Below are 576,716 nucleotides of genomic sequence, written 5' to 3'. Positions count from 1 at the left end.
TTATTGTAACTTATCGTTTAAGGGAAATTTGTTTACTGATAATAACAGAAAATAATCTAGGCACATTACACAAAATTATTCCACATTCCTCCCCACTTTCTACTAGCTTCTTTGGTTAATTTTAAGTATTTGGAGATGCAACAGCTGCTTGGATCTTTCGTCAGTGACGGGAAAGTCCAGAAGAGCAAGAGGAGGAAATGTTCCAACTTGTAACTAGAAAGGGAGATATACCTTACAAGTATCTGGATATTACAGCAAACCTTGACGGAACAAGACTACCTGTCGTTACAGTATGCTCCAGTAATCTCACAGGTGATGCTATAAGATGCAGAGTATGGGCAAGCTCTGAACGTATTGCAGAAATTTAATATACTAACTTTGGGACAATTCACAAAACTGTACGTGGACACGGACGTATGTTTGCTTGTGGATGTTTTCGAGAAATTCAGGACTGTACGTGTGACCACATACAAGCTCGACCCTGTCTTTTATTACACATCACTGGATTGCCTTCTGATACAGTGCTCAAGGAAAGGAAAATCATCGAGCTATTGACTGATGTGGACATGCTTCTTTTCTTTGAGCGAGGGATCTGTGGAGGACTTTGCCAGTGTGTCCGTAGACATCTGAAGGCAAATAACCCACAGATGAGTGCATCTGGTGAGTCTAGTGATATCATGTATTTGGATGTGAATGACTTATATGGCACGCCATGCAGCAAGCGCTGCTGATTGGTGGATTTCAATGGGTGCCCGAAAAAAGATCGCAAAGGATTAGATGAGGTAGTTAAAAGAAACTTTGTGTGGCAGATGTTTTTGACATAGGGTATGTTGTGGAGGCAGACATCGCATACCCTGTTAGTCTGCATGATTTACATGCCGATTTGCTGCTACGTCCAGAGCGACTAGTTCTGGGAGTCACAGGTTCCATCCTGAAGCTGATGATAACACTGGGGAACAAGTAGCCGCACGTTATTTATTACCGCAACCTTCAGAAGTGTCTTCGGTTAGGGACGGTTCTGGTTGGAATTAGGCTTCTTCAACCAGGAACCCTGGCTGATGGAGTATGTTGATTTGAACACGAGAGAGAGAAAGTGCTTTCGGGACGTGTGACTTCTAAAAACATTTTTTAATTAATGAATAATGCAATTTTCGTTATAACTACAGGGAATTTAAAAAACCGTAGCAATATTCTCGTTAAAACTGAACTGGATGGGCGTTATGGCGTAGCCAGACCAAATTTCAAAACGGTCATTACATTCAATACGAATTTTGTCGCTGTGGAGACGGCGAAGGTTGCAGAAGAGTCCACGAAACCTCCCTATGTGGTAATGTGCGGAGTAGATCTTTCCAAACTCCACACATACCATTCTCTTTACGAATTCGCAAAAAACTCATTTCGCTATTCCAAATTTACTTCATATGGATACAGATAATATCATTTACCGGGTAAGGTACTGCAATCCGTCGTATCATCATACATGGCCAATAATCTGCGAATGGATTGCCAATTGTGGAACTTGTATGATTAAGACCCAAGACGTGGTATGCATATCGTGCGCTGGAAGATGCACCTCAGAAGTTGGCTACAGGTGTGTGTCGTGTTGCGTCAAGGGCCCTCATGATTGAAGATTACATGTGGTTCCTGTACAGTGGTGCTCATTGTGCTTCGCCACAGCTGGGGCATGTGGTGCAGTAAACTAGTATTCAATCACGAGGGCAAAACGTGCTGTCGAAAATAGGCCTGTCGCTTCATGATAACAACTGAGTAATTTGAGAGGATGGGGCTGAAACCTGCCTGTACTGACACTGTTCACTTTATGAAATGGGTGGAGGGAATGATAGGGACTGAATCAGGATGTAAGATGAATGAATGTGTATGGAATAGTATGATCCATACATATTAGTTTGCAAATAGTAGTAGACTGAACACCATGTGTGCTATAGTGTAAATAGTTTCTTTCTTATGCACACTGCAACATGAAAATATTTCTTTTTTCATGCACACTATGTGTGTCACAGTTGCCTGCACACCACGTGTGCTTTTTGTAGAGTTCTGGTGTATCTATGTAGAAAAAAAGGTGACAAAACTATTTAAAAAGTTTAAAAAATTATAAAGAAATCTGTATGAAACAAGTGAACTGCAACGTATTTGATTTTCGTAAATTATCTGACAGCATGTCATATAAAAATGTGTATCAGCTACACGTGTAAATGTTGTAGTTTTTAAGTTTCAGCTGCTAGACATCCCAGTCCGATAAATTGTAACTGTTTCACAAAGTACCAAAAATGTATATATATATATATATATATATATATATATATATATATATATATATATATACATTCTATCTGTGAATAGTGTCTCAGATACCAACCTGTAGAAAGAACCACTCTTTATAATTGAACATTGACATTTATCTGTGTCTGTGTATAAAAGAACGAAATTGTATCAAATTCTGTTTCGAAAATTATCAACTAAAGTACTTGCTTTAAAAGAACCAAACTGAAGCGCATGAGACAAATTCCATGTATGAATTGTATGTCAGGAGCCAGTGTGTAGAAAGAACCAATTGTATCACTCAACATTGACATCTGTGTCTGTATCTAAAAGAACCAAATTATATCTCAAAAATTAAATTTTATCTCAATAATCAAACGGTATATATAAGAACTGAATAAACGAAAAGATTAGTTCCCATACGTCTTTGTGTTGTTGTTTACAGAAAACCTATCCCAGCTGTATATTACAGGGTGTGTAACAGACACCTGACATTATTTTTGAACATGGTCCTATTAAGGAAGTGAAGTTTAAGATGGAGGACAACGACATGTATATAACAGTTGCAATGGACTATGCCTATTATGCTGCATGTGTTTCGTTGTGGTAGTAGGTTGCATGTGACAATGTGCACTACCAAAAACGTACAGTAAACATGTCTAAAATTATATACCCTGTGCTTCAGCAGAACCATAGACCTGGTATCTGGCTAACGGTACATACTGACAAAGTGCGAAAGAAGATTACGAGATAAAAATTCATTTATTTCTCATCCAACATAAAAGTAATTTTGCATTTTCGTAAGTAGACACAGCAACATATTTTCACACATTTTCTTCTTCTTCTTCTTCTTCCTCTTCTTCTTGAGTCGATGAAGAGCGTGACACCCATGAAGTTCCAGGTCTTGAATATCAGGAAACTTGAAGATTCGACGCATCCATGTGACATTCTCCTCGCCTTTGCCGTAGGTGGTGGTGCCTTTGAGGTCAAATAATCGAAGCAGTGTCACCACATCTTTAAAGGTATACCAGGATCATCACAGTGAACTCCATGGTAGAAATGTGCTAGCCGCTCTGCATCCCTTCGTGTTTTAAAACGCTTCACATCCTTGAAAGACCTCAGTGATGTAATGCATGCTGAGAATGTGTCTATTATACCAGCGTCTTTAGAAACGAACTATTTATCATGGAAACCCCGAACGTCCACAGTTACTTGCACACCATGAGGTGCCATTGTGCAGTGCTTCATACATGGCACCGAATTTACTCATTTATACAACTCATTGCACAACACCAATGAGGGGGCAATACTTAATCACAGGGTCATGTAGAACTAGAGCATACGCTGCAGTGTGTAGAGGGAAATCAGATTAAATTCACTGATCTATAGACCCTGATTTAACTACCTCGTTGTATTTTGAGCAGTTTGATACGATGACTGGTGCCAGCTCCTTGAATTTCCATGGGCTGAGTAGACATACTTCCTCTTCATAGCAAGAAGCATGGAATTGTACGGAATGTCGAATGCTAGGCTGTATACATTTTCTTTTCACTGCAAGTGTCAGCTATCATACAGGTAAAATTCAGAGTTCAGGTAGACTCTGGCGTGCGTTAACCTTCAGTTATCAAGTTAGGTGGAATCGCTATATTCCCTCTTCTGTTGGTCGGGAATCCAAGTATGATGAATCTAGAAATCTCCAATGGAGCAGAGGTTTCAATAGCCTATGTATGTCTGCTTGCAGTTGGTATAACTCGGTATTCAAAAGCTCCCATGAACGTAAAGATAACAGTAGAAATACACCTGCATTCAAAACGTTTAAAAGCTTCAAATGCTGCTCATGCAATACAATGATGTGTGGCATTTTCCATATTATCTTACCGATGGAGATCTCGTTCTCCTACAGGACTCCCAATCAAGCAAAAAGTTTCACTTGTCGCCATTCGAATGCCCGATTGTGGCCAATGTCAGAATTACTATTTCATCAAATATTAGTTAGTTTTTATAGCAACAGCAATGAATGGGCTCAAGCTATGGTACAGAAGACGTACTATCCACAATTGTGGGTTAAACAGCTAAAAAAATGAAATGATCGTATGGTATTGTGGGCCTCCTGGCCATTCGGGGAAGTTCGGCCGCCAAGTGCAAGTCTTATTTCAGTCGACGCCACATTGGGCGACTTGCGCGCCGGTGATGAGGATGAAATGTTGATAAGGACAAAACAACACCCAGTGCACGAGCGGAATAAATTTCCAACCAGGCAGAGGAGGCAAGCACGTTACCACTCAGCTAAACAAGCGGACTGTTAAACAGGTTATTGGTTGTCAGTGCACACGACACCTTGCATCATCTCAAAAGAGTCCGCCCCCGGTAGCTGAGTGGTCAGCGCGACAGAATGTCAATCCTAAGGGCCCGGGTTCGATTCCCGGCTGGGTCGGAGATTTCCTCCGCTCAGGGACTGGGTGTTGTGTTGTCCTAATCATCATCATTTCATCCCCATCGACGCGCAAGTCGCCGAAGTGGCGTCAAATCGAAAGACTTGCACCCGGCGAGCGGTCTACCCGACGGGAGGCCCTAGTCACACGACATTATTATTTATCTCAAAAGAGGCAAAATCATACCACATTGCACAGTGCCAGTCAGCTTTTAGTTTCTGTTGTTTAACACATTCAGGACGTGGAGCTTCACATGCCACTGTGGGTGATGACCTTTCACATAGTGCGCTACTCTAGCTATCCACTCCATGCAGTTCACTTAAACATACAGAGCGTTTCAAAAATGACCGGTATATTTGAAACGGCAATAAAAACTAAACGAGCAGCGATAGAAATACACCGTTTGTTGCAATATGCTTGGGACAACAGTACATTTTCAGGCGGACAAACTTTCGAAATTACAGTAGTTACAATTTTCAACAACAGATGGCACTGCAAGTGATGTGAAAGATATAGAAGACAACGCAGTCTGTGGGTGCGCCATTCTGTACGTCGTCTTTCTGCTGTAAGCGTGTGCTGTTCACAACGTGCAAGTGTGCTGTAGACAACATGGTTTATTCCTTAGAACAGAGGATTTTTCTGGTGTTGGAATTCCACCGCCTAGAACACAGTGTTGTTGCAACAAGACGAAGTTTTAAACGGAGGTTTAATGTAACCAAAGGACCGAAAAGCGATACAATAAAGGATCTGTTTGAAAAATTTCAACGGACTGGGAACGTGACAGATGAACGTGCTGGAAAGGTAGGGCGACCGCGTACGGCAACCACAGAGGGCAACGCGCAGCTAGTGCAGCAGGTGATCCAACAGCGGCCTCGGGTTTCCGTTCGCCGTGTTGCAGCTGCGGTCCAAATGACGCCAACGTCCACGTATCGTCTCATGCGCCAGAGTTTACACCTCTATCCATACAAAATTCAAACGCGGCAACCCCTCAGCGCCGCTACCATTGCTGCACGAGAGACATTCGCTAACGATATAGTGCACAGGATTGATGACGGCGATATGCATGTGGGCAGCATTTGGTTTACTGACGAAGCTTATTTTTACCTGGACGGCTTCGTCAATAAACAGAACTGGCGCATATGGGGAACCGAGGAGCCCCATGTTGCAGTCCCATCGTCCCTGCATCCCCAAGAAATACTGGTCTGGGCCGCCATTTCTTCCAAAGGAATCATTGGCCCATTTTTCAGATCCGAAACGATTACTGCATCACGCTATCTGGACATTCTTCGTGAATTTGTGGCGGTACAAACTGCCTTAGACGACACTGCGAACACCTCATGGTTTATGCAAGATGGTGCCCGGCCACATCGCACGGCCGACGTCTTTAATTTCCTGAATGAATATTTCGATGATCGTGTGATTGCTTTGGGCTATCCGAAACATACAGGAGGCGGCGTGGATTGGCCTCCCTATTCGCCAGACATGAACCCCTGTGACTTCTTTCTGTGGGGACACTTGAAAGACCAGGTGTACCGCCAGAATCCAGAAACAATTGAACAGCTGAAGCAGTACATCTCATCTGCATGTGAAGCCATTCCGCCAGACACGTTGTCAAACGTTTCGGGTAATTTCATTCAGAGACTACGCCATATTATTGCTACGCATGGTGGATATGTGGAAAATATTGTACTATAGAGTTTCCCAGACCGCAGCGCCATCTGTTGTTGAAAAGTGTAACTACTGTAATTTCGAAAGTTTGTCTGCCTGAAAATGTACTGTTGTCCCAAGCATATTGCAACAAACGGTGTATTTCTATCGCTGCTCGTTTAGCTTTTATTGCCGTTTCAAACATACCGGCCATTTTTGAAACACCCTGTACGATAACCGTCGAGTTTTAAACCAACTGTTTGAGAATCCCCGTTAGTTAAGATTTTCTAATAACCGTAGTTCTATGTTTTAGGGCTGCGAGTTCTACACCATTTCATGCAGACATGTTGGATAGCCTGCATTGCTACACCAACAAATCGGGCAACTTCATTCACGGCTTTGTCATGGGCACGTACAAACACTACAGCTTTCTCTTCCATTCTGTCGCGGCTCCACATCGCCTACCTACGGGTGTGTCTATGCTGCCACCTTGCTGCTCGCTGCCCACTACTTGCTGGGATGGCACAACGCGACGGTGAATATAACCCACTGCATCCTGCTGGTCTATTTAACCTGCTGTATCGCTGGTCACTACTCTGCTCACTGCCATCCTCGCCAGGCGATGATATAGAGCTGGCTTGTCTTTCGTGCTGCCGTCATTGTCGCCTGAAACTTGAGCCGTGATTGGCTGCTTCAAGGCAAATCCAGCAGTACTGCGTTTGATTGTGAACAGTTGCAGATTAATTTCCCGAGAGGCAGCAAGCAGCGTGGCTAAAGCGAAAATGCAACAAGAATACCGGCGAGCAGCGAGATGCGATGAGGCAACATCAAGCTGCGAGCTGCTGGCAGCGGTGGTACAGCATAAATGTACGCTTGCTATGTCGTTCCTATCAACTCATGGGAGCGTGTACACACCGCTTCGCTGTCATGACCTACATCAGCAGTGGAGTGTCACATGACGACCTAGCACATGTTCTACAAGAACTCTGGTGTTCCTAAAGAATCAGTGTGCTTTGTGTTTTTCGGGGGTTGTCTTACGCTTTGTTCTGTGATTTATCGTAACAGCATGAGAGTGCATTACAGTATGCGTTAACAGCCAGTATGTGATCTGTGTTACAAGATTTCAGCAAGTATGATCGTGGATGTATGATGTGACGTTGAATTTGATGCACGATCTGCGAGAGAAAGTGCTCGATTTCTGCAGTGTGGTAAGAAAATGCCTTTACGCTTGAACTAAACGCATGTAACATTGTAAGATGGTAAGATAATTAAGATTTCAATTCTCCATTCTGATCACTGTTATGGCAGCGTTGACTGATGCGTAACTTCCAGTTTAAAATGGTCATAACTACCTTCCACTATCTTTTGCTAGGTAAGAATGGCTCTAACAAATTTTTGATAAGCTGGAATACATTTGTCACATGGCAGAATGCAGCTTGTAGAAGGTGATAATGTCAGCTAATCACAGACCTATAACCTTACTGTCTGTGTTAAGCAGATGGTTAAAATTTAGTGTCCTGTTATAAATTGTTTACATGCTGGTACGTTGCAAAATTACAACTGAACATTCTAAGTGGAACGTATCTCAAACCGCCCCTTTAGCCAGATTCAGTCTAATGAAAACGTTTAAGTGGGAAATGGTTGTCTCTAGTCTCTACAGAATCTGCCTGTTGCTAGGCTTCCCGCTACTTCGATCTAGATGGTGCAGTCCACTGAGACTGTTTAGAGAGCCTGTATAGGGAGAGAGTGACCAACCGGACGATACGGCGGCCATTTTTCTGCCAAACTGCGGGCGGGGCTTTTGAATGGCCAGTAGTGTAGTGGAGTACACACTCACCGAATCAAAAGCACAAGACAATATGGCGAAATCATTCGTTAAATGCCTTTGTTTATGAGAATAATGTGTTATAATAATTTTCACACAGCCAATTTACAAGTCTGTTTTCAAATTTAACTATGTATATTGCAAGTTGTTTTACACGTAGTAAAAAGCAAAAACGACTTACTTCGCATAGATAAGAGTACTTGGTTGGTTTCCACAAGGCTTCTGTTTGATTTATGTCAGCCCTGTTGACTGTGACTGCCCACTGCTTTCGTCTTTCTTCACTGCGTGGAAATGCTAACATGCGAAATCCACCTTCGCCTCTATTGTAACAACCAAATGCAGCACAGCCTGGTATCGTTTACGAACGCCTGCAGAACGAATTACAGATGTCAAAAACAATACTGCACGATTACTAATGTGTTTACTTCAAACAAGTAGGCTAATCGACTTCATCACAAAATGCTTCATTATTTCAACTCGTATTTAAGATCGTAAACGCTAATTACGTACTAAAACGATATACAACTAAATCGAACATACATACAGAACGGATAACAAGTCTTTCAATAATTCAAATACCTTTTAATCGTTTCCAAAAGTCCTCTGAACTTCAATTCAACTCAAAAGCACGGCGAACATAGGAAGCGCGAGAGACGTTTGGCGCCATTTTCCTGCCAAAGCTAATCAACCAATCACGGTAAACTTCACCTATGGCCACTCTCTCTGTATACAGGCTCTCTAAGACTGTGGTACTGCGCACGCAAGGTATAAAAGTGCAGTGGATTCGCGGAGCTGACTGAAGTGCGGCGGGCTGTGCGTCTGCCAGTCCCCCAACCCCGCTGCCCATATGGGGCAGGGGCATGAAATTGCAATAAAGGAAAAAAAGAAGCGGATCTGTCATTTGTACTCAGGTGATTTATATGAAATGGTGACCGACATCATTATGGCAGTAAACGGAAAGTAACAGACTTTTAACTTGGAGCTAGATGTGTGGAAGATTCTATTTCGGAAATCTTTAGGGAATTAAATATTCCAGACCTCTCAATGTCATGAGTGCGCCCGAGAATACCAAACTACCGGCATTACTTCTCACCAAATACGACACAGTGGCCGACGGCCTTCACATAACGATCGAGCGCAGAGGCGTTTGCATGGAGTTGTCAGTGCTAACAGACAAGCAACACCGCGTGAAATAACAGCAGAATTCAATGTGGAACATACGACGAAAGTGTCCTTTAGGGCAGAGTGGCGGAATTTGAAGTTAATGGGCTATGGCAGAGGACGATCAATGCGAGTGCCTTTGCTAATAGCGCGACATAGCCTGCAGCGCCTGTTCTGAGATCGTGGCCATATCGGTTGGACTCTAGACTACTGGAAAGTCGTGGTCTCGTCTGATGAGTCCTGATTTCAGTTGGTAAGAACTGATACTAGGGTTCGAGTGTAGTGAAGACCCCACGAAGCCATGGAGCCAAGTTGTCAACAAGGCATTGTGGAAGCTGGTGGTGGCTCCATAGTGGTGTGGGCTGTGTGTAAATGGGATGGACTGTGTCCTCTTGTCCAGCTGAACCTACTATCGGCTGGAAATCATTATGTTCGGCTACTTGGAGACTATCTGAATTGATCGATTTAGAAGCAATGTAACTTCGTATTTCATGGAAAATGAATTACACTCCTGGAAATGGAAAAAAGAACACATTGACACCGGTGTGTCAGACCCACCATACTTGCTCCGGACACTGCGAGAGGGCTGTACAAGCAATGATCACACGCACGGCACAGCGGACACACCAGGAACCGCGGTGTTGGCCGTCGAATGGCGCTAGCTGCGCAGCATCTATGCACCGCCGCCGTCAGTGTCAGCCAGTTTGCCGTGGCATACGGAGCTCCATCGCAGTCTTTAACACTGGTAGCATGCCGCGACAGCGTGGACGTGAACCGTATGTGCAGTTGACGGACTTTGAGCGAGGGCGTATAGTGGGCATGCGGGAGGCCGGGTGGACGTACCGCCGAATTGCTCAACACGTGGGGCGTGAGGTCTCCACAGTACATCGATGTTGTCGCCAGTGGTCGGCGGAAGGTGCACGTGCCCGTCGACCTGGGACCGGACCGCAGCGACGCACGGATGCACGCCAAGACCGTAGGATCCTACGCAATGCCGTAGGGGACCGCACCGCCACTTCCCAGCAAATTAGGGACACTGTTGCTCCTGGGGTATCGGCGAGGAGCATTCGCAACCGTCTCCATGAAGCTGGGCTACGGTCCCGCACACCGTTAGGCCGTCTTCCGCTCACGCCCCAACATCGTGCAGCCCGCCTCCAGTGGTGTCGCGGCAGGCGTGAATGGAGGGACGAATGGAGACGTGTCGTCTTCAGCGATGAGAGTCGCTTCTGCCTTGGTGCCAATGATGGTCGTATGCGTGTTTGGCGCCGTGCAGGTGAGCGCCACAATCAGGACTGCGTACGACCGAGGCACACAGGGCCAACACCCGGCATCATGGTGTGGGGAGCGATCTCCTACACTGGCCGTACACCACTGGTGATCGTCGAGGGAACACTGAATAGTGCACGGTACATCCAAACCGTCATCGAACCCATCGTTCTACCATTCCTAGACCGGAAAGTTAACTTGCTGTTCCAACAGGACAATGCACGTCCGCATGTATCCCGTGCCACCCAACGTGCTCTAGAAGGTGTAAGTCAACTACCCTGGCCAGCAAGATCTCCGGATCTGTCCCCCATTGAGCATGTTTGGGACTGGATGAAGCGTCGTCTCACGCGGTCTGCACGTCCAGCACGAACGCTGGTCCAACTGAGGCGCCAGGTGGAAATGGCATGGCAAGCCGTTCCACAGGACTACATCCAGCATCTCTACGATCGTCTCCATGGGAGAATAGCAGCCTGCATTGCTGCGAAAGGTGGATATACACTGTACTAGTGCCGACATTGTGCATGCTCTGTTGCCTGTGTCTATGTGCCTGTGGTTCTGTCAGTGTGATTATGTGATGTATCTGACCCCAGGAATGTGTCAATAAAGTTTCCCCTTCCTGGGACAATGAATTCACGGTGTTCTTATTTCATTTTCCAGGAGTGTATACACGGTATGTCAAAGCCTTAAGCGTAGCCGCAGCGTCCTGTATAGAAACGACGTAATTTCCATCTGCCTGTGTATGGTTTTTGTGTCTGGTAAATTTGTGTTAGTTTTAGAAACAATATGACTCCTGGAGCTCTAGTATTTCTAATCTTAAGTGGCAGCACTGTGGATGCTGTTGGCAGTTGTGTGTGATCTGTTTATTCCAGCAATAAGACTTGTCATTGTTGAAAAGTTGGTTGCCTCTCAGACAGAACAGAACATTCTTGGTCTTGGTTATCTTATGTGAGTATAAGGTGCAGGTTGATATCAGTTTATTTTAAATTTGTGTGATAGTGGAAAACTCCACAAAATGAAAGAGGGGTGTGAGAAATGCAGCTGAATACAAGAATGATGTAATTAAACGAGCACATGTTCGAGGAAGTGAATACATAAACTATGCAAGAAAAACAGGTGAGAAATGTAAGTGTAAGGCATTATGTTTTGATAATGTTGATATAATTCATCAGCCATCTTGTTAGACAGAATTAATAATTTAAAGACCAAAGACGAACAGATCATATACTTACAAGGTCTCATCACCTGTATAAGTGTACAAAGACTTTGTGTGGTTAAAAACATGTTATCCATTAAACATAGTCACAGTTTTAAGTACGTCATCATACTCAGTGATGGAAGGAAGGAGATCTTCCAGAAGACATTAACAGCTTTCCATGGTGTTGAGGGTGACGCTAGACCCCGTCGTCTAAGAGAACTGTTGATAGCCAGTAAGTTTCCAGTTGATTTAAGAGAAAAAACTCCACAGCAAATTCAAAGCCTGCCGGAATTAAGGTACTCATTCATCAAAATATTGAATTTTTTCCAAGAGAACAAACTAACTCTTCCTCCAAGGTGAAAAATTAACTTGCTGGAAAGTTAAATGTGAAAATCAAGTTTCCGATATTTAAGGAAAAACATCGTGACGTAGACATTACATAGTAATACCACGTCTCTGTTTAGGGAGACGTCAGGCAGATACCTGCTGTACATGCGGAGCTGTGGAACAGAAACTGAAGACCCAGTTCCTTAAAGAGAAAGCAAGGAAGGCTGCTGAAGCAGAATTAACGATCCAAAAAAGAAGTGCTAAAAATTTTACAATATTCTTCATGATTCAACAATCTGTCCAAAGAAAGGGAGGATCTGGCTGATATTACATTTGACTATGAGCAGAATATTTCACTGGCTAATATTTCGGTGCAGGAGTCACTTTATCTTCTACAATTAACCCTCAACTTTTTTTTAGTCATAATGCAAAATCATTAGAAGGTCATTTTTACTTCTATGATGGAACCAACGGTAACAAAGGACCAAATGAAGTAGCTTAGTTACTTCTTAATTACATAGATAATTGCATTCCGAAGGATGTGACGGAACTGCACCTCTTTAGTGATAACAGTGGTGGTCAAAACAAAAATCACACCACAGTAAGTTTTTTAATGGGTCTTGTAGAAACATAGTGTTTTGATGAAATCCGGCACTTTATTCTCCTGAGAGGACATTCTTTTTTCCCCAGTGACCGTGATTTTGATGTCGTGAATAGGCTTTTATCGAAGCACGATTGAATTTATTTTCCAGATGGTTCAAATGGCTCTGAGCACTATGGGACTTAACATCTGAGGTTATTAGTCCCCTAGAACTTAGAACTGCTTGAACCTAACTAACCTAAGGACATCACACACATCCATGCCCGAGGCAGGATTCGAACCTGCGACCGCAGCGGTCGTGCGGTTCCAGACCGTAGCGCCTAGAACCGCTCGGCTACCCCGGCAGGCTAAGTAAGAATGGATGAAGCTTCACAAGAATTAAGTTACACATGACACATTTGACAGAAACGCGTAAGATCACTTCCAATAAAACCTGAGACTCAAAAGTAGCTGTAAACTAAAATGTCTATTTAATTACTTTTGATGTATGTTATGTTATTTTATAGCTTTAGTCCTGTTCTTACTAATCAAACGTGAATCTATTGTTTCTTTTATTACTCTTGAACTTATTTAGAAAAAAAAACCAGTAATATAAGGTTACTTGCTGCAGAAAGTGGTCGTAAAATACGATATTTTGTACACAGTCAATAACGTTTCCATAGCCCCTTTTATGCGGTATGATTACAGACCCCAGCTGTGAGGAGTTTTGAGCTGATAATAGAATAAAATGAAATAAAACTCTTATCATTTATTTAATCAATGAATTCTGTGTTACAGTTCTTAGTATTTTATAATAATGTGCAATAAAACTCTAATCATTTCATTAGATAATGAATTCGATGTTACCGTTTTTAGGGTTTTATAAGTATCTATGCTATAATTTGTTACAATGATGCAAAAAAAAAGAATGGTTCTGTGTATAAATCGCTGGAAAATTCACTTGTGTCATCTGTCGTCATCGTTGCAAGATTGCAAGACTGGATGGCCTAAGGTAGCGGCAAGTCACAAATGTTTGACGACTGCTTTGCCAAGGGAAGATGGCTTGGTCAACTTGTTGAGGCAAAATTAATTTTACAGATTTATCAAAATAAAATTTTTATCGCTTCACCGACACGTCGGCTCGTCGTAGAACGAACACTACAATATTTTAAACTGTATAAGAACAGGATGCAAGATTGGAGTGTAACGGGTGAAATGTATACACTCTTCTTGTATACAACAACGGCTGACGGAACAAAGATATACCTGATGTGCTGTTTAAGAATTTCCCGACGTAGTAACTGCGTCATTGGTTCACGGGCGTCCGTCGGATAATGTTGTGGAAGCTGCACAATATTTCGACGGGACAACTGATCGTAATCCTAAGGTGCTTACTGATGTGTTGCTGCAATAGCTTGCCAATATGTACGCTGACTCGCAAGGTATACTGAACGGGTATATATCACATTTTGAAATTGTGCAATTTGGTCCTCAGACTGATTAAGTCAACTTGGTAAAATTTATTCTGAGTTCGGTATAGAAAATTTATTCCTAGGAGTCATTTCTCATTACGTAGTCTTTCAAATGGACGAGATTCACAGTGTCTTTCAGTGAAAAATGTTCGGTATACTGCCAGGATTATACTTGCTTCCTTTTCATGAAACTTTTTCTGGTACCATGAATGGCAATGTATTGTTAGCTACGGCCTCCCATTGTCTTCTACACTGAATCTTGAAAAAAGCTCAGGCTAATAAATCTTGGTTCTGCATTTCTACTCTTTATTAAATCTTCACCTTTTGTGATTCCTCTTCTGCGTCAAATTTCAGAATCAGATTTCTTCTCGAAAATTGTGGTTGTGGTGAGTTATTGCAGCAAAGCCAAAGGAATCGTTTTCTAGAAAGTCCTTTGTTCCACTCATCTTCACATGGTACTACTGCTTCCGCTGTCTCAGTACAGTACAGTACTTTACTGACCTTCTTCCTTTTCTCCAGTTTCTATCACAACGACGACTGCTTAATCTTTCCCAGAATGATTAATTTTTCACAAATTAATTTCACCCACGAGTCCTTCCGTCCATGCGCTGCTAAGTCCTTACCTAGACTCACTATACTTCAAAAGTTTGTGATCTCTTCTTCACATTGCCTCATCAGATCATTACTGCAAGAGAAACACTATCCTCTTACAAAGTATAATAGATTATTCTACTAATAATCAAACATACCATCTCGTACAACTGAACACGCCAGTCCCACCTTAGACTGATTTCTTTCATTGTTACCTAGCATTAACAAATTTATCACAGATTAAACATTATTTCCTGGCTAAAATCGTCAGAATAACAAAAGATGCATAGAAAATATTCATAGAACTTAACAAACGAAACAAAGTTGTACACAAAATTACAATTTTTTGTTAGACGCACATCAAAAAAAGTTTTGCGTCACCTCGGTTCCGAGAGTTCTGGAACCTGTACAGAAAATTGGAATAGAGATCGACATAAATATCATTTCCGGGCATTATATTGCCCATCAGAACCACATATTTCATGATGTACTAGCATACAGCGAGACCTTCAGAGGTGGTGATCCAGATTTCTGTACACATCAGTAACTCTAATACCCAGTAGCATATCATCTTGCATTGATGCATGTCTCTATGCGTCGTGGCATAGTATACAGAAGTTCATTAAGGCACTGTTGGTCCAGATTGTCCCACTCCTCAACGGCGATTCGGCGTGGATACCTCAGAATGGTTGATGGGTCACGTCGTCCATAAACAGCCCTTTTCAATCTATCCCAGGCATGTGCGATAGGGTTCATGTCTGGAGAACATGCTGGCCACTCTAGTCCAGCCATGTCGTTTTCCTGAAGTAAGTCATTCACAAGATGTACACGATGGGGATGCAAATTGTTGTCCATGAAGACGAGTGCCTCGCCAATATGCTGCCGATGTGGTTGCACTATTGGTCGGAGGAGGGCATTCACGTATCGTACAGCCGTTATAGCGCCTTCCATGACCACCAGCAGCATACGTCGACCCCACATAATGCCACCCCAAATCATTAGGGAACCTTCAACTTGCTGCACTCGCTGGACAGTGTGCCTAAGGCATTCAGCCTGACTGGGTTACCTCCAAACACGTCTCCGACAATTGTCTATTATAAGGCATATGCGACACTCATCGGTGGAGATAACATGATGCCAATCCTGAGCAGTCAATTTGGTATGTTGTTGGGCCCATCTGTAACACGCTGCAGGGTGTCGTGGTTGCAAAGATGGACCTCGCCATGGACGTCGAGAGTGAAGTTGCGCATCATGCAGCCTATTGTGCACAGTATGAGTCGTACCACGACATCCTGTGGCTGCACGAAAAGCATTATTCATGCTGGCGTTGCTGGTAGGGGTCCTCCCAGTTGTAATCCGTAGTTAGCGGTCATCCCCTGCAGTAGTAGCCCTTGGGCGGCCTGAGTGAGGCATGTCAACGACAGTTCCTGTCTCTCTGTATCTCCTCCGTGTCCGAACAACATCGCTTTGGTTCACTCGAAGACTCCTGGGCACTTCTCTTGTTGAGAGCCCTTCCTCGCACAAAGTAACAATGCGAAAGCGATCGAACAGCGGGATCGGTCGTCTAGGCATGACCGAACTGCAGACAATACGAGCCAAGTACCTCTTTCCTGGTCGAATGACTGGAACTGATCAGGTGTCGGACCCCGTCCGTATAATAGGCGCTGCTCATGCCTGGTTATTTACATCTTTGCGCGGGTTTAGTGACATTTCCGAACAGTTAGAGGGACTGTGTCTGTGATACAATATCCACAGTCAACATCTATCTTCAGAAGTTCTGGAAACTGAGGTGATGCAAAACTTTTTTTGATGTGTGTATATAGGGGAAAGCATCACAGGAATTGCTCTGAGCCGTCAGTTTGCCACAGATTCCTGAATCTCGCTCTTTGTAGACCTGAAGCACTTTCAGGATTATGTTTCTTGCATGAGGAAAGTATGTATAATGACTTATCCACTCGTAAGTAGTTTCACCACCATCTGCATTCTTTCGAATGATTAAGAGTGGCGACAGTAAGTACAATATGTAGCTAAGAAGAATGCTTACCTGGTGGGGGGGGGGGGGGGGGAGGTGAGAGGGTGAGGAAACTTTCCTTTTTCTCGCTTCCTTCAACACTGCTGCCGCCCACAGTGACTTTTTGTCGATCTAAAAACGTTGCCTTACCGTACGACTCCAGGATGTTTCATTTCTTGCCTTTCAGGATGCTTATTTTATACTTTATATATAAATTACAGCATCTGTACAAAATGGGAAAGTTGTAGTGAAACATAAACTTCGAAGCAAGAAACTTAACTGAAAATCCTGCCGTTTGGGATTTTTTAATCGTTAAAACGAAAAGGTCCTTGCGACCAAAACACACTTCAACACTTACGACTTATTGATACAAATACAGCAGCTACAAGCACCGTGTACACACAAATGGAAAGTTTGACTGACATAATTTCGGTAGTATCAGCACACAGAAGAGGTGAGGAAATTTATCATATTCGCGTGACTTGTATATCCACACGTCAGTCGCAGTTACAATGTTGATATAATTGCATTGATCAAATGTTTTCAGAATGACACTTGCTAGTCTGTCTAGAGCACAACACTTACCTCACAGCCGCGTCCCTGCTGCGCATATGCTTCTCAGAGGCGGACTGTAGACACACGACGATCATCGCCATTTCCATTACTAACAGCTCTTTTTCAGAGTTGCTTAACTCAGCTGCGTTCCCATTTTTGTTTACCGAATAATTCCTTACTCTTCAACTTACTCTGACACATGTTTTTTTGTATCACTGTTAGATGTGCCAACTACGACACTAGCAAGTCGTCATTCTAATTGGAGAGACTGGATGTTATGTTCAGTCTTGTCATTGTTAACGTGTTACCGAAATGTGGAGTTAAATCACTCTACCATGTCGAAGGCGTATTGCTAGTTATGTGCTGCATTAAATTTGTGAGGAGACGTTTTCTCCATTTCATGGTTTATACTGCTTTATAGCAATCGATGTTAGTAAACAAACTGCCTGTCTGTGGAGTCTTTTTATCTCACCATGGCCTTAGAACATTACTGCCAATCAAAACTGTGCTGCATGATATTGCAGGTCCTTTGTACACCTATGGTGTGTATATCTAGGTTAGACAGAAGCTGTTTTGTACATTGTGTCTCCTTTACATCTCTCCTTCCCTCATTCTGTGTACGTGTGCACGTGTGTGTGTGTGTGTGTGTGTGTGTGTGTGTGTGTGTGTGTGTGTGTGTGGACCTTTGACCTATTTGTCTTCATGAGTCTTAGAGATAAAATTACTGAGTTTACAGAAATGAATAATTTATTTTTGTGGCCTTATTTTTTCTTAATTTTACTCACAATAAAGAAAATTATCCAGTCACTTCACTGTAACAGGAATAAACTCGTTTCATAATATTTTTACACTGTCAAGCGTGTACAACTGAGTCTGCAGTATAACCAATTGATAAGAAATTTATGTCCATTACTGGGCGATCTTTTTTGGTGTGTTGCATGCAATGCCTTAAAATGTACATTGTAAGTAAAGCATCGGCTATGCAAAGAATCTTCATAGTTAACTATTCAAGTACTAATATGGAGATGGGTAGAATATATATTCTAACACTATACAGTTATCTAACTAATGCTTCCACAGTGTCCTTTGATAAATGGTGTGGCAAGGGCAATTGAAGCACAGATAAAAGAATGTGACATGACTTATGATTGCCTTGTCATCCTGACAAAAGTACTATATATTACTCCCTCCCCATTCGGTTACCCCGTCCTTCAAGGTCATTCCAATCCAATAAGGCGGATCTAAGATGGTAGGCAATACAAGATGGTAGATCAAATATGGTGGATACAGCCTAGCAAGTATTGAACTGTAATAAAAAACACCTAGCTATACTACCCAGCAGACCACAAACAAATACCAATCTGCTTAATTTCGTACAAAATTCTGCACTCCCAGATTTCATCGAGTGTTTACTGCATGGGCATTTAAAGAATGTGATATAGTAAATTGAGATGATGTGGGAGGATCTGGGCACATTGGGTGGCATACATAAAAAACAAAAAAAGCATAAATGGAGTATCCTACTTTGATTCATTTTCCATTCTAGACCAACATGAAGAATTATGCTATTACTTTACCAAGATCCATGTGCCCTACAATTTTCAACACCATCAAAACTTAGATATGTATCTGTGCAGACATTTACACCACTGGCCATTAAAATTGCAACACCAAGAAGAAATGCAGATGATAAACGGGTATTCATTGGACAAATATATTATACTAGAACTGACATGTGATTACATTTTCACGCAACTTGGGTGCATAGATCCTGAGAAATCAGTACCCAGAACAACCACCTCTGGCCGTAATAACGGCCTTGATACGCCTGGGCATTGAGTCAAACAGGGCTGGGATGCCGTGTACAGGTACAGCTGCCCATGCAGCTTCAACACGATACCACAGTTCATCAAGAGTAGTGACTGGCGTATTGTGACGAGCCAGTTGCTCGGCCACCACTGACCAGACGTTTTCAGGTGGTGAGAGATCTGGAGAATGTGCTGGCCAGGACAGCACTTGAACATTTTCTGTATCCAGAAAGGCCCGTACAGGACCTGCAACATGCGGTCGTTCATTATTCTGCTGAAATGTAGGGTTTCGCAGGAATCGAATGAAAGGTAGAGCCACGGGGCGTAACACATCTGAAATGTAACGTCCACTATTCAAAGTGCCGTCAATGCGACCAAGAGGTGACCGAGATGTGTGACCAATGGCACCCCATACCATCACGCCAGGTGATACGCCAGTATGGCGATGACGAATACACGCTTCCAAAGTGCGTTCACCGCGATGTCGCCAAACACGGATGCGTCCATCATGATGCTGTAAACAGAACCTGGATTCATCCGAAAAAATGACGTTTTGCCATTCGTGCACCCAGGTTCGTCGTTGAGTACACCATCGTAGGCGCTCCTGTCTGTGATGCAGCGTCAAGGGGAACCGCTACCATGGTCTCCGAGCTGATAGTCCATGCTGCTGCAAACGTCGTCGAACTGTTCGTGCAGATGGTTGTTGTCTTGCAAACGTCCCCATCTGTTGACTCAGGGATCGAGACGTGGCTGCACGATCCGTTACAGCCATGCGGATAAGATGCCTGTCATCTCGACTGCTAGTGATACGAGGCCGTTGGGATCCAGCACGGCGTTCCGTATTACCCTCCTGAACCCACCGATTCCATATTCTGCCAACAGTCATTGGATCTCGGCCAACGTGAGCAGCAATGTGCGCTACGATAAACCGCAATCGCGATAGGCTACAATCCGATCTTTATCAAAGTCGGAAACGTGATGGTACGCATTTCTCCTCCTTACACGAGGCATCACAACAACGTTTCACCAGGCAACGCCGGTCAACTGCTGTTTGTGTATGAGAAATCGGTTGGAAACTTTCCTCATGCCAGCACATTGTAGGTGTCGCCTCCGGTGCCAACCTTGTGTGAATGCTCTGAAAAGCTAATCATTTGCATATCACAGCATCTTCTTCCTGTCGGTTAAATTTCACGTCTGTAGTACGTCATCTTTGTGGTGTAGCAATTTTAATGGCCAGGAGTGTATTTTCATGTCCCTCCTGAGGACTGCAAAGAAAAATGATATATGAAGACAATCATCAGACGTCACAGTGTCAGTTGAGATTTACATGCGATGTCACACTATAAAAGAACAATTGTCTGTTCTACAGATGAATTACTTTTCATGAAGATTTAAGCAAAGGGGCCTGGAATATCACATTTGACCGAAAGCACACAACAGCATACCTAATATCACAGCACAGAACTGTAAATACAGCTAGGAAGTGTCGACATTATGGAAACACCCCTGGCTGTTAGTGTGTTGATGATTTAAATTGGTGCGTGTACCTAGATTCAAGAGAAATGCAAATTCTAACATGTCCAAAATTGAAACAAAAACCACAAAAGTCTAGTAAGTTCTACAGAAGTACTATTAGGTCTTTCAGAGGAACAAATTTCGCAGAAGGGTCGTAATAAATTTTATGAGATCGGCTCAAACAGTAGAAATACTATTTGTTAGTACATTTTGTATCGAATGTACAACGAATGCATATGTCAATATGACAAACTCATTCACACAATCAATGGATTTTCAGTATAGCTGGTCTTGGATATGAAATCACTGAATTGCCCACCAGTGCCATATAACTTTTAGTGAGTGTACAGACATTACACACTCTTGAGTTCAGTACTGCAGACCAAGATATATTCCTCATTGACTTCTGTGGTGAAGAAATAATGAATTTACTCTTGAAGCAGGAGCAACGTGGGCGTAAAGTATAAAACTGACACACACTCTGTCATCAGTGTGTCATTTTGCAGCACAAGCACAATGCATTAGTATGGATGAATGCACAGTTCTTCAAACACTAGGCTTAAACTGCACATTGGTGTCGCTCTGTACAGCTGCCCCAGTCGAATTTAAGAAATGAATTATACATTGGAATATTTATTGCGTAAGCCTCTTGCTTCAACAACATTTAACAAAAATATTAAGATCAGGCTTGCAATTCATCACCATAAACGATCACCAGCTACAGCTTTCCATACTTTGAAGGAAAATTTGTTAAAACAGATGGAATCCCTACAGAACCATCTCATTTCACTAGTAACTATAGGGATCACATAAACCTTAAAAAACGCATGTTTTCTTTTAGAAATCAGACTTGAATGTGTTAGTACAGTCAGGATGGAATGTGCATGAAACAGGGTCACAATCAATGTTTGAATACAAATGCACCAGTTTGTGTATGCCTCTCAAGATGCTAGTGAGATATTTCGAGGATGTGAGATGTGTTCTTGTGGATGTGAAACAGGAACCTGTTGTGGTAATAAATGCTACAGACAGCCATGCCTACAAACCAGAAGTTGCAACTGTCTCAGGCCCTGAGTCCAGCAGACCAACTACACTGCTAGCTATGTGAACAAGTCACTTTCTCTTGTTCAGCTACCAGCTGCCTCTGTAGCTCCTTTGGTACTGTGCTTCCTCGCTGGGAAATAATGGGACAAGGAAAGGTGAAGCAAAGACAAATGAATTTGACATAAGACCTCATATCGTCATGAATGGGTTCTAGGCGCTACAGTCTGGAACCGCGCGACCACTACGGTCGCAGGTTCGAATCCTGGCTCGGGCTTGGATGTGTGTGATGTCCTTAGGTTAGTTAGGGTTAAGTAGTTCTAAGTTCTAGGGGACTGATGACCTCAGAAGTTAAGTTCCATAGTGCTCAGCGCCATTTGAACCGTTTTTTTCGTCATGAAGAAAAGAATGACTTATTACTTCCCTTCCCTTCTTTGCCCATTCCTCCAAGGTTTCCCCAATCCAAAATGGTGAATCCAAGATATTGGTCAATTCGAGATGGCAGATCAAAGATGTAGACCTAACCTCATCATCCTAAGTATAAAATCCATGATGGTGGCTTGTATGATGTGACAGTCCAGATAGCTAATCAAGATGGTGGACTTAGACCAATTGTGCTAAGTATAAAATCGAAGAATGTGGCCTCTGTGACGTCACAGTCCAAGACGAGGGAACATATAGTGGAAATAACCCTCCAGTTCATTTCAAGGCCACCTCAAGACTGGTTATACCACAAACAACGGATTTCTCCTATGGATAAGGTGTCAGGGTCAAAGATGGTGAATGTGCGCTACGTTTAAAATCTTATAGAACATTTATCCTAGGTAAAATATGGCGGAAAATCTGCGATGATGAACTTATGGTTTGTACAAAATGCTGAGAAAAATAAAAAAACAGAAATGTAGCACTTCAGGTAAAAAATAAAAAGACTCCAAGATTACCCACTTATGCTACGTTCAAAAACGTAAGATGGCTTGCTCTACTGAATGTTCCACAATTAATGCCAACTTAAAAAACAGTTGGGGTCCCACGTGCCATTGGATATTCATGGGCCGTCGAGCAGCATGTGGTAAATTACGATTGTGTACTCATATCTATTCCTCCAATTACAGCGCTATCTGCGGCGAAATGCTTCAGACAAAACGTATGTAAATTTTGCCTATAATAGTAATCTGTAATAAAAAACTGGCTTCCCATTGAAGATTTAAAAGTTGCCTCCTCCACACAAGCACAAGGTGGGGTGGAGCCTCGAGTGTGGTATCAGTGGATGTCCCCCTCCAAGATACACAAATTGGAATTATAACATTTTTGATCCAATATGTAGTTTTCAAGATATTTAAGTGTCTTCAGTTAATATGAACAGTTAGGGATGCAGAGCCGATGAAGCGTTTAGCACCAAAGTACGAAAGTAGCAGGGAAAACGACAATCTACAACATATAAGTGGTGTGACCTTAATGAATGTGTATATCTGTGTATTTCAGTATGTGTTGAACTGATTATTATGATTTTTATTGTTGGCGGTAATGTAATCGAGTATCAGTTGACAGAACTGCTGCAATAACTCTGTTTAATAGAGACACAAGTATCAATTTGCAATACGTCATGCAGCATCTGGCACAAGGTGTATTACATATGGTGAAAGCATTTTCTCTGACAACGAGTAGAAATATATACTGTGGGGGGCAGTTTGGGGGGGGGGAGGATGGGGGATGGGTGGCACAGGCTCCAGAATCTGCTTTTACTCCAGCTCATAACTCGGAATTTGGCCAGTGCTCCAGTGGTGTATGGGCTGTGGCTGAACTAGACGAGTTAGGCCTGGCATTGGAAGGTTGATCGACTGAATCTTTGCACCATGTTTCACTTCATACCAGGTTGAATTACTGGCGTCTGCTCACAGAGTCTCTGGTAACATCACGAGGAAAGTTCTCATAAGGGTGAGTTCCTATAATCGAAAACACTTCGCAGTGTCGTAAAAGCACTGGCGTAATGTATTTCTGCATTGCCTAGCACGACATAAACATACGTCATTTCGTTATTCTACTGCTTATTTCCGTAATGGACATCTCCGGATCACACTATTTCAACAAAAGTTTTCCATTTACTTATCTTAACTGTCGGTACTGTTCCTTCCATGCTTCAGTACATGTTGCGCAAGTTTTTGGTTAAGTCTTTTCTTTTAATTTAGGTGCTCTCGGAGATTATTCGAGCGGAATACCTATATGGATATCATAGAGTGTTGCATCAACCTTTTTACAGATATTTCCCTATCTCGTTGTACCATCCCTTCTTAGTTTTCTTGTTGGGAAAGTAACGAAAGATTCAGGTGCTCGACCCGGTATGACACATACTGTCAATGTGGCCATAGAAAACTGAGCCGTAACTCCTGCTGATATCCTTTATTCGCTCTCGTTTATCTGCGACAGTGTAAAAGTTTGCCAACAACCGCTTAGGTTGGTTGGGAGCTGCTTAAAGAGAGGATGCGGTGGCTCGCAGAGGAGGCAGTCGGTTCCGAGCATTGAGCAATAAGTGGCACGACGGTTAATTTGACAGCACGGCTCTGCGGGACAACGTGGCGCAGCGTCGTCACGACAGCGGAACTGGTGTCTGGATGGAGGCGCCAACCAGACGTGGTTGCTGCCGAGGGCTGTCGTTTGTTTGCGCCCGTGGTAGCCAGTCCGAGGAAGAAGCGGAGGAGCGCAGCTCGAATTGATATTAAGCGGTGATCCACCTTCACTGCTCCACATCTGACTATCTAGTGGGCTCGTGCTCTAAGCTGTTAGGGCGTTAACGCCGTTGTGTTCAGCATTAATAGTTGTGTCAGTTTGGTGATTCGTCCCACCTCGTCTGGTTCTGACTGTGCCCTGGATGATCTGAACGAAACGTTAAGACTATAGAAAGGAAATTGGCTGTGCTTTTTTGTTATGCTAAAGGCACGTATTTCTTTCTGTGAGATCGCTGTTGAGAGCCTTAATTTTTTTCAAGTGGTTGCTATGGTATTCTCCCAGTTAACATTGTTAAACAGAAGCTGCTGAAACTGTTTAATCCAAATATAAAAAACGCTGTTATGAGAATACCATGCTTGAATGTTACAAGGCAATACTTGTATTCGGCGGCAAGTTTAAGGTTCGTGTTCCTCTGTTCCTTTTCAAAAATAATTTGGAATACGGGCAGTAGCTATAATTGTGCAGGTAATTTAACCACTAGTGATCTTCTTCACGACGTGCCCAGGCTTTTAAATTGCGTACGGCTGATGTAGAATGGTTTAGTTGCCGAAGCACCTTCTCTGAGTTCATAGTGTTTTCTTACGTTTTATACCTAGCTGTCCGTAGTCTAAGTGTCCTGTCTAGGGATAAGTATCTCACTGGGTGACAAGGTTGGGTAAGTAGCTTGTGCTGTCGTAATTGGCTATTCATAATGAATGTGTGATCTCTTACTGCTTTTTTTTTTTTTAAAAAAAGGGAGGTTTTTTGCTGTTGCTGGTAGTACTAATAATTATAATTTGTCCATAAAAATAAAATTTGTGAAAGACGAAAGGGGTTGATTGTTTGTAATTAACACTAAGTGGTGGGAGCCACAATTGACTATCCTGCTTGAACTTTGTTTATGTCAGTTTGTTTAATGTATTGTAACCAGAGAGCTTTTTTGAAGTAAGTTTGTACCTGGTTGTAAGACGATTGCTTCCCCTCTTCTTAATCAGAGCTTATTAAGACTGTGATCAGAGCAAGGCAATGTTTGCGTGAGGATTTTCTTATATTAATAGTTGTCATGCACGAATCTTTCGGAATAAATGGCTCGCTAAACTGAATGATCAATAGTAATCTTCGTTACTGTTACCTGATAATTAGGTGCTAATAGTTGTCTGCAATTATTTTTTTGAAATTAGACAATTGTATCTAGCTAAAGGCCAGTGGAGGAAAGAAAGGGGAGAAACAGTAATATTGTTTAACTGCTGTTAAAGTGTTTTCTTTTCTTTTAAAAAAGGAGAAGAAGAAGTTTTTAAGAGTGCAGTCTTTTGTAAGATTGTTGGCTTGGCACTTTATTTAATGCTGATTTAACTGTAATAAGTTCATCATGTTGGATGTTAGTTAGTGAATGTTTATATTAACGCCAGTGAAGCTTGTTTCATGTCGTTTGGAATAAAATAAAAACTAAAACTTGTACACTCTATAGGACTCAGTGTTTCTACCCTAGCACCAGCAGCGCCTTTGTCCTACTTCCCTACCTACCAGTCGTAGCAGAGAGTGTTTGTGTTTCATGCGGGTGAGAACACAAAATTTTACTCTGGTACTAAGAGGCAGCACGCCACTCTCTCATTTTAACAACACTATCAGTCAGATTAATACTCATATTACAGGTCATGATCTCGATGTTCCCCAAGTACTATGTTTGGTGTGTGTAGTTTATGACTTTTTTGCATGAGGAAATTGTGGGCAAAATGTTCATGTAACTGCATGTGTAGTCTGTAGAGAACTTGTACACGAGGGGCCATAGTGGAGACAACGGAGAATAGAGAGAGATGCTGAGTGCAGCGACCTGGTTGTGCTAGATATTCTGGGAAACGGCACTCGGTAAACTGTACCTGCAGAGGGACTTCGGACTACGGCACTCTAGTCTATCCACTTAGGATCGGAGCAGGAGGGCACCAGTTCGCAAAACATTTTACCTTGGCCAGCTAACAGTTCGTCGCGAAGGCGGCCAGTTACCGGAAAGTGGGTGGAGGAAGCCATTTAAGGGGCTCCGGAAAGGCTCAAAATCATGAAAAGTTCAATTTTTACTTTTTTGCGTTTTCTGAATCTGCAGGCTATTACCTTTTAATAGATATATAATTTATTCAATTCCGAAGACTACAACTATTTTTAAATTTTTTTTGAAATGTGTTCTACATGGGCGTGACCCACTGTGGCGCTGTTAAACTGCTGTCAAATGGTGTTATTATTAACGTCCGTGTTCATCAGGTACATTTTAGTGATGTGAGATAAAGTATGCGTTGTGGCTAACCTGTGATGGTTCAATATATATCGCTGGTGTGATTGTCGATTGTTTCATGTTTATTTACTCTGTCGTTATCTCGAAAATATTCGTAATTAATTCTGTTTCTTGAGTCTCTGTTTTGTTGAAGTATAATAATGAGTAAAAGTAAAGTTATTATAAATCCTCTGAAGGCTTTTAAGAAAAGGAGAAATGTTGGAAAGCCAAAGGTATGTGTTATTACTGTAAACAATAAAGACGATAACCAAGTGAGTGAACCTAACCTCTCAAGTACACCTGCCCATAGCAGTCAAAGTGGGAAAGAAAATACTTCACAGAAGAAGCTTGGTTCAATGAGTGAAAACTATGAATGTTTTATGGGCGAATCGGATGTGAATGAAATATTTGATATGTCGGTTCTCAAAGGAATTTTTTCAAACTGTGTAAGATGTATTCATTGTAGTGAAGTTGGTCTGGAACTCTCCATAATAAAGCACGTAGGACTTGCTAGTGAAATATAACTGAAATGTGATAAGTGTTCATACATGACCACCTTTTGGAACAGTGTTGCAGTAACTGCAATTGAAGAAAATGATAGCAAAATCTACGAACACAACAACGAGCGATGCTTGCTTTAGACAAGGAACGCCTTCGGGCTGCAGACAGGGCTGTAAAGAGTCTAGAAATACAAGCAAGAGTAAACAGGAGGAGGAACAAGAGGAAGCTGGAGGAGAAGTTTGCAGAGGATGAAGATAATCCATCCTATGCACCTGGAATGCACTAAAAAGTTAATCCAATCTTTGTCGCTCGATTCCCAAAACTTTTATTTTCTCATACTAATTACATGTTTTCTAAGGATCTTCCAAACATATTTGTTTCAAACTTTCAGTAAATGTTACACAGTACCTTCTGCATAATTTAACACAGCTTTTTTCCAAAAAACTGTATATTTTTGAATATATAAATAAAAAATTGCAAAAAAATGTTGTGAATTTTCATTACAATTGAAAAAAAAATCATCTTTAATAACTGAACTAAAATTTTGTAAAATCCCTGTGTTAAGTTGTAGCCCATATTCCAATAAATAATCGGTAAAAAGTTCAACTTCCTACATCAAATACTTTGTGAGGAAAGATGTAATTTATAAGCGTTATTTTAACATTGCAAGTATAGGGCGTTCCGGAGCCCCTTAAGAGAGACTACTGTAATCATAGGTTTTGTGCAAATGGTGGGCAGGTCATAAAAGTCTGAGTATTGTCATGTTAGAAGCTGGGACAATATGGAGAGATCGGTTGGTGCACACTTTTATTGGAGACAGGATTGTAACTTCCCAGGAAGTCGCCAGTTTCCTTTAGCGTGCGGTAAAATATATATTTCACGGGCACGACTGTCTGGAGAGCTTAACAGCTTTTTTTCAGTAACTGGAAACGGTCAGCCTGGAAAGATTAGATCTCTCCGTAGATGAGGGACTCTGGTCCCGTCTAGGTAGACATTTTTTATCGAAACATGGCCGTGATTACTGTGAGAACGACGCCTCCCAGTCTCAAAACTTCTTTTCTCGGACAAGAGAAGTTTTGAATCTCTGTTGGTCCATGATGGCCTGGCGACATCGGCTGGTAAGTAATTGTCAGTGTCAATAAAATTCACCATTGTACTTGAAGATATTATTTTAGTTTATTGTGAAAGGAACCAGTTTCGGTATTTTATTATGCCATCTTCAGGCTCCATACGCTTCTATCCAAATAAAAGAACTTGTTGTATAGCGCCATAAATCACTGGATATCGTGAATTCCAATCGTTATACAATTGCATCATACGAAGGTGTGAGAGATACGAGGACCACATAGCAACTGTCACGATTCGCTGATTGGTTCCTCTCAGGACATGTAAAGCAGAGGCTTGCTCCCCCAGCGTGGAAACCATCGTGTTGTGTCTGGACTGGCTGCCACGCCAACAGAAAAGTCAAGAGGGGAGACTCAATGAGTAGAGGATAGCTCGATTGGCTTATACGATGTGGAACCGGTTTCGTTCTTTCTAATTCGGCTCTAATACGAAGGTTTATAGGAAAATGGTTGAGATTCTTTGCCTTGTTCATCTTCTAGTGCTCCCCTGGCGGAGAACTGCAGTCTTTCCCTAGTGGGTGAGACTTGTCGTATGTAACTTGTGGTAGACTAAGAGTCAGTGGAACAGCATATCATCCTGGATAAGTGCATACTGGGTAACGGACCAATGCCTTAGAGTACTCCTAGTAAACAAAATCGGACTGTGATGCCAGGCTTCGGTTTTGCTATCTTCAACTTCTGCACTGGACTGGTCAACAAAGAGCCCGATGGAATCCTTAGACTCGCTCACAGGTTTCACATACGGCCTGAATTGCTAGTCGTCTAATGTAAGTCAAATCATAAATCATTCTCGTTTTTTCCATTTATGTCGACGGTACTTGATTCCTAAATATACTGCATACATGTGGTATTATTTAGTGATCCTTGCAGTGAAGTTATTCGTCCTCTGTTGGTCGTTGAGGTTTAAAAATTCAAGCACGCACCGGCGTGCCTGTGAGTCAAATTGGTTTGGCCAGATCAGCGATAGGGTGCACCTCACACTGAAATCTACTGGGAATTCACGGCTCTGATAGGGAAGTTTCCCGCGTCGTAATAACAAGGACGCCAGACCGCTTAGTTCTCAAATTTTCGTGGACGCGTCAGAACTTTACAGCTGCCGCAGCGCGCTGCCATTTTCTGCTGAAGCCTGAATCAAGATGAGAGGGTAAAGTATTGCTGCATCGGCGTAGGGTTGTTAAATGACATTCATAGGTCCCTGTTATCCGTGAACCATCGTCTGTGGTGTATCTGGTTGTAGTTGATTCCATTCGAATAGAATCGGGCCTCATGGTGGATTCATGGAAACAAAGTCTGATTGTAGATTGTAGAAGGGATTAATTCATGGGAGAATTTGTGTAGCTTCCATCCCAATGAATGCTTTGTCACTTTTTGTAAGATTTATCAGCTCGTTGCAGATAGAAAAGGATTAATAAAAACTTGTCATTATTATTCTAAAGTTAAATATTATGCACTGTTTTTATTTCGTTGTGGAGATACACGAGTCCACAGCAATTCAAGGTTCAATTTTAACAAATTAGTTCATTTGATTTTTTATTTGAGTTCTGGAAGTGTGTGCAGACCTAGGCAATGAAAGTGCCATGAGTAAATTCGCTGATTTCATATAGGAAAGGTAAGGGTGTATCTCACAATTTGAACGTTATTCAGAAGATAAGACGTTTCTTTATGCAATTATTATAACATTTAGCATCACTCGGACATATATTTATCGTTAAAGCAAGTGACGACTAGCAGTATCAGCATAACATTGGTGTAGTTATTGTATATTATACACTTCTGGAAATGGAAAAAAGAACACATTGACACCGGTGTGTCAGACCCACCATACTTGCTCCGGACACAGCGAGAGAGCTGTACAAGCAATGATCACACGCACGGCACAGCGGACACACCAGGAACCGCGGTGTTGGCCGTCGAATGGCGCTAGCTGCGCAGCATTTGTGCACCGCCGCCGTCAGTGTCAGCCAGTTTGCCGTGGCATACGGAGCTCCATCGCAGTCTTTAACACTGGTAGCATGCCGCGACAGCGTGGACGTGAACCGTATGTGCAGTTGACGGACTTTGAGCCAGGGCGTATAGTGGGCATGCGGGAGGCCGGGTGGACGTACCGCCGAATTGCTCAACACGTGGGGCGTGAGGTCTCCACAGTACATCGATGTTGTCGCCAGTGGTCGGCGGAAGGTGCGCGTGCCCGTCGACCTGGGACCGGACCGCAGCGACGCACGGATGCACGCCAAGACCGTAGGATCCTACACAGTGCCGTAGGGGACCGCACCGCCACTTCCCAGCAAATTAGGGACACTGTTGCTCCTGGGGTATCGGCGAGGACCATTCGCAACCGTCTCCATGAAGCTGGGCTACGGTCCTGCACACCGTTAGGCCGTCTTCCGCTCACGCCCCAACATCGTGCAGCCCGCCTCCAGTGGTGTCGCGACAGGCGTGAATGGAGGGACGAATGGAGACGTGTCGTCTTCAGCGATGAGAGTCGCTTCTGCCTTGGTGCCAGTGATGGTCGTATGCGTGTTTGGCGCCGTGCAGGTGAGCGCCACAATCAGGACTGCATACGACCAAGGCACACAGGGCCAACACCCGGCATCATGGTGTGGGGAGCGATCTCCTAGACTGGCCGTACACCACTGGTGATCGTCGAGGGGACACTGAATAGTGCACGGTACATCCAAACTGTCATCGAACCCATCGTTCTACCATTCCTAGACCGGCAAGGGAACTTGCTGTTCCAACAGGACAATGCACGTCCGCATGTATCCCGTGCCACCCAACGTGCTCTAGAAGGTGTAAGTCAACTACCCTGGCCAGCAAGATCTCCGGATCTGTCCCCCATTGAGCATGTTTGGGACTGGATGAAGCGTCGTCTCACGCGGTCTGCACATCCAGCACGAACGCTGGTCCAACTGAGGCGCCAGGTGGAAATGGCATGGCAAGCCGTTCCACAGGACTACATCCAGCATCTCTACGATCGTCTCCATTGGAGAATAGCAGCCTGCATTGCTGTGAAAGGTGAATATGCACTGTACTAGTGCCGACATTGTGCATGCTCTGTTGCCTGTGTCTATGTGCCTGTGGTTCTGTCAGTGTGATCATGTGATGTATCTGACCCCAGGAATGTGTCAATAAAGTTTCCCCTTCCTGGGACAAGGAATTCACGGTGTTCTTATTTCAATTTCCAGGAGTGTATTTGCTCTTCTCCTGCCGAGCTGTCGTTCTGTTGTACTGTTTTATGTTTCAGTATGTAGAATGACCAAGTAGACTCGCCAGGTTACCAGAGAGCGCTAGTGCACTGCTTCCTGCATCGGGTAGGCGCGCCGGCTCCGGGACGAATCCGCCCAGCGGATTAGCGACGAGGGCCGGTGTGCCAGCCAGCCTGGATGTGGTTTTTAGGCGGTTTTCCACATCCTACTAGATGAATACCGGGCTCGTCCCAGGTCCCGCCTCAGGTACTTGACTCGTAGACATCTGAAACACATTCGCTCTATTTTATGATTTATATTAGATGTAGACAGCTGGGGTACACTGATTCTGCCCAGGGGGTATGAGGTGGTGACAGGAAGGGCATCCAGCCACCCTTTCAAATTAACCTCGCCAAATCCGATTATAACCACGCCGACCCTGCGAAAACTGCAGGACAAAGGCGTACAGCGAAAGAAGAAGAAGATGTATACTGTGGAAGTAAGGAAAGTCATTAATGTGGCCAGCCTCCAAAAGCCATATCTCCAGTATGAACTGTGTGTACGTAAACAGGATGAGGAAGGCAGCGTTGGTGAACTCTGTCAATGCCCACTTGCTGACTTGACTTTGTCAATAAACATTTCGGCGAAATTAGTGGCAGAAGTGAGTGAGGCGATCCAATTTTGTAAAAATTTGTTAGGGGAACTACAGGATGATGTGTCAGCATTCGAAGTTGTCTCCCTGTCTCGTAAGCAAATTTACTGAGTACAAGACCTCCTTGGCCATTGAGCTAACAGAGTCCATGATGTTCGTACAACCAGTAAAGACCCCTCGGCTTTAACTGAAACTCAAAAATTGCAGTGTGTAGTTTTCTCCCTGGAACGTCAGATATCTTAAGTTCGTATGATGAGAAACTGAATGGTGATACTAATTTCATTGAGGGTAAACGTGAACTGTAACTTGAAAGTCCGTTTGGAAGGTTACCTAATCAACTAACAGCTACTCTCAAACGAGTGATGAATTTATCTGTTGATAAGACTGACCAATTAATGGTTAAGTTATTGGTTAAGTTACATGAAGATGCGAAAGTGTTACAGGTAGACCGTAGTGTGGTGCTGCAACTCTTTTATCTATTAGCCATAGATCGTTTGGCCAGGATTACTGCAGAGGCGTTAGAGAATGAGGAAACATTGTGGGATTTCTGGAAGTCGTTTCTGAATAAAAGTCTTGAGAGTCGCAAGGAGAAAGAATTAATAAGTAAACATGTGCATCGAGTGTAAGGCAAAAATGAATCTTTAGCGCTTTACATCAGTGAAGTACATCGTACGATTTTTGCCTTGTGTGTAGAAATTTCTGAAGCTTAGGCAGTGATGGCTGATTCTAGAAGAGATGAGGCCAGAAGACAGGTTCTGGGTTCTCGTTTGTGACAAGCCATTGTGTTTCGCTGACTTACACAAATTTCTGGTCAGCATTGAAAATATTCGTCATGGTGATAGTAAGAAGGAAGAATTAGACGAAGGTTGTCAGGGATGAACAATATTAATGTTCTACCTGGTCGGTCCTCTGCAACTGCTAAAGAGGTGTGTTATCGTTGTGGCAAACTGGGGCACTGTGTTAGGGAGAGCCCGATCCCTAAGAATAGGTGTGGAAACAGCTGACGCCAAAAAAGAGGTGTCTTCGGAACTGAATCGTAGGCTCCTGGTGGGTTGTCGTAGGGTATGCATGATGAAGTGTGGGAGGCTACCATACGGGTGTACGTTATTGGGTGTGGAAGCTGTCTGCGCCCTGCTGGCTATCGACAACAGTGTATCTCTTCTTAATGATGCCTGATGTGCAAGGTATAGGTGAAACGCCAGGTTGCTGGGACTACAGTTAGACAATAAGTTGTGTATTGCTGCTGATGGGCATCCCCTCGAGGTAGTAGGTCAGGCTCACTTTAAGTTAAGATTTCAGGTTTTTATATGGCCTCTCACGTGCTGCGTTGTCACGAGCTTGTCAATTATACTTATTCTAGGTTGTGATTTTTTTGCAGTTGACTAAGTGTTTGATGGCCTGTGCTGGTGGTCAGTTTTCCTTTAAGTTCAGGTCTGGGGAAAGTTTTAAAATGGGTTCCCATGGGGGCAGGAATCAAGGTGTGTAAAGTGGGTATTCAGGCTGCTAAGGTCGAGGTTTGTCATTTACCAGAAGTCCAAGCCTGCCAGCTGAGTGATTCGTTGGGAGAGTTTCAGAAATCATTTACTGATCATTTAGGGTCTGCCAGCTAAATTAAGACTTACTGATCGAACCCTGTGCCTCAGATCCCGTATGGATTGTCTCCAGCTAAGATGGAGAAATTGAGCGATATTATTAATCAATTGCTCACAGACGATATGATTCGACCTTCAGTTTCACCATAAGCCACCCCAATATTTTTTGTCCCTAAATCTCATGGTGAAGGAGTTAGGCCTGTGATTGATTACTGATTACCAGAAGACTGTTTTGGAGTCGGTTCCGCTACTGGTGTTGCATAATTATTTTACCTCTTTTGCAGGAGCCAAAGTTTTTTCGATCCTGGATTTAAACCAGACTTACTACCAGCTGCCCATCGTGGAAGAGTCTAAACCGATTACAGCACTTTTTACAGATTATAATCTTTTTGAATTTAACAGAATTCCGTTTGGGCTGGCCACCGGTGAATCCGTTTTGTTGCCTCTATTAGATCCTTTTCTAGATGATTTTAAGTTCATGTTCCTGTATAACTGTTTTGACGTTGTAGTTGTGTACATCGCCAGTTTTGAGGTGCATCTTGGTCAAGTATGCCAAGTTTTTGAACGGCTTAGAGAAACTGGTTTGATGGTAGAACCTAATCTTCATTCAGAGCAAGATTTCCTTCTTATGACACTTTGTCTCGCAAAAGAGAGTAGCCGTTGATCAAAGCCGGACTAAGGCTGTCCACCAGTTTCCGGCGCTGTGGGATTCAAAAGCCATTGAACGTTTCATTCTCATGGCACATTTTCTCGAAACTTTATACCCAACTTCGCCTAGTTGTGGGCACCGGTTAACGAGACGTGTAGGAAACGCGTCACGTTTGTCTGGGGGAAGTCCCAAAAGACAGTGTTTGAAGGATTGAGACAGACCTTCAGCACAGCTCCGGTGTTAGGGATTCCCGATTTCAACTTTCCGTTTATTGTTCAGAGTGTTACGTCCAGTGTTACAAAAGACGGCCTCTTGCGTATGTATCGAGGGCGTTATTAGGTGCTGAGTCTTCTCTGCATATGAACGTTCTTTTTGCCCTGGGAAGATACAAATTCTACTTGGAACATTGCAGGTTTCGCCCCGAAACGGGGAACCAGGCTCTGAGTTGGATGATGGCCCGCCCTCGTAAGACTGGAGGGACAGCGCGGTGAGTGATGAGGATTTCCGTCTTTCTACTCGATGTCTTCCATATTAGAAGTGCGCAAAACCAAGTTGCAATCCCTTACGCCACGTGTTCCAATAGGTTCAGGCTGAGCAAGAGTCGGAGTCTGCACAGAAATGCCACCCATGTTTTCCAATCTTAAGTGGGAGCAGTGACGTCATCAAGTATTACAATCCATTTGCAGTAAGTTAGATGAGGATAAAACCGTGGGAGGCTACTCCGTTCATAATGGCTTGGTGTGTTTTCAGCCCTGTGGTAGCAAGAGACCTAAATTGTGTGTACCCAGTAGATTAATCGATGGCGTATTCAAGTACTTCGATCAGTCTGAGTGCGGGGGCCATTTGGTTTATCACAAAACACGGCTCAAAGTGAGAGAACAATTGACTTGGAAGGGTATGGACGAGACATTCCCAGATCGGTAGCAGAATGTGAGCCATGTAAGGTGGCGAAACCTCGTATCGGCCCTAAACGAGGTTTACTGCAGTTCACCCATAAATACCAAGCTATGGACAAATTGTTTATCGATGATGTAGGTCATTTGCCCCAAACACAGAGAGTTAATGGTTAAATTTTGGTTGTGGTTGACATGTTAGATTCTTATGATAAATTCTTAGCAGTAGTACCACTGCCAGTGTTAGTGTAGAGCACCTTGAGCTGGTCTTCAGTAGCTTCGGTCCCGGCATTTACATCAAAGGAGTGTAGAAAGTTTTGTTTTGATCAGGCAGTAACAAGTATCACCACTACGCCTTACTAGTCCCAGTCCTCGTTTGCTGAAAGGATTAACCGAAATCTTAAGTCTGCTCTCATTGCATGCCATGTGGGGTCACAGAGGCGACGGTATGCATCGTTGAATTGCTTGTCATTTGTCTTCAATACAGTGATCCATGGAGTGCATAAGACCAAGTTGATGTTCACGTTTCCCTTGAATTCACCATTAGCCTTCCTTTAGTCACGTAATGATGTGCCTTAACAGCTGGATCCGGAAGACATCAAGCAAAAATGGGAGGCAGGAGAGAATGATATCAACCTGGCCTCTTGAGGGGGTGAGGGTCAGAAAAAAATGGGCAGGCAGGTCGCCTCTTTCTTGGTCAGAGACTGTTTTCCTGAAAAACTATTGGAGGCAGAATCAGGGCAACCAGAGAATTACTGAGCAGTTGTTGTCCAGATTCATGGGACCTTACATAGTCGTTAAGAGGCTCTTACGGGTAAGCTCACTGTTCCGTGACCCAATCTGGGAGGGTTTCTGGGGCGCCCCTGAGCCACATCAGGGGGTCTATATGGGCGATGCAGCCAAGCCCTCGAGAGATTGACGCCAGGACAAAGGATCTGGCTTCTCCCTCCTTCAGTTCTGCTTTAAGCTGGGGAGAGAGGATGAGCCGTGCGACTCGCGAAGGAGCCACTCGGTACGGTGCATTGGCCAGTGAGTGGCACGGCGATTAGTTTGGCAGCACTGCTCTGTTGGACAACGTGGCGTGGCGTCTTCCTGCTAGCGGAAATGGTTTTTGGCTGGGGGCGTGAAGCAGACGTGGTTGCTGCCTAGGGCAGTCAGTGTTTTTCGGCGGGAAAGAGGCAGCACATAGTTTTAATCTGGCCGAAAGTTTCATTTGGTAACAGCAACAGCGCACTTGTCTGCTGTGGTTGGTAGTATGGTAAAAGCTGTCGCTGGAGCCAGACCTCTATGGTATCTTACGTAACCGCTGTTCAAAACATGTCGCCCCTCTCCCACTTAAAACTGTCACATTAGTGTCCATAAATACGAGGCGTGTTTTTTTTTAAATAAGTACCATTTTGACATTAAAAAAAGACGTGCTAAGGTATCTCAATAATTTTATTTTTACATGAAAGCCTGTACCTTAATCTACTTTTCTACATAATTTCCGTTAATATTGAGGCACTTGTCATAACGTTGTACCAGTTTTCGAATACCCTCCTCATAGAAGGCTGTCGCCTGACTTGTTAAAAAAAATGGTTCAAATGGCTCTGAGCACTATGGGACTTAACATCCATGGTCATCAGTCCCCTAGAACTTAGAACTACTTAAACCTAACTAACCTAAGGACAGCACAGAACACCCAGTCATTACGAGGCGGAGAAAATCCCTGACCCCGCCGGGAATGGAACCCGGGAACCCGGGCGTGGGCAGCGAGAACGCTACCGCACGACCACGAGCTGCGGACCCTGACTTGTTAACCACTGTATCACCATTGTTTTGACTTCGTCATCGTCTTGAAGACGCTGACCGCCCGGGCGGGTGTTTCTTCAAGTGCAGGAACGGATAGTAGTCACTGGGCGCAAGATCGGGGCTGTGCGGAGGATGATCTAGAGTTTCCCATCGAAAAGATGTGATGAGATCTTTGGTCTGATTCGCCACATGCGGAAGGGCATTGTCTTGCAGCAAAACGATGCCCTTGCTCAACTTCCATGGACTGTTGCTTTGATTCTGGTGTGACGTAGGTCACCCATGAATCATCACGCGTAACAGTTTAGCTTAAGAAATCATCACCGTCGTTGTGGTACCGCTCAAGGAAAGTCAATGCACTGTCTAAACGTTTGGTTTTGTGCACATCCGTCAACATTTTCGGTACCCAACGTGCGCACAGTTTTCGGTATTTCTAGTGCTCGGTCACAATGCTATACAAAGCACTACGAGAAACATTAGGAAAGTCATCCCGCAAGGAGGAAATCGTAAAGCGTCTGTTTTCTCTCCCCTTATTGTCCACTTCCTGCACCAACCTTTAATTAACGACCGAAGGACGCCCACTCGGTTGTTCATCATGCACATTTGTGCGGCCATCTTTAAATGCTCTCACCCACTTTCTCGCCATTCCATCACTCATAATGTTTTCTCCGTAAACTGCACAGATCTCACGATGAATATCGATCACTTTTAGGTCTTCAGCACTAAGAAATGTTGTAACAGCCCGTATTTCACAGTCGACGGGACTCACGATTATCGGAGGCATCTTAAACACTCAGTACACAACGTAAACATGGAAGAATCAGACTGTAATGGTGTCAGTGCGTAGATTAAGGTACAGGCTTTCATGTAAAAATAAAATTATTGAGATATCTTAGCACGTCTATTTTTAATTTCAAAACGGTACTTACTTAAAAAACACGCCTCGTATTAGATAACGCAACCAGATCTTACTTCATTCGTGGAGCACCTTGTGTCTTAATTAAATAATATAATGATTGGAGCAAGACGCGGTATTTTCTTTTCACTTTTCCTGCAAACGACAAGCCGCTTTCTTCTCCTAGGCTACTTACATATGCTACTTGTAAAAACGGAACGTAATAGCGTAGCTCTCGTCAAATTAAGCGTTAAAGCAGTCTGGGTTTAATACTCGAGCAGACGTTACTGGCACAAGAGATCCGTAAACGTGTGCGGGGATGTGCCTGCGTTTTATAACTCCGTTTACTGTATCCTCCCGGACTGGGGCTGCCGGTAACGTTCCTAGCGGTGAGGGGCGCAGACGGCCATTAAAAAAAGAACGGGGGATTGCGAAATACAATAGTGTCTATAAAACTTGCGACGCGCGTGATTCACGCGTCGATTTACTGCTCCGGCGCGGGTGTTGAAGACAACTGAATGTGCAGGGTGACATTTTCCTAACAGGTATAAAACGTTACGGCGCTCTGCTTTATGGATTCGCCGCTTTCGGAGAAGACAAGGCCTTTAATGTAGCTCTGGGTCACCGACCTCTGTGTCGGAGTAGCAAACGAGATTAGCGACACGCGAAGTTTGTGCTAACGACGGCTAATTCTGCGAACTGCATCTCTCCTTTTACGGTGTTTCTGTTCAGTAGGTAGCTGCCGAACAGATGCTACAGCACTGCGAATATTGCCGCGCGGTCTCGGGAGTCCTGTCACGGTTGGCGCGGCCCCCCTGTCGGAAGTTCGAGTCCTCCCTCGGGCATGGGTGCGCGTGTTGTCCTTAGCATAAGATAGTTTAAGTTAGATTAAGTAGTGTGTAACCTTAGGGACTGATGACCTCAGCAGTTTGGTCCCATAAGATCTCACCACAAATTTCCCAATTTTACTGCGAATATTTGCATGAGTAAGACTGAAGTGAACTGAAGGCATCGGATGAACGTTCTTTGAGAAAACACATCGCCTGACAATATCAAAGCAAATACTACCTGTACTTAGCATAGCTTTGTAGCAGATGGGCGGTTGCAATGAGTAATCATGTACAAGAGCATTCTGAAAAGTAATGCTTCCGAATTTTTTATGTGAAAATTCTTAAAGCTTAGAACAAAAGTTATTAACATGCTGCACCTTTATCCTTCATGTCTACGTGTGTTCTCAACGTAGTCGTCCCGACGACGAACACATTTCTCCCCGAGAGAGACCAGTTTGTTAATACCACCACTGTAGAACGTCTGATTTTCTTCACGGAGCCACATCACATCTGCCATAGGTTCACTGTCATCGGTAATCCTCCGAACAGTTCCAACTTGGCTCCATCCGATTTTCAACTGTTTCTAAAACTTCATCCACGACTTCACTTTTATAGAGGGCAGATATAATAATTTTCTGGCACCGAAACAAGGTTTTCATGGTACAGACACAAAGAACTAGTTCCTGTATTCTCACATAAAAATTCTTTAGTGTACTACAATAATGTTAACAGTTCTATGAAACTGAATTTGATTCTAATCAGTGGAGACTCTTTATAGACTCATCAAAGAGGAGCCTCAAGGGTGTGTTACTTCATAATGGGTATATTTATGGAATCCTTTCTGTGGCTGATTCAGTTCTAATGAAAGAGACATTTGAGAACCTTAAGGTACTATTAAGAAGTATTAAATATGAGGAACAAGAGTGGTTTATCTGCGGTGACTTCAAAGTTGTAGGACTTCTATTAGGACAACAGGCGGGATGTACGAAAACGCCTTGCTTTTTATGAGTGGGACTGCCGATCATTGGAGTATGAGGGATTGGTCAGAGCGGAGGCAATCCACTCTTGGAACTAAAAATATCCTGCACAGACCGCTTGTGGAGCCCAAGAAAATTTTGCTTCCACCACTGTACATCAAATTAGGCTTGAAGAAACAGTTTGTAAAGGCTCTACCACAAAATAAGCCCTGCTTCAACTATCTTTTAATGAAATTCCCCTTCATCACACGAGGAAGGGTAACCGCTGGAACTTTTGTTGGCCCTCAACTGAAGAGGGATGAAGAATGTGAGAAGACAATGAATGAGAGAGAAATGAATGCATGGACATCCTTCAGATCTATCACAGAAAATTTTTAAGGAAACAAGAAAGATCCATATTACAAGAATATTGTTGAAACCATGTTAGAAAACGTCCAGAAGTTGGGTTGCAATATGAGTGTTAAGCTTCACTTTCTTACTCCCATATCGACTTTTTTCCGAAAAATCTGGGACATTACAGTGAAGAGTAAGGTGAACGCTTCCACCAGGACTTTAAGGAGATGGAGGAAAGATACCAGGGAATATGGAGTGAAAATATGATGGCTGACTTCTGCTGGATGTTAAAGAGGGACGGTAAAGGCCGAAAAGACAGCGGGTATGCTGGGAAGACAAATAAGAGACAATCTGAAAACTAATTAACATCTTCTCTTTGCACTTTGTTATACCAAATACAAATTTATAGGTCCTGTGCTTTTTGGGAGAAACATGCCATTATGTAACATGCTGGTTTGAATAAATTACTTCAATTCTTTGAAATGTAATTTCTTATTTTGTGTAAAAAACTGACGTGATGGATCAAATAGAAAGTCATTTCTGCGATCATCTTTAACAAATGTTTCAAAAACAGGTAACAGCGACAAATTTTCTGAGAAAAATTCACAAAGTGCACTCTAGTGCTATTTGATGTTTCGTTAAATGCTAAGTCAAATGATACGACATTGTTATTGAGTCATTGTTCACATCCCAAGAGTCAACTAATTTTCAATTTGATTCTTCAACTTCTCCATGCGTATTTCTTGTTCGAACAGTCCGTGGTGTCCAACGGGCACAATATTTCGACGATCAGACATGTCGCCATCGTCAGGTGCGCTGACGAACTGAGCTCCTGAGGGCGGGCGGTCGTCCTAAATCCCCTTCCCCCGCGAGGCGTTCTCTCCGCGGTCCGCGCCCCCGGCCGTGCGTCGGCGGTTGTTGAGAGGCTGGCGTCGGCGTCTGTCGTGGCGTCGGTGTAACTGCCTCGTCCGTCGTGGTCGCTAGTTCGTTTTCTTTGCTGAGCCTCGCGGGAAAAGGGGATTTAGGACGGCCGCCCGCCCTCAGGAGCTCAGTTAGTCAGCGCACTTGACGATGGGGACATGTCTGATCGCCGAAATATTGTGCCCGTTGGACTATGGACCGGCAGTACACCCGTGGACTGTTCGAATAATTTTCAATTTATTTAGAACCGTTACCAAAACTTATGAACCAAGAGTGGCAGCAATATTTTTAGAGAACGCATTACATTTTGCAGCTTTGTTATCGAGACGCGCTGTAGCTACGAGAGCCGTTTGCACGGCGTTATCTATTGCGACTCAGGCAAGCCAAATATGGTAGAAAAATGGTTATTTTTTAATTAATTTCTCAGAGACCACCTTTAGTTTCATAGTAATCAATTTTTCATCAAAGTTCATAGTCCGATTTTGTGATAACAATAAGTTTCAGATAGGAGATGATTCTCTTATGCTTCTCACAGATTTCTCACTGCATTCTTATAGTTGAATTTTGTCACCACTAACTGCGTTACGCAAACTGTCAGCCTTAACATCTGGTATGCGCTCCATTCGAAACAGCATGCCCAAAGTTTAGCCTAACAGACAATTCAACGTTAAAAAACACAGTCAACATTACAGATCCAGTTCCTCTGAAGAACATTACACAGATAACTTTCACGCATAATGTGGAACCTCAACAACTAGCTGTGATATGTAGGACGGCATACTGTACTATCATATTTTTCATCCATCTATCGCTGCAACACCTACTGATTTGTTCCCCTTAAAAACACATGTGGCCTGATACACAGCAGAATGCCACTTCCTTCCTCAGTCTTTGTAGATGGGAGAGGAACAGGGTTCTGTGTATTTGTACTGTATTATGTCGGTGCTAAGTCAATTGGAACACGGGCAAATTGTTGCTGCTCGAAAGATGGGTGATTTCGTAACCAAGGGAGTTGACGTGTTTGGTATTTCAAGAGACACCGTATCGAAGATGCATACCACGTGCAGACAGTGCAGAAAAACGCCATCAGCTAAGTCACAACTCGCACTATAGTGTGTGATGCGTAATTGTGACAGATGGCATTGAAGAGGAATGTGACGAAAAATTGCTGCAAAACTGAATCGTGGTTTCCTTATGGCCCATAGTTACTCTGCGAGGTCACATTACTTTTATTGAGTATGTGCACCCCATGATACATTCTTTGTTTCCCCATGGTAACTGTGTGTTACAACGACAGAGCCCCCGTTCACGCAACTCGCGTCCTCAGCGAATGGATTTGTGTCACGGGAATGAATTATCACACTTCCCCTGGCTACTGCAATCACAATAATTCAATACCATTGAACCTTTGTAGTCTTGTTTGAAGAAAGTGGTGCGTGATCGCAATATATGTCTGTTATCGTTACCTGACATGCAACTGTTTTTCAGGAAAAATTGTGTATGATTCCGTCGAAAACCACATGTATTTATACGAGACGATTGGCAGTTGAGTACCAACAGGTTTCCTGCACCATATTAGGCATGCTAATGAGCTGTATTTTTCATGTTTCCCAATTTTTGTGCAACCTCTGTATCTAGGTTCGTGACATGCCATATAGCTGTAACGAAATCAGCTATGAGATGGAACTGCGAGACAGAACACCGAAACAGATAAACCAAAATGTGTGTTGGGTGGCGAGTCTATGAGTGCTGTGAACAAATACGACACGCTTATCAGCACAACAGAACGTGTTCGGACAATACTGAAATTGTACATGAAACTCTTCTTCCAGTCTTTAGATATGTGCGTTGTTTGAAGTTTGATATCGCAAAGAATACCTTAGTCGCCGAATTTCATCTCAGCCTCATTCGTGAGACGTCAGACATATCGTCATGAAAGGAAAGCATCAGGCGATCGTCAATCAATTGAGGAAAATCCGTCGCAGCTTCGAGAAAGTCACTTTCCAAGCACCGTTGAATCGTCAGTACAACAACACAGAGCTGTAAGGCGAAACACCGTCTCCAGTAAGAACGAAAGGAATCGCGTTGCCGCTGTGAAGAATGTGGGTCAGGCGTTGTCTCGTTTCGAAATATGCGACACAAAAAATCTTTCTTGAATGTCGTTATTTTTAATGTTATCTGCTTTTAGGAATTTCAGTAATGTAGAAATTCAATGTAGAATTTAAGAACTTATTGGTGAGAATAAATACAGAAGCGATTGTGCTGGTCCCGGCGATTGTGATGATGACGAGGCTAAACACAGCAAGCGCTGCAATTCTCACACTGGGACCATACGGACCCCCCTTCCCAATTTCATTCTTACTGACAGAGTGTGTAAGGCACGAATAGGAGGATTTCAACATACGTAAACAGGAAGAACTAGCAATCAACCGTTTCCCAGGAAACAGAGTTTCAAAATTTTAGTCTTACTTACATAGGAAGATGCTCAAAGTCATGTAATATCTCCTAACATCGTCTTGGACATGCTTTCGCCTGGCGTGGTGCACTCACTCGACGTGGCGTGGACTCAAAATGTCGTTAGAAGACCCCTTCAGAAATACCGAGCCATGCTGTCTCTATAGCCGTCAATAATTGCGATAGTGTTTCCGGTGCAGGAATTTCACCACGAACTGACCTCTCAATCATGTCCCACAAACATTCGTTGGGATTCGTGACGGGCGATCAAGGGTGGCCAAACAATTCATACTATTCAAGATGTTCTTCAAAACAAACGCGAACAATTGTCGCCTCGTCATATGGCGTATTGTCATCCGTAAGAATCCCGTCTTTCTTTCGGAAGTCTCCAAGTAGTCGTACTTTGCCATTTCCAGTCAATTACTGGTTCAGTTAGGCAAGAGGACCCAGTCCATTTTCGTGGTCGTGCGGTAGCGTTCTCGCTTCCCACGCCCGGGTTCCCGGGTTCGATTCCCGGCGGGGTCAGGGATTTTCTCTGCCTCGTGATGGCTGGGTGTTGTGTGATGTCCTTAGGTTAGTTAGGTTTAAGTAGTTCTAAGTTCTAGGGGACTGATGACCATAGATGTTAAGTCCCACAGTGCTCAGAGCCATTTTTGAACCCAGTCCATTTTAAGTAAACATAACCCACACCAGCCACCACCAGCTTACACAGGGCCTTGTTGACGACTTGGGTCCATAGCTTCACGGGGCCTGCGCTACATTCGAGCCCTACCATCAGCTCTTACCAACTGAAATCGGGACTCATCTGACCAGGCCAGTTTTCCAGTAGTTTAGGATCCAACCGATATGGTCACAAACCCAAGAGAGGCGCTGCAGATGACGTCGTCCTGTTAGCAAAGGCATTCGCGTCGATCTTCTGCTGCCATAGCTCCTTAAGGCCAAATTTCGCCGCACTGTCCTAACGGATTGGCTCATCATAAACTCCACATTGATATATGTGATTATTTCACTCAGCGTTGCTTGTCTGTTAGCAATCACAACTCTAAGCAAACGCCACTGCTCTCAGTCGTTTAAGTGAATGTGTCGGCTACATCTTGTCCGTGGCGACAGGTAATGCCTAGCATTCTCGGAACACTCTTGGCACATGCGTACGGCCATAATCAAGTCGTAAACATTTCCAGGTGAGTAGCGTGAGTAAATTTTCCAGCTTCGCCAGTGCACTGCCCTTTTATACCTTGCGTACGCAGTATTACCGCTATCTGTATATCTGTATGTCGTTGCCCCATGTCTTTTGTCACACCAGCGTATATTTAGAAAGATCGATCGTTTCCATGGAGTCGGCAGCCGAGCGAGTAAGCACTTACTTTCATAATCTGTGGATCGAATCTCGCTCCTGATGCAGCTCTGATTGTGAGCTATTTGCGCCCAAATTCGGTGATAAGGTTCGATGTGCGTGATATGCCGTAAAATTGTTATACGACAGAGAACCGTTAATGAAACTAAACCAAATTTGTTTTGCAGCAGGAGAAACAAAAAAATGTGCACATAGAAATTGTCAGTGTTCATTACATGTGCTGTATACCAGAATTATTTTTGTTTTCCATGTTTCTACGATCAGTATCATGATGATTCGTACAGTGCTTTATATGTTACGTATTACACTTGTCACAAATGTATTTTTTTGTTTTTGTTATGAGTCTTATGGCTGGTTTCATACGGACCGCCACGATTTCCTCTCTTGCGCTAAACTTTTCATCTCACAGTAGCACTTGCAACCTATATCCTCAATTATTTGCTGGATGTATTCCAGTCTGTCTCTTCCTCTACAGTTTTTATACTCTACAGCTCCCTCTAGTACCATGGAAGTCACCCCTGATATCGTGACAGGTGTCCTATCATCATGTCCCTTCTCCTTGTCAGCGTTGTCCACACATTACTTTCCTTTACGATTCTGCGTAGAACCACCTTATCAGACCACTTAAATTTCAAGATTCGTCGGTAGCATCCAAATGCTTCGATTCTCTTCTGTTCTGGTTTTCCCTTACTCAATGTTTCACTGCCATACAATGCTGTGCTCCAAAAGTGCATTCTCAGAAATTTCTTCCTCAAATTAACATCTAGGTTTGATACTAGCACACTTCTCTTGGTCAGGAATGCCCTTTTTACCCATACTAGGCTGCTTTTGATGTCTTCCTTGCTCCGTCCGTCACTGGTTAGTTTGCTGTCTAATTGGTGGAATTCCTTAACTTCATCTACTTCGTGACCTTCAATCCAGATTTTAAGTTTCTTGCTGTTCTCTTTTCTGTCTCTTCTCATTACTTTCGCCTTTCTTCGATTTATCCTCAATCCATATTCTGTAGTCATTAGACTCTTCATTCTATTCAGCAGATCATGTAATTCTTCTTCACTTTCACTCACGATAGCAATGTCATCAGAGAATCGTATCATTCATATCCTGTCACCTGGAATTTTAATTTTTTAATTCCATTCCTGAACCTTTCTTTTATTTCCATTATTGCCTCCTCGATGTACAGTTTGAACGGTAGGGGCCAAAGACTGCACCCCTGTCTTATATCATTTTTAATTCGAGCACTTCGTTCTTGGTTGTCCAATCTTATTATTCCCTCTTGGCTCCTACATATTGTATATTAACCGTCTCTCTCTAAAGCTTACCCCTATTTTTCTCAGAAGTTCGGCGAATCCTATGAACATGTCTTGCTTTTTCTTTAGTCTTGTTTCCATTATCAACCGCAACGTCAGAATTGCTTCTCTAGTGCGTTTACCTTTCCTAAAGCCAAATTGATCGGCATTTAACACATGCTCAGTTTTCTTCTCCATTCTTCTGTATATTATTCTTGTCAGCAATTTGGATGCCTGAGCTGTTAATCTGACTGGGCGATAACTTTCGAATTTGTCAGTTTTTGCAGTCTTCGGAATTGTGTGGATGATACCTTTCCGGAAGTCAGATGATATGTCGCCAGACTCATACATTCTACACCCGAACGTGAATAGCCATTTAGTTGCCACTTCCCCCAATGATTTTAGAAAATCTGATGGAATGTTATCTGTCCCTTGTACCTTATTTGATCTTTAGTCCTCCAAAGCTCTCTTAAATTCTGATTCCTATAATGGATCCCCTTGTTATTGTTGTTGTGGTCTTCAGTTCAGAGACTGGTTTAATGCAGCTCTCCATGCTGCTCTATCCTTTGCAAGTTTCTTCATTTCCAAGTAACCACTGCCCCCTACATCCTTATGAATCTGTTTCGTGTTTTCATCTCTTGGTCTCCCTTCACGATTTTTACCCTCCACCCTGCCTCCAATAATATATTGGTAATCCCTTGATGCCTCAGAACATGTCCACCCAACCGATCCCTTCTTCTAGACATGTTGTGCCCCAACTTCCTCTTCTCCCCAATTCTTTTCAGTCCTTCCTCATTAGTTACGTGATCTACCCATCTATTTCTCAGCATTCTTTTGCAGCACCACATTTCGAAAGCTTATATTCTCCTCTTGTCTAAACTATTCATCGTCCACGTTTCACATCCATACATGGCTACACTCCATACAAATACTTTGAGAAAAGACTTCCTGACACTTAAATCTATACTCGATGTTAACAAATTTCGCTTCTTCAGAAACGCTTTTCTTGTCATTGCCAGTCTACATTTTATATCCTCCCTACTTCGACCATCATCAGTTATTATGCTCCCCAAATAGCAAAACTCATCTACTACTTTTAGTGTCTCATTTCCTAATCTAATTCCCTCAGCATCACCTGATTTAATTCGGCTACATTCCATTATCCTCGTTTTGCTTTTGTTGATGTTCACCTCATAGCCTCCTTTCAAGACACTGTCCATACCGTTCAACTGCTCTTCCAGGTCCTTTGCTGTCTGACAGAATTACAATTCATCGGAAAATCTCACAGTTTTTATTTCTTCTCCATGAATTGTAATTCCTACGCCAAATTTTTCTTTTGTTTCCTTTGCTGCTTGCGTAATGTGTAGATTCAATAACATCGAGGATAGGCTATAACCCTGTCTCACTTCCTTCCCAACCACTGCTTCCTTTTCATGTCTCTCAATTCTTATAACAGCCATCTGGTTTCTGTGCAAATTGTAAATAGCCTTTCGCTCCCTGTATTTTACCCCTGCCAAGAGATTATTCCAGTCAGCATTGTCAAAAACTTTCTCTTAGTCTACAAATGCTAGAAACGTAGGTTTCCCTTTCCTTAACCTATCTTCTAAGATAAGTCTAGGGTCTGTATTGCCTCAGGTGTTCCAACATCTCTAAGGAATCCAAACTGATCATTCCCGAGGTCGCCTTCTACCAGTTTTTCCATTCCTCTGTAATGAATTCTTGCTAGTATTTTGCAACCATGACTTATTAAACCGATAGTTCGCTAATTTTCACACCTGTCAACACCTGCTTTCTTTGGGATTGGAATTGTTGGGTTCAAATGGCTCTGAGGACTATTGGACTTAACATCTAAGGTCATCAGTCCCCTAGAACTTAGAACTACTTAATCTTATCTAACCTAAGGACATCACACACATCCATGCCGGAGGCAGGATTCGAACCTGCGACCATAGCGGTGGCGCGGCTCCGGACTGAAGCGCCTAGAACCGCTTGGCCACCACGGCCGCCTTGGAATTATTATATTCTTCTTGAAGTCTGAGGGCATTTCGCCTGTCTAATACATCTTTCTCACCAGGTGGTAGAGTTTTGTCGGGGCTGGCTCTCCCAATGCAGCCAGTAGTTCTAATGGAATGTTGTCTACTCCCGGGCCTTGTTTCGACTTAGGTTTCAGTGCTCTGTCAAATTCTTCATGCAGTGTCGTATCTCCCACTTCAGCTTCACCTAAGTCATCTTTCATTTCCATAATATTGCCCTTTTATAGACTCTTTATATACTCCTTCAACCTTTCTGCTTTCCCGTCTGTGCACTTTCCACCTGTGCACTTGATATTCGTATTAAGTGGTTCTCTTCAGCAGAGGTTTCTTTAATTTTCCTGTAGGCAGTATCTATCTTACCCCTAGTGATATATGCCTCTGCATCCTTACATTTGTCTTCTAGCCATCCCTGCTTAGTCATTAAGCACTTCCAGTCGATTTCATTTTTGAAACGTTGGTATTCCTTTTTGTCTGCTTCATTTACTGCATCTTTATATTTTCTCCTTTCATCAATTAAATTCAATATCTCTCCTCTTACCCAAAGATTTCTACTAGCTCTCGTCCTTTTGTCTACTTGATCCTCTGCTGCCTTCACTATTTCATCTCTCAAAGCTACCCATTCTTCTTCTACTGTATTTCCTTCCCCTCTTCTTGTCAGTCGTCCCCCAATGTTCTCTCTGAAACTCTCTACAACCTCTGGTTCTTTCAGTTTATCCAGGTCCCATCTACTTAAATTGCCGGTACCACCTTTTTGCACTTCCTTCATTTTTAATCCTCTAACTCTTCTAAACTGACTCCACTTTCTTCTTCAGACAAATCTTCCGTCTCACAGAAGCCTTCAATGTACTTTTTCCACCTATCCACTCTCTCCTCTGCATTTAACGGTTGGATTCTCGTTGCACTCTTAATGTTACCACACTTGCTTTTAATTTCACTGAAAGTTGTTTTGTCTTTGCTATATGTTCAATCAGTGCTTCCGACAATCTTTTTTTCGATATCTTCACACTTGTCATGCAGCCATTTCGTCTTCGATTACCTGCACTTTCTGTTTATTTCATTCCTCAGTGACTTGTATTTCTCTATTCCTGAATTTCCCTAAATATTTTTGTACTTCCATTTTTGATTAATCATCTGAAATATTTCTTCTCTTACCCATGGTTTTCCTCGCAGTTACCTTCTTTGTATCTATGTTTTTCTTTTCATTCTCTGTGATTGCCGTTTTTAGATATGTCCATTCCTCTTCAACTGTACTGCCTACTGAGCTATTCCTTGTTGCTGTATCTATAGCCTTTGAGAACTTCAAGCGTATCTCGTCATTTCTTAGTACTTCCATATCCCCCTATTTTTTTTATTGATTCTTCCTGCCTAATCTCTTGAACTTCAGCCTACTCTTCATCACTACTACATTTATGATCTGAGTCTATATCTGCTCCTGAGTACGCCTTATAATCTGGTATCTGAGTTCGGAATCTCTGTCTGACCATGATGTAATCTAATTGAAATCTCCCCGTATCACCCAGCCATTTCCACGCATACCTCTTCCTCTTGTGAATCTTGAACAGTGTATTCGCTCTTTCTAACTGAAATTTATTACGGCGCTCGATTAGTCTTTCTTCTTTCTTACTCCTTGTCCGATGCCCATACTCTCCTGTAACCTTTTCTTCTACTCCCTCCCCTACAACCATCTTCCTTGACAATTTGATTTTCATCTTCCTTACGTGACATATTGCTCTTTCAGGATCCTCATCTACTTTCTCTATCTCTTCGTTGGTTGGTGGGTTGGTTTGGGGAAGGAGACCAGACAGCGTGGTCATCGGTCTCATCGGATTAGGGAAGGATGGGGAAGGAAGTCGGCCGTGCCCTTTCAGAGGAACCATCCCGGCATTTGCCTGGAGTGATTTAGGGAAATCACGGAAAACCTAAATCAGGATGGCCGGACGCGGGATTGAACCGTCGTCCTTCCGAATGCGAGTCCAGTGTCTAACCACTGCGCCACCTCGCTCGGTTATCTCTTCGTCTTCAGCTTGCGACGTCGGGATTTATACTGAAGTATCGATGTCGGTGCTGGTTTGCTGTAGATTCTTGTGATAACAACCCTTTCACCGAACTTTTCACAGTAACACAATATCTGCCCTACCTTCTGTTCAGAGCGAATCCTACTCTCGTTGAACCATTTTCTGCTGCTTTTGGCATTACCCTATACTTATCTGACTAGAAATCTCTGTCTTCTTCCCATTTCATTTCACTAACCCCTACTATATGTAGCTCGAGCCTCTGAATTTCCCTTTTCAGATTTTCCAGCTTCCCTATCACGTTCATGCTTCTGACATTCCTCACCCCGACTCGTAGAACGTTTCCTTTCCTTGGTTATTCAATCTTTTCCTCATGGTCATCTCCTCCTTGGCAGTCCCCTCCCGGAGATCCGAATGGGGGACTGTTCCGGAATCTTTTCTCAATGGAGAGGTCCTCGTGACTCTTTTTTAGTTGCAGGCCACATTTCCTGTGGATGCACATTATGTGTCTTTAATGCAGTGGTTTCCATTGCGTTCTGCATCCTCTGGCCGTTGATCATTGCTGATTCTTACACCTTTGGGGGCAGTTTCCCACCCCAAGGACAAGACACTGCAGTGACCCTCTGTCGGCTTCTCCGCCCTCTTTTGAGAAGGATGTTGGCAGAATGAGGGTGAATTCTTACGGCGGAAGTCTTCTGCCGCCAATGGTGGTTATAAATCGAAATTTAAGCGGTGGCGGGTTTCGAACTCGGGACTGAGAACGTTTCGACTACTAATCAAAGGCGCTACCCCTAGACCACGCATGTCGGAATGTAAATGCAATAATATAAATAAAATTACTGGCTCGATTTGGTTGATAGTTCTCCTGTATCCTTTTGTTGTTTTCAGGCTCCATAAGAAAAATTTTCTCCTTTGTCAGGATAAATATTAGTGAAATAATAAATAAATAATTAACTATTGGTAATTTGCACAGTCATGATAAATCTTTTAGAATTACGTGGAAGTAGAAATAAATCGGCCATCCAGAGATCTCGTCCTTTAGAAAATCCACGTTTACTTCCTCGGCTGCGGACTCCTTGAATAGTAGTATACAAAAGACATAACATTTTCACGCTCTGTTTTGTGGAAGATAGTTGAGAGTTTTGCCATTTTGTGTACATATTTTGAAGTCCTGGTCGGGCTCTACACACCCCCTCAATATGAATTAAATCGGCGAGGGAATCTCGTATGGTCCGCTGTGTGGAGCGTCCCGACCACACACGGATGTGCGTCGTGTTATGGAGCACTCAGCAGTGAAAGGGCTGAAGTTCACTCAGCAGGTGGCACCAAGGATGGAGGCGTCCGTTTGCCACTGTAGAGGGCGTGTGGAGCCACTGACAACGCCACCGGTGACGACTAGCGCGCTACCTTAGTAAGAATCAGGGAGTCCTGTGTGTGGCTGCGAGTCAGCTGGACCTTTGAGCCAGTGCCAGGGAAGGCGATGGGCAGCTACTGGTCTGGAGCGTGCAGTGAGCGGCGTCTGGTGTTGACCTAGTTCCAGAGTGGTTGTTTCCTGGTTTTATGGAAAAGCGTTTTTATCTGCCATCATCTGTGTATATTATACTAAATCACGTTATTTCAAACATCATCAGCTGGAATATTGTATAAACAGATAAAACCGCATGTACGCCTAATAATCAAATGGTTCAAATGGCTCTGAGCACTATGAGACTTAACAGCTGAGGCCATCAGTCCCCTAGAACTTAGAACTACTTAAACCTAACTAACCTAAGGACATCACACACATCCGTGCCCGAGGCAGGATTCTAACCTGCGATCGTAGCGGTCTCGCGGTTCCAGACTGAAGCGCCTAGAACCGCACGGCCACACCGGTCGGCGCCTAATAATCAGACCGAAAAACCGATATATAAGAGCTGTTCTGAACATCAACATGATATACAGTACTTACAAAATTATAACCTATGTCGGTTTAAACAAGCATATTTCTCAAAGAAGACACTTTCGTACAGCAAATTTAACAATGACAAAACGTGCAATGCAATATAACCAGATTTTGACAAAATCTTGAAAAACTTAGATAAGTTGCACATACGCTCCTGATAGTTCAGAGGCGACTGCCATGTCTGAAGCTCCAGATGACCAGGGAGTCTGATATCCCAGAGAAAAAACATAAGATGATCTGTAATAAATCGTTGGTGAAGTCAGAGGGAATAGTAGTTAACAAGAATAATGTCAATGCTGGTACCATGTTGTTACTATCAAGAAACATCATTCTGTGAGTTCAGCACAAGTGAACATGTGTAGAATATGTCAATCAAGTAAAATATATGTATGACAATAATATCTTGTAAGAGCCATTTAATGGAATAACAATAGTGTTGTATGTTGTTGTTGTTGTTGTCCTCAGTCCTGAGACTGGTTTGATGCAGCTCTCCATGCTATCTATCCTGTGCAAGCTGCTTCATCTCCCAGTACGTACTGCAGCCTACATCCTTCTGAATCTGCTTAGTGTATTCATCTCTTGGTCTCCCTCAACGATTTTTACCCTCCACGCTGCCCTCCAATACTAAATTGGTGATCTCTTGATGCCTCAGAACATGTCCTACCAACCGATCCCTTCTTCTAGTCAAGTTGTGCCACAAACTCCTCTTCTCCTCAATTCTATTCAATACTTCCTAATTAGTTACGTGATCTACCCATGTAATCCTCAGCATTCTTCTGTAGCACCACACTTCGAAAGCTTCTATTCTCTTCTTGTCCTAACTATTTATCGTCCATGTTTCATTTCCATACATGGCTTCATTCCATACAGATACTTTCAGAAACCACTTCCTAACACTTAAATCCATACTCGATGTTAACAAATTTCTCTTCTTCCGAAATGCTTTCCTTGCCATTGCCAGTCTACATTTTATATCCTTTCTACTTCGACCATCATCAGTTATTTTTCTCCCCAAGTAACAAAACTCATTTACTACTTTAAGTGTCTCATTTCCTAATCTAATTCCCTCACCATCACCCGAGTTAACTCGACTACATTCCATTATCCTCGTTTTGCTTTTGTTGATGTTCATCTTACATCCTCCTTTCAAGACACTGTCCATTGTGTTCAACTGCTCTTCCAAGTCCCTTGCTGTCTCTGACAGAATTACAATGCCATCGGCGAACCTTAAAGGTTTTATTTCTTCTCCATGGATTTTGATACCTAATCCGAATTCTTCTTTTGTTTCCTTTAATGCTTGCTCAATATACAGATTGAATAACATCGTGGATAGGCTACAAAGTGTTGTATAAATATATGTAAATAGTAATTATGATAAATGAGCGTATCATTCAGTGAAGATATGGTATCACAGATCCATAACACCCCATGGGCGTCAATATTGGCACTGGAGTTTCCGTCAGACGCCAATACCGGTCGTGCGGAATCCGATGGATCCAATGGAGCGCGCCAGCTGAGCCACACCTCCAGGCACCTGTACCACGAGCGCCCTCGGTAGGCACGATGCAGGACGGCCGGCGGCAGCCAGGTGGCCCACTCACACCTGGAGCCTCTTCACTAGATGATGCTAGGCAGATGCCGCCTAGTCCCGGCTCTGACACCATCGTTCTTGCTTAGTTGAGAGAGCCTCATTCATGTTGACCCTGTGACAGCTGGACTCGATTTTCTGCAGCACTGTTTTTAATGAGTCTTCGTATTCTTGGAGAAATACAAGTTAAGTAAATCTTCTGTTTACTTATTCACTAATCTTTTCTGCTCCTGTCCATCTTCCGTATGGCGACAATTGCCATACCACACTGTAACCGACGTATCCTTACTGTTGTGTACAAAGTCGTACACTCATTTCAGGCCACGAGTGGCCTACCGGGACCATCCGACCGCCGTGTCATCCTCAGTGGAGGATGCGGATAGGAGGGGCGTGGGGTCAGCACACCGCTCTCCTGGTCGTTATGATGGTAACCTTGACCGAAGCCGCTACTTTTCGGTCGGGTAGCTCCTCAATTGGCATCACGAGGGTGAGTGCACCCCGAAAAATGGCAACAGTGCATGACGGCCCGAATGGTCACCATCCAAGTGCCGACCACGTCCGACAGCGCTTAACTTCGGTGATCTCAAGGGAACCGGTGTATCCACTGCGGCAAGGCCGTTGCCCGCAAAGTCGTACACAGTTGAAGAAATGTCAGGGTAACAAATTTTAATTACAGTCTCAAGTGTCATATTTATCATAAATAATACGGGAGGTCAGCAACTATAATAGATAATGAGAGTGAATTTTTTGGCAGCTCACATATTACATGGAAAAACGAGCTTTTTGTAAAATCGTGGAAGTAAAACGTATTTGTTGCGCCTTAGATATAGAGTACTCAGAAATATTGAGGTCAAAGTATTGCATATATTGTTCTGAATCTTGCGTCGAGCAGCGGACTAGTTGGAGCTTGAAGCCAGCGCCTACGAAGACGATGGAGGGCTGCTGACTGCCAACATTCCGGTAGCGGCGTGGAAGGCACGTGGCCGTGCGGTCCGGTGTGCTGCCTTGGTTCCAGGAAGGTGTGTTCCTGGAGTGCAGCCGAAGCTTGGAGCCCCGACCGTGGGCAGCTGCTCGCTGATAAGACCCTCTAAACTGCTTGGTGAAAGAGCCGTTTACTGTTGTCGTGGTTCCAGGAAGTGTGCCAGCAGTGTTAGGGAGCAGTGGAACAAGTTAGACCTGAAGTGCGTGCCAGCGGAGCCGAATTGTGGTTGGCGGCCAAGTCGTGACTGAGCACTCCTGCAGTCAAGAACGGGCTGGACGCTGTTGCCTTGATTTCCGAGAAGTAATCGTATGTTGTTAGCTGTTCCTAGATACATGGACAGGGATGGCTTCCGCCGCGCGGAATTAGCCGAGCGGTCCAGGGCGCTGCAATCCTGGACCGAGCGGCTGGTCCCAGCTGAGGTTCGAGTCCTCCCTCGGGCATGGGTGTGTGTGTTGTCCTTAGGATAATTTAGGTTAAGCAGTGTGTAAGCTTAGGGACTGATGACCTTAGCAGTTAAGTCCCATAAGATTTCACACACATTTGCACATTTGAACAGGGATGGCTTCTCCTGTTGTATGTGTTCTGCTTAAGGGCTTCCAAAAGCCAATGTGAAGGATTTGCTATATCTATTGTTTATTATTTACTAACTGTCTGTTAAGGTTCTATGATTAGTGCGAACATTTTCAGAGAAGATTATATCGCTTTTTTAGAATTGTTTTGTTGATTCTATTGTTACTGAATTGTGTTCTAATGGCTCTAAGGACTATGGGACTTAACATCTGCGATCATCAGTCCCTTAGACTTAGAACTACTTAAACCTAACTAACCTAAGGACATGTAGAAAGTGTAGGCCACTGAAAGAGTCAGAGCAGATGAGGAATTTAGCCGTCTCAACACATCTCGTCTCTTCCAGTGGCCTTAAGATTGCATGTACTTCTGCGTCATATGAAGTTAATTTCTCAGGTAACTGGATCTTGGGGACACCTTTAGGGAACACCTCAGAGCAAACAAGGGCGCCTGCTTGCTTTGTTTCGTCTGTGAAACAACTGTATGATTCTGGCGCTTATTTAAAATATTACACTACTGGCCATTAAAATTGCTACACCAAGAAGAAATGCAGATAATAAACGGGTATTCATTGGACAAATATACTAGAACTGACATGTTATTACATTTTCACGCAATTCGGGTGCATAGATCCTGAGAAATCAGTACCCAGAACAACCACCTCTGGCCGTAATAACGGCCTTGATACGCCTGGGCATTAACAGAGCTTGGATGGCGTGTACAGGTACATCTGCCCATACAGTTTCAACACGATACCACAGTTCATCAAGAGTAGTGACTGGCGTATTGTGACGAGCCAGTTGCTCGCCCACCATTGACCACACATTTTCAATTGGTGAGAGATCTGGAAACTGTGCTGGCCACGGCAACACTCGAACATTTTCTGTATCCAGAAAGGCCCGTACAGGACCTGCAACATGCGGTCGTGCATTATCCTGCTGAAATGTAGGGTTTCGCAGGGATCGAATGAAGGGTAGAGCCACGGGTCGTAACATATCTGAAATGTAACCTCCACTGTTCAAAGTGCCGTCAATGCGAACAAGAAGTGACCGAGACGTATAACCAATGGCACCCCATACCATCGCGCCGGGTGATACGCGAGTATGGCGATGACGAATACACGCTTCCAATGTGCGTTCACCGCGATGTCGCCAAACACGGATGCGACCATCATGATGCTGTAAAAAGAACCTGGATTCATCCGAAAAAATGAAGTTTTGCCATTCGTGCACCCAGGCTCGTTGTTGAGTACACCATCGTAGGCGCTCCTGACTGTGATGCAGCGTCAAGGGTAACCGCAGCCATGGTCTCCGAGCTGATAGTCCATGCTGCTGCAAACGTCGTCGAACTGTTCGTGCAGATGGTTGTTGTCTTGCAAACGTCCCCATCTGTTGACTCAGGGATTGAGATGTGGCTGCACGATCCGTTACAGCCAAGCGGATAAGATGCCTGTCATCTCGACTGCTAGTGATACGAGGCTGTTGGGATCCAGCACGGCGTTCCGTATTACCCTCCTGAATCCACTGATTCCATATTCTGCCAACAGTCATTGGATCTCGGACAACGCGATACCATAAACCGCAATTACGATAGGCTACAATCCGACCTTTATCAAAGTCGGAAACGTGATGGTACGCATTTCTCCTCCTTACACGAGGCATCACAACAACGTTTCACCAGGCAACGCCGGTCAACTGCTGTTTGTCTATGATAAATCGGTTGGACTCTTTCCTCATGTCAGCACGTTGTAGGTGTTGCCACCGGCGCCAACCTTGTGTGAATGCTCTGAAAAGCTAATCGTTTGCATATCGCAGCGTCTTCTTCCTGTCGGTTAAATTTCGCGTCTGTAGCGCGTCATCTTCGTGGTGTAGCAATTTTAATGGCCAATAGTGTAGAATAATTTTATTAAAACATATGTAGCAGTTAGTCTCTCCTGTCTCACACTAAATCCAACATTACTCTAGATATCTTCAGTAGCCAGACTGGCAGTTCGTTCCAACCATGTGTTCGTCGTTGTATTTGCCCTTCAACAAGCTACTCTCGCTCGTGTTCACATCATAAGTGACCTCGCTGCTACAAGAATATTAGATATAATTTGTTCCATAGCCAGGGAAGCAATGGTATTGAATGATGATGAAGTATGAACAGCGAGAAATTGATATGCCTGAAGAATTGCGAGGAGATGCAGACGAATGGTAACTGGCGCTGCCGCAGCCACGACTTAGAGACTCGATAGGGGACTGGTCCCGCGAACGCCAGTTGCCAGATTGTGCAACTCAGGTTGGAGAGTGTGAATTACGTTTTGAATAAAAATTTCTCGGTGATCCGTACACTGTACAACCATAGGCTAGTCGGGATTTGACGAAAACCGTACAAAGCTTGAAAGGTGGACATATATAGGCGGACAGGACATTTATTTGCGGATGGTTTCAGGATGAGAGAAAGTTTCGTCTTACGAGAGCGAAACAGTCACGTGTGGTTACTATGGAACAGTCGTGTTACGGCATGACAGCAGTATCACAGTGCATCTTTATCTCAGTTGTAGAGACGCAGCACTTACGGAACAGAGAGAATGGATTTGCATTATGGACATGATTTCAAGGTAATAACTTTTTTTGCTGGCGCGTGCCGATAATGCTAGCGATACTTGCAACAGAATAGTCTACCTCCCCATGTCAGTTTAGGTGATTCCAGTTTCATTCATTTCAGTTTCCGCAATCGTAAAAGCATTGTTTTGTAAGATTTTTGTGAACATAGTCAAGTTTTTTGTTCTCTGTGAGTTTTATGTTCTTGTGAAATAAGAATTTAAAATAGAGCATTTCATTATAACGAACGGATTAGTATTTTCGTTTCAAGTAAGAAGCTTTTTCTAATGTGAGGAAATCATCCCAGTCTTTCTCCCAGTATTTTAAATTTAGCATATTGAAGCTGGCGCGATGTCTGCATACTGTGCTGTTGCCGCTGACTGCGCTGTAATTTTTCAGATGAGATTCTTTTCATACTTTGTTGGTCCTTTCGTTTATCATCTCACGTTTTCATTGCGCAAATTTTAAGCATTTTCTCGTAATTTAGCTTTTTAATGGGATAATGAATAGTGTGTGTTTCATGGGGTAGCTCCGTAATTTCAGTTTTTCAATTTTTTGGGCAGTGCACAGTCTGATTTTGGTAGCTGTTTTTGAGTAACAGTTTTGATTGAATTTCCTGCTCTGTGAACGCCAGTTAGTCTTGTCTTTACGTAAATGTGTGCACTGAAACACGCTGTTCGCAATAGAAATTTCAGTTCAACCTTTTAAAACAGAAGACAGTACATTCGGTTTAGAGTAAACAGGCAGGCAAACATTTTAATGCTCATGAACGAACGAACGACCGAGTCATACCAAATAACTTTCAAGCTAGATCATACCCGTTGATCATACGTATTCTGTGACCACCCCGAAGCACTTTGCCTAAGGAACTACAACACGTTAGTGCATTTAGGGTCTTCAGGTCTTTTTAGGTGTGCTAAGCACGACATCTTCGCAGCTAATACGAGGCCCCAGAAACATCATCGATGCTTTGAAATGTAGAATGGTCTCCCTCAATTTTAAATCAAGTACGTCGAAAATACGTCGAGGACGATTAATTTCGGCACACATTCACTCACTCCATAATATAATTTTATTGAACTCGTCACAAATCTGACATCGATTGCGCCCAGTCGTTTGCTTCAGATGATAATTATTTCTTTATGTGTAACACAAAATTTTCCGTTGTAAAAATTTTGTCCACTACATTAAGTTACTTGAAATTTTCCGTTCCTCTTCATATCTATGTTTTTTACTGTTAATCACTTTATTAACTTTTCGTGAGTTGTTAAAGTTATCGTTTTTGATACATTGTTTGGAATTTATGCCTAACACCGTAAATATGTATTGGAAGTCAGAATCATCTCTTATTCAAAGTGACGTAACTGGATTTTTTGGAGGATATCATCCATGAGGTAATTCTCCAGTGCCTAATATGAGAGCACTGATACCTTAATTTTGATGTTATTTGTAGAAAAGCCTTTTGAAGCAAAAGTATTTCAACCAAAGTACGATGTCAAAATATCTCGACAGTGAGAATTAGTATGATTTAAAAGTTGTTATTTGAAGTACAATCAGTTAATAATAAAGTCGACAAATTTACATTTATAAGCGTCGTAATAGTTTACAGAAACAAGAATCTGATTTGTGTTTCTTATTGCTCTGATCAGAAGGAATTGTCTGATATATGTTGTAATAACATTCCGTCTGACTTTTATTTTGAAATTTATTTAACGGTTTTCATTTTCCTACGTTTTTAGCCCTTCCACCCACTTGCAAACCGGTTCCTAGATAGTTCATCCACAGAATATTATACTGAAGTTTGAAAGTTAGCACGGTCTTCAGTTTGAGATACTTTTAATAGTTTCCAAAAAACAGCGAAACTCTGTCTCGAAATCTAACAGAAACTCCAAAGGGATCCTGGGCATATACGAAACAGCGAGATGCCAACGCAGTTACTAAACGTAGTTCTCCGACGTTCCTCCACCAAATAAGAAGAATTCGAATTAAGAGCAACTACCAACATATATATCTTAGAAGTAGTTGGCCTCGGCGTAGAGAAGCAGCTTAAATCACATACTAAAGGCAAGTCTTTCGTTGCAGATAGTGTACCAATTAGGTTCCTTTCAAAGTATGCTGATAAAATTATCCCTTACTTGCTAATCATATAAAATTACTCGCCCGACGGAAAAACCGTTCTTAAAGACTGGAAAAATGCACAGATCATACTGATACTCAAGATAGCGAATAGTGGTAATCTGCTGAAATACATGCATATATCTACACCACTTATACGACTGGCAGAGGGTTCATCGAACCACTTTCAGAATATTTTTCTACCGTTCCACTCTCCTACCGAGCGAGGTGGCGCAGTGGTTAGCACACTGGACTCGCATTAGGAAGGATGACGGTTCAATCCCGCGTCCGGCCATCCTGATTAAGGTTTTCCGTGATTTCCCTAAATCGCTCCAGGCAAATGCCGGTATGGTTCCTTTGAAAGGGCACGGCCGATTTCCTTCCCCACCCTTCCCTAATCCTATGAGACCGATAACCTCGCTGTTTGGTCTCCACCAACCAACCAACCAACCAACCGTTCCACTCTATAATAGCACGCGGAAGAAACGAACACTTGAATCTTTCTGTGCGAGACCTGTATCACTGACGTTGATTTGCAGTGTGATTTAGGAAAATATACTATGTCTGAACATTATGAATTACCTCTAAGGTAACGGTACATTGACACATATTCAGCATGAATTCAGAAAGTATCGTCTTTGTGAAGCACAACTTGCCCTTTATTCGCATGCGCTGAGTACTGTCATCAGGGTATCTCATATTGATTCCATACTTCTATTTCAGTTGTGCGACACGCTACGACGTAATCAACGGAAAGTCATCGAGTAATAAAGAAATATCTAGCGTTCTCCAAGAAAGTGTTTCCAATCTATATAAACGATTTAGGAGACAATCTGAACATCCATCTTAGATTGTTTGCAGAAGACGCTGCCATTTGCCGTCTAATAAAGACATCCAAAGACCGAAACCAATTGCAAAATGTCGCAGACAAGATATGTGCATGGTGCGAAAGGTGGCAATTGACTACCGCATGAGTACTAAATCATTTAAATTGGTACTCTACGGATGAAATAAAATTAAGCACTGTCAGTTCAGATAAAAACCTAGGAATAACAACTTAAATTAGAATGATCACACAGATAATGTTGTGTGGAGGGCAAACTAAAGATAGTGATCCACTGCAAAAAACTTCGAAAGAAGATGCAACAGGTCTACTAAAGAGACTGCTTATCGGCTCTCTGCTAGAGCATTGCTATCCTCTTTTCTTTTCCTTTTCTTTTCTTTTTTTTTTTTTTTTTTTTTTTTTTTTTTTTTTTTTTTTGCCCCTTGTGTCAGTGTAATAGCACTTGCAACCTACGTTCTCAATTATTTGCTGGGTATTTTCCAATCTCTGTTTTCATCTACAGTTCTTACCGTCTACAGTTCTCTCTAGTACCATGGAAGCTGCGGCCTGATGTCTTAACAGATGTCCTATCAACCTGTCCCTTCTTCTTGTCGGTATTTTCCATATCTTCCTTCTTCTCGTCGATTCTACGGAGAAACTCGTCATTCCATTAGACCCCCTAATTTTCAACGTTCTTCTGTAGCACCGCATCTCAAACCCTTCTATTCCCTTCTGTTCCGATTTTCCCACAGTCCATTAGTCACTACTATAAATTTTGTGTTCCAAACGTACATTCTCAAAAATTTCTTCCGCAAATTAAGACTTATGTTTGATCTAGCAGTCTTTTCTCGGCCCGGAACGCCCTTTTCGCCAGTGGTAGTCTACTTTTTATGTGCTCCTTGCTCCGTCCGTCATAGCTGCCTAGATATCTAATTTCGTTACCTTGGTCTGTTTGTGATCACCAATTTTAATGTTAACTTTCTCGCTGTTCTCATTTCTGCTACTTCTCATTACTTTCGTCTTTCTTCGACATACTCTCAATCGCTATTTTTTACTTATTAGACTCCATTCAACACATCCTGTGGTTCTTTCTCATTTGCCCTGAGGACAGCAGTGTCATGTTCGAATCTTGTAATTCATATCTTTTCACACTGAATTTTAATCTCAATCTTGATCCTTTCTTTTATTTCTGTCGTTGCTTCTTCAACGTACAGACTGAACAGTGGGCGAAAGACTATATGTTTGCCTTGCACTTACACCGCTTTCAATCCGAACATTTAGTTATCGGTCTTCCTGGTCTTTGCCTTACAGTTTTATTGTTTCTTCTTAGTTCTTGTACATATTTTATATTACCTAATTTTCCTTAAAGCTTACCCCCGACTTTCTCAGAGTTTCGAGCATTCTGCAGCATTTTACATACCGAATGCTTTGATTAGGTCGATAAATCCAATGAACGTGCTTCGACATTTCTTCAGTCTGGCTTTTATTATCAACCACAACGTCATAACTGCCTCTCTGGTGCCTTTACTTTTCCTAAGGCCGAACTGATCGTCATCCAACAGATCCTCAGTTTTCTTTCTGTGTATCATTCTTGTCAGCAACATGGATGCAAGAGGTATTAGCTCACGGTGCGATAATCTCATAGTTGTCGGCCCTTGCTCTATTCGGATCCATGTGGATGGTGTTTCTCGGAAGGCCTCATTGTATACCGCCAGTCTCATGCTCGTTCATTCTACACACAAAAGTGAACAGTCGTTTTATTGTCACTTCCCCGAACGAAGTACAAAGGTGTGTTATCCATCCCTTCATCCTTATTTGATTGTAATTCGTCCACAGCTCTTCAAAATTCTGTTTCTAAAACTGGATCCCATATCTCTTCCCTGTCGATTCCTATTTCTTCTTCTATCACATCATCAGACAAGTCCTCACCCTCAACTAGGCCTCCAGTGTACTCTGTCCTCTCCTGTGCATTTAAGAACGGAATTGCTATTGTACACCCTTACTTTTAATTTGACCGCAGGTTGTTTTGACTTTTCTATTTGCTGAGTCCATCCCTCCGACTAGAATTTCTTTTTGATTTCTTCACATTTTCCATGCAGCCATTTTGAATTATATTTCCTGCACGTCCTGTTTATTTCGTTCGTAAGTGGCTTCAATTTTTCTATTCATGAATTTCTTCGTACCTACTGTTTTCTCTCCAACTCCTGTGATAGTCCTTTTTAAATATTTCCATTCATCTTCAATTGAACTGACTGCTGAATTATTCGCTATCGCAGTATCTATAGACTTAGAGAACTTCAAGCGTGTCTCTTTATTCCTCAGTTCTTTCGCGTCCCCCTTGTCCTCACATTCAGTGTTCCTGCCTAGTCTGTTATAGTTCAGTCTGTTCTTCATGATTACTAAGTTCTGATCTGATTCTATATCTACTCCTGTATACGCTTTACAATCCAATATCTGGTTTCGGTTTCTCTGCCTGACTACGATGTAATCTAACATATCTTCCCGTATCTCCCAGTATTTTTCAACTGCGTCTCCTCCTCTTGTCATTTTTTTAACAGAGTATTCGCTATTAGTAACCCATAATTATTGCAAAACCTAATTATCTTTCTCCTTCCTAATTCTTCTTCTTCTGTGGCGCTACAGTCCAGGATGAACCTTGGCTTTTCCAATAAGCTTCCGCCTTGTTACCCTCCTCCAGTTTCTGCATCTGAGCTTCCGTAGGTCTTCATCCAATCCAGCCAGCCATCTTGCACGAGGTCGACCTCGCCCTCTTTCTCCTCCTGGATTACCAAAAAGAATCTTCTGTATCACCTGAGACTCCTCCATTATTGCCACATAACCAGCCCGTCTTATCCTTCCTGGTGGTATGAAATTTTTTATAGGAGCGTCGGCATATATAGTATACAATTCTGCATTGTACCTTTTCCTCCATTGTTCTCTGTCACACAAAGCGCCAATTACTCTCCTCAAAACTTTCCTCTCAAATCCGTTGAGCAGCCTTGCATCGGTTTCCGTCAAGGGCCATGTTTCCGAAGCATCAGTGAGAATTGGTCTAACAAGGGATTTATAAATAGTGAATTTTGTTGGGCGGCTGAGGATTCTTGATCGGAATGAATTACTCAAGGCGAAATATGCCTTCTTTACTAATCTTAATTTCAGATGAGATACTAAAGCAAGAAACTTTGGAACCCGCTGTGGCCAAGCGGTTCTAGGTTCTTCAGTCTGGAATCGCGCTGCTGCTACGGTCGCAGGTTCGAATCCTGCCTCGGGCATGGATGTATGTTATGTCCTTAGATTAGTTAGTTTTAAGTAGTTCTACGTCTAGGGGACTGAAGGACCTCAGATGTGAAGTCCCATAGTGCTTAGAGCCATTTGAACCATTTGACTGTTGAACGAAGATTCCTGGAGCTACATACTCTTCGAAATGTGTATCCATTCACACTGAAAGTTGACGGCATATTGGATTGATGTGCTTTCCCACAGGCCATGTATTTAGTTTTATCTTCATTTATCATAAGACCTATCTTCTTACTTTCTTGAATTAAGGCTGTAAAAGCTTCTTTCAGTGCTGATACGGTCCGTGCTATGATATCTACGTCATCTGCATATGCTAAAATCTGCACTAACTTCTAGAAGATGATGCCCCTGGTGTGTAGGCCTCCTTTCCTAGTCATCTTCTCTAGTTGTACGTTAAACAGTAAGCATGCTAGTGCATCTCGTTGGCGTAGCCCATTTTTTATTTCCAGGGACTCGGAGTAATTTCCTCGAACTCGAATTCAGGTTCTTACGTCAGACATTACCATTTTATCCATTCTCAGGAGCTTTCCGTGTATCTCCATCTCCTGTAAGGCATGAAACAACTGGTTTCTATTGATGCTGTCAATAAAGAGGTGATGTGTTCCAATTCTGTATTCAACATTTTTCTCCAAAATTTGGCGCAGGTTGAAAATCTGGTCCATTGTTGACCTTCCTCGTCAAAATCTGCTTTGGTATATTCCAATTTCTTTATCCACCTGTGGGAGTAGCCGATCAAAAATAATATTAGATAACACCTTGCACCCCAGGTTCAGGAGGGCGATACCACGGTGGTTTCTACACTCCATTCGGTCGCCCTTTCATTCCATTCATCTGGTATCCTTTCCTGTTCCCATACGAGAGTGATCAGTTCAAACAGTTCCCATACGAGAGTGATAAGTTCAAACAGAGGAGCAACATTAGAGCAGTCTCTGTTTGAACTCTCAATCCTAATACCAAGCCTATATTCTTCTCCCTTCACTACACTCGCATTCCTATCCCCAATAACTATTAGATTTTCATTTTGCTTTACGCGCTATGTTACCTGTTCAATATCCTCATATACTTCCACTATTTCTTCATCCCCTGCTTGCTACGTCGGCATGTATACCCTATCCTACCTTCCCATTCATAACGAATCCCGCTCCCGTTATACCATTTTCTGCTGTTACTCATGTTATCCTATACTCGTCTGCCCAAAAACCCTTTTCTCCTTCCCATTTCACTTCAATCATCCCAACTATATTTAGATTGAGCATGTGAATTCCCATTTTCAGATTTTCTATCTTCTCTAATACGTTCAAATTTCTGATATTCCAGGCCACAACTCGTAGAACATTACCCTTTCGTTGGTTATTCAATCGTTTTCTCATGGCCACCTGTGTGACATGGGATCCTTATTGGACATGATTAACGGAGGACATGGTGAAAGTACAAAGAAGGCCAAATCGTTCTGTACTATCGCGAAATAGCGGAGAGACATTCTTGGATATGAGAAACGAGTTGGGGTGACAATCATTAAGAGAAGGACGTTGCGGTGATATCTTTTCACTAAATTTCGATCACCAGCTTTAACCTTTGAGTGCGAAAATATTTTACTGTCGGAAACCTACACAAGGAAAATGATCATTATAATAAAAACAGAATTCAAAATTCCTTCGTTTTTCTCAAGCGCTTTTAGAAAATTATTCTAACGGTGATTCGAAGAATTCTCTGTCAGAAATATGTCTGAACTTCACAGTTGTAGATGTAGAAATTGCGTGCAAAACACACGTTCGACGGCTTCACTCTAGGACCCCTGTCAGGTTGGAATAAGAAAAAGGAAATGGAGTTGGTCCCATGAACGGTCATGCGTTTTGTCATGGGTTCGTTTAGTAAGCGTGATAGCGTTACGGAAATACATAACCACAACATCGGCAAACGCAAGAGAGTCTACATCTACATCTACATCCATACTCCGCAAGCCACCTGACGGTGTGTGGCGGAGGGTACCTTGAGTACTTCTATCGGTTCTCCCTTCTATTCCCGTCTCGTATTGTTCGTGGAAAGAAGGATTGTCGGTATGCCTCTGTGTGGGCTCTAATCTCTCTGATTTTATCCTCATGGCCTCTTCGCGAGATGTACGTAGGAGGGAGCAATATACTGCTTGACTCTTCGGTGAAGGTATGTTCTCGAAACTTTGACAAAAGCCCGTACAGAGCTACTGAGTGTCTCTCCTGCAGAGTCTTCCACTGGAGTTTATCTATCATCTCCGTAACGCTTTCGCGATTACTAAATGATCCTGTAACGAAGCGCGCTGCTCTCCGTTGGATCTTCTCTATATCTTCTATCAACCCTATCTGGTACGGATCCCACACTGCTGAGCAGCATTCAAGCAGTGGGCGAACAAGCGTACTGTAACCTACTTCCTTTGTTTTCGGATTGCATTTCCTTAGGATTCTTCCAATGAATCTCAGTCTGGCATCTGCTATACCAACGATCAACACTATATGATCATTCCATTTTAAATCACTCCTAATGCGTACTCCCAGGTAATTTATGGTATTAACTGCTTCCAGTTGCTGACCTGCTATTTTGTAGCTAAATGATAAAGGACCTATCTTTCTGTGTATTCGCAGCACATTACACTTGTCTACATTGAGATTCAATTGCCATTCCCTGCACCATGCGTCAATTCGCTGCAGATCCTTCTGCATTTCAGTACAATTTTCCATTGTTACAACCTCTCGATACACCACAGCATCATCTGCAAAAAGCCTCAGTGAACTTCCGATGTCATCCACCAGGTCATTTATGTATATTGTGAATAGCAACGGTCCTATGACACTCCCCTGTGTTGTGCATCACAGAAAGATTCCAAGAGCGTACGTCCCAGATCAGATGGACTACGTGTTATTTCCTCCCACATACGTTTAGCCGTTTTACGAAAAGGTAACGACGAGAAATCAAGGAAATTGGAACTGATAAGGATATTTCCAGACAATCTTTCTTTCCAAGCACCTTTCGCAAACAGAGAAAAGGGGGAAATGATAGTCCTATCAGAAGTACCCACAGAGTGGCTTGCACGACATGGACTTACGTGTACAATAGACAGACATTGCTACTTAGGTAACATTATGTACAGATGATGAGGCATTGCGAACAATGGAATGTTTAAGGTCGCTCGAAAGCAGCCCATTCTATTTCTGCCACCATCACAGAGCTCGCTGCTTCTTGTTGATTGTTCCTCTAGGAGTTGACTGGCTGGTTATGGTTCTTATAAGTCTGGAACGTGTTTGAACTAGGTTCGGTTTCGGATAGAAAAATATTGCAGTTAAGAGGAAATATCAGAAAAAGGTTGCCCAGCCCCTGTTCCCTCTTTGTAAGTGCTAAGGCGTGCTGAATAGTAATGTCTCCGAATTTTTCATTCTGTTCTCATTATTGGTTGTGGTATTACGTATTGTATATTACTAGGTCGGCCTTGGCTGGTGCAATTCGTAACAGGGATACACTTACCCGCCACCGGCAATTACAACGACACATCCGCAACCTGCTTACTGCGAAGAAACGCCGTGCCTGGCGCCAGACATGTACACAACTCAACACCACGCTCCCCATAAACTCTTCCAAGTATTGGTCTACTTTCCACCGCCTTACTGGGTACCTCCCCCCCCCCCCCCCCCCCAGTACCCTCTCCATCTTGATGACCGTCCCTTTCCTGACAACCTCAGTGAGGCCACCTCTCAGATGTTTTTTCCATTCCAGATGATCCACACTTTGATTATTCCCTCTTCCCTGCCGTCATGGACCGTACGAATACCTCTGTTCCTTGCTCCTAGCTTTCAGTACTTGGGCCACACCCCACCATCTGAACTTAACACTCCTATCACTACACAGGACATCAGCCTCACACTCCACACTAAACTTAACACTGCTCCCAGCCACGACTGCATTACCTACTGCCACCTCAAACACTGCCCTCCCTCCTTCCTTTCAGTCCTTGCCACCCTCTACAATGTCATCCTTGCCACTGGCTTCTATCCTGACCTGTGGAAAACCTCCCATATCCTGATGTTCTCCAAACCCAACAAGCCTCCATCTGATGCCTCTACCTATCGTCCTATCTGTCTCACATCAGTGTTCAGCAAGCTCTTGGAATCCATCCTTTCCCAGCGCATCCATCACCACCTCCACCAAAACCACCTCCTCCCCGACACCCAATGTGGCTTTCGACCTTCCTTCTCTGCTGATGACCAACTTCTCCAACTCACTCATCTCCTCTCCCTCCAGCTTAACTCCCGGCGCTCCGCCATTTTTGTCTCCCTCGACCTCGAAAACGCCTACGACCGTGTCTGGCATCCCAGTCTCCTGTTTAAACTCCAAACCTACGCCCTTCCCGTCAACTACATCCGTCTGATGGCCTCCTTCCTCTCCCACCAGCTCTCCTATGTTACCATCCAAAAGCCAATTCCCACACCTTCTACCCCTCTGCAGGTGTGCCCCAGGGCTCTGTACTCGCCCCTCTCCTCTACCTCCTGTACACGGCAGATATGCCCCAACCCCCCTCCAGTACACCTCTTGCAATATGCCGATGACACCGCATTCCTCGCCCTCACTCCTACCCTCCAACGGTCCCAACGACTTCTTCAGAATCACCTTGACCTTTCTGCCGCATGGTGTAACCAGTGGCTCCTGAAAATCAATCCTTCCAAGACCCAGGCAATCATTGTAGGTCGTACCACTCGCTCCTTCCGGCTCCTGGATTTCTCCCTTACCATCTGCACCTGTCCTGTCCGCCTCACCCCCACCATCACCTACCTTGGCCTCAACATTGACCGTCACTTCACCTGGATCCCTCATCTCCGCTCCATCCAATCCAAAGTCCACAACCGCCTCAGACTCCTCAAACTCCTCTCTGGCCAGACATGGGGGTTGCACCACTCTTCCATCCTCCACACCTACCAATCCTTAACCTGTCCCATCTTCTGTTATGCCAGTCCCGCATGGATATCTGCTCCCTCCCCCCAAATTCTATAAGTCCCCCCAGATCCTTGAACGTCATGCACTCTGCCTCGCCTTCAGTATATGCCTCCCGTCCCCTACGCAGATCCTCTATGACCTCATTCCTTTCCTCCATCTGCTCCTATCCCTCGAACATATCCGCATACTCTACACCTCCCGCCGCCTTGATCCACCGCACCCCCTGGTAGCTCCTCTCCCATCCCCGCCCCCTGCTACATCTTCACTGTTGTGTCCCCCCTCCATCTCTACACCCTTCATCTCCTTTCCCAAGGTGGCTTCCATCAACTCCCCCTCCCGGATGATGCCCTCTCTCCCTCCATTTATCCCTCCTATCAACTCTGATCCTCACCCCCCCTCCTCTCCTCCTTCCTTTTCTTGGGCTCCCTCTCCCCCCTCCCCTTCCATCAACTTTTTTCCCCACCTACTCTCTCTCTGCCCATCTTCTCTCCCCCAAGTCCTTTTGCATTTCCCTCCTCTGCCTTTTCCCATTCCCTGTCGCATCTGCCCTGCCCCTCCCCCCTTATGAGTATTCTCCCTCATTTGTTTCAACCCCCTTTCGTTTTTCCTCTCCTCTCTCGTTGTTTTCCCCCTCATCTGTCCAGGTCCACCCCCCCCCCCCTCCCCATGTCTTTTTCGAAGTGTTGCGAACGGCCATCATACTGTCGCTGGGTGTGACTTTATATCTCTTGCGAACAGAAACCAGACTGTCGCCACGTTTTTTAATTGTCTGTCTCCTATGTTACTTGTCTGCATCCTGTGTATTTTATTCCCTTTGCTAACCTTTTGCTTTATGTTTTAACTTGCCACAATTTTCCGCCGTTTTACAATTTAAGTCCCCATTTTATCGCCTGCTTTTATTGTTCCTTAACTTCTCCTTACGTTTTAAAAAGTCTGTAGGCTGCAGAGCAGCGCAATAAGCTGCTGCCAGCCCGTCCCCTTCGGGGGGAATCGAAATACAATAAAGGAAGAAAAAAAAATGGCTGGTGCAAGTTGCAACCGGCTGCCGCTAGAGGGCTCGGAACTGCAAAGTGTTACAAGCCGGTGTGTATCGTAACTACACTGAAGCGCCTAAGAAACTGGTTTAGGCATGTGTATTCAAATATAGAGGTATATAAACAGGCAGAGTAAGGCGCTGCTGTCGGCAACGCGTTATAGGACAACAAGTGTCTGGCGCAGTTGTTAGATCGGTTACTGCTGCTGCAATGGCAGGTTATCAAGATTTAAGTGAGTTTGAACGTGGTGTTATAGTCGGTGCACGAGCGATAGGACACAGCATCTTCGAGGTAGCGATGAAGTGGGGATATTCCCGTACGAACATTTCACGAGTGTACAGTGAATATGAGGAATCCAGTAAAGCATCAAATCTCTGATATCGCTGCGGCCGAAAAAAAGATTGTGCGAGAACGGGTCCAACGACGACTGAAGAGAATCGTTCACGTGACAGAAGTGCAACCTTTCCGCAAATTGCTGCAGATTTCAATGCTGGGCCCTCAATAAGTTGCAGCGAGCGAACCATTCAATGAAACGTCATCGATATTGGCTTTCGGAGCCGAAGGCCCACTCTTCTACCCTTGATGACTGCAGTGGCGGTAAGTGTCTACTTACCCGCCAGCGCGGGTGGCGCATTTGCGAAGAGAGAGATGGAGAGAGAGAGAGAGAGAGAGAGAGAGAGAGAGAGAGAGAGGCGGCCGCTTCCCCTTTATGACACCAAGGCGGCAGCTGGTGGATGGAAACGCGGCTGGACAGCAACGTGGGGTTACCTACGCCATTTCTTTCGTGTAGGACGAACTATTGCTTGGAATATGAAATCAAAGTTCTCTGCCCAAACTGATCCTGAGTAATGTGATATTCCTACATCCTTATTTAAATTGTATGATGTTGGTACATCACCTGGTGTAATTTTTTAATATAACTGAAACCCCAGCTGTGAAATCTTAAGTACAGCTCGAGGAGATTTATTTTTAGTAAAAGATGAGTTAATTTTAAGTTGCGTGACTGCTCATCCTTGGTCGCTGGCAAAGGGCTGCTTTGGACTATTAGATGTTGGATCTGTGCCGCCGTAATTAAAACTGGTAAGCATCTGTCTCTGAGAAAATCTTGTGACCGTATTCAGAGCCGCGTGGTCCTGTAGTTTCCTTGTCAGTGCTCTAAAACTTTAATTCCTCCAAGCTAGTCTGCTTACTCAGTGAAATACACTACTGGCCATTAAAATTGCTACACCACGAAGATGACGTGCTACAGACGCGAAATTTAACCGGCAGGAAGAAGATGCTGTGATACGCAAATGATTAGCTTTTCAGAGCATTCACACAAGGTTGGCGCTGGTGGTGACACCTACAACGTGCTGACATGGGGAAAGTTTCCAACCGATTTCTCATACACAAACAGCAGTTGACCGGCGTTGCCTGGTGAAACGTTGCTGTGATGCCTCGAGTAAGGAGGAGAAATGCGAACCAACACGTTTCCGACTTTGATAAAGGTCGGATTGTAGCCTATCGTAATTGCGGTTTATGGTATCGCGTTGGCCGAGATCCAATGACTGTTGGCAGAATATGGAATCAGTGGATTCAGGAGGGTAATACGGAACGCGGTGCTGGATCCCAACGGCCTCGTATCACTAGCAGTCGAGATGACAGGCATCTTATCCGCATGGCTGTAACGGATCGTGCAGCCACGTCTCGATCCCTGAGTCAACAGATGGGGACGTTTGCAAGACAACAACCATCTGCACGAACAGTTCGACGACGTTTGCAGCAGCATGGACTATCAGCTCGGAGACCATGGTAGCGGTTCCCCTTGACGCTGCATCACAGACAGGAGCGCCTGCGATGATGTACTCAACGACGAACCTGGGTGCACGAATGGCAAAACGTCATTTTTTCGGATGAATCCAGGTTCTGTTTACAGCATCATGATGGACGCGTCCGTGTTTGGCGACATCGCGGTGAACGCACATTGGAAGCGTGTATTCGTCATCGCCATACTGGCGTAACACCCGGTGTGATGGAATGGGGTGCCATTGGTTACACGTCTCAGTCACCTCTTGTTCGCATTGACGGCACTTTGAACAGTGGACGTTACTTGTCAGATGTGTTACGACCCTTGGCTTTACCCTTCATTCGATCCCTGCGAAACCCTACAATTTAGCAGGATAATGCACGACCACATGTTGCAGGTCCTGTACGGGCCTTTCTGGATACAGTAAATGTTTGACTGCTGCCCTGGCCAGCACGTTCTCCAGATTTCTCACCAATTGAAAACGTCTGGTCAATGGTGGGCGAGCAACTGGCTCGTCATAATCCGCCAGTCACTACTCTTGATGAACTGTGGTATCGTGTTGAAGCTGCATGGGCAGCTGTACCTGTACACACCATCCAAGCTCTGTTTTTCTCAATGTCCAGGCATATCAACGCCTTTATTACGGCCAGAGGTGGTTGTTCTGGGTACTGATTTCTCAGGATCTATGCACTCAAATTGCGTGAAAATGTAATTACATGTCAGTTCTATTATGATATATTTGTCCAATGAATACCCACGTATCATCTGCATTTCTTCTTGGTGTAGCAGTTTTAATGGCCAGTAGTGTAGTATGTACATCTGAAGCCTGGCAAGCAATTGTTGTTATCCTGTTGCCTTGTTTTGCGGCCATTTTAGCAAGAGTAGTTTTCTTAATTTATGTTCTGCTTTAGCTACACTTAAATGACAATTCTACAGCGTACTGGTAAAAGTTTTGTCGTCTGTTTTGCTTCCGCTTTCCCGCTGTATCTATTGTGAGCTGTGATAGCCGTTCTGGCAATCTTGCATTTTTCTATGTGCATGATTCTTTATGTATTAATCTAGGTCCTGTTACTAGTTGGACGAGCGTGTAGGCTGGAGGCAAATCGGCGCAAGTGTGTGCAAGTAAATCTACAAGCAAAACACCAGAAAAACATAACAGAATCACCTGCGGCATGAACTACACCCTTCTGCTTACTGCGGATTAAATACGTCTTTGAGTGGTTCATTTCAAAAGAGGCAAAATACCGACTCGTGTGACCAAGCCACACATCTCCAGCTTGTGCTCAGTTTCTGTGTCATGTTGACAACTGAAGATAGGCGCATTTCCAAGCAGCAGTCACTTAAATGAGACCACCGCCTATGCTAGGCGTCAAGATGCGATAACCTCTCACAGAGACAAGTGGCACCACTGGCAGTTAAGGGGGTATCATTGGTTTTCTCGTCAAGGGTGGAAGCATTTCCGGAACGGATAAGTTTGTAAACTCTTCGAAACAACATATAATTCCACCTTTTACGCAACGACACAAACTCAGCACAATGGGCTGTAGGGTGGTAGGACTGGACCAAAGTAACACATCAGGCAATCACCACCATTCATTGCACCGAACATTTTATTTGGTACCTTTAAACAAGAGATTTTTAAAACTACTACACATCTTGAAAAATCACCGTTCAGGTGAAAATAAATTACATCAGTTTTAAACATTAATAAAAACGCGGCACTTATGACCTATTACACATTTACTGAAATGAGTTAAATTTTATATACTGTTGATTTTATTTTTCGACTTGTTTATAGGTAATGCCGTTCCTCGTTTCTGAACCTTCATAGTTCTGCTCAATTCCCGGCATTGGGGTTCCTCTTCTCCGCTTTCTACCTCGTTTCTTTTTTCCCCACTGGGATCCGTCTTCATAACCTGTCATAAGCTGAAGCAGAATTTACTAAAATTTAACTAATGTACTCTTTCATTACGACAGTGATTGTTATTACCAAAATAATGCAGAGTCCACGCATCTTTATATACATAAGTATATATATATATAGCCACTGGCCATCTTGTCGCTGTGGTGTGATATAAGTATAATAACCAGGCGGTACTTAAACAAGGGCCAGAAAATTGCTTTCAATGGCGGTTAAACCTTGACAGTAGGGATGTCTCAGCACTCCAGGCCCTCGTAGGTGTTAATGATCACACCACGTACACCTTAAAACAATACATATTAAACCAATTAAACTCAACACATTGAAGGCCAGACTCAGTAGGAGTAGTGACGGCCACCCAAGAAAATACAGTCAACCGCACAGAACCCAGTAAAGGATACCGACCACAATTTACAGAACAAGCAATGCCCTTACTCTCTTGCTTGTTCGACGAAGCCAGCCGCCGCAGTTCCCGATTCCAGGAGAGATTAAGCAAGCGGAAAAAACACCAACGGCTTCCCAGTAACGTCTATATCCACTCCGGCGATATTTGCCACGGCGCCGTCACCCGGGTAACAGCCCGTTTTAGACGTGCCCTGCTTGCTGGCTGACGCCGGAGCTTAGCTGTCCGCCATAGTTCCCAAAACTACGTTACTGCTCGGCGTCCAAAAGCAAAATCACGCTGTCTTCCTCAGTTTTCGTCTCGATCCCGATCGGCTCGGTAGGTGGCGCCAGCGTGCGCTCTACGCACACCGCCGGAAAGATGACCCATATCGGCGGCGGGAATATCGCTGATCGAGCCACACGGCTCATCCTCCCCCTCTGAAAATGGAAACCATTCCTCACCCATCCTCTCATTCGTGCAAGACAAGATACAAGAGCTACCTCCCTCCCTTCATCTGAGAGATGTGGACCCGTGAGGTTTTTCCCCGTCCGACTATTCCCAGCAAACTAACTGGGTTCAAGACAAGAACACCTGGCAGGGTCCCACGAACCGTGGTGATAACTTGCTCGAGATGTTGTTTTTGCCTTGCCCCCCTGATGGAAAATTACAAATAAAAACTGTCGCCCCTGTATGGACCTTAAATGGGCGGCGCCCGTCGTTGTAGCGCTGCGCTAATTTCCGGTGTGCAGGGTCGATGTTTTTCCTGGCATGTTTCCAATTCTGCTGAATGAGCTCGCTGGTTACCTCCTCGGGCAGTAAATCATTGATGGACCACAAATTGGCGAGTAGGGAGTTCAAAAGATAACTAAACATCAGAGAGAGAGAGAGGGGCAGCCTTACTCGCTTCGTGGCGGGCGGAGTTGAAGGCTATGTTCAACCAAGGGATCGTCTCGTCCCATCTTCGCTGCGACTTCTGGTGGAAAGCTATGAGGGAAGCCTTAAGATTGCGATTTTATCTCTCCGCAAATGAGGATTGCGGATAGTAGGGAACCGTAGTGACATGATATATCTCTTAAACTGGCGCGACACGAAAGCTGGGGCGTTATCACTAACAAGAGACCAGTTTTTACTCCGTGGCTGCGAGTTTTACACCTTTTCTTGTTGACATGTTGGACAGTTCACCTGATAAAAGTTCTACACTAACAGAGCTCTAGAGCGACCAGACTCCTATTTTAAGGGAGCGACTAATATTTTTTTCTCTGGCGAGGTTAAGACTGTAACAGGAACAGAATGTATTGCAGGTAGTTTAGTAGAGGGGGATAATGCTCGACGCGTCAGAGGCCTTCGAAAACACAGACATGTCCACTCTGAACGTTCTTCAGTGAACACCGTGTGGAGCGGCTGTCAAACGAACTTTGTGTGTTACAGTGAGTAGGAGTCTTGGCAGTACGATTGTATCTACAGTGAATTTTTGGACAAATTTATTCATGTATTGATAGAATGAAGGCTTTCACGACTGGATGGTATAGCCGATGGTAAACCTTTCACGCAATAAGGTCGTCGTTTGGGAAACTGTTCTGTTCCTAACGTTCAGGTCAGTCAGCAAGACTCAACACAGGAGCAATGCCTCTGAAGATATCCACCGCAGTTCTGGAAGAAACGTTACGAACACAAGAGTTTTCTGGACCACGACCTTATACCCCGAAAGGTTTACCAGCATTCATGTATTTATTTATGGATTTTTTTTATTTTTCGACGTGTTTATAGGTAATGCCGTTTCTCGCTTCTCAACCTTCATAGTTCTGCTCAATTCCCGGCATTGGGGTTCCTCTTCTCCGCTTTCTATCTCGTTTCTTTTTTCCCTCTGGGATCCGTCTTCATAACCTGTTCGGCCGTTTATAATCATCCATCTATTCTAAATGGCCATACCACAGCAATCCATTCCTCTCAATTCGTTCCATTATCGTCCCTTCTACTTTAGACATTTGTTCTAATTTCTTGATGTCTGATATCCAGTAATGCATTTCCTTCTCTAGTAGTTGACGCTATTCTCGGTTTTTTAGTTTCCCAAAAATTCTGACTCATACATAAAAGTGATGAGCAGAAATATGAAACAAAGTTTCAGGTTTTACAAAACGCTGTTTTAGCGAGATTGTACTCTCAGTATTCTGTTCTATATCTCTAGAGTTTTACCATGTGGCAAATGATGTACTTGTGTTATCAAAACAAAATGTGCGTCCTCGTCATTAATGGTACTTCCTTACTGATAGAATTTAGTTCCCCTGTAAGGCTCCTGGAACGTTCTTAATAAATTATTAGTTTTCTAATTCCTCTCGTTATTATCTTATGCAGTGACGAAGTGAGCAGTATAAGTCTGTGGTATTTTCGGATACAAATAAGAAAGAGGTGCATTGTCGTTTTATTCTCCTGACGAATGTGAGATTTGGCACTTAGAAGGTTTGACATTACCCCACTCACGAGATGCTTTATACAATTTTTGTTTTTCTTTTTGTTTTATTATTGGATTGAGTTTGACTATAGTATTACGCGTTCCCGATGTACATTAATTTATTATAATATCTTTCGATGTTTAATGGGATCCCGCTGGACAGTGGTTTTAAATTCCGCAGCACAAGATGAATGCTTGGTGTAGTGGGTTTCAGTTCTCTTCAGCTAAAACTTCCTATGGCCGATATCTAAAACTATGCCCAGACGTTTTACCTTCGAAGCTGTCCCCGGCAGTCGGAGACGAAACATCTAGAAATAGTTTTGTACAGGCTGTCTCTCCTAAGTGACATCAGGCGCTTATTCTCCAATGCGCAGCTGGAGTCAGTCCAAATAAATACTACTCATAACGTCTTTCATGCGACGCTCATTTTCGACGGAAATCGCCTGTTTGTTTCACATTACAAACAAAGCTATTTTCAATGCGAAATTTTACGTACGCATTTAATAGAGCAGTCCAAAAATAGTTCAGTGCGATATCTGTGTTATCGATATGTATTAACAGCGACAGTAAAAAAACAGCATGAATTACCTCTGCTCCAGGCGGTCAGAAGCGCCCTGGTCCTGCGCTGACTGCTTTCGCCATGCAGAAATGCTGCTCAGTCGCTGCTGGAGTTCTTTTTTCTTCTTTTTTTTCCGTTTTTTGCCGTCCATGTTGATGCATATCGACAACATGAATATGGTACTAAACTACACTGCTGACCATTAAAATTGCTACACCACGAATATGATGTGCTACAGGCGCAAAATTTAACCCACAGAAAGAAGATGCTGGGATATGCAAATGATTAGCTTTTCAGAGCATTCACACAAGGTTGGCGACGGTGGCGACACCTAAAACGTGCTGACACGAGGAAAGTTTCCAACCGATATCTCATACACAAACAGCAGTTGGCCGGTGTTGCCTGGCGAAACGTTGTTGTGATGCCTCGTGTAAGGACAAGAAATGCGTACCATCACGTTTCCGACTTTGATAAAGGTCGGATTGTAGCCTATCGCGATTGCAGTTTATCGTATCGCGACATTGCTGCTCGCATTGGTCGAGATCCAATGACTGTTAGCAGAATATGGAATCGGTGGGTTCAAGAGGGTAATAGGAACACCGTGCTGGATCCCAACGGCCTCGTATCACTAGCAGTCGAGATGACAGGTATCTTATCCGCATGGCTGTAACGGATCGTGCAGCCACGTCTCGATCCCTGAGTCAACAAATGGGGACGTTTGCAAGACAACAACCATCTGCACGAACAGTTCGACGACGTTTGCACCAGCATGGACTATCAGCTCGGAGACCATGGCTGCGGTTACCCTTGACGCTGCATCACAGACATGAGCGCCTGGTGCACGAATGGCAAAACGTCATTTTTCGGATAAATCCTGGTTCTGTTTACAGCATCATGATGGTCACATACGTGTTTGGTGACATCGCAGTGAACGCTCATTGGAAGCGTGCATTCGTCATCGCCATACTGACGTATCATCCGGTGTGATGGTATGGCGTGCCATTGTTTACACGTCTCGGTCAACTCTTGTTCGCATTGACGGCACTTTGAACAGTGGACGCTAAATTTCAGGTGTGTTACGACCCGTAGTTCTACCCTTCATTCGATCCCTGCGAAACCCTACATTTCAGCAGGATAATGCACGACCGCATGTTGCAGGTCCTGTACGGGCCTTTCTGGATACAGAAAATGTTCGAGGGGTGCCGTGGCCAGCACAATTTCCCGATCTCTCACCAACTGAAAATGTGTGGTCAATGGTGGGCGAGCAACTGGCTCGTCACAATACGCCAGTCACTACTCTTGATGAACTGTGGTATCGTGCTGAAACTGTATGGGCAGATGTACCTGTACACGCCATCGAAGCTTTGTCTGATTCAATGCCCAGGCGTATCAAGGCTGTTATTACGGCCAGAGGTGGTTGTTCTGGGTACTGATTTCTCAGGATCTATGCACCCAAATTGCCTGAAAATGTAATCACATGTCAGTTCTAGTATAATATATTTGTCCAATGAATACCCGTTTATCATCTGCATTTCTTCTTGGTGTAGCAATTTTAATGGCCAGTAGTGTAATTTTGCTTTGCTCTATTGAATGGGAACGAAAAATTCCGCTTTAAAGATAATTTTGTTTGGAATGGGAAACAAATCGAAGTTCTCCGTCATATGATACACGTGATAATACTACAGAATGAGGCAGAAAGACGGACGCTTTTAGAACAGATAGTATTCTGGCCCTGTAAGTAGGAGTGGGGCGACTGATGTGGTCGCACGTTTGGTAGCTCCTCCTATTTTGTTTAGTCGAGGTCATGGAGCCGTGGACTGTGCCACATCCTGTGTTTGCTTACTATAGTTTTGTGCGTAATAATGAGTCTATCGTTGCAGTTCAGCGTAAATTTCGTCGCTATTTCAATTTTGTGAGACCTGATAGTGTTCCTGCTCGTAACACCATTTTACGCTGGGCTGAATCATTTCGTGTACGAGGAACAGTGATGAGTAGAAAACGTCCAGGGGCTCCTCGCCCAGTATGCACTGCAGAAAAGGTGAAAGGTTTCCGCAAGCTATACTCCACACTCCTGGTCCATCTGTTAGGAGATGTTCTGCTGAACTGGGCCTCAGTAATCATTCAGTAAAGCGTATTTTGCATATTGAACTAGGATTTCAATCCTAAAAAACGGCCATGGTCCAACAATTGAACCCGGAAGCTATGTACAGCTGCTAAATTTTACTAGAGAAGTGGAGGCCCTACTTGAGCAGAATTAAATCGGTAGAGGTGCCGTTATTGAACTAGTCAAATGAGTGACTATTACATAGTCTCAAGATGACATTTTGGTGTACCGACGTTATTGGTCCATACTTTTTCGAAGAGGATGACGGGGACGCTGTAACTGTAACCTCAGAACTTTACAGACAGGTGACCACTTCATTCTTTCTACCTGAACTGAGAAGAAAACGTATTTCTGTCCGGTGAGTTTGGTTTTAGCACACATTGCAAGGATGTCAGTGGAAGCTTTTCGGACTGTTTTTCGTGGTCACGTTATTTTCCAGTTCGGTGACATTGGTTGGGCTCCTCGTTCCCACTGTGAGCGTGTGGGTGCTATTCTGTCATTCTGTGCAACGGATTAATCTGAGATGTACCCTATACCCTGTGGATCCTGCAAGATGCAATTTCCACCCCTACACTACTACAGAAGTCAGACAGACGCTCCTAACGTTCTAAAGAGAAATGCCTGAAAACCTTTCAGCAATAAATATCTTCTGGAGTCATCCTCTGGAAGGAAATGGCACAAAAATTCACAACATTTCTTACGTAACTTGTGGGATACTTGGGTACTGGAGTACTGTTAGTGTAAGAAAAACATGAAACTAACGAAAATTATTATTTATTTTGCAAAAATTCTGAGAAATCACAATGGCACTTTTAGTTACGAACTGAACAAGTTATTTCCACGTTCTTTCCGGAATGTGAAGTTACCTCTTAAGGATAGAATTTGCTAATGAAATTTCTATACAAAGTTTAAGATTGTTATTGACTTGGCAGAATGGCTGAGAACCACACCTACTCAACTTGAATAACTATCCGTTAGACTGTTGCTAGGTACGGTCGAGGCTGTCGCTTGTGAAATGCAGTGAAGTGTACCGTTGTGGAGGAAATATGGGGCTCGCAAGAGCTGTAGTGCACAATGCCGTAAGCTGTGATAACTGCTGTCTGCGCCGTTCGCTGCTGACAAATAAGATAACTCTCGTTCTATCTGGATTGACCTTTGCCAATCAAGCTCTCCCTACACCTTGATGAAGTCAAGGACTCCTATTCATCCCTAGTCTATTGGCGTGGTACACCAGTCAGGTAACCAGTCCACCATGATGCCACTCAAAAATTCGCTCGCAGGCGTTTAACTGTAACTCTGTCCGTTCACACCGCACAATAAGTGTGGCGGCCAACACAGTGAACAACACTTAATCTCAAGGACTCAATATAGAGTCGCACTCCGATTCGCTCTCAACAGAGGTGCTCTCCCAGTGAAGTACTGAGGAGAGACTTGTTCCTCGCTCTTTGAGTACACGTACGAGCGCACACGCTCTCGTTACATGTTATCGCTCCAAGAACGACAACGGAACGGCCCCTCTCCACACCATACGTGAAGGGGTATATCTTTTGGTCTCTTCCACTACTCCTGCAGCTCAAGGCGTCAGGAATATCGTCTGCCAATCAGCATTGTTCTTCTAAAACGGGAGAATGACGTTTCGTTTAAGGCGACCAATCCCGAAATCTGTAGCATCGGCGTTTGGCGTTTGCTGTTTCCCTGTGAAAAGCTCTGAAACTGCGTGCTATGTTTGTAAAGAATGCATAGGCTGGGCGCTCCCACACAGTGTATTGCTTTTAAGCCGAACACGGGGTCATTCTCCCCTTTCACTCGGGCAAACGCTGTCCGCTCCATGGGTGGTCGCCATCCAAGGTAGATAGGCTGAATCGTCCTCTGAAGGGACCGGGCTCTCGGCGTGTGGTCTGCCTCTCCTGAACTAAAAGCTCTTGTGACCGTTGTGTCTTGAATGTGTGTGTGTACGCCAGCCTCAAGTATCTCAACCCCGGTGTGCACTTGTTATTTGCGTATCGTTTGCATGAATTCATACAACATTGACTTTATCTTATCGAGTTTGGGTTCGAATGAAGCGTCTTGATATGCGGAATATGACTGTGAGGGCGGAATATGTAAGCAATGAAGGTCAGGAGACCACGACATCTTACACCAAGACCTGTCCATTGTAATATTATTGGATTTCACATACTATGCATATGAGATACTTGTTATAAAAGAAACGGACAGCCAACGAGCCGTAGTTCATAAAGATGCTAAGCATCACAGCGCGAGAGTAAAGAGTCGAAATATCTTTTTTAATATAAGCCTATACCATGACGCACGTCCAGCGTTTAAATACTCTAAATAAACACTATGATCCGCTGGGCGCAGATATTTAAAATCATTGCAAGAAGCTGCGAAACAGAAGAAAGAACAATCTATCTTTTGTTAAGAAATATTCTAGACAATTCATTATCCCATGTACTTTTGGTCGCCGAAATGTTAAGATGTACTACGTAGCATTGCTGCAAGTTATATTTTTATTTTGTGTAAAAAATTGTGTGAAACGACGAACATACGTTTCGGTAACTCTGGTGAAAATATAATGTACTTACGCGCACTCAAGGACATTTAATTTTTAAGAAGGAATGGACTGACAAAGCCGCGATTATTGGACTGTGTCATGTAGAAAAGAAATATCAGATGTAAGTCATGCATTTATTGTGTGTTTGTCAATGTATAGAAGTTTAAATCCAATTTGTTCAAAATATATTAATTTTTTACGATGCAGTAATTTTCTTCTTGTTCTTTTCTTTCACTAATCAAAAATGATGTTCAAATTGTATATGAGCTTTATTACAGGTTCGTTCTTTATCGCGGTGTCTCGATTGTATTTGGGAGACCACTAATATGTTCAACTTCCGTTCTGTTAATCTTTCTCTTACGAAATTCCACAAATTTGCTTTCATTTCCATTTTTATATTCAAATAGGTCCCTTAGGTATTTTCATCGAAGATTCTGATTGCGTGAAGGCAATTCGGCTCAAAAGGTCAATTAAGAAAACCCCATCGCGTAATCAATCCGTACGTCTCCTGAACACAATCGAGAACCGACGCATCAGTGATCAATTAATTATCTCTCTCTCTTTACAAGTCGTACTGAAAAATGGCTACACACCATAGTGTCACTATTATTATTTACTATTATTTCTTATCCAGAATAAGCAAGTTCCTAACGCCAGACCATGTTCTACTACTTTTTGTGGGGTTACCTCAAGTCACGTATATACGAGCTGTAATGGTACTTGAATTACGCAACCATTACGGCACCTCACCTGAACCTCTCGATACCAGCTATATTCTACTGTGTTTCTGTAAAGTAGTTGACGTATTTCTGAGAGAACATTCAGATTTGATTTCATTAATGTAGAAGTACTTTGATTCATCGATATGTTTATATTGCAATGATATTATTCTTGTGTGTATTCTTTCTTTTGTCACTATGGTCTTTGACGTACTTGTAACTGTGATTTTTGGGCGCGTAAGCGATTATTAGTTGTTAGAGAGTCGGACCTTGAGAAAGTCAAGTCTTGGTCGTCATGTTGGAAAGACGCATATTGTAGTCAGCTTATAAAATGTGAACGTTAACAGTGAGGAATTTGTTTCCAAGTATGTTTTCTATTGTGAAGTGATGTTTTGTGTTACGTGATACTGCAACATAAGCAATAAAAAGGAAGAGTTACTTAAATTCGGAGTGCTGATTATTTTTTTACATCACCATTGTGCTAACTTTCAAAGGTTTAATCTTCAAGAATGGTTTGTGAAATACATCTATAAAACTTTTGAATATCGCGTAATAAAACCTAGGCCTCTTTGCATCCGAGCTTGGAATCATCACCACCTAGATTTTCGACGATTGAGCCATGATTTTACAACGAGACCAGCGTGGGAAATACGAAAAGATGAGTGCCTAGTTTATTTATTATTACATGAAATGACTTTATTAACTGTGCTCTAATGACACCTGCCACATACTAACTTTGTTGTTGCCCGAAAATGCAGTATTTAGCAGTGTGAGCAACACCACAATCATTATTAAATGTTGACCTTTGTTGTGGTAGGGTTGTTAGAGAGCATAAACAACGTACACCTGAAGAACTGAAGGAAGCAATTCGTGTGGAAATATTTCAAATTGACAGGGAAATATTGGAGAGAGTAGAAGCCAAATTCCGAGAGCGGCCTCAGAACTGCATCGCTGAAAACGACCGTCACTTGGGAGATGTTGTTTTCAAGCATTAATTTTGTAAAGTGGCAAGCTCGTTTGAATACTATTCTCTAAATAAAAAAAAATTTAAAGCACAACTAACGATGTATTAGTACTTTTTTAACGCCCGCCTCACCTAGTATTTGTCTGGGCTGACTAGAGCTGCACACCGCAAAAACGAAATTGCGTACTATGATTCGGTTTGTTTCGCGTTCTTGAGTGGGGCCCAGGACAGACGGGTGTGGGCGTCCAGGCCTGCCTGGGATGATCCGCGTGCCTGCGAACACATCCCGCCCGCATAGCAGCCCCATCGACCCGCAGTCCGCCACGCCACACCACGCCGCAAATCCGCCGCCGCAGAGGCTCGGCAATCCACAGAGCAGCCCGGCGCGGCGGGCGGCCTAAGTGCGCCCTGGCCGGCAGCGGGCGCGCCGACCAATCCCCCTCCGCTACCCGCAAGCCAGACTCCGCGTGTGCGTGCGGGCGGATCCCGCGTCTTACCTCCGTGGCTGATGGCGAGCACCCGACTCCTGCAGCTCGCTAAGTTGCCTAAGGCATCACACTCTTCTCCTGCTGCAGGGGCAATTCGCCTTGTCGTTTTGACTGACCACAATGATGGTCGCCAAGCACTATTAAAATTAAGGAACAGGAAGCGGGACCACACCTTAAATAACAGTCTGCTGCAGAATCAGTTAAACTGATATAATGAATACTTTTCCGAACCGGATCACACATTTAATAAATTGCTAAATATTCATGGTCAAACCTTATAACATCCACGATATATATATTTTTTTATTACGAGTGGAATATGAACTTGTGGATAATATTCATTGAATTATGTAATTATTTCTTAAAAAGATGATAGTTATGTAAAACAGAGACAATATTTATTTCACATTCTCTGTTAATCTATGTCATTCTTTTCTTTTGTTTTGTACCCTTTTGTCGTCTTCTCATGATGTACATCGCGGACGCAAGACGCGAATCAATTTGACGTCTGTTAAATGAAAAACATTTAATGTAAAATTATTGTACTTTTATGTTCATTTGCTGGTAAAACAAATAGAGCCAAATGCGTTAAAACTATTTATGATTAATTATTGCAAATTTACTTCCTTTTTTAATTACAATTTTGTATTAATTGTTTTATCATAGCTGCAAGAAGCGCAGCCATTGTTAGTTGTGATTATATAGCAACTTCGTCTGTACTTCTAGTTGAAAATAGCATGGATTTGTGTTAAACTAATTTGCAAAAAATTTAATATTTTTTATTGGTGGCATCAATTTAAATGATTTAAATGATTTATTGGGAAAAGGAAAATCTTAATTTAAAAAGAAATCCTGTATCTTTTGTTGGCCGCTATCTTAACTTTCATTACAGCGGCAAATTTAAATTAGTTGAAACTGCAAACTTTCAATATTCAGATGTGTAAGAAATAAGTGTGCACCGGTGGTACTGAACTCTATTTATAGAAGAAAAAATTAATCGAATCAGACTGCATTTTCTAAGATCAGTGCAGATGGTATTTATTGTTGAACAAGATTTCATTGCTGATGTATGTGGCCAAAGTTAAACTACGCACGAATGACGGAGAAAAATATTTCTCGTAGCATACGTCAGTGTTGTGTGTGGGTGGTATTCTGTGATTCCTTTTCATGATCAATTTGCTAAGAATAATTGCATCCATCGAAGACAAATTATAAAAGCTCTGATGTACGATCTGTAATTTTAGTGATATAAACACAGCTTACAGTTAACATTATTACACTACGTCAGGTGGAATTCTTGTGCAATTTGAACAAAATAATTATCCGGGAGAAGTTGTAGCTTGAATAATGCATTATATATGTGTATAATATTGTCAGTATCATTTACAAAATCAAATCAATGCAATTACAAATATAAAAAAAACAGAGTGAATTCAAACCGTAGAATACCATAGAGTATCGTATCATCCATATTCATTGCACTTGTCGATGTTGATGATACACAAAAACCGCCACAACCTTCAGTTGTCATTTATTTTGCACAGTTCTCTACTAGTTTCGGTCAATGGCCATTATCAAGCTTAGCCTGAAACGAATGAATCAAATCATTAGAGATTACACAGTTTACAGGGAAATATGATGTTAAATAGTACTTCACTTACTGACATAAACGGCAGAAAAGTTATACCATAATTTGAAAAAAGTAATTTCTTCTTTTAAGCCCATAATAATACGTAAAAAGTTTCTTACAATAATAACTGTGTACGATAATTTTCGTCAAGAAGCAAGTCCACATCGACAGCCGGTAACACACTGACAGACGTAGCTAGGCCAGACAGTCAAGGATACAGTCAAAGTCAATGCCATGTCAGAGATATAAAGTACATGCTAACAATTGCAGCGTCAGTTTACTAAGAGGTACATTATAATCTTTGTTTTCAAGTAAACACAGTACATTAGTGAGCTAGAACGTAATAAACGGTTCAAATGGCTCTAAGCACTATGGGACTTAACATCTGAGGCCATCAGTCAACCTAGACTTAGAACTCATCATCATCATCAGTTATCTGCTATATTAGCAGGTCCTTTGCCTCTCCATTTTCTGCGATCCATTGCTTCCTTTTTAAGGCTGCGGTATCTTGTACCGTCAATCATGTCATCCAGTATCTGGAATCTCTTCCTTCCTCGCTTCCTTTTCCCTTCTACATAACCTTCTAAAACAGTTTTTATCAGTCCGTCATTATTTCTTAATATATGCCCAATCCAATATCTATTTCTTCTCTTTATTACATCTAGTAACTGTCTTTTCTCTCCCACCCTTCTCAGTACCTCTTCATTTTTTACTCTGTCCATCCAACTTATTCTTTCCATCCTCCGCCATGTCCAAATCTCAGAAGCCTCCAGCCTTTCTCTGTCTTTCTTCCTCAAAGTCCATGTTTCAGCGCCATATAGCAGAACATTCCATACAAGACATTTTATGAGTGTCTTCCTGAGTTCTCTGTCCAGACCACTGCAGAAAATTCTCCTTTTCTTATAAAACGACTCTTTTGCCATTGCTATCCTTGTTTTAATTTCTGTAGTGCACTTCCAGTCGGTGTCTATCCTGCTTCCAAGATACTTAAAATTTTGCACCTGTTCTAGTATTTCTCCATTCAGCATAATTTTTATTTTCTTATTTCCTCCTACTGCCAATACTTTTGTTTTCTTTTTGTGTTTATTTTCATTCCACATTTCTTTCCGTTAGTTTCAATGGTGTCCAAGACTTAGAACTACTTAACCCTAACCAACCTAAGGACATCCATGCCCGAGGCAGGATTCGCACCTGCGAGCGTAGCAGTAGCTCGGTTCCGGACGGAAGCGCCTAGAACCGCTCGGCCACAGCGGCCGGCAATTAACGTAATACATAAACAAAGGCCGCAATACATCCTAAGCGCCTAAAGTAAATCAGCTTAAAGCATAGAAAACCATTTAATGATATCAATACACCGGGTAAAGCCACACTGGTGAAATTTTGTACATTAAAAAACATCGTAACTGCCGAAAAATGAGTCAGCTAGAACATATTACTGGGTAGGATATTGCTGTGCTAACAGATAAAAACCAAAATGGAATATACTAGCAAGTAAAAAAAGCTCACAAATTTACGATGCATTATTTTGTGAGCTGATGTGTACTTCCTAGTTTATGTTATTATGTTTTTTATCTGTCTGCGTAACAACATCCTACCCTAGTAATATGTCCTATCTGACTCATTTTTCGGTAATTACGGTGTTCTGCAATATAGAAAATTTCGCCAGTGTTGTTTCAGCTCGTAACGGATGTCATTAAAAGGTTGTCTATTGTTTAAGCTGATTTATTTTCGGAAGTTAGATGTATTTTTAGATCATAAAGGTTGCCAACGTGGCATTTCTTGACGAATTACGTTTGTATATACGTAATTTTATCGTCTGCATCACTACTGTACAGCCTTTGCTTGGAACCATAAATTGTAAGGTACCTCGTAGTAAACTGACACTGCAATTGCTAGCATGTACTATAGTTTTATCTCGGACATGGCATTGTCTTTGATAGCATCCTTTACTGTTTGGCCTAGTTACATGTCATTGTGTTACTAGCTCTCGATGTGGACTTGCTTCTTCACGAAAATTATCATACACAATTATAACTGTAAGAAATTTTGTTCGTAATATGGTCGGATTAAAACACCAAATTACTTTTGTTCAAATCATGTTATAGCTCTCCTGGCGAGTGTGCCAGTGAGTGATACTATTTAACCTCATAGTTCCCTGTAAACTGAATGATCACTAATTGTTTGATGTATTCGTTTTAGGCTAAGCTTGATAAGGTTATTGACCGAAACTAGCAGCGAATTGTGCAAAATAAATGACAGTTAAAGGTTTCGGCACGAATATTAACAATTATTTGGCGGCTGGATATTCCCACCAGCAAACATATATACATTTAATAAGTTAGTGACAAATGTTCACTTTTCGAAATACAGTAACTATAGGTCTCAGGCAAAGCGATGATTTCCTCGAATTACTTTCAACTACGACATGGAGACAATTGTAAGAATTTGGAATGAAAAGCTGAAAGAATCCAAAATACCGCCACTTGGGCTAGCGAGAAAGAACAAAGCTGTTGCAATATATTCCTTGGCATTTGCGGATGCTTTTACCTGACAGACGCAGAGTGAAAGTGAATCTTCGGGAAGAGCCAGCCAACATACCAGGCAGAAGAATCTGTGCAGAGAAAATAAAATTCGCCACAAATACAAAAAAGTGTTCAAAAACATATAATTACAGATAATGGGCAAATAGAAATACTGAAAAAGTACAAATATTTGAGGGAGACTATTTAAGAAAACGGTCTAGAAAGCCGCCCTCAGAGGAAAGGATCACAAGATGGAAAAGTGCATAGTTTAAGAACAAAAAAGTGCGTATCTAAATGAGGGTAGACTGAAGTTTAAGATAACCTTCCGGAAGAATCAATGTGGAAGGAACTGGAATAGTGAAGCTCTGAGGAATGATGAAACAAATTTTAAGTTCCCTAGGGATGTGGCTTCTGCCATGAGGAATACCACAGGAGGCAATTCAGTCAAAGAGAAGCGGACTTTCTAAACAGGGCGATCAAAGGTGTTGGACAGACAAACGTAGGGACAAGGAAGATAACTCAGAAGAAACTTTGGGTAACAGAAGAATTAATTCAATTAATCGACCAAATAATGAAGAACATACAGGAAAAAAGGAACGAAATAAATAGGAGGTGCAGCGTAGATAATGCAAAATGGCTGCTAGAAAAACGCGTAGAAAGAAAAATGCGAAGAAATCGAAAAAGAAATGGCGGTCAGAAGGACTGACTCCGCATGAAGAAAAGTCAAAATATCTACGGGTGAAATGAAAGGCAACGGTTGAAACACTAAGAGTGCAATGGGAATTCCACTGTTCAACGCAGAGGAGAGAGCTGAAATGGGGAAGGAGTACATCGAAGATCTGTATGAGGGGGGTGACTTGTCTAGTGTGATGGAAGAAGGAAATGGTGTCGGTAAGGAAGACACAGGGGAGCTAGTATTAGTAGAATTTTAAAAGAGCTGTTGAAGGCTTGAGATAAAGAGACAGATAACATTCCAATGGAGTTCTAAATAAAATCATTGGACCAAGCTGCAACCAAACCACTGGAAAAATATTATCCACGCAATTCCGAAGATAGAATTGACGGTTAAATGCGAGAATTATCGCAGTCAGCTTAACCGCTCATGCCTGGTACCAGCTGACAAGAATAACATACAAGAGAAAGGAAAAGCAAATTGAGGATCTGTTACATGACAATTAGTTTGGCTTTAGCAAACGTAAAGGCATGACAAAGGCAGTCCTGGCGTTGCTCTTGATAATGGCAGCAAGACTGAAGAAAAATTAAGACACATTCTTAGGATTTCTCTACCTGGAGAAAGCGTTCGACAGTGTAATATGAGTAAGCTACAGGGAAAAGAGGGTAATACGCAATATACACCAGAGACAAGAAGGATCAATAAGATTCCTCAGTCTATACATCGAATAAGGAATAATGGAAATAAAACTGAGGTTCAAGCGTGGGATTAAAATTCAGCATGAAAGGATATCAGTGATGAAATGCCTATCCTCAGCGAAAGTAAAAAAGAATCAGCCGGTTGCTGTGGTCGAGCGGTTCTAGGCGCTTCAGTTCGGAACCACGTGGATGCTACGGTCGCACGATCGAATCCTGCCTCAGGCATGGATGTGTGTGATGTAGTCCGATTAGTTAGATTTAAGTGTTCTAAGTCTAGGGGTCTGATGACCCCAGATGTTAAGTCCCATAGTGCTTAGAGACATTTGAACCATTTTAAAAAAGAATCAATGGGTCTGTTGACTGGAGCGAACAGTCCAATGAATACAGAATATAGATTGAGAGTAAACCGGGAAAAGAAAGAAGTAATGTGATGTAGCAGAAATAAGAATGGCGAGAAATACAGGGTGATTCAAAAAGAATACCACAACTTTAAAAATGTGTATTTAATGAAAAAAACATAATATAACCTTCTGTTATACATCATTACAAAGAGTATTTAAAAAGGTTTTTTTTCACTCAAAAACAAGTTCAGAGATGTTCAATATGGCCCCGTCCAGACACTCGAGCAATATCAACCCGTTACTCCAACTCGTTCCACACTCTCCGTAGCATATCAGGCGTAACAGTTTGGATAGCTGCTGTTATTTCTCGTTTCAAATCATCAATGGTGGCTGGGAGAGGTGGCCGAAACACCATTTCCTTAACATACCCCCATAAGAAAAAATCGCAGGGGGTAAGATCAGGGCTTCTTGGAGGCCAGTGATGAAGTGCTCTGTCACGGGCTGCCTGGCGGCCGATCCATCGCCTCGGGTAGTTGACGTTCAGGTAGTTACGGACAGATAAGTGCCAATGTGGTGGCGCTCCATCCTGCTGAAATATGAATTGTTGTGCTTCTTGTTCGAGCTGAGGGAACAGCCAATTCTCTAACATCTCCAGATACTGTAGTCCAGTTACAGTAGCACCTTCGATGAAAGGTGACGCTGACGCCTAGTCAACAGCGCCTCAAGCGAACAAATGTACAACTAAATGAAACTTTATAGCTCCCTTAATTCGCCGACAGATAGTGCTTAGCTCTGCCTTTTGTCGTTGCAGAGTTTTAAATTCCTAAAGTTGTGGTATTCTTTTTGAATCACCCTGTATAATATCAAAATTGATCACAAAGAATACAAAGTTAAGAAATTGTACTCCTTGGATGAAAAATAACAAGTAATGTACGAACCAAGGAGGGCACATAAAGCAGACTTCCGCAGGTGAAGAGGGTATTCCTGCCCAAAAGAAGTCTACTGGTATCAAACATAACCCTTAAATTGAGCAAGGTAATGAATCATCGAGTATAGGCAAACCGGAACAGAAGAGATTAGAGGCATTTGAGTCGTGATGCTGCAGCACAATGCCTAGAAATTAGGTGGACTCATAAAGTAAGGAATGAGAAGGGATTCCGCGGAATCGGTGAACATACGCGAGAAAATGAAAGGAAAAAGGATCGGAATGATAGGACATGTGATAGGACTCCAGGGAATAACTTCATTGGTGCCAGACCTCCAGGGTAAAGTCTGCAGGGAAGACAGAGACTACAGTGTATCCAACCAAAAATTTAGGACGTAGGGTGCAGGTGCTACTCTGAGATGAAGAAGTTAGCACAGGAGAGGTATTCGTGGAGGGCCGCATCAAATCATACAGAAAAAAATGATAACTCATAAACAGTGTTAAAATTTAAACCATTATAGCATGGTAGTGGGACCGGAATGCCTATATAGTAACGAGTGACTAATATTGCATTACAAACCTGAACATAAGGAAAATTAGAAAGGAGAATTTAAGGAAAATGTGATGTCCTCAGGAAAATGCAGCATTTGTCAGTGCCGCAGGCTGTGCTCCATGCCATATGCACGAAACACAAATGTTCTGCTAACAAGAGACTCTCAACAACTCTATCCATGCGCATTGTGGTGGAACGACCTAACAGCAAATTTTATATATTGTTTATTTATTTATCTAACATGACCTGATTAGGGTCATCAGGTCCTCTCTTACATCGGACCAGAGTTTCGCACATACAGCAACTTTTTGTATTATAGGTACGTAAAAATAAGTAATTTAATACAAGCAGTATTAAAACGATTTCAGTGTCTATAGATACAATGTGAGTAAATAATGCTATCAACAAATAAAGTTAATACTGGCAATACTTCTGCATCCTATACAGCTGTTGCTGCTGCTGCTACTGCTAATTAAAATAACAATAATAATAGCAGATATAAAAAGAATTTATATATGTAAAAAATAGGTGTTTTCTTATACATCGGGTTCTTAGAAAATGAAATTTAAGGAGACAGGACCAGCTAAGAATACTGGGAAATGAGGAAGTTCTAATTGGGAAGATGAATGTTCAGGATAATGAGTGTGTACGGAGACAATATTGTCATTATTGTTGCTTCAGTAGACTCGTCATTAGCTGTTTCTGAAGCTGTAAATGTTATTCACATAATACAATACGGGAGATTATTCCAGGATCGGATTCCTGCTACTTAGAAAAGCTTCAAGAAAGTGGCTGAACGATAGAGTGGGACAGAAAGGACCATGTCGGATGGGAACGGACGTTTCTGCCATGTTGTTCACGTGAGAGCGTTAAGATCGAGGAGAACTGTGAGGGAAAGTGCACGTTGACAAAACAGCAGAGAAGAGAGAGTGTATGGAAATTTGCGCACTACCAACATAGCAAAGTCACTGTGGCTGATGTTACAAGACGAGATTACCCACTCAGGCGCTACTGAAACGCCTCGGCTTCCCCTTTGCAGGAACCATACGTATGTCTGGCCTCTCCAAAGGTACCCCTTGAATGTGGCTATCTGTAACAGAGAGGCACAAAAATAATCTTACTTCGGCAATGTCCATAGTTCGAAGGGGTTCACTTCATCTGCAGCAATCTAAAGCGACCAGAGTAATCTTACATGCAAATGAGTAATATTTTTCTGGTGAGCTGCATTAGATTGTTCTTGATTAAATTGAATATTATTAATGTATAATAGAATATTACAAGCGAAAGACAGACAGGCGTTTCCTTTTATAATAACTAAAGGTCAAAAATGATTTATTTAACTGAGAAAGGTATTTATGTTTCCAATCAATGTTTGTATGCTATTGTTGCAATGGAATAGGCATTCTGCCGAAGGGGAACACATTGACCGTACTACAATTTAGTCATTAAGTTAAAAAAAATGTGTTTGAGAAAGTGACGCCAAGTGAAGAAGAGTGAAAGCGGGTAACGCTTCTTACCATAAATAAATATCCCATAATGCCAGAATACGGCGTTAGTAATGTGTTACTCAACACAGTCAAGTCGATTAAATATTTAGTCGTAACATTACAAAGATACATCATGTGATCAAAAGTATCCGGACACCTGGCTGAAAATGACTTACACGCTCGTGGCGTCCTCCTTCGGTAAAGCTGAAATTCAATATGGTGTTGGCCCACCTTTAGGCTTTATGACAGCTTCCACTCCCGCACGCATGAGTTCAATCAGGTACTGGAAGGTTTCTTGGGGAATGGCAGCCCATGCTTCACTGAGTGCTGCACTGAGGAGAGGTATCGATGTCTGTCGGTGAGACCTGGCAAGAAATAGGCGGTCCAAAAGCTCCGAAAGGTGTTCTATAGGATTCAGGTCAGGACTCTGTGCAGGACAATCCATTACAGGGATGTTACTGTAGTGTAACCACTCCTCCACAGGCCGTGCATTATGAACAGGTGCTCGATCGTGTCGAAAGATGCAACCGCCATCCCCGAATTGCTCTTCGGCAGTGGGAAGTGCTTAAAACATCAATGCAGTGTGATAGTACCACGCAAAACAACAAGGGGTGCAAGCCCCCTCCATGAAAAACATGACCATACCATAACACCACCACCACCGCACTACACACCCTGGCAGATGACGTTCACTGGGCATTTGCCATACCCACACCCTGCCATCGGATTGCCACATTGTGTACCGTGATTCGTCACTCCACATAACGTTTTTCCACTGTTAGGTCGTCCAATGTATGCGCTCCTTACACCAATTGAGGCGTCGTTTGGCACTTAACGGCGTGATGTGTGGCTTATGAGCAGCCGCTCGACCATAAAATCCAAGTTGTCTCACTTCACGCCTAACTGCCATAGCAATTGCAGAGGATCCTGATGCAGTTTGGAATTCCTGTGTGATGGCCTGGATAGATGTCTGCCTATTACACATTGTGACCCTCTTCAACTGTCGACGACCTCTGTCAGTCAACAGACAATGTCAACCAGTACGCTTTTGTGCTGTATGTGTCCCTTCATGTTTTCACTTCACTACCACATCGGAAACAGTGACCTAGAGATGTTTAGGAGTATGGAAATCTATCGTATAGACGTACGACACAAGTGACACCCAATCACCTGACCGCGTTCGAAGTCCGTGAGTTTCGCGGAGCGCCCCATTCTGCTCTCTCACGATGTCTAATGACTACTGAGGCAACTGATACGTAGTACCAGGCAGTAGGTGGCAACACAATGCACCTAATATGAAAAACGCATGTTTTTGGGGGTGTCCAGATACTTTTGATCACATGGTGTATATGAAATGGAACGAATGTATAAGAATAGTATTGGAGAAGGCGACTTCTCGGTTTCGGTTATTATGAGAATGTACGTTTATTAAATGTGGACTGACAATAACTGTCTCAGACTAATGCAGTATCAAAGAAAACTTGTGTATGAGGGCACAGAGTTCAGGGAACCACTTTGTGTGTTAGCTCCACAAGGAGCACCGCCACGTGGTAAGGAAGTGAAGAAAAGGGCGAAGTCGCAGGCAGCTCTGAAAAGGGTGCCGATATAGGCATCTGTCCATCCGCACCGCACTCTCTGAGGTGAAATTTTCTATGAGCTGAAGCATTACATTTTTAAATACTGTCTGAACCACTCTATGTGAGAAAATTATAAAGAAAACCAAAGAGTTAATACTTTCTCATCATTAGCGCAGTAAAGCTTCTGGAACTCTGTAAAACTACTACTCCATAATGTTTCTAACAATCTAGTGTGCAAGTTCATCTGTCTTGTAAATGATTCTGTATCTTTTCCTGTGTCAGCTCGGAGAGATCATTTGTAAGTGTAATGTATTCATGTTGCCTGCGAATAATTGACCTACTTTTTATACTTAGTAGCGTGCAATTATTTCAGAATCATTTACAGCGGTCGATGGCGTGAAGTTGGAATCGAATTCTTCATTGATGAAACGAACACTATTCGTGTTCTACAGTTAACTCTTCGTTAATTGAATCAGAAATCCCCTGAGATTAATTTGTTGATCGTTTTCTTCATATTACGCCATTTTCTGTGCAAGATTTGATCTCAACTGATCGGTCACGCATCATTGAACAATGATGTTATCCAACATAATCACTGCCCTAATGCGCTTCCATACTTTTCAGAATTATCAATTTACCTGCACTTTACGATGCTTCCATGGAAACGGAATTTTCCCTTCGTCATTGGAACGTACTGTCTTCTCGCGATAATTAACTTACGTGAGGTATAATTGGCTATAATTAAAGTGCGGCTATTCGCGGAAGTTCAGCGTGGGCTATAATTATCGTACGGCAGCGAAACATGGTAGACAGGCTTATGCCTCAGTGGGAAATAGATTTACGCTGGAAAAACAAAAAGTTTCAATTTTCACAACCACGTGTATCTAGTCGATGTCTCCGGTGCTCACACTGAACAAACTCTGTAAGCGGCGGTTGTTAATAAAATCAACATTATGTCTTTCTAGTTTGTTTTACCTTTTTCGCTCTTGTCCCGTTCCTCATTCATTACGTATGGAAATGTTTCTATACGTCTTTATTCCATTCACAACGCCAGATTTGCACCTGGTGGCCAAAATACGAACTAACTCTTTTCCAGCGTAAATCGATTCCACATCTACCATCTTTCGCTGCCATACGATAATTACAGCACACACTGGACCTCTGTAAATAGCTACTCTTTAATTGTAGCCACCCGGTATCATTCGAAATATTTTGGATCGTCGCTTACGGAGAAACGTTTCATTGAAATTTCTCGGTATCGAAGAAAGGCACGATTCAGTGCTTACTAAGTATCTTCGACGACAGTATCTGGTGTGGCTACATGATTTGTGTAGAAAAATCTTCTGTCTGAAGTACAAATCGCGGTTTAGCGGAACTAGGATATGTTGTGTTGGTGTTGGGTTGAGTGACGTGTACAAATTCCAGTATACATTTAATTACACTTAAAAATCCAGTTGACAGTACCATCCCGAAAGGCAGTGCTCCTAGTTCCCATTCACAATCAAGTCAGTCATATAGAGAAATACAATTAAAACACGAGCACAATTTTACAAAGTAAAAGCTCCACTGATTCTCGCTGTGCAACCTTCAGATTGGACAGATATCTCAAGAATAGCAGATTTACATCTTCAATGACTTAACAGTCATTGAAATACCTTAAAAACTAACTCTAGTCATTCATTTAAGACAATCATATATCAGTCTCTTATGCAAGCCCACTAGTATCTCCAGCACCAGATACTAGAAACCATTAAATAGGTTTCACACCGTAATAATTATAAAAAACGAAGAGAAGTGCACCAAAATATACAGCAACCAAAATTAATGTTATCCCCGCTGTCCAGCAGCGTAATGAACAACTTACAGAAATCTTCTACCTGCCGAACCATAGCCAATAACACACATTTGAATAAAGCCGCGAGAAGTCGCCGCGTGGTTAGAGGCACTATGTCACGAATTGCACGGCCCCCCTCCCGTCGGAGGTTCGAGTCCTCCCTCGGGCATGGGTGTGTGTGTGTTGTCTTTAGCGTAAGTTAGTTTAAGCAGTGTGTAAGTCTAGAGACAGATGACCTCAGCAGTTTGGTCCCTTAGGAATTCACACACATCTGAACATTTTTTTTTTTTTTTTTTTTGTTGAATGAATCTTATTCCAATTGGCAAGCTGCAGATTAAACGCAGTTATATAAATTGTATGAGCGCTAGCTCAAGGCGAATTAAGCTAATTTGTACAGATTTCAAGTCACTGACTGACTTCGAAATTAACAAAAAATGGTTCAAATGGCTCTGAGCACTATGGGATTTAACATCTTAGGTCATCAGTCCCCTAGAACTTAGAACTACTTAAACCTAAGTAACCTAAGCACATCACACACATCCATGCCCGAGGCAGGATTCGAACCTGCGACCGTAGCAGCCACGCGGTTCCGGACTGAAGCTCCTAGAACCGCACGGCCACCGCGGCCAGCTCGAAATTAACATCTCCACCACAAATCAACAATCGAATAAGAACATGCGGCCTCAAGGCACGCAAGTCCTCCTTTGCACAGGACTTAACCCAGTCGGTAGCGATCCAGAACAGTCTGTTGCTGAATAGTCCAGCCGTTGGATCGAACTGGGCGGCGGCTCGGCACGTCACCGACTTCTCACGTAGCACCGCTTTCACTCCAGACTATGTGTGCTGGTCACCTGCTGATCCAAGACGTAACTCCCGCCTGCCGCATCTGCGGCCTCCAGCCGGGCCCGAAACGCCCCAAGTCTTTGCGGCCCACGAAGACACGATGAAAATATTTATTAGCCGTCAGAATTTAGCTTCATAGCTGTTTCACTCCATCTCTTCCTTTCAATCAACTTATTCTTTTACTGGGAATAAAACTCGCAAATTTTTGGCTTTTCGTATATGACAGTGAAAATTTCAAGCTCCATGGTTTTCCGCTCGCTGCACGCTGGGAAACACTGGTTTTTGTTGCGCGCGCACGCTCCGCTGGATGCAGTTACTGCGACTGTACGTGCCTCCGCAAACGCTCTACGCGACGACAGTTCCGTGTCGCAAAACAGCTTTGTCTTGCATGATGCGTGGGAAATAGCGTACAACGATGCACGTCCCGAACGACTCAACCACGGCCTTAGTACACTGAAGCCCCAAAGAAGCGTGTAGGCATGCGTATTCTAACACAGTGATATGTACCGTAAACAGGCACTATACGGCGCTGCGGTCGGCAATGCCTGTATAAAACAACAAAAGTGTGGCGCAGTTGTCACATCGGTTACTGCTGCTACAATTGCTGGTCATCAAGATTTAGGTGAGTTTGAACGTGATGTTATAATCGGCGCTCGTGCGACGGGACACAGCATCTCGGAAGTGGCGATCAAGTGGGGATTTTCCCGTACGACCATTTCACGAGTGTTCGAGTGAATATCAGAAATCCAGTAAAACACCAATCTCCGACATCGCTGCGGCCGGAAAAAGATCCTGCAAGAAAGGGAGTAACGACGACTGAAGAGAATCGTTCAACGTGACAGAAGTGCAACCCTTCCGCAAATTGCTGTAGATGTCAATAGTGGGCGATCAACAAGTATCTGCGTGCGGACTATTCAACGAAATATCATCAATATTGGCTTTCAGAGCCGACGACCCACTCGTGTGTCCTAGATGATTGCACGACACAAGGCCTTAGGCCTCGCCTGGGCCCGTCAACAGCGACATTGGGCTGTTGATGACTGGAAACATGTTGCCTGGATATGTACGGGTATGGAGACAACCTCATGAATCCATGAACCCTGCATGTCAGCAGGGGACTGTTCAAGCTGGTCGAGGCTCTGTAGTGGAGTGGGGTGCGTGCACTTGGAGTGAATGGGATCCCTTATACGTCTGGATACTACACTTACGTAAGCATCGAGTCTGATCACCTGCATCCATTCATGTCCATTGTGCATTTGACAGACTTGGGCAATTCCAGCAGGACAATACTACACCCCATACGTCCAGAATTGACACACAGTGGCTCCAGGAACACTCTTCTTAGTTTAAACACTTCCGCTGGTAACCTAACTCCTCAGACATGAACGTTATTGATCATACCTGGGATACCTTGCAACGTGCTGTTCGGAAGAGATCTCCACCCCCTCGTACTGCTACGGATTTATAGACAGCCCTGCAGGATTCTAGGTGTCAACTTGTAACAACACCAACGCTATACTATTGTACATATAATAATTTTTTCTTCTGATTTTCGATAAATTAGTGTAATCGATGTTGTGATTTCATTTCTTTTTGTTTTCTTGCCATTGTGTTAAAGAAACTATAAACAACTTTCGATGTGAATATTAATGTTTATGTCAAATTTCAAGCAATATTGTAATAGAATTGAAGTGTAACAAACGTTGAATCTGTTGTAACATGTTTAAAATTGTAATTGTGCGCCTGGTCCATACGTAGGTAATGTATTAGGATATGTAGAATGTAAAACCTCGGGTGAATACCCTGTCTGTAGGGGAGCGGTAAAAGGTGGATGGCAGGCGAGCGCGGGAAAATGCACACGGGCGCTGCACGGCATAACGGGCTCAGCAGGAGTAGTCGTCGGAGTTGGGCATCGGTCTGAGAAACACGTTCTGGATCGAGGAGGCTCTCCTGGAAAACGTGATTTCGTTGAGCCTCGGATGTGCCGTTTCCGACGCCTATACAGCATGGCAATATTCCATAGGCACTAAACGGAAAAGTATTGCGACGCTAAGAAGAAGCAAAGTGCTGATACATCAAGAGCCATTGCTGTGATTGTTATGTGTGCTCTGTGCCTCGGCATCTCGCCGCCTGCCGACCGCCGCATCGATACGAACAGGTTGAACCTTTTAGTACTGTATTCGTGTGGACCAGTGTTACTTTTGTTCCATGCTGTTCAATAACAACTTAAATTTTACCAGAACTGTCCTATCATTTAATTATCCCCACAACTAACCTAGACAGGGTCCTTTCCACAAGTGCAATCCGAGTGTCCCGAGATGAAGAATTAAAATTTATGTTAATAACAATTACCTGCAGACCTAGATATGTTAGAATGATGTTTAAAGAACTTTGTTGTTAATGAAATAATAGACGCATAATATAGATCTGACAAAGTTGGAAGATAGTGTTGAAGTTGGTTTAGTAATGAAGTTTAATTAATTTGAGACAAAAATAATGGTAGTTAAATGAGCAGGATATAAGCTAAAAAGAGTAGTAACTCATATATTGGAAATCTTGAGTGCTTAATGATTTCAACAATCAAAATTTTCAATACAGTGATCATAACAGTTTCAGGGTCCCGCCCCCCCCTTTTCTTTTCTATTCATTTGAATTCTGAAGTGTACTGAACTGATTTGACCAGCAAAGTTAAAGTCAATATAAAACCAAAATTAATCAGTGTTTTACCTTTCTCAAAATTGACATTGTATGTGTGTTTCGAAACTGCTATTTCTAGGGTAACCTATGCCCGATTTTAATCAGATCAATAGACAGTACGAAGTTTGTAGTAAACATTATAGTGTAATGTTGTGTATTTATGGCTTGTCCATATTAGTACAGAAAGTGAAATTATTAGTTCAGTAGATTTTCTGGTTCTAAAATTTACCATATTATGCAGTATTATTACGTGTTGTTTTGTATGAACGTACATCAACTTGTACAGGGAAGAAACTCAGTTAATGCCTAATTAGGCTGGCGACCGTATTATTAACAATTTGGTAGCATCTGCTGTGTTGTTTCTAGTCCGTCCTAACGTGTGGTTGCACGCCGGAATTGCTTGACGTATTATTGTTATTACTGAGTGAGTGTAAGTCTGATTTGCCTCCATTCAGGTACACGCGGTGAAAATCTATACAAAAATCCTTTCTCTTAAGGTGAAGCCCGTCAACTTACCATAGTACAGGCTTTAAAGAGTAACGTGCGCCCGAGCGTAGTGTTACAAACTCCCTCCAGACATTAGTCGAGTCCATGCCACGTCTTGTTGCGGAACTTCTGCTTACTCGCGGGGGCCGTACACAGTATTAAGCAGGTGTACCAGTTTCTTTGTCTCTTCACTGTAGCGTAGCGCACAAAGCCCTTGTTGAGACCGGCGGTGGGAATTTGGAATCCAGCACGCATCGTGATGAGACGTTACCGTCACTTACGGGATGCAAGATCCTCCGGAATTTTGGATGGAAATGTTCGACGCAGTAACGTCAAGCATGCCGGATCGATCGATACGTGAAGAACCAACCATCAGCCACCAAGTACATTGACATTACTACGGTACCACTACCTCATAAGGCAAGGACTTTTGCGTAATTGTAGGAAACTTATAACTGTTCAGGAGTATTGTAAGTCCGATTCATGTGACGCTGCCTTCTTACCAAATAGACGCATATTACTCAAGTTGTTCCTTATTTACCTGAAGTCAATACATAGCATGTGTCCTAACCATAACACACTGCCGAAAAAAATTTAATACACCTGGAACGACGACCTCGATTTTGATTCATGGACGACGTAGGCCACCTGTGGGATAGTGGATGCACTAATAATGGTTTGAACGTCGTCCGCCTACAGATAGTGCTGTGTATAGCTACCAGAAAGCCGTCTATGTCCATCCTTTAATAGGGAATGCTCTCAGCCAGAACGCTCAATGTGGTGGAAACGTGTGAAGCAAGCAGGCAACGATACCACAGAATGCCACCTCTCCATTCTGGTAACCCATGCAACCCTTTATAACATCCTCTACAGGCTAATATCTCAAACAGTGGAAATCCTATAAAATCCTACTTTTTCTCAAGTCGCACAAACTCCCTACCGACATCTCCTATTACCGCCCCACCAGCGTCACCTCAGTGTTTAGCAAGACCTTCGAATCTGTCCTTGAACCAGCACCACCTCTTTCCCGTCAGTCAAGGCGACTTCCGTCCGAGCTTCCCCTCTGATGACAAGCTCATTTCTTATCCCATAAGCTAAACATCTATATACTATTTTTGTCTCCCTCGATATAAAGAAAGCGTATGACAGTGTATGACATTTCGCTCTCCCATTCAAACTTCAGACGCACTATCTAATCCTCCCGTCCTTTCTGACTATGTCGCTTCCTTTTTAAATACGAAAATAAAATGCTGGCGCAGGGAGGACATGTCCCGTTTCTAGAACAAGAAGAAATGCATATTGTTACATAATTGAGAAATGATGTACTGAACTTTAAACAATTACAGCACACGATCGTTGCATCATCAAACCGACAACTTCTAACCGATTTAAAATTATGAAAAATACTTACGAAAGATATTTGTAACTGTTACCAAATAAAGGTGTAAATGAGTTAAAAACGGTTATTATTTTTCAACATAATTTATATAACGAAATGGTACAACCTTCTTGCAGCGAGGCTCGAAGAAGAAGAAAAAAGACTACTACAGAAAACCAGATATCTCATTTTGTAACAGAAGAGCAGTGAAAATTACATAGATAATTAAGACACTAATAGGAAGTTAATATTATGTGACGTAATTGTGTTTCTAATATCTTTGATATGCAATGTTCTGCTTCAAGTTCCAGCCTTATTGCATCCTTCCCATCTTTTCGTCCATCCTTTCTCACTGTTAACTATACCAATCCCCGTACCTTCCACCCCCCTGCAGGTATGCTCCAACCTCTCTCTTCTCCTTCTCCTACCCTGCACTGCCGACATGGCCAAATCATCTCCGCCTGTCCACCCCACCTGTCCACCTCCTTCAATATGGCGATGTCACCGCTTTCCTTGCCCTATAGCCTACACTCCAGGCATACCAAATATCCATCAAATACCTCTCAATCAACAATAATGATGGGAAGCTGAAGAAATAAAATTTGTGCCACAGCCAGAACTTAAACCTAGGTCTCCTTGTTTACCAGGCAGGAAGACTGACCATTACACCACCACAGACAGCACTGTGGTTCACATTCCTGCACGGACTACTCAAGTGTAGTGCCCTTCCCAACACAAACTTCAGTTCATATCTTCAGCTTATTTTCCCCCTAAATCGTCACTAGCATTCCTGCCTAGGAAGCAAGGAGACCTGGGTTCACGTCCTAGCTGTGACATAGATTTTAATTCATTTCTTCACTTCCATCATTATCATAGATAAAAAGCAAAGCACTCCGTCGTCAGGTCACAAGTGGCCCATCGGGACCATCCGACCGCAGTGTCCTCCTCAGCTAAGGATGCGGATAGGAGGGGCGTGTGGTCAGCACGCCGCTCTCCAAGTCGGTATGATGGTTTTCTTTGACCGGAGCTGCTACTGTTCGGACGAGTAGCTCCTCAATTGGCATCACGAGGCTGAGTGCACCTCGAAAAATGGCAACAGCGCATAGCGGCCCGGATGGTCACCCAACCAAGTGCCGACCACGCCGGACAGCGCTTAACTTCGGTGACCTGATGGGAACCGGTGTATCCACTGCGGCTAGGCCGTTGCCCATCGTAGATAAAGATGAGACTTAAATATCTCCGGGAAAATTTAATTATAAAATCTATAAGATCACCTCTCAATCAGTTTACCTCCTGCTGCAACCAATGGCTCCTTAATGCAATAATTATAGAGCGAACCATCGACACCCTCCGCCTTCATAACTTTAACCTTTCCATTTATTACCGTTCTATACAGTTTACGAATACCGTAATATACCTCGTACTAACCCCTGACTGACAACTAAAACGGGAACCTCACTCACTAACCACGAAACAGAAAGTCCACAATATACAACAACTAATAACTGCACAAACGTAGGGATTACACTCTTCCACCATCATCCACACATACAAAATCTTGATCTTATCTCTCCTATCATATCTTTGTCCCACCAAAGTTCTGTAAGCCCCTCCGAAACCTTGAATGTCATGTGCTCCATATTGCTTTCCACATCCATTTTCCTTTCCCCAAATTCCCTTCACTTCTCGCCCACATTAAAACCCCCGCTTATCTACTCTATCCTAAAACTACGTTTACTCTCTGATCATCAATCCTGGTACGCTGCTGCACCTCTACAAACACGTCCTACCATTCTTACACCTTTGCGCACTCCACTTCCTATCCAAATGCAACTTTAATTCTCTCACAGATAGTGAGATCCATCTCGATAATTATCCATCTTACGAAATGTAACTCTGCTGCACTGATCCCACTCAACTTAAGGACTTCCCCCTCCTTTTCCTTCTCCATCGCTCTCATCCCTTTCCTCTTGATAACATTGCCCTATCTGCGCACCAAACTTCTCCTTCTTCCTTCCCATATTTCTCCCCAACACCTACCTTCAATCGTAGTTTCTTACCTAGCGGTACAAATATTTTTTCTATCTACATCTCTCTACCCTGTAAAACATAATCTCTCTTCACAAAATTCTTTTATTCCCAGTGCAGGGCCTTGAGATTTTGAGCGAAAGCGCAGTTCTTTTTCTTAGAAGAATTTCTCATTTCTGCGTTGTGAAACCTTTTTTTAAAGCTGAAAACGAAGAGAACAGTCTTAATAGTTTTATGTACACGTCAACAAAATTCACTACCGCTTTTAAAACAATCTGTCAGAACCCCCCCCCCCCTCCCATGCCCCCTCGCTACGCCCATATGGGGCGTAATGACATGAAATAACAAGAAAGAAAAACAATCCAAAATAAAATAAGGAATAGTGAAACCTACCAGACTGACTGACTCCACAGAAAACGGAAAATAGGCTGTATCTATAACAACATTTACATGCACACGGAATCTGTTATGAATTATAAATCAACATATTTGAGCAAGAGATGTATCCCATAAGAGTGAGCTATTACTAAATCCTTTAAGCAATGAATCTGAACTAATTTGAGCAAGACTGATCATTTTCCTTTGTTGTCAAAATAGTACTGTCGGTAATATAAAAAAGAAGAAAATAGGTTTGCTGCTAATTACAAGTTACGAACACATTATCCTGTGAATAATTTGAAAAGGTTCAAACAGATTATAGAAACGTAATATGAAGACTGTAATATTAATAAATTAATGCATTACACCATCAACCTTCACAATGGAAAAAAGATCCCGACTGGTAAATTTGTGAGTGGTGTGTCGGTAATTTCAAAGGTATCTATCTTTTTAAGACACGAGCAGCATACTAATATATAAAAAGGATCAATGCTTTATCTTCGTCGGAAATCAACCTGTTTTAATAGTTTAAGAAACAAGTACATATTATATATTTTAACTTCTGGAAACTACTTTTGTATATTTCATGGAAGGTCTCACCTGAAGAGCAGCAATGTGCAACTGATAGCCTACCCTTGCCCTGCTGGATGAGGCGATGGAAGTAAAACAATGAAAAAAAGATATTTCAGCACATTAATGCAATCAAACTATATGGGAAATGATAACCCGGTTCTTTTTGCTGTTTTATTTGTCTGCGTCAGATGGAGTTTTGTCCCTTTTGCCTCCCCCACTTTCGCGAGAGGTGTTACTTATCATAGGGGAAAACTTGAAGGGAGAAAAATTTGCTTATGGATTCTCTTGATTTTACAGTGTGTTCCTCTTCTCAGTGTTTGATTCCAAAATGAATATTTCATGAGCGAAATATTGAATCAGGGTTGCCAGAACGTCTCTGCAGAAGTTATTGGGAAAATACTTTATGCGTTCGCTGTTCCTGACGCATCGTGTCATTAAGGTGCTGGGAACCAAAACGCAGTGAACATCCCCCATTTACATGCAAATGAGTCAATTTAATTAAGGAGGTTTAACCCTCTTTATTAGGGGCCGTTGGAAAATTACTTTCATAATCACATTATAAACTCGTGCAATAATTTCTTACTTATTAACCTGAGAACAATTTATTACAAAGAAGTTGGCTGCTGGATGTTGAATGTCTTTTCAGGGCGACGTATAGCAAACTCTGCGGCACGATTTCGGAGAGGAGAGGGCTTTAATTTCAAGAGTTACGGTGAAATATTAGTTTCACAACTTTCACAATACCTCAGCGGAACGTGACTGCAGCCGGGAAGAAACAACCGCTGAGGTACAAAGTAATAAACAATAATAGCGCGTAAAACTCGAGATGGCCCACCGCGACTCGGAGAGTATTTCGAACAATTAACACCGATGCGTTGTTTAATTTCTCCCTTTAAAATTTGCACCATCTGAATACGGACTTCTGGTACTACTAACTCAAAGTTCTGAACTTTGTAGTTATTTCATGGAAGCACCGCCTTAAACACTTGAAAAGTTTTCCTGATTTCCAGAAAGTTCTAAAACAAGTAACCGGTATCTTTTTCTTCAAATTTCCGGCATTTATATATGTTGCGCATTCTATTTTAGTTGGTAATAATCTAAGAGACAACACATTTTCTGAAAATAATGGCTTTATTAAGTAAATGTGTGGTACTATTGTGACCTATATCTTTTTAAATTACTGCTGGGACGTTAGCCTTCCTTTAAGATCACTGTTTTTCATCACAGCGTTTTAGCAAATCTATACTTAAACAGCGAAGATTGTCTTTCAATTTTTTTTGATAGATACTATAAGTTAAGAGATGCGATCATAATTCGAAAGTAGCCTCTTTCTCAGATTTCCTTCTTACTTTCATTTTAGGTCATTGTCAGGTAGACTCACACACCTAAGAGTACATGTATATCTGTTGAAAATTTATAGATGGATGTACAGATATATACAGGGTGGTCAGTCTGAAAAGCTCGTCAAGCTGATGCTGGGGAAATTGTGCTGAGAACTAAATATCACAAAAAAAACTCTATTCGTTGCGCCGTTTCCGAGTTATTTATCATTGAAATTAACCAATCAGGAAGATGCATGACCAGATTCGTTCAGTTGCACGCACAATGCAATAATGCACATACGTCTGTGGGTTACCACTTGTTGAAATGCTCATTACCGGTTAAAACATGTCTTTTTCGGAAGTGATAAATTTAAGACAGGTGAGCAAATGAAGATTAGGTTTGGTGACGTTGTCCCGGGAAGAGGGCTTGAATTTGCGCGCACGACGGCCTAACTAGCTAACTTCAATTCTAAGTAATTCGGAAACGGCCTAACGTATCGATTTTTTTGTCTTAACAATTATCTAACAACACACCCTCCCTTGGGACACCCTTACAAGCATTACATACCGTTTCTGACCACCCTGTACGCATATATCCTACAATAGAGGAAAAGTTCTTTGATTTCCAAGTTGTAACACTTTATTACATATTAACCTGCTAAGCTACGTGTGATTGAAGACGCTAAATAGAATTTCATTTCTATACCATATGAATTTCTCCATGGAGTTGTTCTTTTGAGAGCTTGATTTGCCTTGTAGGACTTTCTAGATTATTTCGGCAAATGACAGGTTATCATTCCCTCTATAAGCTCCCCACTGTATGTTTCGGTACGAAATTTATCTCGAATTTACCCCCCACTCTATAAAAAAATTACGTATTACTAAAACTATGTACTCAGAAACTGTTATCCAATTTAAACTCCCTTAACGAAGCAGAATCTAATTTGAACTGAACTGTAACTGGTTTGAATGCAATTATAAAACTGAAGTAAAATAATTACTGGGCCCTAATCAAAATTTACACTTATCTTGCCCCTTGACAACATTGTTGCAGATTTTTCGAAAGCACAATGCGCCCACTTAACACATCTTTTGAGTCACGTACCCGCGTAAAGAATTAAGAGGTCATTGTTTCGTCACGTGTAATAATGAGAACGGGATACTTACAACAATTTTCGTTAGAGTACATGCACTGAATAGCCAAAACATATTGAACATTTGATTGCGTGTCCATCAACCTTTTGAACGCAGTTCAGCTGTGATTGTGTGTCGCATGGATTCAACAAGTCCTTGGTAGTTTTCCGGAGGCTGTGGGGCCAGATTCTACGCACAGGTCACGCAATTCCCGTAAATTAGTGGCGGGTTGGTTTTTGGCGTCGAATTGGCACTGGATAGCGATCCAGATGTTTTCCATCGGCTTCAGAATATGCAGATTTTCTGGCCAAGACATCAACGTGTGTTTGCTATCATACTGTTCAAACTACTGTAACATTGTTCAGGCATTGTGACAGTTATCCTGCCTTGCATAACCGTCTGGGAAATCATCAATCTAGAAGGGGTTGTTCACTTAGTCTGTAGCTGTGCCTTCGATTGCTATCACAAGCCCCGTGGAGGCCCAGCTGAATGTATTGTAAAGCAAGTCTAGTCAAGAGGCTGCTAGGTGTGCGCGAGCCCTCACACTTGCTCGCCGCTTGGGTAGTGAGCTCTCCTGGTGAAATGGAATGGTTAGACCTCATTATGAAACGCACAAGAGATGCAATCTGTGCGTTGTCTACAGATGAATAACCATTTACCTATACGTAATGGCATATACAGTGACGGAAAAAACTGCAACCCCAAAAAATAATGTAGAGCAACGAAATTTTGGGAATACATTCGTGTAGGTAACACATGTAAGTGATTAACACTGAAAGACCCCAGATTTATGTAAAGCGAGAAAATTCAGTCCAAATGTTAAATGCTGGTACATTAATAACCTGTGTAACCACCACAATGTGGAGTGCAAGTATGCAGACGTGCATGTATTGTGTTATACAGATGCCGGATGTGAATTTGTGGGCTAGAGTTCCATGCCCGTTGCACTTGGCCGGTCAATGCAGAAACGATTAATGCTATCTGTGGATGACGGTGGAATTATCGTCCAATGATGTCCTGATTGTAGACACGTCTGGTGTTCGAGCCGGCCAAGGTAACTCTGTAGAGTACGTTGGGTGACAAGAGCGGTTAATGGGAAAGCGTTATCCTGTCCGAAAACACTCCCTGGAATGCTATTCGTGAATGGAAACACAACAGGTCGAATCACCTGACTGACGTACAAGCATGCAGCCAGAGAGCATAGTATAACCATGAGAGCCCTCCTGCTGTCGTACGAAATCACACCACAGAGCATAGCTTCAGATGTAGGTTCAATGCGTGTAGGCCGCAGAGAGGTAGGCTACAGGCCCCCAACTGGCCTCTTAACGAAAACACTGTCATCACTGGCGCCGAGGCAGAAGAAGCTTTCGACAGAAAACACTAGAGGTCTCCAACCGGCCCTCGAACGAGCTTTTACTTGACAGCACTCAAGTCACAAATGGTGGTTGTTTGGGATCAGTGAAATGTACGCTACAGGTCGTCTGGCTCGAAGCTGTCCTTGAAGTAACCAATTTGTAACTGTTCGTTATATCATTGTGCTGCCAACGGCTGCACAAATTCCTGCTGCAGATGCAGTGCAGTGCGACAGAGTTTTACACCAAACGCGATGATCTTCCGTCTCGTCAGTGACACATGGCCTTCAGGAGCCCGGTAGAGAGGCGTTCTCACATCGGACGATAGCGAGAGTAAACCATCCACTTCCATTGCTCCCTGTGGCAACGTCAAGACTGAAATTAACTCGACATCCACGGAAAAAAATCGGTCCGTTCAATATGACACTTTGTGCAGTTCCATTTGTGCGAAGTTTATTCTCGAGGCTTAGTATGTGTTTGTAGACTCGTCAACGTGTATATCGTCAACGTCGCCATCGCATGCCAGTCTACAAACACACACTAAGCCTCGAGAATAAACTTGGCACAAATCGAGTTGCACGAAGTGTCATATTGAAGGGACCGATTTTTTCCCGTGGATGTCGAGTTAATTTCAGTCTTGACGTTGCCACAGGGAATAACGGAAGTGGATGGTTTATTCTCGCTATCGTCCGATGAGAGAATGCCTCTCTACCTGGACTCGAATCATTGGCCGACCGAGATGTCATCGCTTACAAGACCTGGCATTGTGGAATATATGCTAAGACACAAACTAGACCTAGTTATGTATATAGTAATATGCCTTTTACATTGTATACCAGCTCCTGTCCTAAAGTTAGTAATGATGAAAAAATACATGTATGGATTAAAGGACTTGGTGTACTAGCTGAGAATGTAACTCTGGTGATGTAACCCTGTACTATAATTATTAATAAAGTCTGGTCTGTAGCGTCAGCCGCCAATCGCTAGACGTACATCTGGTGAACGGGGGCCCAAGGATGCAACAATTTAAAAAAAAATCGAAAACATAGTGCCGCGTTGGCTGCTGAGCGCCTGCGAGGCTGCATGATGCAACCCGGTTGGGCCGGCTTGCCAGCGAGTAAATTCTCGTGACCACCGATGCCAGCAGTCACGTACAGTGACTACATTCCTGCCAAGTCTTTCTGCAGTGTCGCAGAAGGAACATCCAGATTCTCGTAGCTCTATTACACGACCTTGTTCAAACTCGCCTTAAAGGAATTCTTGGCTAACATCAACTAACTATGTCTATTCTCAAAGGTAACTAACGCTCACGTCCATTACAGAGTCTATTTAAAGCAAACCACATTTGCAAAGTCATAGTGGGGCTACTAGTGACATTCTTACGCGACTAGCGCGAATTTTGAACAGACATCATCTCCCATTTATAGAAAGACGCCTACCAACTTTCGTTCTGTCACACAACTGCTTCTCGGTGTGGCCATTGTGGCCGCATTATGAACTTGAAACAGAAGGTCAGGCACACCAACATAAATTAACAAGACGTCAGAGCAGGGTGCCTAGATACATCGGGACCTTATAGACCTACAGTGTCACAGCTAGTTGCGTGATAAATTTCGTAATAAAATACGTCTTGTAGAGACGTAAAAATATTTTCAACATGGGTTTCTTTTGTGTTAGGAGAAAAGCCAACCCCGTGTTACGAGTGGAGGCCGAAATGCACGCGTTTTAGCTCACGCAGGCTGGTGTGAGGAGGGAAGAACTATACTGACGTGAGGTCTGGAACATAAGGAATGAGAATTCAGAAAGCGGACGTAATTAGTTTGATACTTTAATCCATTAATGGTGAATGTCGCTCTTGACGGTACATGATTCACAATATTATCTGTTCAGAATACATTCTTGAAGATAGTAATTATAGTAAGTGAATATGGCGCCTTGCTAGGTCGTAGCAAGGTATGTAGACAGTGAACCTTCGCTAACAAGGTCGGCTGTACAACTGGGGCGAGTGCTATGGAGTCTCTCTCTAGACCTGCTGTGTAGCGGCGCTCGGTCTGCAATCACTGATCGTGGCGACACGCGGGTCCGACGCATACAAACGGACAGCGGCCGATTTAAAGGTTACCACCAAGCAAGTGTGGTGTCTAGCGGTAACACCACAGTTTCCACGACTTCACAAGTTTGCAACGACGACTATGTCAATGTTTGCAACTACACACATGTGTGTGTGCACTTTTTTTGTGCAATGAAGAGAACAAAGCCTACCCATAGTGGGTCACTCACAGACTAAGACTGTAAAACTCATCTTCGAATTAGCAGTCCACAGGACGTGGTAGCACACATTGATGCTTAGTGAAAAGAAAAATTAATAGAGTTCTTTGACATCAAGAGTTTTTACGTTTAACGTGTGAATAAAATAGTCACGAACTGCTGTTTGCAGTAAATTTATACTTCGTCCGAAAACAACACTTGTCGTAAGGCTGCAACATTCTTAAGAATTATCAGGTTTTTTACTTCAATGCCTCGTGGTCTTCGCCTCTTCAATAAAAATAAATGTTTCATTTCATTGTCATATCTCATCAGTGCAACACCTTTAGGAAGCAAATGTTGGTGTTGGGACAGCAACCAGCCACAAATTTGCTTTCAGTTCCTTTATTCAAAGGGTACCGTTACCTGTTTCGAATCGTTATGATTCATCTTCAGACGGTTTACACGCTTTCCCTATAAGATGTTATGATATAACTGAAAGTAAATTTGTGGGTGGTTGCTGTCCCAACACCAACATTTGTCTTCAAATAACAGCCACGGTCTCCAAACATGTCATCATATGACAAAATTACCTCTAGGAAATTTGCGACGAACGCCTCGGCGAAGCGATACATTTCCGTAGAAGTAATATTAGCGGCCGTAGAACAGACTCGTTGGCAATAGTTTGACGTGGCGAACTGCCATGTCCCAGTTCCCCCTACCCTCGCCTTCCCGTCCCTTCCCACGTCATTACTCGCCGTCAGCCGGCCGGTTGCTCACTGCTGAGGCGTGAAAACGACCAGACCGGGGAACAGGCTCGCTCTGCTCTAGCATAATACTACTCCGAATGGTTTGCATCCGCGTCGCGCTGCACGTTTCGGCCAGTTGTGCGCCTGGATGACGGCGTATCCGTTCACAACCGTCGACCTGGTGTAACAAGAAACGCGATTCATCCGGCAAGGCGACACATTCCCATTGATCTAACGTGCAATTTCGATGACGTGCCCACGCAACAGTAATTTACGATGTCATACAGTCAACATGTGAAGTCGTAGCGGTCGGGAAATACACTCCTGCAAATGGAAAAAAGAACACATGGACACCGGTGTGTCAGACCCACCATACTTGCTCCGGACACTGCGAGAGGGCTGTACAAGCAATGATCACACGCACGGCACAGCGGACACACCAGGAACCGCGGTGTTGGCCGTCGAATGGCGCTAGCTGCGCAGCATTTGTGCACCGCCGCCGTCAGTGTCAGCCAGTTTGCCGTGGCATACGGAGCTCCATCGCAGTCTTTAACACTGGTAGCATGCCGCGACAGCGTGGACGTGAACCGTATGTGCAGTTGACGGACTTCGAGCGAGGGCGTATAGTGGGCATGCGGGAGGCCGGGTGGACGTACCGCCGAATTGCTCAACACGTGGGGCGTGAGGTCTCCGCAGTACATCGATGTTGTCGCCAGTGGTCGGCGGAAGGTGCACGTGCCCGTCGACCTGGGACCGGACCGCAGCGACGCACGGATGCACGCCAAGACCGTAGGATCCTACGCAGTGCCGTAGGGGACAGCACCGCCACTTCCCAGCAAGTTCGGGACACTGTTGCTCCTGGGGTATCGGCGAGGACCATTCGCAACCGTCTCCATGAAGCTGGGCTACGGTCCCGCACACCGTTAGGCCGTCTTCCGCTCACGCCCCAACATCGTGCAGCCCGCCTCCAGTGGTGTCGCGACAGGCGTGAATGGAGGGACGAATGGAGACGTGTCGTCTTCAGCGATGAGAGTCGCTTCTGCCTTGGTGCCAATGATGGTCGTATGCGTGTTTGGCGCCGTGCAGGTGAGCGCCACAATCAGGACTGCATACGACCGAGGCACACAGGGCCAACACCCGGCATCATGGCGTGGGGAGCGATCTCCTACACTGGCCGTACACCACTGGTGATCGTCGAGGGGACACTGAATAGTGCACGGTACATCCAAACCGTCATCGAACCCATCGTTCTACCATTCCTAGACCGGCAAGGGAACGTGCTGTTCCAACAGGACAATGCACGTCCGCATGTATCCCGTGCCACCCAACGTGCTCTAGAAGGTGTAAGTCAACTACCCTGGCCAGCAAGATCTCCGGATCTGTCCCCCATTGAGCATGTTTGGGACTGGATGAAGCGTCGTCTCACGCGGTCTGCACGTCCAGCACGAACGCTGGTCCAACTGAGGCGCCAGGTGGAAATGGCATGGCAAGCCGTTCCACAGGACTACATCCAGCATCTCTACGATCGTCTCCATGGGAGAATAGCAGCCTGCATTGCTGCGAAAGGTGGATATACGCTGTACTAGTGCCGACATTGTGCATGCTCTGTTGCCTGTGTCTATGTGCCTGTGGTTCTGTCAGTGTGATCATGTGATGTATCTGACCCCAGGAATCTGTCAATAAAGTTTCCCCTTCCTGGGACAATGAATTCACGTTCTTATTTCAATTTCCAGGAGTGTACTTGTGCCTGCACTGGAAATGTACTTTGTCGTCAGATCTGCCACAGATCGTCGCCAGTCCGACTTTATAGAGGTTGCAATTCTACAACGTCTACGTTCTGTGATTAAGCGTGGTGTGCTCCCTCTCACCTGTTGTGGTTTCTTCGGCGTTCAAGCGCTTTTCAGATATGTTCACGATAGACAAACGGACAGCCGACCAGCTTTACCGATACCGAGATGCTAGCACCAGGTGCCTGATCATAGCATACTAACCTTAGTCAAACTCGTCTCCCTTTGTTAGTCCAATCGTCAACGCAACGCCTTCCTTTTCCTCTCTGCTTCGCTTATATTCTGCGATACCGCGTCGCCTGCCTGCAGCGCCGCCACCGGGCGTCATCAGCTCTCCCGGTCCGTCGTGGTCATAATGTTTCCGCTCCTTACTGTACGTGCTCTGCAGCTGCGGCTAAATCGCCGAAAGTACGAGAAAACCTTGAATAATGGACCGGTATTATTCTTGTGACAGATCTAAGTATTTTTACAGATAAAAGCAATTTAGAACAATCTACTTAACACAGTATGTGCGTATGTAATGTAATAAATGTGCCAGACGTCAACTGTCGGTAAGAGTTTTATAATTAATATAAATGACGAGCATTCTTCCAAAAATGTAATGTGACGCAGTATTTTAAGGTTGGTGAGTGTGGACGGGTTACTCCTGTAATCGAAATTGCAGGTACGTTCTGGTACATTTGATGTTGATCAGATAGGACGAAATAGGCTTGCATTTTTGAAATAGTAAATTAGTATCATTGTCATTTCAGGTCTGAAGATGGTTCTAGAGGAACCGAAAACGGTCATGTGAATAAACATTTTGCAATCAAGACGGATTATAAGTAACATTGGGACAGGAAAAGGTTGCAGCCAGACTCCAGTAGGGCAAGGCAGACGCCTCGTCACAGTTTGCTAAATTAGATTTACGTACTGCATTACGAATTGCATCTACGTACTTGGAAATAAAACAAAAAAGGTGAAGAAGCAACATAATCCTACGTTGAATGGAAAATAGTTTACATTCTGAGTAGTTTGAAGACCATGCAACATGCTTAATATGCTGTCTGACTATCATGAGCTAGAAAAACATTCAGAGTAATATCATTGCGACACCAGCCACAAAGACCATGTAATTACTTGTCTTCTGATGAACGACAGTGAATGCTAACTGAAATAAGGTAGCCATTAGGGAGGAAACTGACTTGAGGGTAAACAGATCTGTGACAAACTGTTTATGGTCAACATCACTAATTATTTGAATGTATTAAGATATTTTAGGTCAAGGCACAAGACACGTCTTTCACTGGCCAGAGGGCTTCTACTCCAGCGAATGATATTTCAGCTGAAGACCTGTCTGGAGACGTCGTGGATAGCTGTGGGATAGCAACCTGACTGTTGGGCACCATATGACACGACAGCCAGGAGGGATGGTTCGGGGTGCCATTTCATTTCATAGGAGGACCCCTTTGGTTATCAGCACAGTAATACGTCGACGATGTCCTATGCCCCATTTTGTATCCCTTTACGACAAGCCATCCTGGCTTACATTTCAACAGATAAGTTCTACCCCCACACGTCGAGAATCGCTACTGTTTGTCTTCGTGTTCGCCAAACCCTACCTTGAGCAGCAAGGTCAGTGGATCTCTACCACGTTGAGAACATTTGGAGCGTTGTGCGTACGAGCCTCAAACCGTCTCGGGATTTTGACGATATAACGCACCAGTTGGAGAGAATTTGGCACTATATGCCTCAGAAGACCATCCTACAACTGTGTGAATAAATGCCAGGACGAATAACAGCTTGCATAAGGGACAGAGGCGGGCCAACGCGTTATTGACTTTCCCAATTTCTTGAATAGGTCATCCAATTTTTATGATACTGTGTTCATTTGTTTGTCTGTACATGTACATCAGATCTACTGATTTCCGTCTCGTTAAGATAATTTCCTCATGGTGCATTTTTATTGTCTAACAATGTATTTTGGAAACGAAAGCTCAGAGGGGGCTGGCAGTATGCAGGACCTTCCACGAAGTATTACGAGCACTAGCAGAAATTGTTCAATTGAAGGGCCACGTTCTACCCCCCCCCCCCCCCTCCCCCCCCCCACAGGTACATTATTGTCTCAGCAATGCTCCACCAATTCTTATGCCATGTATTAACTGGTCGTTTCTGTTGGCGTTGTTATAAAAATATCACTGATCGCTTTTCCCATTTTCTATAACAGTGCAATATTTCGGAGTAATGCAAATTTCAGAATAAAAATTACTCATTCTTTACAAAAGGTTTATCTAAAAACGAAAAATTTTAGCACTGCTGACATCGCTAAGTGATATTTCCGTCCAGTTACTAGCAAAAAATAAAAACACCTGTTATAACCGAGATCAGACAGATACCGAAAAATACCGGTTCTCCACGTCTAAAACACCTGTAGCGGTATTAATCGATCGGTTCTTCCCATCCCTACCTCCCACTCCCTTAACCCCTAAGGATAACGAGGGAACAATGGGCCCTCTGTGGATGACAGGTGGCTTTAAAAATGTTGCGTGTATGATGTTGCGACTGAGTAACCCATAGACAACAATGCAGCTGTTTACCGTTTTTATAAGAAAGGGAGGATTTAGTATGTGAGCATTTGCTGCTGGTGATTAATGCTTTGGTACGATAAATCGTAAGCTTCTCCGCCTGCTCTGTCACGAAAATAGTTACATCTAGGAAGTACTGACTCTACAATTCCTTTGTAGTGCCATTACGTCCCAAAAAATAGTTACTGTATACACTGACAGCAATCAAAACTTGTAATACTGTTTTACAGGAATTATAATCTGGTAGCGAACAGTGCCTCGCATCCGCTGAATAAATAAACAATACTTAAGACATACATATTGTGGCGTTCGCTGTGTTATTCAGTGGTTTGGTATTTAACTAATTTGTAAATGGAAATGGTAATCTTATTTTATTACACTGAGTAATTACTAAATATTTTTTCTCCCGGCTAAAGATTTGATCAAGTTCCTAAAGAAATCCAAGTTATCGTCGTGTTAAAGTGTTGTCTGTAAGTTGTGTAAGTGTCACTAAATCACAGTTCATACAACAGATTCAATACAACTATTGATTAAGATGAAAGCAGTTATCTTCAGCAAAATGATCATTAAAACCACCGAATATCAGCCGCGCGCAACACTGACGTATGTTACCTGAAACAATATTCTTCGCAACTCGTGCGTAATTAATTTCGGCTCCATACATCAGCTAGAAAAGTTTCTTATAAGGATCGTGCTATGAGCACTGTTTTTAAAGAACCAATCTGATTCGAATCATTTTCGTTAAAATGAGTTCGGGAGCACCGGTGCACATTTATTTTTACACATTTGTATTACCTTCGGCATTTATTCTGCAGAGTTGCGTAATTTAAATTTGAATTTGCCGCTGAGATAATTGTTAAAATGGCGCAGACAATTGATAGAGACTTTCTATTGTTAGAGCAAATAAGTAAATATTTAACATGCTTATTAAACGCTATAAAATCTACTTTCGTATTGTGCACTATTTAGACTTCATCAAGCAAACATTTGATTTGTTTCTAAGGAAAACACAGACAAAAACGCGATACAAATCGCTATCATCAATGGCTGCGCTCCTTGCAGCGGAAAGAAATAATTAACACAGATAATGCTTACTGAGAGAGGAATTAAAGTTACAAATAATTATTCACTCATATTTCTAATAATAATGAACTCTATTTTCAAGTAATAATTAACAAATAATTGCAATTTCTTAACAGACCTCAGTTCGATATGCGTCCTCAACCTACAAAAGCCAACCAACAAGAGTGATAGGGCACAAATCGCAGAATATCTGAGTGACCACCATCAAACGTTCATTTCTGAGGAAGAGGATGTGGAACATAAATGGAAAAAATTCAGAAACATCGTCCAGTACGCCTTAGATAAGTTCGTACCGACTAAGGTCCAAAGCGAGGGGAAAGATCCACCGTGGTATAACAATCATGTACGAAAGGTACTACGGAAACAAAGAAAGCTTCATCATAGGTTTAAGAGTAGTCGAATCATAGCTGATAAGGAAAAGCTGAACGAAGCGAAAAAGAGCGTAAAGAGAGCAATGAGAGAAGCATTCAACGAATTCGAACAGAAAACATTGGCAAACAATCTAAACAAGAACCCTAAAAAGTTTTGGTCATATGTAAAATCGGTAAGCGGATCTAAATCCCCTATTCAGTCACTCGTTGACCACGATGGCACCGAAACAGAGGACGACCGAAGAAAGGCAGAAATACTGAATTCAGTGTTCCGAAACTGTTTCACTGCGGAAAATCGTAACACGGTCCCTGACTTCAGCCGTCGCACGGACGCCAAAATGGAAAATATTGAAATAAACGATATCGGAATTGAAAAACAACTGCTATCACTTAGTAGCGGAAAAGCATCCGGACCAGACGAGATACCCTTAAGATTCTACAGTGATTATGCTAAAGAACTTGCCCCCTTTCTGTCAGCAATTTATCGTAGATCGCTGGAAGAACGTAAAGTACCTAGCGACTGGAAGAAAGCGCAGGTCGTTCCCATTTTCAAGAAAGGTCATAAATCAGATGCGAATAATTATAGGCCTATTTCGCTTACGTCAATCTGTTGTAGAATAATGGAACATGTTTTGTGTTCTCGTATTATGACGTTCTTAGATAATACAAATCTCCTTCATCATAACCAACATGTATTCCGCAAACAGAGATCATGTGAAACTCAGCTCGCCCTATTTGCCCAAGAAATTCACAGTGCCGTAGACACTGGCGAGCAGATTGATGCCGTATTCCTGGACTTCAGGAAGGCATTTGATACGGTTCCGCACTTACGTTTAGTGAAAAAAATACGAGCCTACGGAATATCGGACCAGGTTTGTGACTGGATTCAGGATTTCCTAGAAGAAAGAACACAACATGTCATTCTTAACGGTTCAAAATCTGCAGATGTAGAGGTAATTTCGGGAGTACCGCAGGGAAGCGTGATAGGACCTTTATTGTTTACAATATACATAAATGACTTAGTTGACAACATCGGTAGCTCCGTGAGGCTATTTGCAGATGACACGGTTGTCTACAAGAAAGTAGCAACATCAGAAGACTCGTACGTACTCCAGGAGGACCTGCAGAGGATTAATGCATGGTGCGACAGCTGGCAGCTTTCCCTAAACGTAGATAAATGTAAGATAATGCGCATACATAGGGGCAGAAATCCATTCCAGTACGATTATGCCATAGGTGGTAAATCATTGGAAGCGGTAACGACCGTAAAATACTTAGGAGTTACTATCCGGAGCGATCTGAAGTGGAATGATCACATAAAACAAATAGTGGGAAAAGCAGGCGCCAGGTTGAGATTCATAGGAAGAATTCTAAGAAAATGTGACTCATCGACGAAAGAAGTAGCTTACAAAACGCTTGTTCGTCCGATTCTTGAGTATTGCTCATCAGTATGGGACCCTTACCAGGTTGGATTAATAGAAGAGATAGACATGATCCAGCGAAAAGCAGCGCGATTCGTCATAGGGACATTTAGTCAGCGCGAGAGCGTTACGGAGATGCTGAACAAGCTCCAGTGGCGGACACTTCAAGAAAGGCGTTACGCAATACGGAGAGGTTTATTATCGAAATTACGAGAGAGCACATTCCGGGAAGAGATGGGCAACATATTACTACCGCCCACATATATCTCGCGTAATGATCACAACGAAAAGATCCGAGAAATTAGAGCAAATACGGAGACTTACAAGCAGTCGTTCTTTCCACGCACAATTCGTGAATGGAACAGGGAAGGGGGGATCAGATAGTGGTACAATAAGTACCCTCCGCCACACACCGTAAGGTGGCTCGCGGAGTATAGATGTAGATGTAAAAAAAAAGAAGACAAACGCAGATCATAGAAGGAATTTACAATTATTATTGTCGTTGTCTGATACACATCGATACGTCCAATTACATCATAGAATATTATATAAATGATTAATATTTATCATCGTTTTCATTCGTTTTCACTGTTTTTTCATACGTCGAATAGATAATGTTTATAACTGTTAGAGGCACAATTTTCTCTCGTCGCACTGTAGCTAAAATTTATCTCGTGGGTGTTACAATGCCCATTGGGCTGAGAAAAAAAAATCAGTTTATCTATTGTAAATTTTTTTATCAGTCCACGTAATCCACGTAGATTTGCTACTCTCAAGATGCAAATGTTTAGTTTCAATGTTGTTTTAGACATGATAAAATTATAGTTGAATCGAGTTCTTTAAATGATTTCAGTGACTGTATTATCTCGGAAATTGCTGCGGCTACTTCCCGGATTAACTTATCCCACCCCCCCATTTCGGTTCACTGTACTCGGAAAACCGGGATTAAAACCGTCCAAGGGGCTTCAAGATGATACAGACACCTACTTTTAACAGTCAGGCTTGACATGATTGTAATAAAATATGCTGGAAAACGCAAATTTTTGACTCTGTTGTAAGCATCTGAGATAATGAATGTTTTTTCATGGTGGTATATCATAACAATTTCCGAAGTCACTCATTTATCGAATGTCATAAGAATTTGCTGCTGACGTCGTAAGACCGCCCTCGTGTCGAGCCGTTGGACCGCAGACAGGTAGTGGCTGCTGCTGGACCGCCCCTGGCCGAGTCGGTGGGGCGTCGGCTGCCGTCGGCTGCATCGTGGTTTGGATCTGCTGCTGGCTAGAAGTCGCGCTGCACCAGGTCTTGCTTCTCCTTTCCCACGTCCCTCAGTTTAAGACGGGTACATGAAATGTCAAAATATAAGCATTAGTGACAAGATAATTACTATTCTCATCCTGTGGAAAAGTCTATTAGTGTCCATTTCACTTGCATTCACACGGAGGGAATTAGACTGTTTTTGGAGTACGTTCTGTATTTTGACACTGTTCAACACAATGTAGTGATTCACATGTAAGTTTATCACAATATGCACATTTTGAACACTGCACCGTTAATCATACAAGTGTCCGTAGTGTGCTTCGTTTACTTAAGCGGAATGTAAATATTTTCGCGACGCGCTGCGTAGCCAACGTTGCATTATTGTTTTGCCCCGCGGCTGGCTGTACAGTCTGTCACATTAAATTTGGCACGCGGAGGCGCTTCATATCAAACTACTAAAGGTCATCAGTTCAAATTAATTATTAATACAGTCAACAGTACTCAACGTTCATAGCTTTGCTGCCAACTTTGACACTCCAAGAGCGTTCATAAGGTTGCGTGATCACAGTTTTTATCACTGTTCATCATTATTCACAATGTTAATCACAGTTCTTCACGCGTCCACTAGTTCCTGCGAAACACGTTTCACGTTCACATTACCATGACTGAATAACAAAATTTAAAATTTTACACTTTCACATGAAGATGAGACAATATAAAACTTTCAGAATCTGCTATATTAGCTTGACCATGAGATCATTACTGAACTGTCCAGATAACAGTACATTTCTATTTTTATTACAGATACATATATTTATATATTTCAATTTTAATATTTTTTATTGTTATTTACCATGCTTGTGGGACAGTTGTCCATGTTCGCTTTATCTAACCGGAATGTTGCTCATAAGAGCATTTTAAATGACTTTGTAATGAAACCATGTACGTAAATCAGTACACATTCAGATTTCGCTTCACTAGTGATGAAAGCAGTTTATTTTATTTTTTATTTATTTTTTCTTTTTCTCAGTCACACAGCTCACACACTACCAACACTCACTACGTGTGTGGGACCACATGACTCGATTTTATGAAAATATTTTTGTTATATCCGTTCTTACACACGAACAAATTTATTACTTAAGCATTTTAATCTTTTCTATCCTACGTATAGGAAGGTAAAATTCCTCACATTTAATGCGACAACACTCAAGTGTTTATCAAGTTATTTATCCCTTTTAGAGTAAAAATACATTTATTGTGGGGATTCTCTACTCCTTGTTCAAATAATTCAACAACATTACAGTGTAATACTTGACATAAAAGCTTATAAACTAATACATACATAATATTATCAAATTATTACTGCTAATTATTTTACCATAAACATTATATATACAGTTATGGAGTAGTGCACTTGCACTTCTGATTGGTCCTTTGTATATTCCAACATTAAATTGGTTTTCCTATTGCAAATACTTTTTTAAGTCTTTATGACAATGCAGTCCTTTCCTCTTTCCTGTATTGACATCCTCTAGTATATAGCAACCCTCATGTGGGATATTAGCTATTTTATATGGTCCTTCATACAGTAATTGCCATTTTTTATTTTTTTCTTGATTATCGATGCCTTGTGATGCGTCCTCAACAATACTAACTCATCGATACAATATTGTTGTGTCTCAGTAAGTTTTTTGTCAGACTTCGCCTTGCGAAGCTCTGCTTGGCGATTTGTATTCTGTAGAGCTGTATTTAGTTTCTTCTGATAAGTTAATTGTTCCTCTTCGATCTTCGGTATTGGATTAACCCATTCGTCCACTTCGTTTTTCTGTTCATTCATTAGTTCACTGGGCGTGAAACCAGTTGTCATATGAGGTAAATTATACGTTTCCATGAAACTATTTAGGTATTCCACCCACTTAGTGTGCCTGTTGTGGGCGAACGTTCGGATGAACCGGTTGAGTTCCCTGAAAGTTCATTCAACCGGGTTACTGCTCGGTGAAAACCTTGAAATTAGAACATGTTTGATGTTATATTCATTCATAAGGTTCTTCCACCTCTCTCCAGGAAAATACGTGGCATTATCTGTTATGACAATCGATGGGCACCCGACAGATGTGAGGTAATCGTTTGTCCATCTTTTTGCAATACTACTGGCAGTCGGTGCCCTAAGTGGGCACATTTTCACGTATTTTGAAAATAAATCATACACAGCAAGCACGTATTTCACTCCTCCTCTGGCAGTTGGTAGGGGTCCTGCAATGTCGATGGCTGCAATCTGCCGCGGACATTTTGCAATAATAGGGGGTAGTTCAATATCTCTGCAAATATTGCTCGGTTTGACCTTTTGGCATATTTTACAGGTTCTGATAAGTTCTTGAACTCTTCTTTTTAATTTGGGTAATAACAATACTGACTTATTTTCATAGTACACTTAATAATGCCGAAGTGCCCCCTTGCCCGATTCGTTAACCAAATTAAATCATCCAGCAGGTCTGATGGAATGCACACTCGCCATCTACTATTAGGATTGTCAGATTTGTAAAATAAAATGTCACTGAACTGGTAATATTGGTGGACAGCACTATCATCTTGCTGACACAATGCGTCCCTGATGTTCTTCCATATCGGATCCTTTTCTTGACATTGTTTTACCCTTTTCCACAACGCTAAATATTTTTGTCTATTAGCTTTGACCTTTATAAGAGGAATTTTATATTCTGTAGAACTTTCTACTAGAGCTGCAAACGCTGGTAATCCTCGTGGTAGCCTAGATATGGCGTCGGCAATTACATTATCTGGTCCATGGATATGTCTAATTTCAAAGTCATACTCTTGCAAGGCGAAAGTCCATCGAGCTAAGCGCCCGTGCAGTAATTTGCATGTTAACATGAAACTCAGAGCTTGGTGGTCACATAAAACATTGACAAGTTTCCCGTAAACATAGTATCTAAATTTTTTAAAGGCAAATACTACGGCAAGTGCCTCAAGTTCGGTCACAGTGTAGGATCGTTCACATTTGGTTAGGATCCTACTTGCAAATCCAATCATCTTGACTTCTAGCTTGTTATTGATGTTTTCTATTTGAAACAGGCATGCTCCGAGCCCATAATTTGATGCATCTGTTGCAATAAAGAAATCCTGTGACATATCCGGCTGATGTAAAATTGGTGCATTGATAAGTGCCTCTTTGATACTGTCAGAGTCTTCCTTGCATTTCGATGTCCAGCACCATTGTGCGTTTTTCTTTAGCAAACTCAATAACGCTTCACTGTTAAGCTGTTGAGCTGTTAAAAATCTTCTGAAGAAATACGCTAAGCCAATGAAACTTTCAAGTTGTTTATTCGTGCGCGGGTGCGGAAAATTTGCAATTTCCTCCATTTTGCTAGGGTCTGGTTTTATGCCCTGTGGCGATATTACATGACCAAGGAATTTTATTTCCTCCCTAGAAAACTTGGATTTTTTCAAATTTACTGTTACTCCTCTTGCTAGAAACTTGTCTAGCACATTTTGTATTAAATCAAGGTGTTCTTCCCAGGTACCTGTTGCTAGGAACAGGTCATCAACATATGCTGTGACTCGATCTAACAACTGGGAACCTAGTACGCGATCCAACGTTGCTATGAACACTCCGGCACTAATATTTAATCCAAAGGGAAGAACACGAAATTGCTAGCTTCGGCCTCCAAACACAAAGGCGGTATATTGCCTGGATTCTTCTGATAAGAGGATTTGCCAAAATGAAGAATGCAAATCGAGTGAGGTTAGATATTGCTTGCCAAAAAACTTCTGGATTTGTTCGTCTAAATTTTCAGGTCTCTTAGCACTGGCACTATGATCTTATTGAGGTCTCGTGCGTCGAGAGCTAAGCGTATTCTTTTATCTGCTTTGGTTACTGCTAATAGGGGACTGCTATATGGCGAATTAGATGTTTCAATAATGCCCCAATCCACCATTTTTCGGATTTCTTTCATCACTTCGTTTTTCTTAGTCCAGGGTACCGAGTAAGATGCTCTGCAATAGGTCTTGTGCGGATATACTTTCATTTTATACTGGTAATCTTTTATGATTCCAGGGCGTTCAGTGAACACTTCGAGGTATCCGGATAATAATTCTGTTAATTGTCTAGCCTCTGAAGCATTAATGCAAGTTGCCTCCTGTACTTTCTCTTGTATTGTTGTGGCGATGTCACTGACGTTGTTGGGTGCACCGTTATTTCGATTTTCGTGACACATCTGTGGGTGCTTATGACCCAACACTAACAACTTCTGTTTGCTGACAGAAAGATTCATTTTTCTCATCAGCGGAAGGTTCGCACCGAACTACCGATTCAGCATTAATGTTATGGGTCGCTGTTGGTACTTAAGTGCACATGTCCCACGGGCGAGATCAATTACAGCTTCCCTTTCCCGAAGGAACTCAAGACCCAGAAGCACCGGTACTGACAAGTTATCCATTAGTAGGAACGTGCGTAATAAGCAATCATTACCCAAGGAAACTTCCACCTGTGCCTGGTATTTTATACTCTGTGCCTTTTTTCCCAATGCCCCTATAACCTTACAATTTGCAACCGGCAAAATCGGCAATCTCCTTATCTCCGATACCTTCTTGAAAAACTGCGTGTTGATAACTGATACATTCGCACCTGTGTCAAGCAGAATAATAGTTGTTACACGATTTACAGCTCCGGTGACACTTGCTTGGATATTTTCCCTTTGTGGCTTATCAGAGACAGCAGGTTCCTGATATAGCTCATCTTCGATCCTGTTGCCATCCTGATACCGTATCATGTTTATTTTTTGTTCTGTCGACCTATTGCCTTCATTGTTGGCCTCGGTCACCTGGCGAAGGCCTACAGGGACCGAAATTAGTTTGTTGGCTTCTGAGTGTTTTGTTTTGTTTCCGAAGGTACCTCCACTATTCTAACATTTTGTGAGTTTTCAGTCGGAGGAGGCCTGCTTGGATTCCACCACGGTGGATATTGATTGCTTGGTGTAGGTATAGTCTGTACATAATATATTGGCTGACCTGAATTGATAGAATTTTGTTGCGGCTGCCAATGACTTGGCCCTGGCTGTCGCCAATATTCACTGTCACCCCACATATTTTTAGGCTTGCTTTACATGGACTGTCTGACCTGTTGTCATTTCGTCTCTTTCGGTTGCTATTGTTATTGTTTGGGTTTTCATTGTGGTACGGCCTCTGATTACCACTCGGTTGTTGGTGTTCTTCGGCTTTTTGATAATTACTGTTATTATTATTAAGATAACCAAAATTTTGGTTGTAAGGATTCCTACTACTATTATTATTATTGTATTTTCCGTTACTATAAGCTTTACTTTCATTTTTCTTTGGACTACCTTCGCCCCTATTTCCATTATTTCCATTCCATGAATTTTTTCTATTAGGACTATTATTATTGCTGATCACGTCAGAATTTTTTCTGGCGTCTTCTTGCACTAGATCCAGAGAATCAATGACAGACAGAAATTCTTTCAGATCGGTGTCTGTAACATTAAATATTTTTTCTCTAATATGCATGGGTAATCTAGCTTATAACATTCGCAATAAGTCTCTGGTGGTTACTGGCTCATCCCAGTACCGGGTCATGTTAATATATTTTTCAAAGTACTTTCTTAAGGAACCTGACTTCTGATTGTACATTTCTGCATTGTAAACAATTTTACGGAGTCGTTCTTGAGTAGACGCTGACCAGAATTGATCAAGGAACGCCTTCTCAGAGTCGTGGAAAGTCTTGCAAGTTTCTGCTGCATTTAATGCCCAGAGCGACGCATCACCAGAAATATGTGAAACCACAAAGTGTATTTTCTGTTCTTCTTACCATGATTTTGGAAGAACACTTTTGAAGTTTCGAATGAAAACTACTGGGTGTGTGTTTTTCTTGCTTTCTGCGTTAAATATTTGAAACTGTCTATGCTTAATTAGGCTTTCTTCATGCATCAAAGTAGTTAAGTGCATGGAATTGCTATCATTCGCAGGTGGTGTGGTTACTTTATTACAAGTACACTCTATTCCACTATTATTGTTCCTTGGTGTCACATATTGCCCTGGTAATATCGGTTGATTACCAAAATTTGGTCTTCCTTCTGGTGCATTAAAATTCGCCGTTAGATTATCTGCGATCTTTTCCCTGTCAGTACCAGTGTTGTCATTACTGCATACTGTCAGATTTTCAAAATTTTGATTTTCAGAGCTCAGCACCCTGGCTACTTCTGTTCGGACTTGCTTTCGGATTTCCGAGGGAATGTCCTCCTGCATTGTTTCCACAGCGGTAGCCAAGGCTTTGAATTGGTTCTCTAGTCTATCTACTTCAGTTTGAAGACTATTGACCTGAACTGGAATGTTTGTTAACGGTTCAATAGTGGTTTTTACTGCATCGATATCCTACTTAAAATGGGTAGTAATAGCATTATTTAGATCGACCAACGCTTGATTTATCCTACGGACAATTTCTTTATCTCTTTCCAGAAAAAAATTGTTTATGTTTTCCATAAATTTCTTTTCCTTTTCTTGGTCCCTGAACTCCTGTTTCTGTTTTTCTATAAGCTTTTCCTGTCTACGTTTTTCCTTTTCCTGCTGACGTTGTCTTTCACGCTCCTGCTCTTTAAGCTGGCGTTGTTTTTCACGCTCCTGCTCTTTAATAGTAAACTTTTCAAATAATGCTGTTAGCATATCCTGTATGGACATAGCTTGAGCATTGCTAACTTCTGACCCTTGCCCAGAAGAAATATTGTCATTAATTCCTAACTGGTTGAATGCAGGAGTGTCAGTTTGTTTTGGCAACTCCTCGGATTTACTATCACTCGGGACATCAGTTTCTAAATTATCATTCATAATTAAATTTTCTAATAATTCGACAGAAATATGGGTACATTGTTCTACCTGAGACTCTGATGTCATCTCTGCATCAGTATGCTCATTCGGATTATTTTTTTTTGTTTAACCATTCTATCACCAATATAGCACAACAAATATATAAATCACTGACAAGCACGAATTGACACAAAATGATCTTATAACCAACACATATACACAAATAACACTTAAAAATATTATTCTCGCTGCCAGAATTTTTAATTATTACTACTTATGGCTGCAGGCACTGATTGCTGCTGTATAATTACTGAACGTGAACATCTGTTCCTACCTGAGCTGATTGAGAGTTGTGGACTGCACTGCCTATATGAAGCATCTCGTGTTCTCGCACCAGCTCAGACACAGACTCGCACAGCAGTTCGGTAGGAAGATGTCAACGCTCATGAAACAAGCAAATAAACAATGATTAATAGTTTGTTTTGGTACCCCGTACCTGTAATACATCACAATTTCAATTATTAAAATGAATAAATGTGCATTGGTGGCTCCACGTTGGGCGCCAGTGTGGCGTTCGCTGTGTTATTCAGTGGTTGGGCATTTAACTAATTTGTAAATGGAAATGGTAATCTTATTTTATTACATTGAGTAATTACTAAATAATTTTTCTCTCGGCTAAAGATTTGATCAAGTTGCTGAAGAAATCCAAGTTAACGTCGTGTTAAATTGTTGTCTGTAAGTTGTGTAAGTGTCACTAAATCACAGTTCATACAACAGATTCAATACAACTATTGATTAAGATGGAAGCAGTTATTTTCAGCAAAATGATCATTAAAACCACCGAATATCAGCCGCGCACAACACTGACGTCTGTTACCTGAAACAATATTCTTCGCAACTCGTGCGTAATTAATTTCGGCTCCATACATCAGCTAGAAAAGTTTCTTATAAGGATCATGCTATGAGCACTGTTTTTAAAGAACCAATCTGATTCGAATCATTTTCGTTAAAATGAGTTCGGGACCACCGGTGCACATTTATTTTTACACATTTGTATTACCTTCGGCATTTATTCTGCAGAGTTGCATAATTTAAATTTGAATTTGCCGCTGAGATAAATGTTAAGATGGCGGCAGACAATTGATAGAGACTTTCTATTGTTAGACCAAATAAGTAAATATTTAACATGCTTATTAAACGCTATAAAATCTACTTTCGTATTGTGCACTATTTAGACTTCATCAAGCAAACATTTGATTTGTTTCTAAGGAAAACACAGACAAAAACGCGATACAAATCGCTATCATCAATGGCTGCGCTCCTTGGAGCGGAAAGAAATAATTAACACAGATAATGCTTACTGAGAGAGGAATTAAAGTTACAAATAATTATTCACTCATATTTCTAATAATAATGAACTCTATTTTCAAGTAATAATTATCAAATAATTGCAATTTCTCAACAGACTTCAGTTCGATATGCGTCCGCACCCTACAAAAGCCAACCAACAAAAGGTAAAAAAAAGAACACAAACGCAGATCATAAAAGGAATTTAAAATTATCATTGTCGTTGTCTGATACACATCGATACTCCCAATTACATCATAGAATATTATATAAATAATTAATATTTATCATCGTTTCATTGTTTTTTCGTATGTTGAGTAGATAATGTTTATAACTGTTAGAGGCATAATTTTCTCTCGTCGCACTGTAGCTAAAATTTATCTCGTGGATGTTACAACATGTATGTGAAGAAATATGGCTAGGTATATGTGCTCTGTGCTTAAATTTAATGTTACTCCGTCCCAGGAAAAAGCTGTTCTATTTAACTTAAATTTCTTACTGGCAACTGCGCATCTGAACTGCCCAATAATTAATAGCGCCTTGTGTGTTTAATAAGTTCCATTAACGTAGCTTGGCTTGTGAATAAAGAGAAGACAACATTTGTTAATGTCAGATTCTTAATAAATGATGTAATATTTATCGAATCATTGCTTTCTTGTTCTGCAAAGTAACACCCAGTGATAACCAACTCGTTGAAATGGAAAAAGATACAGTGCAAAATATTTTCTATGTGTTATCAAAATGGTTCAAATGGCTCTGAGCACTATGCGACTTAACATCTGAGGTCATCAGTCCCCTAGAACTTAGAACTACTTAAACCTAACTGACCTAAGGACATCACAAACATCCATGCCCGAGGCAGGATTCGAACCTGCGACCGTAGCAGTCGCGCGGTTTCTGACTGAAGCGCCTAGAACTGCTCGTCCACAGCGGACGGCTTATGTATTATCTTCCAGTTGTGATCGGACAAACTACACTGACAGAAAAAAATCACAACAGCAAAAAATAATCAATGTAGAGCAATGAAATTTCTGGAATACATTTGTCTAGGTAATATATACAAGTGATTAATACTCAAGATCAGAGGTTAATGTAAGTGCGAGATAGGTAATTACAAATATGAATTGCTGGTACATTAATAATGAGTGTTACCGCCAGAATATTAAATGCAAACACGCAAATGTGCATGCATTGTGTTGTATAGGTGCCTGATGTCACTTTGTGGGTTGGAGTTCCGTTCCTGTTGCAGAAGGTCTGTCGGTACAGGTACGAGTATTAATGCTGTCTGTAGATGACGCTAGAGTTGTCGTCCAATAATGCCTTTCACTTACTCAATTGGAGACAGATTTGGTGATCGAGCAGACCAAGGCAGCATGACGACACTCTGTAGAGCATGTTGGGCTACGACAGCGATATTTGGGCCAGAGTTATTCTGTTGGAAAACGCTCTCTGGAATGCTGTTAATGAATTGCAGCACAACAAGTCGAATTATCAGATGGAATTAAAATCTTGCAGCCAGGGTGCTTGGGACAACCACGAGAGTGCTTTTGCTCTCATACAAAATCACACTGCGGGCCATAACTGCAGGTATAGATACATTGTCTATAGCACGCAGACAGATAGGTATCAGGCCCTCAGCTGGCCTCCTTCTAACCAACACACCGTAATCACTGGCACCGGGCAGAACCAACTTTCATCAGAAAACCCAGCAGACCTCCATCATGTCCTACTATGAGCTCTCGTTTGACATCAATGAAGTCGCAAAAGGCGTTGGTTTGGGGTCAGGGCATGCTACAGGACATCTGGCTTGGAGCCGTCTTTGAAGTAACCGATTTGTACCAATTCGTTGTGCTACTGTGGTGCCAACATCTGCTACAGATGCAGTACAATGCGTCAGAGCTGTACGCTGAAGATGGTGGTCTTCCTTCTCGGTAGTGTCACGTCGCCGTTCGGTGCGCCTGTCTCCTTGCCACCGTACATCTCTTGTGACCACCGCTGCCAGCATTTGTGCAAAGTGGCTGCGTTCCTGCCAGGTGTTTCTGCAGTATCGCAGAAGGAACATCCAGCTTCTCGTACCCTATTCCACGACCTCGTACAAAATCAGTGAAGGTTGATGGTGTCGTCTTTGTTGCCTTAAAGGAATTCTTGACTAACATTTGCTCATCACCTTTCATCTCAAAGGTAGCTAATGCTCACGACCGTTATAGCGTGTATTTAAAGCGAACCTGAATTGCATCCTCATAGTGACACTACAAGCTGCACTGGTGCGAATCTTGAGTAGACATCGCCTTTTAGATGTAGAAACACACCCACCAATTTTCGTTTATGACGCGCGGCTCCTTCTTGGTGTTAAGATTTCTTTTTGTCGTCGGTGTATTTATGAATGAGATGTATGAGGCATTATCACGATTTCATCTATCACTCAAAATAATTGATTCAAAATAGATATACCGCTGAATCAGTGTCCTTTTATTTTAATATCGGATAATGCATAATGGTACAACTTTTCCTGAGATTGTGAATAAATGTCGACTATTGAATGCCATAGAAAAAAGTTGGCCTTCGGTCAACGATGCTATTTTTTTGGACAACGTTTTTGCTTTGTTTTGTTTGGTTGCTAAATGAATATTTTGTTTATTTCCTATCTAATATCTGTTTCTTCAAGATTTACTGTAAAGTATTTCATTAAATATCAGTCAGCAGGGCTGTTAGGGTTTCGTTCTCTAGCTGTTTTCGTTCAAGTGTAAAATGCTATCATCAAGTCATCTTATTGCTGAATTAGTGTGCTTCTGGCCTGATTTCTTTTTTCCTAGCAGCCAACAGACCAGTAATATGTCTGCATTGCAGCCGCATTTTTCTACAGACTTCCAAAATTTTTCCTCTCTTTAAATTAATTTCATAACTTTTTCTTTCAAAACCATAATTGTTATGAGGATAACTTTGATTTTATGTTAGTAAGAGTCGAAAAAACAGTTTTCATTTTCACCTTCAACGACTTTGTTTAAATTTTTCCAGCATATCAGAAGTGGACGTTAGTGAAGACAGAGTACAAATGGAGGGCCTATGCCACATACTTTAGCGCTCCCTGCTGTGACACACTGTACTACTGTCCGCCATATTTTCGGAAGTCATTATGCACGCGTGACTAAAATGACTAAGTAAGGCATGCAGGTGGCTTTCGGATGAAATCTTAAATCGATCACGCGTTGTCCATCGTTTTCTGGTGCGATTCTTGTCTTGATCGCCAAATTTACAAAATCGTTGTTGATTCGATCGCAGCTAAATATCTGGGACAGTTAAAACTATCAAAATGATTGCTGCTCGTTTCATTCATTGCTTTTAGGTTGCTTCCTTACTACACCCTCGGAAGTCACGACATAGTCCGAAAAAAAGATCAAATACCTGGACAAGAAAGAATATAAGAGTGAATGCCAGTGCTTTTTGTTTGCTTGCAGCACTCTCATCTTTCGGTTTTGAAGCAGACTGAAATCATGAAATCTAAGAAACTGAATTCTCATAGAGCACGCTCTTAGACGTAAAGAACATCGAATATAGCAGAATGTGCATGTGTTACCTGAATAAGAAATTCACGAAGATGAAAAAAAAGGGATGTATCAGCACCCGAACGTACCTCCTTTGACTCCTTGATTGTACGTTTATAACCACATGACCCCAGGAGTCGCATTAAATTTCGAAGCTTGTTATCACTCATCTTACAAACTCATAAGGACTTTCGCTTCTATTGTGCGTTTCAGTGAAATTTAATTATAACAAATCGTACCTAGAGTGCACGATTGACTTGATGCGGCATACTGCGATAACGCGCAAATTGTGATACGGAAACACAAAATACGATTAATCCACTTAAATGGAGGATCTCACGTGATCGATTTCCGATATCAAGGGAACGCCAGTCGAAAGCGATTGTTGCTTCGATCTTAGTTACGCGTCATTCTGCGGTTGTTTTGAAAGCGAGATACTATGTGTTGTAAGCATGTATCGAGTAGCACTGATATCGATTATGATAACATCGCTTGGTCGCTTCTTTGTTTTTTTCGCGCCAGAATGAGGAAGGAGTCGCTTGGTGGTGTTTAACCGTGTGCGTGGTGTAAAGATGTTAAAGAATCAGGCTAAGAGATCAAGTAAATTCTGTGGCTATAAAGGTGTTTGATGCTGTGTAATCATTCGTGTACCTCACGAAACGTAATCCGCGGTTCGCGAAGTCATAAACCACGAGAACAATCGCGAAAACATGATTAGATGCCCGCGAGCATCTCATCCGCGCCGGTAAATGAAACTTGGATTACATATATTGCCACGAACGCCGCATCTAGATTGCAGTGTTGGATGATGTATTGTGTTGTAGTGACTGTGTGTATCAGTGAATCATCATATTTGTTATTTTGTGAAGAGTGTAACAGTGCAGCCCTATGTAGCGCAATAATCGATGGATTATACTAGGCTAAAACTTGAATTTTGGTAATTGGCACTCCTTTGTTCCCATTGTTAGTTATCGTTTATTACAGCAATACTCAAGCTGCTGTTTCTAGACTGGAAGGGAAGAAGCGAATGACGATTGGATTTACGAGGTAAGTGTGTACAATTAGCAAACTCAGACGGAACTATAACCCCACCCTCCCCCATTCGCTTACAGTGTGTGAAATTGAAGGATACGGAATTGCCGAATTTCTTTTAGAAATCATGGTTAATATCTGCGCAGTGTGTAACCTGGTTGGTAGGTACTCAGAGAGCGCACAGGATAAGGTTATGATTGTGGATGGGGCCGTAAACAGTTATTGTGAGTTGCACAAGCAAATACACAACTTTATTTTTCTAAGAACCACGTATTTACACATTGCTTTAAAAGATCGCAATTAATCAATACGGCTGAAGGCCTAGTTAAAGAAAACATGAGACGCTTTCTGGGCTGAAGGCCCAAAACCACATCAAAACAAGAACGGCTGAAGGCCTGACTTAGAAATCAAAGGCAATAAAAAATAGAAGGTAAAAATATTTTAAAAAAAACATGCAATTTAAAATAACTACCTGCTGAAAACCTACACAACACGTCTGAAGGACAACTATAACTAAAACACATTAATAAACAATTTTTTCTAACCAAGAAATTTATTTTTAATCTTATAATAGAATGGTCGAAAGCCTAATTAACGAAATATTAACTTATTGCACGGCTGAAGGCCACAAACAAATTTGAAACAATGGCTGAAGGCCTGAACACCAAGTCAGACAAACAATTCAAAATAAACCCCAAATTCTTCTTGAAACAATACACAGGGCTGCAGGCCTTATTAAAAGGGGTTGACGTAAATCTTCGGCTGAAGGCCACACACAGCAACTAACGCAACTAATGGCTTAGGGCCTGGATTATAAACAGTTTCAGAGAGATCAAATGTTAAGGAAAAAAATTTTTTTAAATAAAATCAATCTTCAAAATTTTAATTTAACACGGCTGAAGGCCTTTATGTAAAATTTAAAAAGAACTGTATTAACACACGGCCGAAGGCCTCACACAATACTTCAAACTGAAATGAAAATCACAGTCTAAATCCTACAGAACAAGTGGTGCTCAGAAGTGTTCCAAGGGTCGGCCTGAGAACGTAGCTCAAACGTGAGGTGAGGTGTGACAGGCAGCCAAGAACTGAACTTAAGTAATAGGATGGCAACCCAAACTAGGTATGGCCCAAGGACTGACCAACAATTTAACCAATTCCCTTCCGCCCGACCAACGGCACAACGATGGAAAATATCGGCCGAAGACGAGGATAGGAACAGCACTACGTCTTCAGAAATTAGCGTCTAAAAAAGGCCAAGGGAACAATAACCACCCTAATCAAAATATGAACCAAACTACTTAAAAGGCTGTCGAACTACACGCCGTGCCAGACAGCATCAACACGATGAGGAAAGGGACACTGCCGGAAAACTATGCTAACGACGAGGGCAGGGAACTGGGGCGTTAACGGCCACAGGGCAGAAAATACCGCTGGTGCACTTCACTGGCAAGTAACAGTCAATTTAATAATTAATCACAATACGGGAAGACGGCTGCAAGATTTCGCCCACTGCAACTCATCTTACATTGCTGCTAGCCCGAACAGCCCAGGGAGCAACAGCCCACCAATGAACGAAAAGATGTCACAGTAGTTGAGGTTTCGTACCAGGTTAACTGATCACTCAACTTCAGTCTCCAGGTTCGGTGGGCAACGAACTTTGTCGCTCTCGCACGATCTGACAGCACGTGCACCCCGCCAGCGGTCCCAGCCCGACACCACGACAGGGAGACATCCTAGCTGCCCCATCCCAACCGACTGACCACTATAAACACTACCACCACCCGGAAATACTAGCGGTCACACCAAAGATAGTACGAGAGTACTAGTATCGATAAGCGCTGCTGCTGCCACTCAAGGAGGCAAGCCAGCTATTTCGTTACGCAAGGAAGTAAGGGAGAAACAATACGCCACTCGATGTGACAAAATACCAAAGAACAAACGGCATGAACTAGAGCCGCACATGGCCCACAATGTACACTCCTGGAAATTGAAATAAGAATACCGTGAATTCATAGTCCCAGGAAGGGGAAACTTTATTGACACATTCCTGGGGTCAGATACATCACATGATCACACTGACAGAACCACAGGCACATAGACACAGGCAACAGAGCATGCACAATGTCGGCACTATTACAGTGTATATCCACCTTTCGCAGCAATGCAGGCTGCTATTCTCCCATGGAGACGATCGTAGAGATGCTGGATGTAGTCCTGTGGAACGGCTTGCCATGCCATTTCCACCTGGCGCCTCAGTTGGACCAGCGTTCGTGCTGGACGTGCAGACCGCGTGAGACGACGCTTCATCCAGTCCCAAACATGCTCAATGGGGGACAGATCCGGAGATCTTGCTGGCCAGGGTAGTTGACTTACACCTTCTAGAGCACGTTGGGTGGCACGGGATACATGCGGACGTGCATTGCCCTGTTGGAACAGCAAGTTCCCTTGCCGGTCTAGGAATGGTAGAACGATGGGTTCGATGACGGTTTGGATGTACCGTGCACTATTCAGTGTCCCCTCGACGATCACCAGTGGTGTACGGCCAGTGTAGGAGATCGCTCCCCACACCATGATGCCGGGTGTTGGCCCTGTGTGCCTCGGTCGTATGCAGTCCTGATTGTGGCGCTAACCTGCACGGCGCCAAACACGCATACGACCATCATTGGCACCAAGGCAGAAGCGACTCTCATCGCTGAAGACGACACGTCTCCATTCGTCCCTCCATTCACGCCTGTCGCGACACCACTGGAGGCGGGCTGCACGATGTTGGGGCGTGAGCGGAAGACGGCCTAACGGTGTGCGGGACCGTAGCCCAGCTTCATGGAGACGGTTGCGAATGGTCCTCGCCGATACCCCAGGAGCAACAGTGTCCCGAACTTGCTGGGAAGTGGCGGTGCTGTCCCCTACGGCACTGCGTAGGATCCTACGGTCTTGGCGTGCATCCGTGCGTCGCTGCGGTCCGGTCCCAGGTCGACGGGCACGTGCACCTTCCGCCGACCACTGGCGACAACATCGATGTACTGCGGAGACCTCACGCCCCACGTGTTGAGCAATTCGGCGGTACGTCCACCCGGCCTCCCGCATGCCCACTATACGCCCTCGCTCAAAGTCCGTCAAGTGCACATACGGTTCACATCCACGCTGTCGCGGCATGCTACCAGTGTTAAAGACTGCGATGGAGCTCCGTATGCCACGGCAAACTGGCTGACACTGACGGCGGCGGTGCACAAATGCTGCGCAGCTAGCGCCATTCGACGGCCAACACCGTGGTTCCTGGTGTGTCCGCTGTGCCGTGCGTGTGATCATTGCTTGTACAGCCCTCTCGCAGTGTCCGTAGCAAGTATGGTGGGTCTGACACACCGGTGTCAATGTGTTCTTTTTTCCATTTCCAGGAGTGTATAACACACAGAAGCAATAAAAGTGTGGACAAATCATATTTCAAGTACTTATTGTCGAAAAGTATTACCTGTTAGTTGCACTGTACATTGTTGCTATGGACTGATGTGACAGAAGTCATGAGACAACTCCTAATATCGTGTCGGACCTCCTTTTTCCCGACATAGTGCAACAGCTCGACATGGCATGCACTCAACAAGTCTTTGGGAGTCCGTTGCAGAAATTTTAAGCCATGCAGCCTCCACAGCCTTCCAAACTTGTGAACCTGTTGCCAGTGCAGGATTTTGTACACGAAATGACCTCTCGCTTATGTCCCTTACATATTCGATGGGATTCATGCCGGGCGATCTGGGTGGCCAAATCATTCGCTCGAATTGTCCAGAACGTTCTTCAGATCAATTGTGAACAAGTGTGGCCTCGTGACATGGGGAAATGACGTCCATGAACAGCTGCAGCTCGTTTCTCAATACTGAACATAACCATTTCGTCAATGATCGGTGGAGTTGGATCAGAAGACCCAGTCCATTCCACGTAAACACAGTCCACACCGCTATGGACAAACCACCAGCTTGCAAAGTGCCTCGTTGACAACTTGGAGCCATGGCTTAGAGGAGTCTGTGCCACTCTTGAACCCTAACATCCTCTCTAGTAAAGTGAAATCGGGATTCATCTGAGCGGACCATGTTTGTCCAGTGGTCTAGGTTCCAATGGATATGGTTAAGAGCGGAGGAGAGGAGCTGCAGGCGATGTGCCGTTGACAAAGTCAGTTGCGTCGGTCGTCTGCTGCCATAACCCACTAATGCCAAATTTCGTCGCTCTGTCCTAATAGTATGTACCACATTGAATTTTGCGTTTATTTCTTGCAGAACTGCTTGTCTGTTAGCACTGACAACTCCACTTAAACTCCACTGCTCGCGGTCGTTAATTGAAGTCCGTCGGCTACTGCGTTGTTCGTGATGTAAGGCAATTCCTGAATTTTGGTATTCTCGACACACTCTTGACACTGTGGATCTCGGAATACGGACATCGCTAACGATTTCCGAAATGGAATGTCCCAGGCGCCTAGCTCCAACTACCATTCCGCGTTCAAAATCCGTTAATTTCTGTCGTGCGGTCGTAATGACGTCGAAAACCCTTTCACATAAATCACCTGAGTACAAGTGACATTTCCACCAATGCGCTGCCCTTTCACATCTTGTGTACGCCATACGACTGCCTCTGCATGCGTGCATATCGCTGTCTAGTGGTTTTGTCACTTTAGTGTACACCAGCCAAGAAAGAATTTTCACGCGCTTAACTGTACGTAAATACGTGAATTTATTGTTTTGCCCTAAGTTTCGTAATTTCCTTATCCTCCACTATCATGTACAATATACCGTTGTTTTGACTTCGGAAAACATGCGGAGAGTTGTTCAATTTGCTTCACAATGGTCATTTCGATGACTGCTCATGCTACTTCATCTCTTTCCTACAGAACGAGTGTCAGGAACTCTCTGTTCCCCAATATAGCGTTTTAAGATTTATAAAAACTAAATAGATACAAACAAAAGTCCTACGTGCCACCATCACTTTGGGCCCTGAAATTATACATTTCAGAGAAAAGTTATGCATCGTCAGCTGTTGTCAAATCGAGACCCAGTATTTTTTCCCCGGCTGAAAGGTCACTCGCCACTTCAAATATTTATGTAATGATGTTACTGGTACGTACTTGCATAAATGGTTCCAATATTTCTCTAGTTACAAAATGGTTCAAATGTCTCTGAGCACTATGCGACTTAACATCTGAGGTCATCAGTCGCCTCTAACTTAGAACTACATAAACCTAACTAACCTAAGGACATCACACACATCCATGCCCGAGGCAGGAGTCGAAACTGCGACCGTAGCGGTCGCTCGGCTCCAGACTGTAGCGCCTAGAACCGCACGGCCACTCCGGCCGGCCTCTAGTTACAATTAAGAGGAAGATCTTCTCAAGTTACGGGCGACTAACATTTTACGACCAATATATACTGTAGCTATGTTTAGAAATTCCCTAGTGTCTGTTTAAAAAGAACGTCGACTATTGAGTCATTTTCGGCCAGTGCCACAACAAATTATTCACCACATCAGTGGCGCAACAGACTGTCCCTCAGTATGCACAAATATCCAGATGACATCGCTAATATTCGATTCCGACAGAGTGCACTTATCATACCTATGAAATTAAAGCTATATTTAATCATCTCTGAATTACTGCACGGGAACACTAGCTAAAAAATACTCAACACTTCATATCAGCATCTAGTCATAAATGCAATGGCATATAAAACTTACTATTTTATCTCAGTACAGTTATCACCAGAAAATATTTCAGTCATCCAACATATTAATAAAGTCACTCTTTACCACATGCCGCGAGGCATGTGTAAGTTAGTTTAAGTTAGATTAAGCAATGTGTAAGCCTAGCATTTTGGCCTCATAGGAACTTAACACAAATTTCCAAATTTCCTTTGCCGTTACATAGCCTCATCTCGCTAACTAGTCATTTAACGATTCATAATGGGAGCCACTAAACAGAATTTCGCCGATACAAACTTGCGGAGTTACAGCAGTCAATTTCTCGAGACTCGTACACTTAATTATTCAGACTCCCATACCACTACAAGTTAAACTACCTCGCGGAGACTATCCATACTGCAGCTTATTGCGACTGTCAGCACATCACGTACACTGACAGTGCCCTACTGTGAACTGTTCCTCCAGACTTCTCCCGATAACTTCCCCCCACAACTATGTCTAAAACGCTCCTCAGGGCAAGTGCCTCTGGACAACTGCTCCTCTTGATTGCCCGTAAGGTGCATGTTAAATCTCGCTGGCAAGAGGGGAGAGGCACCAAGTTTAGGGAATGGCAGTAGCTTCGCGACAAAAGGCGGTCACGATGTCCGAGAGGCCGAAGTCAAGAGCTATGTAAGGAGGTCCTGCGCAGAGGAAGGATACTGGAGTACTTCAACAGGGTCAGCGTCAAGCAGCAGGCCGACATTCCGTCGGCTGGTTGGCAACATTTATGTCGGACGACCGCTCGTGGCCTGGCTGCCTCCTTCTACCTGGCTGTCATCGGCACCACTCAGCAACCGCCACCAGGCACCGTGGATGCATGGAGTTGCTTGCTGATAAAGGGAGTAAAACTCTTTAATCATCGTGGTGATTGGTGTTATTGTCTACCCAACCACCTAATTATTTTCTGGTTTGTACCCGACCCTCAGAGTTTTACTCGGTCGGCTCCTTGGTCGTAAATATAGGGCGTAGTATTGTACTAAGACACTGGCGGTCGTTTAAAAATTTTACCCGTTACTATATTGCCATCTTTATTATTTTTTGGACTGTAGTCGACCCTCTGAGTTTTACTCTGTCAGCTCTTTGGTCGTAAATATAGACCGTAGTATTGTACTAGAAACTAGTTGTCGTTTGAAAAATTTGTTCTGATATTATATTGCCTTCCTTTCTAGTTCATACCCGGTCATTAACGTTTTAATGGATCAGGTCCTGGACGGAAATTCAATCGGAACAGTTCTATCAAGGCACAGGTTTCCGTTAAGCAAATAGGGATCTTGTGCTTAGACTTAGATGTTAACCGGTTCAATTCCTTGGTTGTAATTGTATTTAACATAATCTGAACTACCTGTTGGTCGTAAATATAGACCGTAGTATTGTACTAGAAACTAGTTGTCGTTTGAAAATTTGTTCTGATACTATATTGCCTTCCTTTCTAGTTCATACCCGGTCATTAACGTTTTAATGGATCAGGTCCTGGACGGAAATTCAATCGGAACAATTCTACCAAGGCACAGGTTTCCGTTAAGCAAATAGGGATCTTGTGCTTAGACTTAGATGTTAACCGGTTCAATTCCTTGGTTGTAATTGTATTTTACATAATCTGAACTACCTATTGTACTAAGCTGTGCAGTCCTGTCTTTGAAAGACCAGGTCATTATTGGTGTATTTTTAGCTGGATCTTGTGGTTCCGCCGAGTGAGTTCTCTTGTAATAAGTACTCATACACAATGTTTTAAAACGTTCCTTCAGAGCGGCCTTCATAACTGAGAAGTAGTTTAACTTTTGACATATTAACAGGGCTTTAGTCAGATAAGATTGTCAGAAGGGACGGGCTGGGATCCATTCGCACCTTACTGCTGATAGAAATGAGAAGGTTGCTCGCTTTGAAACAAGCCTTATCATTGTCATAGTTGTTTCCTAATTTGTTTAATCTTTAAGCCTAGTCCGCTTATTAAACCTCTCGACATACAGCTTTCAAATTAAAAGTTACATCATCTGTTCTGAATAACTGAATCCCTCTTGTCATCAGTGGTGCTTATATAGTTTCCATGTGTTGCAGAGGCGCATTTAATAAGAGAAACTGTGTCCATCGCGGTAGTAAACACCGATATTTCACCCGATAACGGGCGGGCTGCAGGTACGGTCGTCTTGTAAATATTTTCGTGTTATTCTTCTTTCGAATTCTCTTGTAAAAGCTTATTCATTTCACAAATCTGTTAATTTGAAATGAAAACAAATTTATGATTATGTATTCTTAAATAAACAGGTTGTGTGAAAAGGAAGTTACATTGGTGGGACCACCCTTCCACGTTTTCCTTAATACTAGTAAATACCACGTCTCAAAACGTACATCGGTACAATTACTTTTAACACTTAAGTTATTCCAGAATGAGATTTTCCCTCTGCGGCGGAGTGTGCGCTGATATGAAACTTCCTGGCAGATTAAAACTGTGTGCCCGACCGAGACTCGAACTCGGGACCTTTGCCTTTCGCGGGCAAGTGCTCTACCATCTGAGCTACCGAAGCACGACTCACGGCTGTTTCCCACAGCTTTACTTCTGGCAGTATCTCGTCTCCTACCTGACAAGCCGGCACGGTAACTCAGCGAGTCCGGTCAGCGGGGTTAGCTGCCCTATGTAATAAAAAAACCTGAGTTAATGGATCAACGACGAACAGAAACGGGTGTCCTGCAACGTCCGCCCCGAGCAGATACAACGAACTAAGACGAACAAAATGAGACAAAAAAAAAAAAAAAAAAAAAGCGAGAGTGGAAGCAGTCATCAAGGCTAAGGGTGAATTCCAGCATTACCGATGGAGGGTGCCGCGAACTTCTAAATCGTTTACAACCAGGTGGCTTGATACTTTTGATCACATAGTGTACCTGACTTTAATGAGTGACCACATTTACAAATCAGTTAGACTCTGGCTGCAGCAGCAATACACCGCTGACGTGTTACCGTTATCAAACGGGATTCAGTTCTCCATCCGTCATCCAAATTTCGGTTTCTTTGTAATATAATTTCACCGATTACAGGAAGTTCCGAGACTGTTCATTTTGAGAAGGACACGTCAGTTTCCTTTCCCAATCCGAGTTTTTTCCCGTTTCTGATGCATTCGACTTGATATTAAGCCCTTATCCGTCATAATTTCCTCTGACGCAAACATATCCGCATTCTCTGCCGGACTGTTATAACAAGTGTGCAATGAACTGCGTGTCTACTATTACTGAACTAGATGACTTTATAGCTGATTACAGTAACAGCTGAGTTGCTATGTTGGCGATTACAGGTTCGGCTGTTATCAGCAATCTTCAGAACATTTAGGCTTTGTTAGATGTAATGTCTGTACTTTCTCGTCAAGTTTAGCTACCTCAACTTCAAAATACATATTTTAATCTTGTGACAGTTATACCACACGCCAAAGTTGACACGTCACACTGTAAAATTATTTGAAATTATCTGAAAGCAACCGAAACTTGTATCTGTCTGCACTGACAGATAAATGATCTTGATTAAATTTAGCGGGTATGTAAAGGGGTCAAAATAAAGAAGTACATGTTTTTCCGTTTTTCTCCGATTTCACTTTTAAGGGGTAAGGCACACCCAGAAAGCTAATTTGGAGTATTAGGTTTAGAGGGAATATGTTTGAAAACATGAAATATGAAAAACATGTTTCACATAAAAGTTGAAACGTTATTAACAAGCTATCTGGTCAAGGTTTAGTAGTAATTTCAAATGTTGCAAAATACCCCACCACGATTAATTATTTTTGAAAAATGAAGACTATTGTAATAACATAAATTTAAGAGTCTTTCATTCCAGATATCAAAATTTTAATTTTTTTTTCTATCTAGTGAAAGTATGTAAACGTTCAATGTTTACTATTTTTACTTATTTTTCTTTTGAGTTTTAAATGATTTTGTGTTAGAGTAAATGTACCAAAGATCACGCACTCCCAAAGAGAGCACGGCTCGTGTTTCTGACAGTTGGTTAAACTGGTCATCTTGCCACTGACGTAGTTCGGAATGGTATCAGAAACACCTTGCAGAAGTTGTGTGAGGAAATCACATATTTCCGAAGTGAAACAGTTAAAAATCACTTTTCAGATTTCTTGATATAATTCTGGTACTCTGTTGCATAAGTTATGCACAGAATAGACGAGCAATAGCCTGGACTTCAGTCTACCATACTGCATCCACAAGTTTTGCAAATATGATGTATGCTGCCGGGTGTTGACTTTGCTTGGAATCCTTGTTCCTGTGCGAAAGACCGCGTATGTAACATCCCGACAGAGTGCTTGCTTACTCTTTTCGGGGACAAATGCAAATATGCACCATCTTGCTCGTGTTGTGGAACCTGAAGTACAGATTTTGTTTCAGACTAATTTCAAATTATATACGAAAATACGACAGGAGACTCAGCTTTACTGAAGAGCTGCTCAATGAGTTCAGACGACGAGTCGAAAATGGAGAAAGAAAACGAAAGTTTGGCGCCGATCTTGGTAGAAAAGGGTCTACAAGAAAAAGGAAAAGACAGAAAGCTGTGAGTTTTGGCGTTTACTTGTTAGACGTCCAATACACAAATACATATGCCGTGTTCAAAATATTTCTGTCATACAGGGTGTAACAAAGGGGCACAATGTTAACAGAATCTTCCATCAGTTCTTGGTAGAACAACATTATAGTAAATGAAAAGCACCAGTTTGCTTTTGTTCTGCCAAATTGTAGAACAAAAGCAAACTGGTGCTTTTCATGTACTGAAACGGCAAAAACTGCAGGACAAATTCCTCACACGTAGACGAAGAAATTATGTTACATGAAGATGGGTCTGGAGACGCTCTATTTCTAAGTTAAAACTCGCTTTCTTCAACTCATTGATCATGGGAAACACACACAAACAGAACACTCCAATATACCAAATGCAACTCTTTCTCATAGGAGATGTTTAATATGCCCTCTGTGGGCACTGATATATACATCCACCCTCTGTCGCAGTGAATCTCTAATGTCCTGATGTATCCTTGCAGTATCGCATATGGTTTCTCAGCGTTCCATAACACGATCCTGGAGACTGTTGAACATCATGTACTGGGCTTCCATACACAAGAACTTTGAAACGACCCCTCAAATAAAGTTCCTGTGGGTTTAGATCCGGAGGGCGACGAGCAGGCAATTGGACCATCTCTGCCTATCCATCCATCACCATATCTGTTATTTAGAAGTCGTCAGACATTAACACTAAAATGAGGAGGTGCTCCATCGTGCATGAAGTACATGTTTTGTCGCACAGCTAACAGCTCAGGTAGAACTTTGTCTATGAAATTGTGATAACTTCGTCCGTTGAGACTGGGTGGAAGAAAATGAGGCCCTGCCAAACAGTCACCAACAATGCCAGCCCAGACATTGACAGTAAATCTTTGTTGATGACTTGCTTCCAGAGTTACATGAGCATTGACGTCTGCCCACACACGCCGCTTATGAAAATTTACAATCTGTTCTCGTTGACACTCGTTGGAGAGAAAGCTTTGCCAGACCCATGTTCATATAATATAATTTCTTCGTTACGTCTGAGGAACGTGTTCTGCATTTTGTTTGTATATTTTTGTTACACCCTGTAGGTCACGTTTTCCTTTAGGGTACTGTACCAAAGTCAGTGGAATTTTCTCAGATGAGCTGCAACAGAACATTAGCAAACTACATCAGAAATCCTAATGCCGAACTTCCACCTTATCCGATCCCTGTCTTTGAGGAGACTCAGTGTGAAGCTTGGCTTAACGAATTCTTAAATTTGAAAACAATATGTTTCTTCGAACATGATTTTGAGCACGAACTCTAGTTTCTTTATGAATTATAGCTAATTATGAATATATTTCTAACCCACTTAAGAAGATTGCACACTGCTATTTCATACGCAGTATAAATAACGCCAACAGCTCTGCTGTGTTCTTGTTGTCTCCAGTCTATATCAGTACCGTTGACAGTGCATGCTTCACCTCAGGAGTCGTCTGTTGTAAACGAAGTCATCGCCGAATATCCTGGAAGAGGAGTTGGTTAACTTCTTTTTAGGGAATCAGCAGCGTTAATACAAGCAAATTGTTTCAAAACATGGGTGAAATACAAAACAGAACATGTAATTAATACCTTTTAGTTACCCACAAAGATTCCCATTACAGTATGCATCAGACTACATTCATTCCAGTGTTTGTAATCTGTTGTTGAGAAGCGTACGAACACTTCGACTGAAATGTGCAGGAGCTCCATCGTGCATGAACCACATGTTGTGTCGTACTTGTAAAGGCACATGTTCTAGCAGCACAGGTAGAGTATCCCGTATGAAATCATGATAACGTGCTCCATTGAGAATAGGTGGAAGAACATGGGGCCCAATCAAGACATCACCAACAATGCCTGCCCAAACGGTCACAGACAATCTGTGTTGATGACGTGATTGCACAATTGCGTGCGGATTCTCGTCAATTGGGCCAACTGGCGGTGAATCGAGGAAGTACAGTACATACTAACGAAACTAAAATGAGCTCTGACATGGAAATTAAGCGTTTCCGGACACATGTCCACATAACATCTTTTCTTTATTTGTGGGTGAGGAATGTTTCCTGAAAGTTTGTCCGTACCTTTTTGTAACACCCCGTATAGTTACAGGAAACAACTGTTAATAAGGATAGATTATGTTTAATGTACTGACTCATAATTGTCATACAGTCGAAGATATAACAGTCAGACTATCTAAAAAAAAAACGAAAACAGAATGGAACTATTGAGGGTAACAATCCTGGTGAAAGATCAGTTTGGGTTCTTGAGAAATATAGGAATACGCAAGGCAATACTAACTATACAAAGTACCTTAGAAGCTCTATTGAAGAAAGACAAACCTTCACATACACCATTATTAGATTAAGAAAAAAAAGGTTTTGATAATTTTTACTGGAATACCCTCAATGAAATTGTACACAATGCAGGGAACGAAAGATGATGACCGAAAAATTATTTCATCTAGTACAGAAACCAGAAAGGATTTTTCGGTTCCTGAAAGTCAGGCAGCGGTCAAGAAGTTGCTGAAACCGGCTGCAGCCTATCTCCCATGACATTCAATCTCTAAATAGCACAATTCGAAAAGGAAACCAAGCACAAATTTCGAAAACAAATTAAAGTTCAAGGGAAAGAAATAAAATCAATGAGGTTTGGGATGACACTATAAATCTGTGAGTAAAGGCAAATGACTTGGCACATCAGATGAACGGAGAGGATAGTGTTTTGAAAAGAATTTATGAGATGAACATCAACACACACACACAAAAAAAAAAAAAAAACAAAAAAAAAAAAACAAAAAAAAACAGGGATACAGGTATGAAGTCGAATTAAATTAGATGATGTTGAGAGGATTAGGTTGGGCAATGAGACGCTGAAAGGAGTATATAAGTTATGCTACTGGGCAGCAAAATAAATGACACTATCCAAAGTAAAGAGAACATAAAATACAGGTTAGTAAAAGCAAGAAAAGAGCTTCTGTGTAAAAATTTTTTGATATAGAATGAAAAAGTATGTGTTAGAAAGTCTTTCCTGTAAGTATTTGCCTTCTATATACGGTCCAGTCACACTAACCTGACCACCTGTCAAAATCCCGACCAATCACATTCTGCAGCGCGTACCGCTGCGAGACGAGCACGAAGGGTCACTGAGGTTCTGAAAGGTCCCATCAGGGTGTGGAGCCATGTCGACTCCAGCGCCGTGGCCAGCTGCCTCAGGTTTCTCGGTTGAAGATCCATGGCGCAAATAGCCCGATCGAGATGGTCCCACAGGTTTTAGATTAGGTCTAAGTCCAGGGAGGTTGATGGCCAGGGCAGTACGGTAAACTCATGCCGGTGTCCTTCGAAACCTGCACGTACACTGCAAACTGTGTGACACGTTGCATTGTCCTGCTGGTAGAGGCAGTCGAGCCGAGGAAAACATAAATTCTATGTATGAGTAGACATGGTTCCCAGGGATAGATGCATACTTGTGTTGATACACTATGCTTTCCAGAATGACGAGACCACCCTGGGAATGCCAAGAAAACATTCCCCACACCTTAACACTCCCTCACTCGGCCTGGACCCTTACGACCAATGTTCCAGGGACGTAAGCGCCAACGGTTATCTGTCGAATGAAGCATAAAACATGATTCATCTGAAAAGGCCACTTGTCGGCCTCAAAGGAGGTCCAATTGCGGTACTAGCGTACAAATTCCAGTCTTAGTCGCCGACGAACAGCAGTGTGTGTGAATTCCTAAGGGAGCAAACTGCTGAGGTCATGGGTCCCTAGACTTACACACTACTTAAACTAACTTATGCTGAGAACAACACACACACCCATGCCCGAGGGAGGACTCGAACCTCCGGCGGGAGGGGCCGCGCAATTCGTAACATGGCGTCTGAGACCGCGCGGCCACTCCACGCGGCACGAACAGCAGCAAGCAATGTGTGTATGAACCAAGCGCCTACTGGGGAGGTCCATGCACAGCAGTGTTCTCTGAAAGGTCATTGAAGAGACACTTTTGGTAGCCCCTTGGTTCATCTGGGTGGTCAGTTGTTCAACACTTGCACGCCTGTTCGCCTATGGACATCTCCGCAGTGCTTGTTCACCCCTGTCATCTATGGCCTGTGGTGCAAGACACTTGGCTTGGCGCCAATATTGGATCGTATCATTTTGACATACACGGCATACTTCAACCACGGCGGCACGCGAAAAGTTTACAAACTTAGCTCGAAAGCCAATGAACATGCTCTTGTGGACGTCAGATAAATCGCTTCTTTTCCGCCTTACAACGACTGCACTGTTTTTCATATCCCCCGATATATCGTCCCTGATGCTGCCGTCTGCCGTCTTTGAGTGGGTACTGCTCGTTGATACCGAACATACGCGGTGGTCACGTTAATGTGGCTGCACCGCGTAGAAACGCAACGTTGAAGACAAGCAGTTCGTACAAGAAGAGAATAGAAAGTAAATAAGTTACATAAAACTGCAACCACTCAATTAGAATAGAAGCTTTTGAAATGAGGTACCACAGAAGAATGCTGAACATTAAGTTGGTAGATCGCGTATCTAATGGAGATGTAGTGAATCTAATAAAGGGAAATGAGTTTTTTTTGCACAACATGGATCTGTTGACAGGATATGTCGAGGAACGTTAACAAATGGTTTATTTGTTAATGAAAGGAACTGTGGGGAGAAACATTATAGAGAGAGACCAATGTTTGTTAGGGATGGCAAGTTCAAGTGGATGTGGACTGGAGGAGTTACGCAGAGAACAAGAAACACGTTCAGTCTGCACTAGCGTGGAGCTGCAATAGTCTTACAACTGAAGGCTACATACCCACAACACTGCTAGAGTGGCTGAAGGCTGTTGAAGTTAGAGACTACTTTTGCTGTAAGTCTAGTGAGTGAAGATTTTAGTTACCATACAAAGTTCCATATCTTCCACTAGGCAAACGAGGGGCAAAACCTTTCTCTTTTAGAAGCTTTTGAGATCAACAAACACCTGAGCCCATCTGCCACTTAATCTTTAACTGTCAGACTTGACCTGAACCTCCCAACTATTTTCTCGCATTCCGCAGGGTATCCTATTCTACTCACCCATCTTTAATTTTTTTGTAGACGTATAATCATTATTGAATATCTGAGTAGTCGTCTCTTTTGTGTGTATATTCTATTCAGCCGATGTTCATATTTGTTTTTACAAACCCAAAACATTATTTGAAGTTCTGTTAATTTGATGCATCAATATTTTAAAGTAATCTGGTTTTATGCTTCCTCACTTTCTCTTGAAATTTATTCATTGTTTAGTTCATCATTTATTTTGTATTTCTATTGTAGCGTGAAAAATTACCTTTGTCTTTGAGCATTTGCAGCACGATAAACCAGTCAAATCTAAAGGCCGTAAATACAACTAAATATCTAGGAAGTACTATTACAAACAACTTAAACTGGAAGGGAAACATAGAAAATGTTGTGGGGAAGGCAAACCAAAGACTGTGTTTTATTGGCAGCACACTTAGAAAATATAATAGATCTACTTAAGAGACTAGCTACACTACGCTTGTCCGTCCTCTTTTAGAATACTGCTGCGTGGAGTGGGATCCTTACCAGATACAGTAGGTCTGACGGAGTACATCGAAAACGTTCAAAGAAGGGCAGCACGTTTTGTATTATCTCACTGAAATGATACAGGATTTGAGATGGACATCATTAAAACAACAAAGGCGTTTTTCGTTGCGGAGGAATCTTCTCACGAAATTCCAATCATGAACTTTCTCCTCCGAATGCGAAAATATTCTGTTGAGGCCGACTTACATAGGGAGAAACGATCACCATGATAAAATAAGGGAAATCAGAGCTCTCAAGGAAAGATATAGATGTTCGTTCTCTGCGCGCACTATACGAGATTGGAATCCTAGGGAATTGTGAAGGTGGTTCGATGAACTCTTTGCCAGACACTTAAATGTGATTTGCAGAGTATCCATGTAGATTTAGTTGTAGGGCTTTTGCCAGTAAGAACTTTTCTAAAGTTGTTAACTAGCACTCTCCTCTCTTGGTGATGACGGTTAGTAAATGTGTAGCTATCGTATAACATGGGCAGTTTGTTATTATTAATAATGCCTGACGAATGGTAATTTTTGTATTTGAATACTGAAGTGCAGAAGTGTAGCATACTGGAAGGTTCGAAGTTGGAACGACACGTTCTATCAAACATGTAGGCTTATTCTCTGTTTACCTTGTTTCCTTGGGAACTGTTTCTTTTCTTCTTTGTTCGCATTTCTTTTTTATGTATATTGCAGATTTATTCTTTTATTTTATAGAATAAAGTGGGACTAAATTTATAACTTCGGATGACAATCAGTATATACGATACTGGTTAGAACTCTATTACAGCAGAAAGGCAACGGCACGAAACAGTATGTACTGTTGCTCATTCAGACGTAAATAGCAAACTGTGATTTACCTGTAACAGCATGCTGGAATTCCAACCAATCTGCAGTTCCTAGAATTTAACCGAACATCTCTTCCTTTCAACTCAGCAACTCTGTAATACGTCCATCCGTTGCTTCGAGCATCGCCTGGATGGAATTCAGATTTTAAATTAATTTCCTGCCTGTCTGTGAGACAAAGTGGTATGCAACTCGTTGAAGTTTGCGTGGCAAATTGAAATTTCAAAGGACTCCTCCGATTGACGTGGTAGTCAATAAAAAACAACTGCAATATAAAGAACGACCCGAAAAGTAATAAATATTTGGCGAAAGGAAGAGTACTACAAGACACTAAAGTAGAAGTAAACTTGTGTAAAATGAATAAATAAATTGATATTCCGAAAACACAGTGTATTCTTAGTATCTGCTTCAAAACTTTCCTACAGTCTAGCGCTCTATTTTATCACTGATATCTTTCTTCAGATGATTTCAGAGGCCAAGCTGCCGTTTTTTGACTTTACTTTCGGTTCAGATCTAACATGGATGCTCTTGTCGTTGACGCATCAACTTTAAGAAATGAATTTTTACTCCAAAATGGTGTCATTCCCGTCTTCGGTTAAGTCTTAAATTGGGCTAAATTCATTTCGTATAGTATTAAAATATTAGCAGCGTAATTGAAATCATTGTTGGTGTTACAGTCCCACGTCAAAGTGCCATTATTGAGCGCTTAATCCGGTTCGACTGCTGGTATTCTATTATCGTGAGTAACCTGACGCTAGTCAGTGTTTTTTTTTCCACAAGATATAGCTTACAGCTTTCTGAAGACCTAATTATTCATTTGTACGTACGCAAATAGAAATATTTACGAACTTTTTTTTGTGTACCATTTTTTTCTTCTCTTAGTCGTAAGGAAGGTGACAAGAGTTTTTGTTTTATTGTTTCAAAACGACTGAAAATCCTCGCGGAAATACCATGGAATGATGTCGTTATTGATGACGAATCTGTGCGATGTTTCTCTGAGCTAAAGCAGGGTAAGATTTTAAAAAAGTGAATAAGATACTTACTCAGATGTTACTACCGTTACTAGTGTTGACATGGTCACTATTAATGATAGTTCCTTTTTTTTCTCATCTGAAAGGGAAAACTAAATCAGACTAGCAGACATTTAGCGAAATAAGTCTCGCTAAATAACACAATATTATTATCACACATTTCCCAGGTGCTTAGATGTGTAAAAGCTGGGCACAACCGTCAAACCAGTCCAGGAAAAAACTAGAGCTATTTTCCGCTTTAGATATCACTATTGTATGATGTATTGTATAATATAGTACAGCAATACGACGATGAAAATTTCAAGGAAGTACAATACGGACTGATTATTTAATGCAACTATGACGTCAAAATATTGTTGCCACTTGGTATTAACTACGTGACTATGAGAAGATGAAATTTGCCTCTTGTTTGGTGTTCGTGACTTTCTGACATTGATGCCAAAAAGTACGTGAATTGATATTCTCCTACAGAATATCTCACGATTGACGAGTTACTCATCCTATTTCCCGAGTGTTGCTCTTTAAGCGGTATGTAAGCAAAGGTCCAAAGCAGTTTGGAGTAAAAGATGGTTGCTATAGTAGAACACAGAAATTTCTGTTTTCACACATTTACGCGTATGCAGGAATGGAGTCTGATGGCTCATTCAGGCAACCAAATCATCTTTCAGGTGTTCTTAAACATGTTACTTCTCACATAAAAGCTTCCGGGAGAAATATAACCGCCGGCCGCGGTGGCCGAGCGGTTCTAGGCGCTCAGTCCGGAACCGCGCGACTGCTACGGTCGCAGCTTCGAACCCTCCCTCGGGCATGGATGTGTGTGATGTCCTTAGGTTAGTTAGGTTTAAGTAGTTATAAGTTCTAGGGGACTGATGACCTCAGATGTTAAGTCCCATTGTGCTCAGAGCCATTTGAACCATTTGAGAAATATAACCATTGATAAGAGGAGTATCAGAGTTCCAGTTGCCAGGACTTTGATAGTTTTGAAATTGGCTTCAGTGGGAATATTACCCAGATATAAGAATAAAATTTCTGCTGAGCTCCAGCTCAATAAACACAGAGATGTTGAGTTCGGCTTTTCTTGGTGTCACGAGACAAATGTGTGTGTGTAGTGTTTTACCTTCAGAGAAAGCCTCACTGTTTAGTTCTAATATAAGTAATACAAAGTCATGGTTGGTTCGTTGATTTGGGGATGGAAAGTAAATAGCGAGATGATTGGTCCCACTGGTATAGCGAAGGATGGGTAGGAAGTCAGCCGTGCCCTTTCAAAGGAACCATCCCGCCATTTTCCTGAAGCGTTTTAGGGAAATCAGGGAAAACCTAAATGAGGATGGCCGGACGCGGTTTTCAACCGTCGTCCTCCAGAATGCGAGATCAGTGTGCTAACCACTGCGCCACCTCGCTCTGTCCAAAGTTATGACAATATACATGAAGATATAGGTACATATAAAAGAAGGTGACTTTCTGCAGATGCACTAAGGGAGCACTGAACACGTGCGAACATCTGTGCAAGAAATGTAGTGTTGGGCGCAAAACAATCACAGGGCCCCTCGTTTTGTTCAAACTCGTAATCGTCTGCGCAAACAACTCCTGTGTCATTTACGAAATGAAAACCATTAAAAACACACAAAGAAGAATATTTCTCAAGAGCCTTAAAATTAACGTACCATGGAAAATGTTGTCAATGAGACGTGCTTCTGTCCGTCTCGTTTAAACCCGCACCCTAGTTACGCCTTGGCTTCCCGCCGGCGCTTTTCCGCGTGGCGGCGCCGTCTATTCTCCTCGTCTCATGCCCCGCCCCCTAGGTCGGTGGAGTGGAGTGACTGAGTCGTGAAACGGGGCAGTACACCATCGAATTCTGAAGTGCTTGTTTGTCTTACTTGCGGTGGTTTGTGTGGTGTCGGCCGGCTCATTCCACTGTGAGGTTCTACGGCATAGCGTGCCTGACTTGGAGAAGCCGTTAGCTCCGATTATGCTTGTTCTTGTCGGAAGAGAATTGAAATAAGGAGCTGTGATGTTGCTGTTCCGGAGAATAGTGGGAGTCGCCGAGGACGGTTGCTCCGGAAATGTTTTGAGCACGAGGGCGGCAGGTTTTCCTCCGGGACTGAAGTTGAGTATATTTCGCTATTGCCGTTGTGCTTTTGACTTGCTATTGCCTTGTATTAGGGTGGTGTTTGCGACTTTCTTTATGTTGCTGCCGCCGACATCGTGTGTTTTCTGTCCACCGGTTTAGCTCGCCGGTTCTGAACCTATGAAGGAAAAGGTTGATTGTTAGTTCTGCACTGCATTTGCGGAGTTTGACTTCGAGTGTGTAGGTTGTTCTTGTACTACTGGGCTGGTTCCTCGGTTACGCGTCGACGTGAGCGTGAATTGCTTGGTTAAAATTTGCAGTAGGCACTCCGGGCATGGTCGATGCTGTACAACGAGGACAGTAGAACATGTTGAATCAAAGGCTATGAATGTGAACTGTTCCTCTGTTATGCCACACTAGGAGACTGTCTAGTTAGGTACCGATGTATTGGTGGCTATCTATTGATTCTTGCGACCAATTTGGTAGTCAGTTCCAAGCCTACGTGTTCTATGTATGTGAGAGAAAGAAAATAAATTTGTGAAGTACGTGGCTGTGCACACCTTAAAAGTTGTTGGCGCATGTGTTTATCTTAAAGATTGTTTTAATACCGTATGTTATTATCAGCCCCCTTTTAGACTGAAAATTTTACAGGGTTAGACAATTTTATTAGTATGTTTGCCTATATGAACAGTGTCGATTGAGCTGGTGGCTTTTACGCCAGTTTGTGAAATGTGGCAGCTTTACACTGTGGTTTAATGATTTGTAATTGAAGGGCATCATTTAATTCCTTCTTGGCGCTCGGCTTGTATTTTTCCTTTTTTGTACTACCTGAAGATTGTAAATCATGATATTGGGGCACGATGACTGATTGGTAGCCTTGCAGCTGCTTGTATTTCATACTCAGCAACTGTGGTTAAACTTTTGTAAATTTGCTGGCCATGTTGGAGTGCGATTGTTTGCATTTTAAATTTAGATTTTATTCCAGTTTACCTTTTAGAAGTATTTGCATGTATTGTTGTCCCTAGGTTTTAAGCTGGGTAGTATCAATTGATTTATTTAAGGTTGCTAAGTTTTAGGGAATTGCTTCGCTATCTGATAGTTCTTAATGCTTCATGTGGATTCTAAATGTACTGTGGCCCTTAAGGCTCGATTACTGATAAATTTGTTGATTTGCCTTCTATTTTTGAGAACTTGCCTAACCTTAACCATCGGCCAGCCCTTCAGGCTGAGCTGTTTGTCAAGTACCTTGATGAATGGGCCCTTCAGGGCCCCCTTTTGGAAGCTCTACAGCCCTTAAGGCTTTTAAATCCAGTTTTAATACTTAACCTCCCTTGTTAGTGTACTGGGGCCCTTAAGGCCGGCTTACTGATAAATTCCTGGCCATTACTTACATATCGCAGAATTTGTTTCACTATTATCATTTATTACCTGGCCCTTAAGGTCGATTTGTTAATAAGTACTTGTTATTTTCCAGTTGATATTTTTAAGATTTTCTTATCTTGTTAATTTGGCGCCTTCAGACTTTCTTTGCGATTGCAGCCCTTAAGGCATACGGAGTACTATGTTGCATGATACAATGTTAAATTGTTGATGAACTAGTTTATTAAGGTTTGATTCTCCCTATGTTCATTATCTTGGCAGATTGTATATTGTATTTTAGCTAGTTTTAATGAATGCATTAGAAGTAAGGTGTTGTGTTACTTCCACCAGCACTTAGCCCTGCTTCCTCGGCCGATCCTAGTGGCTCCTTGTTTCCTTGATTGTTAGAATTTTTGCCCGTTAGCCACCATTATCGGTCCCAGTCAAGAAACTGGGAATATTCCGTATTATTAGAGAGAATTAAGTTGTTTGCGAAAAATAGAAAGATGTTCATCGAACTGAATTATTTTAATGCAACAAAACGTTTTGTACCCTAATTCTGAGACACTGTTTTCATACTAAGTTAGATTTCCTTTGTTGTGCACGTATTAATTTCATTGTCGTTAAGACACCTGTTGTAATTGTCTCATTTTGAGCAATGAGCTGCTGTCCTTATTGACTAAAATGAAAAAATTTTTAGACAAATGTTTGGATGAAAATATTGTAAGTAATTCTAATGTAAATGAAGACTGATTGGAGGATAGTGCACCAGATGAAGAGGGAGTGAATAAAGATAGAACTACTGAAAGTAATAGAAATATTTTGTTTCATGACTTGTCTCTGTTCTTCCCTGTCGCAGTGCATCTAAGGGCTGACTTCATTAAAAAAGGATGTGAAATGTTTCAAAACAAAGATGGGCCATTTGTTTCCGTTAATACACAAGGCACTAAGGATAAGACGTAAGGTGCTAGCCGACCGTTGATGTGCAACGTTCTGCATCAATCCAACACATGACATACAATTCTGAGAACCTAGATGGCATACACAAATAAAAACAGAAGTTTATGCTATGTTTGCAGTAGGTTCTCTGGCACAAATGCTAGTTTGAATAATACATGTTAATTTGTTAATGATTTTCAAGCTCGGCGGAAACTTCAAAATATGGTTCAAATGGCCCTGAGCACTATGGGACTTAACATCTGAGGTCATCAGTCCCATAGAACTTAGAACTACTTAAACCTAACTAACCTAAGGACTTCACACACAGCCATGCCCGAGGCAAGATTCAAACCTGCGACCGAAGCGGTCGCGCGGTTCCACACTGAAGCGCCTAGAACCGTTCGGCCACTCCGGCCGGCGGTGGAAACTTAGTCTGAAAATCTGCTATCATGAAACGTAAGAGAAACATCAAGCTGAATCTTAGTAACGAAAAACCTTAAGAATAGCTCTAATTACCAATAGAACAACTGACCATGTTACGCAGGTTGTTTTTAAACCAGAAGCAAGGAAATGGATTTTCTTAAGAATCTTTATAGACGTCACTATTTTCAATTTTAACAAAATCTTCCATTCCGTGCCCACAAAGAGCATAATTATGCAAATATGCTATCAGAAAATAAAGGAAATTTTACCCAGTTGATTAAACTTTATCTAAATCTGAGCCAATACTAAGGGAACACGTGACCAAACGAGAAAAGTCCACTCAGTCGCAGTAGGGCCAAATACTAGGGCTATTCGGAAAGTAAGCTCCGATTGATCGCGGATTGGAAACCACTGTGATAATCAGAAACATTTTGTCTGCAACAGTTAGCTACAGCTTCCAGCTCCGACTTAGACATTTGTCGTAGCGTTGTGCCAATTCTCCAATACCCTCGTTTTCCCGCCAATTCTCTACGCTTATATATAGCTCGTTGTCTGTGCGAGAATGTTGTCTTCATAGCCAGTAGTTAATGTGTGCAGAGATGCAACACAGAGGGAGCCAATTACCGGCTGTAGTGCGGGTGATCAAACACTTCCCATCGAAAACGCTGCATGAGCATTTTCATTGCCCCTGCAGATTGCGACCGAGAATTGTCACGAAGTAGGAACCGTATGACAGTTCTGTAATGTGGGCTGCATAACATCAGGCTAAATCTCGTGACTGACTCCATTGACGTTGACAGCAGGGCGGCGGTTGGGGCCGGCAGAGTAGAGGCCTGGTCAGTAGGGGTAGGTCTAGAAGCAGGAGTCTGCCGACAGAGAGGCTGCCGTTGTGCAGTGACGAGAGCACGTATCCTGTTTTCACCTGTTCAGTGGAAAACCTGTTTGGTTTGACGTTGATCAAGAAAGTGAAGAAGAATTATACACTACTGGCCACTAAAAAATTTTCCCAATGAAGATGACGTGTACAAACGCGAAATTTAAGCAACAGGAAGAAGATGCTGTGATATGCAAATGATTAGCATTTCAGAGCTTTCACACAAGGTTGGCGGCGGGGCGACACCTACAACGTGCTGACATGAGGGAAGCTTCCAACCGATTTCTCATACCTAAACAGCAGTTGATCGGCGTTGCCTGGTGAAACGTTGTTGTGATGCCTCGTGTAAGGAGGAGAAATGCGTACCATCACGTTTACGACTTTGATAACGGTCGTATTGTAGCCTATCGCGATTGCGGTTTATCGTATCGCGACATTGCTGCTCGCGTTGGTCGAGATCCAATGACTGTTAGCAGAATATGGAATCGGTGGGTCCAGGAGGGTAACACGGAACGCCAAGCTGGATTCCATCGGCCTCGTATCACTAGCAGTCGAGATGACAGGCATCTTATCCCCATGGCTGTAACGGATCGTCCAGCCACGTCTCGATCCCTGAGTCAACAGATGGGGACGTTTGCAAGACAACAACCATCTGCACGAATAGTTCGACGACGTTGGCAACAGCATGGAATATCAGCTCGGAAACCATGGCTGCGGTTACCCTTGACGCTGCATCAAGCCAGGAGCGCCTGCGATGGTGTACTCAACGACGAACCTGGAAGCACGAATGGCAAAATGTCATTTTTTCGGATGAATCCAGGTTCTGTTTACAGCATCATTATGGTCGCATCCGTGTTTGGCGACTTCGCGGTGAACGCACATTGGAAGCATGTATTCGTCATCGCCATACTGGCGTATCAGCCGGCGTGGTGGTGTGGGGTGCCTTTGGTTACACGTCTCGGTCACCTATTTTCGCATTGATGTCACTTTGAACAGTGGACGTTACATTTCAGATGTGTTACGACCCGTGGCTCTACCCTTCATTCGATCCTCTGCGAAACCCTACATTTCAGCAGAATCAGGCACGATCGCATGTTTCAGGTCCTGTACGGGCCTTTCTGGCCATAGAAGATCTTCGACTGCTGCCCTGGGCAGCACATTCTCCAGATCTCGCACCAATTGAAAACGTCTGGTCAATGGTGGCCGAGCGACTGGCTCGTCACAATACGCCAGTCTTGATGAACTGTGGTATCGTGTTGAAGCAGCATGGGCAGCTGTACCTGTACACGACATCCAAGTTCTGCTTGACTCAATGCCGAGACGTATCAAGGTCGTTATTACGTCCAGAGGTTGTTGTTCGGGGCACTGATTTCTCAGGATCTATGCACCCAAATTGCTTGAAAATGTAATCACATGTCAGTTCAAGAATAATATATTTGTCCAATGAATACCCGTTTATTATCTGCATTTCTTCTTGGTGTAGCAATTTTAGTGGCCAGTAGTCTATGATATGCTGAATGGAATGAACAGTCTAATCAGTACTGAATATGGATGGGGAGTAAATCGAAGAAAGACGATAGTAATGAGAAGTAGGAGAACGGCGAGAAACTCAACATCAGGGTTGATGGTCACGAAATAGGTGAGGTTAAGGAACTCTGCTACCCAGACAGCAAAATTACTAATTAAGGACGGGACAAGGAGGACATCAAAAGCAGACTAGCAATGGCAATAAGGGCATTCCTGGCAAAGAGAATTTTACTGGTATCAAACATAGTCCTTAGTATATGGAAGAAATTTTTGAGAACATACGTTTGGAGCACAGCATTGTATGGTAGTGAAAGATAAACTATAGGAAAGCAGGAAAAGAACAGAATCGATGCTTTTGAGATTGTGTGCTACAGACGGATGTTGAAAATTAGGTGGTCTGATAAAGTAAAGAATGAGGAGGCTCTGCGCAGAATAAGAGAGGAATGGAATATATGGCAAACACTGACAAGAAGAAGGGACAATATGATAGGATATTTGTTAAGGTGGTGGTTAGTGTTTAACGTCCCGTCGACAGCGAGGTCATTAGAGACGGAGCGCAAGCTCGGATTAGGGAAGGATTGGGAAGGAAATCGGCCGTGCCCTTTCAAAGGAACCATCCCGGCATTTGCCTGAAACGATTTAGGGAAATCACGGAAAACCTAAATCAGGATGGCCGGAGACGGGATTGAACCGTCGGCCTCCCGAATGCGAGTCCAGTGTGCTAACCACTGCGCCACCTCGCTCGGTATATTTGCTAAGGCATAAGGAAATATTTTCTGTGATACTAGATGGAGCTGTAAAGGTTAAAAGCTGTAGAGGAAGAGAGAGATTACAATACGTCCAGCAGATAATTTAGGACACAGGTTGCAAATAAGATGAAGAGGTTTGCACAGAAGAGGAATTAAAAGAGAGAGAGAGAGAGTCGTTGTGTAAGCTTCTCTTTCTAGGACTGAAAAGGACCAGTGTAAGACGGCTACAGGACAGCTTTAATGACATCCGATCGGAGCGTGACATGGGTACATTGAGCGAGGTATTTATGAATGAAAATGAGGGAGCGCGGGGTTCCCCATGGAGAGATGCTCTTGAAGGTCGGAATATTGAAATGAAATTCCTCTATTGTAGCAACAGTGAGCAATGGCCTATAGGGTGACCTTGTTGTATGGGCAAAAAGCCCGATGGAAGTCGCAGGCCTTCGACGTACGGCATTTCTGCTGCTGGAGCGCCGACCTCTGTTTTGGACGCTGTCTGGAGCCTCAGTAACAGCAATGGCACATTAACCCTGACTTGGCTATCGCGTGCCAGCATTCCACGATGTCATTGCTTGCTGAGTAGCACCTAGTGGGACGATGATTATTGAACCCACATAAAGTAGCTAGTTCGTTGAACATAGAAGACTCATATTGTCGAACATAGTCTGTCGTCACACCTGTCAGGTACACAAACCATGAAATCCATGTAAAAAAGGCTCGTGCAACTGTCTCCGCATGAATGTACATTATAGTTGTGGCTTCGACGCAACGGTTAGGTCTTTCAGTTGCCATGAGAATACACCTGAATCGCAGCACAAGAGAGTAGAGACCCTATGAGATCATTGTGAACATGAGAAAAACAGCATGTCGGTTTTCGACAGAAAGTCTGTTGCTATACAAATAGCTGCACTGACTGCAAAATGTGCGTAAAAACTTGTTTCCTGCTACGGAGAGATGCGAAAGGTCAGCGTCGGTCCCCAGAAATTTCACACTAAATGAAGAAGTTGCCCACAGGTAATTGTTTCAGCTACAATTCCATTGTTTTTTTTTCATAAGAAACTAATGTAGGTCATCGTCTTTTTCCTGTGCCACAGCTAGTTGGGTTCGATACACTCTAGAAGAGAGCGCTTTGATTCCTGTGATGTAGTCGGCAACCACGTTGTCAGCTGCTTGTAGCCGACGGAAAACGGTAATGAACTGCGCGATGAATTCCGAATCGTTGAAGTGCCGAAGGGAGACGGAATTGTGAAGGTTTGGTAACGCGAAAGACACAGATTTTTGGTCCTTAAAGACAGTGAGGTGGCGTACCTCAAGTTGTGGTCTGAAATGTCATATTGGCATGTAGATCACTAGTAGTTCTCAGTCTTAGGCACTTGGGTAGTCTCTGTGTCAGACAACTTACGGAAAAAAATGGAGGGTCTGCCAGGACCCTTTCACCTATGCAGCACCACTCCCTCTAGACGTCTGGCTGGCGTCGACCGCCACAGCCAGTTGCGCCTAAGGTAGAGGGTCAGCAAGGAGTACTGTGTCTTTTGAAGGAGGATCTGGCTTTATGAAAAGCAGACATTATTGTGTCCAGGCAACAGACCCCATGAAGTGATCCGGAAATCGTAGCTGTGAGCGATGCCTAGATGGCTGCTGCATGCGGCAGGTGGTACTAGTAGAAGTTAGTGATGCCTAAGATTCGGCGGCACTGATAATATGTTTGTAAAAGAGGGATTGATTGAAGCAGGTAAACAGATTATAAGGGCTTAATGTCTTCGGAGACACCTGATGTCCCGGTCGTTTGTATTTCCTCAGGTGCTTCTGGAATTTTGTAATGGACCTTTTGAAATTCAATAACACTAAATATTTGGGGGCTTGCCAGAGTGACTGTAAAATCACGTAAGTGGGGGACAGGCCATCAGTTCTGCGAGGTGTGAACATTTAGTGCAGCCCGCATCTCGTGGTCGTGCGGTAGCGTTCTCGCTTCCCACGCCCGGGTTCCCGGGTTCGATTCCCGGCGAGGTCAGGGATTTTCTCTGCCTCGTGATGGCTGGATGTTGTGTGCTGTCCTTAGGTTAGTTAGGTTTAAGTAGTTCTAAGTTCTAGGGGACTGATGACCACAGATGTTAAGTCCCATAGTGCTCAGAGCCATTTGAACCATTTGAACATTTAGTGCGTTAGGGAATGACGGTCCTCGACACAGAAGACATGAAACTTCTTTCTTTCTGGCATAGGGGAGACGCCCACTGGCTATCAGAGCGCCTGATAACCCCCATAGTTAGCAGTACTTCAGACTCTTACTTTGTATTGCATACTTATCAGGAGTCAACCGATAGATAGGTGTTGTAAGCAATCGGGAGTCCTGCCCTAGTATGAATACTGTGTGTAATGCTGTGTTGAAACTGTGGTGTGGACTGGCATCTGCTGCATCCACAGTCATACCAGGAGTGACGTCATCCCTGACATGATGAAGTGCAGCTCAGCCATATCAAGTGCGGTAGTATATTCTGAAATGTGGGTGCGTAAGGCCTCATTGTATGTGAGGAAGTGCATCTTATGTTTTTCCACTACCATAACTCTTGATATTACACCACCAGACTGGACAGTAAGGTAAGGAGTTCTTTCAACAGCCGGCCGGAGTGGCCGAGCGTTTCTAGGCGCTACAGTCTGGAACCGCGCGACCGCTAGGGTCGCAGGTTCGAATCCTGCCTCGGGCATGGATGTGTGTGATGTCCTTAGGTTAGTTAGGTTTAAGTAGTTCCAAGTTCTAGGGGACTGATGACCTTAGAAGTTAAGTCCCATAGTGCTCAGAGCCATTTGAACCATTTGCCAAGTTCTTTCAACAGTGATGTTTTTGCTGCTACTGCTGAAGTTCCCTTACTTGGTAGTGCAGCTGTTGCCGATATGGAAACGTCTCGTAGAGTCATCACATGACCATGTATAGTTACATGGCTCACGTGAAATATTACCTCCTGCATGAACACTTTTATGTTTTAACACTGGTAAAAATTCAGTGATGTCAGATATCAGAAATCCCATCGAAAATTCTGTGAGAATACTAAATCGAAAACTGTGCCTTGATGACCGAATGTAGGTATTCTAGAATTTTTCGCTGCTATGAGCCGTAATTTTATGGATGAAAATTTTTTCGATGTTGCAGGGAGGAAAATGTTAAATAAGCCCATGTGACGAAGGAACGCTGTGAATAACAAAGTGCTTGTGAGGTGTGTTTGAGACACATATATTGCCAATACGAGGGAGTATGTTGTAATCACGCAGCAGAGTATGAGTGGTACATAGGCAGAGCCGTCTGTGGTAGTGGGCAGGGACTACAGTCAGGCGATCGGTCGCGCCAAATTTCTAACGCCATCCCCATTGGGGTAATAGCATGCCAGCGTGGATTTGCGTGTCAGTTGTCCGAAGCATGAAAGGTACCAAAGCAGTTTGGCATGCTAGTTGGCGTTACCTCATGCGCTGCACCGTCTGGTTGGTTGTGTGCTGCTGGAAGTGGTTGCATCTCCTCGGAGTTGCCGCTGGAGAGCGTCTAAGCTGTGTCGTAGTAGAATCACTTGTTCGGCAAGCGGAAACTGCTGCTCCTTATCGGCGGCGTCCGCAACCATACTCGATTATGGGGCCCTGCTTGGCGTCATTGAGTGACAGAACACGATAAAGTTGATCTGCGATCAGTTATTTCGAGTGAAAAGATGAGCAAGTACTGGAAATCACTGCGCTTTTCACCTCTGGCTCACCCTAATCTGTATAAGAGTGGTGTTGGAAACTTCAGTAGCCTAAACCAGCGATCGCAGGAGTCGCCGGAAACGGAAGGGACCTGTTCACCAATAACTTCGTCGTACTGCACTTGTTGAATTCCGATGTCCATAGGTTTCCGCATTTGACGAAGCACACTGTTCTTGACGTGTGTGTGTATTTACCCCCAGGAGCGTGTTGTGCACTTCATTATGTCAACAAAATTTGCGAGTCGGATGCTCCAATAGCTCAAAAAATGGCTCTAAGCACTATGGGACTTAACATCTGTGGTCATCAGTCCCCTAGACTGAGAACTATTTAAACCTAACTAACCTAAGGACATCACACACATCCACGCCGAACCTGCGACCGTAGCAGCCGCGTGGTTCCGGACTGAAGCGACTAGAACCGCTCGGCCACCGCCGCCGGCGCTCCAATAGCGAGGACGAATTGAAACTTAGCATTTGAGAGTCCATAGGCTCCTAAAGAAAGTTCGAGAATCTGGAAGCAAAGACTGGGCTATTGCTGCCTGTACGACGGCGCGACGAATTTATTACTCAGAATGGAAGGCTCGATGCAGCTCGGCAGTTGTGGAGTAGTCTGAAGATCTTCTTAATGTCTTGGAGGTGTTGCGTCCACGTTCGTAGGCGATCTCGCTACTGATTTACTTATCATCTGCCATGGTCGCAGTCACCACTTGTGGGTACTATGATCCACAATTGAATAAAAGTGGTGCAAGTACTATTCATTTTATAACTCAATAGACGTAATAATAAAACAACAAAAAGCTCAGAAGAAAACAAGAGAGATAATTCAGAAAAGTTGCTGCGAGACCGATCGTCACATAGACACAAAGACAGGCCACACTTTAGAATTTGTGTTCGACTGCTTGCGTCCCCACACAGTGATTTCTAGGTAGTTTTCTGCCAATTGTGAATAACACCATTAACAAAACGTAGGATATTTTACAAGTCAATAAACAGAATGGTCTGGATAAAACGATCTGCTGAGGAGAAGGATTCGACAACATCTCTATAACGTCTAAAGTACATACAGGCGTTCAAAAACGAAATTGTGAACCTAATCCTAAGACACTGTTTATACATTGGGAAAACCACTCTCTCAATCTGGGGGATTACACGCTTCTGCAGCAGTTCCATTATGTGTGGCTTTTTTACAACTATAGAAAGTTTGTACGTGTAATACCCACAGAGTGACTATCCTTCCGAAAGACGTCTGAGTAACAGTTAACAGACTTTCATATACGCGATATAGTGCTCCCTACGACGGTATTAAACCTGTCAGTCAGTGGTCAAAAAGATTATCGATGCCTGAGAAACTGCCTTTTTTTAAGCAGGAGGAACTATCTCTTTGACGAAGGGGGCTTAGATTTTTTTCGAAGAATACTTGTGACGAGACGGACATTCCTGAGGAAAAAAGTAAAAATATCCTCAAGAAGGAAATGTCGTCAGGAAATACCCTGTTTTTGCAACAGAAACTGAGGTCAGTGTTAGAACTCATCGACAGATTTCTACAATAGATCTCGCAAAACTTTGTAACGTATATCAGATCGTTTTGCTCCGCACACACGTTTCCACGCAGGAGACTATCTCTTGCTGGGATGTTTGTTTGTTGCATCCTCAGGATGACCAATGCAAAACGGCGGGAACCGCCCCCAGAAATCCGTCTGAATCGCCGCTGGAGGGACACAGCTGTCTCCGTAGTCATGTTGGTGGTACAGAACACCTATTTCCCGGAGTAGCCACCTAACCGTGCTGTTACCGCGGTAGTAAGAGAGACACACGTTACGGAGCCCCCCTCCGAAACAGCATCAAGATACGGCAGGTTGCATTTCAGTACACTGGTATGATAGGTGCGCAACTCAGTCGCCATATTAGTTACAGCTAGTTGTGGATTTCATTACTTTGAAGCATGGCTTGTACTATAAATACGATACTAGAATATATAGTTGCATTTTAAGAATACGTACATGCCAGAACTGGGATGATGGCGGTTGCAAGAACTCGTTCCCTATTTGCAAGCAGTTCAATGTGTGTTCTTCAGTTTCCAGTGCATTTGTGTTAAGCAACACACTAATGCACTGTCGCACTCTTACTCGTCTCCCTCTCACTCATGGCTCATTACTTGCGTGTGTGTGTCTGTGTCCGTCTTCCATTGACTGGTTCTCTATCAATTTTCCGTAATTTATGGACGAGCTCTCACTGTTTTCCATGTGTAGCATGCGCTGATCAGTCAGAACATTATGACCAGCGGCCTATTATCGATATAAACCTGCCCGTGTCTCCTGGCGAAGGATGGCTGCTAGTCAGACACATGCACAGTGCATCTGGTTTGATCGAGGGCAGATTGTGATAGCCCTCAGGCTAGGCACGAGGATTTCGGAAACTGCACTACTCGTCCTGTGTTTGGTGAGTGCTGCGATGGGAATCTTCCACACGCGACGAAACCAAGGTGAAACTACGTCCAGAAGACTTGGGGTTGAGCAGTCAGCACTCATCGCAGGTTTCGGATGTTGTAGGTTGAGTAGACTGGCAAAACAGGACAGGCAGCAAATTGTGGTGAAACTAACGTCAGACTTTAATACTGGGCAGAGTAAAAGCATGTCTGAAAGTGCTGTGGAAAGATAACTCCTACCGATGGGCCTCTGCAATCGACAACCTATGCTTGTGCCAATGTTAAACCATGACATCGACAGCTACTATTGAAATCGGCACTCAGTGGCATATCTTCGCATGGTCTAACGAATCTCGATACCTTCGTCATGCCAATGGAATGGCGCGAATCCGTCGTCTTCCAGGGAACAACTCCTTGACACCTATAATGCGGGACAGAGACAAGCTGACGGAGGCTCTATTTGCTCTGCGCATCCATGGGACCAGTACAGCTCGTACAAGGCACCATGACGGCCAAGGAGTGTCGTACACTGGTTGCAGAGCACGTACAACCCTTCATGACGATCATGTTTCCCTGCCGCAGTGGCATTTTTCAACAAGATTCTACGCCGTGTCACAAGGCCAGGAATGTGATGGAGTGGTTCGAGGAACACAGTGACCAGTTACAGTTGATGTGGTGGTCCCCACCTCACCAGAACCCGAACCCGATCGAACACACTTGGGATGTGATTGAACATGGCGTCAGAGCTCATAGGGAATTAGGTGACTTGTGTGTGCAGATTTGGTGCCAACTCCCTCCAACGACCTACCAAGGCCTCATTGCTTCCATGCAGTAACGAGTCGCCCCATGTTATCCGTTCCAAAGATGGACATGCCGGCTATTAGGTACGTGGTGATTGTGTTCGGGCTGGTCAATATATGTATTCATTTTGCATGGATATATTGCTTGTGCCAATAGTATTCCAGGATTCTGGTTTCATGGCTGTTCCCATATTGTGAAGGCTGTTTCTCATTCTCTCTTGTTCTTAAGGCATCCGAGTGCCTTATGTGGCCTTTCCGCTGTCCCGAAGTTGTTAAATCACGCAATAAACGAACCTCTGTTTTGTTCGTGAGATCTGATGCTGTCGTTCAAGAGCCAGGCAGTTTTTCGATTAAGTCCTAATGTAAGTATAAAATAGCAGAAAAGAGTGACTGGGCTGCTGTTCCGTTTTTGATCCGTCCTGCCCCACCTTCTCATTTAATTAATCTCTTTACGAAGAATGATGAGTCGGGAGTATTACTGCATCAGAGGCTTCACAGGCCTGAACTTCTTAATCACTTTTTCCTTCTGACGCTACAAGGCGGCGAGTCGCTATATTGAGCATCTGTGTCGATTTGAATTTATTTGTGGTATTGAAGTGATTGAAATTGGATGACAAATAACGGCTCGATACTTTTATGGAAACAGTAAAAATTACTACCTGTATGAGAATTTGGCAGCCAGCTGGAATTTCTGCTGGATAGAATGCAAGCACCACGGGCCCAGACCGATTACCTCTGCTTTTCATAACTGTTACTGGTTTTCCTGAAAGACTTTAAGGAAATTAATAATCTTTTTATCGTAGTGTTGAACCTTAATTGTATTGGTTAGTTGTTGGTTTGTGAATAGTTAATGCATTATGAAACTTTATATTTGTGCATTTGCAATAAATAGATGAGAGATGAAATCTGTCTGCATTTCAGTCACACCTAAACGAACTTTACTTTTATCGTAGTTTATTTGCTGCTCAACGTGCGTAATTTCTGTAGGGACACCGTTCTACTCATTTTATTTTTAATGAACGAATAAATAATCAGTTCACCTAAACTTAAATCATGGGCGTAGCCTACTAAGGAATTTGTCACGGCTATTTATGCTTAATCATTTCAGGCACTGCAAACCATAAGGGTCCAAAGCACAGGCACAATGTTCTGAGAAAAATAGATGTTTGCGAAAATAAAGTTTGTAAACAAATTACCAGTCACGTAAGTCTGACTTTTTCTTAACCATAACTCAGTATCCTATATTTCCTATCAAAAAAGAAATGAAACCGCTTTGTGTTGTGAAATATTAATTAATTAATATCTTATTCATTGTATTCTACATAATTTCCATGAATGGGCTGGTGACGAGAGTGTATGTTGAAATTTGTGAAGTTTGCAATTGATGTGAAACTAGAGAGAGAACGCACGCAGTTATGACCTACATCAAAACTTAGTGATCCTGATTGGCATCATTTTCATTACACACAGACTATGGTTTGAGGTTCAGACACCTCCGATTACGATGTACTACTACGGCTACTACTACTACTATGTACGTGATGTAGACACTACATTACGTTGCCAACCTTACACAACAACAGAGCAGCGCAATAAAATTATGCTTTGTGCTGTGGGCCCATGTGGAAATGAAAATCCGAGAAATTGGTGAGACAGCTTTTCATTAATGTTCATACGGTCCGTGTGGGCCTACAGATATAGAAAAAAGCCTGGTTCACCACAAAATCAACAGATATTAGAACGTGTGTATATGGTACAATTTCAAAATTTAAGATGGTTTGGTTTACGTTACTTTTAATTCGGAAACTTGCCACTCTTTGAATTCTGACTCCAGGATCACTTGCGAAACCTATTTACATTTAGCTAGCTTAGCTGCAGGGCAGAAGATTGATGGCATTCGACTCATCTCTACATCAGATAACGATTAAGTACTTTTCACGTTCTTGCCTTTTCCTGTTCCCTTACCCAGGGCAAGGGGGGGGGGGGCGTGGCGTGTTCCCCACATCGCACCCTTTAGCTCTAAGGGAAAAGAAAAAAACGTAGTGCAGTCAAGTGTTTTTCATTCCAGTAAATGATTTCAAAGTTGGTATTACGCAGATTTTTAACAGGGTAGGAATTGGAACTTTTTTATGTCTACTTATATGTCGACATTCGTCTTCCAAAATATTAAAAATACTCCATATACCGAGGTCTGCCACTCCCTCCCCCCCCCCTCCCCAACCCATCTACAGACTATAGTATGGACACTGTTGACTCTATCTTCCTTTGTATGTTCAACGAATGAAATCTCTATTAATATAGAATGTTCATGCTTAGGGATTTAGAATTGTAAATGATAGGAAAAAAACGAGGTGTGTCCGTCTGTGCTGTCTGCACCAACTGTAAATGTGGGAGGGTGCACAGTCAGCGCGCCGATACTGGAGCAAAGACCAGTTTATGGCCAGCCATTGACGAGGAAGCAACTGGATGGAAGAGCGAGGCCAAATTGTGTTAAATGAGCCTCGGCTGGAATTGGCATTTGTTCACTGTAACCTGGCGAACAGTGATATCCTATGAATTTTAATTCCGTCGACAAGAAGTTTTGCAGAGCTGATTATTAATCAGTGAAATTTCACTAAAGAGTATCTCGCTGAAGCCTAACGCGCTTCTGCCTACTGAAGGTTTGACTAGAGGTCCATTTGTGTGTCATAAGAGATTCAGGGCCTCAAAGTGCTGGATACTGTGTGGTTAAAGCTGATTTTTATACCCGAAAAGCCATGGTTGCGTAATTCTGAACAGCACCGCCGTCACAGCAGCTCAATTCTTGGACCACCTCCAGGCAACGCAATGAATTACAATTGTAATACCACGCTTGTACCAGCGATTTGTGACATTGTTATTGAAATTATTTGTATCAGACCATCATTTCGCGTTAGGATGCTATTCATAACCCATAAACATTTGTGAATGATTGTAAAAGTGGAAGTTGTTATTCAGACAGTTCATGAGTTTATTTTCTATAGTTTGTTGGATATTAAGTGGAGCTAGTTTTCACTATGAACATTAACGATATTTCAAGTGCTCCAAGTGGTCAACAGAGTGAATAACTAGATTTAATACCAAATTGTGTTTATGTATGTTTCCTTAAATAAGTGATATGAAGTATGTTTTATTTCCTATGCAATTTTGGTCCTGAAAAGTGTTTTGCACTGTATATGTATGCCATACTAGTTTAAGGGCCTCCTTCATGTTCTAGGCACTATGGAGATTTGTAGCCAGTGATCTTTTATTACAGGCAAAATAGTGCTCTTGTTGTGGTCTTCGGTCCAGAGACTGGTTTGATGCAGCTCTCCATGCTACTCTATCCTGTGCAAGCTTTTTCAAGTACCTACTGCAACCTACATCCTTCTGAATCTTCTTAGTGTACTCATCTCTTGGTCTCCTCCTACGATTTTTACTCTCCACGCTGCCCTCCAGAACTAAATTGTTGATCCCTTGATGCCTCAAAACATGTCCCTTCTTCTAGTCAAGTTGTGCCAAAAATTCCTCTTCTCCCCAATTCTATTCAGTACCTCCTCATTAGTTACGTGATCTACCCAACTAATCTTCAGCATTCTTCTGTAGCACCACATTTCGAAAGCTTCTATTCTCTACTTGTCTAAACTATTTATCATCCATGTTTCACTTCCATTCATGGCTATACTCCATACAAATACTTTTAGAAGAGACTTCCTGACACTTAAATCTATATTCGATGTTAACAAATTTCTCTTCTTCAGCAACGCTTTCCTTGTCATTGCCAGTCAACATTTTAGATCCTCCCTACTTCGACCATCATCAGTTATTTTGCTCCCAAAATAGCAAAACTCATTTACTACTTTAAGTGTCTCATTTCCTAATCTAATTCCCTCAGCATCACCTGATTTAATTCGACTACATTCCATTATCCTCATTTTGCTTTTGTTGGTGTACATCTTATACCCTTCTCTCAAGACACTGTCCATTCCGTTCAGCTGCTCTTCCAGGTCCTTTGCTGTCTCTGACAGAAATACAATCTCATCGGCAAACCTCAAAGTTTTTATTTCTTCTCCACGAATTTTAATTCCTACTACAATTTTTTCTTTTGTTACCTTTACTGCTTGGTCAATATACAGATTGACTAACATCGGGGATAGGCTACAACCCTGCCTCACTCCCTTCCGAACCACTGTTTCCCTTTCATGTCCCTACTCCTATAACTGCCATCTGGTTTCTGTACAAATTGTAAATAGCCATTCGCTCCCTGTATTTGACCCCTGCCACCTTAAGAATTTGAAACAGAGTATTCCATTCAACATTGTCAAAAGCTTTCTCTAAGTCTACAAATGCTAGAGACGTAGGTTTGCCCTTCCGTAACCTATGTTCTACGATAAGTCGTAGGGTCAGTATTGCCTCACGTGCTCCAACATTTTTACGGAATCCGAACTCATCTTCCCCAAGGTTGATTTCTATCAGTTTTTCCATTCGTCTGTAAAGAATTCGTCTCAGTATTTTGTAGCCGTGACTTTTAAGCGTGTAAGTGCGTATATATGTTACTACTTTTGCTAGTAAAATGTTTGTTGAAGAATTTGTATTGAGCATAACAGTTTTGGGGGCCCCCATACTTCAGGTAGTGTCCACATTGTTAATCAGTCAAATATAGTTAAGGTACATCTTGAGTAAGCATTATGCTCTTGTACATAGTGAAGATTTGACTAGAAGTCCATCTGTATATCAGAACAGATTCAGCACTCCCTGTGTGTTACGTACTGTGTGGTTCAGTAATCAGTTATCTTTCATATAATACTAAGTTGCTTAACTCTGTATGTTTATCTGCAATGAAAGTTTGGTCAAAAGTTGAGTGGTGCACCATAACAGGATTTGTGGTCCTCTACGATACCAACTGTGCTGTAATCAGCTGATGTTCATTAAAGAGAAAAAGGTTTTCTAATTTGTTGGCTAGTACTCTTCAGTGTGAAAAAGTTCAATGCTTTACTCATGCTCCTCAATAGACAAATGCAAGATGATAGCAAGTGATTGATGCTGCTAGTGTGTTCTTTTTCTATTCCAGTTATGTTTTGCATTCTGGGAGTAAACACAATTACGAGCTTAAATTCCATTTTTGAAGCTTCTTCTTCTTCTTCTTCAGTAGCTCTACAGCCCTTGGTGAGCCTTGGCTTCTTCAACAATCTTCCTCCACACTTCTCGGTTATTTGCTGCTCTTTTCCACCCCCGGACTCCCATACTGGTGATAAACATTATTACCTCGTCGATCCATCTTTTTCTAGGTCTCCCTTTTCGCGTAACTGAATGGATCATACCTTTCATCATTTTCTTTGGAATTCTATCCTCTGCCATTCTCTCCAAGTGTCCTAGCCATCGTATTCACTGTGATTTCACAAATTTTACTATGTGTCTGCCTTGTATTAACTCTTGTAATTCGGCATTGTAGCGTATTCTCCAGCCTTCTTCCTCCCTTATTGGCCCATAGATTTTGCGTAGTATTTTCCGCTCAATGCTTCTTAGAGTATTTTTATCGTGTTCTGTCAACGTCCATACCTCTGAGCAGTATGTGATAACTGGGCGGACTAGGGAATTATATATTAGCAGTTTAGTTTTTCTTGTAACAAGGCTATTTTTGGAAAGCTGCATATTTGCAAAGTAAGCTCTGTTTCCTGCTTGTATTCTTTCCCTTATAGCCTTTCCAATACTGTTATCATTTGTTATTAGGGCTCCCAAGTAGTTAAAAGAGGACAGTCCATTGAAGCATTTCCCATTGATGTTTAGGTTTTTAGGGGTTCTTCTGGTCTCAGATTGTGACATTACCATACATTTTGTTTTGTTTTCATTTACTATGAGGCCAATTTTTAAGGCTTCTGTTTCCATTGCCCGGTATGTTTCTAGGAGTGTATTGGTATTTCTTCCTACTATATCAATGACATCAGCGTATGCACATATCTGGCTAGTTTTCATAAATATGGTGCCTCTTTTGTTGATTTTATTTACTGCACTATGCAGGGCTATGTTGAATAGGACAGTGGAGAGACTATCCCCTTGCTTCACACCTTTATTAAAGTCAAAGCTATCACTTGTTCTGCTAAGGACCTTTACTTTTGCTGTTGTCTCTGTCATTGTCATTCTGATTAGTCTTATTAATTTAGCACATATACCAACTTCTTTCAGTGTGTAGTTCTTGCCGATTTACACTGTCAAAGGCTTGTTTGAAATCGATGAATAGGAAATGCAGATCTATATCATATTCATAGAACTTTTCCATCATTTGCCTTATCTTTTTCGATTCCAGTTATGTTTTGCATTCTGGGAGTAAACACAATTACGAGCTTAAATTCCATTTTTGAAGTTTGAACGTCTTTAATTATTGTTCTGAAATTAATTTCTCCGTTTAGACTGGCCTATGTTTGCTGTACCTTGCCACATGCAGCCACTATCACCTGAGGAACTTTGGTTCGAGTTCCGGTATTGGTGTAGCATTTCTTATGGTTGGAACGATATCAACAGTCCGATGCTTTTAGTATATTAGACGCATGATCATACTCAATTAATTGTGTAAAATGGTAACATTACATGGGTTGCAATATATTTGAGTGTTACGTATCACTGCTCAGAGGTAAGTCACAGCACTGTAATTACATTTATACCAGATTACTGTCATTTCCTGCAACCAAGTGGTAAAGATGGCGAGGAGGAGAGAAGAATAGCAGATTCAACAACGCATTGCATTTAGTGTATCATCATGAAAAGTAGGCTGAAGTGATACAAAAATTTTGTTTTCTCACCCTGCCTGGGACGTCTTTCACCTATAATAATTCTATCTGTTGTAATACACTGACGGAAAAAAATTGCAACATCACAAAATAATTAATTTAGAGTAATGAAATTTCGTAGCTAAATTTGTTTGGGTAACATGTTTAAATGATTAACACTGAAAGATGTCAGGTTAGTGTAAGATGGAGATAAGCCATTGCAAATGTGAAATGGAGATACATTAATAACCGGTGTAACCGCGAGATTGTTGAACGAAAGCATGGAAACGTGCAATCTTTGTGATACATAGGTGCTGGACGTCACTTTGTGGGATGCAGCATCATGCCTGTTGCCCTTGGTCGGTCAGTTAAAGGATGGTTAATGCTGGTTCTGCAGGACGCAAGGGTCGTCGTCTAATGATGTCCCACACGCGATCGATCAGAGACAGATCTGGTGATCGAGCAGGCCACGAGGACACGTCGATATTCTGTTAAGAACGTTGGGTTACAACAGCGATGTGTGGGGGAGCGTTATTTCGTTGGGAAAGCACCCCGCAGGAATGCTGAGTGGTAGCACAATGGGTCCAATCACCAGATTGACGTACAAATTTGTAGTCAGGGTGCTTGGGATACTCACGATATTACTCCTGCTGCTTTACGAAATCGCACCCCAGACATTAACTCCAGGTGTAGGTCCAGTTTGTACAGCACGCAGACAGGTTGGTTGCAGACCCTGAGGTGGCTTCGTTCTGACCAAAAGACGGTCAACAACTGCATTGAGGCACAACCAGCTTTCATCCGAAAACACAAGAGGTCTTCACCCTGTCCTCCAATGAGCTCTCTCATGATACCACTGACGTAGCAATTGGCAGTGGTTTGGGATCAGAGGATTGCACACCACAGGGCGTCAGTCTCAAAACTCTCCTTCAAGTAACCGATTTGTAACTGTTCGTTGCGTCACCGTGGGCCAACTGCTGCTCAAATTGCTGCTGCAGATGCAGTACGATGCGACAGAGCCGCAGGCCGAACATGATAGTCTTCTCTCTCCGTAATGCCACGTGGCCGTCTGAAGTCCGGTCTTCTTGTGACCATACATTCTCGTGACTAACGCTGCCAGAAATCATGTACAGTGGCTGCATTCATGCCAAGTCTTTCTGCAAATCCACTTCCTAGTAGTCCCATTACACGACCTAGTTTGACATGAGTGAGGTGTTGATAATGGCGTCTTTGTAGTCTTACACGCATTCTAGACTAACATCAACTCACCACGTCCAATCTCAAAGGTAACTGGCTCTCACGACCGTTGAAGCGCGTATTTAAAGCAAACCTGATGTGGGTCCTCGTAGTGACGCTACTAGAGCCATTATTGTGAGACTGACGTGAAATTTGAGTGGACATCAACTTCCAGATGTAGAAACACATCCATCAAATTTCGTTTATATCGCACGAACTCATTTTGGTGTTGTGAATTTCTTTCCATCAGTGTATTATTTCAACGAAATCAAGCAGCGTCTCATCTCATACTACACTCATGCTCATAAATTAAGGGTAATTGCAGAATGTGGTGCCACACAACGTGGCCCTAAACAAAACTGACGCTAATAGCATAGGTACATAGGGAACACACACGACGCAGATCTGTAAGTCCAAGATATTGGTGATAGTTGAGAATACCGTTCCGAAACACATGTGATACAAAACGCCACTGTTTCCTGAACATGTACCCCGTCATCAATATGGGATATGATCACCATGCACAGGCACACAGGTCTCTTAACGGGTTGGCATACTCTGGATCAGGTGGTCGAGCAGCTGCTGGGGTATAGCCTCCCATTCTTGCACCAGTGCCTGTGGGAGTTCCTGAAGTGTCGTAGGGGATTGAAAACATGCAGCGATACGTCGACCGAGAGCATCCCAGACGTGCTCGGTGGGGTTTAGGTCTGGAGAACAGGCAGGCCACTCCATTCGCCTTATTACCTTCTGTTTCAAGGTACTCCTCCACGATGGCAGTTCGGTGGGGTCGTGTGTTATCATCCATCAGGAGCAAGATGGGACTCACTGCACCCCTGTAAAGGCGGACATACTGGTGCAAAATGACGTCCCGATACACCTGACCTGTTACAGTTCGTCTGTCAAAGACATTCAGGGGTGTACGTGCACCAATCATAATCCCACCCCACACCATCAAACCACGACCTCCATTCAAGTCCGTTTCAAGGACATTAAGGGGTTGGTATCTGGTTCCTGGTTCACGCCAGATGAAAAAACGGCGAGAATCACTGTTCAGACCATACCTGGAATCATCCGTGAACATAACCTAGGACCATTGTACAAATGACCATGTACTGTGTTCTTGAAACCATGCTTTACGGGCTCTCCTGTGACCAGGGGTCAGTGGAATGCTTCTCGCAGGTCTCTGGCGAATAAACCATGTCTGTTCAGTCGTCTGTAGACTGCGTGTGTGGAGACAACTGTTCCAGTGGCTACGGTAAGATCCCGAACAAGACTACCTACAGTACTTCGTGGCCGTGTGCGGGCAATGATGGTGAAATATCGGTCTTCTTGTGGTGTTTTGCACTGTGGGCGTCTCGTACTGTAACGCCTAGACACGTTTTCTGTCTTCTGGAATCGTTGCCATAATCTTGAGATCACACTTTGTAGCACACGGTGGGTCAGTGCTACGACCTGTTCTGTTTGACCAGCCTCCGGTTACCCTAGTATTCTACCCCTCATAACGTCATCAGTATGTGTTCTTTGAGCCATTTTCAACACAGAGTCACCATTAGCACGTTTGAAAACGTCTGCACACTTACTCGCTGCACCGTACTGTGACATGCACCAACACAACTCTGCGTATGTGGACCGCTGCCAGCGCCACCGTGTGACGACCGCAGGTCAAATGCACCGCGTGGCCATACCCGGAGGTGATTTAAACCCGCAAACGGCACACCAGAGCGTTATTTCACTATGTATCAGCATTATCCTGACTTGATGAGCATAATTGTACTTACGCAATTTCTACCCAGTTATAGGCACTCTGGAGACACCTACAGTACTTGAAGCGATAGGTCTTGTTGGACACTTAATGGGTGAAGCGCGAGGGAGGCTGCTTGCAGGTGTAAGAAAACACGTTCTGTGGGGCAGCAGTGTGGGGCCTCCTTTGTGAGAGACTGCCTCAGAGGTGAGCACAATAATTAACGTCGCAGCCTACTGACTCCAAATATGAAGACGAAGACAAAGGGCGAGGAGCGCCGGCCGCTCGGAATTTAATCTTCTGTGTTCTTCGGAATGTGGACCCCTCGCCGCGCCGCTCCTGTTCCACCGAGATGAAGCGATTGCCCACCCTCTCGTGGCACAGTTCGAGTCCGCCTATTGTGCGTCACCTTGGGGAATGCTGAATTTGTCACCAGGTTTGCTGTCACTTGATGCAGGCATAAACTCACCGGCCAAAAAGTTAGTCACGGCAGAAGACATCCGTTAATGCAAATTAATCACAGCGAATTTAGCCAAGATAACTGCCTCGGGTAATTATTATGTGTCAGATAGTCTTCTCTGTTCTCTTAATTATCTTTGGACCTAATGTAAAAATTTTTCATACATGCCACAAAAATATAGTACATCCTTTCAGAGGTTTCCATTTCACCCAAGATTTGTTGTTACAAAAATGCATATGAAGTACATGAAATGAATACATTGAAATTTCAATAGTACAAGCGGTTCTGTGTTACCAGGTATCGACTCATGCTGAAACACCTATGTTGATATGTATTGTATTCTCCACGGATGGCAACGTATGCGCTGACTCTAGCATCCAGTCGATATTACAGGTGTCTGATACTCTCATGGGATACGTCATTCCACGCCAGATTGATCTGTCCGCATACTTCTGTAAGAGTACTTGGTTGACCATTCCCACGAGTCACTTGCAGTCCTATCATATCCCTCACGTATTCGATTGGAACAAGTCCTGAGGTAGTGCTGGTCAGAGAAGTGGCTGAACGCCTTGCAAAGCGCTTTGAGTTTCACGGGCAGTGTTTGGGGAGCATTATCTTGTTGAAACAATATATCACCTTCCTGTTGCAAGAACGGTAAAAGAACAAATCTAATAAGTTTCTCCTCATAACAGTCGCTGGGTAGAATCTCCTCCAGAAACACCAAAGGTGAACGAGAGTTGTAGCTTATCGCACCCGAGGCCATAAGGCCGGTGGTGGGGACAGTGTGTCTTGGAAGAATGCACACTACGAGACTGAGCTTACCAGGCCTGCGTCCTATGCGCAAAAGAGGGGCTCGAGGTATTTGTGATTCTACACTGTCCCAGTAAATGAGGTACGAACATGGTGTCATTTGTGCGGTGAAATCAACGATAGATACTTTAACTATTAAAGTGTCCATGGATCGCAAATATTAAGTGGGATATATGATTCTCAAAAGCTTATTCATTGTAAATATAAAATGCTTCTACTTAAAGGTCTGGCTCAATATACTCGTATTACTGTCAGGGGCTTAGTGGATTATTGGCCAATAGAAAAACTCCGAAAATAAAAGTTGCAATAGGACCTTCAGACCTTAGTTCATACAAATATTCAATTTTGGACTATATCAGTTCATGCAAATGTTCAGTTGTAGGCTAAACCAGATCATACAGATGTTCAACTGTGAGCTAAAGACATGTCTTGTACAGTTGTACAGTGTCCATCATTAACTGATACACTGTACACACACACGCACGCACACACACACACATACACACACACACACACACACACACACACACACACACGCCAATAAACTTTCAACCACATCTAATTTTTCACTTTCCACCACATCTAGTTTTTCAACTTTGCCAAAAGATTTTATATTTTCAAAACTGATGTCAATCACATATTCATCACTAGAAAAAAATGTTATCAAACATTACACGGCACAAGGACACAAATTGCATGTGCTTACTGTAGTTTCTTTCTTTAGTAGAGTTTGGATAAAAGGTAAATTCTCGTATTTACGTCAGTTTTTAATGGAAGTTTCAGCTGGACGGAAATAGGGATGATTGCGTTGCCGACAACGGATAGAACACGGACAACTGCAGACTCGGTTACGTGACAACCCAGAACCTATCGTAAGAAACGAGTAGCCACGAGGAAAGGTTTTCGTAGTCAGTAGACAAGACATTTCAAGGCCGCTCGGGATAATGTTCCCGTAGGTTGTTGATGATGTTCACGTTTGGCGTATTACACGATAGGATACATAGACAGGAATTAGAATAGTTGTACACGCGAGATACATGTGTCTGCAGAAAGAAACGTTGATTTTAGGGTACAATTAATCTTGTTTTCTTTAATTCACAAAAGTCAAAATTATTTTACGTCAGTGATTGAGTGGTACTGCCTTGCTGTATGTATGTGACGAGGACACACACAAACACAAACACACATACACACACACACACACACACACACACACACACACACACACATTATATATATGTTCCTGTCTGAATGATAATAAAAACACGAAACATTACCATTTAGTTGAGCGTATGTTTTCGCCACAGAAGAAGAGAAATTTATAAATGTATAAATCATTGTAAATAGATGTAAAGGCAGAATATAGATTTCTAGTTGATGATCAACTAGATTACACATGAATGAGCCCTGACCATATGTAAAGGACATTATTAATAAGGCGAGGAGGAGAACAAATTTAACTATCCCAGTCGAAATAATTAACACTGCTGTTTACATCCAGAACATCTAGCGAAAGTGAGCAAGAGGTGAAACAGTGATAGGTAGTGATGCGAATTAACTGTACCACCTACTGGAAAGGCTAATTGGCAGTGAAATTATGATTTACTTTCCGGTGCTTGAATGTTGCAAGGGTGAACAGGGATTGAATTCGCAAACAGTCTTCACTTATTCCTGCGAGTAACAGCAAATGTTGCGAAGCGGCTTATGGCACACACACATGTCCAGAATGTTATGCAGCTCAACACTGAATACGTACACGCTGGTCTGCGTGGCAATATGGTGCAACATGGACTGAGAACTGCAACGTACCGAAGTTTAAATTTGATTGTTGTTGGCGTTCTCGTGCAAATGCCTGAATTGATAAAGTTCAACGAACAAATTAAATAAGTTTAAAAACTGACAACATCACATTCAGAAACACTGTATATTGTGCCCGTGACTAATTATCTCTACATAAATCGTTAACTAATACAGTCGATTTGAAAAATATGTATATACGGGGTGGTCCATTGATCGTGACTGGGCCAAATATCTCACGAAATAAGTGTCAGACGAAAAAACTAAAAAGAAAGAAACTTGTCTAGCTTGAACGGGGAAACCAGATGGCGCTATGGTTGGCCCGCTGGATGGCGCTGCCATGGATCAAACGAATATCAACCGCGTTTTTTTAAATAGGTTCAAATGGCTCTGAGCACTATGCGACTTAACTTCTGATGTCATCAGTCGCCTAGAACTTAGAACTAATTAAACCTAACTAACCTAAGGACATCACACACATCCATGCCCGAGGCAGGATTCAAACCTGCGACCGTAGCGGTCGCTCGGCTCCAGACTGTAGCGCCTAGTACCGCACGGCCACTACGGCCGGCTTTTAAATAGGAACCCCCATTTTTATTACATATTCGTGTAGTACGTAAAGAAATATGAATGTTTTAGTTGGGCCACTTTTTTCGCTGTGTGACAGTTGGCGCTGTAATAGTCGCAAACATATGGATCACAATTTTGGACGAACACTTGGTAACAGGTAGGTTTTTTAAATTAAAATACAGAACGTTGGTACGTTTGAACATTTAATTTCGGTTGTTCCAATGTGATACATGTACCTTTGTGAACTTATAATTTCTGAGAACGCATGCTGTTACAACGTGATTACCTGTAAATACCACATTAATGCAATAAATGCTCAAAATGATGTCCGTCAACATCATTGCATTTGGCAATATGTGTAACGACATTCCTCTCAAAAGCGAGTAGTTCACCTTCCGTAAATGTTCGCACTTTCATTGACAATGCGTTAACGCATGTCGTCAGGCGTTGTCGGTGGATCACGATAGCAAATATCCTTCAACTTTCCCCACAGAAAGAAATCCGGGGACGTCAGATCCGGTGAACGTGCGGGCCATGGTATGGTACTTCGACAACCAATCCACCTGTCATGAAATATGCTATTGAATACCGCTTCAACCACACGCGAGCTAAGCGCCGGACATCCATCATGTTGGAAGTACATCGCCACTCTGTCATGCAGTGAAACATCTTGTAGTAACATCGGTAGAACATTACGTAGGAAATCAGCATACATTGCATCATTTAGATTGCCATCGATAAAGTGGGGGGCAGTTATCATTAACCCGCCAAGGCCGCTGATGTTCCACTTGTCGCAGCCATCGTGGATTTTCCGTTGCCCAATAGTGCATATTATGCTGGTTTACGTTACCGCTGTTGGTGAATGACGCTTCGTCGCTAAATAGAACGCGTGCAAAAAATCTGTCATCGTCCCGTAATTTCTATTGTGCTCAATGATAGAAATGTACGCGACGTTCAAAATCGTCGCCATGCAATTCCTGGTGCATAGAAATATGGTACGGGTGCAATCGATGTTGATGTAGCATTCTCAACACCGACGTTTTTCAGATTCCCGATTCTCGCGCAGTTTGTCTGCTACTGAAGTGCGGATTAGCCGCGACAGCAGCTAAAACACCTACTTGGGCATCATCATTTGTTGCAGGTCGTGGCTGACGTTTCACATGTGGCTGAACACTTGCTGTTTCCTTAAATAACGTAACTTCCCGGCGAACGGTCTGGACACTTGGATGTTGTCGTCCAGAATACCGAGCAGCATATATAACACACGCCCGTTGGGCATTTTGATCACAATAGCCATACATCAACACGATATCGACCATTTCCGCAAATGGTAAACGGTCCATTTTAACACGGGTAATGAATCACGAAGAAAATACCGTCCGCACTGGCGGCATGTTACGTGATACCACGTACTTATACGTTTGTGACTATTACAGCGCCATCTATCACAAAGCGAAAAAATGGGTCCAACTAAAAAATTCATATATATATATATATATATATATATATATATATATATATATATATATATATATGTGTGTGTGTGTGTGTGTGTGTGTGTGTGTGTCCTCGGCACATATATACAGCAAGGCAGTACCACTCATTCATTTAAAAAAAATAAAAAAGGAAGTTTTGTGTTCTGCCTCACGGTAGGTCTTGTCAAGGGGGAAGCCCCGCCACCGCATGAGCGTGTACAGAAGTGATGCCAGTGGTAGTTTCCCATTAGAGTCCACTGATGACGATGAAATGAAAATGAGGATAACACAAAACCCAGTCCCCGAGCGGAGAAATTTTTCCTCCCTGCCGGGAATCGAACCAGAGCCTCTTGACGTGACATTCCGGCGCGCTGACAACTTTTTTTTTCTCACTTTGTTGGTTGTATATGTTCACGGCGGACGTCTCATAATACCCGTTCAGGTTGTTCGTTGATCCGTTCACCTAGTGGATTTTTTTTTTTTTTTTTTTTTTTTTTTTTTTTACGGTGGATAGCTAACCCTTTGTCCGAACACGCTGAGCTACCGTATCGGCTGTCGAAATTCACTGAATAAAATCCATTTATTTGAGAGCCTTAGATTAAAGTATATAGTATCCCTTATTTGGTAAGTAAAAATCCTAAAATTAGTGTAACCGGCAATTACCATCGGTTGTTTCAATGGCATAACTCTTTTCCTTTACTCACCAAGATGGAAAATCGTATATGTTTAATTCTCTTTGCGGTTTTGAGTACTATTTTTTGGTCGTTGTGAGAGATTGCCTCGCACGGTTCGCTTTCCTGATCTGAAAGTATATGTCATTCGCAGGTTATAAATGTTCACGTTTTGTAATGGGAGTTATGCAGTCCTTTATTTGTGTTATTACTTGTTAGCGGTGTTGCCAATGAAAGAAATCCTAAAAGAAAACTACTTTCAAATATGTAACATTAAAATGAATTTTATTTAGTGATAAAGTTAATAGCGTCTGTTGACGCTACAAAAGCGAATTGCTTCCTGTGAATGAGTTTTTTAGTTTGCAGTTCGCTTAAGACAGAAAAACACCAACAGTTGCGACAGCTGCTGGAGAGAAGAACAACCCATTTCATTTTCGCTGCACTTTATTTATGATGTTTGAGATGCAGTCGGTGTATCTGGATATTATTCGTAACTATGTTTTAGACCCAAATCATAGTTTCAGACTGCGAGCAAAACTCATTGGCCCAACTAGGTACTTCTTCACCCAGTCAATGCGGTAGCAGCTTAGGGTGCTGTCTCTTTGAAGCGTGAGCTTCCACAATGCTAGCCAGCTCAAGAAACACACCGCCTAAGCAAATGAATTTTGCCTGTCGCTAGTTTAGAGGAGAACTGGCAACATTGTAGAGTTCAGTTGGCAACTATACGACCGTCCATTTCCTTCCTGGCATGGTTCAGGATTATCCTGGAAAAATCCCTTCGATATTTTCTTGTCGTTCACATTAAAAATTCTGAATGATTCTTACTTAAGGCATGACATTAAGGTAGCTAATATATGTTTTTGAGTTCAGGATGCTCTTCCAACAGAAACAGCAGCTTACTTTGCCTTATACATTTCAAATTCTACGCCTTAGTCATAACTGTGACAAAAAATTTTTTTTCGTAATATTATGGTACGTCTAAATTTATTTGTATTGGCGCAGTGTACACTACGTATCTTTTTTTCGTTAGTTTATGAACAAGACATATAAAAATAAGAGGTAATGTAATCAGTAACAATATAGTCTCCCAAATTATCTAAAGCAGTCTGGCACTGCTCGAATAGTATTTCGGCTTTACATCTGTAGACAATATGTTGGTAGCACTTCCTCTCCTCTCCTTGCACGTTATGTTGCATCAAAGACAGTAGACCTGTCCAGTTGAGCATACCGATAAGACGAGAGGTCTCGCGAATTATGTTACAAACAGTACAAATGGCTCTCTGAGGATAATTTTCATCTACGTTGGTGGCAACGTTATTCCTCGTTATTTTGCCGCTTCCAGCGTAGGAAAATTCGAGACCTATATAATTATAAAGGTATTTACTGCTGCCTGGACAATAATATGTCTTCTTCTTTGCGTAGACGAAGACGACGGCACAGAGATGCGTTTCATTGTAGTTTGACGATCTGTTTGGGCGTCCATCATTTTAAAATATTTAACCATTAATAACACGAATACTTAGCGTCGCGCTAAAGAAAGAAGTAAATAAAAAGACGTAAGAGAACATTCTAATTTTGTAGTGTCTTGTGTGTCATTAAACCCAAGGTCATTTTATTCTCCAGTACAGAAATCTACTACACCATCAGTACTGGTGTACGAGATTAATACAAAAAATTAGTTAAACTCTTTATGGATAGTACAGTCTGAGAATACTATGTGTAATGTTCATATGAGTACAATAATAATAACAATGATAATAATAATAATAATAATAATAATAATAATAATAAACCCCGTGGAGGCCTGGGAAAAGAATAGGCCTCCGGTATGTTCTGCCAGTCGTAAAAGGCGACGAAAAGAACAAACCACTAATAGGGCTAACCCCCCTTTTAGTGTGATTAGTTGGTTCAGGACAGAACTAAAGAAGCCTCGGTCAAGCGCCGTCATGGTCGGGGACGACGCTTGAACCCTATGCCCGCCCACAATGGTAACGACACTGCTAGCCAACTGGAAAATGATTTAAATCCAAATAGAGGTGTTTTGCAGGATATGCTTCCTGCAACCACCCTAGAAGGAAAACAAAGACAGAGGATGAGATGGTCAGATGAAGTTAATCGACACCTCACGTTCTATTATTACCAAGCAACAAACCTAGGAACCAACACAACTGGATACAGATCACAAGTATACACAACTTTTATTACCAGATACCCAGAATTAAAATTTTTGACAGAACAACGACTAGCTGATCAGATCCGTGTAATAATCAAAAATAACAGGATACCCCAGTCAGAATTAGAAAACATCAAACAACAAGTACAACCAATACTGGAACAAAATAATGTACAATCAGAAGAACAAGAAAATACAGTAATGGACTCAAACATCCCAGAGCAAACAAACAAAGAACAACACGCATCAATTAAACAATCAGAGGAAAACGAAATCTTAAGACAGCCACCAGAACAAGCACAAATAGAACACGAAGTGACACACATGTTAGATATAGAAGAAAAATTTCAGCTGACATATATAGAATACAAAGACACAAATACAGACATTAGACCATTCTTGCAAAGACCGCCAAATAACCCACAAGTCAAAACAACAATAAAAACTATCAACACAATCATACACAACAAAATAAATGAAAACACAACTATGGAAGAGTTACAACTACTGGTTTATATAGGAGCACTCACTACACTAAATATACACACTAGGCAGAGATCAGAACCAACCAACACACAGAAGAAACCCACGAAATCAGCATGGCAACACTGGCTACAGATCAGAATAGAAAAACTGAGAAAGGACATCGGACAACTAACACAATTTATAAGAAATGAAATGTCAGAAAAAAAACGAAAAAGGTTAGGTAAAATCTCACAACAAGAAGCGATAGAGCAATTAGATGAAAAGAAACAGAAATTACAAGCATTGGCCAAACGACTTAGAAGATACAAAAAAAGTGAAAATAGAAGGATACAAAACCAAACATTCAACACAAACCAAAAGAAATTTTACCAGACAATAGATAACACACACATTAAAATAGACAATCCACCAAACATAACAGACATGGAACATTTCTGCAGCAACATATGGTCAAACCCGGTACAACATAACAGGCATGCACAGTGGATACATGCAGAAACAGACACATACAAGATGATGCCACAAATGCCTGAAGTGATAATTTTGCAACATGAAGTCACCCAAGCAATTAATTCTACTCACAATTGGAAAGCCCCTGGAAAAGATAAAATAGCAAATTTCTGGCTAAAGAAGTTCACCTCAACACATTCACATCTAACTAAATTATTTAACAGTTACATTGCAGACCCATACACATTCCCTGAAACACTTACACATGGAATAACTTATCTGAAACCTAAAGATCAAGCAGACACAGCAAACCCAGCAAAATATCACCCCATAACATGCCTACCAACAATATACAAAATATTAACTTCAATCATTACACAGAAATTAATGACACATACAACACAGAACAAAATTATAAATGAAGAACAAAAAGGCTGCTGCAAAGGAGCACGAGGATGTAAAGAGCAACTGATAATAGATGCAGAGGTGACATATCAGGCTAAAACTAAACAAAGGTCACTACACTACGCATACATTGATTACCAAAAAGTTTTTGATAGTGTACCCCACTCATAGTTACAACAAATATTGGAAATACACAAAGTGGATCCTAAATTGATACAGTTCCTAAACATAGTAATGAAAAATTGGAAAATCACACTTAATATCCAAACAAATTCAAATAATATCACATCACAACTAATACAGATTAAGCGTGGAATATACCAAGGAGACCCATTAAGTCCTTTCTGGTTCTGCCTTGCTCTAAACCCACTATCCAACATGCTAAATAATACAAATTATGGATACAATATTACTGGAACATACCCACACAAAATCACACATTTGCTATACATGGATGATCTAAAACTACTGGCAGCAACAAATCAACAACTCAACCAATTACTAAAGATAACACAAATACATAATACCCCAGAAGACATGACAATGTAGCAAAAATAATACATCAACAGCTTGCCTTACAACATAAACTTATAAAACAACACGTTCCCACATACAAGTATGCACCACAAAGTGTACTGGAGAATGATGAATTCAAATTATACTGGAATAGAACCATTATAACAGATAAAACAACACCACGTAACAAACCTGACATCATACTCACCAATAAAAAGAAGAAATTAACACAACTAATCGAAATATCCATACCCAATACAACAAATATACAAAAGAAAACAGGAGAAAAAATTGAAAAATACATCCAACTGGCTGAGGAAGTCAAGGACATGTGGCATCAGGATAAAGTTGACATTATACCAATTATACACTCCTGGAAATGGAAAAAAGAACACATTGACAACGGTGTGTCAGACCCACCATACTTGCTCCGGACACTGCGAGAGGGCTGTACAAGCAATGATCACACGCACGGCACAGCGGACACACCAGAAACCGCGGTGTTGGTCGTCGAATGGCGCTAGCTGCGCAGCATTTGTGCACCGCCGCCGTCAGTGTCAGCCAGTTTGCCGTGGCATACGGAGCTCCATCGCAGTCTTTAACACTGGTAGCATGCCGCGACAGCGTGGACGTGAACCGTATGTGCAGTTGACGGACTTTGAGCGAGGGCGTATAGTGGGCATGCGGGAGGCCGGGTGGACGTACCGCCGAATTGCTCAACACGTGGGGCGTGAGGTCTCCACAGTACATCGATGTTGTCGCCAGTCGTCGGCGGAAGGTGCACGTGCCCGTCGACCTGGGACCGGACCGCTGCGACGCACGGATGCACGCCAAGACCGTAGGATCCTACGCGGTGCCGTAGGGGACTCCACCGCCACTTCCCAGCAAATTAGGGACACTGTTGCTCCTGGGGTATCGGCGAGGACCATTCGCAACCGTCTCCATGAAGCTGGGCTACGGTCCCGCACACCGTTAGGCCGTCTTCCGCTCACGCCCCAACATCGTGCAGCCCGCCTCCAGTGGTGTCGCGACAGGCGTGAATGGAGGGACGAATGGAGACGTGTCGTCTTCAGCGATGAGAGTCGCTTCTGCCTTGGTGCCAATGATGGTCGTATGCGTGTTTGGCGCCGTGCAGGTGAGCGCCACAATCAGGACTCCATACGACCGAGGCACACAGGGCCAACACCCGCCATCATGGTGTGGGGAGCGATCTCCTACACTGGCCGTACACCACTGGTGATCGTCGAGGGGACACTGAATAGTGCACGGTACATCCAAACCGTCATCGAACCCATCGTTCTACCATTCCTAGACCGGCAAGGGAACTTGCTGTTCCAACAGGACAATGCACGTCCGCATGTATCCCGTGCCACCCAACGTGCTCTAGAAGGTGTAAGTCAACTACCCTGGCCAGCAAGATCTCCGGATCTGTCCCCCATTGAGCATGTTTGGGACTGGATGAAGCGTCGTCTCACGCGGTCTGCACGTCCAGCACGAACGCTGGTCCAACTGAGGCGCCAGGTGGAAATGGCATGGCAAGCCGTTCCACAGGACTACATCCAGCATCTCTACGATCGTCTCCATGGGAGAATAGCAGCCTGCATTGCTGCGAAAGGTGGATATACACTGTACTAGTGCCGACATTGTGCATGCTCTGTTGCCTGTGTCTATGTGCCTGTGGTTCTGTCAGTGTGATCATGTGATGTATCTGACCCCAGGAATGTGTCAATAAAGTTTCCCCTTCCTGGGACAATGAATTCACGGTGTTCTTATTTTAATTTCCAGGAGTGTACTATCAACTACAGGAGTCATACCACACAATATCCACCAGTACATCAATGCAATACAGCTACATCCAAACTTATAAATACAACTACAGAAATCTGTAATTATTGATACATGTTCAATTACCCGAAAGTTCCTAAATGCAATATAACACATACCATACAGTTAAAAGGAAGTGACGCTTGATGAAGGTCCGCGTCACTTTCCATTTTTAACCAGACTTAACGTCTGAGAAAGTAAAGAAATAATAATAATAATAATAAGCATAAAAGTTTTCATGTATTCATACTTGTATGAAATTATTTTCACTGCCACCTGATTTGCTCGATTAATTTAGGGCAGTACTAACTGCAGTGTATCTGCTTCATTTACTACCTTTTGGTACCCAATTTGGAACGACCTGATACGTAAGTTATCAACTTGCTTGAATTGCAACTGGGTAACGATTCTTCCTCATAAAGATACGTTAGGAATCGAAATACTGAGTAGTTTGAATTATGTGTACTTGTTCATCAGCCTTGGCACTCTCTGACTGCCTTTCCCACGTTTAAAGAAATTCTCTTTTGAAGACATTTTAAGTGCAATAAAGAAGTTTTGAAAAAATAAATACATAAATTTAAAAAAAAGAAAGGAAAGAAAAACAAAACTTTGGATGACGTGAAGTTGTTTAAATGGGACTTCGTCGAGAAAGAAGTATATATTTTAACAACTTTGAACATGGCTGACGTTTGCAGCAACCGTATACACAAATTTGAAAAATATGTAAAAATCTCCCCCCGGTTGCATAGGTTTTCTATTAGAAAACCTGTGCAACCGGTTGGCAGATTTTTACATATTTTTCAAATATATTTTAACCTAATAAATCTGTAGCCCCAAACTAATGATAGGTTTTGGAACAGCATTAGCATAAGTATTCCTGTATTTATTTTCTTGCGGTCACATTAAACAGGATCTACTGACACACCAGTGACATTAAATAAATTAAATACTAGTCTTTTGGAATTCAGTGTCAGATGCGCGGATCTGAATTGCCGTCCTCCCGAATGCGAGTCCAGTGTCCTAACCATTACGCCACCTCATTCGGTATGGACATCACAGGCAGATGGTAGTTGGGAAGGTAGAGGTAACGGTGGAACCTTTCCCACTGCAGTTCAATTTTAGCTTAGGGGAAACAGGAAAAGAAGTAATGATAAATGTAGAAAAGGAACTATGGTTCAGGCAGAAGAAATGAAGACATTAAGGTTTGCCGATTGCTTAGTAAATGTTTTAGAGTCAGCATAGGACTTGGAAGGGTGGCTGAATGGAATGAATCGTGCCTTCAAAATACAACAGGAGGAAAACAAGAGTAATGGATATTGCAAAACAGAGTTGAACGCCAACAAGGAAATTAGGTCAGAAATACGACACTAAAAGCGTAATTCTTTATGGAGATCAAAGTAACTAACGATGGCAGAAGTAATGCAAAAATAAAATGCTTACTGGGAATGTTTACAAAAAAGAGATATTTGTTAATATCGAATATAAATGTAATGTTAAAATATCGTTTCTGAAAGTAGTTTGAGTGTAGCCTTTTGAAGAGCCAAAGAAATAAGTGCACATGCCTAATACGTATAGAGCACCCGCGAACTCACGGAAGTGCCGTAACACGACATGGCATGGTCTCGACTGTCAGAAGTAGTGCTGGAGGTAATTGACACCTTTAATCCTGCAGGGCTATGCATTAGAGTACGACGGGGTGGAGAACTCTTCTGAACAGCACATTGCAAGGCATCCCAGAATGCTTAATAATGTTCACGTCTGGGAAGTTTGGTGGCCAGCGGAAGTGTTTAAACTCAGAAGAGTGTTCCTGGAGCCACTCTGTAGCAATTCTGGACATATGGGGTGTCGCACGGTCCTGCTGGAATCGCCCAAGTCTGTCGGATTATACAATGGACATGAATGGATGCAGGTGATCAAACAGGATGCTTACGTATGTGTCACCCGACAGAGTCGTATCTAGACGTATCAGGGGTACCATATCACCAACTGCACATGCCTCACACAATTACAGAGCCTCCACCAGCTTAAACAGTCCCCTGCTGACCTGCAGGGTTCATGGATTCATGAAGTTGTCTCCATACCCGTACACGTCCATCCGACCAGGCAACATGTTTCCGGTCCTCAACATTCCATTTCGGTGATGACGGGTCCAGGCGAGGCGTAAAGCTTTGTGTCGTGCAGTCATCAAGGGTAGATAGGTGGGCTTTCGGCTCCGAAAGCCCATATCGATGATGTTTCGTTGAATGGTTCGCACGCTGACACTTGTTGATAGCCCAGCATTGAAATCTGCAACAGTTTGTGGAACGGTTGCACTTCTGTCGCAATGAACCGTTCTCTTCAGTCGTCGTTGGCTCCGTTCTTGTATGATCATTTTCCGGCCGCAGCGAAGTCGGAGATTTCATGTTTTACCGTATTCCTGATATTCATAACACACTCGTGAAATGGTCGTAGTTGGAAACCCCCACTTCATGGTTACCTCGGAGATGCTGTGTCCCATTGCTCATGTGCCGACTACAACACTACGTTGAAACTCACTTGAATATTGATAACCTGCCATTGTAGCAGCACTAACCGATCTAACAACTGCGCCAGACACTAGCTGTTTCATATAGGCGTTGCCGAACGCAGCGTCGTATTCTGCCTGCTTATATATCTCTCTGTTTGAATATGGTTGCCAATAGCAGTTTCTTTGGCGCTTCAGTATATACGATTGCACAAGCACTGTATAAATCAGTCTTCGGTCCCATTCTACAACAAAAACAAATAAACAATAGTATACGTATGTTTTTGGATAGGGTCCGTCAATATTGTTAAAGCAAACACGGATGAAAAGTGCTTCAACCCCAAGATGAAACAATAGTATTGTCAAAAACACGGTCTGGGTTGTAGTCACTAATCTTTCAAAAGCATATTTAAGAATTAATTTCAACAAAATTGGTAAATTCTTTAATCTGCTTGCGCCCACATTTCGCAGAAATCAATTTGTAAGACATTCAATGACGACCCAAACACTGCGACCACCTGCTTAAGAGCGTGTTGATGAACGTTTGGAACGCATTACAACATCCATTCTGCATCGGATGGGTTCGTAAGTGCTTGGTATGTTTCTGGAAGCATGTATCACCAGACGTCTACGTACAGGTTACACAATTCGCGTAAATCACTGGCCGATATGCAAACTATTCGGATACAGAATCATGAATAATAAATTTTTAGACACGCTGCAACTGAATATATGAAGCCTGTTGAAGCAGTAAATTAATTTTTCTTTGAGTGCTTCGTCTTTTCATTTGAATTACGAGATCCTTTATAACATTAGACTTATTTTTTGCCATGAGAACTTGTTTGAAAAATTCATGTAATTGATTCAATCAGGAATTATTTTGATGGGTGCACATGTTGAAAACTCAATATTTCAGGGATGTTGAATTTATGTAGCATAATAATAGTATACGACGTGTCACAAGGCTACGTGTGACGATGTCACATGTCTCAACTAGCGACCTCTACGGAGGTGACGAGGTGACTCGGTTAGCATTTCATTTGCTGCATTACATTGGAAGAAAACCAAATTATACACATATATCAAGTTTAACATTTTCTGTTCATGTAATGATCTCTAACGACGAAAATGAACATTTGTTACTTATCTGTACATTAGTGGCATGTATGATTACACTTACGTTTAAGGTATGTAAAAACAGGTATTGCACGAGTGAAAAGTTTTATGACGTTGTACGTAACATTCAACTCGCATGTACAAATGCGAAAGTACGTTGTAATTTTATCTTAGTTAACATCATAAAATCTTTTATAGGATATGGTTTGAAAATGGACGTGATGGTCCAAAATTAGTCGCCCCAACGAAATGACTATTATCGTAACTGTGACGTATAGTGAAAAAAATAAAAAAGTCGAACAAAGATTAAAAAACAAATGAAGAAACTACTCGTTTCACTAATGTCATTGATAAAAACTCGGTTGGACGTGATGGTCCGAAATTAGTAGCCACAAAGAAATCAGTTATCACAACTGTGACACTCACTGGAAAAAAATATAAATATGTTGAGCATAGTTTAAAAGAAACCTTTCGTTTTACTATTATTATTGATAGTACTGCTGGAAATAAATTTAAGCTTTTAATGCATAATTTTAATCGAGAAGAACAAAACTACGCAAAATACCATGGCCTTTATTGTAAAGCATTAGATATAATTTAAAAAAAAGTAATTTATGAAAAAATAATCCCAACAAGAAGACTGTAGAAAATGTTCGTTGATATCTGGAATAGATGACTTTTCGAGTGTATAATTCTGGAAACATTAATCCTAATTGCCATTAATCAAGCAAAACGTATACAATAACGGTTTATGTTTATTGAAAGTGAGTGAAAACGCATAAGAAGTCTGTTTGCATAATGGAATATACGCCATTCGCGCATCCAAAAACTATTTCTTAAGAGTTGTGAATATGAACTCAATTAAAGAATTTTTGACCTGGAAATATTGATATCGATGATGCGCCTTCACAGCCGATACAAAAGTGTGGAAAGTCGACGAAATCGTAAGAAATGTTGAACAACTCAGGGACTTTAGCAGCCACTATATTTGTAAGGAATTGAACATCTATGACGAATCCATTTAGAAAACTCTGTGTAGTAATAGCTCGACTCCACACGATCTGGCGGTAGATTGAAATTCCATTTGCGAAAAAACACACTAAACAGAAAGAACTTCCACAGATTACGGAACTGCTGCTGGTGCTGTCCGAGTGTGGAAGTGGGTACGAGCTGGGGGTTTGTTTCGAAAAGTATTATTTTGTACGAAACACACGTAAAATTTCTGGTACTTTTTGATTCTTGTATCTTGTTGACCACTGGTATGAAATGTATCCAAGTGCCAAATTTTAGAGTAATTCCTTTCGCTGTAGAGAAGAAGCGGGCAAAAAAATGGTTCAAATGGCTCTGAGCACTATGGGACTTAACATCTGTGGTCATCAGTCCCCTAGAACTTAGAACTACTTAAACCTAACTAACCTAAGGACATCACACACACCCATGCCCGAGGCAGGATTCGAACCTGCGAGCGTAGCAGTCGCGCGGTTCCGGACTGAGCACCTAGGACCGCTAGACCACCGCAGCCGGCAAGCAGGCAACAATTCAGGTCGCAAGCTGTGCCCTGGCACGAAAGCCATAGCGCTGAACCTTGTAGCCGGCACCGTAGTTCAGTATGTTCGGTCAGAAGGTTACCTGCCTTCTATAATAATAATAATAATAATAATAAAAACTGAGTGAATGGATCAACCACGAACTTGAGTGCATTCATGGCACGTCCACCCAGAAAAAATACAGCGAGCAATAACGAACAAAGGAGATTTAAAAAAAAAAAAACTCTCTGCATATTTCCCCCACCACCAACGCACGCTGTCTGAGTGTCTGCAGAGGGAAAATGGGGAGTGTGAATGCGCTACATTTAAAATTTAAATGGTAATGCCGCCGCACTACACAGGGCTTGGTTTTATATTTAACATTTCGTAATAATATAACTCACAAACATACCAAGTTTTCAATGTTATTTAATCGTTTTTGGTGAGCGGAAGACATAATACAATTTTTATCTGGTACAAACTCTCGGCATACCGACGGATGCAGTTTCGCACTCAGGTTGCCACGTAATCGTAACTTATTTCGTTTCACAATCGAAAAAAGGTCTCTCACACAAATATGTCGATCGAAATGTTGCAGCACTTAAGCAACCTCATTATGAAGACATGAAAACTCTACTGGAGAAAAACAAAGTGAACGTCCTGGACAGATGTGAAGTAAAAGTATTTGTCATTAAAAAGGAAATTACACTGCGCGTCAGTCAGTTACATCTGTACACTGAAACGGGAAACCCTTTCGAAAACAGCCCGAAAACAGATGTAAGATTGGCAATTGTGACGTCCCTTCCCACCTTCTCCAATCACCGGGAAGAGACGCGACTCGTAACGATGTTCGTCCCCGTCGGTGTGACGTGGAACAGCACCTGTAACTCTCCTAAGAACACAACTCCTCGCGTGGTTTAGAGATATTCTCTTATCTGTCCGCAACAGTCTTCTCAGCTTGTGCGTACTGGTAAACTGCAATCGTTTATGTTTATGCCCTGTTATTTCCGAGATGAAATAAAATCTTGATTCTTGATTTCATCATTACGGTCGTTTTTCACATCATACATAGCGAGGATGAAATTTTGATGTCTGCTATTCCGTTGCTATGCCGTTGCTACGTCAAGTTATTAACAACGGTCCGAAGTAACTCCAGAGATAACTTATGTTAGAATAAATGTTTTTTTAATACGCCATAATACCGGTTTAAACCAATCACTTTTCACTGTCCATTATTCATGTTCTCACTTAGCCACTTAAAATGTTTAAAGAGTCAATGAACTTGCATTAATACACATTATATTGTCCATTTAATGAGTTAGGCGACACGTAAGATTTATCTTTTGACTTAGATTTTATTGTTCTTTCTGTAATTAATTGTTTGTCCCTACAACACACGCACATCGATATATCACTCAAGGTTAACTTCTGTTCGGTTCAGTAATCGTGACGCTGACGACAACTTTTGAGTAATCGGCGGACTTGTCTTTCTTCGTGTCTTCGTTTTATTGTGTTCTACTCAAGACTACGAATAGTTTTTCTGTAGCTGATCCATTGCTCTCAAGGTTTGTAGCTGTTCATCAGTACGAAGGCTAAGTCCAATAAACCAGAATCACTCAGTTGAAGTCTAACACTCGTCTTACTATACCGTCGCGTTGAAAACGGTAAAGTCGAATGACTGAGCAATACTTCAGTCTCTACCTCATGAATTATCAAACTTCCAAAACCGATTCAATGTAATAGCGTTTGCGTCCAGACAACTATCGCAAAAGTACTCTAGAGCGACTCAAGAGCAACTAGCTAACTGAACATTGCCATATTCGAGTTGCATTGTAGTCGCATTGAATTTCCTATTCGATGCGGCTACAACTCTCTTCCATATTAAAAGTTATCTTTAACTGAATTACTTTCTTGGATTTAAGCTTCGTTCATATGATTTTGAATTTATTCTATATATGTTGGATAAAGAATCTGTGATAATCCTTTCCTTTTATCTCCTCTTTTTGTATGATATTCTCTGTATTTGAATGATATAAGTGTTAATCAAAATATCACCAGTGTAGATTTTATCGTCAGTAGTTGCCGTCACTGTCAAGGTGACTCACTTACCTACTTCAAGTTTCCCCAAAATTTGTTAATTGGGGTTTTCTGTCCATGGGGCGTTACACAATGTAAGTACAACGTTTAGGAAACTATCCTTGTATTTCCTTTAAGGCCACAATGAATTCTTCAATCCTCGCGTTTTCTTCAATGGTAGGGAACTTTGATGCGATTGTGGCAACTGTTCTCTTCTATAACGCTGTTTCCCTTTCGAATTCATCCCCATCAAACCACAAATAATTTGTTTCTCACCGTGCAGTGTCTTACTGTGGACAGTGTGCAATCAAGTCCACTTAAAATACGAGACTGCAATCCATTCGCCGGCCGCGGTGGTCTAGCGGTTCTAGGCGCTCAGTCCGGAGCCGCGCGACTGCTACGGTCGCAGGTTCGAATCCTGCCTCGGGCATGGATGTGTGTGATGTCCCTAGGTTAGTTAAGTTTAAGTAGTTCTGAGTTCTAGGGGACTGATGACCATAGATGTTAAGTCCCATAGTGCTCAGAGCTAATTTTTTTTTTTTTTTTTTTTGGCAATCCATTCCGGATTTTCTATTTTCGTTACAGTAATCTTCTCTCCACTATACGTTTAACAATAGCGAGTTTTAATTCGAAAAATCGTTCCAGGCATGACAATTGACTCGAGCAACGTACTTTACAGTAATAAATAAAGTCTCCACACTCTTGGTTCATTTCCATCGAAAACTATTGTAACTGACAGTGGAATAACGCGTGCGGATTCAAACATTTTACTATTCACGCCATCAATTTCTTCACGTTATGCCTGCATGTAAATTTAGTAGAGTATACTTCTTGATTTACAGCAATGAAGCCCGTCTGTCGATGGTTGTAATTCTTTGCTCTTTGTCTGTCGACAAAATCTTTAAATTATTTCTGCATGGTGCTGTAATATTGTTTTATAGGAAAATTGCAGTACTCATCGCATGTGCGTCTGCATGATTTATATAGACAACTATCACCCGTCTCATCTGTAATGGGCTACTTTCCTACATTAAAAATATGGTTCTGGTTGTTGTTATTCTGATTGATTATAACATTTAAATAGCATTTACAGTCAATATTCACATAAAATACCTGTTACTTTTATGTAATTAAAGCCTAAAAATCATTAAATATCAGGATATGCTCGCGTACTCTAAATCGCTCTGTTGTTGGCTGATGTTCCGGTGACGTCACAGACTAGGAGTAAAGATAATCTATACGTGTGTTATCGTTAGCCGAAGTAAAGAGGTTTTTACACAATTATTCTGCAAACAGTTTAGCTGTTTACTGATAGAAAACGCAATTACAACTTTTAAGTAACCGTAGAAAGAAATTTTGTGAACGCCGATAGTGGAAGCCTTGCGAAAGTTGATGCGTTTATGCTGCACCCATGCACCGATTTAGAGTGGCGGTATGTGCAACGACGGACATCCTTTCCCCGCTCCCTGCTACATCATTAAACTTGCTCAAAACTAAGGAATAATAGAACTTTTTGCAAATCATCCCGTATGTTATAACTAGAGTTTCAACCATCGGTCATGAGCTAAGACCCAAACTACAATAAAATAATTATTTTCAAAACTTGGTTCTGATTTCCTCTCTAGAAGGAAGCAGCAAAGATGCATTTCACAGGCGTTCTGTAGCGCAAAGGCTAACGCGTCCGACTGTACTTAGATATGGCACATGTTCGAATCCCGTAAGGGTCACATATTTTTGAAAGTTTTACACGAAATACGAAAGTAGCGTTAGCAAGAAGTGATTATATCACTCGCGATTGTGCAATGTATTACATACAGGGTGATTCATGAAGATATGCAAATACTTTAATATGTTATTCTACAAGTAAAACTAAAGAAAAGAGTTCATATAAACATAGGCCCGCAAATGTTTAGTTTCGGCTAATAAAAGAAGTAATCGCAAAACTGTACGAGGATACAATAAAACGTGATTTCTATTTATTTTGTGTCTGGTGAATCTAATAAAACACGTCCCAGGCGTATATCTGCAGTAGTTTTCCAGAACATCCAGAGATGCAACGATTATTATAGTAGTAAATGTGTTTTCTTTCCATTAGGAATGTAGAAACGTTTATGTCAGTGTTGGCTACCGTTAGTGAGTTGTTTCAGTCGTTTCCTAACCTTGAAACGAGTTAGTTTTCTGTATTGTTCAGTGAAAGAACATAATAAAAACAGTGTATTTAAGTGAAATCGCATTGTAACTGTTGTAGTTTGTAGATTATTTATGAAATAGGGTTGCCTTTCAAATTTACGACAAATGAATGGTGTTTATTTATGGCAAATGTAATGGTATGGCTACGGCTGCAGTTAACGAATATCGCGTACGTTATCCAGCTCGGAGGATTCCGAATGCACTCACCGTTAGCGAAGTATTTCGAATGTTAAGAGAGACAGGTTCTCTACTTAGCGTTCATGATCATGATGATATTGTGGATGCTGTCCAGCGTAGCCCGGGTACCAGTACACGACGTATCTCTCAACGATTAGGCATTTCACAATCTAAGGTATGGCGTACATTGAAGTATAATAATCTGTATCCTTATCATAAACAAAATGTGCATCATTTACATCCGAGAGATCCTGCCCTCCGCTTGGAGTTGTGCAACTGATTAAATACCAATCGGCAGTTACACAAATACATATTATTTACTGAAGAGGTACAGTTTACTCGAGATGGTATAAACAATTTACATAAGGCGCGTATGGTCTGAAAGAAGCCCACATGCAACAGTGCAACGCAATTTCCAGCAGCGATTTAGCTGCTGTAGTGTGGTATAATCAACACACTCTATTGGACCATTCATTTTCCCAGGTCGTCGAACTGGCGAGACATACTTTCAGTTCCTTCGAGAAGTGCCCCCCCCCCCTCCCCTGCTCCAAGATGTTCCACTTGCTACGCGATTGCAGATGTATTTTCAACATGACGGTGCGCCTCCACATTCCACCAACGCCGTTATTGCACATTTAAATGAACATTTTCCCCATAAATGGATTGGTTGTGGTGCTACACGTCTATGGTCATCCAGATCACCCGATTTAGCACCAACGGACTGTTGTGTATGGGGTTGGATGAAAGACATAGTTTATGAGGACAAAGTCAATGCATGTGAGGCATTACTTGCTCGCACTATGAATGAATGCAACAGACAAAATTAAGAATAACCCTGTGAAACTGAATTGAGCAACAAAATCTGTTGATGCACGTGCAGCTAAATAAATTAAAGTCGGTGGAGACATTTTTGAACATTTATTGTGAATGTATTGTGAAATTGTTTGTACACTGTACAACTTCCTTAACACTGAGCTTTTTTTTCGGTTTAACATGAATTCACGTGTGGTATGGTATTAATAAAAGCAGTTTATCTGACACATTCATGCAGTTTCAGTTAACGTTATTATCATCATTTTTCGAAAATTAAATTCTCTGCGACTTCTGTTGAAAACTTTGTGCAATGGTCTGGAATTACAAAAAAATAGTTTGGGTCAAGTAGTTAATAAATTAAAAATTTTGGCAAATTACTTCTTTGCTACTCTGAATATTCCGGAAACTGCTGCAGACACACACGTGGGACATATTTTATTAGATTCACCAGGTCAATAACAACAAAATAAATGGAAATCGTGCGTTACTTTAACCTCGTACAGTTCTGCGATAACTTCATTTTAGCGAAGTTGCTAAATTTCAGGCAAAATCTTTTACTAGCCGTAACTCTGTAACTAAAAATTTGCGGAACTATGTTTATATGAACATTTTTCTTTAGTTTTACTTGTAGAATAACATATTAAAATATTTGCATATCTTCGTGAATCACCCTGTATAGCTTCATATTAGTCTAAGAAATGGACAACACATGATAAACGCACTTACTTTGCGAACAAACTATTCAGTTTTTGGAAAGCTTTGTTAGTAGTGAAGATATCAACATACGCCCACAGGACAACGAGGTGTATGACAGCGGGGTTACACGAAGAGATATGTGTAAAGCGTATACAACGTACAGGTGACACGAAGGTAAGGGCTGTGATGTTTGTCAGTGTAAACTAACGTTAACGTCTGGAGCAGACTTACGATGATGAAACTGCAAAAGTTTAAAATACAAGGATTCTAGCCGGGCAGTACGAAGATAAAAACATTGTTTCTAATAAAGTAAAAATCACGTGATCACGGTAATTAGAAAAAATCTTTTTGAACTTAACGTGTGAACATCAGTTGCAAATGTAAGTGCGTGTAAGCAGAAAGGAAAACACAATAATATTCTGTTTCTGATCAGTATGATGAAGATTTCTAATTGTGATTTTTTTGTGTGGGAGGATTGCGCTTCATATGATGCAAAAGCAATAATTAGCATAACAACTTATTTTTAGCAAATGCGATGTTACATATGTAGTCTGCAGAAAGAGGAGCAAGTCGCATGGTAGTAAGTCATTGAATTAATGCTAAATGACTTTCTTGATCCAAAATGTGTTTCGGCGTATGCCATCATCAGATAATGCTGGTATTGAAGGTAAGCAATGAACCTAATCATTACATGATATCTAATGAACATGAACAGACTGTTCAATTCCGTCAAATTTTCCGCAGTAATTGCGGAACAGTTGTCAAGCAAATTTCTTTGAGTTCCCACATAGTCCATTCCTTGAATTTGATCGGTTACAATAAGAGCTCTACCCATGACATAAAAGTCTCTTCCCCCTTCCTAATGCCTTAAAACAGCACGTAGTCGGAATCATGCGCTTGCACCCTGTAAGGACGTCTCTGTCCCTCTGATGCATCACAGGAAGCTCTTCGGATGAGATAGTGCAATATCGCTGCACAGAGATGGGAGTAAGAGAAACCCCTGTGTTGTTCATTTCGTCATAAGAGTTTGCGAGCCTTACTGACGTGAAAGGTTTACTACGACAGTTTTTTTATGTTTATAATCTGTTTTTGTGTTGTTTTGCTTAACGTATACTGATACTGTTAACCGGCGGCCGGAGTGGCCGTGCGGTTCTAGGCCCTACAGTCTGGAGCCGAGCGACCGCTACGGTCGCAGGTTCGAATCCTGCCTCGGGCATGGATGTGTGTGATGTCCTTAGGTTAGTTAGGTTTAAGTAGTCCTAAGTTCTAGGCGACTGATGTCTTCAGAAGTTAAGTCGCATAGTGCTCAGAGCCATTTGATACTGTTAACCCCATACTGCTTAAATTTTGATTAATAATCAGCATTGGCGGCCGAAGACTTCCGGCATAAGAAGTCAAAGAGGGCGGAGGAGCGGACATAGGTTCAGGGCACTCTCTTGTCTTGGGGTTTGTAAACTGCCACTAAAGGCGGAAGAATCAGCAATGATCGACGGCATGCATAAAAGGCGCGTAACGTGTATCAACAGGACATGTGACCTGTAATTGAAGAACTGTCATGATGATCACTCCATTGGCAAAAGATTCCGGAATTGTCCCCCATTCAGATCTCTGGAAAGGGACTGCCAAGGGGGAGGTTGCCATGAGAAAAAGATTGAATAATCAAAGGAAGGATAACGTTCTACGATTCGGAGCGTGGAATGTCGGAAGATTGAAGATGTACGGAAACTAGAAAATCTGAAAAGGGAAATGCAAAGGTTAAATCTAGACATGGTAGGGGTCAGTGAAGTGAAGTGGAAAGCAGACAAGGATTTCCGGTTGGATGAGTACAGGGTAATATCAACAGCAGGAGAAAATGGTATAACGGGAGTAGGATTCGTTATGAATAGGAAGTTAGGGCAGAGAGTGTGTTACTGTGAACAGTTCAGTAATATGGTTGTTCTTATCAGAATAGAGAGCAAACCAACACCGACAACGTAGTTCAGGTATACATGCCGACGTCGCAAGCTGAAGATGAAGAGATGGAGGAAGTGTATGAGTATATTGAAAGGGTAATACAGTATGTAAAGGGATATGTAAATCTTCTAGTTTTTGGAGACTGGAATGCAGTTGTAGGGGAAGAAGTCGAAGGAATGGTTACAGCAGAATATGGGCTTGGGGTAAGGAATGAAAGAGGAGAAAGACTAATTGAACAGTTCCGTAATACGGTTGTTCTTATCAGAATAGAGAGCAAACCAACACCGACAACGTAGTTCAGGTGTACATAGCGACGTCGCAAGCTGAAGATGAAGAGATAGAGGAAGTGTATGAGGATATTGGAAGGGTAATATAGTATGTAAAGGGGTGTGAAACTCTAATAGTTACTGGAGACTGGAATGCAGTTGTAGCGGATGGAGTAGAAGGAAAGGTTACAAGAGAATTTGGGCTTGGGACAAGGAATGAAAGAGGAGAAAGACTAATTGAGTTCTGTAACAAGTTTCAGCTAGTAATAGCGAATACTCTGTTGAAGAATCACATGAGGTGGTGGTATACTTGGAAAAGGCCGGGTAATACGGGAAGTTTTCAGTTACATTACATCATGGTCAGACAGAGATTCCGAAATCAGATACTGGATTGTAAGGCGTACCCAGGAGCAGATACAGACTCAGATAATAGCACACTAGTGATGAATAGTAGGCTGAAATTGTAGACATGAATCAGGAGGATCAATACGCAAAAAAGTGGCATAAGGAAGTATTAAGGAATGACGAGATACGCTTGAAGTTCTCTAAGGCTATAGATACAGCAATAAGGAATAGCTCAGTAGGCAGTACGGGTTAAGAGGAATGGTCATCTCTAAAAACGGTCATCACAGAAGTTAGGAAGGAAAACATAGGTACAAAGAAGGTAACTGCAAAGAAGCCATGGGTAACAGAAGAAATACTCAATTGAAAGGAGGAGGTACAAAAATGATCCGGGAAACTCAGGAATAGAGAAATACAAGTCGCTGAGTAATGAAAGAAACAGGAAGTGCTGGGAAGCTAAGACGAAATGGCTGTAGGAAAACAGTGAAGACATAGAAAAAGAAATGATTGTCGGAAGGACAGACTCAGAATACAGGAAAGTCAAAACAACCTTCGGCGACATTAAAAGCAAGGATGATTACATTAAGAATGCAACGGGAATTCCACTGTTAAATGCAAAGGAGAGAGCGGATAGGTGAAAGGAATACATTGAAAGCCGCTATGAGGGGGAAGATTTGTCTGATGTGATAGAAGAAGAAACAGCAGTCGATTTAGAAGAAGTAGGGGATCCAGTATTAGAATCAGAATTTAACAGAGCTTTGGAGGACTTAAGACCAAATGAGGCAGAAGGGATAGATAACATTCCAACAGAATTTCTAAAATGATTGGGGGAAGTGGCAACAAAACAACTATTCACGTTGGTGTGTAGAATTAATGTGTTTTGCGACAAACCATCTGACTTTCGGAAAAGTGTCATCCACACAATTCCGAAGACGGCAAGAGCTGACAAGTGCGATAATTACCGCACAGTCGTCTTAACAGTTCATGCATCCGAGTTGCTTACGAAAATAATATACAGAAGAATGGTAAAGAAAATTGAGGATGCGCTAGATGACGATCAGTTTGGCTTTAGGAAAGGTAAAGGTACGACACAGGCAATTCTGACGTTGCTACTAATAATGGAAGCAAGACTAAAGAAAAATCAAGATACCCTCTGCCAGGCACTTAAATATGATTTGCAGTGTATCCATGTAGATGCAGAAGACACGTTCATAGGATTCGTCTACCTGGAGAAAACGTTCGACAAAGTAAAATGGTGCAAGATGTTCGAAATTCTGAAAAAAGTAGGGGTAAGTTATAGGGACAGACGGGTCATATACAGAATGTACAACAGCCAGGAGTGGGCAACCAAGAACGAAGTGCTCGTACTAAAAAGGGTGTAATACAAGGATGCAGCCTTTCGTCCCTACTGTTCAATCTGTAAAACGAGGAAGCAACGATGGAAATAAAGGAAGGTTCAGGAATGGAATTAAAATTCAAGGTGAAAGGATATCAATGATACGATTCGCTGATGAGATTTCTATCTTGAGTGAAATTGAAGAAGAATTACATGATCGGCTGAAGGGAATGAACGGTCTAATGAGTTCAGAGTATGGACTGAGAGTAACTCGAAGAAAGACGAAGGTAATGAGAAGTAGTAGAAATGAGGTCCGTGGGAAAACCAGAACAGAAGAAAATCGAAGCATTTGAGATGTGGTGCTACAGACGAATGTTGAAAATTAGTGAGACTGATAAGGTAAAGAATGAGGACGTTCTGCGCAGAATTGGAGAAGAAAGGAGTATGTGGAAAACACTGATAAGGAGAAGAGACAGGATGATAGAACATCTCTCAAGACATGAGGGAATGACTTCCAGGGTACTAGATGGAGCGGTAGAGGGCAAAATCTATAGAGGAAGACAGAGATCGGAGCACATCCAGCAAATAATTGAGGACATAGGTTGCAAGTGCTACTCTGAGATCAAGAGGGATCAAGAGGTTAGCACAGGAGAGAAATTCGTGGCGGGCCGCATCAAATCGGTCATAAGACGAAAAAAAAAAATACTGATGTACCTAAAACCAGCAGTACCAACACATAAAAGACAAATTTCATTAATTGTTGTTAACTTTTATTGACAGCGTCTTTTTTTAAAGTAGGAATCAGAACCAGCAAATATCTTCTAGCACAGTCTCAGGAATACCAACGCATTTTCAATAATGCGTACACCATTGTGTGCATAATGTGTTACCTCTATATGACCACCACTAAAATTTTTTTAAGCTAGAGATTTCGTTAACTATCTTTGAGTTTTATTCACAACATACTTTTTATAGAGTTAGAGATGTGTTAGAAGGATCGGCCCTGAAAATATGAATATGAAATTTGTTTCAGAAAGTCACATTCACTGCCAAGACTTAAATTTTTGGGTTACGTTTTCTGAAAAATTCAAAACAATTACGGAATACGTTACAAGAAATCATTAAAAATAACAAATATTTTTTCTAAAATTTTAAAATGTGAAATAAGATAAGCTCCACAAATTTCGTCCTTTTATTGATAACTCGAATACTAATTTCTAAAATGTTTATAATCCCACAAGACCTGTGACCCTGTTCCAACAAACAACAGACGTACTTGCTCGACAGTTAGGAGAGAAAGAAGGGGGATGATTCAAATTGTAGACGACAAACAATTAAAAAGAGTTTACTTCAAGCGCATGGACAGTAGATTAGTGAAGTTTGCCTCCAGTTACGGTGGGAATGAAACAACTAATGCCTATAGAAAGCAAAACGATGGTACAAATTTAAAAATTTCTTTTCCCGCCTTACAGATATTATAGTAAATGGGAGGCATAGTTTATGGGAATAACACAGTTACTTGTACAGTATTAATCCCAAGTTACCAAAATGGTTTCACAGAGTAGTCTTGGCAAAAACCGACACAGTATTTACCAATGCAAATATCATTTATTATAACTTGTACAAAAAATACCTAGGGATTGGTGGCCATGGACGATACTGGAAGTGGGAGAAGAAAAGGTAAAAAAAAGCTGACACACGTTACCAAGAGGCAGCCCTAGCATTATGACCAAAACAAAGAGGGGAAAAGCATACTGTTTGCCTAAGATTTTTCGGCTAAACAACTGTTTGAGGAAAACAGATAACGTTGTGAAGTGTGTGCAAACAACAATCTTGAATCACGGTCTCACATGAAGTGTACAGCGGATATAGTTTACCTGTACCTCAATGAGAAATAATCGTGTTTCTATACTTACCATGATAATTTATCATAACAACCATGCTATCCATAAGTTTTTAATAAGTTTCCATAGACGCTGCTATGTATTTCACTCAGTCTGATACGATGATTATATTCTGACCTGATTCAGGAGTCCCATTTACTTCTTTTCCATAATATACACAATATATGTATATGACAGTGCACTGTTCTGTTTTAATCTACTTTGGTAACATTCTCTCCATACATATTAAATCCTCTCGGCAGTATTTCATAGTTTGGATCAGAAAGGGTTATACAGTGACGGGAGGCCCTAGTCACACGACATTTAAATTTTTTTAGTGGGTCCATAAAGTTAGATCTCGGATGGACCGCTCTGCACGTAAACCTTTTCCTAGGTTTCATTGCAGCTTTTATAAGTGACTGGTCTTTTGCAAAAATATTTTACTGTCAATTAGCAAGTGTCTCTTCGCCTGCTGAAATCACAGTATAAATGTTACGTTCCTCCGACAAACCGGTATTTTCTGCTTGTGCTCGGGGATGTAGAATCATTCATAGGCCTTAGTAACTGCAGAGTCTCTTCCAGTTTCTGCCACGTCTCATCCTTTAGCACGGCGGTCTTCAAGGCACTGTCTAACTGCACACTGAGACAAACCATAACCTTCTCTAGAGCTTCCCTGTTCTTCAAAAAGCTATCGAAACTTTGCTACAATCTTAGTGTAACAGGTAGTGAACGGTATTTCTCTTCCCTCATAGCCCCCAGTACGGCAATGGGAACATGGCTGTACTTCAAAGATTTATTATTTGTTTGGCTGCACGGTTAAGTTAATGAAGAACGTCCTATATCAGTAGGTCGACGATGTACATTGGACAGCTTATGCTGGTGATATCGTTGCCTGCAGCCAGCACATTTTGACCATAGTTCAGTTGTAATAGAAGCGAAATTTTCATTGCCTATTCCATCGATAATGTCGGAGACAGCATCCACTAGTTATTGGGCAGGTTCTCATTTCTTTTCAGCACTAATGCTCGTGAAAAATATTGGGCACGGAGCGGCTATTATAAAATAGCCACAAGGTGGCCTGCAGCATCCGTCTAGCCTTCCACATTTAATACGAGTGATTGTGGTACCTGGATTTTTCGTGTCTGTGAGACCGCATCCTACTGCATCGCGCATAGGTGGCTCATAATTAGTTAGTATCTTCTGGAAGGCATCCTTACAGTATATCGATTCTAACAGTGAATGCGGTATGCCTGTTGCTTATACTGCGCTAGGAATATTTTCAACTTTTTCGTGTTTGACAATTACCAAAGGGTGATACGGGCAGCGGTACGTCAATATTCTTCGAAGCGTCCGCAGGCCAGGTCGTCCTCACAGGCACAACCCTACTCCCTCTATTTCCTTTTTCTCATAGGTTGGACGACACCGTGCATGTAATAGATTGTGAGAATAGCTTATATAGAGGTCCTGAAACAATCGTGGCACTAGTGCATTGTGGTAGAGTTCGTCGCAATACTTAGATCTCGCTTCAGTTATTCCACGCACAATTTGTGTTTCATACTCTACCACGAAGCCACTTGGCTACAGAAGGCTTGATAATTACGACGCTCACAGACGCTTCTGTGGATCTATATTCTTTCTTTTAAGCGAGTAAACAAGGCTGTCATAGATTAAATGTTCTGCTTCCAGCACATTCTAGGCCTTGCCATTCTTCTGATCAGGGTTTCTCTGTCTAGGGGTATTTCGTTATCCCCAGGAAACATCAGTCTTGAGGGCTGCACCAATTTAAGCAACTAAATAAGCGTGCTACAGAAATCATTCCTCTCCTGTAATAAACTTTTTAATCTCAGAGTTGCAAACAGACAGCCCGTTGCCCCGCCAACCTGCACTGTCCATGCCGCTTCACTGAGTGTCTCACTGATAGCATTCACGGTAAACGTGTTACTCTTCCTTTACGCCAATGAAATTCTGTTCCAGGAGATGTGGTGCGAGCTGTCGATAGTGCAATGGTTGAACCCCTCCCCCCCCCCCCCCCACACACAAAAAAAAGAATCGCAGGATGAGGATATCAGGGCTCACAAGAGAAACTTAATTAATGCTACCTCTCCTAACTTGGCTTAAGTGCACCCGGGACTCATTTCCAGTCTCTTCGTTGCGGAGCCTAAGTGTGATCGAATCGGTACCTCCAACATCTTATACGGACCTACAAAGTGGGGTGACGTTTTTCTGGACATCATATTATCATAATCTCTACCTGTAAAATTTTCAACGTGGAGTAATTCTCCGACCAGAATTGTCCCCAGCTCTATACCAATTATCCTTGACTAAAGAACTAACGTCATTTGGCAAACAAGTTGCATGTGGGCAAGAGGATAGGCAAATATGAGAGAAGCAGGAGTACCTCTGTGTGTCTCATGTGTGGCAATATTACAGTCTAGGTTCAGTTGTGGTAAAGAAATATACCACTTAGTTTGAACCTCAGAGTGGAAAGCAGTAAGAGAGGACTTTAAGATACGTTTTATCCACTCCACGAACGAAAGTTAGGGGTTATAAGATAATCTGGTGACGTGTTTAACCCACTGATCGAAAACAGAAGTTCAAAACCTCCCTCGAGGAGAAACAAGGCCCATTATCGCTGACAATAACCTTCGGAGGACCTAACCAAGAGAAAATCTTACTCTGATGCTTAATACTTTGTCTTTTAGTAATACCACTACTGCGAAGCAGTCATCTGAACCTAGTAAAATCACCAACCACCACAAATACATAGTGCTGCTCACCTTGGGTCCGCGGAAGAGGACTGACATAATCATAAAATGACGCCTCGTGGACCTCTGCCTGAAGCAATCCCCGGCTCCCGTGGGAATTCGGCTCAGCCATCTCGCATTCCTGACAATGAATAACCATTTTCCTAACATCACGATACAGGTTGGGCCACGTTAGGGACTCACAGATCTTGTGAATGGTTTTATATACACCCAAATGACCCTCTGCAACAAAAGTATGATAATATTTGAAAACAGCCAGAACAAGCGCGTTAGTCACACAGATTCTAAGCTCTTTATTGTGGCGCCCGCAGCGGATGTGAATGTCCTTCCGCAATTCATACCCAAAAACTCCCTGACCGGCTCTCAACTGCTCCCTAATGCAGCCCAAACTGGGGTCCTCATCTCGTTGTTGCGCAAGGTCAGAAAATAATACCGGAACCTTGGCAAGCACAGAATTAACAAGATCTTTTACTACCTCAGCATCGTGGGAAGAAGAACCCTCCACCTCTTTGAACATACTGCTCAAGGTATCCACTACAACATTATCGCACCCCCTAATGTGACGCACGTTGAAGCGGAATGCAGGAAATTCAGACAGCCCACTTCACAAAATGCACGGTCTTACGCGGGCGATCGAGAGCTCAACTAAGCACCTGGTTGTTCCGTCTCCAGTGTGAATTCCCGGCGTTTGAGGTAGTATTTAATTTCTCCAGTGCGAAGAGGACAGCCAGCACTTCCCCAATTCATAAGCAGAGTATTTCTACTCAGCTAAAGACCGGCACCTATACGCGCAGGCTAAGGGCCTCTGCTCGCCACGTTGCTCCTGAAGCAACACGTGGCAACCCCTGAGTTAGAGTCATCGGTCTGGAACGTTAAGGGTTGATTGAAGTTAAGAAATGCCGGAACAGGGGCATTATTCAAATCGATCGTTAGTGTATCAAACACAGCCTGCTGACTGTCAGTCCAGAAAATGGTTCACCCTTCTTCTGCAGCAGGTTTATCGTAGCGGCTAGCTTAGAAAACTTCAGAAACTGGTTACCCTTTTCTTAGTCTTTGAGGGCGGAATCTGTACATAGACAGGACCGTAGACTGATCAATCCTGACTGCCTCGGAGGAGACTTGATCCCCAAGGAAAGATATGTAACTACGAGCTAAGGTAACTATCGATATTTTGACAGCCTTGCTTGCCTCAGACGCTCCAAAATCAGTCGCAAGTGCTCCAAATGCTGTAAATGAAAACGTCGTCCAAGTAGTTGAACACGCACTTGAACTTCGGATCTTTGAGCATGGAATCAAGTAACCTGTAAGGAACTGCCCTCGCTGTAGAAAGGCTGAACGGCACCTGGTTGAATTTCTACAACTTTCAGTCAGTGCAAAAAGCAGTGGCCCCCTTGGATTCTTCAGCAAAGGTAATCTGGTAATAAGTTTGGTTAAGACAGAAAACGGAAAAGTAGTGGGCGCCGGAAAACCATGAAAAACCCCAGATCAGCAAGAGAGAGACAGACTTCAACATTACTTTCTGTTTATGGACAAAACAGTTCACAATGGGTTTGAAACTGCGCACCTGTTATTCTTGGACATCAAAAATATGGGCGATGCATACAGTGAGGTGGACGGCCTTTTAACCCCCTCAGTGACCATTTTATGTAACAGCTCACAGAATACCTTCATTCTAGGTGGGCAGTAGGATGACTGCCTGACTAGAAGATGGTCGAAAAGGAAAATCTGATAATCAGTATGACGTGTCACAACTATTCTATCTGCCAACAATTCCGGGAAACCGCACAATATCTGGAGAAGAGCGTCAGCTTGATCAGGAGATAAGTGCGCAACGTCGAACTCTACCACACTAACGTTAACATTACGGAGACCTACCCTCCTAGATTGGCGACCCAAGCCAAAGTTTACCTCAGGCCGAAACCCAAAATAGAATTTCCCAATGGTATAGCCCGAAACTAATCATGTTTTACTTGCAAAATCACACCCAAAGAGGAGATGGTCCTGAAACCCTCCGCCACCAACACCTCCTTGTATCAACAAAATTCACCGATATAACAAGAAATGAGCATTGATCCTATCGAAGAAAGAGCTTCACCAGTAGCATTTCTACAAGTTCTGCCCATGGGATTGAAATTAAGAGACTTACAAATGATCCAGTAACAGGAATGCCACCTACAACGTATTAAGGAAAGACTGGTGCCAGAATATAACAGCGCACAGAGCGGCTCATGATTGACGTATGCGCACACAAACGGAAGATGGTTATGGATCACCCCTTTATTTCATGCACTCAGCAACGTCTAAAAGACGTCGCTCCATCTCTCCCTTTGGCTTCAGCTGTCGAAACGGCTTTTCCTGTTGACCTTGCACTAGTCAGCAAAATTCCCCTGCCGATCGCAACCATAACACCTACGATGGGAGAACCTCAACTTGCTGGCGGAAACGGCAATCTAGATGGGTTTGGCATAACTTGGAGATAACGCCTTCTCACAGCCTCTCCTTTGATCGAGATGTTTAACCCCCTTCACAAGTGGAACGATCTTCCGGTTTAATCCCTTACAAAATGCTGACAATAATCTTGTGCTCAGCCAACTCTAGGTCATAGGCCACGACTGCCGTATATACTTCACAAATATACAGTACTAAACTAGGTTCTCTTAATCAAGTTCCACACTAACAAAACATTGATTAACGAGATCGCTCTTAACCATGACAGACAGGCGCTCCAGTAGCACGCGAGAGCGTAGTTCGCTTAAACAGCCTTTCCTCGCAAAAGTCTCCCTGAGCGTTTCAGTAAAGGACCCTTGACACAAAGAATACATCAACTGGATAACGGTTTCCCACGAAATTTTAAAAACGTTAACTTGTTCTTTTAAGGTAACAGTATATCACAAAAATTTTAACAACTCCTTTTGACTATCGATGGCACTGCGTTCTGTCCCACGCAACACATTCAAGAAGAGATTAGATAATTTAGCATTGGGCCCCAAACAAACTGTTTCATTTTCGGAAACCACCGGATTTTGGAATTCACTACGCCCCTGCCCACTCTCCCACTCTAAGGCACTCAAACTAGTTGTTAGATTTATCATTCAATTATATAGTTGATCCACCTCAGGTTTGAGCTGGGAATGCGTGACTACCGAAGCCTGGTCTTCAAGTCTACACAAGCAGCGAGTTATTTGCGGCTGGATGCGGTACAGCTCAGCGCGTTGGTGCACTAAACCGAAGAAAGTTCAAGGTCTGCTCTACCTTGCGAATGCAGCCTCTCCGACATGACTCGAGGCTCCATAACGGACAAATACACCTGACACCCAAAGCAAAAGAACAGCAGATTGTGCCTAGCTATACACAATACAAGTATGAGGGTGAAATTATATATACGCACTACTGGCGTAAGGTTGCCTGGAGGTGGAAGGACTGGGCCAAAGAAGGATTCAACATCATTCGTATCAAAATATATATTAATACTTCCAAGCACAAAAAAATCTTTAACAACTGGACCTTACATATGAAGACAAAACTGTTCAGTTAGATAAATTTTTTGCATCATTTAAGAACATGTTATTATATTATTTAAGAACAATCGATCAATAACGTTATGAAATATTTCAGTAGGATCAACTAATAAAAGATTATAGTGTTAATTTATATACTTACTTCCATCTCTCCGAAAGTTATTCATGGGAACATGAAGTATGAAAATTTTAATTTACAACAAATGTTATTCTTTTTCCAGAAGTACAACGAATATACAAATCTTGTATACAAATCTTGAGTGCCACTGGTTACTACTGCTAAAATATTTACAGAAAATTTCAATAGGAGAAGGAAGATAATATTTCACCAATTGAAGGGACACAACAATCTCTTCAAAGGTTATAATACAACAGTCTTCAAATAGGTAGGCCACAAACATATTTAGAATGTATTTAACTCAAATACATCAATCAATTCAGGTGGGTTTACCCAATAAGGAGCTCATTAAATGCAACAAAAACAGTTAAACCTACTTCATATGAAACCACCACACGTCGGATACTGTGGTCCAGACGAACGGATCCGAAATTACTTAGGGCAGGCTTGAAACGCTGCCTACCACACTCCTTGTGAGTAAAACTTAACTCATTAGATTACAAGCTGGCAGCGTAGACAAAATCTTTGTGTAAAGTCGCTTAACGATAATAATGTAACTTGCCAGTACATCTGATGGTAAAGTTAAGCGGTCAACGGAGGGTGAGCTTCAACTCATGCCACGAGGCGAAAATGGTAAATACCTAACCGTAGCATGGGAAAGAAAACATACTTGGAAGGAAGACGCAAACGGTTGGCTGATGAACCTCACCTATGTAAGCTTGGAAGTATAGCCCTGCAAAATACAAGCAAGAAGATTTGACCCGCTGAGGCGCGTAAGCTTGCGGGCTTCAAATAACTAAAGTAAGCGGCTTGGCGATGTAGTACACAAGGTAGTACGCAGTCAAAACATTTTAGACTTCTAGATTAATGATACTGAACATCAAAGAAATTTACTAACCCTAATTTAAAACACAGATCAAATCATAACTCTATGGCAGTTATCAAATGGAAGTTCTTATATTTTGATACGGGCGAGACGCTCCTCAAATCGCCTGGCCAGACACAGGAACAGGGAACAATAACAACAGGAAACTGAACTAAATCCAATAAAAAGCAGCAGGGTCTCGGAACTGAAGCAACGAACTTAAGGGCTCACGGAGCATACAGAGCCACTCTGGGATGACAAACAGTGAGAAAGCTTGGATTCGCCACGAGGTGTGTGGATGCCGATGAACCACTCCTCTCCTCCAGACTTTGTCGTCCGAAGAAGTAATGTGTCCGCTCCTGTTTCCTCTGCACGCCGTCCGGAAGATGCTCATGTCCAGAAGATGCTCAGCTGGACCAACTTGGAAGTCACCCGGGTCGTAGAACAAACAGTCAGCACGCTGTAGAATTGCGCTGTCCATGTTGCTTTACTGACTGCTTTCCCCGCAAAACGGACTCGACGACACACGCAGCAACGATATTGCCTTCAAGAAGATGTGGTGCTATCGATCGCACAACGGTTCAGCCGGCTCTTGCTGTTTTCAGAATTGTGTGGTTGATGTTTTCCGTAAGCCTAATGCTACATCGCCAGTTTTATATATTCCACAACAAATGTGAACAACACTTTGTTGCCACTTCCGCAAAAAATGTTTCAAATGGCTCTGAGCACTATGGGACTTAACTTATGAGGTCATCAGTCCCCTAGAACTTAGAACTACTTAAACCTAACTAACCTATGGACATCACACACACACACACATGCCCGAGGCAGGATCCGAACCTGCGACCGTAGCGGTCGCGCGGTTCTAGACCATAGCGCCTAGAACCGATTGACCTACTCGGCCGGCCTTCCGCAAAAGATTTCAGAAATTCCGCAGGTATGTTATCTATGCCGTCTGCCTTATTTGACCTTAAGTCATCCAAAGCTCTAATAAATTCTGGTTCTAATAGTGGATTTCTATTTCCTCCATGTCTACACGGATTTTTTCTTCTATCAGTTCTGCTGAGGACTCACAACTGCGATCCCATCAGCACCATCCGGTGAAAGACCTCAAGCAGACGGTGGCAGCTGTTGTCACAACGCGGTGCCATATAGGATTTGGCCGGAGCGCTGTAGTGCCGCGGGCTGCCATGGACAGACAGGATACAGCGGGACAAAGTGGACAGTGGCGGCGGAAACAGCGGGTAAACACGCCATTGTTTACCTGACGCAGCGGGCGGGGCTTCGCGGAGCGCTACAGCCAGGGTTCAGGTGGCGCTGTTGCGACTCTGCTGCATCACGGCGACACATGTGTGTGTGTGTGTGTGTGTGTGTGTGTGTGTGCACGGGAGATCTAGAAGCAGCGTCGCACAGATGGATCTGCGCCATTCACGTCTGGAGCAAGCACAGAATACAGGGGGTTCTGTCGAATAGATCCACCGTTTCGTATCAACAATGAGACTCTGCAGGGTGGTGTGATCCGTGAGTTTACAGAACTGGCCTTTATTAACGAGCCACGCTATTATTTTACGGTTTCATAATCACACACGGCCAATTTGGTTTTAGGAATGGTAAAGGTACCAGGGAAAGAATTCTGATGCTTCCCTTGGTAATGGTGCGGGCAAGTGGGATGCTGTCAGCATTAGTGAGACCAGTTGAGGAGCTACTTGATTAAGAAGTAACGGCTTCGGTCACGAAAACTGACAACGACTGGGAGAGGGGTGTGCTAACCACATGCCCCTCTATATCTGCCTCTTGTGACGTCTATCGATTGAAAATGACACGGCGGTCGGTCGGTACCGCTAAGCCCTCCGATGCCTGTCGGGTCGAAGTTAAGTTTTTAAATTTGGGGTCCTTCATGCAGGCATCGCCTGCTGAAACATATTTTAAAACTTAATTGCATAAACTCCTCTAAAAATCTTGAATTCTCCCAAAACCTGACTCGTTAAAGCAATCATAATTTCAGGTGAATGGCTGGAGATAAGACAGTGACCTAATGAATTAACACTTAATGACATGTGACCGTAGGCTTCCGCGGCCGTTGTCACCGTCACCAAAATTCTTCTTTGCTGTTGATACGAAGTTGTTATACGAAGTTGTCCGACGTTTCGGCCGCTATTGCTAACGGTCCCCCCTTGGGCTTTGTGCTGAGGTGGACTCTAAGAGCCCAGCTCAGCACAAAGCTCTGAGGGAGGCCGTTTGCGATAGTGGCCGAAACGTCGGAAAATTTCATATATTGAAAATGCGGTCAACAGCCCAGAACAGTCAAAATATCAAATAATTGTTTATTTAGTAATGAGAACTGGTTTCGCCCTTTATGCTAGCCAATCTTAAGATCCAAAGCACTATAGAGAAAAAATAGTTCCAAAATCGGGAAGTCAGATGATGACGATGTTTGGTTTGTGAAGCGCTCAACTGCGCGGTCATCAGCGCCCGTGCAAAGTCCCAATTTTTACATAGTCCAATTTTCACGCAGTCCAATCTTGCCACTGTCACGAATGATGACGATGATGATGATGAAATAATGAGGACAGCACAATGACCCAGTCCCCGGGCAGAGAAAAGGGAAATCAGAAGATAATATAGAGTGCAGAGCAGTAGTACTAACTAAAGTTAAAACAACGTAGCATTTGCTCATATGGCTGAAGTCGGTGCACACAACAGTTGCGTGGTACCTCGGTCTTTTACTGCTGCTGGTGGCTAACCTGCCACCAGTTAAACAGAGTGACTTCATCCTCAGCCTATGGACAATAACTCACACAAATATACTCAAAGGAACGAATAAAATATAAAAGTAGACGTCAAGGTATTTATATAACACATTTTGGTAATGATAATAACGTAAGCTAAAAAATGATTTTAAATGCAAATGGTAATGGGACAGGATATACGGTAATCGACCGCCGCCTCGTGGTACTGGCTGATACCCTCAGGGACGTTGTTTCCACAGAGATGGCGCCGTCAAAATGGCTCCTGGTGGTCAAAGATGTACCGAAAACGCCGTTGCTACGACAGTGGGTTGTGATTGTCGATATGCGCCAGCAAAGATGAAGCAGTAAGTTACCATCGGCTGTAAAGGCGCCGATATGTTGATAGGCTGACGCCAGCACGGATACGTTTGTTGGTTGTTAATTGCAGTGCGAAAATACTACTAGCAGCAATGCCTAAAACTATAATACCGTAATACATGAATGTCAACGTAACCACTGATGGAATGTGGATGCGTGAAGCATGAGAGGGTCTATTCTAAAACTTTTACTTTAGATATAAGGTTATATTCGTTTATAGAACGACAAGGATAATTAAAGGACGGTAACGACAGCTATAAAACATTTAAAACACTTAAAATGGAATAAATATTAACAGTTGAAGTTTTCATAACGGTTAGTGAGAATTAGCAGTTATGATCTTCTGGCTTGGTGAAAAACCCAGCTTCTTACCAACTTATAAAAAATAAGTAAATAAAAATAGGAAAATAAAAATGTAGATTAAATAAAAACACTGCTTGACAGCAGTTATGATCTTCAGGCTTGGTGAAAAACCCAGCTTCTTACCAACTTAAAAAAAAAAGTAATTAAAAATAAGAAAATAAAAATGTAGATTAAATAAAAACACTGCTTGACAATAACGAGAAAATCAAAATTAGTGGCTTCAGCAAAGTTGGTTATCGCCTGATATTCATCAGTAAAAGCTGAGAAATGTTCATGTGACGTAATAAAGCACAAAGTGACGAGAAAAATCAATGATACGAAAAAGCAGCTATCCTTTTTATTAAACAGGACCTGGAAAAAGATCGAAAAACGTGTTTTCAAACGAACGTCTAACTTTTCCTTTAGAAGGGTTAAAAGATTATTCTTACAGTAAGCAAATATTTGCAACTCTTCCAAAGTGTTCAGCAACAGTCCCTTGGAAGCAGTGTGCAAGGCTATGGGTAATATCACCTTCTGAATGATTATTATTTACGAGGTATTACCCAAAGCTGACCTGTTACATGAAATGCTTGAAACGTGTTATAAAGGTGCGCTCCGTCTGTCCAGTATACACCTTCTCACAATCATTACAAGCCAATTCATAAACACCTGAGCCAAAGTGTCGATGCTTAGCATTCCCAATAGCATGATTCACTTTGTTGCAAAGCATACTTATCGTCGAAAAAGCAATAGATGTATCTATGTTTCTAAATAATCTATTAATTCAGTTAAATATTGTACCATATAAATCACTTTAGAGAAGAAGCAGTTTAAAGAGAAACGAGGTTTTTCGGATTGTATTTTTTGGAAAAGGTCATCAACAATTCTCATTTCATAATCATTTGCAGCTGCAGTCTATTTTAAAATCTCGAATTCCGTTTGCTTTTGGTCCGATGTTAGGGGTTATCTGATCACTCTAGCAAGCATTATAAGGAAAAAGCTTTCGCGTATTCGTTCGGGTTACAAGACGTAGCTTTTGTGATGACTTCTGTCACTGTCGGTTTCCTAAAAACAGCAAAAAAAATGTTTTCCATTATGATCAGAAACGGTTAGATCTAGAAAATTAATAGTCCCTTGATTTTTGTGCTCCATTGTGAAAGCAAAGTTTGGACATATGTTACTCAAGGCAGCAGTCACAGTGTTTAGTTCATCTTCTGAACCTTCATATAATAACAATGTAACAATTACATAAAATTTGTAGTAGACCACTTTGTTGAATACTTGCGGATTGTCTCTCAGACATAAAGATTCCAAGTGAGTGGCGAAAACATCAGCAATAGTGCGAAAAAGGAAGTTGCCCTGGCTAGGCCAGTATGTAAGACTTGTCAGCAAATGAAAAACTATTGAAATTTAAAGTCGCGTCTAGGGGTCAAATAAGTTCATCAATTTTCTCCTCCAAATTCATAACTTCATGCTTCAAAAGGTTATTTTTAATAATACTAATAGTTTCTACTACTGGGATATTTGTGTGTAGGTTTTTGATATCTAGTGAGGCAAATCTAGCACCTGGTGGAATGGTTATGTTGTAAATATTTGTTGCCAGTTCATAACTGTTCTTTAAGCAATAATTACCCTAAAAATATTAAAGTCTTTCAATGTGTCATTAATTGTCTTTATTTTTTGAGATACTGCGAAGGGCAATTGGTATTTTTCATTATAGGCTGTATTGGCAATCTAGGTTTATGCAGTTTAATTTGAGACCTAAATCTAGGCAGCTGCGGGTTCATTGTTTTCTGCTGTACCTTAGCCTCAGGTGAAAATAAAAGCCTGATTTTTATCAAACAGTTTTTTTGATCACAGATTGAAATTTTATAATTGGATCTTTAACCAACTAAATTACGTTGTTGTTAGTGAAAAACTCCATTGTTTTTAAAGTATAATCTTCTTCTTTAATTGCAACGGAAGAATTACCGATGTCTGTTTTTACAGCAGTAGACTGATGTAATGGAAGTTTGTTACTGATGTCTTTAATTAATTTTGTCTCCTGATTATTATTGTTTTTCTTTCATTTCCATTTACCTTCGCTATTATTTCTTTGGATCTAATGGTGGTCATTTATGTGTCATGTTTATTTAGGTTTGCTCGTTTAGTAGCATTAGCAATGATGCAATTTATATTGGAATCAATTAATGTGGAAGTTAAATTATAATTTAGTCCCTTGTTAAGCAAAGTTATTTCGGAGTAAGAGAACTGTATGCCAGCTAAGTTTGCAACTCGTGAATGAAATTGGTGTATTTGCGGATGTGGGTCGAGAGGGGATGGAGGCTCAAGTTGTTGACTAATGAAGACATCAAGTTTTTTACTACGCGTCTCTTCAATACAATCCCACATGTAATTAATTTTTTCATGTATTGCGTTAAGCAAAACAGAAGAAAATAGGAAAGATGCAGTTTGCACAAGCTGGAGTTGAAAGTATCTTTCATATGAGTAAATGCTCTACGTTACTTTAACTTTTGTTAGTTCTACAGTTTTCCAGTCTATGTTATTTTATGACTTCCCTTCTTTGGGAATATTTAATATCTTAGCAGTGACATGGTCGCCAGCATAAAGTTATTATTTGTAAATAAATGATAATTTGTCATCTTCACAGTTTCATTAAGTGATAATTTGCAATTGATAGCCGTTTTGTCTCGACCCATGTTATCTAAGAATATATAGTGCTTCTCGGTGGGACACAGAAAACAGTGCAGTTGTTACCATAATGCAGAAACGGAGCGATTTAAAATATATCATGCGCGGTAAGATGGCACTATCCAGAACCGCCGCCAAGGGAACTGTGTTGCACCATGGGTGATAAGGGCACGACGGCTGCAAACATGTGTACAGGCGAATGCAAGTGTTGAACAAGTGACCACCCAGACGATCCAAGGGGCTACCGACGGTGTTCCCTCAGCGACCGTTCAACGAACATCGCTACATTTGTGTCTCCGAAGGAGGTGCCTGGCTCATGCACCCGTGATGAATGGCGTTCTATGGCGATGAAGGCTGGAATTTAAACACCACTGCCCCAACTGGACATCCGCTGGGTGGAGACAAATGGCCCGTTCAGACGAATTACGGTTTTGCTCCAAGGGAGGGATGGCTGTTGGCGTGCACGGCGTCAACGTCTGAAAGCAGACACCCAGGGTGTGTTATGATATGGGAAATCTTTCCGTGGAATTCTCTGGGTGAATTCGTCATCCTGGAAGACACAGTGGATTAACACAAGTACGCCTCCATTCTGGGGGACCACGTCCAGCGCTATATTCACCATGTTTTTCCTCGACACGAAGTTATCTATCAGCACGCAGAACAACATGTTACACAGCTCACAGTGTGAGTATACCGTATTGCCCTCTCCACCAAACTTCCCGGATATAAAATCAATCGAAAATCTGTGTGACCAGACAATGAACAAAAAGCATGACAATGTAAAATTGACCAAGAAAGTCTCAGTAAAATTTATAAGCTATAGAGAAAAACGGATAATATACAATTCATGTAAGAATTAAGATGCAACACGAAGAATGAAAACCAAGAAAGAAGTGCTCGTATTAAAAGAAGTTTAAGACAAAGACGAAGTCTTTCCCCCAAAATCTTCACTCATCTAAATCTAAATAAATATATTCTTAATGGCTTCGTGTGCGACATGACAGCATGCCCACAAACTGTACGGGATGTCCACTGACTATTTCCATCGAATAAATTAAGAGGAGTATACTAATTCAAGATTACGATTACTTCGAGCAAAAACTCAAATTATCGTCCCTCTGATCGATGAAACCCATCGTTTTGAAACTGACATATTGATGTTGACGACATACATTGCGCAAACAGAGGCAGAATAGAACAATGAGAACAGTTTTTTTTATTCTATATTTTGAAATGTCGGTTTGTGATACAAGACTAGGAGCGCAGAGATACATTTCTGGGAGTTTCCCTTTGTGAGCAGCCAGTTAATGGCAGCCCGACAGATCTGAAAAATTCCCTCAGAATTCGCTGGTTTGTGTAGGAATAGCTGTTTGGGATGGTAATACAAAATAATGCCTGTTCCGATAATACATTGTTTTCTTTCTGTCTTAAATAGGTTCATTAGGCACTCTGCATCGCTGTGTAGCTTGCTGTCGAGGTTTAGAGAGGGTGCGTTTCTGGATGAGGTATCTAATATATTGCTTCCCCTTCTTATACCTTCCGAGGAGATCACGAATGTAAAATTAGAGAGATTCGAGTGCGCACGGAGGCTTTCCGGCAGTCATTCTTCCCGCGAACCATACGCGACTGGAACAGGAAAGGGAGGTAATGACAGTGGCACGTAAAGTGCCCTCCCCCACACACCGTTGGGTGGCTTGCGGAGTATAAATGTAGATGTAGATTCGACCTAACGTACTCGGTGTCTTGGAGCAGTCAACACGCAGCGTCCATGTCCATGAGAACCGCCAAACATCAACGGCATTACAAGCAAGGTAACGCAGCATCACTCCTCTTTGTGGCTCATCTAACCCTTTATTGATCACATTCTTGTAACTTTTTTTAAACTAATGTTTGATAATATCATTTTGAACACTAGTGCACTCTTTCCTCCTGATTTCAGTGCTTTATATTCGTTTACTGTTGCTTGTCAATCTTGAATGTAGGATATGTCGCAGTTAAGTAGTCGAATTTGGGCTCTTCTGGTTGTTATAATTATCATGCTGCTATTTCTACAACCTCGTGATTGGCTTGCCTTTGTCAGTATTCAAAGGAACTGATTCATTCACACCTACTGGTCAGATACTTCCAAGGAGACTTGGTAAGGCATCACCTTCACTGAGCTCCATTTTTTAGTAAAAGGTATGGGCAGGAGGGGAGTGACATCAATAACAGTGGTGACAGACTGATCTGTAGCGTAGCCCGAGGTCTAGATCAGGGTGGAAAGCACCAATTTCATATTGGAGGCAAAATCTTCTACGTTATTAGGTCGCGACTCCTTTGTTCTACACTATCGACGTTTCGATCCCTATGCATGAATTATTGTCGTCAAAGACCAGTGTCATGTTCTCTAATAAAAGAGAATTTTACCGCTCTTGTACTGAAGAGTTAGAGTTGTTGGGTAGAATTTCTGTGGCTACCATTGTTGGGCCATCCTCACTGGATAGAATAATGTGAAAGCCTATGAAATGACGTGTGGCTGTGGCAGAGTGTATTTAGGCAAAACCGAAAGGACTGTGATATAAAGTTTTACGGAACGCCACACGCAGTTAAAACAAAGTGTGAAATCTGTAGTTGTGGAATATCAGGAAAACGCCGGACGTGACACTAATTTCAAAAATGTACGTGTGCTGGTCAAGAAAAGTTCGAGAAGCGACTGAGACTCCCTTGAACGAATGTAACGTAAACGGAATGTACGGTTATGGACTTTCGGGTTTGTAGTTTTGTCATAGAGGAACTGAATACGCATCTGCAGTGCACAATGAATACAAACAACAACTAAAAAGCCTTCTCTGCGGACAACAAGATCTATATATACATGCTGTCAATTTTAAGTTGAGAAACGAGAATAACACGAAAAATAAACTTCACTCGAAAAAAACGTGTAGAATCCAAAGTTGATTATTTTCGAGGGGGAAATCTGCTGGTGCTAAAATTAGGCTGCACCCCAGCCCCCTGGGTGTGGGGTGGGAGGCAACTTTAAAATCTCAAATGGGAACCACCATTTTTTATTGCAGAATCATAAAAAACCACGTTGTTGTTGTCGTGGTCTTCAGTCCTGAGACTTGTTTGATGCAGCTCTCCACGCTACTCTATCCCATGCAAGTTTCTTTATCTCCCAGTACCTACTGCAGTCAATATCCTTCTGAATTTGCTTAGTGTATTCATCTCTTGGTCTCCCTCTTCGATTTTTACCCTCCACGCTGCCCTCCAATACTAAATTGGTGATCCCTCGATGTCTCATAACACGTCCTACCCACCGATCCCTTCTTCTAGTCAAGTTGTGCCAAAAGCTCTTCTTCTCCCCAAATCTATTCAATACCCCCTCATTAGTTATGTGATCTACCCATCTAATCTTCAGCATTCTTCTGTAGCACCACATTTCGATAGCTCCTATTCTCTTCCTGTCTAAACTATTTATCGTCCATATTTCACTTCCATACATGGGTACACTCCATACAAATACTTTAAGAAACGACTTCCTGACATTTAAATCTATACTCGATGTTAACAAATTTCTCTTCTTCAGAAATGCTTTGCTTGCCATTGCCAGTCCACATTTTATATCCTCTCTACTTCGACCATCATTGGTTATTTTGCTCCCCAAATAGCAAAACTACTTTACTACTCTAAGTGTCTCATTTCCTAACCTAATTCCGGCAGCATCACCCGACTTAATTCGACTACATTCCATTATCCTCGTTTTGCTTTTGTTGATGTTCATCTTATACCCTCCTTTCAAGACGCTGTCCATTCCGTTCAACTGCTCTTCCAAGTCCTTTGCTGTCTCTGACAGAATTACAATGTCATCGGCGAACCTCAAAGTTTTTATTTCTTCTCCATGGATTTTAATACCTACTCCGAACTTTTCTGTTGTTTCCTTTACTGCTTGCTCAATATACAGATTGAATAACATCAGGGAGAGGCTACAACCCTGTCTTACTTCCTTCCCAACCACTGCTTATAACTGCCATCTGGTTTCTGTACAAATTGCAAATAGCCTTTCGCTCCCTATATTTTACCCCTACCACCTTCAGAATTTGAAAGAGAGTATTCCAATCAACATTGTCAAAAGCTTTCTCTAAGTATACAAATGCTAGAAACGTAGGTTTGCCTTTCCTTAATCTTTCTTCTAATATAAGTCGAAGGGTCAGTATTGCCTCACGTGTTCCAACATTTCTACGCAATCCAAACTGATCTTCCCCAAGGTCGGCTTCTATCAGTTTTTCCATTCGTATTTTGCGGCTATGACTTATTAAACTGATAGTTCGGTAATTTTCACATCTTTCAGCACCTGTTTTCTTTGGGATTGGAATTATTATATTTTTCTTGAAGTCTGAGGGTATTTCGCCTGTCTCATACATCCTTTCTCTTGATAACGACATCCTCTTGAGATGTCCCCGCCCGGAGATCATTTAACCATACAGTAAAGCTGCATGCCCTCGGGAAAAATTACGGCCGTAGTTTGCCCTTGCTTTCAGCCGTTCGCAGTACCACCACAGCAACGCCGTTTTGGTTAGTGTTACAAGACCAGATCAGTCAATCATCCAGACTGTTGCCCCTGCAACTACTGAAAAGGCTGCTGCCCCTCTTCAGGAACCACATATTTGTCTGGCCTCTCAACAGATACCCCTCCGTTGTGGTTGCACCTACGGTACGGCTATCTGTATCGCTGAGGCACGCAAGCCTCCCAACCAACGGCAAGGTCCATGGTTCGTGGGGGGGGGGAACCACGTATATTTTGTCATAAACATTAAACTAATATTTGGGTCAACATTTGTAAAACTAATTCCTCTCTCTCAAACCCCACCCTGTGGGGAGAGAGGGAGAGTTTTAGTATAAGGGAATCAAAATTTACGAATTAAATAAGTATTTTTTATTTATCCTTGACCATTTTCCACGCAAAAACGAGGACATGGATTTTCTTGAACTACAGCGCCAACTACCAAGAACCAAAAGAAATGTTTAAGACAAAATTTACGTAGTTTTTTATGTAGAATTTGATTCTGCAATAAAAAATGGTTGTTCCCATTTGAAATTTTAGAGTTGCCACCCGCCCGAACCATGGGGGGTGCGGTGCGCCCAATTTTAGCAGCAGCAGATGTCCCTCTCGAAAATAATCAACTTTGGATCCTACATCTTTTTTCGTGTGAAGTTTATTTTTAGAGTTATTCTGGTTTGTCACCTTAAAATTTACTCCCTGTATATTAAAGGCAATGTCCTGACTGACACTCAAAGCCCAACCCAAACTGCTGAGGAAGGAAACATGAAATTTAGAGAGGGTGTCGATCTTTTACCGTAGACGTTGTTTAAGAAGAAATTTACCTAAGGGGGTAAAACAGAGGATGAAAAGTTTGTTGAAAATGCGTTACGATTAAGCCAAATTTGAAGCTGGAACTACAAAAATTGGTATTTAATTTCTCAGTCAAAGAAGTAAAGAACTACGTGTTTCAGCATATTTGGAAACTTAACCCTATGAGGGCGGTAGAGCTAGAGAAAGCTTTTTTCAAAACAAATCATTATTAAAGAACGACTAAAGCTTTCTTAAAGCTACATCTATGAAAATTGTTATTTGACATGTCAGAAAATAAATAAAAAAATAGGTATTTCAGTGTTCTTGAAAATTCAACCACAAATGGGGTGAAATAGGGGATGAAAGTTTTTATGGAAATATTTCCATATTTCATTAGGAACGCGATTTAGAAGCTATATTTAAGGAAATTTGTATTTGTTTCCATCACCTGAAAAGTTAGAGTATGTTGCAACTACATAAAAATGTGATAAAAGGAAAACAAAAAAAAAAGCCTGTGCAAACCACACAGCGCGAGCGAAGCAGTGAGGACTTAATTTTTGGTAAACGTTCCCTCTCTCTTGCTCTGCCCGTTTTGCATCTGTGTGGCTGAACACACTATTTGCCACCATCTTGGATAACAGTACTTGCATCATCAGGTGACATCATGGCAGCCATCTTGGGTTATGCATGGAACTGATGACTGTGCCATCTGGTGGTAGTGCTGTGTACTCGGTCAGTTGGAGTGCAGATCTCATGGTGAACACACTGGATGGTGGTGCTGCCTCTAATTGTTTAAATAAAGACTGGTGCATGATTTCAACGGTTGACAATTAGCAAGCATGTTTGCAGAGTCTTTTATATGGATTATGATTTTGACAATTTACGAGTTGTTTGGCTCTCTGGACATAAATGTATTGCATTATTTATGAGTGGTTTGCATGTCTGTAGGCTGTGCAATGCGTTTTTTGACAGTTTACAATTAGCAAGCATGTGTGTAGAGCATTACACATGAGTTATTTAGGAGTAGTTTGCAGGTATGTATGCTGTGTGACATGTCAGAGACTGTGTTCTGTATCACTGTGATAAATATACTCCATCCCTAAATAAATTGTTTCAAAATAAATGAATAAAGTACAATCCTTCCTCTCTCCAGCAGCCCAGGACAGGCTGAGTCCTTTTCCTGGCAGTTCCTAAGAAGAGGTGGCGGTCAGATGACTTAGGGTAAGGGAGGTACCTCAAGTAACCTCTTTTCCCTCGATTTACTTAGGTTAGTAGAGGAGTGGTACTTTATGCTGTTGGAATTTGAACTTCCTGCCATTTTTCTGGGGGAAGCGAAGAGGGGGGGCTTAGGCTAGTGGAGGTAGCCCACGCTATCTTCCCGCCAAAATCCGCCATATTGGATGACATCACTGCCATCTTGGATGATGTCATGTGCTGTTCGCAAGTCTTCATACCGCCATCTTGGATGACGTCATCGCCACAATCTTGGTGCATCTGGCAACAATGAAGAGTCGGGTGACGACCACTTTGTTCTACTACTTTCATCGCCAGACTGACTATCCTAAGAAATAATAATGTTGACATGAAGAATAAATATGTTCATTTATTTTTATTTATTTATTTATGTATTTATTGTTCTGTGGGACCAAATTAAGGAGAAGTCTCCATGGTCATGGAAACAGTCAATACATGAAATTATAACATGATAGTAGAAACAGATAAAATGAAATATAAAACACATATTCAGGCGTCAAGTTGTAAGTTTAAATAAAGAAAATCAACAATGTAACACTGGAATTTGCTTAATTTTTTAGCTCTTCCAGGAGCTCCTCGACAGAATAGAAGGAGTGAGCCATGAGGAAACCCTGCAGTTTAGACTTAAAAGAGTTTGGGCTACTGCTAAGATTTTTGAGTTCTTGTGGTAGCTTATTGAAAATGGATGCAGCAGAATACTGCACTCCTTTCTGCACAAGAGTCAAGGAAGTGCATTCCACATACAGATTTGATTTCTGCCTAGTATTAACTAAGTGAAAGCTGCTAACTCTTGGGAATAGGCTAATATTGCTAACAACAAACGACATTAAAGAAAATATATACTGTGAGGGTGAATGTCAGAATTCCCAGACTATTGAATTGGGGTCGACAAGAGGTTCTCGAACTTACACCACATATAGCTCGAACAGCCCGTTTTTGAGCCAAAAATACCCTGTTTGAATCAGAAGAATTACCCCAAAAAATACCATACGACATAAGCATATGAAAATATGCAAAGTAGACTACTTTTCGTGTTGAAGTGTCGCTTATTTCAGATACTGTTCTAATGGTAAATAAAGCAGCATTTAGTTTCTGAACAAGATCCTGGACATGGGCTTTCCACAACAGCTTACTATCTATCCGAACGCCTAGGAACTTGAACTGTTCCGTCTCGCTTATAATATGCCCATTCTGTCTGATCAAAATATCGATTCGTGCTGAATTGTGAGTTAGAAACTGTAAAAACTGAGTCTTACTGTGATTTAGCATCAAATTATTTTCCACAAGCCACAAACTTATTTCATGGACTACATTATTTGACACTGTTTCAATATTACACACAATATCCTTCACTACCAAGCTGGTGTCATCAGCAGACAGAAATATTTTTGAATCACCTGTAATACTAGAAGGCATATCATTTATATAAATAAGAAACAGCAGTGGCCCCAGCACTGACCCTTGGGGAACGCCCCACTTAACAGTGCCCCATTGGGACTGAACATCACTACCACTCTCAATATTGCGGAGAATTACCTTCTGCTTTTTGTTCTTAAAGTAAGAGGCGAACCAATTGTAAGCTACTCCCCTTACTCCATAATGGTCCAACTTCTGCAGCAATATTTTGTGGTCAACACAGTCAAAAGCCTTAGTTAAATCAAAGAAAACACCTAGCGTTCGCAACCTTTTATTAAATCCGTCCAAAACCTCACAGAGAAAAGAGAATATAGCATTTTCAGTTGTTAAACCATTTCTAAAACCAAACTGAACATTTGGCAGCAAATTATGTGAATTTAAATGCTCCAGTAACCTTGTATATACAATCTTCTCGATAACTTTAGCAAACACCGATGGCATAGAAATAGGTCTAAAATTGTCAACATCATCCCTGTCTCCCTTTTTATAAAGTGGCTTCACTACCGAGTACTTTAATCGGTCAGGAAACCGACCGCTCCTAAAGCAAAAGTTACAGATATGGCTAAGTACTGGGCTAACATACATAGAACAATACTTCAGTATTCTGCTAGATACCCCGTCATATCCATGAGAGTTCTTGGTCTTTAGTGATCTAATTATTAACTCAATCTCCCTCTTGTCAGTATCATGGAGGAGCATTTCAGTCAACAGTCTCGGAACTCTTTTTTCTAAGAGCGCTATATGATTCCCTGTTGGGACTAGGTTTCTATTTAGTTCACCTGCTATATTCAGAAAGTGATTATTAAATACTATACATATATTCGACTTCTCAGTAACACGGACATTCCCACTACGCACTGATTCTATATCCTTGACCTTTCTCTGCAGACCAGCCACTTCCTTTACGACTGACCATATCGTTTTAATTTTATCGTGAGACTTGGCTATTCTATCTGCATACCACATACTCTTTGCCTTCCTAATAACATTTTTAAGCACCTTACAATACTGTTTGTAATGGGCTGCTGCATTTAGATTTTGACTGTTTCTAACGTTGTGATATAATTGCCAATTTGTTCTACAAGATATTCTTATCCCTCTAGTCAACCACCCAGGCTGCCTGTTTGTGCTAGTACCCTGTTTTGAACGTTCGAACGGAAAGCAACTTTCAAAGAGCACAAGAAAAGTCTTGAGAAAAGCATTATATTTATCGTCTACTGTATCAGCGCTATAAACATCTTGCCACTCTTGTTCCTTGAAAAGGTTTACAAAGGTCTCTACAGCAACTGGATCAGCTTTCCTAAACAGTTGATGACTATGTTTAACACGTGTTCAAGCACAAAAATCTTTTACAGTTAAAATTTGTGCATCATGATCTGAAAGGCCATTCACCTTTCTGCTAACAGAATGCCCTTCTAGTAATGAGGAATGAACAAAAATGTTGTCTATGGTTGTTCTAGTTCCCTTGCACTCTCGTTGGAAAGAATACGGTTTGCATAAGATTATATGAATTAAGGAGGTCTACCAGCATCCTTTTCCTTGCACAATCACTTATACAATTAATATTGAAGTCACCACCTATAACTAACTTTTTGTATTTCCTATAAAGTGAACCAAGTACCTCCTCTAGCTTTAGCAAGAATGTTGTGAAATCGGAGTCTGGGGATCTATAAATAACAAAAGTTAGAAGTTTAGCTCCATTAAATTTAACCACACCTGCACAACATTCAAACACCTTTTCAGTGCAGTACTTTGAAACATCAATTGACTCTAATGGGATGCCGCTTTTCACATACATGGCTACTTCCCCACATCGCAAAGAGCTCCTAGAAAAGCTGCCAGCTGTATCCTGGTAAAGGAAGCCTCTGAATTATCTCCTTATTTAAGAAGTGTTCAGATATACCAATAATTTCAGAGTCAACATCTATAAGCAGTTCACTAACTTTATCTCTAATACCTTGTATATTTTGATGAAATATACTAATTCCCTCATTACTCGGATACGTAAGCTTTGTCAAAAGTGGTTCCTTTCTTAGAGAGACTTCCCTTAAGCAGGAATACCTATCAGCTAACTTCAGTCTAAAAAAGGTGCAGCTCTAACACCCACTACTGCGGGAATTTTCCCATGAGTGATCCCACCACCCCCACCTATGCTGTCACCTATAAGCTTTGCCAACCTCCCCTTCCCATTCCTGTTGAGGTGCAGGCCATGTCTAGTGAAACCCGTCCTGCTGATAGACTCCACCAACACCACTGAAATGTGACCCATGCTTTCTGTCAGCAGCGCACCCCCAAGTCTCATGTTATTAAGGCTGACGGCTGTATTAAGGTGAGGCCGATCGTGACGCTGAAGCAGTTCCACGAAATGCACATTCGTGTTGCCAGTATGAGTGGCTATCTTTTCCAGGTCACTATCTATGTCATACTCCCCATCCCTATCAATACTATTACCAGCCCCACCCACAATCACTACCTGATCCTCTTTAGTAAAATCCCTAAATAACTCCCCTATGTTAACAGTCACCCGAGCCAATGCTGCATTAGGCTTCACAATGCTGGTGACCTGGTACTCACTCCCCAACACTTCCTGCAACTGCTGGCCTACACCTCTGCCTTGAGAACTACCTAACAGCAGAACCTTCTTCTTCTTCTTCGACTTTGCAACTGTCCTAGCCACCGTAACTACTGAGGTCTGCTGCATACTTCCTACATCTACAGCTACTAGAGATTCCTTTCCACTAGACTCTGACAGTTGGTCATATCTACTGCAAACACCAATAGTAAAACTATCTGAAAATCTTCTTCTCCTAGCAGATCTCTTGCCAACAGCCAGCTCCCATTCCCCAACCACCTTCTCCCTTTTCATCCTATCTAGCTCCTCCTGTGCGTTTTTCAACTGCACCTGAAGGGCACAGATCTTACGCTCCTGCTCCTCTATCAACTTACTCTTGCTATATAACCTGCAGTTCCAGTAAAGGATCTCACCAGAATGCCCACTGGCTTCCTCACTGCATTCCCCCCAGTGAAAATACTTCGAACAAGTCTCACACCGCAATCCACTACTCACGAACCTACGGCAAAGCCCACACTTCTCACTCATGGTAAAATGTTACAGTTGTTGAAACAAGAAAACTACTTTATCTACGTTCCGCTACTACAGTAAGAAGATGTTAAAACCCTAACTACAATAATCACAAACTTACTCTACAAGGGAAGTAACTACTATTATTAACAGTATTAATCAACAACAAATGAGAATATAACAAAAGACTAATACAGAAAGAGAATCAAACGTCTAATGACACAGTAACGAAACTGAAAACAGTTCCTAAAAGGTTCTTCTGAAATTATTTCAGCAGAAAACACCAAAAACACCGATTGAAGACTAGTAAAGTTCCTAAATAAACCACTATACACAAACAATTAATTAGTACTTAGCTTCCGATGCGCCGCAACAGCTGCAACTGGTCAGCGCGGAATGTAAACACAGGCAAGAGGTTAAGTTGCTCGATACGAAACACTCACAAAAATCAGGTCACAACACAAGAAAGGCAGAGGTGAATGAAGAAACCACTAATAAGTCACTTATATAGTAAATATTATCACAAAAACCGTTAAAATATGTATCTGAAACTTAAAAATATATAAAAACTTCTCTCACACGCAGTCACTCGCTTATGACGTCACACAAAGACCAGAATATTAATAACGTGGAGTATTACGTAATTATAATTAATAACGTAGAATATTAATAACGTTTGTTTTTGGTTAAAAGGTCTTAAGAGATTTCATATAAGAAATTCGGAGGCATTACTCTTCAGCATGCCCTCACACATAAAAGTTGAGACTGCACAGTGTGAATCACATAAAACTTCCTCCGAAAATATTGCGGAAATGGAAACTGCTGTTGACGTGTGGGTTTCGCAGAATGGTTTGGTAGGGAGGGGCTCGTATTGTTGACCAAGAAATGCTTTGTAATAATACATAGAAAGTGTATTTTTCGTGCAAACTTATACTTTTCGAAATGGAACAATGCCTGTTGACATTAACAAACTGAGAGTAAGGTAAATTAGAATGTCAGTAGTGCTTGTTGCAGGATTCTAGTGCGAGTCGTATATCGAATTTTGAAAGTTCCTGCGCTGACACTTGTACCATGCTGTGGCAACACACACTAAAGAGCAACCAGAGGGCATACACTAGTTACGTGGATTCTGACCAGTAACAGGGCAACTGACTATCACAGGTTGTGTTCAGAATGGCCACTGGCAGCAGCGACACACGCTTCCAGTCTGGTATGGAATGACTGTTGCGCACGTGCTAGCATTTCAGCGGAGATGACCGAGCAGGCTGCAGTAATACTCGTTCCATATCATCGGCTGTGGTTGATATCTCCTCGTAGCCAGCGTCATTTAGCTTTCCCCACAGAAAAAAGTCTACTGGCTTCAAATCCGGGGAACGGGCCGGCTGAGATACAGGTCCTCTGCGCTCAGACCAACGATCTGGAAACAATTTGTAGAAACAGGCTGCAGTACTTCGTGCAGTATGGGATGGTCAGTCATCACGTCGGTACCATAAGTTCCTTCTAGTCTGCAGAGGAACGTCTTCTAGCACCCGTGGAAGGTGGTCTGTTAGGAGGCTGCGAAATCTGCGCGATTCCAGTCTACCATATATGACAAAACGGGCAATGAGCAGATGTTAGCGATCCCATACCACAGGATGACACTCCACGAACGGTGACGTTCCACCTGACGAAGCTAACAGGGATTGTCAACAGAGCAGTTGTGCGTGCTTCGGCGGTTTACCTGGCCATGATTGGTAAATGTGACTTCATCACTAAACAAGATACATGAAACATTTGTAGTATCCTGTCTTAATGTCAATGTAAAAAAATTTACACGATTCTTGTAATCGTTTCCATGCAGCTCTTGATGGAGATAGATGTAATAGGGATGGATGCTATGCCGATGGAGAATGCGTAACACACTTACATGGCTAGTGCCACATCCTCGCACGACTGCGTTAGGGGATAATGTGCTGATCTACTGCAACACCACAAAGAACGTAGCTTTCCCCCTCATCTACCATCACTATTTTCCTTCCGTTACGTTGTACAGGTGTTACACTACCATTTTTACGTGTCTGGTTGAAGAGGCTGATAAATAATTGCCAAGGTGATTGACGCTATTGAGATATCTTTCCAAACACACCGTAGAAAAGCGAACTAAGTTCTTCCTACACTCTCCAATACCATGAGCATGTCAACTTTTTCTGCATTGGTAAATCCCATCGTCCACTCACGACCTACTGCTTGGACTGTCACACACTAACTGACTAAGCAAGTCGTAGTGCGCTCAAGGAACGCAAGGAAACACTGTAAGTAAATATAACAGCATCGTACCTGGGAACTACGCAGGTTAGACGTCACATACAAGCATCAGTCCAGAAACTTTCCAAAATACAACATCTCGCAACCGACCCAAAATAGAATCCTGCAGCAGAAACCACTGACATTCCAGTTCACTCTACTTTTAGTTTGTTAATGTCAATAGGCCTTGTTCCATTTAAATGAGTATGTCTGCAAAAAATACACTTTCTTATTTTTACTACAACCTGTTTATTAGCTAACACTACGAGCCCATGTCTACAAGTCCATTCTGAGAAAACTGCACATTAATAGCAATTTCCATTTCCGCAATATTTGCGGTGCAATTTTTAGGTGATTTACACCGTAAATGAATCCAGGTCTCAGCAATGCCTTTTGTATTACTTAATATAAATATGTACACTGTCATTTTTAATTTTATAATATATTTCACCGAACATCTCGATAATAAGACCTGCAGAAGACACTGGATGCGACTGAAAACACCGGAATAAACATGTGGATAGTTAACTGGAAACGAACATTGTTCTGCCTTTCATTTTATTTTCACACTATTGAGCTATAAGTGATATCATGTTTAATGTTACCCTTAGGAACTTATAACTTCAAAAGAGACATAGAAATAGGGGTACAGAACAAACTATAAGAAGAAAGCCATCTCAGAAGAACAGAGTGAGAAATTATTTAAAAATTTTCATGTGAATAGCAGACCAACATACGAAGAGACATCGTCTTTTGTTAGGTTGTCCTTTTCTTTATACATAGGGTAAATACTGCACATTCCAAGACTGTTTGTGTGTGTGCGTGCGTGTGTGTGTGTGTGTGTGTGTGTGTGTGTGTGTGTGTGTGTGTATCTGGCTGTCTTAAACAAGCATCACTTAAATGCTTTCAAATTCTCATACTCGTTAAAAAAAAAAAAAAAAGAAAAGAAATTTCATAGGGTCGTTGGTGTAGGACTGTTCTTGGAAAGTTAACAGTGAAATTACACTTGCAATGTGGAAGTAAGACATCCTTCAAACGAAAGGTCACAATAGACGGTACTCGCTATGCTGTTTCATTATGTAGACTTCGTTAACCCAAAACAACTGATAAGAAAGATGAAGTCATATTTTGGTTATTCGGCCAATTATTAGAGCAATGCATGTCAAAGATTAAGATTTAAAAAAATTACATTGTGGCATTAAAAGTACATTGACCTTCTTTTTACTGTATAAAGTTTTGCCTTTGCAAATAACACCTACGCATCATACACCAGACGACATAAGAAGATGAATTCCTTCCATCCCAGTTTCAGATTTAGTTCTTTGTTTGTTATTATTAGATGTACCCTCTTGTATATTCTATTTCTATCAGTGTATATTCTATAACTTCCTTCTTATTCCATTGACAATTAATTTACGTAATGGTTGTAGTCAAAATTGTGCATTGTTTATTATAAATGGAGCATTGTCCCCACTTCCGCATCTTCATAATTTTTTGCTTAAAAACTAATTTGCACTCCCGGATTAATGCTTCAGTTAAGATTTTACCCTTCTTCTTTGCACACAAAATGTTTTCACTAAATTCTCAGACGATACGATCTATTTCATTTTAATTTCAATAAAGTCACGTCATTTTTCATTTGAAACTCTACCATTTGAGTCAATGATATGCACTGTATGCACTGAAGGGTTCAGCTTCAGCCATTTGGAAGTTCATTCATTTTTCATTAATGTCATTACTTTGTGAGAGGGATTAGACAAGTATTTCTATATAAGGGTTATCTTCACTGTATAATTAATAGTTACGTTCTGCTCGTAATTAACTATCTATTCATTTTACGGAAGCATTAATCGGTTCTTTAGTCTTTTCAATGTAAAAAGAAAGGAATTCATCGTTTAATTTTTCAATATTGTAAACCTGTGGGTTCAAGCCTGATGATAAAATTGCTCCGTTTAATCTCAGTACCATCAATTTAAATTGAAAGTTCAATTTGATAAATGGTATTGACTGTGTAGGGTGTTTTCTAATCAGTCTGCAGTGTCTCCTGCTCGTTTCCTGCACATTACAATTCTTCTTCATGAACTTGTTTATTTAACAACACTTCCAATTTTTCAATATTTTTACTTTCAGTAACTCGCGGATTTCTCATTTCTGATTACTTGTCGAGATGTTTTGTCATCAGCATTGATAATGACAGTGTAGTTTCTTCCAGTTGTTTCTCCAAGATTTCTTGACAGAAATATGGTCACCTTTGACCACTTCCGGATGCTTTTAGTCAATTAGCAATGTGGCGGTTAGGCGTGGCTTGTCGTCGGCAGCTTTCATTCGTCCTAGTAGGCATGTTACTTTTGGAAGCAACTCCGTTTGCAGCGTCAGTAAGTCAGCAATTTGGTGACAACGTTTCAGTCATTCGAAAAGGTTCCTGATTGGGACGACTTTGGTATTAAATCATACATGTGGTGCTTGTATTCGGCAACTTACACTGAGGTGACAAAAGTCATGTGATGCGATGTGGATATACACAGATGGCGCGGTATCGCGTACACAAGGTATGAAATGGCGGTTCATTGGCGGAGTCGTCATTTGTGTTCAGGTGATTCATGATTATATCGCCACACGCTGGGAATTAACAGAGTTTGAACGCCGGAAAGGTAGCCGAAGCTAGACGCAAGGAACTTTCCATTTCGGAAATCGTTAGGGAATTCAGTACTCCGAGATATAAACTGTCAAGAGCTTGCCGAGAATATTAAATTTCAGACATTATTCTTTACCGTGGACAACGCAGTGGCCGACAGCCTTCGCTTAACGACCGAGAGCAACGGAGTTTGCGTAGAGTTGTCAGTGCTACCAAACAAGCAACACAGCGTGATATTAATTGGTTATGGAAGTAGACAGCTGACGCGAGTGCCTTTGCTAACAGCACGACGTCGCCTGCAACGCTTCTCCTAGGCTCGTGACCGGATTGGTTGGACCCTACACGACTGTAAAAACATGGCGCTGATCAGATGAGTCCCGATTTAACTTGATGAGAGTTGCTGGTAGGCGCAGCTCCACGAAGCCATGGACCCAAGTTGTCAACAAGGCACTGCCATAGCTTCTGGTGGCTCCATAACGGTGTGGGCTGTGTTTCCATGCAATGGAATGGGTCCACTGATCCATCTGAACCGGTCATTGATTGTAAATGGTTATGTTCTGTTACCAGGAGACCATCTGCAATCATTTATGATCTTCATGTTCCCAAATAACGATGGAACCTTTTTATGGATGACAGTGTTCCAAGTCGCCGGGCCACAACTGTCGCGATTTGTACGAAGAACATTCTGGACAGTTCGAACGAAATATCTGGCCACACAGATCGCCCGACACGATTCGCATTGCACATTTATGAGACATAATCTAGAGGTCAGTTTCTGCACAAAATACTGCACCGGCAACACTTTTGCAATAATGGACGGCTATCGAGGCAGCATGGGGGTTGGGTTGTTTTGGGGGAGGAGACCAGACAGCGAGGTCATCGGTCTCATCGGATTAGGGAAGGACGGGGATGGAAGTCGGCCGTGCCCTTTCAAAGGAACCATCCCGGCATTTGCCTGTAGCGATTTTAGGGAAATCACGGAAAACCTAAATCAGGATGGCCGGACGCGGGATTGAACTGTCGCCCTCCCGAGTGCGAGTCCAGTGTGCTAGCCACTGCGCCACCTCGCTCGGTAGGCAGCACGTCTCAATATTTCTGCAGGGGACTTCTAACCACTTGTGGAGCCCGTACAACGTCGAGTGCTAAACTACGCCGGCCAAAATGAGGTCCGATACGATATTAGGAGGTATGCCATTACTTTTGCTCCCTCAGTGTAGTTTTCATTAATATCTCGTGCTAAATTTGCTTATATTGTGCTCGTGAACTGATATTCAGGCACGTGTTGTTACAAAAGTTTCGAGTCTTTGCGCTTTCATCAGGCTTGAAGAGAGTTGCAAGAATATCATGTTCTGTTCATTCAATCCCAATCAATGTGTAATCAATTTCGTGACTATCCCTTTCAATTTTATTACAACAGTGCATGCGTATTGGAACCTTTGTGACTGCAGGCACGTTCGACTTCTGTTGTCCATGTATCTTGAACGCCACGTGGCTTGTCTCCTTTGTTTGCTTTAGCGTCACCGTACAATTTCATTACATTTACTACTTCTCATTTCGACATTCCTAAATCATTTTTTGAACATTTATGTATATTTTGGTGCATGGCTGGTCCGCCACTATTTCGTGGTCATGTATTACATGTTACCAGTGTTGTCTATATAGCTGTTGCGCATGACAAAGGTAACTAAACCACTAAATTTACTGATAGTTTTATATAGAAAAATAAATAATCCATTCTCTCTATCCAAATTAAAGGTAAATCTCAACGTCGTTTGTGAGTGAAGAATTGCTTTGACAGATGCTGTAACGTGTACTTGTTCACGTTTCAGAAGCTATCTTATGGATAGTATGGTATTGCAATGTTCATTATTACCTTAATAGGTCATATATTTCCAAATATTTCTAACTACGTCATTACTAAAAAAATATTGAAATGCGTTACATTAATGTTTATTTCTCATATTTGACTGTTGCAATTACAGAAAATAAACTCGATGCCCATTGATCGACTATAAGTAGGTCGCCGTTACACTATAATAATTCTGATAGGCTCTAACGAAAAGTTATCACATCCACTTTCCCCTGTTACACATGCTACGAATATCATTCATTAGTTGTGTGATTTAATGTCTGAGATACTCACTTGGTTTCCTTTTTGTTGTTGAAGTCGGAGTTACAGAATTGTTTATTGAGTCATGTATTTATTTGTGATAGGGCATAGTTTCACTTAATCAGATGCTTGATGATTCTACTTGTATTTGCAGTTTCAGTTTCGAAAAGGATACCCACTTTGCACACTGACAATCAAGGATGAAGGCGTAAAACTGGGTTTCGCGTCCGGTGTATTCTGAGTCTCACAGAGAAACAGCCAGTTCCGATCGCAAGATAGCAGTTCGTGGTGTCCTTGTTGGTTCCTAGAGAGGAGATTTTTCTAGCTCTTTCGAGATGAGGAAGCACAGAGAAGTAATCGCGACATGATCTGGGAATCGTTAGTTTCACAAAAAGATTTGGAAGAGGTATTTAATTTTCTTTGGAACACGGGAGGAGTGATAAATGCATATAAATTTAAGGAAAGTCGGAGAAGAATAGGTCGTAGAGGTTTCAGAGGAAGCCATTCAGAGGGATTAATAGCAGGGAACGAAGAAATGAAGTAAGTTAAAAGAACTAAAATGGCAACGTAGAAGATTATTATCGTCTAAGTGGGGCAAAAAAAGCTGGAGTGGCACACCATTTAACAGTCATGCAAGAAAAACCTTTAGTCACTTGCACATACTATGTTACGCCAGAGTACCGTAAAGCAGTGTGGCAAGTCATTTGGGCGAGAGAAGTAATCGACATCATATCAACAGTTTCATCAGAAATGCGCAAAAATGCTTTTGACAATTCGATTCTGTTCGCGGGATTTCTCCAAACATTTCGAAGCATGCTGGTATTTCTCCGAAACCACTGAAAGATGTGCGTTCTTTCTCATTCACTAGCACCCATTTCATATTTAATTCTTTTAATGACGAAATCATATTATTTTTATGCTATTATAATTGTATTCGGATGCCTCAGTCGCATCGATAATTTTTCACTTTAAGATCACGCTGATTAATGAGAGGATATGGGAGCAGGAGATATATTTATTTGATACTCTGCTCAGCAGTCTCCGCTGCATAGCCATTTTGGTTTCCATTTCCCGCCAATATCGTTGCTTTCGTTCGGCGTGGGCTACCATTTTGAACAGTTTGTAGAGGCGAAAGGTAGTACTACCAACTGTGAAACTTAACTTTTCTCTCTCTTTCAACTGCGCGAAGTAGCCTCCCTGTCAGTTTCGCGGCAGGCCCTCTGATTGGCTAATTTAAGAGCGCGCCTGTTTCGCTGCCCAACGTTCCCGGCTCCCCTTGGGAGGCGAGGGATCTTGGCCGTGTCTAGTCTGCTTTTGTCCGTGGCTGGCAGCGTGCTGCAGAGTTCTTGTTGTAGGTAAGTATGTGTGTTCTCTGTGAGCACCAAGTTCGGTGCCTGCAAGGTAGCAAGAAAGTCAGGAACTCCGCCATTTAGAGCGCATTAATCGTTTTGTTTTTGTGCAATATTTTTATCCTGCAAATGTCAAAATTTCTTTACTCTGCTGGACCTGTGGTCTGTCTCTTGTCCGTTAGGATCGCGAAGTCGGTCATAGCTCATTTTAGGATAAGGACTACCACTTGTAGAGTCATATTTTCGGTTTCTGGGCCCTTGCTCTTGTTTTATCGTAATACGCGTGCGGAGTTAAAAATTATGAAATTGTCACTTAAGTGGACTTAGATCCGTTGTGCTGGGCCACGCGGCAATGTGACGAGCGGTTGGCCTCACAGTATGATGATTTCATAGCCATAGTTTCGCAATAAATCGATCGCGTTGATTTTGACGGAAATAATAATCACGGGAATTAATGATAGTTATTTGATTTTCAGACGAAAAGCCACTTCGGCTTTTTCTTTTCAAGCATTCAAAACTTGTTCCCTCTGTTTTACAGTAATAGCTCTTGCATGTTTGCCGGCCGAAGTGGCCGTGCGGTTCTAGGCGCTGCAGTCTGGAACCGCGAGACCGCTACGGTCGCAGGTTCGAATCCTGCCTCCGGCATGTATGTGTGTGATGTCCTTAGGTTAATTAGGTTTAACTAGTTCTAAGTTCTAGGGGACTAATGACTTCAGAAGTAGAGTCCCATAGTGCTCAAAGACATTTTTTTATTGCATGTTGCTTTTCCAACCATCCCTTATTCCTCGTCATTGTGGAGAGGGTATATGCCCCCAGAAGAAAAATGTTTTTGTTGGCAAATTTAGTAGACAATCAAAGAAATTACGTAGGCAGTTTCCTGTAAGGTCGTGCGGATCTCTTGCTTCTCTTAGTTAAGGTTGAGTTTGTTCCGTGGGACCCGCTCGGCCATTGCACCTGCGGAACCGCCAATAGAAACTCATATTCTTCTCTTACCGAAGTAGGGGAAAGGTCATGGCTCACTCCGAGTAGTGAGTGAAATCCATTCGATGTGGTGAAAGCGGATGTCTTGCTCCGAATAGGAGATAATAACTGTTAAGGTTTTGGAGAAGACACAGCGTTAGAGCTAATCTTTCTTAGCCGGACGTATATTATCAGTAATTATGCAATAGCAATATCTACCGTCTATTTATTCAGCCACCTTGTTAATCTATCCATTTAAATTTCTGCACCAATGAGACTAAATAAAAACGAGACAACGCTTTTACCACTTAAGACATTTTTGAATCCATTTCCAAATGTACAGTGCACACAATGAGTTTTGCGTTAAGTATACTACTTTCCTCTTCTCTTCGTTAAGTGGTAAAGATGGTGCCGTATGCACTGAGTTACGTGGGGCGTTACCTCAGAGCGATAGGGAGACAATAGCAGGTTTGTGTATGTGTCTGACTTATGTCACCATTCTCCAAGAGACATTTGATAAATATCTGAGTCATCCAGAGGATATTTTAGAAATACTGGGAAGGTATGGAGCAACACGTCGTCTTAGTTTGTATCAAGTCCACATCCTAGGTTCTTAAAGGTTACCACAGCGAATTCATGATGTGACAGAAAAAATTACGTGATCTATGTAAATGGAGCATATATACACAGAGGCCATCCAGGGGGTTAAACAAAAATATCTCACAGTCCTACAGAAGTAGTATAGGTCAAAACTGGAAGAAAAGTTCCTACAATGACACGTCCGGAAATCAGTACCTGTTGACATATGACCAGTCTACCCTCTCATTTTAATCTACCTATCAGTAGAAGTAGACGTTACAGACAGTCCTGCGTGTTGTTGCCACGCATCCTAACGGAGCCTTCAGCCCATATTCGTTGTGAATCACACAAGCTTTCATATCCACCTGGCTCCAATGGAACTGCGTTACATGCATTGGACATACGCTCCTGTAACATCTCTATGTTGCCGATGGGTTGGCCGTACAGCAACGCATATCTTAGCTCCATAGCGAGAAATCCAACGGATTCGGGTCTAGTGAACGGGGACGCTATGCTACCACTACCTCCCGGTCCAATATAGAGCCCATCGAACGTTGCGGTAAGGTACTGTCCCACAATCTGTAGAGGTTCGCCGGCGGGCATAAGCCACAGTCGTTATCTTTCTACATGGGTAAATTCCTCCCGTTGCTAATTCACCGTTCAGAAACCGGTGTTACACGGCATCTGATAATGAATGGTAGAGTGAATGACTGTATGAGTCTGTCAGCGACACTCCCTGCCCATACATCGACACTGAAGCTGTCCTGGTGCTTTATCTGCGTGACAGCTTCAGGATTTGCATCTGTCCACACATGTGTATTGTGGTAATTTACTATACCATCTCTTGACAGTCCTGGCTTGACTTACTTGACTTAATTCTTTTGACCCATATGGGAGCATAGGACATCCAGGAGAACTCACCATTTATCTTTGTCTTTGGTCACTTCCCTCAATTCCTCCCAGATCTTGCCAACTCTCCTTGCTCCTTCTCCACCGTCCTCTTGCATGTACCTATATGCTTGCCTCTCTTCTAGGCACTTCAGTCTGGAACCGCGCGACTGCTACGGTCGCAGGTTCGAATCCTGCCTCGGGCATGGATGTGTGTGATGTACTTAGGTTAGTTAGGTTTAAGTAGTTCTAAGTTCTAGGGGACTGATGACCTCAGCTGTTAAGTCCCATCGTGCTCAGAGCCATTTTTGAACCTTGCCTCTCTTCCTTGTTTCTTGGGGATTCCATTCCAGTGACTCCTTTTTGATGGCTCACGTGGCTTTCTCAGTGTGTACTCTAGCCATCTCCACTTTCTCTCACGTGTCTGTTCATCTATAGGTGTCTGGTTTGTTTTTCACCAGATATCCTCGTTACTTATTTTTTCTGGCCATCAAATACTCATCACGCGCCGAAGATACCTATTTATGAAGCTCTGTAACTGCGATGTTATCTTTTCATCTACTTTCCAACTTTCACGGCCATACAGAAGGACTGATTTCAACTTTGGATTAAAAATACTAATTTTAGATTATATTTATTTATTTGTTTATTTACACAAGTTCCGTAGGACCAAATTGAGAAGCAAATCTCCAAGGTCATGGAACGTGTCAGTACATGAAATTACAACATAAAAGTAATAACAGATAAAAATAAATGTTTATGAACCCGAAACAAACAATCAGTTCATAAGTTACCTCATCAACAATACAACAATAATCAGCTTAATTTTTCAAGGAACTCATCGACAGAATAGAAGGAGTAACCTATGAGGAAACTCCTCAGTTTGGATTCGAAAGCGAATGGATTACTGCTAAGATTTTGAAATTCGAGTGGTAACTTATTGAAAACTGATGCGGCAGTATACTGCACACCTTTCTGCACAAGAATTAAGGAAGTTCGATCCAAATGCAGGTTTGATTTCTGCTGAGTATTAACTGAGTGAAAAGTCCTTATTCTTGGGAATAAGCTAATACTGTAAACGAAAAATGACAGTAATGAGTATATATATATATATATATATATATATATATATATATAGAGAGAGAGAGAGAGAGAGAGAGAGAGAGAGAGAGAGAGGCCAATTTCAAAATACAAAGACTCGTGAACGGGGGTCGAGAAGAGGTACGTGAACTTAGAGCACTTATTGCCCGAAACGCCCGTTTCTGAGCCAAAAATATCCTTTTAGAATGGGAAGTGTTACACCCCAAAAGAAATCATATGACATAAAGAATAAAAAAAAAAAAGCAAAGTAAACATATTTTCGTGTCGAACGATCACTCGCTTCAGATACCGTTCGAACAGTAAAAACGGCAGCATTAACTTTTTGAACAAGATCCTGAACGTGGACTTTCCGCAACAGCTTACTACCTTTCTGAACACCTAGAAGTTTGAACTGTTCAGATTCACTAATCATATGACCATTCTGTGAAATTAAAACGTCAGTTTTTGATGAATTGCGTGTTAGAAACTGTAAAAACTAAGTCTTACTGTGATTTAGCGTTCGTTTATATTCTACTAATTAGGTCATGAACTGCACTATTTGAAACCGAACCAATGCACACAACATCCTTTACTAACATGCTAGTGACATCAGCAAACAGAAATATTTTAGAGTTACCCTTAGTACTAGAGGGCATATCATTTATATAAATAAGGAACAGGAGTGGTCCCAACACTGATCCCTGGGGCACCGTCCCCCCTCCCCCCCCACCACCACCACCACTTGACTGACCTGTACCTCACTCAGAATACACATCACAGCTATTCTCAACGTTGTGAATAATGACCTTCTGCTGCCTGCTGCTAAGGTAAGAGGTGAGCTGCAGTTGTTGAACGACTTCTAAAGCCGAACTGTACATTTGATAGCAAATTGTGTGATATAATATTATGATTAATTATCCTTACATACATAGCCTTTTCAATAACTTTACCAAACACTGATGACAAAGAAATAGGTGTAAAATTATATACATTACCCCTTCTCTCTTTTTATAAAGCGGCTTTACTACTGAGTACTTTAATCGCTCAGGAAACTTACCATTCCTAAAGGAAAAATTACAAATATGGCTAAATACCGGGCTAACAACATGTGCAGCACAGTACCTTAATATTATGCTAGAAACTCCATCATAACCATGAGAGGCCTTAGTCTTCAGTGATTTAATCATTGACTCAATCTCCCTCTTGTCTGTATCACAGAGGAGTATTTCAGACATCAAGTTCGGAAAGGCATTTGCCAAGAAAGTTATATGATTCCCGGTAGAAACTAAATTTTTATTTAATTCACCAGCAATGCTCAGAAAATGACTGCTAAATACTGTACATATATGTGATTTATCAGTAACAGAAATATTTTTACTGCGAAATGACTTGATATCGTCGACCTCGTGCTGCTAACCAGACACTTCCTTCGCAACTGACCATACGGTTTTAATTTTAAATTTTATCCTGTGAATTAGTTATTCTATTTGCATACCACATACTCTTTGCCTTCCTAATAACATCTTTAAGCACCTTACAGTACTGTTTGTAATGGGCTACTGTAGCTTGATTGTGACTACTTCTAACATTTTCATATAATTCCCGCTTTGTTCTACATGATATTCTTATCCCACTAGTCAGCCACCTGGTCTGCCTGTTACTGCAAGTATCCTGTTTAGAACGTTCTAATGGAAAGAAACTCTCAAAGGGTGATGCTTTTCTGTTTCTCCATATTGGATACAGATGTTCTAAGGCAGCATCTGCCTTCTCAGTGCGGTGCTTCACATCTTCTCCGGTTCCACCATCTTCTGTTACCACACTATCCAGGTAACGGAGTGAATTGACGATCTCCACTTTCTGGTTCCATACAAGCAGCGGCACTTCCATTTTCTAGAATTTTTTCTCATTTCCTTTGTTTTAGTTATGTTTATCTAGATCCCAGAAATCTCTGTTTCTTTTTTTTCAGTGAATTTAACTTATGTTTCATACCTGTGAGCCTTTGAGCTAGTAAAATCATGTCGGCTGCGAAATCCAAATATCCCACACTTTCATGAAGCATGCTTTAGATTCCACGTCTCCTGCCCGCTGTGACTCTTCTCATAACTGAGTCGAGGACAGGTAGAAAGAGCGTTGATGACAAAGTAGAACACTACTGGAATCCGGTTGATACCACTTTTAGATCCGTAAGGGTTCCTTTTTGCAGTACACGGCATTTGCAGCCATCAAACAGATCTCTGATGATGTTTTGAATCTTTTGTGATATACTTCTGTAACACCTACCACAAACCTTGACGTTACACGTGAAAGGTCTCTGTTGGATTCCTTTCATGTTAATTTCTTAAATCTGTTGTCATTTACGGTGTAAATTCCTGTCCTAAATTTACTGTGGCATTTGTGACTATCTGGGAGGAGACTGAGTAGTGGAACGTGTTACTTTTACACATAAATAAGAACGATCTGTCACACTACTACACTTTAAAACACAGTTTATATGTAATTCATGTCACACAGTCTCATACGGAACCTACATCCGCTTTCTTTTATATACTGTATATGATAAGATACTGTCATCCCCCTTCCCTTCTGTGTGAGAGGATGAATGAGCAAATGTATTTCTAGTTGCATGCTTGAGGGTAGCAGACAAGCCTGTCTGCTAGAAAACAGTAGGACCAACGTCGGAACAGGTAGCTACGCTTTCTAAAAGCAGAGAGGTTTCTATACTTAGTATGGTCCTGTCCGTCCCATGTCATGTTGGTATAGGAAGCTGCCCCTCTGGCCACTTCCGTTTGTATTTGTAAGCCACCCTCAGGAAGGGACCACGGCAGTCTGTCCGCGGCGAGCGTCTGAAGTGGTAAGATCTCCGGCTAAGCGCGTGTCTGCTAAGTCCGTAGGACAATGGATTTCTTAAGTTCAGCCTAACTGAAAATTTAATCACCTTTACTTCAGGTTTAGCTCTAAAAATCTAATGTTATCTTAAATTGCAACGCAGTGTAATTCGCGTGTGAAGTTCAGAATATCTTCCGGCAGTTGCTTTGTCACTACTTTGTGAGTAAAGTGGAACCACGTGTTGATCAGTAACTCTAACTAAGATCATCAATCTTAAATGCGAATGCTCGTGTGATTATAACGTCTCGTCTTGACAATATTTTTCAATATAGCAACCTTTTTTTATGTTCAACCCATGTGGGGTGTACTTTGTGAGACCAGTACCAAATGCTTATACAACTGTTTGACCTATCAGGTTAATAGTAAGACGATAGTAACCAGTTCGAGGTTTTTCTTTAGTAAATTGCGTTTCGATGTAATTTATTTTAATTATCAAAATTATTGTGGAGTTACATTCTTTGTGTAAACCAAGTTGACCACGTGAAGCATGTGGTGAAAGCATCAAAGTAGCACTCAGCTATTCTTTTCGGGAAGACTTCACAGAGAGTTAGTATGAATTTAGTATACCAGTGTGTGGTAATTACATGACGGACAGGATTGTGCTACGAACGTAACTTCTTTGGGTGAAAATTGAATCGGTTGGTTGTGGTTAATCCTCTTGCGTATGTTTCAACGTTCTTCGTGTGTTATTTTATGAATGCAGTGTTGTATGCAGTCTCCCAATCTTGGCTCCATATTTGATGTGTTCCGTAAGATTACAATCTCACATTTTCACAATCCTAAATAAGGCACCAGTTTAGTTATGAATCAAGTTTAAGATTCTGAAATTTCAATGATCAATATTAAAATAAATTTCCAAATATAAACTGATTTATTTCTTTTTATTTAAATTTTGTTATATACATATACATACATATATATATATATATATATATATATATATATATATATATATCACCGGTTGTCGTATGACTATTAAAAGATTATAATTAATGTTAGTCTGGTTGGGAATTTGGTAAGCTAGACTGGATACCTGGTGAAACAGTTGCGCAGTAATGCAAGGTTAACTTCCCCAGACAGCTCACAGCTTTTAACCCGCTTTCATTGTCTATCAGGACCGCTTTCATAGCAAATTAAAGCACCAACATTACACACAGAGTCTAAGGCCTTTTCAAAATCAATGGATGCCAGGCACATGGTTGCTTTGAATTATTTGATTTACTCTAATGTGATATTAAGAGTATCGATAAGATCAACGTAACTGTGTTGTGCCATAAAACCGGCCTTTTGCTTTATTTTCAACTGAGTCTTTAATCCTATTTGAAATGACTCTGATGAGGAAGTTTTTGGGCACTGACAGCAACATAATAGTACGCCATTTATTACAGCCTGACAGATTGCCTTTTTTGGGAGTTTTACAACCAGTCCACTATTGCACTCCTTTGGGGATTTCTCTTCGAGCCACATACGCTTCATCAAGGGGTGGAGCATTTTAATGATACTTTAGATATTGGCTTTTAACAGCTCCGGTGCTGCGTTGTCTAGGCCTGGAGCCTTTACATTTTTTAGACTTCTCAAAGCACTCCTAATTTCACCCATACCCGTAAGCTACAGATTTATATCTTGGTCTACTTCGACTTCCTCTGGAACATCTCCCACCTCTTCTTCTTGGATTTAATAACTCCTTGAAATGCTCCTGCCGTCTCTGTAGTTGTGCCTGTTGGTTTGTAATCCCCCCCCCCCCCCCCATCCTTGCTCCTAACTGGTCCTTCACGTCTGAAGTTCTTCATTGACAATGATTTGGTGATATTGCACAGATCTCTTATATTTCCTTCTCTAACTGTCTTTTCTGCTAACTGTCCATGGTCATCTGTCCATTTCCTTTTATCTCGCCATTTTCACTCTTTCGTTTGCCTCCGTGTCTTCTTTATGTCCTTCAATTTGTCTGCGCTTTTGTCTCACAAAGATTTAAGTTTTATTTTATTCTTTCCTGCAGCTAATTTCATTCCGTGTCAACAGAGATACATTCTTTCCTTCGATGTGTCTTAAACACTGATTTGTTCCCTCCAACATCTGGATAACTATCTTTAACTTTTTGCCAACCTGTTTCAGTTCCCTGCTGCATCAAGGTTTCGTCTGACAGGATCTGGAACCTGTTTCGTTTCCAAGGGCGAATCTTTCTTTCATATTTTGGTCTTTTAACCTTGGTACTTCTATTTCTGTGATTAAGATTGGCTCTATTTGCCAATGTATTTAATCTGAACTCATAAAAACTACGTGGCGGTCGCTTCCAACGTCTGACATTTGGAAGAGAGTGTCAAAACTTACGGCTTACGACTTTGTGATCAATCCGATTTTCAGTCATATGATGTGGCGTAGCATGATCTAGCGAGACTCACGTTATCTTATGGCAGCTGCGATTTGGAAACAGTTTGCCTCCAATGACTAGGTCATGCTCTGTGCACACTTCTGTCAGAAGTTCACCATTTGCATTTATATTCCCTATGCCAAGTACACCCATAATGTGTTCAAGCCCTTCGTTTTTCTGAACCAACTTTTGCATTCAAGCTTCCCATTAAAATTTTTCTGTCTTTACAATTAGTTGGTCTAATAACTCCATTTACCTCTGTCAATCCTGCCTCACGATTACATATAGAGTAGATTGTGTGAACGATTCAGATCTCGAAAATTATTAGGTTTCAGATGTATAATCATAGAATTTTTCCTCCAAGTTTTGGTGACTACTACTTCCTATAGGTACACTCCTGGAAATGGAAAAAAGAACACATTGACACCGGTGTGTCAGACCCACCATACTTGCTCCGGACACTGCGAGAGGGCTGTACAAGCAATGATCACACGCACGGCACAGCGGACACACCAGGAACCGCGGTGTTGGCCGTCGAATGGCGCTAGCTGCGCAGCATTTGTGCACCGCCGCCGTCAGTGTCAGCCAGTTTGCCGTGGCATACGGAGCTCCATCGCAGTCTTTAACACTGGTAGCATGCCGCGACAGCGTGGACGTGAACCGTATGTGCAGTTGACGGACTTTGAGCGAGGGCGTATAGTGGGCATGCGGGAGGCCGGGTGGACGTACCGCCGAATTGCTGAACACGTGGGGCGTGAGGTCTCCACAGTACATCGATGTTGTCGCCAGTGGTCGGCGGAAGGTGCACGTGCCCGTCGACCTGGGACCGGACCGCAGCGACGCACGGCTGCACGCCAAGACCGTAGGATCCTACGCAGTGCCGTAGGGGACCGCACCACCACTTCCCGGCAAATTAGGGACACTGTTGCTCCTGGGGTATCGGCAAGGACCATTCGCAACCGTCTCCATGAAGCTGGGCTACGGTCCCGCACACCGTTAGGCCGTCTTCCGCTCACCCCCCAACATCGTGCAGCCCGCCTCCAGTGGTGTCGCGACAGGCGTGAATGGAGGGACGAATGGAGACGTGTCGTCTTCAGCGATGAGAGTCGCTTCTGCCTTGGTGCCAATGATGGTCGTATGCGTGTTTGACGCCGAGCAGGTGAGCGCCACAATCAGGACTGCATACGACCGAGGCACACAGGGCCAACACCCGGCATCATGGTGTGGGGAGCGATCTCCTACACTGGCCGTAAACCACTGGTGATCGTCGAGGGGACACTGAATAGTGCACGGTACATCCAAACCGTCATCGAACCCATCGTTCTACCATTCCTAGACCGGCAAGGGAACTTGCTTTCCCAACAGGACAATGCACGTCCGCATGTATCCCGTGCCACCCAATGTGCTCTAGAAGGTGTAAGTCAACTACCCTGGCCAGCAAGATCTCCGGATCTGTCCCCCATTGAGCATGTTTGGGACTGGATGAAGCGTCGTCTCACGCGGTCTGCACGTCCAGCACGAACGCTGGTCCAACTGAGGCGCCAGGTGGAAATGGCATGGCAAGCCGTTCCACAGGACTACATCCAGCATCTCTACGATCATCTCCATGGGAGAATAGCAGCCTGCATTGCTGCGAAAGGTGGATATACACTGTACTAGTGCCGACATTGTGCATGGTCTGTTGCCTGTGTCTATGTGCCTGTGGTTCTGTCAGTGTGATCATGTGATGTATCTGACCCCAGGAATGTGTCAATAAAGTTTCCCCTTCCTGGGACAATGAATTCACGGTGTTCTTATTTCAATTTCCAGGAGTGTATATGTGACACTTTCTAAATACAATATACAATCCAATTTAATCAAATTCAGTAAGTACAATGTGGGATTTCTGGATCAGTTTCCAAGAAAATAAAAAAAATCTCAAAATTTCAAGCAAGTAACTCCGAAAATCAAAATTATGACAAAAAGCTTTTCCATGTATTTATCAAAATATTAAAAAAAACCGCAAAGAAATGGTTGTCCCAGGAATAAAATTACCTGTTTTGTCACCCATTTTCATCACTTTTAGCTCATTTCCGTCGAAAATTTTCATCTTTTCTTGGAATATTTTCATTATTTTTTCAAGTTTTTCCGCTACTTTTATCAAAGTCGGTCTTCATGGCGAATCGTTCTCCTACATTTCGCCGCATTTTCTATCACATTCTGAAACGCTTACTTGCAGTTTCGCGATTGTTTTCATTTACTTGGAAACTAGACCAGAAAACCTAAACTACAGCTACTCAAAATGGATTCTTTAAACCAAAACCAGTGAAAATGTTTCTTGCATGAAATCTGGATGTATAATTTTCAGATCATGTCCTCATCTTCACCTCTATTTACCTTGAAGACGTGGATAAGAAAATGGAAAATCCACGTCTCATGCCACATAATAGAAAGGGAGGGGATGAAGCGGTCACTCAGAGAGAAATTCAGTTTTCACTGCTTGAAGCTTATCACTTGTATATTTTGAATTTGTATGTTATACGGTATCAGCCCAAATATATTCAAGTGCAAAGGGAAACAATATATTGGAACTATATGCATTTTTCCGAAGACTTGTATTGTGATCAATTTTCCGTACTTCAGCGAGGGCTGTGGTCAATGCCATCACTGCAGCGTCCCATGTTCGTTTTTCTGATGTCCGGATTCATTTTCTGCTCATCTTCACGCCCCCAATATCTGAATGGGTACCGAGTAGCCGCAACACACCATTGTCAATGGGACTTTTGTACTAGACAAAACATAACATTGCAGGGACGGTTTTAATTAATGTCAATTAATTAGTTTAAAGCTGTCACAAAGGGATATACCTGCGGATGATAAATTTTTGTATAAAGGGTTATAGAAGCCATTTTCATCTATTGTTTTTTTGGTGTTTTTTGGAAGTATTACTGGAGTGAAGGCCTCGGCCACTTTTCCCGGCGAATAGTGCCGTCAAATTTCCCAAAAGGACGCCACATCGACATTAGTGACCCTCATAAGAGACTATCAGATATAATAAAAAATAACAAAAGACTACATTTGCAGGCTGCAAGGCGTTGTTTAAACTTTGATATTGTAAACAATTACTACTGTCCATACAAGTGAGGTAACAAGAATAACCAATCACATTAATAGGACCACCTCCTTTGTCCGACGTCAACGTGCAATAACTACTCACAGGCGGCTGGTGGCACCACTACCAGAGGACGGTATATAAAGAGTATCCGGGAGACGTGGAAAACAACATAGTCGTCGTAATACGGTAACAGAGAAATTTACCTGACGTCGGAAAGAGCATGACAGTTTTCGAGCCAAGGGTGGAAGCACTTCCAAAACGTCCAACTTGTATACTGTTCGTGCCTTGGTTACAGTATACCGTGCATGTCAAAGTTTTAATATCTAATATACAAAGTCGGCGCCGAAGCAACTATGATGCACCACCAGCCATAGACAGCTGCAGTAACGATGGCTGTGGAGAATGTGTTCTTGCGAATAGACATGCAGCTGTTGAGCAACTGACTGGTCAGATGGACCAAGGGGGTACCAGTGGTGTCTGCTCAACGACTGTCCAGCTCACATTGCTGCGTATGGGCTTCCACAGCAGGCTCCTGTTTCTGGCACCCATGCTGACTACCGTTCATTGGCGATGAAGGCTGGAATTTGCATGTCAATACGGAAACTGAACGTGCTCTGAGTGGCGAAAGACGGCCTCTTCAGATAAGTCACGCTTTATGATCCATTGGACAGATAGCTGCTGGCGTGTACAGTCCTGATACAATCGTCGGAGTGGTCCAGGCCAAAAGAGAGAGCTTTATGGTCTGAGTGATCTCGTCCTTCTGGAGGGCATAAAGAATGTGCACAAATATGCACCTACCCCTGGGGACCGAGTCCACCACTACATGCAGCTTGTTTTTCCTCCGCACAACGGTATCTGCCAGCAGGACAACGCAATTTGTTACACAGCTCACGGAGGAGCAGGTAGTAAGGTACAAGGTTATTAAGAGTGTGTCGATAGAATGCTTTGCAGTGCTTGGAAGAGTTAATATGGAGTGTAACATTGAGGCTGTTTCATGTCTGGCGCCATTCCCGGCGTTTTTTAGCATCTAGTAAGTTCCTGAAGTGTCTCTGTATTCGATGGTGACAAATGAGTGTATCCCTCTCGCAAGTCCTGTACAGGCGATGGGATTTTCAGAGAAGGAGTAGGACTTCTGGGGGAGAGTAGGGCAGTCATGCTAAACGGCCTTCATAGGGACATGGGCAGATATTGCATCTGACAAGGCCTGCTACATAAAGGTCATGGCATGGGATATATCATAGAGTTGTTGGATGGGTAGGGGATGCCTTCCAATCTGGTCATCTATGGATGCCCAGTAGACATTCCATTTGGCACAGGAGTAGTTATGGATAACTTCTGGATGGAGATTTGGATGGGGTACATAGGGATGAGGTTATGTGTAGGAAATGCTGAGGGGAACAGGTAGGTGGCCACTTCCAATTGGATCGAGGGCTTCTGCAGTGAGGCGTCCAAGGAGTCTGGGAGGTGCTAGGATGGCATCTGGGATGGCATTGCTCTCAGGACGGGTTTGCTGTGGGCAGAGGACAATATCACCTCAGAGGGAGTCTGTAAACTGACGCCACCACCAGAGTTCTGCAGTGGATTTACTAAGGACTGCAGTGTCTACATTACAATTGGATGATGTTCGTTACTTGTATTCGACCGCTTTTTCCGTAGAAGCAGCAAAAGAAATTATGTATTATGCTGTATTAAACCTTAGAATTTGGTTGAAAGAGAATGGCCTGAAGATAACACCGGAAAAATCGTCGACAGTTGTTTTTATGCGGAGAAGAGTTGCTTATTGTCCAAATTATAAGGGCTGGTAGAATACATAAGCCATTCAGGAGTCGAGCTAAGTTTCTAAGCATGACAACTGACTAGAGATTAACGTGGAGACCTCACATAAACGATATTTCTTCTGAGGCAGAAACAAGGATGGACGCACTAAAACACGTGGCCGGCACATGGTGGGAATAGTACCCGAAAATTGTATAGGACTGTAGTGAGATCAGTCTTGAATTATGGATGCATATATTATCATGATGGGGCAGGAAATTCGACATCGAAGCTAGACGAACTTCAGTATCGCTGTATTCGAACATGCACTGCAGGCGCACTATCCATACTTACCAATGGTCTCATTTTCTCAGGGGAACCACCCCTGAACATTAGAGGCAAGACTCTCTCTGCTCAATGGCATAATGAAATATTTACCGTACACAGAAAAACTGAAGTATTTCTCTAGTGATAGAAGAAAGTCACTGACGGTGAAATCTCTTGAATGGTGGACCTTGAATAAAAATAAAATACAGATATACGATGTCTTACCAGAATTCCTAGGCCAATTTAGTTACCGAACAGAAAATATAATAATCTTTGATAACATCGTACAACATAAAGATTCTCCAAATTTGAAGACAGAAATCAACATTTAGCTCAATACTGTTTTTCTGAATTTGGGAAGATTTATGTGGATGGAGCCAAGACCACTGATAGCGATGAAGTAGGGATGATCAGACAGTATGCTTACATACGTGTCACCTGCAGAGTCGTATCTAGACATGTCAGGGGTCCCATATCACACCAACTGCACACGTCCCACACCTTTACATACCCGTACACATCCATCCGATCGATACAATTTGAAACGAGACTCGTCCGACCACGCAACATGTTTTTAATCGTAAACAGTCCAATGTCGGTGTTGACGGGCCCAGGAGAGGCGCAAAGCTTTGTATCGTGCAGTCATGAAGGGTACACGACGGGAACTTCGGCTCGAAAGCCCATATTGATCATGTTTCGTTGAATGGTTCGCACGCTGACGCTTGTTTCTGGCCCAGCATTGAACTTTGTAGCAATTTGTGGAAGGGTTGCAATTCTGTCACGCCGAACGATTCTCTTCAGTCGTCATTTTCCCCGTTTTCGCAGCATCTTCTTCCGGCCCAGCGACGTCGGAGATTTGTTGTTTTACCGGTCACGGTACACTCGTGAAATGGTCGTATCGGAAAATTTCCACTTTATTGCTACGTAGGAGATGCTGTGTCCCATCGCTCGTGCACCGACTACAACGCCACTTCCAAACTCACTTAAATCTTGATAACCTGCCATTGTAGCAGCAGTAACAGATCTAACAACTGCGTTAGACACTTGGTGTCTCATATAGGCGTTGCCGACTGCAGCGCCGCATTGTGCCTGTTTATATATTTATTTCAATACGCATGCCTATACCAGCTTCTTCGTCGCTTCAGTGTATATAAGACCTGGGGGGAATAATGATGAACGCCCATTTTTCGTGATTTTGGTATTATGGTGCCATGTTGCAAAGGTTCGTCTTTAGTTCCTGTTGAGGTATTTGTTGGCGCTAAAATTTCGAAGGGTCTTGTGCTAATCGCAAATAAAAATACTTGGGAAAATCGGAAACCGATGAGAGTCCTTGGGTTTGATGCAAAACTTATGATGGTCCATTCTGCTTTCTTTCCTCAGAATACAATGTTTTAGCCGATGGTTTGGTGTGACTGGTTGCTGATTTTCCCTCGTTTCATTTAGAGTTCAACGAAATGTGTTGGTTAGATCATTGCTAGTGAAGCTGTGTTACTGTTGTTTGTATTCACAAAGTGTGAAGAGTGCTGTAAAAGTCGAAGAAGATACAAGTCCACAACCAACCCAGAATGCTAAGAACACGCAAAAGCACAGTTGATTGTCCCACGTAAGGAAACAATTATGGTACAAACGCATGAAACAGGCGAGCCCTGTATGTTTGCCAGATTAAAATATTTTGAAAGTATGAATGAAATTGATAGATGTGTTATCATAAAAAAAAGTTCAATGCCTTGCCTTATCGCGATGCAGAGACGATATATTTCAGTGGTTTATTTGACGTGAAACTTGTGCAGAAAAGGCGTCCTCGAAAATGTCCTAGCGAAGCTCTTCTTCACGATCATACAAACATATACAAAATAAGAGTGAAGAAAGATAATGCTATGAGAGAGATTCCTGTTTATTATAAAGCTTTCCTGGCACTTCATGGGGTATCTCGCAGAACTTCGCAGATTATCCAAGAACAGTTAAAAGAACGTGGCACACCTGTATCAGACGAAAGAGGCAAGCACAAAAATCTGCCTCTTGCTTTCAGCGATGACACTAGGAATACATTTCATGAGAATATTCAGTCACTCCAAGGCCGCCGGTCGCACATTCTGTGAATAAGACATCTGAAACTTACCTTCCAGGAGATCTCAATGGAAAGATGCGCCATCAGATGTGCGTGGATAAATGCTCCAACAATCAGGTGTCATGTAACACGTATTTGCGAATTTTTAAAGCGGAATACAGTATTTCAATTGGAGTATCCTCGACCAGGTACATGTACTCAATGAAGTACCATGAATACACGAGAGGACCAAATACAAGAATAACTGTCCCGTTTGTAAGAAAAAAAAATGGATGATCCTGTCCTTAAACAACAACTAAGAAACTACAATGTTTGAAAGCAGACAAGGAACTTCATTTAAAGAGAGCGCAAACGTTTTATGATAATAAACATCTCTGCAGGCAACATTACGCTAAAAGAAAAGAAGGAGAAGCTATTGACATGGATTTTCAAAGGAATGTGACAGTCCCAAAATAGCAAAGTAACATGGTGTACTACAAGCGTCAGCTGACGGTGCATGTGTTTAACACCCATGTTTAAACATCGGGAGGTCAATATTTTATTGTGATGAAGAGACTACAAAGAAAGGTGCGTATGAAGTTGTATCAATGATTCACAATTTTATATTTCACGTTCTTACTCCTGACGTAAAACAACTTTATATATTGTGCTATTACGAGCTGGACAAAATAAGAACTCTATTGTTTTTAGGTACATTTATCACAGTGTGGCGGATCGTCAACGCCTTTAAAGATACTGAGAGTTATTCTCAGGCTGTGTCTGCAAATATTAATGTACCTCATACTCAGCCATACGGACTTACATAAATCATGTAGTAAATAGACTCCATTCCCCCGCCCTATTCCACCTTCTACCAGCAAGTGCAGCACCGGAAACAAAAACAACTGTCGACGCTTCCAGAGTCATAGAATATAATACGTATTTTTGTATCCCGCCTGGAAAGGCGGCGCGTAGGTCTGCTCTTGTGAACTGCTTCTGTAATATAAGCCGAGAGTGAAGGAAGCGAACAGGAGCAGGAGAGGTGGAAGCACTTCGTACTGCAGGTAACTTTAACACTTTTAATAGAGTCAGAAACACAAGTAAATATCAAATGCATACATAACTTTGACTAGGATGAGCACGTAGGTGTGAAGCCGCAGTCCATGTCAAATCCTGTGAAGTTAGGATGACTGTTCGGTATAATCTCAAAGCTAACAAATACTCCTTGCTGTCCAAACTTTAATTGAACGTAACTAATACAAAGTCTCAATAGCAAGCTAGCCCACTCGGTAGTAAAAGCGATATTTCCAGGCCGTCTGCTCTTGATGAAATGGGCGCAGAAATCAAGACGGCACTCGTTGAGCTCCACAGCGTCGGCCAGAGGGCGCTGTAGTCGGTGTAGTTTGTCTTCTCTCGTAGTGCCAACTTACGAGAGCGTGCACTTACGTTGTGGCATCGTAACTATCGACGCCACACGTGTGATTTGTGTCAACAATATGCTAATCCACCCACTCACAGAGCAGAATTGCAGACAGAAAACACGCGTATGCCCAGCAAACAAATCGTGGAGGCTAATATTATTCACATCACTTGTAAACAGAATGATGAGGAAGTTGTAGAAATACGATCCAATGTAACACATACTTTCCGGGAAAAGAACCAAAGACTGACCCCTCTCGGGTTTCACTGATGTTCTGGATGAAAAACTCTGCAACTTAAGGCTTAATTGGATAGAACAAATACGAAGTGAAGGTAACACACAGTCGTCGTTAGTAAAAACGTCGTTTGATACGCTGCTAACGTCAAGTTAGGGGATTTAACATTTTAGAGTGGAACAGTCGCTCGGTTATTTCAAATAAAGAAAGTTTAGTCATGTAGGTACAGCAGCGCTGGGTAGAGGCTGCAGCAATATCGGAAACATGGCTCCAGTCGGAAAAACGATTTTTAGGCAAAGGCTGTACTTCATATACAGCGGATAATAAACATCTCTGCAGGCAACATTACGCTACAAGAAAAGAAGAAGCTATTGACATGGATTTTCAAAGGAATGTGACAGTCCCAAAATAGCAAGTAACATGGTGTACTACAAGCGTCAGCTGACGGTGCATTTGTTTAACACCCATGTTTTAACGTCGGGGGAGTCAATATTTTATTGTGATGAAGAGACTGTACAAAGAAAGGTGCATATGAAGTTGTGTCAATGAGTCACAATTTTATATTTCACGTTCTTTCTGCTGACGTAAAACAACTTTATATGTTGTACTATTACGAGCTGGACAAAATAAGAACTCTATTGTTTTTAGATACATTTATCACAGTATGGCGTATCGTCAAGGCCTTGAAAGGGTTACGATGACATTTCCAGAAAGAGAGATCTCATACTTCCAGTGTGACAAGAAATGGGGTTAACATCACGAAATGCTCACACGAAGGTACCGAAAGACTGGTATAACGTCATACGTCACAGTCGCCTGACACCATTTCAGATTGTGGAGTGCGATCATTCAATGTTTCTACAGTGGACATCATTCTTTTTATCTAACGGATTCTATAAAAGGAGATTACCTGTACCTTCGAGATCGCTCAAGGAAGTAAAGGTAGATAATAATTAGCTATGGATCATGTCACTGAGATGTGGAAGCTACAACAGTTTTTTGGTTGCAGTGGTAATGACAAAAGTGCATAATAAGAGTTCATAAAGTTTCCCAGAACAAGAATTTTTGCTACCGGTTTCAGCCTCCTGGGTGGACTTTTCCATTCTGCTCCTAAAATGGGAAGATTTGCAGGAATGTTTGCTGAATATTTTATAGACTTCTTATTACTACCGCTACTACTGCTAATGCAACAGTAAACTCTACAAACTTTCTTGGTACCTGTTTTCAGGAACGGTCTGCGCCTCTAACAGCAGAGGAATCAAAAGCCTTTTATAAGAAGATGCGGCACTATGGGTGAACGCAAAACAAACTGTGGTATTATGAGTCGTTGATAAATTACGGAACTTGTGTTTTAAAGACATACGTGTTCAATGGTGTTAATTAAAGTAAAATGATAATTACACATAAACGATTAGGAGTACATTCATCATTCTTCCCTCTTTTGTTTGGTCATCGACGTCTCATTGTTGCTTTTTCTCTATTGTTATGGGTCTTGAAACTTTGTCCCTACACTGTTAGCATCCTGAGGTTTGCTTACTGCTAATATTATCTTCCTATTATGTCAGTCATAGGTAATAAAGCGTTTCAGACTTCAAAATTCAAATATCTTACTAATATAAAAAAAGTGTCGTTCGTTGTTATTTGAAATTTTGATGCGATATTGAGCGCCATACATACATAATTAATATCTGCATAAAAAATATTGTACATAAATTTTTTGTGTTCAGAATGCAGAAAATAGGTAACATACATTCACGAAGGACCGTTGAGTGTCAGTTGTCAAAATCCCTTCGTTCTCAAGGCCAATCTTTCGCTTACGAAATCCAAATTGGATGTTGGGAAGAACATTATTCCTTTCTATCTACCTTTCTAATCTGTTTCTAGGCATTATTTAAAGCGTATTTGACAAACGTGAAGATAATGCTGTCGGTCTGTAACACTATGAATTTAGAGTGTGGTGTAAGAATAGGAATTAAAATTTGCGTCGTCCATTCCTGAGTTACTATGCATGAAGTTCGTGGTATAGAAGGACCCCAGATGACAAGTTTCGGATCATGCTATAACGTATTCCGTCGATACCTGGTGCCGCACTGGTGAATTTTGTAAAGCATGGATCAGCTCATGTTCTGGAAAGGGGTACACAATTCGTGCTTTGTTTCACTGTCGTGAAAGAAAACATCTACGTTGCGGGTTGAAGCTGGTGCAATTCTGTCCAAGAACGGCTCTGACTAAAGTATTTCTTGCAGGATGAATTTTGCATTTGTTTTCACCCTTCTAAAACATCTGATCTTTTGCCAGACTTTTGTGCTGTTGGTATCATGTCGTATCGACTCACAGTATTGGATCCAACTCCCCCTCTTGCGTACTTTCGATTTTTTTTCTTGTCTCTTCCGTTCGTTTGTAATGTAAGAATTTTTCTAATGTTGATGTCTTCCTGTCGGTCTTTTGTTTTTGTTGTTGCTGCAAAAGGGGAGGGATACTTCTATTAGTTGCTAGTTCCATTACTGAGACGAGCTTGCTATACACATCAGCTCCCTTGGGAATATTGAAACTGTCTTTTATTTCTTGCATTATCATTTCTTCATAACGTTTCCAGTTTGCTTTTCCAGCATTCTCTATAGCAGTGCTGTTTGTATCCTGTTAGTGTTCATACTCAGCCCGGGTGTTCATAAGATAATGATCCGATCCTAGAGAGTCCTGGGGTACTTGCCACGTAGACATTACAGCAAGACAAGGGGAGCATAGTGTTAGTCTAAGGCAGATTTTCCCCTCTCAGGGACATGCCACTGATGGAGAGCCGTAATTCATAACAGTCAGCGATTTATTATCCAACAAACCCAGGATCTATTCAACCAATCTGTCATAAACGCGTATCTCGACTGCCTTTGTGAGCGTTATAGTCTCCGCACAGTACGTCCAATGGTTCTGTTTCTTGAAACAAAGCCTCCCACTCATCTTGGTTAACCAGAGTACATACAGTGGTCCTGTTTGTTGAAACAAAGCCTACCACTCATCTTGGTTAACCAGAGCTTTTGGTGGAATGTACAACGATACAAAAGAATTACCATATTGCCCAATTCAGTCTTAGGAGCCACACAGCTCGGAATGGCTAATTATGCAGATTTAAGAATTATACTGTCTCTGTTCAGACCTACTACTCCTCTTCCATACCCTCGGTCCGCTGTATATGAAGTACAGCCTTTGCCTAAAAATCGTTTTTCCGGTTGGAGCCATGTTTCCGATATTGCTGCAGCCTCTACCCAGCGCTGCTGTACCTACATGACTAAACTTTCTTTATTTGAAATAACCGAGCGACTGTTCCACTCTAAAATGTTAAATCCCCTAACTTGACGTTAGCAGCGTATCAAACGACGTTTTTACTAACGACGACTGTGTGTTACCTTCACTTCGTATTTGTTCTATCCAATTAAGCCTTAAGTTGCAGAGTTTTTCATCCAGAACATCAGTGAAACCCGAGAGGGGTCAGTCTTTGGTTCTTTTCCCGGAAAGTATGTGTTACATTGGATCGTATTTCTACAACTTCCTCATCATTCTGTTTACAAGTGATGTGAATAATATTAGCCTCCACGATTTGTTTGCTGGGCATACGCGTGTTTTCTGTCTGCAATTCTGCTCTGTGAGTGGGTGGATTAGCATATTGTTGACACAAATCACACGTGTGGCGTCGATAGTTACGATGCCACAACGTAAGTGCACGCTCTCGTAAGTTGGCACTACGAGAGAAGACAAACTACACCGACTACAGCGCCCTCTGGCCGACGCTGTGGAGCTCAACGAGTGCCGTCTTGATTTCTGCGCCCATTTCATCAAGAGCAGACGGCCTGGAAATATCGCTTTTACTACCGAGTGGGCTAGCTTGCTATTGAGACTTTGTATTAGTTACGTTCAATTAAAGTTTGGACAGCAAGGAGTATTTGTTAGCTTTGAGATTATACCGAACAGTCATCCTAACTTCACAGGATTTGACATGGACTGCGGCTTCACACCTACGTGCTCATCCTAGTCAAAGTTATGTATGCATTTGATATTTACTTGTGTTTCTGACTATTAAAAGTGTTAAAGTTACCTGCAGTACGAAGTGCTTCCACCTCTCCTGCTCCTGTTCGCTTCCTTCACTCTCGGCTTATATTACAGAAGCAGTTCACAAGAGCAGACCTACGCGCCGCCTTTCCAGGCGGGATACAAAAATACGTATTATATTCTATGACTCTGGAAGCGTCGACAGTTATTTTTGTTTCCGGTGCTGCACTTGCTGGTAGAAGGTGGAATAGGGCGGGGGGAATGGAGTCTATTTACTACATGATTTATGTAAGTCCGTATGGCTGAGTATGAGGTACATTAATATTTGCAGACACAGCCTGAGAATAACTCTCAGTATCTTTAAAGGCGTTGACGATCCGCCACACTGTGATAAATGTACCTAAAAACAATAGAGTTCTTATTTTGTCCAGCTCGTAATAGCACAATATATAAAGTTGTTTTACGTCAGGAGTAAGAACGTGAAATATAAAATTGTGAATCATTGATACAACTTCATACGCACCTTTCTTTGTAGTCTCTTCATCACAATAAAATATTGACCTCCCGATGTTTAAACATGGGTGTTAAACACATGCACCGTCAGCTGACGCTTGTAGTACACCATGTTACTTTGCTATTTTGGGACTGTCACATTCCTTTGAAAATCCATGTCAATAGCTTCTCCTTCTTTTCTTTTAGCGTAATGTTGCCTGCAGAGATGTTTATTATCATAAAACGTTTGCGCTCTCTTTAAATGAAGTTCCTTGTCTGCTTTCAAACATTGTAGTTTCTTAGTTGTTGTTTAAGGACAGGATCATCCATATTTTTTTTCCTAAACGGGACAGTTATTCTTGTATTTGGTCCTCTCGTATATTTGTGGTATTTCATTGATTACATGTACCTGATCGAGGATACTCCAATTGAAATACTGTATTTCGCATTAAAAATTCGCAAATCCGTGTTACATGACACCTGATCCAATGGAGTATCATATTACACCGTATAAAACAGATATCAGCGAATATGTTTCTTCAACAGATTCAATTATTTTTTATAATTATGTAGCAATATAGGATGGAATGTATTTCAAACACATTTTAACAAAATAATAAGAGCGGCAAATAGCTTACTATCTAAACCAATAAATATAATTTAACTGAAAACGGGGGTCTTATTTTTTATTAATATACAGGAGAGCTGAATCTATGGAAGAAGAAGTTGGTTGATGAAAGTAAAAGACCTGAAACAGCGACTGAGGTTTTAAGGAACTGTGACAAGCAGTTTTTTCCAAATGTATATGTTTTACTTCAAATATTTGGGACTATGTCACCACAAGCACTCCTGAACGAAACTTCTCTACTTTGAGACGAATAAAGACTTATTTGCGTAACACATTGGGGAAGGTGAGACTAAATGGATTGGCTCTTGCAGATATCCATAAAGAAAGAGATATGAACATTGAAAACATCTTTGACATATTCAGTATTAAGAAACAGAGACGAATGAGCATGACAAATTAGGCAGAAGACGGAAATAGCCAGTGAATTTTGTTACAGAATTTCTCTTATATTCATGTCAAGTTCAAGTTTTTACGTTCATGCCATCTTCTGTATCCAGAAAATTAATTAAAACTTATGGTTTAAGTAATTTACAAAATCTTCCATGTTAAAACAAGTCTCTTTTTTTTTACCCTGAACTCCAAAACAGTTAACAAAAACTACTTTGAGCAACACCCAACTTTACCAATTTGTCGGTGGAGGACCCCAACTTTCCTTTTGTTAAGCGATATTCCATTCCCCCCCGCCCCCTTGCCCATTACCCCTCCCTTTACCGATTTCTAGAATCGCCCCTGCGTTGTGGCAGTGTTCTTTAGTTTGTTGACGGCTACACCGGAGCAACGATATTCACTGCCACATTGTCTGTCTACACGGCCATAACGTAAACACTGGAAACACTGTTTCACTGCTGGTAGGTGTGGAGTAACTTCACAGTGCGTGCTATCGATATACATATACTGCGGAAGGATTTGAGTCTGCAAATTTATAACACGACGTACGTCATCTGAGTGACACATTTCGTCTTTCGTGTTACTTTGATGTTATTGTTTCCATAATTTCAGGTTCAGAAAGTTCTGCTTGTATCACCACCATGTGGGTAGAAATGTATATGACACAGATCTCAGCTCAGACGTTGTTTCAGACTGTATCAAGTAAATTTTAATCTATTTCTACCTACGTGGGAGATGGTGACAATGTGGCCACAGATCCTCGGCATGCGAACATAAATTTTTCCTAATGCCATAGGATGATCACTCTCGCATCATCTATTTGACTTTCTAAATACAATATGTATAGACCGTTATCTGTGGGGTTGTGTAGGTTTCGTGGAAGTTTTCTGACGGTGGTACTGCTACATTTGAATCTGTTGGCAGTGGCTCCTGATGTACGTGCATCTCTGCTTCTGTCACATGTTCACAGACGCCATCATTGTTACTGATACTTGGAGTCGCCCGTGTAGCCAATTGCTGTGTCAGATACAAAGCTTCTCCTTTGTCATTACCTTGAGTGTCCTTGTTACTGCCAGGCGCTATCTTTCGACTGAGTCATTCTCAACTATAGGATTACTTGTTTTACATTTCGAACAATGTATAGCAGTTATCACAGGGTCACTGCCACTTCGCCCTGTTCGTATCAGTGGAAATAATAGTCCCTCCTTCGCCATTCGTCCCGCCGTTTATGTCAGCACTGCGATGTGTGAAGTCGGATTAAACCGAGGTGAGAAAAGTCATGGGATACCTCCTAATACCGTGTCGGACTTCCTTCTGTCCGGCGTACTGCAGCAACATGCCATGCACTCTGTAAGACTTTTGAAGTCTTCTGCAGAAATACTGAGCCGTTTTGCCTCTAAAGCCGTCCATAACGGCGAAAGTGTTGCCAGTGCAAGAGCTGACCTCTAGATTGCGTCCCATAAATGTTCGATGGTGAGCCGTGGTAAAAATTCCTGTTTTGAAGAACGCACCGCAGCGCGTAGTGTGAAGCAGTCACCCTCCGTTTCTGGCGGTGGCGCCGATGGGGCAATCACAACTTTGTTGTCTCCCTCTGGTGGGAAAGGGGGAAGGTTGCCTGTTCACGTGCACTTAAGGGGCGCTATGGGGTCGCCAGTCGGACAGTCTAGGTCTGTCTCCCGTCCGCATTTGTTAGCCAGTTAGTGTCTGTTTGTCGTTCGGAGTGCTAGTATGTCTGTCGTTCGGATCAATCCTTAAAGGCGGCAAAATGAGAGGCTTTCTACTCCGCCAGTAAAAGAACTCAGCGAGTGCTCGCCCGGTGCTTAGTTCCTGCATCTGAGTCTGCGCGTTGGGCCGCCAGTCTGCTCGAGTTTGCTCAGGCAATGGTTTTTTATTTATTCGTTCGGCATATACAAGGCAAATATTACAGTGTCATTACAATCCACCAGGAAATTACAACACTACACAATGCTACTTATAGTTTTGAGCCAATCTATGGCTAGGTCAGGCAGGTAATGTATGTCCTTCAGTTCACCACTATATCCTACCACTTCACACACCAGTAGGTTGTCCATTGTCTGGATTTCACCACATTCACACACAGGACTCTCCGCAAGTCCCCACTTATTCATTAGATGTTTGCATCTTCCCACTCTTGTTCTAAGGCGATTTAAGGCAACCCAGAGCTTCCGAGGGAGATCAAAACCATTTATCTTCTTGCTGGGGTCAACGATAAGCTCTTGGTTCTTGTGTGTCCCTTTGCGCCATGATTCCCCCCAGGCTAGCTTTGGGTCGAAGTCCTGTAATTCCCTGCCAATCTTCCAAAAGGGGGACCTAGATTTTAGCTTGTTGATGGGTGATAAGTCTTGGTGTATAGGGAGTTCTGGATTGTGTACGATCTTCCTATATATTCTTGAGGTCGCCATGGAGCGCCTTATATCAGGGGGTTCTATGTTGGCCAGGACTGGGAGCCAGTCACATGGGGTAGCCCCAAGTGTGCCTGAGATAATTCTCATCGTCTTTCAATTGGGTGTCTACTTTATTTACATGCGCACTTTTCACCCAGATTGGTGAACAATATTCAGCCACGCTGTACACGAGGGATAATGCTGACGTCCTTAGTGTATTAGCTCCGCACCCCCATGATGTTCCGGCCACTTTAGACATAATGGCATTTCGAGATTTTAATTTCTGTTTGGTGTCTTCCAGGTGGGAGCTAAACGTTAGTGTGCGGTCTAATTTTACTCCCAGATATTTGGGCTTATCTTCATGTCTGATATTATGGTACTGGTCGTTTTATTGGGGTTTGGATGCAAATGCCACTTAAGGTAGTAGGTGTTCAGCGCTTCAAGGTCTGCATTCAATGTTTTTTCAAGATCTTCGAAATTTTTGCTTTGGTATGCGATGGCCAGATCATCCGCATACGAAATTTACACACCTGCGGCAGGCAATTGTTTATGACCATGCTTTTGCTGCTCTTTCCATGGAGATAGACCTTGATCTTCCTGCCTGTCAGCATATTTTTTAGTAATGTGTACGTCTGATTGCATCTGATAATTCGAGTAAGCTTGAGCAGTAGTCCTTCGGTCTAGACAGTGTCATAGGCTGATGTAGGATCTATTAATACCAGGCCCGTTTTCAGCTTGTTCTGATAGCCTCTCTCTATATATGTTGTAAGGGACAGAACTTATTCACAGCAGTTCCTTCCCACACAGAACCCTGCTTGATAGTCCGGGAGGTTCTCCTCAATGTATGGTGCTAGTCTGGCCTGTAATATTCTCGCAAATAGTTTGTAAGAGGTACAAAGCAGTGAGATCGGTCTATAGTTCTTTGGATTATCTCCATCCTTCCCTGGTTTCAGTACCGCTATTACCTTAGCTTCTTTCCATAACTTCGGGAGTCCACCTGATTTAATGCATTCCGTGAAGAGCTTGGCCATCCATTTCCTCCCAATGGGTCCCAGCTCCCTCAGAAATTCTGGGAGGATTTCGTCGGGTCCGGCTGCTTTCCCTGTTTTCATTAGTGTTAGGGCCTGGGTAATCTCCTCGACGTCTACTGCTTTGACAATATCTAGATTAGTTGGATTATTGGCTAATTCCTTGCTTAGGTTCCTGGAGATGCTTTTCTTCTCCTCAGTCTTCAGGCGTATTTTGGAGGTCTGTTTCATGGCAGTCGCTATTTCGGATGGGCCCACACCCGCGGCCGATCTTCGTGGTGTTGTGGCACCACCCAGTTTCCGTAGTTGACCCCAGCTCTTCCTGCTAGAATGGGTAAAGTCCAGATTCTCCATTGCCATCTTTCACCTGTTCCTACGTTCCTCGTTCATAGTGTTGATCAGTCTCATACTCCTCTCATACTGCTCTAACAATGACTCGCACTCCTCTGACCAGCAAGGAATGTATTCCCTCCGGGCCCCTCGGAGGATAGCCTTTAGGGCCCCTTTATATATCAAGTTTACAAACCTTTGGTAGTTCTCTGGACTTGGTGGTATTCGATTTATTGTCTTGTCAATAAAAGATTTATATTTCCCCCAGTCTGCTTTTCTCAGATTCCACCGTGGAATCGGGGGGCTCTTTATGATCGGGATGGAAAGGCCGATCTCCACAATAATCGGGAGGTGTTGGCTCTGTGGGAAAGCTTCGAGGACTCTTCTTCTAGCTTGCATTGGTACGCCCGTTGCACCGCGTGTGACAAAGGTCAGGTCAGGTGTCGTCTTTGTGCCCCATACTTTTGAATTGAAGGACGCTCTGTCCTTGAGATCAAACAGGAGGTTTAGGTCCCGGTTGTCAGCCCAGTCACTTAGTCCAACGCCTTCCGGAGTGGATGTCTGATATCACCATCTGGTGTGCTGGGAATTAAAGTCGCCGGCAATGGTCATTGGCGGTTGGATCGATCGGATGGTCGGTCGCGCTCTGAGACACAAGATGACTTGTCCGTCTTGAGCGTCGGGGCATATGAGGTCGCCTCGTGAGTAGTGACTTGGGTCGACACGAGAGCAACAGAGTCAACCCACGCCATCAGTCTGGCCGGTGCCAGCTGCGACGCCGTGAGACTGGAGAACGGCGCGTCTTCCTGCGTCCGTTGAAGCGGCTGGCAGCGGACGGTTCGGGAGAGCGATTTCGCGGTGCTGCTCCTGGTCTTCTCGAGAAATCGCAGTGTATTAGAAGTTAAGTGGTTGGTGATGTGTTGTTTGATTCACTCTTGTTAAAATCTACTTGTTTTCTTGATGAGGTCACCAGCCGTTTTGCTTTCGGTTCGTCTCACCATTCTTCTCCGTTTGCCCACCAGCGGGAAGGTGATTGTTTATAAATTGGGTGGTCCGTTTTTCCCTTGTGGAGGAGGGGAGGGTTAGAGCAACCTGCGGACCGGGTTGTTCGGTAATCTCCCTATCAATCTACTATATGTTAGTAGCTGCCTCTGTCACGTTTGTCGGATTTGGTGTGTTAACGAATTTATTGCGTGGAGTGTAACGGCCTAATACCTGAAATATATTTTGATCTTTGGAAACTTTGATATTATTGCCTATGATCTTGAGAGGCGGTATCTGTCTACTGTAGAGAATCTTAACTATTGTTTGGCCAACCTTGTAGAATTTTGTACAATATTGCATTTCATGAGCTTTTATTTAAAAGATCATTTTAGTATATAAAGTTGCCACCCTTTCACCGTAAGACTTTTCTTAGAAGTTAAAATCAAGTTGCACCTTCAGTGGCAAGGTTAATGTTTTAATTGTTAGTGTTTTGTACCATATCCATCCTCCTACGGGGGTGCATAGTTTTGTGTGCTTGTGTAACTTGTAAAAACTTTTAGTTTAAAGTAATCTGGTGTGTTGCAGATTTGCACCAGTGTAGTCTTTCAGAGGCTGTTGTGAGCGGTCGTAACTACGGCCGTGTCAAAAGGGAGCAGCAAGGTTCTCTGCCCGAAAGCTCATACAGTCAAAACTTGTTTCTTTCTGCCTCTGAATAAATTGTAAGTTTGATATTTCGAGGGTGCTTTCTGATCATAAATCTGTTTCTTTTAAAAAATTCTTTTAGGCACTATTAAAGTGAATAAAATTCCTATTTGTTAAAAGGAATTTGGTTATGATTTCATCAGAAGGCAACTACTTCCATGCTTACACAGTGTGATGAAATGTGTTAATGTTCTTGATGAATCGCTAGTAAATAAAATAAATTCTTAACAATATTCTTTGAAAATAAATCACGGTTCAGATGGGATTCACTTCGGGAGACCTGGGTGACCAGACCATTCGCTCGAACTGTCCAGAATGCTCTTCAAACGAAACGTGAACAATTGTGGCCCAGGAACGTGGCGCATTGTCGTCAGTAAAACTTCCGTGGCTGCAAATGGTCTACAGGTAGTCGATCATAACCATTTCCAGTCAATTATCAGTTCATCTGAACAAGGTAACCCAGTTCATTCTACGTAAACACAAATCTTAACAACGGAAATCGGGACTAATCTGACAAGGCCACGGTTTTCCAGTCTTCTAGGATGCAGTCTGTGATTGAAGAAGTGATTGCCAAAGGATTCCGGGATAGTCCCCCATTCGGATCTCCGGGAGGGGGCGGTTACCATGAGAAAAAGATTGAATAATCAGCGAAAGGATGATGTTCTACGAGTCGGGGGTGGAATTTCAGAAGCTTGAACGTGGTAGTGACGCTAGAAAATTTGAAAAGGGAAATGCAAAGGTTCAATCTAGATACAGTAGGGGTCAGTGAAGTGAAGTGTAAAGAAGACAAGGATTTCTGGTCAGGTAAGCATAGGGTAATATCAACAGCAGCAGAAAATGGTGTAACGGGCGTAGGATTCGTTATGAATAGGAAGGTAGGGCAGAGGATGTGTTACTGTGAACAGTTCAACGACAGGGTTGTTCTTATCAGAATCGACAGCAAACTAACACCGACAACGATAGCTTAGGTATACATGCCGACGTCGCAAGCTGAAGAAGAAGAGACAGAGAAAGTGTATGAGGATATTGAAAGGGTGATACGCTATGTAAAGGGGGATGAAAATCTAATAGTCATGGGGGACTGGAACGCAGTTGTAGGGGAAGGAGTAGAAGAAAAGGTTACAGGAGAATATGGTCTTGGGACAAGGAATGACAGAGGAGAAAAGCTAATTGAGTTCTGTAACAAGTAATAAAGAATACACTGTTCAAGAATCGCATGAGCGGGACGTATACTTGGAAAACGCCGGGTGGTATGGGAAGATTTCAGTTAGATTACATCATGGTTAGACAGAGATTCCGAAATCAGATATGTATTGTAAGATATGCTCAGGAGCAGATGTACACTCAGATCAGAATATCGCGGTGGTGAAGAGTAGGTTGAAGTTAAAGACATTAGTCAGGAAGAATCAATACGCAAAGAAGTGGGATATGGAAGTACTAAGGAATGGCGAGATATAGTTGAAGTTCTCTAAGGCTTTAGATACAGCAGAGAGGAATAGCTCAGTAGGCAGTACAGTTAAAGATGAATGGACATCTATAAAAAGGGCCAACACAGAAGATGGGAAGGAAAACATAGGTACAAAGAAGGTAACTGCGAAGGAACCATGGGTAACAGAAGAAATACTTCAATTGATTGATGAAAGAAGGAAGTACAAAAATGTTCCGGGAAACTCAGAAGTACAAGTCGCCGAGGACTGAAATAAATAGGAAGTGTAGGGAAGCTAAGACGAAATGGCTGCAGGAAAAATGTGATGATATCGAAAAAGATATGATTGTAGGGAGGACAGACTCAGCATACAGGAAAGTCAAAACAACCTTCGGTGACATTAAAAGCAAGGGTGATAACATTAAGAGTGCAACGGGAATTCCACTGTTAAATGCAGAGGAGAGAGCGGATAGGTGGAAAGAATACACTGAAAGCCTCTATGAGGTGGAATATTTGTCTGATGTGATAGAAGAAGAAACAGGAGTCGATTTAGAAGAGATAAGGGATCCAGTATTAGAATCAGAATTTAAAAGAGCTTCGTGGGACTTAAGATGAAATAAGGCAGAAGAGATAGATATTCCTTCAGAGTTCTAATACCACTGGGGGAAGTGGTAACAAAACGACTATTCACATTGGTGTGTAGAATGTATGAGTATCGCGACATACCATCTGACTTTCGGAAAGCATCACCCACACAATTCCGAAGACGGCGAGAGCTCACAAGTATGAGAATATCGCACAATCAGCTTAACAGCTCATGTATTCAAGTTGCTCACAAGAATAATATACCGCAGAATGGAAAAGGAAATTGAGGATGCTCTAGGTGACGTTCAGTTTGGTCTTAGGAAAGGTAAAGACACGAGAGAGGCAATTCTAACGTTGCGGTTAATAATGGAAGCATGACTAAAGAGTAATCAAGACCCGTTAGTAGGATCTGTCGACCTGGAAAAAGCGTCCGACAATGTAAAATGGTGCAAGATGTTCGAAAATCTGAGTAGGGGTAAGTCATATACAATACGTACAATAGCCAAGAGGGAATAATAAGAGTGGACGACCAAGAACAACGTGCTCGTATTAAAAATGGTGGAATACGAGAATGTGGCCTTTTGCCCCTATTGTTCAATCTGTACACCGAGGAAGCAGTGATGTAAATAAAAGAAAAGTTCAGGAGTCGAATTAATATTCAAGGTGAAAGGATATCAATGATAAGATTCGCTGATGACATTGCTATCTTGAGTGAAAGTGAAGAAGAATTACATGATCTGCTGAACAGAATGGACAGTCTAATGAGTACAGAGTACGGATTGAGAGTAAATCGACGAAAGACGAAGGTAATGAGAAGTAGTAGAAATGAGAAGGGCGAGAAACTTAACATCAGGATTGATGGTCACAAAGTATATGAAGTTGGGGAATTCTGCTACCTAGGCAGCAAAATAACCCATAACGGACGGAGCAAGGAGGACATCAAAAGCAGACTAGCAATGGCATTATGGTAGTGAAACATGGACTTTGGGAAAACCAGAACAGAACAGAATCGAAGTAATTGAGATGTGATGCTACACACGGGTGTTGAAAATTAGGTGGACTGATAAGATAAGGAATGAAGAGGTTCTGCGCAGAATCGGAGAGGAAAGGAACATTTGGAAAACACTGATAAGAAGAAGGGACAGGTCGTAGGACATCTGTTAAAACATGAGGGAATGACTTCCATGGTACTAGAAGGAGCTGTAGAAGGCAAAAACTGTAGAAGAAGACAGAGATTGGAATACATCCAGCAAATAATTGAGGACGTAGGTTGCAAGAGCTAGTCTGAGATGAAGGGGTTAGCACATCGGAGGAATTCGTGGCGGCAGCATCAAACCAGTGACAAGACCGATGTAAAAAAAAAAATAGTAATAATAATAAAAGAAGGATCCAGCCGCTATGGTTGCGAACCCAGGAGTGGCCTTGCAGACGATGTCTCGCTGTTAAGCAAAGGCATTCGTGTCGATCGTCTGCTGCCATAAATCGTACAGTTGCTCAGTCCTAACGGATACGTTGTTCGTATGCCCCACATTGATTTTTGCGGTTATTTCACGCAGAGTTGATTGTCTTTTAGCAGACGCCGCTGCCCTCGGTCCTTAAGTGAAGTCCGTCGGTCACTGCGTTGTCCGTGGTGAGTGGTAATGCATGATGTTTGGTACTTTCGGCACACTTTTGACGCTGTGGATCTCGCAATACTGCATTTCCGAAATGGAGTGTCCCACACGTCTAACTTCAGCTACCATTCAGCGTTCAAAGTCTGCTAAAACCCGTTCTGCGACTATAATAACTTCGGAAAACTCTTCACATGCGTCAGCTGAGTACAAATAACAGCTCCGACAATGCATCGACCTTTTATACCTTGTGCACCCTATACTATCGCCATCTGTATATGGGCATATCGCTGTACTAATATATATATATATATATATATATATATATATATATATATATATATATATATATATGTTGTGGCGTAACAAGACAGCTACGCCACACTGAAGTAGCCGAAAGGCACGCGTAATCTTAAGTAGGCTTGATAGAGGTCTGAAACAGGATACTTATTAATGTTATAACGAAAAGTATGTAGCTACTAGAACACTTAACTTTTATATCTTCATTGGTTTACAACATGCAATGTTACAAATGGCGCCTTGCTAGGTCGTAGCCATGGACTTAGCTGAAGGCTATTCTAACTGTCTGCTCGGCTAATGAGCAATGCATGCTAACTATCTGCTCGGCTAATGAGCGATGCTTCGTCCGTGTAGTCGCTAGCAATGTCGTCCGTACAACTGGGGCGAGTGCTCGTCCGTATCTCGAGACCTGCCTTGTGGTGGCGCTCGGTCTGCAATCACACAGTGGCGACACGCGGATCCGACATGTACTAAATGGACCGCGGCCGATTTAAGCTACCACCTAGCAAGTGTGGTGTCTGGCGGTGACACCACAATATATATATATATATATATATATATATATATATATATGGGGGGGGTAGAGGGGGGTAGGGGGGGGGGGTCTCTACTTGCCCTGCAGCCGCTGATAGTAATGCAGAGGTATCTACTGGTCAAAGACAGTTTCTGTCCTCCAGCAACATTAATCAGTAATGACGCTTCCGCGATTTGCAGCGAATTGTTTTGCGAGAATTAATTCGCAATTAGCACTTGACAGCGATCTTCGAATAAGAAGATGGACAAAGCCACGAGACGCCAACTGCCACTGAGAAGAGTCGTCGATTTCGCATGCGGCAGGCGCCCGTTCGTTATTCCTAAGCAATCACGCCGAAATAGCGTCCTGGGTTTTGATCTCAGGCCGTGTGTCGATGCTACTCACCACAGATTTAATTATGCCTATCTGTCCATCACGAAGAGATAGATACCATCTTCAATGAATAAATCATAACAAATTTGCGTAATGAAAGCGGCCGCTGGATGGGAATTTGGCCAGCCTCCGATAAGACCGCCGAGCGCTTTCCTCACGTGAATACATACGGCCCGCAGCGGTTTTATTCGTGCCGATCGGCCAGAATTTCTTTTCATTTTGATTGAAACCGTCTGACAACGATCAGGGCAAGATACTAAGCATACATAGCGCTGCAAAATACAAACCTTTGCTCAGGTTTTCCAGGAGGTTTCTCTGTTTTAGTGTCGCAGTGGCGACGTTGAGTAACAACACTGGATCGCGATGATAATAACCACTTCTAAAATTACTGTAAAGTGCATGGCCGAAGGCACGTTTTATTGTATCTTATATCAAAGTATTATGCTGAAGTGTGCTATAATAACTGCTTATGTTCTAATGTTAGAGACGGGAATAACCAACCGGTTAAAACCGATACCGATATTTTAATTCGGAATAACCGACGTTTTACGGTATTTGTTTCGTCTCGCTTATAGCTTGTATTTTTATTTTTGCTGATAACCGGGTAAAAAACGGGTAAATCAATAATTAATAATCAATCAAAAATTATTTTTGATTGCAGCCGTGCGAAGGTTCTTGGTTCTTAAATAAATTCGTAAAATTTCCATTGGTTTGGAATACTGGGTTACTATACAAAACGCAAGAAGCGGTCAGTGCAGTTTTAATATCGACGCTCACACTTAAAAACGAGCATAACACATATAAGAATCGGTAAAGAATACCTAAGACAATACTGTATATGTTATCCTTTGCTACGCAGAAGCAGTGAGCAATTCGTTTTGTGGGAGCAGAGTAAAAGGTGTATGCCAGGCTTATCATTTGTAGCTTAGCAATATTTATCTTTGTTAGAAAGTTCTGTGGCTTCTGGAAGATTGATACTGTCTTTGTATTATATTGTTTCTGATGGAAGGAGTCGATTCACAGATCAGTTCGTTGCACGATGAGTATTTATGAATGGATAGGATAATGAATATTTACCATTGCATTAATTTATTGGTGAAATCTTAAGTAGTCACGTTATTGTTCTTGGTAAATGTTCTATTTCACTTGCTATCTCAATTGTTAATCTAGATTTTTGAATGAGCGTATTTAGTTTTGTCAACAAATGATTCATCGTAGTAAAATTCCAGTTAAAAAGTAAAAATAAATTTGACTACAAAATCGATTTTTCATTCGTAAGCGTTGTTTCTGTCTGCCGTTTCTATGAAGTAATAAAAGAGAAACGGATTAAGGCATCAGAAGTAAATTAAAGGATTCATTCACAGCTTACAACGGAAATAGAAAGTAGCGGATCTGCTGCCTATGTCTACATAATACGCCTTTATCAGCTTCCAGCACTTAGAATCAGGACAACTTAACACGAAAAACATAACTCTCCAACTTCAGTTTTCACTCTTCAGCAATGACTATTCAAACAGCAGTATGATTCTTGATTACAAAATGATTTTGTTTGAGGTTCAAATAACTGGAATCAGTAGACGATTACTGGTGTTTATTCGTAATAATCAACCCATCATTACTTTCCGAGAATGCAGCGAACTGTAGACAGAAGAAGTTGCTTTTATCAACCTTTTATATTTGATATTTTGATTCTACATATTCTCTTGAAATGCGTAATACAAAAGTCTAAGGAAGTCTTAGGATTTTTTCAACCTTTCTTCTGTGACTATTTATTCCTGGCAATAAACGCAAGAAAAACAGACAATCGGTGATTTAAAAAAAAAAACTATTTTCCAGGAAGTTTGTAAGGTAGGAGACGAGGTACTGGTAGAATTAAAGCTGTGAGGAAGGGGTGTGAGTCGTACTTGGGTAGCTCAGATGGTGGAGCACTTGCCCGCGAAAGCCATAGGTCCTTAGTTCGAGTCTCAGTCCGGCAGACAGTTTTAATCTGCCAGGAAGTTTCAAACTATTACTTTGATCGGTTTTAACAGTCAGATTAAAAACTGAAGATGAGGAAAATCGGTATAACCGAAAACTTGTTGTTTCAGCGATAACCGCTATACTTGACCCATGTGAGAATTGTTTTCCTTTTCTTTAGCCCTGTCCTCCATCGTTATAACAGATTTACACAGGGCTCAATAATATTCGTAAATATGCAACTGATAACCGATTTCATGAATTTTGTGGGTAGGTTTACTAGAGTTATTAAGGGTTGTATAAACAGCAGCAAATTATAATTTTTGCAGTATCCCTGTTACATCTCTCTCGCTGTTCACCTTTTTATACTCTCCCTTTTACTGCTAGCCCAAATTTTTATGAATTACTCGCAGTATTCCATTATTGGCCGTAAAGTGTTTAGTAAACTAAATAGGTGACCGCAGCAATTTATTCATAAGGGGGCAAGATTGCAAAAATGTTGTTTTGATATAACTGTAATCCGCGAGAGCGTTTATGACCTCTGCGCTGGGGGTGCATGGTACACACCTGCGCAGCTGAACAGTCAGTTATTAGTTTGCTTCCGCGTTCCACACTGTGTAAACTTCCATCATATTTGAGTGGTCCATCATGTTTCACGTGGGTGAAACTTCTACTGCCCCATTTCTGTGGTATTTTGTGTGTTCTGTGACTTTTCTCGTAATGGCAGAAACACCAAGAAGGCGCCAAGGGTTTCACAATCAGCAATCGATATTATTTTTAAAGTTTACTCAATCTTGAAATTTGTGGCAGATTCGGGTAAGCCTGTCTGCGACTTTAACAAGGTGCAGAAATGTAACTTAGTTGCTGTGTATGCACTTTCAGCCGAGCGGACAACGCAGTATTCCTTGTGAGCTGCGTGGCCAGAGGCCATTGACACTGTCGCACACTGTAATTTCGTGAACCTGAGAATGTGTTTACCACAGAACGAAAGTGAACACTGAGCACGAAAAAGTATTGTATGTCAAATACCTGATTTCAAAATAATATATTTGGAAAATACATTATTATCATACCTAAAATGTGACCATAGGTACTAGCATATATAAAGAACATCGTTTTGTATTACCAGTATAAAATGGATTCCACCTCTTTGAATTAACAATTTGACATTATATCTCAATATGATTATATTATAAATAAAAGTAGAACATGTTCACAACAAATACTTTCGATCATATACCAAGGATGGTAGGATAAGTATGGAAGAATTGAAACACTTTTTTTCTTCTGCATAAAATTTATGTGGTTTTAGACTTTTTAGACTCCTGGCAACGTGTTCATATAGAGCATTATGCAAACATAAGCACAGTTTGTTACTGAGTCACTGCCACTTAACATAGACGAGAAATGATAAAATGAAAAACACCCATAGGTGTACAAGTGAGATGGATGTATTGGTAGATAGGACAGCTTGGCTGTGGAAGTGGAAGGGTAGCCCACAACATAGACAGACAACAGTATTCACAATTACAAGCACCCAAGCTTTAATGATCTTCCAGTAATAAAGGCTCTTAACAAATCTCAATTAAGCAAGGACATAAACTTGGCTACAAACATATGTTAACCTTCAACCAGTGAACAACGCCAATAAAGAATTACCAATCAATAAAACGTAGATAAAGGACTGCTTTACAAGAATGCTTCAATTAAGTAAAATCATGAAAGGTAAGATACAAATTTTATGTTAAGCTTCAACAGGTGAGTAACCCCAATAAATAATTCTCATTTAAATAAAACATAGATAGTAAATTGCCTTACCAAAATGCTTGAATTGTGTAAAATCATGAAAAGCTGAGTTACAACTTTTCTCACAAACTACTTAGGAATTTACAGCAAATAAACAAGTTTGATCTGTTTAACCGGAAGGTAACTGCCAAGTCCAAGCGACCGAAGCCACTCAGAGCGGACGACCGCCCCAACGCTGGTCATCAATCGACATCGTCACGGCCCAGTGGCCACCGTGCTAAAACAGACTAACGTTTCGGTAAGCGACCGACAGCAACACAGGAGTAACAGTGACTGGAAGTCGGCGTACGCCTTACGAAACACGGCACACCCTGAAGCGGGAGCAGGCACAGCTGACTAGCGGCCATACAACCGCGAGCAAACAAATCTCACGCCGCCCGTACTAACGCGGGAAATGATAGCGAGCAACAAGACGCCACGCGCGAAGCAGCAACCGCGCCTACCCCTCCACCACAGAATGTGCCCTGTCTCCTTGTCTATGGTAATACAATTTATAGCTCACAAGAAACGATTTAATAATGGCATTAGTTCAACGCAAGATCAGTTAATAGTTAGGTCCAGTAAAGATTTACCAACGGATTTACCTTCGAGCCAACTTCCGGACCGCAGGCGGAAATTAGTAAACTTGGCATAAGTTTTCACCAGACCGATAAACAATAAATCAAATTAAACAGTTGCCAAAAATACAGTCACGATACGCAAGCCCTTCAAGACCTTGTTATCTTACTCACAGTTATCATTAACGGTGAAACATACACAAAGGAATGACAAGAAATTTACCATTGAAAGCAAAAAAAACAACACACCACAAGGGTTAAATTAATTAATTTGCAGACGAGCCAGTCACTGAAAGCTCAGTTCCACAAGATTAGGACTAACCTCACTCGGCAGCAATACATTTGTGTGCGTGACAACTAGGTTGCCCAAACAGGACTCCAAAACCCAAAACAACAGGTCACACGTTAGCTGTCTTGTTCTCGGATACTAGGCACCACTGGGCTAAGACAATCGCGACGAAAAAAGAAAATCTCTGAAACTACAGCTGCCTGCAGCAAAACAAATGAGTCAGGGTGCATGAACGTAAAGCACAAGCCACTGTTCCAGCCGGAGCGTAACCTTTTCAATGCACATACTGATAGAACAACACACGTGGGCATAAAGGGAGCAGCAGATGCGTACCAAGCAAACTATACTGCGCCAAAATACGACCCACGTCACGTCTACAAACAGGAGCACTGCTCCCTGAGCTGGTGTCTGCTTGCTGGACTGCCACAACTCTCTGTCCCCCGGAAAGCGATGCTGACTGCCGCCTTGCTCAACGCTCCCTTCTCGGCCGTGCAAAACAACTCTTCTCTTGTCGCCTCAGAATACGTCCACGATGTCCATTCTCCCCTGCTGTCCGCCCCAGACTCCCGTATCGCACTCACACCCGCTCCGAGAGGCGCTCGCGATCGCACATAGTGCCAACCTCAACCAGAGGAGTGATCGATAGCGTCTTGCGCCCGAGAGCCGCGCCGCGGCTCAATGGACTAATGTACTAGCAGGGATGGACCATAAAATGAAGAGTCAATGTTTTATTTGAAATATGTAGTTGCAAATACTGAATTATACCGATAAATATTTCAGTCCGAATTAATTTTATCAGTGTATTACAAATCTTGAGTGAACATTGGCTTTTCCAATGAGTTGCTCGTTTTGTTCAAGCTTTAACCAGTATTTCTCTTAGTACGGCAGTTACACTTATTACCAGTGGTAGAACTACATTCTTGTGACCATCGTGAATAGGAAACACACTGAATCCAATCGTCATTTTTATTCATCTTCATTCCATTCATCAAAGTTGTTTTTGTAGTCTTCTACAGTTTCTGCATCCTATATTTAGCTTCTTCAGTGTGGTTTTCTTTTACTAGTATTCCCCTTTGGTGATCTTTTTGTGCCTTTTTGTGTTTCCTTTCGTTTCTTATCCCTCCTTTTATTTACAGTTTCAATATTTCCACCATCGTTTTGGCCTCTGGATACAGTTTCTGCCTACCTCTTAAAAACCATGATTTTATCAATAGAAGGAACAGTTGGTATTCCTTCCAAAAGCTTTGTCTGTGCTGGATTAAGAGTAGTTAGTTTTGAGTTGGTAATCTTGAAACTTTTAAGTTTACGAGGAGTGGAATTTGACTCGTGCAGATAACGCTGCTCTTCTGATATGCTTGGGCTCATTAGGTCTTTTTATGAGCTTTGAAGTGGTTGGTTGGCCTATGTGTAAGATTCTGCTCTTCCATTCGTGGGCTGAGACGTTTCCTCTGACAAATAAGCATGGTCTGAGACTGCGGCAATCTTCAGTGGGATTATTGTACCTACCTAATTGTGCTCAATCGCTGTCACATTACAGCACGTGGTCCATCTCTCCCGAAGAACACCGGTTCGTCTCTTCCGATTGTCTGGGGGATATGTAGCACTCCAACGTCTACCCATAGGTAGCAAACTCGGTGGCCATTTTATGTTAGTTTCATGCCTACGTATTTGTCAAGCTCGCTATAAATAAAGAATTAAAAAAGAACCTTTCCTGGACCTAGTCTAAGTTGACCCTGCAAGTTACTAATCCGAAATAGAAAAAAAATCGGAGCACTTGAGAAAATATTGTTGGTTACTAACAAAAAAGTGTTCGAATTCTGATGATTAATGCTTCTTGAAATGGACAACGAACAAGTTATTTTTGGGAAGGTCTAATCACCTTTCATGTCGTCTGTAACACTCTGTTTCGTTACCAGATTTCTCTCAAGATCATGATAATATTATTTTTACATTATTTTCATGTCTTCTATTTTTTTAATGTTCACTGCCATACTAGTTAAAACTATTTATACTTTAGAGAAATGTATTTCGAAGTCTACACTTCATTAGGTTCTGTGGATGAGGTATAGCCGGAGTCAACATTCCACAAAACGACTTCAAATTGTTGGGTAGAGTCCACTGTTCACTGACTGAGAGTGAGCGAAGACGGTCTGTGTCCCCATTCCTGCCTACCCCTCACCCCCTCCCCCAAATCCCACCACTTGGTCACGTTACTGTGCAGCTATGCCAAATTGACTGCTGAATTCCAAATTTTATTACACATTGTTACACCCCTTGGAGTTTCTGAGGGGTCAGGTTCGTGGAGTGGGGATCTTTCTGATATTGAAATTTGACACTTTTTCCTCTCCGCGGACCACCGTTTTTGGAATATCCCCTGTCTCCAGCTTGATAAATATTGAACGAAGAAGTGACAGAGAATAGGTTACGCTTTGTATAACTGCACATCCGTCTTGATCGAAGGACAACGCCAAAGACACTGCCGCGCAAAAGAATATAAAACAAGTAACAGAAAAACACAATACTTTCAATAACACTCAGTAAGTCGAGATATACGGTTTAATAAAATATCAGTCATTCAGTATGCGATCGAAATTATCCGGATACCTGGCTGAAAATAACTTACAAGTACGTGGCACCCTCCGTCGGTAATGCTGGAATCCTGTGTGGTGTTGGTTCACCCTTAGCCTTGATGACAGCTTCCACTCTCGCCGGCATACGTTCAACCAGGTGCTGGATGGTTTCTCGGGGAATGGTAGCCCATACTTGACGGAGTGCTGCACTGAGGAAAGGTATCGACGACGGTCGGTGATGCTTGGCACGAAGTCGGCGTTCCAAAACATCCCGAAGGTGTTCTATAGCATTCAGGCAGGACTCCGTGCAGGCCAGTCCATTACAGGGACGTTGGTGTCGTGTAACCACTCCGCTACAGGCCGTGCATTACGAAACAAGTGCTCGATCGCCATCCCCGAATTGCTCTTCAACAGTGGGAAGCAAGAAGGTGCTTAAAACATCAATGTAGGCCTGTGCTGTATAGTGCCACGTAAAACAACACGGGGTGCAAGCCCCCTCCATGGAAAACACGACCACATCATAACACCACCGTCTCCGAATTTTACTGTTGGCACTACACTCGCTGACAAATGACGTTCACCGGGCATTCGGGAGGACGACGGTTCAATCCCGCGTCCGGCCATCCTGATTTGGGTTTTCCGTGATTTCCCTAAATCGATCCAGGCAAATGCCGGGATGGTTCCTCTGAAAGGGCACGGCCGACGTCCTTCCCTAATCCGATGAGACCGATGACCACGCTGTCTGGTCTCCTTCCCCAAACAACCAACCAACCAACCGGGCATTCGCAAAATCCACCCCCTGCCATCGGATCGCCACATTGTCTACTGTGGTTCGTCACTCCACACAACGTTTTTACACCTTTCAATCGTCCAATGTTTACGCTCCTTACACCAAGCGAGGCGTCGTGCGGCATATACTGGCGTCATTTGTGGCTTATGAGCAGCCGCTCGACGATGAAATGCAAGTTTTCTCACCTCCCGCCTGTCACAGTACTTGCAATGGATCCTAATGCTGTTTGGAATACCCTTGTGATAGTCTGGATAGATGTCTGCCTATTACACCTTACGACCCTCTTCAACTGTCGGCGGTGGCTGTCAGTCAACAGACGAGATCAGCCTGTACGCCTTTGTGCTTAAGTGTCCCTTCACGTTTTCACTTCACTATCACATCGGAAATAGTGGACCTAGGGATGTTAGGAGTGTGGAAATCTCGCTTACAGACGTATGACACAGTTGACACCCAATCACCTGACCTGGTTCAAAGTCCATGAGTTCTGTGGAGTGCCCCATTCTGCTCTCTCACGATGTCTAATGACTACTGCGGTCGCGGATATGGAGTACCTGGCAGTAGGTGGCAGCACAATGCATCTAATATGAAAAACGTATGTTTTTTGGGGTGTCAGGATACATTTGATCACATAATGTATCAAAAAATCTGTTCCCCTTGTCACCCCCCCCCCCCCCCCCTACACACACACCACTCCTTTTCACCAGTGGTAAACTGAAACACTATAGTTTTGGTATGTCATTATGAGCTCATAATTTGCGTTTCCTGCAGCTGAAACTTTGTAGTTGTTCCATGGCACGTATCTATGTATTGTTACTCCCAGGTACATTTACCACATAGCTGATCAAGTTCTCATAAATTAATCATGAAATCAACTCCCTTACACACCCGGTGTCACTAACATTAACCCACAGTATAGGCCAGCCTATTGTCTCTGAGGAACCGGGTCAGTTCCTGGTCATACGATTACTGTATGGCTACAGACCAGAAGTGTCAGCATAACGTCTTTGATTACCACCTCCTTCAACAATATTCAGGCTTAAATTCCAATAGTGTGAAAGTGTGTGACAGTCCTAATGGTGATATACATTGTCAGATAAGTTATCTGGACACAAATTGGTGAACATTAATTGGTTATGTGTTCACTCTCCGCCTGTATGAGAGCTTGAACTCTGCTCGTATTCTTTCAGTGAGGTATCTGAATGTGTGTGTGTGCGTGTGTGTGTGTGTGTGTGTGTGTGTGTGTGTGTGTGTGTGTGTGTGTGTGTGGACTTTCACAGTCCAAAGGTGTTTTATTGGTTTCAGGTCGGAACTATGGACAGACAAGTCCATTTCAGGAATTTTGTTGTCCACAAGCCATTGCCTCACAGATTCTGGTTTACGACATTGGCTTTGTCACATGGTGTAGAGTCATTCATCACTGGAATTACTCATTTCCATTTATCCTTTACCCAGCGTCGTTGCTGTTTGTAGCGTCTCAAGTATCACTTGCAAATCACTGCAAAAATGTGTGGTTTATATGAAGCTTGCATAATTACACATTCATTGTGCTGGCTAAACTGCTGGAAGCACTTTGCTTTGGAACTCATGAGTGATTCCTTCTGCTGATTCCATGCCATTTATTACAACCATCCTCCACAATGTTCGACTGTCTCTGTTCTTCAGTACATGAGGCCTACCTGGTCTATGTTTCACTGTGGTTGTTCGTTGGTGTTTTCACTTCAACAGTCACATCAGCTGTCCACGTGGGTAGCTTCAGAACGGTTGAAATTCATGTGTAGGACTTCATACACAACAGTAAGGAGAGATGGGCTACAGAGTGGTGTTCCAACCGTCAGTATACAAAAACTGGACAGGAGCAGAAATGATTAACGAACAAGTTAGCAAAACAAACGGAGGATTTATTTAACTTGTGTTCATTACAAATAATGTAGCAAGCATTAGAGTCCAGCTCATACGATAGCAACTAGGATGAGGCTCACTGTACTAAGTACAAACGATGATGTAGCAATGAGGCTTCAGGTGCAAGTGGGTTGCATGATGGTCGCCGGCCGTCGCATATTGCAGTGGTAGAGGGTACTAATGCTACATAGCTGCTGGGGGTGTGGCTCAGTGGGCATGCAGCATTGGTTCCGCCAAATCCTGTGCAGCTGCCATTGTCAAATGGAAATTTGCAAGTCTGTTGCCAACTTGAATATCTCCAAAGGGTGGTGTCGATATATGATACCACAGAAACATCCCACATGGATTTGTCACTCAGGTGGCATCCAATGGCTAGTTCTTGTTCGAAGTCACCGAGCTCTGCTCCCAGACTCATTCTGTTGTTACTGTTTCTCTGCTGGCAGCACAGTACTCCCCGTCTCCTTCCATACTGGCGGGTCCCACTCCTATGCAGCTAGTAGTCAATTCCGCATTTCAAAGGGGTGTCAGGATACATTTGATCAGACAGTGTATGTGTTTGACAGCTATGCATATCTACTGCTGATCGAGTGGAACACGCTCTATGACAACACTGGGTTTTGTCCCGCCTGTCTCTCATTCCACAATCATTCAAAAGTTAGACGCTACATTGTAAGCCATTTGTCAAAGATACGGACGAAACATGTACTGATTTTGCGCTGAAAACTCATTAAATACCAACAAACTGCTTTGACTTGGACTTGGTCCCGTAGTTCAGTGTGGAATCCGCATTTTGTCATAATGTTCATATCCTAAGTTAGTAGCTGAGTTTTACTAATGTCTTTGACACAACTAATGAAAGGCTACTACAGTTTTACATTCCATGAAAACACAGCTATACTTTTTCCTTCATCAAAAGGTTGTTGACAACATTTGGGCTAGTTTGATACTGGGAATAAAAACACCTACAGATACTCGCTGCAGGCTGCTTTATTATTTGTAATTTCGAACATGCCTCTTTTGATCCTCTTGTTCTTTACTTAGAGCAGTAGTAAATTTGTTGACCATAAGTAATGTGGACTACATCTTCAAATTACATGTGACATAGCTGTTCAAATTTTTTTATGTCAAAAAAACGTGCAAGGATTATGGCTTTTACTTCTAGAAAATAATAATACTAACAGTGCAAACGACTACACATTTAAATTGTGCTACAAACAAATTTATTTACGAATTGATTAGGCATACTTAAGACAACAAACACAGTGGGTGACGTTGTTATGCATGTTTAACTGCTTTATTTGACTCTCCACACCATAGTGTTCTTAAGTCCGGAGACAGAATATTCACCACTTTTAATTTTTACCTTACTTTCATCCATCCCATTGTATGTTTTCTCTGTGTCATTCTTACTCATAGAGCGCTGATGTTGTTCTTTGTAAAATTCTATGGTTTGCGGGTAGAGATCTTCGGAAGTAGCTTTGGAAATACGTTTCACTGCACTTCGAAACTCTTGTAGATACATTTCTGTGATTTCTTTTCTTTTTTCTTGTATTTGTAAGATACTGTTTTTGTAAGAGGGCTTCAGAAAAACACAATTATGTTTCACACATATTTGCAGTTTCAATAGGTCCTGCTTCATTTATTAAACTGTTTGCTCCCTTTGTGTTATTTCATTTTTACACGCAGCTGTCACAGCACCTATCATCACTACATTATTATCGCATTCGTAATTTTGCAACAATAATATGAATGGACTAAGATTCAACAAGGAACTGCCAGCTCAGCTAAAATTAGATTTTAGTATACTCTTTCGGATTCCACCAAATTTTTTCTGGAATTCAGATGCCTTAATTGTGTTTTCTCTTTAGTTTTAACCAAACTGTTTTCCCCATTTGTGTCGTCTCTTTTTTACTCCTAGTCTTTGACACTCTCAACATCAAGCTCAGTACGGAACTGTTCTTGGGCGTCATTTCGTTTGCCCAATCAGTCCATAATGTATTGTAACTATCAAGGTCTTCCTAAGACACCCTTTTAACAGTCATTATTTCAAGATTTGTGCGATGTTGTTTGGTAAAAGAGCATATCACCCTCGTCAGAATGGCCAGATGTGGCAATCCATATCCCTCACAAAAGCAATCCGATTTCTTAGGATACATTGTCAGTTAGCCAGGTCGAGGGGACAAAATCTTTTCCATCAGTTCGTCTTTGTTACCACAGATGAAGACACCTTCTGACAGTGCTCGAGCCCTACACACTCCGATGGAACCGCTGAATTCTTATGTTAGACAGAACTCCGATTGCTCGTTCTTTTATTTGGATGCTTAGTGGTTCCATTTTTACATACGAGTTGTTCAAATATTAACACCTCCTAGTTATTTACTCGTGTATTCCATATGTCTTGTTCAGAGTACATTTCTATGAAGTGCGATCTGACAACTGACAACAACCTGCCGCTCTGAGTTTCGACAGCTGGATAAAAATATTCTTCTGTATTTGGTTCTCCACTAACGCTCAGTTTCGACTGTGTAGCCGTTTCCAAGTGAATCTGAAATTCATACCAAATGTGGATAGCTGAGGCCCGAAATACACTCCTGGAAATGGAAAAAAGAACACATTGACACCGGTGTGTCAGACCCACCATGCTTGCTACGGACACTACGAGAGGGCTGTACAAGCAATGATCACACGCACGGCACAGCGGACACACCAGGAACCGCGGTGATGGCCGTCGAATGGCGCTAACTGCGCAGCATTTGTGCACCGCCGCCGTCAGTGTCAGCCAGTTTGCCGTGGCATACGGAGCTCCATCGTAGTCTTTAACACTGGTAGCATGCCGCGACAGCGTGCACGTGAACCGTATGTGCAGTTGACGGACTTTGAGCGAGGGCGTATAGTGGGCATGCGGGAGGCCGGGTGGACGTACCGCCGAATTGCTCAGCACGTGGGGCGTGAGGTCTCCACAGTACATCGATGTTGTCGCCAGTGGTCGGCGGAAGGTGCACGTGCCCGTCGACCTGGGACCGGACCGCAGCGACGCCAAGACCGTAGGATCCTACGCAGTGCCGTAGGGGACCGCACCGCCACTTTCCAGCAAATTAGGGACACTGTTGCTCCTGGGGTATCGGCGAGGACCATTCGCAACCGTCTCCATGAAGCTGGGCTACGGTCCCGCACACCGTTAGGCCGTCTTCCGCTCACGCCCCAACATCGTGCAGCCCGCCTCCAGTGGTGTAGCGACAGGCGTGAATAGAGGGACGAATGGAGACGCGTCGTCTTCAGCGATGAGAGTCGCTTCTGCCTTGGTGCCAATGATGGTCGTGTGCGTGTTTGGCGCCGTGCAGGTGAGCGCCACAATCAGGACTGCATACGACCGAGGCACACAGGGCCAACACCCGGCATCATGGTGTGGGGAGCGATCTCCTACACTGGCCGTACACCACTGGTGATCGTCGAGGGGACACTGAATAGTGCACGGTACATCCAAAGCGTCATCGAACCCATCGTTCTACCATTCCTAGACCGGCAAGGGAACTTGCTGTTCCAACAGGACAATGCACGTCCGCATGTATCCAGTGCCACCCAACGTGCTCTAGAAGGTGTAAGTCAACTACCCTGGCCAGCAAGATCTCCGGATCTGTCCCCCATTGAGCATGTTTGGGACTGGATGAAGCGTCGTCTCACGCGGTCTGCACGTCCAGCACGAACGCTGGTCCAACTGAGGCGCCAGGTGGAAATGGCATGGCAAGCCGTTCCACAGGACTACATCCAGCATCTCTACGATCGTCTCCATGGGAGAATAGCAGCCTGCATTGCTGCGAAAGGTGGATATACACTGTACTAGTGCCGACATTGTGCATGCTCTGTTGCCTGTGTCTATGTGCCTGTGGTTCTGTCAGTGTGATCATGTGATGTATCTGACCCCAGGAATGTGTCAATAAAGTTTCCCCTTCCTGGGACAATGAATTCACGGTGTTCTTATTTCAATTTCCAGGAGTGTATATTATAGCTCTTGGGTGTTCAGTGGAAAGCATAAAAAAATGTGTACTTACACTGCATTTTTGGGATGAAATCCGATTTAGCCAGTTTTAGCAGGTGGACTCACAATCACAGAAAAAGCATCATTATGCATCAAAAGAACTTCATCGGCAGTTGCAACAGCCGTTGCATAACGTTTGGTTTGGTGTCTAATGAACAGTATGCATCAGCTTCTTTGTGCTGGCAACCTTGTATTAACCCGTTTTATATGTACTTAATGTACATTCAAACATATGAGAAACCCCCCCCCCCCCCCCACACACACACACACAATTACTTACACATAGATGGGCTTAACAGTTAACTACCGACGCCCTGCAGTCCAGCTGGCTCTTCACCTGCCAGTACTTCGCTCTCTCCCCCTGATAACACGTGCCAGTACTCCACGTCAGCAGGAAAAGATGAGAATGCAGCCGAAAAACACTAGCACTCTGCAAAATCTTCCTTATCGAACATAGGTAACTCCATGATATAATTACGCAATTCGTTCGTGTTTGCAGAGCAAGAAAATGAGTGAAAGAAGCACAAACACAGTGGTTGTTAACATCAACAAACCTTTGATATAAATTCTTAAAAAAACGTTTAAGGAATTCTGCTGGACGTTCTGAGACTTTCGAAAATGTTTTAAGATTAACTCTCAGTAAATTTTCCGTTAGTTAGTGGAACAATTTTTCAACGAGAAATACGTCTATGCAATTACATACAGCTTTTAGATTTAAAAAAATCCAGAAGAGACACTGGATTTGGGTGGATGAAAGAGTTCATAACACTGCTGCACGTCGAAACTTTTTTATCGAGAAATATCAAGTGACGATCGGAAGACTTTTTTTCGCCTTTCTATACCAACCGAAATTATTGCAGCGATATCTTGTTCAAAACAAGTAATCCAACAGCATGTGTTGGGATTAACGCTGATTAGCTTTTCCGTTAGTCAATGGAATAGTTTTTCGATGCGAAATGCCTCTACGCAGTTACATACAGCTATTAGATTGAAAAATTGAGAAGAGGCACTGGGATTGGGTACATAAAAGAGGCATAATATGGCAGCACACTGAAAGTTGTTTTATCAAGATTTTATCAAGTGACGATTGGAAGAGTTTTTCGCCTTTCTTCATCAACTGAAATTACTGCAGCAATGCCTCGTTCAAACCAAATAATTCACCTGCATCGCTGTCCATTACCATAAGAGGCTCGAAACAAACGACAGACACATAAAAGCCAAAAAAAAGATAAACAAAAAAAGGCAACGAAATTGGGTCAAGAGTTTCAAACGATGCTACACTGTAAAAACGAAATTTTATTTCGCAGGTGAAGCTAACGCAGTTACAATGAATTATTTACAAACACCTTAAGAGAAATTGATGATTTCTCAATTTTGATTTGGAAGTCTTATATTCTTATCCTGCAATAAAGGCGATTACAGGAAATAAAATGAACTGATATCCTGTTTACATGTATGGAATATATGTTCTTTGGAGTGTCACATAGGCAAACCCTCACAAATGAAATTAACTTTCGGATGACTTGTCTGGAAAAAAGAGTTATCTTAAAAATTGTTTTAAAGGCAGTAAAATTTACATTCGTTTAATAAATAACAAAGAATTGGAGCAATATATGTCATTGGATTTCAAATTTATCTATTATACGCAGCGTTCTTTATTCATACATGATGAATCAGAGTTTTTATGTGTGTGAGTGATTAATATTTAGAATGTATATTTTATTTGTTATCCTCGAATGACAAATAATGATTTTTGATCTGTTTTCGTCATTCGTCATTTGAAATAAATGTGGCCCCAATTAGGTGGCAAGAGAAATGCATCGCAGATACATGCTTTGCTAACTCGTAACTATGTGAAAATCAGTGCTTGACATCCGCGTGGCTGGAGCTAAGCACTCACTAGTTAGTTTTATGGGGCGGGGAAGCATTGGTGTTACCCGGCAACTTCCGCCAACGTTCTCGTAATGTATTTGCGCCGTCTGTAGCACAACGCAGACGTGCGCACACTAAGCGGACGAACCACTCACTTGCAGTGTTCTACTGTGTCCCTGTGACTACCTCCTCATAATTGGGCAACCCTTGTGAGCCTCACATTTACATAAAAACACTAAACGACGAACACCAGACAGTCAGCAGTCGATACAATAGTGGCATGTTAGCAGTAGTGCAAGTTTCACATTAGAACAATAATAAGAGTACAAAGTACAAAGATAATTTCGTTATATAAACTAAAAAAACCACAAAATTACAACCCAGATTTCGAACGGGGCCGGTTCCAGCGGAAAATGATATCCACAGTAACTTACAATTGAACTGTCGACAACGGCGTCGTTCACAAAGGTAAGTTCTTAGCGTAAAGTAAAAACACAAACATAAGTTCCAGCTTTCTAATTAGGCTAGTTACATGGGAGGGCAAGATCCACACAACTTATAGGTCAAGGCTGAATACCAGCGTCTTTTATATAGTTCGCGAGGATATAATACTACATATATCGGACTGGTGAAGTAAAGCAGTTACAATTGTAGGAAGGGGATAGCCTCTCGCAACAAATTTTTTGTACAGGACTCCTGTGTGGCCGAATACTTAGTATACGCTAATATGCCGTGGTTCAGATCCGCCATTGCCATTATATTCTGATCACAGTGCCCAGAAGCAACGTTCTTCAGCCGGTATAGGTGGGCGGGGTAACACCCATGTCCCGGGGTCATGTGGATAACAGAGGTCACATGACTTCTAGTAAGCTTCACCGAAGTGAACCATGGCCGAGAAAATACGTTCACCATGCGGTTGCTCTTGTAGTTCAGGCTTACGTGCTGTCCACAATTCCAGTCTCGATAAGCAGCTTTCTTGACCCTCGATTTGAAATACATATAAGGGTTTGGGGTTGAGTAAAGCAACGTCAGCGCCGTCCGAAGTGACCGAGCGGTTCTAGGCGCTTCACTCTGGAACTGCGCGACCGCTACGGTCACAGGTTCGAATCCTGTCTCTGGCATGGATGTGTGTGATGTCCATAGGTTAGTGAGGTTTAAGTAGTTCTAAGTTCTAGAGGACTAATGACCTCAGAGGTTAAGTCCCATAGTGCTCAGATCCATTTGAACCAAAACAACGTCAATGCCCAACGTCAGCCTGTCTGTTATTGCATCCAAGTCATATCTTAGACTCCTTATCAAACGCCGGGTGCTGTAGTTTAACACTTTGGAAGTCCGTAAGGATCAATATGTGCCGTGAGCTCTATGTGCCTTAGTAAATAGCTTCCCTAATAGCCACTAACTCCACTGTGTGTCAGACGATTCAGGTGGTAGGGCAAGCATTTGGCATGCGTCGCTACAGGGGCTGCAGTAGGCGTATCCCTCGCTCGTCTCACTTTTAGAGCCATTTCTATAGATGCAAGCGTAATGTGGCCAATGGTGGATCGTGATTAATGTTCGTTCCCCTTCTGAAATCGGATGGCAAATACGGCGCAGGGGCTTGGATGGAGAAAGTTACAAATGGAGAGCGAAAGCAAGGGGTTTGAGTCTTATAGGACTAGCGGTAAAAGATCGCGCCGTTTCTCAATGTGTCTCGGTAACATTTGATGTGTAAGAATATAAATGTCCATAATTGCATATCGTATCATAGCAATGAACGGAAGTATGCAATGTAAACTAACAATTTAACACTTTAGTGGATAAATTCAACAGTGGCACTTACATCAAATTCACTAGACTAAAGTGTGTAATAAGGTGAACAATATGTTATTTGTAATTGAAGAGCCTATTAATACATATGTCGTTTATAATTATATTTCTTTTCCATTATATTTTACTACTTTTAATGAAGTTATCCACTGACTTACCAATAACTGCAAACTACCACCAGCACACAGAGAGGTATTTAAGCTGTCACTGTTCGCACATTCCAGCTCAAATAAGGGGTTCCATGGTAGCTATCTTCTTCCATACACTTTACAATGGCTTCCGGTTTGCTGTTGATGAAAGTGTAGAAGATTAACAGCGAGACCAGAGTCGAACCTCATGGCGCACTTATTCATGACAATTGTTCACAGTGGCACCATTAGTCCACAAACGGTACATGTACATCATGAAGTTCAGAGAGAGAAACTCGTAATGTTTTCGTTGTGGATATGTTTCTTCTCTTGGGTTGGAAGTGAGTGTCCATAACATTTTACTACTCGGAAAATACCTTTTTCAACGAGCGCACCAAGCATAATACATACCAAGGACCAGTTCAACTGATATGAAGAAAAATTTAATTCCCATCTAGTTCCTCATGGCCCTCTTCTATACTCCCTAAACGGTACATATTGTTTGTGACATTCAGTTCCGTTCCACGCAAGACAACGTCGTCTCCATGACTTACTTTAAAGACTTACATCCCAGACTCCCTACCATGCGATAGACTCTCAGTACTACTATCATTACTGCTATCTCTTTCATTATGTTCCTCACGGCTCATTTCACTTCTCTTTCCTTGCCTTTCATTATGCTAAATTACGTGAAGACCTCCATCAAAGTTATTTATCGGTATTTAATAATTTTTCAGGAAGAAAAAACGTTATTTTCCTTTGGTACTATTTATTTATGTGCTTTATTAATTATGATCAGATGATACAGTATATACAATAGGAAAGCAACATGTATTTATCATACTTTACTATATTTAGAAAGTTATACTACATTCTATGCAGCTTTCCATGTAAGAAAGTTGAATAGCCTTAAACAATAAACTGTAATATAATACTAAACACCTTTTTCCAAAGCTGTTTCACAGAGGAAAACCGCACTGCAGTTCCTTCTCTAAATCCTCGCACAAACGAAAAAATGGCTGACATCGAAATAAGTGTCCAAGGAATAGAAAAGCAACTGGAATCACTCAATAGAGGAAAGTCCACTGGACCTGACGGGATACCAATTCGATTCTACACAGAGTACGCGAAAGAACTTGCCCCCCTTCTAACAGCAGTGTACCGCAAGTCTCTAGAGGAACGAAGGGTTCCAAATGATTGGAAAAGAGCACAGATAGTCCCAGTCTTCAAGAAGGGTCGTCGAGCAGATGCGCAAAACTATAGACCTATATCTCTTACGTCGATCTCTTGTAGAATTTTAGAACATGTTTTTTGCTCGCGTATCATGTCATTTCTGGAAACCCAGAATCTGCTATGTAGGAATCAACATGGATTCCGGAAACAGCGATCGTGTGAGACCCAACTCGCCTTATTTGTTCATGAGACCCAGAAAATATTAGATACAGGCTCCCAGGTAGATGCTATTTTTCTTGACTTCCGGAAGGCGTTCGATACAGTTCCGCACTGTCGCCTGATAAACAAAGTAAGAGCCTACGGAATATCAGACCAGCTGTGTGGCTGGATTGAAGAGTTTTTAGCAAACAGAACACAGCATGTTGTTATCAATGGAGAGACGTCTACAGACGTTAAAGTAACCTCTGGCGTGCCACAGGGGAGTGTTATGGGACCATTGCTTTTCACAATATATGTAAATGACTTAGTAGATAGTGTCGGAAGTTCCATGCGGCTTTTCGCGGATGATGCTGTAGTATACAGAGAAGTTGCAGCATTAGAAAATTGTAGCGAAATGCAGGAAGATCTGCAGCGGATAGGCACTTGGTGCAGGGAGTGGCAACTGACCCTTAACATAGACAAATGTAATGTATTGTGAATACATAGAAAGAAGGATCCTTTATTGTATGATTATATGATAGTGGAACAAACACTGGTGGCAGCTACTTCTGTAAAATATCTGGGAGTATGCGTGCTGAATGATTTGAAGTGGAATGATCATATAAAATTAATTGTTGGTAAGGCGGGTACCAGGTTGAGATTCATTGTGAGAGTCCTTAGAAAATGTAGTCTCTCAACAAGGGAGGTGGCTTACAAAACACTTGTTTGACCTATACTTGGGTATTGCTCATCAGTGTGGGATGCGTACCAGATCGGTCTGACGGAGGAGATAGAGAAGATCCAAAGAAGAGCGGCGCGTTTCGTCACAGGGTTATTTGGTAACCGTGATAGCGTTACGGAGATGTTTAATAAACTCAAGTGGCAGACTATGCAAGAGAGGCGCTCTGCATCGCGGTGTAGCTTGCTCGCCAGGTTTCGAGAGGGTGCGTTTCTGGATGAGGTATCGAATATATTGCTTCCCCCTACTTATACCTCGCGAGGAGATCACGAATGTAAAATTAGAGAGATTAGAGCGCGCACGGAGGCTTTCAGACAGTCGTTCTTCCCGCGAACCATACGCGACTGGAACAGGAAAGGGAGGTAATGACAGTGGCACGTAAAGTGCCCTCCGCCACACACCGTTGGGTGGCTTGCGGAGTATCAATGTAGATGTAGATGTAGATTGTATATCAAAACAACATTAATGTTCTTTTATAGTGACAAAAATAATGGAAAGTATTAACAGAGTATATTATCTGACATACAGCAATAACACATATTTACATAATTTATCTCCAAATTCAAAGAAAAAAACTAAGACGAAAGAATTGCAGAGGAAAAAATAGAAATTGGAAAAACTAATTGAACTGTTCCATCAGAAGGCAAGTTCACATGAAATTCCTGTATTGTACATAATAGCATTTACATGTATCCAACAATTCCTTCTTGTTCTCTGCCGAAAGAAGTAGAATCTCTCTATAAATGTCTTACTTTAGTGCGTTCGCTGCTTCAGGCTTTCAGTGTCTGCTCTAATTTCAGCCTTCAATACATTAGTTACTGGACGACGGCGATTTGAATGTTTACCACAGTTATCGCATATATTGTCCGCCCCGATAGCTCACCGGGTGCTGTTGGCTCCCCTTCATTCTGCCGGCACGGCAGCTCAGCATGTTCGGCCAGAGAGCTGGTTGACCTCCGTAATAAAAAAGTAAGTGGAAGGATCCACACACGAACTTTAACGGATGTCATGTGACGTCCGCAACGACCAAACCCAACGATCAACAACGAACAAAAATGAAAAAATGCCGGCACGGTAGCTCAGCGTGTTTGGCCAGAGAGCTGCTTGGCCTCTGTAATAAAAAAAAAAAAAAAAAAAAAAAAAAAAAAAAAAAAAAAAACCTGAGTGGTAAGATCAGTAAACGAACTTGCACGGATGTCATGTGGCGTCCGCAACGACCAAACACAACGACGAGCAACGAAAAAATAAATAAATAAATAGCTGAATGGTCAGGGTGACAGACTGCCGGCCTAAGCGGCCCGGATTCGATTTCCGGCAGCGTCGAGGATTTTCTGCACTCAGGGACTGGGTGTTGTGTTGTCTTCAGCATAATTTCATCCCCATCCGGCGCGCAGGTCGCCCAATGTGGCGTCGAATGTAACAAGATCTGCACCAAGGCGGCCGGACCTGCTCCGCAAGGGCCCTCACGGCCAATGACGCCAAACGCTCATTTCATTTCCATTATGTTGCAAATTCCTAATTTCATTTTATTCCGAAGAATCTGAAAGCACTGAGGTGTTACAGTAAATGTATCACAGTACGTTTTTAGACAAACATCAACTTTCTTATCTTCACTGGATAATTAATAACGAAATACACACTTTCTCTGTGAAGTGACATCAGTATGATGTTTCCAACAATACAGCTAAGTTACTTAGTTGCTGATATTGAGCCATTATAGTTTAGTTTGTAGATATTCTTAAATACTCTTTTCTAGATTTATTTAGTAAAGAACAACCTATTTTAAAGCAGCCATAGGGATTACATATTCTGCCCTGAAATAAAAATACTATAAAACTGCAGATATGATGATTCACTATACTACTTTATTCTAGTGTACAATTTTTGGGTCGTAACTATACACAATGTTCTTGTATATACCAGTTTCGAAGCAGTTTTGCAGGTATGTCTGAACGAGCAGCAGAAATATAAGATTATCCATTGTTCCTCCTGCATTTCTTAACATTCTATTTCCAATTTGACGGAGTATTTTCCTCTTTCCGTTTTTATTTAAAGTTACAATAGCCTTTAGAGTGGAGCTTACATCAGCCACAAGCTCCATTTCGTTGATTTACAACGGCCTTTCAGAATGGCCAGCTTTAAAACTATAAATAGCTCTACTTGTAACAGGAAAAAGCACCATACGTTGCTGTGGAATCATGTCTCATGTGGTGAACAACTGTATTCCAGTCAACATTGGCAAGAATGTGATGTACAGTCTCATTTGAGGGAGGTCTTCATATGCTGCTTATTTTCATACGCTTCCAGGCCATCTGACACAATTCACCAGCATTTTTCTCCCTCGTCTCTTTCCCATCTTGGACATTATCCCTAAGTGGCAAATTCCATTTGGTTCTTGAATATCACAAACACCCTTTATTCTAAGGCGGATCCTTTTTCGTGATTCTGATTAGGATTTTGAGTTGTATAATCCACCCTATTGTTCCTAATCTATTCACGTGTATTAAAATTCAATCCTTTGTTATTACACTGAAGAGCTAGAGAAACACCTGCCTAATGTCGCGTAGGGACCTCGCGAGCACGCAGAAGTGCCGCAACACGACGTGGCATGGACTCGACTAATGTCTGAAGTAGTGCTGGAGGGAACTGACACCATGAATCCTACAGGGCTGTCCACAAATCCTTAAGAGTCCGAGGCGGCGGCAGGGGATGGAGATCTCTTATGGACAGCACGTTTCAAGGCATATGCTCAATAACGTTCATGTCTGGGGGGTTTCGTGGCCAGTGGAAGTGTTGAAACTCAGAACAGTGTTCCTAGAGCCACTCTGTACCAATTCAGGACGTGTGGAGTGTCTCATTGTCTTGCTGGAATTGCTCGTGTCCGTCTGAATGCACAGTAGATGTGAATGGATGCTGGTGATCAGACAGCCGTGTCAACTGTCAGAGTCGTATCTAGACGTATCAGACGTCCCATATCTCTCCGACTGCACACGCCTCGCGCCATTACAGAGCCTCCACCAGCTTGACTAGTTCCCTGCTGACATGCAGAGTCCTTGGATTCATGAGGTTGCCTCCATACCTGTACAAATCCATCCGCTCGATACAATTTGAAACGAGACTTGTCCGACGAGGCAGCATGTTTCCAGGTCATCAACAGTTCATTGTCGGTGTTGACGGACCCAGGCGAGGTGTAAAGCTTTGTGTCGTGCGCTCATCAAGGGTACACGTGTCGTTGAATGGTTCGCACGCTGACACTTGTTGACGGTCCAGAACTGAAATCCGCAGCAGTTTGCGGAAGGGTTGCGCTTCTATCATGTTGAACGATTCTCTTCAGTCGTCGTTGGTCCCGTTCTTGCAGGATCTTTTTCTGGCCGCAGCGATGTCGGAGATATGATGTTTTGCAGAATTCCTAACATTCACGGTACACTCGTCCTGATATTCACGGTACACTCGTGGAAAGGTCGTACGGGAATAACCGCACTTCATCGCTACCTTGGAGATGCTATGTCCCATCGCTCGTGCGCCGACTGTAACACCACATTCAAACTCACTTAAATGTTGATACTCAGCCATTTTAGCAACACTGCCATATTTAACAACTGCGCCAGACGCCTTTTGTCTTATATAGGCGTTGCCTACCGCAGCGCCGTATTCAGTGCACATAGCTTACCATTACCAGATAGAAATATTAGGCTGGTGGATAAGTTCGTACTTTTTTCCATAAGTTTAATAAACACAGCACATATGACAGAGACTTTAGTCAACAATAATATATTCTTCTCCGCTATTTACAAGAGTCTTCCAACGTTGGAATAACTTTTCGATTCAGCGACAGTAGAAATCACGTGATTTTGAGGCGAAGAACTCGCCGAACTATGTTCGTAGCGCATCAGCATCCGGAAGGGAAGTTTCTTGAAGGTTGCTAGATAAAGAGCGGAAAAAGTGAAAATCTGAGGGTGTAATATCAGGTGATGAAGTGGGTGTGGAATGACTTCCCAACACAGTCAACCTAGTAGAATGTTAGCGGACGTTGTCGTACAGTGGCATCACTTCACAAGGTCCTCCTGGTCGTTGTTCTTGCATTGCGTCTGCAAGATGTCTCAGTGATTGACAATAAACGTCAACAGCGATGGTCACACCGCGGGGAACCAATTCGTAGTACACCACACCGTCGCCATTCCACAAAAAGCATAACATTATCTTTTGTGACTACATGCAGGTCTATCTACGGGGGTTGCTGGTATATTGGGGCTCAATCATTTCTTTGTTTACCTTATGTTAGCATAAAGACACCAGTAATGATACGAGATAGGAATGATAGATGTTGTTCACGAACCAATTGAGGACTAACAGGCAGAAATGCACATACGGCAGCCAGCTGATTTTTTTGATGGTGGCTTATCATGCGGTAGCTACATACCAGAGTTTTGAACCTTCCTCATTGAATGCAAATGTCACACGATGGTGGAGAGATCACAGAGAGATCACAGTTCATCACATTTGCCGGTTCTCGAGTAAACGTATGTGGATCATTGTGGATTAATGCGTTTAAATGATCGTCATCAAATCTGGGAGGTCTTCCTGAACGTGGAGAGCCACTAATGACAATAAGGTCCACCTTAAAACCAGAAAACCATTTTCTTCCCGTACTCGGTCCAATGGCTTCATCCTCATACACGGCGCAAATGTTTCTGATTGCCTCCGCTGCTGTCGTCCCTCTACTGAACTCAGACAGAAGAATATGTCGTAAATGTTCCGATTTCTCCACTTGATATTACATTTAATAGTCTCCACAACGCTACTCACTAAATGGCAAAATGACAATATGTGACCTCAAATAGCAACAGCTAACTAGAAATAAAAAAAAATCAATAAATAAACTCATAGCAATCGTAACACCAGCATGTGAAACATAAACGCTATGGATTTATGCACCAACCTAATATGTATGGACTCACTGTGACGTTTCTGTCACTAAGATAGTTATTTCTGCTCATCCGTCACTAGCTGGGCACTCAATGTTGTGGTACGTTGTTTCCCATCCTCCAACGGTTTAAAAGACTCCACATCCACTATGATTACAATTCTTCGTCCTCTCTTATCTCTCGAACTCATATAGAACACAAATTTTCTTTCCTCCAACCACCCAGCACTATATTTGGAATTATAGTTCCCTTATTGCTTATTAATTTCTTCTACTCTTTCCAAAAATTCTCATAGACTCTGTATACTACCTATCAGACTTGCTCTCTTATTGTAGAGTGCTTTTGGAATTAATAAATTTATGGTATTAGTTTTTTCGACAGTTCCTCACAATATACCATTAATGGTTTCCCTGACTGATTATGATACCTGGATTTCCATCTTACACACTCTGTTACTTCTTCCTGCTTGTCTCTGGCCCTATCAAGAAAACATCTTGCAAAAGCATCAAAAATTTAAAACCTTTCTGGAACATTTGTACCTCATTCTACACTTTCTACTTTCAGTGAAGTACTGGCTCGTTTTAAATTATCTTTCCCTCTCCAGTGCTCATTGAATTGGTTTTTTAAAGTTATTACTGAAGAAAACTGGATGCCCCAAACTGTTTGCATCAAAACTGATATTATTGAATTTGTTCACAATATTTATGAGTATTATGATCTATTGAACTGAAATTTTTCCTTCCTGAATAGCATTCTAATAAAATTACAGACATTTTCTCTATTATGTATCTTGGCTTCTTTCCTAGCCTGTTTCTTGTGCTCCTGGAAAAACTGACAACAATAAATTTTAAATTCATGTTTACCTTGCTTACATTCTTTCACTTTGTATTCAAAAACTTTATCAAAATATCGCTTCTATGTATCTAGTCTCAGTTCTAATTTTGTCTGTTTGCTCTAGATATCCTCTGCAGTTTTCGAAATTTTTCCCATCATTTCATTTTTAAATTCTACTATCTTCTCTTTAAATTCCAGATTCTTGCTTGCACCTCATCTTCAGGCCTTTTCTTTATCTCTAATTTAAACATTCGCAATTTGCTTTTTGATCCCTGTCAATGGCTCAACTCTATCATGAATTGTTCTTGGGCCTCCATTCCAGAGGTCACTTCACTCATGAATTTTAGATCCATCAGCATTGATGTTAGATTCAATATCAATGAGCTTAGATTTAACACCGTTGCTTTTATATTCAGTGCTATAGATTTCAGATTTCTTACTTTTCAATTCAATTCAGATGTTAAACCAGGAAGTAGTTGTAATACTGTTTGTAACATATTATCGACTCTCTTTCTCTCATAATAATATGTATTACTATCTTATCCCATTTCTGTTTGTACACTAATAATTTCCTTGTCATTGCCTGCTGCTTTATCCCCTACCAGCTGAAAACTTGATCTGGTTTCTTCTTCATTTTGACTACCAATGTGAAATCTAACAAACGTTTCTCTGTAGTCCATTAAACCGTACTTGACTTCCACCCTCAATCTACAAGTTCTCAACTCTTGAACACAAAATTCTCAAGCCGTGTCACTTGTGGCACCACAAATAACACAACAGGAATGGTCGACGTAAATTTATATTTTATACATGACATTGTAATCACGTGATGACTTAGTCTCGTTGTGTTATACTGAATGAACTTAAGTGTGTTAGCTAACAGTGATCATTTCCAAGAATTAGTTCTGAGCCAAAGCAATGAAATTAAATTTACATTTCAGCCCTGTACCTTTGCTAGGATGCAAAGAGCAAAATCAAGATAATTTAATAAACATCATTGTTTGGCATTAAGTAAAATTGTAGTGTTAGTTCTATTGAAGTATAGGTATACACAGACATAGAAATACACACAATAATTGGGCATACACTGACACACGCAACCCATTCGACTTTCATAATATTGTAAAGAAACCAGTCCTAACACATGTGCACCAGCTGTCAAATTCTAATAGCACAAGGACTGCGGTTCTCAACCAGTCCAAACAAAGGACATTTATGATAGGTTTGTGCAAATCTCATATAATGCCGGTTCTCAAATTTGTTCACTTCGGAAAATTGTGTATTTACTGTGTGAAGAATTACAATCAGCCAAACATGTACAGAATGAATGGGAGAGTATGTGAGTACCCTTCACAAATAATTAGAAAAAGTGTAGAGAGGAATGTGGAGACTACGTTTATATGTTGCTACTGTTGCAGCATTATCGTGGATCAACCTGTTACATGGAAGAAAATTTTATTTTAAAAGAAAATATTACCTTACATTGATAGTGAGAGCCTTTCTTTTAAAAAATCTGCTCTTTTGCTGCTCCTCTCCTTGTTGCAGGACTCCAAAACAGTGTGGTGGCGACGGTGACTGGTATCTACCTATTATTCATGGAAAATATTGTCTCCAGGCACGTTATACATCTGTTGCAACTGTCGTTGAGAGCGTCACTTTGTGGGAGTATCTACGGAGTATATTAGTCTGTAGAACGTCTCACCCTGTGGCACTCAGAGATCAGCGTCAGTTCTGTGATACATACGACACATTGTGGCCGAGCGGTTCTAGGCGCTTCAGCCCGAACCGCGCGACCGTTTCGGTCGCAGGTTCGAATCCTGCCTCGGGAATGGATGTGTGTGATGTCCTTAGGTTAGTTAGGTTTAAGTAGTTTTAAGTTCTAGGGGACTGATGACCTCAGATGTTAAGTCCCATAGTGCTCAGAACCATTTGAACCATACATACGATACAGTTCACAGCTTATCCACATCAAAGCACAGTCCTCAAAATCTTCCAACTTGACGTTGTACACGCGCGTTGTTTCATCAATGACACACCTATCTGCATCTATTGAACACGCAAAAACTATCCTAGTTCGTCCACACATAAAAGTAGAGTGCACAGTTCACTGTATGCACAATATTAATCACTTCCCGCAGTTCGCATATTTGTTTGGATGATTTATCCGCGTTCTCACAAAGGAAAGCGTATACACCAGCCTCTCCACCATATTATGAGTCAGCATCTAGTCGTTACCACCCCTACCACTCTTTTGTTCAGGTTCGATAGCCAAAAGTATGCTCATTTACAGGAAATATATACACAACAGGTTACATTGAAACGTATACGTTCAGACAGATGGATTATTCAATGTACTGAAACTGAAAAGTCCCCTTTGAACAATTATACATGACTGTGCTTAAACTGACACACAATATTTTTAGCGCAACGCAATCTGACTTTTAAAAATCCCTACAAAAGAATTGCCCTGACTAACATTAACCTATACGTTTCACAAATCACTTACCTCACAAAAATCTTCGTTACTCGAACTACTGCAATACAGCGAGCGCCACTACTGCCAGTTAAATAAAAGATTCAAACTACTGAAGGCACGAACTACTGATAGGCACAGTTAGCAAAAGAAAGATTTTGATAGAGAACAAACAATGTATTTACCTTAATATTGTTGAAAAGTCATATTATATATAGCAGTTCATGACATCCATTCTTACAAATGTACTGTTTCTGATGGACACACCTCCAGATTATCCATTCTCAAAAATCCGCCATCTCACTTCCTCACATCCACCACTGCTGGCGGCTCACCTCCAACTGCGCAATGCTACGCGCTGTTCACATCCAGCTGCCCAACACTACAATAGTAGACAACAATGTAAACTAGCCACAGACTGCACACAGCACAGCCAGTGATTTTCATACAGAGCGCTACGTGGCATTACCAATAAGAAAACCCAAACAGCCTACTTACAAAACTTACTACTAAATTAATGAATGGTACAAGTAGCTCTAAGCACTATGGGACTTAACATCTGAGGTCATCAGTCCCCTAGACTTAGAACTAGTTAAACCTAACTAATCTAAGGATATCACACACAGCCACGCCCAAGGCAGCATTCGAACCTGCGGCCGGAGCAGCAGCGCGATTCCGGACGGAAGCGCCTAGAACCGCTCGGCCACAGCGGCCGGCCAAAATAATGAATGTAAAAGTACTAATATAGACTAAGATTTTAGCTTTTTTTACAGACAGTATTCGCATTTAGTATTCTAAAAATTAGGAGAAAAAGGATTTTACCCCGCTAGCGTGCAACGCGGTTGTGAAAGGGAATGCGCGTAGCCTACTGAAAATTAGTTGACTTTAGGGTGTGTAGAGATCTCAGCTACATCAGTGAAGGTGGTTAAGAACTAATTAGTGATTCACAGAAGTGTAGGTTGGTGAAACAGCGATATTTCCGTATTTCGGTTATTTTGTTACCTTGTTATGCCCTATTAACTGATTTAGATGAAGCCATCGCACTAAATTAGATGATTTTGCCGTGTTTAAGCAATAAATGTAGTTTACATGACTGTGTTTTTTCTACAGTGATAATTTTCTCCTTTCCATATTGTAACAGACAAACATAAAAGGAAGCTCACAGATGGTAGTACAGATCCAAATGTATGGCTGAACAACAAAAACAGATACGCATAATATTTGTGGCAGCTGGGGATATAAAGCAATGGTGATATCATCACTGTACTCCAAGACACTTTAGAGTAGTATTAGTAAGGTGACTGGATTGCTTATACAGGACGACGTCGTGTTCAGACAGCTCATCACTCATAACGTCTTGGCAGATGAAAACTGTGTGCTGGACAGGGACTCGAACCTAGACATTTGCCTTTCACCGGAATGTTCTCTGGCGACTGTGTTATCCAAGGCATGCACGAGAACGTCTGTACAGCTTCGAGGGCAAGAGAGTGGCAGTAGTGCAAGTAAAGCTGTGAGGACGGATTCTGAGATATGTTTGCATAACTCAGTGATTGAAGTACTTCTCTGTGAAAGACAACATTCTCTCATTCGAATCCTCGTCGAGCACATAGTTCAAACCAACCAGACAGTTTCAAATCAGTGCTCACGTCGCTTCAGGGTGAAAATTTGTTCTGGAAGCTTGTGATTGCTTTCCGGCATCTCCTTTACCGGAGGGAATTATATGGCACCTGCTGTAGATTTCATACTGAAAAGATAGAGATAATGAGGTCCTACTGTGTCACTTCACGAATGACACCGCACCGCCGTAGTTCCATCCGGCAGGATGACTTTGTGGCCATTTTACATGCAGCTGCTGGGTGGTGGGACTGTGCCTCCCTATAATATCCACGCGGCACCGCACAGCGGCGAGAGAGCCTGCCAGATGTGAGTGACGTGTGAAACTCCTCTGTTGATATGAGTAATGCCCGACTGCCCTCTGACTCTGCGGCCCGCAGTGGCTGCTAATCCCGTCTGCTTCCAGCGCGGTCTGTCTGCTGCGTTCCCCACACTGGCCCCATCACTCCAGACGTAATTCCACACCAAACTGGAGTCCGGCGTGGTGATGGCAGACGAATACGGGCGCCGCTGCTTGCACTAGCGCGTCGGCAGAGCGGCAGAAACCCACTTGGCGGATGGCGGCTCATTACGGCTGTCAGCCAGAGTGGAGTGGCGGAGGCACAGTTGTTGGACCTCTGCTGTCCGTCTCTTTGTACCAGCCTCTCAGAGTGCGCTGACGATGTGTGCCTGGCGGGATGGTTGATGCGTGGAGAAAACTGATTCTAATACTGACTTCCTTCCTAATTATACTTTCAATGCATTCGGTAAAGTGCACATGAAACCATTCGCCTAGGTCATTTCTTGGTGACCTCAGCCCAAGTAACATGACTCCGACAGTCTTAAAAGTAAGTAAACTGATGTACAAGGGGAAGTCAAAAATTAAAGGGACTTCTGAGAAAAGGAATATTTATTCTAATGATAGAAGACTGACATACATTATTTTTCTACACAACCTCCGTGGGCTTCAACGCACTTTGTCCAACCTTTCAAAAGTTTCTTATTCCGTCGGAATGATTTCTGCACCTGTTGAAAATGTTCTTCCGCTGTGCGCTTCCTTCCATGGTCCAGTAGCTTGGAGTCAGGTCTGGTCTATATGGCGGGTGTTCCAGAAATTTGACTCTCAACTCCTTTCTTGTTTCGGCCGTCCGTTTCGCAGAATTTGGGCGAGCGTTATCTTGCTGCACGACGACACCTTTTCGCAGTTTTCGCCAAACTTGGATCTGATTGGTCGTTTCAGTTTGGATCGCAACATATCACAATAGTTCTCACTGTTCATATTTTCGCCTTTTGGGGTGAAATGAATGGCTACCACACTTCCATGTCCCAGAGTAGTGTTAGTATGATCTTACCAGCTGATGGTTGGCGTTTAAATTTCTTAACTTTCGGTGATGATAGGTGTATCCAAACCATTTCGCAGCCTTAGCTTCCGGTTCCTGATTATACGCCAACGTTTCTTCCTCCTTGGCGCAGATCGAGAATAGAGCTGCCGCGTTTCTCGGTCTGTTCCAATACAATGACTAAAGCGAGAACAAAAGTGACACGTTGTATAGAATTTTTGCAGACGTCAATACTTCAGTTCAAAAAATGGTTCAAATGGCTCTGAGCACTATGGGACTTAACTACTGTGGTCATCAGTCCCCTAGAACTTAGAACTACTTAAACCTAACTAACCTAAGAACGTCACACACATCCATGCCCGAGGCAGGATTCGAACCTGCGACCGTAGCAGTCGCGCGGTTCCGGACTGCGCGCCTAGAACCGCTAGACCACCGCGGCCGGCCAATACTTCAGTCTTGGATACTAGCAATGTTACTAAGCCCTACGGCGAGAAATACCCATAGGGCTTGGTAGCACTGTCAAGTGTCAACACTGTCAACGGGGAAGTCAAAAAGAGAGTCCCTTTAGTTTTTGACTTCCCCTCGTGTATAGAGTTTTCAGGAGGAATGGCTTATGTTTTAGGAGATGGCAGAACTCACCAAATGGAATAAAAGATTCCATATAACGTGTCTGCAGTTATTGTTGGCTACAGGCGTAACCCAAACATGTATCCACAAAGAGGACACGTGAAGGCAAATGAAATTTAAACTTTATGGCAATAAATTCCACCTTCAACTTGAATGTGCTTTCGAATTCCCTTCACTACACCACGCGTAGCTCAGGTTCGGCTTGTCATTACTTCATGTGGATAGCTCTGTTCGTAATCCGAACGATTAGTTCGTAATTTGTGTTTAGCTTCTCTTTCTGCACTTTGCCTGCCTCGTCTTCACTGCCATCACTGTTTTATCTCATCGGCCTCTATCGTATTTCTTACCATTGTTTCAGTCAATCGTTGCCTAATGCGGAATTTGAAACTCTCAATAACCATTCATTATTCCAACTTAACCCTGTTTCGATCTCCTTAATGCTCTACTTTCCAGCAGTTTCTTCAGTTTTAATCTGCAAACATAGACAATAAATTTGTGGTCAAAATCTATAGCTTCTCGTGTCCTGCCAAAAGTCCACGCTACCCATATAAAGTTGGTGCAGTCTGCATTCGCCGTTCTTTCGCGGGTTATCACAGTGTCTGGATACAAGCCAAAGTTTCATTGATTTTTCTCCTTCGTTGAGATTGTCGCACTTTCCTCTTTTTCCACCGTTAGCTGCGTCACTTTGACTAATGTTCATACCTCTGCTACTCACAATGGTCTGTATTCTGTTACGTGTCAGTCGCTGAATGAAACGTCTGCATTCTAGCGCATAAACAAATTCTGTTTGGATGGCTCATACATCCTGTTTCCACATGAGAGTACTGACTTCCCGTATGTTGCTGGGCTTGAAACATTCTATTTGCTTAAAAATAAGTCGTTCACTTATCTGAATAGTTTTCTTCTTAAATATCTCATATATAACTCATGTTATCTCTGGCTGTTTGGTTTGCCTTTGCGTCTCCCGTAATTTTTGACTTCACATACTGAAATAATAATTATTTGTCTTTACTTTTAACTATCTCAAATGCAGCACTCATATTCTCAATGAGCTCCTGCAGTTCCCTTCTCATACCCACACATGTTTTTGAAACTTTTGCCTCCTTAGCAATAGTGCCACCCATATCACTACTGGTGGGCATCATTTTGCACACTCACGGGGGATCTTATACCCAATTCGACGAGCAGCCTTGCTTGTTCTGATGGTGCAGCTGGTCCAGTGTGCTGAGCTTCTTCAGTTTTCCGTTTCTTGAGTGCTGCTACTCGTATGGGCTTCCTGTTCTTGCAGCAGTACCCAGCGACACAACCAACAGATTGTCTCTTCGCTCCCCCACCTGTTTCAGCAAACACCCCACATCTGACACCAAATTCTTACGCCGCGTTCTGGCACAGGTTCAAGCTCCAGAAATTGAATCAGTATGGCTCGCGTGCCAATCAGGATGTTGATAATACTGTTCTGTTCTGGTAGCGGGTAAATTAAGCTTTCGCCGCTGTGGTCGTGTATACGCATCCTGCTACACTGTGCACCAGATGTTGTGGACATGTAGACTAGTGCCGCTTGGCTTTCCCTACAGTCCAATGGATGTCTGAATGTGTCCTGAGCCGCCGACTAATAGAAGACATAATAAAGAAGATCCAATGAAGAGCGGTGCGTGTCGTCATGGTGCGAGAGCGTTACCGAGATGGTCAAAAACCTGCATTGGCAAACCTTTTCAAGGGAAGCGTTGTGCATCACGGAAAGGTTTACTACTGCAAGTCTGACAGAGTACTTTTCGGGAAGAGCTGGACAACATTTCGCTTAATGACCACTACGAGAAAATTCGAGAAATCAGAGCCAATCCATAGGCTTAACGACAATCATTCTTCCCACGCGCCATTCGGGAGGGGAACAGGTAGGGGTATCATTTAGTGGTACCATAAACACCCGCCGCCGGACACCATTGGGGTACTAGAGGCGTATGATGGAGACGTAGACGTAATGTAAATCAGTGTATGGGGAATTAACACCCACCTCAGATATAGCACGACTCTTTACAGTTTACGTGGGTCACATTTACCCTATGAATTATTCTGACGACTTCTGAACAATATCTAATAATTTTCCAATCATACTAAAGGGTAAAGAACTTTGGTCGTTTATAAAATTCTGCTTGTGTGTCACGAAAATCTGCAGTTTAAGTGTTACATCGCAATAATGATCTCATCGAAACAACTTCTTCCTTCCTGCCTAAAATGGCGATTAATCGATTCGTTTGTATGTTGCTACGTTGCGCGTTTTTCGCGTGTCGTATTTTCGAGAATTATGAGTGGCTTCTTGGCACTGTTTAGTAGTTGATTATGGGAAATACAGTCTTTAAACACTGTAGAGAGCCTTGGCATCATAGGTGCGATTGGTAAATGTTGCATCCTACCCAGGAAGTTGTTTTTATATTGAACATCGAGAAGGTGTGAATCACTTGTACTAAAAAGAAATGATTGTCAGTCAGTATCATGTATTACATTTTTCTGTTGTGGAATATAACGTATTATCTCCTTCCCTCCCCCCCTCCCCCCCAAAGTGGTGCTTGGTAAGGTTAATGATGACAGTTCGCTGTATGAACCACAAACAACATAGTCTCAGACTGAAATTCCATCCTGTACGTATTTTAGACGTGGCGACACTATTGCAGCATTTGCAAAGCTTCATAGAACAATTCTGATGAGAAATACTCAATTTGAGGGTCTGTTGTGAGCTATACTAAGTGTAGGCCTAAAAGTGGAATTAATCACATTCCTCCAGTGACTGGCAGTGAATCGGATTGCCTGTTTCTTTGTGAGCTTTCCTAGTTAGCATGGTATTTTAGTCAACATGTGTCTTTTGCAGCTATAAGTTTGGTCAGGCTAGTTTTGCTACATCGCCTGATTTAGATCTAACACTGAATGTCAACTGTCTGTTAGCACATTATTTTTTATCCCCCCACGTACTTTGTAACTATCTGGGAATGAAAATTAAATTTGGACACTTAACATGAGAGTTCGTAGTTTGTTTTAAGCAGCAAGTTTGATGGATAAGATGTGTGTGCATGTGTGAAAATAACATTGTACACTTAATGTGAGTCACAGAACAATTTAAATGTGGAAAATATTTACTTTGATAGTCCTTTGTGTCGTCAATCATAGTATGACACTCGAACTTTGGACTTTCCAAATATTGCTTTATATATGTGTGTGTGTGCGTGTGTGTGTGTGTGAGAGAGAGAGAGAGAGAGAGAGAGAGGAAGAGAGAGAGAGAGGTTAAAATTAAATTTTCACTACGGGAGCCAGTTTAGAGGGGGTACCGTATGGGTACCAAACTTTATAGGAGGACGTTCAGACTGTGTATTGCAGGATTTGCGTTGTTAATGGTTTCAGTGTCATGAGTGTGCGTTACAGTTCCAGACAGTCGACGTGAGCCTGGAAAATGTGAACAGGGCTTTACCCGTAAAGCAGTTTTATCAAATCAACAGCAGTAGTACTGCTGATCTTCGATAGTATCGACGAAGAGGTCCTTTTCCGCACCAGAGTTGAAGTACATGATTCGGAAGTTCGAACTAACTGGTGATTTTGGGAATTGCTCCTGGGAGATGCCGATGGAATTACCGATCTTCAAGCAGTGCACGAGTTCTGTCACGACAGCAAAACATCCTGTGGTCCACAGTACTAAAATTGTTGCAAACATTTGTGATGTGGTAACCATACAAACCTCACATTTCTCAACAACTTATGCCACCAGACTCAGACATTCGATAGACTTTGCTCTTTCGTTTATTTTAAGAGTTGAAGTTGACATGTGGTCTTGGGACATTTTGTGGAGCGGTGAAGAACAATTTATTTCTTTTTCCTCTTCACCATGTTCTTAGAAATGTTTCCAAAAAGTTTCGCTGTCGTACGATCGCTAGTTTTCATTTCAAGTAGCGAAAGTTTAATTGTAACCAACCTGTATTTCATACATGAAAATACAGCGAGATACGTAATTTTCTGGATAAATATTTTTGAAAATGACGCAAAAAATTCAGATCATTCAGATTCTTTTGAGCACGGCCAAAATTGGTGCTATGACGCTAAATTATGATCGGCTGTTTCATCGTTATGACCGTGATTGGTTGCTTCGTTTTAATGGCCGCTTCCAGGGTAAGAAATGAAGTGTGGCTTCTTGGAATGTGAATGGCGTCAGAGATAAATGAGGCATGTTTTTTCACATGATTGTGACGATGATGATGATGGTGATGACGCAGTAGATAGGGGAGCGTGTCACTTGTTAGGTGATAGATGAAGGGTTGGCTGGCCGCCATATTAGATTGCGATTTGAGAAGTTCATGGCCTCCACTCACTACAGTCTGAACTTCCACCTGGCACAGTCCAAGGAAAGGCCATTGTCCACATTAGTTATCGAAACTCAGTTCGATTCTTACTGTCATGGAAGGCTTCCGAAGGTTTGTCACCTTACATTCAGACTTTACAAACTCCCACTACATCTAACTTCTACTTATCCATTTTCCTTTAGATGTTCTGTAGCACATGTAACGGATTACAGAATGTAACATTTCCACACACTGACTGGTAGAAGAGCAATTATGTTTCTCCTGATGACGTCATCATATTGATTTGTCCCTATCTGGAGGTCCGAATGGGTGATTATTTATTTCCGTAGTATTTTATCCAGGAGGCTATTTGTGTCGTAGAGGAGTCCCACGTTTATGGTTCGTGGGAAGAATGTAAAGTGAAACAGACAAACATGCATTCTTAATGCGGATACAAACAGCCAGCCTACTGCATAAATTTTATTGCGTTCAGCTGGTTGTCTACCGACTAAGGGTAATTCATCAGAATAAGCTATAGTTACATAGGTTCACATTGCATGGAGAGATAAGAAAACCAATGAACTGAAGTGCTGTTGGTAATTTTACTTATAATTCAGTCGTTTATCTCCCTGTAGGAAAGATGACTGGTCGGAAATCATAATTCCACTCGTTCTGAGTGGTATCACACGGCACTGACCATTACGCCACGTCCGGTTCACGTGAACTGCACAACTTTTACCTGCTCAACACTCGAGCTCGCCAACACACAACAGACCTATCCCCTTATAGGTAAGTAAGTCATTAAGTCACTAAGCCATATTGAAAAATTGAAACACTGTTAAGCTAAAGAATACTATCACATTCATATCACAAAATTAAATGAAAAGAAAGTTAATCTTTTTCTTAAATATCCAAACTGACGGAATGACGAAGAACAAGCTTTTAAAGAAACGAAAGTGTGTAACAACAAACTTCAACTGCAAGTATTTTTATTCAGATGATGTTTTTAAGCTAACGATTTTACTCAAGCTTTGTACAAATACACACTAGTACTTGCAATATTTCCACCGTATGCCACTGAGAAATTCGTACTGTGTGAATACTTGTCTTTCTTTGCTTTTCTTCGTGACACTGTTTAGCTGAAAGTAGGAGTTAAAACTGCAATAAAAACGGTCACACTCATTTTTCGTTCTCTACACGGCAAAATCATAATCCCGAATATATATATATATATATATATATATATATATATATATATATATATATATATATATATATATATTCGTTTTTCTAGTTGAAGAATCGGCTCGGAATTTATGTAGTGGGATTAGAGGATCCTTCCTCGAGTTTACCTTCATCGCAATGTTCGTGATAGCCCGCTAGCAGTTCCGTAGTTAACAATTGCGTTCATTTACAGTCGTAATGATCTAATGATCCGCTCTAGATTCACACATGTACTATCTGGCGGAGCAGTGATGAACTACATACACAAACCTTCGAGGTGAAAAGACTACGATGGTCATAGCAACATATAAACCAGAACGCGCAACAATAGTCGAAGATGTTATCCACGGGCGACCCTAAATCTGATGTATTTGGATGCCATTATCGAATGTCTGTTCGTCGACGTCGCACAGAACGTATGAAGTGTCAGTCTGTGACGCTGTGAAGAATGTTGGAAGGTCAGTGTGGGAATATTTTGCGGATGATAAATTCGGTGATCTCTTGAAAACTGATGCAACGCCAATGAAGGGAGGTTATTACACCTTACTGATCAACAATGCAGTTCTACCTCGCAAGAAACTTATTAGCTCTCGGTTTGTCCTGCTGCAGGACAATGATCCCAAACATGCTTCTAAATTGCGCCGGGGGTGTTTCAGTAGAAAACAGAAATGTGAGGAACTGAAGAATATGATTTCGCCCAGTCAGTCAGCTGTCTTTGCATTGAAATCTCTTTGGCTGAGCTTGACAGGGTGGTCAGAAAACTAAGGTTATCCAGTGTTGAGGATGTATGGAATAATTAGCCCCGGCATGCTTACAGCACAGCGGTATGTCGACGGTACTCTACGCTCCGTTTTGTTGCCTTCTATGGCAAGTCAACCTGGGCTCGCATTTCAGCAAGATAATGCCCGCGCACACAGGGTAAGAGTTTATAGTGCTTGTCTTCGTGCTTCCAAATCCTACCTTGGCCAGCACGGTCACCCGATCTCCCTCCAATTGAGAAAGTTTGGAGCATTATGGGCAGAGCCCTTCAACCATCTTAGGATTTTGACGATCTAAAGCGCTAGTTGGACAGAATTTGGCACGATATCAGTCAGGCGGATATGTAACAAACATATTAATCAAGGCCAAACCGAATAGCTGCTTGCATAAAGGCCATAGGTGGACCAACGCGTTATTGACTTCCTAAATTTGTGAAGCTCTTTCTCTTGATTAAATCATACACTTTTTCTGAAATTATAACCAATTTTTGCCTGTACATGTAGGCTGATTTCTGCCATATTCGGCGTGTGTGTGTGTGTGTGTGTGTGTGTGTTTGAGCTCGTACTCAGTGTTACGACCCGTAACTGTTCAGCACATAATCCAATATATAATTGCAAAGATGTTCTTAATTGTGCCCCAATGTATATCTGAGAAAGTCGTAACACTCATAGAGCACAACTCTTCCTCTCCGACCAAGAAGAAGAATTACATTGGCAAACAAAATTATGTGCCTATGTGACATATGAGAGTGTGTAGACCGGTATTCCATATGTATAATAGTATTCCGTTGTCAGTCTAACAGGATTGAAATTCCTAATTCACGACGTGTGAATATTAATTATTACAGGTGGGACAATTGGCAGTTGTTATGATCTAGTAATCCCTAAAACGTCTTTGGTCCCGGGTTCGATCCCCGTCACTGCCTAAATTTTGATAAATAATCAGCATTGGCGGCCGAAGACTTCCGGCATAAGAAGTCAGCCTCATTCTGCCAACGGCCTTGTCAGAGAGGGCGGAAGAGCGGATAGAGGTTCAGGGCACTCTCTTGTCCTAGGGGTGGGAAATTGCCCCTAAAGGCGGAAGAATCAGCAATGATCAACGGCATGAGGATGTTGAAAGCAATGGAAACCACTGAATTAAACACACGTAACGTGTATCCACAGGAAATGTGGCCTGTAATTGAAGAAGTGTCATGATGATCTCTCCATTGGCAAAAGATTCCGGAATAGTACCCCATCCGGATCTCCGGGAGGGGACTGCCAAGGGGGAGGTTACCATGAGAAAAAGATTGAATAATCAACGAAAGGATAACGCTCTACGAGTCGGGGCGTGGAATGTCAGAAGCTTGAACGTGGTAGGGAAACTAGAAAATCTGAAAAGGGAAATGCAAAGGCTCAATCTAGCTATAGTAGGGGTCAGTGAAGTGAAGTGGAAGGAAGACAAGGATTTCTGGTCAGATGAGTATCGGGTAATATCAACAGCAGAAGAAAATGGTATAACAGGTGTAGGATTCGTTATGAATAGGTAGGTAGGGCAGAGGGTGTGTTACTGTGAACAGTTCAGTGACCGTGTTGTTCTAATCAGAATCGACAGCAGACCAACACCGACAACGATAGTTCAGGTATACATGCCGACGTCGCAAGCTGAAGATGAACAGATGAGAAGGTATATGAGCATATTGAAAGGGTAATGCAGTATGTAAAGGGGGACGAAAATCTAATAGTCATGGGCGACTGGAATGCAGTTGTAGGGGAAGGAGTAGAAGAAAAGGCTACAGGAGGATATGGGCTTGGGACATGGAATGAAAGAGGAGAAAGACTAATTGAGTTCTGTAACAAGTTTCAGCTAGTAATACCGAATACCCTGTTCAAGAATCACAAGAGAAGGAGGTATACTTGGAAAAGGCCGCGAGATACGGGAAGATTTCAATTAGATTACATCATGGTCAGACAGAGATTCCGAAATAAGATACTGGATTGTAAGGCGTACCCAGGAGGAGATATAGACTCAGATCACAATATAGTAGTGATGAAGAGTAGGCTGAAGTTCAAGACATTAGTCAGGAAGAATCAATACACAAAGAAGTGAGATACGGAAGTACTAAGGAATGACGAGATACGTTTGAAGTTCTCAAACGCTATAGATACAGCAATACGGAATAGCGCAGTAGGCAGTACAGTTAAACAGGAATGGACATCTCTAAAAAGGGCCATCACAGAAGTTGGGAAGGAAAATATAGGTACAAAGAAGGTAGCTGCGAAGAAACCTTGGGTAACAGAAGAAATACTTCAGATGATTGATGAAAGGAGGAAGTACAAACATGTTCCGGGAAAATCAGGAATACAGAAATACAAGTCGCTGAGGAATGAAATAAATAGGAAGTGCAGGGAAGCTAAGACGAAATGGCTGCAGGAAAAATGTGAAGACATTGAAAAAGATATGATTGTCGGAAGAACAGACTCAGCATACAGGAAAGTCAAAACAACCTTTGGTGACATGAAAAGCAACGGTGGTAAAATTAAGAGTGCAACGGAAATTCCACTGTTAAATGCAGATGAGAGAGCAGATAGGTGGAAAGAATACATTGAAAGCCTCTATGAGGGTGAAGATTTGTCTAATGTGATAGAAGAAGAAACAGGAGTCGATTTAGAAGAGATAGGGGATCCAGTATTAGAATCGGAACTTAAATGAGCTTTGGAGGACTTACGGTCAAATAAGGCAGAAGGGATAGATAACATTCCATCAGAATTTCTAAAATCATTGGAGAAAGTGGCAACAAAACGACTATTCACGTTGGTGTGTTGAATATATGAGTCTGGCGATATACCATCTGACTTTCGGAAAAGCATCATCCACACAATTCCGAAGACGGCAAGAGCTGACAAGTGCGAGAATTATCGCACAATCACCTTAACAGCTCATGCATCGAAGCTGCTTACAAGAATAATATACAGAAGATTGGAAAAGAAAATTGAGAATGCGCTAGGTGACGATCAGTTTGGCTTTAGGAAAAGTAAAGGGATGAGAGAGGCAATTCTGACGTTACGGCTAATAATGGAAGCAAGGCTAAAGAAAAATCAAGACACTTTCATAGGATTTGTCGACCTGGAAAAAGCGTTCGACAATATAAAATGGTGCAAGCTGTTCGAGATTCTGAAAAAAGTAGGGGTAAGCTATAGGGAGAGACGGGTCATATACAATATGTAAAACAACCAAGAGGGAATAATAAGAGTGGACGATCAAGAACGAAGTGCTCGTATTAAGAAGGGTGTAAGACAAGGCTGTAGCCTTTCGCCTCTACTCTTCAATCTGTACATCGAGGAAGCAATGATGGAAATAAAAGAAAGGTTCAGGAGTGGAATTAAAATACAAGGTGAAAGGATATCAATGATACGATTCGCTGATGACATTGCTATCCCGAGTGAAAGTGAAGAAGAATTAAATGATCTGCTGAAGAGAATGAACAGTCTAATGAGTACACAGTATGGTTTGAGAGTAAATCGGAGAAAGACGAAGGTAATGAGAAGTAGTAGAAATGCGAACAGAGAGAAACTTAACATCAGGATTGATGGTCACGAAGTCAATGAAGTTAAGGAATTCTGCTACCTAGGCAGTAAAATAACCAATGACGGACGGAGCAAGGAGGACATCAAAAGCAGACTCGCTATGGCAAAAAAGGTATTTCTGGCCAAGAGAAGTCTACTAATATCAAAAAGCGGCCTTAATTGGAGGACGAAATTTCTGAGGATGTACGTGTGGAGTACAGCATTGTATGGTAGTGAAACATGGAGTGTGGGAAAACCGGAACAGAAGAGAATCGAAGCATTTGAGATGTGGTGAAAATTAGGTGGACTGATAAGGTAAGGAATGGGGAGGTTCTACGCAGAATCGGAAAGGAATATATGGAAAACACTGATAAGGAGAAGGGACAGGGTGATAGGACATCTGCTAAGACATGAGGGAATGACTTCCATGGTACTAGAGGGAGCTGTAGATGGCAAAAACTGTAGAGAAAGACAGAGATTGGAATACGTCAAGCAAATAATTGAGGACGTAGGTTGCAAGTGCTACTGTGAGATGAAGAGGTTAGCACAGGAAAGGCATTCGTGGCGGGCCGCATCAAACCAGTCAGTACATGATGACCAAAAAAAAATCGCAAATGCTCACAGAAGCAATGGCCAAGTCAGGAGGGAGTGGGCTATAAGAAGGAGAAGGCGGATTTATTAAAGACACACGATGAACAACTTACAAAACTTCAGAGATACTATTTTCTTCATTTTTATAGCAATTACTGACAGATTAAGTGTGCCTTCTCTGGCTTTACGCATAAGAGGTATTTCAATTACAGATCTCATTTGACGTACGTAGGGGAAGAAATCAATGTATCATTACAAGTGTCATCTAACGATCTTGGTTAGCATACATTTTTTCTCCGGACTCTCCAAAAAGCCTCATATTGAGAGAACAAATTTTATTTTGTTGGCATGTATTTTGATTCTCTTGGTCATAGGCTTCAATCTTTCGAAATAGTACCGAACTAATATTGATTTATTGCGAATAAAGATTCAGAATGGCGGACCTCATTTTTATCAAAAACTAGAAGTGCGACAAAGGAGAAAAGAATGCCACGATCGTAAAAGCAACACAAAATTTAATCTTCTTCCATTGAGCCAGAAAATAAAATGTCACTGGATTGCAATATAAATCCTATTCGGTCGAAACTCATCCACGGCACTGGACAGTAGGGAGTTTCGAAAGCGATTAAGTATTCTGCTCTCTCTCCTCATATTTAAACTTCGGAAGCGGAGGGAAAAGAAAATCCTCTCCGCGGCTAACCGGTTGCCCGGGAGGGCGGCCTTTAATGTAAACTTGAACGTTTAAATTTGTTTCCAATAAATCCGGGGCAGCCTCGGGCGGCGCGCCGAGCGCAGACCAGATAAGGCGACGGCAGCGCTCTCGGCGGACGTCGAGAGATTTAGTGGCAGGCGCATCGCGAACCTTTGCAGTTCGCCGGCTGTGCGTTCGAGAGGGTCCGTCGCGTCGGACGCTTTTGTTCCGTCGGCCTGTCTTACGTAATTCCTGTCCAGATCTTGCTTACCGTATCACGATGTATTGTCACAAGGGACATAGAATAAAAGTTGATAAGTACCGTGAACTGGTTGACCAGATGTGTGGAGTCAATCCCTCTGAAAATTCGATACTCAACTGCACAAAGGCGCTCTGTGACAATATTTACGAAAAACGAAATATACACAAAAAAGAGTCTGTCTGATAAGAGCATTATATACTGAAAGTCCAGTGATGTCACCATAGTTTGTCGTGATGACAAGCACAGAAAGTCCGGCAAGGACGATGGCTCCCACATGATACGATGAATGTGCCTACACCTATGCGTGTTCACTCTGTTGCTGCAAGCCTGTAACGTGTCGCTGAAAAACCGTAAGGTTTGCAAATAGTACAGCGTGTAGTGATACAATGCCTTAATATTCACATAGGGTGTAGCGTGCATCAGGAGAAGAAGTTTCCTTTAAATAATGGCCTCAAACCTTCGGAATAATGGTCTGCGTCGTAACGAGGAACTTAATTACATATCGAACACTTTGGGGGTAGAGAAATGAGGAAACAGCGGACGGACTCTTAGAGAATGTATGTATGTGGAGAGAGGCTAGCCTACTGCGTGTGTTCTCAATATCAAACAGGGCTAGTCACATCATTTAGGAACGACGCTGATTGTCGACAATTTGCGGCAATTGCGCAATTAGAATATTACACCGGCTCGCCTTGTTTTGTATACATTTCTGCACATTTGATTTTTAGTAACAGATATGTTGCAGTATTGTCGTTGCTAGGGATGTAAGGAGAAATAAGTGAAAGGGGGACCACATTCTTTCCATACGTGTGTACAAGAAATGTATAATTATAAATGACACACCGATGTGAGCACTTTGTACTCGTATGCTGAAAAATATCGAGACACGATATTGGCTCTGAGCACTATGGGACTTAACATCTATGGTCATCAGTCCCCTAGAACTTAGAACTACTTAAACCTAACTAACCTAAGGACAGCACACAACACCCAGTCATCACGAGGGACACGGTATTATAAAATCTTATATTGTAGAGATTATTTCTACGATTTTATGGCATGTGTTTATGAGACTAATGTTAGGTAAATTTGCAAGTGTGTCTCAGTAAACTGCCTCATTGCATAGATATTGGTGCAGTGTTCGTATGCAGATAAAATTTATGCATGATGGGCTTATTCTTTTCCACAGATTTTGCAGGTTCTCTAACCCTCGTGTGTCCGCAGCTTGTGGTCTCGTGGTAGCGTTCTCGCTTCCCGAGCATGGGGTCCCGGATTCGATTCCCGGCGGGGTCAGGGATTTTCACATGTCGCTAGATGACTGGGTGTTGTAGTGTCGTCTTCATCATCATCATCCATCCCCATTATGGTTGGAGGAAGGCAATGGCAAACCACCTCCGCTAGGACCTTGCCTAGTGAGGCGGTGCGGGTCTCCCGCATCGTCCCTTACGCTCTGTCAAGAAGTATGGGACCTCATCATCATCATAACCCTCGTGTTTATGTAAGTATCTGCTTGAGTCAGATCCTGTACAGTGTCATTGTATCGTAGTTAAACAGAACAGAATGTACAGCATAATCAGTGCAACAGAATACATAAAGCCGACCGGAGTGGCCGAGCGGTTCTAGGCGCTTCAGTCTGGAACCGCATGCCAGCTACGGTCGCAGATTCGAATCCTGCCTCGGGCAGGGATGTGTGTGTCGTCCTTAGATTAGTTAGGTTTAAGTAGTTCTAGGGGACTGATGACTTCAGATGTTAAGTCCCATAGTGCTCAAAGCCATTTGAATATGTAAAAACTATAGTTGGCTGTCATTTCCTTTTTAACCCCAAAAAAACGAGAATTTCTTTATTTTTTGTGCGTATGCATGGTTTTACTTTTCTGACGAGATGGTGAAAAGATATTACAATTGTTTTATTTGTCTACAAAAGAGGTATAATTAATGAAGAAACACGGAAAATGATAATGGACAAGCAAATGATGCATATCGCTTACATATTTACTGTAACAGTTTCATAGTTCCAAATGCGTTTCTTTTTTCTTCCGTAACACTTCGTCGTCGTGCACAGTATCATTGTAACGTTATTAATTAGAACAGAGATTCGACAATATGAATAAGGCAGTAGAAAGCGTAAAAAAATGGTTATCTATTCTTACGTAAACAGAGTGGAATTGAGCTATGCTAACGTGACTGAAATTTGGTTTCGCAGGAGAGAGCGAATCAGGTTGTGGAAAGAAGCCAAGGTCAATTACTAAAGTAAAATTACAATATCTTTTCGGCTAAAGGCCGAAATAATATTTCAGATCAGCTAAGGAAATTCCTCAAAAGCCAAGCATTTACAAATTCTGCCTAAAAACCATATAAATGAAAATTCACGCTAATTCTTCGGCTGAAAGCCCAATTAAAAATATTTTCTTTACATAATAAAAGAGAGACTTGCAAGATATGCCTTTACAAAGTACAACAGAAAAACATTTTAAGAAAACTTGAAGTATCTTGTCGGCTGAAGGCCCAAACAAGTACTCAAGAATAATTAAAGACAATCTTAAGATAAACATTTACAGAACACGGCTGAAGGCCATTTCAAGAATTCAAGATAATTAAAGAGAAACCTTACAGAGAAGGATTTACATAGTAAATCCACAGATTCTGAAACAAACACAGCTGAAGGCCTAAATTCAGAATACAAGAATTTGAAATGATACCTGGCTGAAGGCCTAATCTTATAAATGTTATGAAGTTCGGCTGAAGGTCATATACTAAACATAAAACAGGCAATATTAACATACGGCTGAAGGCCTGGCACAGTACCTGCGACCAAATAAAATAACAATCACATGCAACATATAGTGGTGCTCAGAAGTGTTCCAAGGGTCGGCCTGGGGAGGAAACTCTAACCACAGTTTAGGTGAGATAAACAGCCAAGCGTAACACTAAACAATCGGGTTGCAGCACGACCTACGGACGGCTGACGGGCCGGAGCGGCCGTGCGGTTCTAGGCGCTACAGTCTGGAGCCGAGCGGCCGCTACGGTCGCAGGTTCGAATCCTGCCTCGGGCATGGATGTGTGTGATGTCCTTAAGTTCGTTAGGTTTAATTAGTTCTAGGCGACTGATGACCTCAGAAGTTAATTCGCATAGTGCTCAGAGCCATTTGAACCATTTGACGGCTGGCGAACCAACCAACCACCTAATCAATTCCATTCCACCTGACCAACAGCACGACAACCAATGTACCAGCGAAGACGAGGGTCGCAGCAGGATTATGCCTTAATAATTGTCAGATAAACGCAGTCAAGGCACAATAAACACTCCAAGAGAAAAAGAGAACGACACCAAGGTGTGAACTACACACCATGCCAGACATCATCAACATGGCGAGGAAAACACACTCCCACAAAACTACGCTAATGACCAGGGCAGGTAACAGGAACCAGCCACAAGGCGGAAGATACCGCTGGTGCACTTCACTATAATCATTTCAAAGGTTAAACACCATAGAGGGAGACGGCTGCAAAATCTTGCCGACTCCAACACACCATCATGTTGCTGCTTGCTGGGCAGCCCAGGATGCAACAACCAGCAATCAACGAAGAGATGTCACAACGGTTGACCTTTCACGACAGGTTCACTGATTACTCAACTCCAGTACGCAGGTGCGGTGGACGACGAACTTATCAGTTCTCGCAGCTAGTGCCACACAACTGCGACTGAGCGCGCACGCCTCCAGTGGCCCCGGCCTGATCACATGCCATAGAGACTTCCTCAGTGCTCCGCTGCAACCGACCAACGGCCACACGCACCATGACACGGAAATATAACTGCCACACCATTGAAGTTACAGCAGTACTAGTATCGATAAACGTTGCTGCTGCCACTGATGGAGGCAAGTGTGGAACTCATTCAGATAGTAACTGAGGGAGGAATAAGACGCCACCCGATGGTGACAAAATGTCCAAAAGGAAAAACGGCGTTAACGCGAGCCGACCACGGCTCAGTGAAAAAGAAGAAGTACTGCTCTTCATATCTTTAAGTCAAGTTCAGTTCCTGGTATAAAATTGTTAAGATTTCTATAAAATACACTCCTGGAAATGGAAAAAAGAACACATTGACACCGGTGTGTCAGACCCACCATACTTGCTCCGGACACTGCGAGAGGGCTGTACAAGCAATGATCACACGCACGGCACAGCGGACACAACAGGGAACCGCGGTGTTGGTCGTCGAATGGCGCTAGCTGCGCAGCATTTGTGTACCGCCGCCGTCAGTGTCAGCCAGTTTGCCGTGGCATACGGAGCTCCATCGCAGTCTTTAACACTGGTAGCACACCGCGACAGCGTGGACGTGAACCGTATGTGCAGTTGACGGACTTTGAGCGAGGGCGTATAGTGGGCATGCGGGAGGCCGGGTGGACGTACCGCCGAATTGCTCAACACGTGGGGCGTGAGGTCTCCACTGTACATCGATGTTGTCGCCAGTGGTCGGCGGAAGGTGCACGTGCCCGTCGACCTGGGACCGGACCGCAGCGACGCACGGATGCACGCCAAGACCGTAGGATCCTACGCAGTGCCGTAGGGGACCGCACCGCCACTTCCCAGCAAATTAGGGACACTGTTGCTCCTGGGGTATCGGCGAGGACCATTCGCAACCGTCTCCATGAAGCTGGGCTGCGGTCCCGCACACCGTTAGGCCTTCTTCCGCTCACGCCCCAACATCGTGCAGCCCGCCTCCAGTGGTGTCGCGACAGGCGTGAATGGAGGGACGAATGGAGACGTGTCGTCTTAAGCGATGAGAGTCGCTTCTGCCTTGGTGCCAATGATGGTCGTATGCGTGTTTGGCGCCGTGCAGGTGAGCGCCACAATCAGGACTGCATACGACCGAGGCACACAGGGCCTACACCCGGCATCATGGTGTGGGGAGCGATCTCCTACACTGGCCGTACACCACTGGTGATCGTCGAGGGGACACTGAATAGTGCACGGTACATCCAAACCGTCATCGAACCCATCGTTCTACCATTCCTAGACCGGCAAGGGAACTTGCTGTTCGAACAGGACGATGCACGTCCGCATGTATCCCGTGCCACCCAACGTGCTCTAGAAGGTGTAAGTCAACTACCCTGGCCAGCAAGATCTCCGGATCTGTCCCCCATTGAGCATGTTTGGGACTGGATGAAGCGTCGTCTCACGCGGTCTGCACGTCCAGCACGAACGCTGGTCCAACTGAGGCGCCAGGTGGAAATGGCATGGCAAGCAGTTCCAAAAGACTACATCCAGCATCTCTACGATCGTCTCCATGGAAGAATAGCAGCCTGCATTGCTGCGAAAGGTGGATATACACTGTACTAGTGCCGACATTGTGCATGCTCTGTTGCCTGTGTCTATGTGCCTGTGGTTCTGTCAGTGTGATCATGTGATGTATCTGACCCCAGGAATGTGTCAATAAAGTTTCCCCTTCCTGGGACAATGAATTCACGGTGTTCTTATTTCAATTTCCAGGAGTGTACATATACAATGTTTCACGATACTCCTGAAGGGCATTGGAAGACACCACTACTGTCCTGGCCGTCAAAAGCCTGCCACTGCGGACATCAATAGCTGCGGACCCCGAGGGATGGCTCCATTGTGGCAGTATATGCATATCAGGCGCCGCTCCTTCCCTCTCCGGGAAGACGACACGACCGCCCTTTCGGGCGCTGTCATGAAGGACGCCGACGACAGCGCTCGGGTGGCAGTTCGTCAGCGCAGATCGTCTCCTCAGGTCGACAGCTCAGCTCCACGGAACAGCGGCTGCCGACGTCATAGCTATTTAGGTCTGCGAGAACAAGCGCAGCTAGAAAGATAAATTGCTGATGAGCTGACAAAAGATTCTGTTCAGAGATTTGAAATCTGAAATCTTTGTTGTGTTCTACATGGCTGCTTCTCAAAAGATAAGTAAATATATTTGATTATTCCATTACAGTACTGTCTACTGACACTCTGTAACTTACCCAGCTACCCTAGTCCATCTCCTGATTCCTAGTTCACGAATTTCTGTTGTGATTATCCGAGATACAACAGATCTATCTGTAGCAGCGATGTAATAACACTCACAGTAGCCCTAGCACTATGCGGCCTAAAATGCGCCAGTCCAAAATCACGTGACTTAAGCTGCAGCAGTTGTTGCTGGTAGAATTCTCGTTCTGCGCATCCAAATGCTCACTCCATACATTTTATACTCTATGTACGTACTAGACGGTTAAGCAGGGCAAGGTGATTCCACTGGTATCATACACCCAACACAGAAACACATACAGTATTCCACAGCGTACTACAGTACATAGTGTGTTGGTCAGGTATGTTATTTGCATGTGATGTAGCCATAATGTTCTTACGGCGCATTGTGTGTTGCGACACTCAGTGCATCACTGTAATTTGCTTACGTGTCCGTCACTGGACGTACAGCTCCCAATGGAGGCCTAATATTCAACATGTGAGATGGCAGATGTGGTCTTTTGCCACGTACAAGCAGATTGGAGCGATCTATGGTCATGTAACCTGTATGTTGCGAAATAGCCACCACGCCATACACCATCTTTAAAGAAGATTAGTGCCCTGTTCCAGCGACTTTCAGAAACAGGATCTATTGCACCACTAACATGGTATCGTGGCAGACCGCGACGAACTGGCTTACCTGATACGGAGCAACGGTTATTAGAATATGTGGAGGACAACCCTGGAACGACTGTCTGACGAGTGGCTGCAGCGGAGGCTGTTGCTGTTGTATGGAAAGTCCTCCATGAACAATTTCTCTAACCCTCCGTGTGCAACGTGTCCAAGCTCTGCTGCCACACCATGTGCCCGCCAAATTGCAGTTCTACCAGTGCTTCCTCAAAAGGTACGCTCATGAACCGAGACCACGGCGAGAGTGTTGTTTATTGATGAGGCGGACGCCATGAGAGACTGTATGGTAAATTACCATAATACGTATGGATGGGCCGATGCCAACCCCCATGCACTCGAAGAGAGACGACAACAGTATCAACGTTTGGGTATGCGTCCACAGTGACAGACTGCTAGGCCGCTACGTTTTACATAACACATTGAGTGGTGCTAGGTATCGTCACTTTCCTCGAACCAATTGCCTGAGTTGCTGGAGAGCGTTCCGTTACTTGAACGGCTTCAAGTGTGATACATACACCATGTGGCACCAGCCGATTTTCAACTTCGGGTTAGGCGACACCTAGCACGAGTCTCTCAGGAGCGCTGGATTATTCAGGGAGGGCCAATACTTTGGCCTGCTCGTTCTCCTGATCTTAAGACAGTGGATTTTTGGCTTTGAAAACATCTAAAGACCTTGGTGTATGCAGTCCTCGTAAATGATGTGGATACACTAGGAGAACGCTCGTACAATGCCTGCGACGAATTCGGCAAAAACCACGGGTGTTCCAATAAATGTGTGATTCCATGAGACGTAGAAAGGAATGCTGCATTGCAATGGATGGCGGTCACATCGAGCGTATGTTGTGAAGTGTACCGCAGAGACAAGGTGATAACTGATAGTAGTGGTAGACACCGCAACTCTGAAATAAAACGTTTACGACCAATGTTTATAGGAACTTCCTTCTCTTGTTAAATACTACATCCTCTGTAAATACTGGCACTCTTTTCCGGACGTTCAGTAGACATAACTATGAAATACTGCATAACACAGCAGTAGTTAACAGGCGACTGCATTCTGTGTAAGTGTAAATATTTTGGGATATGGGTAACAAAAAGAATGAGATGCAGCCACGAAGGCAGTTTTGATCGAGCGACTATGAGAAATAGAGGAAGAAGCTAGGGTTCCAGAATGAATCTTTCATTCTGTAGCAAAGTAAAACTTCCTGGCAGGTAAAAATTGTGTTAAAGGTTGGGACGTAAACCCGGGACATAGCCTTTCGCGGATAATGCTGTTATGGAAAAAAAATGGTTCAAATGGCTCTGAGCACTATGGTACTTAACTTCTAAGGTCATCAGTCCCCTAGAACTTAGAACTACTTAAACCTAACTAACCTAAGGACATCACACACACCCATGCCCGAGGCAGGATTCGAACCTGCGGCCGTAGCGGTCTCGCGGTTCCAGACTGTAGCGTCTAGAACAGCTCGGCCATCCCGGCCAGCGCTGTTATGGACTCAGCTATCCAGGCATCATTCACGCGCTTTATTCCACTAGTCCACCAAGGTATGCTGGAGATTCTATTTGAATTAACTGAAAGAAGTAAAGCTGTAACGTTGAGTCTTGAGTAGCTCCTGAATACTTGGAGGCAAGGCAAGAGTAATACTCGCCAAAAGGTAGGGTAGGGTTCTAAGTCGAAATTAGAATCCAGCACATGGTTCTAGTCGGGAGGAAGTTTTGGAGCTAAGATTTGCACAATTTATACGGCATGTAACAGAATGACGCTTTAAACATTTGAGAGACTGTAGAGGATGAAGTTTTGAACGTTTTGTTTTGAGGAACCTACGGTCGGAAATAAGAAATAAAGCTTTTACAAAACTATGCATTTTCTACGCGTTCGGTAGAATACTGCAGTATGGAAAACGCTTATTGATAGTAGAATAAAATCAAATACTGTAAACGGAATATATGGCTTAATTACTGTAGAATATTTGTTCATTACGACGACCGTCAACTTCGTTACAAAAGTATGCGATGATAAACCATGTTTTGTCTGATTTGCTGTAAGATTATTTCTCCCTTCTGATGGTATCATGTGCTGTAGAGATGCGTTCAATAAGGTCAGTTACTGTTTCTAACGGCGCTGAGTACACAAAGGACTTACGTAACCCCACAGGAAAAATTCAAGAGGGATGAGGTCAGGGGAACGCACAGTCCAAGGATCTGGGGATTCCCTACCAATACTCTGCTTGAAGTTCTCTGTGAGATATGTCCTGGGCCGTAGGACAATGTGCAATGGCAAGTCATTGCACATAAAGTTCAAATACTGTGCACTATTCAAATGAACTAGCAAGATGTGTGGTCTAACAAGATGATCTTCCTGAATCTCAGAAGCTCACCAGGCAACATCTCATACAGATAGTATGTGGATTTTCAACAGCCCACTGGTGGCTGTAGAAACCTTATTTCTCATTTTCCACTGTAGGTTTCTGACATTAAAACACTCATCATTTCAACTTCTACAGTCTCCAAGTTTTGAAAACGTCATTCTGTCACACCTTGTAAAGGGGCAGTCAAATGAAAACAAGACGGATAGGAAAAATTAAGTAAATTATTTATTATTTCCGAAGTAATATCCATAACTGTTAATACACTTACCCCACTGTGAGACAAACATTTGCGGTTACAGAACCATGTTTGTACCCAGGTGCCCACCTCTTCATCCGAAGCAAACCGATGATAAGCTGCCGGCCGGAGCGGTTTTAGGCGCTACAGTCTGGAACCGCGCGACCTCTACGGTCGCAGGTTCGAATCCTGCCTCGGGCATGGATGTGTGTGAAGTCTTTAGGTTAGTTAGGTTTAAGTAGTTCTAAGTTCTAGGGGACTGATGACCTCAGATGTTAAGTCCCACAGTGCGATTTGAACCACTTTTTGATGGTAACCTGTTTCTCTGACTGTAAGAGACCGCTGCTCGCAGACTTCCTGGAGCACCGCGCCATAATTAGCTTACAGAGACACGCGGACACTTCGCAAAAACTGCAGTCCGCCATCAAGTACGCACGCCAATGAATGTTGACGGGCGACATCATCCTGCAGCACGACAGTGCCCACCCAAATACTGCCAAAAGTGTTTCGACTACTCTGCGGAGGTTTTACTGGGAAATCCCATAGGGCGCAGACTTGTCCGTCAGTCAGCAGCCAGATAGAATAAATATTTCCTGTACAGAGGAGCATAGTAGCAACAAGATATCCAATCAAAATATGTCACAGCAGAATAACAAACTAATACAATAAGGTTCTTGTGGATGTATTTAAAGATGTATGAAGAGGAGCTAGACACTATCGGACGAACTGAACTGACGAACTGAATACCACATGGCTGTCATTGTCCGTAAGACATATTTCAGTACCTCATACTGGGCAGACGACCAGGTGTAACCAAGGAGATATCTAAGATGATGCCACGGAAAATTTGTGAATCTTCGTTGTCGCCATACTGTAGCACACTTCCGGCTGTAGCTAAGCCAGATGGCAATGTTAGACCTAATAGAACTAGAGGGTAATATCCTCATCAGCATTGAGCGGTTGGAGATTTCTTCTGAACAGCACGTTGCGAGACATCCCAGATATGCTCAACATTATTCTTGTCTGGAGTGTATGTGCGTTGTCGCACTGTGCTACTGGAAGAGTGCTGAAGTCCGTTGGAATGCAAAATGGACATCAATGGTTGCAGGTGATCAGACAGGATACTTGCGTAAATGTCACCTGTCAGAATCGTACCTAGACGTATCAGGGGCCAATATCGCTCCAACTGCACATGCCCCGTACAGTTACAGAGCCTTCACCAGCTTGAACAGTCCCCTGCTGACATGCAGGGTCGATAGATTCATGAGGTTGTCTCAATACCGTACACGTCCATCCGCTCGATACAATTTGAAACGAATCTCGTCCGAATAGGCAACATGTTTCCTGTAGTGACTTGGCAAGACAGCCAAGCCACTCGGAATTAGCCGAAAGGCACGCGTTTAAGCTCACGCAGACTGGCGTGAGGTCTGGAACATGACAATGTCTTGAGAGTTGCAAATAAAGTACGAAGATCTTGGAATACTTAACATTAATCCATAATTGGAGAACATCGCTCTTGTTGATACATCAATAATAATCTCAATATAAACTGGTAATGGCGCCTTGCTAGGTCGTAGCAAATGACGTAGCTGAAGGCTATGCTAACTATCGTCTCGGCAAATGAGAGCGTATTTGTCAGTGTAGCATCGCTAGCAAAGTCGGCTGTACAACTGGGGCGAATGCTAGTAAGTCTCTTTAGACCTGCCATGTGGCGGCGCTCGGTCTGCAATCACTGACAGTGGCGACACGCGGGTCCGACTTATACTAACGGACCGCGGCCGATTTAAAGGGTACCACCTAGCAAGTGTAGTGTCTGGCGGTGACACCACATTTCCAGTCATCTACAGTCCACTGTCGGTGTTGACGGGCCCAGGCGTAAAGCTTTGGTCGTGCAGTCATCAAGGATACACGAGTGGACCTTCGGCTCCGAAAGCCCTTAACAATGATGTTTCTTGAATGGTTCTCACGTTGATACTGGTGAAGGCCCAGCATTGAAATCTGCAGCAATTTGTGTAAGGGCTGCACTTCTGTGACGTCGAACGATTCTCTTCAGTCGTCGTTGGTCCCGTTCTTGGAGAATATTTTTCCGGCCGCAGCGACGTGGGAGACTTGATGTTTTACCGGATTCCTGATATTCACGGCGAAATGGTCGCACGAGAATATCCCCACTTCATCTCTTCCTCGGCGATGCTGTGGCGGTTCTACGCGCTTTAGTCCGGAACCATGCTGCTGCTACGTTCACAGGTTCGAATCCTGCCTCGGGCACGGATGTGTGTGACGTCCTTGGGTTAGTTAGGTTTCAGTAGTTCTAAGTCTAGGGGACTGATGACCTCAGATGTTAAGTCCCATAGTGCTTGGAGATGCTGTGTCCCATCGCTCATGTGCCGACTGTAAAACCACGTTCAACTCACTTGCATCTTGATAACCTGCCATTGCAGCATTAGTAACCGATCTAACAACTGCGACAGACACTTGTTGCCTTATATAGGCGTTGCCGAAAGCAGCGCCGTATTCTGCCTGTATATATATCTTAGTATTTGAATACGCATGCGTATACCAGTTTCTTTGGCACTTTAATGTAATACATAAATAACATATGCAAAAACTGTATTCACTGTGTATACACGAGGATTTATTAACAATAAACTTCCCTTACTTTTATGGAGACAGACCTTGCACAAAATATATACAGGGAATAACGTAGATTAATTCTTTCATATATTTTTAAAACATTTTCTAAACTTATGCATATACAGACAAATGAAAACTTTGGAAACATTTTCCCGTTTGTCTAAAAGTGATTGAGATAGAAAGCTTATTCTGTAAATATGTGTGACGAACAGTTTAATTTTTGATAAGATCTATAGTAACAAAAAGTTATTCACGTATAAAAGAAACAAGGAAGAAATTTAAAAAAAGTAACGAGAGATCGTAACACTTTTCTTCGAATAAAGTTAAACTTCTGTGTACGTAATAATTTTTGTGCTACAGAGAATCAAATATTATTAACGCTTTTTTGAAACATAAACTCTACATTCTTTTTAAGCTGAAACTTATATTGTATTTTCTCTTTGCACTAACTGCACGATAGACTATTTTGTTATAACTAGTGGTACTACAGGCTGGATGCCCGGTTCGTGATTTTTCTTGGTTTCCCGCGGAAATTTTCCAAATTGGGGTAAACGTAATAAAACAATCCACGATATCGTAAAGTGAATCCAACCTCTAGCATCAGGTTGTAAATAACGATTTGCTTGTGTTGATTAGACGTATTGTGTAAAGGTTGAGTGTGTTCAGTGACGAATCTTTTGAACAACAGTACATCATTGACACAAAGTACCAAATGAGCTCGTTAAAAAAAAAAAGAATTCTGATGTATCCCTTGCAATTCACAAAGACACAATCAGTCTGCATTATTGTGTCATCTTAATTATGCCGGTTGATGTTTTAGTGAAGACATTTTCATATCACGTATGCTGCATACAAGTGAAAAAAGAATTTTTGAACTGCAAGAGCTACTATTATTACGTAATCACTGTCTTCCCCCTTTCTGGGATGATTCTTGCATAAATATAATATTCATATACCCGTAAATACATGTGTTTATGTCAACATACATAGAAACTCAATGTCATGCGAAAAAAAATCTAAAGACTTTAATGATTTTTAAGAGCATTCCAGTGAATCAACGATCATCACAAGAGTATCTATGTAAAACTATTGTGACCCTGTCTCTGTAATTAGATTATTACAAATGCAATGTCACCATCGACTTTGTTCCGTCTCCTCCTACAACTCGTCGATGAAAGATGTAAGTTATCAGTGCGTACGCCAGTGTTATTGTATTATTCATTGTACGATTAATTACGTGTTGAATAATAGTAATTCGATTGTTTTGTATTTTTACCATTTGTCGCTCGTAATAATGAATTCCGTTTTTGCTATCAGCGGTAATTCAAAGGACCTTAAATTCTACGAGCCGCTATTAACGAATGGCTCAGTGATTTATGTGATGAAACGACCGAGCTCTAGCCGCTCTATCGTTTATCATCTTGTTATGGAAGTTGAACGTGCGTAATTTGGCAATAGCGTCTGCATTGCAGTTACCAGCCGTTCGTGTAGTCGCTTGCACTTTGAACTTTGAAATTATTAGCGGCATTGTCTTATCGGCAACATCAAAAAAGGCGAATAATTGGAAGGGGACACATTTAACATTAACAATAAGAAAATTACTGTAATTCACGTAAGCAAAGATTTTCAGAAGACAGTGCCAGGATGTAATGAATTTAAAGTATCCAAATGGCTATCTTTCCGTTTCATTTGATAAAGTACGTGTTAAAATTAAATGAAAGTTAGTTCGATTTTGCATACAGAGAGATAGTTCACCTTGCTTTACAGAGGCATTCGATAATTTCTTTGGATCTAAGAGCGCCATACTGACAAGACGACTGAGTTTTTTTAAGAAATCCGGAAATTAAAAAAGGACATAAAAATTTTCACTCCTTTAAAGGACCATGCCGGATAACTCTTCTGACGCTACCTGAGAATGCTGTTATCAGTCTTGTGACTGGTTTGATGCAACCCGCCACGAATTCCTTGTTGAATCCTGCCTAATTGTCAAAGATGTGATGTCCAGTATACCTGCTTCTCGGATATCTGGACAACAATTCATGCAAATCGTATTAAAGAGTGTTATTACGAAATGAAACAATGACAATACTTAACTTTGAGAAATACATAGATGTGTCGCAAACAAAGGGCAACATGCAATATAACCAATGACCTTCAGCATAACGATTCCAGTATAGTGGATACCAGCCGGGAGCGGCGCTTAAGCCGTCGGCACACGGACCGTGCATCCGAACGTTGAGCGTTGAGCGTGCCCAGTTTCTGACGTCATAGCGTGGAATAGCACGTATCTGGCATGTCAGATATTCTGAGCGTGCGCATGAGCGTTGACCAATGAGATGGCACAACGCCACTTACGTCACACGCACGCCATCTAACTTCAATACAGAGTTGTGAGGCGCCATATTGGCATACATTTCAAGCCTATACGTATATATGCCGTTTCTGGCCACCAACAAATTGAGAATCACTGGAAAACCCGTTGTTAAATGTGTTTCGTTCCAATAAAATAATGAGAAACATCATATTCGCGGCAAAAGAATTATTTTTTTTTTTACTTAAGTTCAGTCTTGATCACATCATGTATGTTTTAATGATATAGGTAACGGGTTTCGGTTCTTTCTACAAAACCATCATCAGACCTGTGGATAAATTTTAAGAAATACTAGATACCAATCTTTAACTAAAATGAAAGTGTCTAATGATGTCAAAATTTAACAAGATAAAATAAAATTAATTACACCCATGGCTCCCTTAGGATGGTAGGCGGAGCTCTCCTCGCTGCTACACAGTCAACTGATGGTTATGAGTGCTGAGCACGAGCTTAAATATGCAGAGGCTCCGCCTACTTCCTGTCACACTACTTCACAACTGCCAATCAGCGTTCATAATATGACGCCATCGTCAAAGTATAAAAGTAGGAAATACACTAATACCATAAAATTGATTCATTTAAATGTCTGATTAACAGATAGTATGTCTACACCTTATTTGTATTTTGGATAAAAACAGTGAACTACGATGTGTAATAGTTGTGCCCTCTACGGGCAGCCTTAATACTATTACAGTACCAGTTACATCAAAGATGTGAAAGTCCTTGGCGTTGTGGTATATATCGATTATACCGAGTCGCCTACATCACAATTGCATCTTTGTTGGATGCTGCAGAATCGTTTTATTTTGACTGTAGTTTTTATAGCAATATTCTTTATAGCAGTAGGGTAGCAGCCACGAGTACGTTCCACATTATGTATATCTGAATAACTGATGAGACTGCTGATTAAATTTTTTTAAAATCATCGATCTAATAGTTTTTATAATAATCAATGTCAATTTAATAAATTTTTTATGTTTTGCAGCATATTTTACATACATTGCTTTTGCCATGGGTATAACTAGTCTTATATTTTTAAAAAACAAAAGAGTAGATGCTTTTATTATAAAATTTCGTCAAAAAGGTCGTAATAATATTTTTCGCGAAAATCTAATTGTTCATTGAGCAGCATTGATGATTTGGTTTTCAAATGAGCATATATCTCGATTTCTTCTAGGATATTCATAAGTAAGCCTTTATTTGCATAATGAAGAACTTGCATATTTAAGCTCGTGCTCAGCACTCATTGCCGTCAGTTGACTGCGTAGCAGTGAGGAGAGTTCCGCCTACCATCCTAAGGGAGCCATGGGTATAATTAATTTTATTTTATCTTGTTAAATTTTGACATCATTAGACACTTTCATTTTAGTTAAAGATTGCTATCTAGTATTTCTTAAAATTTATCCACAGGTCTGATGATGGTTTTGTAGAAAGAACCGAAACCGGTTACCTATATCATTAAAACATACATGATGTGATCAAGACTGAACTTTAGTCAAAATATAACAATTAATTGATCACTGCTTTCCAAAAATGTTTACCAAAATTGTGAAAAGAATTATTGTAACTTGCGTATTATTAGAGTAGGCTATTTGAAGGCAGCGACACACTGAAGATCCACACAAAATGCATTGTTCTTGGTACAGTTTGTTATAATTAAATTTCAATTAGTAACATATCTACGATTAAGGTTTTCAGCAAGGGGTAACATAATACGATTAGTTAACATGGTGGAGTTGTTGGTTTATCGTAATGAGTAGCGTCACTGTCCTGTTTAGTAATGCAGTTGTTTATTGGGGCGGTGGTTTGCGTCTTGACACATCCAAATTCTTTTTTCCTAACATTCACGTTTTTATTAGGTTCTGATACTTTATTATTAGTTTAATATAAGTATATACTATAATATTTGATATTATGTAAACATAAGTTAACATCTTTTTGAGGGATGACTTTTATAAGCCTGTGTCCTTACTGATTGGACATGGTACCTTCCTTTTCGTGGACGATGGAGGAAATGTGCGTTTTAATAGAGCTAACATGGGAATTTTACGCGCGCCCGTGGAATAATCAGTGTGATTTACGAACTAGAAACATCCCTGAACTGCCGTTGGAGTGCGTTGCGATCGCGTATACTACGTTGGGGCCCACGTACCGTATGCACAAGTCGCATTGTTCCTGAGCACGTTGAACATGGCACGCCCAATGTTAACAACGTTCGACAGCACGGTCCGTGTGCCGACGGCTTTATGTTCTCCTCGCCTAGAGGCCTCTGCTGTCGCGTTGTCGTCCTAGAGAGGGGTCGGTCAGCGTGCTATTGGCTGACGTCTTCTTCACAATCCTCTCTGCTCTCCTTTTCCTGACTGGCGTGCTGGCGCTTGAAATTACTCCGGAACATTCCTCTTCTGTGTTAACCATCTCAGAGTAGTACTTGCAATCTGCAATCTACGTTGTCAATTATTTCCTGGATGTATTCCAATCCATGTCTTTGTCTACAATTTTTACCCTTTACAGCTACCTCTAGCATCACTGGAGTCGCCCCTGATAACTTAATAGATGTCGTATCATCCTGTCCCCTCTCCTTATCACTGTTTTCCACACATACCTTTCCTCTCCAATTCTGTGCAGAAACTCCTCAATCCTTACCTTATCAGTCCACCTAATTTTCAACGTTCTCCTGTTGCGTCACATCTCGATTGAATGGATTCTCTTCTTCTCCGGCCTTCCCACAGTCCATGTTTCAATACCAAACAATCCTGTGACCCAAACGTACATTCACAGAAATTTGTTCCTCAAATTAAGGCCTATGTTTGATACTGGTAGACTTCTTTTGGCCATGAATGCCCTTTTTGCCACTGCTAGACTGCTTTTTATGTCCTCCTTGCTCCGACCGCCATTGGTTGTTTTGCTGTCTAGGTAGCAGAATTACTTAACTTCATCTATTTTGTGGTCACCAATTTCTATGTTAAGTTTCTCGCTGTTCTCATTTCTGCTGCATCTCATTGCTTTCAACTTTCTTCGATTTACTCTCAGACCATGTTCTGTGCTCATCAGACTGTTCACTCCAATCAGCGAATCCAGTACTCGTTCTTCACTTTCACTGAGATTAGCAAAAGACATCAGGAAATCTTAACATTGACATCTTTACACCTTGAATTTTAATCCAACTCTTTAACTTCTCTTTAACTTCTCTTACAGTAGGAGTGGAAGACTGCAGCCCTACCTTAAACGCTTTTTTATCCGAGCACTTTTTTCCTTATAACTTACCCCTACATTTGTCAGAATTCCAACACCTTGTAGCATTTGACGTTGTAGAACGCTTTTTCCGGTCGACAAACAGTATGAATGTATCTTGGTTTTTCTTTAGTCTTGCTTCCATTATCAACCGCAACGCCATACCTGCCTAGTAAGCCAAACTGATCTTCATCTAACACATCCTCATTTTTTTTCGTACTCTTCTGTCTTATTATTGCCAGAAATTTGGTTGTATGAGCTGTGAAGCTGATTATGCGATAATTCTCGCATTTGTCGGCTCTTGCCATAGTTGGAATAGTGTGGATGATGTTTTTCCGAAAGTCAGATGATATATCGCCAGCCTCACACACTCTACACGCCAGTGTGAATAGTCATTTTGTTACTACTTCTTCCAATGATTTTACAAATTCTGCTCTTAAATTCTGACTCTACTGGATCCCCTCTCTCTCCCCTATCGACTCCTCTTTATTCTTCTGTCACAAGTCCTCCCCCTCATAGAGGCCCTCAATGTACTCTTTTCATTTATCCGCACTCTCACCTCTGCATTTATCAGTGGAATTCCCATTGCACGCTTAATGTTACCGCCCTTGGTTTTAGTTTCGCCGAAGGCCGTTTTCACTATTCTGCATGATGAGTCATTTCTTTTCCGATTTCGTCACATTTTTTACACAGTCAACTTGCCTTAATCTCCCTGCACTTCCTATTTATTTCATTCCTGAGTGACTTGTGTTGCTCCACTTCTGAATTTCGCGGAATTTTTTAGAGATTTCCATTCCTCTCCAATTGAACTGCCTGCTGAGTTATTCCTTATCGCAGTATCTATAGTCTCAGAGAGCTTCAAGCGTACCTCTTCAATCCTTAGTACTTCTGTATGCCCACACTGATTCTTCCCAAGTAGTCTCTTAACCCTCTGCTACCAGAAAATCTGTATAGCGCTGCTCACGAATTGGGCCTCTCAGACCCGTGTTGTTTAAATTGACATAAAAGGACACTATTCTGTCTACTTACGATATGAACGACTTTTGAGGTATAAGTACTTTTAAAATAATTTTATTCATTTAAACTTTAGATTTTAAAAAACACAGTTTTTATACTTTTTCTGCTGGATTTTATTCTTATTGCAAATTTGCGCAGAGTCTACAGACAATAGCAGAATGTTCCGAACATACGGATTTGATGCAGTTATAATATGTATTTTGATTTCTTCTATCTTTCTTCTCTACACAATATGCACGTCTTCTCCGTTTCTTAGTTGGTGGTTTCACTGCCCTTCTAGGATCCGATGCCACTAATGAGTTCTTTGCCCCTGCGAGCTGCTTTCCCAAACTGATGATGAAAGTCCGACGTCTCATATTTTTATTGGTGGCCAGCACCATCAAAATCATGTATGAATTCTTTACACTTAAAGCGATCATGTTGAAGAAAACCGCCAATGGCCAGCGTCTTGTTTTTTTTCTTCACACTGTAGCGTCGCGTCTTCTGATCCATGATGTTAACACCGCTCTTTGCGGCATTGTATGTCATTATAACTTCACGCTTCTTGTGACAATGACACCGTTGGTTGGTCATGAAAAGAGTTAAGGATGGTAACAACTTTGTTTTCCTAAGGAACATAAGAAGTTATCAGCACATCTGGTTGAGAACCAAATAACGGAGAGTATACTTTATATTCTTTAGGTGTAATATTATCGGCAGGCAGTTCACCTCCGGTTTTTTTGGCATAAATCATCTAACAATAAATAATAAGCTAAAAAGAGACATGTAAAAAAATTATCACAGGTGATATTACGTCCAGACTTTTCAAGTTCAATCACCAGAGTTCTCGCACCACCTTCTCCAAGTCGCACGGCTCTGGTTTCTTCCTCCTTCCCCAAACACATTTTTCACCTTCCAGCAGTAGCTTTTTACACTGTCACAAATATCCCACAGCTTTATTCCATACCTACCAGGTTTTTATGGAATATGGACAGCGACCTCGAGACCTAACCAACAGTTCATCCACGGTTATGCACCAACCTACAGTGTAGGCATCCCTAACGGTAATTTCTCATGTCTCAAAAACTTCTCTTGCACTGTCAAAGCGCAACGCCCGCAGAATAGCTTGGAAGCGGTTGCGAGACACGATTTCACTGAAAGGTGGTCGACCATTCTGAGAACTTCAAAGCTGACTGATATCTTCTGTTCTTGACTTGTAAAGTCTAGTCACGATCAGAGCACCAAGAAACATTTTCACTGCATGCATATTTACATCCACCCACTCGTAAACAATTCAACATTTCCTTGTTGGTCCACATAGGCGCTTTCTCAATGAGGGACCATGAAACAACATTCTTCGTTATCACAATTCCTAATCGGATAACTTGGAGGTACCTGGCCTTTTTTTCAATATATCCTTTTTGCTCCGACCAGAAATTCCAGATTGAGGAGAAGTAGCCCATATTTAATTCCCATTACCAGAAAACAATAAATCACACTCAACAGAATTTTCACTAAATTGTTCTTCTCCATCTTTGTAAAGGGATTCTTCACGATCATATCTTCGAGTAGTTCCAAATTTTCACCGACATCTACCTCATTATCATCATCACTAGAAGATTCACATTCACTAGGTGAATTTTCAGAAACAGAAGACGGCGCCAATAATTCCCATGTCCCCTCAGCCTCCGCAACATTTTCGGTTTGCGAAACAGACAAATATCATGAAGTAATGCACCAAAATAAATATGTGCGTATCACAAGGAAGGCTCTTTAACACTGAAAGAATAACAACGCGAGTCACCAATGGCAAATGATGTAACAGACTATGCGAGACAGACATCTGGTTGCTGAAAAATTCTTTCTGACTGCCTCTACGGGAGGAAACGTGCACCAACAGATTTACTAAAAGCCACAGGCAAATTTTTATCTTTTTTTATAAACTTACTACTAACTTGTTAACTTAGGAAAAGTCATAAAATTTCATTAAAGTGAAATGTACAGCTACTAATCGGGAAGATATGAAAAATCATGGATGGGCCTCTGAGGTCTACTCTTCATCACAACTAAATTGCGATCTGAGTCTACAGATGCTCCTGCGTACACCTTACAACCTAGTATCTGATTTCGGACTCTCTGCCCGATCAGATGTACTCCAACAGAAATCTTCCCATAACTTCTGGTCTTTTCCAAGAATACGGTCCTCCTTTTGTGACAGAGTATCCGCTATTACTAGCTGAAATTTATTGCAGAACTCAGTTAATTTTTCTCCTCTCTCTTTCCTAGTATTAAGCCCGTGTTCTCCTGCAACCTTTTCTTCTACTCCTTCCCTTACAACCGCATTCCAAACTGCCATGACTATTACATTTTCATGTCCCTTTACGTACTGAATTACCAGTTCAATATCCTCACATGCGTACAGGAAAATTAGAGAGACCTTTGGAGAAAAGAGAACCACTTGTATAAATATCAAGTGTCGAGAGGCATGAAAGGGAAGCAGTGGTTGAGAAGGTAATGAGACAGGGTTGTAGCCTCTCCCCGATGTTATTCTACACGTATATTAAGAAAGCAGTAAAGGAAACAAAAAAATTGGAGTAGGAATTAAAATCTAAGGAGAAGAAATAAAAATTTTGAGATTTGCCGACGACATTGTAATTCTGTCAGAGACACCAAAGGACCTGGAAGAGCATTTGAACGGAATGGACAGTGTCTTGAAAGGAGGATTGAAACACGTATGTAACGTAGCAGCGATGGTGAGGCACGTTAAAATCTTTGACCAGAGAGCCTATTATCGTAGTTAGTCTACGCTTGACCGCGCGAGTGTTGCGAGCAGTTCGCTAGTTGTCGTCATGCAGAGCAGTACGCTAGTAGTCGTCATGCAGAGCAGTCGGTCAGTAGTAGCAGCCCAGTACGGTTGTGTGATGTAGTCTGTCGGCAACACTGGACAAGATGCTGAATGAGGTATATTGTTAATTAAGGTAATCATCAGATAATGTAAAGTTTATTTATTGTAATTAATTTCCAACAAGTGCCCCAATAATAATTTTGATTTCAAAAGCAATTTTACAAAAACAAATTTATTTAATTGAACTAACGATTTCGTTCCACTTCCCTTAAAGAAAAGTTTCAGTTAAATTTAAAAAAAAAAGGAATATTATTATTTGCAATGCAGTTCCTCCAAGCCGTGCGCAAGAATAAGAGCAGAAATTTGACTAGCAGTTACAATGAGGTAAGAATTTAATTCTGATTTTTGCACAGGGCCAAAGACCGACATTTCGGTTTAATTGAATTTTCATTATCACTGAGATATTCTTATGACTGAATTGACTTTCATTATTTTTGTGGGAGCATACACCAGAGTCAGATTGCGAATTTCACGTTTTTGTTGCCTTTGTCAGTACATTTCATTGCAGGGAGACTACGCTTGGCTCCCATTCATTTATTATTTCTGTCTTTAAAATTTCAGTGGAGAGGTTACACTTAGCGCAATGTCCATTAGCATTCATAATTAAATATTGTCATATATAAAATTTCGGTGGGGAGGTTACACTTGGCGACACCCAGTCCAGGATCGAATTTCGTTGAGAATCTTTTGAAAAACAGTCAGATATCTGCTCTTATTTGCTTAGATATAATTAGGATTTGGCGCAACGCTTTTACTAATCTTGTGACTTTCCTTCTACAGGTCAACGGCAATTCGTTGCACTGTTGTATTTGTGTGTTGCTTTTGCATTGTGCTTATTTGTTTTGTGAATAATTGTGACTACTGTAAAAATGCCGCGAAAGACTGTGAATAGTGTATCGCGAGGTATTGTGAACGAAATTACCGACTTAAGCAACTTAACCGATAGTAATTGTGACACGCAGTGTAATGATGACTATCCTGCGTTCACTAACAATCAGTGCATTACAACCATTAATGATGACTTTTATCTTAATGATGAACAAACGAACTCAATTGTCTCTTCTGTTAATTTGACGACAATTGATGACGCGGGACGCTCTATTGTAATGAGCGCTACCCAGCTTAACACAACCGGTTTGGAAAATTCAAGTAACATACAAACAAATTTTTCGAATGAAAATGGTCAGTGTAGTGAGAGTACGACGGATCCATTTAATTCCGAAATAATGTCTGACAGTGTACATCCGACTGACAAACCTTTTCCTAAATCTCAGAATAACCAAATGGTTACAGTAAGCGAGAGAGTTCCAGATCCACCACTAAACAGCACAGAGAGTATAAACGCTAACTTTGGCTTTGAACAAATTATGGCAAGATTGCTACAACAACAATTTAGTGAACAGGACAAAAAATTTAATAAAATTGATGAAAATTTCAAACAACAGAATGAAAAATTAGAAAAACAAAGTGAAGATTTCAAACAACTTAATGAACAGGTCAAACAACTTAGGGAAGATAACAAACACTTAAATGAAAAATTAGACGACAATTCCAGACAGCTTAGTGAACAAATTAGAGCCGTTGCCGCGCAGTGTCATGACACTAAGGAACAGTTGCGCGTGGAAATTGAGGCTTGTTCACAAAAAAAATAGCGAAGAAATTAAGTATGTTGCGCAAGAATTAAGAGAAATGCAAACAGCCGCAACAGAAACACTTAGAGTGGAAATTAGTACAGTCGCTAAACAATGCTCTGAAAAAGCTACACAATTACGGGACGAGTTTAAAGCATTGACGGTAGAACTTTCGCGCACAGTGGACGCAAAGATAGACGCGAAATTCGAACAGCAGAACACTCAGATTGACGAACGCTTTAATCTTCACATACAAAACAGTGATACGCGTTTCCGCAAATTTATTCAGGATCAAAATAAAGTCAAACGTCAGGTCATGGAAACAATCACTGCACAAAGACAAGAAGACAAACGTAAAATGTTCGCGAAAGCGAAGACGTATGTACACAATAATATTACTACAGTGTCCGACAAAATTAATACCATAGAACAGTTGAACGCGGAATTACGGGATGAAATTTCTGATCTTAAATCAAAAACAGATACACACACAGTAAATATTCAAACAGTGACAGACAGATTCGAACAATTAGAACTAACACAGGATTGCGATGTCATCAAAGCTGATGTTAAAAAACTGAGCGAAACTAGACGTAAGTTGCAAAAACAGATTAATGCGTCCGATTCTAAAACCGATAATCAGGCAAAAATACTGACTGAAAAATATGATGAATTAGCCAGTCGTATTGATGCTATTGAAAGTAATAATGATAATAAATCAGACGATACTGCACCGGTTTCATTTAACCAAACACCTGAATTTCAAAATTTACAGCAGACAATTAATGAGATCGATTCGTCTAATAACACGTTACGTAGAAAGTTATCGAGTTTACAACAAGAAGTAACAGAAATGAAAAGTATTTCAGTTAATAACACATCACAGCAGACGCCACCTTGCGAACATCTGTCAGACTCGCGCAACGCGTATAATGTGAGCAATTTACAGAGACTACGCGAATTAAAATCCGAAAAGCTACGCGACTTAAAATATGAAAAGCTACGCAACTTGAAGTACGAAACGACACAGACAAACAGATTCACACACAAACCCGAACGTGTTTTCAAATTCAATGACGAGAACGTAGATTACGAGCAATTTTTATCCGCCAGAAAATGTGAAGAACTCAATAATGACAGCGTACAGGTACACGCTTTGCACTGTATACGACAATTTATCTTTGTACATTCACCGCTATTACCTGTAATGCAAAAGCTAGCTTTGAACCAGATGCGACAATTTATTTTTATATTTACAACAGCATTGCCTATAATGATGAAACTAGAATTAGCAAGAATACAGCGATTTGCTTTTGGAATTTTACCGCTATTGCCTGTAACGCAAAAGCTAAAATTTATTTGCAGTACGTAATAGACCTCAGGGGATTCATTACGCTTTAATGAATATGTGCCGTAGCGAGCATAGGGCCCCGAGCTGTAGTAGTGCTGTTTCATCTTTAGTTTTCTGCACTGCTGCCTTTTCTTCTACTATCCTTTATATCTATCAAAATAGCTCTTTAACTATTGTTCTATCTAGGATTAAGAAACGTTGTAAAGAAAACCCGATGTGACAAACTTTTACCGACTGTGACAATTTTCATTAGGCACTCCAGAATCAGCGTAATTTTAATAACAGATAAAATCGTAATCATCAGTATGTGTAAAATTAACAGCAAACGCATTTTTTTGTAACAATAGACGTTTTTCACCGCAACAGCATGAAAGTCAACCGCTTAGCATACCTAACCAACAATGCAGTCTACAAGGTCAACCAAACTTTAATGTTTCGCCGCGTGCACGTATAGTCCCAGCTCCAACAAATAGTAACGCATGGCAGCGAAGAAATAACTACGTACAGATAACACACTATTTCAACTCGTATCGCAATGCGCCGTATAGAAATTACTATTACGACAGACGTAAAAAAATGATGAGCACAATTTTCAGCGTACATTTAATAACAGTCGATCTTATGAGCAGCAACAACATCAGCAACAACAAATAATCATGAATGGAACAGACAATAGGTGTCATCCATAGCGTAACACGTCAGTAAGAAATAACAGAACAGTTCATATAGTGGATATGCCACAACATTCTCCCGTAAATAATAACACGTACGATAGATTTTGACCAGACACAGTACAGATTGCATATTCCAGTAACGTAAGCACTACTTTAGACACGCAGAATGTTATTCACGAAAATGTAATTACTTTTGATGACATCAGAGACACTCTTTTACAGGAATGACCAGTTGTTCAGAAAACCATTTCACATCCTGACATCGAAATTAAAATTGGTTCATCGAAATTTTCAGCAGTAATCGATTCCGGATCACCTATATCAGTAATAAATGAAGAAACTTTTAACGAGTGTAACAAAGAGAATACGTATCCGACATTACCATTAGGCAAAACAAAAGTGAAAGGAGCAGTATCGAGTAAAGGAGTAGACGCTAAATTACAGACGCATTTATCATTTTGTATTGGAGGTCATACTTTCCACTCAAATTTTTGGATTGTTCCTTTATTGACAACAGACGTTATTTTAGGTACGAATTTTCTGATACAACACGACGCAGTTATTGATTTTCAGAATTCTTATTTAATGTTAAAGGATGAAAATGTACAATTGGCTTTAGAATTTCAGCACTCTTTATCTGCGGAAGAACAAACAATTAATCGCACAGAGGTCATTTCCGCAACACGTGACATAGACTGTAATCCCACATTGTTCACGAATACGTACGTACACAACTATAATACTCCAGACGAAACTGACTACGACGTAATGCAGATGATTTCCGATAAAGTTAGACAAAGCAGTGCAAATACAGACGACGAACGCACGCAACTACGCAAAATTCTTTTACAGCAAGCTACATGGACACGTATGTTACGAGCTAGAAACATTTCTCCGATTTATATATACAAGTACCATGCTTCTTCGAACCCTTGTGAACGGTTAATGAAAGAAATTGGTAAGCTGTGCCGAATATACTGCCACAAAAGACATATTGATTGGGATACACACATACTCTCATTCCAAGATGTAATTAATTCCATTCCAAATGAATCCACTATGCTATCTCCGTCTGTTATACTGAAAAACGTTGAACCACCAAACAAAATTAAAGAATTAGTAAACTTCCCTATCTGTCGTCGACTAAGACACCACGAAATAATTGACATTGCGCTAAACAACATCAAACGTGCCGCAGAGCGCCGGAGAAGACAGCAAAAACAGGTTTGTACACGCCGCGACTTTCACGTTGGACAGAAAATATTAGTACGTACACACTATTTATCCAGTAAATTAAAAGGTAAGTGCAGTAAATTTGAACTTCTATACGCAGGTCCATGTCGGATTCGCAGCATCCCTCACCCCAATGTTGTACACGTCGAAACTTTGAGAACCAGAAAATCGAAAGGCAATCACCATATCTCAAACATTAAACCGTTTATTGAATGAAGACACTTTATAATTCAACACACTATGATGCCATTTACTAATGCAATTATATTCACCTAACTAATTACTGATGATTATCGTATTTTTTCTTGGCAAGTGCCCGGCAAGGTAAGGTTAGCAGGTCGCTCTTCTTGTCGTTACACATCAGACCGTGCACATTTTCCATTTTGTGTGTATGATTGTACTCCAGTTTTGTTTATATGCACTGTGAAATAGTTAAGATATAACACACCAGTTGACTTTGACATTTTTTTTTTTTTGCCTTATGACATCTCAACATCGTGACTGTTTTACATTTTTTGCTGCTGCATTGTATTATTCTGTGTACATTTTTGCATCTGAACACTGTCAATGTCTTTGACATATTACGTTTTCTGTCATGTTATGCTGTATGGTTAATTATGTTACCATAAACCAGTCATTATTTAGTGGGTATATGATTTAAATGCAGGACATTAATCTTTGTTCATCAATTTCAGAAAGAAATGATGCGTGTAAGAAATAAATTCAACAGAAATGGGAATTTCGCCTACGGAGTAAACGAAAGAAGATGCAATAACTTTATGAGGAAGAGTAAATGGATCAGGATTAACAAACATTAACAAGAATATACTATACTCATCGTAGAATAGCAGTCTTAACTAATTTTTTCTTTCAGAATACAAGGTGATTGATGCAGGCTGTCAGACAGAACTACACATCTTAGTTTTAGTGATGAAATATGCTAGAGATAAGGAATAGTTGTGTAATGAGTAATGAAGTGATTTTTTTGCAGATGATAATGAATGCTTATGAATAATGATGAAGAATATGCTATTATGAATAATGAAGTTTTTCTTTACAGGTGATGATAATAATGAAGTTATGATAATATGGATAATGAAGTGATGGATAATGAAGTTTTTTTTCTTTACAGATGAGGATAATGTTAAAGTTATGTATTTATGCTATGTAGTTATTTAAGTAATTGTTGCAGTTTGTTTTGACAGCAGGTGTTATATTGCATAGTAGGATGACGGAAAGTTTTGGAAAGGACAGCTATGGAACACATTTTTATACACATTTCACTACCTGTTAATTCGAAGTTCACTACTTTTCAGCATAGTGTGTGTTTCTTCTTTCAGGTCAATAATCCATTTTGTATTTTTTTCAGGAGAAGTTTTTCATGATACTTACTAAACCTGTTACTTATTATACCTGTTCTAGTACTTGCATTTTTATTTTTTTACCCATTTGTGTTTATCATTTATAAATGTGATCACATATACTGCCTTGTTACATAACCTTGCTACAGCTGACTCATGAAGAATGACGTTACCTATCCTCATTTGCAGCAATAGGTCAAAAGCAAATAGTGTTATGCCTCAGCAATTAATTATCGATCCCAACGCAATGCATTGCTAAAAGAGGTATTACCAGTCCCACATAATGTCACTAGTTTATGATAATTCTGAATAATACTGACCAACTCTGAATAGTATGTCACTTCAGTAATGACTTCTTAATGATACAAAAAATATATATATAAAATAATGCTTTGTAACTGGCTAATAACTGCCACTGTTTATTGTAATGAGACTACTTAAAAATGCCCATGATTATTAATGCTATGACTGTAATTAACTGATGTTTAATAATGACTTCGTAATGATCTGAATAATACTGAATGATGAACTATGTTTTATTCTATTCAATACTTGCTGGCCACTGAATGCCAATAATTAATGTCACTCAATGAATTGTTATTAATTATGCCATTAATTAGCTCTTGTTTTCAATGTTGATACTTTGTAACTGGAAAGGAATGTGATTGTTTAATAATGCTTTGTAATTAGGAAAAAGCTAATGATTCTTACTATATTGAAATGACAAATGATTAATTAACTATGCCAGACTTCGTAACTGGAAAGGAATGTGATTGTTTAATAATGCTTTGTAATTAGGAAAAAGCTAATGATTCTTACTGTATTGAAATGACAAATGATTAATTAACTATGCTATACTTTGTAACTGGAACGGAATGTGATTGTTTAATAATGCTTTGTAATTAGGAGAAGGCTAATAATTCTTACTATATTAAAATGACAAATGATTAATTACGCTTTGTAACTGGAAAAGAATGCGATTGTTTAATAATACTTTGTAATTAGGAGAAGGCTAATGATTCTTACTGTATTGAAATGACAAATGATTAATTAACTATGCTATACTTTGTAACTGGAAAAGAATGCGATTGTTTAATAATGCTTTGTAACTAGGAAAAGAAGGTTACTGATTCTATGTAAAACAATTAATGAACATTTTTCTGTAATACTACATACATGGTACAGAAATGTTCAATAACTGGGCTATGAATGCCGCAAACTACTAATGTACTTCACCTTATGAGCTAACTACCCTGAATTACTGCAATGTCCATTTGTCCTGTCTATCCTAGTGATCATGGAGCACTATCTTTGGTTTTGCACTAATTCTACGTTGGTGTGCCTTGTAAGAGCGTGGTGTTGACACGACATGCTGTCCACCAGTGTGAGCGATGAAGACGTTATTATGGTCCCACTGTTTGGTGTACCTAATGTACTGCCAAAATGAAAACATGGAACATTACTACGACAGTTCAGTGTCTTGGCTACGCTGATAAATTGTGATGGGAAAAGAACTTCAAATTGTGTCACTTGGTGTTGTACTTCTGTGGAAAGATATGGACTTTCAGAACAGCTGTGTGCAATCTAAAGTGCTACAACCATGATGCAATCCTTCCCTTTCCTATCCTAATTCTTGTCACATAGTGAAAATCATTTTTTTTGATAACATCATTTATGTTCATGGGTTATACATTTTTTTTCGATTCGCTAAACTCCAGTGCGAGTACATTTATGTCACTTGTCGATATGATTTTTGCCATTATTTTTATTTATTGCGAAAATGCTAAAGACATTTTTTGATTTGTTCTGAAGTACAGTATATGTGCACTCTTGTCTTTTATATTGTATATACATTTTTTATTTTAATGATATGTTCTGAACTACAGTGCATGTGCACTTATGTTAGGTGTTAATATGTTTTCTACTGAACTTCAGTGCCTGTGCACTTTTCTCATTTTTCAATATGATTTGTACTCATTCTGTATATTCAATACTTCAGTGCGCATGCACTTATGTCATTTGTTACTAATTGTATATACATTTCGTCAATTGCTAATATGTTCTCAACTCCAGTGCGAGTACACTCATGTCACTTATCAACACGATTTTCTGCCAGTCTGTTTATTTGTTCTGAATATGCTAAAGAATTTTTTCAGTGTGTGTGCACTCTGTTATCTGTCAAATAATTTGTATATACAGTTTTCTGATTTGCTACTATGTTTTGTACTCACATTTTGTCTTTGTCTGATATATTTTGTACTCGGTGCGTGTGCACCACATTTAATTTATGTACTAAATTTGAATATTCTGTAAATTGTAAAAATTTCTTGCGATGGCAAGTTCAAATGACTCACCATCGCTGCCAAATTTTTGCCCCCCCCCCCCCCCCCCCCAGTGGAGGGTTATGAAACACGTATGTAACGTAGCAGCGATGGTGAGGCACGTTAAAATCTTTGACCAGAGAGCCTATTATCGTAGTTAGTCTACGCTTGACCGCGAGAGTGTTGCGAGCAGTTCGCTAGTTGTCGTCATGCAGAGCAGTACGCTAGTAGTCGTCATGCAGAGCAGTCGCTCAGTGGTAGCAGCCCAGTGCGGTTGTGTGATGTAGTCTGTCGGCAGTACTGGTCAAGATGCTGAATAAGGTATATTGTTAATTAAGGTAATCATCAGATAATGTAAAGTTTATTTATTGTAATTAATTTCCAACAAGTGCCCCAATAATAATTTTGATTTCAAAGCAATTTTTACAAAAACAAATTTATTTAATTGAAATAACGATTTCGTTCCACTTCCCTTAAAGAAAAGTTTCAGTTAAATTTAAAACAAAAAGGAATATTATTATTTGCAATGCAGTTCCTCCAAGCCGTGCGCAAGAATAAGAGCAGAAATTTCACTAGCAGTTACAATGAGGTAAGAATTTAATTCTGATTTTTGCACAGGGCCAAAGACCGATATTTCGGTTTAATTGAAATATCATCATCACTGAGATTTCATTAGCACTGAATTGTTTTTCATTATTTTTGTGGGAGCTTACACCAGTCAGATTGCGAATTTCACATTTTTGTTGCCTTTGTCAGTACATTTCATTGCAGGGAGGTTATTCTTGGGTCCCATTTATTATTATATTTTTTATTTAAATATTTCTGTGGGGACGATATTGCTTCTTGGCTCTATTTCTATTAAATATTGTCATTTCTTTGTAAATTTTTGTGGGGAGGTTACAGGATATAAGATGAACATCAACAGAAGCAGAACGAGGGTAATGGAATGTAGTCTAATTAAGTCAGGTGATGCTGAGGGAATTAGATTAGGAAATGAGACACTTAAAGTAGTAGATGAGTTTTGCTATTTGGGGAGCAAAATAACTAAAGATGGTCGAAGTAGAGAAATATAAAACGTAGACTGGAAATGACAAGGAAAGCGTTTCTGAAGAAGAGAAATTTGTTAACATCGAGTATAGATTTAAGTGTCAGGAAGTCGTTTCTGAAGGTATTTGTATGGAGTGTAGGCATATATGGGAGTGAAACATGGACGACAAATAGTTTAGACAAGAAGAAAACAGAAGATTTTGAAATGTGGTGCTACAGAAGAATGCTGAAGATTAGATGGGTAATCACGTAACTAATGAGGAGGTACTGAATAGAATTGGAGAGAAGAGAAATTTGTTGCACAACCGGACTAGAAGAAGGGATCGGTTGGTTGGACATGATCTGAAACATCAAAGGATCATAAATTTAGCATTAGAGTGAAGCGCAGAGGGTAAAAATCGTAGAAGGAGACCAAGGCATGAATACACTAAACAGATTCAGAAGGATGTAGGTTGCAGTAGTTACTCGGAGATGAAGAAGCTTGCACAATATAGGGTTGCATGGAGAGCTGCATCAAACCAGTCTCTGGACTGGAGACCGCAACAAAAACAACATCCTCATATACTTACTCTACCTCTTCATCTTGTCCTTGCGACGTCGGCGTGTATATCTAACTATCGCTTCTGGTGTTGGTTTTCTGTCCATTCTGATGAGAACAATCCTATCACTGAACTGCTCACAGTAACTCTCTGTGTGCTATACGATCCTATTCAAAATGAATCCTACTCCCATTATACCATTTTCTGCTTCTGTTGATATTACCCTATACCCATCTGACTAGAGATCCTTGTCTTCTTTCTATTTCACTTCACTGACACCAACTGTATCTAGATTGAGCCTTAGCACTTCCGTTTTCAGATATTCTAGTTTCCCTATCACGTTCAAACTACTGATATTTCACGCCCCGACTCTCAGAACGTTATCCGTTCGCTTTTTATCCAGTCATTTTCTCTCGATTACCTCCTCTTCAGGAGTCCACTTCCGCAATTCGAATGGGGACCTAGTCGAGAATATTTTGCCAATGGAGAGATTATAATGACAATTTTTCAATTACAGGCCACATGTCTTGTGGATCCAAATTATGTATCTTTAATGCAGTGCTTTCCACTGCTTTCTGCATTCTCATGCTGTTGATCATTGCTAATTCTTCCGCCTTTAGGGGCAGTTTCCCACCACAAGGGCTAGAGAGTGCTCTGAAACCGTGTTCACTCCTCCACCCTGTTTGACAAGGCCGTTGGCAGAATGATGGATGACGTCTTATGCCGGAAGTCTTCACCCACCCTTGCCGCTAATTTTTATTCAAAATTAAAGCGGTAGTGTGGTTCGAACCCGGGACCGAGGACTTTTTGATTATTAATCAAAGACGCTACCCTCATTTTTTAGTATCAGCGTTACTTGGTATTATTATGAAACTGCAGCAGAATATAGTCTAATCATCATGTAGTATAAGGTGCAAATTTGGGAAAAAATTATGATGACAGAATAATAAATCAAAAGAGAAAGGAAAAAAAAGTCCAGAACATGCCTGACGAACCACCACCCAGCTCTCATGCTATGTATGAAGAATATTTTATTTAGTATTTTATATTTTATTAATTTTTAAGATTTTTATTTATTTTTTATGTTTATTTAATTTTGGTAAGGAATATATAAGAAGATATAATCAGGAAAATGAAATTACCCAACACTTTGCTGGCGAAACAAAAAATTCAACATACTGGTGAAGAGGTATCGGTTTCGAGGCAGCCACAGTCTCAGAAGATCGAGTAAAGAAGGCCAAAAGTGTCCTAATCCAAGACCCGTTTGCCATATGACAAAATGGTTCAAATGACACCGAGCACTATGGGACTTAACATCTGTGGTCATCAGTCCTCTAGAACTCAGAACTACTTAAACCTAACTAACCTAAGGACATCACACACACCCATGCCCGAGGCAGGATTCGAACCTGCGACCGTAGCAGTCGCGCGGTTCCGGACTGAGTGCCTAGAACCGCTAGACCACCGCGGCCGGCTGCCATATGACCTCCGCAAGTAAAACAGTGTCGTACCTTATCTGTAAACGCACAATTACTTTATGAATCAGTGTCGCTGAGCCCAGTATGAAAACGTCACTCGATCGTTGGAATCAAGTTATTTACTGCCTACACGCATCGGCAAAACCGGAAGACTAATATTGGACCAAAGTGTCGTCCAGGTTGTTTGCGGCGATCCTCTTTAACAAGATTCGGACAAGGAACTCCTTTCCAAAGAGTCTTTAGGAATTTAATGGTGACAACGGATCGCCATGAAACATCAGCCCCTAAATAGTTCACCGCAAGTTAGAAGTCACGAATGTTTTTTAACTTGTAATTTATGCTACCAACATCAGTAAGGGGAATCAAGACACAGAGAAATGAACGGGGTGTGAATGCGAAAGTTCTCAAGTTACCGGCAAAACAATAATCGCACATACAGCATCTGCGTCTTTCTTCCCCCTCCCCCCCCCCCTCCCCGCAGAGGAAAGAGGTTACCTAATACCGTGAACGAAAGATATGTCGTTTTCATAAGAAACGATCACACAACTGTTGTAATTTCGTCACCATCATTGAGTGAAGAGGGTAAACTTGGGCTACCTAATAAGTTTTGCATAAGAAATATGTACTCGTATACAGTATTCGGACTTTTTGGAGCAGAGTGGGAGAACGCCCTTCGTTTCCTAGTATCGCCTCCTGAATTTTCTCCGTAACAGACTTCCATTTGAGCGTCGCCATTTTAAGTGGACGACGATCGTTGATAATACCGAGAGACTTAGGCCAATACACTGCTGTAGCCCATCGAACGAACGCGTCATCAAAACCTCGCAAAGTAAGATGCCTGCATTTACCTTCATTAAGTAGCGCACTAGAAAACCGACAATAATCATCGATTATAGCCTTCAGTAGAGGTATCTAAGCAAGGCTGCGGAGTAAAACCATTACGTCATCCGCTTATGCACGAACAGCGACAGTCTCTCCGGAATGGGTCCAACCTTTCAGCTGGGATGCCAGCATCCGAAGCAGGAGTTCCAGAGGCAACACAAAGTCATTGCCAGCGAGTTTACTTGAGGCACTCCCCGAAGGATATTTATCGGGGGCGTCAGTTGATTAACAACTATCGAGGATGGTATACCCGTAAACAGATTTGAGAGCACTCTTGGTGAGTCAAATAGTTCAGATGGCTCTGAGCACTATGGGACTTAACATCTGAGGCCATCAGTCCCCTAGAACTTAGAACTACTTAAACCTAACTAACCTAAGGACATCACACACATCCATGCCCGAGGCAGGATTCGAACATGCGACCGTAGCAGCCACGTGGTTCCGGACTGAAGCGCCTAGAACCACTCGACCACAACGGCCGGCGCCGTGTGTCAAAATGCCTTATCAAAATTCAGAAAAGCAAGGGCACAAGTGACGGGCGCTACAGCACCGACCAAAACCACGTCACGACGCTCGAGTATAGGCGTAAGAATGGTACGACCAGGTATGCAGCTTTGATTTTCTCACTCAGAGCCGACATTCTGCTACTAATTGCCCTCGCCACAATCTTATAATCAAAGTTTAACAAATTACTTGGGCGAAATCTATCAGGGGCGTTTCGGGATTAAAATAATTGTTCCCACTCTGAACATGGTCGGCACTACTCTTCCCCGTAACACATCATTCAAATGGGACGTAAAGTTAGCCCCAACAAAGGCCAAAAACGCACGTAAAATCACTTGGGAAGTCCATCCAGACACGGGGACTTTTGAGAAGGCGATCCCACAATACGTTTATGAACTAACTCATGCTGAAAGGCAGCTAAGAGCGTTCCATTATATTCAGGTGTAACTGTCATATCCACTGTGCTGACTTGCGGGTCGTAAAACGTATCACTGGACTAATCGACGTCGTAGTATTGGTGCAAGACACGCACTGTATGAGTTTGGGCCATTACGATACGTCCATCACTTGGCGTGAGAGAAAAAATATAAGTGCGCCTGCGACGGATCTGATGCCGAAGCAATCATATAGGGAAGTCAGTTCTTCCTTCACAAATGAACGTAATTTGGATCGTAGTTTCCAACCGTTCGATTTCGTCCTAATGGAGGTCAACAATTTCGCATTTACACGCCTAACTTCAGAAATTCGCAGAGGGGCCTGATCAGTTCATCACAATGTTCACGCAGGACAGAATAGAAAAATTCGTAAGTGCTCCAAAAGTCCCGCGCTTTGGCAGTGAAAAAAGTATCGAAGCTTGCCTGATCCTCGGCTTTGCCAGTTGTGTCCACCAGTCAAGGATGGAAGAGTATTTTCCAGTGGATCAGGGAGTATGCTCCCACACGACTCGCATCATATCAGCGAGAGAGGCGGTCGGGTAAGTGAGCGACGTTTAAGATTCACGGGGTACAAAACAATTTGACCGGTTGCCATACAACGTTGAGAGCTGCAGTTACAGCGCAGTGATCCGTAAAGGAAGCAGGGACGACTTCAACATTAAGAATACCAACGCGCAGGCAGTCGGGTAAGTGAAACCTATCTGATCTTCCACTAGAAGTCGCATTAAGTTGAGTAAATTTAATTAATCGGATATGTACATATCCAGACGTCTTTCAGGCGTAAGGAGCGGACCAATTCATGTAAATCAAGAAAGTAAATTTGGAGGTTGATCTGCAGGACGCAACACACAATTACAACCACAAACCAACATCACATCCGGAGGACTCATACGTAACAGAAAAAAACTTCCTTTTCATAAAAATGCGAACGATCATCTGTGGGACCCGTGCAATACGGGGCATATAAAAGAACCAGAATCCGACATTTTCCCCTCAGAAATACGAACGCTTTCGCGAAAGAATATGGTGGTCGCCGTAGAATAATCAGGCAGTATTTTAAAGATCATACAAAAACCAGGTAAGAATAAATGCCTAAATAAACCCTCCTGTGAGAAAGGTCCACATAAATCATAAATGAACTGACGCAGCGAAGCCAATCACAATTCTAATTCCACACGATTAACGTTAATGGAAAGGAATGTGTAGGCTTGTATCACTGCCCACATTTATGTAGAGATGTACGGAACGTACCGAGCAGAATTGTATAGACAGCTGAGCGTCAAGATCCATTGCGGAGTCCACAGATAATCAGACATCGGGGGACAGAACCCCCGTCATCGAAATCTTTTTTTCTTAGATTTCTTACGTGTCACCGCACGGTCAGGTTGTATACGCTGTTTCTGTCGGCTACGTGGCACGGTGACCTCTGCAAACGGAGGTGTCAGCTTCCTGCCCATCAGAACAAGGGACATGTAATGCAGTTCCAGTCATTAAGGAGGAAGCATTCTGTGGAACCACCAAAGCAACAGGTGATACTTTGTCGCTAATTTTGTTCTCCTCTGGAGTTACTGTACGCGGCAAATTCAGTAAACCGTCGGCGACTGAAGACGATGGAGAAGGGGAACACTGCCAAGTCTCAGACTGTACCGGGGGACACAAAGACGAAGGACGGGGAGCGGAACCCTGCTCCCTTTCCTCACAGAGGAAGCTTGGAAGGAGCTGCTTCGCTAGCAGTAGGGCTGCTGAAGTTAATTTCTTTGCCGCTCACCGCAACACGGACGCGAGGTATCGTATCATCGAGAGGAGCAGTGGACAAAATCAATGCGGAGGAGGTTGGGACAGAAGAAGGCACAGATGGCTCTGAGCGCTATGGGACTTAACATCTATGGTCATCAGTCCCCTAGAACTTAGAACTACTTAAACCTAACTAACCTAAGGACAGCACACAACACCCAGCCATCACGAGGCAGAGAAAATCCCTGACCCCGCCGGGAACCGAACCCGGGAACCCGGGCGTGGGAAGCGAGAACGCTACCGCACGACCACGAGATGCGGGCGAAGAAGGCACAGCCGAATCCTCACCCTCACCAACGTGAGTGTTTGTCAGTGTTGCAGTTTGTGGGGGCCATAGGATTCTAATCCTGTCGCTTAGGTAAAGGCGGAAATTCATTTACACTGTTTAGTTACTTTACCCCCCAAACCAACCAAACCAATCATTTACACGATTATGTGAACTGCACAAGTTATCCATCTACTTAGCCATATTCGTAATTTTTTTTAAAGAATAGGCAGTCTCCTGAGCGATTAAAGTAGTCAGTAGTAAGGCCGCCTCATAAAAAGGGAGGAAGGGATAATGTAGACAATTTTAGACCTATTTCTACGGCATCAGAGTTAGTTAAAGTTATTGAAAGGGCTGTGTAAGTAAGGATAATTGATCATTTTATTTCACATAATTTGCTATCAAATCTACAGCTACATCTACATCTACATTTATACTCCGCAAGCCACCCAACGGTGTGTGGCGGAGGGCACTTTACGTGCCACTGTCATTACCTCCCTTTCCTGTTCCAGTCGCGTATGATTCGCGGGAAGAACGACTGTCTGAAAGCCTCCGTGCGCGCTCTAATCTCTCTAATTTTACATTCGTGATCTCCTCGGGAGGTATAAGTAGGGGGAAGCAATATATTCGATACCTCATCCAGAAACGCACCCTCTCGAAACCTGGCGAGCAATCTACACCGCGATGCAGAGCGCCTCTCTTGCAGAGTCTGCCACTTGAGTTTATTAAACATCTCCGTAACGCTATCACGGTTACCAAATAACCCTGTGACGAAACGCGCCGCTCTTCTTTGGATCTTCTCTATCTCCTCCGTCAAACCGATCTGGTACGGATCCCACACTGATGAGCAATACTCAAGTATAGGTCGAACGAGTGTTTTGTAAGCCACCTCCTTTGTTGATGGACTACATTTTCTAAGCACTCTCCCAATGAATCTCAACCTGGTACCCGGCTTACCAACAATAAATTTTATATGATCATTCCACTTCAAATCGTTCCGCACGCATACTCCCAGATATTTTACAGAAGTAACTGCTACCAGTGTTTGTTCCGCTATCATATAATCATATAATAAAGGATCCTTCTTTCTGTGTATTCGCAATACATTACATTTGTCTATGTTAAGGGACAGTTGCCACTCCCTGCACCAAGTGCCTATCCGCTGCAGATCTTCCTGCATTTCGCTACAATTTTCTAATGCTGCAACTTCTCTGTATACTACAGCATCATCCGCGAAAAGCCGCATGGAACTTCCGACACTATCTACTAAGTCATTTATATATATTGTGAAAAGCAATGGTCCCATAACACTCCCCTGTGGCACGCCAGAGGTTACTTTAACGTCTGTAGACGTCTCTCCATTGATAACAACATGCTGTGTTCTGTTTGCTAAAAACTCTTCAATCCAGCCACACAGCTGGTCTGATATTCCGTAGGCTCTTACTTTGTTTATCAGGCGACAGTGCGGAACTGTATCGAACGCCTTCCGGAAGTCAAGAAAAATAGCATCTACCTGGGAGCCTGTATCTAATATTTTCTGTGTCTCATGAACAAATAAAGCGAGTTGGGTCTCACACGATCGCTGTTTCCGGAATCAATGTTGATTCCTACATAGTAGATTCTGGGTTTCCAAAAACGACATGATACTCGAGCAAAAAACATGTTCTAAAATTCTACAGTTCGGTTTTTGAAGGGGTTTAACGAATGAAAATGGTATATGCTTTTTCTCTGTGAGGTGATGGATGGATTAAACAAAAGGTTTCAAACGCTAGGCATTTTTTTTAATTAAATAAGGCGTTTGATTGTGTTGATCACAAAATATTGCTCCAGAAGCTGGACCATTATAGAATACGGAGAGTAGCTCACAATTGGTTCACCTCTTACTTTAACAACAGACTGCAAAATGTTATTATAGACAGCGTTAAGAATGGCTACGATGTGGGGTCTGAGTGGGGTGCAGCCAAATTGGGAGGGGGGGGGGGGTGTCCCACTGCCGTCATATATTTCGCGTTAGGATTACGAAGATAAGATAGGTACCAGAAATTAGGGCTATACGGAGGCGTATAGACAGTCGTTTCTCCTCGCTCTATCTGCGGGTGGAACAGGAAAGTAAACAACTAATAATAGTACCGGGTACCCTCCGCCGTGCACCGGCGGATTGCTGAGTATGTATGTACTCGTAGTTGTATATGTAGATGAGCGTCGTTATTCTTACAAGAATCACAGCTGACACTGTAGCAGCTCCATGTGAGCGATGACTCATGTTGTAGTAAAGAGTACAGACCTGCAGAAAGAGTTTGTTAGAATTTTGCCTGTCAATTTATTGTAACCCTTACCTTTCTGAATTACGAATCTTCCTAGTTTAAACGTTATAGTGAGTGCATAAGTTCTAATCATGTATTTGCTTTTGATATTTTATTACTTGATGTCAGTCTCCTATCTTGAAGGGACTAACTACATGTCAAAGGAGTTTCCCTGAGTCACGCTGTGCATACAAGTTTAATTGAAACCAGCCTTATTTGCTAGAATTCATGTTACAGAAGTAACCGTAATTAATGCTGCCAGTTTCAGTGCATGATTTAAGAGGTAAGTAATTACTCCTGTTATTCCTACTTTTCTTAATGAATAAGTAAGGACTGTGTGTTTTGTTAATTACTTGAAAGAACTGTAAACAAGACTTACCATACTTTAATTAGAACGGAACGTGATTATTAACTGAAAAATGAAACTTTTGTAAGAAAACAGTGATACACGATATCGTGTGACATGAAGCTATTAATCATCAAGGCACTGCACCAGTCAAATTAAAGTTCAAAACGGTGCCTCTGACTTTAACTTTACGTTTCACTTGCATGGTTAGTTGGAGCATACCTCTACAGCTTGCATGTGGTTTTGATGTCTTTCAAAGACGCAGTGTTTCAGGAGGACCATTTCAGTACTGACACTCTATCTTGATTTCAAAACGCCGAAGCTCGGCTTATGGTGGGATTTGATTGAGTTTTCTGTAATAACTTCCTACAGCACATTCGCTGCCTTAGCACTGCTATTCTATCAAAGCAAAATACAAGGTGTATTTTCCACAAATTTTGAAAGGGAGAACCTTCGTACCTGCACTAACTACAGGTATTGGATTTTAATAGTATTATGAGAAAGATAGACTGCTACTCAAAACGTAGAGGAGGCGTTGAGTCGCTGACAGACACAACAAAAAAGACTGCTATACATTTTAGCTTTCGGCCAAAAGGCCTTCATCTGAAGTGGAGCACACATACTTTTACACATGCACAAATCGCACACATATGACAATTGTCTCTGGCCGCTGCGGCGTACATGACCCACGGCCAGCCCCAGACGTCCATTATGTCGTTCCTGCGTCACATCCTGCAGTCGTACAAACATCGATGTAGTTTTCCGTACAGGGGAGGACATTTTAACTGAAAGTATCTGCCCGGTATGATATTGTAGTGCCTGTGTTGTTAAGAAGAACGATGCAGTTTACCTTCGGAACAGGCAATGCGTCGACTACAGCTGTAATCACATGGAATACATTCGTAGTTGCGAATGCGAACAACCATTGGCTGTAAAGGGGAATAACGAGAGGTTGTCATAACCGCTTTGGTTGTTCGTGCACGTCCCACGGCCGGTTCCAATCTTTCATATGTCGTCGTTTCTACGTCACAACGTGTACTTGTACACACGTTATGTAATTCCCGTACAGGGGAGGACATTGCAAATGGAAGGCGCTGTCTGATATCGGCGGATAAATAAGGTATTGCAGAGCCTGTGTTGTTAAGAACTCAGCCATCGTGAGGCAAACTGAAGAGCTACTTGATTGAGAAGTAGCGGCTCCCGTCTCGGAAACTGGCATATGGCCGGGAGAGCGGTGTGCTGACTACATGCCCCTCCGTATCCGCATCCAGTGACGCCTATGAGCTGAGGATGACAAGGCAGCCGGTCAGTACCGTTCGACGTTCATGGCCTGCTCGAGAGGAGTTTAGTTCAGTTACTTCTAGTGTCTGATTTCGGCGGATAAATAAGGTATTGCAGAGCCTGTGTTGTTAAGAACTTAGCCATCGTGAGGCAAACTGAAGAGCTACTTGACTGAGAAGTAGCGGCTCCCGTCTCGGAAACTGGCATATGGCCGGGAGAGCGGTGTGCTGACCACTTGCCCCTCCGCTTCTGCATCCAGTGACGCCTATGAGCTGAGGATGACACAGCGGCCGGTCAGTACCGTTCGGCGTTCATGGCCTGCTCGAGAGGAGTTTAGTTCAGTTACTTATAGTGTTGTTGAAAAGAACAATGCAATATTCCTTCGGACATTCATGCTCAGTGTATTATTTCTGTTGTCCCCTGTTATACCTTAGTAGGAGCCTTTACGACTATTTTGTAAAAGAAATCACCAGGGCAACCCGTTTCTTCAAAGAAGCTGCAGCCTCCCCCCCCCCCCCACCCACCCCCTTCACGTCCCTCATTTTTGGAATATAGAAGCTAATTTATGAAAAATGTAAAATTTTTCTTCGTACTTGAATTTCCAGCCAGTACTCTGGCAATTCCGTCCAAGACTAAGGTGACAGATTCAAACAGTAATTCAGCTTAGAATACGTTAATTCTACTTTGGGATGCTGACAGGAAGAGCTTTTCTGTGCAGCATCTGTATTAGCCAATAAAGGGAGTGAGGGAGCGTCACTCGATGATCACAGGGATGTGAACAGAGTGTGGGTTGATAAGGAGTCTCCCTCTCTGCTCTCGGCCTGGCTTTCCCTCTCTCTTTCTGCCGATTTTTTCCATTGAGGCCACGATGGCCCCTCTGAGTGATTAGTGACTTCTTGTCTCATCCTAGGGCCCACGCACTGTGAGCCACACTTCCAGAATATACAGTATTTTTACCTCTTGAACCGCTACGGTCGCAGGTTCGAATCCTGCCTCGGGCATGGATGTGTGTGATGTCCGTAGGTTAGTTAGGTTTAAGTAGTTCTAAGTTCTAGGGGACTGATGACCTCAGATGTTAAGTCCCATCGTGCTCAGAGCCATTTGAACCATTTTTACCTCTTGAACGTATTGTTTTATTTTTATATGTATCGGACGCACACTTTCTCGTATATCCTGCCAACGTACCACACTGGCAGCTGCAGAGACCTGACAGGAAGAGTGAGATTGAGCATAGAGAAAGACACGCATAGTGCGAAGTTTTGTTAATTCTTCTTCGATTGCAGATCATTGTTTTCAAATTGCTTGTTTTTACCAGTGTATACATTCCACAAGTGTAGTTCCTGTACTATAGCTGCAGAAAGGAATATTTAAATAAGTGCTGGCAATAGCCAAGCGGAATATGAAACTTGTAACGATCTTAATTACAGTCAACGTACCCTTAGCCATGGTATGTCTTTCACGAGAGTTATTCAACTACAGAAGACATTAACTACCACATCATGGACCTGAATTTTACATTCTTACCAGCAACAGCCCACATCATGTTTTCGGCAATACTGAAAAGAATGGAGATGTTAGTTTCTGCCTTTCGTTGCGGTACTTACCCTCCGCTGCACCCTGTAGCAATATAATGTTGTGAAAAATATATTCCATGATGCTGGGTTTTCTTATTCCTTTCCTCTTACTCCTTTTTCGCTGGTACTGTGAAAATCCTCCGCACCTCTTAACTTTGAGGAACTTAAAGAAACCTTTTTCCGTACCCGCACACTCGCACACCCGCACACACACACACACACACACACACACACACACACAAAATCGAGCGCTCGCCCGTTCCAGCCACCTCATACCGTACACGAATGTTGGCATTCGTACCGTGATATAGGCATTAGAGACCAAAAAATGTGATGCCATGACACTGTTATATTTATTTAAATGTACAATAGTAAACATAAGATTCTTCTAGTATAATTGTTTTCTCATAGCAATAATATTAGTTTACCAAAATAAATCAGTTGCACCGCGCGACCGCTACGGTCGCAGGTTCGAATCCTGCCTCGGACATGGATGTGTGTGATGTCCTTAGGTTAATTAGGTTTAAGTAGTTCTAAGTTCTAGGGGACTGATGACCTCAGATGTTAAGTCCCATAGTGCTCAGAGCCATTTGACCCATTTTGACAAATCAGTTGCTCTACACATGAAAAATGTATTGGAAGACCTACACAAAAATGAATTTAAAGGCTAATTCACGTAAATCAAATGTAGTAGTCTGCATCGATACCGTTGGCATTTACGTCAGCTTGTAGACGCCTTGGCATGGAGTGAACCAAGCTGCGAGTAATATCTGGTAAGATCTTCTACCATTCCCCTCTAACAACACTGTCTGAAAATCCACTTCCCTGTAGCACCACGTCTTCGAACTTTTGTACCAAAGTGTGTCCCCAGATGCTCTGTCGGGCTAAGATCAGGGCTCTGTGGTGGAGTGAAAACTTTTCCTGGAGCAATATAAAACAACCACTCCTAAATTCTCACAGCCGTATGTTTAGCGTCGTTGTCTTGTTGCAAGTAAAATACGCCATCGAGACCCAGTTTCTGTGCACTGCTACGTAAATGGTCTCGAAACACATAGATATATTTACGACGACCCACGACACCTTCAGTAGTTGCTAAGTCACCAATAACAGAAGCTGCCTTGCATCCCCAGACCATTATGTCTTCCCCCCAAGTTTTATTGTAGGTAGAACATGTTGCGGTTGGAGTTCTGTATTTGCTCTGCACCACAGTTTTTCCTTTCCGTTAGATCAAAACACGTTAAATGTGAATTCGTCATAAAGTAGCACTGTATTCCAAAATTCAATCGATTTATTGACATAATCTTTGATGAAGTGTTATCTCGGGCAAATTCCGAAACAAATGGCTTCTTTTTGGGTGATATGCCACGAAAGTCAGCCACGTTCATAACGTTCGTAATAGTTTGAGATCTGATCTGTTTGCTGCACGTTGTCTGGATGTCTGATACAGAAGGCCCTAGTCTTTTAAAGGGCTATTTTTGTGTAAGACGATCTTTCCTTCGACACTCGCTGCATGTAAGAACCCTTGGACGTCCGAATCTGCATTATTTATCTGTTGTACCAGTCTCTTGAAACTTCTTGAGGATTATAGCAGAGGTTGAAAATACCGCTTCAGTTGTATGGTTCGTTTTCTTTAGGACTCGAACTGGTGATACACGGCATCCTGTACTCGTCCACCGCGGCGCTCGGGTTCACAGCTCAGATTCGTAACATCTGATGATGGGGATGTAAGAGCCCAAAACCTGTCGTGTTCTAAATAAAAAGTACCATACAGCCGAAGCGGTATTTTCTACCTCTGCTGCAGTGCTCAGTTACGGATGTTCCTCCGACAGGATTGCTTGTTCTTGAGGATTGCCCTCATTGTTGTATAATTAACAGAAAGTTCGTTATCATCCTCACAGTAGCTTTTATCCCGCGAATGCAATAAGACCACCTTGTTGCGGAACGACACGGAATGCTACTTTCCCTTCGTACTCGTCGTTACAAGTGAATGCTCCTTTACATTGGCCATTAGGCAAGCGGCTGAACTGTTCGTCAAATCCAACTACACAACTCTGGTACGCGCGGCGCTGTCTGTCAAGAAGAAAACAAATGTCGTACGGCGTGCCAATACTTCTTTGAGGAGGAGAAAACGCTCATTTAAATGATTGCACATGTTTCTGTTGTGTTAGGAAAATATACTGTCAGCATGAAGGAGTTGTGCGATATTAACTGAAGTTGGTAGGCGTGTTTCTACGTCTGAAAGATGATGTCTGTTGATAATTCTCGCCAGTCGCATAAGAGCAACGCTGGGAGGTTTGCTTTAAATGCATGCTGTAACGGTTCTGAGCGTTAGTTACCCTTGAGATTGGAAGGGTTTGGTCAAGAATGCATTGAGGGCGGCGAAAAAGGCCATTATCAACACTTCAATGACTCTGAACGAGGACGAGTAGTTGGGCTGTCAGAAGCTGGACGTTCCTTCTGCGATGCTGCAGAAAGACTCGGCAGGAATGTACTTACTGAACATGATGGCTGGCAGCAGTGATCACGCGAATTTACGTCCGCAAAAAGACCGAGCCCTGGACTGTCACGAAGCACTAGCGAGATGAAAGCCCATTGTATCCGAGGTATGGCTCCGGCGCATTGCACAGCATCTGCAGCGGCGATCTGAGCAGCAGTTGGGACCGCAATGACACAACGAGCCGCTACAGGGACCGCCAGGTACCCGATGGCGTGCATTCCACTGACCCCAAAACACCACCATTTGCGACTTGACTGATCTCAAGAGAGAACTCACACCCGAGGGCAGGGTATAGGTGTGTCGTGGTTTTGTGGTTTGTGATGAAAGCTTGTTCTGCTCGGTGCCAAATATGGCCGTGTGTTGGTCAGAAGGAGGCCAGCTGAGGGCCTGCGCCCATCCAGTCTACGTGCCAGGCACAATGGGCCCCTCAACTTGGCCGGCCGGAGTGGCCGAACGGTTCTAGGCGCTACAATCTGGAACCGCGCGACCGCTACGGTCGCAGGTTCGAATCCTGCCTCGTGCATGGATGTGTGTGATGTCCTTAGGTTAGTTAGGTTTAAGTAGTTCTAAGTTCTAGGGGACTGATGACCATAGCAGTTGAGTCCCATAGTGCTCAGAGCCATTTGAACCATTTGAACCTCTCAACTTGAGTTATGGCCTGAACTGCGATTTCGTATGACAGTAGGAATAGCCTCCATGTTATCCCAAGAACCCTGACTAAAAAACTGTACATCAGTCTGGCTATTTGACCTACTGTGCTGCCATTCGCGAACAGCTTTCCAGAGGTTGTTGTCCAAGAGGATAACGCTCGCCCACACACCGCTGTTGTAACCAAAAATGCTCTACAGAGTGTCGACATGTTGCCATGGCCTGCTCGATCACCAGATATGTCTCCAGTCGATCAAGTATTGGACTTTACCGGCCAACAACTCCAGCTTCATCCGCAAACATCCTTGACAGTCCCTTTACTGGCCGACCAGGTGCAACAGGCATGGAATTTCATCCTACAAACTGACTTGCGGCTAGGGTGACCAGATGCAATTGTTTAAAAAGGAGGACAAACAGCTTCAAAAGGGAGGAAAAAGGAAGAAAAAAGAGGACACATCAAACGAGTCAACTGCAGATGAGGATACCACCCGTCAGCTTTGGACAAGTCACGTGACTGCCGGGAATTACCGGTAAAACTAGTAGTTAATTGTTACTGGTGGTGAGGTGGTGATTCCCAGAGCCATATTTTTTTTATTTTAAATTAAAAACATTGATTGTGGTGACAGTGTGGCATCAATTGTTTTTATATTTACCCGTAGTTTTAAGATTTAACGAAGACAGCTTCCTAAACGCCACTCCTAAGTGGCTACTTTCATGTCACTTGTCCAAAGCTGACGGGTGGTATTCCCCATCAAACACACGTTCAATTTTAATAAATGAGTTTGTTATTTATAGACATTACATACATTGCTTAACGGTTATTGATACTTCTCGGAGGAAACAATTTTTTGCAGAAGTTTAGGCTTACTTAACAGATAACTGTAAAATGAGACACATGAAATTTTTTAAAAATTATATTGGACCATCAACAGACCTTTCACTGATTCAGGGTTTAATCTATTCCTCTCATCAGTCCACTGTGTGGTAATTAGAGAAAATATTCTCGATCCTGGTGCCACCTACTAACACCGCCTTTGTGCGTGTTCATCACGAAGGCTGTGCCAATAGTTAAAGTATTTAAGACAAGAGCAATAGAACGGGACGATTTGTAAATTTAACTGAATTACGCTCAACTTTGCGAAAAAGCCGGACACTGTAAAAATCCGCCCGGATCCCAGACAAAGAGCTAAAAAGGAGGACATGTCCGGATTAATTCGGACGTCTGGTCACCCTACATGCGGCACCTGTACATCAGAATGCATGCACGTTTGCATGCTTGCATTCAACATTCTGGCAGTTACACCGTTTACTAATGTACCAGCATTTCACCTGTGATTTTGCAAAGTGAATCACTTAAATATGGTATCTACACAATAGTATTGCGGAAATTTCGTTACTCAACTTTACTTCCGTTACTTAGTTTTTGGTGTTTGCTATTTCTTCCCATCAGTGCATTTTAATATGCAAGTAATTTCTTTATTGTTTCAGAATTAATGGTATGTACATAATGTTCCTCGTATTTGTACATTTTTGTAATATCTTCATTGATTCAGAGTTAATGGTATGCATATAATATTCCTAGTATTTATACATTTTGTATTAGATGCGGAAAGGTACGTGTGCCAATACCTTTTGGTGCCACTGTGTGAGTGATACGCACTTCTGGCACAGTCAGGAAGTTATGCAGGTGCATTTTTGGCTTCAACCAGCAAGTGTCATTAAGAGCAGTGTACAATTGATATGTATGAACCTGCCTAATCGCACACAACTTCCGCAGAAAACGCGGGGTGGGAGCAACAACACACACGGACCTGCTGAAACTGGTGGGGAAACAGTTCCCTGTCGAACGCGCGCTAGGCATGATTGACGAAACAGGAGCCGCAGTGGGCTGGAGACGGGCGCATGTGGTCGGGCGCCCGAGGCTATTTGGTGGGCGCCTGGCGCGATTAGCGACCTCGGCGGTAAATAATACATGAGCCGGCGGCGACCTCGTTACCTTGTTAACAGCGGGGCCTATCTGCCTCGCTCATGAATATACAGCGCGGCGGGCGCATCGGCTCGTCCGCAGGGGCGACCCTTCGCTGACACCTGCTGTCAACTGTACCCCAGCTGCCGTTAAAGACCGGTATCTGGGTGCTTCTGTGGCGTGTTCCGCTACTGTGCATTACACGCTGCGTGCACCGGAGGTGTTTTAGGTAAGCGTCCCGTACGGGAATCAGATCTAATAAGCTACACATCTGTATCCTTCTGCTGGTACTTGACTGAACTCTCGTGTTATGTATCAGTTTGCAGTCTCACGTAACATCTGTGCGCAATCAGAGGTTAAACCACCTGCAAGGGATAAATGCTCAATTAAATCACAGGGTCGCCATCAGCCCAAGCCCTTATTAATATACGAGAATAGACCGAACTCGAAATTATTAGACAACTTTTTCAAAAGACCAGTATTTCAGCTATAGTGAACTAGATAAAAACAACAGTACATAGTATTGTTAAATAAAGTCAAAATTAATCAACAACTTGTCTTCCTGCACCATGTAAAATCAGGCTAATATTTTAAAGAACCAAGGCACTAAAAGTATTAACTTGCAAATTATGTAGTTATTTACAAACGGTATGAACTTTTACTACAGTCATTTATACACAGATAGCAACAAAGAATGATGGGTAGACATCCTATCAGAGTTCTTAACTGGTTTGTGAACGTGAAATAAATTGACCTGCTCTAGTAAATTGAGGTTACGCAGCACAGTTTAACTAGGCGTCGGTGAGAGGGAAGAGAGGAAAAGGAGCAGGAAACACAGGAATTCATTTGAAATGCCTTGGCTAGCAGGACAGAGCGGATTAGATTGTGGAAAGGGGCCGAAATGAGTTCCTGTCAGTTGCACTCAACACACGACTTTATTTATCAACACAATATTACAACATGGATGCAAAACACTCAAAACTTTAATCGACCTCCTTTGATTAGCTTTAGATTCAAAATCCAAGAGACAAGGCTTAAGCAAAATTGAAATACAAGGTTCTTCTGAAGGTTTCACCCAAGAATATTTTCCAAATCTTCGATCTAATCGGTAGAAGGCCTTAGCAATTTAATTTTAATGGAACTAGGCTGGAGATCGCATATTAAGCACTAAGAGGAATTTCAATCAAAAGGCAGAAAGCCTTATCTTAAAACATTTCATGCAAATTGGGCTGAAGGCCCCATTCAAAAGCAATAACAATCTTATGCCTTAAGGGCAAGAGAAGAAGATTAATTTAAAAGATACTGAAACTCGGTTGAAGGCCATTCACCAACAAATAATTTAACGGCTTAAGCCCTTTAAAGAAGAGTTTCAATTGTAAAGGGCAGAAGGCCGTATCTTAAAACATTTCATATAAAGTAAAGAATAACAATCTCATGCCTTAAGAGCAAGACAAGGACATCAATTTAAGAGATATTGATACTCGGCTGAAAGCCACACATGAACCAAATAACTAAAATCCAAACAGGGAAATTACTGCATAACACACAAGGAACGGCACTCAGAAGTTTCCAAGGGTCAGCCTGGGATTGTAACACTAATACCCGTTTACGTTAGACAGGCACCCTGTCCAACGACTTCTTAATTTGAAGGCAACCAAACCAACAGACAGCCAACCAACCAATCAACCAAATCAGTTCTGCTCCACGCAACCAGCATAACGACCACAAGATTTCAATACATGACACACAGAATATTGGCGCCCACAACGACCAAGAACACAGCCGTCGAACTACACGCCGTGCTGGACAACAACAACACGACGAAAATACACTGCCTAAAATTAAGTCAACGACCAGAGCAGGTAACTGGAACATCAATGTCCACAAGGCAGAAGATACCACTGGTGAACTTCAATAACAGAGAACAAATTAAGTTAAATTTCACAGGAAGACGGCTGGAATCTTAGCCGATTTAAAAACACACATGTTGTTGCTCGCAGGAATGTCCCAAAAGCGACAAAGAGAATCAAACTTAGAAATGTAAACAGTTGAGGCTCAATAGTAAGTTAAGGGAGGACTCAACTTTCATGTCCAAGATCCGTGGGCGACGAACTTCGTAGCACTCGCAAGCAGCACCTCACACTCCAACCGCTTGTGCACGTCGCCAGCGGCTCCAGCCCGACTACGTGCGACGGGGGCCTGCTTGCAGCTCCACGCCAACCGACCGACTGTACTGCTGGTCCGTCCGTGACTGCTGCTCCGTCGCGACTGCACTGCTGGTGCGTCTCCCACTCACTGACTACCCGACATACAACGACCCGAAAATACTATCAGTCGCTCCAGAGATGGTACAACAGTGCGCTTATCGATAGGCGCTGCTGCTGCCACTCATCTACATTTATACTCCGCAAGCCACCCAACGGAGTGTGGCGGAGGGCACTTTACGTACCACTGTCATTACCTCCCTTTCCTGTTCCAGTAGCGTATGGTTCGCGGGAAGAACGACTGTCTGAAAGCCTCCGTGCGCGCTCTAATCTCTCTAATTTTACATTCGTGATCTCCTCGGGAGGTATAAGTAGGGGGAAGCAATATATTCGATACCTCATCCAGAAACGCACCCTCTCGAAACCTGGCGAGCAAGCTACACCGCGATGCAGAGCGCCTCTCTTGCAGAGTCTGCCACTTGAGCTTACTAAGCATCTCCGTAACGCTATCACGGTTACCAAATAACCCTGTGACGAAACGCGCCGCTCTTCTTTGGATCTTCTCTATCTCCTCCGTCAACCCGATCTGGTACGGATCCCACACTGATGAGCAATACTCAAGTATAGGTCGAACGAGTGTTTTGTAAGCCACCTCCTTTGTTGATGGACTACATGTTCTAAGGACTCTCCCAATGAATCTCAACCTGGTACCCGGCTTACCAACAATTAATTTTGTATGATCATTCCACTTCAAATCGTTCCGCGCGCATACTCCCAGATATTTTACAGAAGTAACTGCTACCAGTGTTTGTTCCGCTAGCATATAATCATACAATAAAGGATCCTACTTTCTATGTATTCGCAATACATTACATTTGTCTATGTTAAGGGTCAGTTGCCACTCCCTGCACCAAGTGCCTATCCGCTGCAGATCTTCCTGCATTTCGCTACAATTTTCTAATGCTGCAACTTCTATGTATATTACAGCATCATCCGCGAAAAGCCGCATGGGACTTCCGACGCTATCTACTAGGTCATTTATATATATATTGTGAAAAGCAATGGTCCCATAACACTCCCCTGTGGCACGCCAGAGGTTACTTTAACGTCTGTAGACGTCTCTCCATTGATAACAACATGCTGTGTTCTGTTTGCTAAAAACTCTTCAATCCAGCCACACAGCTGGTCTGATATTCCGTAGGCTCTACACAGGCAAGTAAGGCAGGAAGTTAGTGACGCCAGTAAATGGAATAAGAAAACGAGGCGGCACTACCGTAAAAGAAGATATAGAAGATGACAAACAATTAATGGGATGAACACGAGCCATGCGGGGCTACGGCTCATCGTTCATCCAGTCTAGATCCACACGAAAAAAGGCGAAGTTCAGAGGAACAAGCCACCACCACTACGTCCATGCACAAGCCACGAAGAAGTTTATACCGATTGAAACATCTTATTAGCATAAATACACGACGCGAGCATTCGCGCCCACAACACACAAAGAACCGAATTGACCAGGTCTTGGACTAAGTCAAACATTTAAACCTTCCAAACAGAAATAAAACAAAATCACGAAAAACGTAGAAATAAGGAGGGAAGACGACTACAAGAACAAACAGACCATGGATCACCGTGAATCGATAGTAAAACCAGCAGTATGGAAGACTCCACTGGTTCAAGGAACACGTGGCCCCCACTAAAAAAAGGCAGTTACCAATAGTTCGCACAAAACACGAAAATGCGATAGCTCAATTAACGCACCCGGCACTGATCAATTAAACTAAAGGGACAACGTACAGAGATGGAATAACAGCGCTGAAGGTTCACAGAATAAAGAACAGATGGGACAAGACCAGAACAAGGTAGACTCTATAACAGGTGAAAGAAAAGTACAATACATGAAAACAAAATATCGTACACACACAAGTCACAATTACTCTCATATTCACATAGGATTGAAAGCGCCCTCCCTTAGGCTAATCATATTCTGTAGGGCGCACTCAATATTCCAAAAGAACAAAGCAGATTTTGTCCACGATAAAATCATAAATTCAAGCATTGCATATCGTCAGCAATGCTTAGTACCTTCCGAAGAATTAATCGGAACAGTTCGGTTACGATGAAGAACTTAAGTATTCTCAACAACGCAATACATGAAGACTGCAGTTACAGCTACGACTGTCTCACCGCTGCTAGCATAGGGCTTATTTAAAAGCTATACACTACATTCAACAGCTAGCAGCAGAATGTCGCTCCAGTCTGTGCACCCAAAAAACCCACGCGTGGAACGGAAGCGAACAGACGGGTCCTTTCGCGCCACCAACCTAACATACAACTCTGGAACAAAAGGGATAGACTTTAACCACGTAAGAGAGACAAGGTAGTTTAAACTGTGCTCCAATCAGACAAAAGGCAGCTCAAGTACTAAACATAAGACAATCCGAAAAGGACAAATGAAAATGTCCATTCACTCACGCTTTAGCACACCAGGGATGTAGGGGAGTGGCATGATATGTACGTGTGTCGATTGCTCGTGGCATATAAACGAATCACTCAAAGTATTAATATAATGAAGCAAAGCACTGGCCACTAGTATTTAGCGATAACTTCACTGCTTGCGCTCTGTGGGATAGGTGATAGAACACAGAGAATATAGGGTGATTTGTGCAAAACTGCGTGGGAAAAACGTAGACAACATGTAATTTCGACGACGGCCTGACAGGTGTTTTAGAAATTATGAACATGTTCGAACTTGATACCGGACCAGCACGTAACAACTTCTTCGCAAAAGCAGACGAAGCGCATAGAAGCGAGCAGAGAAGCGGATGACAGAAGCTACCAAAGAGGTTCGCAGGATCATCATGGACGTGAAGAAGGTGGAGGTGGATCTCATTTTGGATGTGGAAGTGTAGTTGTATGCTCCAGGAACCGACGACTAGAGGTATAGTTAACTTTTCTACAAAAAATGTAGCCCAATATTTTAAACGCGTATTTTTCAAATTGGCGGGAAAAGTAACTTGAACAGCACATATAATTTTGATTGGAATTTGATGCCAGCAGTCTAAATTGAACTTCGTATCAGCCTACGTAGTCGGTTTGCGATATCTTCATGTCTATTTTCCTTGCACCTTTTGTCTCGACTTTCTTCAGCACGTCACTATTTTCTCAGAACGTAATATTTTTAATCATTCTTTGTATGCTGACTGAAAAAATGCTGAAAATGACTTTTTGTGGTTGTTCTGGTCTTCAGTCCAAAGACTGGTTTGATGCTGCTCTCCATGGTAATCTGTCCTGTGCAAACCTCGTCATCTCCTAGTAGCTACTGCAACCTACATCCTCCTGAATCTGATTACTGTATTCATGTGTTGGTCTCCCTCTATGATTTTTATTCTTCACGCTTTCCTCCAATACTGAATTGGTGATCCTTTGATGCCTTCGAACGTGTCCTGACCAACCGATCCGTTCTTCTAGTCAAGCTGTTCCGCAAATTCCTCTTCTTCCCACTTCTGTTCAGTACCTCCTCATTAGATACGTGTTCTACCCATATAATCTTCAACGTTCGTCTGTTTCAAAAACTTCTATTTTCTTTTTGTCTAAACTGCTTATCGTCCATGTTTTACTTCCATACATGGAGCACTCCATTCAAATACACTCCTGGAAATGGAAAAATGAACACACTGACACCGGTGTGTCAGACCCACCATACTTGCTCCGGACACTGCGAGAGGGCTGTACAAGCAATGATCACACGCACGGCACAGCGGACACACCAGGAACCGCGGTGTTGGCCGTCGAATGGCGCTAGCTGCGCAGCATTTGCATTTGTGCACCGCCGCCGTCAGTGTCAGCCAGTTTGCCGTGGCATACGGAGCTCCATCGCAGTCTTTAACACTGGTAGCATGCCGCGACAGCGTGGACGTGAACCGTATGTGCAGTTGACGGACTTTGAGCGAGGGCGTATAGTGGGCATGCGGGAGGCCGGGTGGACGTACCGCCGAATTGCTCAACACGTGGGGCGTGAGGTCTCCACAGTACATCGATGTTGTCGCCAGTGGTCGGCGGAAGATGCACGTGCCCGTCGACCTGGGACCGGACCGCAGCGACGCACGGATGCACGCCAAGACCGTAGGATCCTACGCAGTGCCGTAGGGGACCGCACCGCCACTTCCCAGCAAATTAGGGACACTGTTGCTCCTGGGGTATCGGCGAGGACCATTCGCAACCGTCTCCATGAAGCTGGGCTACGGTCCCACACACCGTTAGGCCGTCTTCCGCTCACGCCCCAACATCGTGCAGCCCGCCTCCAGTGGTGTCGCGACAGGCGTGAATGGAGGGACGAATGGAGACGTGTCGTCTTCAGCGATGAGAGTCGCTTCTGCCTTGGTGCCAATGATGGTCGTATGCGTGTTTGGCGCCGTGCAGGTGAGCGCCACAATCAGGACTGCATACGACCGAGGCACACAGGGCCAACACCCGGCATCATGGTGTGCGGAGCGATCTCCTACACTGGCCGTACACCACTGGTGATCGTCGAGGGGACACTGAATAGTGCACGGTACATCCAAACCGTCATCGAACCCATCGTTCTACCATTCCTAGACCGGCAAGGGAACTTGCTGTTCCAACAGGACAATGCACGTCCGCATGTATCCCGTGCCACCCAACGTGCTCTAGAAGGTGTAAGTCAACTACCCTGGCCAGCAAGATCTCCGGATCTGTCCCCCATTGAGCATGTTTGGGACTGGATGAAGCGTCGTCTCACGCGGTCTGCACGTCCAGCACGAACGCTGGTCCAACTGAGGCGCCAGGTGGAAATGGCATGGCAAGCCGTTCCACAGGACTACATCCAGCATCTCTACGATCATCTCCATGGGAGAATAGCAGCCTGCATTGCTGCGAAAGATGGATATACACTGTACTAGTGCCGACATTGTGCATGCTCTGTTGCCTGTGTCTATGTGCCTGTGGTTCTGTCAGTGTGATCATGTGATGTATCTGACCCCAGGAATGTGTCAATAAAGTTTCCCCTTCCTGGGACAATGAATTCACGGTGTTCTTATTTCAATTTCCAGGAGTGTACTTTCAGAAAAGACTTCCTGACACTTGAATCTTATATTCTATGGTATCAAATTTCTCTTCTTCAGAAACGCTTTCCTTGCAATCGCCAGTCTACATTTCATATCCTCTCTTCGACCATCAGCTCAAATAGCAAAACTCATCTACTACTTTAAATGTCTCTTTTCCTAGTCCTCTTCCGTCACCATCACCTCATTTAATTTGACTACATTCCATTAACCTCGTTTTGCTTTTGTTGAATTTATTTTATTTCACGACCAGTAGCAGTGTTTCGAAAATTCCAGCTCACGACAAATGTTCCAGTTCGAAGGGGTCGCTCCATTTGGTGCAGCGGATAGAGAGAGCGTCCGATGTGGACAAAAAAATGATTTCTTAGAGAATAAAGTGTAAGTAATAAAACTATATCATCCGATTCAACATTACTTTATATTAACTTGCAAAAGAAATCACGCAAATCACCCATTTGTCACGCGTTCAAAGAGGACTACCCGTGCAAAATGTTGTAAAATGTTGTCGATACCCTGGGAGGAGGCAACGGCAGGATGGTCGGTGAAGGGTACGTCGCTATAAAAGTCAACCTGTTCTATTCGTATAACTGTTTAGAAACTTATTTACATTTTTGAGGAGGAAATTATTAAAAACGTTTGTTCCATAAATACAGAAAAGTTGGCTCAAACAAATATAACGAATGTCTTAGATTTTTACATGTAACGAGAAACATTAACAGAGCCATACTCATGTGGACTTGGTTTTTCATGACACTATAATAATATTATTCTCTGTCCTGTTCAAGACTGTGGTGCCCTTGCATTTTGAGTAGACAAAGTGTTATGCTTTACTAAAGGAAAACGCGTTTCATGTACAGCTGAGTGAAGTTAGATTCATAATTGTTGTTATTGTTGTTGTGGTCTTCGGTGCGATTAGTGGTTTCATGTTGCTCTTCACGCTTGTCTACCCTGTGCAAGCCTCAACATGTCTGCATAACTAATGAATCCACTTAGTGTATGCGAGCTTGGTCTCGATTGTTCTGCCTCTCCTAGTTTTACCCTCCGCACTTGTGGTCCGCATCGTCGCTAGAATGATTCTTTACTCATGTCTTCTCCACTTACATGCTTCGGTTACCGCGTCACGAGCACCTAATGCCATTAGGCGGTATTAGACTCACGGTACACATTGGTAATAAAGTTTTAGGTTTATAAGAGTATGATCTCCACTGTGCAACACAAAGGATCACTTCCTCGATAACCCGTAACTGCCCTCCATTGCGACGCCAAAGTATGCCACTTGGCTTCAAAGGTGTCTACAATCGGATTCTCTCTCTCCTCTCCCCCCCCTGCCCCCCCCCCCCCCCCCCCCCCGCCTTGTTCGCGCCACAGGAGGGCGCAAAAGCGGAAGGCTGAGAAAGCATAAGCATCCGTTGTTGCCTCGGATAGCGGTCAAATTTCGTCGAATGTTTTTGAATCGTCCCTTGCGGTTCCACAGCAAACACGGTAGCAAAACTTGCGGTCGCTCTGCACTCCAAAAGGGTGCAATCACGCTCAGTGGGGTTTCTACCCCACGACGTCCTTAGAGAAGGGCTGAAGTGTCCGTGGCTTGTCAGCAGCGTCAAACAATGTCAAGAACGTCATCCCCTGCTCATCGCACAGCGAACTGTCGTTCTCTAGTTCTCAACCGCGAAATGTTTGGCCATCAACGCCCGAAGGAAAGAAGTGGTTTCATTGACGCCCTTTTTACCACCCACTGAAGCCTTTTCGTGTCGATTTTGAGGGCGGTGTGTCTGAAATGATTTCATCGGCCACCCGTAAAAATGCCGCATGATATCAACTCTTTACCTCAATCGCAGAAGCGTTAAAACAAGGGGTGAAATGTTGTAAAGGGGGGGGGGGGGGAGGCGTCCGACGACCTCGCTATCGTGTGACACGTCCACGGTTGTATTGAGTAGTGAAATTTGGTGCCGATGTGACATCATTAACCCACGTTACACCTCACATGAACTTCTTTTCCGTACCTTGCTGCTTAAAGCGTCGTCGAGCACGGTGATGGGGTTGATGGACGCCGCGCTTTTGCATCATTACAGAGAAAGGTTGCTGGCACCTTTGAGACTAATTTCAAACTTACACTTCACGATGGGAGACAAATATCAGGTTTCGAAAAAGTGATCCTTTAATTGTGTTTCGTAGTCCAGTTGCCAAACGAAAATGATAATGCCGGTTAGCGACGTATGTGATGTAGTGAGCAACACCTGTAGTATCTCCTCACAAGACCGTCACATCAAATGTGCTCACAATCCGTCTTCAGTTCGCAGTCTCTCCTCTCTTAGCGAATACATTGCTAGGTACTTATCATCTAATACGCTCTTTCTCTAGCACACTTGCCTATGAAAGGTACAAGGGCACGTATGAAAAACAATAGCAGGAGTTTGAGTGTAAACAACTAAGACAATAATCTCAAAACGGGATACTATAAACGCAAAGCTCTTCTGTTGTAGCGTTTCCAAAATTAAAGCCGGCCGCTGTGGCCGTGCGGTTCTCGGTGCGTCAGTCTGGGACCGCGTGACCGCTACGGTCGCAGGTTCGAATCCTGCCTCGGGCATGGATGTGTGTGATGTCCTTAGGTTAGTTAGGTTTAAGTAGTTCTAAGTTCTAGGGGGCTGATGACCACAGATGTTGAGTCCCATAATGCTCAGAGCCATTTGAACCATTTTGAACCCAAATTAAAAAAGCAAAACGTTATCATCAAGGAGCAAAACGAGTTAATGCAACAAGTGTCACATGTCATAATGCAAAAGCACTACCAAATAAAAAAAAATAAAAAAAGAAAACCACGATTATCGGAACAAGAGGACATACGTATAACGTCACAGAGTCGATTCCTGTAATGTTAGATATCAATAAAATACTAGTCATGACTTATATAACTCAACTACCTACCTTCCTCATGTGCCGTATGTCAAATGTGATGTAATGTCGTACATTTAATAACTGTATAACAAACTAGAGGAGTGTGCTGTAGTTTTGAACACTTTTCAGAAGTTCAATACTACGCTAATGATGTACCAGTTACACGGCTCTATACAGGGTGTTACAAAAAGGTACGGCCAAACTTTCAGGAAACATTCCTCACACACAAATACAGAAAAGATGTTATGTGGACATGGGTCCGGAAACGCTTGATTTCCATGTTAAAGCTCATTTTAGTTTGTACGCTCAATGGAGCACGTTATCATGATTTCATACGGGATACTCTACCTGTGCTGCTAGAACATGTGCCTTTACAAGTACGACACAACATGTGGTTCATGCACGATGGAGTTCCCGCACATTTCAGTCGAAGTGTTCGTACGCTTCTCAACAACAGATTCGGTGACCGATGGATTGGTAGAGGCGGACCAATTCCATGGCCTCCACGCTCTCCTGACCTCAACCCTCTTGACTTCCATTTATGGGGGCATTTGAAAGCTCCTGTCTACGCAACCCCGGTACCAAATGTAGAGACTGTTCGTGCTCGTATTGTGGACGGCTGTGATACAATACGCCATTCTCCAGGGCTGCATCAGCGCATCAGGGATTCCATGCGACGGAGGGTGGATGCATGTATCCTCGTTAACGGAGGGCATTTTGAACTTTTGCTGTAACAAAGTGTTAGAAGTCACGGTGGTACGTCCTGTTGCTGTGTGTTTCCATTCCATGATTAATGTGATTTGAAGACAAGTAATAAAATGAGCTCTAACATGGAAAGTAAGCGTTTCCGGACACATGTCCACATAAGATATTTTCTTTCTTTGTGTGTGAGGAATGTTTCCTGAAAGTTTGGCCGTACCTTTTTGTAACACCCTGTATGTGAGTTATGTTGCCGAATCACGATGACGTCATTTCGGCATATTGCCATCGTGAGGTCGTCTGTAAATACATGAATAGCTGCCAGTCTTGATACTATAAACTCTAACTATGATAGTAAAGGTATTATACATTCGGTTGCTTTTTTTACTTCACATGTAATATCGATGCTGCCATACGCTGTCTTTGTTGGAATTTATATTTAGCCGTCAGCTGTCGTTGTATCTGACTTTTAGAAATAGAGTAGGCAGTTTTTGTGCGTTGTTTTCCCCCTTGACAGCTTGGATAACAGTGGATCAACGATACTGCATTTTTATGTAGTTACCGCTAGAAATAGGCGATGCGTGGAAATTCTGTTTTGTTTTTATTATTTTCTTAGGTTTGGTTTTGATTGTGGCTTTACATGAAATTTCGTCTGGTATGTGTTGAGATTATTAAGTTTTATTTTGTTTTTACTTGGTAATTTTCTTATGCTTTATGAGTTCTGTAGTTTTCTTGGTGTTATATCTTTGCTTACGGTGTTTATACTGTTGCTATGGATGTGTGTTCCTTAGGATCTCTGGTTTGTTTATTTTACCCGTTTTACTGTTTTATAATATGAATAAAATTTTCAGTGTATGTTCTGTGCTGAGGTCGTTTTGTTTGTTCAGTAAATTTAGAGGATTATTTTGTGGATGTGAGTATACCTCTATGTCTTCAAGGATGTTACTGATTGCTCCCATTTACGCAGTATGGAGGATTTCCAGCGCTTCGTGTACTGATCTTACGTCGTGTTTCTCTGTTTCCAGATACTTAAACAATATGGATGGGTTTTTTCTCCTGTATGTGGTGTTTGCAAGTAGCACCCATCCATAGTAACAGCTTGAACACCGTAGAACGAAGATATAATACCAAGAAAAGCTCGCAACCCATAAACCGTAACAAAATTATTGCCTAAAAATTAAAAATAACATTAAAATTTGATAATCTCCACAAAAAACTGACGAAATTTCAAGCAAAAAATATATTCAGAACCAAACGTAAGAAAATAATCAAAAAAGAACCGAATTTCCATACATCACCAGTTATACTGGTAAGTAACGTTAATATCGCTGATCCACTGTCATCGAAGCTCTCAGGACGGAAGATGACGCACAAAAACTGACTAATCTGTACCTAAATGTCAGATATAACAGTACGTCTACAACGAACGTTCAAGTAACAAATTCCAACAAAAAAAGACCAATCGAACGTGTAATGCCTATACGATCATATTACAATTTACAATATTGAGATTACCACCATTTAATGTGTTTACAGAACACCTGACAATGGTAATATGCCGAAAAGAGGTCGTCGTGGTTCAAATGGTTCAAATGGCTCTGAGCACTATGGGACTCAACATCTTAGGTGAGCGAGGTGGCGCAGTGTTTAGACACTGGACTCGCATTCGGGAGGACGACGTTCAATCCCGCGTCCGGCCATCCTGATTTAGGTTTTCCGTGATTTCCCTAAATCACTCCAGGCAAATGCCGGGATGGTTCCTCTGAAAGGGCACGGCCGACTTCCTTCCCCATCCTTCCCTAATCCGATGAGACCGATGACCACGCTGTCTGGTCTCCTTCCCCAAAACAACCAACCAACCAACATGTTAGGTCATAAGTCCCATAGAACCTGCGACCATAGCGGTCCCGCGGTTCCGGACTGCAGCGCCAGAACCGCACGGCCACCGCGGCCGGCATAGGAGGTCGTCGTGATTTACGCGATAAAACTCATATAAAGAGCAGTGTAGAAGGTATATCATTACCGTAATTATGTCATTACTGTACAAGACATACTTTGTACTGCAGTCCCCAAGTAATAAAGAGAAGTTTAATATATTTTCTTATTCCATTTTGAAATTATTTTATTCACTTTATGTGTACTGCTATCTTTTTCTGAAGTTACTAAAGTAAGGTTTTTAAAACTTGAATAATTGTTCCTAGGTACAACATGAAAATCTATCTGCGAAAAAATGGTCTATTCCAGTTCAAAAGTGTTCCAATGAGAAAACCTTGTCTATAGTGTGTGTATTAACCTATGTGTTAAATTATTACATTATTACACACCAAAATTCAGTAAGTGAAATCAAATTCGGGAGATACACAGTCGACAACCATTTACGAGTTAAAAAAATTTCCAAATAGAAGCTAGTGGAAACTAACACAAATTTCCATTTTCAAGACGGAGGAAATTATTAAGGCTTTAAAGAAACAGAGTTTCTTTGCAAATATCGTGCAGTACATGGTAGAAGATCTTTCGTTTCAAGATACAAGATGGTGAACAACTGATGAATTACGGCTCCACACGCTATGTACGAACTTTTAAAAGCATACAAAATTTACTTTGTAAATGAGTAATTAATAATATACTGCATATAGCTCTAATACCGCACTTAAATATGTCGAACTCGGAATGTTCAAAAACGCTGCACAAAGCACAACCTCATGTTTCTAAAGAACAAGAACAATAAAAAGTACCGGAAACTGTTTATAGCGGTATTTAGTGTGCTTTCTTTTAAATGACTCTAAAATCGATCTCAAGACTAAAGCAATAACGAGGACATATCGTGTGTCCGTAGGTACACAATCCTCGACATATAACTCTCTCTTGCGTAAAAAACTCGGTCCTAAAAATAGATACTGATTTGTGTTGGTCAGTAATCAACTGAGGTGACAAAAGTCATGGGATGGTGATATTCATATACAGGGCTATTACAAATGATTGAAGCGATTTCATAAATTCACTGTAGCTCCATTCATTGACATATGGTGACGACACACTACAGATACGTAGAAAAACTCTAAAGTTTTGTTCGGCTGAAGCCGCACTTAGGTTTCTGCCGCCAGAGCGCTCGACAGCGCAGTGAGACAAAATGGCGACAGGAGCCGAGAAAGCGTATGTCGTGCTTGAAATGCACTCACATCAGTCAGTCATAACAGTGCAACGACACTTCAGGACGAAGTTCAACAAAGATCCACCAACTGCTAACTCCATTCGGCGATGGTATGCGCAGTTTAAAGCTTCTGGATGCCTCTGTAAGGGGAAATCAACGGGTCGGCCTGCAGTGAGCGAAGAAACGGTTGAACGCATGTGGGCAAGCTTCACGCGTAGCCCGCGGCAGTCGACGAATAAAGGAAGCAGGGAGCTAAACGTACCACAGCCGACGGTTTGGAAAATCTTACGGAAAAGGCTAAAGCAGAAGCTTTACCGTTTACAATTGCTACTAGCCTTGACACCCGATGACAAAGTCAAACGCTTTGAATTTTCGGCGCGGTTGCAACAGCTCATGGAAGAGGATGCGTTCAGTGCGAAACTTGTTTTCAGTGATGAAGCAACATTTTTTCTTAATGGTAAACTGAACAGACACAATGTGCGAATCTGGGCGGTAGAGAATCCTCACGCGTTCGTGCAGCAAATTCGCAATTCACCAAAAGTTAACGTGCTTTGTGCAATCTCACGGTTTAAAGTTTACGGCCCCTTTTTCTTCTGCGAAATAAACGTTACAGGACACGTGTATCTGGACATGCTGGAAAATTGGCTCATGCCACAACTGGAGACCGACAGCGCCGACTTGATCTTTCAACAGGATGGTGCTCCACCGCACTTCCATCATGATGTTCGGCAATTCTTAAACAGGAGATTGGAAAACCGATGGATCGGTCGTGGTGCAGATCATGATCAGCAATTCATGTCATGGCCTCCACGCTCTCCCGACTTAATCCCATGCGATTTCTTTCTGTGGGGTTATGTGAAAGATTCAGTGTTTAAACCTCCTCTACCAAGAAACGTGCCAGAACTGCGAGCTCGCATCAACAATACTTTCGAACTCATTGATGGGGACATGCTGCGCCGAGTGTGGGAGGAACTTGATTATCGGCTTGATGTCTGCCAAATCACTAAAGGGGGCACATATCGAACGTTTGTGAATGCCTAAAAAAACTTTTTGAGTTTTTGTATGTATGTGCAAAGCATTGTGAAAATATCTCAAATAATAAAGTTATTGTAGAGCTGTGAAATCGCTCCAATCATTTGTAATAAACCTGTATACAGATGGCGGTAGTATCGCGTACACAAGGTATAAAAGGGCAGTGCATGTGTAAAGGTTTCCCACATGGTTACGGCAGCACGACGGGAATTAACAGACTTTATCCGCGGAATTGTAGTTGGAGACACGCGCATGAAACATTCTGTTTCGGACATCGTTAGGGAATTCAGTACTCTGAGATCCACGGTGTTAAAAGTGTACCGAGAATTCCAAATTTCAGGCATTACCTCTCAGAACGGACGGCTCACTGGCGCACGGCCTTCGCTTAAAGACTGAGAGCAGCGGCGCTTACGTAGAATTGGCAGTGCTAACAGACAAGCAATACTGCGTTATGTAACTGCTGAAATCAATATGGGACGTACGACAGACGAATCCATTAAGGCAGTGCGCGAAATTTCGCGTTAATGGGCTACGGCACCAGCCACCCCTTGTGAGTGCCTTTTTTATTTATTTATTTATTTATTGTTCCGTGGGACCAAATTAAGGAGAAGTCTCCATGGTCATGAAACGAGTCAATACATTAAATTATAACACGATATTAGAAACAGATAAAATGAAATATAAAAAAACATATTCAGGTGACAAGTCGTAAGTTTAAATGAAGATAATCAACAATGTAACACTGGAATTTGCTTAATTTTTTAGCTCTTCCAGGAGCTCCTCGACAGAATAGAAGGAGTGAGCCATGAGGAAACTCTTCAGTTTAGACTTAAAAGAGTTTGGGCTACTGCTAAGATTTTTGAGTTCTTGTGGTAGCTTATTGAAAATGGATGCAGCAGAATACTGCACTCCTTTCTGCACAATGGTCAAGGAAGTGCATTCTACATGCAGATTTGATTTCTGCCTAGTATTAACTGAGTGAAAGCTGCTAACTCTTGGGAATAGGCTAATATTGCTAACAACAAACGACATTAAAGAAAATATATACTTTGAGGGCAATGTCAGAATTCCCAGATTTTTGAATAGGGGTCGACAAGAGGTTCTCGAACTTACACCACATATAGCTCGAACAGCCCGTTTTTGAGCCAAAAATACCCTTTTTGAATCTTAAGAATTACCCCAAAAAATAATACCATACGACATAAGCGTATGAAAATATGCAAAGTAGACTACGTTTCGTGTTGAAGTGTCACTTATTTCAGATACTGTTCTAATGGTAAATAAAGCAGCATTGAGCTTCTGAACAAGATCCTGGACATGGGCTTTCCACAACAGCTTACCATCTATCCGAACGCCTAGGAACTTGAACTGTTCCGTCTCGCTTATAATATGCCTATTCTGTCTGATCAAAATATCGGTTCTTGTTGAATTGTGAGTTAGAAACTGTAAAAACTGAGTCTTACTGTGATTTAACATCAAATTATTTTCCACAAGCCACGAACTTATTTCATGAACTACATTATTTGTTACTGTTTCAATATTACACACAAGATCCTTCACTATCAAGCTGGTGTCATCAGCAAACAGAAATATTTTTGAATCACCTGTAATACTAGAAGGCATATCATTTATATAAATAAGAAACAGCAGTGGCCCCAGCACCGACCCTTGGGGAACACCCCACTTAACAGTGCCCCATTGGGACTGAACATCACTACCACTCTCAATATTGCGAAGAATTACCCTCTGCTTTCTGTTCTTAAAGTAAGAGGCGAACCAATTGTAAGCTACTCCCCTTACTCCATAATGGTCCAACTTCTGCAGTAATATTTTGTGGTCAACACAGTCAAAAGCCTTCGTTAAATCAAAGAAAACACATAGCGTTCGCAACCTTTTATTTAATTCGTCCAAAACCTCACAGAGAAAAGAGAATATAGCATTTTCAGTTGTTAAACCATTTCTAAAACCAAACTGAACATCTGACAGCAAATTATGTGAATTTAAGTGCTCCAGTAACCCTGTATATACAACCTTCTCGATAACTTTAGCAAACACCGATGGCATAGAAATAGGTCTAAAATTGTCAACATTATCAAAGTCTCCCTTTTTATAAAGTGGCTTCACTACCGAGTACTTTAATTGGTCAGGAAACCGACCACTCCTAAAGGAAAAGTTACAGATATGGCTGACAACTGGGCTAACATACATAGAACAATACTTCAGTATTCTGCTAGATACACCGTCATATCCATGAGAGTTCTTGGTCTTTAGTGATTTGCTGATAACACGACATCGACTGCTGCGCCTCTTCTGAGAACGTGACGATATCGGTTGGACCATAGAGGACTGGTCAGATGAGTCCCGATTTCAGTTGGTAAGAGCTCATGGTAGAGTCTGAGTGTGGCGTAGATCTCACGATGCCATGAACCCATGTTGTGAACAAGGCACTGTACAAGCTGGTGGTGGCTTCATGATGGCATGGGCTGTATTTACATGGAGTGGACTGCGCTCTCTGGTCCACCTGCAACGATCATTGACTGGAAATGCTTACTTTCGGCTACTTGGTGACCGTTTGCAGCCATTCGTGGACTTCATGTTCCCAAACAGCAATGCAATTTTTGTGGATGATATCAGGCCATGCTAGAGATTGGTTTTAAGAATTTTGTGGACAATTCGAGTGAATGATTTTGCCATCCACAGCGCCCGACATGAACCGCAGCGCACATTTATGCGACATAATTGAGAAGTCAGTTGCCGGCCGCGGTGGTCTAGCGGTTCTAGGCGCTCAGTCCGGAACCGCGGGACTGCTACGGTCGCAGGTTCGAATCCTGCCTCGGGCATGGATGTGTGTGATGTCCTTAGGTTAGTTAGGTTTAAGTAGTTCTAAGTTCTAGGGGACTGATGGCCATAGATGTTAAGTCCCATAGCGCTCAGAGCCATTTGAACCATTTTGAGAAGTCAGTTCATGCACTTTCGCAACTCTGGACGGCTAGAGAGGCAGCATGGCTCAATACTTGTGCAGGGGACTTCAAACGACTTGTTGAGTGTATGCGAGGTCGAGTTGCTGCACTACTGCACACTGATAATGGATGTCCAACACGATATTAGGAATATCCGTTTCGCCGCCTCACTTACTGTACAATGTTTATGCAAACATAGGTGTCGAATTTTATCAACTGCACTAAGCAATGATGATTTTCTTTTTTTTGTTTTGCCCAATAATACATCGTCTAACGTGACAGTCTTCGTCATTCCACTATCGCAACAACTTCGTTGGAAAGAAGCCGGCTCCCGCATCTTTGCACTGGCGGTTATCCTCACCGTGGCAGCTACTAGTTTGCCTATCGACTTTACAACAACTTCAGTGGAAAGAAGCCTGCTGCCTCATCTTTGGAACGGCATCCAACTTCGCCATGGCAACCAGTGGTTCCAAATGGTTCACTAACAGGCCTTGATAGGGCAACCCATGTACTGCCAAACCGAAGTTCATTTATGAAGTCATGAGAGTCTCTTCGGGATTGCTACCGGATCCTAAAATCAACTTCACTCGACATTTCTGCGATCCAACTGGTCGCCATCTTCAGAAAAAAGCTGCTTCTGCTGATGAGTCCTGCTGAGAACTGACGCCAGGTTTCAAATCAACGTCCTATATAGAACACCGTTCAGTACACGGCGCATGCGCCGCCGATCACGGTTTCTGCCTTCGAAAACACGGAGGTGGCGCTGCCCTTAGTGAAACACTGCTGGTAACGATATATCGCAATCAAGGCCGCACCGAAGAACGTTCAGTTTTGATGCCAGATAATACAGGATTCCACGTTTTGCTAAGAGGAAACCCACTGTCTCTGTTGATTAAATTATCAGCCAACCTAATTTCAGTCGCCTCTTTATAGACACTGTTCCAAAAACCGGAAATGTTGGCAACCACAATTGTTGTAGTCTCGTATGACGGCGATGTTCCACACACCCGTCATGCACTGTGCGAATAGAACGGCCAACGTAAGCTTTCCCACACTGACACGGAATTTTATACACTCCGGGTTTCCTAAGCCCCAAATCATCCTTCACAGAGCCGAGCAGAGCCCTAATCTTAGAAGGTGGACGGAACACACTCTTTATGTTAAAATTCTTTAAAATTCGTCCAGTCTTAAACGATAAGCCTCCAGCATAAGACAGAAAGGCCACAGATCTATGTTCCTCTTCGTACACCTCCGGAGATGATCCAAACTCCGTAGCCTGACGAATCTGCTTCTCGGTGTATCCATTTTCCTTAAAAACAGCCATCAAATGCTCAAGTTCTTGGGTTAAGCTGTCTGCGTCGGAAGTGGCATATGCTCTCCGTACCAAAGTCCTAAGAACGCCACTACGTTGGTGTGGTCGATGACAACTCTTAGGATGCAGATACGAATCTGTGTGTGTCGGCTTTCGGTGAACACTGTGTCCCAAAGTTCCTTTTGGCTTTTTATAAGCCATTACATCTAAAAAAGGAAGTATCCCATCATTTTCAACCTCCATAGTAAATTTGATACGGGGATGAAGATAGTTGAAGTGGTCCAAAAATCTGTTAAGAGCATCACGTCCGTGGGGCCAGACGAAGAAGGTATCGTCCACGTATCTCCAGAAGCAAGTTGGTTGCAAAGCTGAAGTCCTCAGTGCCATGTCCTCGAAGTCCTCCATAAATAAATTGGCGACAATGGGTGACAAAGGACTATCTATAGCCACTCCGTCACTCTGTTCAAAAATGTTACCGTTAAATAAAAAATACGTGGAGGCCAGCACATGACGACAAAGCTTCACCAGTTCTTCATCCAGTTTTTCACTGATGAAACTAAGGGACTCTTCCAGAGAAACTCGTGTAAATAGGGATACCACATCGAAACTCACTAACAGATCTGATGGACTCAACTTCAAAGATCCCAATCGGCGAATAAAATCCACCGTACTGGATATATGGTGTTCACACTTGACAACAAATGGACTGAGAGCAGATGATAAATACTTTGCCAGGTTGTATGTGGGTGCACCCAAATTACTAACAATAGGGCGTAGAGGAAGCCCCTCCTTATGCAACTTAGGCAGACCATACAACCTAGGAGGAACGGCAGCACCAGGATGAAGTTTCTTTCGTAAATCATCTGACAACGAACTCTTTTTCAACAGTGAAAGTGTCTTACGTTTGATCCTTTCTGTGAGGTCATTAGATAGTCTTCTGTACGCCGGGTCGCTGAGAAGTAAATTTTTAGGACATAATCATCCCACGTCATTACAACCGTGGCATTGCCCTTGTCAGCTGGTAAAACTACTACTTCATCATCATTCTTAAGAGAACGAATGGCTGCTCTCTCTGCGGAAGAGATGTTATCCCGCGGTGGTCGTGCCCGACGTAATGTATGCGACACTTCTTGCCTTGTTTCCTCTGCTTGATCCTCAGGTAGGTTGTGTACTGCTTGTTCTACAGAGCATATGAACTCTGTGACAGGAAGTCTCTTGGGAGTGGGCGAAAAAGTTAAACCTTTCTCCAATATCGACACTGTGGGCCCATCCAACGCCTTGTTAGAGAGATTAATCACAGTACGCCGACGTTTATCCGCTTCTGATGATGTAGGACGAGAAAGAAGCCGCTCAAATTTCGAGGATTGTCTGGTAACGGCGATCCTATGTGCCCAATCTGATAACGCCCATGTGGAATCATCAACCCACTGCCAAACATCCCTTGAAAACTGCGATGACGAGTTCAAATGTAAGTAAAATAAATCTTTGGAAACAATATCCAGCTGTCTACCCGTAAAACGAATGCGTTCTCTTAAAAGTGCTTGGCTTGCACGTTCCTTAATCCTATCAGCTCTCTTACTATTAATAAAATGAATAAATCTGGCGAAATTAGGAATAATACCTTCGTCATGGCATCTCAGCAAGAAGGCGAGTATGGTCTGCGTAAGGGGTTCCTCTACGCCCTATTGTTAGTAATTTGGGCGCACCCACATACAACCTGGCAAAGTATTTATCATCTGCTCTCAGTCCATTTGTTGGCAAGTGTGAACACCATATATCCCGTTCGGTGGATTTTATTTGACGATTGGAATCTTTGAAGTTGAGTCCTTCAGATCTGTTAGTGAGTTTCGATGTAGTATCCCTATTTACACGAGTTTCTCTGGAAGAGTCCCTTAGTTTCATCAGTGAAAAACTGGATGAAGAGCTGGTGAAGCTTTGTCGTCATGTGCTGACCTCCACGTATTTTTTATTTAACGGTAACATTTTTGAACAGAGTGACGGAGTGGCTATGGGTAGTCCTTTGTCACCCATTGTTGCCAATTTATTTATGGAGGACTTCGAGGACATGGCACTGAGGACTTCAGCTTTGCAACCAACTTGCTTCTGGAGATACGTGGACGATACCTTCTTCGTCTGGCCCCACGGACGTGATGCTCTTAACAGATTTTTGGACCACTTCAACTGTCTTCATCCCCGTATCAAATTTACTATGGAGGTTAAAAATGATGGGATTCTTCCTTTTTTAGACGTAATGGTTTATAAAAAACCAGATGGAACTTTGGGACACAGAGTTCACCGAAAGCCGACACACACAGATTCGTATCTGCATCGTAAGAGTTGTCATCCACCACACCAACGTAGTGGCGTTCTTAGGACTTTGGTACGGAGAGCATATGCCATTTCCGACGCAGACAGCTTAACCCAAGAACTTGAGCATTTGATGACTGTTTTTAAGGAAAATGGATACACGGAGAAGCAGATTCGTCGGGCTATGGAGTTTGGATCATCTCCGGAGGTGTACGAAGAGGAACATAGATCTGTGGCCTTTCTTCCTTATGCTGGAGGCCCTTCTAAGATTAGGGCTCCGCTCGGCTCTGTGAAGGATGATTTGGGGCTTAGGAAACCCGGAGTGTATAAAATTCCGTGTCAATGTGGAAAAGCTTACGTTGGCCGTTCTATTCGCACAGTGCATGACGGGTGTGTGGAACATCGCCGTCATACGAAGCCACAACAGCCGGAAAAATCGGCGGTAGCAGAACACTGCCTAAATGACACAAAATGAAATTTGAGGAAACTGTTGTGGTTGCCAACATTTCCGGTTTTTGGAACAGTGTCTATAAAGAGGCGATTGAAATTAGGTTGGCTGATAATTTAATCAACAGAGACAATGGGTTTCCTCTCAGCAAAACGTGAAATCCTGTATTATCTCGCATCAAAACTGAACGTTCTTCGGTGCGGCCTTGATTGCGATATATCGTTACCAGCAGTGTTTCACTAAGGGCGGCGCCACCTCCCTGTTTTGGATGACAGAAAGTGTGATCGGCGGCGCGTGCGCCGTGTACTGAACGGTGTCCTATAAAGGACGTCGATTTACAACCTGGCGTCAGCTCTCAGCAGGACTCATCAGCAGAAGCAGCATTTTCTTGAAGATGGCGACCAGTTGGATCGCCGAAATATCAAGTTGATTTTAGGATCCGGCAGCAAACCTGAAGAGACTTTCATGACTTATTACGCCGGGAAAGCCTACGTAATCAGACGAAGTTCATTTATGCTACATATTTAAATATTTTTAACGCTTCTTAATTGACAATAGCTGTTTAATAAGCTGAGTTTAGTGTGTGTTTATTTTTATTTCTTGACAATGGTTCATGGTGTGGGTTCCTGTGGTCATGTCTTAGTTCATGAACCACGGGCAACGTATGAGTGGCCAAGTAAGTGGTCCCGACAGTCGGGATACCAGTTACTTTGGAATAAGGCTGGGCATCTCGGACATATTCTGAGTCGTGGTCACCTTTGTGCTCATACGGCAAAGACTACCGAATCCACCGGTTAGTCCCTCAGCCGTTAGGGGTAAAACCCAATGGGACTCGGGGCAAGTAAGGCTAGCAACCTGCTTCCCTGGTACTTTAAATATGATGCTGGCAACAATCAGAGCGAAATGCCTCGGACCTTTGGAGGTGACGGAGTCCCACCTCTAACTGACAAACCAGGGACTCCTAAGATACGACTTGGCAAACAAATGGTAATGAGATGGGGAGCTATTAATATCAATGGGGGCTACTCTCGGGGCGAAGGTAGAGCTGCCAGAGGCTGCAAGTAAGATGGGGCTGGACGTTTTAGCTGTTAGTGACATTCGGGTAAGGGGTGAGAAAGAAGAGGTAGTGGGAGAATACAAGGTCTACCTGTCAGGAGTCAAAGCAGGAATAGCACAATGGGGTGTAGGGCTTCACATCAGGAAAGAAATGGAACCCAGCGTAGTTGCAATAAGGTATGTAAACGAACGACTGATGTAGATAGATTTGACAGTGTCTAGCAAGAAAATTAGGATTGTGTCAGTATATTCGCATTGTGAAGGGACAGATCAAGATAAGATGGATAGTTTTTATGAGGCACTCAGTGATGTAGTTGTTAGAGTAAAGGACAAGGACAGTGTTCTGCTCATGGGTGATTTTAACGCCAGGATTGGAAATCGAACTGAAGGGTATGAAAAGGTTATGGGTAAATTTGGAGAGGATATGGAGGCCAACAGGAACGGGAAACAACTCTTGGATTTCTGTGCCAGTACGGGCTTAGTAATCACAAACTCCTTTTTTAAACATAAGAACATTCACCGGCATACTTGGGAAGGCAGGGGAACCAGATCTGTCATTGACTATATAATAACGGATCAGGAATTCAGGAAGGCTGTGAGAGACACACGTGTATTCAGGGGATTCTTTGATGACACTGATCATTATTTAATCTGTAGTGAAATTGGGATTGTGTGGCCGAAAGTGCAGGAGGTCAGGTCCATATGTAGGAGGATAAGAGTGGAGAAACTTCAGGATAAGGAAATCAGGCACAAGTACGTAACAGTGATCTCAGAAAGGTACCAGTTAGTTGAATGTAGTCAATCACAGTCATTGGAAAAGGAATGGACAAGGTACAGGGACACAGTACTAGAAGTGGCTAAAGAATGTCTTGGAACAGTAGTGTGTAAAAGTAGGATGAAGCAAACAGCTTGGTGGAATGATACAGTCAAGGCAGCCTGTAAAAGGAAAAAGAAGGCGTATCAAAAATGGCTACATACCAGAACCCAGGTAGACAGAGAAAGTTATGTTGAAGAAAGAAACAAAGCCAAACAGATAACTGCAGCATCCAAGAAGAAATCGTGGGAAGACTTTGGAAACAGGTTGGAGACTATGGGTCAAGCTGCTGGAAAACCATTCTGGAGTGTAATTAGCAGTCTTCGAAAGGGAGGTAAGAAGGAAATGACAAGTATTTTGGACAGGTCAGGAAAACTGCTGGTGAATCCTGTGGATGCCTTGGGCAGATGGAGGGAATATTTTGAAGAGTTGCTCAATGTAGGTGAAAATGCGATCAGCAATGTTTCAGATTTCGAGGTAGAATGGGATAGGAATGATGATGGAAATAGGATCACATTTGAGGAAGTGGAAAAAATGGTCAATAGATTGCAGTGCAATAAAGCGGCTGGGGTGGATGAAATTAAGTTGGAACTCATCAAATACAGTGGAATTTCAGGTTTTAAATGGCTACACAGGATAATGGAAATGGCCTGGGAGTCGGGACAGGTTCCATCAGACTGGACAAAAGCAGTAATCACACCAATCTTTAAACATGGAAACAGGAAAGATTGTAACAACTACAGAGGTATCTCTTTAATCAGCGTTGTGGGTAAAATCTTCTCAGGTATTGTTGAAAGGAAAGTGCGAGTATTAGTTGAGGACCAATTGGATGAAAATCAGTGGGGGTTTAGGCCTCTTAGAGGCTGTCAGGACCAGATCTTTAGCTTACGGCAAATAATGGAGAAGTGTTATGAGTGGAACAGGGAATTGTATCTATGCTTTATAGATCTAGAAAAGGCATATGACCGGGTTCCTAGGAGGAAGTTATTGTCTGTTCTACAAGATTATGGAATAGGAGGCAAACTTTTGCAAGCAATTAAAGGTCTTTACATGGATAGTCAGGCAGCAGTTAGAGTCGACGGTAAATTGAGTTCATGGTTCAGAGTAGTTTCAGGGGTAAGACAAGGCTGCAACCTGTCTCCACTGTTGTTCATATTATTTATGGATCATATGTTGAAAACAATAGACTGGCTGGGTGAGATTAAGATATGTGAACACAAAATAAGCAGTCTTGCATATGCGGATGACTTAGTTGTCATGGCAGATTCGATTGAAAGTTTGCAAAGTAATATTTCAGAGCTAGATCAGAAATGTAAGGACTATGGTATGAAGATTAGCATCGCCAAAACGAAAGTAATGTCAGTGGGAAAGAAATATAAACGGATTGAGTGCCAAATAGGAGGAACAAAGTTAGAACAGGTGGACGGTTTCAAGTACTTAGGATGCATATTCTCACAGGATGGCAACATAGTGAAGGAACTGGAAGCGAGGTGTAGCAAGGATAATGCAGTGAGCGCTCAGCTACGATCTACTCTCTTCTGCAAGAAGGAAGTCAGTACCAAGACTAAGTTATCTGTGCACCGTTCAATCTTTCGACCAACTTTGTTGTATGGGAGCGAAAGCTGGGTGGATTCAGGTTACCTTATCAATAAGGTTGAGGTTACGGATATGAAAGTAGCTAGGATGATTGCAGGTACTAGTAGATGGGAACAATGGCAGGAGGGTGTCCACAATGAGGAAATCAAAGAAAAACTGGGAATGAACTCTATAGATGTAGCAGTCAGGGCGAACAGGCTTAGATGGTGGGGTCATGTTACACGCATGGGAGAAGCAAGGTTACCCAAGAGACTCATGGATTCAGCAGTAGAGGGTAAGAGGAGTCGGGGCAGACCGAGGAGAAGGTACCTGGATTCGGTTAAGAATGATTTTGAAGTAGTAGGTTTAACATCAGAAGAGGCACCAATGTTAGCACTGAATAGGGGATCATGGAGGAACTGTATAAGGGGGGCTATGCTCCAGACTGAACGCTGAAAGGCATAATCAGTCTTAAATGATGATGATGATGATGATGATGACAATATTCTTTTACTAAGAAATTTTGCCTTTTTATACGACTTATAACTCATTGGTTAGTAATGACATCATGCAGTCAGAAGTCGGTGGAGCCTCCATTATATATAGTAAGACGTGCACTGATCTCTCCAGTAGTGATTCTCCAGCAGAAAGAGGTTCCTACTCAATGGCAATTCATCGTTTTATAGCCTTATAACTTTATGTATTTTCTTCAATGTATGTAACCCTCTAATTAAAGCTTTGTATACGACTCGTAGGTCTGAAGATGACCACAGTAGTGGTCGAAACCGGTCACCTTAATAAATAAATCGTGCTCAAGACTGTTTTTATAGTAAATATTTGTAACACATTGATCACTGTCACTTCCATAATGTATTCAAAAGCAATTGCCGATTTTGCTACACGACCAGTAGTATTGCTGACGGAAATACTGATTCTTCCTTCGCTTCCTAGTATAAAAATTCCACAATCATAACTAAAGAGCACGACAGCGCTGTAAGACGAGAAACTGGTTACCAGGATACATTAATACTGTATGGCATACACAGTTTCGTGCTTTTCATTTATAGGAAGTTAATATAAGACTTTATAACAAGGCGCACGGCTTCTACAGAATTCCACATGAGATAGTGACTGCAATCGTCGAAAACACATACCACCATTAACTGAATGGTCAAGAAACTAAGAGGGGCGTTCAGTAAGTAATGCAACACAATTTGTTTTCCTGAATGCAGATGTGTTTTATTCGAGATTCAAGTACATCGTGTTATTCCACACTCTTCTGGCTACAAAACCATATTTTTCAACATAGCCTCCTTTCAACGGAATGGCCTTACGCCACTTTACTGCGAGCGCCTGTATGGCCGCATCTTACCGCTCTACTGGTCGACGTCAGTGCCAACGTCTTGGTGCTTCAGTAATCTCCACAACATCTACAAACTGCTTCCCGTGGAGAGTAACCTTCACTGGTCCAAAAAAGATGGAAATCGGGAGTTGCCAGACCCAGACAGTAGGGTGGATGAGCAAGAGCAGTCCACTGAAGTTTTGTGAACTCCTCTCAGGTGCGTAGATTTGTCTGGGGCTTTGTGCTGTCATGGAGAGGGAGAAATTCATTCACGTTTTTGTGGCGACGATCACGCTAAAGTCGTTTCTTCAATTTCCTGAGGGTAGCAGAATACACTTCCGAGTTCATCTTTGCACCATGATGCTGGAATTGAAACAGAATAACTCCTTCAGAGTCCCAGAAGACCGTCGCCTTACTTGAGGGTACGGATCTGAAGTTTTCTTCAAAGGAGAGGTATTGTGGCACCACTTCATGGATTGCCGTTTCGTTTCGCTTCGAAGTTATGAAGCCCCGTTTCATCGCCTGTGACGTCGTTCGACAAAAAATTATCGCGATCAGCATCGTAACGTGAGAGACGCCCTGCTAAGCCCACAGGACAGGACAGATAGTTTAAGTTGTGGAAAGGGGCCAAAATAAGGGGCTGTCAGTTACACTCGAACATAAAACCTTTCATTTGATTAAACATTACAAGACCCAAGATTTTTTTTTTTAAACACAGCTTTAGTTTTGGTACTTAATTAGCGGCTGAATCATGCCTTAAGGCCAAGACCACTTTAATTTAAAAACTGCTGAAAGCCAATAACTTAAAGCTGAACCAAAATCAGAAATTTAAAAGGCAAAGCCTCATCTTAAAACAGTTCCTTAATTGGGCTGAACGCCCAAAGAATCTGACACTTTAAGAGCAAACAACTTAAATTCAAAATCGGCTGAAGGCCCAACATTTAAGACTCAATAACATTAATTTCAAAAATGCCAAAGGCTTTACGTAAAACAGTTCTTAAATTAGGCTGAAGGCCCAAACCATCAGACGCCTTAACGGCAAAACAACCTTAATCTAAAAATCAGCTAGAAGCCATACAAGAACAGACAATAGGAAAAAATAAGAAAAGGCAGTACACCGAAGGGCGCTCAGAAGTTCCGAGAGTCGGCCTGGAATTCCAACACTAACGCTCGCTTAGATGAGACAGGCAGTCTGCCTAACCATTGTCGATCCGATGACAACCCAACCAACAGACACTCAAAGGACCCACCGTCAAGACAACCTCCGCTTCACCTAGCCAGCACATAACAGGGAGTTCAAGGGAACAACATAGAAGGTATTGGCGCCCACAACCAATTATTCATTGAGCTGTCAAACTACACACTGTGTTGGACAACGACAACACGACGAGGAAAATACGCTGCCTGACAAAGCAGAAGATTCCGCTGGTGCACTTCAACTAGGTACAGTTAAACTCCACGGGAGGGTGGCTAAAATTTGGCAACATGAAAACACACGTTGTTGCTCGTGGGAATATCCCAACAGCCGACAACGAACTCCAAACGACACAACGTGAACAGTCGTGACTTGCTGGTAGATCAAGTCAAAACTCAACTTTCATGTCTAGGATCGGCGAGCCACGAATCTCGTAACAATGGGAACAGCACCACACACTCCGACACCGTCAGGGGGCCTGGCCAAACCACGCGCCGCGGAGATTTCCTCGCTGCTCCGCGCCGACCGACCAACTTCCAGGCCCGGAAACGGTGTAAGGACCAAATATACATCGGCCGATGAGACGACCAACCGAACGACCAACAAACGGTCGTCCCGCTCCAATCTCCCTCCATCGGACAGTTCATGTGTGCGCCAGTGGTCGGCGAACACAGGCTGTCACCGCCTCACCGGCGCTCCGTCCCCGACTTCACTGCTGCTGCGTCCCTATTGCACTGCTGTTCCGTCACCAACTGACTGCCAGTCTCCAACTGACTCCCAGACACACGACGTCCCGCAAATACTATCGGTCGCTCCAGACATAGTACGACAGTGCACTTATCGATATGCGCTGCTGCTGCCGCTCACGGACAAGTAAGGCAGGAAGTCAGTGACGCCAGTAAATAGAATAAGAAAATGAGGCGGCAATACGGTAAGAGAAGATGACAAACAATAAGTGGGATAAACGCGAGCCGTGCACGGCTCGACGTGCAAACTATTCCGCACACATGGTCCTTCGTTGCTGTGTATGAATTTCCGTTAGTCGGTGAGTAACCCAGAGGGCACACAATTTTCAGTACCCCAGCTGGTGAACAAGTGTGTCAGGACTATAAGCCGTTCATCATAAGAATAAACTTGATGTAAACAAACACAAACGCGGCCGGCCGCGGTGGTCTCGCGGTTCTAGGCGCTCAGTCCGGAGCTGCGCGACTGCTACGGTCGCAGGTTAGAATCCTGCCTCGGCCATGGATGTGTGTGAAGTCCTTAGGTTAGTTAGGTTTAAGTAGTTCTAAGTTCTAGGGGACTGATGACCACTGATGTTACGTCCCATAGTGCTCAGAGCCATTTTTTGAACCATTTGAACCACAAACGCGATGATTGGTCAGAAGCCATAGCATACGTACACTGGTGTTGCTACGCTCTTGGAAGTAGGTCATCTTAATGTTAAGTTACGTTAAATGAAACTTTAAGATATTTAAATGTATTAACAGCCATCAACGTTTTTCTTAATCACGCTTTAGCTACGTAGTTTTATTTCAAAAATCGTGTACAGTCACAGCCTCTCCAGCGTTGTGCTCTGATTGTCGCGCTGTAAATGCGCAGTATGAAAATGGATGAGGCTGCTTTTTGCAGTGAAACACGCACGTGGAACACACTCAAAAAGTGCCGAGAAATAGGCTGTTCTTGAAGTTTTTCATAAATTTACAAAGATAATCGGCTTTGAAGTTTTCCCGGCATTGTATATAATGCAGTTGATAAGCAAACCTGTATTGAACGTGTAGCGCAGTCGGTAGCGTAATGACATGTGCAATCTGCCTTCGGCAGTGACACAGTGCGGACCGTGTTGCCCGCCGGCCGCGCTGCGGTGCGCTCACCTGTTTGTTTACACCGGAGCAGCTTAGCGTTAGCGGTGTTTTGAGTCTAGAACGAGATTGCATCCTCGTACGACTTTGAAGTTCAGTTTTGCGAACGACTATACAGGACGAAAGGCGCACGAGAGTGACCGTTTTTTATGAGAAGAGGTTAAAATCGATCCACGGGAATTGGTGGGAGTCCATTTATCGATCGTTTCAAGAGTCGTCTATGTGAAGCTTATTGACGAGGCAGCTTGTGAAAGACTTCTACAATGATCACCGAACGGATATCGTTTCTGTGATGCCGACGGGAATGTTGGTACGGTCACAGTCGACCACGCGGGAATGGGAATACTCACCATAGGGTCTCCGAACTTCCGTTTGAGGTCCCGTCTGAACTTGTGATCGACGCCTTTCGACCATATGATACAGTTCTACCCCATGTGGCCGAAAAATGGACGAGTTTTACCACATACCCCGTTCTAAATGGGGTGAGACAAATATGAATAGCCGGCCGGAGTGGCCGAGCGGTTCTAGGCGCTACAGACTGGAACCGCGCGACCGCTACGTCGCGGGTTCGAATCCTGCCTCGGGCATGGGTGTGTGTGATGTCCTTAGGTTAGTTAGGTTTAAGTAGTTCTAAGTTCTAGGGGACTGATGACCTCAGAAGTTGAGTCCCATAGTGCTCAGAGCCATTTGAACCATTTGAACAAATATGAATAGAACTGCGAAGCACATCCCCTCTTATTTGTACATAGGTGCTTGTCGAGCGATTATAATTTATGGTGAACTACCTCGCACTTGCTCGGCGTGCGGGAAATAAGGTCGGAGTGCCCCCTGTGACGTTTAGTGCAAACCCCGTGTGATGACTTCAGGCTCCACAACAGATGACTGTATTGCCGTTGACCTTTGTGGAGGCCCTGAGAGAAGAAGTGAGGGAGATTTCCGATGGACGCCAGCAGCTGCGCACTATACAGAACGTGGACACCAACGGATTGGAACTCCGACCGCCGGTTGCACGACAGCAGACACAGGACCTCATACAAGACATGTAACTGGCGGTCGCTCCAGTCTCAACCGTGGTGGCTGCCAGTGCTCCCACCGAGAGCGTGATAGACCGGGCTCAAGACGGAGGATATGCAATCCAGACAGCCAATGCGGAAGCGAGACAACGGAAACAGCGTTCGCCGAAGAGAAGAAAGAAGCGTCGACTGACTTCAGCTGACGATAGCCATAGTCCCGAGGGGTACGGCAAGAAAGAAAGAACGAATTGATTGTTGGTGTTAATAACGATCACCCTTCTTTACCTCCTCTGCATTACTGCAGATGACGTCTCACTGAGCACATTTGTTCTGTGCATGCAGTACACGTGAGGCACCTAGTTGTTTCCACTGCACTGTGTGGAATACGAAGGTTCTGTTATAGTTCACTAACCTGCTGTCTTCAAGCTGATGTCCCCAGCGCAGAAACCAGCACGCAGGTCGTAGGTTCTGTATCTTGAGGCTGAAACTGACTTTTAGCGAGGTTCAGTTCTGAAATAATGTATCACTTCTTTGGGATGCCGCTCGCGTATTTTAATGTAGCCACACGAGAAGACTACATGATCTTAATGCAACACCTTCTGATACAGCAAAGTACATGATCAAACACAATGTTTACGAAAATGTATCTTTACACTATTTGTGGCACGTATCTGCGGAGTGGATCTTTTAATACTGAATACTGGCAAACACATCCTGCGACAGGCAACATGTCTGTTCTTCTCGACTGCCTAATCCATAGTGACGAACAGGAACTTAAATAAAAATTAGAAACACATCCTACGACAGTCAACATGTCTGTTCTGGACTGCCTAATCCAGAGTGACGAACAGCCCGAAACACTTCGCGCGCCATACCAGAAAAGGCGTGACCCGAACGCTTCCGAAGTGCTTCGTCTGCAATTACGTCAGTCTTTTGTTTTTGATTTAAATTGTTTTTAATAATTCTAAAACGACTGTTGATAGTCAGCTGTTCAGAGATATTTACATTAAAAAGTGAAGTCATTCCAATGAGTAGTTTAACTAATAATAATAACTATACTTTAACGTTTTGGCACCCTTGCTCCGAAGACAGCAGCCAATCATAGAGTAGTAGCATTATGCAGGCGGTCTTTCTCACGGTTATGGTACCGAATCTAACATCTGTCACAGGTACCTCACACCACATTTCGTCATCTATATACTTCTTGCATCTCCACTACTCTGGGAACAGCTTCTTGGAGCCTAATATGATGGCTGACTAAGCCACAAATATTACAGGGGACAGTGGGTGACAACGACAGTATCGACCTGCAACCAGTGGATTCAACAGATACTGACAAGGGAACCTCCCCATCGCACCCCCCTCAGATTTAGTTATAAGTTGGCTCAGTGGATAGGTCTTGAAAAACTGAACACAGATCAGTCGAGAAAACAGGAAGAAGTTGTGTGGAACTATGAAAAAAATAAGCAAAATATACAAACTGAGTAGTCCACGCGCAACATAGGCGACATCAAGGACAGGGGGAGCTCAGGAGCGCCGTGGTCCCGTGGTTAGCGGGAGCAGCTGCAGGGCGAGAGATCCTTGGTTCAAGCCTCCCTTCGAGCCAAAAGTTTATTTTTTTATTTTCAGACAATTATTGTCTATCCGTTCGTCCGTCCGATGCTAGGTAACTGCGCAGTAGTATGGGGACGCTACACCTAAACAAACATCGAAACACACGACGCACGTGCCGTCACCAGTGTCCTATAGAATATATCAAACGCGTTTTCCTGTGGAGGAATCGGTTGACCTATGACCTCGCGATCAAATGTTTTCGATTCCCATTGGAGAGGCACGTCATTTCGTCTACTAATCGCACGGTTTTGCAGTGAGGTCGCAAAACACAGACCCTAAACCTATTACAGTTAACAGAGACGTCAATGAACGAACGGACAGATCATAACTTTGCGAAAATAAAGAAAGCAAACTTTTCACTCAAGGGAAGACTTGAACCAAGGACCTGTCATTTCGCAGTTGCTCATGCTAACTACGGGACCACGGCGGTCCTGAGCTCACACTTTCCTTGATGTTGCCTATCTTGCACTTGGACTACTCAGTTTGCATATTTTGCTTTTTTCATAGTTCCACACAACTTTTTCCTGTTTTCTCGATTGATATGTGTTCAGTTTTTCAAGGCCTATCCACTGTGCCAACTTATAACTAAATCTGAGGAGGGTGCGATGGGGAGGTTCCCTTGTGAGATGACGGTGCAGGAATTGCACAGCGACGATAACTTGAATTCTCCTTCTGACCGAAAGGCAGAAGTGGAGATGACAATTGTCCAGCATCAGAGCGGTGACAACCCTGCCTACCATCCTTCGGCCAGTTCCGGAGGACGACGGTTCCTTACCGCGTCCGGCCACCCTGATTTAGGTTTCCCGTGATTTCACTAAATCGCTCCAGGCAAATGCCGGGATGGTTCCTTTGAAAGGCCACGGGCGACTTCCTTCCCTGTCCTTCCCTAATTCGATGAGACCGATGACCTCGCTGTTTGGTCTCTTTCCCCCAAACAACCTAACTTAACCAGTTCCGGAAATAAGCTGGGGTACTAGGCGCAAGAAATGGACCAACAGGAGCAGGATGAAGTTACGGACGCGGCGATTGAGGATATTCCTCGCCAAGCGCCCGGAGGGGCCGGGGAGTGTTGAACAACTTGGTGTGGTGAGGAGCGACGGGGTTGGCGATAGCCGACAGCAGTTCAGTTTTCAACACATTCGTTTGATGACACCGCCCTACAACTGATGAACACATGCCAGGCGTACCGCATTGCAACGATAAACATTAATGGCATTCGGACACCACTTAATATTCAAATGCTGAAATATATGTCACACGCCGCAGACGTGGATATTGTACTCCTACAAGAAGTACGTTTCACATCGCTGCCGGAGTTCTACGGCTACGACGTACATTATTCAGTGCACTATGAGAGTGGATGCGGTATGGTGACCCTCACCAGGGAAGGAATAGAAGTGGAGGAAGTCATGTCTTTCCTTTCGGCACGTGGCATAGCAATCACTGTCGACGGCTTTCGTTTCATCAATGTATGTGCGCCGTCTGGCTCCACAAAAAGAAGAGAAAGTGAGACCTTTTACACCGAAGAGATAGCACCGTTGTTCGCCGGACGCTATGACAATTATGTATTGGGCGGCGACTTTAATTTTGTCGTCGACCAAAAGGACCAAGTACCTCATTATGTGCCTTGCATGGAATTGCGCGCTTTGATTACCGAAATGGCGCTTCTGGATACCTGGGAACTGCAGCATGGCGATAGAACGGGTTACACGTATGTAACGGGACACTCGGCGAGTAGGCTTGATAGAGTGTATGAGAGGCGCGCTCTACGAACGGCGATACTGGATGCCGAAATCTGGCCAGCGGCTTTTACGGATCATATGGCGTACGTCTGTACGATTTCACTAACGCGGCAGAAGATATGGCGGAGTAAGGGTCTCTGGAAAATGAATAGTGGACTTTTACGTGACGCTGCATGTCGCCGGTCGATAGAGAAGATCTGGGAGACCTGCGTTCGCCGCCAACGAGCATACACCTCCGTCTTCCAGTGGTGGATCAAATGCGCAAAACCATCGTTACGGAGAACATTGATACGATAAGGGCAGGACAAATCGCAGTGGAACTGCGCGACGGCGGATTTTTACTTTACTGCTCTGAGGGAGCTCATGATCCAACAACCATCGCCGGAAAGGCGCACGGCCATGCGCTGGATAAAAGCCAAGTTATTACAGCTGACGAGACTAAGAAGGGAAGGGATAATGGTCCGGGCGAGATTGGAGGACACAGCTGCTGCCGAAGCCCTCTCAAAGCAACACGTAGTACGTGAACGCCAACGACGACGCAGGACATTGATCAGGGAACTAATCTCTGGAAGTGGCCAGCAAGTTTTAACCCAACGTGATATTGCGCAGGTGTTTACCGATTATTTCCGTCAGTTATATGGACCTGTGCAGGTGAACCACGAGACACTGCATGATGTCATCTCCGAAATGCCAGATAGAGGACCACCACCGGATGCAGAGACTTTAATCACAGCGATAACGGAGGACGAGCTGACAGACGCAATTGCCAGAGGAACTCCGAACAAGTCGCCAGGACAGGACGGCTTCCCAATTGAATTTTACCGCAACTTTGCATACATCATGGGACACACGTGGATTCAGATGTATAACGAACTCCTATTACCGCAGACTGAGATACCTGTCGAATTCACGGAGGGTATCATTATCCCAATACACAAACCACGAGGTGGCAGAAAGCCAGGAGATTATAGACCACTAACTCTCCTGAACTGTGACTATAAGGTTTCGCGAGCATCCTTGGGGCTCGCCTGAAGCCTTCAATTTCTGATAGACTCCTCATAGATCAAACATGCCTCGTCGGTAAGAGATATGTACATACGGCGCTTGGTTATTACCGAGATATCGTCGCATTAGGAGCGGCATGCCGACTGCGTTGAGCACTAGTTTTTATTGACTTCGATCATGCGTCCGACAGGGTTGATCATATCTTTTTACAAGCAGTAATGGGCAAAACCATGGACCTTGCCGTTGGTGGGGAGGCTTGCCTGCCTCAGCGATACAGATAGCCGTACCGTAGGTGCAACCACAACGGATGGGGTATCTGTTGAGAGGCCAGACAAACATGTGGTTCCTGAAGAGGGGCAGCAGCCTTTTCAGTAGTTGCAAGGGCAGCATTCTGGATGATTGACTGATTTGGCCTTGTAACAATAACCAAAACAGCCTTGCTGTGCTGGTACTGCGAACAGCTGAAAGCAAGGGGAAACTACGGCCGTAATTTTTCCCGAGGGCAAGCAGCTTTACTGTATGATTAAATGATGATGGCGTCCTCTTGGGCAAAATATTCCGGAGGTAAAATAGTCCCCCATTCGGATCTCCGAGCGGGGACTACTCAAGAGGATGTCGTTATCAGGAGAAAGAAAACTGGCATTCTACGGATCGGAGCGTGGAATGTCAGATCCCTTAATCGGGCAGGAAGGTTAGAAAATTTAAAAAGGGAAATGGATAGGTTAAAGTTAGATATAGTGGGAATTAGTGAAGTTCGGTGGCAGGAGGAACAAGACTTCTGGTCAGATGACTACAGGGTTATAAACACAAAGTCAAATAGGGGTAATGCAGAGGTAGGTTTAATAACGAATAGGAAAATAGGAATGCGGGTAAGCTACTACAAACAGCATAGTGAACGCATTATTGTGGCCAAGATAGATACGAAGCCCACACCTACTACAGTAGTACAAGTTTATATGCCAACTAGCTCTGCAGATGACGAAGAAATTGAAGAAATGTATGATGAAATAAAAGAAATTATTCAGATTGTGAAGGGAGACGAAAATTTAATAGTCATGGGTGACTGGAATTCGAGTGTAGGAAAAGGGAGAGAAGGAAACATAGTAGGTGAATATGGATTGGGGCTAAGAAATGAAAGAGGAAGCCGCCTGGTAGAATTTTGCACAGAGCACAACTTAATCATAGCTAACACTTGGTTTAAGAATCATGATAGAAGGTTGTATACATGGAAGAACCCTGGAGATACTAAAAGGTATGAGATAGATTATATAATGGTAAGACAGAGATTTAGGAACCAGGTTTTAAATTGTAAGACATTTCCAGGGGCAGATGTGGACTCTGACCATAATGTATTGGTTATGACCTGTAGGGTAAACTGAAGAAACTGCAAAAAGGTGGGAATTTAAGGAGATGGGACCTGGATAACCTGAAAGAACAAGAGGTTGTACAGAGTTTCAGGGAGAGCATAAGGGAACAACTGACAGGAACGGGGGAAAGAAATACAATAGAAGAAGAATGGGTAGCTTTGAGGGATGAAATAGTGAAGGCAGCAGAGGATCAAGTAGGTAAAAATACGAGGGCTAGTAGAAATCCTTGGGTAACAGAAGAAATATTGAACTTAATTGATGAAAGGAGAAAATATAAAAATGCAGTAAATGAAGCAGGCAAAAAGGAATACAAACGTCTCAAAAACGAGATCGACAGGAAGTGCAAAATGGCTAAGCAGGGATGGCTAGAGGACAAATGTAGAGGCTTATCTCACTAGGGGTAAGATAGATACTGCCTACAGGAAAATTAAAGAGACCTTTGGAGATAAGAGAACCACTTGTATGAACATCAAGAGTTCAGATGGAAACCCAGCTCTAAGCAAAGAAGGGAAAGCAGAAATGTGGAAGGAGTATATAGAGCGTCTATACAAGGGCGATGTACTTGAGGACAATATTATGGAAATGAAAGAGGATGTAGATGAAGATGAAATGGGAGATACGATACTGCGTGAAGAGTTTGACAGAGCACTGAAAGACCTGAGTCGAAACAAGGCCCCGGGAGTAGACAACATTCCATTAGAACTATTGACAGTCTTGGGAGAGCCAGTCCTGACAAAACTCTACCATCTGGTGCGCAAGATGTATGAAAGAGGCGAAATACCCTCAGACTTCAAGACGAAAATAATAATACCAATCCCAAAGAAAGCAGGTGTTGACAGATGTGAAAATTACCGAACAATCAGTTTAATAAGCCACAGCTGCAAAATACTAACACGAATTCTTTACAGACGAATGGAAAAACTGGTAGAAGCCGACCTCGGGGAAGATCAGTTTGGATTCCGTAGAAATACTGGAACACGTGAGGCAATACTGACCTTACGACTTATCTTAGAAGAAAGATTAAGGAAAGGCAAACCTACGTTTCTAGCATTTGTAGACTTAGAGAAAGCTTTTGACAATGTTGATTGGAATACTCTCTTTCAAATTCTAAAGGTGGTAGGGGTAAAATACAGGGAGCGAAAGGCTATTTACAATTTGTACAGAAACCAGATGGTAGTTATAAGAGTCGAGGGACATGAAAGGGAAGCAGTGGTTGGGAAGGGAGTAAGACAGGGGTGTATCCTCTTCCCGGTGTTATTCAATCTGTATATTGAGCAAGCAGTAAAGGAAACAAAAGAAAAATTCGGAGTACGTATTAAAATCCATGGAGAAGAAATAAAAACTTTGAGGTTCGCCGATGACATTGTAATTCTGTCAGAGACAGCAAAGGAGTTGGAAGAACAGTTGAACGGAATGGACAGTGTCTTGAAAGGAGGATATAAGATGAACATCAACAAAAGCAAAACGAGGATAATGGAATGTAGTCGAATTAAGTCGGGTGATGTTGAAGGTATTAGATTAGGAAATGAGACACTTAAAGTAGTAAAGGAGTTTTGCTATTTGGGGAGCAAAATAACTGATGATGGTCGAAGTAGAGAGGATATAAAATGTAGACTGGCAATGGCAAGGAAAGCGTTTCTGAAGAAGAGAAATTTGTTAACTTCGAGTATAGATTTAAGTGTCAGGAAGTCATTTCTGAATGTATTTGTATGGAGTGTAGCCATGTATGGAAGTGAAACATGGACGGTAAATAGTTTGGACAAGAAGAGAATAGAAGCTTTCGAAATGTGGTGCTACAGAAGAATGCTGAAGATTAAATGGGTAGATCACATAACTAATGAGGAAGTATTGAATAGGATTGGGGAGAAGAGAAGCTTGTGGCACAACTTGACCAGTAGAAGGGATCGGTTGGTAGGACATGTTCTGAGGCATCAAGGGATCATCAATTTAGTATTGGAGGGCAGTGTGGAGGGTAAAAATCGTAGGGGGAGACCAAGAGATGAATACACTAAGCAGATTCAGAAGGATGTAGGTTGCAGTAGGTACTGGGAGATGAAGAAGCTTGCACAGGATAGAGTAGCATGGAGAGCTGCATCAAACCAGTCTCAGCACTGAAGACCACAACAACAACAACAATGAGCAGATTGGGAATTTCACAGGCCTTAATTCTAGAGATCATGCGACTGTTACACGGCGTGCGATCAAAGGTGTCAGTGAATGGGCGTTGCACTGACAACATTGTCATTTCACGGTCAGTTCGTCAAGGTTGACCCCTTTCGATATTTTTGTATGCGATGGCGTTGGAACCCTGCCAATATGGTCTCCGAAGACGGCTGGAGGGAGTGCTGTTGCCACAAATAACCTGTCATTGCCGCGCTTGTGGTGACGATGTGATGCTGATGGCACGGACAGGCGACGAAGTACGTACGGCGTTGGCATGGAGATAGCGATACGGGATGGCGGGGGTGCTTAATCTACAGAAGTCACGCTGCATGAAAGTCGGTCGAGGATTACAACCGGGGGAAGAAGGCCTACTTATGTTAGTTAATAAATGTGTTCAAATGTGTGTGAAATATTATGGGACTTAACTGCTAAGGTCATCAGTCCATAAGCTGACACAGTACTTAATCTAAATTATCCTAAGGACAAACACACACACCCATTCCCGAGGGAGGACTCGAACCTTCGCCAGGACCAGCCGCACAATACTTGAATGCAGCGCCCTAGACCACTCGGCTAATTTCGCGCGGCTGTTAGTTAACACCATAAAATGTTTAGGTGTTACGTTCCACACGGATGTGTAGCGGACAGCAGCGGATAACTAGCGACACATGTTGAAGCTGATGCGGACAATGGTGCTGTTACAGAAATTAAGAGCGTTGGATACGATTCAGAGGGTGACTTACGTTGAAGTGTACCTAGCACGGAGACTCACTCACGTAGCGCATGTCCTGCCTTTAACGCACACAATGGCAACGCGGATACGAGCAGCTTTCGGAACTCACGTGACTGTGGGACACCCGTTTAAAATCCAATGCATAACGTTTATGCTACCACCTGGAGAGGGTGGACTTGGTCTGGTGAACGTATATGGAAAGGCACGGGCGTTATTCGTCAGTACGAGTTTTCTACAGTGGCGCGGTCAGTTTCGCAGTATCTCGGGTGCGTTGGCCGATGCACTGGCGCCCACTTCAATGGTGCTCCCAGTCAACGTCGGCCATATTTCACCTAAGATGTCACATTTCAAGTCTTTCTTTTTGGAGCTTAGCAATGTCAGAGAATCCTCCCCAACAACAGGACTACCGACGACGCGAGATGTATACCAAATCTTACTGCGCCGGTGCCCCAAGAATACCCTGGAAAAGAAATGCCCAGACAAGAACTGGCGACAGATGTGGTGCGTTATACGGAACGTTTACCTCCCAACCTCGGTACGCTCAACATGCTAAGTGGTGGTAAATAGGAAGTTCGCAATGAATCAACGGCGGCATGCGATTCATTTGCAGACACTCCACTATGTTTAAGCTGTGCAACAGTGGACACTGATGAACATCGTTTAGCATGTGGTGGGACGACTCCCGTGTGGCAATTTGCACGACAGATATTGGCACTGCTGTTACGCTCCTCCCCTCACACAATTTCACCGGACATACTTTTTTCCCCCAAGAATCTTGTTTTCCTGTCCAAAAAACCAATGCAGTGACATGGGTGCGGGGAATGGTTGTGGACTACGTCTACAACGAATTGGAAAAGGACAAAATGGATTTTTGGCATTTTCTCCTGAATGGACACGCGAAGCTGCAACAGTATAAGAAATATAGGTAAGACTTCGCTAATTACCTGCATGGACATTTACTGACCCGCGGGCCAGCTGGGTTGTGACGGGTGAGAGATGAGATAGACGAAGTAAGCCGAGACAGACATCGATCACACTTAACGGAACCTTGGTTATTTTCGAGAAGACGACCCAGTCTTATGACACTGTATGGAGAACGGGTCGATAGATGGCTCTATTGCTCTCTCTAACGTCGAGTGGTGATCATTGCTAGAGGAGCATATTTCTTTCGTATTTCTACTATCAGAGATGTTGGATTGGATTGTTTGGGGGAAGAGACCAAACAGCGAGGTCATCGGTCTCATCGGATTAGGGAAGGACGGGGAAGGAAGTCGGCCGCGCCCTTTCAAAGGAACCATCCCGGCATTTGCCTGGACCGATTTAGGGAAATCACGGAAAACCTAAATCAGGATGGCCAGTCGCGGGATTGAACCGTCGTCCTCCCGAATGTGAGTCCAGTGTGCTAACCACTGCGCCACCTCGCTCGGTATCAGCGATGTCTTCACGTCTTTTTCATCTGGACGTTTTCAATTTCATTCATTTCCGTACTTAATTAATTTTCTAATTAACCACTATGTGTCAACATTTGGACATAGTAGAAACTATTTATGCGGTAGTGTACAATATATATATATATATATATATATATATATATATATATATATATATATATATATATACATGGTGTTACAAAAAGGTACGGCCAAACTTTCAGGAAACATTCCTCATACACAAAGAAATAAAATATGTTATATGGACATGTGTCTGGAAACGCTTACTTTCCATGTTAGAGCTGATTTTATTACTTCTCTTCAAATCACATTAATCATGGAATGGAAACACACAGCAACAGAACGTAACAGCGTGACTTCAAACACTTTGTTACAGGAAATGTTCAAAATGTCCTCCGTTAGCGAGGATACATGCATTCATCCTCCGTCGTACGAAATCCCTGATGCGCTGATGCAGCCCTGGAGAATGGCGTATTGTATCACAGCCGTCCACAATACGAGCACGAAGAGTCTCTACATTTGGTACCGGGGTTGCACAGACAAGAGCTTTCAAATGCCCCCATAAATGAAAGTCAAGAGGGTTGAGGTCAGGAGAGCGTGGAGGCCATGGAATTGGTCCGCATCTACCAATCCATCGGTCACCGAATCTGTTGTTGAGAAGCGAACGAACACTTCGACTGAAATGTGCAGGAGCTCTATCGTGCATGAACCACGTGTTGTGTCGTACTTGTAAAGGCACATGTTCTAGCAGCACAGGTAGAGTATCCCGTATGAAATCATGATAACGTGCTCCATTGAGAGTAGGTGGAAGATCATGGGGCCCAATCAAGACATCACCAACAATGCCTGCCCATACGTTCACAGAAAATCTGTGTTGATGACGTGATTGCACAATTGCGTGCGGATTCTCGTCAGCCCACACATGTTGATTGTGAAAATTTACAATTTGATCACGTTGGAATGAAACCTCATCCGTAAAGAGAACATTTGCACTGAAATGGGGATTGACACATTGTTGGATGAACCATTCGCAGAAGTGTACCCGTGGAGGCCAATCAGCTGCTGATAGTGCCTGCACACGCTGTACATGGTACGGAAACAACTGGTTCTCCCGCAGCACTCTCCATACAGTGTCGTGGTGAACGTTACCGTGTACAGCAGCAACTTCTCTGACGCTGACATTAGGGTTATCGTCAACTTCACGAAGAATTGCCTCGTCCATTGCAGGTGTCCTCGTCGTTCTAGGTCTTCCCCAGTCGCGAGTCATAGGCTGGAATGTTCCGTGCTCCCTAAGATGCCGATCAATTGCTTCGAACGTCTTCTTGTCGGGACAGCTTCGTTCTGGAAATCTGTCTCGATACAAACGTATCGCGCCACGGCTATTGCCCCGTGCTAATCCATACATCAAATGGGCATCTGCCAACTCCGCACTTGTAAACATTGCACTGACTGCAAAACCATGTTCGTGATGAACACTAACCTGTTGATGCTACGTACTGATGCGCATGATGCTAGTACTGTAGAGCAATGAGTCGCATGTCAACACAAGCACCAAAGTCAACATTACCTTCCTTCAATTCGGCCAAATGGCCGTGAATCGAGGAAGTACAGTACATACTGACGAAACTAAAATGAGCTCTAACACGGAAATTAAGCGTTTCCGGACACATATCCACATAACATCTTTTCTTTATATGTGTGTGAGGAATGTTTCCTGAAAGTCTGGCCGTACCTTTCTGTAACACTCTGTATATATATATATATATATATATATATATATATATATATATATATATATATATATATATATATGTGTGTGTGTGTGTATGTATGTATGTATGTATATATATAATAAAAATAAATAAAAAATTGCATAAACTACAATGACATCAAACCTACACCCTCCATGCTGCAAAAAAGGGTGGTAGAACACGTTAAAAAACTGTGAATAAAATCCCGTTATTCGTGCGTTCGTTCGAATCTCTCCTGTTTCATTTTTTTCTCGTTCAATGTGAAATACCTCATCATAATTATTTATGCATAATGCAAGTCTTGTAGTCTCTAATTAAATCTAATTAGATATTGGACGCGAAATTCCTGTTTCCATTTCAAATACAAATTCTTAATTATCGAAGTTACATAAAAAGTTGTTTAAATTAAGGAAACATAACAATTTAATTTTCTAAGGCAAAAATGAGAAACCAAATACTCTTTATTTGGACTATGTCCATCGTTTTATACCACAGAGGTAAATAAGTATCGTAGAAACATGAAAAACAATCATTTTCACAGCATCGGGCACATCTTACAAATGCTGCATTTTTCTATTTGCTGCTGTACCATTACAATATGAACCCAACATAACTGATCTGGAACCAAGCTGCGGAATTTGACCCGATACGTAACAAGACTGTTGAACTGCCAGACGTACTGGAACTAACGCACATGGCTTCTTCACACGTCACTTCCGAACGGTGGCGGGATATAGAACGGCTCGTCATAAAAGAAGAACAGAAAATACTGCGCTGATTGGCTTCGTGGATTCTGTTTTTGATAGGGTCGTTATTAACGTAGCAGGTTGCACTTCTAGAACTGAAATGAATTTCTCGCATTCGGATAAGAAAGGAGCTAAGAGATTTCCAGACGACTGACTGTAATACTTTCAGTGGCTTCAATAACGTATCCTTATTATCGTACTTGGCAGTAATCGAGACAGCTTGGCTGCAATTCCACGTGAAAGGGAAATCCAATGAGGTTCCAGCAAACACGGAAGAATACGTAGTTCAATGTTTACACCAGGTTTATTCTTATGAAGAACGGATTATAGGATCAGAGACATCCAGTTGAGCAACGAGGTGTTTGACTGTGATCCAGAGGATCACCTCGAATGAGAGTGTCCGCACGTTCCAGCATTACAGGAGTAGTAACAGTTCTGAGCGCTCGGACGACACGCAGGAGATAGGTGAGGTTTGCGCGACCTAGTAGTGATAAGGGCGGACACCTCGCCAAACGACTCACCGTGCTTTTGCTCACTGCCAGGTCTCCATCGACATTCTGCAAGTGCCTATGAATATTTGCGATGCTCTCGTTTTCCACCAAAGCAAACTCAGTCACTGTTCTCTTCTTGGAACACACTTTCATAACAGACGCGATTTTGAAGGCTACGTATGGCACTGCCACCTATCGGAAACATGTCCCACAAGAAGTTCCGTACTTTTTCAACTGAGAGTGGGAGAGAAAAGAAATGTGTTGCATTACTTGTTGAACGCCCCTCGTACAACTGCTTATGACATACTGAGGGTCACAGGGAGAGAAAATGCAACTATCCATCTACTAGGATCACTACTCCTGGGATAGTATATTATACAGTACGGGTAACCTTATAGTATTAAATCTAATACGATCGTGGTAACTATAAAACAACCAGATCGAAAATATTTTATGTTAAAAATTTCCTGTTTTATTTTAATACAACGTATGACATTCACTGAGGAGGCAAAGTGAGCCAACGTAGATCATATTGCACTGGGCTATTATCCTATTCACATTACTTGCAAGAATGTACAAACAGTAGAATGGAGCTTTACTAAGTCATCGGAAGTTATAAAGGAAGTTATTATAATCCAAGTTAATTTGTTCAGTAAACATAAAAAGAATTTTACTGGTTGCACTCACATATCTATTAACTCCATGACGATCACGTTGCATCCCTTATTCTGTACACGGGGTCCATCTAGGTTTGGATTTATGTCCTGTATTTTTTATTACATTTCCTTAAGATTCATGTTCAGACCTGATTGGTTGTTTGAATTAATTTCAAATGTTTTCAAAACTTGATATTCTTGGATCTTGCCATCAGAAAAACATAGAATGCCGAACAACCTTAATTGTCAACCCTATAAATAGAAGAAGCTGCCCTTTCATGAGTGCACATTTTGCGGAGCCTAATCTTGTATTTCTGAGCGTTTCTAAGTGAAATGCCGACTTTAAATTCTGATTTCCGGGATAGGTTACTTAACTGGTGGGATACTGTAACACAATTATCGACATTAACTATGGTCGTCTTGTCTAAATTATTTTTCTGTTTTTCTCAATTTATGATAATTTATGTAACTGTGATTAATCTATGGATGTAACTTCAAAAATAATGTGCTGTAAAAGATTTTAAAAGCTAGAACTTTCTTTGTAATACTGGCTCATGCATAGGGAAAGTAGGTTTGTAAACATATAAAACCTGGAAGGAAGTCCATCCGCAACGGAATTAAGCAGGCGAGAATAGAAAAGGTGGATCTCTCCGTGTAACTGGGAGCCTCCTGTGTGGCATGAGTGAGTCGGTGGCTAGCAAGTAACGGGTGCGCATCTTGTGAACTGAAAGAGGCGAGAAGAACTGCAAGATTATGCAACATAGCCTCGGATGCGGAAGTAATGCGGCTTATTATTCAAGGCATTCCTTGGTTAGTGCTGTACTATTCGACGCTAAGAAGAGAATTTTCGGAGTTCGTCACACAGGAAGAGCCATGGATACTTTTTTGAATAGCACAGGAGATTGACGTTGCCACCACCTTCATCTCACATTAGCAGTTGGGTACTGATAACAGCATGGACCAGTTACGTGTTTTCGTTTTCAATAATAATTTTGTGTTCTGTAAACTTAATGTTGAGCCACGGTATTTAATCCTTAGTCATTTACCTAGACAGGGTCCTATCCCAAGTGCAACAATGAATCCGAGTATCCTGTGTTACTGAACTGAAAAGAATTCCTCAACAAAAGTTAACAGAATTTGTGGAGTTGTAAAGCACCTAATTATTTAGTGAGCATAAGTTTTGAAATGCTCCGCATATTTTTCATGAATGGTCAGTTAAAGCACTCAGTTCAAAGATCATTTTAATTGAAATAATAGTATTTACATTTTCATGTGTAGTGTTGTTAACAGTGTTTCGCGTTTTGTGTGGTGAGTAAAGTGTCCACCCATGCTCTGAATCTACCGATTAATTAGTATGTGGATCCCCATGCTGATTGTTGGGCCAAGTTTAAATGGTATATTACAATAACAGCAATGAAAAATAGGCAATTAGCTACACTTATTCAAGTTATACTAGATACAGGTGCCCCGACTTTCATTTGAGCTAAATAACATAAGGCAGTGATATTCCTCGAAAAACGCAAATAATAATTATTGGAAAAGGTGCTATTAATTCATAACTATTTCAGCAGTAATAATTTCCTAAATGACAAAAGAACTTCTTGTCCACGTCAACAATAATCCTCCATTAGTAATCATTTACCTATAATTATCATCATCTTCCTACTGTAATATACAGATAGTAAATGTTATTGAGAGAAAGTTTTAGCCTAAACGCAGTAATACTTCTCTAGTGTAGCTGAAGTCAATTCACTGGAACATTACTCGTTAAATTGTGCTACTGTCCCAATTAGGCTGGCGACCGTTTCTTTTCACGTAATCACAGTATGCTTCGTTCCTAAAAGAACCTTGGTACGATTGCCGTCTGTTTTGTTATTGTTTCCACTCAATAACAATCTTTCCAGATTTGAAAAATAGTACGATACATTTCCATTACACACAGTCACGCTCATAAAAATCCTTTCACTGGAATAATATTATCGGTATAGTACATATGTAATAACAGCCGGTAGTCTTATACGTGACGCCGGCCGCTGTGGCCGAGCGGTTCTAGGAGCTTCAGTCCGGAACAGCGCGATTGCTACGGTCGCAGGTTCGAATCCTGTCTCGAGCATAGATGTGTGTCATGTCCTTAGGTTAGTTAGGTTTAATTAGTTCTAAGTTCTAGGGGACTGATGACCTCAAATGTTAAGTCCCATCGTGCTCAGAGCCATTTGAACCGTTTGAAGTCTTATACATGACTTTTTCCGTGACAGGACTAAGTGGTTCAGTTAGTGGAAGAGTTATAATACACAATTCAAAAGCAACTTAGGAAAGCCTACCTTTCACTCTGGTAATCTCACTTACCCTGTTTTCCGTCTGTTTCATTCGCCTGTATGTTCCACCTAACAAAGTTCATACGGAAGCTGCTATTTCTAACTAACATGGCTAAGCATACTTATATTGCGTTTGCCTTTAGCGGAAAGTGTAACAACCTATTCGAAGTAACGAATTTTATGATTTTGCGAACGACCCGGCATTTCATGGATAGTTACATTGGTGGCTCTGGGTTTTATAAAAGTGATGAACTTATGCTGGTGTTCTTTTCTTGTAACTGTGAGACCAAGAAAGTTGATCCGATTCTATCTCATTTTCTACCGGATGTTCCATTTTCTATGTGCAGTATGAAATTGGTGTGATGGCCGAAACGTGTCACACTTGACAGAATATTAAAGGAACATTAAATAGTCGAGTAGAAGTCAATATTTACACATATTATAAACTGAAACCCCAAGCTGCGTTTTCTGTCCCTATGTGAAGACTAATCTCTGAAGCTACCGTATGGATTTTCATACGATTTCCACTAATGGATTGGAGATTACCCAAGCATTCGGGTTTACAGGGTCACTAGTGTCTACTGTGGAATGTTTCCAGATGTTTCAGCTGCCCTACAGGAACCGTGTTCAATGAACGGACGCCACGTCATTTCCGCAGAGCCATTCTACGCGATTGCAGATAGTTTAGGGTGAGACGGATCGCTGTCGATTTGGACATGGGGTAGCAGAAACGTATTATTATGCACAGCATAGTCTTCAACAGTCAACAGCCGTCTCGTGTCCCTCCACTGACATCACTGCTCAGACTTCAACAACTGGCATGGTCCGAAGAACGTCGTTACAGGACCATAGAACAATGGCTACATGTAGCACAGAATGACGAATTTTTGTTTCAGTTGTCCCGATGGGCTCGTGAGAGTGGTGTATGCGTCATGAAGCAGTGGACCCTGCGTGTCAACATGGTTGCGTCCGGCCTAGTCCAATCCCAGTTCAAATGGTTCAAATTGCTCTGAGCACTATGGGACTTAACATCATAGGTCATCAGTCCCCTAGAACTTAAACTACTTAAACCTAACTAGCCTAAGGACATCACGCACATCCATGACCGAGGCAGGATTCGAACCTGCGCCCGTAGCGGTCGCGCGGTTCCAGACTGAAACGCATAGAACTGCTCGGCCACATCGGCCGGCAGTCACTGCTAATATGGGCTGCCTTCACATGATCGCACTGTCTAAGGACAGAAGACACTCTGTAACCATTCTTAAAGAACTTCTGCACTAGTTCCATCAACCATCGGAAAATCAGTATATCAGGAAGCTGACTCCATTAATACACTATAAACTGAAGTGTAAATATCTTTCCAAACTTAGGATACGAAGTTCAGTCAGTTTAACGTGACCACCTGTCAAAAACTCGAATACCTACAGGGATGTGGAGCCATGCGGACTCCAGAGCTGTGGCCAGCTGCACCAAGTTGCTCGGTTGAGTATTCATGGCGCGAACAGCAGGATAGAGTGATTCCTTTGATTCTGTATTGGAGTTTGTTGGCCAGGGAAGTACAGTAAACTCGTGCTTGTGCTCTTCGAACCACGCACGTACGCTCCGTGCTGTGTGTCAAGTTGCAGAGTGTAGATGGTAGATCTCATCATGCCGAGACGAAACAAAGCATGTAGGAGTGGACATGGTCAACAAAGACAGAAATGAACTTGTTTTCGCCCACTTTGCCTTCCAGAGTGAGGAATTCACACAGGGAATGCCCTCCGGCCTGGACCCTTCTAACCAACGATTGTTGTTGGGGTGATTGCCTTTTGAGGTTTCATGCCGTACACGCCGAAGTCCATCTATCCGATCGAGCATAAAACGTGATTCGCCTGAAAAGGCAACCTGTCGCCACTCACTGACTCACTGGACGTCCATCCGCGCAACTCGTGTCCGAATTTCTTTCATCGCCAATGAACAGCAGCCAGCATGGGTGCATGTAATAGGTACCAAATATTGAGGATCGTACGCATCTACTTTCGCTGAATGGTCTTTAAAGAGATTGTTGACAGTCCCTTGATTCATCTAGACGGTCAGCTGCTCCAACAGTTGCACGTCTGTTCGCTTGTAGAAATTTCTGCAGCCGTTGTTCACCCTTATCGTCTACAGGGTGGTCCATTTATAGTAACCGGGCCAAATGTCACACGAAATAAGCATCAAACGAAAAAACAAAAAAGAACGAAACTTGTCTAGCTTGAAGGGGGAAATCAGATGGCGCTATGGTTGGCCCGCTAGATGGCGCTGCCATGGGTCAAACGGATATCAACGGCGTTTTTTTAAATAGGAATCCCCATTTTTATTACATATTCGTGTAGTACGTACAGAAATATGAATGTTTTAGTTGGACCACTTTCTTCGCTTTGTGACAGATGGCGCTGTAATAGTCACAAACATATGGCCCACAATTTTAGACGAACAGTTGGTAACAGGTAGGTTTTTTAAATTAAAATACAGAAGGTAGGTACGTTTGATCATTTATTTTGGTGGTTCCAATGTGATACATGTACCTTTGTGAACTGATCATTTCGGAGAACGCATGCTGTTATAGCGTAATCAGCTGAAATACCACATTAATTCAATTAGCTCAAAATGATATCCGTCAACCTCAACGCATTTGGCAATACGTGTAACGACATTCCTCTCAACTTCGAGTAGTTCGCCTTCCGTATTGTTCGAACATGCATTGACAATGCGCTGACGCATGTTGTCAGGCGTTGTCGGTGGATCACGATAGCAAATATCCTTCAACTTTCCCCACGGAAAGAACTCCGGGGACGTCAGATCTGGTGAACGTGAGGGCCATGGTACGGTGCTTCGACGACCAATCCACCTATCATGAAATATGCTATTGAATACCGCTTCAACCGCACGCGAGCTAAGTGCCGGACATCCATCATGTTGGAAGTACATCGCCATTCTGTCATGCAGTGAAACATCTTGTAGTAACATCGGTAGAACATTATGTAGAAAATCAGCATACACTGCACCATTTAGATTGCCATCGTTGAATGGGGGCCGATTACCCTTCCTCCCATAATGCCGCACTATACATTGTCCCGCCAAGGTCGCTGATGTTCCACTTGTCGCTGCCATCGTGGATGTTCCGTTGCCCAATAGTGCATATTATGTTGGTTTACGTTACCGCTGTTGGTGATTAACGCTTCGTCGCTAAATAAACGCGTTCAAAAAATCTATCATCGCCCCGTAATTTCTCTCGTGCCCAGTGGCAGAACTGTACACGACGTTCAAAGTCGTCGCCATGCAATTCCTGGTGCATAGAAATATGGTACGGGTGCAATCGATGTTGATATAGCATTCTCAATACCGACGTTTTTGAGATTCCCGATTCTCGCGCAATTTGTCTGTTACTGATGTGCGGATTAGCCGCGACAGCAGCTAAAACACCTACTTGGGCATCATCATTTTTGGAGGTCGTGGTTGACGTTCCACATGTGGCTGAACACTTCCCGTTTCCTTAAATAACGTAACTATCCGGCGAACGGTCCGGACTTTCGAATGATGTCGTCCAGGATACCGAGCAGCATACTTAACACACGCCCATTGGGAATTTTGATCACAATAGCCATACATCAACACATATCGACCTTTTCCACAATTGGTAAACGGTCCATTTTAACACAGGTAATGTATCACGAAGCAAAAACCGTCCACACTGGTGGAATGTTACGTGATACCACGTACTTATACGTTTGTGACTATTACAGTGCCATCTATCACAAAGCGAAAAAAGTGGTCCAACTAAAACATTCATATTTATTTACTTACTACACGAAGATGTAATAAAAAATGGGGGTTCCTATTTAAAAGAAAAACGCAGTTGATATCCGTTTGACCCATGGCAGTGCCATCTAGCGGACCAACCGTAGCGTCATCTGGTTTCTCCCTTCAAGCTAGACACTTGACGCTTATTTGGTGAGATATTTGGCCCGGTCACGATCAATGGACCATCCTGTACAGCCAGTGGTGTACCATGATTCTCAAGGAGCCAGTTTTGGATAGCGCCATTTTCCAACCTACGGTACACTTTAGCCACTGCGGTACGCGAACTGTTTACAAACTTCGTCGTTTCGAAAATGCTTCCGTCCTTGGTCCGAAAGCCAATGATAATACCCTTTCGGGCGTCAAATAAATCGCTCCGTTTCCGCATTACGACAACGACTTCATTGTTCTCTGCGTCCTCCGGTCATGCTTTATATACTCTCCACTGCTATAGGTAGCCGTCCGTGAGTAGTTATTGCACGTTAATGTAGAGCGTAGACGACGGTCTCACCAATGTGTACGGCAGACGCCGAGCCGAGAGGACGCGGTAGCAGCAGCAGCAGCAGCGTTTTCCTGACACATAGTAATTTAATTTCGTTTCTGTATTTTTTTTCAAGTGCTTCTGCAGAGGAGTGAACTGTACCTGTGTATTTTACTGTTCAGACTAGTGGTTAGCAAATTACCGTTAAGTTTTTGTTTTTGCGAGCATATCCTTGTGTGAGGTGGGTTCCTATAGCAATTTTCTCGCCGTCAGACCGCTACGTCACGCCACTCAGTTTAAATCTCGAACTAGTGCATAGCATTTCGTTTAGACAAGTGCATTCTAGATTGCATGCTTCTCTCGTGCAGTAGCTTTCGGGTAATCATAGTTTCTGGTACCAGGTAACTGTAGATACATCCGCTTCAGCAGAGGAATTTATTTCTGTTTAAGAGTTTGCCGTCTGGGAATAGTGAGAAGTCTGCAGAGCGCTCTTTAGTGTTTCTTTATTCATCTCATTATATTTTGCGTATGTTCCAAAATCAGTAGCGCCATTTGTGGGTCATATATATCTACTTTTACACACTGCAATATTGCTAGGAACTGTGCTTGTCGTGAACGGACACAAGGAGAATTGGCTGCTGACTGTAAACAGCTGGAAGCAGCGTTGGCTACCGTCTACGTGCTTCTGGGTAATTTTCAAGGTTGTGGCGGCATCGGGGCGCTGGGAACGAGACCTGCGACACCTTTGGTGTCACTGGAAACCGCTGGTGACCCGGGTGTCGCTGCATCTACTTATACGCAACGTCTGGGTATGCTCGACATTTGGAGCTCCAACGCTAGGCGTGCGATGGAGCCCCTCAGGGATATAACAGGCAAGACGGGAAAGAACGCCAGCGTACACTCACAAGGGGAGGCCGCCAATTGTGAAATTCAGATTCGATTCATACTGCGCATAATAAAAGCTCATGGCCAGAGGTCTATTGTGGCAAAGCACCAAGATCCACTTCTCAGCCGTTGTCGAGAAAATCGACAGTTAAAAGAAACCGTTGCGGTGAAATACTCGCTACGACTGATAAATTTCTACAGCGCCGTGGCGCAGCGGTAAGCGCTCGGGTTCGTAATTCGAAGGTCGCCGGTTCGTATCTCGCGCCATGCAATTTTTTTATTATTAGTTTTTGTAATTTAAATATATATATATATATATATATATATATATATATATATATAAACTATTAATGAATTGCTTATGCATGTTGGTGAAGGCGTATCGCTCTCCAATGGTACCGCCTCCATTTTTCCTTTTGTTTAACAGGGTGTACCAAAGCTCTCCCGTCCGCACTGATTTTCGACGATGTTATAAGTTGCGCTAGGGACCGCATCTACCTTCTTTCGAAGTTAGCAGGCAACTACGCTGTTATGGGGCGGCTCGTTTCGGCCCATTCAACATCTGTCCTTCAAGTGTAACGAGCGAGTAACGGAGTTTATATTTCATACCTGCCACAGCAAGTTTGTGTTCGTAGGGTCTCTATTCTAATTCGAACGTTTGACTTACGCTATACGTATTCTTTTCGGAATATCGTTTCTACGTCTTCCGTTAACTATACGTCGTTAACATTATGAAGATAATTAATAACATTTGTGAAATACAACTTTGTTTGCGGAAAACATAATGATGTTCGAAGTCGCCAGTTTTTCCACGACAAACGACTTTCAACAACTTATTATATGCATAATTGTTGCAACTGATTGCCGGGAATTATATATATATATATATATATATATTTGAATTACAAAAAACAAATACTTAAAAACAAAAGGTAGCATGGCGCGAGATTCGAACCGGCGACCTTCGAATTTCGAACCCGAGCGCTTACCGCTGCGCCACGGCGCTGTAGAAATTTATCAGTCGTAGAGAGTATTTCACCGCAACGGTTTCTTTTAACTGTCGATTTTCTCGACAACGGCTGAGAAGTGCATCTTGGTGCTTTGCCACATTACAACTCTGGCCATGAGCTTTTATTATGCGGAGTATGAATCGAATCTGAATTTCACAATTGGCGGCCTCCCCTTGTCAGTATGTTTGCCGGGGGTCTCGTCCGTGATGTGGAAGAGGGTGTGCCGGCAGCTGTCGAGCACACGAGAGCAACCGGCTGCATATAGTGGCACATGTCGGCACGAATGATACCTGCTGCTCGGGTTCTGAGGCCATCTTTGCGTTCTTTCGGCGGGTGTCTGATTTAATGAAGGCTTCTAGCATCGCAGGCAGGGTGCAAGTTAAGCTGTCTGTTTGTAGCATCGTTCCCACGATTGATCGTGGTCCTCTGGTTTGGAGCAGAATGGAAGATCTAAACCAGCGGCTTAGACGACTGTGCGACGGTATTGGATGCGAATTTCTCGACCTCCACCACCGGGTTCTCCTTAATAGAACAGATGTGCACTACACGCAAGAAGCGGCTAATAAGGTAGTGGAGTACGTGTGGCGTGAGCATGCGGCTTTTTTTTGGGTTAGGGAAACCCTCCCATAGCATCAAAGATGATTTGCCTGATAAATTAGCCCCAATGCCCTCAGAGAACGTTCGTCGTCGCAGATCAGGGATAGAAAAGGTTAATATGATTTTAGTAAACTGCAGGAGCATCCAAGAAAAGGTCCGAGAATTAGTATCCTTACTGAAGGTAATAAAGCATAGATAGTGTTAGGAACAGAAAGTTGGTTGAAACCGGCCGTTAATGACAACGAAATCCTAAGTTCATTTGAAATATTTATCGTAAGGATAGGTTAGTCACCAACGGAGGCGGCGTGTTAAAGAATTCGATAAAATCCAGTGATGTTATCGCGGATTCCGATTGTGAATTAATTTGGGTGAAGTTAAGTATCAAAGATAGGTCAAAAATAGTAATCGTATGCTTTTAGAGACCACCTGGGTCAGGAGCTGTAGTGGTAGAGCGCTTCAGACAGAACTTGCAGAATATTGTAAGTAATATCACTGATCATACCGTTGTAATAGGGGGTGACTTCAATTTGCCAGGTAAAAACTGGTAGTGTCATGCCATCAAAACTGGTGCCAGAGACAGGGATTCGTCTGACATTGTTCTGGATGTCTTGTCCGAAAATTACTTTGAGCAGGTAGTTAGAGAACCAACTCGCGAGGTTAACGTCTTAGACCTCCTGGCAACTGACAGTCCTGAACTTATCTGATCAGTTACCTTACAGTAAGTTATCAGTGATCGTAAGGCTGTGATAGCATCTATGACAAAGGGGATGAAAAGGAACGTCAAGGAAGGTAGGAAGATATGTTTGCTTATCAAGAGTGATAGGATACAAATTTCAAAGTATCTGAGCAGTGAGCATCAAATATTCAGTGATTTGGACGAAGATGTGGAAAACAAGACTGCAAGAAAGCTCAGGTCATTCCCACTTTTAACAAGTGCCATAGGACAGATGCACACAATTATAGACCTATATCGTAGACATCAAACTGTTGTATAATTATGGAACATGTTTTATGGCCAAGAATTATGACGTTCTTGGACAAGGAAAACCTGCTCTATAAAAATCAACAAGGATTCCCCACACAGAGATCTTGCGAAACTCAGCTCTCTCTGTTCCTCCTTGAGATCCTCAGTGCTGCAGACAATGGCGCTGTTCCTTTACTTCAGGTTTAGTGGAACAAAATATGAGCTTATAGAGTATCGGACCAGATTTCCGACTGGATTAAAGACTTCCTTGCAAACAGAACTCAACAGGTCGCTCTTAACGGAACAAAATCGACAGATGTAAAAGTAAGTTCTGGTGTGATAGGACAGTTACTGCTTACAGTACATATAAATGATTTCGTAGATGATGAGGTCGCCTATGACAAAGTAGGAACGCCAGAAGATAGTAACGAATTGCAGAATGACCACCACCTGCCTCTGGTAGTTGACCCTGAAAGTAAATAAATGTAACATATTGTGCATACATAGGAGAAGAAATCCACTACTGTACAGCTACACTATTGATGACAAACCGCTGGAAACAGTATCTGCCATGAAATATTTAGCGACCTTAAGTGGAATGACCATATAAAATATACATAGTGGGAAAATCAGATGCCAGGTTCAGTTTCATAGGAACATTCTTAAGGAAATGCAACTCACCCACGAAGGAAGTGGCTTATAAGGCGCTTGTTCGACCGGTGCATGAGTATTGTTCATCTATCTGAGATCCCCACCAGGTAGGACTGATAGAAGAGATAGAGAAGATCTAACGAAAAGCGACACGTTTCGTCACTAGATCGTTTAGTCGGCATGAGAGCGTTACGGAGATGTTCAACACACTCCACTAGCAGACGTTATAAGAGAGGCATTGTGCATCACCTGTAGATTTACTACTGAAATTTCGAGAGAGCACATTCTGGGAACATCTGGATATCATACTGCTTCCCCCTGCATACATCTCGCATAATGACCATCAGGAGATAATTCGAGAAATTAGAGCTAGTACAGAGGCATGTCGACAATCAGTTCTCAAGCGCTATTGGCGTTAGTGGTACAAAAAGTACCCTCCGCCAACACAGTTAGGTGGCTTGCGGTGTAAGGTGTAGATGTGGATGTGGACCAATGTGACTGGACCGTGTAAATGTCAATCGAAGATCTTTAGGGCATCCAGTATAACGTAAGTCTTATCCTTACTTCCCTCATCACGCATGTCATGAGGTTCAAGGTGTCATCGATAAAATTAAACCCATATCGGAGGTCGTAATCCAAATGAGGTATGTCACTGCGTGTGATTCAAAGAGATGAATTTCAAAAATGAATTTCAGCTTTTAGATCGTTTCTGGATACATTTTATGCACGAGGCATTGACATTGAAAACATGGGTACTAAACTGGCATCGTCTCACTCATGTTCTACGTTCACTTTTGGTTTCTTTTACCATCCTGACACACACTGAATATGCGACATATGCAGTGGAAAGTGAATAGCGCTGTCACACTTCACGTCAAGATTTATTGCACGACTCCCCGTATTTTCTCCGGACTCATTGTTATGTGAATTGCGATGGATCTGCTCCCATTTCCAAGTGTGACGAAAATACACACTTTAGATGCTGATGGTAATATTAAAAGGTTGCTACATAATTTCACGTTAGGTTTCATAACTCCGGAATACATAACACATTACTTAAATTGTTTTCTACATAACTGGGTCCACAGCCATCAAATAATGCTTAAATGAAGACATGATTTCGCTAAGGCTACAACTTCAAAATGGTTCAAATGGCTCTGAGCACTATGGGACTCAACTGCTGAGGTCATTAGTCCCCTAGAACTTAGAACTAGTTAAACCTAACTAACCTAAGGACATCACAAACATCCATGCCCGAGGCAGGATTCGAACCTGCGACCGTAGCGGTCTTGCGGTTCCAGACTGCAGCGCCTTTAACCGCACGGCCACTTCGGCCGGCTACAACTTCATGTAATCTTTCTATTATTTTACTCTTGATTAATTTCAGTCTCATAATCATTATCAAGCATTTGATTATGACCTTTTATATGAAAAGTTTCATGATTACCATGAGGTCGAATTGACCAGTGACAAATAAAAATATTACCCAAAGTTACAGTCCCAACGGAAACAGGTTTCATTTAACACATATAAGGGGTCTAGCCTTTTTTGGTACTCTGTGAAACTGTTGTGAGCTCTCTTTCTGTTCGCTGTGTCATACTTCACATTTTTACACTGTATATTTTTCAGATAGAAGTCTCCAGTAGTCGCTGTTCCATGCCATAGGGGTTCTGAGTACGAGTGATCTTTGGTTGACAGTAATATTGTTGTTCCCAATGGAGCATTTAGTGAGAAGTGAGCGAGAGAGTTGGGTGTTGCTTAAGCCGCTGAGCGGTTCAAAAATGGTTCAAATGGCTCTGAGCACTATGCGACTTAACAGCTGTGGTCATCAGTCCCCTAGAACTTAGAACTACTTAAACCTAACTAACCTAAGGACATCACACACATCCATGCCCGAGGCAGGATTCGAACCTGCGACCGTAGCAGTCGCGCGGTTCCGGACTGCGCGCCTAGAACCGCGAGACCACCGCGGCCGGCGCTGAGCGGTCTAGAAATACCTAGCAGAACACAGAAATGCAAACTCAGAGGATGTTTCTGTTTGGAAATACGATTTTGTAACGATTGGTTTGAGAAAAGTGAAGATATTCAGGTAATGTTTTCAGTCCTTTGCTTACTCGTGCGTAATTTATCATGAGCTCGTAAAAAGCAAATTTTTAGCATGTTTTTTCTTTATTGATTTGGGAAAGTAATTTGACTGCAGAGATGTGATTACACCAAATTATCTGCTCACACGGCTTGCACTCAGAGTTACTTGTTTCACGATTCCTTAATGTTTCGTTAACGTATTATATGGCAGAGTAATATTTTTCAGTAAGAAATGAATTTCCTGAAGATTGTTGGAATTGTTAAGGAATCAGTTTCATAAATCACGATTCAGTTTTTGAACGCTAGTCTCTTCTGAATCATTTAGTAAATTCAGTCTCTACCATTGTCTCCTCATAAAAGTTTTATTTTCTTGTCGTGTGTTGTCGCATTGCACTTAGCGATACACAGTTGCTCAGGCTTAACGTATGCTAACCATAGATGCTTTTCTTTACATTGCACTTGGGCAAGGTTCCTTTTCTTTAGCTGGTTTGGTGCTGCGCTGCATGTTAACAATCATCACTTCCGACATCTTTCTGTTACCACAAGGTAAGTCACAAAACTTGTTAGCGTCAGTTTAACATCAGTCAGGCACAATAAAATCGTTTACAGTCACGTTTTGCATTTCAGAATTATCATCAGGTTCAGCTCAGCAAAGTTTAGTTCAGATCTCATTCACTTCTCACGGCGCAGTATTACACATGGGTGTGTGTGTTTCATTCTGTGTTCGGGATTTTAATTATTTGAGTATGTAAAACAACAACGCATTTTAGTAAAAGTATTTTGGACATATTTTCTTCCAAAATTCTATTCGAAGTGCAGTTATACATTTTCACTTGGATATGATGACTCATTTAATCAGTTAACGTTTACGCAAGCGCACCTCTTACATTATTCACATTCGCAAAACAATACAGGCATACAGGAAGCTTAAGAATAAGGAACCATTTCTCTCACGAAGAATAAAATAGTAAACAATACAGTTCCACAAAATACAAAGCAGTTACACGTAATACTTTACTGTTTGTGAACTGCGTAACGCTGCGAAGGAATGAAGAAATGTTGTGAAACAAAGTTAGAGTGTGCTTTCGCGGTGTCTGAGTTCCCTCTTAGATCTTGTATAGCTTATAAATGGTAGAACTATCGATCTGTTCTCACACTGACGAATGGTAACAAGAAGCTTGTAAATACTCTCTAACATGATATCGGAACCTCATTATCAACCGACATGCGGCTATTAACTTCGTTTTTCAGTTGCAACTTCGCTACGTTTTGGCTCCGTAAATTTGGTCAGAGACGGGACAAACAGAATTATTTAGTAGGTCTAGCAACAAACTAGAGAATAAAAATGTATCTGATTTGTAGAACTTTCCGCAGCTTTTGTAGTCAGTTGAATCGTAAACCTTACAGTAAATGGTTACACAATTTATTGTCTAGTCTTGGTTCTGCGCAGCTCAAACTGTACAGAGACATGCTAATGGGAGCGGTCGTTAATTGCTACTCTGTTACAAGCATCGGGGCTAAATGCACGTAATGAGGCGTCGCTAACCTGTTTGCACGCTGTTACCGCAGCAGCCGCGATCAGTCAGCTCCACAGTGGGACAGCCGCGTATTGGTCGATAAGGCACCGACTTGCAGCAATACCCGACTAGCAACGGACTTACGGCCTATGATTTTCACTGCTGAGAAATTACGGGAGTTCAGTGATTCAACTACGTGAGATCTCTTACCAACTTCTAATCTGTGCTTGGATTTACCTGTTGTGAGAGCTCTTCACCAAGTTCACAAATCGAAATCAAGAAAATGTGTGTATGTTGTGGACAATACGGTACAAGAATTTTTAATGACGTGATGTATTATTCACCAAAAAATGTTACAAGAACGGATGTTTTTACAGCATAAATGTTTATTCTTCATTTCAGTAACTATTTTTATTTCGTCAGTGTAATAAGTAACATTTCTCTGTTTTGCACACAGTCGTCGCTTATTAAGCCTCTCATGATGAACAGTACCAGGCAACTTCTTTGGAAAACATATACATCAAACCGTTACACAAAAGTACTTTCCCTGCCTATTACTTTAAATATCAGCGAAAAACTAATTTTATGTTTCCTCGGGATAGTTCTAATATCACGTGATAACCCACTTCAGGTCATTTGATCTCTAACGTAGCACCACTATTTATATATCAGTCTCCTATCGCAACATTTTGTTGCCATCTGTAGAAATAACATAATATTATTTTTTCTAGAGAATTTTAACCTTATATCTTTTGAAGACTGATTTCCTGTGACAGCTGAAAGTGTGCAAAATTTCTTTGGCGTACTCTGTATTAAATGACTTTAGTAACCTTTGTCAACACCTAGAATGCTGATTTTCATCAGGAGTTTTCCAGACGCACTGACGCCTCTGTGGTTTCTTAAGGGTGAGATTAAAGAACTTTGCTGATTATCAGGTCTTTATATAGGGACTCAAGTTTGGTGGACGCTTCCAAAGTTTCTAATATAACAGTCTTTGCATTGCCACAGAGTTCTACTTTTTACATTCTGTCTTAACACCATTCAGCACACATTCATCACACTCATCTACATCATATTTCCTTGCTGTGCATTAAAAGTGATCCTCCATTTGTAAAGTCTCAGATCCCCAACTCTCGTGGATATGTTTTAGTTTCCTTGATATGGATTTAAGTGTTAGGTATTCTTGTCTGAAGGCATTTGTGTTGACTGTAGCCATGTGTTGTAACGGCGACCAGAACAGTCGCGGGGTTGAAGTAACAGAAACGCGACAGGACCTGCAGAGTGGCCCGCGAACAACAACACAACGGGAGAGGACGGACACGACCAACGAAGGACCTTACAACAACAAGAACGGACAACAGAGTCAAGAAAACCAAACAAGACAACCACATCCACTCGTAAAGAAAACACAGAAGTAAATACGCTGTCTAATGCGAGGCGATATGTCCTGAGACCTACGCAAGGTTAGACTGGCAGGCTGAGCTTTTTTTTTTCTTTATTGTGATTTCATTCCCCTCCCCCAAATGAGCAGGGGAGGGCTGTCAGCGGCACAATCCGCCGCTCTTCAGCCGAGTGACATGACAACTTAAAATAAGAGTAAAATGTTACATACATAAGGCGATAAAAAAGGGGAACTTAAAACAGAATAATGGGGGAAAATGGAGGTAAAAATAGACTGAGATGGAGACGTTCATGGAGCACAGTTAAAAAAGTCACCAGAAAGTTAAAAAACACAGTAGGCTATTCTTAAAACACAGAGAAGACACTGAATGCACATGCTCAGGTCGGCCACAGTATTAAAAACACTCCAGAACAACACACTTAAAATCCACTTCGAGCACACACAACGAAGAATAAAACTTCCAGGTGGGACCTGCCGAGGGAAACGTCAGAGAGGATGGAAAAGGAGGGGAGAACAAGGGGCAGCAGGGGAAGCAGCGGAATGAAGAGAGGAGGGGCGTCAGCGGGTACACGAAGAGGCAGGAGACACGTGGGGCAGGAGATAAAGAGGGAGGACAGGGCAGGAGAGAAAGCAGAGATACTGAAATGGGGCACAAGAGAGCGAGGGGGACTAGGAGGGGGAAGCCGCTCAAGAGGAGGGAGGGGGAGGAGAGGGAGCCCTGAGGAGGAGGCAGGAAGATGGGATTGGAGTTGGTAGGAAGGGTAAATGTCAGGGCAAAGCTCATCATCTGGGAGGGTTAGATGGTGGAAGCTGTGCTGGGAAAGGAGATGGAGGGTGTGGAGATGGAGAGAGGGTGGGACACAATGGTAAAGGTGCGGCAGCTGGTTGGGGGTGGAGAGGAAGGGAGACACCAGGGGGTGAGGGCGATCAAGGCGGCGGACAATATATAGTGTGCGGATGTGTTCAAGGAAAAGGAGAAGGTGGGGTAAGGGGATGAGGTCATGGAGGATGCGCTTGGGGGACGAAGGCGGATGCGGAAGGTGAGGCAGAGTGCATGGCGTTCGAGGATTTGGAGGGCTTCATAGAACCAGGGAGGAGCGGAAATCCAAGCTACGGTGGCATAACAGAGGATGTGGCGGATCAAGCATTTGTAGGTGTGAAGGATGGTGGAAGGATGCAGACCCCACGTCCGGCCAGACAGAAGTTTCAGGAGGCATAGGCGGTTGCGAGCTTTGTTTTGGATGGTAAGGAGATGGGGGGTTCAGGTGAGGTGGCGGTCGAGTGTGAGGCCAAGGCATTTGAGGGTAGGAGTGAGGTGGATAGGACGGCCATGAATGGTGAGGTAAAAATCATGGAGGTGGAAGGAGCGGGTGGTGTGGCCTATGAAGATCGCCTGGGTCTTGGAGGGATTGATACGAAGGAACCACTGGTTGCACCAAGCAGTGAATTCGTCAAGGTGGGTTTGGAAGGTATGTTGGGACCGTTGAAGGGTAGGATAAAGGGCGAGGAAGGCGGTGTCATCAGCAAACTGGAGAAGATGAACAGGTGGGGGAGGTTTGGGCATATCAGCAGTGTACAGGAGATAGAGGAGAGGGGAAAGGCCAGAACCTTGGGACACACCGGCAGAGGGATAGAACGTACGGGAGTTGGATAGAGGAGAGGGGAAAGGACAGAACCTTGGAACACACCGGCAGAGGGATAGAACATACGGGAGTTGGAATTGTGGATAGTCACATCAGAGGGACGATGGGAGAGGAAGGAAGCAACGAGACGGACGAAGTTGATGGGGAGAGCATAGGTCTGGAGTTTGAAGAGGAGCCTGGGATGCCAGACACGGTCATAGGCGTTCTGTAGATCCAGGGAAACAAAGATAGTGGAGCGACGGGAGTTAAGTTGGAGGGAAAGAAGATTGGTAAGGTTAAGGAGCTGGTTGTCGGCGGAGAAGCAAGGCCGGAAGCCACATTGGGTAAGGTGAAGGAGGTGGTGCTGGTTAAGGTGGTGGTGAATACGTTGAGAGGGGATGGCTTCGATGACATTACTGAACACGGAGGTGAGGCAGATGGGCGATAGGAAGAGGTAGCAGAGGGGGGTTTTGTTAGGTTTAGGGAACAGCAGGACACGGGAAGTCGGGGTAAAATCCAGTGGAGAGGAGGGCATTGTACAGGGTAGCAAGGACAGACAGGAATGATGGGGGGGGGGATTCCTTGAGGTGGCGGTAGGTGACGCCATCATGACCAGGGGTGGTTTTGCGTTTGGTGCGGAGGACGAGTGTGATGTCTTGTACAATGATGGGAGTGTTGATGTCTCAGGGGGGCAGGCTGAGCGACATGCAGGCGCTTAAGTACTCTAACGGGGCGCCGCTATTGGCCGCTGCAACCACGTGTTCCACTGTGGCGCCCTCACTCTAAATGCGGGCTGGAGGCGCGCGCCGCCACGGCTTACAGCGCGATGGTGCAGAGACCTCTAGGGGTCTTCGACGTCTGTCGTGGAAATTCCGCGGCGCGCGGTACCAGACCATGCATGGAAATGGACGTGAAAAAAAAAAAAAGGTTAAGTGGCTCTGAGCACTATGGGACTTAACATCTGAGGTCATCAGTCCCCTAGAACTTAGAACTACTTAAACCTAACTAACCTAACGACATCACACACATCCATGCCCGAGGCAGGATTCGAACCTGCGACCGTAGCGGTCGCACGGTTCTACACCGAAGCGCCTAGAACCGCTCGGCCACAACGGCCGGCGACGTCAAAAACTTTAGACAAGAAGAGAAAAGAAGGTTTTGAATGTGGTGGCACAGAATACTGTTGAATCTTAGATGGATAGATTACTTGAGTAATGCGGAGGTACTGAACAGGACTGGGGAGAAATGAAATTTGTGGCACACTCTTGATTAAAAGAAGGGATAGGTTGATAGAATACGACTCGAGACGTCAAGGGATCACTAAGTTAGTACTGGTGGGAAGAGTGGCGAGAAAAAACCACAGAGGGAAACCAAGAGGTGAACACAGTAAGCAGACTCAGAAGAATGCAGGTTTCAGCAGCCTTTCTGAGATGAAGAGGCTTGCACAGGATAGAGTAGCATGGACAGTTGCGTTAAACCGGATTGAAAACCACCACAACAACAACAACGACATGTCCAGCTTTGCAGTCTCAAAGTTGAAATGGTTGAAAACAGTCATAACCCATGCGTAACGTTCTTTTATTATAATTCAGCGCAAAGCAAGAACGTATTGCTCCACGTTAACATAGTGTCTTCAGAGCTGCCGCTAGACTATTTATTAGACTCGAATCGTCTGAAACTGCTGCTTCCGTCTCTCTGTCCTACTGGCTAGATTAACTTACTGAAAACTCTTCACACTCAGCGAACTTCAGCTGAAGTGGCTTTTGTTGTTGTCATGGCTTGTGTGGTCATTCTTGTGGCGTCAGTCAATCAGTTCGTCAGTATCAGGATCTGTCTTATGAATCAAAACATCGCTTGTTCGATTTACAATGACACTGAAGGCCAATTTTGACTATTAGTCAGTAAATCAAAGTAAAATTCTGGAACCTCACATATCGCCGGTTCTGTTTACACACAAGTCATTTTTATAATATAGTGACTGACGCGAGCTGACATGGAGACAAAAAAGCTAAAAAAGGCAAAAATGAGAATCACTACGAAAATGACAAGACATAAATTAAACTGAAGATTGCTCTTTGTATATTTAGATGTTTTCCTCAACTTGTATTATCTGAGATTCGACAGGAAAAGAACGCCAACATTAGTTGAGGTACACATGCTGATGTTGCAAGAAAAAGATGAAAATACAGAGAAAGAAAATGAGGATACCGGATTGTGAGCTCTATATTGTGTCAATGTAGGGTTTCGCACGGTGTACTGCTAAGGAAATCTTTTCGGTCTTTCATCCAGGTAGCTGCGTTCAAATTCCACAACGCATCGATGAGTGTCATGCTCATCATCTTCTGGTGAAGTGCCGATGATATGCGGGCGCCCTATCTGCGGCTTCGTTTGGGATGTGGTTGCAACCATTGTAACCATGCGAATGCGTTCGACGCAGGCGTTTTCCCAGTTCCTGTGGTTTGTCAGTGGGTGATAGCTGTTCCAGTGGCAGCCAATGGACGGTTGCAACTGGTTTCGGACGATCAGAGGAAAGTCGTCTGAGTGACTACAATGCGTTTAATAATATAATCCTGCTCCAAAGAGATCAGCGCCCTCACGCGGATAGCTTTTTGCGTTTTGCCTAGTAGCATCCTCGTTGAAGAAAATAAGTACTAGGTTCCTGACAGCCTGTTAAAGGAACGGTACATCTCAACCTTCTGAAAATTTAATACATCCTAGTTAATTTTATTAACCTGACGGGTTTTTCTGCAGGAATGTATTGAATATATAAAGCCTGTTCTGTCAAAAGCAAAAGGATCACACCATGCTATGTTAACTTAATATTCAAAATGAATAAATTTTCTGTCTTCCATACAAGGATCTGATCACAAGAGCCGATATGATTGTTGATGCAATACCGTACTCGTTGCTATAAAGGACGTGCTCACATTAATCTCACTCCCTTTAGAGGCGAGGTGGCATTGGTTGAGTTTCATTAAGAACTTTTGCAACTCTCTTCAGAAATATTAACGTTCGTACCACCAATTTCTTCACGTGCTCCATGCCTGCAAATTTAGCACAAAGTACTTCTTGATGTATAGGACAATGAATCTCGTCTGTCGATGGTTGTAATTTGTTGCTGTTTCACTGTCAAGTAAATCTTTAAATTACTTCTGTGTGGCGTTTTATATATTACACATATATTACTGAAATTAAGCTGCATATGTGATTATAATCAGTGGACACATTACAGGACACATTACAGTCACTCCCTACTAACTAAACCAACGATAAATTTTCTCGTAATTACATAATTTCCAGCACATGTAATATTTGTCATTTAATACATTGTAGTTTATTAATATTGGTACTAATGATCTGTAATGTATTGTCGAACAGCAACAAAATTTGTGTCACCAAAATCAATGGGACAAACTTATCAAATTTGTCACATATGAATGCAATCTAAATATTTTAAAGAGAACATGATGTTGATCAGGAATGTTATGTCACGAGTAATTAAGAACTTTTTCAGTTAACATTTTGTATCACTGTTTCTCCAAAAAGTGCTGGTCACAAGTAGAAACATTTGACTCAATTTTATTCATCGTAATCGATGTTTTTGGAAAGCTGCAGCTGTCATTCAGTCTTTAAGCAATGAAACACTGCGCCAATGACTTATTTTTTCATGCTTAGAAAGACTCGGTTCCAGAATTTCTCATTGCCATGATCAGATATTTAAATTGGTATTTTCTGTGTTGTGCTGCCTGTCTTGCACTGCAGTTGTCTTTTTGAGGTTATAATACACTGTGCCTCCTCTGTTAAGCAGTAAACCACACACACACACACACGCCAACTATGACTCATACTGTTTGCGAAATTGTGTGTGTGTTCTTCTGTACAATGTAGGAGGCACAGTACGGCACCTTAGAACCTCAGAAAAACTACACAGTACAGTGGAAGGAAGGCACAACGCACATACAAACGGTACAAAAAGACTTATGTAAATATTTGCAGTTAACATCGAGAATGAATTCTCGAAACGCGTAGTGCTAAGCATGAAAAAAATACGTACCGGGTGCACTGTTCTATTATTTAAATCGGAAACATTTGAGCAACGCTAAGAGAGCAAGGGTATGAACTACCTCAAGGGGCGGCCAAACGACGAAACACACGAAGTACTCTTTCGAGTAAACAAGGGCTGGCCATGGCGTGCCAGTCTTCACCCTGAACATTGTGCGGACCGCGTGTGGGCCAAAATCTGGCTTTACTGGGTCTTCTAGGAAGTATCTGAAAGAGCGTGAGATTCCATTGAGTATTGCGATGTGGCAGTTCTCGACCGGCACAACTCTTCAGTTAGGCAGTCGTGGGGTCAGCGATGTTTAGCCTTTGCTGCTTGTCCATGTCATTAAGGATGTTCACAGGTCCAGTGGGTGTTAGGAGAAAAAAAGGCAAGCGAGCGATCTAGCGTCACACCCCTTTAAAAATCAATGGGAACGGCAGAAGAAGACAGGGATGATAATTCTCATTACATATTATGCAGTCGTTTAATCGATGGGTACTGCAATTTTCCTACCAATTGACATTAAAACACCACACAGAAATAATTTAAAGATTTACTTCACAGTGAAAGAGCAACAAATTACAACCATCGACAGACAAGATTCATTGTCCTATACATCAAGAAGTGCTAAATTTGCAGGCATGGAGCACGTGGAAGAAATTGGTGGTACGAGCATTAATATTTCTGAAGTCAGTTGCAAAAGTTCTTAATGAAACTCAACGAAGAGCATGGAGACTTTACGTATTCTGAAAAGTACGTTGGTTAAGTCAAGGTACAAGCACGGAATGGTTTTTTCAACTTAAAATTCGCTATTGTTGAAATTACTGAGTGAAAATGAGTGCAGAACGAAAATCAGAACCCCCAGAATGGACTGCAGACCTCGCACTTTGAGTGGACGTGGCGGTACATTGCCCACAGTAAGACACTGCTAGGTCAGAAAAAATTTCTTTCTTATTTGATGGGGAGCATTTAAAAAGAAAATTATTGTAGAAGGGAAACAGTCTGACAAACACATTCCAGTTCTATAAAACCAATGGCTGTAAACAAAACATGAAGTTTGAAGAATTCATTGTGGTCTTGAAAGAATTAAGAGGATAGTTCCGTAAATGTTATGAGGACACTGCCAGTCTTACTTCTGTTTTCGAGCTGCTTTCGAGACCGTCTGCCATTTCAGCTGTACGCGACCCTGTGCATGTGCACCGGTAACAAACTGATCTGCAAGGTAATTCAAATTATAAAGATCAATCCAATTACCGTTAAAACTGTCCAGGATGTCTACATTCTTTCTTCAGGTAGAATTTCCACGTCTCCATAAAGATGTTGCAAAAGTGGTTGAATATTTCGACCAACATACGTGTGTGAAAGAAATTTTTTAGAGTATGAAACTAGATACGTCGTGACTACGTGCCAACCTCAGTACAAACATCTGTGACACTGTCTATGTCTGTCGGTAAGCTTGCAGTTTGTATTAGATAAGAACTTTATTATGTCTTCAGTGCACAAAAAGTAATTAAATAATATTGAAAATTGAAATAGAAAACCAAGTTGTGCGCATTGCGACTGAATCAGACAGCGTGGCGCGGCAGTGGGGGAAACGTGCATCGAGGATGAGATCCATGGCACACGGGCCAGGTCATGGCTCGCAAGCCGAATTCTTGGCCTCCCTCTGAGTAAACCCAAAGGGTTCTGACAGTTGAAACTATCGCAAAGCAGCGCATGCATATTAGAGACAGTTTGAAAACCGTTTCACTCGTTTGTGACACCTTTACTCGAACCAACCTTATCATTTGTGTGTGTGTGTGTGTGTGTGTGTGTGTGTGTGTGTGTGTGTGTGTGTGTGTATGTGTGTGTCGGGGTGGGGGTTAAGGAGGAATTCAAGGGCGCCGACTATCGTTTAAGCTAATGGCGCCTTCGTCTTGCCCAGGCGAAGCCTAACAGCTGGGCACGGTCTCGCCGTATAGCTGCTAGTGCATGGTTTCGTGCCAAACATAACTGGTAGCTCTTGCCCATGATGACAAGACAATCATGCAGTCTCGTCTCAGTTGATTGACTACACTTGCCTCAAAAGCCACCAACTCGCCACACCATTTTTGTTTTTTCGAATTCGAACGTGTATCCCCCATTGAAACTGTGTTCTGCCACTGATGATTTGTCTTTTTGCCCGGACGTACCCATGTAATGCAAGATGCTGCTCTGTGTTTGCCGAGTGAACTGTCGGCCACATTCGCGAGAGATACTATACATGGTGTATCATAATTAATGGCGTAAACGCATACAGTTGAAAGCACACGATAATAGAAGCAAAAAAGTCTCAGTAAACATAGGGTCGAAAATGCGTACCTTAAGAGCTACGAGCAATTTTTCATCTTCGATAGTGTGAAACAATTCTTTTCCACTGCACGCTCTTTGCTTTCCGTGTTTTGGGAAGTGGCAGTATGGACCAAAACAAGAAAAAAATGTCCAGTAAACATGTGTTCTAAGATGCATACGTTAAGAGCTATGAGCACTTTTTCATCTTCGATACTTTTAAACTTCACTCTTCTAATGAACACATGCTCATAACTTTTAAGGTCCTCAGTGAAGGAGAAGACGAAAACAAGCTATTTTGAAGGAACCGCGTAATGAGTAAGGATTATAAATTGAGAGTAAACTGAGACAGATGAAATTAATGAGAAGAAGGAGAAGTGATAACAGTGAGAAACTTAATATCATGACGTGAATAGAAAGTAGACAGAGATAAGGGATTCTGCTGCCTTGGGAGCAAAATTAGCTCATGGTGGTCGAAGCAAGAAGGACATTACAAGCACAACAGCACAGACAAAGAGGGAATTCTTGGCCAAAACAAATCTACTAATATCAAACATTGGCCTTTATTTAAGGAAGAAATTTCCGAGAATGTACGTTTTGGAGCACAGCATTTCATGGTGGTAATCATATGCTGTAGGAAGATCGTAACAGAAGCGAATCGAATTGCTTGAGGTGTACTGATACAGAAGAATGTTGAAAATTAGGTAGGCTGTTTAGTTAATATATGAGGAAATTCTCCTCAGAATCGTTGAAGGAAGGAACATATGGGAGACATTGACAGGAATACGGAACAGTGTGATAGGACACGTGTTAAGACATCTGCGATAGCCTCCTCGCTAATAGAGGAAGCTGCAGAGAGGAACGCAGAGTTTGGAATGTATCCAACAAATAACAATTATTGAGAAAAAAAGTGTGAGATAATGTAACTAAACCAGTCGTGCACACCGTACATGACTTCTGTTTTTAATCTTTGCAACTTATTGTACGTTTCTTTGTGTTTATTTCTGTGTGACATAATTATAAATTTCGCCATTCCAGAAATGTTTGATGCTTAGCATCGTCTAATTTATAGCTTTGACTTGAGTCTACATTGTAGATTAAACAGTTTTATGTGTTTTACCAAGGTTCATCACCATATAAAAGATGTTTGGTTTCTGATGACATGTGAATGAGAATCTATTTTTCAAGCTCATATGCAGATAATAGTAGCAGTATGATAACAATTGTGACGAATCAGATGAAGTTAAAGTGCCGTCTGTTTCTAACATAAAGAGGACGAATGTACGACCAGATGCTAGCCATATTTACTCACAATCTTTGACTAGTTGTAATGCACTGAACTTTAAACTTCTATGGAAAGAATATCGCTAGAAAAAATGAATTTCCTTCTCCAATTCGGAGGCGATATTTCACGATGTACAGAAGTACTTTTAATAGTAATAGTTTTGTGCAGCGTGTATAGTTGACTACATACGTCACGAAACAAATCTTTATTCTGTGCAGTGTGATGTGACTACTACATTCCGTGTTATATCCACTGAAATCGAGCAGATGGTTTCTATTGAAGACGACATGCCGTTGATTGCTATAGCTGGGAACGTAAGACAATGGAATAAGTAATGTACGTGATGTAACGATGCTTCGCAGATGGAATCAAATAAAGAGATATTTAGCCATCCGGGGTGGACGAGCGGTTCTAGGGGCTACAGTCTGGAACCACGCGACCACTACGGTCGCAGGTTCGAAACCTGCCTCGGTCATGGATGTCTGTGATGTCCTTCGGTTAGTTAGGCGTAAGTAGTTCTAAGTTCTAGGGGATTGGTGACCTCAGAAGTTAAGTCCCATAGTGCTCAGAGCCATTTGAACTATTTTGAAAGAGATATTTACATTTTGCTGACAATACTCAGGTATCTAATCCACCTGACAGAATGTTCGAGGTTAGCTTTCTAATTCAGATGCTGCGAAAAAATTTATTGAAAATACAAACAGACGAACATCTCGCAGTGGATGAAGAGAAATGTTCCATTCAAAGGCCATAGTTACCTTAGACAGCATAACCTCGAGAAATCAAAAAAGTGGAATTACTTAGGTGCCAGTGGTATTATTCACGATTTTGAATATGAATATTATAAATTTCTATTGGTTCCACAATGCAGAGCTCTTAGTTCATAAACAAATTGAACTGATAAAAGTTGGTGTTCAGACACTGGGAACAGTGGTACAGAACGGAGCGAAAACCAACAATATGCCACCTGATGGTGAAATGTATAGGGAGGGAGGAGGCTGATCCTTTAAAATAATTGATATCATCAGCTTCTGGACAACACTTGATCTTCGTGACATGGGAACATGTGCATTAGCCTGTGTACCACTTTTCCATATACACTCCTGGAAATTGAAATAAGAACACCGTGAATTCATTGTCCCAGGAAGGGGAAACTTTATTGACACATTCCTGGGGTCAGATACATCACATGATCACACTGACAGTACCACAGGCACATAGACACAGGCAACAGAGCATGCACAATGTTGGCACTAGTACAGTGTATATCCACCTTTCGCAGCAATGCAGGCTGCTATTCTCCCATGGAGACGATCGTAGAGATGCTGGATGTAGTCCTGTGGAACGGCTTGCCATGCCATTTCCACCTGGCGCCTCAGTTGGACCAGCGTTCGTGCTGGACGTGCAGACCGCGTGAGACGACGCTTCATCCAGTCCCAAACATGCTCAATGGGGGACAGATCCGGAGATCTTGCTGGCCAGGGTAGTTGACTTACACCTTCTAGAGCACGTTGGGTGGCACGGGATACATGCGGACGTGCATTGTCCTGTTGGAACAGCAAGTTCCCTTGCCGGTCTAGGAATGGTAGAACGATGGGTTCGATGACGGTTTGGATGTACTGTGCACTATTCAGTGTCCCCTCGACGATCACCAGTGGTGTACGGCCAGTGTAGGAGATCACTCCCCACACCATGATGCCGGGTGTTGGCCCTGTGTGCCTCGGTCGTATGCAGTCCTGATTGTGGCGCTCACCTGCACGACGCCAAACACGCATACGACCATCATTGGCACCAAGGCAGAAGCGACTCTCATCGCTGAAGACGACACGTCTCCATTCGTCCCTCCATTCACGCCTGTCGCGACACCACTGGAGGCGGGCTGCACGATGTTGGGGCGTGAGCGGAAGACGGCCTAACGGTGTGCGGGACCGTAGCCCAGCTTCATGGAGACGGTTGCGAATGGTCCTCGCCGATACCCCAGGAGCAACAGTGTCCCTAATTTGCTGGGAAGTGGCGGTGCGGTCCCCTACGGCACTGCGTAGGATCCTACGGTCTTGGCGTGCATCCGTGCGGCACTGCGGTCCGGTCCCAGGTCGACGGGCACGTGCACCTTCCGCCGACCACTGGCGACAACATCGATGTACTGTGGAGACCTCACGCCCCACGTGTTGAGCAATTCGGCGGTACGTCCACCCGGCCTCCCGCATGCCCACTATACGCCCTCGCTCAAAGTCCGTCAACTGCACATACGGTTCACGGGCACGCTGTCGCGGCATGCTACCAGTGTTAAAGACTGCGATGGAGCTCCGTATGCCACGGCAAACTGGCTGACACTGACGGCGGCGGTGCACAAATGCTGCGCAGCTAGCGCCATTCGACAGCCAACACCGCGGTTCCTGGTGTGTCCGCTGTGCCGAGCGTGTGATCATTGCATGTACAGCCCTCTCGCAGTGTCCGGAGCAAGTATGGTGGGTCTGACACACCGGTGTCAATGTGTTCTTTTTTCCATTTCCATGAGTGTACATACCCGTAAACCCGCATTACAAGATATTATAAAATTAATAAAATAAAATAAAATATTAATTATTTTATCTGTATGATTGTCTCTCCTATGAGTCGTCAGGTTTTAACTATTCGGTATCAGACGCTTGACAATGGCTTTTTCGTAAAGGCAATGTTACTCGTAGTTGACCGTGAAATAAAACTGAAATAATCGGACTTCGTAATTAAATCGTTTCCAAAGACTGCTGTGGTAGGTGCGGACTCATAATCTAAATCTCAATATTACAATAATTTGCCAGCCATGCCAAAACGTCATACAGAGGTGATTGTCTACTAAACAAAAAATTACACAGTTAGTTAAATCAGATATATTCAATGAATAAGCCTACAGTTCATAATCCTACTTACTTTTATAAATATAAATTCTTTTCAGAATCGAGTGCCTAGTATGGTTGCAACTCGCAGTAATTTTCTATAACATGAAATATGGCGGTGTGCCAGACAATAAACTAAAATACGTGCTTCTCGCACCACTTCAACCAGAACTCTCTTTTCTTAATCAAACATACGAGTAACGTAATTGTGCTTTTGTTTTATCAGCGACACAGCGCTGCAGTTGTGTGCCATAGGCTTTATTTATTTGTCACTGATTATTTATTTAATTAATATCTCGCGTTTCCGAGGAAACTCACGCTCGGCATGCAAATGTGCCTTTATATTGCCCCCTGAATTGCGAGGCGAAAGGACACACCTGCAGGCGAGCAATTCACCTAAAGGCACAAGAAAATCTAAGTTATCTACAACTATTTACATGACGTACATTATACACATTATACACATTATATACAAACTTTGAATGACGCGGGTGCGCCGTAAAAGTTCTTATGTTGGCAGATAGAGTGCGCGCATGCGCAGAAGCGTCTGTGTGACTGCCGTTATGTCGTACAGTTAGATCACGCGGCACAGTATTGCAGTTCATATTGTTCGTGTGCGCGCGTTTCTCAGTCATTGCACAAAGAAAATATTCAACCAAGGTTACATATGAAGACTACATTCTATGACAGGTAACTTAGTTTTAAATTTACAATATTCGTTATAACACAATACAACTTAGATTGTTGAATGTTCTTAGTTACATAGTATTGTTTTGAAATACTTCAAAGAAAAATGTCCGTATGTTTCAGGTGCGTTGACCTATACACATCGTGTCGTTATCACAGTTCATATTCATCTGCTGCACAATAATTTTTTACAGGTTAGTATCGTCGTGGTAAAGTTTTTTTGATCAGAGTAACATCGTTGTATAACAACGTGATTAATACATAAGCGTGTCCATTTCCTTTTTCCATTATAGTCGTTGTGATGCAGTTCGATGTGAGTAAAAGCATTGCTTATTACAGATCAGACGTGACCCTCGAGTAATTGGTCCACGTGCAGTTCGTTTTTTACATTCCGTGGAAGCTTGGTTGCAGAACCTCGGACGGCACATAGCTGGCGTCGATCCTTGGACAGTCCAGGTAAGAGTGTCCGTCACATTTCGAGAACATTTCATTCCCTGAAGTTCCAACCAAAATTCTTCCACCCGTCGTGTTGTTTTCTGGACAGGCACTTTGTGTCCATTTAATCCGGTTAACATCTTGAAGTTGGGTACTGTAGTAATGTCACTAGACGATGCACGAATTATGCACTTCACATTTTCAGTTTTTTGCTGAATATAGCTCACCTAAATGTTCGTAGTTATTAATCAAGGAAATCGTTCATCGCGTTTACATAGGTACGATGCATAATGAATGGCATTAACTGTTTCCTTCACATAGGTTTCTGCGTAGTTGCAGAGTTAGTAATGTTCGTTAACGTCCGTGAACAGAGGTTCACTATGCAATGTCTTTTTGGCACTCGTTTTGTTCAAATTTTTACATGATACATCAGTTAAAAAAAAAAAAAGTAATTATACATACACACGTCACATATTTTCTTAGTATAAACATAATACAGTTGCACATAAACATGTTTACATCATCATTACTTCGCTATAGGTTATTACATTGTGTCACATTTGATTACATGAATTGCAGATATTTACATCCTCTTTAGCGGTTTTGCTGGGATATTATCGATGTTTTTTTTTTTTGTGATGTCATCTGAAATTAAGATAGGTTAGACACAACATTCATTACATCAGTAGGCAAGACCAGGCGTTTTCACTACTCAATAAATATTCAAAATAGTAAGAGAGAGAAAATGTTCGATTCCTCGCGTTTTGTGCGTGTGTGTAGAGTGTCTGTGTGGCCTTGACTACTGATAGATGCTTTTCGTGTTGAGAGATGTGCGTCTAATCTATTTCTCAAAGTAAAAGATCGCTTCACAGATGACGTCTGTCAGTTCGTCAGGTGTCATACCAAGTCAGTGGTACCTACAATAACAAATGTTCCGTGAAAAATTAATATGTCATTCACTGCTACGTAATCATAAATTTTACTTTAATATTCAGTCTTCTCGGTGGAGCCGCGGCGTTGAAAGAAAAGTTCTTCTGTCTTCAACTGCGACTCTGGAACGCTGAAATGAAAATTTCTATACTACTTATTATCTGTGTTGTAGCAACAGAGTTTTTCGAGTTGCTTAGCAATATTTTGATGGGTATGACTTTGACATTATTCAGCATGAAATGCTCTAAGATCTCGGTGTGCGTATAGCCCAATAATTTTGTTAGTTCTACGATGTTGTAACAGATACGCACCAGGATGCGGTATGTTAACAATTATATACGGTCCTTCATATAGCAGACGCCACTTAGCGTTGCGTCGTTTGAGTGCTACAGATTTATGATGCGTACGAAGTAGTACAAGCATTCCTACCTCGAATTTTTGTTTTCTTTTTATTATGTTTCTGTGATGTTTGTTTCGTATTTGTGCGTGATGTGTCAATGTAGTCAATACTTCTTTTATTTTCTGTTCAGGTGTGATTTCCTTGTCTGACAACTTAGGTAACGGTTCTATCCACTGATCGTTCTGTTTGCAATTGAACATGATCTCGTTAGGTGTGTAATTTGTATCGTAAATATTTAAGTTATTGTGTACGTCTTCGAAAAGACTTAGGTAGGACACCCAATTAGTATGTTTTGATGAAATATAGGTCCTCATGAAACGATTTAATTCTCGGAAAAGTCTCTCAGTCGCGTTACATTGTGGACTAAACCTCGAAATAAATATACTTTTAATGTTATTGTCCTTCAAGAAATTTCTCCATTTGTACCCAGAGTAGTATGCTGCATTATCTGATAGAATTGCTTTAGGTTTTCCCACGTGCGTCAGGTAATCACTTGAGAATCTTCGTTTTATAGCACTTGCAGTGGCGGATTTTAAAGCATAAAGTTTAACATGTTTAGAAAATATATCGTAAAAAGCTAAGATATATTTGACGCCTCCAGAACTTGCTGGATGCGGTCCACTGATGTCAGTACACAGAATTTCCAGGGGTTTACTAGGTAAAACAGAATGTAAATCTGTTTTTGTGGATAAATTCTGAGGTTTTGATTTTCGACATATGACACATGTTTTCAGTTCCCTGTAAATTTTTCTTCTCATATTGCTAAAATAACAGTATGTACTGAGCTTCGCTAAACACTTTTTTGTCCCATAATGACCCCAAACTAAGTGTGTGTGCCAAATTAAATTACGTTCAGACTCTTTGGGAATGCATACACACCAGTTAGTAGCATTTGGATGTCGGCGGTAAAATAGCACATCATTGTGTAACTTGTAATACTTAGTCAAAGGATGATTGTGTTTTTCTACCAGTAATGTTATTATTTTATACCAGTGAGGATCAGATTTTTGTAATTCAGCCATGTTTCTGCACATATCAATATAATATTGGTGATACTGCTTGTCTTGCATTAAGAGAATCCTGTAGTCATTTATGTTTTCTAAGTCACTGTTGGTATCATTCATACCTTGTGGAAGTCTAGACAAAGTGTCTGCAATGGTGTTGTCCTTACCTCTTATGTACTTAATTTCAAAAGAGTAGTTCTGAAGTGTAACTGCCCATCGTGATAGTCTAGGATGTACAAGTTTACAAGTTAACAAAAATGTCAGGGCCTGGTGATCGGTGTAAATTATTGTATGTTTTCCAAATAAATAATAATTGAATTTCTTGAATGCCCATACTATGGAAAGTGTTTCTAACTCAGTAGTGGAGTATGTACGCTCACATTCAGTTAGAGTGCGACTCGCAAACCCAATAATTCTTATCTGTTCCTCCTCTTTATTCTTTACAACTTGAAATAAGCAACAGCCCAAGCCAGTACGTGAAGCGTCACAAGTCATACAAAAATCTAAATTGAAATCTGGATGGCTCAATATGTTAGCATTCACTAAAGCATGTTTAATTGTATTAAAGTCATTCTGGCACTGTTCCGACCAGATCCAAACTTGATTCTTTCTGAGTAGATTTAGCAGATGTTTACTGTTCAAAAGTGGTTGTGGCAAAAAACGTCTGAAAAATGAACATAGCCCAAGGAATGATTTTAACTGCTTTTTAGTTCGAGGGCTAGGAAAGTTTCTGATAGCATCTAATTTACTGGGATCCGGACGTATGCCCTGTGAATTAATGATATGTCCTAAATACTTTATCTCACTGCAACCAAACTTTGATTTTCTAAGATTGGCTGTGACTCCAGCTTGTGCAAATTTTTCTAAAATTCTTTGAAGTGTGTCAACGTGTTCATTCCAGGATTGTGTAGCTATCAGTATATCATCTACATAGTGTGTGACTGTCTCAACTAAATCGTCGCCAAGCACGGTATCCAGGGCTGTAATGAATACCCCAGAGCTGACATTCAGTCCGAAGGGTAGAACACAAAACTGATAGGTTCGCCCCCCGAACATATGTTGTTGTTGTTGTTGTGGTCTTCAGTCCTGAGACTGGTTTGATGCAGCTCTCCATGCTACTCTATCCTGTGCAAGCTTTTTCATCTCCCAGTACCTACTGCAACCTACATCCTTCTGAATCTGCTTAGTGTATTCATCTCTTGGTCTCCCTCTACGATTTTTACCCTCCACGCTGCCCTCCAATACTAAATTGGTGATCCCTTGATGCCTCAGAACATGTCCTACCAACCGATCCCTTCTTCTGGTCAAGTTGTGCCACAAACTTCTCTTCTCCCCAATCCTATTCAATACTTCCTCATTAGTTATGTGATCTACCCATCTAATCTTCAGCATTCTTCTGTAGCACCACATTTCGAAAGCTTCTATTCTCTTCTTGTCCAAACTATTTATCGTCCATGTTTCACTTCCATACATGGCTACACTCCATACGAATACTTTCAGAAATGACTTCCTGACACTTAAATCTATACTGGATGTTAACAAATTTCTCTTCTTCAGAAACGCTTTCCTTGCCATTGCCAGCCTACATTTTATATCCTCTCTACTTCGACCATCATCAGTTATTTTGCTCCCCAAATAGCAAAACTCCTTTACTACTTTAAGTGCCTCATTTCCTAATCTAATTCCCTCAGCATCACCCGAATTAATTAGACTACATTCCATTATCCTTGTTTTGCTTTTGTTGATGTTCATCTTATATCCTCCTTTCAAGACACTGTCCATTCCATTCAACTGCTCTTCCAAGTCCTTTGATGTCTCTGACAGAATTACAATGTCATCGGCGAACCTCAAAGTTTTTATTTCTTCTCCATGAATTTTAATACCTACTCCGAATTTTTCTTTTGTTTCCTTTACTGCTTGCTCAATATACAGATTGAACAACATCGGGGAGAGGCTACAACCCTGTCTTACTCCCTTCCCAACCACTGCTTCCCTTTCATGTCCCTCAACTCTTATAACTGCCATCTGGTTTCTGTACAAATTGTAAATAGCCTTTCGCTCCCTGTATTTTACCCCTGCCACCTTTAGAATTTGAAAGAGAGTATTCCAGTCAACATTGTCAAAAGCTTTCTCTAAGTCTACAAATGCTAGAAACGTAGGTTTGCCTTTCCTTAATCTTTCTTCTAAGATAAGTCGTAAGGTCAGTATTGCCTCACGTGTTCCAGTGTTTCTACGGAATCCAAACTGACCCCGAACATAAATGCAGTATATTTCCGAGAATCAGGAGTGATACCCACCTGCCAAAACGATTTAGCGAGATCTATTGTGGAAAAATATTTAGCATCTAGAAATTTCTGTAATTGCTCTTCTAAATTTTCAGGTTTTGTGTGAACCGGTAAAATTATTTCATTAATATCTCGTGCGTCTAACACTAACCTAATGCTTCCATTTGATTTTTTGACAACAAGTAGAGGACTACAGTAAGGTGAGGTGGATGGTTCAATGACCTTCCAGTCTAACATTTGTTTTAATTCTTGCCACACAGCAGGTCGTTGAGATAACGGTACGTTATATGTCTTATGGTAGAAGATCTTGTGAGGCTTAACTTCAATCTTGTACACATACGTGTTGATAACACCTAATCGTTTGGTAAAAACTTGTAAATATTTGGATAACACTTCCTGTAGTTTTATACTTTCATGTACACTGAGAGCTGTAGCTTCACTTATCTTACGATCAAGCAATGTTTTCAAGTCCATTAGCTCTGCGTCAGATGAGTGTGTTTGCATGTCTTGAATGTCTTTGTCAAGTACTAACTGAACCTTGTACCCTGTACAGTGTTTGTCATGCTTTAGAGTTCTCCTGTCCAAATCAATAATAATTACCCTGCTTTTATCATTTAAAATACATTTACCTTTGGAGAAGTCTATAATGCAGTCCTTCTCGCTCATAATATCTATTCCTAATATGCAATTAGTCACAAGGTTTTGTACAACCAGGAATGGCCATTGTACGGTTCCATTACCTATTTTAACGTTTACAAAAACTTGCTTCGTAACCCTACATGACTTATTACCTAGTGCAGTAGTTATTTTACAGTTTTGGGCAGGAAACTCAGGCACAGGTTCCAATTCACACATCTTTTTATAGAAATTAAAAGATAAAACGCTCACAGCTGCACCTGTATCTAGGATAATAGTAGTTGGAATCCCACCTACTACACCAGTAGTGGATGCTAAAACAATTTCATTTGTGTCTAAACGACATTGTGTACTGTCTTGTAAAAGTTCATCCGATATATTGTTGTTGTGGTTGTATCTTATAAATAAAACAGGTAGTTTTTGTTTAGAATTACTCGGCATATCATTATTCTGTTGTTCAAGTGTGGTGTCAAATAACTGATTAACATTGAAGCCGCCCCCCAAGAATTCTTCAGCCACGACCTGGGGCAAAGTAGTGACTGTTTCTAGTTTGTTGGATTAGCATTTGTACTAGGTACTGACACAGATTGAGGTTGTGCATCAGGTGTCATTTCTATTATATTCACATTCGGATATTGCCTATTATGATCTCCAAACTTTTGCGGTTGTTGTTGCTGTTGCGCATTATAACTTACCTGTCGGTCGTAAGGTATGCTCCAATTTTGACCTGGTGGCTGCTGTGGTAAAGCAGAGTTTGAATGAAAGTACTGATCGTTACGAGTCCAACCTTGATGCTGTCTTGGCTCGTAGTTATTATTATTTCTATTTCTGTTTGTGTTTTTGTTATTACCTTTGTATCCATTGTTACCGTTGTAGTTATTACCGCGGTGCCTTTTGTATGGATTGCCGCATGAAATGTTATTACTGTTGTAACTATTGTTTGTATTGGAATACACGTGTTGATTTTGATTTCCGTACTGAGACGGCATGTGAGTTTGCTGTTTTTGTCGTACCGCGTATCCAACTGTGGGCGCGCCAGAATTGTGTTGGCAAGCCTGCATGTTTTGCATACCACTAGTGTAAACATTGTGGCTGCTGTTTTGCCGCGCGAAGCGCTGATCTTCAAGTAACATGTCAACCGAATCTAAAGCTGTTAAAAAATAATCTGAATCGTCATCCGGGATATGTAGGAGTTTTTCTTTAATGTTGAAAGGCAATTTGGCCTTCAACGCACGGAGTATATCTCGCGTTGCGACTGGTTCGTCTAAAAAGTGTCCCATGTTCAAGTATTTTTCAAAATATCTGCGTAAGTTACCATTTTTACTGTTAAAAGTTTCAGGTTCTAAAATTTGTCTTCTGAGTCGCTCCTGAACGGATTGCGACCAGAATTTGTTCAGAAAAGCACGCTCAAACTCACTGTACGTGGTACATACGTCAGCTTGACTGTATGCCCAGACAGCTGCATCGCCTTGGATGTAACCGACAATATATGAAATCTTTTTCCGGTCACTCCAAGTGCGTGGAAATGCGTTACTAAAAGATTTGAGAAAAATCACCGGATGAATGGTTCGTTTTTCTGGGATAAAAATCTGAAATTGCCTGTGTTTCATTAAGCTTTCGTCTTCCTTTGCATTATGATATGGATTTGTCCCACTGTAATTACTGCTATGTCCAGCTGGCGAGTAATTACGATAATGTTGCTGTGGTTTACCATGATAATAGCTTGTGTTTGTGTTTGCACATCGTGATATGTGTTGTAGTCGTGGTGTGTTTTGTTCTTGTGTGTTTGTCGTGTGCGGTATGTGTGTGTCATACTCGAATGTATATTGGTTCCTGAACTGTGCATTTTGACTGATATTTTCGTTACATTCGGACTGTGGTCGATCGGTGAATTGTCTCATGGGTGCAGTGACGGATTGTACTGCGTCACTGATCAGCTGTTTGTTATTAGTAATGTATTGCGCTACGGAGTCGTGCACAATTGTTGGTAAATTTTCACGTAAGCATCTATCAAAATGTTTGTCTTTGTTGACTACCCAATCATGAAATTCTTTATTAATATTTTGAAAATGAGCTGTGGCATCAGATTGTAAGATGTCAGTCAGGTGTTGTTCAACATTGTCAAATTTATTCTGTACGTCAGTAATTCGTTTTTCAAGGTTGTCATGTACTGAAGGATATGTTTGAATTTGTTCAGTAAGAACTTCACACGTGACATTAAGGTTTTTTACTTGTGTCTGTAAAAGTGCTACGTCAGTTGTAGTCTTTTCTTGTCTCGTATTAAGCTGGGAAAATTTAGTACTGAGTTCGGTCATCTGTTTGGTCAGTGTGGCGTCTATAAGTTCTACACGTTTACATAAAGTGTCATTACTTGTCTTGAGTGCTATGAGATCAGATTTGATTCCGTCATTTTGTGTCTTTAACTGTTCATTTTGCGTCTGTAAGGTTGCCATGTTTTCGGCGTTTTGTTTCATTAGCATTTGTAACATGTCGGCAATGTTTACCGTTTGCAAGGTCTCTGCCCCCGCCGCGTCATTAGACGTGACGTCATGCATTAACATGGGCTCTGATTGAGACTTTGAAATTTTTGTGGTGGAAGGCCTATTGTCAAAATTTTCGTCAACACTTGCGTCAATGTTTGATGAATCGTCACTACCGGTTGCTGTCGTAAAGTCATTTTCTAACATTTGTCTCTCGTCCGAGTCGGATTGCGTCTGAATAGTACGTCTTTGCTGTTCCATTTTTGCGTATTGTTTTCTAGTTATTACCATGCCACACGTGATATATGTTTCAAGAAAATATTTGACACTGATTTTAAAATAAAATGCAGTTGAGCATGAATCGGTCGTAGCAACAATGGCTGTCTGTTAATTTAAAAATATAAACTGAATTTTGAGATTATTGGTAATGGCTGCTGGCCATGTTACATGATATCGTACAGAAGTCGGCCATATTGTACACTCGTGTATTGGTATTGTTGCATACGTTATTGTTTAGGGAAAAGTACTGAGAATGAAATTTATCACTGAAACTGTTATGCGGGAAAGAAACACTACAGAATTTTACTGAAAAGCTAATACACTGAATTATACGTCTGGTCAAGCCTGCTAATGCAAAGATGCTGCGTCTTACCTTATTTTGCTGGAAGCTTCTTTGCGTCTTCCCGCAAAATTTTATAATTGGCAAATATCTTCTGATTTTTGTTATTTCTCATATAGTCAAGTCCAGGTCCAGAAAGTTGATTTTTCACATGAAACAAAGAGAACAATGTAACAAATGACAAAATAACAAGTCCGACACGCAGTCGCCAATATAAAATTAATAAAATAAAATAAAATAAAATAAAATATTAATTATTTTATCTGTATGATTGCCTCTCCTATGAGTCGTCAGGTTTTAACTATTCGGTATCAGACGCTTGACAATGGCTTTTTCGTAAAGGCAATGTTACTCGTAGTTGACCGTGAAATAAAACTGAAATAATCGGACTTCGTAATTAAATCGTTTCCAAAGACTGCTGCGGTAGGTGCGGACTCATAATCTAAATCTCAATATTACAATAATTTGCCAGCCATGCCAAAACGTCGTACAGAGGTGATTGTCTACTAAACAAAAAATTACACAGTTAGTTAAATCAGATATATTCAATGAATAAGCCTACAGTTCATAATCCTACTTACTTTTATAAATATAAATTCTTTTCAGAATCGAGTGCCTAGTATGGTTGCAACTCGCAGTAATTTTCTATAACATGAAATATGGCGGTGTGCCAGACAATAAACTAAAATACGTGCTTCTCGCACCACTTCAACCAGAGCTCTCTTTTCTTAATCAAACATACGAGTAACGTAATTGTGCTTTTGTTTTATCAGCGACACAGCGCTGCAGTTGTGTGCCATAGGCTTTATTTATTTGTCACTGATTATTTATTTAATTAATATCTCGCGTTTCCGAGGAAACTCACGCTCGGCATGCAAATGTGCCTTTATAATATGAAAAAAAAACGCTAACACTCCAAATACGCATACAATGCCCAAGAATTGTGAAGGTGTATAACAAATTTTTGACAGCTGTTAATACGCTTGCTTCCATTCTAGCTTTGCATAGAGCTGATATTAGGTAAACGAAACATTATGTAGGGCTGTTCTTCCATTTCTTGCATATGAGATGTGTTGGTGCTTGGCTATTCTACAAAAGAGCTTATAAACAAACTGGCGTTGAGGAGAAAGAAAACATATGTCTACGTTTGATTTCAAACTTTTTGTTGCTGAATCGTTATGCTGGTCAGGAATAACAACAACGAGAACATCGCTAGGTAGCTGACCAAACAGCACTACAGGAAAGAGATGGGAAACAAATGTACAAAATGCTGACACCAGAAATGACAGAATCTATCATTTCCGTAACTATTGTGAAAAATCTGACAGACGTAAATATAACAAATGTCAAAAATAATAAAAGTGGTGTGTTCTAAAGGTACTGCCTACTGTTGCACCACTAGCTCCTTATGTGGCAATTCAAACAAAGGTCAAGGTAACAGCGGATGTTTGGGTTTGTTGATTACTACTGTTAATGGTTTCATAGTCTCCTCTTCGGTATCCCACAGCGGGACGGAGGTTGTAAGCCATCCTGAAATATCCAATAAATAATACACTCGTGCCAACATCTGCCACCTAAAGTGTAAACGAAATTCATTGCCACATTTACAATGCCAATATTTCTTCTCTGTAGACAACTTGTGTACAAGCCTATATTTATTTTTACCCTGATCAGGAGACCTCACTACCCGTGAGGCCATTTTCTAGGATGGCCTTCGGCTGTGCGTCTGAGGTATGATTTGTGAGGATCTCTTATTGAGGCTCTAATAATTATACCACAAAGGCCTATAACGACCCTGCCTAAAATCAAAGTACCTATTAGCACACCTTATACCATTAGGCATAAAAACAAATTCTCTGTATGCGTCCCTACACTGACGAATTAAATCATCAAGGTTTGGCTTAGAATACCACAGTTCTTCTAACACAATAACAGCTGCAGAATAATTTATTTTGTTGCCATAAAACGTAATAGTTAATTCATCAATCCTCTGTTGATTGTTGGGAACTAGGAATGCCAGGTGCAGGTCGTCCGGGTAATTTCGGAGGACTTAAGATCAAACAAGGCTGAAGGGATAGATAACATTCCATCAGAATTCCTAAAATTATTGAGGGAAGTGGCTACAAAACGACTAATCACGTTAGTGTGTGGAATGTATGACTCTGGCGACATACCATCTGACTTTCGGAAAAGCATCATACACACAATTACGAAGACGGCAAGAGCTGATAAGTACGAGAATTACCGCACAATAAGCTTATTACCTCATGCATCCAAGTTGCTTACTAGAGTAATATGCTGAAGATGAAAATTGAGAGTGTTAGCTGACGATAAGTTTGGCTTTGAGAAGCATAAGGGCAGTAGGAAAAAAAAATCCGGCTTTGCGGTTGATAATGGAAGACAAAGTAAAGAGAAATCAAGACACGTTCATAGGATTCGTCGACCTGGAAAAAGGGTAATGTAAAATTGCGTAAGATGTTCGAAATTCGCAAGATGTTTGAAATTCTGAGAAATCAGGGGTTATCTATAGGGACAGACGGGTAATACACAATACATACAAGAGCCAACAGCGAATAATAAAGAGTAGACGACTAAGAACGAAGTGCTCGGATTAAGAAGGGTGTAAGACAGGGATGTAGTCTTTCGCCCCTACTGTTCAGTCTGTACATTTAAGAAAAAATGATGGAAATGAAAGAAAGGTTCAGAAGTGGAATCAATATTCAAGGTCGAAGAATATCAATGACACGATTCGCTGATGGCATTGCTATCCTGGGTGAAAGTGAAGGAGAATTACAGGATCCGCTGAATGAAATGAACAGTCTAATGCGTACAGCATATGGACTGAGAGTAAATAGAAGAAAGACGAGAGTAATGAGAAGTAGCAGAAATGAGAACAGCGAGAAAAATGTTGAAAATTGGGTATACTGACAGGGTAAGGAATGAGGAAGTTCTGTGCGGAATCGGAGAGGAAAGGAATATGTCGAAAACACTGACAAGCAGAAGGGACAGGATGATACGACATCTGTTAAGACATTAGGATTCCCTAATGGTACCAGGCGGAGCTGTAGAGGGCAAAAGCTGTAGAGGAAGACAGAGATTGGAATATGTCCAGCAAGTAATTGAGGACATATGCTGCAAATGATGCTCTGAAATGAAGAGGCTGCACAGGAGAGAAATCAACCAGTCATGCAGAATTGTACAGCCACGTCACATTACATAATGGGTTGGTTTGCAGTAAGGGGACATGCTTGCTTCGACGGTGCACTTACTAAACTTGGAACGATACAGAGAATGTTACACTGATGAGTCAAAACGCTATGACCACTTGCTTAATAGCTTGTTTGTCCGTCTTTGGAATGAAATACACTCCTGGAAATTGAAATAAGAACACCGTGAATTCATTGTCCCAGGAAGGGGAAACTTTATTGACACATTCCTGGGGTCAGATACATCACATGATCACACTGACAGAACCACAGGCACATAGACACAGGCAACAGAGCATGCACAATGTCGGCACTAGTACAGTGTATATCCACCTTTCGCAGCAATGCAGGCTGCTATTCTCCCATGGAGACGATCGTAGAGATGCTGGATGTAGTCCTGTGGAACGGCTTGCCATGCCATTTCCACCTGGCGCCTCAGTTGGACCAGCGTTCGTGCTGGACGTGCAGACCGCGTGAGACGACGCTTCATCCAGTCCCAAACATGCTCAATGGGGGACAGATCCGGAGATCTTGCTGGCCAGGGTAATTGACTTACACCTTCTAGAGCACGTTGGGTGGCACGGGATACATGCGGACGTGCATTGTCCTGTTGGAACAGCAAGTTCCCTTGCCGGTCTAGGAATGGTAGAACGATGGGTTCGATGACGGTTTGGATGTACCGTGCACTATTCAGTGTCCCCTCAACGATCACCAGTGGTGTACGGCCAGTGTAGGAGATCGCTCCCCACACCATGATGCCGGGTGTTGGCCCTGTGTGCCTCGGTCGTATGCAGTCCTGATTGTGGCGCTCACCTGCACGGCGCCAAACACGCATACGACCATCATTGGCACCAAGGCAGAAGCGACTCTCATCGCTGAAGACGACACGTCTCCATTCGTCCCTCCATTCACGCCTGTCGCGACACCACTGGAGGCGGGCTGCACGATGTTGGGGCGTGAGCAGAAGACGGCCTAACGGTGTGTGAGACCGTAGCCCAGCTTCATGGAGACGGTTGCGAATGGTCCTCGCCGATACCCCAGGAGCAACAGTGTACCTAATTTGCTGGGAAGTGGCGGTGCGGTCCCCTACGGCACTGCGTTGGATCCTACGGTCTTGGCGTGCATCCGTGCGCCGCTGCGGTCCGGTCCCAGGTCGACGGGCACGTGCACCTTCCGCCGACCACTGGCGACAACATCGATGTACTGTGGAGACCTCACGCCCCACGTGTTGAGCAATTCGGCGGTACGTCCACCCGGCCTCCCGCATGCCCACTATACGCCCTCGCTCAAAGTCCGTCAACTGCACATACGGTTCACGTCCACGCTGTCGCGGCATGCTACCAGTGTTAAAGACTGCGATGGAGCTCCGTATGCCACGGCAAACTGGCTGACACTGACGGCGGCGGTGCACAAATGCTGCGCAGCTAGCGCCATTCGACGGTCAACACCGCGGTTCCTGGTGTGTCCGCTGTGCCGTGCGTGTGATCATTGCTTGTACAGCCCTCTCGTAGTGTCCGGAGCAAATATGGTGGGTCTGACACACTGGTGTCAATGTGTTCTTTTTTCCATTTCCAGGAGTGTACATGTCGTTCTGCGTATCAGGGATACGACACTCGGTTTGTGGAGGCATGTGGCATTGGATGTCTACGTAAAGGTCGGGCGATTCATGTAAATAACTGGGCGCTAATTTCCGTACGCGGTGATAGCACCTGATAGCAACCCAGATGGGTTTCACGGGACTTACATCAGACGAATTTGGTAGCCGAGACATCAATGTGAGTTCATTATAACGCTGCCTAAACCATCGTAGCACGGTTCTGGCTCCGAGACACAGACAGTTATACTGTGGTAAGATGACATCGCCAACCGGGAGCCCGCAGCTCGTGGTCGGGCGGTAGCGTTCTCGCTTCCCGCGCCCGGGTTGCCGGGTTCGATTCCCGGCGGGGTGGGGGATTTTCTCTGCCTCGTGATGGCTGGGTGTTGTGTGATGTCCTTAGGATAGTTAGGTTTAAGTAGTTCTAAGTTCTAGGGGGCTGATGACGATAGATGTTAAGTCCCATAGTGCTCAGAGCCATTTGAACCATTTGAACCAGCCAACGGGGAAGACATCAAGCATGAAGGGATGCAGATGGTTAGCAGCAGTCATCGTTCCTTCGATTATTACCGGAGGTCCCATGCAAACGCAGGAGAATGTCTTTCATAGCATAATACTGCTCCCACCACCTTGCGCCCGTGGCGTGCTGCACGTTTCCTGCCACCGTTCCCCTCGACGGCTATCGACCTCGTTTCCTTTGATCGCCGATCAGATCCTAATGGTCCCGTGCCCATGCAGTCGTAATTGAGGATGTTGTCGATGACAGACAAGGTTCCGAACCCCACGTTCTGTGAAAAGTCGTGGCCGTCCAGTCATTTAGCGCCTAGTGGTAGTTTCACTGTCCTTGTACCTGTTTCCGTAGATGCTCATGACAGTATCACATTAACATCCGGTCAGGTTCGCAGTTTTCGAGATAGTCGTTCATAGGCTCTGCATAATAATAATCTCACCTTTGTAAAAGTCTCTAACCTCAATGGATTCCCACATTTGCAGTCCATATCTTTTCTTGGGTGACCCCCAACAGCGTCTGCTGTGCTTATATCATTCTGTTATTCGCGTCCGCTCCGATTACATACTTTTGTTACAGCGTCACGTGACTGTAAAGCCGCCAGGCGAAATCCAACTTTGGCCAGTGATTATGAAGTTCCGGCTTATCAGTATAGCATGGTCCCATCGCAAGGAAGCGTTCTACATTTAAAAATTACTGGCACTGTAGCTCGGTGTGTTCGATCAGAGGCCGTTTACCCTCTGTAATAAAAAAGAAAAAAAATGAATGTTCAGCGATGAACTCGAAGGAATGTCAAGTGACGTCTGCCCAAACCAAATGACGAACAAAACGGCAAGAAGAAAAGGACGGTATCGCCTTCGACTATTAATCAAAACGTCCTCGGTTTAGGGCCCAAACATCGCCAGCGCTTGAATTCGGAAAAATCAACAGCAATGGTGGGCGATGTCTTCTGGCATAAGAAGTCACCCACGTTCTGCCAACGGCCTTGTGAAAGAGGGCGGAGTACGAGACAGAGGATTGGGGCACTCTCTCGCCCTTGGGGTGGGAAAATGCCCTTAAAAGGTGGAAGAATCAGCAATGATCAACGGCATGAGGATGCCGTGGGCAATGGAAATCACTGTATTAGGGACACGTAATGTCTGTCCACACGAAATGTGGCTTGTAATTGAAAAAGTGTCATGATGATCTCTCCATTGGAAAAAGAATCCGGAATAATCCCAATTCGGTTCTGTATGAGGAGACTGCCAAGAGGAAGATGACCATGAGAAAGAGACTGAATAACCAACGGGAGGCTAACGTTCTGCGAGACGGTGCGTGGAATGTCGGGAGTATGAACTTGGTAGGGAACTTAGAAAATCCGGAAAGGGAAATGCAAAGGCTCACTCTAGATATAGTTGGAGTCAGTGAAGTGAAATGAAAAGAAGACAAGGATTTTTTGTGAGAGTATGGGTAGTATCAACAGTAGAAGAAAAGGGAATAATGGGAGTAGGATGCGTTATGAAATGGAAGGTAAGGAGAGTTACTGTGGACACTTGAGTGATAGGGTTGTTCTCATCAGAATCGGCATCAAACCAACAACGGCCACAAAAGTCAGGTACACATGGCGACACTGCTAGCAGAGGATAGAGGAAGTATATGGGGATATTGAACGGCTTATTCAGTACGTAAAGGGATGTGGCGGTTTTGCGTATCATTAACATGGACAAATGCAATGAATATGGATGATATGATACTCTATGGTATTTTGCAGTTTGACTTCACTCTGATATTTTGCAGTTGCATTGGTTTGATTTTGTAAATGATATGTATAATGCAATATTCATACTACAACGTTTCCCGGATAATTATTTTGTTCAAATTGCACAAGAGTTCCACCTGACGTAGTGGAATAACGTTGACTGTAAGTTGTGTTCATATCACTAAAATTACAGGTCGTACATCAGAGCTTTTATAATTTTTTGTCTTCGATGGATTTTATTATTCTTAACAAATTAATCGTGAAAAGGAACCACAGAATACCAGACGCACACAACACTGACGTATGCTACTAGAGCCGGCCGATGTGGCCGTGCGGTTCTAGGCGCGTCAGTCTGGAACCGCGAGACCGCTTCGGTCGCAGGTTCGAATCCTGCCTCGGGCATGGATGTGTGTGATGTCCTTAGGTTAGTTAGGTTTAACTAGTTCTAAGTTATAGGGGACTTATGACCTCAGCTGTTAAGTTCCATAGTGCTCAGAGCCATTTGACCCATTTTTTTTATGCTACTAGAAATATTTTTCTCCGTGATTCGTGCCTAGTTTAATTTTGGCCTCATACCTCAGCAATGAAATCTTGTTCAACAATAAATACCATCAGCACTGTTCTTAGAAGATGCAGTCTGATTCGATTAATTCTTTTTTTTATAAATAGAGTTCAATATCACCGGTGCGCATTTATTTCTTACACATCGGAATATTGTTTGCAGTTTCAAGTAACTGCCGCTGAGATAAAAGTTAAGTTGGCGGCCAACAAAAGATAGAGGATTTCTTCTTTAATCAAGATTTTCCTTTGCTCAATAAAAAATTAATCATTTAAATTGATGCCACCAAAAAAAAAATTATTAATACTGTTTTGCAAATTAGTTTCACACAAACCCATTATATTCCGACCAGAAGTACAGACGAAGTTGCTATATAATCGCAACTAACAATGGCTGCGCTTCTTGCAGCTATGATAAAACAATTAATACAAAATAATAATTAAAAGAGGAAGTGATTTTTCAATAATTAATCGTAAATAGCTTTAACGCATTTGGCTCTATTTGTTTTTTACCAGCAAATGAATATAAAACTACAATAATTTTACGTTAAATGTTTTTCATTCAACAGACCTCAAATCGATTCGCGTCTTGCGTCGGCGACGTACACCAGAAGAAGACGACAAAAGCGTACAAAACAAAAGAAAAGAATGACATAGATTAACAAAGAATGTGAGACAAATATTGTCTCTGTTTTAATAATTATCATCTTTTTAAGAAATAATTACATAATTGAATGAATATTATTGAGTTACGTAATTTTCCACACGTTCATATTCCACTCGCCACATTGTAAGTAATATATATATATATATATATATATATATATATATATATATATATATATATATATATATATATATCGCGGATGTTATAGGGAGATGAAAATCTGTCATAGAAATCAGAATGCAGTTGGAGGAGAAGGATTAGAAAAATGGATTGCGGAAATAGGAACGAGACAGTAGAGATACCGAGTTCTGCAACAAATTTCAGGCAGTAGAAGCGAATACTCTGCTTAAGAAACACAGTAGGAGGAGGCATACTTGGAAAATGCTGGGAAATACAGGAATATTTCAGCTAGATTAGGTCATGGTCACGCCGAGGTTCCGAAGTCGGGTACTGCATTGCAAGGCGTACCCAGGAGCAGATACAGACTCAGATCACAATTCAGTAATGATGAAGAGCAGGCTGAAGTTTAAGAGACTAGTCAGAAACAAACAACTGGCAAAAAAGTGGGACACAAAAGTTCTACGAATGAAGAGGTAAGTAGTTCAGTTGAAGAGGAATAATAGGGCGTTTGGCTCGGAGCTGACCTTGAAGTAACCGATATGTTCGTTGTGTCACTGTGGTGCCAACTGATGCTCAAAATGCTGCTGTACATGCAGTACGATGCGTCAGAGCCATATGCCGAACACTATGAAACATCCCATTAGAAAAATTTAAGAAAACTGACAGTGCTGGAAAACTTCCATGTTATTTGATTTTCATACAGATGAGCAAAACTGAACGTACTCAGACATTTCTCTGTTTACTTATTCTGATCATCACTAAACTGACACAAAATATTTTTTTTAGCGTAACGCAATCTGCCTTTCAATAATCCGTACAGAAGAATGGCCCTGACTAACAATAACCTATACCTTTCATGAATCAACTCACAAAAATCTTCTTTACTCGAACTACTGCATTACAGCGAGTGCCAATACTGCCAGCTAAATAAAAGATTCTAACTACTGAAGGCACTAACTACTGACAGGCATAGTTAGCAAATGAAAGATTTTGATAGAGAATAAACAATGTATTTACCTTAATAGTATATTTCATGACATCCAGCCGATGGGCTCAACTTCAGATTCAGAGGGATGACACATTTATGAATTTGATTTTATTTACTGACGAGGCTACATTCACGAACCATGGAAATGTTAAGTTGCATAACATGCATTATTGGGCAACAGAAAATCCATGTTGGCTGTGGCAAGTTGCACACCAAGAACCGTGGCCGTGGTCGGTGAATGTATGGTGTGGGATTCTGGAGGACAGAATTATAGGCCCCTATTTCATCGAAGGAAATGTTAATGTCAGGAAGTACACCACATTCCTGCAAGAAAATTAGGTCTGTTATTGGAAGAAATACCTTTAGGAACAAGGACCAGAATGTGGTATCAACACGATGGGTGTCCGGCACATTTTTCGCTGATGACTAGTAATGAGTTGCAGAGACAATTTCCAAATCGTTGGATTGAAAGCGATGGAGATGTGTCGTGGGCGGCTAGATTTGACGCCTCTGGACTTTTCTTGTGAGGATTCGTAAAAGACATTGTTTATAAAGAAGATAGCCGCTATCAGAAAATAAGTACCAAACTATAGCAACCCATTTCAAAATACAAAGTTGACGTTCATATCTCTGAAGCGACTCCACTAAGGAACAAAAAGCCAACGTCATATTATAGCCCCCGTTGTTCCACGCAACATTTGTCCCACAAACTTTTCATCTACACTCCTGGAAATTGAAATAAGAACACCGTGAATTCATTGTCCCAGGAAGGGGAAACTTTATTGACACATTCCTGGGGTCAGATACATCACATGATCACACTGACAGAACCACAGGCACATAGACACAGGCAACAGAGCATGCACAATGTCGGCACTAGTACAGTGTATATCCACCTTTCGCAGCAATGCAGGCTGCTGTTCTCCCATGGAGACGATCGTAGAGATGCTGGATGTAGTTCTGTGGAACGGCTTGCCATGCCATTTCCACCTGGCGCCTCAGTTGGACCAGCGTTCGTGCTGGACGTGCAGACCGCGTGAGACGACGCTTCATCCAGTCCCAAACATGCTCAATGGGGGACAAATCCGGAGATCTTGCTGGTCAGGGTAGTTGACTTACACCTTCTAGAGCACGTTGGGTGGCACGGGATACATGCGGACGTGCATTGTCCTGTTGGAACAGCAAGTTCCCTTGCCGGTCTAGGAATGGTAGAACGATGGGTTCGATGACGGTTTGGATGTACCGTGCACTATTCAGTGTCCTCTCGACGATCACCAGTGGTGTACGGCCAGTGTAAGGGATCGCTCCCCACACCATGATGCCGGGTGTTGGCCCTGTGTGCCTCGGTCGTATGCAGTCCTGATTGTGGCGCTCACCTGCACGGCGCCAAACACGCATACGACCATCATTGGCACCAAGGCAGAAGCGACTCTCATCGCTGAAGACGACACGTCTCCATTCGTCCCTCCATTCACGCCTGTCGCGACACCACTGGAGGCGGGCTGCACGATGTTGGGGCGTGAGCGGAAGACGGCCTAACGGTGTGCGGGACCGTAGCCCAGCTTCATGGAGACGGTTGCGAATGGTCCTCGCCGATACCCCAGGAGCAACAGTGTCCCTAATTTGCTGGGAAGTGGCGGTGCGGTCCCCTACGGCACTGCGTAGGATCCTACGGTCTTGGCGTGCAGCCGTGCGTCGCTGCGGTCCGGTCCCAGGTCGACGGGCACGTGCACCTTCCGCCGACCACTGGCGACAACATCGATGTACTGTGGAGACCTCACGCCCCACGTGTTGCGCAATACGGCGGTACGTCCACCCGGCCTCCCGCATGCCCACTATACGCCCTCGCTCAAAGTCCGTCAACTGCACATACGGTTCACGTCCACGCTGTCGCGGCATGCTACCAGTGTTAAAGACTGCGATGGAACTCCGTATGCCACCGCAAACTGGCTGACACTGACGGCGGCGGTGCACAAATGCTGCGCAGCTAGCGCCATTCGACGGCCAACACCGCGGTTCCTGGTGTGTCCGCTGTGCCGTGCGTGTGATCATTGCTTGTACAGCCCTCTCGCAGTGTCCGGAGCAAGTATGGTGGGTCTGACACACCGGTGTCAATGTGTTCTTTTTTCCATTTCCAGGAGTGTAGTACTGAAAGAAAACAGCCATCGGTCACTGTTTCTAGCGAATTAACCGGGTTTTAACACTGCTAGGAGTGTTTTCCTCAGAATTTAAATCAAAGAATGGTGTATAACATGGTCACAGATTAATGACTAAAAACGTATGATACAGTGTGTAAGTACAGAATCATCGTGAAAGACTGGCAGTACTTACATGTCATTTATAAAATAATAAATATACCAAAAGGGCATTAGTCACACAGATATTTAAGATAAAAAATTGTGATGGCGAGCCACTAAGGGCTCCTCGTTACTTACGCGGTTACAGGTTGCAAACGGACTGAGGGCCCGCCATCACAATTTTTTATCTTAAATATCTGTGTGACTAATGCCCTTTTGGCATATTTATTATTTTATAAATGACATAAGTACTGCCAGTCTTTCACGATGATTTTGTACTTATACCCTGCATCATACGTTTTTAGTCATAAATCTGTGAGCCGGCCGAAGTGGCCGTGCGGTTAAAGGCGCTGCAGTCTGGAACCGCAAGACCGCTACGGTCGCAGGTTCGAATCCTGCCTCGGGCATGGATGTTTGTGATGTCCTTAGGTTAGTTAGGTTTAACTAGTTCTAAGTTCTAGGGGACTAATAACCTCAGCAGTTGAGTCCCATAGTGCTCAGAGCCATTTGAACCATAAATCTGTGACCACGTTATAGACCGTTCTTTGGTTTAAATTCTGAGGAAGCACTCCTAGCTGTGGTGAAACCCCGTTAATTCGTGAAAAATAGTGACCGAGGGCTTTTTTCTTTCAATTGTAACTATTCACGGTCTCTGAACATGCAGCCATGTACAAAATTTTCTGCTACTATCGTACTTTCGGAGTTAGTCTGGGTAGCAACAGTTAGTGACTCACCCTGTACAAAAATAAAAATTTAAATGTACGTTTGTACAAAATCGTGTATCTCTCAAAGTCGCTTAAAAATTTTGATACAATGTTGCATTCAAAATTTGGGACATTCGCAATTAGGAACATTTACAGTTTCTGTGTAAGTACAAACACAGATGTTCGTTTCTTCAAAATCTTAAATCTCCGAAAGTTGTTCACGAATTGCTACGAGATTTTGGCACAGTACTTCATTGGAATACTCACGTGTTTTATATAACTACTGAAACGTCATCTTGATCTTGTATGCGTGTAATACATATGTAGAGAAAGAGAGAGAGAGAGAGAGAGAGAGGGAAAATATTGTTACCAAAGGTATTTGCTTCGAATTTTCACATGGTACTCTAATAAACTTTTAGACACATATAAATAATATACTTTTAAATATTTATATACATATAAAATAGTGAGACGTTGTTAACGAACAGGTAAGTTGTATTTATGGCTTACTGGTTAATGATTAGAATACTACCACAGAATCTGAAATTGCAGTAAAAATAAACAAGGCTCAATGCCAGTGAAAGGGGTGTGGGGGGGTGTGGGGGGATGGGGAAGAGGAGTTGGTCAGAGAAAAGCGGGAGGAGTTGATGGACTGAGCGTGTTGGGAGAGAGGGGGGAGGAAAAAAAAATGGCTCTGAGCACTATGGGACTTAACATCTATGGTCATCAGTCCCCTAGAACTTAGAACTACTTAAACCTAACTAACCTAAGGACATCACACAACACCCAACCATCACGAGGCAGAGAAAATCCCTGACCCCGCCGGGAATCGAACCCGGGAACCCGGGCGTGGGAAGCGAGAACGCTACCGCACGACCACGAGATGCGGGCAGGGGGGAGGAGGTGCTAGACAGAGAGAGGGGGAAGAAGGAAGAGGATGTGGGCAAAGCAAGAGGGGTTGAGAGATGGATAGAGACAGGTGAGAGAAGGAGATTAGGATGTGTATCAAATTCCCACACTCATCACAAACGTGTGTTTTCCCTTTGCTTTCTTTTCCATTTAAGCAGATTCAGCCACAGCAAAGAGCGGCCGGGTACGGCTTGCATAACATAAAAAATTTGAGACTTCATCTGTCTTCCACCTTCAGCATGACAAACAGCTGTGCTCTTCGCCAGCTTAGCCGCGCTTGTGCTGGCAGGCGACGTGCCCTGGCGACACCTTGTAAGCAGACAAGTTTGCCCTCGACCAGTGCTCCGCGGGCGAGTGGCGGCCGCGCCCTAGAGTGGTGGGGGAAGGGCGAGCGAAGGGCCGGCAGCGCAAGTGTAATTGCCCGCTGACTCGCCCGCCCTTAATGGCCCTTGGGCGTCGCCGGCGTCCGCCCTCAGCAGTTTCAGAGGCGGCCCAACTCGCCGCGACACCCTGGGAGTGCGCACCTGTCCATTTGATTCAGTTCTGCACCGCCGCTGGCTCCCCAGGCGCAAAGGCTTCCGGCGACTGCTACTGCAGTGCTATTCTTCCACACTCGTTGCCACATCCCGTGGGAGACAATACTATTACTGCAGTCCTCTGCACAAGCAAGTGATCCCTAAAGCACAAACTTTAGGGATCCGTCCTTTCTTTCCAATTTCGTGAGACAGTGTGCGGAGGCATCAATCGCAAATTTATCAGATTTTATCTTATATTATTGGCCTCTCAGTACATCAACACAGCAAGTTCAGTCTAATGAGACTATCTTTCCACAATTTACTCACAAATATCACGGACATTAACTGAAACAGTTATAGAAAGTGCGATGACTGGAAGTCTGTGCGTCTTGAGTTAGCAAATTTCCTAAGCGATTATCCGAAACCCGAAACGTCAACAAGTTGCAGGTTGCCTATCTAACAGTTTCCAGAGTAAAATGACATTGATGTTCAGTATACCGCGCAATTATCGACCAAATTAAAAAATTTAAAGTATTGTCATAATTTTTTACTAAGAGATATAATCTTACACTGAGGTGACAAAAGTCGTGGGCTAGTTATATCCTCATATACAAATGGCACTCGTATCGCGTAAATAAGGTGTAAGCGGACAGTGCTGCGGCGGAGCTGTCATTTGTACTCATGTGATTCATCAGAGGAGGTTTCCGAAATGATTATGGCCGCTCGATGGGAACTAACAGACTTTGAATGTTGAATGGTAGTTTTTGAAGACAGACGCGTGGGACATTCCATTTCCGAAATCGTTACGTAAATCAATATTCTTAGATTCGCAGTGTCTAAGTGTGCCGAGAATGCCAAAATTCAGGCATTACACTTCACCAAGGACAAAGCAATGGCCGACGGCCTTCATTAGAGCAGCGGCATGGGCCGGTCGCGGTGGCTGAGCGGTTCTAGGCGCTTCAGTCCGGAACCGCGCGACTGCGACGTCTCAGGTTCGAATCCTGCCTCGGGCATGGATGTGCGTGATGTCCTTAGGTTAGTTAGGTTTAAGTGGTTCTAAGTCCTAGGGGACTGATGACCTCGGATGTTAAGTCCCATAGTGCTCAGAGCCATTTGAACCATTCTGAGCAGGGGCTTTTGCGTAGGTTTCTCAGTGCTAACAAAGAAGCAACACTGCGTGAAATACGGAGAAATGAATGTAGAACTGCAACGAACGCATTCGTAATACGTTAACTGGCTACGGCAGTAGACTACCGATGCGAGTGCCTGTATTAGCAGCACGGCATCAAATGGGTCAAATGGCTCTGAGCACTATGGGACTTAACATCTGAAGTCATCAGTGCCCTAGAACTTAGAACTACTTAAACCTAACTAACCTAAGGACATCACACGTATCCATGCCCGAGGCAGGATTCGAACCTGCGACCGTAGCAGTCGCGCGGTTCCGGACTGAAGCGCCTAGAACCGCTCGCCCACCGCGGCCGGCCAACACGGCATCGTCGTTACCGTCTCTCCTGAGCTAGCGACCACATCGGTTGGACCCTATACGACTGGAAAACCTGGTCAGATCAGCACCGATTTCATTTGGTATGAGGTGACGGTATGGTTCGTGTGTGGCGCAGACCACACGAAACCATGGACCCAAGTTGTCAACAATACACTGCGAAAGCTGGGGGTGGCCCCATAATGGTGGGGCTGTATTTACATGGACTGGGTCCTCTCGTCCAACTGAACCTCTCATTGACTGAAAATGGTTAAGTTCGGGTACCTGGAAACCATTTGCAGCAATTCATGGACTTCATGTTCCCAATCAACAACGGAACTTTTACGGACGACGATACACTGTGTCACTGGGCGACAATTGTTCGCGATTGGTTTGACGAAAATTATGGACAATTCGAGGGAATGACTTGGCCACCCAATCCCCCGACATGAATCCCATCGAACATTAATGGGACATAATCAGTAGGGGAGTTCGTGCACGCACAAAATTCTGCACCGGTAACACTTCCGCAGTTATGGGCGGCTACAGACGCAGCATGGCTCAGTATTTCTGCAGGGGACTTCCAACGACTCATTGAGTCCATGCCAAGTCGAGCTGCTCCGCTACGCCGGTCTAAGGTGGCCCACACGATTTAGGAGGTATTTTATAATTTTTGTCAACACAAAGTTTGTTTAAATTTTAACACTGTAAAGAAAGGATAGCCTTAGAAACTATGTGCTTGCTTTGAGGCAGCGTAACTGACAGAGCGCAAATACTGACTTGGTTAATCCAGTTGTAATATATTGATTATCCCTTGCTACTGTCGTGCTATCTTGAAGCTGTGAGAAAGAAGGACAGGCGCTCCAAGGGGCGGAAGCAGAGACGATGCTGAGGGCAGACGAAACTAGGAGAGGTATTGTTACATGAAGTAAACAGTAAGGGGAGAGCCTTGTGAAAATGCAGACGCCCCCAGACGCGGTCTCAGGGCACTAGTTACCCTTCAAGGAATTGACATGTAACTTCATATGTCGTCTAGACGCTGTGGTAGGTTGCCACCGTAGAACTTTGTAACCAACAGGCACGTACAGGGTGTTTCAAAAATGACCGGTATATTTGAAACGGCAATAAAAACTAAACGAGCAGCGATAGAAATACACCGTTTGTTGCGATATGCTTGGGACAACAGTACATTTTCAGGCAGACAAACTTTCGAAATTACAGTAGTTACAATTTTCAACAACAGATAGCGCTGTGGTCTGGGAAATAGTGCGTTATTTTCCACATATCCACCATGCGTAGCAATAATATGGCGTAGTCTCTGAATGAAATTACCCGAAACCTTTGACAACGTATCTGGCGAAATGGCTTCACATGCAGATGAGATGTACTGCTTCAGCTGCTCAATTGTTTCTGGATTCTGGCGGTACACCTGGTTTTCAAGTGTCCCCACAGAAAGAAGTCACAGGGGTTCATGTCTGGCGAATAGGGAGGCCAATCCACGCCGCCTCCTGTATGTTTCGGATAGCCCAAAGCAATCACACGGTCATCGAAATATTCATTCAGGAAATTAAAGACGTCGGCCGTGCGATGTGGCCGGGCACCATCTTGCATAAACCACGAGGTGTTCGCAGTGTCGTCTAAGGCAGTTTGTACCACCACAAATTCACGAAGAATGTCCAGATAGCGTGATGCAGTAATCGTTTCGGATCTGAAAAATGGGCCAATGATTCCTTTGGAAGAAATGGCGGCCCAGACCGGTACTTTATGAGGATGCAGGGACGATGGGACTGCAACATGGGGCTTTTCGGTTCCCAATATGCGCCAGTTCTGTTTATTGACGAAGCTGTCCAGGTAAAAATAAGCTTCGTCAGTAACCCAAATGCTGCCCACATGCATATCGCCATCATCAATCCTGTGCACTATATCGTTAGCGAATGTCTGTCGTGCAGCAATGGTAGCGGCGCTGAGGGGTTGCAGCGTTTGAATTTTGTATGGATAGAGGTGTAAATTCTGGCGCATGAGATGATAGGTGGACGTTGGCGCCATTTGGACTGCAGCTGCAACACGGCGAATGGAAACCCGAGGCCGCTGTTGAATCACCTGCTGCACTAGCTGCGCGTTGCCCTCTGTGGTTGCTGTACGCGGACGCCCTACCTTTCCAGCACGTTCATCCGTCACGTTCCCAGTCCGTTGAAATTTTTCAAACAGATCCTTTATTGTATCGCTTTTCGGTCCTTTGGTTACATTAAACCTCCGTTGAAAACTTCGTCTTGTTGCAACAACACTGTGTTCTAGGCGGTGGAATTCCAATACCAGAAAAATCCTCTGTTCTAAGGAATAAACCGTGTTGTCTACAGCACACTTGCACGTTGTGAACAGCGCACGCTTACAGCAGAAAGACGACGTACAGAATGGCGCACCCACAGACTGCGTTGTCTTCTATATCTTTCACTACACTTGCAGCGCCATCTGTTGTTGAAAATTGTAACTACTGTAATTTCGAAAGTTTGTCCGCCTGAAAATGTACTGTTGTCCCAAGCATATTGCAACAAACGGTGTATTTCTATCGCTGCTCGTTTAGTTTTTATTGCCGTTTCAAATATACCGGTCATTTTTGAAACACCCTGTATTAGCGTATAAAGCCAGCTTGATACCAGCCCTCCCCAACAGCAATGACAGTAGGCTCACAAGGCTCAGAAAGAGAGAGAGAAAACGTCAAAAAACTGTTGACCTAGCAGTCCCTACTCCGGGGAGCCCGAGGGAGAGGCTAAATGACGTATAACAATAATGTTGCAAGCCTTATTTGGCAGAGTAGTTACGTTTAGCTTTCAGCTGAACAATGTTGATACCAAATACGGACTTAGTGCAACTGCATTATAAACATCCTCGCCTTAAGAGAGGTACAGGGTACCTAACTAAACCGTGATTGGCAGGCGCCTGCAAGAGACCTGCGGGATTTGCTGGGTGGCTTTTAAGTGGGAAAAACAGTGCCCCCACGTGACTCTTCAAAATCCACAGGTTCCGCATTTTGGGGGAGTTCTCAGTCGGACGATCTGGGCGCCGAATCCACGTCCGTCAACTCCAGCCTCGGTCCAGCTCCGAGTAAGTCTGCTCTCTCACTTGTAGTGCCTCAGCGAACAGTGTCACATTCAGTATGTTTTGTTTTGCAACTACGTTGTTGCCTTACGATGCTGCTAGTGGTTGCTACTGTGGTTAGGATCCATTACTGGGACTTCTGTACTGGCTTCTGTTGTAACAGTGTTATTCATGCTTTTTCTAACCCTAGAACTAACCTCCAGTGTATTAGTTAATCCTTTCTGGAATAAACAACTATTTCAAAACCCTGTTTGTCCAAGAGTCTCCACAACGAGTTCCCTACCAAGTCTCACCACCTGCATTTCTAGTAAATGCCTGTACCAGTGTTGGCTCAGACAGAAAAAACAATCAAATGCCTTCACTGTGAATTGTCCTTCTGCCTTCTGCTCTGTACCGTACGGGAGAGCAGACTGACCAGTACCACTTTTCTCCCTCTCCCACCTATGTCAGGACACGACACAGTATTTGAGAATGAGAGCACTTAGTGACTTTCAGTAAACTTTAGACATAATGTAAGGCCCTTAAGAAACGTTTTCTCGGTAATACCCGCTGCAAAATTATGAAAAGAAGATAGTTTATAGCTTACTACATTTTCGCTCTTCACGCAGTAGAACTTCAGAATCAGACATGAGGTTATAGTTAATTACTTCTTCACCACCGACCCTATTCGCAAAACAGGTTGCATACAGTTTCCACATACGTCACTGGATGTAGCTACAAAATTGTATCATTATACTACATATCGTCAGAGAGATATGACATTATAGACACTGAAATGCTTAATAAACTGGCTGTTGCTTAAAATGGAGCGCAAAGTACGTAGTCTATATCGATCCAGTGTTTTGTAATGAGAGCACCCAACGACTTTCAACAAACTTCGGTCGTAATTTCAAACCTCCTTTATCTCGTTTACATACTTAAGGTCAAATATTTAACGCATTAAAGCATTTGCAAAGTAATCAAGCGATTGAAGCTGTTTTGTACAAGTGAGTTCTATTCTTTAAAGAATCGGGGGTTTAGTGATTACTTTATAATCGAGTAACATAAACCAGCAAACACACACACACACACACACACACACACACACACACACACACACACATACACTGAAAGGTAAGCGCTAAGGTCTGATCAGGGTAGATCCTGAAAATAAATTCGATAGTTGCCAACCGCAAGGTGGAATGAGTGTAATATCTTTGAGTAGGAGGATCTTTGATGGGTAAGAGAGCCGGCGCGTGCAGTAAAAAATTCAGTGGTCGCAGCTAGGTGCACGAAGGAAGCAGACATGTGGTGACAGCTTTAAGGTAGGATTCGCGTTTGACACAGTAAGCGTTTTGTAAAATTTTTTGTAAGAGTGATTCGTGCTGCAAAAATGTTGGAAATGGTAGTTTTTGTATATTACTTAAATTTTTAACCATTGTGTTTAAATCTACTAGCCTGAATCATAACCCACATCCTTTGCTTGTATTGAATATGAAAATGAGTAGTAAAGTAAAGTTACCCACCAAATGAAAAAATGTAACGAGAATGAGGCCTCTATGCAATATATACGTGCAGTTCATCGTTTGAAATCTATTTTGGTATAACTTAAGTTATCAGAGCAAAGTTATTTCAAATAACTAATTTAAGACATTGCACAACTGGCATTTTTCAAGTCAAGATATAATTTCATTAAGAAGAAAACATCATGGCCAAAAGTTAATTTTTCGGTACCATCTTAATGCCATTGCACAAACGACATTACTGTCTTAAACTTGATTGCTGAGTCAAATACATGTTTCATTACTGGCAAAATGGAGGAGTGCAAGAAACAAGTTCGCAGAGGCAGTCATTTGCAGGTTTGTTGAATAATTATCTTGGAACAATTTTATCTTTGATACTTTCACTAATTAAAAAGGAAACAATTTTGGGTTAGATACTTTCACTTTTAAAGATAATATTGGACATGATACTTTCAACACACACACTCACACACATACAAAATATCCCAAAATGATCATTATAGGTGCTTATGTCCCATGTTGTTAACAGCTTGAATTCTTTTGATGGAAGTTATTTTTTCATTAAATGGTTTCGAGGCAAGTTCTTGTTTCATTATAACCAGTTCCCATAAATAGCCAGTGTGATTCCTCCAGTGTCTACGGATATAAGGCGGTGGTATAATGCGAATTCTGTGCATTCTATGGATGTGTTGTTGGTACCTGCCATGGCTAAATTTATATCTGCTAACGTTCGTTACGTACTGCCTCTTGTTCCTTTCGTCAGTGGAGTTATGTTACGTACCCCACATTTTTGAGTGCCATTGCGCCTTCGGTATATGTGAATGGATTTGTTGCATGGACTTGTCTTTGCCAGACGTCTTTGTGCAGACACGAGTACTGTCCTGCACAGACCTAGCTCCATTTGCTCTTCTGATCAGACTCTGACTACTGCAGTTAAAGCACGAGCTGGAAAGCGTCTGTCTCTCTCTTGCATTTTCTTTGCTGTGTAATTTGTCTTCTCATTTCCCACAATCCACGGTATGCTCCTTGTCCATACAGTTAACACTTCTCTACTGTGTCTTCCTAATTGTACTACATACCAACTATTTGCTAGGGCAAATATCAGCTCCCTTTGTCCTCACTAGGTGACATTAGTATTTGTTACACGAGAGGGAGCTGTTTATTATGCTCAGCCTGGACCTTCATACTGTATAATTTAGTATACAGCGCATCGGTGCTTGGAATGTCAGATGTACGAATGTGGTAAGGAAGTGACACAATTATTCTCATCTGACTCGACAGAAGGTGTACATCCGGCGTCACAAGCAGAAGATGAGAAGATAGTGTATGTGAACAGCATTGAGCTTTCCCAATGCCTAATTATTTCACCGTGTATACTGATGGCTCTCTCCATTGGTTTTTACTCACAGTGTTTACATAGGCATAGCCGAAGAAATCATTAGATTTTTACGCATCAATGTACACTCACAATGCAGTTGGCCACTTTTGGAAAAGGCTTTCTAAATTTAAGTTATTAATTACTTGGTAATCAGTGTAGTCTAAAAACGTAAAGTAGTATGTGGTTGAAATTCTCGTACTATTGCTTGGAATAGGTAAGCAGTCACGTACTTTGGAACAGATTCCGAACCTTTCTTAGCGCTGAAAATATTCCCACGATAGGTCGTGAGCATTTGTGGATCCAATATCGGCTGCATTCAACGTAGATATGACAAAAGTAGTTGGAAGTGACAGTTAAAGAGAACGTTAACGAAGTTGATGGTCATCGTGGTTCCATGGATTGTCTCTTTGACTGGTAATGGAAACGCCCTGCGTCGCGAATTTTGAATAAAAATTATCAGCAATGGCGGCCGAAGATTTCTTGCGTAAGGAATCATCCTCCTGCTGCCGACAGGCTGTCAGAGAGGGGAGAGGAGCGGAAAGAGACTCAATATGTCTTTTTGGCCTTGGGGTGGGAAACTATCCTTAACAGGCAAAAGAATCAGCCGTGACAAACTACATAAGGATGCAGAAGCAATGGAAACCACCGCCTTAAACACAATGTTTATACACAGGACATGCGGCCCGTAACTGAAAGAGTGTCATGATATCTGCGCATTGGCAAAAGTTCCTCTCTGGTGTGGGGGGGGGGTCTGTCAATAAAGAGAGAACCATGAGAAAAAGCCTGAATAACCAAAGAAAGAGTAATATTGTATGTCTGAGAGTGTAGTAAGTGCTCGTACGATGTTCGTATGGAAGTGATAAGATTATTCTCTTCAGAATAGACACCAGACCAACGCCAACAACAACATTGATTCTGTCTATACATGTTGTTGTCACAAGCAGAAGATGAAGAGACTGAGAGACTATCTGAAAGCACTGAACGCCTAGTGACAGATAATAATCTAATAATCGTGAAGGATTGGAAATCTGTCATACAGCAAGAATTTGAAGACGGTGTTATGGGAGAAAATAGGCACGGTATGCTTGTACGGTAAAATTCAGCTGGTAATAGCGAATAAGCTATCACAAGAGGAAGAGATGCAATGCTTGGAGACACCAGTAGACACAGTTGGATTACATCTTGCATGGGCAGAAATCCCAAAATCGGGTTTCGCACTGTAAAGAGTAGGCCTGCCCATGAGGAGGCACACTATGTGATCAAAAGTATCCAGACACCTGAGTGAAAATGACTTACAAGTTCGTGGCGCCCTCTATCGGTAAAGCCGGAGTTCAGTATGGTGTTGGCCCACCTTTAGCATTGATGACACCTTCCACTCTCGCAGGCTTATGTTCAACCAGTGCTGGAAGGTTTCCTGGGGAATGGCAGTCCATTCTTCACGGAGTGCTGCACTGAGGAGCGGTATCGATGTCGGTCGGTGACGTCTGGCACGAAGTTGGCGTTCCAAGACATCCGAAAGGTATTCTACAGGGTTCAGGTAAGGACTCTGTGCAGGCGAGTTCATTACAGGGATGTTATTGTCGTGTAACCACTCTGCCACAGGCCGTGAAATATAAACAGGTGCTCAACCGTGTTGAAAGATGCAATCGCTTTCGCCGAATTGCTCTTCAACAGTGGGAAGCAAAAAGGTGCTTAAAATGTCAACATAGACCTGTGCTGTGACAGTGTCACGGAAAAAAACAAGGGGTGGAAGTCCCCTCCATGAAAAACACGACCGCACCATAAAATCACCGCCTCCGAATTTTACTGTTGGCAGATGACGTTCATCGGGCATTTGCCGTACCCACATCCTGCTATCGGATCGCCACGTTGTGTGCCGTGGTTCGTCGCTCCACACAACGCTTTTCCACTGTTCAGTCGTCTAATGTTTACGCTCCTTACACCAAGCGAGGCGTAGTTTGGCATTTAACAGCGTGATGTGTGGCTCATGAGCAGCCGCTCGACCGTGAAATCCATGTTTTCTCACCTCCCGTCTAACTACCATATTACTTGCAGTGGATCCTGATGCAGCTTGTGATTCCTGTGTGATGATATGGATAGATGTCTGCCTGTTACACATTACGACCCTATTCAACAGTCGGCGGTCTCTGTTCGTCAACAGACGAGGTCGGCCTGTACGCTTTTGTGCTGTACGTATCCCTTCACGTATCCACTTCACTATCACATCGGTAACAATGGACATAGGGCTGTTTAGGAGTGTAGAAATCTCACGTACAGAAGTATGACCAAGTGATAGCCAGTCACCTGACCACGTTCGAAGTCTGTGAGTTCCGCGGAGCGCCCCATTCTACCCTCTAACGACGTCTACTGACTACTGAGGTCGCTGATATGGAGTACCTGGCAGTAGGTGGCAGCACAATGCACCTAATATGAAAAACGTATGTTTTTGGGTGTGTCCGAATACTTTTGATTACATAGTGTATGTACCAAACTTTAGCAAACTTTAGCATGATGATTAATAGGCTGAAGTTTAAGAGAATTGTCAGGAATAATAAGCGTGAAAAGAAGTAAGATACTGTGGTACTGAGGAATGATGACGTATGTTTGAAATTCCCCAAGGATGTAGAAACTGTGAGAACGAAGGTAGGCGGTTCAGTTAAGAGAAACGGATATCTATTAAAAGGGCAATTACAGACGTTGGGCAAGTAAGGTAACGGCGGAGGGAACTTGGATAACAGATGAAATACTTCAGTTAATCGACGAAAGAATACAGCAATGCAAAGTACTTAGTAACAAAATAAATAGAAAACGCATGGAAGGTAAGGCGAAATGGCAGCAGGGAATAAGTGAATAATGAAAAGGCAGTGGTAGTTTATAAAACAGATACAGTAAAGGCGCCATCATTAGGCATACAGGAGGAATTCCATTGTTAGAAGTAGACGAGAGAGCAGATAGCTGGAAGGAATACATTGAAGGGGAAGAAGTTATTGTCTGCTGACATAACAGAAAAAGAAAGGGAATTTAGATTTGGAAGATTTGAAATTAAATAAGTTAAAAATTTCTAAAATCATTGAGGAAATGGTGAATCAAGTTATAGGGAAGGATTATTCACATCATAATCGACATACCGTTGTCACAGACAGAAGTTGAAGAGACAGAATATTGTTACTTATAAAAACTGTTGTAAGGAAGGAGGCCTGCTTCCTCTGTAGGGCTATAGTGTAACGTATCAGGCCCGGAATCGGGAATAACGATCGCGCTACGAAAAGCATAACACAAAAGTAGCAGGCTATATTAATAATATGAGACGAGCAGCGCCACAACATTACTAATCCTGGCCAGATAACTGAATTAAATTAATTGTCTCGTGATGAAACATGAAAATAATGAAAAGACTGGTCATAGATTTGGTAGTGCCTTGAGAATATTGAACACTGGCTGGACTAAAGGACTGGACTTAGATTTAGTAGTGACTTGAGAATAATGAACATCGACTGAACTAAGTAAATGTAAATTTACTACACCATTCGCCCTTATTAAAAACATATACTAGGAGGAATACAATTGTTACTTCAGTGAGTAAACGTTGGGAGTTTGGCTTCTCTCGTGGGCCTGATAAGGACTTACATCTGTTACACAACACATGCCTCCTGTTACCGTAATATGCATACACAGATTGTAATTTATACAATAAAGAAAACCAAAAGGTAGGGGGGAGTGAACACAAGTTCATGGTCACTAATATTCACAGGAGACGAAATTCTTATACACTGACAACACAGCGTGACCTACAATCAAACTAGGGGAAAAAACCGAATCTTCAAACTTTAGAAGGATGTTGTCTATTGTAACGGTTAGGGGAACGGATTTCAGTTCACGTGGGGAAGAATCAATATTGGTGTAAAATACTAATATCAAAAAATCTAATGATCCCACATAACTGTATGAAAGGGCGCATATATGAGTATTCATGTCGTGTCATGAAACACGAAATACTAATATTCACCGATATTAGCCGGCAACGAACATGCGCTTGGAACAGAACAGAATGTGGACGAATATATTTGAGTCTGTCTTCCATAGATTCCTATTCATTGCAAAGAATCGATCATATTTTCGACAGGAATCCACAAAGAACAAGAAAAAGATTTGGTAACCAACTATTAATTACATGTATGAATAGTAATTCAAGAATACGGCTCTGCACTTAACACGTGGTGGAACAAGAATTCTCATGAAATACAACTCTTCCTGAATAGTATCGTAATACGAACGCGCAATCCAACGCCTGTATCGACACAACGAAATAAGGACAATGAAATTGGTTGCAACGTACTATGTGTCAGTCTAAATATCTGAATGACTCTCAAGACTGACGGAGAGAAAAGTTATTACTTGGGAAGATGGGCGGCAAGAGTCACGAGCGCGCTAGATATATGAAAAACAAGGCCAGTGTGTGTGGGGAGACAGACCAGTATCTGAAGCTGCAGTAGGGAAGAACTTCCTTTCTGAGCCCCACACAACACTATCCTTGCAAACACTCCTGTCTACCTCAAAGTTGGTAGTTTATTCTTAGTGAATTCTTACTTCTCAAACTAAAAGAGAGTTATCTTTTTAATCTCCGATAGGCCGAAAAATGAAAACCAGAGTAGAAACAGATTTTTTTTTTTTTTTTTTTTTTTTTTTTTGCAACATTTGATACCCCTTCCAGCTGCTTGTCTGCGTAATAACCGCTCCTAGTTAGACATTAGTCGTCTAATAGTACTAACTTTCCAATACTCTCGTCATAGAAGGTAGGCGTCTGTGCTCTTCACCAGCTTCTTACGCCGGTCTGCAGCTACCTTTATATCTTGACTGTGCTCTCAGACCAGAAACGTGCGCCGTGGCGTGATGAACGGGCATACTAGAGACGCTTCCCAACAATACTCGGGGTTTATAAACAATATATCATTAATTAAATAAATTCAGCCATGTTACAAAGTTGATCTGTAGGATCTATGGACTAGTGATATACCATCAGATTTTCGAATACTGTTATACGCACGATTCCAAAGATAGCAGGGACAAATAAGAGTGAGAGTATTATACAATCAGCGTAACAGCTCATGCAACCAAATTGCTGAAAAGAATAATACACAGAAGGCAACTGAGAATCTCTTAGGTAACAGAAGGAAACTGGGAATCTCTTAGGTAACTATCAGTTTGTCCTTAGTGCGTGTCTAGACACTAGAGAGGCAGTTATGATGTCAGGCTACTTCATGAAAGCAAGGCTTTACAAAAATTCAAGGATTTGCTGATCTAGAAAATGTGAAACACGCTGTAAAATTGTGCAAGATGTTTGAAATTCTCAGAAAAAAAGTGAATAGCATGTATAGGAATGGGAGATCAAGAATGAAATTCTCCGATTTAATGAGTGAAAGATAGCCTTCCTCTGCTACTGATGAAACAACATACTGAACAAGAAATGATGGAAATAAAAGACACGTTCACACGTTATTTCTTGTCTCTGTGTAGGGGCATGTACCCTCGGTTAGAATCTACAGTCTAAGGCGTTCAGCCTGACCAGGTTGCCCCCAAACCCGTCTCCGACGATTGTCTGGTTGAAGACATATACGACACACATCGGTGAAGAGAATGTGATGCCAATCCAGAGCGGTCCATTCGGCATGTTGTAGGGCCCACATGTACGGCGCTGCATGGTGCCGTGGTTGCAAAGATGGACCTTGCCATGAACGTCGGGAGTGAAGTTGCGCATCATGCAGCGTATTGCGCACAGTGTGAGTCGTAACACTACATCCTGTGGCCGCACGAAAAGAATTATTCAACGTGGTGGCATTGCTGTCACGGTTCCTCTGAGTCATAATCCGTAGCTAGCGCTCATTCACTACAGTAGTAGCCCTTGGGCGGCCTGAGCGAGGCATGTCATCGCCAGTTTCTGCCTCTCAGTATCTCCTTTATGTCCTAACAACATCGCCTTGGTTCACTCCGAGACGCCTGGACGCTTCCCTTGTTGAGAACCCTCCCTGGCACAAAATAATAATGCGGACGCGATCGAGCCGCGGTATTGAACGTCTAGGCAAGGTTGAAATGCAGACAACACGAGCCGTGTTTCTCCTTCCTGATGGAATCACTGGAACTGATCGGCTGTTGGACCCCCTCCATCAAATAGGCGCTGCTCATGCATGGTTGTTTACATCTTTGGGCGGCTTTAGTGATATCTCTGAACAGTCAAATCAAAACAATATCCACATTCAACGTCTATCCTCAGAAGTTCTGGGAACTGGGACGATGCAAAAAATTTTTTGATGTTTGTATTACAAGTGTAATGGAAGCGAATTTGTTAATCACCTGGAGAGTATATATACGGGGTGGAAAAAATTGTGTCACTAAATTTTAAACCTGTGTAGCTGATGCCAGTAGAAACCAAAATTACTAATGTTGTATAGGTTCACATTGCACCATTTTTAATCTACAGAAACTTGGCGCCACGTCATAAGCACACGTGTCGAATACGTCTTGCTGTTTGTCTCCACCTCACGTCAGGGTCATTCACACGTAAGCTTCGCTTCAGAGCACACACGTCACCTGCGATTTAGCCATACAGTCAGCATGTCGGCACTGCATTCGTTTGAAGAACAAAAAGATATGGTTCTTGTTTATGGATTAGCCAACGGCAATGCACATGAAGCTCGACGGTTCTATGAGAACGGTAACCAGAAAGACACCCCGCACACCCGCAAACTTTTACAGAAATTCACCGGCAACTTGGCGAAACAGGCTCATTAGCGGGATGTCATGGTGATGCTGGAAGATCTCGAACACGACGGGATGCTGGATTTGAAGAGACTGTTCTTGAGCGCTTCGAGGAAGCACCTTTGACAAGAGCAGTTGGACACAACAGGAGGACACTCATCGGTTAAACTGGGAGGTTTTGAGGGATGACGTCCAACATCCATTTAGTTTCCACCCTCTCCAAAACCTAAATCCTGTTGCGGACTGTGGACACAGGCTAGGGTTTTGCCGGTAGTCTTTGCGACGTGCTGCACGAGATCTCGTCTTCCCCATCACGAAGTTGTTTAGCAACAAGTACACCTTCCATCATGATCGCCTTTACAACACTCAAAACGTTCATTACTGGGAAAGGGGAAATCCTCACGTCATGAACGTCCATGGACACCAGGAAAGATTTTCGCTCAACATCTGGGCAGGCAATGTGGATGACCTCCTCTGCTTACTGGAGCAAATTGCCTTTACATTTTGCATGAAACTCTATCTGGCCTGCTGGAAGATGTGGCCTTGGACATACAGCTACGCATGTGGTTGCAGCATGATCGGGCACCCACGCATAACATTCTTGAGAAGTGGAACAAATTATGTTTCAGTGCATTTTGTTAGTGTGAGTTGCCTACATCAGGGGCAGGTATGCAATCAGGGGCAAACCTATTGGTCTCCTTTGATTGACTGGTCATTAACCTATTGTACTCCTTTGATTGACAGGTCCTTAATCTATTGTTCTGCTAAAAGGATCCTCCATTTTGATTGACAGGCACTTAATCTATTGTTTCCTCTCCAACTTCCCCTCCTCCCACCACATGGGAACCTCCCCTCTCACTGCTAAGGTACACCTTCAGGTCTGAGTTATTGGAATAGCCTTCTCACTATTATCAGTTTGATTGATTACTTAATTAAATTGATCAATTAATTAACCTCTCCCCCTCTGGTAAATCCCCCTCGCTTCCCACTCCCCCTCCCAGAAATTGGTGTGAAAAAAGACTTAGTTGATTGGTCATTTGGAGGGAATTCGACTGCAGAGGATGGAATATTGTTTAAACAATTTAGTCAATGTATAGAATATTGTTTAGTTATTTATGGCAGTGTATAGAATATAGTTTATTTATTTAGTTAAAGAATTTGTCTGGAAATTGATTGCTGTGTATGGAATATTGTTTAATTAGTTTAGACAGTGTGTGGAATATTGTTTATTGAAAGAATTTAGGGAATTCAGGGCAGTGTATAAAATATAGTTTATTTATTTATTTAAAGAATGTTTCAGGAAATCGAGCACCACCTCTGCCAGACCATCCCCATTCCCCTCAGCCCTTCCCTCTCCCCCCTCCCCTCCTCTACCTGGAAACTGATGGCTCTGAGTGGAAAGGATTTCACGAAGGGAAATTCAAGGGTATACTGTTTTTCTCTGGACATGCTGGAACATAAGCCACAGTAACTTTACCCTACGACACAATGCATTTCAAACAAACAGTGCAGTTATCGTTTATATGTGTACAGCGACCGAAACATAATGGTATGCCCACACTCACCCCAGCTACATATCTCGATTCACTTCAGTCCTAGGAAAGTATCTGATGTTTAAGTTTTTGAGTCAGCGATTCCGGAAGGGGCAGCATCCTGCCAAGACTCTCTCAAATAAGTGTTACAAAGCACAAGCATCCGGTATTATGTGATAATCAACAATGCTCCCACTGATGAAACAGTTGAAAAGACATCACCGATAGAGGTTGGTGTACTGTAGTCAACGTCACTGTCGATATTGTAACAAGGAAAACGCGAGGACACTCTTAGGGCTGCCGATGAGGAGACGTTTTGTTACAGCTGTACTGCCCATCCTGTTTCTACACTATAGCAGGTCCAGCTGAGCCCCTGCATTGCTATATTGTGGATCTGTTTACGAAATGAATGTACCATCTCTTATGTCACCACGTCAAATCTGACCTTCCCTTATGAGTAGACATAATTTTTTTTCACGCGACGAGTAGTTTCAACAGTTCCCACAACATCTGGTGACATATCGGAACATAAGCCACAGTACCTTTACGTTCAAGCTGCAGCATAACACTTTTGACTATCAGTTATAGGTGTATAAAAAAATTATATACGTCCGCACTCGCACTAGCTGGGTGCCGTTCTCACACTGCAAAAAAACGATGTAATTACAAATTGTGTGAAATCTTATGGGACTTAACTGCTAAGGTCATCGGTCCCTAAGCTTACATACTACTTAACCTAAATTATCCTAAGGACAAACACACACACCCATGCCTGAAGAAGGACTCAAACCTGTGCCGGGACCAGCCGCACAGTCCGTGACTGCAGGATGGGCTCAGATTCAGAGGGTTGACACATTTATTAATTTCATTTTATTTACTGACTGGGCTACATTTACGAACCATGGACTGAAGCGCCTTAAACCGCTCGGATAATCCCGTAAATACAAATTAAAAAGGTCTTTTCGGTTTATCGATTTCACCACTTTCACGATACCTTGTCATATTTTCGATACTGGTAGATCAAACCAACACACAGAGGTGTCTTATATATATATTCAGATCGCCAAGTTGGGGTTTGTGTCAGTACATTACATACATATTGCCCACCACCCTGATCAGAGCAGATGGGTGGAGAAACAGCAAAACAGTTGTAGTCTAAGCACATTTTTAAATTCCTGTTGCTAAGCACCATACCTAACACTTTGGAACAGGAGGAGGATCACTGCAAGATGGATCTGTTGTTTCAACTGGCAGGATTGAGTTTGTTACGAAAGAAACAAAACAGCCTATTAGAGCATCTTGCAAAGATTTGTCTGTTACATGTACAAGAAAGGCGACTTATTGATACAGACCTGTTTAGATCTAACATTTCCAGTCATGAATACGGATGTCGGTGACGTAACAGACTAGAAATCATCCCTATAATTTACAAAGTCAACTAAGGTGTTTCTCATGCCTAGAGAACTTGCAATCTTGTCTTCCATCCATCTTTCACCTGCTAGATGCACGCACCACAATCGATGTTCCCTCAACTAAATAAAGGAGCGAATTGTGCAGAAGCAGTCAACCGGACTATTACAAGGGAGGGAATAATGGTCCAGCACAAACACACATCCATATTGAATCTTCTCAAATTTCCACGCGATCACGAAAGCTATCCAACACATGCTAAGTGTTAGTTCGCAATTCGGCCGTCTATAGGACAACATGGTTAAGTCCACTACATTCCTGCATCCCAACAGGCCCCTCCATTCAGACCATGTCGTTAGCTGGAAACGTGTGTCATTGCCACCACAGGCAAACTATGGCGCGCCACGCACCCCTAGACAGAATTATCATAGGATAATAGTCACAAACATATTTGATAGCTATACTTACAATTAAATGTTACGATCACGGTCTCAATTGGACGACATTTGACAATAAGCAAAGTATCGGAAATACACCCTACTGATGGCTGTGTCTCTGGAAATAGAAATATCTGTACCATTCTTACCTGACATACTTTTCCCTTCGCTATCACGGTATTCCATGTCAAATCCATACCTTCCTTACAACTGGACTTAGTCATTGGCTTTGCACATGTTGGAACATGCACACATACTTTATAAGCCTGATGCTCAAGGTGAGGGGTCGTCCACGGCCGGCTGGCCTCTCTCTGGCCATCACACACTCCTGCAGCTGCAGTCATGGTCTGCGTTTTTGGCGGCAATTTTCTCCGTTGGCTTCATACTGCAGCACAGTGAGTACTTGGGATGTATTGGATGATCTGTAGATCAGTTTTGTGGGGTTTAACTGTCAGTGCCACGTGGCAATATGTACAAAATAGTTTTGCCACTGAAAGTCTTGTCTGCAGAAAACAATGGCAGACGGTGCTCCCACACCGGCAACAGCAGCAGTTTGATGGGTAAATTCAGTGACGCACAGGCTGAGCTGTTAGGATCATCAGGAAGAATGCATTCACTGTTATTCAGGGCTATTTTTGTAAATAGATCCTGTTTGGACAAAAATTTCCATGCAGACAAGCTGAGACATCCAGAAAGTTCCTACAAAAGTGACCATTAACTATTTCTACGACACTTTATGATTTCTGGAAAGGGACTGATGTGCAATGGATGCGATATCTCGTTAGGATTGCTAGGGGCAACGCACCCTGTGCTATTCTGGGAAGTGTTGGAACAGATTTCCATAGCACGACTTGTGACATCAGTAACCACAGGTAGAGAGATATTGCGCCAGCAATGGTGCCCAGGTGACCATGTATTTCGACAGGTATTTCTTAGAGATCATGTATCAAAGGGATGTCGCCACATCATCCTTGCGGGACCCGAACTGACAACTCCACGTGGTTCAGCAACTGACAGCGACTTCATCACTTTGGAGGGCTACCAGTGCATCCTAACTCTTGGGAGCATGTACGGTAGCATCGTGTGCAGTCCAGTGTACAGTTGGCGGTGAGTGCACTGTGATCAAAGGACTTTTAACTGTGTGTAATGACGTGTGATGTGTGTTTCATGATGGTTTTCCTTGTGCAATTGGAATTGAAAAAGAAATGCGGTCGATGTAATTAGTTCTCACAAGACCTGCAGCATTCCACACAGCAGAGATGATGAGCAAGAGAAATCCAAACCGCACAAACCCTTTGTGAAATCCTTTCCACTGCAGTGCCGCCATTTTCCTGGTAGAGGAGGGGAGAGGGAGAGGGAGAGAGAAGGGGTGAGAGGGGTGTAGATGGGTTGTGATCTATTTCCTGAAAAATTCTTTAAATAAGTAAATAAACTATATTTCATACACTGCCTTGAATCCCCTAACTTGTTTAAATAAACAATATTCTACACATTGTCTAATCGGTTAAAACAATTTTCCATACATAGCAATCGATTTCCAGACAAATTCCTTAACTAAATAAATAAAATACATTCCATACACTGCCATAAATAACTAAGCAATATTCTACACATTGTCTAAATTGTTTAAACAATATTCTATACACTGCAATCGAATTCCCTTCAACTGACCGATCAACTGAGTCTTTTTCCCGCCAATTTCCGAGGTGTGGGGAAGGGTAGGGGGGTGGGGGAACAATAGATTAGGTGCCTGTCAATCAAAAGGAAGGATCCTTTTAGCAGAACAGTAGGTTAACTACCTGTCAATCAAAATGAAGGATCCTTTTAGCACAACAATAGGTTAATGACCTGTACATCAAAGGAGAACAATAGGTTTTCCCCTCAGTGCATACCTGCCCCTGAAGTTGGCAACCCACACTAAAAAAATGCCCTGAAACATAGTTTGTTCCACTACTGGCATGCTGTACTCGGATATTTAAATGAACTCTTCAATGGCCAGGTAAATGGCAGAGGTGCTTGTATGACACTGTCCCTATGATCACCAGACCTCACGCCCCTGGACTTTTTGCTGTGGGCATTCTTCGAGGTTCAGCTTCACCCACCTGGATGCAAACCACCTAAAAATGAAGAGGAACATGCCGTCAATCTCAGCAGGGCTATGCCAGGAATCTTTGAAAGAGTTTGGCAAATCACTGTCCGACGTTACCAAGCTTGTGTCGCATTGGAGGGTCGCCAGTTTGAGCACCTGCTTGAAGTAAAAAATGTCTAGCTACAAAAAAGGCCGATACAATTTGTAAAAGACTTTCTGTATGCGGACTAATAGCTGTTGATGGGTTTGTTCCCAGTACATCTCATTATGAAACTACAATGGGAGATTTACCGCCAGGCCCCCAGAGCAAAAGGCTGGAGAGCTACCACCGAGCATGCGGACCGCCTTGGATACATCACGATCTCTGGCAGGCAAACCATTCATGGTCCTGTGTTGTCGAGAGCTTCTGGCGACAGACTAATCCCACGGAAAATCGGAGCACGTGGCAGCAAGTTTCTGTAGGTTAAAAACTGTGTGTTGTCGACCTACACAACGTTAGTAATTTTGGTTCCTGCTGGCATCAGCTATCCAGGGTTAAAATTTCGTGACACAAATTTTCTCCTCCCTATATATCCATCAAATTTCTTAGTAAACTATTGCAGAGCATTAGTTAAAATACATATCATCTGGTTTCGTGACCTATATTTTTACAACAAATTGTTTTTGAATAAATGATGCATGGTTTACAAAATAGGTTGAACAGAATATACTAATGCCAATGCTGTTGGTAGCAGGTAGATGATCAGCTGTGTGAAAGCAATCTAAGTTCGCAAAATGCTGTGGTGGCTAAGATCGGTCTGGATATTCAAAAGGGGGTGGGGGACTTCTTTAGTGGTCTTAATTTTTGCTTCATCTAGGATAATTTGAATGTTCCCCTTACTTTCAAGGATCAGAATTTTTAAGATGTTCTCCAGGCATGTGATGGAATGCCCAGTTTCACATTGCCACATTTAGATGTTCTTTGAATCTTACTTCAAAACCACGTCCAGTTTACCCGATATATTGTTTTGATAAGTCTTTGCAAGAAACTGCGTACACAACTGTACCCTCGTACTTGTTAATATGTGAATACTCTTTGCGCCTATACTTAGCCCCTTCATTCTCGATTCGGTTTAAACCCGCTGAGTTTGGCGGCTAGTGGAGTACAGCAAACTCATCCTGGTGGTCTTTGAACCACACACGTACACTGAGAGCTGTGTGACATGTTGCATTGTCCTGCTAGAAGATGCCTTCATGCTGAGGGGAACCAAACTGCATCTAGGGGTATACTTTGTCCCCAAGGGTTAGATGCATACTTGTATTGATCCATTGTGCCTTCCAGAATGAGATCACCCAGGGAACGACACTGAAACAATGCTTTCTACGTTTACTTTCAGACGCTCCACACCATAAATGCCAGCCGCCGTCTGTGCGATGGACTATAAAACTCCATTCATCTGGAAAGCCACCTATCGCCATTCAGTGGACGTCCAGTTGCGGTCGTGGAATAAAAGTTCCGTGGTCGATGCCACACCAGTCAGCATGCGTGCACGAAACACGCACCAGCTATGAGGAGCATACGCAGCAACGCGAGGAGCATACGTTTGCTGAATGGTTGTTGAGAAGATACTGTTGAACAGCCCGTCGGTGAATCTGGGCGCTCAGTTGCTCAACAATTGCACATCGTTCACCCCCATGAGCTACAGCCTGTGGTGCACCATAGATCCCTCAGCAACGGTTTTGGGAAGCGTCATTATTCCATGCATGGTGTAGTTTAACAATGGTGGCACATGAGCAGTTTAAAAACTTACCCATTTCGGAAATGCTTCCACGTTGGCCCGAAAAGTGACGATCATACCTTTTTGGACGTCAGTTCAATAGTTCTGTTTCCGCCTCAAGATGACTGCAATGTTTTCCCCATCTCCCCGGCACGCTTTATATACCCTACACTGCTAGTGCTGCGACCTACTGTTGATGTGTGGTTATTGAACATCGGACATACGCTATGTGATCAAAAGCATCCGAACACCTGGATGAAAATGACTTACAAGTTCTTGGTGCTCTCCATTGTAATGCTGGAATTCAGTATGGTGTTGGTTCACCCTTAGCCTTAATGACAGCTTCCACTCTCCCAGGCATACGTTGAACCAGGTGCTAGAAGGTTTCTTGGGGAATGACAGCCCATTCTTCACGGAGTGCTGCACTGAGGAGAGGTATCGATGTTGATCAGTGAGGCCTGGCACGAAGTCGGCGTTCCAAATCATCCCAAAGGTGTCCTACAGTTTTCAGGTCAGAACTCTGTGTAGGTCAGTCCATTACAGAGTTGTTACTGTCGTGTAACCACTCCGCCACAGGCCGTGCATTATGAACAGGTGCTCGATCATGTTGAAAGTTGCAATCGCCAACCCCGAAATGCTCCTCAACAGTGGGAAGCAAGAAGATGCTTAAAACATTAATGTAGGCCTGTGCTGTGGTAATGCAGCGCAAAACAACAAGGGGTGTAAGCCCGCTCCATGAAAAACACGACCAGACCATAACTCCACCGCCTCCGAATTTTTCTGTTGGCACTACACTCGCTGGCAGATGTTCGCTGAGCATTCGCCATGCCCACAAAAAAATGGTTCAAATGGCTCTGAGCACTATGGGACTTAACTACTGTGGTCATCAGTCCCCTAGAACTTAGAACTACGTAACCTAACTAACCTAAGGACATCACACACATCCATGCCCGAGGCAGGATTCGAACCTGCGACCGTAGCAGTCGCGCGGTTCCGGACTGCGCACCTAGAACCGCTAGACCACCGCGGCCGGCCCATGCCCACACACTGCCATCGGATCGCCACATTGTGTACCGTGATTCGTCACTCCACACAACGTTTTTGCACTGTTCTGTCGTCCAATGTTTGCACTCCTCACACCAAGCGAGGCGTCTTTGGCATTTACCGGTGTCATATGTGGCTTATGAGCCGCCACTCGACCATGAAATCGGAGTTTTCTCACCTTTCGCCTAACTGTAATGGTACATGCAGTGGTTCATGATGCAGGTTGGAATTCCTGTGTTGGTCAGGTCAGCTGTCTGCCTATTACACATTACGACCCTCTTCAACTGTCGGCAATCTCTGTCAGTCAACAGACGAGGTCGGCCTATACGCTTTTGTGCTGTACGTATCCCTTCACGTTTCCACTTCACTATCACATTGGAAACAGTGGACCTAGGGATGTTCAGGAATGTGTAAATCTGACGTACCGACGTATGACACAAGTGACACTCAGTCACTACGTTCGAAGTCCGTGAGTTCTGCGGAGCGCCCCATTCTGCTCTCTCACGATGTCGATGTCTAATGACTACTGAGGTCGATGATACGGAGTACCTGGCAGTAGGTGGCAGCACAATGCACCTAATGTGAAAAACTATTTTTTAGGGATGTCCGGGTACTTTTGATCACATAGTGTACTTGGTGGCTATATTAATGTTTGTGGACAGTGTATTTTGACAGTGGCAATAACTTTTTACCTACATCGCCCCCTCCTTCACATGTGGTGATATAACAGATGGTAAGAAACAGCAGCATCTCAGCTTCTCGGCGCTAAAAGTATGTTAGACAAGTAAAGTAGTGGAAATTGGTATAAAGGGATGGATATTTGTAGGAAAATTGACATTGCCGGTTAGAATAGTTCAGCAGAGCGTATATGCAATAGTATAAAATCCAGTATCCTGACAAATGCAATTAAATGGTATCGGACTTTATGTCAGTATTGCACTCGTATAACAAGACGTCAACGATAATGTGGTAGAGGATGGAACACTGTATAAAGGCATCGGCTCTGTATTATGTTAGTGAGTGTGTACGTATCTTTTCTGCAATTACGGAAAAGAAACCCTAGTGACAGTATGTGTTGCGTACATAAACCAGGATTGTGACAGTTCCATGCTGAAAACAATTATTGTGTGATGAGAAATCAAAAATCGTGTGCGTACAAGGAAATGGGATCCTTTAATCGCCAAACTGCCAAGAAGTTGCACCGTTCAAGTATAGTGGTTGGTAGTTTCGTTAGATTGGGCACATGATATGGGCAGAATGGAAAATATGGACGAAGTAGAAAATTATTTGAGGTATCGAAACGGTTACTTTTTCGCAAATCAAGGGCCACACACCGTTATTCTGCGAAAATTGTAGCTGATTTGTAGTTGCCAGTAACTGCCAGACGTGTACGACAAATTTTGTCTCTAAGTAGGCTGTTTAAGTTTTTATATTGGTAACGCCACGTAGCGCTCTGTATGAAAATCACTGGATGTGCTGTGTGCAGTCTGTGGCTGGTTTGCATTCATCATCATCATCTTGGACAGTTTACAGCCACTGGCTGGGTCTGTCGGGAACACAAGCCTCTCCATCGTGTTCTGTCTTTCCACCATTCCCCCTCTTCCAGCTTCGTCCAGTTCTCTCCTCTTCTCGTCACACATTCCTTCACTCCCTTCACCCATCTATCTCTTGGTCTTCCTCTGGGCCTCTTCCCCTCCAGTTGCAGATCAAACATCCTCTTTGGAATTCTTCCCTCATCCATTCTCTTCATGTGTCCATACCACTGCAGTCTTGATTTTTCTATCCTGTCCTGTACTGGTTCCTCCTTTAGTCTTTCCCTCACATACACATTTCGCAATCTGTCTCGTCTTGCATTGTTGTTCGCTATTGTAGTGTTGGGCTGTTGGCTGTTAACAGCGCATAGCGTTGCGCAGTTGGAGGTGAGCCGCCAGCAGTGGTGGATGTGGGGAGAGAGATGGCGGAGTTTTGAAATTTGTAAGACTGGATGTCATGAACTGCTATATATATTATGACTTTTGAACACTATTAAGGTAAATACATTGTTTGTTCTCTATCAAAATCTTTCTTTTGCTAACTGTGCCTATCAGTAGTTAGTGCCTTCAGTAGTTTGAATCTTTCATTTAGCTGGCAGTAGTGGCGCTCGCTGTATTGCAATAGTTCGAGTAACGAAGATTTTTGTGAGGTAAGTGATTTGTGAAACGTATAGGTTAATGTTATTCAGGGCCATTCTTTTGTAGGGATTTTGGAAAGTCAGATTGCTTTGCGCTAAAATTATTGTGTGTCAGTTTAAGCACAGTCATGTATAATTGTTCAAAGGGGACGTTTCATGTCACATGAAAAACATCTAGCATTCCAGAAACATCTGCAGAAAGCTACTCTAACATCCAAATGTAAATAGGATAAACTTAAATCGGCTGAAAAATATATGTCATTAACTTCAGAATCAGATCAAGCGATCTCGAGTGATGAGTAGAAGTTTAATTTAGATGTGTCACATGGATTTCAACATTATTAACATGATCTGAAATCAGAGCAGCAGGTAAGAATGAGCAGAAATTTGGGTGGTGGAACTGTCATGATTTGGGCAGCCTTCTGCGCTAAAGTTAAATCACGCATCGCTTGGCTGATCACCAGAACGAACTCTAACATGTACACCGAGATGCTAGAGACAAAATGTATGACGAATGTATAACGAATTAGCGGGTGAAATCTGAAACTGCAACAAGATAATGCGTCTGTCGTTGCTCCTAGTACGATCAAAAATTGATGTGAAAATAAAAATATCGATGCCTTGCCATGGCCTGCACTTAGCCCAAATTTGAAACCCGTGTTCAACTTTTGGGGAATACTTGCAAGGCGGGTTTATCACAATGGAAGGCAATTTGATGCCGTAGGTTAGCTGAAATGAGAGGCACGAGAAGAGTGAGAAACAATTCTCTCCGGCATTCATTTTGTTAGCGTTTGCAGTTCCACAACAAAATGAATGTCGAAGAGAATTTTTGAGGTAGTTAAGAAGTACAAACGTTTGTAAAAACACAACAGGACAGTGAGTGTATTTATACCAATTTCCTTCCACGAAATCCATATGTCTTATTTCGTTACTTGTGTTATGAACGAAACTGTGTAATTCCGTCATGATTGTCTTATACGCTTATCTGAAACTACTATGCTTTTCATATACGTATCTACTACTTTCGAAATAAGGTCGATACATATACGCTTCAGATTTTTACTATTCCTTTTGTAGGAGCCGTGCCTTTGTACTGATTTCCATTACTGTATTACCTGTAGTGTGGCTGTCGACGCAGTACTGCGGATTAGTGCATGAGCTGCTGGAACGCGGCATGCATGTAGCTGGAGGCACTGTTGATACTTATGTCCACAAAGCTAGCAGTATTGTCTCTACTCGACAGATAACGCCGTACAGCGTATCAAAGGGAGAGCCTTCATGCAACGGGCAGACCGTATACGTGGATGAATACTGGTAATGAGTAAGCGTAAAACGACTGCAACGAGTATTCTTGAAGCTGTTGGCTTTGTCATGATTCTGTAGTCAGCTAAAAAGTTAACAGTTTGTAGGGGTCCTGCATTTGGCACGACAGACATCAACCTCTAGAAGAAGCCGGAGTGATATCAAACTCTTGCAGCCATTGTCATGTGACACCATGAAAAACGAATTACTATTTAACATGAAATAAGACTGTAAAATTGTATCCGCTCACGGTTTGGTTCTTTAATTGTACAATTATATTGCGAAGTATGTTCTTGACCATTTAAGATTTCACAGTCCATTGCATTTTTTTCATAGGGCCAGTCACATATAGAAACTATACTAGATAAATAGTCTTCGCGGGTTGTATTGAAATTAGATCTAGCGGGATGCCACAGTGGTGAGTACACTGTTCTAACATTCGGGAGGATGACGGTTCAAATCCGCGTCTAGCCATGCAGATTTGGGTTTTCCGTTATTTCCCTAAATCGCTCCAGGTAAATTCCGGAATGGTTCTTTTGAAAAGGTACGGACGACTTCATTTCCAATCCTTGCACAATCAGAGCTTCTGCCCCTTTTATAATGACCTCGATGTCGACGGGACGTTAAAAATATAACATACAACTCAGGTCACAAAATATTACGACGACTAAGTTAACTGAAGCAGAGAATGGATTTATCAGTGGGGGAAAAAAAAAACGCATTCTAAACTGATTAAAATGTGAATTACAGATATGCTGAAATTACTATGACGAAATACTTCTACATCTACATAGATACTCTGCGAATTACATTTAGGTGCCTGGCAGAGGGTTCATCGAAACACCTTCACAATTCTCTGTTATTCCGATCTCTCATAGCGCGCTGAAAGAATGAACATCTATATCTTTCCGTACGAGCTCTGATTTTCCTTAATTTATCGTGGTGATCGTTCCTCCCTGTGTAGGTCGGTGTCAACAAAATATTTTCGCATTCGGAGGAGAAAGTAGGTGATTCGTATTTCGTGAGAAGATTCCGTCGCAACGAAAAACGCCTTTCTTTTAATGATTTCCAGCCCAAATACTGTATCATTCCTGTGACACTCTCTCCCATATTTCGCCATAATACAATACGTGCTGCCTTTCTTTGAACTTTTTCGATGTATTCCGTCAGTCCTATCTAGTAAGGATCCCACACCGCGCAGCAATATTCTAAAAGAGGACGGACAAGCGTAGTGTAGGCAGTCTCCTTAGTAGGTGTGTTACATTTTCGAAATGGCCTGCTAATAAAACGCAGTCTTTGGTTAGCCTTCCCCACAATATTTTCTATGTGTTCCTTCCAATTTAAGTTGTTCGTAGTTGAAATACCTAGGTATTTAGTTGAATTTACGGCTTTCAGCTTAGACTGATTTATCATGTAACCGAAGTTTAACGAGTTCCTTTAAGCACTCCTGTGGATGACCTCACACTTTTCGTTATTTAGGGTCAACTTCCACTTTTTGCACCATTCAGATATCTTTTCTAAATCGTTTTGCTGTTTGTTTTGATCTTCTGATGACGTAATTAGTCGATAAATGACAGCGTCATCTGCAAACAACCGAAGACGGCTGCTCAGAGTGTCTCCCAAATCGGTTATATAGATAAGGAACAGCAAAGGGCCTATAACACTACCTTGGGGAACGCCAGAAATCACTTCTGTTTTACTCGATGACTTTCCGTCAATTACTACGAAGTGTGACCTGTATGACAGGAAATCAAAAATCCAGTCACATAACTGAGACGATACTCCATAAGCAGGTGATTTCACTACGAGCCGCTTGTGTGGTACAGTGTCATTAGAAAATTTTACTTGTTGCAGTAATTAAAACAGAGGTAAACACTTCAGTGATAGCATCATGGAGGTATAATACCGGGTGTTTTCATGATGTCACAAACTTCAATCCAACGTCCACCACCACGTGAGTAGCCCCAATCATTAGCTTTCTTTTTACACCATTTACAGGTGTTCCAGTCGTTCTGATTATAGTATGAAGCGTAAAGAAATAACGTTTCATTCGTAAGTGAACTCGTTCAAGCAATATTTGCTTTTATATAAATGAAATTTGGTTGAGCTGGTTATTTTTGCTCTAGTGATTTAATTTCTGTAATCTTATTTTTGATTCCCTATCACTAGAAATGGGAGACCGTTCTGACAGAACGCTGTGAGAAGGAAATACTGCAAACACTCCAGTCATAGCAAAATATGTTCTCTTAATTTTGAGGAAGAGGACATTCCGTACTACGGAAAATGCTGGATTACAGAAGTAGCCTTTTCACATCACATACTTCACTTCTTGGTTCTTAAAAAACGTGTAGTAAAAGGAAATTTATATTAACGAGGTCAAATGTACCAATTAGTGGATCAAATATGCCTTTAAGGTCGGAAAAACGTTTGAAAAAGCTTTTCTGGCGCTGTGATGTTCACTGCAATATTTACTATTTATAACAACTGTTGCGTGGACACGAAAGAAATTAAGAACAAGAAGTGACTGTAAACAGTAATTTACTGATGTTTAGAGACTTCAAAGGAAAGTACAGGGAAAGTCCGTAGCGCCGACTCCTCATAACTCCAAGTACAGCCTTGAATCAATAGCCGTTAAGGGCTGATGCATTCCTCTCACAAAACGGAGTATATATTTTCGCTTATGATCTGTACTGTACTCGTATCTTCCACGCCAAATTGTGTGCAATGTTGGTGAAAGTGTTAATATGAGTTACAGTACCCAATGCGAAAATTATATGCACTCTTAACAGAAATAACACGAACAAAAATGAGCAGTAGTGAAGCAATGTAGATAGTACAAGTGAGAGCCAAGTATTGCAGAAAATGGACTTTGATCACTGAAACAGAACCTAAGTGTGTGTTTGCTAACTGCATGCATTCCAGGAGCAAGCATGTTACTGTAGCTGTAGGTTAGTTGATTTGGTTTACCTGGAAAAGAAACTTGATGGGCAGAAGCAAATGGCAAAGATGTGCTGGGAAACTAGCACATACACGATAAGACCATGAACCTACAGGAACGCCAGAGCAAGAAAACGGATGTCAGAAGCATTAAAAATTTAAATTAAGCCACTAGAGCAATAATAACCTCAACAACTACTATAAGGATACACTAACAAAACGTTCGCTACATAAGTGAAACCTATGTGTAACAATTAATTACACGTGACTGGATCCTCAATGTACATATTCACATGTGGTCACTAGTCATGGACTGGAGTTAAACGAAATTTACTTGACCAGTATATCACGTGGTCCATATGTAAAGCATTACAGATAGAGCCTAGGCCTCTACCCACTGTTAAAAACATATAGTAATTCATTTACAGAAGACTGAAATAGCAGCAACAGGATATGGAGGAAAGCCTAATTAAGCCGCATTGTTTGTGTAATAAGAGTAATGTCACTTATCAGGTTGTAAAGAAATGTAACGGTGATACTGGAATCCTGGACAAAACAAACTACCAAAAGAGTCTATAATCAAATTTCAGTATTTAAAACATTTCAAGCTGTCACTCGAAGAAATAACGAAAATTTATCAAATTATTAGTATGTCAACAGCTTACTGCAATAAACGAAAATAGTTTCCGTTTGTCGAAAACAAGTGCAATAATAAATAAATATCCTACTTTGGTAGTACATTATGATACCACCACAGCATTGTAAGTACGAGTGCGAAAATGTATAGTGACATATGACAAAATAAACAGAAGATGCAGATTGGGGAAGCTATACACGATTTCTATATACACATAAAGTTAAGACTTCTTAAGACGTCAAAAAGGCAGAGTGAGCCATGGGAACGTGATGTAATACACACCTTGCTATGGAATGTAAGACATAAAATATTAACAGTATCGTCATATGTGTACAGAGGTATTATATTTCTCAAAATAAAAGCGTAGTCCTTCATTAAATCGCTGAGTGTGTGTGATTGCGGAACATTATGTAAGAACAGTGATCTAGAGGAGTAATAGCTTGAAATCAGTTGTATTTGTCTTATCCAAGAAACAAGTACTAAACAGAAAGCCTCATTCAGAAGCAAGTTGAAGCAGTAAGGTCCACTACCTTTTTAATTCAACTGTACACATAATTACGATTAGTAATCTGGAGCACCCAAATTCAAATGGACTGAGGTGTGTAGGCTACTATGAAAAATCTTAGCAGACCGCTATGGTTGGTGCTACCTCGGAAATCGCGACATATTCTCAAAAGATCTGTTATTGTAACAAGAGAGAACATAAACGTCACTGGTACTCGTTTCATTCACAGTTTTTATTTGTATTAATAATAACGTCCTACAATCTTTTACAAAAGCAAAGATTAGAAAAAAATATAGCATTTAGTGAGATTTGAACTTATTTCACGCTTACTTCCACCTCATACACTCAGCGCTCTAAACACAAGACCACGATGAATCCATGCAAAAGGGAACGCTATCGTTGTTCATATTACGTCCTCTGAGGGCTTACGCCGTCGTTGCGCTTTTTTTGAGTCATTAATCTTCTGACTGGTTTGATGCGACCCGCCACGAATTCCACACTTGTGCCAATCTCTTCATCTCAGAGTAGCACCACAACCTACGTCCTCAATTATTTGCTGGATGTAGTCCAATCTCTGTCTTCCTCTACAGTTTTTGCCCTATACAGCTCCCTCTAGTACCATCGAAGTTATTCATATTGCTCTAAGCACTATGGGGCTTAACATTGAAGTCATCAGTCGCCTAGACTTAGAACTACTTAACCTAACACATCCATGCCCGAGGCAGGATTCGAACCTGCGACCGTAGTAGCAGTGCGATTTCGGACTGAAGTACCTACAACCGCTCGGTCACAGCGGCCGGCATGGAGGTTATTCTATGATCTCTTAACAGATGCCCTACCATACAGTCCCTTGTTCTTATTTGTGCTTTCCGTATATTCCTTTCCTCGTCAACTCTGCGGAGAATAAGCTCATTCCTCAACTTATAAGTCCACCTAATTTTCAACACTGTTCTGTAGCATCACATTTCAAATGTTTCGATGCTCTTCCGTTCCGGTTTTCCCAAAGCCTATGTTTCACTACCATACCCTGCTGTTCTCCAAACGTCCATTCTCAGAAATTTATTCCTCAAGTTAAGACCTGCGATTGATACTAGTAGATTTCTCCTGGCCAGGAACACCCTTTCTAAAATTGCTAGTTTGCTTATTATGTCCACCTTGATCCGCCCGTCGTATGTTATTTTGCTGCCTAGGTAGTGGAATTACTTCGTTTACTTCATGATCACTAAACCTGACGTTAAGTTTCTGGGTATTTTCATTTGTGCTGCTTCTAATTACTTTCGTCATTCTTCAATTTACTCTCAGATCATATTTTGTATTCATCAGACTGTTCATTACATTCAACACATCCTCTAATTCTTCTTCACTTTCATTGATGATAGTAAAGCTATTAGCAAATCTTATCACTGATAGCCTTTCACTATCAGTTTTGATCCCACTGTTTAACCTTTCTTTTATTTCCATCGTTGCTTCTTTTGCTTCTTCAGAATATAGGCGAAAAACTACATTCCTGTCTTACACCATTTTCGATCCAAGAACTTCGTCCTTTTTCTTCCACTACGATTATGCCCTCTTGGCTTTTCTACATATTGAACGTTACCCGTCCTTCGATATAGCTTACCCCCATTTTTTTCACAGAATTTCGAACATCTCGCATCATCTGACATTGCCTAACGCTTTTTAGAGGTCACCAGATCCAACGAACGTTTTTTGATTTATCTTCAGTTTTACTTCCATAATCAACCACAACGTCAGAACTGCCTCTTTGGTGCCTTTACCTTTTCTAAACCCAAACTGATTCATCTAACACAGGGCTTCCCAACGTGTGGTCCGCGGACGCCTTAGGGGTCCACCGGCTCGTTTAAGGGGTCCGCAGCCACCTTTCACCAAATTGTGTAAAATAATATATAGACACGAAGCCCAAACCTACTACAGTAGTACAAGTTTATATGCCAACTAGCTCTGCAGATGACGAAGAAATTGAAGAAATGTATGATGAAATAAAAGAAATTATTCAGATTGTGAAGGGAGACGAAAATTTAATAGTCATGGGTGACTGGAATTCGAGTGTAGGAAAAGGGAGAGCAGGAAACATAGTAGGTGAATATGGATTGGGGGACAGAAATGAAAGAGGAAGCCGCCTGGTAGAATTTTGCACAGAGCACAACATAATCATAGCTAACACTTGGTTTAAGAATCATGAAAGAAGGTTGTATACATGGAAGAACTCTGGAGATACTAGAAGGTATGAGATAGATTATATAATGGTAAGACAGAGATTTAGGAACCAGGTTTTAAATTGTAAGACATTTCCAGGGGCAGATGTGGACTCTGACCACAATCTATTGGTTATGACCTGTAGATTAAAACTGAAGAAACTGCAAAAAGGTGGGAATTTAAGGAGATGGGACCTGGATAAACTAAAAGAACCAGAGGTTGTACAGAGATTCAGGGAGAGCATAAGGGAGCAATTGGCAGGAATGGGGGAAAGAAATACAGCAGAAGAAGAATGGGTAGCTTTGAGGGATGAAGTAGTGAAGGCAGCAGAGGATCAAGTAGGTAAAAAGACGAGGGCTAGTAGAAATCCTTGGGTAACAGAAGAAATACTGAATTTAATTGATGAAAGGAGAAAATATAAAAATGCAGTAAGTGAAACAGGCAAAAAGGAATACAAACGTCTCAAAAATGAGATCGACAGGAAGTGCAAAATGGCTAAGCAGGGATGGCTAGAGGACAAATGTAAGGATGTAGAGGCCTATCTCACTAGGGGTAAGATAGACACCGCCTACAGGAAAATTAAAGAGACCTTTGGAGATAAGAGAACGATTGGTATGAATATCAAGAGCTCAGATGGAAACCCAGTTCTAAGCAAAGAAGGGAAAGCAGAAAGGTGGAAGGAGTATATAGAGGGTCTATACAAGGGCGATGTACTTGAGGACAATATTATGGAAATGGAAGAGGATGTAGATGAAGATGAAATTGGAGATATGATACTGCGTGAAGAGTTTGACAGAGCACTGAAAGACCTGAGTCGAAACAAGGCCCCCGGAGTAGACAATATTCCATTGGAACTACTGACGGCCGTGGGAGAGCCAGTCCTGACAAAACTCTACCATCTGGTGAGCAAGATGTATGAAACAGGCGAAATACCCTCAGACTTCAAGAAGAATATAATAATTCCAATCCCAAAGAAAGCAGGTGTTGACAGATGTGAAAATTACCGAACTATCAGCTTAATAAGTCACAGCTGCAAAATACTAACACGAATTCTTTACAGACGAATGGAAAAACTAGTAGAAGCCAACCTCGGGGAAGATCAGTTTGGATTCCGTAGAAACACTGGAACACGTGAGGCAATACTGACCTTACGACTTATCTTAGAAGAAAGATTAAGGAAAGGCAAACCTACGTTTCTAGCATTTGTAGACTTAGAGAAAGCTTTTGACAATGTTGACTGGAATACTCTCTTTCTAATTCTAAAGGTGGCAGGGGTAAAATACAGGGAGCGAAAGGCTATTTACAATTTGTACAGATACCAGATGGCAGTTATAAGAGTCCAGGGACATGAAAGGGAAGCAGTGGTTGGGAAGGGGGTAAGAAAGGGTTGTAGCCTCTCCCCGATGTTGTTCAATCTGTATATTGAGCAAGCAGTAAAGGAAACAAAAGAAAAATTAGGAGTAGGTATTAAAATTCATGGAGAAGAAATAAAAACTTTGAGGTTCGCCGATGACATTGTAATTCTGTCAGAGACAGCAAAGGACTTGGAAGAGCAGTTGAATGGAATGGACAGTGTCTTGAAAGGAGGATATAAGATGAACATCAACAAAAGCAAAACAAGGATAATGGAATGTAGTCTAATTAAGTCGGGTGATGCTGAGGGAATTAGATTAGGAAATGAGGCACTTAAAGTAGTAAAGGAGTTTTGCTATTTGGGGAGCAAAATAACTGATGATGGTCGAAGTAGAGAGGATATAAAATGTAGGCTGGCAATGGCAAGGAAAGCGTTTCTGAAGAAGAGAAATTTGTTAACATCCAGTATTGATTTAAGTGTCATGAAGTCATTTCTGAAAGTATTCGTATGGAGTGTAGCCATGTATGGAAGTGAAACATGGACGATAAATAGTTTGGACAAGAAGAGAATAGAAGCTTTCGAAATGTGGTGCTACAGAAGAATGCTGAAGATTAGATGGGTAGATCACATAGCTAATGGGGAAGTATTGAATAGGATTGGGGAGAAGAGAAGTTTGTGGCACAACTTGACCAGAAGAAGGGATCGGTTGGTAGGACATGTTCTGAGGCATCAAGGGATCACCAATTTAGTATTGGAGGGCAGCGTGGAGGGTAAAAATCGTAGAGGGAGACCAAGAGATGAATACACTAAGCAGATTCAGAAGGATGTAGGTTGCAGTAGGTACTGGGAGATGAAAAAGCTTGCACAGGATAGAGTAGCATGGAGAGCTGCATCAAACCAGTCTCAGGACTGAAGACCACAACAACAACAACAACAATATATAAAAGTATTGAATAAAAATGTTGAAAATGAAGTTCATCACTATTTTCTTTTTCGTGTGAAAAACATGTGTACTTTTACTTCAGGTCGTATTCCCAAGCAGCCTTTGTGCTTCCCAAGTGACAACGCATACACAGTTTAGGGCCGGAGAATGCGGCTTCTCTGATCGACTGTTTTGCAACAATATGGAGGTCGTTTTTGCGCCGGCTCACGGCGCTAGATGCGCTGAAACCTTTTATGCATGCGCGGAGCGAGCTTTGTCGACCAATCACAGCGCTCACTGGCACGTATGCGGCCCCAGGCATCATTAAACGTTAAACTTGCTTTGTCAGTGCGTTACCTATTTCGTAAGTCGATTTTCGACCAATTTATTACTTCTAACATGGATCGGTGACTGAAGTCAGGATCAGTGAAGAAGGGTACAGTTTCTCCATCGCCTTCCACAACATGGGAAGTTTCCATTTGAAATGAATGAGGAGGGAGGACGACCAAAGGAAGAACAATCACAAGAAGCTTCACGGCCGGATTTACTATGTGAAAACGCTGCAAGAACTCCATTGGTTGCATATCCTGTGGAAGTGAAATAACCAAGAAGCGCAACTACAACAAAAGCTATTTAGAAATGGGCTTTATGGAGACAAAGGAGGGTAAAGCTCAGTGTGTAATTTGTACGCGAGTCCTTCCGCACAGTTCAATGGCTCCAGTTAAATTTCGCCGTCGTTTTGAAGGTACTCACCCGGATTTCCAGGCTAAAGACATCGATTTTTTCAAAAGGAAGAGTGCTGAAAACTCATGCAAAAACAATTAATGAAAATTCATTAAAAGCTTCTTTCTTGGTTAGTTATCGAGTGGCAAAAACAGGCAAAGCTCATACCATTGCAGAAAATCTCATAAAGCCGTGTGTTAATGATATTGTTTCTTTCATGCTAGACGAAAAGCCAGTAAAGCTTGTATCTTCGGTGTCATTATCAAACAATACTGTCAAGAGACGCATTGTTGACATGTCAAATGATGTGAAAGACACTCTTGTTTCTCGCATCCAACACAATTCATTTTCTCTGCACATAGATGAATCCACTGATGTTGCAGGATTAGCGATTTTATTGGCTTTTGTCCGTTATGTATATTCTGGATGTTTTGAGGAGGACCTCTTATTGTGCAGACCACTACTTGCTAATACAACAGGTGCTGAAATATTCCGTCTATTCGATGATTTTTGAAGGACTAACGAAGTTTCATGGTCTAATTGCATAGATGTGTGCACAGATGGTCCAAAAGCTATGACAGTTCGTAGAGTCGGAGCAATAACAAAAATAAAAGAAAATGCCAAGAATTGCAGCAGTAGTCATTGTACTCTCCACAGATACACTTTAGCTACGAAACAAATGCCTGTTTCGTTCAAGAAAGTTTTAGTCTAATCCATTCAAATCATTAACTACATAAAATCAAGGCCGTTTAAGTCAAGACTTTTCATAATACTGTGTGAATATGTGGGAAGCCTTCATCGTTCCCAGCTTCTCCACACGGAAGTGAGGTGGCTCTCACGTGGGAATGCACTCTCTCGGTTGTACGAATTAAGATTGGAAGTCTTAGCTTTCGTTTTGGAGCATAACACCAAATTAGCAGACCTCATTAATGACGGAAATTGGCAGTGTATACTTGCCTGTTTGTCAGATATTTTCTCCAAAATGAACGAAATGAACATTTCACTCCAAGGGTAACGTGAAGCAAGGTCACTGCTCTCGACAAAGTTCGAGTATTCAAGAGGAAAATCAATTTTTGGGCAGAGAGTGTCGAGGAGGGGGAGGTCGAGTGTTTTCTCTTCTCAAGGAGCTTTTGAAAAACAAAACATTGGCGCTTGGGAAGAATTTGTTTTATCAAATCCTGGAACATCTCCGAAGCTTGATGTCATTGTTGGAGCATTATTTCCGAACAGCTGCAAATGAGAAGCTGCAGAAATACGAATGGGTAGTCAACCCATTCACTGTATCCAAAAAGCCGAACATTCAAATGAATATGACTTATTGATAGAAATTGTCACAGACCTTGAAATCAAGTTTTAACATTGGCGGTTATTCACACTTTTGGATCCGTTTGGATAACAAGAGATACTTACTAACCTCTTGTTGAAAAGGCAAAACGTGTACTTCTTCCGTTTGCCGCAACATACATGTGTGAATCTGGATTCTCGATCTATGGTGCCCACAAACCCAAGTACCAAAGCTGTCTAGATGCGGAACTAGACATCCGTCTGCAGTTGTCAAGAATTGAACCCAACTTTTCAAAATTGTGTCAGCAGAAGCACCCTCAGCCATCATGTTAGGATTCCATTATTATTCCTACAGACTCATCTATAGTAAAGAAGAAAGCAGTTTTCTTCGTAGATGCTCAGTGAACGTACCTGAACTATAACTCTGTAGGAATTTTGTTTCTGTCTTCTATCATTTACAAAATAATTATTAATTGAATTCTGTTGGCATTTATATTTCCGTTACGAAAATTAAAATGATCTCTAAAGCTTATTTCTTTTCTTTATAATGTATTCCGTCCTCTCAGTTAAAAATATGGCCTGCCTCTACTTCAATTACAATTACTCTGACAATATATTGTGGCAACTGGCTGCGAGTGTAAACAAATGAGGACTTTTCACGTGCCACCTTGTAAAAGGTAAACCTCCTCTGCCAGAATGTTTCCTTTGAGATAAAAAGTCTTACGTTCTGTGAAATGCTTTGTTTTCTTATATAGATTGAGAGAGTCTGTTTGTTTGTTTTCCTAATTTGTTTACAGTTGAGGCTGACTGCCACGATATAGTGTCCAAGTAGTAGTTGACGTTGTCAGCTGTGGCTAAACTGTTGCCACGCCGCCTGCCAGTTGCCAGCTACCAACTGACAGAACACTGTTGCAATGCCGCCGGCTAGCTGCCGCCTATGGACTGACAGCTGCCGTTCAGTAGATACGCAAAGACGCAAAAATACCTAGATTTCCGAGATGTTTACATGGGCACGAAAATCGATTGTGGAACTGGAAAACGGCTTTACAAAAGCAGATTTCCAGAATCGATTTTGAAGTGTTTACCTGACCAACCAAAAGCGGAACTTGGACATCGGCTTACGAAATCCGGTTTTGGAAACGCATGTAAAAGGGGTGAATTTATTCCCACACATTGCACAATAGATGTCACAATAGTCCTTTAAAGGCAATTCCTTGGCCTCTTTTCTTTCGTGATGTGTTTGTATCCCGAATCAATGGTCTGCCTCTTTTCTTCACAGCCGCGCGGAATGACCGCGCAGTCTTAGGCGCCATGTCGTTGTGGATTGCGCGGCCGCTCCCGCTGGAGGTTCGAGTCCTCCCTCGGGCGTGTGTGTGTGTGTGTGTGTGTGAGTGTGTGTGTGTGTGTATGTATGTCTGTGTTGTCCTTAGTGGAAGTTAAACTTAGGTTAATAGTGTGTAAGACTAGGGACTGATGACCTCAGCAGTTAAGTCCCATAGAATTGACATACATTTGAACATTTTTCTTCGAATTTCCAGAAAAACCACACACACACACACACACACACACACCCACACACACACACGACTGTTACAAAATATGCATGCTCCTCACACAACAGTAACCAAACAGTGGAAGTGAACAGACCACAAGCGGCAGCTTGTCAACAGTGAACAGTTTGGGCGTGGCGTTGATTGCTCTTGGAGGAACGCAGCTCCAACATCTGGAATGTCAATTACCAAGTAATTTTAATAAGACTATAGTGTGTTGAACAAAGGGAGTATATCCACTAATAAGTGTCTGGATACAGTGGGAATTCAAATTGGATCGTTAATTTCAAGTCGTTTTCATTCATCTGTAAACCAAAGACTATTGATACTTGGGGGGGGGGGGGGGAGGGGGGATCATTGGGAACATGACACTTGCATTAAGAAGCTTTCAGTTCCCATGGGCTTCGCTCTGAAATTTAAAGTTACTGTGCTCTTGACTGACTAGGGGTCCAGCATGGATTTTCGACTCAAGAAGGGGATCCGCCAGCTGAAAAGGTTGGGAAGCCCTGATCTAACACATCCTCCGTTCTCTTTTCGATTCTTCTGTATATTATTCCTGAGAGCCTCTTCGATGTTCGAGTTGTTAAGCTGAGTGTGTGATTGTTCTCGCACTAGTACAGTCTTGCAGTCTTCGTAATTGGGTGGATGATTTTCCGAAAGTCAGATGCTGTATTGCCACTCATAATGAAATGAAATGTCGTGTGGCTAGGGCCTCCCGTCGGGTAGACCGTTCGCCTGGTGCAGGTCTTTCATACATTCTATACACCAACGTGAATAATTGCTTTGTTGCCATTTCTCCAAATGATTTTAGAAATTCCAATGGAATGTTAACTATTCCTTCTGACTTATTTGATCTTAAGTCTTCGAAAGGTCTCTTAAATTCTAACACTGGATCCCACCTCTCTCCTATATTGACTTCTGTTTCGTCTACTAACAAGTCATTAGACGAATCCTGCTCATCATAGTGGCCTTCAATGCTCACTTTCCACTATCTGCTCTCTCCTTTGCATTTAACAGCGGAATTCCCAATGTACTCTTAATGTTACCACCCTTTCTTTCAATATGACGGAACTTTCTTTTGATTTTTCTATATGTTGTGGTAGCCCATCCAACAATCATATACTTTTCGAATTGTTAACGTTTTTCATGCAGCCATTTCGCCTGAGCTTCCCGTCACTTACGATTTGTTTCACTCCTAAGTGTCTTGTATTTCTGTATTCCCGAATTGCACTGAACATTTCTGTACTTCCTTCTTTCATCGATCAACTGAAGTATTTCTTCTGTTACCCATGGTTTCTTCGTAGTTACTTTCTTCGTACCTGCGTGTTCCTTCCCAACTTGATTGCGCTTTTTAGATATGGCAATTTCTGTTGCACTGAACTGCCTGCTGAGCTATTTCTTATCGCAGTACCTATAGCCTTAGAGAACTTCAAGCGTATTTCTTCATTCCTTAGTATTTCCGTAACCCACTTCCTCGCGTATTTGTTCTTCCTGCAGCCTACTCTCTGTCGCTACTGAATTTTGATTTGAGTCTATATCTGCTCCTGAGTATGTCTTAAATCCAGTACCTGGTTTTCGGAATCTCTCCCTCACCATGATGTAATGCAACTGAAATCTTCCGTTATATCCAGGCCTTTTTCAAGTACGTTCCTTCTCTTGTGAGTCTCAAATATCTATTGCAGAACTCAGTTGGTCTTTGTTCACTGTAATTCCTAGTGCAAAGCCCATTTTCCCCTGACACCCTGCCTTTTACTCCTACCCCTACCTCCGAATTCTGGTCTACAATGACTACTACATTATCATCTCCCTTTAGGTATTGAAATATGCCTTCCTCTTCGTAACGACTCCTACTCGCGTTATATAGTTTCCTGCTCCTCTTGATGTTACCCTATGGTCTTCCGATCAGAAATCCTTGTCTTCTCTCCGTTTCACTTCACTGACTGCACTATATCTGCACTGAGGCACTGAGCGTTAGCCGGCATGTGTGGCCGTGCGGTTCTAGGCGCTTCAGTCTGGAACCGCGTGACCGCTGCGGTCGCAGGTTCGAATCCTGCCTCGGGCGTGGATGTGTCTGATGTGCTTAGGTTAGTTAGGTTTAAGTAGTTCTAAGTTCTAGGGGACTGATGACCACAGATGCTAAGTCCTATAGTGTTCAGAGCCATTTGAACCAATTTTTTTTAACCGAGCCTTATAAGGGAAAGTCCGCATCGCACCCCCCCCCCCCCCCCCCCTTTGGATTTAGTGGTAAGTGGTAAGGTTGCCCAGCGGATAGCACGTCAACAACTGAACGCAGATCAAGCATGAAAACAGGACCAAGGTGAACTGACCCGTGAAAACAAGTAAAATAGAAACAGTGAATGGTTCAATCTAAACGAGTGCAACGTTGAGGGACGTGGTAGAGCGGCGGCATCGTCCTTAAGTGGTCACGTTGTTGTAGTGGAAAGTGGACAAGCCGTGTTCCAAACTCTCGCTTGCAATTAATTTATTTATTTTTCACAACATTGTGAACTGTGCGCCCAGTCAATGAAATGTTTGTTCTCTTTCTGAAGTCTTGGCAGTTGTCATACTATACTTTGGTTATAAAGTATGAGACACGTGATAAGAATGGATGATCATCACAAGTAAATGTGATGAATAGTAGGAGTATGTAAGATAGCACACAGACGTCTCACAGAAAGGAGAACAACAAATAAACGAGTGAGAGCTATGTTACAACAAAGGAATTAAAGAGTCAAAACTTCGAAAACGGAACGCAACTTCAAAAATGTTAAAAACATATGATTCGACAGGACACAAAGGAACTGCGTGACTGTGAAACTATTGCGTTCATTTGTTGCAGTTTATGTGATAAACCATTCTGTTTTCATCATTTCCTTGGGAGTGATCACATTCACACTAACACCTAACTAGGACTGCGAGGGATTCTCACTCAATCACTAGGCATACAAATTAGATGCGTCGATAAGAGATTCCTGTCATATGACACATGTACTGTCACTAATTCCGTGCATGGCAGACCAGGCGTTCTTCGGTGGAGGATTCGGTTGACTTGTCGCTTTGTCATCGAACTTTTGCGGTTCCCATTCGAAAGCCACTTCCTTTCGGCTGCTAATGAGTAGTTCCGCAGACTCAACTTTCATTATTGGTCCCTTTCTTACTCTTCGCTGTTGCGAACGAGTGTTACCACGACACAGGTACAAATTTCAATACAGGGAGTAAAAAAATGACACGTGGGAGCATCGAACACGGTTCATTCGAGTTGTAATTCAACACTGTGACCACCTTTTTCTTTTCACGACTCGCTCTCGGAACCTTCGAATTTGCGGGCGAGTACTCTACCAACATTTATTACTTTTTCATTTTTTATTTCATTTTTTAAATTTTTGTAAGGAAAGTAGGAGAAACAGAAACCTTTATTATCCACAAAAGTATAGTGTGTCCTTTGAACAATACAACTGTCCTGGAAGGAACCTCGCTGACATCCTACCATGCACCAGGAAACAACAAATACGAAGTGGGGTCTGAAAAAATTATTTATATACATTAAAACAAAAGTAAAAGAATCATTTCATTGCTAGCTGTGCAACTGCTATTTCTTCCTGGCACTCATACTCGCGTAGTTTTCCTTAGCTGATCACCTTACTTGGTCCGTTCTACAACGACAGCACCGCCCCTCATCTTTGGGCACCCGGCACCTACCAAGTATGTGGTGGGTCCGCAAAAACTGTTCCTAGGAAATTTGCGTGCCAGTCCTTGTGCTAACGTAGCCGTAACAGTTTTGTGTGTCCGTCTTGCAAGTATTGCTGGTAATACTGCACGTTTATAAGTGTATTTCTTTATGTAACGGACCATCATACCTGTGATCCACGCCACTGTGTTCGTCTCATGACGCGGAAAATACGTTTCCGCTGGAAAAAATACGATGTCGGAAGATATCACTGTATATATAGTGCGGCGCATGAACGCTATTATCTTCCTTGCTGGAGTCCAGTCAGCCTACGCCTCGCCGCTGACTAGCCGGTGGTCGTCCGTATCCAGCATGCTGCATTGTTGACACATTGGCGAATCCGCCAAAAGCGTCCTTTTTGTCATTAGTTCGGTATTTCCGGTACACGTAGTCAATGTACCTTGTTGACCTGACTGTTGTCGGTAGGTGGGGTGGTGTACCGTGCGCCACACCACTTTCTAATTAACGGCAGGATGTTTCCGTTCCACTCCGTTCCGACCGATCTGCCGTAGAAGCACATGGTGCACGTACTTCGATGTCGGCTGAAGGGACGTCGGTAAATGAGCCCGAACGTAACTGTGTTCAACGATGAACATGCACACATACGTAAACGGGGGTGATATATGGCCGACACTGAGCTGGTGAAGATGCAGTGTTGGTACTAGTTTTTCGATGATCGCCGGCCGCTGTGGCCGAGTGGTTCTAGGCGCTTCAGTCTGAAACCGCGTGACCGCTATGGTCGCAGGTTCGAATCCTGCCTGGGGCATGGATGTGTGTGATGTCCTTAGGTTAGTTAGGTTTAAGTAGTTCTAAGTTCTAGTGGACTGATGACGTCAGATGTTAAGTCCCATAGTGTTCAGAGCCGTTTGAACCATTTCTTAGATGATCGTCCCCGTAAGGGAGCGATCACTGTTGTGTCACCGTTTGAGCATTGTATTAATATACACGGCACTCGCCTTCTCTTGTACATTGACTAAAACAACGCCCCCTTCTCACCCTTACAGAGCTGGCCCAAGTTTACATAGTAACGAAAAGCCGCCTGAATCCTCATAGCCACTGTGCGCGTCAAGAGAAGAAGAAGTCTCAGGAGGCACGTCATGTGAACGACATAAAGATTGACGAGTAACACTCGCTGCAGCATATCCATCGACTGTAGGGTATTGAGTATTCAGTGAACTGTGGATGAAGCCCGGCCAACAGGAATTATATGCATTGATCAAAAATGATAGTGCATTGAGAATGGTTAGTTTCTAGCTGAAATCTAGATCTGCCAATAAAATTTCAAAAGGATGACTGATAGGTGAAATCTATTATTTACAAGTCAGTATAACAGTCGCTGCGTGCAACAGCCTTCTGAATGGAAGATAACCTGATGAGTTCTTATGTATCCACTGTCGTCTGTTCTCTGCCCGGAAGTGCCTCAGCACTGTGTGCTGGATCTGGTTGGTCATACTCCACCGTGAGGCGGCGCTTCTTCCTACATTGTGTTGATAGCTGTTTCCGTTGCCGAGTCGCGTAATCAGAGGTCAGCACCCCCTCTTGATGTTCGTGGAGACTTCGGAATCGTGCTCTGTCGAATTATCGACGTGTGTAGGTGCCTTATCTGAAGGGGCCACGAGCGGCACCGAGGAAAGGGCGCCCTGTGACTGCTGTAGGTGGTCCAGCGCGCCGGCCGATGTGGCCGAGCGGTTCTAGGCGCTGCAGTCTGGAACCGCGCTGCTGCTACGGTCGCAGGTTCAAATCCTGCCTCGGGCATGGATGTGTGTGATGTCGTTAGGTTGGTTAGGTTTAAGTAGTTCTAAGTTCTAGGGTACTGATGATCTCAGATGTCAAGTCCCATAGTGCATAGAGCCATTTGAACCATTTGGTCCAGCGCAACGTCTTCCTTCCGTGTACGTTCTGGTACGTTTCTGTCTCGCAGCCTACGTGATCGCGTAATGACGCGACATAGGTCATAGGGTGCATAGTCGGATGTAGTGTGAGAGGTGGATCATCCCGTGGTAGCTGTAACAACCTTTGTTGGATACATTCAGAATGTACGTGCCCCTCCTCCCCACAGCGAGAGCACGTTCATAGTTGTCCGTCATAGATGTCAATCGCCCTACAACCAGCGATGTACAGGTATGTTTTCGTAGTTCGGTCCGTATTTGTCTGACGCCACTGAGGACAGAACACGTTTCGAAACTCGCCCATTTTTCAGCCGCTTGGGATAGAACCGTTCCGGAAGGACGCTAGGCGTCTGTCATCAATTCTTCTGGCATTTCGAATGGAAGCTCGAAGTCCCTTGCCGATATGTTCAACTTTAACCGCTCCAACATTCCCGTCCGAATGACCGAAAAGAAGTCCGAGACGTAGTTCGTCACATGCCGCTTCATTAATGAGCTTAATATAGACCACGCTGCTGACTATAGATAAGTATCTGTATGTCCATCTTTTCAGAGGTAGCTGCGGGACTCAACTATTCGATACAGGATGTCAAATTAAATACATTTCAACCCTCTCGTTTCCAAACTTATTTTATTTGGCTATCAGTTTCGTCGATTTACTACGCCTTCATCAGACCCCTGACTGACGTGTAGGAAGATTCCACCTCGGTTCTGTTTTGATCAGAATCGCCAAAACTGGTAGCCAAATAAATTAAGATTGGAAAATAGACGGATGGAAGGTGTTTAATTTGACACCCCATAGATAAGTGTTTTCCCACCAGAACGTCAGGTTCGATTTTTACCTTTTCCCGTAAACAATGTTCTATTTCGTAAGGCTTCGGTCGATCATATTCGTTAATAAAACGAAATTTCAGTGTCCATTTATCGAACGACGAGGCCAAGACTCGTCCTATGTATTAACGCGGCACACCTTCACACACTTACCGTAAACACCTCTCGCGCAGACGTGCGGCAGGAACGTAAACACCGTCCGAATCGCTGCGCCGCTGAAGGCTCGCTGTACCCACGAGGCCGCCGATCTTCCACTGCTCTTATATGTGGCACATGTTAAGCTTGGACCGCTCACTGTTTGTTTTGATTTTTACTTCACAGTTCAGTACACCTTTCCGTTTTCGTGCTCGATGTGTGTTCAGTTTTTGACGGGCTATCTAGTGGACCCTCTTACCACTAAATCTTGCGGTGCGATGGGGACTTTCCCTTGTCACATAGTTCCCTTTTGAAATTCTGTAGCATCCCTACCATCAGTTCTAACTTCTGACATTCCACACCTGTCTTTTTCTGATGGTCACCTGCTCCTTGGCAGTCCCCTCCCGGGGGACCCGAATGGGGACTAGTTCGGTATGTTCTCACAGAGGAGAGTTCACCATGACACTTTTTCAATCACGGGCTACATTTCCTGTGGATATACATTATGTGTCTTTTATGCAGTGGTTTGCATTACGTTCTGCATTCTCGTGCCGTTGGTCACTGCTGATTCTTTCGCCTTTTAGGGCAGTATCCAACTCCAAGGGCAAGAGAGTGCCCTGAACGTCTGCCCGCTCCTTCGCCCCCTTCACAAGGCCGTTGCTGTGGAGGATGACTGCTTATGGTAGAAGTCTTCGGCCGCCAACGCTGATGATTTTTATTGAAATTTTAAGCTGTGGCGATCGACTGAGGTCGTTTTGATTACGAATCAAAGACGCTACTCTTGACATTTAATGTACCAAGGTAACGTGTTTGATATAGATCTTCAATGCGCCGTTGGCCTCAAACAACACACTAGTTACTAGTAGACGTTGGGACCTTTGAAACGGACGTCAATATAGCATTTCCGAAGTTGTCGACGATACGAGTACAGCAAAGATGATTAGCGGAAATGTACTCCACTTTTTGTGACAATTTTATCAGGCCCGAACGTCAATTTTGAATGACTGGCTCGAACATTATCGATGTTTGTTATGTCAGAGGCGATGAATTGTTGTGGTTACGATGATTACTGGAAGTTATATTAGAGAATTTCTACCTTTCTTCAATCATATGTGCGTTCAGATGAGCAGAACTTGCAAAATTACGGAAAATTAAGAGCATATGATCATAAATACTGAAAGCGGTGTAAACGACGTGTTTGATACAGTTCATACTAGGTCTAATCTCCTTCGGGAGAACAGTCGACGGCGCACGTTATTTTTGGTTCTCTTGAGAAACAGCACAGTTAATGGAACATAGCAAGTATCACATATGCTTCATATAAACGGTCACAAATATTATAAACTCGCGTTACATTCAGTTCAAGTAGCTTAGAGATTCCCACTATCAGGATAACAGGCATTTTTCAGGAAATGGTTGTGGGGGTTGTTTGGGGGAAGAGACCAAACAGCGAGGTCATCGGTCCCATCGGATTGGGGAAGGACGGGGAAGGGAGTCGGCCGTGCCCTTTCAAAGGAACCATCTCGGCATTTGCCTGGAGCGATTTAGGGAAATCACGGTAAACCTAAATCAGGATGGCCGGATGCGGGATTGAACCGTCGTCCTCCCGAATGTGAGTCCAGTGTGCTATCTACTGCGCCACCTCGCTCGGTCAGGATATGGTGAACGGTCTTCAGTGGTATTTATTTATTGCTCTGAACACAAATTTGTGTGAAACGCCCGCTAATAGGTAATTAGGGTTGTGGAAAGGGCAAGGGAGCTGCCGTCGGATTCATTTCACAATTGTAATTTACTATCATTTAGTTCACAAATACACTTTTGAAAGAATTAAATCTGCTTCGCGGCCGAAGGTCTCCAAACAGATACCTTAGAATAAGTTCAATTATGAAAAGACATGACACACAGTTCAATAAATCGTGGACATATGTAAGATCAGCATGCTGAAGTCCGCCGGATTAAATCTTCAAAATTCCCCAAATATACTATGGTGATTACTGGAGGCAGAAGGCCACAACGTTTTAAGATGCTATAAGGGCCGATAGCCCGCAAGGTGCACAGAAAGACATAAACAAACGGAATAAGATGGCTGAAGGCCGCAGAGTTAAATTCTGAAAATTAAGGAAATATATATATATATATACTGCAACAGTCGGTAAAACTATACATTAAGTTTACAAATGTCCTTCCGCAACACCAACGGTGGAAGGTCCACAATAACTTGTAAAATCTTTCAGAGGAAATTACAAAAACGTTTCAAGAGCAGAAGGCACTAATTTTTGGACTTGAAGGAAACTCTGAGAACATGTTTCCAGGACTGAAGGCCCGCAATAACTTTGCCCGATTGAAAATATAAAATACAGTAAAGCCCCAAAAAAACTTTTAAAATAAATTACAACAACATTAACACTGCCAAAGAATAATTAAGGGAACAACACTCAGGGGTCTCCAGGGGGTCGGTCTGCCCTCCTTCACTTAGGCGAGACAGGCGGTGAGCCTAACTACACACGATTCGTCCGAACCCAACCAAGGGACAGTCACAGACCGACCGACCAACCGCTTGCTTGCCACGACGGAGTACACGAGAAATCAAGGCCCCAAACGGTTACAAGTGTCACTATCCCCAAACATACGCGTATGTGAACTTAGCTGCCAAAACTTCACACCATGTTGAGCAGCAACAACCGGTGAGGAAAAGAAACAGCCGAAAAATTACCTTAGCGGCCAGGGCAGGTAACCAGAACACTAACGGCCACAGGGCAGAAAATTCCGCTGATGTTCTCTAATTGTAGTCAACCAAAATAGTTATTTGCACCACATGGCGTCTAAATTTCAGCAATAGAAACACTCGGTGTTGCTCACAGGAAAACCTCCCCAACAGCGAATCACCGAAATAAACCACCGCAACAAGAATGGACGTGGCTTGGGTAGTTGAAACCGCTACACAACTTTGACGTCCTAGGTCGGTGAACCACTAAGCTCGTAGCAAACGGACAGCTCCACACACGCTATGACACCGTGCAGGGACCGGCAGCGGACCCAGCCGACTGCACCGCCCTGAGATAACTTCCCTGGTCCGCAGCAACCGACCGACTGCCTCAGAAAGCCGACAACTTCTAAAATAGTGGTCAGTGAACATACGCCAACTACACATACAACCTGACAAACACTTGCACGAAGACCTGAACGATACCCAACAGTAACTAAGCACACACGAAGTCAAATCGGGAGTCGATGTACACACACATACACACAGCCGACTCATGAACGATCGGCGAACCAAAACGCGTCGTCCGGTAGGACGACCAACCGACGATTCACCAAGACCGTGGCCCGGCTCAAGTGATGCGTCGCGGCAATGGTCGGGCGAGCAATGTCGACGCAGACCTCACTGCTCCAACCCGACTGCACTAGTGCCGCATTGCGACTCCCCGACTGGCAGGTCCGAACTGCGCTCCAGACACGTTCCAAATGACTGGCAGACACGAACTCGCGACCCGAACTCGCTTACGACAAACAACGACCGGGAAGTCATAGCAGCCGAGCAAAGATACTACGAGAGGGGATATATCGATACGTGCTGCTAGCGCCGGTCACGGTCAGGCAAAGCAGCAACTCAGAGTTAGTAGTAATTTAAATTAACGTAGTGAGATGGAAGTAAGTTAAAAACAGGGTGTAAAATAGATGATGGAGGGAACACGAGCCACGCACGGCTCATTGTGCTTAAGTCTTACAATATTTTATACAGCTTATCATGATTTCTTTGTACTGTTGATTCTGAGCACTATGGGACTTAACTTCTGAGGTCATAAGTCCCCTAGAACTTAGAACTACTTAAACCTAACTAACCTAAGGACATCATACACATCCATGCCCGAGGCAGGATTCGAACCTGCGACCGTAGCGGTCACGCGGTTCCAGACTGAAGCACCTAGAATCGCACGGCCAGACCGGCCGGCTTTTGTACTGTTGTTTCCTTTATTGTTGCATTACACGCGTGAACCAGTTTGTAGAAGAAGATGCAGTCATTAAACCTGTGGTTATCGGAACGTTCCTTTTGCTCTAAATACTTGTGGGTCAACTTTTAAATTTTAAATTAAAGTCCGCGTGTTGAGAAATATTTACAAGATTTAATTTTATCAGTTAAGAACTATACTCATAGGGGATTATTTCAAAAACACTGTTCACATTAGCGTATCAGTGTGTCACAAGCAGAGATAAAGGTAAAACGTCACAGGATCGGTGTTTACGCACGTGGTTCACAAGCGACTTGCTGATTTGCACACATACAAAGAGACAATGTAGCGTACTTCGCGCTCGTGTGGAAAGCCGTGTGACAGAGACGCAACGTGAAAAATCGACGAGCGCTTACACCACACTGACACACCTATTCGTGCTCATGCAGTGTGCCAAAATGCAGCGTGTGAACAGTCCCATTCAACAAAAACTAGCTTGTCTGTTTTGCCGCCACCAAATTCAGGCACAAACGTGGGTGAAAAATCAGATGTGTGTCCCTTTCCTAAAATAGTTACCAACAAACAATCTGAACCTGCAATCTGAACACTGAACCTGCAAGCGATTTCGAGCAAAATCGTTATGAGAATCACGTTTACCAACAGCATTGTCGGTTAAGGAGCTTTCCTGTTATTTCTAGAATACCAAAAGTCAACAGACCATGTACGTGAACGATAACAATATTCCGCATTGCCTATATTGCAGGGCCGACCGCTGTGGCGAGCGGTTCTAGGCTCTTCAGTCCGGAACCGCGCTGCTGCTTCGATCGCAGGTTCGAATCCTGCCTCGGTCATGGATGTGTGTGATGTCCTTATGTTAGCTAGGTTTAAGTAGTTCTAACGCTAGGGGACTGATGACCTCAGATGTTAAGTCCCATGGGGCACTGAGTGACAGCAGCTCTGTAAATAAACGAGCAATGTAAATGTAAATGCCGTGTGGATAGGGCCTTCGGTCGGGTAGACCTTTCGCCGGGTGCAAGTCTATCGAGTTGACGCCACTTCGGGAACTTTCGTGTCGATGGGGATGAAATAATGATAAGTACAACACAACACCCAGTCCGCGAGGGGAGAAAATTTCCGGCCCATCCGGGGATCGAAACAGGGCAGTTAGGTATGACGTTCTGTCGCGCTGACCACTCAGCTACCAGGGGCGGGCAATAAAGGAGCAATAGGAAACCTAGCGTCGAACAATGTGAGAACTTCTAAAACGTGTTGTTTGATTTTTAGCTCTTTCACAAGACTGCGATACAATTACAAAATTATTTTACAAATAAAAATTCTAGGCTGCTGGCTGCAGCGAAAGCTATGAAAGTAGGAGATACCTGAATTACAGTAGTCGTTTAAGGAAAGTTACGCGGCCCGATTGAATTACAAAGCAGCTGATCAAAATGGAGTTGTAGAACGTAGCTGCACGCTGCAGTAAATGTGTTACAAACCTATCTAGTTTTCACACTATCAACAGACCAAGACGTTGATTGCTGATTTCCACTAACTAGAAACATCTTGAGTTTATACAGTTAGATAACCTTCATTATCGAAGTAATATGTCATAAGTGTTACATGTGACATGTTGCGTTGTTTGACTATACAGTTGGATTAGATCACGACCTTGTCCACGTTTCTGTTGTTGTCGATGGTGGTGTTGACTTCAGCACGAGAACTAATTTAATGAAGCTATTCGCAGTAGCATATCCCGTGGAAGCCTCTTCAGATCTACCTTAACTATTACAACGTATGAGCGCGTGCTGAAAAGTAAAGCCTCCGAATCTTTTATATGAACATTCTTAGATCTTTTTAAATAAAAGGAACGTTATTAACATTTCACATCCTTATTATTAATGTCTACATATATGCGCCCTTCTGCCGCTAGGGAACTCCGAATTGTTGTATCTAAAATGGTGGAGTTCAACGTAACTACGTCGTGCGTGAATGGCAGCGCCCTGTAATCGATTTTCGAATTCGAAAAGCTTGCCCACACATTCTCCTTCAGCGCGACAAAGCCAGACCACTAACGAGCACTGCTACATCTCCGACAATCCAACGTCTTGGGTTCACTGTCACGTATAATCCGCCATACAGTGCCGACTTCGCCCCATCCGATTTTCGTTTGTTTTCAAAACTTAAAGAATACCTTTGAGAACTTCACTTTGATAGTGAGGAAGAGGTGCAAGCAGAGGTGAGGCTGTGGCTTCGTCAACAACGCCAAACATTCTACAATTATGGTATCAACAAACTGCTGTCTCGTTCAGAGAAATGCCAAATGTGTTCGTCGCCCGACTGACGATGTTGAGAAATAACTATGTAGACAAAGAACGAAGATGGAAAACATTAATAATGTTTGATTTATTTAAAAGCTGTAAGTGTTCTCATATTAAAAATTCGAGGCATTACCTTTCAACTCGCCTTCGTATATACATATTTGAATCCACTTACTGTTTCCAGCCCTTCATTTCTTTCTATAACTTTTATCCCCGCTCTTCCCTTCATTACTAATATGACATTTGCTTGACGTCTCAGGATCTGTCCTATCGACCGATCCATTCTTTTAGTAAGGTTGTTACAGAAATTTCTTATCTCCCAAGTGTCCTATCTACCTGTCATACAATATGTGATCAAAAGTACCAGGACATACCCAAAAACATACGTCTTACATATTAGGTGCATTGTGCTGCTACCTACTGCCAGGTGCTCCATAACAGCGACCTCAGTAGTCATAAGACATCGTGAGAGAGCAGAATGAGGCGCTCCGCAGAACTCACAGACTTCGAACGTGGTTAGGTGATTTGATTGGGTGTCACTTATGTCACACGTCTGTGCGTGAGATTTCCACACTCCTAAACATTCCGAGGCCCACTGTTTCCGATGTGATAGTGAAGTAGAAACGTGAAGGGACACGTACAGCACAAAAGCGTACAGGCCGACCTCGTCTTAGACTGTGCTGAAAAGTAAAGCCAACAGTTGAAGATGGTCCTAATGAGTAATAGGGAGACATTTATCCAGTTCATCACAATGGAATTCCAGACACTGAATCAGGATACACTGCAAGTACTATGACAGTTAGGCGGGAGGTGAGAAAACTTGGTTTTCATGGTCGAGCGGCTACTCATAAGCCACCCATCACACCGGTAAATGCCAAACAACTCCTCGCTTGGTGCAAGGAGCGCAAACAATGAACGAATGAACAGTGGAAAAAAGTTGTGTGGAGTGACGAATCACGGTACTCAACGTAGCGATCCGATGGCAGAGTGCGGGCATGGAGAATGCCCGGTGAATATCTACCAGCTTGTGTAGTGCCAACAGTAAAATTCGGAGGCGGTGGTGTTATGGTGTGGTCGTGTTCTCACAGAGGGGGCTTGCACCTGTTGTTATTTTGCGCGGCACTATCACAGCACAGGCTTACATTGATGTTTTAAGCACCTTTTTGCTTCCCACAGTTGGAAAGCAATGCGGGAATGACGATTGCGTCTTTCAGCACGATCGAGCACCTGTTCGTAATGCACGGCCTGTGGCGGAGTGGTTACACGACAATAACATACCTGTAATGTACAGGCCTGCACAGCGTCCTGACCTGAATCTTACAGAGTGCCTCTGGGATGTTGTGGAGCGCCAGCTTCGTGCCAGGCCTCACCGACCGACATCGGTACCTGTCCTCAGTGTAGCACTGCATGAAGATGCCATTCCCCAAGAAACCTTCCATCTGAACGTATGCCTGCGAGAGTCGAAGCTGTCGTCAACGCTAAGGGCGGTCTAACACCATATTGAATTCCAGCATTACCGATGTTGGGCGCCACGAACTCGTAAGTGATTTTCAGCCAGGTATTCGGATACTTTCGAGCACAGAGTGTAATTTCTGCAGTCTTCCACGGAATTACACTTCAAAAGCACCTGTTCTCTCATTGCGTAAACTCTTTATTATTCACGTCTCTATACCTTACATGGATACAGTCCAGGTAAATACTTTCAGAAAATAATTCCTAACATTCAAATTTACATTAGATGTTAACAAACAGCTTTTTACAGAAATGCTTCTCTTGCTATTGCCAATTTGCATTTTATATTGGCCCTATTCGACCATGACTAATTACTATGCTGCGCAAATAACTAAACTCATCTACTGATTTTAATGTTTTACTTGATAAGCTAATTGTCAGTCTGGCGGAATGCGGGTGGGAGTTATTTTGGAATAGTGTCACTTCACGCAGTCGTTCTGGTCGTCGTTCTTTGATTGCGAGTGCAAGACGCCTCAGTTGTTGACAATGAATCTCATCATTACCGGGAACACCTCATGGAAGCAATTTGTAGTACACCACACCGTCGCTATTCTACTAGATGCATAACATCTTCTGTAGATGCACGCAGGTCTTTGTACGGGGAGTTGCTGCTTTGTCTGGACTCAACTGTTCCTTTCTTTTCCTTATGTTAGCGCTAAGGCACCATTTCTCGTCACCACCAACAATAAAGGACAGCAGTGGTCGGTGTCGTTCAAGAGGCAATTGATGATGAGCAAACTGTGATACACATATGACCATCTGCTGATTTTTGTGATTTTAGCTTAGAGCATGCGGTACCTACACACCAGATTTTTGAACTTTCCCCACAGTATGCAAACATCACGGTTCATCACATATGCCGGTTTCCGAGTACACTGCCGTGGATGATTTGGAGTAATGCGTGTAAACAATCTTCATCAAATCCCGAAGATCTTCTTCAACGTGGGGTCCCACTAATGTTGTCTAAACGATCCTCCTTAAAAACAGAAATCCACCGTGCTTTGTCCAATAGCATTATCGCGACACACGACGTATTTGTTTCTGGCTGCCCCAGCACTACGAACTTTGCACGAATCTATTACTATCCATCCCGTCTTCTCGTCTTCCAAGTCCTCTGACATAATTAATGTTACCAGCAACTTATTTTTTTCTGCCTGGACTTTGATTCCCATTCCATATTTCTCCTTAGTTTCCATTTTTGTTTGTAAACGGTACAGATTGAATAACAATGGGTATAGGCTACAAACCTGTCTCACTACCTTCTCAGCAAGTGCTTACGTTTACGTAATTCTATCCTCATTACTTCAGTCTGGTTTCAGTACAAGACGTAAATAACATTTCGCTCCCTGTAGTATATCGTTGCTATCTTTACCATATCAGTGAGTGTACTCCAGTCAGTATTGTCAAAAGCTACCTCCAAATTTACGCTACTGGTCATTAAAATTGCTACAAAAACGAAGATGACGTGCTACAGAAGCGAAATTTAACCGACAGGAAGAAGATGCTGTGATATGCAAATGATTAGCTTTTCAGAGCATTAACACAAGGTTGGCGCCGGTGGCGACACCTACAACGTGCTGACATGAGGAAAGTTTCCAACTGATTTCTCATACACAAACAGCAGTTGACCGGCGTTGTCTGGTGAAACGTTGTTGTGATGCCTCGTGTAAGCAGGAGAAATGCGTACCATCACGTTTCCGGCTTTGAGAAACGTCGGTTGTAGCCTATCGCGATTGCGGTTTATCGTATCGCGACATTGCTGCTCTCGTTGGTCGAGATCCAATGACTCTTAGCAGAACATGGAATCGGTAGGTTCAGGAGTGTAATACGGAACGCCGTGCTGTATCCCAACGACCTCGTATCACTAGCAGTCGAGATTACAGGCATCTTATCCGCATGACTGTAACGGATCGTGCAGCCACGTCTCGATCCCTGAGTCAACAGATAGGGACGTTTGCAAGAAAGCAACCATCTGCACGATCAGTTCGACGACGTTTGCAGCAGCATGGACTATCAGCTCGGAGACCATAGCTGCGGTTACCCTTGACGCTGCATCACCGCAGGAGCGCCTGCGATGGTGTACTCAACGACGAACCTGGGTGCACGAATGGCAAAACGTCATTTTTTCGGATGAATCCAGGTTCTGTTTACAGCATCAAGATGGTCGCATCCGTGATTGGCGACATCGCGGTGAACGCACATTGGAAGCGTGTATTCGTCATCGCCATACGGGCGTATCACCCGGCGTGATGGTATGGTTTCCATTAGTTGGTTACACGTCTCGGTTACCTCTTGTTCGCATTGACGGCACTTTGAACAGTGGACGTTCCATTTCTGATGTGTTACGACCCGTGGCTCTACCCTTCATTCGATCCCTGCGAAACCCTACATTTCAGCAGGATAATGCACGACCACATGTTGCAGATACTGTGCGTGCCTTTCTGGATACAGAAAAAGTTCGACTGCCGCCCTGGCCAGCACGTTCTCCAGATCAATCACCAATTGAAAACGTCTGGTCAATGGTGGCCTAGCAACTGGCTCGTCAGAATATGCCAGTCACTACTCTTGATGAACTGTGGTATCGTGTTGAAGCTGAATGGGCAGCTGCACCTGTACACGCCATCCAAGCTCTGTTTGACTCAATGCCCAGGCGTATCAAGGCCGTTATAACGGCCGCAGGTGGTTGTTCTGGGTACTGATTTCTCAGGATCTATGCGCCCAAATTACATGAAAATGTAATCACATGTCGGTTCTAGTATAATATATTTGTCCAATAAATATCCGTTTATCAGCTGCATTTCTTCTTGGTGTGGCAATTTTAATGGCCAGTACTGTACAATTGCTAAGATCATAGATGTTCCTTCCTTTAGTGTGTCTTCTATGATGAAGTCACCGGACCGTACCGCCTCGCACGTTCCTACGTTTCTCCGGAACAAACCTAAAGTAGCCGCCATCAGCCAGTCTTCCCACTCCTCTGTAAATAACTGCCATCCGTATTGTACCAACATCTTCATTTCTAAACACCTGTCTCGGAATCAATACCAGTTCAAATTGCTTATATGACGTTTTTCAGGTGGATCAGAAATTTTAGTTTCAGTATTTCGCGCAATTATTGAACAAATCTCAAAATTCAAAGTGCTGTCAGAATCTACTGAGTAAGAAGTATAATCTTATACTGAAAGTTCAGCTCAATAAGAGAGGTACGAAGAACGTTCATAAATAATGCCACACTTTCTCTGATAGCTGGTTGGTTTCATTCAGGATTCCAACACACCATACTGTTCCCCATTTTTATGGTTACAAAACTGTATTTTTCAGCATAATCTCCGTTCAATGTGACGGCGCTACGTCATCTTACTGAGAGGGCCTGTATGCCCGCACGGTACCACTCTACTGGTGGACGTCTGAGCCAACGTCTTGATGCATCAGTAACCTCCCCATCATCTGCGTACTGCCCCCTCGGACCGCATACTTCATTGGGCCAAACAGGCAAAAGTCTTATATTAGGCGGGGAGGAACCCAGTGGACACACCTTTCAGTACACAACTGGTAGCCGAATGTGTCAGCACTACCGACGCAGACGTCCCGTTGTGCAGCGACTTGTTTGATTGTGATCCGTCGATCACGTTCTACACGTCACAACGTTGCAGGAGTCACAGCTGTGTGCGGCCGGGCGGCACCCGGGAGATCTGACAGGTTTGCACGACGTTGTTGCGGTGAAGACAGATTCCTCGCCCAACGACTCACCGTGTTTTTGTTCACTGCCAGGTATCCATTGTTGTTGTTGTTGTTGTGGTCTTCAGTCCTGAGACTCTCCATGCTACTCTATCCTGTGCAAGCTTCTTCATCTCCCAGTACCTACTGCAACCTACATCCTTCTGAATCTGTTAGTGTATTCATCTCTTGGTCTCCCTCTACGATTTTTACCCTCCACGCTGCCCTCCAATGCTAAATTTGTGATCCCTTGATGCCTCAAAACATGTCCTACCAACCGATCCCTTCTTCTAGTCAAGTTGTGCCACAAACTTCTCTTCTCCCCAATCCTATTCAATACCTCCTCATTAGTTACGTGATCTACCCACCTTATCTTCAGCATTCTTCTGTAGCACCACATTTCGAAAGCTTCTAGTCTCTTCTTGTCCAAACTGGTTATCGTCCATGTTTCACTTCCATACATGGCTACACTCCATACAAATACTTTCAGAAACGACTTCCTGACACTTAAATCTATACTCGATGTTAACAAATTTCTCTTCTTCAGAAACGATTTCCTTGCCATTGCCAGTCTACATTTTATATCCTCTCTACTTCGACCATCATCAGTTATTTTACTCCCTAAATAGCAAAATTCCATAGACAACCTGAAAGCGCCTATATATCTGCGCTGCTTTGGTTCCGCCACAAGAAACTCTATGACTCTGTTACAGATGCCATTTTGAAGGCAGTGTGTAGCGCCGCCACCTGTCAGAACTGTGTCAAATTATAGTGACTGAAGCGAGAGTATTCCACAATATCTCTCAACAAGTCTGCGTTTTCTTTCTTTCTTTATTTTTTTTTCAAGCGAAAATGGCCGAGAAAAAGAATTTCTTGCGTTGCTTATTGAACGCCCTTAGTCTTGCAGTTATAAACCGTGTACTTTATCTTGAGGTACAGCAACTGACGCTGCTCAGATATCGTTTCTTTATTACTCCAGTATTTGGGTATAGAGCACTTAGCAATTTCCAACAAACTTTACACAAAATTTCAAACCTTTCAGAAATTTTTTCCCTCGACGCCCTACAAAGAGGCGAAACGGAAGTAAGTTTACCGCTTAATACATTTTAGCTGTTAATGCAGTGAAACTTCAGCATCAGACATAAGGTTTTAATTTGTTACCTCATTTCTACCAACTGTTCGCAATATAATTGGCAGACAGTATCCACATATACCACTGAATTTACATGCGAAATTAATTTACTTCACGACTCATAACTCAGGAAATACGAGTTCATAGACATTTAGATGCTAGAAAAACTAGTACCTGCTTAAAACAGCGTGCAGTAAAAATTTAGTGTCAGACATGAGGTTTTAACTTATTTCTTTCTAGTAACGCTATGCGTAACACACTTTGCAGACAATATTTACACATATACGCTTGCAAAAACGACACTCCGTTCAGGAGATATGACGTCATAAACATTGAGATGCGTGAAAAACTTAGTTTTGTTTGAAATGGAGCGCACTTACTATAGGAATACAGTGTTTTATAATGAGAGCAACTAGCGATTTCTGAGAAACTAAGCATGATGTCAAACCTTTCCTAAAATTCTTCCCGCTTAAATGCTTAGCGTAAAATACTTAACACATTACATCATTTGTAATCAGACTTTTTATGCAAGAGAGTTAGATTCTTTAGAGAATAGACGATTTACTGGTGACTTAATATACTGATGGTTCTGTGGTACCAAAACTTTATTCTTGACATTGGAATAATTACATTATTCTTATAGTCAAAGTGTAACCCACCTGTCGCACATGTACCCCACCTCTGCGTTTGTCTTTCGGTGATGTTTCAGTTTATTCTCGCAGTATATCACCCCTCTCAGGTACTTACTCTTCCCACTATAATATGTATCCAGCTCAGTTTCTCAAGTTTCCTTTTCTTGTATAATCCTTCAATGTATTTTTTCTAATTTTCACTCTTCGCATCTTTGCTGTATACTGGCTGCCCAGTGTTCTGCAAGAATTCATACAAGAGTTTTTCCTAATATTCTCACAGATGATTCTCTTTTCCCCGAACTGATCTTCAATTTTCCTATAGGGGCCAACGGCCTTGGCGCAGTGGTAACACGGGTTCACGTCAGATGACCGAAGTTAAGCGCTGTCGGGCTGGGCTAGCATTTGTATGGGTGACCATCTGGTCTGCCGAGCGCTGGTGGCAAGCGGGGTGCACTCAGTCCTTGCGAGGCAAGGTAGCATGTATCTTTGCGATAGTTATGCTAGCCTCTAATGTTTCGAATTTATACTCCAGCCATTCTCGTTCTGCCATTTTCAGTCTTCTGTAATTATACTGTTTTCTTCATTTGTTGAATTGTATGTTTCATCCTCTCTCCAGTTAAATTCAGTCTCTGTATGTTGCACATAACCTTAACATAAATTTCTTCTACGCTTTGTCTTTTTGCCTATTGCATCCTCCCCTGCAGTTAGTATCTCAACCTTCAGAGTTACCCATTCGTCCTTTGTCGGATTCCTTTCCTCTGTTGCAGTGAAATGTTGCCCATTACTCCCTTTCAAACTTTAAACCACTTCTGGCCCTTTCAGCTTGTTCAGTTCCTATTCCCTTAACTTCGTAACTTTCCGCAATTTCTTCAGTTTGTATCTGCACAGTGGTTCATGGTGTGGGTTCCTGTAGTCATGTCCTAGTTCATGAACCACGGGCAACGTATGAGTGGCCAAGTAAGTGGTCCTGACAGTCAGGATACCAGTTACTTTGGAATATGCCTGGGCATCTCGGACATATTCTGAGTCGTGGTCACCTTTGTGCTCATACGGCAAAGACTACCAAATCCACCGGTTAGTCCCTCAGCCGTTAGGGGTAAAACCCAACGGGACTCGGGGCAAGTAGGGCTAGCAACCTGCTTCCCTGGTACTTTAAATATGATGCTGGCAACAATCAGAGCAAAATGCCTCGGACCTTTGGAGGTGACGGAGTCCCACCTCTAACTGACAAACCAGGGCTCCTAAGATACGACTTGGCAAACAAATGGTAATGAGATGGGGAGCTATTAATATCAATGGGGGCTACTCTTGGAAGAAAGTAGAGCTGGCAGAGGCTGCAAGTAAGATGGGGCTGGACGTTTTAGCTGTTAGTGACATTCGGGTAAGGGGTGAGAAAGAAGAAGAAGTGGGAGAATACAAGGTCTACTTGTCAGGAGTCAAAGCAGGAATAGCACAATGGGGTGTAGGGCTTTACATCAGGAAAGAAATGGAACCCAGCGTAGTTGCAATAAGGTATGTAAACGAACGACTGATGTGGATAGATTTGACAGTGTCTAGCAAGAAAATTAGGATTGTGTCAGTATATTCGCATTGTGAAGGGACTGATCAAGATAAGATGGATAGTTTTTATGAGGCACTCAGTGATGTAGTTGTTAGAGTAAAGGACAAGGACAGTGTTCTGCTCATGGCCAGGATGGGAAATCGAACAGAAGGGTATGAAAAGGTTATGGGTAAATTTGGAGAGGATATGGAGGCCAACAGGAACGGGCAGCAACTCTTGGATTTCTGTGCCAGTATGGGCTTAGTAATCACAAACTCCTTTTTTAAACATAAGAACATTCACCGGTATACTTGGGAAAGCAGGGGAAGCAGATCTGTCATTGACTATATAATAACAGATTAGGAATTCAGGAAGGCTGTGAGGGACACACGTGTATTCAGGGGATTCTTTGATGACACTGATCATTATTTAATCTGCAGTGAAATTGGGATTGCGAGGCCGAAAGTGCAGGAGGTCAGGTCCATATGTAGGAGGATAAGAGTGGAGAAACTTCAGGATAAGGAAATCAGGCACAAGTACATAACAGCGATCTCAGAAAGGGACCAGTTAGTTGAGTGTAGTCAATTACAGTCATTGGAAAAGGAATGGACAAGGTACAGGGGGACAGTACTAGAAGTGGCTAAGAATGTCTTGGAACAGTAGTGTGTAAAGGTAGCATGAAGCAAACAGCTTAGTGGAATGACACAGTCAAGGCAGCCTGTAAAAGGAAAAAGAAGGCGTATAAAAAATGGCTACATACTAGAACTCAGGTAGACAGAGAAAGTTATGTTGAAGAAAGAAACAAAGCCAAACAGATAATTGCAGCATCCAAGAAGAAATCCTGGGAAGACTTTGGAAACAGGTTGGAGACATTGGGTCAAGCTGCTGGAAAACCATTCTGGAGTGTAATTAGCAGTCTTCGAAAGGGAGGTAAGAAGGAAATGACAAGTATTTTGGACAGGTCAGGAAAACTGCTGGTGAATCCTGTGGATGCCTTGGGCAGATGGAGGGAATATTTTGAAGAGTTGCTCAATGTAGGTGAAAATACGATCAGTAATGTTTCAGATTTCGAGGTAGAATGGGATAGGAATGATGATGGAAATAGGATCACGTTTGAGGAAGTGGAGAAAATGGTCAATAGATTGCAGTGCAATAAAGCAGCTGGGGTGGATGAAATTAAGTAGGAACTCATCAAGTACAGTGGAATGTCAGGTCTTAAATGGCTACACAGGATAATTGAAATGGCCTGGGAGTCGGGACAGGTTCCATCAGACTGGACAAAAGCAGTAATCACACCAATCTTTAAACATGGAAACAGAAAAGATTGTAAGAACTACAGAGGTATCTCTTTAATCAGAGTTGTGGGTAAAATCTTCTCAGGTATTGTTGAAAGGAAAGTGCGAGTATTAGTTGAGGAGCAACTGGATGAAGATCAGTGTGGGTTTAGGCCTCTTAGAGGTTGTCAGGACCAGATCTTTAGCTTACGACAAATAATGGAGAAGTGTTATGAGTGGAACAGGGAATTGTATCTATGCTTTATAGATGTTGAAATGGCATATGACCGGGTTCCTAGGAGTAAGTTATTGTCTGTTCTACGAGATTATGGAATGGGAGGCAAACTTTTGCAAGCAATTAAAGGTCTTTACATGGATAGTCAGGCAGCAGTTAGAGTTGACGGTAAATTGAGTTCATGGTTCAGAGTAGTTTCAGGGGTAAGACAAGGCTGCAACCTGTCTCCACTGTTGTTCATATTATTTATGGATCATATGTTGAAAACAATAGACTGGCTGGGTGAGATTAAGATATGTGAACACAAAATAAGCAGTCTTGCATATGCGGATAACTTAGTTGTGATGGCAGATTCGATTGAAAGTTTGCAGAGTAATATTTCAGAGCTAGATCAGAAATGTAAGGACTATGGTATGAAGATTAGCATCTCCAAAACGAAAGTAATGTCAGTGGGAAAGAAATATAAACGGATTGAGTGTCAAATAGGAGGAACAAAAGAATTGGCCACTCTTCGGGGGCAGGTGGAGGCTTTGTCTGTTAGGCTCATCGAGCTCGAGGCGCAGGCGTCGGCTCGTAGTGGCGTTGGGGCAACTGTGGTGAGACCTATGCCTACTTCGGTGGCCTTGGAATCACATGGAACCCCTGATGTCGCTGCGTCTTCCGGCAGTGAGCATCTTACCGGTCAGCCATCACTCCAGGGTGAATGGCGGACAGTGGTGGGCTCGCGCGTGCCTGGCCGAAAGGCGAACGTGGGATCTGGCCGCGTGGCAGCTGCCTTACCCCTTTCCAACAGGTACGGGGTGCTTCCTAGTGGTGATGACATCGTTTCCGAGCCACCACAGGGTGCCTCGCCTGTTGGGCCAGTGGCCGATTCTCCGGCAAGGTCCCGACAGTCACAGAGGGCGGGCCTATTAGTTATAGGGAGCTCCAACGTTAGGCGGGTTATGGAGCCCCTCAGGAAAATAGCGGGTAGGTCGGGGAAGAATGCCAGTGTGCACTCGGTGTGCTTGCCGGGGGGTCTCGTCCGTAATGTGGAGGAGGCCCTTCCGGCAGCTATTGAACGCACTGGGTGTGACCGGCTGCAGATAGTAGCACATGTCGGAACGAATGACGCCTGCCGCTTGGGTTCTGAGGCCATCCTTGGTTCCTTCCGGCGGCTGGCTGATTTGGTGAAGACAACCAGCATCGCACGCAGAGTGCAAGCTGAGCTTAATATCTGCAGCATAGTGCCCAGAGTCGATCGCGGTCCTCTGGTTTGGAGCCGTGTGGAGGGTCTAAACCAGAGGCTCAGACGACTCTGCGACTATAATGGTTGCAAATTCATCGACCTCCGTTATTGGGTGGAGAACTGTAGGGCCCCCCTAGACAGGTCAGGCGTGCACTACACACCGGAAGCAGCTACTAGGGTAGCAGAGTACGTGTGGCGTGCACACGGGGGTTTTTTAGGTTAGAGGGACCCCCCCTTGGGCGAAACGATAAAATACCTGACGGCTTACCAGAGAGGACATTATCATCGTTGATAAAGAATGTCCGTCCTCAGAGACCAAAAACAGGAAAAGTTAACGTAATATTGGTAAACTGCAGGAGTATCCAGGGCAAGGTTCCTGAATTAGTATCTCTTATTGAAGGAAATAGTGCGCATATAGTATTAGGAACGGAAAGTTGGTTAAAACCGGAAGTGAACAGTAACGAAATCCTAGACACAGAATGGAATATATACCGCAAGGATAGGATAAACGCCAATGGTGGAGGAGTATTTATAGCAGTAAAGAATTCAATAATATCCAGTGAAGTTATTAGCGAATGCGAATGTGAAATAATCTGGGTTAAGTTAAGTATCAAAGGTGGGTCAGATATGATAGTCGGATGCTTCTATAGACCACCTGCATCAGCAACCGTAGTAGTTGAGCGCCTCAGAGAGAACCTGCAGAACGTCGTGAAGAAGTTTCGTGATCATACTATTGTAATAGGGGGAGACTTTAATCTACCAGGTATAGAATGGGATAGTCACACAATCAGAACTGGAGCCAGGGACAGAGACTCTTGTGACATTATCCTGACTGCCTTGTCCGAGAATTACTTCGAGCAGATAGTTAGAGAACCAACTCGTGAAGCTAACGTTTTAGACCTCATAGCAACAAATAGACCGGAACTTTTCGACTCCGTGAATGTAGAAGAGGGTATCAGTGATCATAAGTCAGTGGTTGCATCAATGACTACAAGTGTAATAGGAAATGCCAAGAAAGGAAGGAAAATATATTTGCTTAACAAGAGTGATAGGGCACAAATCGCAGAATATCTGAGTGACCACCATCAAACGTTCATTTCTGAGGAAGAGGATGTGGAACAAAAATGGAAAAAATTCAGAAACATCGTCCAGTACGCCTTAGATAAGTTCGTACCGACTAAGGTCCAAAGCGAGGGGAAAGATCCACCGTGGTATAACAATCATGTACGAAAGGTACTACGGAAACAAAGAAAGCTTCATCATAGGTTTAAGAGTAGTCGAATCATAGCTGATAAGGAAAAGCTGAACGAAGCGAAAAAGAGCGTAAAGAGAGCAATGAGAGAAGCATTCAACGAATTCGAACATAAAACATTGGCAAACAATCTAAACAAGAACCCTAAAAAGTTTTGGTCATATGTAAAATCGGTAAGCGGATCTAAATCCACTATTCAGTCACTCGTTGACCACGATGGAACCGAAACAGAGGACGACCGAAGAAAGGCAGAAATACTGAATTCAGTGTTCCGAAACTGTTTCACTGCGGAAAATCGTAACACGGTCCCTGACTTCAGCCGTCGCACGGACGCCAAAATGGAAAATATTGAAATAAACGATATCGGAATTGAAAAACAACTGCTATCACTTAGTAGCGGAAAAGCATCCGGACCAGACGAGATACCCTTAAGATTCTACAGTGATTATGCTAAAGAACTTGCCCCCTTTCTATCAGCAATTTATCGTAGATCGCTGGAAGAACGTAAAGTACCTAGCGACTGGAAGAAAGCGCAGGTCGTTCCCATTTTCAAGAAGGGTCATAAATCAGATGCGAATAATTATAGGCCTATTTCGCTTACGTCAATCTGTTGTAGAATAATGGAACATGTTTTGTGTTCTCGTATTATGACGTTCTTAGATAATACAAATCTCCTTCATCATAACCAACATGGATTCCGCAAACAGAGATCATGTGAAACTCAGCTCGCCCTATTTGCCCAAGAAATTCACAGTGCCGTAGACACTGGCGAGCAGATTGATGCCGTATTCCTGGACTTCAGGAAGGCATTTGATACGGTTCCGCACTTACGTTTAGTGAAAAAAATACGAGCTTACGGAATATCGGACCAGGTTTGTGATTGGATTCAGGATTTCCTAGAAGAAAGAACACAACATGTCATTCTTAACGGTTCAAAATCTGCAGATGTAGAGGTAATTTCGGGAGTACCGCAGGGAAGCGTGATAGGACCTTTATTGTTTACAATATACATAAATGACTTAGTTGACAACATCGGTAGCTCCGTGAGGCTATTTGCAGATGACACGGTTGTCTACAAGAAAGTAGCAACATCAGAAGACTTGTACGTACTCCAGGAGGACCTGCAGAGGATTAATGCATGGTGCGACAGCTGGCAGCTTTCCCTAAACGTAGATAAATGTAATATAATGCGCATACATAGGGGCAGAAATCCATTCCAGTACGATTATGCCATAGGTGGTAAATCATTGGAAGCGGTAACGACCGTAAAATACTTAGGAGTTACTATCCGGAGCGATCTGAAGTGGAATGATCACATAAAACAAATAGTGGGAAAAGCAGGCGCCAGGTTGAGATTCATAGGAAGAATTCTAAGAAAATGTGACTCATCGACGAAAGAAGTAGCTTACAAAACGCTTGTTCGTCCGATTCTTGAGCTCATCAGTATGGGACCCTTACCAGGTTGGATTAATAGAAGAGATAGACATGATCCAGCGAAAAGCAGCGCGATTCGTCATGGGGACATTTAGTCAGCGCGAGAGCGTTACGGAGATGCTGAACAAGCTCCAGTGGCGGACACTTCAAGAAAGGCGTTACGCAATACGGAGAGGTTTATTATCGAAATTACGAGAGAGCACATTCCGGGAAGAGATGGGCAACATATTACTACCGCCCACATATATCTCGCGTAATGATCACAACGAAAAGATCCGAGAAATTAGAGCAAATACGGAGACTTACAAGCAGTCGTTCTTCCCACGCACAATTCGTGAATGGAACAGGGAAGGGGGGATCAGATAGTGGTACAATAAGTACCCTCCGCCACACACCGTAAGGTGGCTCGCGGAGTATAGATGTAGATGTAGATGTAGATGTAGAAGTTAGAACAGGTGGACGGTTTCAAGCACTTAGGATGCATATTCTCACAGGATGGCAACATAGTGAAAGAACTGGAAGCGAGGTGTAGCAAGGCTAATGCAGTGAGCGCTCAGCTACGATCTACTCTCTTCTGCAAGAAGGAAGTCAGTACCAAGACTAAGTTATCTGTGCACCGTTCAATCTTTCGACCAACTTTGTTGTATGGGAGCGAAAGCTGGGTGGATTCAGGTTACCTTATCAATAAGGTTGAGGTTACGGATATGAAAGTAGCTAGGATGATTGCAGGTACTAGTAGATGGGAACAATGGCAGGAGGATGTCCACAATGAGGAAATCAAAGAAAAACTGGGAATGAACTCTATAGATGTAGCAGTCAGGGCGAACAGGCTTAGATGGTGGGGTCATGTTACACGCATGGGAGAAGCAAGGTTACCCAAGAGACTCATGGGTTCAGCAGTAGAGGGTAGGAGGAGTCGGGGCAGACCAAGGAGAAGGTACCTGGATTCGTTAAGAATGATTTTGAAGTAATAGGTTTAACATCAGAAGAGGCACCAATGTTAGCACTGAATAGGGGATCATGGAGGAATTTTATAAGGGGGCTATGCTCCAGACTGAACGCTGAAAGGCATAATCAGTCTTAAATGATGATGATGATGATGATATATCTGCACATAATTGCTAATAAAGTACCGTCACCGGGGTTTAAGGTAGCGTCTTTGACTGGTAATTAAATAGTCCTGGGTCCCGTATTTGAGCACATCTACTGCTTACACCGTAAAGAAATTCATCAGCAATGATGGACAGACAAAAGTGGAAGAGGCTTAACCCATGACGAGACCTACCGTAAGGCAGAATACCATACTACTACTACTAATGACGGTCGGAAACTTCCGGCATAAGAAGTCGCTATCGCTCTGTCATGGCTTCGTAAAGAGGGCAGGAGACCAGAAAAAAGTTCGGAGCACCGTCCCGAACTTGGTTTGGGGAACTGTCCCCGAAATGTGGAAGGCAAAGCAATATCCAACAGCTTAAGAAAAGCAGAAGCCAATGGAAATAACTACATTAAATACACTTAATGTATTAAAATACTTATTACTCTTGATCGCAAGGCTTTATTAAAAGCTAAAAATCTCGCGTCAGATGGTAACCGGATCCCATTTGCACAGAAATCATGTACAGATCATGTCTCTGAAATATTAAACATAAAAATTCTTTAGAGGGAAACAGAGATGCTAGATGCTTATAATAATAATAATAATAAAGAAAAACCACCTTCTGACAAAAATCGAGATTTTAATAAAATTCACGATGCATCTCGAACTCCGGGGGCTCATCTTCAAGTGCTTTGACAGTCTACATCAACTTTACATTTCGTTTAATTCTGGGGATGGCAAGATCACATTGTTTTATTACAAAATGCCACATTATGAAATATAAGTTTATGAAACTACAGTAAACAGAAAAGAAACTTACTGTTTCTAGTAGTAGGTTTATGGTTCTGTGGAATGTTTAAATACAAATACACACTTTCAATTAAACAGCACATTTGCAGAAATATTGACACAGCACATTTTCGAGCACAGTTCAAAACAGGTCAAAGAATTTCGACTGTGGAGATGCACAAATACACAGAATTTAATTACAAAGTGTTACATTATTATTTACATGGACATCCTTAATAATGTAAATATTTGTCATTGTGGTGAATGTGCCTGTAATTTATGAATTTATTATTTTATTAATTATTTATTAAACACATTTCATGGAATGGTTATATTATTAAATGCTTGTTCCCATAGGGAAAAATAAACTTTTAAAATTACTGAAAAAATTCAGACTGGTAAACTCTGTTTGTTCATTCAACAAGTTTTCAGAAGCTTTTCTTCATGTAACGATATTTGTAATTGCTCAAGCAGATCAAGTTTTGTACAATTGTTTTATGTATGAGTACAGTTAAGCTGTTATGGATGTCTCTTAGTCTGTGTCTGTTAAGGTTCATGTGGTTAGCTATTGCAGATTTGTCAAACTGGTTAATTCTAAAGGCATCAGTGTATTCTTTGTAATGTGTAAGGAAAGTTCTTCCTGAGTTGCCTATGTAAAATACAGGGCAGCTGTTACACTGTAATTTATATACTCTACTTTGTTCTGTTGTTGGAGTGTGTATGTTTACTGTGTGAGGTAAGTAGTGTCTCATTTTATTGTTTGTGGAGAAATAAATTTTAATATTGGTGTTTCTAAATAAGTTAGCAGTATTTTGTGTTGCTGTGCTGAATGGGGAATGGTCAGATGTTTTTCCTGTAGTGCTTCTATTACTGATGCTGCTCTGTATTTTGTTTGATATTTTGTCAATTAATTTTTCAGAATATCCATTACTTCCTGCAATTGTTTTGATAGTATCAGTTTCTTGTGTCAGTGCTTTGTGTTTTAATAGTAATGTGTGTGCCCTGTTCAGCATAAATCTAAATACAGCATACTTGTGTGTATTTGGATGGTATGACGATTCCTGTGTTGTGATCTCAGCGTAAGTTGGTTCTCTGTAAATATAAAAATTGTGTTCTTGCTGTTCATTAACAATTGTGAGGTTTAGGAAATTTATAGAATTTTCAGTTTCATGTTCAATTGTAAACTTTATTTTATTGTGGAGGGTACTGAATAATGTGAGAAGTTCATCTTTTGCGCATCAAGAAAGAGTAGAGTGTCATCCATACATCTTTTCTAATAAACAGTTTTTTCACCGAGTTTATTTTTCCCTTCAAAAAGTTTGTTTTCCAAATGGTTGATGAATATGTCAGCCAAGAGGCTTGGTATGTTACCCATGGATAAGCCTTACTTCTATATATATATTTAATCATTAAATGAGAAGTAGCTGTAGGACACTACTAATTCAAGTAGACTGACCAGTTCTGAAATCTCCGGTAAGGTCAGTTTTTTGTGCTTGGTAAGGTATTTTTTATGATTTCAGTTGTACCTTTGACTAGTATATTGGTAAATATATTAACGATGTCAAATGAGAGAATTCTACCTTCTCTAGGGAGTTTTACACCTTTGATAAGCGTTGTTAATTCGTGTGTATCTTTTATGGAGTAAGTGATTTCAAAAGTGTAAAATTCTCTGAGAATATTATTTAATACTTGGGAAACTATGTATACTGTTGCATGCTTAGGGTTAACAATGGGTCTCGCTGGAAATGCACGTAGCATAGGGACTCCAGGCGACATCAAGACCTATGATTTAAGGACAGGCCTCGAGACATGTGCGCTCTGTTACGTGCGTAAGTGAAGACTCACAAACCAGGCTGCCTGATTCGTCGGTTTTCTGACGGGACAGGGAACCTAGGAGAATCGATATCTAAATATTTACTGCAGTTGTTACAACAAAACGTTGTTTTTGAAGAAAGTTTTGCTATTCGTAAGAGGAAAGATCTTGTTAATCTATTGTGCCAATACTTCCCTCCCCCCCCCCCCCTCCCCCGAGTGTTCCGTTGTCTTTCGATATTTAAAAAAAAATGTATACGAATATTCCCATCAATGAGACTACTATCCTTATTGAAAACTATCTTCGTAGACTGCCTCGACTCACAGCAGACGAGATTACTGAATCCATATCACTTCTCAAATTAATCTCTTTACCTAACTATGTTTCATTCAGTAATCGGATTTATAAGCAACAGAAGGGCTTAGTTATGGGTAGCTGTCTGGTGGGTTTTATTGCTGGTTTTTGTTAATCATTCAGAAGGTGGCTGTCTTAAGAATGATACAGTTAGATCCAAACAGATTCATTTCTATGGGAATTACTTATTTGACTTTTTAACGTCTTTGACGATACTATGAACTAGGTCCCGCGTCTGGTTGAAAATTTTAACTCGCTACACCCTTAGATGGCCTTCACTCACGAGGTAATGGACGACAACAAGATTCTCAATTACTTAGATCTACAATTACAACTAGAGGAAGGTAGTGTCAAATTTGACATATTTCACAAACCAACAACAACCGATTCCATTACTCATTCGTCTTCTTGTCATTCGTATTCGTCCCAAGATGAGTTTCTTCAAATCAATGATTCGCCGCATCACAGAACTTCTCCCAGGTCAGCCTTCAATCGAGAAAGAATTAGCTAATCCTAACCATATTGCTATCAGTAATAAATACAAACTTAACATAATAGATGATCTGTAGCAATAAAAAACCAATCCTGATGAATCTAAACTTCCATTAGGTATGTTACCCAGAATACTAGATTTATTACAGTTCCTTTTGTAAGCACCATATCGGATCGTCTTGCAAATCTGTTTAGAAAATACGATGTGGACGTCACCTTTTCGTCGACAAACAAAGTCCATCATCGGTACTCCATAATGAAATATCTACTAAAGACAAATACGCTGAATCCATTTACAGAATAGAGTGCGTCAACTGTGAACGTTCAACGTGGGCCTGACTGAGAGGGAGCTTCGAACCAGATTTAGTGAACATTTGCTTAACAAGTATGGACAAATTGAACAGAATTCGGCCTTTGAAGAGCACCTAAAATCTAGTGGACACCGCTCCCTGACGTTGAGCAATTTACTTATACTCCGTACCGCCAGCAAAGGGAAAAGGCAAAATCTTTTAGAGGAAATTTAGATTCTGAAATAGTCCGGTACAAGGATATTATTTTATTGAATGAGCAATGGGTAAGCAGAAACCAGTTTTATTATGATATTATGGTACCCACTATTCCAATCCACCAACAGCTTTTATTCCTTACCTTTTAACTGGTTTTATCTGTCTGACTAATGTTTTAGCGAAATTTTAAGTTTTACTCTTTGAGAGGTTTCAAAAATTTTACGCTTTATAGGCGTCTTTTACCCATACTAATTTTGTGTTTTTGCACCTATTTTATTAATATGTTTACAATAAATCTCATTTTCAGTAATTCGCTGTTTTACCTAGTTTGTCTTCCACCTACGTAATTCATCTACGCAATCCCTTTTTGTAAGCACAGTCGTTAGCCAATACAGTATAGCATGCAACTGACTCATGCAGTGTTGGAAAACCAGAATGGAAGAGAATCTAAGCGTGGATCTGTAGGGGGTAAAGATTGAAGGGGAAAACAACCAATCGAACATAACCAACGAATAATTGAAAAACTTAGATCTGCTATTCTTAGATGAACAGGTTGGCATAGCACATGGAGTCAATGTAGGTAGAGGACTGATAAATCAAAGAAAGAGAAACTATAGTCAGAGACCGCATCTGCCCCTGGAAATGTTTTTATTGCGTTCCAATAATGCTGGCATGGCATCTGAACTTCCCGGCAGCATTACCAAGCGACACCACTCAGCCATATACAGGTATACTGGGCAAGGTTTCCCCTGCACACGTGTTGTGGTTCTGGAGTCTTGGTCCTGAACTGGCCAGCACAAGTCCGAGGACAGGGTGGCTGCGATCGTATCTGGGCGAGATACGTACATGGTGATAGGTGTATAAGTGCAGCTACTGTGATCACTGATATCTTAATGTGTTCCTGCTTCAGCGTGTTAGTTGCTTTTCCTCTGTCTAGCAGTCACCCCGCGAACAAATCACATGATTTACTACCTCATATTTTTCTGCATAGTCATAACTGCAGCACTAAATGGACTACCTATGTCAGTGTAGATAACCGTTCTGCGTCCATGCATCCACGCTTCAACACCTGACTTGCTGTCTAGCACATATCCTAATTGCAGAAATACGAAATGCTCCATCATGTGCCAATTTTTCTAGAAAAGATATGCCACATATACCACCGCCGATAAACTTGGAAACAACTCGGCAATACAGAATGAGATTTTCACTCTGCAGTGGAGTGTGCGCTGATATGAAACTTCCTGGCAGATTAAAACTGTGTGCCGGACCGAGACTCGAACTCGGGACCTTTGCCTTTCGAGGGCAAGTGGTCTACCAACTGAGCTACCCAAGCACGATTCGCGCCGCGGCGTCACAGCTTTACTTACGCGAGTACCTCGGCTCCTACTTTCCAAAGGTTCGCAGGATAGTTTCTGTGAAGTTTGGAAAGTAGGAGACGAGGTACCTGCGGAAGAAAAGCTGTGAGGACGGGGCATGAGTCGTGCTTGGGTAGCTCGGGTGGTAGAGCACTTGCCCCGAGTTCGAGTCTCGGTCCGGCACACAGTTTTATTCTGCCAGGAGGTTTCAACTCGGTAATAATACGCTTTCTGGAATGTTTGGATCCTTATCACATATTCAAACTCTTTGAACCTGCCCACCTCTGTGCTCTCTGAGTGCCCTGTGTTGCTTTCTCGAAAAGTAACTTAGTTGCCATCCCCGTGTGTGACGATTGTGGTGATAGTTCTTAATCAGCCGTTTTAATGACGTTTCTCCTTGCCAAATGATTCCTAACGTAATTACTGTCACCGCCTGTGCAAGCGGTGGGATGATGGCAATCGGAGGTGCTACTGGATCTGTAATGAACGTATATGATTATTGTATTCTTTTAAAGTTGTTTTAGATTCTGATCTGGAAGATCTGTTAGTATACCGGGTTCACTGCCGTAGAGGTGTGAAATTTTCTGTGTTGGCACACTTGGGGGTTGTAATACGAGATGCCTTCCTTCTTGAAGTGTGACTGGGTCTGCAGACGAATTTACTGGTATATCACCGTTATATTATTAATAGAACCAGGCTCTCAACGCGAAGGAAAGTTCAGATTTTTATTTAAAAACTATTTAAATTATTCTTGTAAAAAAAAATTGTTCAAATGGCTCTGAGCACCAAGTGCTTGACGTCTGAGGTCATCAGTCCCCTAGAACTTAGAACTACTTAAACGTAACTAACCTAAGGACATCACACACATCCATGCCCGAGGCAGGGTTCGAACCTGCGACCGAAGCGGTCGCGCGGTTCCAGACTGTAGCGCCTACAACCGCTCGGCCACCCCGACTGGCTATGTTTGTAACTTTATTATGTTAATCTACACTGAAGAAACTGGTACAACTGTCTAATATCGTGTAGGGCCCCCGCAAGCAAACAGAAGTGCCGTAACACGACGTGGCGTGGACTCGACTAATCTCTGAAGTAGTTCTGGAGGCAACTGACACCATGAATCCTGCAGGGCTGTTCATAAATCCGTAAGAGTACGAGGGGGTAGAAATTTCTGATCAGCACGTTGTAAGGTATTCAATATACACTCCTGGAAATTGAAATAAGAACACCGTGAATTCATTGTCCCAGGAAGGGGAAACTTTATTGACACATTCCTGGGGTCAGATACATCACATGATCACACTGACAGAACCACAGGCACATAGACACAGGCAACAGAGCATGCACAATGTCGGCACTAGTACAGTGTATATCCACCTTTCGCAGCAATGCAGGCTGCTATTCTCCCATGGAGACGATCGTAGAGATGATGGATGTAGTCCTGTGGAACGAATTGCCATGCCATTTCCACCTGGCGCCTCAGTTGGATCAGCGTTCGTGCTGGACGTGCAGACCGCGTGAGACGACGCTTCATCCAGTCCCAAACATGCTCAATGGGGGACAGATCCGGAGATCTTGCTGGCCAGGGTAGTTGACTTACACCTTCTTGAGCACGTTGGGTGGCACGGGATACATGCAGACGTGCATTGTCCTGTTGGAACAGCAAGTTCCCTTGCCGGTGTAGGAATGGTAGAACGATGGGTTCGATGACGGTTTGGATGTACCGTGCACTATTCAGTGTCCCCTCGACGATCACCAGTGGTGTACGGCCAGTGTAGGAGATCGCTCCCCACACCATGATGCCGGGTGTTGGCCCTGTGTGCCTAGGTCGTATGCAGTCCCGATTGTGGCGCTCACCTGCACGGCGCCAAACACGCATACGACCATCATTGGCACCAAGGCAGAAGCGACTCCCATCGCTGAAGACGACACGTCTCCATTCGTCCCTCCATTCACGCCTCTCGCGACACCACTGGAGGCGGGCTGCACGATGTTGGGGCGTGAGCGGAAGACGGCCTAACAGTGTGCGGGATCGTAGCCCAGCTTCATGGAGACGGTTGCGAATGGTCCTCGCCGATACCCCAGGAGCAACAGTGTCCCTAATTTGCTGGGAAGTGGCGGTGCGGTCCCCTACGGCACTGCGTACGATCATACGGTCTTGGCGTGCATCCGTGCGTCGCTGCGGTCCGGTCCCAGGTCGACGGGCACGTGCACATTCCGCCGACCACTGGCGACAACATCGATGTACTGTGGAGACCTCACGCCCCACGTGTTGAGCAATTCGGCGGTACGTCCACCCGGCCTCCCGCATGCCCACTATACGCCCTCGCTCAAAGTCTGTGAACTGCACATACGGTTCACGTCCACGCTGTCGCGGCATGCTACCAGTGTTAAAGACTGCGATGGAGCTCCGTATGCCACGGCAAACTGGCTGACACTGACGGCGGCGGTGCACAAATGCTGCGCAGCTAGCGCCATTCGACGGCCAACACCGCGGTTCCTGGTGTGTCCGCTGTGCCGTGCGTGTGATCATTGCTTGTACAGCCCTCTCGCAGTGTCCGGAGCAAGTATGGTGGGTCTGACACACCGGTGTCAATGTGTTCTTTTTTCCATTTCCAGGAGTGTATGCTGAATAATTCGGCGGCCAGCGGAAGTGTTTAAACTCAGAAGAGTGTTCCCGGAGCCACTCTGTAGCAATTCTGGACGTATGCGGTGTCGCATTGCCCTGCTGGAATTGCCCAAGTCTGGTGGAATGCACAGTGGACATGAATGGATGATGGTGATCAGACAGGATGCTTACGTACGTGTCACTTTCAGGGTCGTATCCTTACTTATCAGGAGTCCCATATCATTCCAACTGCACACGACCCACACGATTACAGAGGCTCCACCAGCTTGAACAATACCCTGCTGACATGCAGGATCCTTGGATGCAGGAGATTGTCTCCACATCCGTACACGTCCATCCGCTCGATAGGATTTGAAACGAGACTCATCCGACCAGGCAACATGTTTCCAGTCAACAGTTCAATGTCAGTGTTGACTGGCCCAGGCGTGGCGTAAAGCTTTGTGTTGTGCAAAATCATCAAGCGTACACGAGTGGAACTTTGGCTCGAAAGCCCATATCGATCATGTTTCGTTGAATGGTTCGCACGCTGTCACTTTTTGATAGCCCAGCATTGAAATCTGCAGCAATTTGTGGAAGGGTTGCACTTTTGTCTCATTGAACCATTCTCTTCAGCCGTCGTTGGTCGCGTTCTTGCAGGATCTTTTTCCGGCCGCAGCGACGTCGGAGATTTGATGTTTCACCGGATTCACGGTACACTCGTGGAATGGTCGTACGGGAAAAATCCCCACTTCATCGCTAACTCGGAGATGTTGTGTCCGACAGCTCATGCGCCGACTATAGCATCACGTTAAAACTCCCTTAAATCTTGATAACCTGCCACTGTAGCAGCAGTAACCGATCTAACAACTGCGCCAGACACTTGTCGTCTTATACAGGCCTTGCCGACCAAAGCGCCGTATTCTGCCTGTTTACATAGCTCTGTATTTGGATATGCATGCCCACACGAGTTTCTTTGGCGCTTCAGTGTATTGATTCTTGGTTCTTGATATTCTTACTTTAATCTGTTAATATCCGTTTTATAGATGTTGCTGTAACTCATTCTGGATTGCCTGTTGAGGCAGTTATTTTCTGAAAGTGTGTTAACGTCCTAATTGACTTTTTGGTGTTTCCAATCATCTTCTTGTCATAGGGTGCATATTTTACGAGCGCCCTGCTGTTGCCTGATACGTCGGCTACTGTTTCTGCAATTCACGCGGCCTGACAAGGGTGAGCTCCCCAGCGGCACGATATTACTGGACAGTATTTGGGATCTGCTGCCGCCGTTACCGCGTGTGAAGCAGGTCTGCGACATGGTGACTGCCGTTTGAGTCTTTCTTCTCAGGTTAGAGTGCGCTACATTTTTTCAGAGTTCTTGTATTTTTGTCTTTTGGTTTTGATCCCTTTTGGTGTCGTTGCCTTTCTGTATCAACTTTGTCAATCGGGCCACTTGCTGACTCTTTTGTCACTTAAATTTGTCAGTTTTCTTACAAGACCTTGTTAAATTTTTTATTGTAATTTGAAACCACTCTGTTTGCTTAGACATTTAAATTTGTTTAAACATTTTACCAAGAGATCTGCGACAAACTACGTCCTTCTTCAATAGGTAACCGGGTACCTTTTCCCCAGCCAGCAGACGTTCTCTGAAGGGGCCCAAAATGGGGTCCTGGCCCTGCTTAAATTTAAGGTCACTAAGAAGCTCCTGTACCTCGCCAAGACACCACAACGAGTATTCACGGACGAGCAGTGACACACCCATCCCTCGGCGCCTTCCTTGAACAGGCCAGTAAGTGCATCGGCCATCTGATTGTCAAACCACTTGAAGTGCCGAATACTTAAGCGGACTGCGAATATCCGTACCGCTCATCTGGCAGTCCTAACGGTCTTTCTAGGTTGCGCTAAGACCCAGCTTAAGGATGATTATCCGTCTCCAAATTAAAGTTCCTGTGCTCGAGATAGAATTTACATATCTCAAGGGCAAAGAAAAGGGCCAAGGCCTCACACTCTAAACACTGCACTTCAACGGCAGTTAAACTCTACGAGGTGTAAGCGATTGGACGCCTTTCCCCAGAACATTCCTGCAAGTGCACAGTTGCGACGACAGCATTAGAAGCGTCACTCCAGGCAAGGAAGTCTTTCTTGAAGTCCGGTATGGCCAAGATTGGAGGACTACTTAAGGCGGTTTTAATAACCTCAAAAGCATCTTGGTTGCTCTCCTTCCCAAACAAATGTCTCTCCCTTTTTACGCAAACCGTTAAGAGGGGCGGCGAGATGGGCAAAATTAGGAATAAACTTCCTAAAATAACTGGCTACGCCGATAAATATATCTCCTTCCTTCTTGTTCCTTGGGGGAAGAGCCTAGAAATCCCGCCAGATTACAAGGTGAGGTGCACTCGTTTGCTGGTCTGGGCAAACCAATTTGACTCAAAGGCACGACGGTGTATGCTGGAATTGTGAAACGTCAAACAGCCGACTCAAGACGAATAAGTTCACCCTGTTGATACACAATATGTCTGAGATGATGTGCAGTTCAAATGGTTCAAATGGCTCTGAGCACTATGGGACTTAACATCTTAGGTCATCAGTCCCCTAGAACTTAGAACTACTTAAACCTAACCTAAAGACATCACACACATCCATGCCCGAGGCAGGATTCGAACCTGCGACCGTAGCAGTCCTGCGGTTCCGGGCTGCAGCGCCTAGAACCGCACGGCCACCGCGGCCGGCATGTGCAGTTCCACTGTCGGTACAGTTGGAAACTGCTATTGGCTTTTTGTCCACCACAAGATACAGACTACAAGTATCACCCACTAAGGAAAGACCTGACGTTGTTCACTAGGGGAAGACTGGAAGACAAATAAAGTAAAGAATCACAAGAACTATCTGTGGTGTCACCGCCAGACACCACACTTGCTAGGTAGTAGCTTTAAATCGGCCGCGGTCCATTAGTACAGGTCGGACCCGCGTGTCGCCACTGTTAGCGATCGCAGACCGAGCGCCACCACACGGCAGGTCTCGAGAGACGGACTAGCACTCGCCCCAGTTGTACGGACGACTTTGCTAGCGACTACACTGACGAAGCCTCGCTCCTTTGCCGAGCAGAAAGTTAGAATAGCCTTCAGCTAAGTCCATGGCTACGACCTAGCAAGGCTCCATTAGCCTTACATAGCAATTGATACTTATCGTATAAAGCATGTCTCATCAAGAACGATGTATACAACAAGGATGGATTAAAGTTAAGTATTCCAAAAGCTACGTACTTTTCTTTATAGCATTCATTACGTATCCTGTTTCAGACCTCACGCCATCCTTCGTGTGTTTATAGCGTGCATTGCGGTCCCCTCAAATCACACTGTGTCGGCATTTCTGTCGACACATCACTTTCCACCAGGCCTCGGTAGAGTGGCCAAATTAGCAAAAACGAAACTGTCCCCACATTGCACAAATCAATCGAATTACCTGCTACTCACTGAAACTCCCCTCTTGATTGTTCTGTTGGCCTGGTAGCCAACCCAGGCATAGCACCGGGGTCCTCATGCTGGGGGAGCAGACCTCCCCTTTACATAGCCTTAGATGAGCCAATCAGCGACTCCAAATATCTCGTCATTTTGCACGTAAACATGGCCATGATTCTGGCAAAAAACATTTACGTAGATAGGAACATAGTCCCTCATTTATGGAAAGATCTCATCTTACCAGGCTTACCACTTTCAGTTTCTGAAAGTTGTGCCGGTGAAATACATGTTTTTGCAACTCGCTAAAAGAACCTGGTGATTCCTTGGTGTCAGGGGAGTTACAGTCTTGCTTCCACTGAACATGTGCACCAGTCGCTCTGTCCGTCTCGTCCCAGTTTCCAACATGCGAATTCACGGAGTTTTATGACCTTCCCAATGTTCGCACGAAGTCTCGTTGTACAGCCCTATTTAAATGGCTTAGTTCATTTGCTCTCCGCCAAATGGCTGCCTCCGAAATGGACCGCTGGTATGGCCAGGTGAAATTTTTTGTGAACCGGCGCCTTCTCGTCCAGACCTAAACAGAAGGAGGAGTGTGTTACGGCCAGAAGTCCCTCCGCAGGCACGATTCACTGATCGCTGCTTCCGGAATCACTCACACAGCCAGGTCGTTGCACTAAGCACTTATAGCCCCCGATCCATCTCTCTCCCTGTTCTCCATTTCCTCCACTGTACAAGTTCTCTACAGGTTATATATGCAGTAATAAGAACATTCTGCACACAGTTTCTCATCTAAAAAGTCAAACCACCCATACAAAATTTCGTACTGGGAAATACTCAAGACCTAAAATATGACCGTTAATATGACTGACCATGTTTAAATGAGAGAGAGGCATACCACCTCTCAAGCTTCAGGTGATGTGGACAGCCCAATAACCCCATACCTAAGCATGTATGTGCGCCTTTCGGGGGAAAATCGTTATGGGACAAGTCACATGGGGCCATCATCATGAAACGAATCTTAAATGGATTTTGTCCATTACCCCCAACTGATTAGTGAGGACACCAGGGATATTCAGCAGCTGCCTAGAGTTAACCTCCACCAGACGACTCATATAAAACTCAGACTGAATCGAGTTAAGTGAACTGACATTGCTGAGAGTGCGGCAAGGACAAAGGCCTGTCTTCTCTGAAGGACAAAAATTAAAGAAGAAGGTCTTGCTTCAAAAATCCAGCACCAAACCAGTCCGCTGAATTCAACTGAGAAGGAATGTGACAAATCTTTACACCGATTAACTGAATAGGCCAACAAAAGTTAGAAATAGATAATTTCCTTCGTACCTCACTTACCAGAGGAAATCCCTGCCTGTGCACTGCCTGATACTTCTACAAGTAGGGCATAAGGGAGGTATTTTACATAAACCACCATATTCCAAATACTAACCAAAGTTCAATAATGTAACGGAACTCTTCGAATCCAAAAGACCGCAAATAGGTCCTGGATTGAGCTGAGCACATATGTGCGGAAGGGAAGAATTGCTAAGAGCGAGAACTTGAGCACACCTTACCAGGAATGGGCTTGGTTCAGCCCGAGTAGTGTCATGTATTAGCTCTTGGACCTCGGTCGACGGGTCAGTCGCGCACACATCCTCTCCTACTCATGGCAAGCAAACTTGGCGACCTGAAGAATTGGAGAGTGGATGACGGGTTTTATTAGCTCTGAACTGAGGCGTGGATTCAGGCCCTTCGCGTCGGTCTCGCTGTTCGTCGGCAAACGTAAAAGCTTCCGTAGAGGAACCCAATTCCCTCAACATAAAAAAACGGTGGTGGGCTTTTGCGCGAAGGGCTTTATTCTCAGCAAAATATTTATAATGCTATCACGTTCCGTGGTTCCCATCGGTAAAGCGGCGATAGCTATGCGGATGCGCTCGATATGCTCGGCCATTGTCTTGGTAGGTACTTGTACCAGCCAATAATGTTCATGATCGAATTCATTCCGAATGGGGGTCGATAGCTCCAGTTGTATCATACGACCTCTCAAGTCACTCAAGATACCGTGACTCTGAATTACTTCGGAAAACACGCCACTCAACAACCCTCGAAGTCAAGATATAAGAAACGAAGTATAGCAGAATGGGAAATTTGTAATTGTCTGTCCTCGAGAAATTGAATATTGCGATGCAATTTTCCCAAAGCGGACGAGCAAGTAGAAATACCAGCACCTACATCGCTAATGACGTCAGAGGAAATATGAACAGAACTGTCCAATGACGCACGTAATCTTGCTGCAAATTCCGCAACGCCACCCACAATCGCCTGTTGCCGCAACTTCAGCTCATGCTGAAGCTACTCCAGTTTTAATAGGCCATGCCAAAGCAACCTCTGCGCTCTATCCCTCTATGTTGTTTTCTTCTAATAAATCCAGTATGATTTCGAAATAATAAAAAAATCACGATTAAGGCAATTCAAATTTCAAACACTGAATGATTTCGAAAAAAGAAAACTCTCCGCTCTCCCTTAACCAGTAACAAATAACCACCTCTAGGTTACCAATTGGGTTCTATGGAGCCAGGTTAGCAGGAATTCATGGGAGAACTACGCCCCAGGTTAGGACATTCACTTTTTCTCAAATGATTCACGCTTATTAAATAATTTAACAAAAAACAATAGTAAACCATAACTATAAGGAAATGATACTAGGTCAACACAATGATTTTGAATTACAGATCCAAAATTTAAAATAGTCTCAAGAGATCTGACAAATTTAAAGATCTGACAAATTTAAAGCAACAAATTTGAAGGTCAAATGTAACAACGACTAGCACAAATTCGGTACAGGTAAAATATTTATTTAAACAAATTTAAATGTCTAAGCTAACAGAATGGTTTTAAATTACAAATAAAAATTTAGCACTCTCTTTTAGGAACGCTGATGAATTTAAGTGACGCCCGACTGACAAAGGAAAACTTAATACAGAAAGGCCACGGTACCAAAAAGGATCCAAATCAAAAGACAAAAATACAAGAACTCTGAAAAGAAATAGAGAGGGAAAACTTAAGTTAAACAGCAGTCACCGTGCCCTAGGATTCCTTCACTCAACGTAACGGCAGAGAGGGAAAACTTAAGTTAAACAGCAGTCACCGTGCCCTAGGATTCCTTCACTCAACGTAACGGCAGCGGCGGATCCCAAATGCAGTCCAGTAATATCGTGTTGCCGGTGCGTTCACCGTTGTGAGGCCGGAAGAACCCTTCAGGCAACAGCAGGGCGCTCATAAAATACGCATCATGCGACAAGAAGATACCTAGAAACACTAACAGGTCAATTAGTGCGAAGACTCACTTTCAGAAAATAACTGCCTGAACAATAGTATAATTTAAACACTGGCGAATGCCAAGAATACGTAGATTAACATAATCAAGCCACAAAAATAGTAATTTATAAACCACAATTTGAACTTCCCTTCAGGTTGAAATTCTCTTCCTGTTAATAATACAACTGTCATCAGATACTAGTACTTCGTCCTGCAGACTCAATCACACTCTCAGAATCGGGTTGCCTTGCAACAAACACCCAAGGGTGTCAACACAGCAAATTTCACACGTCTCTGGCAGTGCACCCGATGTACTAATAGATCTGGTCGGATCAGAATATAAAACATAATTAAAAGAACACATCAATCATACACGTTCATAACAGCACCAGTAGCACCTGCGGTCCCGTCACATTCCCTCCGCTTGCACAGACGGTGGCAGTGGTATGTTAGGTATCATTTGGAAAGAGAGAACCAGAATGCGGAACTGAGTGAATTACGGATTCCAAATTAGGAAAAGAAACTGTGTTTTGATTTACTTGAGAGTCCTTTTACTTTCGTTAAACAAAAGTATCAATCTGTAATGTGGTCTCTACATTGCCTTCGCAACAGTTTTACGAGAAATGGTATAAATGTGTTGGTTCCTCCAGCCAGCCTCTTAAATAGCGGGAGCAGTGTGAGCAACACCTCTGTGGTGACCAACACTCATCCTCATCTACCTTTGATACAAAACACAACTCGTACGCCTTTTTGAAGATCAGTGAAGTGGAATATCTTTGAGACTTAGTCGCAAACTCGCCACACACAGAGCAGAAAAGATATGGTGAATTAACATATTTCCTAGATATCACTGAGAATACGAAACACGTGAATACGCACAATCCGTATTCTCCGCGTTAGCGACGATACAAGCGTCAAGAAATGATACTGCGTGATCTCACAATCGAGAATCGATAGTCGATCGGCTGATGCAACTGCATCTTCCCTTTACGTAGCCCAAGTGGCTATCTCCCCCTCCCCACTTTTCTCGTACAACCAGGCAATAATACTTCCAAAATAATAAAATGTGATAAGCGCCGCGACAACATAAATAACGCAGGCGAGCGCAGATAAAATTTTGTTTCCAGGAGAAACTTTAGATGGTTGCGAACAATAGCTTTCACCATTGACACCAGGTCGGTAAGCTACATAAAAACCACATATTTCATTGTCGCACAGTTAGGATTGTTTTTCTTGATTCATAACAAGCTTTCTGCTTGGAAGTCAAATGCAGTATTTATACTAGAAAAACAGTTATCTGCCTTATCAATAACCTGAAGTATTTATCAGTCTGCAAATGAAGTACATACTGATGTAATGTTGTTCTCTACACTGTCCACTTTGTGCTGGCGCAAGCTGTGGCCACCACACCGGTCGGCAAAGAGGGTGCGAGAAGATCGATAATAGGTGCAGGAGCAGGTGCGCCTATCAGGAGAGAGCCCGAAGACAGAATCTCAAGAAAGGCGCCATCAACACCGTGTCAGCCGCCAGTGTTTAGATCGCCGCCATGCACCTGGTGGCCCAGTGAGTCGTCCAGTGAGTCACCCAGTCAGTCACAGGACAGTCACCCAATACGTCGCAGTTGCAGTTACAGTCGCAGTCAGTTACTGTCACAGTCTCTACCTCAGAGTCCGTCAGTACCTAGCAAGCAGAGTGGTGTAAATAGCTGGACTTGTACTTCACCAGCAGTGAGGCTGATGTTGACTATTATGGAAGAGCTTGTACCGCAACAACTTGCTTAAAGATGAGTAGCTTTCTTGTTCTTACGAATAAAGAACCCTGTCAATACAAGCACATGTGTGCAGTTTATGATGTATAAGAGGATACTGCCCACCAAACAACATCCTCTTCCTTGCTTCCCCTGGTACAAGACTCTATAATGGCAACAATGAAACAAAACTCATCACCAAAAATTATATCTGCACTTACATCACCAACACCCTATATAGATGGCACCTCTGTTCAGGCCTCAGACACAGGAATAGAGACCGACTGACTGCCACATCAGCGTCAGCCAATGGTCTCATTTGGATGCTGAGTGGAGGGTCATGGGGTCAGTACACCGCTTTCCGAGCTATTGTCGGCTTCGCAGGTCCTGGAGATGCTATTTCTCATTCAATTAGCTCTTTAGATGGCATCACGAGGCTGAGTGGATCCCCGTCCAGATTTCTCCACGAAAATATTCCTGGAACTATCGAGAATTTATTCCTCTTCCTCTGCATGGCAGTCAGCCAAAGTGACCACTCAGACATTTTTTTGTTCATTGGTCTCCCATCCACCCTTTTAGTCCATTCCAAGTCTTTCCAAACACGTCTTCTTTGGCTAACTTTTCATGCTATATTCGTCAACGTGTGTTTTTCCTATTTTTCTCCTCTTTTTATTCATTATTTAATTTTGATTCCCCTCCATTCCCCCTCTGCACTCTTGAACAATGGACTTTGCTTTAGGTAGGGTGGTTTGGGTGATTTGCATTATACGGATAGCCATACTGTAGATTCAGCCACAACAAAGGGGTATCTGTTGAGAGGCCAGATAAACGTGTGGCTCACGAAGAAGAGCAGCAGAATTTTCAGTAACTGCAGGCAACAATCTGGATGATTAACTGATCTGACCTGCTAACATCAACCAAAATGGCCTTGCTGTGCTGGTACTGCGAATGGACGAAATCAAGGGGAAACTATAGACATAATTCTTCCCAAGGGCATGCAGCTCTACAGTAGGGTTAAATGGTGATAGCATCCTCTTGGGTAAAACATTCCACAGGTAAAATATTCCCTCATTTGAGTCTCAGGGAGGGGATTACTCAGGAGGATGTCTTCATCAGAAGAAACAGAACTGGCGTTCGACAGATCGGAACGTGAAATGTTAGATCGAGTAACTGCGCAGGTTGTAACAACAACAACGCTGTACTATTGTACATATAATAATTTTTTCTTCTGATTTTCGATAAATTAGTGTAATCGATGTTCTGATTTCATTTCTCTTTTGTTTCATGCCATTATGTTAAGAAAACTGTAAACAATTTTCGATGTGAATATTAATGTTTATGTCAAATTTCAAGCAATATTATAACAGAATTGAAATGTAAGAAACGTTGAAACTATTGTAAGATGTTAAAATGGTAATTGTGCGTCTGGTCCAGACATAGGCAATGAATTACGATATGTAGACTGCAAAATCTCGGGTGAATACCCTGTCTGTAGGGGAGCGGTAAAAGGTGGATGGCAGGCGAGCGCGGGAAAATGCACACGGGCACTGCACGGCATAATGGGCTCAGCAGTAGTAGTCGGAGTTGGGCATTGGTCTGAGCAACACGTTCTGGATCGAGGAGGCTCTCCTGGAAGACGTAGTTTCAGTGAGCCTCGGATATGCCGTTCCGACGCCTATACAGCATGGCAAAATTCCATAGGCACTAAATGGAAAAGTATTGCGACGCTATGAAGAAGTAAAGTGCCGATACATCAAGAGCCATTGCTGTGGTTGTATGTGTGCTCCGTGCCTCGCCATCTCGCCGCCCGCCAACCGCCGCTTCGATACGAACAGGTTGAAACTTTCAGTACTGTATTCGTGTGGACCAGTGTCACTTTTGTTCCATACTGTTCAATAACAACTTAAATTTTACCAGAACTGTCCTATCATTTAATTATCCTCACAACTAACCTAGACAGGGTCCTTTCCAAATGTTGTGCAATCCGAGTGTCCCGAAATGAAGAATTAAAGTTTATGTTAATAATAATTACCGGCAGACCTAGCTATGTTAGAATGATGTTTAAAGAACTTTTTTGTTAATGAACCAATAGACGAATAACAAGGTCTGACAGAGTTGGAAGATAATTTTGATATTGATTTAGTAATTAAGCTTAATTATTTCCAGACAGATATAATGGTATTTAAATGAGCAGGAAATTAGACAAAAAGAGTAGTAAATCATATATTGGAAATCTTGAGGGCATAATGATTTCAGTAATTAATTGTTTTAATACAGTGATCATAACAGTTTCAGCGTCCCCCCCCCCCCTTTCTTTTCTTCATTTGAATTCTGAAGTGTTCTAGACTGATTTGACCAGCAAAGTCAAAGCCAAAATAGAAAGCAAAATTTCTCAGTGTTTTACCTTTATCAAAATTGACATTGTGTGTGTCATTCGAAAGTGCTATTTCTAGGGTAACCTATGCCCGATTGTAATCAGATCAATAGACAGTACGAAGTTTTGTAGTAAACATTATAGTGTAGTATTATGTATTTATGGTTTATCCCTATCAGTACAGAGAGTGAAATTATCAGTTCAATAGATTTTCTGGTTCTAAAATTTACCATATTATGCTGTGTTACTACGTGTTGTTTTGCTTGAACGTACATCAACTTGTACAGGGAAGAAACTCAGTTAATGCCTAATTAGGCTGGCGACCGTATTATTAACAAATTGGTAGCATCTTCTGTGTTGTTTCTTGTCCGTCCTGACGTGTAGTTGCATTTCGGACTTGCCTGACGTATCATTGTTATTACAGAGTGGGTGTAAGTCTGATTTGCCTCCATTCAGGTACACGCGGTCAATTTCCATACAAAACTCCTTTCTCATAAGGTGAAGCCCGTCAACTTACCATAGTACAGGCTTTAAGGAGTATCGTGTGCCCCGAAAGCGCAGCGTTACAAGGTGAGTTAGAAAATTTAAAAAGTGAAATTGATAAGTGAAAGTTAGACGTAGTGGGAATTAGTGAAGTTCGATGGTATGAGCAACAGGGCTTCTTGTCAGGTGAATACAGGTTTATAAATACAAAATCAAATAAAGGTAATGCAGGAGTTTGTTTAATAATGAATATGAATGTGGATAGCATAGTCAACGAATTATTGTAGCCAAGATAAACACAAATCCGACACCCATCACAATAGTAGAAAGTTTTATGCCAACTAGCTCCACAGAAAGATTGAAGAAATGTGTGAGGAGATAAAAGAAATTATTCACATACTTAAGGGAGACGAAAATTTAATTGTAATGGGGGACCGACATTCCATACTATGAAAAGAAAGAGAAAGAAGAACAGTAGGTGAATATGGACTTGGGGGGAAGAAATGAAAGAGGTAACTGCCTGGTTGAATTTTGCACAGAGCCTAATTTAATCATTGCTAACGCTTGGTTTAAGAATCATAAAAGAAAGCTTTATACGTGAAAAAGACCTGGAGACATGGGAAGATTTTAGGTTGATTATATAATGGTCACACAGAGACTGTGGAAAAAGATTATAAACTATAAGACATTTCCAGGAGCAGATGTGGACTATGACCACAATGCATTGATTATGGACTGTAGACAAAAACTGAAGAACTGCAAAAAGATAGGAAATTAAGGAGATGGGACCATGATACTGTTAAAAGTTTCAGGTGGAGCATTAGGCAACAGTTGACTAGATGTGAGGAGAGGGATACAGTACAAGAAGAAATGGTAGCTTTGAAATATGAAATAGTAAGGGCATCAAAGGATCAGATGGGTAAAAAGACCAGGCATAGTAGAAATCCTTGGATGGCACAAGATATATTCAATTTAACTGATGAAAGGAAAAAATTTAAAAATGCAACGAACAAAGGAGGCCGAAGGAAAGTGCAAAATGGCTAAGCAGGAATGGATAGAGTAAAATGTAAGGGTTTATTAGCGTATCTCACAATGGGAAAAACAGATACCACCTACAGGAAAATTAAAGAGGTTATTGTAGAAAACAGAAGAGCTCAAATGGAAAATCAGTCCTAAGCTGAAAGGTGGAAGGACTATATAAAGGGTCTACACGGAGGAGATGAACTAGAAAGTAGTATTATAGTAAGGAAAGAGAATTTAGATGAGGATGAGATGGAAGACATGATACTGTGAGAAGAATTTGACAGTGCTTTGAAAGACTGAAGTCGAAACAAGGCCCTGGGAGTTGACAGCATTCCGTCAGAACTACTTATTGCCTTGGGAGAGTCAACCTTGGCAAAGTTATTCCATCTGGTGTCCAAGATCTTTGAGACAGGCGAAATACTCTCAGACATAAAAAAGAATGTAATAATTGAAGTTCCAAAGAAAGCAGATGCTGACATATGACAATTACCGGTCAGTTTAATAAGTAATGCTTGCAAAATACGACACGAATTCTTCACAGAAGAATGGAAAGACTGTTAGAAGTCGACCTTGGGGGAAGATCAGTTTGAATTTCTGAGAAATGTAGGAACAAGGTAATGGAAACTGACCCTACGACTTACTTTAGCGGATAGATTAAGGAAAGTCTAACCTACGTTATTGCATTTGCAGGCTTAAAGAAAGCTTTTGGCAGTGTTGATTGAACAGCTCTCTTTGAAATTCTGAAGTTAGCAGGGGTAAAACACAGGGAGCGAAAGGCTATTTAAAATTCGTAGAGAAACTTAATAGCAGATACAAGAGTTGTGGGCTTGAAATGGCAGCAGTGGTTGAGAAGGGAGCCAGACGAGGATATACACTCCTGGAAATGGAAAAAAGAACACATTGACACCGGTGTGTCAGACCCACCATACTTGCTCCGGACACTGCGAGAGGGCTGTACAAGCAATGATCACACGCACGGCACAGCGGACACACCAGGAACCGCGGTGTTGGCCGTCGAGTGGCGCTAGCTGCGCAGCATTTGTGCACCGCCGCCGTCAGTGTCAGCCAGTTTGCCGTGGCATACGGAGCTCCATCGCAGTCTTTAACACTGGTAGCATGCCGCGACAGCGTGGACGTGAACCGTATGTGCAGTTGACGGACTTTGAGCGAGGGCGTATAGTGGGCATGCGGGAGGCCGGGTGGACATACCGCCGAATTGCTCAACACGTGGGGCGTGAGGTCTCCACAGTACATCGATGTTGTCGCCAGTGGTCGGCGGAAGGTGCACGTGCCCGTCGACCTGGGACCGGACCGCAGCGACGCACGGATGCACGCCAAGACCGTAGGATCCTACGCAGTGCCGTAGGGGACCGCACCGCCACTTCCCAGCAAATTAGGGACACTGTTGCTCCTGGGGTATCGGCGAGGACCATTCGCAACCGTCTCTATGAAGCTGGGCTACGGTCCCGCACACCGTTAGGCCGTCTTCCGCTCACGCCCCAACATCGTGCAGCCCGCCTCCAGTGGTGTCGCGACAGGCGTGAATGGAGGGACGAATGGAGACGTGTCGTCTTCAGCGATGAGAGTCGCTTCTGCCTTGGTGTCAATGATGGTCGTATGCGTATTTGGCGCCGTGCAGGCGAGCGCCACAATCAGGACTGCATACGACCGAGGCACACAGGGCCAACACCCGGCATCATGGTGTGGGGAGCGATCTCCTACACTGGCCGTACACCACTGGTGATCGTCGAGGGGACACTGAATAGTGCACGGTACATCCAAACCGTCATCGTACCCATCGTTCTACCATTCCTAGACCGGCAAGGGAACTTGCTGTTCCAACAGGACAATGCACGTCCGCATGTATCCCCTGCCACCCAACGTGATCTAGAAGGTGTAAGTCAACTACCCTGGCCAGCAAGATCTCCGGATCTGTCCGCCATTGAGTATGTTGGGGACTGGATGAAGCGTCGTCTCACGCGGTCTGCACGTCCAGCACGAACGCTGGTCCAACTGAGGCGCCAGGTGGAATTGGCATGGCAAGCCGTTCCACAGGACTACATCCATCATCTCTACGATCGTCTCCATGGGAGAATAGCAGCCTGCATTGCTGCGAAAGGTGGATATACATTGTACTAGTGCCGACATTGTGCATGCTCTGTTGCCTGTGTCTATGTGCCTGTGGTTCTGTCAGTGTGATCATGTGATGTATCTGACCCCAGGAATGTGTCAATAAAGTTTCCCCTTCCTGGGACAATGAATTCACGGTGTTCTTATTTCAATTTCCAGGAGTGTAGCTTATCCCCAATGTTATTCAATCTGTACACAGAGCAAGCAGTAAAGGAAACCAAAGATAAATTTGGAGTGGGAATTAAAGTTCAAGTAGAAGAATTATATCATAGAGATCAAAGGGCTTGAAAGAGCAGTTAAGCTGGCCGGTGTGACCGAGCGGTTCTAGGCGCTACAGTCTGGAACCGCGCGACCACTACGGTCGCAGGTTCGAATCCTGCCTCGGGCATGGGTGTGGGGTTAGTTAGGTTTAAGTAGTTCTAAGTTCTAGGGGACTGATGACCACAGCAGTTAAGTCCCATAGTGCTCAGAGCCATTTGAGCCAGGGCAGTTAAGGGTAATGGACAGTGTGTTAAAAGGAGGATTTAAGATGAGCATCAATACAAGTAAGACACGGATTAGAAAATATAGTCGAAATAAGTCAGTTGATGCTGGGGGAATTAGATTAGGAAATGAGAATTAGATTATCAAATGAGACAAAGTAGTAGATGAGTTTTGCGATTTGGGCACCAAAGTAACTGAGGATGGCCGAAGTAGAGAGGACAGGAAATGTCAACAAGACCGTTTGTTTAGAAGATAAATTTGTCAAAGTCGAACCGATTTAGGGGCTAGGATGTCATTTCTGAAATTATTTTTATGAAGTGTTGCCATGTAAGGAAGTGAAACGTGGACGATAAACAATTTAAACAAGAAAAGATTAGAAGATTTGGAAATATGGCGCTACAGAAGAGTCGTGAAGATTAAATGGATAGATGACGTAACTAATGAGGAGGCACTAAATAGAATTAATGAGGAAAGAAATTTGTGGCAGAACCAGACTAGAAGAAGGGATCGATCGATAGCACACATTATGACACATCAAGGGATGACAAATATAGTATTGGAGTGAACTGTGAGGGGCTAAAAATCGTAGAGAGAGACCAAGAGATGAATGCATTAAGTAGATCCAGGAGGATGTAGATTACAATAGCCATTTGAAGATTAAAATTCCCCTTAGAAAGATTTAAAAATGACAATGCTGGTAAACCTTTTATGTCATTTGATTTTCAAACAGCTGAGCAAAACTGAACGTACTCAGACAGTTCTCTTCTTACTTAATCTGATCATCACTAAACTGACACACAATATTTTTATCGCAAAGAATGGCCCTGACTAACAATAACCTGTACCTTTCATGAATCACTTACCTCACAAAAATCTTCGTTACTCGAACTCTGCAATACAGAGAGCGCCAATACTGTCAGCTAAATAACAGATTCTAACTACTGAAGGTACTAAGTACTGATAGGCATAGTTAGCAAATGAAAGATTTTGATAGAGAACAAACAATATATTTACCTTAATAGCGTTCAAAAGTCATTATCTATATATATATATATATATCAGTTCATGACATCCAGACTTAAAAAATTCGTTTTTCTGACAGACACACGTCCAGATAGTCCGCTCTCAAAACTTTGACATCTCTCTCCACACATCCACCACTGCTGGCTGCTCACCTCCAACTGCTCAACGCTACGCACTGTTCACATCCAACTGCCCAACACTACAGTAGCAAATATTCCAACAATGCAAACCAGCCAGAGAGTGCACACAGCACAGTCAGTGATTTTCATACAGAGCGCTACGTGGCGTTACCAACATAGAAACCTAAACAGCCTGCTAACACAGCCTCCATGCTCCCCACAAAAATTTTACAAATTGCTTTGGGCAGTGCCCAATACATATTTGTTAATTTTTTTTATATTAATGCTAACAGATATATCAAATGCACACAATTATTGATACACTCTTGGTCAAGACCAAAAATTGTCCACTGTCCATAAAGACGGTCCTGATCATTCATCGCAGTAGTAATTGCAGTTTTTTCCTCAAAGTCTGAGCAGTAAAATAAAATGTTCACGGAAGTAGTGGATTACCATGCAGTCTTGAAGAAGTAGTGTTGTCCTTCCAACAGAAAGACAATACTGACTCTTGACATGCAGACAGATAATGGGCCACAACAGAGGAATGTCACAGCAGAGTCAGTCGAAATTTTGATGAATATTGGTAGGTGGTCATCACAGAGCAGACACACTGTAGTCCTGGTAGAGATTATCGTATTGGTGGGCCACCAGAGGTGCAGAACCACTGCAGTCCTTGTAGAAATAATGGTACTGGTGGGCCATCGAAGGTGTAGACCCACTGTAGTCCTTGTAGAGACCGTCAGCAGCCATCTGTTGCGACTGTGCGGGTGCAAAATCACCACGGAAGAGTTTTGCGGACAATATAGCAAGTCCATAAACCACCACTTGTGCAATCAAAAACTTTTTGGAATGTCCTTAGAACCAGCAGTGCTGTTAACCAGTCCCTTGCTGAATTATCAACATACGTGCAAGCACTAACAGTCCTTTTTTTAACTTCTCACATATTCTACATACACTATGACCAACAGAAACGTGTGCAGTGAAATGAAACTTAATCTGAAGAACTGGTGTCTATACAATTATAAATTTACGACATAAGAATACAGTTACAATTGTACAGAAAACATCATTAAAGAACATAATAATACAGATAACATCTGTAGTAATACAGGCTTTACAAAAGACTAGAAATAAATGTATACATCAGTGTTACAGGAATTATGACATAATTAAATAAATAAAGAAAATGAGAAGAGCTTTCGAAAGATTAACTTCACACATGAGCATTCAAACAGAACAGAATAAATAATGTCTAAACATCTTTACAAAGTAAATAACATAGTATTAGAAAAATTCTACAACATAACTCTTATCAGATAAACACGTAAAGACAAACACAATTACACATGGGTACACAAACACATAGCGGAATAAGACAAAAGGAAAGGACAGGATTTGTTTTACTGCAGTATTTGTCGTATTTGATTTGCAAACAAAACTTTCTTTACTTCTTGGAGATCTACCTTAGTTCATTATCATTCCCAAAAAGTCCTATCTATTACGGTTGTCCCTAAACCCTACTCTTTTGTTCATATCCTCTTACAAAATAATTATTCTTCATTGTACACAACTTTTTTAAAAACTTTTTTATAGCTTCTCAATCCATTTCTTCCATTCATCACAACTCCTTCTCTTATATAGCCTACTCCAGCTTAAGCTAACTTAAATCTACTGAGCTCAGATATATATATACTAAGGGATGAGGCAATGCAGCAGCACATAACAAATTAACACAAACATGAAGGCCAAAAAGACGCAAATTGGAATAGCAAGCAGCAGTATATCTAAATTAGGAAAGCAAATGCAACATTACAACTAATATGAACCAATGTGCAGCAACAAGATTTTATAAATCAGTAGTAAAACTGGCTTAATACAATGTAAAACTCAGTAGAACTATGCCTGCAAACAGCAGCAACAAATGCAATAACTTATACCTAAACATGACAAAACTCAAGCAGAAACAATATTACAGTAAAGACAGGAAATGTCTAATACCTATGTCAGATCTTAACACTAGAGTGGTACATCACAAAAACTTACTCCACAAAACAAGTTACCAAATCGTTGAAAAGATTATGTATGTAATTCCTATGAAGGGAAATGTCTATTTGTGCTACCTTTTTTAAGAAAGTAGATCGTAAGATTATTATTTATGGGGTCTGTAGACAGAAAACTTTTCTGAAACTTCCTGGCAGATTAAAACTGTGTGCCGGACCGAGACTCATCTCGGGACCTTTGCCTTTCGTGGGCAAGTGGTCTACCAACTGAGCTACCCAAGCATGACTCATGCCCCGTCCTCACAGCTTTATTTCTGCCAGTAACTCGTCTCCTACCTTCTGGCAGAAGTAAAGCTGTGAGGACGGGGCGTGAGTCGTGCTTGGGTAGCTCAGTTGGTAGTTCACTTGCCCGCGAAAGGCAAAGGTCCCGAGTTCGTGTCTCGGTCTGGCACACAGTTTTAATCAGCCAGGAGGTTTCATATCAGCGCACACTCTGCTGTAGAGTGAAAATCTCATTCTGGAAACATCCCCCAGGCTGTGGCTAAGCCATGTCTCCGCAATATCCTTTCTTTCAGGAGTGCTAGTTCTGCAGGGTTCGCAGGAGAGGTCCTGTAAAGTTTGGAAGGTAGGAGACGAGGTACTGGCAGAAGTAAAGCTGTGAGGACATGGCATGAGTCGTGCTTGGGTAGCTCAGTAGGTAGAGCACTTGCCCGCGAAAGGCAAAGTCCCGAGTTCGAGTCTCGGTCCAGAACACAGTTTTAACCTGCCAGGAAGTTTCATATCAGCGATCACTCCGCTGCAGAGTGAAAATCTCATTCCAGAAAACTTTTCTATTAGTACAGCTATTAAATTTTATTTTAACCAATGCTGCAATGCAACTAGAAACTAGATATTAAACAAAATGAGCAAATATATACATAAAGCAAAACGTGAAATGTCATTCACTAACCATATGGCATTTCATAAGGCAGTAAAAGATCTCTCAAGTAGCAAGACAACAGACGTAAAATGTTTCTCATCATTTCATTAGGCATTTCAGTAAACATCAGAAATTACGAGCTCCAAAGTGTAATCATATGTTTTCAAGTATGAGCGCATCATATTTGCGATACTTTCCACAAAGAAATGTCAATGGCGAGGTTAATGGCCTCTCTTTTTTTTTTTTTTTTTGTTGTGCCTCTGAAAGGCACGGCTCTTTTTCCAGGTGACTGTCGCGTAACAGGGCGCCTACAGCGCATTACATCAAGGTCACTTAGTTTTCTTACCGAAATATTTACGACGGCAGTTGCAGTCTCATATAAAAAAATTTCACAGTTCGAAAAATTACAGTAGAAATGCATAGAAACGAAATCTCATGAATAGCAGTGTTTTGATACATTCACACATGGACACACATGTCATAACTCTTAAAATACGATTCTTGGTTTCCAACATCCTTTTTCACAAACCAGAGTCCCTAAGTTCTATTCATTATTCATATACTTATAAACACATAATCACATTCCTCATATTGCATCAGCTTATTGATCATAAACTTACCTCAACAGAAAAATACACATCGTCATCATAATAATAACATCATAACACCTCACTCAAATCTCAAAGGTAAAAATTTGCCAAGTGTCGTAGTTATCGTCGTCAATGTACTTACCACATCATAAACAAAGATGAAATGCTTTGCATTATATATCGTAGCTAGTATGCTTGTTGCTGTGTTCAAGAAAGTACTGTACTGTAACGTATTGTTGTGTTACGAAAAATACTGTCTCATTGTAGCTATACCATAAAAGTTACAACCAAAATATGTTTTACTTTCCAGAATAATACAGAAAAACTGTGCAGATATAAAACAGATACACCACAAAAGCAACATAGTAATTGTGTCACTCATTAGTAGCCTCATTATATAATTGTGTAGCTGTCAAATAAACTAACCACTGTGTCATCTGTTATCTCTCAGAAATATATTTTAAATCCAGAATGTCTTTTCAAATAAACCAAAATGTTGCATTAATATCTCATCAGCAGTATATGTTCTAAATACGTAAGCCTTATAGTCATTACATAATCGTGTAACGAACATTCAAGAATGTATACACAATAACGCTGAATTGTCTGTTCACTATAAAAATGCATTCGTAATTAGTGTCTGAATAAGTTCCCTAGGTTCTTGCCTGGATAGTCGACTTCAAAACATTGTTGCATGTTAACTGTTTCTAAGTGTGAGAAAGCGTGCTAGTAATGTGAAGTGAAAAATTTTATGGTAAAGACTAAGTTAAAAAGAAGATTATCTCTCAATAAACGGTTTTACGTGTGAAATGTAGTATAAACCTTTACTCTTCCTAGTACGCAGAGTTTCAACTTCAACGCAATTATCATGTGGTATACGACGGATTCTGTAAGGTCCATTGTAAATCATAAAGAATTTGTGACTCAAGTATTTCTTCTTATGTGGCAATCAATGAACTTTAATGAGAATTTTCTGACCAATATATAGTTTCTTTGCATTTGCTTTACAGTGTAGTTTTCTCCTTTTGTCTGCAGCAGACTTTATATTTTTAATAGCCAAATTAATTATGTCTTTGTGTCGAAGTTTACGCGTCTTCGGAAAAGGTACAAGCTGTCTGATTCTGTTTGGTGGTTCTTCATTCTTCCGTACAAGAATAGGTGGTAAAGCAGTGGAGTCATGAGGCATTTCATCACTTTTTCAAATGAGTGTAAATATCTGTCCCAATACTAATGCTCTCTGTGACGATAAAGTCTGCAAAGCTTATTAAATTCTTTCATAATCCGTTCAGACCGGTTGCAATGTGGTGAGTACAATGAAATAAAAATAGGTTTGATTTTATGATTCCGAAGCATGCGTGACCAAACAGCAGATCTGAATTGTGGTCCGTTATCTGAAATGACTTTAGCAACGTGGCCAATTTCACGTATGAAATTTTTAACAAAGGCGTTGGATACAGGCCGTCCAGTGGCTTTGCGTAACGGAGTTTTGAAGTAAGTTCAACAGTTACTAGAACGTACGAAAATCCATCTGATGTTCTGAAAGGGTTCCCAAGAGATCAACAGCAGCATATTCTTTTAATTTAGAAGGAATGATAGGAAACAACGGAGCACAATGTGAGATAGCAGATGGTTTAGCCTTTTGACAAAGTTTAAAGTAGACAAGACTCTTCGAATTCTCTTTTCCATATTTTTAAAATAACAAGTCGTCCGAAGAATATGATAACATTTTCGTGGACCAAAGTGTGCGTAGCTGAAATGAATGTACCAAATTAGCTTATTAACGAAATCGTCAGGAATGCATAGTACCCATAGCTTATCATCAACAGTGCAGCGTTTGAAGAGTATGTTGTTTCTAACCAGATAATAATGCCGAACCTGTGTGTGTGTGTCCTTTCATGCCAGTTGCTTCTGATATCTTTCCAAATCGGATCTTTATCTTGTTCATGAGCAATGTCCTTTAAAAATGAAGTTTCCAAAGGCGATTTTCTGAATGTAAAGAATACCGAAAATTTTCTCGAGGTTGCCTTATATGTTTCTTTTCTCATGCCCAGCCGGTGCACGTGACAGTGCGTCTTCAACAATTTTCTCCTTGCCAGGAATGTAGACTATTGTGAAGTGGAATTCTTGCAGAAACAGTGCCCAACGTTTTAACCTGTCATGATTTAATTTTGAAGACATAAGAAATTGTAATGCACGATGATCACTGTATACTTTTACGTGCTTACCAGAAAGAAAGAAACGGAATTTGTGGAATGCCCAAACGATAGCTAAAGCTTCTAATTCAGTGACGGAATAATTCTTTCCAGGTTTTATTATCATGCGGCTAGCAAAAGCAATGGTTTTCTGAACAGTGGTGTCATTTTCTGTGGCTTTTTGAAATAAATGGGCACCAAGACCGACTTTAGAAAAATCCGTGCTAAGGCATAAATCTTGTGACAGATCTGGATGAGAGAGTATTGGCGCGTTAAGTAGCGCTTCTTTCAAAGAATTGAATTCCAACTGTGGTTGTTCGTCCCAGTTCCAAATAGTATTTTTTCCAGTAAGAGAACAAAGTTTTGGTGTTACTGGAATTTGCATATTCAGAAAACGACGGTAAAAATTTACGAGACCTCGAAAACTGCGGACTTATTTTTTTGTGGATGGAACTGGAATGGCTCTGATTGCTTCTAACTTTTCAGTATCCGGCTGAATGCCTTCAGAAGAAATAATGTGTCCCAAAAACGTCACCTTTGTCCTACCGAATTCAGACTTTTCCAAGTTAACCGTAATTTCAGATTCTGCAAAAATACGTAACACACTGTTGAGGGTGCGGTTATGTAGTTCCCATGAGGCTTCTGCTATTAGAATATCGTCCACATATAAGGTGATGTGACGTTTTAAGGACTCAGGTAATATGGAATTTAACCCGTGAATGAAAGTTGCCGAAGAAATCTTCAAACCAAAAGGAAGTTTCCGAAATTGAAAACAAATTCCGAAACAAAGAAAAGCTCTGTATTTTCTACATTCTGGATGAAGTTCTAGCCGATACAAGCTGGATCTGAGATCAATAGAAGACAACACTTTTACACCATTAAAACTTTGAAGAAGTTCTTCAAACGTTTGCGGCTTGTCTGTTTCAGGAATGATGATAGTATTGATTTGTCTCGAATCTAAGACAAGCCTGATCGATCCATTTTTCTTCTCAACAACATGTAATGCATTGTCGTATGCGTTTACTGCAGGCTCAATACCATGCTCTCGTCAAGCATAGATTTTATTTCTGTTCTAACACGGTCCCTACAATGTGCCGGAATTACGTATGGTCTAACATAAAATGTAATATGCTCACGAACACAAAATTGTTATTGAAATCCCTTGATTGTTCGTGTTTTGTGAGTAAAAACTGTGGAATATGCTTGTAAAATCTCAAAAAGGTCCTGCCTATCAGTGTCATTACAATTCTCAATTGTTTGAATTTTGTTCTCAATTAACTCATTAGCATCAAATACGCCGTAGATATCATCCCTGTCAATATTTGCAGAGTGATTGTTAGTGTCAAGCTCCGTCGAAAGTTCCGAACTATTGTTTAACAGGAGGTAAAGCCGATTACATTCCTCGTCATGGTTTGAGAGCCAGTTTTCAAATTTCAATGCTATTGACTTACCTTCTTTCTCTAAACTTATTTCAGCATCGTGAAAGTTTAAGATTGCTTTGTATTCATTCAAAAAGTCTATTCCCAACATAATTTCTGTGCCGGCCGGGGTGGCCAAGCGGTTAAAGGCGCTACAGTCTGGAACCGCGCGACCGCTACGGTCGCAGGTTCGAATTCTGCCTCGGGCATGGATGTGTGTGATGTCCTTAGATTTAGTTAGGTTTAAGTAGTTCTAAGTTCTAGGGGACTGATGACCTTAGAAGTTAAGTCCCATAGTGCTCAGAGCCATTTGAACCATTTTATAATTTCTGTCAACAATAATGGAACGATAAGAAAGTGAAGCTGCTGAAGGTGTTAATGTAATTCTAATTTCGTTCTGGATGGCTGCAGGTCATCAATGGTGTCTGTTCTTTCGGACATAGTATATAGCTCTGGCAACATCTGGTATGACCATCTTCTTCTGTGCGGATGCACATGTATTCCCCGAACTCGTACGGGGCTTGGTAAGAATGTCTTCCACGAGTAATGAGTGTGTTGTGCTGGGATCCTACGAAAGTAGTGTGTGGACATACAAGGTCAGAATGAGGATCTCGGGGGAGGCGTACACGAGATAGTCCCTGCAGTCACGCTATCCTCAGTGCTCTTGGTGGCTCCGATGGACAGAGCGTCTGCCATGTAAGCAGAAGGTCCCGGGTTTGAGTCCCGGTCGGGGCACACATCGTCACTTGACCCTGTTGATAAATATCAACGCACGTTAGCAGCTGAAGGTATTAATATAATTGTAATTTAATTCTAGAAGGCTGCAGGTTATCAATGGTGTCTGTTCTTTCGGACAAGTCTGAAGGAACGGACATAATATCCATATAAGTATTCGGTGTAAGAAGTCATCCTCGTTCTGCCAACGGCCTTGTCGAAGAGGATGGAGGAGAGGACAAAAGTTCAGGGCACACTCTTGCCGTTGGGGTGGGAAGGAGCCTCTAAAAGGCGGAACAATCGGTAATAATCAATGGCATGAGGATGCAGAAGGCAATGGAAACCACTGCATTAAAGACTCGTAATGTGTTACCACAGGATATGTGGCCTGTAATTGAAAACCTTGCATTATGATCCCTCCGTTGGCGAAATATTCTGGAATATGGTTCAAATGGCTCTGAGCACTATGGGACTTATCATCGATGGTCATCAGTCCCCTAGAACTTAGAACTACTTAAACCTAACTAACCTAAGGACATCACACAACACCCAGTCATCACGAGGCAGAGGATTCTGGAATAGTCTCGCATTGGAATCTCTGGGAGGGGACAGCTAAGGTGGAGATGATCACAAAGAAAAAGGGAATAACCAGCTAAAAAATAAAGTTGTTGGAGTCTGGTTTTGGAATGTCAGAAATTTGAAACTGGTACGGAATCTAGATAGTTTGGAAACGAAAAGGGCTCAACTGAATATAGTGGGTGTCAGTAAAGCGAAATGGAAAGAAGACAAGAGTTTCTGGTAATATGAGTATAAGGTCTCAATTGTGGCAGAAAATTCTGTAACGGGAGTGGGATTCGTTATGAATCGGAGGGTGGGGTAGGGAGAGGTGTTACTGTCAATAGTTCAGTGATAGTGTTGTTTTCATCAGGATCGACAGCAAACCGACACCTACGATGGTAGTTAAGGTACACATGCTGACGTCAGAAGGTGAAAATGAAGAGACAGAGAAGGTATATGAGGATATTGAACGAGTAAATCAGCACGTGAAGAGAGAGTAAAGTCTGATTGTATGGCGTACCCAGGAGCAGATATAAAATCAGATCACAATTTGGTAGTGATGAAGAGTAGGCTGAAGTTTAAGAGATTAGTCATTAAGAATCAAAACGAAATGAAGTGGCATACGGAAGTACCAAGGAACAAAGAGCTACTTTTGAAGTTCTCTAAGACAGTATATACTGTGATAAGAAATAGCTCAACAGGAAGTTACGCTGAAGCGGAGAGGACATCTCTGAAAACGGCAATCATGGAAGTTGGAAAGAAAAACATAGGTACAAAGAATGTAGCTGCGAAGAAACTGTGTGTAACAGAATAACTGCTTCAGTTGATGATGAAAGAAGGAAGTACAAAAATGTTAAGGGAAATTCAGGACTACAGAAATACACGTTACTGAGGATATAAACAAAAAGGAAGTGCAAGGAATCTAAGAGGGCATGCCTCATGAAAAATGTGAAGATTTCGAAAAGGGAACGATTGTCGGAACGACTGTCTCGCATATAGAAAAGTCAAAAGAACCTTCGGTGAAACTAAGAGCAAGGATGGCACCATTAAGAGTGCAATAGGAATGCCACTATTAAATGGAGAGAAGCGAGCAAGTAGGTGGAAAGAATACACCGAAGTCCTCAATGAAGGGGAAGACTTTCCTGATGTCACAGAAGAAGAAACACACCATGTAGAAGAAATGGGGGATCCAGTATTAGAATAAGAATTTTAAAGAAATTTGGAAGACTTATGATAAAATAAGACAGAAGTGATGTATAACATTCCATCAGAATTTCTGAAATCTTTGGGGGAAGCGGCAAAAAAAAAAAAATATATATATATATATATATATATATTTACGTTGATGTGCAGAATGTATGAGTCTAGCGATATATCATCTGGCTTTCGGAAAAATATCATCCACACAATTCCAAAGATTGCAAGAGCGGAGAAGTGCGAGAATTGCCGAAAATCAACTTTACAGCTCATGCATCCAAACTGCAGTCAAAAATAATACAAAGAAGAATGGGAAAGAAAATAGAGGATGTATTAGATGGCGATCAGATAAATTTTAGGGAAGGTAAAGGCACCAGGGGAGGCAGGTCTGACGTTGCTGTTGATAACGGAAGCAAGACTGAAGATAATGAAAGACATGTTCATCGGATTTGTCGACCTGGAAAAAACGTTCGACAATGTCAATTGACGCAAGAAGTTCGAAATTTTGAGAATTACGGGGTTTGTCACAGTCGAGCAATTTGTGGCGTGCCGTATCAAACCAGTCAAAAGACGGATGAAAAAAAAATGACCATCAGCACTTCCTTATTTGATTCCAGCTTGTATTCTTCGTATGTTCAGATGAAGAGAGATGAGTATAAACTTTCTGAACCGCGTAACATATTTTCTGCTTCAGCTTTGCCGCATGATCCAGCGTTGCATTTTGTCAGAAGACTGAAAGTCCAGTATTTTTTCGTGATTTGTAATAAAGTGTGCATCGTTGTTAATGCTGTGTTGCTCTATTTAGGTGTATGTGTTTCCTTTGTTACAAATCTCGAGCATTTAAAACCAAGCGAAAGTTTCGAGGTAAGCCAATTCAAACCAACATTAAACAATAGACATGATTTGGCTCAACGATCACCTACAGAAGGTGGGTGTAAGGCATGTTGCACATTCACAAATTTACCTTGCTTGGCTATGAGCAATGTGGGACTCAACAGCTGAGGTCATCAGTCCCCTAGAACTTAGAACTACTTAAACCTAACTAACCTAAGGACATCACACACATCCATGCCCGAGGCAGGATTCGAACCTGCGACCGTAGCAGCAGCACGGTTCCGGACTGAAGCGCATAGAGCAGCTCGGCCACTCCGACCGGCTACCTTGTTTGCTTTGGAGGCAATTAAGACTAAAGAAAGCCATCTGGAAAACGAAAATCTTCTGACCACGAGCTGCTTTTGAGACAGAGAGTCCTAAAGTTAAATGAGCGCTGAAAAATCTGCAGTTGAGATACCAGAAATGTTCAAACATATGGCTTCTTGCTAAAGGTGAACCTTTCTTTCTGTTTGTTTGGACCATTTATTTCAGAAGCATTATATACAGAAAAGTGGAGGTAATGGACTTGTACCACTATGGAAATAAGTCAGTCATATAATCCCCATGAAATCCTCTACATAGGGGAACGAATACCAGACACTGTATTCGTCGGGCTGGAATTATTGAAGACAGGTGTAGTGGATACAGTACTAACTTTCAGTGATATTGCAATTACCAGGATACATGCTACGAAAAAATTAAATATACGGACTAGACGTAATGTTGCTTCAGCTCTAACTATTGTTGATTAGCTGAAAGTAACCGAGGCGTGGACAGCTGCAGAAGCCGCTACCAAGGAGGCTCGGATAAATAAAAAAACGAATGCAAAAATCATGGAAAGTAAAGAAAGGTGACTAACGGGAATATGCAATATGAATGTTCTAAAACTGTGCAGGGGTAATCAAATAAGTTCGTTCATCTTCTTTTACAGTTTACAGAAAACTTAAATTTTTACCATACAGGTACATTTTTCTCCTAAATGACTGAAGTTAAAATTACCAAAATTGGCACATATAATTGCAGTGACCTTATCTATCTATCTTGCCTACTATTTTCCGAAAATTCTTAAATAATGATAATGATTGTTCATCTAATTTCTTTACTCATTTCTCGTAGTAAAATACATTTCTTATGTTTTTCACAGATCAGCATCAGATTAGAAAATTGGAGGCACAACATACTTCCTTGAGTGTTGCCTATAGACGGATTATTTTTCTAAGCTGTGCAGTCAATGGTACCAAAGAAAGTGTTTCGTAAATATTGTTGTCTTCATCACAATATAATATACATGTAATTAATTTTCGCAGAAATGCTTTGACTAATAACCCAAATTCCGCAGCAGACTGAAAATCTCATTCTGGAAACATCCTACAGGCTGTGGCTAAGTCTCCGCAATATCCTTTCTTTCAGGAGTGCTAGTTCTGCAAGGTTCGCAGGAGAGCTTCTGTCAAGTTTGGAAGGTAGGAGACGAGGTACTGGCAGAAGTGAAGCTGTGAGGACGAGTCGTGAGTCGTGCTTGTGTAGCTCAGTTGGTAGAGCACTTGCCCGCGAAAGGCAAAGTTCCCGCGTTCGAATCTCGGTCCGCACGCAGTTTTGATCTGCCAGGAAGTTTTAATAACCCAAATTGTTTGTACAAATTTTGAGCTACCTCTGATTTATGAATCAATAACACTAAGAGGGGGAAGGGAATGCTGAAAACACAGACCTTTCAGGATCGCATCCCCATTAAGGAAGTACACAATAAAAGGGCGATAGAAACACAGGGAGCTCATGTTTCTTTATGTGCATTGCTCGCTAAGCCTGTTGTGCTTGGATTTTTTCAGGTGGGCATGAATATAATCACAAATCTCTATAAAGTACCTCTTCTTTACTGTATGAGGAACTATGAGGTTGTTTTAGATACTGTGTACCGTGTGACTATATGGGATAGGGTAACCTGTGAAGATGTGTTATTTCTGTGTATTTTCTCTCCAATTCTGTGTGTGCTCCTTACACTGCGTTTTAAAAATTCTTCCCTTACGCCCTGTTAAGCTAGACTTACTATCAGAGCAGTAAGTTTTTATATGCCACTGCTTTGGTATCAGTCATGCTTTGTGTTAATATCGTGTGTTAAAAGGCGTAAAAATGATGGTTGAAATTTTTACGCCATTTGAACATTATGCTTTTTGAAAAGATTATTCAGTTTCTACGAGACATGATCACTGAAAGGACGATATAAATTGTTTTATTATGTGGTACTTCGTTTTGTTGAGTCTACTAAGATTCTAGAAATTGTAAATTTTATGAGCGGCCCTGCTGTGACATTCGTTATTTCAAGCTGCAATTTTTTTTCGCAATCAGCTCAGTTCCTTCTCTATTAGCTTATAGTGGCAGTTCAAGGAGTATGTTTATTGCAAAACAGAAAAGGCCTTTTTATAATGGGTAGAATGACATAATGTGGCAGGGATAATGACTTCGGAAGATGTAGGCTTATGGTAAACACCAAAGCATGTCTTTATAATTTCATAGCGATGGAAGATCTAAAGCCGCGTGGGATTAGCCGAGCGGTCTCGGGCGCTGCAGTCAGGGACTGGGCGGCTGGTCCCGGCGGAGGTTCGAGTCCTCCCTCTGGCATGGGTGTGTGTGTTTGTCCTTAGGATAATTTTGGTTAATTAGTGCGTACGCTTAGGGCCTGATGACCTTAGCAGTTAAGTCCCATAAGATTTCACACGCATTTGAACATTTGAAATATCTAAAAACTCAACAATGTCATCCCGGTGGTGCTCAGTTGTAAAAGTAATCAATGTGGCAGCTGTTTCAGCAGATGTAGGTACTTGTGAACATTTACAGTACCATCAAGAAACCGGAGAAAAATATGTAGACGAACCAAGATAATTGCTCTCTTCTCAGTTAGTAGCTGACCAATAGAGCACATTAAAATTTACTTACGTATGTCAGAGGAAACAGCACGTTGACAAAAACCGCATGTCGCTGTTTTTATTTTTTGAATTGCCTTTCATGCTACCGTAGCCTGCATATGGTTTGCGGCAGATCGTCATAATCGTCGACGTGAGCGCGAAACTCGGCGGGATTTTCGGAAAAACTCACAACTGCACAGTAGTTCTCATATTCCCTTCGTCAGTAGTATTTGGTATGTTTCCCAAATGATTTCAAAGGATGTCCCATGCCATCACCAGCTATTTCTGGTGGTTATATTGCTGAATTGTATTGTTATTAACTGAAAAGGAATATTTCCTTTTTTGACAAAATCTCAAATGCACATTCTCTCTGATGATAATCGCAGTCTCGATCAAAGTTAATATTCAGATCTTGTGGCGTAATACCCACTGCACACCATTTTTATTTTATATGCAGTTTATATGGCATATTATTTTAATTAATTTTATATTGCTTATTGTTGCGAGCACGACAGATAAAAAACGATTTTCACTATTAGTTTCTGCAGTTGAAAATATTTTAACTTTATGCACCTTGACCTATTATGTGGGGATATGCACAACACTGAAAGATTTCCTAACGTGGACGCACGATCTTTAATTTGCAAACTATTTTTATATAACACTGATCTGGCTTGCTAGATATGGAACGTGGTATCATTACTGTAACTAATTATGGAATAAAAATGCCCTTCGCTACTTTCATCTCTTGAATGCACAGAATATTACTCTTATTGCCTGTACGGAAGTTACAATGTGTTATGTTCACTAAACGTAAACGCTGCAGTGGATTTTTTTTTTAATATATGAAGACTATTAACTGCCACGGCTAACATGAGGGCATGAAACAAAAAAATGAAATTTAATTATTATGTTATTAGCCAGAACAAGTTTTGCACAGCAGTCTTTGATCACACACAAGTAAAACTTTATCACACATGAATTATTTAGAAACTGATAACATAATAGCAGCTGCCCATGTCCACCTGAAAATGACATAATAAAATCCACAACTTCCCTCTCAAGTCTCGAGGAAGCTGAAAGAGATAATTTTAATGTATTCATTGAGTTTAATTCGAATTTGCCGCGGCAACGGCTTCCGCGATCGCTGCACGGCTCTGCGTCATGAAAAAATCCTAATATGCTGAAAACTGCTAAGAATATGGAAGGAAATCTTGGGGAAGCTAGTAATAACATTTTACAGGTAATAATTTTAACAATTTCTATATTCAAAAAATCAACATAAATTGAAAGTACACACCTTTTACAAGTATAAACCTCCAATGGCGTCTTTCTCGATCAAAGGACAAACGAAGGCTACCTACGCATTCAAGCGAGCGTCAAGAGCTCTTACAACTTTAACGGCTACAAGAAGACAGAGAGAGTAATGTTTTAACCTCAACTATTGATAACCAATTTAATAAGCATCTTTGTAAGTATTTTTCATTATCTGCTTTGATACATACATTCGGCGAACACAGACGTTATTTGTGAAATATAGATGCATAAATATTGCACAAACATAAAAAATGAAAAATTATTTCCTTTTATACACAATCTACAACCATTCACATAGTAATGAAGTAATAATAATAATAATAATAATAATAATAAAGATAAATGTTTATTTTTATTATTTTTTTATATTCTACCGATTTTGTAAATGTCTTGCCAGATGTCACAATCTCTGCAGTTGCGTAAGCAAACCACCACTTCCGTATTGAACTAGACATCGGCATACCGATCATTTCAGATTTAGACAGTTTCCGTTACTTCTAAGATTAAATGCGATGGAAAGTAACAGTTAACGGGTGAATTCATTAAGTTTTCGACAAAGTTTAACTTTTCCCTTGAGAGCCGAAGGGTATTTTCATTTCAGTGTGCGGCTTCCTTGCGTACGTCTCCACCGGTGTATCTCGTATTTTGGAATGGCAGGAAGCCGAGTGGGCTCCACGGCGAGCACCAAATCGCGTCTGCTCGGATGGGCGCGGCTCCGAGCCAAGAGCTAAAAGCAGGCCGTTTCGCCAAGCCACGCGACGCCACCTGTCGGGATAATCGCATTAGCTGAGCCGCCTCCGTCTGGCTCCACGCTGCGCGTGCGCGACAGGTGTTATTTCAAAGGCGCGAGCCGCCGGCCGCCGGCGGATAAGCCGCGCCGGGGAAGTCCCGGGCTGGCGGGCGGTGCGACGGGGAAGCCCCGACGAGTGCCAGAGCGCGACGTCCCGAGGGCAGCCCGAAAAGAAAACAAGGCCGGGGAGCGGCGCGCAGTGCGGCTGGTACACTGGATGGCGCTATGCATATTTAATGCACCCCTTGACCGCCGAGCCCACTTTCCTGTCACAACACAGCCTTTGTTTCCCCGAGGTGCATCCCCCAGTGGACACGATGTGAAAATGGAGCCACTCTCACGACTGTCTGTCACCCATGCTCCACCCCTTCCCTCATCTAAACAGCTCTCTTTCAGAAAAGGGCATCCAGGTACGTCTACGGGAGACTCGCCGAACCGTGACCTACAAGGCAAAAGGGCTCTTTCAATACATCTCCTCTGCTGGCCCAGGTCCAATCGAAACTCCTCCGGTCCTGTCCCCACAAGAGGCAAGGAACCCGAAAATGCTAGGCAATAGTAATTTACGCTGTGCTCACACAGATACCAGCTGTTTACGTTATGACTGTCACGAATGTTTGGGCTTGCCACCTGACCGGCAACAAAAGCATTCCAGCAAAGTAAAGGCGTCATATTGAAGTCCGCAGCTATAACTGGAAAACCACATAACAGAAAGACCTTTCACTATGAAAATTAACATTTACATTGTAACCTCCCCACAAAATTATAATTGAAATTTAAAATAATTATTATGGATAGCGATTCTAATTTTTGTGTGACCTCAGAACAAAATTGGTTCCCATGTATAATCTCCGTGCACAAATGCATTCACATTTAATGTACCCACAAAATTCTTTTCTCATTTAATGTAAGCTCGAAACAGAAGAATTCCTAAACCTCATAATAAAAAATAAATTCAGTAACCTGGTAAAATTTGGACGACAGCAGTGCTGCGTCGTGGCCCTGTAAGATCATTCTGAATAAAAAGCAAAAATTCTTACCTGAATAAAAAAAACGGCGAATATATCTGCTCTTACCTAAAAAATTTTTCGGCACAGTTCCGTGCAATGCTGGCTTATACATTTGTGATTTGTGAAAGGAAGCAACTGATTTTCTTGAAATGACTGCTTTTTTTTTTTTTTTTTAATTACTTTATATTTCCAAAATTATTATTAGGACATTTTTAAAACATTTGGATGACAGTTCAGATACATTACTAGATATGCACGACGCTGCTTCTTTACCTTATACAATAATACTCCATCTCCAGATTCCCGACCAGAGCAGACTGCAGACAAGCGCAGACTACCTCAGACAAGCGACTAGCAACAACTAACTGCTACAGTTGCACAGTTCGTACTGCAGTCAACACTGCTCTCTGGTCAGCGATTCTATATCGCAGGCAGCGCATACCTCTTACAACATGTTTACATGGTCATAGTTTACAGTAATGTGTTCACAGTGAAACGTCTCAATGTGAGCCGTTCCACTGGCTATATTGAGCTGCCTTCAACCTTTCTACACTTGGCACCACCTCGACATGCTGTCGGTACATCCGTGCTTTTTATTCTGGGGAGAAGGATGAATAGTTGAGTGTTACAGTAGACAGCCGCAACGGCGCTTTAATATTCAAATACTGTATTACAGGTATTTCAACTTAAACGTTACGCTTCATACATCTGTGTATATACTCTTATAACAATGTTTATTAGGTATCTATGGTATATTTCTATGTTCCACGCTATTTTTCTGTGCTCCCTTCTTTCCAGTTCCTTATCTCCTCTGCTAGAGAGAGTGTGCGAGTGTCTTTGATCCACATGATCCATGAGCACACGTTCTTTGAATGGTAGTGGCAGTTTAACCAACTTGTCTTCTTTTGTGTATACCTTAAGTAGTGTCCTGCTGGAGACAGAGACGTTAGGGGACGCTGGTCAACAGCTATTGCATAGGCTGGTAACTAGAACGTATTTCCTCTGGCCATTTTCACCGCTGCCTTCTTCGGATGTCAGTCCGATAGAGTGGAATGACGCTGTTGCTGGATCTTCGGTAAGTGAGAGTGTCTGTTATGGTCGTTTGTAAAAATGTAAGGAAGTTGGAATATGTAAGATCTTAGTTTAGATGGGACGCTAAAGCGTTCTTTCAGGTCTAGTAAGGGTAAATTATATCGTAAAGTGTTTTCAGTTTGAGTCTGCCACGAAGTTTGTGACCAAGCTTGTGGGTTTCTTACCTGCTAATGTGTCGTACGTCTTTCTATAAAGGGTGTTACAAAAAGGTACGGCCAAACTTTCAGGGAACATTCCTCACACACAAATAAAGAAAAAATGTTATGTGGACATGTGTCCGGAAACGCTTAGTTTCCATGTTAGAGCTCATTTTAGTTTCGTCAGTATGTACTGTACTTACTCGATTCACCGCCAGTTGGCCCAATTGAAGTAACGTAATATTGACTTCAGTGCTTGTGTTGACATGCGACTCATTGCTGTACAGTACTAGCATCAAGCACATCAGTACGTAGCATCAACAGGTTAGTGTTCATCACGAACATGGTTTTGCAGTCAGTGCAATGTTTACAAATGCGGAGTTGGCAGATGCCCATTTGATGAATGGATTAGCACGAGGCAATAGCCGTGGCGCGGTACGTTTGTACTGAGACAGATTTCCAGAACGAAGTTGTCCCGACACGAAGACGTTCGAAGCAATTGATCGGCGTCTTATGGAGCACGGAACTTTCCAGCCTATGACTCCGACTGGGGAAGACCTAGAACAACGAGGACACCTGCAATGGACGAGGCAATTCTTCGTGCAGTTGACGATAACCCTAATGTCAGCGTCAGGGAAGTTGCTGCTGTACAAGGTAACGTTGCCCACGTTACTGTATGGAGAGTGCTACGGGAGAACCAGTTGTTTCCGTACCATGTACAGCGTGTGCAGGCACTATCAGCAGCTGATTGGCCTCCACGGGTTCACTTCTGCGAATGGTTCATCCAACAACGTGTCAATCCTCATTTCAGTGCAAATGTTCTCTTTACGGATGAGGCTTCATTCTAACGTGCTCAAATTGTAAATTTTCACAATCAACATGTGTGGGCTGACGATAATCCGCACGTAATTGTGCAATCACGTCATCAACACAGATTTTCTGTGAACGTTTGGGCAGGCATTGTTGGTGATGTCTTGATTGGGCCCCATGTCCTTCCACCTACGCTCAATGAAGCACGTTATCATGATTTCATACGGGATACTCTACCTGTGCTGCTAGAACATGTGCCTTTACAAGTACGACACAACATGTGGTTCACGCACGATGGAGCTCCTGCACATTTCAGTCGAACTGTTCGTACGCTTCTCAACAACAGATTCGGTGACCGATGGATTGGTAGAGGCGGACCAATTCCATGGCCTCCACGCTCTCCTGACCTCAACCCTCTTGACTTTCATTTATGGGGGCATTTGAAAGCTCTTGTCTACGCAACCCCGGTACCAAATGTAGAGACTCTTCGTGCTCGTATTGTGGAAGGCTGTGATACAATACGCCATTCTCCAGGGCTGCATCAGCGCATCAGGGATTCCATGTGATGGAGGGTGGATGCATGCATCCTCGCTAAAGGAGGACATTTTGAACATTTCCTGTAACAAAGTGTTTGAAGTCACGCTGGTACGTTCTGTTGCTGTGTGTTTCCATTCCATGATTAATGTGATTTGAAGAGAAGTAATAAAATGAGCTCTAACATGGAAAGTAAGCGTTTCCGGACACATGTCCACATAACATATTTTCTTTCTTTGCGTGTGAGGAATGTTCCCTGAAAGTTTGGCCGTACCTTTTCGTAACACCCTGTATACCTGTATTAGAATTTTTTTCTGTAATTAAATATCATTCCATTTCACGAGTTTCGAGTTCCTACTGGCGTGTGAACTGGTGACTGCAACCCGTGCGTCTCTTGTGGTATAATGGGCCTTCTAGTCCGATAATTTATTATTCTCTTACTCTAATTCTTTTAACGACTTTCCCTGTGAGAGAACTTTATTTTAGTTGCATACTTTTGGTGAATTCTGTGTTTTGTATTGTCTTTTGTTATCTCAATTACACCACGTGAGTTCTCAATATGTGGTGCGCTCTGAGCTTAACATTATTATTTGTTCAGTTTCTTTGTTTAACCTGTATTTCTAATAGTGAGCCGATTCGCTTCATTTCTAAATGTTTCAATGTTTTTCGTACTTCAGAAACGGTGAATGTGTATGTCAGTCACTGATCACGCGGTTGAAAGATAGATCTCTTTACTCTCTGGCCCATAGTGCATGTGTTTGGTGTATGGTATTATCCTTATGGTTTCTTGTTTCTGTATATGGATTATTGGTACGTATGTGCACGGGCACTTAGTTTGACGACTCATTTATCTCATACTTATCCTTATATTATTCCCACATGATGAATACGGTTGATGAAGTCGGTACTGTAATAAACATCAAGCTTTCCTTCAGCATTATGGTTTTAGTTGACGCTGGTATTGTAATATAAGTTTGTGAATAAACGTTCAATACTAACGTTATATAGTGCAACGCGCCTAAGCTTTGATTCTGGCTTCTTTAAAGCCACCCAGTTACCAACGAAAATTTGATTTTTGATATTTTAAGTTGCAGTAGTATAAAAGAAAAACGCCCATTTGCTTGCTGCAAGTTAGGTTTACAGCAACTTTGGCAGGTTATACATCTAAAACAGTTCATTGTTAGATACTTACAGTTCAGTGTCTAATTCATTGCTTATAAGCCGAACAGTTTTCAGCTTTCCTTATGGTCTCACTGTTTACGAAATATAACACTGTAACAGCCATTTGTGAGTCTAAAGTGTCATTAGTGTAGCGAACTTATCAGTTTTTGCATTCAGTAGTTTTTTGTTTGACTATGCGTGTGCTGATGTAAGTTTCGTGTGTGGTTGTGTGTGCGTGTGTGTGTGTGTGTGTGTTTGTGTGTAGTCTTTTTATTTTTTACATATTTTTACTTAGTTTTATATATATATATATATATATATATATATATATATATGTATATATATATATATATAATAGAGGGAAACATTCCACGTGGGAAAAATATATCTAAAAACACAGATGATGTGACTCACCGAACGAAAGTCCTGGCAGGTCGATAGACACGCAAACACAAACGTACACACGAAATTCAAGCTTTCGCAACATACACATGTGCGGATGAATATGTGTGTGTGTGCGAGTGTATACCTGTCCTTTTTTCCCCCTAAAGTAAGTCTTTCCGCTCCCGGGATTGGAATGACTCCTTACCCTCTCCCTTAAAACCCACATCCTTTCGTCTTTCCCTCTCCTTCCCTCTTTCCTGATGAGGCAACAGTTTGTTGCGGAAGCTTGAATTTCGTGTGTATGTTTGTGTTTGTTTGTGTGTCTATCGACCTGCCAGCACTTTCGTTCGGTAAAGTCACATCATCTGTGTTTTTATATATATATATATATATATATATATATATATATATATATATATATATATGAAAAAGAAAAATTAAATATGAATATTCTTCTTCTTCTTCTGCTTTTACGGCCTCATTGGACCACTTCAGTCAATCATTTCTGGTCCTCTTCTTTGGTATTTTCCCCTTCCGAGTGGCCCAGTATCTCTTCATTCGTTCCGATGCTTTTCGTCGTTCCTTATCTGTAAATACCCTTTTCATTGTATGTCGTTTGTCAATTTTTGGTTTAAATCCTATTTCTGTGTCCCTCAACTTCTTTAAATTTGGCGTCCTGAATAAAGACAACCTGCTTCCAGAAAAAAAATGTGTTGCATTGCGTATTGAATGCCTCTATTAGATAGCAGTGACGCAGCAGGTATGGTCAGATTGCGCCCATTGATATAGCTTTACCAAGTAACCACACATTCTCCCCACAGATCCACTAACAGGGTTTTCGTATGGATGGCAACTTAATGTAAAGAAAAAATGTGGACAATTACTTCGAATTATTGAGTCCCTTAAAGAAGGTGATGCTTATTTTCCTCAAAACCCCTAGAATGTGAGTCTTGAAATTAGAAGTTCCATTTCTCTGATTCCTGCAGGTAGGTTCGGAGTCAACAACCTCCATGATAATTTCTTCCCAATATTTTACGTTCAGTCATGTAAATACGACCTGAACAGGGTCCTTTGATGACTGGAAGACAGTGCGACACGCTACCAAAAACTAATACATACGCTACATTCATGGGATCTTAATAGATGTAAAGCCAACACGTAATTGGAAAGTTTAATGTACAACATATGAACAGTCACAGCTATTTTTAATTTCATTTCATATTCCTTCTTACTTATGTAAAATATTTAAAATCAATAAACACACTGTAAGACGCTGAAACCGATACGCTCCTTTATTTCTAGATGGTGCCACTTGAAAAAAAGAGCTGTATTTCAACTTCCGTGGTGGTGTATTTGCTAGGAGTTTTACATTCAGATACAGCCATTTCGCTAAAGGATATTAGATGAAGATAACAAGAAAAATAAAGACTAGCTGGAAACGGTAGGAAAAGCAGACCCCTACAATGTCAGCAGAAACTGAAATTTCCAGAATATTTTCCTAACGCATTTGTATTTTATGTAATGCCAATATTGACACAAAGCAAGATTATTACCGTTCTTTCTAGTAAGTAGAGTATTAGCAGAGGGTTGGTTGTCTTCCAAAGGGAAATACCAATATCGTTAAAATTTTATTTCGTTGTACATCCAGTCACGGCTCACATATGTTTATCAGTCAGGTTATTAATTTCGGCCAACGATGAATATCTTCAGACCTAAAATAACCACAGAGAGGTAGCTTGACGTACAATGCTTCCACAGGACATCAGTTACAGAATCAGAAATCACTATAAATAAATACATTTCTGTTCCTGAGCAAATGCAGTAGAGTACACGGTTCGTGACGTGTTTTGTGGTATAGCCATTTATGTTTCGTCACAAAATTACAAATTTTGACTACCAGTAATTACGCCACACATGTTGACCCCTTAAGGAATGTTAATATAGTGTCCTGCAGAGACGAGTGACGTGCGCACATTTTGGCAGGGTGTAAGTCGCTGCTGCACGTCGATTCACGTAAACTTCAATAGAAATTTTGTTTTTAATGAAATGTACAAAATCTTCCCTGCAGAATTTTGACCAAATAGATTTAAAACACAAATGACTGTGATTATGTATTACATAGTAAAATGTAACGAGGGAGGAGACATTATTAAAAATACGATTAACTACATTGAAAAATTGCACACCGTCACTGTACAACGCAGTCGATCCACAACATAATCTGTACCTCGTTAATAAAGGAGAACAGTTAAAGAAAAAATCTATTGAAATTACGAGAACTTGCAAGAAGTCCCCCCCCCCCCCCAATCCCCTAACAATTGTCTAAACCTCCTGGAATGAGTCCGCAGAGCATGATATAAGAGACGTGCAGTATGGCTGGCCTTGCTTTTCCATCCGAGTTTTGCAGATATGAAGACAATTCGCCCTTGGACTATCTTAGGCAGTCGTCGAGTAGGATTCCTTCTACCTGTTTTGCCGAGAAGCTGTCGAAGTTTATATCCCCGGCAGTATCAGCGCTGTCGGGTTCTCTGTAAAGTGCAATTCTGCTTCCTGTGATTCTAAGTGATGAAGCGGAAAGCTATATTACTCGAAATAACATTCGAAAGGGATATCACTATGATGAATTTATTTACTAAATAGGATAAACTGATGACGTCAATTAATAATGATTAACTGAAAATTAACAGTTTTCTGATAGCATGATCTTACGGGACAAGTAGATCGGAAGGCGTCCTCTCTGCGACTGGCGACTATGACGCGCAGCATGTACCTCGCACTTGTGGTACTTCGTAGCCGTTCGTCCACTTTCGTCACCTTAAATATTATTCATTGGTTTATTATGATGATCGGTTTGTGGCGTTGTAATATTGTTACAGAAAGTACTGTAGGGTTCCCCTAATACCTGTATTGGGAAAAGCTACTTTTATTAGCAGATATTTATTGAGCAAGATTACTTGCTTCGTGCCAGAATAGCTGTGCTTTCTCTGCGTAGCTCGCGGCTGATGTAGCGGGCATTCTGAAGCCTAGCCATGGCGCCTCACACCACTGTCTACTGACAACGCCACATGGTTCACCGGGTCCTTCAGCCAGCGCGGAAACTGAAATCGTACTGCCGACCGGGTGCGTTCTGCAGAACCAGTCTTACTCACTGAATGCTGTATGATCTACAGACACAGTACAAAACTGTAAAACTGGAAAACAAGGAAATCAAATGAGGCTTGAATATAAGGGGTACCTTACTAATGTAGTGAAGTAATAAAATGTAACGAGGGAGGAGGCATTATAAAAAAATAATACTACGTTACAAAACTACACAGCATCATTGGACAACACAGACGATCATTAAAACAAATTCTGCAGCTCGTTAATAAAGGAAAACGCTTAAATAAAGTACCTGGTGAAGTTATGTGAACTGTCGTGCAGCAACGACATCTAACATTCCAGAACGTAGACACGTCAGTCGTCACTGCACGGCAGTATACTTAAATCCCTTAAAAGCTTAAAGTATCACTGAATTTATGGTAAAACGAAATAAGTAATTACTGAATCGCTGGAGAAGCAGTGATATTATCACTGACATCATTGCTGTAACCAGCGACATCATCATCCTTATCAGTGGTGTCAACATCCTTACCAGTGGGAGGCCATGCCAAATCCGTATCTCCAATCAAATATACCGATTTGTGAAATATGAAAGAGCCAATGAAAAATCCAAGACGGGGGAAACAGTCCCTCCTCAGCCCTCTCACCAAAACTTCAGAGTGCACTACTCGTTACCTCCAGTGTTGTACTAAAAGTATTACCAGGTAGCAAAAGCAGCGCATTTGTGTTAACGGAAATTTAAAACCCTCCCTTCCTTATAGGCAACCAGAGGCCAGCTGTGTGCCTCATATAGCCTCCTGCCCCTCTTCTTCAGTGCTTAGTATTAGAAAATACCATGAGAAATATATCGCCTGTGTGCTTTACACATCACAGTCACTCTGTCTCCAGCCAGTCAGAGCAGAGTATTAAAATAATGTCAGATTACATTATTTCTAATATACACATCAAGTCACAACTCTCTCCACCCACCTCATCTCCAGCAAATCATAGCACCGTATTAAAAAATTGTCAGAGATGATGGCAACACACCAATAGTGTGTTCCCCACCTAATTTTTTTTACGACCAATCAGAGCATGGTATTTAAGTGATGTATAAAAATAACGTCAGATATGTACCAAAAATAACATTATCTCCATTTAAAACTCAAAGTTGTCCACTGTTTGTTTTAAAGTCAAAGATATTCAACTTGAGAGCCTTATTAATCACAAAATGTGTAAGTAATACTCCTATAAAACTTTAAGGCATTAATTATTTCCGCCATTGACATGGTGTCAGGTTACAAAATTTATGCACAATCAACATTATGCAATATAATCCCACTCCTCACCGGTTCCCAGGATTGTATCAAAAACCTATGTCAACATAATTAGAGTAATAGCGTGTTCTATACCCCACACTCCTTCGAGTAAACGCAAAATGCTGTACAGTGCGAGAGGTTCTAGGCGCTACAGTCCGGAACAGCGCTGCTGCTACGGTCGCAGGTTTGAATCCTGCCTCGGGCATGGATGTGTGTGATGACCTCAGATGATAAGTCCAATAGTGCTTAGAGCCATTTGAACCATTTGAACTAGTTCCCGTGTGTTCTACTATTCGATTGTGCTCGCTTTGTGTTCTGTTGTCTAAAACGTTCCAGTCTCTAATATGTGTAATTGATGTACTGTTTACAAGTATTTCCCACGTTATTGCAGTAGGTCGGAGGTTGACCAGGTTTATTTAGAACAAACAGATGGTACTCATTTATTATGTCCACTATTATGTATCCTTTTTCGTCCGTTCTATCTGCGTGCCAAAGAGTTGAGCGTGCATTGATGTCTGCTAGAATCATTAGTCGTTTTCCAGATGTGAATCATGCTATGTCTTTCACTCCGTCTGCGAAGGACCGAAAGTCAAATCATGTGTGTGATGTCCTTAGGTTAGCTGGGTTTAAGTAGTTCTAAGTCTAGGGGACTGATGACCTCAGATGTTAAGTCCCATAGTGCTTAGAGCCTTTTGAACCATTTGCTGTACAGCAAACAGTAACAGTAAGCTCTAAACGGTAAATGCTAAATGGTAAGTGGTAAACACTAAGTGATAAATACTAGCTGATAAACACTAAACAGTAAATGGTAAACATTAAATGATAGATGGTAAACACTAAAGCACAGCAGAAAGTTCTAAATGGTACACACACGTTAAACGGTAAACAATAAACATTGAACAGTAAACTGGTAAACCACTAAACCCTTAATGATAATGTTTAATGCTAAATACTTAATGCAAAATGCCCAATAGTAAATACTAAACGCTAAACACAAACACTTAACAGTAGATGGTAAATGGGTAAAACACTAATGGTTAACGGTACACACTAAAAGGTAAATGCTGACTGGTAATAGGTAAATTCTAAACGCCATCTCTGCATTGAAGTACGTGTATAAATACAAAACAATACAATATGTCGCATAAAAGTGGGTGTCAGTTTATTTCTGTGAAAGAAAAAGATGATTGTGTACTTAAGCATACCTTTGGTATAATATTTAAGAAAAACGATTCTGAAGCCAAAAAAAGTTACACTTCACTTATGTACACACACATTCTGTATTTCTTGATCTAGAACGCTGTACACTCCTGTGTAGCCTAGAAATCATTTCTTATTCTACACTCAGTAATGTATCCAAGCTACCTTATTATTTTAATATATTACTGAGAAATAGAAGATATATATATATATATATATATATATATATATATATATATATATATGGTGCTACAAAAAGGTACGGCCAAACTTTCAGGAAACATTCTTCACACACAAAGAAAGAAAATATGTTATGTGGACATGTGTCTGGAAACGCTTACTTTCCATGTTAGAGCTCATTTTATTACTTCTCTTCAAATCACATTAATCATGGAATGGAAACACACAGCAACAGAACGTACCAGCGTGACTTCAAACACTTTGTTACAGGAAATGTTCAAAATGTCCTCCTTTAGCGAGGATACATGCATCCACCCTCCGTCACATGGAATCCCTGATGCGCTGATGCAGCCCTGGAGAATGGCGTATTGTGTCACAGCCGTCCACAATACGAGCACGAAGAGTCTCTACATTTGGTACCGGGGTTGCGTAGACAAGAGCTTTCAAATGCCCCCATAAATGAAAGTCAAAAGGATTGAGGTCAGGAGAGCGTGGAGGCCATGGAATTGGTCCGCCTCTACCAATCCATCGGTCACCGAATCTGTTGTTGAGAAGCGTACGAACACTTCGACTGAAATGTGCAGGAGCTCCATCGTGCGTGAACCACATGTTGTGTCGTACTTTTAAAGGCACATTTTCTAGCAGCACAGGTAGAGTATCCCGTTTGAAATCATGATAACGTTCTCCATTGAGCGTAGGTGGAAGAACATGGGGCCCAATTAAGACATCACCAACAATGCCTGCCCAAACGTTCACAGAAAATCTGTGTTGATGACGTGATTGAACAATTGCGTGCGGATTATCGTCAGCCCACACATGTTGATTGTGAAAATTTACAATTTGGTGACGTTGGAATGAAGCCTCATCCGTAAAGACAACATTTGCACTGAAATGAGGATTGCCGCATTGTTGGATGAACCATTCACAGAAGTGTACCCGTGGAGGCTAATCAGCTGCTGATAGTGCCTGACACGCTGTACATAATTCGGAAATAACTGGTTCTCCCGTAGCACTCTCCATACAGTAACGTGGTCAACGTTACCTTGTACAGCAGCAACTTCCCTGACGCTGACATTAGGGTTATCGTCAACTGCACGAAGAATTGCCTTGTCCATTGCAGGTGTTCTCATCGTGTCCCCAGTCTCGAGTCGTAGGCTGGAAAGTTCCGTGCTCCCTAAGACGCCGATCAATTGCTTCGAACGTCTTCCTGTCGGGACACCTTCGTTCTGGAAATCTGTCTCGATACAAACGTACCGCGCCACGGCTATTGCCCCGTGCTAATCCATACATCAAATGGGCATCTGCCAACTCCGCATTTGTAAACATTGCACTGACTGCAAAACCATGTTCGTGATGAACACTAACCTGTTGATGCTACGTACCGATGTGCTTGATGCTAGTACTGTAGAGCAATGAGTCGCATGGCAACACAAGCACCGAAGTCAACATTACCTTCCTCCAGTTGGGCCAACTGGCGGTGAATCGAGGAAGTACAGTACATACTGACGAAACTAAAATGAGCTCTAACATGGAAATTAAGCGTTTCCGGACTCATGTCCGATAACATCTTTTCTTTATTTGTGTGTGAACAATGTTTCCTGAAAGTTTGACCGTACCTTTTTGTAACACCCTGTATATTTCTTCTATACATATCTATATATATTGTATTACATGAAAATGTTCACAGGAAACTATTACATTTCATACTGTTACACACAATGGAAATATACGGTTTAATGCACATTGAACATCATCCTCCATACTTTTTACAGCATCACGTATTGCAAAAGGTAGATTGTTACAATATGTGAAGAAGTTTGAAATAGCTCCATTAAGCAATCAAGATTTCACTGCTGTATTTGCATTAATTAAATCGAAATGGCACTAAACAGCGTTTTATGTGCAAACTGCGTACATTATGGGCAATGCATATTTGATGTAGCTGTCTACCAGCTTCTACACTAGTTCGGAAAGAGTTCCGTGTAGTAATACACTTGTACCCACCATATACTACAATAACAACAAAGTGTTCGGAATCGGTAAAGCATTCCCTTTGAATCAGTTTTGTTATAAAGTTTTTAGATCACGAATGACTTTATATATGAGAGCTAAACATTCTTTCAAATAAAAAAAAGGAGTCAGAACAGTCTCCCTTCAGAGATTTCTTATTCTTCGACTGTCTGGTACTTTGTGAATAGAATCTGACATTTTCGCGTATACAAATAGTCACAGATCAGTAATTTCGAACTCGACTGTATCTGTGTTATCCTCTCTTTCGCGATATGTTATGCACGCTTTACCGCTGCTGGGGAAGTGAAGTCCGGCGGGACTGATAATCAGGAATGTTGACGCTAGATACACGTAGCAGTCCCTCAGGAGAACCAGCATCATTGCTCCAGATTTGGTAGTGCCACATTTTGCACTCAGTATCAGATGGCGCCGCTCTTTTTCCAATGGTGACAGACTGTGCTCCCAGACTCTTTAAGTTCTACAACGTGAAACCCCCATTTCCATGTGTTACAGGACGTAATTGATAAACAAAACGTACAATTTCTTATTATATTCTCTTGTACTTACATTTTTTTTTCACCGCAGATAGTGACTGAATGTTGACTCTTTAAAGGTTCAGCATCAACTGACAGCTTCTTAGCGAGCTTTTGTAGGTGATTCCCTGCTAGATCACCAGGAATTTCTTTTCTCATGTGCCGAATCATGAATTGCACAATAAACATTCCACAAAACAAATAAACATAGGCAAGGTCAGAGACTTCGTGTTTTCCGGGAGACAAGAAGAAGCAAGATGAAGTGTGCAAAGGATTATCCTACTGAGCTTCTTCTTCTCCTGTCTGCAAGGCTCTGGAGAACCATAGGACATGTTCTGCATTAAATAAATAATCGTGGCACAAAACACATCAGTACTTATTCGTATTATCCTGACGGCATAATGATTCATTACAGAAGCCCACGTCCCAGCAATGGCAGAAGGCAGGTCGTTATCCTCGCGAGAGAGACAAAATTGTGCATGACTGTTGTCTTGCAGAATATTATCTATCACGCTCTTGTTTCTTTTCCTCGCTCTGCACACTCAGTATTACTTACGAAGCCCATAATCCAGCTCATTCTGTCTAATCCGCAAATGGATAATAACGCGGACTGTGTCTTTTACTCGAGTACTTTCGTCAGACATTGTAAACCTTTGGAGAATCAATGGTTCGTGAAGTTCTTCTTCAGTAGAAGTTATTTCATTATTGTGAGGACGACGGTTCAATCCAGTCTCCGGCCATCCTGATTTAGGTTTTCCGTGATTTCCCTAAATCGTTTCAGGCAAATGCCGGGATGGTTCCTTTGAAAGGGCACGGCCGATTTCCTTCCCAATCCTTCCCTAACCCGAGCTTGCGCTCCGTTTCTAATGACCTCGTTGTCGACAGGGCGTTAAGCACTAACCACCACTGCAGCTACGCCTGGAATTGTGGTTTGGGCTGCCATTTGGTATGATGGCAGGAGCACCACCCTTGTGGTTATCCCACACATATTGATTTCAAATCTGTATGTCAGTCTAGTGATTCGATCTGTTGTGCTGTCATTCATGAATAGAATTCTGAGGAGTGTTTTCCAACAGGATAACGCTCGGCCACATACCGCTGTTGCAATCCAATTTGCTCTACAGATTGTAGACATGTTACCTTGGTCTACTTGATCAGTCTCCAATCGAGTACATATGGGACATCATAGTGCGACAACCCCAGTGTCGTCCACCGTGTCTCAAAACCACATGAATGCTGAGTCCACCTCTAACGGCAGGGTGGGCAACATTATTTTTCCAAATGAGCTAGTAACATACAAATTGATATATTGACCTACGAGTACAACAAGGGTGGAACTCCATCCCACTTGTACAGCATAATTCATGCAAGTTTGCATGCTCGCATTCAGTGGCGTATCTCGTGCTTACATTAACGTTTGATCTTGATATCGTAATCACTTAAACATGTTACCTTGACAAATGTACTTCCGAAATTTCATTTCTCAGCATCACTTATGTTTTGGTGTTGCGATCTTTTTTTAGTCAGTGTATATAGAATGTGCAAAGTGTTAACTATCTTTTTCAGTTTTTTTTATTATTTCTTTTTTCGATGAGCGGGTAAGAGTGTAGCACAGATCAAATGTCTCAT

This window comes from Schistocerca americana, chromosome 4 (genome assembly GCF_021461395.2).
Source record: "Schistocerca americana isolate TAMUIC-IGC-003095 chromosome 4, iqSchAmer2.1, whole genome shotgun sequence".
Classification (NCBI taxonomy): Eukaryota; Metazoa; Arthropoda; class Insecta; order Orthoptera; family Acrididae; genus Schistocerca; species Schistocerca americana.
The sequence above is the reverse complement of the archived record's forward strand: the minus strand, read 5'-3'. Positions refer to the sequence as shown.